The sequence below is a fragment of the Cynocephalus volans genome, chromosome 15 (assembly GCF_027409185.1).
Source record: "Cynocephalus volans isolate mCynVol1 chromosome 15, mCynVol1.pri, whole genome shotgun sequence".
NCBI lineage: Eukaryota > Metazoa > Chordata > Mammalia > Dermoptera > Cynocephalidae > Cynocephalus > Cynocephalus volans.
This window is the reverse complement of record NC_084474.1, coordinates 48,282,206-48,858,921: the sequence shown is the minus strand read 5'-3', so window position 1 is coordinate 48,858,921 and position 576,716 is coordinate 48,282,206. Positions and strand designations below refer to the sequence as shown.

Sequence of the window (576,716 nt, the reverse complement as noted above, 5' to 3'; positions counted from 1 at the left end):
ATTAGATTGTGATGACTGCCCTTGTGAATGGATTGATTTATTCATGGAGTAATGGGCATAGTTCTGATGGCTTTATAAGGAGAGTAAGAAGGTTAGCTCTCTCTTTCTCAGCCCATTTCTCTTGCCACGTGATACCCTGCGTTGTTGGGGAGAGTCATTACCTAGAAGAAGGCCCTCACCAGATGTGTTCTCTTGACTTTGGACTTCTCAGCCTCTAACACTATAAGCAATACATTTCATTCCTTTATAAATTACCCAGTTTCTGGTATTACGTTATAAGTGACAGAAAACAGACTAATGTAGGGGCAAAGGAGGGTGTCACAGGTGGAGGTTGGTAGCAGGAGGGAAGACAGAGAGTTAATGGAGAGGCCACCTGGCCATAACTCCATTGGGAGCAGGGCAGAGATTCCAAGTAGGACAATCAGACAAAGCCAGGGAGCTGTCTTCTCTCCTGAGTTCCCAGATTCCATCAAAGCTCCTGGGACACTTTATTGCACTTTTGTGTTACTACTGTTACCTCTAGCAACAGCAATGGCAGCAGCCCCAACCCTCTTTTACTGAGAGTTTCTTCTCTGTGCATTGCCCACACTTGCTCACATCTGTCGCCTGCCTTTCTAGTGCCAGAATCATATCCACTCCTTTCTGTATCCTGTGATTAGTGAAATGCCTGGCACACAGTAGGCATGACCATAAATGTTTGTTGAATAATAGTAAGAAAAATAATGAGATAATATTTACGGGGCTCTTACTGGGTGCCAGACTATGTGCTAGGCAATTTAAACAGTTATCTTATCTAGTCCTAATAGCAAATCTGAGATCATTATCCTCATTTTATAGAAGTGAGAGCTGAGGCAGATTTGGGACTTGCCCAAAGTCATGCAGATTGCAAATGGGGGTTCTTGCATGCTGACCTAGGCAGTCAGACTCTAGAACTTGACTCTGAATGAATTAACAAATCTGTAAAAGAAAATGAACAATATGTCACTCCTGACCCCTCCATCCACTGCCTCTGCTTGGGACACCCTCTCACCCTTCCTTGCCTAGCTAATAACTATTCATCTCACACTGCTCTTTCTTCATGGGGGCCTATGCATGGCAGGGCCCAAGCTGTACTCTCCCCTAGCCCTCTCTTTGTGCCTCCTCTTTTATTATTCACATTACTGGTTTAATATCTGTCCTCTCTAGACTGTAAGCCTCACAAAGGAAGGGCTCATGTCTGTCTTATTCCCTCTCCATGATGTCCCCAGCACCTACCACAGTGGCAGCACATGGTAGGCACCCAGTGCCTTGTTACTGACTGAAATCCTTTATGTGCTCAAGTGCATACTACGTTACCAGCAGTGTGGAATGTTTCATGTCCTAGTGCACAAAGTGTTAGCTGCTGGGGATACTGAAAAGAAGAAGCCAAACTCCCTATTTTCAGAGGGCTCAAAGTTTAGCTGGGAGACTGATAAGAAAACAAGCAGGTGTAAAGTCTCTGCATGGGGGCTGAGATGTGGATATTGTCAAGAAATTCAGGCAAGATGAAGAGATCCTCACCTTGCTGGATGAATACGAGCCACTCAGGCAAATATGGGAAGCAGGGATTGGAAGGGTATTTCAGGCAGAGGGACTTTTGATGGATATGGAGGAACCAGTAACCCTTATTGCCTTGCTCTGGTATTTGTCAAAACCTTCCAAGTGTGAAGAATATCTAAAGAAAAGAAAAATTTGTGGATGCACCTTAAGGGTAGAAACAAGACAAGTGACAGTCTACAAACACAGCCCTGAATGAAGGTGCAGGTGTGTGAAAGAACAAGGCACATTGGGCAGTGGCACGTGTTGGTGGTGCTGGAAGCAAGGCATGCGGGGCCATCACAGGGAATGAAGCTGCCAGTGCTAATGGAGACAAGTCATGAAGGATTTGATCAGGCATGATTAGATTTGAACTCCATCCCTCAGAAAATGGGGGAACCATTGGACTTATTCAATCAACATTTAGAATAGATTCTTAAGAAGAGTCTTGAATAATATGCGTGGGTGTTTTGGGAGGTCTCTATGACCAGGCAGCACCTCTGACATTTGGAGGAAGACAGGAATTATGCTAAGTGTGCTGTGATGCATGGAACAAGCCCACACAAAACACCATGAGAAACTCAGTTGAGAAACTGTATGAAATCGCTAGCTAAAGGCTTGAAAGAAAGTCCCCCAAATATTTACAGGGTTCAGGTAGTGAATAATTACTCAATTTTCTTGGTAAGAGAAGGAAATATTTTCTCTTGACCCTCTTTAAGTGTCAGGCTTACAGGAAACATTTTATTTAAGGGCTGATTCCACAGAAACTTAAAACAACAGTATTTTCACTTTGGGATCTAAATTAAGGAAATTTAATCTTTTAGCTCTTCATAAAGCTTATTCATTTATTCACATGGTCATTCATTTAGTCAACCAATATTTAATGAACACTTTTTATGGGGAAAGCACTGCTCTAGGCTTAGGAGACAGAGCATGAACATGACAAGCCGAGTCCCTGCCCTCATGCAAGAGGGAGTTCACAACCCCAGGATTCCCAAGGGGGATAAGGCACGAGAAAGATGACTCAGTTGCTTCTTTTGGAGGCAAGGATTGTTTATGTGAGATCTCTGAAAATATAACGAGGGCCACATTTCTTCATAACTAGACAAGCTTGTATCCCCAAGGGTGTATGCACTGTCTGTACTTTGCAAGAGAGGTGGATATAGACCATGTCATTAAAGCCAATAGCTAACATATAGCAGGGCTGTTTGGGGATTAAGAGAATTGAGGATTTATTTAAAACTGGGAGAACAGAAGAATTGGCACCTACGGGAAATCTTGTAAGTACAGTTATAATAACTGTCATAGATAGTTCAGTGAAATCAATGATTAAAAAGAAATTAGTATTATATATCTACACAATGGAATACTACTCAGCTATAAAAACGAATGAAATACTGCCATTTGCAACAACATGGATGGACCTTGAGAGAATTATATTAAGTGAAACAAGTCAGGCACAGAAAGAGAAATACCACATGTTCTCACTTATTGGTGGGAGCTAAAAATAAATAAATAAAATCACACAAACACACACACACAAAAACCGGGGGGGGGGGGGGGGATGAAGATATAACAACTACAATTCCTTGAAGTTGATACGACAAGCAAACAGAAAGGATATTGTTGGGTGGGAGGGAGGGGAGGGAAGTGGGAGGGAGGTTTCGGGGATGGGCCACAATAATCAACCACATTGTATATCAACAAAATAAAAAAAAAAAAAAAGAAATTAGTATTGACCTAATTGTTTGCAAATAAGGCAAAACCCAAAGACTGCCAAGAATCCTTCTAAAGCAGAATTGGTTTCACTTTTCAGCTCATTTTTCTACACCTCCTTGTTGGGGGCAGCCAGGCAGGAAGAAGAAATATATGTAAGGATAGAAAGAAGGTGTTAATTGTTATTATATCATCACCACTATTATTTAATGTATTTTTTTTTGTGTGTGTGGTACTGAAGATAATGTTCTTCTCAATCTGGTAGACTGGAAGAAAGAGAGCTAAGACAGTTTCCTTCCCACTAGCTCAATGTAATTGAGGGAGAAACCAAGAGAAATATTTCCTACTTATACTTAAAGCCAAAAATACAAAAATGGGGTAAAGAGATGCCACTGACAGAAAAAGTTAACAGAACCACAATTAATCACACTCAGTGCTTACCGCTGTGGCAGGATAATTTATTGAGATATACACTGTGTTTTGCCTTTCCTGTGCATAAAGAGAAGGTGGTCACTTCTTGGGTCCGCTTGCCTCAGGGAAAGTTTGGACCAGAAGGGAACTTCTCTTCTTGTCTTTGGTGAAAGCCTAAACTTGTCGAAGTGATTATACTAAAGTGCCCTGGATGTCAGCAGAAAGAGGTAAAAAGACAGGTAAAAGAAGGAAGAATGGGAGAGAGAAGAGATCCTTCAGGACTGGCAAGATGTTAGAGTAGTGGATACTTGTGCTCTGTTTTCTCACAGTGGACCCAGGGTGGCAGGACTTCAGAAGGGAATGAAATATGGAAGGCTGGCTCCTAAGCACAGGGTTTGCCTTCAAGGCAAGGATTCTGCTGTCTATTTTGACACAGGATCATTGGGGTCATCATTGCTCTATGGAGAAAGTGGGCTTGGGCCATAGAGAACCAGCTGTGATCATACCGATGGGAGACTGGAGGTACATCTCTGTTTTCTGGGTACCATGAGAGCCTCCCAGGTTTCTGTGAGATTCTAGAAAGAGGAAGGTGTCAAGAACTGTGAAGGGTCTGAGTGCTTACCCTACCTGCATGCTGATAAGTTGACTCATTACTGTTTCATGGATCTGGCAGATATGAGACTTCTGCGTCAGACATGAAGGGTTTATTTACTCACAGCAATACTAGCAGCCAGAGTATCATCATTTTTGCATTGAGTTCCTGAGCCCCAGTGCCCCTAGGGTGATGTGAAGAGGGCCAGATGACACCTGCACATGCAGTGGGTTGCATTACAGGGGAGAAACCCTGAGTTTAGGGAATCTCAATCTTACATAATGGACAGTAAGCATGCTTGCCCTTTGCTCTGCAGGAAGACACTATCAAGAAAATTTCCAAGGCTGTTTGCTAAAGAATTATCTTTGTAAAGATGGTCTGAAACAAAGGGCAGTGTACTAGTCCATTTTGTGATGCTATGACAGAAATACCTGAGACTGAGTAATTTATAAAGAACAGAGGTTTATTTGGCTTATAATTCTGGGACAGCTGCCTCTGGCATGGGCCTCAGGCTGCTTCTTCTCATGGTAGAAATGGCAGGCAGCCAGTGGGTATGAGCAGATCGCATGGCAAGAGGAAGCAAGAAAGAGAGAGAGGAGGTGCCAGGGTCTTTTTAAACAACCAGCTCTTGCGGGAACCAATAGAGCGAGAACTCACTCATTAATCCCCCCTCCGCCAGGGAGAGCATTAATCCATTCATGTGGATTCTGCCCCCATGACTCAATTAGTTTCCAACACTGCCACATTGGGGATCAAATTTCCACATGAGTTTTGGAGCAGACAGGACATCCAAACTCCATCAGGCAGTCAGCACTTCTGCTCACAAGTTGTGTGGAAACATGAAAGACCAATGGAGAATTGTCTCCCAACAGAGGGGACATTCAGTACTGATTGGGATTGAAATTCTACTATGAAATAGAGACTTGAAGTCAGATTTAATTTGGTTTATAGAAAATAAACCCATATGACATTTCTGAAAAACAGAGTCTGTGGAATAAGTTTTGTACTTAATACATGCTTCATGTGATTTAACTTACTCCAGAGCATGGATTTTGAAGTCAGCCAGGTCTGAGTTCAAGTCTTCATCACCACTCCCTGGGCAAGTCATTTAACCCTTCAGCATCAGTTTGCTCACCTGTGAAATGGGAGTGATAATTTCTACCTCAAAGATGACATGAGGAATCGACAAAGCAATGCCTAGAAAGAGATTAGCACATTTCCTGGCATAGAGTGGGTGCCAAATATTTGGGAGCTATCAATATTATTTAAAGGCACACAATGTAATGACAATAAATATATGTAGGAAATAGGGCAATTAAAGGCAGCAAAAGAGAAAAGGCTTATTTTTCAAGTCTTCTGCTTTATTTCTGAGGTTCTCGTTCTTTTGAGTTGAAAAACTTTTTGACTGGCCAATTTAGGTTAGGAAAAATTCACATTTTCCACACCCCCATACCTCATGTCTTTTTTTAAGTTGATATAGAAACATTACTACTTTATAGGGAAAATCAGGGCTAATGGACAAGAAGCCCTGAAAATCCAGATTGACTCAAAGGCAAACTACTAGAACAATCGATCCAGACCCGCTAGCCCTCTAAAGCAGGGCTGTTCAGAGACTAGGCATGCAGGCATGCTATGAAGGGTTTACTACTGTGCCAAAATAGTGGCACCCTCAGCCTAGGGGTAGCTGAAGAATGGCTGGAGGCAGCCGGAGGCCCCTCCCTGGGCCAGTCACCTGTGATTGGGAGTTGTACCATCAAGGACAAATATTATTTACCATGTGTGTCATGATGTGAAAAAGGTTGGAAAGCACTGATTTAAGGGTTGAGCACTTCAGGTCTCCAATGGGCAGGGTTGTCTATGGAGGTAGGGAGTGATGGGATAAAGCATCATTAAAAAGGTCAAACTGAATTCACGATTTAGCATGCCCAAGCAGGGACAGGACAGGTGAATTCCAGGATGCCACAGAGCTGCTTGGTTAGAGCACACTGAGAATGGTGTCCCTGGAGGTGTGCAATGCAGGAGCTCTTGTGTGGGGATCTAGCTGTCAGGTCATAAGAATCCTGGAGTTTGGAGGTAGAAATTCTACTCCAGCCAGTGGGATTGGGGGCTGGGACTCATCTTTTGGGCACATACTGCCACTAGGTGACAAAGCAGAAAACTATTTATCTGGGAAATAGGGTGCCAGTGCCAAAGTGAACCTGGAAACCAGAATAAAGTCCTGCCGAATGCCCAGGCTCAAGGCTCCTTGTGCTTCCCCAACTTAGGGCAAGAGGGAAAGCTTAGTGCCAGAGTCTGGAGCAGGGCCAGATTTAAAAGTCTTAACTAGGCTTAGGGTTGAATGTTAAGAAGGAAGCCAGGCAGGGAGCCAAGCAGACCACAAAGTCATCCTTTCTTTAGGGCTCTTGTGGCTGTGCTTGTTGAGTCTAGAACCTACCAGCTGACCATGCTCTACCCCCATATCAGTGGGTATCTTTGTTCCTTGCTGAAGTTCAGAAACATTTAGGGTCTGTTCTACCACATCAGATCACAGGATTTTTTAAAAATTGAGTGGGTTTAGTAATAAGCTCAGATAATCATGCTCAGCCCTTATAGCAGCATTTGAGTCATTGATTAATGCAGAGACATTACTCTGCTCTATTATAAATATAGGATAATTACCCAGATGATGTGTGAAGTTCTTTGTAACTTTCTTTTCTTTTTTTAGTTCAACATAAGAACTAACATATGGTGCTTTTCCACGGGTACATGTGGACAAGGTCAGCTATGAAGAAAGCAAAAACTGATTGATAACCGGGTGTGGTTCTGAGACTCAGTCAGTTGGTAGGTACATTAAGGTCCTTCTGCGACTGAGACTAGGTATTGGGGGCACAGGGACAAATGAAGTAAACATTGTGGCACCAGCCTCAAAGGGTTTTTAGTCTACCAGGGGAAGGAGGGCTCAGCTATTATGGTAGGTTGATTAGGTGATTAGGGTCGGTGAGAACTTGGGAGCCCATAGAGATGAGACCCTCAAATGTGAAGGTGCTTGGCACTGTCACCTGCAAGCAAAGGGAAGGTGGGTACCTGCAAGGACAACAGTTCCCACCTCTGATTTGCATCTTCAGCTCGAGGAGAGGAAACCTCCTTTAAAACAATAAAGAGTTTAATCCAATGTAAGGGAGGTGATTGTGGAAAGAGGCAATTTTGAGCCTCATTCTTTATAGAAATAACAATAATAGCAGCAACAGAAAGAAGACAAACCTTTGGTGCACTGAGCTTTGAGGCCATTCGAGAAGGAAAGTCAGGATGATTGACCTAAGGTCCATGCGAAGAATTTGCAACATTTCTTATCCTTTAAACCTCCTGTGTTTTTTTTTTTTTTTTTTTAAAGCTGTTTTCTCCACAGTGATTATCCACATGCTTTGGGGAGGGAAACAAATTTCAGGAGATTGAGGGCTGGTTGTTCCTAACAGGAATTCCAGTAATAAAGACATTTCAGCTTTTGGCTGCGCTGAACTTCCCAAAGTTCTGCCTCACGCTTTTGCACACTGATGATAGTTTGTGGGAGAGTGAAATGGAAAAGAGAGCCACATCTCACACTGGTGTGAATACAGGCTGGACAGAAGGAACGAAGGAGGAAAGAAGCGGGATAGGGATCGAGAGACCTTACGGGAAGCAGGAAATGAAAGCAAGAGGGCACTAGGGAAATAGGATTCTTTTGAGATATCAGCGTGATGCTAATTCATGCTTGAGCATTTTTAAAATTGATCCTGAGACTCTTCCACCACCCTTGTCCCCACAGTGTCAGGAAACTTTATGGTGCTGACCTTTGGGTTATAAAGGCCCCTGTGTTTTTCTTTGGGGCACACAAAAGGGGTGGAGGGTACTGCAGAGACTGTATCCAACTCTGCAACCAGCCTTGAATGGGGAAATACCTCAAGGGGTTGAGGAGGCAGCACAGAAGAGTGGGAAGGCAAGCTGTGGGGAAGAAAAGGAAGCCTGCCCATGTGGCTTCAGAAGTTGCCCTGGGTACCCCTGTAGGTTCCACAGACAGTGACAGCCATCAAGTGCCATCTGCCCCCACAGAAGGCATCAGTTGGCAGTGCATGAATTCAAAATTCAAAGAGGGGAGTGAGAGGAGCCACCAAAGCTTCTTGGAAGAGATATGGCTTCAGTCTGATTTTAAAGAGTGAGAGGGATTTTGCTAGGCAAAGAGGAGAAATAATTTAATGATTACTCTTATTCTAAGTATTTCCTATGACCAAACCTGTGCTGTTTTACATGCATTATTTAATTTAATTCTTGAAAGGCTTATTTAACAAATGAGCAAAATGAGGTTTAGAGAGATGAAGACCATTTTCTGATGAGTAGTGGAGCTGCGTTTCATATCTAAGGACCTCTGATGCCCACAAGTGTTTTTAGTTACTACACCCTGTGGCCTCCATAGGCCAGACTGTGAGGTTTTAAGCTGGGGGCGATACTGCCTTCCTGGGGGATATGTTGAAAAATGGTGATGGGGGGTGGGGGAGTTTGGGGTTGTCACATGGACTGTGGGTTCTCTCAGCATTTAGTAGAAGGGACTTAGGGTGCAAAGCATTCTGCAGTATGAGGGCAGGTCTGTGCTGTGAAGAATTGCCCCAGATACTGATAATTGAGGAGCACTGGAGGGGAACAGTGTAAGCACGGTAGGGGAGGTGATGGGAAATGGGAATTGCCCACAGCAGGGACATGTGAGGAGCAGAAAGGAGACTTGGTGGGTCAGCACACAGACTCAGACTGGGGAGGAAAGCTTGTTTGCTTCTCACATGTTCCAAGTCCTTTCCCACTCCTGCCTGTTGCTCCCTTAACCTGGCTTTTCTTTGCATAGCTCATTCCTGTCCTTTAGCTCTTAGATCAATATAATCTCCTCAAGTAGGTCTTTTCAAACCACTGCCTAGTTTATTTTATCATCATTGTATTAGTTATCTACTGCTGTGTAACAAATTGTCCAAACTTAGCATCTTAAAACATTTATTGTCTCACGTTTTCTGTGTGACAGGCATCTGAGAGCTAGTGGTTCTGGCTCAGGATCTCTCCTGACGTTGCAGTCAAGCTGTCAGCTGGGGCTGCAGTCACCCGAAGGGCAGAGGATCCACCTCTAAGGCTGTTCACATGGTTCTTGGCAGGCTTCAGTTCCTCGCAGGCTATTGGCCATGTGGGTGTCTGAGTGTCCACAGGACATGACAGTTGGCTTCTTCCCCAGACTGAGACAGAGCATGAGAGAGTGACCAAAACGGAAGCCACAGTACCTTCTATAACTGAATTCTGAGAATGACATACCATCACTCTGTCATATTCTATTGGTCAGTCAGACCAATTCTGTACAATGTGGGTGGAGATTTACAAGGGCATGCATATCAGGAGGTGGGATCATTGGGGCCATCTTAGAGACTGGGGACCACAGTCCTGTTTATTTTCTTAATAGCACCTATCTTAATGTTGGGGTCTCTTGTTTATTTGTTTACTTGTTGATTATTGATCTCCACCCCACTAGAATGAAAGCTATATTACGGCAGAGAACTTATCTCACTCACTCCTGAATCTCTAGCTCCTAGAAGAGTGTCTGACACAATAAATATTGTTGAAATGATGAATATGTGAGTGAACCAAATGGTAAAGTATAGGAAGTCACTTCTGTCTAAATTTATTTTTATCACATTAGTTTGTGATGATTTTAAGAGCTGACATAAAATCACTCACTGGACAAAGAAACAGGAGAATGAAATAAATGTCTAGCTTAATATTTTTTTATTTGATAAATGACTTAAAAAGATTTACCTATATTCTTAATCTTTCTTTGACATGCTGCCAAATACAGGCTCTAATAATCAAAATAGGCTGGTATAGTACATCATAGTTTCAAAATTGCTTTCACATTCTACCCTTCATTTGGTCTTAATAATGCTGTGTTTAAGTTGATAGAACTTATATTAATAGATGAGGTACTGGAGGTTTGGAGAGGTCAGTGACTTGCCAAAGGGATGCACTTACTGGGTAACATGGGAACCTAAACAGAGCCTTTGACACCAAATCAAGGACACTGTCCCTGAGTCGAGGCTGCCTTTGCTCAGTGCTTTACATAATACTTGTCTCATAATAATTTTTTTTTTTGTCGTTTTTTCGTGACTGGCACTCAGCCAGTGAGTGCACCGGTCATTCGGCGGGAGCGTCTCCGCGCTCCCAGCGCAGCACTCTACTGAGTGCGCCACGGGCTCGGCCCGTCTCATAATAATTTTTAATAATCTTATATAAAATGCTAGTCTCACACTAACTTATTTTCTTTCACATGAGCATGGTATGCTTCTTGCATATCAGAGAAATCGTATTAACTTACCCTTATGGCATGGGCTTTAAATTGTTTATTTAATTTAATTTAGTAATTATTTTTTGGCTGCCTGCTGTGTACCAGCACAGTGCCAGGTGCTACATATAAAAAAGGTAAAATGATATGTGTCCTGATTTTAAAGAATGACATTACTTGTATTTTCTTTTCCTAATTCTAGAAAGAACTTAGGTGCTTTTTGGAATTTTTGAAAAATATAGAAATATATAAAGAAGAAAACCAAATCACTTATAAAGCAATCTCCAAATTGTTAACTATTATTAACATTTTGGAGTATTTCTTCTCAGGGTTTCATGTATATATATATATATATATATACTGCCCTATATTACTGTCCACATTCGATTAAATCTGACTTAGCCCCTAATCTACTTGGTTTTGGTTGGCTAACTGCTGCCTTGAGGTTGTAAAAGACCTCAAGAACTTGCACAGTCAGGGAAAATTGGGAAGGCTTCTGATTTTCAGCCCATTGTGGTCTCAGTCATCATGGGCCATTCAATGATGAGGCTCCCAGGTGTCACAGCCCATCCGGGACTGCTGTTCAGGCCCCAGATCTCCACGAGCCACACCTGCCTGTGGGGCACATCACAGAGAGCCAGGGAACAGCTCCTCATCACTGGATTCCTCCATCTTGTCAGTCTTCAGGAATCTAACACTCTTCCTGGTCTGGGCCATGGTCCTCTACTACCCCTGAATCACCCCATCCCATAAAGGTCTGGTTTGCTCACTTTTGCTGTGACTGAAACACTGAAGACGATAATGCCTTTTTGAAGCAATAGTCTCCAACCTCCAAGCCTTGCTGTTTTTCAGTGAGAGGGAAAATTACATTTCCATCTTCTTGGTAATGATTACTCAGCAGAAATGAAGACAAGATACTAATTCATTCATTAATTACACAGCCTACTTTCTATATTCCTCTTTACTTATATGTAAATTTAAATGACACGAAACTTAGTTTTGTATCCTGCTTTTTAACCCAATGTCATATCACGAAAATATTCCCCATTATTAAATATTTTATAAGAAACATGGTTTTCCTATTTTGATGTTACAAAGAGTTCTAAAATCAACATCTTGGAACATACATCTTTGTTCAAACCTTATGATCAATGTTTAGAATAAATGATGGTTCTGCTCTTGAAGAGTTCACATCTGGTTTGGGAGTCAGAGTGGGGCAGGGAGACAATGAGAAATAACTTTCACATAGGTGGTGGATTGGACAATGGAGATATGAGTGGGGTACCAGGTACAGAAGGGACACACCTGGGGGAGGTCAGCAGTGGTGATTGATTAGCCGAGATGTACTCAGACACACTCCCGTAAGGCCTCTGACAGTTAATGGCACATAGTTTAGACTCGTGGTGAAAGTCTTATTACTCCAAGTGTGGCTGAGATCAGCAGCATCAGCAACCTGGGAGTTGTTGCCAATGGAGAATCTCAGACCCCACTCCAGAGGTTGACAAATGGTGGATGGCATCGCTATTATTCCACTCTAAGTCGTGTTTGTGTTCTAACCAGCTGATAGACCTGCATTTTAAGCTTACAGCCTAGTTTCCCTTTCCATCAACACACAGCCCATGTTTGAAAATGCATGAGCAGTTATTGCTATTGTGATAATGACTATTATTACTATTACCTTGATTTTATAGTGTATATTTTCTTTTAAGACTTGGGAAGGCTTAAGAAACATTATGTATCACTAATCCTCTTAATATTACTATCAAACAGGTAGGTGGCATATATAAACAAGTATCAATATTATGCTAAATCATACTTAAGTATATGATGTAAAATCATGAGTGATCTAATAAAAGCAATGTCTTATTGCTCCTGGTGGAGTATTTTATATTTATATCTCTTAAATCTCTGAGGGATAGGGCTTGGTGACCTATCGTGTTTTTCTCTATCTTTCGCACCTGTTTAGATTATATTCCTTTTTCATTTATATGATATTAATTCAGGTATAGTTTTCAAAAGTTCTAGGCCTGAAAGATATTTTACAAACATGACCTCAGCAATGCCTCTTCAGCACCTCACATATAATGAAAATGGAGATACTTAGAATTACCAAATTGAATTGAAATCAAAGGCTCGAACTTAATCCAGTCAGCTTCTACAGTTAGGTGTTTCTGGACTGAGACAAACTCATCTTCCCAATTACTGTGTCATGTTGGATCCGAACTTTAAGTCCTTTGTTCATCACATTCATCAGTTCTATTTTCTATTTTTTTAAACAACTAATTTTTAAAATTTCAAAGAAATGTTTCTTAAGAAGAAATCTTATATTAGCACCAATAAGTACTGGCAGATCAGTAACTATTACTTGGTATAAAATAAAACAATACTGAAAATAAACACCATGAAACCAAACAATATTACTAAATTTTGTTCTGTAGACGTTGAGCCTTGAGGCTGGCTCTCTCTTTGTTAAAGGAAGGGATCTGTCAAGTACTGCAGTGGTGCTAAAGACATGTTGGCAGCAAACTGAGGCTGTCTTCTTGAGGCAGTTAAGAGAATTAACAGAATTACTAAGGCATTATTTTTCTGACTTTGTAATTCAATGTTATTTAATGCCTATATGTATACTACCTAAAATCATTTTCGTTAACTCCCACAGTTTAGGACATTAATTCTCAACTGTAATCAGAGTGGTCTACCCAAAATTTCCCCCATTAGTCCTATTTCCTCCCACTAAAATACATCCTGCTCTGAGCATTTGTAAAACCTCTCCCATCTGATAATGACTTCTCTTCTCTGGCCATCTGAACCTTTTCAGCCTTCAAAAATGATACTAAATTCCTCTTGGAGAGGTTCCTTGATTACCTGGGACTGCAGGAATCTCACTGTCTTTCAAATTACTTTTATAGTTCTCAGTTCCTATTTATCATACATCAACTTAATGGTTGAGAATCTTCTTGTGGGAGAACCCATTTTCATTACTAGCCAGGAGGGAAGCTTTCTGAGGGCCACAAGGCATCCCAATCTCCTTCTCAGCATGGTGCCTTGCAAGTAGCAGGTGTTTAATAAGTAACTGTTCTTATTTGAGACAAAATTTCTCTGACCTTCCTACATTTATGATTTTAATCCATTTGCTAACTGGAGCTGTTTCAGTAGATTGATAGCTCTGAGAGTTTCCGTTTGACCTTGTCACTTGGTTCAGTGCCATTATAGCCAAAGCAGAAACTTTCAGTGGCCTGTAAGTGAGAACAATACATTCCAATTTATTTCTGCTGTGACCTGGAAGTTACAGTTTGCACTAGTTGTAACTGTAACTCAGAGAAGGTAAATTAAATCAAATTGAAACTTTGGGTTTGGATTCAGTCTAGTAGCCCAATCATCTAGAATTCATAGAAAGCATCCCTGGAAGAGGCAAGAAAACCATCTCAGACCATCTGACATTGTTTTCATTACTCAAGCCATCAGCTCATACTTCTTTCTTCAGCATGCAATATTTTTCAGGCTCTTCTTATCATGATACGATCACTTTCAATTTAATCCTTCCTTTTGGGCTCTATTTACTGGGTTACTTAATGGCATTTGTCTCATATCCTGAAAGGTAATTGTCTCTAAGATTTGGATGCAATATTTTCCAACAGATCTTCAAATTTACAAACAAGTTGTTACCTCTGAAATCTTGATATTTCACCTGGGTAAAATGGAAAGTACCAATATCATTATTTAACTACTGATAGACGTTTTTTGTTTGAAATCTTCTTTACTGTTTGGTAACACTTCATATGACTTTTAAGATACTTGATGGCTGTAAGGAGCTTCTTCAGGAATATATTCTTTTTGCAGAGGCCTTGTTTTTTATCTGTGGAGCTTTTCAAAAACAGCTAAAGTACATTCAAAAACACAGAAAATTATTGCAAACTCACATAGGAATCAGGGATGTCAAATCTAAGCAAGAAATCCATAGTTCCTTTTCCTTATTTTTGGTTATAGTTGTCAAGTTTGCATTTTCATGGCCTTTATGAAATTGACAGTACTTGTAGGAATGTTAAAGGGTTAATCTGTTTCATTTACTTAAATATTACAAACTGAGATGAAAACATTTTTGCACCTAAGAGGAAAGATTGTGGGTGAAAAACTGAAGATACATGATTTATCACTCCCCTCACAAATAAAATTTATTCATTGCATCCACCAGCCATCACACAGATGGTCAGAAAATTGGCTTTGTGTAGGGATGTGGATTCAGGCATGAATATTAATATGAGACAGATGTAAACGCATATTAATATGCATTTGCTTTGCATGGACTGACATTACAATATTTTCATTAAAGAAACTGCATTTGAAAAGAAAGTATAGGTCACCTTTTACAAAGAATAAAATTGTATGGTGGAATGTATTTGTCGTCTGTGGAAAACTGCTGTTGATAAGAAATGGAAATATTAATGTTGAATCTGTGGTTGGATGTGTACAACGTGGCAACAGAGGCATCAGGCTGAATTTGCTCCTCTGGATTACAATTAAACTATATTTTTGAACTTTATCCATACTGGGTATAGGCTGCCATTCGGGCAATCTAGAAAGCAGAGCCCTGTTTGGATATGATACATGGACAAGTACAAATTATCAGACTGAAACTAAACTACCCAGAAAGATCCATTCACATCTAAGACGCAATTTTTCAGTATGAGGTTGCTGTAATGGCAGTGATTCATAAAAATATAAGATTTATGCAGGCATGGTACTTAGGGATTTTTTTTTTTTTTTTTTTGGTGTGGGACAGCATTTATGCTGACTTTAGCGCCAGCATCTGTGCTCTGTTAGTATCTGCTTATGGTAGCATTGTGCTTCCTTCCCAAGTGGAAGGAGAGAACGTGACATTGTAAAAAGCTATTCACATGCTTGTTGCTTTGTACTCACAAACCATTCACAGGGTGCTTTGCCACTAAAATATTGCTTACTGGAGAAAACAGCAGCTTTCTTCTGTTTGTGAATCCCTTTAAAACTGCTGTGTTGGCTCTTCAGACAAACATGATTACATCCCAGCATATGAACATGCAAGTTAATAATTATAAATGATCTGATATTGATAATTCTCTTCAGTGACTTTACTAACCCTTACAAAACCTCCATGAAGCTGAAATCCATTCTCCAACCCTGATTTTCCTCTCAGACTTCATCACGCTTTTCCAACTGCCCCTTCAACAATTTCATCTGGAGGTCCAGCGATGTGCCTAAAAACAGAGTTGGCATCCCCCTGCCCCCTGGCACAGTCTAGTGCAGTGAGCAGGAACTCTGGAGTCAGGAAGCTTTGGGTTCAAATCCTGGCTCTGCTTAAAACTGGCCACATGACCTAAACAAATAATTTCACTCTTCTGAGCCTCAGTTTCTTAGTGGGTAAACAAAGGGATAGTTTTACCAGTTTCCACAGTTATTTCATAGGATCGTTTGGTGTATCAAATGTGAAAACTTATGGGAAAATGCTCAGTATGTTTGGCATGTACTAATTTCTCAGACTTCTTTCTGTAGTTTTCTGTTTCTTTTACTGGCCCTACCATTTCTCCAATCTTTGTCTTTACTCAGTGATTGTTCATTTCTGTCTTTATTCATTTTCACTGTCATCACTCTGTTTTGGCCTTTGCTACAACTCTCCTGGTCTTTTATTATACAAAGTTTTCAGAACTGGCTTCCCCATCTCCTCATCTAAACCATGGGACAGATTGACTTTCCCCAAGTATAGCACAGGTCAGGGTTCTCCTTTGTTCAAAATCCTTCAGGGGTGTAGCACTACTCATTCAATGATATCCCAACCCTTGGCTGGTAGGCGGGGTCTTATCTGCTGAAACTTCAGGCCACTGTCTGTCTCCTTGAGGCATGAGTATAGGGCTATACCCAAGTGGGCTTGTCCACTTTTCCACAAAATTGCTCTCACTTTCCTGCCTTGGCCATTGCCTGGATTCCATCTGGGAGAGCCCCCCTGCACATCACCACCTGGTAGATTCCTACCCATTCAAATAACTTCTTTTCCAGGAATTTGCTTTCTCTGAACACCCGTAGCATTTGCTTTCAATCCAACAAATGTTTGGTAGTTAATTTTATGTGTCCAATTGACTGGGCCACAGGATGCCCAGATATGTGGTTAAACATTATTTCTGGATGTGTCTGTGAGGGTGTTTCTGGAAGAGATTTACATTTGAATTGGTGGACTGAGTAAAGCAGATGGCCCTCCCCAATGTGGGTGGGCATTATCCAATCCATTGAGGGCCCGAATACAACAAAAAGGCATAGGTAGGTTGAATTCTCTCTTTCTGCCTGACTGTTTGAGCTAGGACATTAGCCTTCTACTTCCCTTGGACTAGGACTTACAATGTTGGCTACCCTAGTTCTCAAGACTTCATACTTGTACTGAATTACACCATGGGGTTTCCTGGGTCTCCAGCTTACAGACGGCAGTACATGGGACTTTTCAAGTCTCCATAATCATGTAAGCCAATTCCTCATAATAAAATGCTTTTTCTTTCTATATCTTATTGGTTCTGTTTCTCTGGAGCCTGACTAATAAAAAATGTTTGCTAAACAGTTTGACAAGCACTTTTATAGCTCTCTAATCCATTCAACCCTCATTACAACTCTATTATACATCTATTCTACGGATGAGGAAACTGAGCCATGCAGAGTTAGGTAACTCCCTTGGTCACAGCTGTTATGCAGCAGATTCAAAAATTCCAGTCCAGGTGGTCTAGCTGCAGAATTGGTGTTATTACTGGCTCTGCCACTTCTCCAGTCTCCCTCTTTACTCAGTTATTTTACGCAAACCACAGGTGTTCTATACTGTGATGCTCCCCAGCTTCAACATTTTTAATATTTTATGTGTCTTCCCACCAGTCTTTGTTCCTATGAATGAACTATTACAGTTCTCTACCAATCTATCTATTAAAAACAAAACAAAAAACAAAAAACTTAAGCAACAAGATATCTTTAGGCTGGATTTTTGAATCTATCTCTGCCATGTTTGGGTAAGAAGATTAAAGCCAATGTTTGTCTGAAAATGGTTTTCGATGAGCTATTTGATAGCTGAATATATCTATATACATACACAATAAAATTTATATAATATATAATATAAAATAAAATGTATATATCAGATATTTCTTCATGTATATGCTTATTATGTTAACTTTAAAGACTAACAAGGTAAAATATTTCGACTCTGGTTTCATAATTCTTATATATCCTTATCCATGTAGTTTATGTACTGAAGATTTGTGACAAGATGGGACATCTTGCATTAAGCAGGCCAAGAACATCCCCATGCCTCTAGGCACCAAATAGTTTCTAGGTGGAAAACAACCCTATTTTTCTGACTGCCTTATTCCAGTGTCTAGCATATTGCCTGGAATACGGCTAGTAAACAAATGCTCAAAGAGCCATTCTATTTCCTCATGTTGTTCTAAGTACTCTTAGTAATAAGTTATTTATATGTTAATGTATTCCTTCATGTTTGTTATGATCACCCTTGGTGTGGTTCCTAAAGTTGCAATAGAGTGTTCCCCGTCTAGTTGCTTCCGAAGGAACAAAGGAATGAATCTTTATTTCCCACCTGAGGATGGCTGAGCATCATAGCAAATGGAGCTCAGGGTGATTACAGAATATATTTAATAGGTCCCCTGACCCTACTTCTCTCTACTCATGCAGACATCCATTTATGCAAAGCAGGGGCTCCTAGTCAGGGGACACATACCCTTCAGGAGATCCATGGATAGGCTTGGGGGCCCATGAGATTGCTAAAATTGTGTACAGAATTGTATATGATTTTTTGGGGGGGAGAGGGTTCCACATATATTTTTTAAAAATAATTTACCTTGTTATTTTATCCTCACCTTCCTTTATAAATGATAAATAGTTCATACTGTAAAAAAATCCAAACTGTACAGAAGAATATTAAGTAAAAAAATACGAAGTAAAAAGTTACAGCTCTTTTTTTCTTTGTGTTTCACTCTTTATGTACTCAATCCCGCTCCTCATAAGAAGACCATACCATCATTCTATGTGGCAGTTGACTTTAATAATGTAAGCATATATTTTTATATCAGTGCATATGCACTGACTTACCTTTTTTCTAAACTTTATTTTGAAATAATTATAGATTCACTGGAAATTGCAAAAAAAAAAAAAAAGTACAGGGGGGTCCTGTGTTTCCTCCAATCGTAACATCCTGCATAACTATAGTATAATATCAAACCCAGGAAACCAACTTGGTGTAATCCAAAAAGCTTAGTGAGATTTCACCAGTTTTTCATGTACCCATTTGTTTGTATGTGTGTGTGTGTAGTTTTATACAATTGTATCATGTGCAGATTTGTGTAACTGCCACTATAATCAAGGTACAGAGCTATTTCATATCCCCAAGAATCCTTCCTGTTGTCCCTTTTGTAACCACATCTACCTCCCTCCCTGCTATCCCTAATCACTAACAGTTATTTGCAAATATAAACACAAAAGATTTCAGAGATAATGAAGTGGATAGTTTGGGTCTAAAAGGGTAGCCAGTATTTGATGCTGCAGTCAGTCTTTTCCTGATTATCAGCCTGTTTGATCCAACATTTTTCCAGCTTGTAAGACTACATTGTCCCATCCGATTCTGGGATCCAGTGTTCAACAATAACTTGTTATCAGAGTCAGACAACTTGTGTTCTGTGTAGTACTTTCAGTTTGTTGCATATGATTTTGCCAGATCCTTATCTTCACAGATCTGATTCCAGCCTGACAGCAAGTCCTGAACTTCTAAGCTTCCTTTGCTTGGTCTTTGTCTTGGCTGAATTTTGAATAGATTTCAATGATTGTGAGGAAGTAGCAGAAAGGACACTTCTTATTTTCTTTTTTTCTTCTTCTTTTTTTGTTTAGCTAATGTTTGTCAAGAGCTAATTAAGGCACAAGAACTATGCTGAGCATTTTGCATGCATTGCCTTATTAATATCAACCTCATGCACTTAGCCCATGGTTATCTTATCTGAAATTTCTCATTTCTCTAAAACATGTAGACTGGTGTTCATAGCACCCTGGACGCTCAAGGCCAGTGGGTTATTCTCCGGTGTGCTCTGCTCTTCAGCTTCCCTCAGCTGAGGGTTATGCCCAAAAGGGTCAGTTGAATTTGTTCCCAAACCTGTTTTTCAGATGCATTTGTTGTGGAAATTATATAAATTCATTAGATATTGTGTAAAATGATGATATATGGATAGTGAAGAAAATTAAGTTGAATGTTTGGCAAGTCTTAATCAGGAAAGTCATTAAATAAGTTGCTCTTAAATTTAGGGTGGGAAAATTTTTTAAAAAATCTAGAAGGATTTTGCACTTAGGCTGTTTTATAAGTGGCTGTTTGTCCTTGTTCCTCTTTTAAAAAAGTAAAACTGAAAATTGTAGATATATTTTATGGGTGTAATTTATGCAAGAAAGATGACTCTGTAGCTATAATAAGAGATTCCTTCTTAAAAAAAAAAAAGTCTTGGCACTATTTCAAAAGCTTGGTGAATGTTCGTTTACATATTTTAAGCTATTGTAAAATTTTGAAGTGCGTTTGTAACATTTTGGGACTCCACTTTTAACCGATATTTTTGTTTATATAACTAATTCCAGGATTGAACTATGCAGGTTAAGGAGCCTGCAACACAACCTCTCATTTGACTGGTGAGGAAGTGGAAGCTTAAAAGAGGTTATGTAACTCATCTTCTATCAGACAATTCCATGATATTCCACGGCATATTGCAAAACTAAGGTGTTCCTTAAATGTCAGGAAATTGCTGGATCAAGTTATTTTTAACCTTTTTAAAATTTTAACTTATAGTATGCATCTTGGTTCTTAAAAACTGTTTTTGACGGTGATGATGAATCTAAAACATTGTAACACTAATTAAAATATACAGAAATATTCAGTGAAAAAAAACAGGTTATAAGCAGTACATATAATATAAATCCAATTTTGGGGGAACTTGATATATATCTATCTTATTTTGGGGAGAATTATATATGTATGTGTATGTGTATATGTATATATGTTTTAGATTTATTGTCACCATCAAATACATATATCTCCATGTAAAATAGACCAAAAGGATGTATAACAATTGTTAATGATTTTTTAAAATTTCCAAGTTGTGAGAGGAGAGATTATTTCTTTCTTTTGCTTTTCTATATTTTTCAAAAGTTTCTCCATGCACACATAATATTTTGATAATCATTCAAATGTTCTAAAAAGCCAATCGTGGGCTGGATTTTTTTCCTTTTCCCTCCACCTTAAAAATATGCTCTTTAGCCTGTTATTATGGTCATCTTAATAATGGTGACATGAAGTCAGAAGAAGAGAAAGAATCTTCTGCAATATTTTCCCTTTGTCTGGCATTCTGGACAAATTGCTTTAAAAAACAGGCTTCCATTCTGACCTGCTTTTCTGTGATACCTGACGATTCATCTCAGATGTTTCTCTCCTGGGTCTACCAATGCCTTATCAGCACCGCATTCTGAAGAACTGAATGCAGTATGAGTTGATTTAACAGAGCTCTGTCATCCCAGATCTCTATTATGTGTAAGATTATAGGAAGTCTCCTGTCTTGTGACCTGAAATGGCCTAGCTAGAATGAATAATTCACCATATTGTCTTCTCCAGTCACCTATTTATCCCTTACCTTTTTTAAATTGAAGTTTTCTAACAAAAAATAATGAGTAAACAAGTTTTCAGATTTTTTTCTTATTCACCTATCGTATATTCCTGAGCTATGTAAATGTGCAAATGAAAGCTATCTCTCCCTATCCACTTAGTTTTCTCTGTGCAATTCATTTAGTTAGGTACCTGTCTTTTCTTTTTGATGTAACAATTGCTGACGTGAGGATGAATTGTAATATTACTTGTCTGGAATCAAACTGAATGAGGCATGCCTGAAGAATGCAGTGATTAGGTATGTGGATGTGGGGCAGGAATGTTTTTATGTGAAAAAAAAAATCATTCTTTTAAAAATCAGCATTAGTGGAGTAATTGCCAGCCAGTACATGGAGTTTTTAGTTAAAAACAAACAAAAAATTCCTCAGTTATAGTTTCCCCCAGGAACATGATAATAATTCATTAAACTTTAACAATTTAATCAAGGAGTCATGATGGTGGGGTGCCTCTGTGTGAAGCAGAGAAAAAAATCTCTCTGAGGTTTTGTGCAATTTTCTTGCTTTTAATCTGGAGCTCACAGTGTTTCCAATCATCCTTGCTTCACAGTTGGGAGTTTTTCCTTGGTGTTCTCAAAGATTGTAGAAGGAATGATAAAACAACTGTTATCAGGCTTTGTGAGAATCTGTCTCTTACCTCTACCACAATAGGAGAGTGAGGTACAGATGTTGTTTAAGAGAGAACTTAGGGCAATAGGTCAGCCTGCCCAGCTTGGATGAACAAGGGCTGTAATTGCTCAAGTGAGGGACACATGTTGTACCCCAAAGAGGACTCTTTATGACATCTTTGCATTTTCTGCCTGAGACCTCAGAGAGGCAAGAAAAATCATGTCTGTGGATAGATATTGATGTGTGTATGGTAAACAGCGAGGGTGGCAGGTGGCAGATTTGAGGGTCACAAAACGTCTTTTTTATTAACTTTTCCTTTGTCTCCTAATGTTAAGACATTTACAGCATAAAAACAGTCCTAAGAGTTGTCTTTGACTTTTCTTGAACAACTCAATACTCACTGTGAATTCACCTGCCAATCAACAACTCAGAAACAAATGGAAAATATGTGAGGATGGACCAAACACCTTGTTTACAATAGAGATTTCATGGGAAGAGAACAGGAGAGTTTACTCAGATGATCTCTCGGGACAGCATCTAAGAACTTCTGCTCACAATAATCTGATCCACAGAAGGTTAATTCTACTCTTGGTCTAACAGGTGAAAAGACTTCCCAGCCACCCAAGTGCAAGGCTTGATACCTTGCAATGAATGAATACTTATTTCACTTTGGTGGACAAACAAATCACATATTATTGTAATAAGAGCTCTAAAGAAAAGAATCTCAGGAGATGAGAAAGTTGCATATTTGTAAAGTACTGTCACTTTTGTCTATCTTTGTAATGGTAAACATGCTCATTACAAAAAATAAAAATAAACAGCTGAAAAAATAAAAGAGAGATAAAGTATCTCTGAATTGTAATCCCATTATCCAATGGTAATTCTTAACATTTTGGCATATTTTTTTCCATACCATTTCTTATGCATGTGTAAACCACCCCCTACTCATACACTTATTTTTTAAATAATAATGGAATCATCACACTCATATTGTTTAATAATATGCTACCTTCACTTGACAATACACCATGGTCATTATTTCACGTCAATACATTAAGCATTTGTAGTCATTTTTAATAGCCACATAGTACTCAATTGTATGGATTTATTATTATTTAGCTGTTTCATCGCAGATGGAAATTTAGTTTGTTTCTTCTATTTTGCTATTATAACAAATTCTATAATGAATACCTTTGCAATACTTTTTTCCACATTTGACAAATTATGTTAGGAAATAGAATTTCTAACTTAATACTTAATACTTAATAGAAAAAACCTTAATACTATAGCCAAACTGTCATCTAAAAATGTTAACCAATTTATGTTCCTGCCAATAGTGTATGAGCATACCTATATTCCCTGGAACCCTTGCCAACATTAGATTTTGTGTTTTTAAAAAACATCCATATTAATCTGCTAGATTAAAAATATTATCAGTTTGTTGTCCTGATTTGCATTATCGTATTACTAATATGATTAAGCAACTTTTATATGCATGTATGCCGTTTGTATTCTTTGTCTATAATCTGTCTCTTCATAACTTTTGTTCATTTTTTTCTCTTGGAGTGTTTGTATTTTCCTTAGTAATTTTAAAGTTCCTTATGTATTCAGCTTATTAATTATTTTGTCATGAATTCTCCCTCACAACCCCCTATTTGGCAACTGTCTTTCTAAAACTTTTTAAATGATGCATCAAAATGTAAACTTTAAAGATAATATGTAATCAAATTTATCCATCTCTTTTCTTCGTCAGATCTACCTTTGGTGTAATTCCCAGTACAAGATTACATCAATTTCACATATTTTCTTCTAATACTTTTATTACTTATTTCTTCCTATTTGAATCTTTAAGTGGAATGTTTCATTGTGCATAGCGTGGGTTAGGAACTTAACTTTTTCTCCTTAAATAGCTAGCCAGCCTCTCCAGTATCATTTACTGAATTTTCCATCATTTCATTATTTTTTTGAGATGCTTTATTTATCAGATTATAAATTGTGATATATACTTGGTCTATTTCTAAATTTGCTGCTGTATTAACCCATCTACTCTAGTACCAGTACCATACCCTCTCAAAAAATGTAACAGAATAATTGAGTGACTCAGGGGCATATCCTTCTATTTATTTAGCCATTACATTACATCACATTTCCATGGCAGTTATGTAGATGAGTTTAAGGGTTAGGATTGTGTGGACTTGAATCCAACTCTGTCACTTACTAAATATGTTATCACAGGCAAATTATCTAACTCTTTCTTAAGTAACTCATGCGTTAACTTCTTCCTGCATGAAGGAAGAAAATAATACTTAGCTCACAGAGTTGTTGTGACAAGTGAAATAATCAAGGTAAAGCTGTTAGTTCAGGGCCTAGAATGTAGTATGTTCCGCAGTAACTATTAGTTACAATAGAAAGGCATTTAGGACATGGTCCCTCTGAGGATTTTGCTTGTGACTTCATAGGAGAGATTAAATATAGACATGGGAAGGGAGATGACTTGATAGCATACCATCAGGCAAATATTCACATTCCAGCTCTCACCTCTAGGAGGAGGCCGACTCAGGGCCTCTGTGGCAGGTGCAGAGGTGTGAGTAGGGCACGTGTCTGTACAAGCCAGACATTTCAGGGTGCCAGTGCTCTTTTGTTTGATTATCCTTGTCCAGGAATTGATTCTCAGCTTTGTGGTGAAGTTGATCTGGAGTCAGTTCAGATCTGGAGTGTCAACTCACATCCACCAAATATATGTTTTGAGTGTTATCTGATCTGAGAAGATGCACAACCCTAATTAAACAGGACTCAATGTCAGATCATATGCCCTTTCTAGAAAGACTGAAGACCTGTTTTCTGCTGGCCATTTTAATAAGCATAGCACAATCTTTTTCTCCCCATTTTTTACATCTACAATTGCTATGATGTCCAGATTTCCCAAGTCAGATAGGTGGTGCACACTGGAGGTGGCCAGATGCAATTTTAACATACCTGGTGCTCTCTACCTGACAGAATCTGAGTCACCTAAATGGTTTATGACTATAGATTTCTCCCAATTGTAAGACCTGCCTTTAATATCCTTTATGTCTCTGAAGCAGTTTGGTATGACTTAGCTTCTTAGACTCCTTTTCTGTCCATCCACCCAGCTGTTTCCTATGTCAGTCTCTCATAGCTGGATTAATTATGCCTGCACCCCAAAATGGAGTAATTCTTTCAGTAACAAGAATTTTTTTTTAATACAGTGTCTATCCTTTGTTTACTGTTGCATAAACATTGAGAAATTTACATTCTTTGACCTTCCTTTTCCTTTACTACATATATAATTTTTTTTAAATTGGGAAAATGAAAAAAGGGCTGGAATGTTGGAATGTGAATGTTTTATTTTATTTTTGTTGAAACATAATTGATTGTACATATCTGTGGGGTACAGCATTGAACACACTTCTCTTCTGTTGATACATCTGTTCTGTATACTTGTTCTCAAATATGGTTGATTAGATTATGACTTTCATTCCTTATGTGTTGGGCTTGGTGGATTTCTAAGTCTATGCAGCAACACATTTATACACCAAGACCACCGAATATGCTAACCTCTTGTATGCTGACTTTAACTTCCTGCAGTTTCAGTGGATGGTTGTTTTCTGACATCATCTCCAAATTCAGAGGATATGGATGCTTGAGAACAGCCCCGCAATGAGCAGTGACTTCTTTTATGCCATTAAGAGGAATCTCATGCTCTCATCCTGGTTTCATTTTCCTGTGGTGACACAAGACAAGGGATTTACAACTTTTGCATCTAATTTTGTCTTATACCATAATAGCAGGCTGTACTGTTCTAAACTGCTATAGAAAGATACAACTACTACAGCCATTACCTATATATGTTTTTATCACCCACTATTAATTATAATGCTTTTATGTTCTGTCAGTGTTATCAGAGATGACCAGTCTTTTTTAGGCACCCACTGGATATGTGACATTGGGATAGGTGCTGCAAAAGCACTTATTTAGAATGAAGCACTGTGATGGACGAAGGGGACCATTTTTCTCTACCATCCAGTACTCTACCTTTCACTGTGGTTTAGGCCACCAGGTTGGTCAAATTACTTATTTTGTCCCATGGACTCTGTTAGGATTTCCTAGAAACGTGAATAAATTTGTCACGTGTGTTAGGTGGCCTCAGTGCAATATGGCTTCTGGATGAATTTGTAAATGTAATAAGAGACTATAGTGTCTTGCATTATATTTAAGCTTTAACACACAGTAAAAAGCAAGAAATACTATTACCTTGCACAAGCGATTTGGTAAGTAGCAAAGACTTCTGAGATAGGAGAAAGAAATTATGTGTGTGTGTGTATGTGTGTGTGTTTCAGGTGGCATAAAAACTCCTACTTTCATTTCAATATGTATGCTGTGGAACCTAATATGAGGCTTATAAACATTTCCAGACTCATTTGCTGAAATAAACTTAGATTATCTTATTACATGTGATGGCCTAGAATTTCTGGTTGGGCCTTAATGTTCTCTTCTGAAAGTAGTTTCTGATTTCCTGGCTTCTGATCAGTATAGACTCTACATTCCCAATTTTCTTAGTGTTTTGATTCATCAATTGTCTTAGTCTCACAGTGTAGGTGTAGCTGTAATACATAATTACCCCATTGGTCTGTTGAGTCTGAGATGTCTGTCCATGTGAGCACACACAATATGTCTTTTGGTCCTACTCTTTCTTGGTTTCTGGGGTGTCTGCTATTATAGCATGGAGTCCTACTAGATACTCACAAGTGAAAAAACTACCACGATCTCTTTGAAGTTTCAGATACTTCTTTTATTATGAGAACAATGACAGCTTGAGTGACAAGTCATTTCTTACTCTCTGCTCAGAGTTTCTTAGCAGAGTTTGAACCTACCCAGGTAGATGGTTGCCATGACATATTCTTGAACATTGAGAGGAATTCACATTGTGTTAAACACAGAAGGAGGCTAAGCATGGATCAAGGCATTTCAGTGCAAAGGACCCACTATATATACATGACAGTTATTATCACTAATAAGCATACTGAAGAAATGTTAGTGCATGCAATCCCACCATTTTATATAGTATCCAGATATTTGTTAGGTTCTCATTTGCATGATGTTGTATGTTTTCCATGTGTGCCCTTTTATTCAATACAGGCAAAGTAGATACCTTTGCCTTGCTTGGGAAGTCGTCATGGGGTATAAGAGCATGTGATTAAGAACCAGACAGATCTGGAGTTCAATTCCACATCAACCCCTCTACCTGACTCAGTAGTGAAGTGAGCAACTTCCCCTCATCACTGAGTTGGGGGTTGTATCACTTGGGTTCCAGCCAAGAAAGAGAGACCATCCCAATTATATTAACAAAGATAATTTAATATGAAGAATTGTTACCAGGTATTGGAGAAATGAAAAGATAAAAAGCAAACACTTAGATATCGTGGAGATGATAATGCAGGAAGCAGCCACCACCCCTCAGCTGGAGAAACAAAAGAAAGAACTTGGAATTATTAAAACTGAGAAGATTGGAGGAGCGGCCCTGCAAAGCTGGGACCCAGCCCTCTGAGGAGGGTGTGCCATCTGGCTGGGTCAGTGTCTCTGAGGGGCAGCACAATGAGGCTGGTTCTGTGAGTGTTAGAAGAACTGCACACTTGAGTCACTGCTGCTACTGGAATGAATACTGCTACTGCAATGAGCTGCTGCTGCCAGGGCTAGGACGTGTTTTGGAGATGATGCTGACAAGAACAGGAAGTAAAACAAGAAGGGTCAAATCCTGCTTCCTCCTCCAGCCTGTGGTCTCTCTCTGGCATCGTCTATTGGCAGAGCCCATAAAGGAGCAGCTAGTAAAGCAGAAATGTGGTCTGCAGGGTCTCAGCCCCAGCATTACTTGAGCAGACAAAGAAGGGTGGTTTGAAACTGAGGAACAATTGCTTAATAACCAGCATGGTATGATATTTCTTACTCCATCGATTGTCTATCATTTCAGTCATTATTATTGTTAAAATTTATGTAAAGAATTTAGTATGGTGACTGGCTCACAGTCAGGGCTAAAACTCACCAGTTCTTTTCAGTTTTTGTTGGTTTACAAAATCTACCAGCCAGTTGTGATTATTGATGATGGCCAATTCCACTTTATATTCTAATTCCTCCATTTTGACCCCAGCCCCAGCCAAGTAACATTCATATATAGGGGTTAGTAGTGTTGGCTCTGGAATCTGTTGATTTGTTAGCTATGAACTTTGGAAAACTTAATTAAACTCTCTAAACCTCATTTTATATTGCATGAGATAAAATATGTCCAGTCCTTAACTCAAAGCTTGGAAAAATAAATGTTTAAAAATGTTAGCTGCCATTATTGTTGTCATCATCATCATCACCACCATCATCACTACCACTATCATTATTTAATGAGTATGGAGAATTAGCAGCAAAATAGTCTCAACTTAAAACACAACATTTGAGAAGCCAGCTTTCTCCAAAATCACAAATAGTTACCTTGGTTCTCTGAAACTCAATTTTCATAATGACTCCCATTTTTTAAATCTTTTAACTGATAATCTGAAAAAAGCCAATGTACCAATTCTGTTTTGCATCAGGGGATATTGAGGTCTGACTTCTCTTTGAGACTTTCCCTGAGTCATGCATGTGTTTGTAAAAAGGCCTGGAAGGAATTCAAGAATCCATCATGCTGCTATCAGGGACTCTTGATTTCTGAAGCATTCCTGGCTCCTACTTGCTCAGGGAGATGGAGACTGTCACTAGAAATTCAGAATGAGTGTTCTGCATGGTAATGCAGTACATCACTGCTGGGTCCCTGAGGCAAGCTGAGGACATCCTGGATTTTATGCATTATGCATGGGAGGGTGTAAGAAATAAAGGATCAATCATCTTCTCCCTCAGATAACATTGATCATTTGCTACACGTTATTTGGCTGGGCTCTGTGCAGATTTATTTTCTCCAATGAGAACGAGAAGCAGATTGCCTGTTTTCTTAATGAGCAATGACATCGATCTAGCCAAATCCATCTAATGCACTGGATGGTCCCCCCACCCCACCCCACTCCCCTCTGTCATAGTTAGAAGAAACACGAGCAGCTTCTGAAAAGTGTGCCAGCTCCTGTGAGGTGGTGACACAGTGGGAAAATTGGGTCTAATTCAAGGTGATGAAAAGTATCTTTCTCTTTCTTTACTTTTTTTCTTTTTAATTTAAGGCAGCGTTTCACTCTCCACTTTTCCAGATGGCATATTCTGAGGGGCTGATCTACTGAAAAGGCCAAGTGAAAAGTCACCCAACGACAAGAAAGGAATAAGATGACATGTAGAATGCATGAATAGGTAATGATGCTGGGGCTCAGCAGACTGAAATGGCACAAGCAATCACAGGGAAAAATAGCAAATGCCAATCAGAGAATGTTATTGCAAGCACTCCTTAGTGAACACAAATGACTTTTAATAACAATGAGATCAACATGTGGCATCTAATGAGAAATTGGAGTTGAAGCTTGTCTTCTGTTGACACAGTGTTCTTCTCATTGTGGTAGACAATAAGCAGTAAAAGGATGGTGAAGTAGAGGTATGATCCAGACCTTAAGAGGAGAGTGAGCTGTCTGCTGGGGCACACTCCTTCCCTCAATCAGACAAGTGTCTGCTGAGGGAGGCAGGGGCTTTGGGGCATTGACTAGCCAAGGTTGATGATTTGGGAATTGGTGGAGCAGACTACCTATAGCAGGTCAGGGCTGGCACGGAGCCCTGGCAGAATCAACCCCACTGCAGGTGCAGTTTGCCAGGAAGCACCATGCCTAAGGGAGAGTGGAGATTGCAGGCTCCAGTACAGGCAGACAGTAGACCAAGGGGGATCTCAACTGTGATGGTTAATTTTATATGTTAACTTGTCTGAGTTAAGGAATACACCATCTGCTAGAAAATAAACATTATTTATGGGTGTGTCTGTGAGGATGTTTCTGGAAGAGATTAGCATATGAATCAGCAGACTGAGTAAAGAAGATCTCCCCCACCAATGGGGGTGAAATCATCTAATCCATTGAGGGCCCAATTACAACAAAAGTGCAGAGGAAGGTCAAATTTGCTCTCTACTTGTGCTGGGATATCTATCTTCTCTTGCACTTGGGTATCAGAGCCCCTGGTTCTCAGGCCTTTGCAGATAGCAGATTGTGGGACTTCTCAGCCTCCATTATTGCGTGAGCCAATTCCTATAATAAATCTCTCTCTCATTTTCTCTCTTGGATTTGTTGTGTTTCTCAGGAGAACCCTGGCTAACACACCGGTAGAGGAGGGGACTGTGCCAACAGGTGGATGGAACACAGAGGCAGGGCAACATCCAGGAGGTCCTGTCAACAAGTGGCCATGACTTGGCCCTAGAAAGCAGGGTTCTGAGAGCAAGGCAGAGCACCCATCCTAGGCAAAGGCCAGAGAGATGGGACACAAGTTCTCCCACATCATAAACTTCCCATTTACACTGCAGCATACCCACTCCTATGTCTTAAAATTTCAGAGAAAGAAACGTTTTTGAAACTGTTAGAAGCTAATTAATTATAAACCACAATAGCACAGGGAATCAATGATGTAAACTGTGAACCATAAGTCTTCGTTTTGTCTATTCTGCAAAAATGCAAATATGACAGGATTTTCAACCAGCTAAAAACTAAGAATGAAGAAGATCCGGGGAGGGACATGTCATGAAGTGCTGTGCCACTACTATATCAAGCTTGTCCCCAACCTGAAGGCAACTGAGGCAGGTGATAAGAATGGAAGCTCAGAAAAGGGCTGTGGGAGACCCAGTCACAAGAACAAGGTTTCCGTGGAGGAGGGGAAGGAGAGGCTGGCAGGGTTTAGAGGCTCTAATAATAGCCCACTGTATGCCAGACACTGTGCTAAGACTATGAGCATTTTCCTATAAATTAGGTGTCATTCTTAACATCATTTTTTTCTTTGTTTTCTTTCCTCTTTCTTCCTTCCTTTCAAATGAGGAAACTGTAACACACAGAAGTAACTGCCAGGTAGAGAGCTGCACTATAAGCTGTTAATTTTCTGGAGCCTGGTCTCATAGCCACCGTGCCACATGGCATCTCGGTGATCTGATCTGGGATGTCACATCTGAGTCAGAGACTGCTCAGAGGCTACCCAGAGCCCAGTCATCACCTTTATCATTCTAGACACTCTCCTTTTATTGCTTCTCCCTGAGATCAACTAACTGTTTGGGGAGTTCAACCACTACACAGTGGTGATGATATTAACTTGTAATCAGCTCCTAAACTGTCTTTTTATTTTGTACCCCAATGTAGATCTTTACATTGTAGATCTTATTTAAAGTCATCTTGCTATTTTTAGCCTATTGCTTTAGCCTGTCAAGATCTCTTTAAATCCTTATTAACAGAAGATTTTTCTTTTTTAAATCCAGTACAACATGAAACAAAACCCACAGCTCTTCTAAAGGCCCTCTTGTTCCCGAAAGCTCTGACACATTCAGCAAAGATCTATTCCTCGGTGTCTGTCTGTGCTATGTTTATTTTCTGCTTTGCCGATTCATGGAGTATAACTGTACCCAAATGTACCTTTAGATGGTGAACTCTTTGGGGCAAGGGCTCTGCTCTTTGTTTTGGCAGATGCTACCTATTACAGAGCTCAGTGTACACCTGGGGCTCTAGATAAATAATAACAATCCAGGCGTATTTCTCACTTGGAGAGCTGCACAGGCTCTTTCAGGCAGCATGTTAGTTTTCTCTAAAGAACATTCAAGTGACCGATTTCACCTTGATATTGAAGGTGCCCATCTCTCTGCACCTGTTCCACCTGCTGCCTGGCTGGTATCTGCCTCTATATTGTTGCTGTTTCTGCACTGCCCTTAGGAACCATTCCTGGGAAAGAGCTCTTTGGCTTGCAGATGATTCTTCTCTTTATGACTGTTTTGATTCTGACTTCAGCCAGGAGGCATCCTCTCTCTCTTCCCTCCCCACCCTATTCGTGCTGAAGTATGAGTCCCAGATGACTTCCAGTGGACAGAGCCAGAGCAAGAGGAGCCAAAGGAGGTGGGAAGGGACAGTTTTTTTGGCGGTAAAAACAACTAACCAAAGCCTGACTTTCATATACTTTAGTAAAAGGAACTTTGATTTTGGTTTCTTTCTCTATCACGTGAGGAGGTGGAGTGTGTGCACGTGGGAGATTTCATCTTTCTTTTGTGAGCTTTGAAAAGAATAGTCTAAATATAGTTAATGCACATATTATCATCTTTAAAATATAGAAAGGAAAATTCTGGTTGGCTCCAATGGATTTGAAAGTGAAGTTGCCTGCTTTTGTTGCAGCCAGATTAGATTACTGTAATTCTCCAAGTGGCACTTTCGCCAGCAATTAAAGTGGTTTTAATGGAGGGGTCAGGACTCAGTTGAGAGGAAAATGTCTTATACCCATAAATCAACTATGTTTTCTCTCAGATTTATAATAAAAGACTTAATTCACCTCTTTGGGTTGCTGTCACCTAAGGAGGTTTGCTTTTTAACAGGTGATGCTTCAGACTCTACCTGGCTCTATCTCATGCCTTTTGGTTCTTCTTGGCAAGCCAAACCCCGTCATCAGATAGTGCTTATATTCTCTACCCAATGGTCCTTTTAAACATTCCTTTTTATCATGCTCACATATCACTCACTCACTTCCAAAGTAGTTAGGTCAAAAATTGTGTGCTAGGAAATGCCTATATTATTCTGTAGTATGTGATAAATACATGTAATTGTCATGAGCTGTATGGTCAAACATTTTTATTCCAAAAAAGTAACTTTATTTCTATTTTTTAAAAAAATTATTGAAACATAATTAATTATACATATTTGAGGGATACAGAGTTAAGTATCAATACCTGTGTATGATGTGCAATGATCAAGTCTGGATAATTAGCATATTCATCATTACAGAGTGTAATCATTTCTTTGTGTTGAGGACATTTGATATCCTCCCTTCTAGTCATTTGATAATATGCAGTAAATTATTTTTAATTATAGGTGCCCAGCTAGACTGTACATCAATAGAGCTTATTTTTCTTAACTAGCTGTTTTGAGTCCATTAACTAATTTCTTGGTGTCCCCCTACCTTCTCCTCCTTTTCTGGCTCTAGAAATCACAGTTTTGTTCTTTCCTTCTGAAAGTTTGATGTATTTTTATGATTTCCTTCCTTCCTTCCTTCCTTCCTTCCTTCCTTCCTTCCTTCCTTCCTTCCTTCCTTCCTTCCTTCCTTCCTTCCTTCCTTCCTTCCTTCCTTCCCTCCCCCCCTCCCTCCCTCCCTCCCTCCCTCCCTCCCTCCTCCCTCCCTCCTTCCTCTCACTTATGAGTGATGACATGTGGTATTTCTCCCTCTATGCCTGGCTTATTTCACAACATAATTTTGTGCAAGCTCATCCACGTTGCTCTGAAAAATAATTTCATTATATTTTGTGGCTGAGTAGTATTCCATTGAGTATATATACCACATTTTCTTTATCTACTTATCTGTTGATGGACATTAAGGTTAGTTCCATATCTTGGCTATAGTGAATAGAGTTGTGATAACCATGGGAGTGCAGGTATCCCTTCAACATGATGATTTCCATTCCTTTGGGTATATACACAGTAGTGGGATTATTGGATCACATGGTAGTTCTATCTGTAGTTGTTTGAAGAAACTCCATACTGTTTTCCATAATGGCTGTGCTAGTTTATAGTCCACCAACAGTGTATAAGGGATCCCCTCCCTCCATATCCTCACCAGCATTTGTTATTCTCTGTATTTTTTTGTTTTTGTTTTTGATAATAGTCAGTTTAACTGAGGTGAGGTGATATCTCAATGTAGTTTTGATTTGCATTTCCCTATGATTAGTGATGTTGAACATTTTTTATGTACTTGTTGGCCATTTGTATGTTTCTTTTGAGAAATGTCTATTCAGCTCCTTTGCCCATTTTAAAATCAGATTATTTGTTTTTTTCACTATTAAGTTGTTTGAGTTCCTTGTATATTCTGGATATTAATACCTTGTCAGAAGCACAGTTCGCAATTTTCTCCCATTCAGTAGATTGTCTTTTCACTCTGTTGACTGTTTCCTTTTTCCAAGTTCTTATTCATAAAGTCTTTGTACAGTTCTACATCCTGAAGTGTTTCCCCTGTGTTTTTTTCTAGGAGGTTGATAGTTTCAGGTCCTATATTTAATACATCTGGAGTTGATTTTGGTATATGGCAAGATGTATGGATCTAGTTTCATTCTTCTACACATGGATATCCAGTTTTCCCAGCACCATTTACTGAAGAGGCTGTCCTTTCCCCAGTACATGTTCTCAGTGCCTTTGTTAAAAATAAGTTGGATGTAAATAGGTGGATTGATTTCTGGGTTCTCTATTCTGTTCCATTGGTCCATGTGTCTATTTTTATGCCAGTATCATGCTGTTTTGTTTACTATAGCTTTGTAGTATAATTTGAAGTCAGGTAGTGTTATGCCTCTGGCTTTATTTTGTTTTTGCTCAGGATTGCTTTGGTTATTTGGGGTCTTTTGCTGTTCCATATGAATGTTAGGATTGTTTTTTCTATTTCTGTGAAGAATGTCATTGGTATTTTTATGGGGATTCCATTGAATCTGTAGATCACTTTTATGTAGTATATATCTTTTCACAGTATTAATTCTTCCAATCCATGAATATTGAATGTCTTTCTATCTTCTGGTGTCCTCTTTAAATATTTCTTTCAGGTTGGCTTGTTAGCACCGTTTGTTAGATTGCAGTGTTACAACACCAAGTTCAAGGGTTTGGATCCCTATACATGCCAGCCACCAAAACACAAACAAACAAACAAACAACAACAACAAAAAACCAACCAAACAGAAAACTCCTTTCATCAGTGTTTCGTAGCTCTCATTGTAGAGGTCTTTCACTTCCTTGGTTAAATTAATTCATAGGTATTTTGTTTTTTTGGTAGCTTTTGTAAATGGGTTTGCTTTCTTGATTTCTTTCTCTGCTAGATCATTGTTGTTGTATAAGAATGCTATTGATTTTTGTGTATTGATTTTGCATCCTGCAACTTTACTGAAATCAATTATCAGCTCCAGGAGTTTTTTTGGTGGAGTCTTTAGGTTTTTGTATATATGGAATCATATGATCAGCAAGCAGGGACAAATTGACTTCGTCTTTTCTGATTTGGATGCTCTTTACTTCTTTCTCTTGCCCAATCACTCTGGCTAGTGCTTCCGATACTATGTTAAATAGGAATGGTGAGAATGGGCATCCTTGTCATGTTCTTGTTCTTAAAAGAAAAGCTTTCAGCTTTTCCCCATTCAGGATGATATTGGTGGTGGCTTAGGTGTATACAGCTTTTATTGTATTGAGATACTTTCATTCTATACCTAATTTGTTGAGAATCTTTATCACAAATAGATGTGGAAATTTTTTATTTTATTTATCAATATACAATGTAGTAGATTTTTGTGTCCTTTTATCAATTCCTCTTACACACTTCCCTTTCCCCTCTTCCCCCCATCAACATCATATCTATTTATTTGTCTTAATAAGTTCAAGGAATTGTTGTCATCATTGTGTCTTCTTCCCCCACCACCATTTATTTGTTTGTATGTTTATTTATTTATGTATTTTTTAGCTCTCACAAATAAGTGAGAACATGTGGTATTTCTCTTTCTGTGCCTGGCTTTTTTCACTTAATATAATTTTCTTTAAGTCCATCCATGTTGCCATGAATGGTAGTATTCATTTTTTTTTATAGCAAAGTAGTATTCCATTGTGTAGATATACCACAGTTTCCTTATCCACTCATCTGATGATGGACATTTGGGCTGGTTCCAACTCTTGGCTATTGTAAATAGTACTTCAATAAACATGGGAGTACAGGTCTCCCTTTGACATGCTGATTTCTATTCCTCTGGGTATATTCCCAGCAGTGGAATAGCTGGGTTGTATGATAGATCTATCTGTAATTGTTTGAGGAATGTTCATGCCATTTTCCATAAAGGCAACACCATTTTGCAGTACCACCAACAGTGTATGAGGGTTCCTCTTTCTTCACAACCTTGCCAGCATTTATCATTCTCAGTCTTCTGGATATTAGCCATCCTAACTGGAATGAGATGGTATCTCAAAGTGATTTTGATTTGTATTTACAGATGTTGGATTTTGTCAAATGCTTTTTCTGTAGCTATTGAGATGATCATATGGTTTTCATCCTTGATTTTGTTGATATGGTGAATCACATTTATTGATTTGCATATGTTAAACTATCCTTACATCTTGGGGATGAATCCCACTTGATCATGGTGTATAATCTTTTTGATGTACTGTTGAATCATTTGCTAATATTTTGTTGAGAATTTTTGCATCTATGTTCATCAAGGATATTGGCCTGTAGCCTTCTTTTTCTGTTTGTACCTTTGTCTGATTTTGGTATCAAAACAATGCTGGTCTCATAGACTTTGGGAGAATGGACTTCTGTGTGGGGAGACAGGCAGTAGAGCTGCAGTGCTCTGGGGCTGGGAGGCAGCATTTCTTAAAAAATTACAGATGATGATGATGATGATGATGATGATGATTTGGTGGTTTGCAGTATAGGGATCTGAACCATTGACTTTGGTGTTATAACACCATACTCTAAAAGTAACTTTATTTCTAAATTGATTTTAATTTCTGCCACTGAGTCTTTAATTTATTTTCAAATAAATCAGTCTAATGCACTAATTTCTTTGTCATTACTCTATTCATGAGGGATCTACCCCCATGACCCAAACCAATCCCACTAGACCCCACCTCCCAACATTGCCACATTGGAGATCAAATTTCAAAATGCATTTTGGTAGGGACAAACATTCAAACTATAGTGGGAGGGAAAGTTATTCTCATGATGTGAAGAGCAGAGAGAAGTCACATCCATTTTCTATTCTGCTGATGTTCCAGTACTCTGTTATCCTGCCCTGCCTGACACCTGCAGGAATCTTACAAAGAAGCAACCATCCCTCTTCTCATGCTACAGGTGGCTACAGTGTCCTCCTCCTCCCTTTGGAGGTTCCTCTTCAGGTGGGCTCTCAGGATTTCTCAATGTTTTGTCCTTGTTTTGGGCCTATGAGTACTTGCAGATCTCCATGCCCAGCTTGTGGCTGATAATGGTGGTCAGGGGCACCTCTCATGTGTATGTGCACATGCCACCCATGCCCTCACTCTTGTTTCCTTCTGATTTCATGGGGCTGAATATGTTTGCAAAGACTGCCACTCTTCGAGTGTATCTAGAAAATATATTTGCAGCCTTTTCCCACCCCCTCCCCCACATTCCCAAACATCATAGGTGAATGCTCTAGTACCTCTTGAGTCCCTAGTTTGGCCAGAAGTGGAAAATATTAGAAAAAATCTCCACTGCTGTATTATTCCATTTCTATTGCTTATAACAGAAATACCTAAAATTGGGTAATTTGTAAAGAAATAGAATTTATTGCTTACAGTTTCAGAGGCTGGGAAGTCCAAGGTCCAGGGAACCTATCTTGGTGGTGGTGACTCTATAACAACACAGGAGGTCACATGGTAAAGGGCTTGGCAAGAGAGAGAGCTGATGTCCTCACTTGCTCTCCTTTTAAAGCCATCAGAACTACACCTGTTACCACCCATCAAACCATCAACAAATTGATTGATTTATTAAACCATCAATTTTTCAACTTCATGAATAGATCAATCCATTCACTAGAGTATAGTCCTCACAAGCTAACCACTTCTTTAAGGCCCCACCTTTCAATTGCCATAATAGGATTTCTTATCCTCTTAACACTGTCACAGTGGGGATTAAATTGCAACATGAGCTTTGGGGGGACAAACATACCCAAAGTATATTAACTGCTCATTCTTTTCATCTTTTAATCTTAGTTGGATTTCTCTGTCTCTCCTCTTCTCACAACACTTTTGGAATGTCAGCAGGAGCCGGGGGTGGTGTAGGGGTGAGAGGTAGGGTGGAGACCAGCTCCCCTGCTTTTATCATATGAACCAGTCTCTTCTTTCTCACATCTCAGGTCTTTTACCTCAAAGTCAAGACTTCGGCATTTCTTCTTAATGCTCCCTGGCAACTCTTTCCTCATGGCAAATGGTAACTCAAGGTCTTATGGTCTCAATTGGGATATTGCAGGAGACTGGAATACTATACGCAGCTTGAAGTCTTGCATTATTAGTCAGCCACAAACACTTTATATTTCTGCCTGCTATATATGAGTGTGAGTGTGTATGGCAACTAATGTAACTGAAGTATTCATACAAAGAACGAAATTCTCAAGTAAAAAAAAAGTTTGTAAAATAAATGACGTCAAACATACAGATATTTAGGCATATTAAGTATGAGGTCATCTCAAGAACCATAAATAAGAAAGAATCAACATTACATTTTGTCCCCAGAAGGAAATATTTATGTTTATATCAGAACAGAAATATAATGATTAAGTGCATATAAATATTTGATTTTTTTTGTTGTTGTTCTAGAGAATCGGGAAGCAAGGTGACAGTCTTTCTCTGATTCTAGGCCAAACAATGCTGGAGTAAGGGTAATGCTGGGATGGAGGTCTGTTGAGCAGGACCAGATGACAAATGGCGAGAACTTTGTCCTTCCTGTACATGGTTTGCCTAACTGATGGACCACCTGTGGCAAGTATAGAATTCCAAGATGTTTTTCTGTATCACGCAGAATAGGTTGGGCTTCTTTTCCATAGTGTCAGTTTGTACATGGTAAAGAAACTAAATTTAATTCCCTCTTTAGTGATTGTTCACCCAGCCCCCTTCACATCCATTCTCTAGGTGGCAGCCAAAGGGATCTTTTCAGAAGGTAAATCTGACCCAGTCACCCTTCCACCTCCATTGTTTTGAAAATAAATAAAAATTCCTTGCACGAATATCAGGGCCTCCTGTGGGCTGGTCTCTACCAGCTTTGCTCACACCCACTCACGGCAGCTCTGTCTTCTCCCCACCCTGGATTTTCCTTGCTCTCTCCTACTTGCTGGGCCTTTGCAAGTGGTGTTTCTTCTGCTGGAAGCACTTTTCTTTTTCAGGATTGTTGCAGTTTCGGTCTTGCACTTGCTTGTGTGACTGTTGTTCGATGTCTGTGTCTCTCACTGGATTGTGAGCTCTTCATGCTGGTCCTGCTGTACCATCAGGGCTGAGGGCAGTGCCTGGCATGTCGTGGGGCTCAGTGCATGGAGGCAGGAGAAAGAGAATGAATTCAGGAAAAGGTGCCATTTAACCTGGAACTTGATTAATGAGCAGGAGTTCATCATGGGATTGGGGAGAAGGGCATTCCAGAAGGAAAGCAACAGAATGAACAACCTGGGTAAAGGGCCAGGACATCACTGGGTACAGCACTGAGGCTCAGGTGAGGGGTGTTGGGGAGAGGGAGTGGCTACAGATGAGCTGGACATGCCATCTGGGGCAGACTGTGAAAGGCTTTGTGTGGCTTATTGGAGAACTGGGACTTTATCCCAAGCAATGGAACCACTGAAGATTTTGAAGAAAGAAACTGATGTAATGAGATACTAACTCAACTCATGTGACAATGTTGGAAAGGAAAGGGTCTCTGGGAGCCCAGTGACGAAGCTGTTGCCTGAGTCCAGGGAAGAGGTGATGGAGCTCGGCCTGAGGAGGTGGCTGTGGGAATACAGAGGAGGGAATCAGGGACTGCTCTGGGCTTAGCAATGATGTGGACCCTGAGGTGAGGGAACAGAGGGAACTGCAGTCAAGCAACATATAGACTGGGATGGCAACGGCACACTGAGGGCAGCTTGTAAAGAGACTTTGATGATCTACAATGTCCCTTCTCATACTTAGCATCAGAATGCGGAAAAAAAAGTTAACACTGTGAGAGAGAGGATGGGGGAGAGAAAGGGAGGGAGGGGGACTGAGAATGGGCACATTGGAGAATGGTTTGTGGAAAAGGAAAGACGTGAATCTGAATGTACAGCTCAACATGGAGGTGGGCTACGTAGCTTCATTTGCCTCTGAGGTCCAGAGGAAACTCATGTGTCAGCCTGCAGCGTCCCAGCAGAGGTCTCTGGCTCCAGCGCCCACCTGCCTTTGTCTCCTTTAGTGTCTGGCTCTCCCTTTGGCTGGTGGTGAGGAGTGCTGTGACTCTGCTGGAGGCAGGAAGACACCGTTTGGCATCCTCCGTGATGCACCTGAGTGTTCTATTTAGTGTGATGATGTGAAATGGAGTTGTATTATTCTCGTGCTTTCTTTGGAAAGCACATTAGGTGATTTAGTTGTTTACTGGATGTCTAAGTTATTGTTAAAATCTGGAGGGGAGAAAGCAGAAGGAGAAATATATGGGAGCACAGTATGGACCCAACAGTAGTCAAATCCAGAGTGTTTAAACCAGGGAGAGGCTCTGGCAGCCAGGACTGGAACTAGCACGAAGGGAGTGCAGGCACGAATCATACCCAAAGAGACAGATCTTAGACTCTAACTGCACGAGGACAATGTCTCTTAAACTCACAAAATTCAGAGCTATGATACCACCTTATTCATTTCTTATGTCTCAACCGAGTTAGTTTGGACTCTCTAAGTTGTATTGTTACGGCAAACTGGAAAGTATTAAAGTTTGCTCTATGAATATGATATAAAACTCCAATCAGTGGGCCCATACTAAGAAAAAATAAAGAAATTTAAAAAATTTAGAAAGTTTTGTCTCCACGGCAAAACATAAGATAATAAATTTATATTTATATGTTTTAAATTAAAAGAAATGATTAAAGCATATATATGTTTCTTGTTTTATAATTCCTTGCTTTAATGGCATTTTGGTCAACCAATCAATGACTGGTCTCGGTTGTAACGGATCTCATTTAGGACCATATCCTATGAAAAAAAAGGACATTTTTAACCTTTGAAATCAAACTTAGTGTAGGAGAGACAAGGAGTAAATGAACAGACTGTGGTAACGGCAGGTTCTTCTCTTCCTTACCATGTTCATTTTAGAGCTATGCTCATTGAGTGGAGTGGTTTAAATTATGATTACATGATTTAAATAATTTTTTCTCTTGTCCTCATGCACACTCTTATTCGCTCTTTTTTGCTGAGATCATAGAGTTAAATTGCATTAATTAAGAACACATTTCCAATTTATTGTTATCACCTTCTCACAGATGAAAAAATCGAAGCTTAGCGCAGTTGAGAAACTCGTCAGCTTCTTCAAGCTTTAACAAGGGAGCATTTTGCAAGGAAGCCCTGGGGAGTGTTCAGGCTTGTGTCCGAGGCTAGGATAGGGGTCTCCCTCCTCTGTGTTTCTTGTCCATTACCACCCAACTATTCCCTCAAACTCAAAACATAGCTGTTATTTTTGATTCCCCCTTTCTCACCCTCTACTCAATAAGTATTTTAAATCTATCCGTTTCCTTAGTTTAGGCCACCATCATCTCACACCATCATCTGATACATTAATAAAAATAAGAATATGTAACAGCAAATGTGTATGCACATGTGCATGCACATGTGTGTGTAAGCATTTACTATGTGTCTACCACTGTGCTTAGCATCTTACTTATATTAACCTACCTATATTTCTCAATTACTTCCTAAGCTCAGTGATGGAGTTTGGATGTGTTGTCCCCTCCAAAACTCATGTGGAATTTTTTTTTTTTTTGTGATCGGTAAGGGGATCGTAACCTTTGGCTTGGTGTCACCCACACTGCACTCAGCCAGTGAGCGCACTGGCCATCCCTATACAGGATCCGAACCCGCGGCCTCGGCGGTCGCTGCACTCCCAGCGCCGCACTCTCCCGAGTGAGCCATGGGGTCGGCCCCAAATTTGATCCCCAACGTGGCAGTGTTGGAAACTGATTGAGTCATGGGGGCGGATCCCTCATGCTCTCCCTGGGGGAGGAGGGATTAATGAGTGAGTTCTCGCCCTGCTAGTTCCTGGGAGAGCTGGTGGTTTATAGGACTCTGGCACCTCTCTCTCTGTCTCTCTTGCTTCCTCTCCCATGTGATCTGCTTGTACCTGCTGGCTGACTGCCTGCTGCTTTCCGCCATGAGTAGAAGCAGCCTGAGGCCTGTGCCAGATGCAGCTGTCCCAGAATTGTAAGCCAAATAAGCCTCTGTTTTTTATAATTTACCCAGTCTCAGGTAATTCTATTATAGCAACACGAAATGGACTAATACAGTCAGTGCTATTATTTTTCTCATTTTAAAAACAAGCAAACTGAGGCACACTTAAATTAGAGGCAAAAGATGGCAAATTACATCCTATTTGATTTTCCTGCTTTAGTTTTGTCTTCTCCAATTCACTTTCTACCACATAGCTTGATAGTTCATAAAAAAAAATCTTGCCATGTTGCTCAAGGAGTTAATATCGTTTCCTCTCTTCTTGGCATTTTGCTGCCAAGTTGGAACCATATTTGTACCTGTTTTCCATGGGGTCTTACCTTACTATGTATGAATAGTAACTGATGGAAAATTAATGGTGGATGGTGGACACCATGGCTGGATTGGGGGACAGTTGTCTTCTGAGCAGCAGCTTCATGGTACCTTTGGCAGCCTGTATGTTCCAGGGTTGGCTGCTGTATCTCCTTCCCCAGATTCTCTTCTTGCAGTGTGGCCCTGAGAAGTGGGGGTCTCTGTTCCCTTCTCTTGAATCTGGATGGACACATGACTGTGGCCACTATGACATTATGTGACTTCCAAGGCTAGATCATAAAAAGTGATGTGGCTTCTGTATAGATCGCTAGAATAATTGCTCTGGATCCCTAAGCTGCCATGTAAGCAATCAGAATGCCCCGAGGCCACCATGTGATGAGGGAGCCCAGACTAGCCCAGGTGGAGAGACCTCATAGAGAAGCCCTGAAACTGTGTGAGGACAGAGACGTGTGGCCAGCCCCAGCAGCTCCAGCTCCAGCCATTGCCTGCTGCGAGGCCTTCCCAAATGATGATCCAGAGAAATCATGAGAGATAATAAAATGATTGTTATGTTTTAAGCCACTAAGATTTCGGGGTATTTGTTACACAGCAATACATAACTGGAACTGTGTCTGACAATTTAGACCACTTGAACGTACAGCCGCAAGCATTAGGAAGACACCTTCAGTATTTTCATCCCTTGTTTGTTTTGGGAAAGGGGGTTCCCCACCTCCTCAGACTTCCACATTTATGGGCTTGAGTTGCCCAGTGCTGAACTACAACCTTGACCCTGCCACTCCAAAAGGGCAATGGCAGAGACAGTTTTGCATACTTGAATTGTGCTTCTTATTGAACTTTCAGCATCTTGGAGTGTCATAGTGATGGAACACACATTTTGTGAGTTGATGACCCTGGTGGCTGTCTCCTGCCTTCATTAGGCAGGTTGGCAGGGAGCTAGCTCATCAGAAGGAGTCAAGGTCACGAGATATACCAGCCTTCCCCAGATTAGAAGCTCCCTTGCTTGTCAGGTGGTCTACAGGTGCTCTCTCCTCCCCTCCCCCTGTTTCTTGGTGAATATTTCCATCAGTGTGGGGTACACTTTCCTCTTCGGGAGCACTTTCCATGCTGCATCCACTGTCCTGGCCGACCACACTGTGAGAGCTTGAGGAATTATGGGCACTCCATTGCTGCTCTGCTTGTGTGCTTTTCTCAATAAACCTAACTTTAGGCTCACACTGTGTGTCACCAGTGCTGTCTTACACTGTGTGTCTGTGCCCCTTACCACAGCAAGGTAGGGTCCAGCTGCCAGTGTATTCTACAAATTTAGTCAGCCCAAGCTGGATTAGTAGTGACAGAACAGGGATTCCCTTCGACTTGATGATTTCCATTCCTCTGAGTATATTCTCAGCAGTGGGATAGCCAGGTCATATGGTAGATCTATCTGCAATTGTGTGAGGAACCTCCATACCATTTTCCATAGAGGCCGCACCATTTTGCAGTCCCACCAACAATGTATGAGGGTTCCTTTTTCTCTGCAACCTCGCCAGCATTTATCATTCACAGTCTTTTGGATATTAGCCATCCTCACTGGGGTGAGATGTTATCTCAGTGTGGTTTTGATTTGCATTTCCTGTATGTTGAGTGATGTTGAGCATTTTTTCATGTGTCTGTTGGCCATTCGTATATCTTCCTTTGAGAAATGCCTATTTAGTTACTTTGCCCATTTTTTAATTGGGTTACTTGTTTTTTGTAGTAAAGTTAATCAACCACATTGTATATTGATAAAATAAAAAAAAATAAATAAAATAAAATTTTTAAAAATTAAAAAAAAAAAAAAAAAAGAACAGGGATTCCCCTTCATTATTAGCTTTGAGAATACGTCAGCATAAACATCTCCCTGGATGCCTGTCGCTGTGCTTGATATTTTTCTCTTAGAGATTTATGCAGTCGAGATTTTTTGAGTGCCCACTCTATTCCAGACTTTGTGCTAGGCACTGGGGATATTAAGTTGAATAAAGATAGTCTCTGTTTTCAAGGATCCGAGTGTAGAGGGGGAGACATTCAAGGAGGCTGGTGCTGCAATTCAGGGTGATAAGTGCTGGAATAGGACTATGTGCAAAACATCATGGGAAGGAAATAGATCTGGAGTGAGGCCAGGGAAGCCAGGAATGTGAGCAAAGGGAAGAATGTCGTGGCTGAGATAGATGGGAAGATTAAGATGGAATTGGCCAGGTGAAAGGAAGCAAAACTGAGAGAAACGCTGTCCACTTCAGGAATTGCAGAACCACTCTCTGCTGCTGGAGACTGGGGGATGGGTGTCCCGGAAGCATGGGAAGAGAAGCTGCACGAAGGGGCTGGAGAGGCCGGAGTGTGTGTGTGTGTGTGTGTGGGGGGGGGGGGGGGGGGGGCTAAAACCACGCAGGGGACTGGTACTCTGCTTTTTTTGGTATGCAAAAGACCAAAAAACAAAAACAAAAACAAAAAAACCCTGTGGTTTCATTCTGCTTAAGGGGAGAGGCAGTTAAAGAAATTCTTTCTTTACGTACTTATGAAAGGATTCTTTTCCATATAAAAACTGACATTCTTTTGCTCTGACATTGCAACTTCAAAAATTCTTAAAATTTTTTTTTTAAATTGAGACATATTTTTTTGGTGTGTGTTTATTTATTTATTTATTTTAGATAATTTATTATACGTACATGTGGGATGCAACATTGATTTTCAATAACTGTGTGGAATGTGTGGTGGTTAGATCAGTGTAGTTAGCTTATTCATCATTGCAATATGCAGTTATTCTTTGTGTCCATTGACCAATTCCTCATTAGCCCCCCTCCCTCTCTCCTCTCCCCTTTTCTGCCTCTAGTTTTCTAAAAATTCAATGTATTGCTGTGACTGTTGTTTCTTCCTTCCTTCCTTCCTTCCTTCCTTCCTTCCTTCCTTCCTTCCTTCCTTCCTTCCTTCCTTCCTTCCTTCCTTCCTTCCTTCCTTCCTTCCTTTCATCTCTCTTTATTGTTCATTTGTTTATTTATTTATTCAGTTCCCAGTTATGAGTGAGAACATGTCGTATTTCTCTTTCTGCACCTGAGCTGTTTCACTCAGGATAATTTTCTCCAGGCTCATCCACATTGCTGCAAATGGTAGAATTTCATTCTTTTTTATGGCTGAGTAGTATTCCATTGTGTTTACATACCACAATTTCCTTATCCAGTCATCCATTGATAGACATTTATGTTGGTTCCATTGCCTAGCTATTGTAAACAGAGCTGCAATAAACACGGGAGTGCAGGTATCCCTTTGACCTGATGTTTTCCAATCCTCTGGATATATCCCCAGTAGTGGGATTGCTAGATCATACGGAAGTTCTATCTGTAGTTCTTTAAGGAAACTTCATAGTGTTCTCCATAATGGCTGTACTAATTTACAGTCCCACCAGTAGTGCAGGAGGGTTCCTCTTTCTCCACATCCTCACCAGCATTTGTTATTCTCTGTCTTTTTTATAATAGCCAATCTTATTGGGGTGAGGTGGTATCTCAGAGTGGTTTTGATTTGCATTTCCCGGATGATTAGTGATGCTGAGCATTTTTTCATATACCTTTTGGGCATTTGTATATCTTCCTTTGAGAAATGTCTGTTCAGCTCCTTTGCCCATTTTTTAATTGGATTATTTGGTTTCTTGCTGTAAAGTTGTCTGAGCTCTTTGTATATTCTGGATATTAATCTTTTGTCAGGCGTGTAGTATGCAAATATTTTCTCCCATTCTGTAGGATGTCGTTTTATGTTGTTGATTGTTTCCTTTGCTGTGCGGAAGCTTTTTAGTTTGGAAGAATCAATGTAGTAAAAATGTCCGTACTACCCAAAGCCATCTACAGATTTAATGTAATTCCCATCAAAATACCAATGATATTCTTCACAGAAATAGAAAAAGCAATCCTAACATTCATATGGAATAACAAAAGACCCTGAATAGCCAAAGCAATACTGAGCAAAAAAAGTAAAGCCAAAGGCATAACAGTACTTGACTTCAAACTATACTACAAATCTGTAGTAACAAAAACAGCATGGTACTGGCAAGAAAACAGACACATGGACCAATAGAGCAGAACAGAGAACCCAGAAATCAACCCATGTATTTACAGCTAACTGATCTTTGACAAGGGCACTGAGAACATACATTGGGGAAAAGACTGCCTCTTCAATAAATGGTGCTGGTAAAACTGGATATCCATTTGTAAATGAATGAAACTTGACCTGTACCTCTCACCATATACTAAAATCAACTCAAAATGGATTAGAAACTTAAATATAAGGCCTGAAACTTTAAAATTCCTAGAAGAAAACATAGAGAAAATGCTTCAGGATTTAGGACTGGGCAATGACTTTATGAATAATGCCCCAAAAGCAACAATAACAACAAAAGCATCAAATGAAAAAATAAACAAATGGGATTATATCAAATTGAAATGTATTGATTGTACATGTTTATGGGGTACAGAGTTATGTGTCAGCACATGTATACAATGTGTGATGATCAAACCAGGGTAATTAGCATATTAATCATTACAAAACTTAATCATCTCTTTGTGATGAGAACATTTGATCTCCTCTCTTCTAGCCATTTGATAACATACAATAAATTATTGTTAATTATAGGCGCCCAGCACTACTGTATACCACTAGAAATTATTTTTCTTGTCTAGCTGTAATTTTGTATTCATTAACCAACATCTTACTATCACCTCTTTCCCTCTCCTTCCCAGCTACTAGTAGCCACAATTCTACTGTCTACTTCTAAAAGTTCAACTTATTATTTATTTATTTTTAGCTTTTACAGGTGAGTGAGAACGTGTGGTATTTATCTTTCTGTGCCTGACTTATTTCATTTAACAGGATGTCTTCCAGGCTCATCCATGCTGCCCCAAATGTCAAGATTCCATTCTTTTTTTTTATGGCTGAATAGTATTCCATTGTGTCTGTATACCACATTTTCTTTATCCATTCATCTGTCAATGGACACCTAAGTTGATTTCATATCTTGGCTATTGTGAATTGGACTCTGTTCTGAGGGCAGGATGGAGCTGCTCATTGTTTTTAGGCAGAGAAGGGACAAGATGAAAGTTACCTTTTAGGCATATCACACTAGAATTTGTGTGATATTAGAAGACTGGAAGGGGCTATCGTGGTGATTCAGGTGAGAGATGCTGGTGACCTTAATGAGGGTATCAGCACTGGTGATGGGAAAATGTTAACACATTGTAACATGCTTTTCAGCATGAGCTCAGAATATTTTTTCCACCTTCATCCATAATTCTCAGTCTGCCCAGTTGAAACACTATGCTCCATCCTGCTGGTCTTTAGATATATCTAATCTTCAGAAGCATTGGGCATCTCAGCTTTCTTTTTCCACCTCAGTTTTCCCTGTCTGTAATATCTTTTCTCCTCCTCTGTTGTCTTCTATCTTTGGCAACCTCATAGCCATCTTTTAAGACCAATTTCCTCTATATCTTCCCCGACTTTCCCAGAGAATATTATATTCCTTCCTTAATTCTTTGGTAGACCTTCATCCTCTCTCCCACTGTTGTCCATGCCCGAGTGCTTCTTGTAAGGCTGGTCGTGTGGTAGTGACCTCCCGCAGTTTTTGTTTGTTTGGGAAATATATTATTTGACGTTCATTTCAGAAGGATAGGCTTGCTGGGTAAAGTACTCTTGGCTGGCAATTTTTGTCTTTTAGTATTTTGAATATATCATCCCATTCTCTTGTGGCTTTTAGGATTTCTGGTGAAAAGTCTGATGTTAGTCTGATAGGGACTCCCTTGACACTTCTCTCTTGCAGCTTTTAAGATTCTCTCTTTGTCTTTGAGTTTTGCCAGTTCGACTATAACATATCTTGGAGAGGATCTTTTTGGGTTGAATGTGTTTGGGGTTCTTTAAGCCTCCCAAATCTGAAGATCTATATCTCTGTACCTCTCCCTATACCTGGGAAATTTCATGCTATTATTTCATTTAATATGTTTTCAATGCCATTTCCTTTTTCCTCCCCTTCTGGGATACCCATGATTTGGATATTTGAGCACTTAAGGTTGTCTGTTGTCTCTCTTAGATTTTATTCAATTTTTAAAATTCTTTTTTCTTTTTTTTTTTGTCCACCTGTGTTATTTCCAACAGGCCATCTTCAAGGTCAGAAATTTTCTCTTCTCTTCTGCTTGCTCTAGCCTGCTGGTTAAGCTCTCTGTTGTGTTCTGCATTTGGTTGAATGAATCCTTTAGCTCCACAAGGTCTGCTACATTCTTTTTCAGGGCATTGATTTCTTTGTACATTTCCTCTTTCAGGTCCTGTATTCTTTTTCTCATTTGGTTGTGTTGTCTGAGTCTTCTCATATCTCATTTAGTTTCCTTAGAGTTGTTGCTTGAAATTCCTTGTCAGTCACTTCAAGGACTTCATGTTCTATAGGATCTAGAACTTGAGAGTTACTATATTCCTTTGGTGGTGTTGTGCTTTCTTGGTTTTTCATTTTTATAGTATGTCTTGTTGGTGTTTAGTCATTGTGGCAGAGGCTTTCACAGTCTACTTGTCACACCCTGGTGTCTGTAGCAGTGGCAGGGAGTTTTACTGATGCTCAGCTGCCTGTTGCTGCCTTGGGGCTTGGTGGTCAGCAGTTCGGGCCTCTTGGGGTCAGGGACTCGCCTGGCCTGGATCCTGAGGGATGCTTGAGTGCTTCTGTTTGCACCTCCACATCTATTCTCTCATTCCTCCTGCTCTGCCATTTGCCTGGATGGATCATGGTAGCCTGTAGGGATATCAATGGACTCCATTGACCTCCAGTTTCTGATTGGGTTTGGTCTTTGTAAAGACAGCAGGAATAAGAAGAATAAATTTGGGGCATTTATTCCTTTAATTTCCTTTCTGTGAGGTTGCTTTAGGCTGGTTGCTTCCCACAACAAAGGATATATCTAGTGATGTGCTTGTAAATGGTTAACAGACAGCTTGGGGTTAGGGAAGCCGTGATTTGTAGTGTTTGCCAGTTTCTGTGGTTTAAACACTCTTACCTTGGCCAATTTTAAGCTACCAATGTGATGTCACTCAAGGTGGAGTTGGGAAGAGATGTACACTGTCTGTTCTCTCAGGCTGGCATAAGCCAGCTCCAGCACATCACAGTTCCTTTCCTTCTAGGTAATTATGCCAGGTAATTCCTTCCAGGTAATTATTCCTGCTCTTCCACTACCCCTTTAGGCCAGTCTGTGCCACACACTTTTAAGCCCTGAGACTCTGCACTATCTCCTGTAGTTTCTCCTCACCACACTCATAACTTTGTATATAGCTCCTTTGTTAGAACCTCCTCAAATTATCCAATTTGAGGTACCCTCTGTTTCTTGATGACATCCTAATTGATTCACCATGTTATACTAAGTGGAAGTTAGTCATTTAGAAATCTTTTCTCTCAGTGTATTGTAAATATCTAGAGTGCAGGGATTATGATTTATTAACATATGTATCTCCAACACTTAGCCAATGGAGGGGGTGAAAAAGGAAGGAAGCAGGGACTAATTTTCATTGAATATCTGCTATGCACCAGATATTGTATTAGATACTTTAGAAATGTTCTCTCTTTAATTCTAACAAATCAAATTAATTCTAGGTACTATCATTCCCATTTTACAGAGAAGGAAATTGAGGCTCAGAATGGTTAAGTAACTTTTCCAAGGTTACAAAGTTAGGAAGTGGCTGAATTAGATTTTGAACCCATGTATCTGGCTCTAAAACCTATTCTTTTTTTTGCACTGTTGCCTCAATTTATTTTTAGTGAATAAATGGATGTTTTAGTCAACAGGGAAGACAGAGAGTCATCAGAGATGCCTGATAAGGGAAATCTTCAAGTGGGAGAGAGAGGGAAGTTAGCTTCTTCTATTCCTGGAAGTGAAGTTTCTAGTAATCTAGCAGTTGATGAAATGTAAACTGTCCATGTGAAAGTGTTCCTATTGAATAGGGTGTTTTAAATAACATTTGGCAATTCATACATTAGTCATAAGTCTGGCAGGTCATTTATTAGTATCTTTACAAATTCATATCTTCTGTGGTTTGAATGTGTTCCCCCAAAATTATGTGTTGGGAACTTGATCCCCAATGTAGAGATGTTGGGAGGTGGGACTTTTCAGAGATGTTTAGGTCATGAGGACACTGACTTCATGAATGGATTAATGCCATTATGGCAGGTGTGGGTGTATTATTGTGGGAGTAGGCTCCTTATGAAAGGACCAGTTTGGCCCTCTCTTGCTCTCTCTCTTACCATGTCATGCCATCTGTCATGTTATGATGCAGCAAGAAGGCCCTCCCCAGATGCCAGACACTCTATCTTGGACTTCCCAGCCTCCACAACCATAAGCCGATAAATTTCCGTTCATCATATATTACCCAGTCTGTGGTATTCTGTTGTAGAAACACAAAACAGACTAAAACAATATCTTACACTAGTACTTAGGCAGCATCTACTCTTTTTAAGGATTACAATAGCTTAATGCTCCAAGATGAGGAAAACCATCCCTATATGGTTGCATTATATAATGGGAAAAACTTCAAACATGATTAAGTACAAGAGAACTTTTGTAAGAGAAAACACTTTGACCATTTAAAATTTTGTGCTCTACTCTCTCCATCTAGAAGATACTGGTGACCCTGATCAAGACTTGGAAAGACCTGTGGAAAGTACCTTAAAGAAATGTCTGTAATGTATTTCTGCTCTCTTAAAAGGCCCTAAAGAAACTGGCATTTTGTTATAATAATGAAAAACATTTACTGAAAAAACTGATGCTTGCTTTGGCAATTTCTGTCTGTTAAGATGCCACAAAAGGGGACACAACAGGTCTAAGAGACCTGTTAGAAACCTGAGTTAGAATACTTCAGTCTAGTTCTGGCTTTTAAACTTGCCTAGTTTTACAATTGTACTTAAGCCTCTAAAGTTTCTCTGCCTCTGTCTCCTTATAGTTGAAATGGGCAGTTGGATTAGATTAAGGGTGGTTGAATTATCTTCCTAGGTCTAACAAGGTTTTGAAATGCTAAGGAATTTTTCTTTTTAGTAAAGTCCTTATAATTTTTATATACTTATTAGTCTTTCAATTCCAATTTTATTTATTTATTTTCCTTTATAGTAATGATATTATTATTTAGTTGTTCATTATATCTCTTTTTCATTATTTATCATCTACTTATTATCTATACATTTATAACTACTAAAGAGAAAAGCTGCCCAATGTCCAATACAAGAGTACAAAAATAAAACAATCTCTACATTATACTTCTGTTTAGTTTTCTATTGCTTAATATGTGTTTTATGTATATGCATGTATGAATATAATACATATACATATATGTACACTATATATATATGTGAGCATTTATATACACATATAGATATAAATATATATATGCAGTAGTATTCTGGTAAATATTTACCAGTCAGTTCTCTTAGGGAAAAAAAGCTCTGATTTATAGCATTTGCCAATTTCTGTGGTGTAACTCCTCTTACCATGGCCAATTTCAAGCTACTCATGTGAAGTCATTGAACATGGAGCTGAGAAAAGATGCACAAAATTAGCTCTTGCAAGTCAGAACAAGCTGGTTCCAGCACACCACTGAATATATGCAGCCTGCTGGGTGCTAACTTCTCTCTTTTATGTTAAAATACCTATTTAAGTATATATTTTGAGAACTGAATATTAAACATAAAACTAAGAACACAAAACATGTGTTTTTTATTTAATTTCTGTTCATTATGGTCTTTATCTTGAATTATGTTTTAAAAATCTCTCTTATCCTCATACCAAATACACACATACACAAGCATGTGTGTGCACATACACTTACCTAAATTCTGTTAAATTTTTTTATGATGTTTATGCATTATGTAATCATGTATAAGTAGACAATATTAGAATGTGGTGCAAATTTGTTTTTTCATAAGTCATCTATCCTTTCAAATGTAAAGCTAAGAGAGTTTCCTCAAGTATCTGTATTTCTTAAGGGCTCTAAACTTTTAAGCCCTTCCTCATGAGTACATCTGTATTTGTGCCCAATTCTTTCATTGACTAGTTGTTTATCAAAGGAGTTAGGGCTGGGAAAAGTCCCCAAACTATTAGATCATTGGTTTGGAAATGATATCAATTTGATAAATTCAGAAATCCAAAAATTCTCACACAGCAATTTGGTATTTAATCAATCACAGAAAGGCCAAAATGCAGTAATTGTTGACTGAATGATGAGCATCAAACATAGAATGCAATTAAAACAGACAAGCTTACTGCCAACAACAGTTTGAAACAATTTTAATCCTGTTTCCTGCCAACTTAGATGTATAAAGAACCCTTCATGAGAGGCCCAAGATCCACGGAGACCATGCGCCCTGCAGTGCCAGCGTGTGACCCAGAAGGTAGGCCTCGCTGCTGCCGCACAACTCCATCCCCAGCCCTACCAAGTGCACACTGATCAGAGAGGCACCCAGCTGGCGATGCCCAAGATCAATGGCGACCATGTGCCCTGTGGTTCCAGCGTGTGACCCAGCAGGTAGGCCTTGCTGCCGCCACCCAACTCCATCCCCAGCCCAGCTGAGTGCATGCTGACCAGAGAGGCGCCTCCCCAGAGAGGCTGAAGACCTGAGGTGACCATGCACCTGAGGCACCAGTGGGCAACCGAGCAGACACTGAGGCAGCTGTGCCAAATTGCTGGCCCCAGCAGCATCCTAGCCAGACAATAGTGTCGAACCAGTGGACCATGAAATCCCCTGACACAATGATTAAACATCAAAGGAAAGATACCAGAAATACAAAAATCAAGAAAGTACACCACCAAAGGGTAATAATTCTCAAGCTCTAGATCCTATAGAACAAGAAGCCCTTGAAATGTCTGACAAGGAATTTTTTTTTTTAATTCTAAGGACACTAAATGAGATACAAGAAAACTCAGCTAGACAACACAATGAAACTAGGAAAAGTATACAGGACCTGAAAGAAGAAATGTATAAGGAAATCAATGCCTAGAAAGAGAATGTAGCAGAGCTTGCCAAGCTGAAGAATTCATTCAACGAAATAAAAAAAACACAACAGAGAGTTTAACCAGCAGGCTTGCAGAAGCAGAAGAGAGAACTTCTGACCTTGAAGATGGGCTGTTTGAAATAACACAGGCAGACAAAAAAAAAAAAAAAAAAAAAAAAAGAGAGAAAAAAAATTAAAAACATTGAAGAAAATCTAAGAGAGATATCAGACAACCTTAAGAGCTCAAATATCCAAGTCATGGGTATTCCAGAAGGGGAGGAAAAAGGAGATTGTATTGAAAACACATTCAACAAAATAGTGGCAGAAAACTTCCAAGGTATAGGAAAAGACACAGATCTTCAGATTCAGGAAGCTCAAAGATCCCCAATTGTATTCAACCCATAAAGGTCTTCTCAAGACATGTTATAGTCAAATTGGCAAAACTCAAAGACAAAGAGAGAACCATTTTTTTTTGTCTTTATTTGTTTTTGTGACCGGTAAGGGGATTGCAATGCTTGGCTTGGCGTTGCCTGCACCGCGCTCAGCCAGTGAGCGCACCGGCCATCCCTATATAGGATCCAAACCCGCGGCTGGAGCACTGCTGCGCTCCCAGCGCCGCACTCTCCCGAGTGAGCCATGGGGTCGGCCCCAAAGAGAGAATCTTAAAAGCTGCAAGAGAGAAGCTTTTAAACCCATAATGGAGCCCTAATCAGACTAACATCAGACTTTTCATCACAAACCCTAAAAGCCAGAAAGGAATGGAATGATATATTCAAAATACTAAAAGACAGAGATTGCCAGCCAAGAATACTCTACCACACAAGGCTATCCTTCCAAAATGAAGGGCAAATAGTATATTTCTCAGAAAAACAAAAAGTGCAGGAGTTCACTACCACATGACCACCCTCACAAGAAATTCTCAAGGAAGTACTGGGTTTGGTACCTGAAAAATAACTACCACTGCCATAAAAACTCAAGAAAAATCAAAACCCACCAGTAAAATAAAAATGTCAACACTGAAGAGAAAAAAAAAGTTTATCTACAACCCAAGGAACCAACAAATACAGAAGACAAACAGCAAATCAGAAAGAAAGGAACAAAAGACACTTAAGACATCCAAACAAAAATCAATAAAATGCTAGGAGTAAATCAACACTTTTCAATAACAACTCTTAATGTAAAAGGATTAAATTCCCCAATCAAAAGACACAGACTGGCTGACTGAATTAAAAAGGAGGACCCAACTATATGCTGCCTTCAAGAGACCCACCTCACCTATAAAGACTCACATAGACTAAAAGTGAAAGGATGGAAAAAGATTTAATATGCAAACAGAAATGAAAAATGAGCTGGAGTAGCTATTCTTATATCTGATAAAATAGACTTTAAACTAAAAACCATAAAAAGAGATAATGAGGGCCACTACATAATGATAAAAGGATTGATCCATCAAGAAGAAATAACAATCATAAATATATACGCATGCAATGTCAGAGCAGCCAGATTTATAAAACAAACTCTATTAGACCTAAAGAAGGAAAAAGACACTAATACCATAATAGCAGGGGACCTGACCACCCCACTGTCAATATTGGACAGATCATCTAGGCAAAGAATCAGAAGAGAAACACAAGATCTAAACAATACTCTAGACCAATTGGACTTGGAAGATATCTACAGAACATTCCATCCAACAACCTCAGAATATTCATTCTTCTCATCAGCGCATTGATCATTCTCCAGGATAGATTACATATTAGGTCACAAATCAAGTCTCAACAAATTCAAAAAAATTGGAACTATCCCATGTATTTTTTCAGACTACCATGGATTAAAATTAGAAATCAATAACAAACAAAATTCTGGAAACTATACAAACACATGGAAATTAAACAGCATTCTACTTAATGACATATGGGTTCAAGAAGAAATCAGACAGGAAATCAAAAAATTTCTTGAAACTAATGAAAACCATGATACATCATACCAAAACCTGTGGGATACTGCAAAAGCAGTACTAAGGGGGAAGTTTATCGCCTTAAATGCTTACTTCAAGAAGAATGGAAAGATGGCAAGTGAACAACCTAATACTTCACCTTAAAGAACTAGAAAAACAAGAACAACCCAAACCCAAAGTTAGTAGATGGAAAGAAATCATTAAGATCAGAGCAGAACTTAATGAAATTGAAACCCATAAAACGCTACAAAAGATCAAAGAGATCGTTTTTTGAAAAAATAAATAAAACTGACAAACCATTAGCATGGCTAACTAAAAACAGAAGTGAGAAGACCAAATAAAAATTAGAAATGAAAAAGATGATATTACAACTGATACCTCTGAAATACAAGGAATCATTTGAGATTACTATAAGAAACTATATGCCAACAAATTTGAAAATCTGGAGGAAGTGGATAAATTTCTGGACACACACAAACTACCAAAACTGAGCCAAGAAGATATAGAAAATCTGAACAGACCAATAACAATAAGAGGGATTGAAGCTGTTATCAGAAGGCTCCCAACAAAGAAAAGCCCAGGACCGGATGGATTCACAGCAGAATTCTACCAAACATTCAAGGAGGAATTGACACCAATTCTCTGCAAACTATTCCTAAAGTTTGAAACAGAGGCGATTCTCCCAAACTCATTCTATAAAGCAAACATCACCCTACTACCAAAACCAGATAAAGATACAACTAAAAAAGAAAACTACAGGCCACTATCCTTCATGAACATAGATGTAAAAATCCTCAATAAAACACTAGCTAACAGAATACAGCAATACATACTCAAAATTATCCACCACGATCAAGTGGGATTCATCCCAGGGATGCAAGGTTGGTTCAACATACACAAGTCAATAAATGTGATACACCATATCAATAAAATCAAACATAAGAACCATATGATCATCTCTACAGATGCTTAAAAGCATTTGATAAAATTCAACACTTGTTCATGTTAAAGACTGTCTATAAGTTAGGTATAGATGGAAAGTATCTCAACATAATTAAAGCCATATGTGATAAACCCACTGCCAATATCATCTTGAATGGGGAAAAGCTGAAAGCTTTTCCTTTAAGAACAGGAACTAGACAAAGATGCCCACTCTCACCATTCCTGTTCAACATAGTGTTGGAAGTACTAGCCAGAGCAATCAGAGAAGAGAAGGAAATAAAGGGCATCCAGATTGGAAAAGATGAAGTCAAACTGTCCCTGTTTGCAGATGACATGATCCTATATATCGAACAGGCTAAAGTGTCTACAAAAAAACTCTTGGAGTTAATAAATGATTTTAGCAAAGTAGCAGGATGCAAAATCAACACACAAAAATCAGTAGCATTTCTATTCTCCAATAGTGAACATGAAGAAAGAGAAATCAAGAAAGCTTGCCCTTTTACATTAGCCACCAAAAAAATAAGTTAACCAAGGATGTGAAAAATCTCTACATTGAGAACTACAAACCACTGCTGAGAGAAATTAAAGAGGACACAAGAAGATGGAAAGATATCCCATGCTCTTGGATTGGAAGAATCAACATTGTGAAAATGTCCATACTACCCAAAGTGATATACAAATTCAATGCAATCCCCATCAAAATTCCAAAGACATTTTTCTCAGAAATGGAAAGAATTATCCAGACATTTATATGGAATAACAAAAGACCAGGCATAGCCAAAGCAATTCTGAGAAAAAAAATAAAGCTGTAGGCATAATACTACCTGACTTTAAACTGTACTACAAAGCTGTAATAACCCAAACAGCATGGTACTGCCATAAAAACAGGCATACTGATCATTGGAATAGAATAGAGAACCCAGAAATCAACCCACACACCTACAGCCATCTGATCTTTGACAAAGGCACTAAGCCTATACACCGGGGAAGAGACTGCCTCTTCAGCAAATGGTGCTGGGATAACTGGATATCAATATGCAGGAGAATGAAACTAGATCCATACCTCTCACCATATACTAAAATCAAGTCTAAATTGATTAAAGAATTAAATATACACCCTGAAACAATAAAACTTCTTAAAGAAAACATAGGAGAAACACTTCAGGAAGTAGGACTGGGCACAGACTTCATGAATATGACCCCAAAAGCATGGACAACCAAAGGAAAAATAAACAAATGGATTATATCAAACTAAAAAGCTTCTGCACAGCAAAAGAAACAATTAAGAGTTAAAAGACAACCAACAGAGTGGGAGAAAATGTTTGCAAAGTATACATCTGACAAAGGATTAATATCCAGTATATATAAGGAACTCAAACAACTTTACAAGGAAAAAACAAGTAACTCAATTTAAAAATGGGAAAAAGAGATAAATAAGCATTTCTCAAAGGAAGATATACAAATGGCTAACAGACACATGAAAAAATGCTCGACATCACTCAGCATTTGGGAAATGCAAATCAAAACCACACTGAGATACCATCTCACCCCAGTTAGGATGGCTAGTATCCAAAAGACTGTGAATGATAAATGCTGGTGAGGTTGCAGAGAAAAAGGAACTCTCATATTCTCATTGTTGGTGGGACTGCAAAATGGTGCAGCCTTTATGGAAAATGGTATGGAGGTTCCTCCAACAATTGCAGATAGATCTACCATACGACCCAGCTATCCCACTGCTGGGAATATACCCAGAGGAATAGAAATCATCAAGTCGAAGTTATACCTGTTTTCCAATGTTCATTGCAGTTCTCTTTACAATAGCTAAGAGTTGGAACCAGCCCAAATGTCCATCATCAGATGAGTGGATATGGAAAATGTGGTATATCTACACAATGGAATACTACTCTGCTATAAAAAAGAACGAAATACTGCCATTTGCAACAACATGGATGGACCTAGAGAGAATTATATTAAGTGAAACAAGTCAGGCACAGAAAGCGAAATATCACATGTTCTCACTTATTTGTGGGAGCTAAAAATAAAGAAATAAATACACAAACAACCTGGGCGGGGGCGGAGGAGGAAGAAGCCACAGCAATTACAATTCCTTGAAGTTGATACGACAAAACAGAAAGGATATTGTTGGGAGGGAGGGGAGAGAGGGAGGAGGGAGGGGTGTTTCGGTAATGGGCCACAATTATCAACCACGTTGTATATTGACAAAATAAAATAAAATTAAAACAAAAAGAACCCTTTATAACATGATTGAGAAAACTTGTTTTTGCATGGGGAACTCAGCTTGTACCCCCAGAGCCTTCAGAACAGTGGCTCTCACAGGGTAGAAACTTAATGGGTATTTGTTAGATTGAACCAGATCTACATTTTAAAAATTGGTCCTCAGATACCACAATTCTTGTTAGTAAATTCTCACTGAATTTCATGAATTGGTGGTAATACATTCTCTGTACCCTTATGAAGTAAGTCAGCCTTTGCTAGGCTAGTGAGCATTTTCTAAGAAAGAAAAGACAGTGATGAATACCTATCTCATTCAATCAAAGGAAAACATTTACAAAAATTGTTACTGGGAATATGAAGTGTGTGCTGACCCAAGAATTAATTTGTGATGATCAAATATACAAGAAAGAATATCAGCTCTAAATTATCCATTAACAGTTTATCTGCTACAACTGGAACCCGGCCTACCTTTGATACCTCTCCAAGTCCTGGGCAATCAGCTTGAATTTTGAGCTGATGGCTAGTTGGGACTGGACTTGGAAAAGAATATGTGGCCAAGTAAGCTGCAGGGAGGTGTGTGTGTGTGTGTGTGTGTGTGTGTGTGTGTGTGTGTGTGTGTGTGTGTGTGTGTGTGTGTGTGTGTGTGTGTGTGTGTGTGTGTGCGTGCACGTGGGTATCTGTGTGTGTGAATGTCAAACACTAAACAATGGGTATCATTTATCTGCACTGATAGAGATAATAGTCCAAGCCTGACTGTCATCTGTAGCCCTTGATTGTCCTTAGTCTACAATTCAAAGTCACGAGCTGCCCCTGTGCATCTCTCTGGCTCACTGCTTGCCACCTCCTTCCTTCTTGCCATGGGTCAGTCATGCTCAATTACTTGTACTTTCTCAAGTCAACCAGGCTTCTTCACACCTGTGAGTTGCACGGGCTGCTCCTACTGCTTGATATCAGCCTCTTCCCAGCCTGGCATTCTCCTCTGACCCCTGACTCAGCTTGGTTTACTACTTTAACTCATTTTTTAACCCAGCTCAAATGTCTCTTTCTCGGCATGTCATGCTAGTCTGCACCGCGTGTCCATCTTGTGAGGTCTGTTGCATCCAGTAACACATTTATCAGTGTCTTTATCACATTGTATTGTAGTTTGTGCTTACCTGTTTGTCTGTCTCTTCTGCAGACTACAAGTTCCTTGAGGGAGAGATTGCTTTTTATATCATTGTATTTCCAGGATCTAGCACAGTACGTGGCAAAGAATAGGTCATCTATAAATGTTCAGTATTTCAATATACAAATTACTAAAATTAATGAACAAATAATTTATCAGTTGAGTATTCATATATTCAATCTTGACCTGTTTTTATTAATCAAGATTTTTTTGTTGTAACAGAAATACAATTCAAATTCACTTTAGGAAAAAACTGGGAGTCTAAGGAAGGTGCAAATTATGGACATATTGGATCCTGGTCTCTGATGATGACATCAGAAATTTCTTTCTCTCCATGTCTATTTCTTTTATCTTCTGGGGTGTTTTCATCCAGCAAGCACTCTCCATGTAACTGGAAAAGAATGGTCCTGGTAGCTCTAGGCATATCTAGTCCAGCACAGCTCACAATTTCAGAAGGATACTAGAATCTACACTAATCCACCCAAAATGACTATGCTTGGCTCTACTTTGGTTCCCCACTCGCACTTGTACCAATAACTGTGTCCAGTGTGATGGGGCATTTTGACTGGTCAGTTTAGGTTACATGCAAGTACTTTTGGAAAGTAGGGCTCCTTAATTAAAAACTTCCTGGGGAGTATTTTCTGGGAGTAGTTTGCAAAAGGAATTGATATAGGAAATTGGAAATATTAAAGGTATCTACATGAGGTTGTTGAATTTGCAATATGATCAACCAATGTGTATTTTTAAAAGACTGCCATGTGTCCAGGCCAGTTTAACTCCTCCTGCAACTTTTCTACACCCACTGACATGCACCAAGACTGAAATAATAGAAATATCTGGAGGATGCTCAATTTCAGGAGCTTAGATGCTGAGCTTAGGTGTATAATTCTATGCCTGTACCTTGCTCCTTACTATTTCCTTTTATTTATTGCTTTTGAAAAAATACCCTTTCAATTTTTTAGAGTAGTTTTAAACTTACAGACAAGTTGCACAGATAGTATACCCCATTTCCCAGTGTTCCTTATTTTAACATCTTATGTTACTGTGGTGCTTTTGTCACAGCTAAGGAACCAACATTGGTACAATACTAATAAACTAATCTTCACAGTTTTTTTCAGATTTTACTAATTTTTCCCTAATGTCCTTTTCCTGTTCTAGGATCCCATTCAAGGTACTACAGCGTATTTAGTTGTCATGTCTTCTTTGCCTCTTCCTGCCTGATACTTTCTTAGGCTTTCCTTATTTTTGGTGACCTTGACAGTTTTTAGGAGCGCTGGCCAAGTATTTCGTAAAATGTCCCTGGAACTGGGTTTGTCCAATGTTTTTCTCATGGTGAGACTGGCGCTATTAGTGTTTGGAATGAAGACCACTGAGGTAAAGTGCCCTCTCATCACATCACAGCAAGGTTACAGACTATTGACATGACTTATCACTGTTGGTGTTGACCTTGATCACCTGGATAAAGTAGCGTTTGCCAGGTTTCTCCCCTGTCAAGTCACTTTTTCTTCCTTTTCCCATACTCTGCTCTTTGGATGAAAGTCACTAAGCATAGTTCACACAAGAGCCGAGAGCTCAGCTTCACCTCCCTGAGGGAAGAAGTATCCACCTGAATTAGGTGGAATTCTCCTGTATGGGAGATTTGTCTCCGCCCCACTTATTTACTTATTCAATTATATGTTTATGTCAGTATGGAGCCATGGGTATTTATTTTACACATTGGGTTATGATCCAGTACTATATTATTAATCTGTTGCTCACACTGTCCCAGCTCTTGCAATTGTGAGTTCTTTCAGTTGGCTCCTCTGTCCCTTTGCCATGCTCCCATCCTTTCATTTTGTTTTTTGAGCACCTCTTTACCTTCTGGCTCTACAAGAGGCTCCATTCTTGTCTTGTATATTCTCTGCCCCAGTCCTAGAATCAGCTATTCTCCAAGGAATCCTGGTTCCTTTTACTGGAGAATGGTATTAGAATCCAAGATCCAGGTGCTGGCTGTGCTCACCGATGCTGGGGTATTGTGACTTCTAGTCCCTCTCAGCAGACGGAGCTCATTTCACTACTTCCTGTATCACTTAATCATGTCTTCACCTTGTTCTCCAGTTTGATGCATGATTTGTTTTGTCCTGACTTCCACATGTGGCTCTATTTCTTGGTCATGTTTTTTATTGCATTTTCTCTTTCATGCAGTGATTATGATGAAAGAACTAATGTGTTCAGCTTGGCCCAGTCTTGGAAGGTCCACTTCTGCACTCTGTCCTTGCAGACTACATATTCTGTCCAGCATTTATAGGTGATGCACAGATGCTATAGGATATAGAGACAAGGTTTTCTTTCTGGACCCTGTTTTGAGAAGCTTATAATCTAATTATATAACTTTATTTGAAAGCAAATTCTGTCTGGATACCAATTTTTTAACTGTGCAATGAAATGATAAAGTGAATATTTTGTTCCAGAGAGCTGGGTCATATTGTAAAAATTTCTAGAATTCTGTTTCTGCAAAGATAGAACATTCTTCAGAAATTATGCTGTTATTGGGAAACAGGATGAGTTATTCGAAGGGACATATGAAGAAGATCACCTCGGAGTCAGAAGTAAATCTAAGAAATGTTCTGATAGATGTTTTCTTTCCTTCCTTTCTTGTTTCTTCCCTTCCTTCCTTTCTTCCTTTTTTTGTTTTTGTTGTTTGCAATTAGTAATGAAAAGACTTGAGAGGAATTTAAAACACCAAATTTAAAAAAATGTGTGCAAAGAAAGAGAAGTTTGCTCTTGGGGAAACTGGATGGATGGTAGTAGACCTGTGAAGAATGAAGGAGGGAAATAAATGCCCACACTCTTGTAGGATGCAAGCAGGTAGTTCAAGACTGGATACAGCCTCAGGTGCCCTCCCTGGGGGTAGGCATCAGCAGAGCATGTGCCACAAAGGGGCTCTGGCTTAAAGGAGATTCAGGCTATATTTGCATAGGTCTGGAAGACAAAACCAGAATTAGGTCAAGTGGTTTCTGAGTAAAGTGAGGTTTAGTGAGAAAATTATTTTCTTAGATGTAACCATATTTTATTTGGTGTATTCTTTCTTAAAATAAGTGCAAAATTAGTAAACAGTGTCTATTTATACTTATATTGTTACATTGCCTCATACATATTTTCTAGAAAAAATATGACTAAAGCATAGTCTATATTCTCATTTTTGCTTCTTGGTGAAGGGCTGGTTTATTTCAGTCATTCATGAACTCAGTCATGAATCTTTTATTGAGCACTAGTGAGGCAGACATCATGCAAGGCCTTTAGGATACAGCTTAGCGTCAGCTAGAGTCCTTACCACTACCTGTAGCCTCCAGGTTTTTGAAATCTAGGAATAAAGTGTTACAACAGAGGGGCTATGACAGAGGTAAGCCCGAGGTGCAGCAGGGAAACGAGGTAAGATCAATCAGTTTTATCTTGGCAGCTTCCCCGATTGCAGGCAGAGGGCTTGAGAAGGAAACCAAAAGCTACTGCAGCAAATCCTTTAACCCAAACCCATAAAAAAACAAGAGGGAGAGGATGTTGGAGTGCTCCCTGCCCTTCAAATTTCATCTCTCATCTTCCCTTCCCACTGGCAGAGCAAAGGTCAGAGGCTTCAAGTTTTGAAATATTACTACAATCGAGTATTTAAATTCTCTTCAAGGGAGCATCTTCAGATACCATGATCAGGGAATGAAAACTGATTGGGAATCTAGGATTTAAGATGAGCTGGGTGTGGGAGATGCTGATGGGGTGAAGTTTGCAGAGAAGGGATCAGTCAAAAATGATCCAAGTTACCCGGCCTGGTGAGTGGAAATGGATGATGCTAGGCTGAACATACTAAAATGGACAGATACGAGAGTCTAGCAATCATACAACACAGCTGGCACAGCCGGATGGCACACATTCAGATCCGCGCACAAGTTACTTAACCCCTCTGTACCTCTGTTTCCTTATTTGTAAGGTGAGTAGGGTAATTGTTGTACCTACCTTACGTGAGGAGATTATATGTGTTGATATATATAAGATCCTTAGAATAGTGCTAGGTACACAGTCAGTGTTACATAATTAAGTGTTGGCAATGATAGTTTTTATATACTCAACACCTTCAACGTGGAAGATGCTTTACTAAATACTAGGAACTACGAAAGATGTTCCAGGGATGGTTCTTATGGTCTTTATCAACAAGTACTGCTAACCCCTCTCCACCCAACACTTTTTAATAATCCAAGTTTTTGCTATCCGTTTAGGAAAATAATGTATCCTTTTTCCGTATACCTCTTCCTATAGACAAGCATTTTCTATTAGGTGCCACATCTGGCAGTTCATTAAACTAGGAAGTGTATGGAACTCTGTGACAACGTGATCTAAGAGTGGAAACATGATCTAAGGCAATGGTACTTAAACAATGAAGAACCTGGTAAGTAAGTGCCCAGAACTAAGTGAGGTATTTACATGCCATTTTCCAATAGCAATATCTTCAGATGCTCTGAGGGTCTTCAGTTATGATTGCCAATTGTTAAACAAAACTAACAAAAGCATGCTGCACACATAAAAATAGCCATTTAGACTATAATATGAACAGATCAGCCACAATGTAGCATTAAAAAAATAAGCTATTTTAATTAAACATACCATTAGAAAATAATGAAAAAATGCTGACAATTTAATTCACAAAGAGTGGTCACCCATTTCTTGGCTGAATTTACAAGCTGGTGTTGAAAGTCCAGGACTGTTGCCAATCTTGAAGTTCTAGTGTGGGCCTGTGGGCTCGTGAGTTAACTTCTCTTTCTTCAGTGGTAAAGAAGTAAAAAGGTAAAATTGTCATGTTTCTACTTTTCAAGAATATTATGAAGTTAAATAAGAGAATCTTCTGGAAATTCTAAGGTGCCAATAGGTTTCAAAATAAAACTTTCATATCTGAGCTAGTAAACTAAAAGGGTATGCATCCCACATTAAAAAGTATATACTTATAACCTATATCTGCTAAGTAAAGTATCTAGAAAATAGCTTTTAGCTTATGTAAAAATTGGTATCTTTTAATAGTTCAAAAATGTAAATTTTTGGTTGGTCATAATTCTAAATTAGTAGACAAAAAGATGTTCAACCAAGGAATGGTTGAACCTTAAAAGATTTTCATGCTATCAAGACACTTTGAAAATAGAAATACCAACACAAAGTCTTCTCATGGTTCTCTTGATCTTACAAAAAGAAATCCAAAATATTTTCTTTCATCAGGTTTAGTTTTGGGGTACAATCTTTAGGAAATCTGAGATTGCACTAGGAAATTTCACTGATTCCTCCTATCCCTGAACTCTCCTTGCTTCTTACAAAGACTTTCAAGGGGGTTAGTTTCAAAATTAATCCAGGCATTTCAGGGCAGTTGGGACCTTTGTGCTTGAATAATTAAGGCTACACATTAGTAACTTGGAGGAACCAGAGTGAATGAACCACTTTTTAGAACCTGCATGACAATTTTGAAAATTAAACCCCGTTAATAGAAAAAAATGCTAAATCAATGGCCATAAAATTTAATGGGTTTATAGCAGCCTTAACACAGTAGGACTGAATTATCATGTTAATTTAATTTCCATTTCTAAATGAACCAGAAGGCACAATAAAGGTCAATTAACCAGCTACCTTCCCTGTCTTCCTTTTCTTTTACTGCCAGTTTTAAATCACATTCAGCCCCAGAGCACTCAGTGCTTCTGGAAACTCATTAGTTTTTCTTGAAATTAAAACAAAAAAGACAAAAAGAAGAAACAAAGACTAACAACTAACCACGTGCTGGGTGAGAACAACCACTGAGTATGTTCCACAATTATGGGGATATATGTATTCAATGAAAAATATTTACCCTTGTCACATTGAGGCTGCAAACTCAGTCACACCAAGCCTAGGGAAACACTCAAGCTAAAGGTCTCAATTAGAGTGCGCACCAAGTGTTCATCTACAGTGAAAAAGCTGTGTGTGCTGCTCTTAACATTTATGAGGCGAGTAAGGCAGAGAACTCCATCTGTGTAATGTAGGTCCATTGTTCGTACGGTGAGCACCTCAACTCTGCATAGTCTGCATGTGTAGCATTGAAATGCGTCACTTTATATTATAGATTCCTTATTACTTTTCAAAATTACTCAGTAGAGGAGAAAAAGAAGTTGGTTTCCTCACCCGCATCAGCAAAAAAAATTCAGTTATTGTTTTGGGTGTAATTATTTTATTGTTGCAACAGATTGCCTGTAATTTGATCCAATGTGGACTCAAACTTTTCAAATCTTCTCGTGTTTTCTAGTAATGCAAACAACATCAGGGGACTAAGTCAATAAACAAAATATAATTTTATTTTATAAAATCTTCAGTCACTAAAGTTGGTTTCTAATTCCAACGTTTGCCATAATTTGAACAATGATTTAGAGATATTGTAAAAAGATCAGAATTTTGATTTTAATTGCTTAGGAACTTCTCTAAAACCAAATAAATAATGTAGGTAAAGTATCTAGCATCAGGTACTTTTGATAAATGCTAATATTCTTTCTCTTTCTCCTCTTCTGTGTAAAGTAGAAAAATGACATTCATTGTTTATAGTTTGCTTTGGAATTGTCTTATAGACTTATAGAACTTTAAGAGAACTATGACTTCAATATCTTTCTTAGTTCTTATAACAAAGGTATCGAATTTAAGTGTAATTTAGAGTCAGAAGTATAAGGATTTTACTATATGGCTAAAATCTATCTTTTTCAAATAAAAAATGTAGTTCACCTTTTCTTTTAAAAACTAAAATCTGTCCTTTTGCCTTCCTTTCACACCTAACATTCTATCATCTATCAAAAATGTAAGTAGAATTTAATAATCTTATATCTGCACTAAAGTGAAAAAAGTATTGCATGGAGAAATATAGAAATAGGAGCACACATTCACAACATACAGATTTGGCAAATAAATATATATTTACTGGGGTGGGTAGATGGGGAAAGGGGAGATGTTGGTCAAAGGGTACAAAGCTTCAGTTAGACAGAAGGTAAGTTCTGGTGATCTATTGCATAGCATGGTGACTACAATTAATAATAACATATGTTTCAAAATAGCTAAAAGAGAGGATTTTAAGTGTTCTCAACACAAAGAAATGATAAACATTAGAGGTGAGGGATATGTTAATTAGCCTGATTTGATCATTCCACAATGTGTATATGCAACAAAACATCACATTGTACCCTGTAAACATATACAATTATTATTTGTTAATTAAAAATAAAATGAACTTAAAACCCTTAAAAAATTGAAAATAGTAAAAAGAAATTATACTCACAGATATGATTGGCTTTGAGAGGCATCTTTTTTTTTCTTCTGAAAACTTTTTTAGGTTAGTGATGTCATCGACTTTTCTATAAATAGGATTTTCAATCTACTTTTAAAGGTCCCGTAACAGAATAGAAAAATTGAAATTTTGTGACTAAAATTCTTAAAACACCAAAAATATCTACATTGTTTTGTTAATGGCATGTGTGTAGTGAGCAGTGCTGTTCTGAGATGGAAGGGATTTGCTGTGCTCTTTGGCCCTGGCCTCTCCTCAGACTGACACTCGGGCTGCATGTGGGAGGTGTCCAGTCAGTGGCCTGTGTCCAGGAGCTCTTCAAGGAATACTGAGCTCGTCCCTGCCCTGTGTCCCTCCACCCCCTGCTCTCCTACATCGGGGCTGTCTGTGAGCTCCGCAGAGGGATTCTAGGAGCAAGTATGAGCCAAGTGACTGCTGTGGCCTCTTGCCACTTGCTAATGGTCTTCTACAATTGACGAGGGCACCCTGTTACAAAGAATCCCCCCAAATTATTGCTGATTAACAGAATGATACGATATGATATCATATTATATGTTGTAATGATCCTGCCTCCTTTCCCCCTGCTTTTGCAACTGAAGAGGTTGTTTTTGAACATTAGGCCATTATGTCATGAGCCATTGGACTGCTGATATGATTTAGCTGTTAGAATCACTGAAGTTCCAGGACTGGGACTGATCATGTGCAGACAGGGCTGTAAAGGAGTAGTTTGGGTACATGGTAGGACAAGTAAGGAGAAGATAGAAGAAAGATGGTAGCAAAAGGAAGAACGAAAGGAGAAGAGAGAGAAACAGGAGAAAGCTGTGGTAATGCACACCCTTCAGGACTGCATTCCCGAGGCAGGGTTACCCGTTCCCATGCTTGCAAAGCTTTGCCTGCAAACACACACACACACACACACACACACACACACACGCCCTGCTAAGTGACTCCCACTGGCATCACTGCTGGTATTACTTGCTATATCATGGTCAGGTCCAAAGTTTGGGACTTTCTGTCTTGAGAATTTTGAGGAACTTTCTTTCAGGTGAGAGGCTGACTGTGTCTCACCCTAACATTATCTGGTATCTTACAAGCCCATGTCTCCCAGGAGTTGTCTTAGAATATACGAATTCATTTTACAGCTCTTTTGCCATCTAGCTGTGTGGCTTTGTGAAGTCACTTCGCTTTTCTGGGCTCTGGTTTCTGCAGTGGTGAAAGGAGGAGCTCCACCTTGATCCTGAAGGGACTTCTAGCTCCAGCCTTCAGGTTTTCTGAAGCCCCATTTCAAGCATGGGGTAAGATTGCAGGCAGAATTAAAATGCTCCAGCATTCCCTTTTTCCTGCAATTCCTCCTTCTTGTTCTAAGTTAATTCGTGTAATAAGCTGATTTTTTTCTAGGAAATTCTGTGTGTATTTACATATACATACATAGGCATGTACATATACATCCATGTTTGTGTCTGTATGTGTATATATATATATATAATATATTATATATTTTACACTAGTTAAAAATTTTTGTAAGGGTATTTAGTGCTTTAGAGGAAGAATTTGAATGCTGTCCAAATAAAAAGACAATAAAAAGAAGAAAAAATTGTATTTCATGACCTTCTCTAAAATGTTTGGGCTGTCAGTTACAGTCTTTTATTGAGGTGGGTCTAGCATATGTGTGTTTGTTTTTAGTCTCAGCCTGTCAAGAAAACTGGAGAAAAATGATACTCATTACCCACTAGGAAACATCTGTCCATTTTTGTAGCATAGTACATATATATTTTTAGTGTCAATATTTTATATTACTCTTAGACCTCCCCATTAGAATGCAGGACATCACACTGGGGGAGGGAGTCTGATGCCTTATGTAAAATGAGCCAAGCCGTGGACTGGTAAAGGAAGACATAAATTTGGTACATAGTGGGATTTATTTTATCTTATTAAAGATGTGTTTGCTAAGAAGGTAGATTGGTAGGAAAATGTTTGGGATTGTTTATTTTTTACCTTTGGAATGAATGCATAAATACATGAAGCTAATACAGCTTGCGTGGGTGTACATATCACAGAGCCGCTGTCGGGAAAGAGATGGGGCCAGGCCAGCAGCAGAAGGGTCCTTCTGCGCAGGGTCAGAGCCATTCGACTCCCTCTGGGCTCTCTCTCGTCTGTGTCCACAGCAGCTGGAGAGGGACACAGGTGACAACGCTGAGCCTAATGGCCTACTCTCTATTTTTATTTCTCAGTTGGGGGTTGAATATTCTCATTTCATAGTCACTTGTCCTTTTCAACTCTGACAAGAGAGATGGCTTTTCCCTCCCCCAACTCTATTATCTATATTTCTTGTTCTTTGTTCCAGAAAGAAAAGACAAACAAAACCCTAAGATTATTTCTCTGAGAAGTTTCTTAATTCAGAAAACTGCAAGTCAATGCAGCTGAACACTGTGTGGAATGGTGCAGTCTACCCCCGCCCTGCCCAGCATTTAGAGAGGCTGCCAGGGAGGCCTGCAGCCTGGGCATCAGGCGGGCGTGCAGGTGGCTCAAGTAGGTACGGAAGGATGAGTGTGATGTGCCCAAGGAACAAGTAAATACTCCTTAACCCTCTAGGCACTGCTCCAGGCTCTGCATTGTTATTCGTGAACGCCTGGCTGGTCTGTCGACCATCCATCCTCTCATTCATTAGTTCATGTGTCCGCTGGACCAGTATGCCTTAGATGAGCTTCTTTTCTGTGTCAGGCACAGATGCCTTGTATGTACACTGGAATAAGTCTACCAAGAGAAGACACTCACAATAATAAGAGCTATGATTTATTAAGGCTTACAATTTGCCATGCACTGTGCTAAGCACTTTATATGCATCATTATGTTTAACGATTTTTTATAACCCTATTTTTTGGATTAGGAAAGTGAGGCTCTGAAACTCTAAGGGGCTTGCTCAAGAACACATAGCTAGTGAGTGATGGAGTCAATTTGAACGTGGACTCTCTTACTATGGAACTTCCTATGAAAAAGTCATAGCACCAAACAATGATAAATGCGGTGATGGAGGCACGCTAGAGACAGAAGAGTCAGAGAGGAGAGATTCCGTCCCCCTCTGAGGTTCAGACATTTTGGAGACAGCGGTTCTTGAGTTTAATGTTAAACTATGAGCCTGAAATAGCAGATTGAGGTACAACTGGAGATTCTAGGCAGAAAGGATAACTTACAAAAACAAGTATGTGTGAGGAATTGCGAGCACGTTGGTACTTCTGAAACATCACATGCAAGGCAAGGAGTGGAGGGAGATGAGCCTGGGGAGGTGGGGTGGAGCCAGAGCCTTTTAGAATCTAAAATGACAAATGATGAGCTTGAAGTCTGTGCAGTTGTCCAGGAGAAATGTGATTGGGGCTGGACGTGGCAGGGTGGAAGGAGGGAAGACTTGATGAGAGATGGGGAGGAGGTCCAGGGGGCCTCCCAGACCTCTGGTGTGGTGCTTGGATGGAAGGGAATGCCAGAGGACCCAGGAGGAGCATCCAGAGGACCCAGGAGGAGAGCAGGACTTAGATGAAGGGTGCTGAGCAGTTTTATTCTTCACCAGTCCGTACTTATAACCACATATTATCAAATTTTTCTATAACAGGTCAAAATAGTAATGCATAGATTTCATACTTACTATGATTTATAGTTAATTATTAACTTATAATTTCATAAATATAAACATCTTTCTTGCCCAGGGGAAATGAAACTCGTCTGCTATAATATCAAAAATAAAAGTTAAGTAAGCCATAATTTTATGAATACTAATCATAATAACAATCACTTACTGAGCACACACATGGTTCAGGTATTGTTCTGAATGCTTTACCTACATTAATTCCATTCCCTTTGCCTCTAGGATTTTGGTTTACAAACATAAGTGGCAGCCAGCCTGAGTCCACTCTGGTCCTGTGTGGATGGGTGCCCAGTGGTGTGGGTCTGCCAGGGGTGAGTTTGAGCATGGCATAGCCCCCATGGCCTGGTGACTGACACCAGCAGGACACCTTTGTGAAAATAACTTAGAGAAGTCTGCTTTATTGCAAGCTGCACAAGGATAGAACTTGTATTTTTTTCAGACTGTCTAGGTCTGTATTCTAGCAACACCAATTAGAAGCTTTGTGATTTGTGGATGTTCATAGCAGCATTATTCATAATAGTCAAAAACTGGAAACAATCGAAATGTCCATAAATTAGCGAACCAGATAGACAAAATTGATAGATGTTCAATTGAATATTATTTAGCATTAAAAAAGGAAGAAACTATTGACACATGCTACTTCCTGGATGAACCTTGAAAACATGCTGAGTGAAAGCCAAACAAAAGAGAGACCATATATTGTATGATTACATTTATATGAAATGTCCAGAAAAGGGAAAGTTTATAGAAAAAGAAAGTAGATTAGTGGTTGCCTGAGTCTGGGGATGGGAATAGGGATTCATTGCAAGTGGCATGAAGGATCTTATTAGAGTAAAAATATTCTTAAACTGATTTATGGTGATGGTGCAACATTTGGTAAAATTACTAAAAAGCCACTTAGTTGTGCACATGAAATGAATGAATTTTATGATATGTCAGATATACCTCAATAGAGCTATTAAAAAAAAGAAAAAGCTGCATGACCTTGGCCAAGTTATCAAGTCCCTTTCTGTTTCACTTTTCCTATCTGTAAAATGGAGTGGCCATTTTTTAGTCTTATTTAATCTCCAGCAGCATTTGCCTCAGTTTATCATTCATTTTTCCTTTCCACTCTGACGTTCCGATTTACTTTTCTGGAAGTACCTTCATTACTTGATTTCTCTGACACCACACTCCTCTGATTTTCTTCACAACAAAGGCTGGAGCTGGGTTCTCTCCAAGAGCTGGGCCTGGCTCACTCTGCAGTGAATTTTCCATCTCAAAGCCTGTGGCATTCACCCTCATTCAACCTCTGCTGCTTCTGATGCTGGGATTATTTGAGATTCTGGGATATTTTGGGACTTGTTTGGGATATTTCTCTGACACCTGAATATCACTTCAGATTCCTTATCTCTATTGGGATTGTTACCAATCCTTTCCCATCAATTTATTCCAGAAAGTCTTCCTTGCTCAGTTTTGCTAGAGGCACCTCTCCTGATATTCCAGTGCAGCTACAAATTTCTTTTTATTTTGATATTTTGCCTGTTATTTCAATAGGATTTTGTGAGGGAGGATGTAGTGGATTCTGTGATGTGTTGTTGAGATTTCATTCAGGACTGAAGGGCTTATTCCTCCAGCTGACAAAGGTCAGCCCCCTTCCTGGGAGAGCCTTCATCCAATGACTCATTGACACAAAGCTCAACCTTCTCACCCCGCTTGGTCCAGCTCTGAAGGACCACCCCTCCTCAGAGCTTCCTGTGGGTTTGGCAGGGGCCTTCGTTGAGAAGCCATTCAGCCTACCTTCTCCCTCTGTCCATTTTTACTTTCTTCTCTTCCCTTCCACAGGTGTTGAACCCAAGAGTACTCCTTAGTGAACTGCTGACCTAAAAAGAAGCTTAGACCAAATACTTATAGCAATGATTTATTGAGCCAATATGATGATTACAACCTGGGAGACAGACACATAGATCAAGGCACCCTGAAAATGTGTTCCAAAGAGGACAAGCAGAGCTTAACATTTTATAATCACAAGAAAGGGGAAGGGCCAAAGGAGAGAAAGACAGCTCCTCCTCTCCCCCATTACTTCACCAGGCTTTCTATTGGTAATACATGACATAGATTTGGGATTCTTACTAGGTTACACCGTACATGCAGGGATCTAGCGTAAAGGTAATAAATAGTATTTCTTGTTATTTTATGGCTTTCTGGCACCATTATGGCTGCTTCTAAGTAAAATTGTCTTATGATAACTTTTTTCTGGATAGGTGGATGTGATTACTGACTTATTCCAGATCCCCCAAGGCACTATAATTTAGACGACCTGGTCAGAGCAGATTTTTCTGATTATTAGAAGCTTCTCCATGTTAACTTCCATCTCAGAGTCTGCTTCTGACAGAGGAGATGTGAGAACATGTGTTCTTACCTAGACATCTTGAAAGCTTTTTGCATGCTTTTTCCACTGCTTGTTTTGAGACTATGGACGCTTTTTATAAGACAGTGAAATAGAATTAATTTCTCTCTCTGATACCAATTCACTCTTGGCTTTCAATCAGAGACATCAGGCTCAGCCTGGTTCCCAACTCTCTCTCCCCACCTCTCTCTACAGCTGGTGCTATGTGGCCCTTACTTCTGAGCTCAGCCTCCCACTTCCCTGATTATAAGTGGAAAACTCTGCAATTTGTGTTAAGTCAGATTCTCCTGAAGCAGACCCCCCAAAAAAGGTTTGCGTGTAAATGCATTATTAAGGAAGTATCCCCAGAGGAAAGATAGAGAGAGAAGCAGGACAGGGAAGGAAAGGAAGCCAAACAAGGGTAAGATCTCAGGCAGAGTCCCTTGGAGGATAGCTTTGCCTGATCTGCACAAGAACTCTGGGGTGTAATGCATACCTCATAATTTTCCTACCTGAGGCAGGGCAATTGAGCTTCCACTCTCCGGCACTCAACAGTCACATTGATTGACAATGATTCCCTGTGGTGGGAGCTGGCATGAAAACTCCCAGGCATTTCTGGCTCTCTGCCCATGCAGGGCAAAGCCACTCCATTACCATGAGCGTTGTCCACCAAAGAACACACACATGTGCTGGATATTGGCAGCTAAAGCACAGAGAAGTTAGTGAAGGGGCAGTCAGAAACACTAGGAAGTGCTGAGGGGATCTGGGTGGAGCAATGACACTGTCTGCTCCATAATTCCATCGCCACCGTCCAGGTCAGCTAGTCTTGGTGCCTAATTTTGACAGTGGTTTCTGACAGGAGGCTTTTAAGAACTAGTCTTATAAGTAGTCTGTCTCTACCACAGCAGAACTTGTAGACTATTTAATTTTGGGTTGGACTGCATTCCAATGAGCCTGTTTGAATGAATTAATTGCAAAAGCCCCACTAAAAAGTGAAATGAGTTAATCTTTTCATAGAGTTGCTCTGTTTTTGCTATCTAAATGCTGAAGAGTGTTTGCCAAAAGCAGCAATCCTGGTATTGGTCTAATTGATATTGAGCTGTTCCTCATGGTGATAATTGCCCAACAAGCTTACTTGCTCCTTGAGGCCATTTTCAGAATGATAATAGGAGTATGACATCAGCATAAAGGAGAATGCTATGACAGAAGGCTGTGAATCCAGGCTATCAAAAGATGTATCAAATGGTCTAGGTAGAAATTAAAGAGTAGGTGGGCTAAGACATTTGTACCATTTGGGACTGTAACCTGTTCCATCAAGAGCCTATTTCCCATCCATTTTGATTCCTTTTTGGTATTACAGTAAAGGTTCTGAAGGACCATTAAAAGCCAAGGATCAATACTGAAATTCTGCAACTTGGCCCATAAATGGTTTCTGTCTATAAAATCAAAGGCTGAAAATACAGTAATAAATGCTGCAAGTCTCAAATTATTTTTAAGCATTTTCTCTAATAGAAGAAATAGAGTGTACAGTAGTCCACAATATAAAAGCTATTCTAAAGCTTTTGTTGTCTTCCTCTAGGATATAATATTGAGCGATCCAGGCATGCAGCTGCGGAAGACCAAGCTGGTCTTGATATTTGACTGGGTGTCCTGAAGATTACCAGTTGGTAAGACATGATAGGAGAAGCCTGCCTTTTGAAAAAATTATTAACAGTAGACTATTAGTCTATTTTGCAGAGATTATATTGTAGGTGATGAAGTCAATAATTTTACGGAGATCGGCACCTATAATTTAGAATAGGATTTGTGGTGGGAAAATTCTCACTACTGTATAGTTCAACGTAGAGTCATTATTTGAATGAAGCCTAATGAGGAGAAACACTGGATTTGGGCTAGAGAAAATTCTAGGGTGCTTATAGCACGGTATCAGTATAACAGAGTTTTAAAAATAAGAAAAAGCGCCAATTACTGAATTCCTTTAATGACAGGAGCATGGCCAGGCAGGCAGGTACTGAGTTCAGGCTCCAGAGAGGTAACCTGATGAGGCAAAGGAGGTTCTTAGATGTATCAATGGTCTGGGTGGAAATTATGCTCAGGGTGAAATCAGGGAAACTAAGTTCAGTCATCAAGTCTAAGGCAAGGAGAAAAAGTGCAAGACTAAACAGAGTAGAAAGAAAGGCAAGAACCAAGAGCCAGTCAGCTAACTCTAGTATTATTACATCAATAGGTAAAAAACAAACACACACAAAAAGCAACAAATTGATACGTTCTGTCTGTTCATTTGTATTCCTTCCTAATAATTACTCTTACTTAAACTATAAATAGGCCACACTTCTTTAACATGAAAAAGAATGTCTGAAACCAGTAGCCGACCTTATGTTTAAAAGAAAACACTTGAGGTATTTCCATCAAATCAAAAGAGTCGTAAAAAGATAACTCTATTAATTAGCATTTGTCTGAAAGTTTCAGTCAACAAAGTAAGTCAAGAAAAAGAAAGGACGTATAAATGTCGGGACTTGGACGGAGCAGCCACCATGGAGATGTGCCGCTGGGATTGCCCTTTAGAGAACTTGCTGATAACCTGCAGGCAGGGCAGTTAGCTAACACTCTCCAGTTCTAGCAGCTTCAGACTTACCTCAGCTTTGCAGGAAGCCCCAGCCAATGACTGACCATTTCTGACCAGTGGGAGCCCCCCACCCCCCACTCCTGGAGCTCCTAAATTGTGTTGGCTGAGACTTTGTTAGGCCTACGTCATAGATCCTCCATGTCCAGTTTTCCTTCCTTCCCTTTTTGCTTTTCATAGATATTACCCTCATAACACTTCTTGCATCTTAACTCCATCTCAGTGTCTGCTTCCCAGAACACCCAACTGACATTTCTAGTAACAGAAGTGGCCCAATAAATCTAGAGGTAAGGTGAGGTTTGGGGACTGGATCATTCACTGCCTACCTGGCAGTGAGATGTGGGGCACAGATCCTGTGGCACAGAGTGGAATTGCCTTGTTGTTACTAAGTTGCATGGATGTCTGAAAGAGGGCTAATGAAAAGTTGAGGGCAGTTAACAAACAATTGAATATTGTCAGAGAGGCTCCTTGTGGTTTTCAGAGTGTCTTGCTTCCTGCAGTGTGCAAGCAGAACAAGCTGAAGACCAAGCTCAGGATTTAATAGAGTTGCCAAGCTCCTAAAATGATTGAATGGTCAGTGAAAGGCCTGTTATACCAAGACTGGGGTCCTGGCTGGGAAAACCTGGGACCCTGACACATGAGATGGGGCCATCTGGATTGAAACCCATAAAGATTTTGGCTCCACAGACTCTATAGAACCCTCAGAGTTGCAGAGGTCACCCACACATTCCTATCAAGACTGAGCACTCTCCCCAGATGGGAGCACACTGTGGAGACATCTTTCTTCCAAGGCAGTAAGTCTTCCCCTTAGGATCTGCCCCCACCTCTTCTTCTGACAACCACGTTAATAACTAGGGTTAAGTTGTAGCAAAACCCAGCTAGGGACATGCTAGATTTGAAAAGGCAGGAAAGGGAGCTACAAGAACTAACCAGCATTAACTGGTAGGAACTGGGGGAGACTCCAGCGGACTGGATTGAGGTTGCTTGATTAAGAAGGCTGGAACATGAGACTGAGTAAGAGTGGACTTATTAACTTGGGGACATTTTCTCAAGATACAGGACTTAATACCCTGGCAAAGACAATGAAAGCCTGTGGAAAACAATAGCCAACAGTTGAAATGCATAAGTTACTGTGGCAGATGATGGAGGAAGGGATCAAAAGGCTCACAGAAGAGGGCATTCTGGAGTAGACAAGTTATGCAAGGCTAGAAAGCCCATCTGAGGAGTATGTTCCATAGGAAAGTCCAGGGAACACACCACTCCCAGATGAGAGAGACGATAACAGTTCACTGGTGGCCGAGAGACTGAATATGTAAGTGGACAATGACCACAATCTCTGCTGCAAATAGCGTGGAAAGCCAAACCACAACCTTTGCAGCAGTTGGTCCAGAATGGTCAGGACATAGCCAATAATGGCCATCTTCCTATTTTTGCCTCTGATTCCAACTCAAGACCAATCACAAAAAGCCAAATATGCTCTTCAAGCAAATCTCAGGAGATGCTCCACTTTTAGTTAGCCCACCTCCAGATTGGGGATGCCCACAGCCAATCAGAACATACGTGAAGCCTTCCCTTACTTTTCCACTGTAAAGCTTTTCACTCCCCTGACTGCCTTTGAGTCTATGCCAAACACAAGTGATGGTGACTAACTGTCCTGTTGTAGCAGGCTCTGAATAAACAGCCTCTGTTTATCATCATTTGGGTGGTCCTCATCTATTTTCACATGGCTGTCCTCTGCAGGCTAAAGCTGATGGCTAAGAGGCTGTCACAATCCTCATTGATACTAATGAGGATTATGGAACACCAAAGTTATAGAGGCCAGGTGGTGGCACTTGACTGCCAGAAGCCAGGAGGTTGCAATGTTTGGAAAGACTGCTAGGATTGACTGGCAGCCAACAAGGCTAAACCTACAGAGAGTTGTGGAGAGATCGTTGATAGAATATGGATAGCATTTCTAGGAGTAAAATAGAGCAGGAGTCAAAGAAGATATTGCTCACTGCATACATTTAATCAAAGAAAAAAAATCATGGAAGAGTAGGAAATTGAGGGTGGCCATCCCAATGAATAGTCGCCATCCCTGTTTTAGTTCTTTGATCTGAGCCAGTTTTCAGACTCAGGGCTCAGAGCCTGAAGGCATGTCTGGGTTCCAGTGGGAAAGATTCTGCTGGAACTCCTCCAGTCCTTCCACAACAGGACCTACAGCTATTTACTTGTGTGATCATACAATGGACTCACTGAACTCACTGGATAGCACTGTGGCCATACTTGGTGGTCTTTTTCCCAGTTCCTAAATGTATAACTGGAATTGACACACTTGGAAATTGAGTCTTCAACCTATGGGGTAAGAGCTATGATAATGGAGAGGCCAAGAGTAATTGTATAAATTGCCTGCCCAAATCCCCAGCCAAGATGGTAAATAAAAACCAATATCACATTATGGAGGGATGGTAAAGATTTGTGCCCCTATCATATCTTCATTTAATTAACCAGTCTGGTCCCTGCAGAAACCGGATGGATCCTCAAGAATGACTGTAGACTATCACAAGCTCAGTCAAGTAGTAGCCTTATGGTAGAATGGATCTAGTTTGCTAGAGCAGATTAATACAACTTTGTTACATGCTATCTAGCCATTGATTTGGTGATGGGACTCTTTTCTTTCCCTATCAGGGAAGAGATTAGAAACAGTTTGCATTCACAAACAAGGACAGAAAACTATATATTTGTAGTTTTTCCCCAATACTATTTTGTCTCCTTCCCTGTGCCATAATATACTTGAAAAGATCTAGACTATTGGGACATCCTGAAGAATATCAATTGATTCATTACACCGATGACATCATACTGATCAGGCACTGTGTGCAAGAGAGTTAGCATGTTGGAGGCATTGGTGCTCAGTCTGGACAGTGGTAGATAAATTCTACAAAGACTTAAGGACTTGCAACTTTGGTAAGACTCTCAAGGGTCCAGTCTTATCAGGGACAGCGTGGGACATCTCCTCCAAAGTATAAGACACCTTGCTCCATTTTTCATTCACTGTCACGGAGAAGGAAGCACGTGCCTGCTAGATCTTTTCAGGTACTAGAAGAACACATTCCACACTTAGGAATACTGCTCCAGCCCATATATCATGTGAACCTAAAGGCTGCCAGTTTTGAGAGAGGCCTGGAACAGGAAAGAGCTCTGCCACAGGCTCGAGCTATGATATAAGCATTTCTGTCACATGGGTATATAATCTGCAGATCTAAGTGACCATGCATCTGGAACTGCCTATTGAGTTGGGCCCATTATATTATACAACTGGGCCCAGCAGCAATGCATAAGATGGAAACGGTATGTCCAAGATCAAGGACCAGAGGGCATGAGTAGCCCAGATCCACCTGTCACCTGCTATGATTGCACCAGCACCTATCCCTCAGCTCAAGCCTATGGCCATATGGTAAGAGGATGAGGCGGAGAAGGTGTGCCTACAAACAGGGAAGGAACAGCCCTGAGGTTGGTTTATGGATAGATGGGCTTGTTACACGGTGCAAGCTGAAAATGGGTGGCAGCAGCAATACAGCCACATGCAGGCAAGGCCTTGAAAGGTAATGCTGAGAAATCTTTCCACAGTAGAGCTTTGAACAGTGCACCTGGTTATCCACTTTGTGAGGAAGAAGAAATGGCACGAGGAGAGAATATATCCAAACTTCTGGGCAATGATGAATGGCCTGGACAGTTGGACAAGGGCCCAGAAGGAAAAAGATTAGAAGATCAGAGATAAGGTCTGTGGCAGAAGTATGTGGATGGACACTTAGAAGTTGGCATGAAGAGTGATTTTTATATCTTGTGTTAATTAATGTTTATTAGAAAGCATAGACCATTAAAATGGCACTAAACAGTCAAGAAGACAAAATGACTCAGTTGACATTAGCCAGTCTTTGTCACTGGCCACTTCAGAATTGCACACCATGCACATGAATGAAAAGGCCGCAGAGGCAGAGATGAAGGCTACACGTGGGCCTAATAGCATGGATTCTTGCTTATAAAGGCAAATGTTGCTTTTGTCAACTCCAAGTGTCCAACCTGCCAGCCACAGATAACAGGCTGAGCCTCTGATATGATGCTATTCCTCATAAGTATGTGAGACCAACCAGCTACCAGGTGGCAAGTTGACTATATTGGGACATTTTTGGTCCTGGAAGTACCAAGTGGTTTGCTCTCACAGGAATAAATATTTATTCCAGATGCATGTTTGCCTGTCAAGCCCACAGAGCCTCAGCCAGCGCCAATATCTGGAAGCTTCCCGATCCACAGCATTTGTACAATGAAGGAAAGGGGAGAGTGGGACCGTTATTATGGGATACACTGGTTTTGTTGCATGCTGCACCATGCAGAAGCTGACACCGTAACAGAGCACTGGAATGGCCTGTGGAAGGTGAAGGTAAGTGCCAGCTTGGGAGTGACACTGCAAGGATGGGGTCCCTTGATTAGAATGTTAGAGAAGATTTGTATATTGCTATTTAACTGTAGACGAGACTGTTGACATTCTCAGTGGACATAATTTCATGACCAGTCCTCTGGAATATGGTTTTCATTATAAAATGTAATAAAGTATACCTCAAAATTAAATGATCTCTTCACATTCAATGATAAGAGAACAACAAAGCCAGCCCGAGGCTCCAGGGCTCAGGGCCCTCGTGCTCCATCAGGGGGCTCCTTCCTGCCCCTGATTCCACCAACCTCCCCTCCCGTTATTGATCTAGGAAAGACCATGTTACAACCCACACAGTTCAAATGAACATATGAACAACATTGCAAATGATGACATGTTTTGGAATGTTAGAGTCACTCAGAAGTGCTCAAAACCATAAACATTATATGGCCAAAGTTCAGGTTCTACTGAATTCAGTTGTGTTTGCAAGTTTTGATTAGATACTGGCCTTTTCAATCACATGGCTTACCCTAGAGTCATAGCAATCTTCCAGCCTGGGTCTTCTGTGCATTCCATTTGGAAGAATCATTTCCCATCCTTACATTCAGGTCTTTTCTAATATTACATCTTTTAGAGGATAAAATAAATACATGTGATGCAAATAATAGCAAGTCGGGACAATGTATTTCATTCATATAAATGTAATTTGAAGGTGAAACATTTGTATCTATGGCATGCTTGGTCTGTCTTATTAGGGAGCAGAACCATTTATTGTGGGATAAGAAGTCCTATCTCCAGTATTCATTTGGATCCTAAAATTATTAGAAATACATTTTTACTTCCAAAATGATTGCCTTGTTTTGAACCCAGCTGTGCGTGAGTTATTATTAATCCCAAGCCCAGAAGGAAACACTTATCTTTACATATGTGGCTATTTGGTTGGAAATAGATAGAAATCAATATCAGATGGTTTTAAAAGAGAATGTTTATATTCTTAAAGAAATCTGGAAGATTGTGATACTGCAAAGAGATATAAAGACTGCAGAAGGAAAATGATGCATTAACTACCTAAATTACTATTAAAAAAATATAAAGAGGCATACCTTAACTCTACCTTTTTAAAAAGTGTGTTTATTCTATAGGTTCTAAACAACCATGGTATATTTTATTTGTTATTATTAAATGCTAAGTATTTTCATATCAGTTGTTTAAAAAGCATAAAAATTTCCAATTGTGCTATTACTTTGCAAAAGGGAACAGTCTGTGAAACAAATGATTCCATAAATATATTTCCACTCATGCATAAGAAGAGTCAGAACTTGTCTTGGCAGAATCCACTAGTGGGGTGGGATGGGATCCTTGTTCATCCAAAACTGTTTCAGAGCCACCTATGGAAAACAGAAATGATTTACTTAAGATTTAATGTCAAATGCCAACAAGAAACCACAGACCCTAGCTTAAAGAAAAGTCACAAAGCTTCATATTCTGAGGAGGGAAAAAGGAAGAGGGAGATCATCTCAGGCAATACTGGTGGTGGCAGAGGAGATAAGGCACTTTCCAAGATGACTGAGGAATCAACTGCTGTCTGTCTCAAGATAGGGGAGATAAATTCTCTATCCTCAACCTTTGCTTTTAAAGGGGCCTTTCTTGACAGAGAGGACCAGGTAGTCTGAAGGAGATATAGTTGGCTCTGGAGAGTAGAACCCATCTTCTACAAGCTGATGAGCTGAGCACCTACTATGTGCTAGGTACCATGCTAGCTGCTATGGGGCTTGCAAAGGTAAATAAAGAGCAAACTAACTTTTTTTTTTTTTTTTTTGAACTATTTCTTTGTGCCAAGCACTTGACAGGGATTCTGTGTAATGAGTATTACAGTTACTAGCATTTTTACACTTCGGAAAATGGGGGTTTGGAGAGAATAAGTAAAATGCTCTAAGTCACATGGCTAGCAGACGATGTCAATAAAATCCATTTCGTAGGGATGTTTTTAAGTTCCTGGTGCAAAGTAGAAGCTCAAAAAAGTTTGCTTCCAGGTGGATTGTCAGTATATATTTGGGAGTTATTTTATCTTAATGCTGTTTTCAAGTTGTGTCATTCAATTACCACCTGAGTGTAAAATGTTCAATTTAGTGATGTTCTAGAATTTTAAAAAAATTATGCATTAGTTTATGCTACTATGACAATCTGAAAGCTTCTTTTACATCTGAGACCATGAGTTATACCATCAAGGCAGACTTTTGTTGCTCCACATTTGCTTCCTATTCATTGGACACTGCTTAATAAAGATCTAACTTTCACTCTTTAGCTGAAATGCTCATCACTAATGCATCCATCAGTGGGAACCACTGATTCCAGGAAGGATGAAGGTAAAACACCTGTGGTGAGTGATGAAAGACATACAAAATCAGAATTTCACTTTAGATAAGTATGCTTTAAAACTGTGGCTTTCAAATTTCTGTCTTAAATCTACAGATATATTTTTCGCTGGACACAGCATATATGTGTGTTTACTTACACTACAATCAAAAGTTTCATGAAGCAATAATTACCTTATTGTGGATGATGTTCTGATACATTTCTGTTCTATTCTATTTTCTCATTTCATTCCACCCTACCCCCTTTAAAAATGCTTATTGCAAACCACTAAATTGATGTCATGATTGTTCATGGGTCATAGCCCACATTTTGAAAAAAACATTTCTCCAAGACATTTAAAATGCAGGGCACTGTATGAATTTTGGATCTCCTGTAGTACTTAGCATGGTGCTACGGTAAAATTTGAGTAATCTGACTGCAAAAATTGCCTCAATTATTTACCCCCTTCTCATATCCACATTCTTTACTGTGTAACTTTTTAGTGTATACCTATAGTGTGTACCTCTTTTGATGCTGGCCAGGATCACGTGACTTGCTTTGGCTGATGGAAGGTTAATAAACATGATGAAGTTAGTAGCTTGTAAAGAGCACATATGCTTGGGCATGTTTCCTCTTGCCTCTCTGTCTTGGTTATGAGAATAAGCCTGAGTAGTTGCTAGAGACACAGGGATCAGAGCTGAATCACTCTGGGTGTCCCAGCTGAGGCTGTCCTAGGTTAGCCCACAGCCAGCCAACCCTTACATATGAGTGAGCCCAGCCAAGATAAACAGAGGCACCAAGCCATCTAGACAACCACCCCAGACATGTGAGAAGTAAACATTTGTTGTTAAATGCCACTAAGGATTTTTGGTTTGTTGCACATTATTACTGTGGCAATAAACAGCACACACCTGGCAGCACTTAGTCCTATACTGGTCATGTGTGAGTACATGATGTATATCTATTGTAACTTGAAGTCTAGCAGGATTAATTAAGGACTCCCCAATCCTGCCTCTTAGTGTACTTTTTTTTTTTTTTTAACTCTTTTTGAACATGGAAGCAAAATGATTAATTGATAAAGACCAGTGGGTAAAAATATAAGTAGTTTGCTTATGCAATTTATTTAGGTATATTAATGACAACATATATAACACACATCCTTCTTTGCTTAATTCTTTAGTCTTTATATATTAGGTGATAAAATTAAAAATCTCAGTTCTGATCCTGATATTTTACTGTATTGTCTCTACAAAGGTTCTACTTGTTCTGGGTGACAGAACACCTTTGAATGGTTGTCATATCCTCAAAACTGTGTTGGAAACAAAGGCTCTTAAGACTCCTTTTTCAAAAGGAGAGAACATATTGGCTTCTAGATATAGGACCATTGGTATTATTAACATTTACGAAGATTATGGAGGCTTAACATTAAAATAGAATGGAATACACTATGTAGGTGTATATAAATACTTTAGTATGCTGGTGTTTCGAATTTCATGATTATTTTAAGGCAAAATAGCATGACTGCCTACCCTTCCTTCTTTTTTCTTTTTTTGTTCCTTTCTATCTTTCCAGCTTTTTGTTATAGGACTTCTCTGCTAATTACCCTTGTCTGTATCACCTTTAACCTTTTATAACCCCCAACCCCCCCCACCACTGTCAAGTATGTACTCATCATATTCCCTATCCTTCCATGTAAAAGCTAGACAGCTTGGATCTTTGGAAGAAAGATTGCTCACTACTCTGGAACAGATGAAAACATCTAGATGTATTGTTATTGACATTATCAAGAAAGCATGGCTGCCAAAAAGATGGTTATTAAAAAACACATCAACCACCACGTCTTCCTCTGGTATCGGAGAGACCGCTAAGCCCGAGCCAGAGCACAGTCTTTTACAACAGCTAGAGAGATCTCATTGTCTTCCACCACAGAAGCTTTGGCATAGTTGCTTTATTTACTACCATCTAACTTTGGTTTTGTATTTCCCAAGTTGTCCTGGACCCCAAAGATGCTAGGCCTCCTAGAAGGAGTGGTCCCAGCCCCCTTACAGATGTTCTTGGTCACACCATCTTTCAGGTGCACCAAGCATAGCCATCTTTACCAGTCAGATCCCAACGACAGAACCAGGCTTATTTTGATCTTCACATCTTTCTTATTCTGTCTGCCTCAGGTATTAATGAGTCCTGTGGCTTGTGAACTATTGGATCTCAATAATTCTTTTAGTTCATTGTTTTTCAGTCTTAGTTGCACATTGGAATCACTTGGGGATCTTTGAAAAATCCAAATGCTCAGGCCACATCCAGATTAATTATATTAGAATCTCTGGGGGTGGGTCTCAGGTATTTATGCTTTTTTCAAGCTCTTGGAGTTGTTTCAGTGTGTAGAAAAGCTGAGGGCCATTACTCTAGTTAATTTCTCATATCACATTCCTCATATCACTTGGAAGTTCTCTACTTTCAGTAAGTTGGGATGTACTAAACTTTTATGCTTCTATGATTTGGAGGTAGAGAAAAATAGATTATACACATTGTGCCAATGAGAAACTGTCCTCTCAATATTCTCTTTCTCTTCCCTACTTTTCCTGCTTGTGGAGAGAGCTCATTTCCCCCTGCCCTCCCGCACCCATGGCTGTTAGTCAAAGAATAAAGTAGTTATGCTTAAAATGCAAAGCATAGGGCTCATACTCAAACCACCATTATCCCAGCAGAAAGTCTTGAAACCCTTATGAAACCCGTAAGTCTTTAAAACCAGCATATGGTATGAGGTAAGCACATAATTGTTCAAGTAAATTGAAACATGAATTTTTCTCCTTCTCTCATAGCAAGCACATTATCCTGCTATGCATCTACATTTCTGAAACTCTCAGGCAAGTTTGCAACTTGCTTGGACTAAACAGGATGATTCCATTTTTCCACTCTGGCTAGCACCAAGTGTTCAATGTCATGATGTTTAATCTTCTATGGATTCTTAAGCTCTAAAGGTATTTTCAAGATAAACACAAATTATTTTGGCAGGGGGTTATGGGTATGTATGTGGGTAGGGGGTAATATTTGCTCCTATATATCTCTTTAACATGAAAGGAACTTGGTTTATTTTGCTCCTATTTTATTCTCTTAGGATCCAAGAAATATACTCAAGAGGAAAAAGAATATTATTTCACTCTGAGAGTTAACAGTGATGGAAACTTGGAAATGAAAGCAAGTGTGCATAGGTACATAGGTCATGAAATTTAAAAGTCTGAAGTACCTCTGGTTTATTCATCTTAAATAAAAATATTCTTCTACCATCAAAATCATGTTTATGGCTTATTTGGGAAAATTTATCTTAAAACCAGATACAGATTTTGGAAAGAAACCAGGATCCTGGACAGTTAAGTTCACTTGGGGGTTGTATTAGCCTGTTTCTGTGGCTTATAACAGAATATCTGAGACTGGATAACTTATAAAGAAATAAAATTTATTTCTAACAGTTTTAGGGGCCAAGAAGTCCATGGTCCAGGGGCCACATGTGGTGAGGGCCTTCTTCTGGATAAAAACTATAAAGGTTTCTGTGGCAATGCAGGGTGTCCCATGGTGAAGATGGCAAGGGCTCTCTCATGTGCTCCTTATAAAGCCACCAGTCTGTACCCACTATAGCTCATTACTCCATGAATGGATTAACCCATTCACGAGAACGTAGTTCTCATCATCCAATCACTCCTCAAAGGCCCCACCTTTCAAATATCATAAGTGGATTTGCCATTCTCTTAACACTGTTACACTGGGAATCAAGTTTCCAATACATGAACTTTTGGAGGACACACTTGACTCACAGCAGGTGTCAAAGACAAAATTTCTGGGAGATCACAATTTTTCTTATTAAGACTGCAATATTCAGATTTGGGAAAATAGAAGAAATAACTTAAAGTGTCACCTTAGAGGTAACTGTACAAGTATATTATGAGCTTTAGATGAAAAAGCAGGGAACTAACTTCATTGAAGGAATAATTACTGAGCTCTGTAGAGTTTGCCTAAATGAATTCAAGGACCAAATGTACAGTTTATATCAGATGCTGTTAAAATTTTTTTTTGCAGAATCTGTCCAAGCTGGAATACTTATTTGATTTCTCTTTGTTTATTCATTTAGCATGTGCTTATTGAGTGCCTACTATAAGCCAGCTCTGTTAGGTCCTAGGAATACAGTGAAGGATAAGCTGGTCCCTGTCTTCATGGAACTTACAGTTTAGCAAGGAAGATGGTCATTGAACAAATGAGTGACCTGTATAGTGATTTAATTCCAGTTGTGGTAAGTGCAGCAAGAGGAAAATTACAGTGTGGAATGGAACTCGTTAATATGGGAAGTGCTTTGTCTGCGGGTTTAAGATGGTTTTCCTGAAGAAATGATATTTTAGTTGGCATTAATGGGATTAGTAGATGTTAGCTCATGTTATTTTGCAAAGGTACATTTAAATCAAATCACTGAAAGCTGATATTTGCAGAGGAACCAATTCTGTGTGACCAAATGCCTAGGAGGCTTATGTAAAATTTAATTTAGGAAATCACTAACTCTGTATATTCATAGTAACCAAAGGTTAACGGCCAAAGTGACAGGAATAACTCAAAAGATCATAATTATTCACTCAACCAATATTTGCACCAGGGATACAGCAGAAAACAAAGCTCACAGAAACCCCTGCCCTCAGGGAGCTTGCACTAGCGGAGCAGATAGTCATGAAGAAGATAAATAGCATGTTAGTTATGATAACTGCTCTGGAGGACAAATACAGCAGATAGGGAGGTAGGTAGTGTTGCTGGGTGCAAACTTGCTTGAAAGAAAATGTACTCTTTTTCTACTCACAGATCAGCTACTTGGATTGCAGCTGGCTGGGGTTGGTACATATTTGAATGCTCACTGGAATTCTTTAGAGCTGTCATCCCTAAATTCTTGTGAAGAGGCACTAATGTTATTTTTCTCATGACATGTGATTTGCAGACATCAGAGAAGAGAAAGTGCTGGCAAAGAACTCCTTACTGCAGCAGAGTAAGAGCTTCTTAGATTGGCGGCGGGTCTCCGTGTGCCTGCAGAGGCAAGGGAGTATGGTATTATGTGGTAGAGAGAGCTGGGCCTTGCCTGACCAATCTCCAGTCGAACCCTTGCTCTGATTCCAAAGCTGTGTAATCCCTGGAAGATGACTACCCCTCTCTGATTTTTAGTTTGCTCATTTGTAAAATGAATGGCTGGGACCAGATCTCTAAAACTCTTTCAAATCTGAAGACTTCCTAAGCTGCAAGGCTCGGGGATGCCTATTGGGGCCTTTGTAAGAAACCTGTATATAATACTTTGCCTGAATTTGTTAGTGGACTTTCTGCCAGACAGGTAAAAAATATATAATGCACTTGCATTAATATCATTTTAATAAAAAGAACAAACATTTATGTGTTACTGGCTATGTGCCAGGTGTATTTCTTAGCTTCTTACCTACCATTCTCACAACAATCTTACAAGGTGAATATTATAAATATCATTCCCATTTTATAAATGAGAGATTCAGAGAGATTAAGTAACTTGCCCAAGGTCACACAGGTAGTAAGAGACAGAATTAGGAATAAAATCCAGGCAGTCCATATCATGGACTCTAAATATCTTTGAACACACACCTCATTAATTAAATAATTTTGAGAACTCATCCCAATAAATGTTACTTTATTGATTTAAAATTATATGTATATATTAATGTAATAACGACGTATGGATTATAAAACATACATAAATAGAAAACAAAATAATAAAATGATGAAATATTTAAAAAATACATTTTACAGTTTTATTAACAGTACAAAAATTTTTTGCTTTTATAAGTGGGATTGAATATGCTTTGTTATTTTTCATTTTGAATTATGGTTTACACTATGTGATACAGTTATTCAAAGATCTGTTTCTAAGTTCTTAGCTGAAAAAGATACCTCACAAAGATACTTGGATCTTTATGAGAGAAATACATCATTAACTGCCCTTAATTATGATATGTGTTTGCCAATCATCTACACTTTATACAAAGGTGTTTTATATTGTTATTGTTTAAAATTCCCATTATTCCTAATTTGATCAGTTACCCCTGCAAACTCCTTGGAAGGGGGTGCATTTTTACATTTTTACAGATGTGACTAAAATCAACTAATATATTATTTTGAAGATGTTGAAACTGGTTCTGTTTCTACTGGTTCTGTACTACTTATTAGCGTAGTAATGTTCTGTCACTACTTTTTCTTTTTTTTGGTACAAATAAGAGAGATTTTAGATGGGACATGCCTCCTTAGTCTGGTTTCCCCAAAAGGCAGACTCTGAGATTTATTTAGAGGCATATAAGCCCTGAGGGGCCGGCCTGTGGCTCACTCGGGAGAGTGTGGTGCTGATAACACCAAGGCCACGGGTTTGGATCCTATATAGGGATGGCCAGTTTGCTCACTGGCTGAGCGCGGTGCAGATGACACCAAGCCAAAGGCTGAGATCCCCTTACCGGTCATCTTTAAAAAAAGAAAAAAGAAGTATATAAGCCCCGGAGGCAGGAGGGAGGGAGAAGGGGAGCCAGAGCCTGTTGAAGACATATTTTGGAGCTATCTGGCCACTGTCTCATGTAGAGCGTGATTGGTTGTTCCATATTGAGAGAGGTCTTCGTATGGCCATAGATGACCACTTCCCAGGACAGTCTCTATGGGGAGAGGAATGTTCTCTAGCTTCCATCCTCCATTGTTCCACACATCTCTCCACTTTTGGGTTGCATGTGTGGGGATACTCAGGAGGGCCCTGTAGCCCTTTACCCCTCCTAGTCAACAGGAAAGACCCTGGGTGGGAAGCATAAAGAGATATCATATGTAGGTATGAGTCAGGGAGCTGTCTGCTTGAAGAACATCAGAGCCCATGCACCATGCAGGGGCTGCATAGGAGCCAGGTAGGGCAGAGAAAGTTGAAGTGACACCAGAAATGTGGGCGACAGACACACTTAAGTTATGTCTTTGGCAACAGAAATCACATAACCATGAAAATATTTTCAAATAACAATTTTCAAAATGCTCTGCTAAGCACCTTTTTTTAATAATAAAAAAGCATTTACTTTTTATTCATTGTTAAAACATCACCTATACCCGTCTAGCTACAGGAAATTGCAGCATGTTACAATATATCCAAGTTAAAAAACAAGGGGGGTAGGGCTCCACTGCGAGCTGTTCAAGTGGGTGAACCCCTTTCTTCCTCTAGGATGCTCACATGCTGTATTCCAGTGCCCGACAGAAACATAGACTCATGTGCGGGCTCTGTATGTTAAATATTGGCATAACAATTTCTTATTTTTGGTTGAAAATAAATATAAAAAGATTTTCTAAAGAAGTTCTACTATTTTATTTCCTCCAGACAGTGGATTGTCTTGCCCTGTGTTTTGGAGATCAGTGGTCTGGGTCTTCTAAGACCTGAGGAAATTAAGGCAGCTACATTAATGGGTATGTCTGTAGTACAGAGTTTGAGAACACAGGCTCTGTGGTCGGTAGGGATGGGTCCCAATGTTGCTCCTGCTGCCTATGGTTTTGTGTGTCCTTGGTAGAGCCACTTAATCTCACTTCCTCATCAGAAAATGAAAATGATAAAACCTATCTGCTGTCCGACATAGTAAATTCTCAGTAAAAGAAACCTGCCGTTATAGTAGGAGCAGTTGATATAACAAGGGTTAGGGAGAACTGGTTACGTTGCAGACCGCTACCATTGCTCCCAGCCGAGCCCAAGGCTTGCAAAGTCCCAGGAAATGACTTTTTGCTGCTTTCCACTCTTCCAAAGACTCCATCCTAGCAGCAATACTGGTGGGTAGGACAGTAGGCAAGAATTCATGCACATGAAATTACGTAATTTATTATCTACACTGACTTAGCTCAGAAGCTCTAGAATACAGAACTCAAACTTTTTTCCTTATTGATATCATCCTCTGTGTATCACAAAATTCCTTCTAAAGTTCCCCCTCAGACCTTCTCTCAAAAGTGGAGAAAACCGGAACCCATGTTGCTCTGGCTATAATTACTATTCATTTCAGGCGTTTATAAGTTTTTCATTATAATGATGTCCCCTGCATGGGGGAAGGATCTTGCTTTCTGAAGCAACCTTTCGTGGGGCAGGGGTTATTTGGACCTAATTGGAGCTTCTCCTGTACTTGATCAAACTTGAACACTGATATTTACTTACCTTTATTTTGTGGTCACAAGTATGAAACATTTTTCACATTTCTGTTTATAGCTTCTCCTTAGTTTATATCTCTTTGAAAAAGTCTCACTGACCTGTGTACTTTCAAATTTAAGTCACTTTATATCTATTGATCTGATAACTTTACCCTTCTCCTATTCAGTGAATTTTCTCCCTTACCTTTCTCTCTGACTGGTAGGGCCCATGCAACAACAGTAATTTCCAGAAGGAAAATTTCCAAATAATAGATAACTTCTCTATTCTATTATAACCTTATCTGATACAGTACAAGTGAATATTTTGCTTCTCTTAATATGGAAAAAATGATATTGCAATATTTATGAGAATTTAGTCTTCAAGTTTCATATGCACTCATCTAATCTGGCCTGAAATTCCAGTCCTCTGTGCAGATGAGCAAAGCCAGTGCTATAGAGTGGGGTTTGCATGAAAATGTGATTAAAAAAGGCCACAATTGAATGTCCTCTGCTTTAGGGTTGGGACTAATGCTTTCTATAGTGCAAGCTCACTTCTGGCAATAGTAGCTCTCAAAGAAATGCTGGCACCCCCACCTTTCTGTCTATTTGTACTTATCAGGCCCTGATCTTTATCTCAGGCAGGAAGACAGAGAGATGGCAGTTGGAGTAGCCCAGCGTCTCTGAAGAATTGGGAAGGGTAGCTCGTCTAGGAGTATGCTTATGACCAGTGTCCCCAGTCATTTTATGTCAGTGACTAGTTGTATGTGTGTGTAAGTGAGAGAGAGACAGTGATCTTCCTGGAGAATGGGAGAGGCTGCTGCGTAGTTGGGGGGCTGCTGAGTGGGCACGGGGAGAAAGGTTGCTGCTGCAGTTTTGACATTGTGTGGAGACTGACCTTTTCTCCTTGGGAATTGTGTGGATCTGCTTGAATTCCTTTTTTATTTTTTTGTCTCTGAAAACTGTTAAAAGATTTTTCCTGTTGAAGACATAAATCTGTCCATCCCTCCACCCATCCGTACCAAAACTTCAAAGAACAGCTCTTACAGGAAGCTTTTTAAAATTCTTTGAATTTCATCAGTTTTTCAGAAAGATATTTTATACTCAGTGTAAGTGCCCTGATGCCACAGAACGTTGTATTTTTTACTTTTGTCACTCTTTACTCTCTGTGCTTGCTTTATTATTTGTCTTTGCTACCGGCCTGTAAGCTGCTCAGTCACTTGTATGTCGCTGAGGGGCCAGACTGTGCTTGACGTTTGGTCTGGATGCAGCAGTCTGGCTGAATAAAAAAGTACTTTACGTATGTTTGTTGACTGTTGAGAAAGTGCTTTAGCTTTATTCCTCAAAAAATGCCTTCAGGCATATTGCTTTTATGTAATGACTTTGTCTTTAATATCATGCATCTGTGAGAATGTGCCAAGATCCGAAGCCCACCTCGATCCATACTGAATATTCTTTACTTCCTGGACTGCTGTTCTAAGAAACGTAACAAGAAAGTATACTGATTTTTTATTTCTTCTGGACTTCAGCCACACACATTTCCACATAGTTTCAGACATTAACAACTGAGGCAGGCACTGGCATTATAGTTTTGGGGGGTTTGATGACAGCTTTGGTCTATGTAGCTCATTCATCTTAGGGCACATATCTCCATCTGCCAAGCTAAGATGCTTTTTCCAAGAAGCATTCAAATACTCTGAGCATGTGTTTGGGTTTGTGGAGTTTGTGTGTCAGAATACTACTCCACGCTGATGCCTCGGCAACAAAGAGGGCTGAGCGGAGCCCCAAGGCAGATGTGCAGAAGCAGTACCCTCTTAGGAGAAGAGCAGTGACACTTTTGATGAAGGAAAACAAACCTCACTCACATCCAGCAGGTTCTCCCATGAGACATCCATATCTTAGCAAGAGGCACAGAAAGAGTTGAAGATGGAGAGTCATGCTCGCCTGCATCTGTGGGGATGGAGCCAGTTGTTTGGCTCTATATGAAAGTCATTGAGAGCATTTCTTGAAGAGTCTACATTTCGCTGGAGGACTGAGAGCGTAATTGCTTTCTGTTTTCTTCATTTTCCATTTTAACTACTTACAGTTAGCCCTCTGTATCTGCTGGTTTTGCATCTGCAGATTCAACTAACTGCAGATAGAAAAAAATTGGAAAAAACAAAAAACCGACAAAAATGATAAAAAATAACAATACAACAATAAAAAAATACAAATACAAAACAATAGAGTATAACAACTATTTACATAGCATTTACATTGTATATATTACACAAAGTAATACAGAGATGATTTAAAGTACCTGGGAGATGTGTGTAGCTTATATACACATACTATGCCATTTTATGTAAAGGATTTGAGTGTCTGTAGATTTTGGTATCAGAGGGGGTCCTGGAACTAATCCTCCCAAATTACCAAGCGATGACTGTATTTCCCTTTTTCTCCATCTGATAAAGAGAAACAATAGGAAACAGAACTACCCTTTCCCCTTCGGTCTTTTTGTGTTTTGTTCTGTTTTTTTTTTTTTTTCTTGCTGGCTGGCCAGCATGGGGATCTGAACCCTTGACCTTGGTGTTATCAGCACCACCCTCTAACCAAGTGAGCTAAGTGGGCCAGCCTAGGCCCCTTTTGGTCTTAATTTGTGTTTAAGAGAAGAACAATCCAACAAATATAAACAATAATGCATTAATAAACCACTTGTTTAGTGGTTGGAGTTACAGTTGATGCTGTCTAGAGATTAGAGCTAGAGAGCCTACCCAGCTTTTAATATGGCACAATTTTAAACTTAAAGGGAAAACATCTTTAATAAAGTCCCTGTAGCAGATAGGCAAATGAATGATTTACTTTAGGCCTTGCTTAAACATTCACCGTCCTGGGTGACTGCAGTGTTGGTTGGAGGCCCACCTTAGACTATTTGCATGCCAATATTTTAAGAGGATCTGAACAGGGAGGTGAGCCTTGGAAACTCATTTTACCACATGACAGTCACAGAGCACACACATCCTGCTCAGACTGCTGTGTTGAGTCTCTGATTTGTTTGCATAAATTCTCTAAACTCAGTCCCCAAGCAGGACATCAAAGTATCTGGGAAAATGATTTATATTTTTCAGCTTGAAACTGGACTACAATCTGATTTAAAATAGTTTTAAAATAGTGTCATGATGTTTACCTCACTGGTTTTTAAAAATATCAGAAGCTACAGCTTCTTTGTGACTGAGGAAGGATTTATAACATGAAGAACATGGCTGAGTTTGTTTCTCAGTACTCAACCCATGTTCATGGTTTTTACCATGGCAGCATCAATGTAGACCTTGTTTTGTAAAAGTAATTTTGACAGGCAAAGCTTTAATGTTTGTATACCATGAACACCTCCCCTCATGGGTCGGGACCCGATGACACAGGAGTAGAAGTTTCACTGCTTGCTGGAAGTCATGTTTCAAGGCCATGGGTCAGGGACGGACAGTGGAGACCAAGTTGTAATGGTTGTATTAGGCTCCCTGTTAGAACCTTCTTATAATTTGGTGAGAAGAACAATGAAATGGTTGGTCAAAAAAAACTTTTATAGATTATCTGTGGATTTGGCTTCAATGTGGCAATTGTAAGGAAGGAGACAAGTTAGAGGACATTAAAGAGACCAGACAAATGATGAAGGTCACCATGGTAGAGATGAGGGAGGGTAGACTGCATTGGCATTAACTCAAATATGCCTCTTTCACTCTTCTTTCATTCTATTTCTCTCTACTACTCTCCCTTCTCCAAATGGGAAGAACAATCCAGCAAATATAATCAAAACGCATTAATGAACTACTTGTTTAGTTGTTGGAGTTATAGCTGAGGCTGTCTAGAGAGTAGAGCTAGAGAGTCTACCATGGCCCTTTCTTTGGACCGTTTTCTCTGCCCACTGTTCAGTCTCCTACATACCTTGGAGGCATAAATTGCCTCTAGTAATACCAAAGTGGACAAAACAACATGAAGTGGAATTTTGATTTGAAACATATATGGAGAAATTTAAAGACTTCAGGGCTCTGTATAGGCTGTGTGTATTGTTCCACAACAATCATTATAGATGTTCCTCAACTTGTGATGGAGTTACATTCCGATAAACCCACAGTAAGTAGAATATTCCATGAGTCAAAAATGCATTTAATACCCCAACAAACCCATTGTAAAGTCAAACAATCATAAGTTCAAATGCTCCTCACTTTATCGTAGGGTTAAGTCTTAAAAAACCCATCGTAAACTTGAAAAATTGTTAAGTTGGAACTTCATAACTCTGGGATTATCTGTTTTTTTTACTAAATGCTTTCTACATGTCAGGAGCTTTGTTAAGCCCTGAGAATACACAGTAGAAAAGACTCACTCTCTGCCCTCCTTGAGTACTTCATTGTCCAGCAGAAGGGAAGATATACACGTGGGAATTTCAATGTCACAATTGTCATAATGGAAATACGTATAAGGCACAACTGAGTCTGTCAAAAAGGAGCTTCGAAGTTTGCTTAGGGAATCAAGAGATAACTTTTAGTTGAAAACTTCATTGAATGTTTATCCGAAGCTGAAACAAAGGCATTATGGGCAAAGGGAGCCCCACATACAAAGGGAAATGGGAGAAGTTTGGTGTGGGTCACGAGGCTGGAAAAGAACAAGAGACAATGGAGCAGGCTCAGGAGCAAGAGCACAGCAGCAGGTGTTGTCTCATCCTTCCTCCCCCAGGCAATGGGCACCACAGAAGGGTTCTAAGCAATGAAGGAGAACTTGGGTTGGGTTTTAGAACATTCTACATGTGAGATTGCATGGGAGAGGGCTATACTGGAAGCAGGGAGAACATTTAGAGTATATGTCAATAGCCCCAGTAAAAAATAACTAGCTCTAAACCAGGGCAGTATTTTGATATTGTGGAAGGTCTATTTTAAGAGAGATTTAAGAGAATAAAATGTTATAGGACTTACTAGGTAAATGGATATAGAACGTGCCTTCTAGGACAACTCAGTATTTTGGTTTGGGTGACACATAGACAATGGTTTTATTTATTCATTAGATAAACATTTATTATATACCCACTAAATCCCAAGAAAACTGGTGAATGCTGAGGATCCCTAGATGAGAAGACAAAGGACCTGCCTCCAAGGAGTTTACACTGTAGTAGGAGAGACAGACACCTCGACGGACAAATTAAGTAGGGAACTTGCAACATGGCGTTATGACTATTACTTTCAATAAGGACCCCATTAAGGGGTTGTAAATGTTGTCTTCATTTAAGGATATGCTGAAGAACCTGTGAGATGTCCAAGCGAGATGCAGTTGACGTTCAATGATGGAGAACCAGGACTCGGGAGACACACACTTCTGAATAAGTGGGGTCGTTCACAGCTGGGATCTTGTGAGTGATGAGATCATAAGGCACACTGGCTGGTGTCATAAGAGAAAACAGGCAAAAAGAGAAGCATTTTTAGGGGCAACTGAGGAAGAAATGCCAGGGAATAAGACTGGGAAGAAACTGTCGGAGGCAGTTTATAAAATAGGGGAGTATTTACATTTTATCCCCCATCACTCTCGAAAGTCCTGCTGTGATGGTACGTAGGGGAGAAGCAGCTCTGTTATTTTCAATATGTATTTTAGTGCCTAGCAGAGAGAAGGTACTAAAAAATGTTGATTTAATAAAATGTAATATAGATATTAGAACATTACTTCTATCCTAATAGTGTGATGAGAGAAATAGAGAAATGAATTATTTGAAATTTGAAAAGAACTGAACTCGGTATTTACTGAATTGTGATCAAGGAATTTTTAGTTCTAGAGTTTACCACCAACTGCTGAGCAAGTTACTTGAACGTTAGTATTGTACTTGTACTACAGTGTCCTCTTGGCAAAATCAGGGGATTGGGCTAAGAGACAAAGTCCTTTTTGGTTCTAAAAGTCTGAATTTGGAGACAAGATTAGAGGGTCAAGCTGAAGAGATGATATATCATTGAATGGAGGTGTCCTGTCAGCTTTCACTGATAAATTACCTTATAAAACATGGGGACATTAAATATTTGATAGTGGAACTCTGGATATTGATTTTCCTCCCAGTCGTAAATGGCCTTTGCCTCTGAAGAATGGTAGGCATTGCAGAGTTGTTTATACCAGTAGATTGCATCCCTGCAAGACGAATGTCAAACAGTGCATCTGGGTATTGTCTTGATAAATTACATGACTCAGTGATCACTGACCCACATTTTGTAATATGATTTTATAAAACCCAAGTGACAATGCTAATGGAGATAGATGTACTGTAGTCCTTATACAGTAGAAGCCATCAGTGTTCCTGGAAAAAATGAAAATAGGAAATGTAATTACAGATTTGCTATTGTAAGATTTTATATAAAGAAAAATGTTAGGTGGGTGGATATTCTATACAGGGAAGTTGTTAGACTTTCAGGCAAATTTACTGAATGCCAACCAATAATATTGCTTTGTCAAAATAACTGTTTATTTCTGTGCTTCTAGACTCTCCATTGGCCCAGCACCAGGTGTGAAATAATAGGTTTGTACTCTGTACATATGCTGGGGTGCATGATACTTTGGCTTATGCATTCTTGGCTTGGGATTTCATCTTTATGACTTCATTTTAGTGGTGGCAGCTTGCATCTGAGGATTCACAGCAGAGAAAAGACTCTGACCTTATCAGTGAAGACTTTAGCCTCACTCATGAAAGGAATAGTACCCCACACAACAAATTCACCTGGGTTTACAGAAAAAGCAAGAGGACAATTTTAAAGTTTTTTTTTTCTTGAAGCATAGCAGCTTACATTGTTTCATCATGTAACATGCCAAGATAGAAGGAGGAATTTAGTAAGCTTCATTGTGTGAGACTTGTTCACAAAATCCCTTTTAAACAGAACATCTGAATTCCCAGAATTTGGGTGTCTGTTTCAATCTAGAGTCTGAGTTTTTACTTATTGAAAAAATATAAGGATGTTAATTGCATATAGTTATAGCCACCGTTCTAATTTCATTTTTTAAATGGTAGAAATTTCATTTTAATAATGGTAGAAATACAAAGAAACACTAACCTGATTTTTATCACTTTTTGAGAACAGACTTTCTAGTTTCTTGTTGCCATGTGTGTACTTACTATTCTATTATTTTGCTTCTTAGTTATCCATTGTCAGAATCGAAGTGTGAGTAGAAAGGTGAAGCCAAATAAGCTAACAAGATAATTTAGGTTCATAAAAGGGCTTTTTCCCTCTCCACTTTTTTGAGGGGTTGAGGACAAGAAAAATAATGAGGTTGGTTTCGATCACTGTGAAGTCCTAAGCCTCTAGCATATGCAAGCAGAGATGTGAGCCAAGAGGACATCTGTACGTGTTCGCTGAAGTTTGTGTGTGGATGAGATTACTCTGGGAGAGCTTGAGGCATGAGATAAGTAAACCTCTGAGAGTAAAATCTTGGTAAAGATCAATTTTTAAGTGGTTGGTGGAGAGAGACAAGGGAAATAAAAGAAAAATATTTAGTCACTCATGAGGAAAATCTAAAGCTTAAGGCAGAAGAGAATTTCAAAAAGAAGGGAACAGTCAACACTGACAAATGCTGCAGGGAGATAAAGTAGTAACTGGACTGGAACATGTCCATTGTATTTGGCGACCAGTCGGATGTTCCTGACCACTGTGGAAGCCAGTTTAGTGGAATAGTTGTGGCAGAAGCCCACATTGCAACAGATTGACAAGTGAATAGAGAAAGTGCAAACAGAAAGAGCACACACAATTTTCTTTTCAAAGAAACTAATTTTTCTTCAAGAAGTTGCAGTATTATGCAGGAGAATGAAACTAGATCCATACCTCTCACCGTATACTAAAATCAACTCAAAATGGATTAAGGATTTAAATATACACCCTGAGACAATAAAACTTCTTAAAGAAAACATAGGGGAAACACTTCAGGAAATAGGACTGGGCACAGACTTCATGAATATGACCCCAAAAGCACGGGCAACCAAAGGAAAAATAAACAAATGGGATTATATCAAACTAAAAAGCTTCTGCACAGCAAAAGAAACAATTAAAAGAGTTAAAAGACAACCAACAGAGTGGGAGAAAATATTTGCAAAATATACATCTGACAAAGGATTAATATCCAGAATATATAAGGAACTCAAACAACTTTACAAGAAGAAAACAAGCAACCCAATTAAAAAATGGGCAAAAGAGCTAAGTAGGCATTTCTCTAAGGAAGATATCCAAATGGCCAACAGACATATGAAAAAATGCTCAACATCACTCAGCATCCGGGAAATGCAAATCAAAACCACATTGAGATACCATCTAACCCCAGTTAGGATGGCTAAAATCCAAAAGACTCTGAACGATAAATGCTGGCGAGGCTGCGGAGAAAAAGGAACTCTCATACATTGTTGGTGGGACTGCAAAATGGTGCAGCCTCTATGGAAAATGGTATGGAGGTTCCTTAAACAATTGCAAATAGATCTACCATACGACCCAGCCATCCCACTGTTGGGAATATACCCAGAGGAATGGAAATCATCAAGTCGAAGGTATACCTGTTCCCCAATGTTCATCACAGCACTCTTTACAATAGCCAAGAGTTGGAACCAGCCCAAATGCCCATCATCAGATGAGTGGATACGGAAAATGTGGTACATCTACACAATGGAATACTACTCAGCTATAAAAACGAATGAAATACTGCCATTTGCAACAACATGGATGGACCTCGAGAGAATTATATTAAGTGAAACAAGTCAGGCACAGAAAGAGACATACCACATGTTCTCACTTATTGGTGGGAGCTAAAAAATTAATATATAAATTCACACACACACATACACACATACACACACAAACCGGGGGGGGGGGAAGAAGATATAACAACCACAATTATTTGAAGTTGATACAACAAGCAAACAGAAAGGACATTGTTGGGGGGGAGGGGGGGAGGGAGAAGGGAGGGAGGTTTTGGTGATGGGGAGCATTAATCAGCTACAATGTATATCGACAAAATAAAATTTAAAAAAATAAAAATAAAAAAAATAAAAAAGATGAAAGTAAAAAAAAAAAAAAAAAAAAGAAGTTGCAGTATTACATGGGTGGGAGAGTGGGGGGAGTTGTAAATGCAGATTTCTTATTTATTTATTTATTTATTATGAATATTCATGAGATACAAAGCTGATTGTCCCCCCTCCTGCCCATGATATCAGGGCAGATTCATACTGGGGGCATACCCATTACCAGAAATTACTTCTGTACCCTTTGTCCCCTCCGGATTACCCCCCAACCTCACTCCCCCTCTCCCCTCCACTCCAGTTTGTGGCCCTAGGAACGTTCCCTCCCTCTGTTGGATCACGGCACTGCTGTGGTCTTTCTCTCCTGCCTTCCTTTCTCTTTTAGCTCCCACATATGAGCGAGCACGTGTGGTATTTATCCCTCTGTGCTTTGTTTATTTCACTCAACATAAGTTTCTCCAGGTTCATCCACGTTGTTGCAAATGGGAGTATTTCATTCTTTTTTATGGCAGAGTAGTATTCCATAGCATATATATGCCACAGTTTCCTTATCCAATCATCTATTGATGGACATTTAGGTTGGTTCCATATCTTGGCTATTGTAAACAGAGCTGCAGTAATATGGGAGTGCGGGTATCTCTTCGACATGATGATTTCCATTCCTCTGGATATATACCCAGAAGAGGGATTGCTGGATCATATGGAAGATCTATCTGTAGTTGTTTGAGAAACCTCTAAATTGTTTTCCAAAGTGGTTGTACTAATTTAGAGTCTCACCAACAGTTCAGTAGTGTTCCCTTCTATCCAAACCCTCGCCAGCATTTGTTATTCACCATTTTTTTGATTGTAGCCAGTCTAACTGGAGTGAGGTGGTATCTCAATGTGGTTCTAGTTTGCATTTCCCTGATAACTAGTGATGTTGAGCATTTTTTCATGTATCTGTTGGCCATTTGTATGTCTTCCTTTGAAAAATGTCTGTTCAGCTCCTTTGCCCATTTTTAGTTGTGTCACTTATTTTTTTACTGTATAATTGCTTGAGGTCTATGTATATTCTGGATATTAGTCCCTTGTCAGATGCATGGTTAGCAAAACTTTTCTCCCACTCTGTAGGCTGTCTTTTCATTCTGTTGATTGTTTCTTTTGCTGTGCAGAAACTTTTTAGTTTGATATAGTCCCATTTGTTTATTTTTTCTTTTGCTGCTTGTGCTTTCGGGCTCATGTTCATAGAGCCTGTACCCTGGCCTAACTGCTGAAGTGTTTCACCTATATTTTCCCTTAGTAATTTTACAGTTTTGGGTCTTATACCTAGCTCTTAAATCCATTTTGAGTTGATTTTAGTGTATGGTGAGAGAGGCATATCTAGTTTTGTTCTTCTGCATATGGACATCCAGTTTTCACAGCACCACTTGTTGAAGATGCAATCTTTTCCCCAATGTAGATTTTTGCTGCCTTTGTCTAATATCAGATGGCTATAAGCCTGAGGAGTGATTTCTGGGTTCTCTATTCTACTCCACTGGTCTGAATGTCTATTTTTGTACCAGTATCATGCTGTTTTGGTTACAATAGCTTTGTAGTATAATTTGAAGTCAGGCAGCTTTTTTTTTTTTTTTTCTTTGCTCAGGATTGCTTTGGCTATTCGGGATCTTTTGTTTTTCCATATGAAAGGTAAGATTGTTTTTTTTCCATTTCTGTGAAGAATGTTATTGGTATTTTGATGGGGATTACATTCAATCTGTAGATCGCTTTGGGTAGTATAGACATTTTTACAATGTTAATTCTTCCAATCCAAGAGCATGGAATATCTTTCCAAGTTTTTGTGTCTTCTTTAATTTCTTTCAGAAGTGGTTTGTAATTCTCATTGTAGAGGTCCTTCACCTCCTTGTTTAAACTGATCCCTAGGTATCATATTTATTCGGTGACAATTGTAAATGGGCTTACTTTCTTTATTTCTCTTTCCATTAATTAATTATTTGAGTATATAAATGCTACTGATTTGGGGGTATTTATTTTGTATCCTGCAATGTTACTGAAGTTATTAACCAGCTCTAAGAGTTTTTTGATAGGGTCTTTAGGTTTTTCTATATATAGTATCATCTCATCTGCAAATATGGAAAGTTTGACTTCATCTTTTCCAATCTGGATTCCCTTTATTTTTTTTCTCTTGCCTGATTGCTCTAGCTACTACCTCCAGTACTATGCCGAATAGAAGTGGTGAGAGTAGACATCTTTGTCTTGTTCCTGTCCTTAAGGGGAAGGCCTTCAATTTTTCCCCACTCAGAATAATACTGGTGGTAGGCTTGTCATAAATGGTTTTTATTGTGTTAAGATATTTTCCTTCTGTACCTAACTTGTTGAGAGTCTTTATCACGAAGGAATGTTGAATTTTGTCAAATGCTTTTTCAGCATCTATTGAGATAATCATATGGTCTTTGTCCTTGAGCTTGTTGATGTGATGTATCACATTTATTAACTTTCATATGTTGAACCATCTTTCCATCCCTGGGATGAATCTACTTGATCATAGTGTATAATTTTTAAAATATGTTGCTGTATTCTAATTGATAATATTTTGTTGAGGATCTTAGCATCTAGGTTCATCAAGGGTATTGGCCTATAATTTTCTTTTTTTGTTGTGTCTTTATCTGGTTTTGGTATCAGAGTTATGTTGGCCTCATAGAATGAGTTTGGGAGAGTAGCATCTGTTTCAATTGTTTGGAATAGTTTCATGAGAATTGGTATTAACTCCTCTTTAAAAGCTTGATAGAATTCAGCTGTAAAGCCATCCAGACCTGGACTTTTTTTTGTTGGAAGATTGCTAATTATCACTTCAATCTCCTAGCTTGTTATTATTTTGATTTCCTGTTTAGTTTCTTCTTGGAGCCATAGGTCATTCAGGAGCCTTTTATTTATTTTCCATGTATTTGTATAGCTTTCAGCATTCTGCTTATTGCTTATTTCCAGTTATAGTCCATTGTGGTCTGAAAAGATTGTTGGAATGATTTCAATTTTTAAAAACTGGTCAGACTAGATTTGTGACCTAATATGTGGTCTATCCTGGACAATGTACCATGAGCTGATGAGAAGAAAGTGTATTCTTTAGCTGTTGGGTGAAATGTTCTTTATATGTCTGCCAAGTCCAGTTGGTCTAGGGTGTAGATTAAATCCTGTCTCTCTTTGTTGACTTGTTGCCAGGAAGTCCTGTCCCATAATGAGAGAGGGGTACTCAGATCACCCACTATTAATGTATTAGGTCCTATCTCCTTCTTTATGTCTAAGAGTGTTTGCTTGATATATCTGGGTGCTCCGGTATTGGGTGCATACATGTTTTTGATTGTTATGTCTTCTAGCTGGATAGTTCCTTTTAACAATTTATAATGACCTTCTTTATCTTTTAAAATGTTTTTTGGCTTAATGTCTCTTTTGTCTGATATGAGAATAGCTATTCCTGCCCATTTTTGGTTTCCATTTGCATGGTATATATTTTTCCATCCCTTCACTTTTAGTCTATGAGTGTCTTTACAGGTGAGGTGGGTCTCTTGAAGACAGCATATACTTGGGTCTAGCTTTTTAATCCAGTCAGTTAGTCTGTGTCTTTTGAATGGGGAGTTTAGTGCATTTACATTTAGAGTAGTTATGAGAAGTGTTGTTTAATTCCTGTCATTTAATTGCTACTTGTTTGGGTGGTTTATATATCTTTTGATCATTATTTCCCCTTTTATTTCTCTTCTTCAATGTGAGTTGGGAATTTAAGGCAGAATGATTTAGCTTCTTTCTCTTTCTTGCTGGCATTTTTGTTTTAATTGTGGGGTTTGCTCTTTCTTGTGTATTCATGATGGTGGTCATCATTATTCAGATTTCAGATGAATGACTCCCTTCAGAATTTCTTGCAGGGCTGGTTGTGTGTTGGTGAACTCCCACAACTTTTGTTTATCTGGGAAATACACTATTTCTCCCTCATTTCTGAAGGAGAGCTTTGCTGAGTAAAGAATTCTTGGCTGGCAGTTTTTTACTTTTAGTATTTTGAATATATCGTTCCACTTTCTTCTGGCCTATAGGGTTTCGGTTGAGAAGTCTGATGTTAGTTTGATGGCAGTTTCTCTATAAGTGACCTGACGCTTTTCTCTTGTTGCTTGTAGGATTCTTTGTCTTTGAGCTTTGTGAATTAAACTATAATATCTCTTGGAAAGATCTTTTTGGGTTGAATCTGTTTGGGGATCTTTGAGGTTCCTGGATCTGAAGGTCTGTATCCTGCTCTACACCTGATAAGTTTTCTGTTACTATTTTCTTGAGTAGGTTTTTGATACCTTTTCCTTTCTCCTGCCCTTGAGGAATACCCACAATTCAGATGTTAGAGTGCTTGAGGTTGTCTGCTGTCTCTCTTAGGTTTTCCTCATATTTTTAATTCTTTTTTCCTTTTTTTTTTGTTTGCCTGAGTTGTTTCAAAAAGACCATCTTCAAGCTCTAAAATTCTATCTTCTGCTTTCTCTACCCTGCTGCTCAAGCTCTCAGTTGTGTTTTTTATTTAATTGAGTGAGTCTTTCATTTCTAGAAGTTCTGCTACACTCTTTTTTATGGTATTAATCTCTATGTATATTTTCTCCTTCATATTCTGGATGTTTTTTCTTGTTTCATTGTGCTCTCTAATTGAGTCTTCCATTATTTCTTCAGGTTTTCTTAAGATTATTGCTTGAAATTCTTTTTCAGACATTTCAAGGATTCCCCGTTCCATGGAACTTTGGGACATTACCGTATCCTTTAAGTGGTGTAATTTCTTCTTGATTGTTTGTGCTTCTAGTGTTTTTTCAATGATGCTTGGTCATTTGGTAGAGGGTTTGCTTCTTCTATTACACTGAGGTTGGCTGTGGAGTGGCCCTGGTTGCTACTGTGGGGGGTGAATTGTCTTTGCTTGACAGTAGGTGTGGTGGTGGTTATGTTAAACCACCTTGGTTCCCATTTGAGACTCTGTGGTCATAGAATGAGCCCCTAGTGCCATGGAGTTCTGCTGACCCAAACTTGGTGGGTTGGATCCATAGGCTGGTGCTCCCCACTGGGTCTAAGGCAGGGTGAGGGGCTGCGTCCAGCTGCACAGTTCCACTAGCTGGTGTTGCTGCCGGCCACCGCTGGCGGGCTCACCTATGTGGTGCCAGTTCAGGGCATGGGGGCGGGACCTGGAGCTCCACCCCTGCCTGGGTCTGAGGTGGCGGGGTGAGGGTGCTGCCTGGAGTCACACGGTTCGGCTGGCTGGTGCTGCTGCTGGCTGCTTCTGGTGAGCTCACCTGTGCAATGCTGGTTCAGGGCATGGGGGCAGGGTCTGGAGCTCCCCCCCTGCCTGGGTCCAAGGTGGCGGGTGGGGGGCTGCGTGAAGATGCATGGTTCTGCTGACTGGTTCTGCTCTGTAAATGCAGATTTCAAGGGGAAAGAAGGATTTAAGAGTGTTGTAATGATGGAAAAAAAGTCTGTTATGATCTGAGTAGGGGCCAATTTGGGGAATTTATCAAGATAATACAATTTGACAGAACATGGTGGTGGGTAGAGTAGATGCAGATTATTCAGTTAGCTATCTTGGAAAAACATGGAATGCAAGTGAAGAAACATAAGGGAGAAGGCAGGGGACAGGGGATGGAATGAGGTTATGTAGTGAAGCCCTTTAAAAATAGTGGTTAAAGATTATAGTCCATAGCACAATGGACTCCTCAGGTACTATGTATGGGAAGGTCATCTTCAGAGTCAAAAGTAAAATTTGTTAACAGCTTTGAGCACTGACAATTTTATAAACAAAGAGGACTTGGGAGGTATGCTGTAGAGGTGGCATAGGTACGTTTTGAGTAGTGGGGGTGGGGCTGTAGAAAGGGGTGGCCCTGACAAATGTATGGATACCATACATTCAATGTGCTTGAACTTGCCCTCCATGTGAGAGGTTGGAGGTGAGTGGAGAGCCATTGTTAGACTTGTTTCTTGGAAAGTGTATGATACAGTGGCTTTGTCATGTAAGAGGGGACTAGTCATGGTTCATGACCAACAAGATGTGCAAAATGGTACTACTGGGCTCATGTCAGAATTCCTTAGGAGAAACTCATTCCAAAAGTTTGATATCTTTGGTTATTTATGCCACAACATCTGCCATAATGAAGGTGTCAGAAGTTTAAAAAAACCATAAAACATGAAAAAGAGATGTTTAGAATCCTTTAAAAGAATGTCCAATAAAATGAGAAATCCATTCCTGAAACTGTAGGATAAACACTGGAAGAAAGAAGGCAAGGATGAATCTAAAGTGGCAAAATTGGTGTGGGGTAGAGTCACTTTCCTCTAGCCCTTCAGTGACATAGTGATAGGCATGGTTATGATGAATTCTTCAATAGAATCTCAAAGTGGAAGAAGCCCAATCTCTCTTCCAATGTAAAAATTCTTTCAAATATTCCCAACAAATTGGATAAACATCACCAGTATCTTGGATTCATTCCTAGACATGTTCATCTTTGGTGAACATCTCTAAGAGATGGTGCAAAGATCTCCAGTGGTAGAAAGATCACAAGCCACAAGGCTACCTATTCTGTTTACAGATTCTAAATTCACTGTCATCCAGAGCCCTTTAGTCAATTACCTCATCCCCCAAACTTATTTTTCCTAAAAATTTCTTCCTTATTGTAGTGGATTGAATGTCCCCGCAAACTCACTGAAGCTTGAATTGTGTCCCCCAAGTTTTCTTTAATGAATGAATGAATGAATGAATTATTGGTTATAAATATTCATGGGGTAAAAAGCTGATTGTCACCACTTGTGCCCAAGATGTGATGGCCAGATCCATACTGGCAGCATGCCCATTACCACACATTGTGATTATATCCCATGTCCCCCACCCAATTATCCCCAATCTCTCTCTCCATTCCCTTTTCCCCACTCCACTTTGTGTGCTCTCTCCCTCTGCAAGTCCAATACATCACTGTGGTCTTTCTTTCCTTCCTTCTCTCTCTCTTACCTCCCACTTATGAGTGAAGGCATGTGGCATTTATTCCTCCGTGTTTTGCTTATTTCACTCAACATAAGTTTTCTGAGCTTATCCATGTTGTTGCAAATGGTAGAATTTCATTCTTTTTTATGGAAGAGTAGTATTCCATGGTGTGTGTGTGTGTGTGTGTGTGTGTATACATATACCATATTTTCCTTATCCAATCGTCCATCGATGGACATTTAGGTTGGCTCCATATCTTGGCAATTGTGAACAGAGCTGCAATGAACATGGGAGTCCGGGTATCCCTCTGGCATGATGATTTCTATTCCTTTGGGTATATACCCAGAAGTGGAATTGCTGGATCGTATGGAAGATCAATCTGTAGTTGTTTGAGGAATCTCTGTACTGTTTTCCATAATGTCTGCACTAATTTACAGTCCCACCAACAATGTAGGAACATTCCCTTCTCTTCACATCCTCGTCAGCATTTGTTATTCTCCGTCTTTTAGATTATAGCCAGTCTGACTGGGGTAAGATGATATCTCAGTGTTGTTTTAATGTACATTTCCCTGATGACTAGATATGTTGAGCATTTTTTCATGTACTATTGGCCATTTGTATGTCTTCCTTTGAAAAGTGTCTATTCAGCTCCTTTTCCCATTTTTTAATTGGGTTATTTGATTTTTTACTATGTAATTGCTTGAGTTCCTTGTATATTATGGATATTAATCCCTTGTTGGTTGCATAGTTAACAAAAATTTCCCCCCACTAGTAGGTTGTTATTTTACTCTGTTGATTGTTTCCCCAAAGTTTTATGTATTAGAAACTTGGCCCCCGCTGTGACTGTTGAGGGTGGGAAATCCTATTATGGTCATTGAAAGGTGGGGCCTTAGGGGGGTGATTAGATTGTAGGACCATGACATAGTGAATGAATTAATAATGGTGGTCAAGGGTGTGGTTCTGGGGGCTTTAAAAAGAGAGTGTGTGAGGAGTTAGTCTCTTACTCTGCTTCCACCATCTTGCAATGTGAGACCCCTTGGTCACTGTCACTACCATCAGATGTGTTCTTTGGACTGTGGACTTCCCAGCCTCAGAATCTGTAGGCAATAAATTTCATTTTCTTCATAAATTACCCAGTTCCAGGTATTCTGTTATAAGCAACAGAAATAGACTAATACACTTACATGGAGCTTTCACTTACTGGTCCTATTTCAATCCTCTGGAGTTACTCATTTAAAAATTAAAGGAAGTGTAATGCCTCTAGCTTTACTTTTTTTTGCTCAGGATTTCTTTGGCTATTTGGGGTCTTTTGTTTTTCCATATGAATGTTAGGATTGCTTTTTCTATTTCTGTGAAGAATGTCATTGGTATTTTGATGGGAATCGCATTGCATCTGTAGATGGCTTTGGGTAGTATGGACATTTTTACTACGTTGATTCTTCCAATCCATGAACAAGGAATGTCTTTCTATCTCTTAGTGTCTTCTTTAATTTCTTTCAAGAGTGATTTGTAGTTCTCATTGTCGAGATATTTCACTGCTTTGGTTAGATTTATTCCTAGGTATTTTATTTTTTTGGAGGCTATTGTAAATGAGCTTGCTTTCTTGATCTCTTTTTCTTCTAGTTTGTTGTTGGAGTATAAAAATGCTACTGCTTTTTGTATGTTGATTTTGTATACTGTAACCTTACTGAATTCATCTATGAGCTCTAAGAGTTTTTTGGGTTTTCTATATATAGAATCATGTCATCTGGGAACAAGGGCAATTTGATTTCCTCTTTACCTATTTGGATGCCCTTTATTTCTTTCTTTTGTCTAATTGCTTTGGCAAGTACTTCCAATACTATGTTAAAAAGGAGTGGAGAGAGTGGGCATCCTTGTCTTCTTCCTGATCTTAAGGGGAAAGCTTCCAGTTTTTCCCCATTAGTGATGATATTGGCAGTGGGTTTATCATATATGGCTTTTATTATGTTGAGATACTTTCCCTCTATACCTAATTTGTTGAGAGTCTTTATCATGAAGCACTGTTGAATTTTGTCAAATGCTTTTTCTGCATCTGTTGAGATGATCATATGGTTTTTGTTCTTCACCTTGTTAATGTGGTGTCTCACATTTATTGACTTGCATATGTTGAATGATCCTTGCATTCCTGGGATGAATCCCACTTGATCATGATGTACAATCTTTTTGATATGTTGCTGTATTCTGTTTGCTAGTGTTTTGTTGAAGATTTTAGCACCTAAATTCATCAAGGATATCGGCCTGTAGTTTTCTTTTTTTTGTTGTATCTTTGTCTGGTTTAGGTATCGGGGTGATGCTGGCTTCATAGAATGAGACCAATGGAACAGAATAGAGAACTAAGAAATCAACTCACATATTTACAGCAAACTGATCTTTGATGAAGGAACCAAGAACATACTTTGGGGAAAAGACCACCTCTTCAATAAGTGGTGGTGGTAAAACTGGATATCTATTTGCAGAAGAATGAAACTTGATCAGTACCTTTCACCATATACCAAAATCAACTCAAAATGAATTAGAGACCTAAATATAAGGCCTGAAACTTTAAAAGTCCTAGAAGAAAATGTAGGAGAAACACTCCAGGATTTAGGATTGGGCAATGACTTTATGAATAACACCCCAAAGCACAGGCAACAAAAGAAAAAGTAAACAAGTGGGATTATATCAAATTAAAAAGCTTCTGCATATCAAAAGAAACAATCAATAGAGTGAAAAGACATCCTACAGAATGGGAGAAAATATTTGCAAAAAATGCATCTGACAAGGGATTAATATCCAGAATATACAAAGAGCTCAGACAACTTTATAGCAAAAAACCAAAAAATTCAATTAAAAAATGGGCAAAGGAGCCGAATGGACATTTCTCAAAGGAAGACGTATAAATGGCCAACAGGTATATGGAAAAATGCTCAACATCACTAATCATCAGGGAAATGCAAATCAAAACCACTCTGAGATAACACCTCACCCCAATAAGACTGACTATCATAAAAAAGACAGAGAATAGCAAATGATGGCAAGGATGTGGAGAGAGAGAAATCCTCTTGCACTGTTAGTGGGACTGTAAATTGGTACAGCCGTTATGGAGAACAGTACGGAGGTTCCTTAAACAACTACAGATAGAACTTCCATATGATCCAGCAATCCCACTCCTGGGGATATATCCAGAGGATTGGGAAACATCAGGTCGAAGGCATACCTGCATGCCCATGTTTACTGCAGCTCTATTTGCAATAGGTAGGCAATGAAACCAACCTAAATGTCCATCAGTGGATGACTGGATAAGGAATTGTGGTATATAAACACAATGGAATACTACTCAGCCATAAAAAAGAATGACATTCTACCATTTGCAACAACATGGATGAACCTGGACAAAATTATGCTAAGTGAAACAATCCAGGTATAGAAAGAGAAATACCACCTGTTCTCACTCATAACTGGGAGCTGAATCTGTAAATAAACAAATGAACAATAGAGAGAGAGAGAGAGAGAAAGAAAGAAACAACAGTCATAGTAATACATTAAACTTTTAGAAAACTAGAGGTGGAAAAGGGGAGGGGAGGGGAAGAGGGAGGGAGGCTAATGAGGAATTGGTCAACGGACACAAAGAATGATTGTATATTGTAATGATGAATAAACCTACTATACTGACCTAACCACCACACATTCTACACAATTATTGAAAAATCAACATTGTACCCCACATGTATGTATAATAAAAAAATAGTTTAAACAAACAAACAAACAAAAAATTAAAGGTCTCTATCCTTTTCCAGTTATATCTTTTTTACCATTTTTTATTTCATGTAGCTTCTAGGTCTTCAAATACAGTTCTGCAAATGTGAGCCAGTGGTATTTAGTAGACCCATTCCTACCTTGAACCAAACACAGTGATATCACCAACAGAGCCTGTTTTTTTTACTCCGAGCAAAGAGGTCACATGGCTTTCTTTTTTTTTCTTTTTTTTAAAAAAATTTTATTATGTCGATATACATTGTAGCTGATTATTGCTCCCCATCACCAAAACCTCCCTCCCTTCTCCCTCCCCCCTCCCCCCCAACAATGTCCTTTCTGTTTGCTTGTTGTATCAACTTCAAATAATTGTGGTTGTTATATCTTCTTCCCTCCCCCCCCCCCGGTTTGTGTGTGTGTGTGTGTATGTGTGTGTGTGAATTTATATATTAATTTTTAGCTCCCTCCAATAAGTGAGAACATGTGGTATTTCTCTTTCTGTGCCTGACTTGTTTCACTTAATATAATTCTCTCAAGGTCCATCCATGTTGTTGCAAATGGCAGTATTTCATTCGTTTTTATAGCTGAGTAGTATTCCATTGTGTAGATGTACCACATTTTCCGTATCCACTCATCTGATGATGGGCATTTGGGCTGGTTCCAACTCTTGGCTATTGTAAAGAGTGCTGCGATGAACATTGGGGAACAGGTATAACTTCGACTTGATGATTTCCATTCCTCTGGGTATATTCCCAACAGTGGGATGGCTGGGTCGTATGGTAGATCTATTTGCAATTGTTTAAGGAACCTCCATACCATTATCCATAGAGGCTGCACCATTTTGCAGTCCCACCAACAATGTATGAGAGTTCCTTTTTCTCCGCAGCCTCGCCAGCATTTATCGTTCAGAGTCTTTTGGATTTTAGCCATCCTAACTGGGGTTAGATGGTATCTCAATGTGGTTTTGATTTGCATTTCCCGGATGCTGAGTGATGTTGAGCATTTTTTCATATGTCTGTTGGCCATTTGGATATCTTCCTTAGAGAAATGCCTACGTAGCTCTTTTGCCCATTTTTTAATTGGGTTGCTTGTTTTCTTCTTGTAAAGTTGTTTGAGTTCCTTATATATTCTGGATATTAATCCTTTGTCAGATGTATATTTTGCAAATATTTTCTCCCACTCTGTTGGTTGTCTTTTAACTCTTTTAATTGTTTCTTTTGCTGTGCAGAAGCTTTTTAGTTTGATATAATCCCATTTGTTTATTTTTCCTTTGGTTGCCCGTGCTTTTGGGGTCGTATTCATGAAGTCTGTGCCCAGTCCTATTTCCTGAAGTGTTTCCCCTATGTTTTCTTTAAGAAGTTTTATTGTCTCAGGGTGTATATTTAAATCCTTAATCCATTTTGAGTTGATTTTAGTATACGGTGAGAGGTATGGATCTAATTTCATTCTCCTGCATATCGATATCCAGTTATCCCAGCACCACTTGCTGAAGAGGCAGTCCCTTCCCCAGTGAATAGGCTTGGTGCCTTTGTCAAAGATCAGATGGCAGTAAGTGTGTGGGTTGATTTCTGGATTCTCTATTCTATTCCATTGGTCAGTGTGTCTGTTTTTATGCCAGTACCATACTGTTTTGGTTATTATAGCTTTGTAGTATAGCTTAAAGTCAGGTAGTGTTATGCCTCCAGCTTTATTTTTTTTTGCTCAGCATTGCTTTGGCTATTCGTGGTCTTTTATTGTTCCATATAAATGTCTGAATAGTTTTTTCCATTTCTGAGAAAAATGTCTTTGGAATTTTGATGGGGATTGCATTGAATTTGTATGTCACTTTGGGTAGTATGGACATTTTCACTATGTTGATTCTTCCAATCCAAGAGCATGGAATATCTTTCCATCGTCTTGTATCCTCTCTAATTTCTCTCAGCAGTGGTTTGTAGTTCTCATTATAGAGATTTTTCACCTCCTTGGTTAACTCTATTCCTAAGTATTTTATTTTTTTGGTGGCTATTGTAAATGGGCAGGCTTTCTTGATTTCTCCTTCTGCATGTTCACTATTGGAGAAAAGAAATGCTACTGATTTTTGTGTGTTGATTTTGTATCATGCTACTGTGCTGAAATCATTTATCAGTTCCAAGAGTTTTTTTGTAGAGGTTTTAGGCTGTTCGATATATAGGATCATGTCATCTGCAAACAGGGACAGTTTGACTTCATCTTTTCCAATCTGGATGCCCTTTATTTCCTTCTCTTCTCTGATTGCTCTGGCTAGTACTTCCAACACTATGTTGAATAGGAGTGGTGAGAGTGGGCATCCTTGTCTAGTGCCTGTTCTTAAAGGAAAAGCTTTCAGCTTTTCCCCATTCAGGATGATATTGGCAGTGGGTTTGGCATATATGGCTTTAATTATGTTGAGATACTTTCCCTCTATACCTAACTTATAGAGGGTCTTTGTCATGAATGAGTGCTGAACTTTATCAAATGCTTTTTCAGCATCTATAGAGATGATCATATGGTCCTTGTGTTTGAGTTTATTAATATGGTGTATCACATTTATTGATTTGCGTATGTTGAACCAACCTTGCATCCCTGGGATGAATCCCACTTGATCGTGATGAATAATTTTTCATATGTGTTGCTGTATTCTGTTTGCTAGTATTTTAGTGAGGATTTTTGCATCTATATTCATCAAGGATATCGGCCTGTAGTTTTCTTTTTTGGTTATATCTTTACCTGGTTTTGGTATCAGGATGATGTTTGCTTCATAGAATGAGTTTGGGAGATTTGCGTCCGTTTCAATCTTTTGGAATAGTTTGTAAAGAATCGGTGTCAATTCCTGTTTGAATGTTTGGTAAAATTCTGCTGTGAATCCATCTGGTCCTGGGCTTTTCTTTGTTGGGAGCCTTCTGATAACAGCTTCAATCTCCTTTATTGTTATTGGTCTGTTCAAATTTTCTACGTCTTCACGGTTCAGTTTTGGGAGCTTGTGTGTGTCCAGAAATTTATCCATTTCGTCCAGATTTTCAAATTTGTTGGCGTATAGTTGTTTATAGTAGTCTCGAATGATTCCTTGTATTTCAGATGAATCAGTTGTAATGTCGCCTTTTTCATTTCTAATTTTGGTTATTTGAGTCTTCTCTCTTCTTTTTTTTGTTAGCCATGCTAATGGTTTGTCAATTTTATTTATCTTTTCAAAAAACCAACTTTTTGATTCGTTGATCTTTTGAATTGTTTTTTGGTTTTCAATTTCATTCAGTTCTGCTCTGATCTTAATGATTTCTTTCCGTCTGCTAACTTTACGATTGGATTGTTCTTGTTTTTCTAGTTCTTTAAGGTGAAGTGTTAGGTTGTTCACTTGCCATCTTTCCATTCTTCTGAAGTGAGCATTTAATGCAATAAATTTTCCCCTCAATACTGCTTTTGCAGTATCCCACAGGTTTTGGTATGATGTATCATTGTTTTCATTAGTTTCAATAAACTTTTTGATTTCCTGCTTGATTTCTTCTTGGACCCATATGTCATTAAGTAGAATGCTGTTTAATTTCCATGTGTTTGTATAGTTTCCAGAGTTTTGTTTGTTATTAATTTCTAGTTTTAATCCATTGTGGTCTGAGAAGATACATGGGATAATTCCAATTTTTTTGAATTTATTGAGACTTGATTTGTGACCTAATATGTGATCTATCCTGGAGAATGATCCATGTGCTGATGAGAAGAATGAATATTCTGAGGTTGTTGGGTGGAATGTTCTGTAGATATGTGCCAATTCCAATTGGTCTAGAGTCTTGTTTAGATCTTGTGTTTCTCTACTGATTCTTTGCCTAGATGATCTGTCTAATATTGACAGTGGAGTGTTCAGGTCCCCTGCTATTATGGTATTAGTGTCTATTTCCTTCTTTAGGTCTAATAGAGTTTGTTTTATAAATCTGGCTGCTCCAACATTGGGTGCGTACATATTTATGATTGTTATGTCTTCTTGATGGATCAGTCCTTTTATCATTAAGTAGTGTCCCTCATTGTCTCTTTTTATGGTTTTTAGTTTAAAGTCTATTTTGTCAGATATAAGAATAGCTACTCCAGCTCGTTTTTCTTTTCTGTTTGCATGGTAAATCTTTTTCCATCCTTTCACTCTTAGTCTGTGTGAATCTTTATGGGTGAGGTGGGTCTCTTGTAGGCAGCATAAAGTTGGGTCCTGCTTTTTGATCCAGTCAGCCAGTCTGTGTCTTTTAATTGGGGAATTTAAGCCTTTTACATTAAGAGTTGTTATTGAAAGGTGTTGATTTATTCCTAGCATTTTATTGGTTGTTTGGTTGTCTTAGGTGTCTTTTGTTCCTTGCTTTCTGATTTACTGTTTGGTTTCTTTGTTTGTTGGTTCCTTAGGTTGTAGATAGTGTTTTTGTTAGCTTGTTTTCTCTTCATGAATGCCATTTTTATTGTACTAGCGGGTTTAGATTTTTCTTGGGTTTTTATGGCAGTGGTAGTTATTTTTCAGGAACCAAACCCAGTACTCCCTTGAGGATTTCTTGTAAGGGTGGTCTTGTGGTAGTGAACTCCCGCAGTTTTTGTTTGTCTGAGAAATATACTATTTGCCCCTCATTTCGGAAGGATAGCCTTGCAGGGTAGAGTATTCTTGGCTGGCAATCTTTGTCTTTTAGTATTTTGAAAATATCATCCCATTCCTTTCTAGCTTTTAGGGTTTGTGATGAAAAGTCTGATGTTAACCTGATTGGGGCTCCCTTATAGGTGATTTGACGCTTCTCTCTTGCAGCTTTTAAGATTCTCTCTTTGTCTCTGAGTTTTGCCAATTTGACTATGACATGTCTTGGAGAAGGCCTTTTTGGGTTGAATACGTTTGGAGATCGTTGAGCTTCCTGGATCTGAAGATCTGTGATTTTTCCTATACCTGGGAAGTTTTCTGCCACTATTTTGTTGAATATGTTTTCAATGGAATCTCCATTTTCCTCCCCTTCTGGAATACCCATGACTCGGATATTTGAACGCTTGAGGTTGTCTGATATCTCTCTCAGATTTTCTTCCATGTCCTTGATTCTTTTTTCTTTCTTTTTGTCTGCTTGTGTTATTTCAAACAGCCCATCTTCAAGTTCAGAGGTTCTCTCTTCAACTTCGACAAGCCTGCTGGTTAAACTCTCCGTTGTGTTTTTTATTTCGCTGAATAACTTCTTCAGTTCAGCAAGTTCTGCTACATTTTTTTTCAGGACATTGATTTCCTTGTATATTTCCTCTTTCAGATCCTGTATACTTTTCCTCATTTCATCATGATGTCTAGCTGAGTTTTCTTGTATCTCATTCAGTTTCCTTAGAATTATCACTCGAAATTCCTTGTCAGTTATTTCAAGGGCTTCTTGTTCTATAGGATCTAGAGTATGAGATTTATTAACTTTTGGTGGTGTACTTTCTTGATTTTTTGTATTTCTGGTGTCTTTTTTTTGGTGTTTATTCATTGTGGCAGGGGGTTTCACAGTCCACCGGTTTGAGACTAATGACTAACTAGGATGTTGCTGTGGTTGCCAATTTGGTATGGCTTCCGCCGTGACTGCTCAGTTGGCCTCTAGTGTCTTATGTGTGTGGTTGCCTCGGGTCTTGGGCTTCTCCGGGGATCCACCTTTCTGGTCAGCTTATACTCTGCTGGGCTGGTGGATCACGTACCACAGGGTGTGTGATCTCTGTTGAGCTTTCACTTTCTGTACAGGACTTCTCCCCGTTCCGTGTGCTCTGGCCCAGGCTGTTAGATCGTGCAGTGGCGACCCCACCGGGTGTGTGGTTTCTGTCGAGTCTCCGCCTCCCTGGCCGCACGTCTCCCCCCTCTGTGCACACTGTGCTGGGTTGGGGCGTGTCTTCTGCACCCCTCGTCTATCAGCTGGGCCTTCAAGACCCTGCTCAGCACCGCCTCGCCCAGGAAGTCTACCAGGTTTCTGCTAGGCACAGACGACCGGTCTCTCTGGGTGCCTTTGTAGCACTGTGTAGATCTTTCTCGGGTCTTGTTCACCTTTGTATCCCCCCGGTATAAACCGAGTCTAGTGCCCGCCTGCAGCCTGCTCTCCGGCAGGTTCAAGCGGACCTGGGAACTCTCCTGGCACACTATTCCCAACCAGAAATTCGTTAGGCTTTTTTCCAAACTGGTGGTCGCAGAGATGGTATCTGCCTCCCAGTAACAGGAAGTTTACCGGGGCCGGAGTCCAGGGTGTGGTGGAGTGACAGTCGGCCCGCCCGTACTTCCTAGCCCTCCCAACACTGGTCGGGACGCCCCACACCCCCAGCCCCGCCAGAGAACCGCGGAGGGAGTGGGAGAGGAGGCCAGCCCGCAGGGTCCGGAAAGCCCCGCGCCAGGCCAAGCACATGGGCTCAGTGATGGCCGAGCAGGGCGGAGCTGCCCGCACCTGGGAAAATGGAGGCAGCACCGGGGCAGTGAGTGGCCTAGTGGTGCAGGCGGGAGCCGCGTGGGCATCCACCCCCCGAACAGAGCTGTGCCAGGGATCACTCACAGTGCTGTGCCAGGTCGGGCGCTCGCTCTGACTCTGGTTTGTTGCCTTCCGTGTTCTCGGCGCTGCCGCCTCGGGCTGTTCAGTCGCGGCGCTGCTCGGGTGCTCCCAGGAATCTTCTTTAATGCCGGCCTGAAACCTCGAATCCTGAATAGGGCAGCTGGCCGCCTTCAGTGCGGCCCCAGCCTCCGGGATCCTGGCTGCATCCACAGCAGCCCTGGCGCCGTGTTCCCTGTTTCAAGACTCGCTTTTGCAGCTAAGAATCAGTTCTTTTCCTGCTCCACACTTCAAAGCTGTTGCCTGTAAATGAGGCAGCCTCTCCTGCCGGGGGCAAAGTGGCGTTGAGCCCCCACGACCGGCCAGCAGCAGCAGTCTTCCCTTAAGAGATGGCCAGAGGAAGGTCCGCAAGTTTCCCGACTGCCTGAGGCCCAGTGGCCACCTTTTCCACCTCAGCTACTCCGCGCCAGCCGCCGCAGCCGCCGCCATCTTGAAAACCCCCACTTGGCTTTCTAATATAGGTTTTTGACCTTTGTATTTATATTTTTACATGAATTGATATAAAGTGGGGATTGCCCATTTTATCCTTCTACAATAGAATATTTTTAAAATATAAATGCAGGTTTAAATTTTATCTTGCTGGCTTGGGCCCTTCACCCCAGCAGCCCATTGAGAGTTTTCTGAATCTTGATAATGCCAAATAATGCATTTGCCTTCTTCCCAGCTTTGTGCCATCTGTAAAAGACCTTGTCCCAGTTCTTGATAGCTACCTCAAATAAAATAGAATCAAGGAAAGGGCCTAGAAAAATGCCAACAGAGCTCTTTCTACTTGCTAACAATTTTATGGACTGACATTTTATGGGACAATTTTCCGAATAGTTACAAATCCACCTACTTCATTCCTACTCACTCTATAATTTTCTATTGTACTTACAATAACATTAGGAGAGACTGTCAAGTGATGTGGTAAATTCAGTGTGCATTTTTTGGATCAAAATCCTCCAAAGTTCTCCATTACTCTCAGAATAAAGTCTAAACTTCGTAATGTGGCTTTCAGATCTGATTCTTGTCTGTTTCCCCTACTTTCTCTCCTCATCCCTCACCTCCCACTTTAATTCTCTGCTCTAGTTTTCCCGAACTATTTGCAGCTCCCTAAGCCACCTCGCTGTCTGTCAACCTGACCCCTTTCACCTCCTGTTTTCTCTGTCTGGCATGTTCCCCACCCCTGGCCCCCAGCTCTTTTGGCCTGGCTTGTTTCTATTTGTCCTTCAGATGCCAGTTTCCCAGAATACTTTCCCTCATCTAAAAGCATGCTTTTCTCTTTCCCCTCTACACCCGTATTTTGTCCTGTGTTCTTTTCTATCTCTTCCACTAGACTTAAATGCCCTTGAAGGCAATGACTGTATCTTGTTAGGCATTTTATCCCCAAGGCCTATATGGTACACAGCACACAGCAGGGACTTAATACATTTTTTGGGGAATCAATCCTGACTGATATTTGAATGAAATTTTGATAATATTCTTTCCATCTTCCTTTTTAATATAATAACTGTATGAAAATAGTTGTTCATGAATTATTTTTGGCGACCTCGTGTGGCCTCTGGTGATTGCCTCTTTCCCTACTATTCGCACACAAATAATTGAGTTAAGAATACATTTTAGAATGTTTCTGGATATGAAAGTCAAACTCATCTGGCTTTAGAATATGAAATCCCCCTTTTTGAAATCTGAGGCATTTGTTCAGCTCTGATCTTCTGGCAATTTTCCCATTCCCTCTGATTTTTTTTTCCCAGGACAGGAGCAGCTGCAATAACAGCTGCAAATTGTTTTAATTGTCTTAGATGTAATGCATCTGGACTCGAACACATTTGAAAGCTGCTAGACACTCTCTTACTATCTCCCCTACTAAGATTTGTGTTCCATCCTTTGCAGCCTGAATACCATTCTCCTTCATGGAGGAGAAATGGAAGCAAACAAGAAAGAAAATTATTCTGCTTGCTCGCTTTCTTCCATCATCTTCATCATGCAGTTAACTCATCCATTCCTTTGTCTTATTAAAAATACAGCTTTAAAACAACAGAAGAACATATGTATTATGGTCTCATCTAAACTGAGGTCTGGAAGGCTTTACCAGCAAGTTTGTTGGGGCAGAAGGAATAAAAATGAATAGACTTGAAACAGGGATCATTATAGGTATCCAAGACCCGCTTGGTTCCAGATGTTGCAATACATGGTTATGTTGCTACAAATATGATTTATTCCCTGTCCTTAAGGAGCTCATGGTCAAATAAACAGTATTAAAGAACATAGTGGTATATTTCAGTTAGATGTAAAATCTACTGTGGTAAAGAAAAAAGAAAGAGGTGCTGATAAAACAATTGTCTATTTTGTATGATTTAGTTTTATTTCCTTCCAACCATCCATCCATATACAAAGGTACTTCAAGAAATTCATGAAAAGATTCATGTTATCTTCTAATTCTATTCTTCCACTAACTTTTTGAAGTACCCTCATATCTTTTAAGTCATGGTTCTCAACCATAGTTGTATGTCAGAATTACCCAGGGATTCTGAACGGGGTAGCAATGAAGTAGGTAGATTTATAACTATTTGGCAACTGTTATGATACAACACTGTATAATCAGAGTTAGAATCTCCGAGGGTTGAGGCATAGGCGGCAGTATCTGCTAAAAGCTGCTGCAGACATTCTACTTCCAGAGAGTTGAGAACCACTGTCTTAAGCACTTGCTGTGTGTGTTAGTATTGCCATGTCAGGGGCTGGTAGATATATGTTATCTTCTGTAATATAAAGTCCGTGCTCACCTAGAGGTTAGGTTTATTTGAATAGTAAGGCATGCACATGGGAAAGAGCACAGTAAAAGCACAGGGTAGTATATTGTACGGTTAAGAGCCAAAGTGAGAGGTAGGAGCAAAAAATGCTGCAGAAGTTATAGGAGAAAGGAAATAAACTGTGGACTAGAGATGTGGAAGAACAGTTGGACTTGGAAGAATACATAGTCTAGGTAGATAGTACGACAGGGACCTGCTTTTCTGACAGGGAGCACATAAACAAGCAAAGACTTGATGTCAGGAATGAGTATTGAATATTTTGGGCATTTTATTGAAACAGATCAGCCAAGATTGAATAGACATTTTATTCTGGGGAGCAGTCAGATTAAGGTTATGAAAGTAAGGCCCAAATATGGAGACTTTTGTATGTTATTTTGAGGTATTTTTACTTTAAATATAGGCAATGCTTTGTTTTTTTCTTCCTTTCTTTTTTTTCTGAAGAATATAACCATAATCCTTAATCATTCTCAAGCCTTTTTCAAGTGAACAAATATTTTATGTCATTCTTCAACCTCAGCTTTGTCATGAAGTGTAGAATCTGCTATGTACATTTGGAAAAGGAGAGAGTCAGCTGGATCTCATGGCCAATGGAAATACTCTGTAACGCTCAGATTCACTTGTATCAGTGCTGTGCTGGAAAATGTGTAACAACCAGCTCTACAGAGGAAAAAAGCCCTGTTTTATAGTGTTTGCCGGTTTCCACGGTGTAAGTACTACCACTATAATCAATTTCAAAGCTGCTATCAGTTTAAAAATCACTTTGCAAAATCCCTGAAAAATTGACATTGAGTCTGGCAAACTGGCACGAGCCGGCTCCAGCACACCACTCTTGGTACTTACGGTACCTCTCTCGTAGTAATGGTTTTATCTGGGAAGACTGGCTTTAAGGCATGGAAGATTTGCCTTTGACGGTTAACCTTCAGTTTACTCTAAATGTATATAACTCATTAAAAAATGGATGTAAAAAGAGAAAAGCCTAACACTGTCCGTGTAGGAGAAGTGAAAGAAAATTGGACATCATGTCTCAGAAAATGCCATTCCGGAAGCGTCTTCCCCAGAGGGAGGGACCCTGGAGTGCTCCGTGGCTGGACCGAGCTCTTCTCACCTTAGTTTGACGGTGTTTCCAGAGGAGCAGTTAAGGATTTTTAAAAGCCTGGCCAAGCCCCCCATCCCCCCACCCCCGCCCCAAGTCCCAAGAATACGCCGAATAAATCTGATTTCCGTTCCAGGGTGCTTTGCACGCCCCGGAGAAGCCAGGCGCAGCCGCGGTCCCCGGCTCCGCTCCCGGCCCTGGGTCCCTTCAGCCCGGGCCTCTGCACCTCCTTATCCGCTGGTGGAAGCAGCGCGGCCGCCCTGCCTCGCCCGTGCCAACTCTGCAGGACTCGGAACCTCATCCGCCCTGGTCGGACGGCACTTGCCTCTCCCCAGCCGCGCGATCGCTCACAGTGCCCCTTAGCCCGGCCTTCGGTCCTCCCCGGCTGGTGACAGGAGGGCGCCACCTGCGTCCCGCGCCCCGCTCCTGCGGGCTTCCGAGGGCAGCGCCACCAAGTCCCGCTGGTCAACGCTCCTCTCCCCTTTCTTCCTCCCTCCACGAACAACTGACGTGTGGGGAGGAAAGCCATTTAGTCCAAAAATAAAGACTAAAATGTTTTTTCCTTCTCGTCGTGTTCCCGCTTCCGTCCCTCGGTATTATGCTCCATCATGTGCCGCGTGCAGCCATTTTGTCATCGCTTTGGGTCATCCTTGCTCACAATTGGTTATTTACTCAGGGGCTTTTGAAATTATTGAGTTGACACATCTGTCAGACGGCAAAAGCAGAAACGCTAAAAGGTCACTTGGAGAGAAACCAGCTGCTCCAGACAAACCTTTCTGCCTCCACGCAGCACCATCATTACAGCCTGACAGATGGGGCCCGCGCTGTCATTTCAGGCCTCCCCGGGCCTCAGGTATTTCGCTGCACCCCCTCATTGCCAGGTCAGCCAGGCCTGCTCGTCATTACCCACGCGATGGGCACCTCTCTGCTTAAGAGTAACAGCTCCATTTTCTCTAAACAGCAAACCAGTTTCTTCACAGATGGGAGCTACCCAATGCAAGCCTCAAACTTTCCTATTAACAGACTAGTATTGACAGTGGTAAGTGTGTTTCTGTTACTTGGGCAGCCTTCTTACAAGCTGAAACTTGAGGCTGGGTCTGATTTATGGTTTGGAGAGCTTCTGAGGGTCCCTGAGCAGGTGGCCTCTAGGGAGTAGGACCCAGCTTCCCTTTCCTTCCACCTGACTCTTCCTCCGCCTCACCTGGGCTCACCTCTGTGTGCCCTGGGGATGTGCTGGGAGCAACGGGGCCAGGGGTGATGCCTGTTTGTGCTGCTTCCGTGGGAAGGTTTAATTTAGAAGACTTTTCAGTTAGCCTGGAGTGTGTGTGCACACACACACGTGTGTTTATGGCCGTGGGAGATAAAGTCAAATAAAAATTAAAACAGAAATAAGCTGATGTTGAACCTCAACCAGATAGGCAGTAAAGGGAAATTCCTCTGTAGTCGGATTCTCACAAACTCTGTTTTGGGGAATAATGAATATGTCAGCAGCTCTAATAACGGCACCGTTATCTTTCAGAGCACTGTATTAACAAGTAAACTGATCAACATAAGGCTGTGTCTCTCACACTTGAGTGGTGGTGTGGGTGATGTTTAGAAACCCAAGCTTCAACACGGCTCTCTTCCGGAAGCAGTAATATTGCTAAAGTTGGCTCACTGTCATTGAGGTTGCTTCAGTGGATAAGTATAGAAAACACTGGGCCGAGGTGCATGCGTTCTGAGAGTGGAAGGCGCTGTGGGACTCCTAATCGTCATTAGGATTAGAGTTCTAAAATCCTCACACCCTGAGGAGGTGAGAAGTTCTCATTGTCCCCTTTGGGCCTGCTGGGGCTTTACGAATAAATGAATGGGAGCCTTAAGACTTCTATCAAAGAGGTTCAAACGGAAAGACAACAACAACAAAAGCATCAATAACCCAAAACCACAGCGTCTCGGGACTGATGCCCTAAAATTGATGCTCTCCCTTTAGTTTTCCCCTGATCTGCTATCTTGCCCATTAGCTTTTAATTGCCACCGTTGCATTCTGTTCATTCTATCCTTTATTCTGAGGGTTGAACAGGGACTTGCAGTTGGCTTTACGGTTTATGAGCTCCAAGAGTGAATCATTAGCAGAAAAAAGTGGGGAGAGGGGCACCTCTCTTCATTGTATCTCCATCATCCCACAATAATTCAATGAAGTCTTGTTTTACATGGTAGTCTGAGCTTGGCTGTGAATCAGGAAGTGGTGAGAAATGGAGAACTGTGACAACCTGTGTCAACATGACCTAATTGCTATTTTTAGAAAGTTCTTTCTCAACAAGATGAAACTCTAAACCAGTAAATAACTCCACTGTTTGTTTCAGGAAATTCTTGCAGATTCATTTATCTGGGCAGAGCTTGGTCATCTGGGCAAACTGTTCTAAATAGATGATGTATTCCTCATCTAGGCAACAGTTCAGTTATCAGACAGTAGTTTATTTATACAACTTGCTTCAAGAGTGTTGCTATATTCACCAATCCTAAGCTATTATAAACTTTGTCCAATCTCAATTTGTTCTCCACCTTGCATGATTCCCCCTTAAACCAGATCCCAGAATCCTATAAATGTCTTCTGATCTGCCTCCTCTAAGAAATTATTAAGCCTTTGTCATGGTGGTGTTCTTTATGGCAGTAAGTCTAATAAATTTAGCCTTGGTCAATCAACATGTTTTTCTGGTGGTCTTTTTGGGGAAGTTGAAAGACCAGTGTCCAGTCTTGAAACAAAGCAGTACAGGAATAGAGCACACCCCAGGGGCACTCCAGGTAAGTTCTCATATAGCAGTGTTTCAGAACTTGGGAGATGGGGGGAGGTCCCAAGAGAGATTTTGGAGCATGTGAGTATTCCACAGGGGTTCCTAGAAATTATATATGGAGAAAAACTGGTAGAGAAATAGACTTCCCGTGAATCATGGTATTGGAGTGAGCAGGACTGAAGCCATGTAGGGGCCTAAAACTGCATAAGTTCTAAAAGATTTTAAAAGGACAGTTTTTTCCTTGGCATGCATTTCTCTGAGTTCCCTCTTTTCCCTTGATTATTTGATATTTTGAACTTTGTTTATGGTGCAAGATGACATTACTTACCTGAATGTAAAGTTGTTTTCCAGCCAGCTGGAAGCTGTGGACTTGCCAGGAGGCATGTGCTATCCAGACCCTGAGATAACAGCAAGGATGGGAACAGAAATGAGATGGAGTCTTGGTGAGACCTTGCACCTGGCTCCTTGCACAGAGTGCCTGCAGCTCACGTCCCCCTCCCTCCTGCTTTTCATTCCCACATTCTATTCCCTCAACCCCCTCAGTAAAAACCCCTCAGTAAATGTGAGTCTTTGAAATGGCTTTAGTCTGGCTGTTCTCCTTCAGGTTTAATGGAAAGATGGGTGAGCCTAACATCTCTCCTCAGGTCATTGGTATTCCTGAATAAAAGCTGACTTCCATTTCCACCAACATTTGACTTCTGAGTGGTTTGCTTTTTGAAGGGAGCAGGCAGCGGACCTGTGCCCAGTATGAATGGTACAAGATTCAGAATCATTATATATATATATATATATATATATATATATATATAATTTAAATACATATATATATATATTTCAGCTGGTCTGTATAGGGGTTGAACCCTGGACCTTGGTGTTGACACCATGTTCTAACCAACTGAGCTAACCAGCCAACCCCTCATTATAATTTTAATATTAAAAAGTAGACAGTCTTACTTTAAGATTATCTGCTGTTGAAATCTGGGGACATATGAATCCTTAGGCAGAAAAAACATATTCTGGAGCTTAGGAGGAGGGGGAGAACCTATGGACAAAGGGGATGGAATCAGGAAAGATTTTATGTAGGAGGGAGGTAGCACTTGGGGTGGGCCTTGAAGAATGAAGAGAGTTTCTGTGTGTACGTGTGTGTGTGTGTGTGTGTCTGTGTGTTTGTGTGTGTGTGTCTGTGTGTGTCTGTGTGTCTCTGTGTGTGTGTCTGTGTCTGTATGTCTGTGTGTGTGTGTCTGTGTGTTTGTGTGTGTGTGTCTGTGTGTGTGTGTCTGTGTGTATCTGTGTGTGTGTGTGTGTCTGTGTCTCTGTGTGTGTGTGTCTGTGTCTCTGTGTGTGTGCCTGTGTCTCTGTGTGTGTGTGTGTGTCTGTGTCTCTGTGTGTGTGTGTCTGTGTCTCTGTGTGTGTGTGTGGGTGGGTGTGTCTGTGTGTCTGTGTGTGTGATTATGTGGGAAGCCGGTGGTGAGGACATTTGGAACAGAGTAAGGTAAGGGAAGAAGTGGTTAAGGGAATGGGTATGTGATTCAAAGGCCTGGATTTGAAGCCTAATTCCACCATTTAATATTGTATAGGTAATCACTGACAAGTTGCTTAACTTCTCTACCTTTCGTCTATAAAATAGGGACAGGATACTACTTTATTAAGGCTGGTATAAAGATAAAATGAGATAATTTATATAAAGTGACTAGAAAATTTTGCAGATGTAGTGAAGGCTCAATAGATAGTGGCTATTATTATCATTTATTTATTATTATTATAGGCTAACAAATAACAGAGGACAGAATGGAAAGAAAGCTCAGGACATATCCTGGGAATTATTGAAGCTTGAACTATGCATAAAAGTACAGTAGAAAACAATCCTGGAAAAGTTGGGGCCAATTGTAAAGAGCCTTGAACTTATTTTAAAAGTTATTCAGTAGGCAATAGGGAGCCTCTGAAGGTTTTTGAGCAGGGGAATGACAAGATTACAGCTGGGCTGATTATACATAGGATGGATGAGATTGGAGAAAAAACTGAAGTTAGAGAGACCAATGAGCTGGTAGGCTATAGAAAAAACAATAGGGAGTAAACCAGGGTGGTGTTTCTAATGTTAGAAAGAAAGAATGCAAGGGAGAGAGGTGAGGGTTTTTTGGTTAAAATTTCTTTTGTCCATTCAAGTCAAATCTGAAACACATCAAATGAAGTTTAGTCAAGACTCTAAAACTAGTTTAACATGCTTATGTTGCAGGTGATGCTCTGACCCTTCCTGCTATCTGACACCTGATTCCAAGAACACTGTGAGATGAATGCATAGAAAAAGCAAGGAGCTAATACATCTGAACTCTGCCTAGTTTATACTATATTTACATCAAGTGTAAATATTTATATTTACCCTTGCTAAGAAATGACCATGGGATTAGGGCCCTTTAAGTAGTAGAATGTATTGTTTGCCTTTACTACAATTATGCAAATTCTTTTTTTTTTTTTTTTTTTTTTTTTTTTTTTTTACATATAAGAAACACTCAATGAATGTTTATTATCATTATCTGACTGGGAAACCATAAGGTGGGAGATAGGTGGGCTGAGGTTTTATATGAAGGGTCCTGAGGAGCTTTCATTCCCATTAGAATGAAAATTCCTGGAGAGTAGGGACCATTATCTACCTGTCAACTGGGAACATCCCAGAGTGCCTGGCACATAATGAGCATCAAAAAATACTGAGTGAATGCTAAGAAAATTGGATTTTTTTCTACGCAAAATTGCAGACCCACCATCAGAGGGCATTAAGAGAAATGACTTCATATGTAGCTAGTTTAATTGAGATATATATGCTGAAGTTTAAAAGATTTAACACCAAGAAAGAAAATCTTGTTAACAATCTCATATTGACTACATGTTGAAATGATATTTTTGATATAGTGGGTTAAATAAACATTATTAAAATTAATTTCACCTATTTTGACTTTTTTTTTTTTTTTTTTTTGTTAATGTAATATTTATTTATTTATTTATTTTATTTTATTTTTTTTTTAAATTTTATTTTGTCGATATACATTGTAGCTGATTAATGCTCCCCATCACCAAAACCTCAATTATGCAAATTCTAACCTAGTCTAGCTTTTTATCATACACGGAGCTAAATTTGATGCCCTCCCCAGCCTTTTGAGTTCATATCAATTCGGGAAGGAAGCATTAACAAATCTACCAAAGATAGCATTTTTTAAAAATCAATTCTTGCCACGCTTTATCTATTGGCATTCAAATTTATTTAATTAGTAGGCTTTAATTTGCACTAAACAGAAAAGCTAGGATTCAGAGCAAGCATAAGGTGACACTAATGTTAGCCTAATTGGTCAGATCTGTGTTAATTATCAGGTAACTTGGCTAAATAATAAAGCCATTCACAGACAAGGACAAAGTAATTTTAAAAGTCTCTTTTAACAAGGCCTGACTTCTCTAGAAGAGTCTAGCAGCCTTTACAGCCACAACATGTTATTTACAGTGGCTCTTGTTAGAGATTCTATTTTTAGATGGAGGGTGAGAATTAAGGATCAGAATTTAAGGTCAGGAGATACAAATCAGAGTAAGTGGAAGAGGCACCAGGGAGTGAGATTGGCCATAACGGTTTGGATGATATTTAGAAAGGAAATGAAGAACATAATGTGTTTTATTCTTCAACAAGCCTTTGAAAAGACTGAGAACAATCTAGATAAAAATTCAAATCACTTTCAAGGATTAATCAGCAGAAGATAACGCCTCCCTTCCCATGATTGGGATGATATGGAACATGGTGTAGTTTTCTATACTTTAACATACTATGAGTGGTTTTTCCATGGTATTAATTAAACCTCAAAACCACTTGTCTAACTTTACAATTAAATTAGATAAATCATCTGTCCCCCTCCCTCCTACTTTTCATTTGCCACATTGCATTCACTCAACTCACTCTTTAAAAATCTCTCAGTAAATCTGAGTCTTTGAGATGGGTTACTCTACCATCTTCTTTAGGTTACGGATCCTGAATAAAGCTGGCTTCCCTTATCACCAATAAATAAATAAATAAATTTGGACATTTTTAGGCAAGGCATGTACTCTCAGGTTTGCCATAGTCTTCACTACTCCCTATTGTTTAATGTTTTACCTGCATGGGGATCTGAACTTTTGACTGCAGTGTTATAAGCACTATGCTCTAATCAACTTAGCTAACCAGTCAGCCATGAGGCATTTAAATTTGGAACTCTTGATTAGAAACACTGTTGAGAAATCTATTAGAACGGTGATTTAAGGAGCTTGGAGTTGTGTGTGTGTGTGTGTGTGTGTATCCATATATATGTAAATAATTAGTTTCCTAGGTTCCAGGTTTCAAAGTAATATAGTTAAGTAAGCATCTCAACTAAAAAGAACTTAAGGCATTTTTAAATCAGGCTACAAAATGGGCAAAGGAACTGAATTGGCATTTCTCAAAGACAGATATACAAATAGCCAACAGATACATGAAAAAATGCTCAACATCACTCAACATCAGGGAAATGCCAATCAAAACCACATTGAGATATCTCACTCCAATTAGAATGTCTTTTTTCAAAAAAACAGAGAATAACAAATGCTCATGAGGATGTGGTGAAAGGGGAATCCCCCTACACTGTTGGTGGGACTGTAAATTGGTGTAGCAATTATGGAAAATGGTATGGAGTTTCCCCAAACAACTACAGATAGAACTGCCGTATGATCCAGCGATCACACTGCTGGGTATATGCCCAAAGGAATGGAAATCATCATGTCAAAGGGACACCTGCACTCCCATGTTTATCACAGCTCTATTTACAATAGCCAAAATATAGAATCAACCTAAATGTCCATTATCAGATGACTAAGGAAAATGTGGTATGTTTATGCAATAGAATATTACTCTGTCATAAAAAAGAATGAAATACTGCCATTTGCAGCTACATGGGTGAACTTAGAGAAAATTATGTTAAGTGAATAAGCCAAGCATAGAAAGAGAAATACCACGTGTCCTTACTTATAAGTGGGAGCTAAAAAAATATAAACAAATAAATAAAAAAAGAGAGAAAGGTATAACAATCAAAATAATACTTTGAACTTTCAGAAGGAGAGAACAGAACTGGGGTTACCAGAGGTGGAGGGTGGGGAGGGCAGGGGAAATGGAGGAATTGGTAAAGGGCCACAAAAATTGATTACATTATGTAATGAAGAATGTACTAATTATCCTGATTTGAACATCACATACTGTACACGGATATAAATATTCAGTGCCACAGATAAGTACAATCAACTAAGTTCCAATAAAAAAATAATTAAAAAAAGAACTTAATGAAAATTCTTTTGTACATTTCTCTGTGCCTGATAGTAAACAAAACCCTCCCCATCATGCCCCCTTTTTATAATATAGTCTTCTTACCATCTTCTATGCTCAAGAGTAAAAGTCCGAGGGCATCAGCTAACAGAAGGCTGGTGCTCCTCTGAAAATGTGTGCATCCTTGGTGTGTTAGTCTGTTTGGGCTTCTGTAACAAAATTCAGATGCTCCTTGACTTACAATAGGGTTACATCTCGGTGAACCCATTGTAAGTCAAAAATGCAGCCCAGAGAGTCTTTGGTCAAAGAATCACCAGTGCTTAAAGTCTGAAACCTTGTGGTTGTGTATCGTTTTTGCACCATCTTAAAGTGGAAAAATCATTAAGTTGAATCATTGTAAGTTGGAGACTGTCTGTACCATACACTGGGTAGCTTATAAATAACAGAAACTTATTTCTCACAGTCCTGGAGGCTGGGAATTCCAAGATCAAGGTACTGGCAGATTCAGTGTCTGGTGCGGGTCCATTTACTAGTGCATAGATGGAATCTTCTCACTGCATCTTTATGTGGTGGAAGGGGTGAGAGATCTCTCTTGGGCCTCTTTTATAAGGGCACTCATCCCACTTGTGAGAACTCCACTCTCATGACCTAATCACCTCCCAACCTCTCCGCATCCCAATACCATCACCTCGGGGGTCAGGATTTCAACATCTACGTTTGGAGGGACATAAGCATTCAGACCATAGCACTTGGGTTACATAAATTTGCTCTTCTGGTCTGAGGGTACTGTAATGCTCCTTAGGGGAAGAACAGAAAATTTTCCTGTCCAGAGAATTTTGAACACTGGCCAGAGTAAGTGAATTTCCTCTGGGTAAATGATGAGATTTAGACTTTTTATGTAGATGCCTGTTCATTAAATACTTGTTAGATGCAGTCATTTTGCTCCACGGAGGCCATGGATAAGTCTGATTTCTTTTCCGATCACCCATTGTGGGATATTCTGAGAAAGTAACTTGGTTATCTTTGGGTTCCTAATGGTAAAGGAAGAAAATGTTAGACAGAGAAGGACACAGTAATAAGGTTGGAAAGAGAATTTTTAAGAGTTTGCATAAAGGTTTCTGTAGCCAGAGACCATAGGAAGAAATAATACTCAAGAGGGGAAGGAAGCTGCAAAATGAAATTTGGACCATGACCATGCTAGGGCAACTCAGAAACCCATCTGCTCTTTGTGGGGGTGTGGCCCCTTTAAAACAGGAAAGTTCCTGACCAGAAAGTCAGATCCAATAGTGACAAAGCTATCCCTTAAACTAAAGTTAATTAGTGCCACTTGCCTCTGTGTGGGGGACTTGAACTTTTGCTTCTCACCTTGGTTCAGCACCTGCCGCCCGTTCTCCAATGTTAGTCAGGGCTTGTTGGGTGCTCGTCTGCCTGCTCTTAGGGCCGCCTGCCATGCAGTCTGGTCTTCTCCTTCACTCCAGCCTGTATTACAGAGAACCAACTTTGAATCACACACTGGGCAAAGATTTGAGATAGATAAAAAGATAGAAATACTTTTTTGAAGTTTAGAGTGAAAGAGAGAGAACCACGTGTAGGTACTAAAATAGAGATAAATGCGAAGAGCTATGGGAAAATGAAGGAGGACTCTGTCCTTGATATTTGCACAGCAAAATATATTCACAAACATGATCTTCCTTAATCTTCCCGCTTTCCTATGAAGCAGGTGGTATTAGCTCTCATTGAAAGGTGAGGATATGGGGACTTAGAGGTAAGAGAAGAAGCAATGTGTGGAAGATTAAAAAACCGTAAGTGTGCTAAGATTGGAAAAAAGTGCTAAAGAAAGAAAACAAAAAAGTTTTTTTTTCTATGTTTGGAACAAAAGAGAACAAATAGGCCCATTATTAGAGGATTTAATGTTAAAATTAGAGAGGGAAATAGAAATTATTATAGCCCTATTTGGCTTCTATATTCTCTAAGAAGGAATAAAAGTCTATCAAGTGTTGATTTCCTGAAAAGATGCCAAAAGATACCATTTATAAAACAAAGTAGTAAGGGAGACAACCATTTCCAAAAAGTGAGGGCAAAAGTAGAATACTTATTAAGTTTTAGGGGTCTGATTTAAGGCAGGTCTTTCAATATAGGGGACTGACTGGGACTAGGCAAAGTTCATGACATAATTGTCTAGGATTGATGGCAAAGTGGGCTTTGAAGGGTAAACAATTGTGTGAGGAGTCTAGTGGGAGATCTGTTGTTGGAAGAAGAGGCTATGAACTCTGATGAGGATAGGAGAGTTTTTCGTTGTTTGGAGAAATGGATTTTCAGAAAGTTTGTGAGGCAAAAAACAATGCAACTTGACTTCTTTGGAAAATTTCTTGGCAAAATTTCATGGAATATTAAGGTCATATTAATGCAGACAGGTGAATAGGAAAGCCATGTTAATATAGAAAGTGTTGCAAATGGTTTTCATTCTGAATTAAAGCAGGAAAAGTAAATAATTTCATTAAGAGTAAACGTAAGTTCAAGATACATAAGGAAAATAAAATGAAATTCCTTACATTTAAAAGTAATTCAACTCTTCACAACCCAAATGAATTACAGCTATAAATGTTTTTTTGTAGACATGTAAACTTGTAGATGGTTAGATGGTTTTTCAAATTTGCTACAACCAGTGCAAGAGAAATTAAAAAAAATATGAAGGAGACGTCAGAATGACAGAATACTGGAGATGAAAGAAAGTTGCCTGGATTTTCAGAAAGAAAACATGGACTGGTAATTGATCCTATACAAAATTCTAGACTGCACAGGGAGGTGCCTGATTTGACTGATTACTTACATATGCTAGGCACTGGAAATAACGTGGTAAGCAAGGTAGACATGACTTCCCACAAATCTGGCTGGCTCCTTCTTCAAAATAAATTCAGAATCTGAACAATATTTTTTTAAACCCATGTCCGTTGAGCTCAAGTAAGTATCTCTTGTCTGGATCACAGCACCAGTCTCCTAGCTAGTCTCACTCTGTTCACCCTTGTCCTCCATGGTCCATTCTTAACACAGCACTCAGAGTGATTTGTTTAAATCCCAGATCAAATCATGTCACCCACCTTTCAAAACCTTCCCAAGGTGCCATCAGAGCAAAGGTCAAAGTTCTTACATTGACCTACAATGTTCTGCAATAGAGTTTGCATGATCTAGTTCCCTAGTACCCCACTGACTTTATTTCCTGATACTTTCTATCCTGTTCATTCTCTCCAGCCACACTGGTGTCCTTATGCTTCTATAAGGACCTTTGCACGTGATGTCCCTGTGCCTGGAGCACTTTTCCCTCACTTCCTTTGGGTCTCCGTTCAAATATCACTTCATTAGTGAGCCCTTTTCTAATAACCCAGTATTAAAAGTGTATTTCCTACCCTGCTTGTCCTTGAGGTCATATCATAATGGTCCTTGTTAATATTTTACTTTGACTTTTACTCTGAATAAAATGAGAAGTCATTGAAGGATTTTGAGCAAGAAGAGTGACATAATTAACATAACTTTAACAAGATTCCTCTATCTGCTGTGCTAAATATAAAATTTAAGGGGGAAAGTAAATAAAGGTAACAATAAGTCCACTGCAGAGACTGCTGTAGTAATCCGGTGACAGGTGAATGTGCCTCAGGTCAGGATGGTAGTAGTGGGAAGTGGTTGGGGTTTGAACATATTTTAAGGCAAAGCCAACATATTTTTTGATGAATTTGATAGAGGCTATGAGAGAAAGGAGGAGTTAAAGATAATTTCAAGGATTTTGGTCTTAGCAACTCTAGGAAGATGCTATGCACTGCGATGAGGAAGATCAGGAGTTCAGATTTGGACATATTGACTTGGAGATGTCTATTAGACATCCAAATGGGAATGTTGAGTATCAGCTGGATGTATAAATCTGAAGTTCTGAAGAGGGGTCTGTATATTAGACATAAATTTGAGTGTCATTGGCATACAGATGGTATCTTCACCCGAGTTTCCCAGAGAGCAGAACTTAATGATAGTTGAAGGAGCAATCACAGGGAGTAAAAAACAGAGAGCCAAAACCAAGTGTGTTATCAGTCTGGCTGCTGCTACATGAGACTGACTGATCTCACGAGGCTGTCATACAAGAAATCACATAAAGTGTATTTTAGGACAATTTGCTTATGGCTGTATTAGTCAGCGCAAACTGCCATTACAAAATACCATAGATTGGGGGACTTAAACAACAGAAATTTATTTTCTCAGAGTTCTGGAGCCTGGAAGTCCAAGCTCAGGGTGCCAGCAGGAATGGGTTCTGCTGAGGCTCTTTTCCTGGCTTGTAGATGGCGGCCTCCTCACTGTGCGCTCACATGGCAAGGAGAGCTCTGGTGTCTCTCTCTTTTTATGAGGGCACAAGCCCCTCAGATTAGGGTCTCACCCTTACGACTTGTTTTAAACTTTATCATCTCCTCACAGGTCCTATCTCCAAGTACAGTCACATTGGGGGATAAGGCTCCAACATGTGAATTTTGAGGGTGCATAATTCAGTATATAACATTCTTCCATGGATTTCCCAATTTGTCTTTTTCACATACAAAATGCATTCATTCCATCCCAACAGCCCCCAAAGTCTTAACTCATCCTAGCATCAACTCTAAAGTCTAAAGTCCAAAGTCTTACCTAAATATCATCTAAATCAAATGTGTGTAAGACTCAAGGTACAATTCATGCCAAGGCAAAATTTCATAACAGAGGTTGAAGGATTTATCCACAGTCTCCAATCTCCTTTTGTTCAAAAGTTATCCCTGGTATAAATTCCCTGAACTTCCAGGTTGTGCATTCTTGGATGCCCAGTGGAGATTGCCAGCATGGAGAAGGAAGCCTGGATGTGAGGTGAGAAGCCCACAGAGGCATAAGGCAAGGTTCTGTCCCGTTGGGCCTGCATGAATTTGTCTGGAGCCCTTGTGGAGCTGATTGCTGCAGTGGTGGCTGGAACGAAGAACTGTAAGGCCCAAGAGATCTGAAATGGTGCGTAACAGGGCAAGATTAACTAGGAGACAAACTATCCCAGTTGGCTTCCCATTCCTTAGTCAACCTAAAATGCCTCTGGTATTAGCTTATGATGGTGGAATTTATTTTAATGTGGAATAAAACCTTTTATTCCACAATAAGGAATAGAAGTTTGAGTCGTAAATTGACATTTAAGGAAATACATTTACCATAATTCACCACAATAAAGAGAACTTGAGCAATTATGGTGCAATGATATAATAGCAGATCCTTTCCTGATCTGATGGAAAGCAGGAAAATTTAAAAGGCATTATTTTGGGGCCGAGCCCGTGGCGCACTCGGGAGAGTGCGGCGCTGGGAGCGCAGCGATGCTCCCGCCGCGGGTTCGGATCCTATATAGGAATGGCCGGTGCACTCACTGGCTGAGTGCCGGTCACGAAAAAGACAAAAAAAAAAAAAAAAAAAAAGGCATTATGTTGGAAAGGGAGTGGACCTTTACTAAAGATGATACAGGAAAGAAAAAAGAGATGGAATTCAATCAGCAAATATTGAGCAGTTCTGCACTCTGTGCTTTCCGAGAACTCTCCTAGGCACTGGAATACAGCAGGCCACAAACAGACTAAATCCCTATGTGCTAGGGTTGGTGTTGGAGGAGGGAATAGACATTAAGCAAACAAATCAAATGAAAAATATGTCACGGGGGATCAGTCTTACAAAGAAATATTAAACATGATGGGGTAAAGAGAGTTATAAAAGGGTGTTACTTAAAGTAATTAAACAGGGTATCTTCTAGAATAAGATGTGGTTTTGGTAGAGACATAAAGCATTGAGGGAGGATGGCATGCCAATAGATGTACAAAGAGGATTCTGCACAAAGGAATAGCTTTTGCAAAGGCCCTGAGTCAGGATCATGCTTATCATGTTTCGGGAACAATAGGAAGGCCAATGTGTTTGGAATGGAGTGAGGTAGGAAGAAAACGGACGAGATTAATCAGAAATGGCCTTGTGAAGGAGGAAAAAAGGACAGATTATTTTTTTTTTGGTAGGCTGATCAATTTTCTGGAAGTAAGTCTTGTTTATTTCATTTAGGCATAAATACATAGAAGGTACAAGGAAAGAGTCCATTTTAAAAGGTTTTGTACACTCCAGTTTAATGGAGCATTGCTCTAAAGCACTATGTGCACATTTGCTTGTAATATTGCCTGAAGCCCCGGCCCTGTCTCTGCCTTTACTCTGTAGATGAAGCACCTTTGGCTTCAGAAAGAAAAGAGGCTGTCATACCTAACTCTCACCTGCCGCCCATGACTTCACTGCATTTGTTCTAACGAATCCTCTTTTATTTATACCTCAATGTTTGTCCTTCCTCCTGCCAGTTCAGGCTCTGGTTCCCATCGTCTGTGTGTCCTTGTTCATGAATTACCCCTCCCCACCTTTTTATTGTAAACTTCTCTTCAATTGTTTTTTCTTCAGCTTTTAGAAATGTTCAAGTCTTACACGTCTTAAAACAACTGCTCCTAAAGCTGACGATAGCTGTGGCTACTACCAATGCCTTTGTTTTCCTTCACGGCTGAAACCTAGAGTTGTACAGGCTCATGCTCTGTACTTTTCATATTGCTTTTATTCCTCATCCCCCTGAAATCTTGCTCCCATACTACCTCTCCATAAAACTCTTTTCTCAGTTCATTGGTGACTTGCTGTTCGCCAAAACTGTCTCATACCTTTCAGCTTTCATTTCATGCAAACTGTCTCAAGTTCTTTTTAACAAGTCTTTCTTTTTGTAGCCTCCATGATGGCGTTTTCCCAGATTTCCTTCCTTGTGAATACTCCTCAGCTTCCTTTGTTATTTCCCAGCTGCCTAGCTGTAGGTAGTGTATAGGACTACACTTCTGAACAACCAGCATGAAAGGGTGATCCCCTTTGTTCTTGCAGTGGCCAGGGCTGCTGGCTGGTTGCTTGCAGACTTGAGCTGCCTTGTCTGTTTATCCCAGTGAGATGCATAAATACTATCAATGTCTATGTGTCCTGACATGAAAAAGGCTGGAAAGCATTGCCCTGGATTTCATTCTCGGCCTTCCTCATTTTATATTCCAGATACTCTGTAGTGAGATCATCCACTCAGCTACTCTCCATAGGGACATGAATTCTAAATCTCTGTCTCCAGCTATCATTTCTCTAGTGAGCTGTGGATCAATACACCCTAACCAAACATTTCTTCTTAGATGACTGTCAAACTTAACATATCCAATGGTAAACCTTTTATCTCTAATCCTGCTTCTCTAAGTGAATGATATCACCAAGCTCCTACAAATGTGGAAGCGATTTTACTTATTGAAACTCTGTTACTCTCACATATAATCAACTCCCAGTCTTTTTGATTTTGGTTTAATTCCATCATAACTAGTCTTTCCTTGTCGTCATGTAATACCACATTGGTTTAAGTCATTAAATTATTTTCCTGAACTAGTGTGGTAGATCTTACTAATGTTCAGAACATTTGCAGTTCTTCCTGCAGTTTGCTTCCCTGTGATGACTCTCCTAATAGGAGGATTATACACATCCATGTATCAATGAATTCAGAGAGGTTGGTCTAGGATTTTCTTTGGCTGAGGAAATGCAAATGGAAGCTACCCAGAACCACCCAGACTGCAAAGTTTGAGGGAACAGTCCTCCAGACTGCCAATTCTCCCAAGACTTCTGACACCAACCGCAAGTTCATGGTTTTCCCAAACCATTCTCATTTTGGAGGATTTGTTAGAAAAACTCACAGAACTCACCAAAAGCTATTACACTCATGGTTATGGTTGATTACAAAAAAAAATATATAGATGAAAAATCAGTCAAAGGAGGTGATGCATAGGGTAGAGTCCAGGAGGGTTCCAAATGTGAAGCTTCCATTGTCCTCAGGATGTGTTACCCTACCAGCATCAATGTGTACCAATGTGCACAGAGTATTGCCAGCCAGGGAAGTTTGCCTGAGCTTTGATATTCAGAGTTTTTATTGGGGCTCCATTATGTAGGCATGATTGATTGAGCTCCTGTGTTGACCCAAGTCACCTATCCTAAGTTACATGTTTGGTCTTTCTGGTGTGGCCATCCCCCACTCTAAGACTATCAGGTGTGATTGGCCCCACCATGGGGTTCATGTGACTATCCTTTGCCCTAAACAAAGACATTCCTATGAAGTAGGACATAAATTACCTCCCAGAAGCTGAGGGCAAAGGCCAGACCTCAACTGGGCAAAGCCAAATTCTTTACTTCATAGAGGCGAAGTGGATCACTTCTGAGTAGAAGCTTTAAGTAACAGGGTGATATGTGGGATATCTCTTTCCCCTCTGCCGCCTGGCTGGCAATGTTCCAGGTAAATCAGCCTGGTCTTGGAGTGAAGACGGCATGGGAATGGGTTATAGTTGACCCATCTGTCAACTACAAGAAATAAATGTGTTTGTCAGCCCCCAAGATTTTGAGATTATTTGTTACCATGGCATAACTTGCAGGATGGGATCAGCTAATGGATGAAGACTTTGGCACCTGCCTCTCACTTTTTTGTGCTTTGATCTGCAGGACCTGCTTAAGCCTGGGCATCATGGAAGCCTGTGTTCCCCATCTCCAGTGGTGAACAGACCAAGCAGTACTCATTTCTCTCAGTCCTACCAGATCTCTGCTCTCATGGTTCCAGCTTCTCCACTGGCTGCAGGCTGCTTATGTCAGGGGCAGTTAGCTCTCAATTTTCAGGAAAGGAGGACAGAAGCCTTGCCACATTCTCCAATCCAGCTTTTAAAATAATACTTCTAATTAGATATTCAGATTCCCCTTTCCCCTATCTGCCGGCATCTGCTTTCAAATGGTTAAGAACCTGGAAAGGGAAGATGACTGCTTAACAACCCCAAACCCCAACACTGGGGACCAGGGTACTGCTGACTTTAGTGTTTGCTGGTGGGCAGGACAGGGGCAAGTAGGACTTGATAGTTTAAATAGATTTTATTGTTAATCCATTTTTAATAAGAATACTATTCCAAGAACAGTAAATGGACCACAGTGTCCTTGCTATTAAGACAGACAGGATGAAACTAATAGGATATTAGGGGAAAGAATAAACATTTTGGTTTAGTCAGTTTTGGTCGTTTTCCAGGATGTGATCAGTTAATGGATGAGTCAGTTGGCATTTTCAGTGAGGCTGAGGCTGTCACGTGCACAGGCAGGAAAGCCAGAAAGTGGCTGATGGGCTGGCCGTGGTGCAGGCTGTCAAGAGGGCAAGAGAGGCTCTGGGAGAGAAGATGGAGTGGTGGGTGGCTTTGAAGAGGAGGCCAAGAGTCTATATTTGATCTAGGAGGTAAAAGGACAAAGTGGTTGAAGCAGTTCACATAAGAATTAATTTCCAGGGAAACAGGATACTTAGCAAATTGTCTCTTTCGCTGAATTGATGGGTATGATAGGAACTATAGTAATACATCTCAAAGGATGAGCAGTTTATTCCCAAAGGTACTTTATTTACTGAAAAGTAAATCTCACTGAGAACCTGGCTGGAAATATCTTTTCATTTACTATGCTCTCTGCCTGCCTTGCCTTTAATAGAAAACAAGCCAGAAATGTTCTCAAATAAAACTAAAGACCATTCAGCCACTACTGAGTTCTAGAGGAACATTTATAACAATAATTGCAAACAGAAGATCATTCTTGCAGGGATTGTAGTTCCCAGGCCTCCTTATTGAAGTGGAACAGAACAACACTGTGCAAAACTGGGCCCGATGCTTCCTGTAAAGTTCAGATAGTCGAATGGTACTCAAGGGGAAAGGAAATGTGGACAGAAAGAAAATATACAAGAGGATATTTTAAGGATAAGATGACCTTACAGGAAGTATGTCTAGCAATTCATTAAGTCCTGAATAGCTATAATTTACTTCTTTACTTTTTCTCCTTCTACAGCACCAAACCCTCTCCTGCTCTGTCTCCACAACCCCAGCAATCTCAGTAACTACCCCTGGGCAGGCACCAAAACCAGAACTGCCTTTAGGAGCATGTAATACTGTTTCTTAAAGGTAACAGAGGAATGACAATGACAAAAGCAGGACAGCCATAATGAAATAAGCACATAAAATGCGTGTTTTCTCTTCACAGGATAATCCTCATTGACATGTGCAAAGCTTGGCACAGAACATGGACCTTTCTTCCTTTTCTTTACTAAAGGGCAGAGTGGGCAGCTCCCGAAGTAGTTGCTGTGGGTTTGAAAGTACCAAATGGCTTCCATGTTTCAAAATATTCCTTCTCCAGGTTTGTTCTTGGGATCTGAAAGACATTTTTCTTGCCGTTAAAATTATTTCTTGGATTCCTCCTGGAGACACACATCTTTGACTAAGCTAAGGCAAGAAGTTAGTTATGTGGGAGTCAATGCTTGTGTTAAGTCCAGTGTGGCCACAATACTTCATTTTCCTTTTTAGCATCATCCCCATGAGGAGAGAAACCCTGGGGAAGTGGAGCCGAGGACGGGTAGATTTTGATGGGCAGGCCGAGGTCTAGAACATGAATGGCCTCCTGTCTGGGCCCAGTGAGGATAATGGAATCCTCCTTGGAAGAGGAAGCACCTCGTGATGCAATGGAAGGCAGCGGGCAGCGGGCAGTGGGCCAACACAGTCCTGCCTGAGGACACTGTGGGTGCACACGTGTGTGGAGAGTGTGCAGAAGGGATGGGGGTGACAACTGTGAGACTTGAAGACAGATGCTTTCTTCTTCACAATTTTTAAATTTCTCATCTGGCAGTATCACTTATTTCCTGACCATACTACCTTAATTCATGAGCTTTATTTCTAGTGTTTCCTCTGGGATTTATATATTATCATATAATTAATTATATAACATTAATTATAAATATATATATATATATATATATATATAACTTTAACTGGTAACTTTTTTTTAGGACAGTTTTAGATTTATTAAAAAATTGAGCAGATAGAAGAGATCCTCATTATCAACCCCCCACCCCCTTGATTTCTCCTAATATTCACATCTTGTATTAATGTAGACATTTGTTACAATTAGTGAAGAAATGTTCATACATTATAATTATCAACTAAAGTCCATAGTTTACATTACGTTTCCTGTTTGTGTTGTATGAGTTTTGGCAAACGCACGATGTCATCTGTCCCTTATTACAGTATCATACAGAATAGTTTCACTGCCTTTACAATCTCTGTGCCTAATCTATTCATCCCTCCTTCAGGATTCATGTTTTAATGAAATTTAATAGCTAATGGGAGAGTCAATTAAATGTGCATATGTACATGTGATATGTGAATATGTATGTGTATGTGTGTGTATGTGTATCTGTCTATACATCTGTATATCTATATGTATACATGCACATACGCTCTTGTATTTAAGTGACATCAGTTCCTTCTGTCTGCTTTTAAGCTATCTACAATAAAATAAGAGAACCTTTATGCCTCTACCTTGTGTCTGAGATGTTTTCTTTGACAAGACAATGACACAGTATTATCATCTATCATTCAACTCATACAGTGTCAGACTTATCACCTCGACACTTTCATGATCCTTAAGATGTCCTTGTAAAGACTTGATGTCATGGCAACCAGTGTTATATATCAGGATCTAGCACTGCTGAATTTCTCTTAATAAATCAGGCATAATTGGCATATATGCATTATAATGAATTAAAAGTTACTCAACTGGAATGATTTTATATCATGCAACATTAAGTCATTAAATTTGCTTGTCCCGGTCTTCCTTTGGTGTCAGTATTCTTGTTTAGCTTTAAAAAAACCCTTACATTTTAGTACCTTGCTTTAAAATGTAGATATTTATGTATAATGTATTGTAAAATAGCTGAATGCACTATTTATTTATTTGCATTTGACAGTTAAATTTACTTATTTATTTTTTATAAGAAAGTGAAATTTATTGCTTATAGTTTCCAAAGTCCAGGGAACACATCTGGTGAGGGTCATGGTGGTGATGAAAGTGACAGCAAAGTATCACATTGCAAAAATGGTGGAGCAGAGAGAGAGAGACTGGCCTCCTCATTCATTCCCTCTTTAAAGCTCTCAGAACCATGCCCTTGACCACCATTATTAATCCACTCACTACTGATGGTCCTGCAATCTAATCACCTCCTCAAGGTCCCACCTTCCAATTACCATAATAGGATTTCCCACCGTCAGTTGTTACAGTGGGGATTAAACTTCAATGGGTTGGGGGGGCATTCAGTCTACAGCATGTATAAAATGCAGTGTATTAGACACACTGTGCCGCATCTTGTTATTCATTTTTTCCACTTAAGAATATTTATTTACTTATTTATTATTGGTTATGAATATTCATGAGATACAAAGCTGATCGTCACCTCTCATACCCACAATGTGAGGGCCAGATTCATACCGGCAGCATACCTTTTACCACAAATTGCATTTGTACCCCGTGTCCCCACCCAATTATCCTCAACCTCCCTCTCCCTCCTCTTCCCCTGCACACTCCACTTTGTAGCCCAAAGAATGTTCTTTCCCTCTGCAAGTACAATGCACTACTGTGGTCTTTCTTTCCTTATGTAAAATAAAGGTTGGCCTAAAGATTTCTTCCCACTTAGTAAACTGTAACCTAACCTGATTGACAGTTAAATTTAAGTTCTGGTGAGTTTAGGTCAGAGGGGAAATGAGTTACAAGACTTGCTTTCCATCCTTTGGTGGACTGAGGGTGCTTGCATAGTACATCAGTGTACCTGGCTGCTGTGTGGTCAGTCATGGTGCTAGTTAGCTGTGTGGGTAGGTAACTGCATGCACTAGAGTACATGTGCTAGATATGGTTAACCCACCCACCACGCTCTCATATTATCTTCTTGATTGTCTCCAAATCTGGGCTGGAGCAAAGATGATCTAATTATGCAAAGCCTGAAGGTAAAGAAGAATTTAGGAAGGGTGGATGGCATAGTGCTGTGCTACTCAGAATGATCAGAGGACTAGCAGATATCTTCTGGGAGCTTGTTCGAAACACAGAATCTCAGGACCTTTCTAGGTCCATTGAATCAGAATCTGCTTTTAATCATGATCCCAGATGATTTTTGTATACAGAAAAGTTTGAGAAGCATAGGCTTAGTGGTTAAGCACATGCACCTCGGAGTAGGAAGGATGTAGGTTTGAACTGTGGCTCCATTACTTTCTTTCTTTTTAAATTATGGTAAAATATACATAGCTACATTTGTCACTTTAGCCATTTTTAAACATACAATTCTGCAGAATTAGTTACATTCACAATGCTGTGTGACCATCACCTCTCTCTATTTCCAGAACTTTTTCATTATCCTAAACATAAACTCTGGACCCATTAAGCAATAACGTTCCATTCTTCTTTACCCCCAGTTACTGGTAATCTCTAATCTATTTCTGTCTCTAAATTTTTTTCCTGTTAATTAATTTTTTCTTAATTGACCCATGAAAATTGTATATATTTATGGAGTACTATGTGATATTTAGTTACATTTATACAGCGTACAGGCCACGACTTTGCAATGGTAGGAACTGGGCAAGTCCTTCAGTTTCAGTTTCTCTGTGCTTTAATGTGGGAATCACAATGTGCTTACCTCTTAGGAGCATAATGACACAATGGACGTGAAGTGTCCCGCACAGAGCCTCAGACACAGTAGTGCTGCATCATCTGCAACTAGAACTGGAGGACAGTCAGTGTGCAAAGGAGTGCCAATGTAAATGAGAGGTCATAGCCCCAGCTGGAAAGTGTGAAAGTGCTTCTGAGTCAAAGTCAGTAAAAATGGTGAACAACCTTAGCATTTAGGAGGTTCCCAGAGAGTGCAGACAGTCTGCCAAACTCCCTGGGTGATGTATAGGGCCAGGATCCACCTCATTAATAAACAAAGAAAGGTTTGTATTTGCAAGACATGTCAGGTATTCAGGAATTCTGTATTATTGCTTCAGCAGGTTCTCACAAAGTAGGAAAGAAATAAGGAGGTAAGAAAGGAACCACCCCACCTTGGAATCACAGGAGGTCATGTTTGGAAGGAACTTAAAGGTTGTCTAGTCCAATATCCATTTGATGTTTCAATTCCCACCGAGTTGCAGCCCATCCTGTGACTGAGAACTCACCACTTCTACTGGATTAACTGGGAGGAGGCTGCTGTACATGGGCTGAGAAGTGTTTTAGAGGTGATCTGACTTAGAAATTTAGTGTCCAACACATAGACAAAATAATCAGAGAATTTCACACAAATTCTTCATGTTTGCAACAATATTTATTGAAGTATCTACTATGTTCCAGGTATCAAGTTAGGTGCTGGGGATAAAAATATGAATAAAACAGAGACCATGCTTTTGCTGAGTTTGTGGTCTAGATAAGGAACAGACATATAAACAATAATTATAATGTAATAAAGGCAATAATAGAAGAACAAACAAGTAGGCAGGGAATCAGAGAAATGGGCCATGCATTCTGTTAGAGCAAGTTGGGTGTTTGTTAAGAAGATGGTTTCTGATCTTGGTCTTGATCGTAGATGTTAGTGTTTGCGGAATGAATGCATGGGCATATAAATTGTGTTGTGTATGTGTGTGCTTGAAAGTGTGCTTGTGTTCCTGAAGGGAACATAGCAGATGTCTGGTATCTTGCACTCCTGGGATTGGCTCCTACTCCATCCCTCCTTTGCTAAGTGATGTTCAAAATATTATTTCTCCTCTATGAACCTCATGTCTTAGTAAGGACAGTTCTTAGTGTTTTCTAAAAATTAATACTGCTTTATAAATTCTGCTGTAACAAATTTGATGTGTGATAATAGAGATTTATAAAGCATAAATAGGGTTGTTATTATCCACATAAAAATCATTCTTCACTTCATAGGAGAATTTATTTCCAGAATGTTTATAATTTCTCCTTAGTGCACTTCAAATGTGATTTTACTTAAATTTGTTTCTATCTTGCTTTTAAGGTAATGTGTATCTCCATTTAAATGGTATGGATCATAAAACAAACATTTGAAGCAGTAGAGAAAAATAATTTGTGTTAGGAATATATGGATCATAGAGGCAATGGAGAAAATACATTGAATTTAAAAAATTTTAAGGGTATTCCTTCTGTTGAATCATTACCCATCCATCCACACACTAATGCATATATCTATTCTAAGACAAGAGTTTTTCTTTTTTCCTAAAGTTGTAATGATATTGAACACAAGCAACTTAAAAATTAATCTTGAGGACTGAAAAATCAGAAAAAAATCTAGTTGTTTCTAGATTTTTCTAAAAAATAAAATATAAATCACCTATATATGTATACCATTGGTGAATTATCAGGTAACACAACTGTTTATGTCTTTTCAACTAATTTTTAGGCAGAAATTTGAATTTCACTATTTGCCTGAAATAAATGTTAGTCTCCAATATTTTAAATGTCTAAGTTATCATTTCATATGCTAGCTACATGATCTTAAATACTTTGTAATTCATTTGATACATTTCACCATGTTTACTGAAGAAAGATCTCTAAACATCTGAACACTTACAAGGATATCTTTGGCTTTTTGGACATCAACTTGATACAAAACAGCAGTTTGTTACAGAAGGTGTAAGTGAATTAGGAACAGATACATTTATTCTATGAATAAATACAATTAATGGTTTAAAATCTTGGGGAAAATGTGCACTAAAACCAAACGGCTGAACAGATAGTCTGGGAGGTGTGACTAATATCAAATAGGTTAGGGTTCCCTTCCAAGTCCACCCCATGTGTGTTTTGTTTTTGTTTTTCCTTTTTGCATTATTCATATCTGTGTGTCTACATGTTTGGTTGGTGTTTACGGCTACTTGTAACCGTAGGTCAGAGTTACGTTGCTGGGCACACATGGTAGGAACTGTACTTTAAGCCACTTCAGCATAGCTTAGACCTACCAGGTATGGCAGTTAGTAATCACTTTATCATTTCCAGCTCCTGGTTCTGTTATAAATGTCCACTTGTTGCATCCAGTAATTTCTCCCATTGCATCTCTGGAGGAGGCATTATTAAATCACATCCGGGGTTTGCTCAGTTAGATAAGACCGATAAGCTGAATTCACAAGCGGATCTGATATTTGATATTTTATCCCAGAAGAGGGCAGTAGGACATAGAGATTAAACTCACTCAACAGACAAAGATTGCCAACAACACTACTTGGTGTTAGACCAAACCCTTATCTTTGATTTGGCATACCATGGGCAGCATGGTGTAGCTAAGAAAAGAAACTAATACTGACTAGCCCCTACTATATGTCAAGCACTAACCAGTTTTTCACATCTAAGTCATGAGTCTTGAGGTGTAGGTATTATATTATCCCATTTGTATTAGTGAGAAAATCACTGTGCAGAGAGCTTAAGCAACTTGCCTGAGATCACACAGCAAGTAGTAGAACCAAAATTAAAATCCATATTTGACCCCAGAGGCTTTGCTCAACTCTATCAGGATGTGATTACTAATGTTGCCATTCATAAACTTATTGACCTTGGGGGAAGTGATTTAACCATCCAGTACTTTGGTTTCTTCATCTGTAAAGTGAGACTGACAATACCTTCTTATTCTTCAAGAGTTAGTCTCTATCTAGATCAATTTCTTAATGATCAGCTCTGTCCAAGTGGATAGATTGTGTTCTTGGATAATGATTTAAGTTAGAATAAAAAATTATAGAAAATTAAATCTAGAAGAGACACAAGAAATCTTGTTAACTCTTTCATCTTAGAAATGAGGCAATCAACGCCTGGAGTGTTCGAATGACTTTAAACTTGATAGTGACAGACACTAGAACTCATGATTGGTGACTTTTACCCAGCTTTCTTTCCTTACCTCTCTTCATCATTTGCTGGGGATACAGACACGTAAATGTTGATGATGATAATGCTGTTCATGAAGGTGAGGATAATAGTAAATGTACCCGAGGAAAGCATAGAAGAGATACTTCATTTTAGAAGGAATTCATTCTATTAGAAAGTCCTGGTTCCCTTGCTCTGTTCAAGAGAGAGACCAATACATGAGATGTGGCTAAGACTGCTGGTTGACAGGAGAGTGGGAAATAGTATGCACATTTAAGATACTCTTCAAATGAGAAATGCTAAAATGCAGACTCCAATCAATGCTAATCTTAGATTTATATGATTCTCTCTTTATAAGCCAATCTAACTGGCTTTCCCAAGGATCTGTGATGGAGAGGCTGGCTACTTGGAAGCAATGTGGGAGGTTTATTTAATGTAGCAGTGCCTTCCTCGAGAGATCTTTAGGTAACCGTATTTTACTACATTTCTTCTAACTCCTTTCTTTTATTAATTTTGTATAATATTTATAGTCCTCAAAGTCTTGCACTTATGAAGAATTGGTTGAGAGGAAGAGAAAACAGAAAAAGGCAGGAGGAAAAAGAGTGAGGGAGAAATGCAGTCTTCACCATCAAGAGGGGTGAGATGCCAAAGCATCTTGTTTACATGTTTGAAGAATTCCCCGGGTTCCAATGGCCTGTGGATTTATGGATTGTAGCTAGAAAAACAGATAATTAATTAAATGGGTGCAAAAAACTCTCTACTTTTTAAATGGCAATACTTTTAAAATTATTTGCAATCAGAATGACTGAACTCCTTAATTCATCCAAAGGTGGTGTGTGTGTGTGTGTGTGTGTGTGTGTGTGTGTGTGTGTGTTTTAGAAACTGTTTGAAAATAGAGATTTCTAATAGTTTCAGTGATCTATCTCTTTGCTCACCCTGGGGATAGTTTCCCAGATCTCATACCTTCCTCTTAATCATTAAATCCTTCTGCTCTCCCTTTCCCTTGCAGTGCTGGGAACAGAGCTTCTCGGGGGTCCTGAGAAAGGCAGCTTACGTGGTGAACTATGAACACATGTCCTAAGTGCTCTGGTGAGGCTGTCCTGGAGGCAGAGGGAAAGGACAGATAGAGACCAATGATGTCCCTGCTTCTGAGCTCAGCATTTGGACATCTTCAGAACTCACTGATGATTCGTCATGGTCAAAGCCTGCTCCAGTCTTCTGTTATCAGTGGCTATGTTTTATATTTTATTTGTGTTTTATGGTTCAATATCTTAGCTCCATTCCAGGTATGCCCAACACAAACTTATGCCTGGTGCCTAGAATAGTGCCCTGAACACAGATTTATGATAATGCTTATTAATCATCTTGAATGGCCCTCTGAACAGGACAAAATTTCTGACTTCTGTCTAATCTATACGGACTGATTGGAAAAATAAATTTTGGTATGTGAATATAAAGAAATAGAAAACAGTGTCTTGGCAGTGGAACCTGGTCTCCTTAAATGCAGAGTCGAGCATATTAACAAATCTGACAATATTGCCTGTGAAGTGCTGAAATAATTGCTGATAAGTTGCCTGTTGGGTGGCAGCGAGTTGTGGTACAGCATTGCTAATGGTATGGGGTGTGAGATATGATGGGTTCTGCAGGCGGAGCCTGCCCAGTCTACATTGCATAGGGGGATAGAGGGCCTCTTGTGTTGAAACATTGCTATTTCAGCATGATAGATGTTTGATGAAAGTTGTAATCATTTTATCTCTCACAACATAACTGGAAGGAAGTTGATAAAATACCCTCCTCAGACATGTGTGCATAATTTTTTACCAAAAAGCTTTTAGTTATCCACAGAGATGTTATAATTTTAGATATTAGAATGACCAGAGACAATGACAGATAATAAAATTTGAGAGTGAAATAATCACAATAAGTATTAGATGCTTGTATTATCTATGACAACAAGTGAGGGCTGTTGCTCTTAAAACATGGTCAGTCACATAAAAGGTTAACATGGTCAGTAGTGTTTCATATATATATTAGTGGTGTGTTGAGTTATGAGAAGAACAAAGGTCTGACTTTGCCATTTGTACAATAGGTCCAATGATGGATATTCAGAATATCTTGTATCTCATCACCCTGTAATACCACTATCATTTTTATCATAAAAGAATTATGTTACTCCATAGATGAAAAATGCATTCTTGAACCACTGTGAATTAGTTTTTAATGTACTGTGACCTTGGATTGCCCTGGGATATTAATGCTAAATGATTACTTCTGAATGCTTTTTGAATAGCTGCATAGTGCAATTAAATGTGCAATACATCACGGGTGACATAGCTAAACGCCTCTTCTGGCCAAGGAACCCAAAGAGGTCTTGGGAATGATGGTAATTCTGCATTCCTGAGGATGGGAGAGAAAAGAAGCTTTTTTTTTTTTTTTTTTGTTGGCTGGCCATTATGAGGAGAAGCTCTTGTTAGTAGTGAAATAAGTAAAACAGACTGAAGTAGATGATAACCTTCTCCTGGGGTTAGTCAATGGGAAATACATTTTTGATTAATAGTCATAAAGTAAGATAATTTTTGATCGCTGCCAAAGTAGCATTACATTGTATCTGCCAAACACCCAAAGTGAATAATTGTCATCAGTCTTTCTGAGTGACAAGTTGCCAATCAGTATCTGTGTGTGTGTGTGTTTGTGTGTGTGTGTGTGTGTGTGTGTAGAGGGGTAGAAAACGGAATAAAGAATTTGGTTCATATTCTAGCCCCTTTTTGGAAATGGGCTTATACTGAATTGCAATTTGTCTTAGTGTGGAACCTTGTGAATCTTGCACTTAATCAAACTTCTTTTTATCAAATTATTGGGCCTTGGGGAATCATGACAGATGAGTGGATGGTGTGGAAGAGCCATGATGAAGAAGAAGTAGATGACCTTTAACCTATTGGCCAATGGTTTAAATCCAGCCTCTTTGGCTAGTCGCTGAATGTGATTACTGTCCTGCTGGTTGTGAATAGGTGGCCAGACCCTAGTTGGCAGCTGACTCCACAGTCTGCAGAAAAGCCCTGCATCCAATGGGCTCCAGTGAGACTGGGCCTAGCTGTCCTGCAGAGACTCCTTCTCTTGGGGACAGGAGCTACTCTGTGAAAAGGCTGCTTCAAAATGGCCCAACACTAGCTCTCCTGAGTGAGTGGTGTGGGGATTTCAATCTTTGAGCTCTTGACTTCAGGAAATTTTAACTAATGCAGAACCCACTTGGTTTTTCTTTAACTGGTGACATTTTAGAAAGAAAGCATTAGTAAGGATTTTGGTTCAGTGTCATGAAAATGAGCTGTGACTGTGCAAGTCAATACAACTTCGGAACTCAGCCTTACACATCAACCCAGCCAGGTCCCACCTAGTTGTCGCCTCAATAAAACCTGCTTGAGGCGCCGAATCAATACTGAAGTGCTTCAGTGAGACTTTTCCAGAGATCCCATGGAGTGTTTATGGCCTTATTAAGCCCAGAGATGGAAAACAAATTCCTCTGTAGGCTAGATTCCCAATTCCCAGCCTCCCACTCCTCTTCCCTGTAATTGTAGGCCTTGCTTGCTGTTTGAAGAATATGACCTCATATTTTAAGTGCTATGTTTTTGGGTAATAGCACTGGCCTAGATGTACCAATACATCTCTAGAATGATACTGGTATAAATTAAATGTAATTAGATTCATATTCCCATTTCAACTGACTGACTTCTCCTGGGTGAGCCTTCCAGGACATTTCTATGTGTATACATGGAAGTTGCTACTCTAGAGTTCAGCATTCTGCTGCTGTTTATTTATAGAGATTTGCATTTTGTAATTATTTATTTGTTTATGTTTATTTGTCATGTCTCTTTCCATTAGACTGCTGGTACCATGTGGCAAGGACATTGTTTTGTTCATTCCATGCACCTGGCACCTGGCATAATACCTGCCATGCAATGGGTGCTCAATAAATATTTGTGAAATGAATGAACAAACTTGTTAAGAACACATTTACAAGCTTCTGTGAGTGGAGAAAGAGGCCTAGGAAGAGGAAAAGGGTAGGAGACTGATTTTTTAATCAAGTTATGAGTTTGGAACTCAAAAGATACCATGAATCCAAAAAATTCATAACTCTTCAATGAGGCAAGCAGAACCAGAAAAGCTTCCGGTGCAGCCTTGTTGGTGTTGCAGCTCACTAGCTATGCACTAATTCCCTTCTTAAATGTCTTTGAGAAGCTCTATTTTCCCTTGCTACAGAGCAGGAAATGGACCCTATCTCAGTTCAGAATTATGGCAAGAGCTTTCTACCTAACTTCCCTGACCCAAGAGTAGCCAGCCTCCTCTCTGATCTCTCCTTTCTGGAGGTGCCAGAGAAATTTTTCCAAAATGCCACTGAAAAAATCTGATCATGCCACTCCCCAGCTGAAAACCTTCCAGTGGCCTCCAATTGCCTTTAGAATAGAATCCAAACTTCTTAGTGTCGTTTTCAAGGCCTTTCTCAACCTTGCCCTTCCCTGTTACTGCACCTCATGCCTCACTCCCTCTGTCCGAACACCTGCAGTTCCCCAGGAAGCCAAGCTGCCCCACTGCTGTGTGCTTTTGCACGTGACAGTCCCTCCCTTCCCTTTGCCTGGTTGACTCCTTTTTTCCCTCAACATCAAGTTCAGGTTTTACCTCATCCTGATACCCCCTCTCCACTTTCCACAGCCAGGCTCCAGTAGATTTCTGTCCTTCATGCTCCATGTAATCTGTGGTAGCCACTCTAACTCTGTGATTGTGTGGCTTTGGCCTCTGCTTTCACCAGATACTGACCGTGAGGGCAGGACTCTTTTTTTCCTCTCTGACTCTCTGGTGCACATGGTAGATACTCAGTGAGTGTGTGTTGAGTGAGGAAGTGACTTACTCACTGGCATTTACTCACCTGGCAGTGCTTCTGCTGGTCCTTGACAACAGACGTTTCGAGTGTGTGGGGACGGAGGATCAAGTGCAAGGGAGAGAATGAGGTTGGCTGATTAGTAAGTCTTTGTTACTCAGCACTAAATCTAAAGCAAAATGAAATAAAAAGCCACTGGAAAGAAAGGAGAGCATTTTTTGGCTGGGCTGAAGTTATGATCTAGGCATGAATGATCTCCTCTTCCTTTGAAGTCTCATATTTCTCTCTGGATCTGACCTTATATTGTGGTGTGTCTGCTCTCATCTTAAGTTTGCTGTATCAGTCAGCTCAGGTTAAGTTATGCTGTAGTAACAACCACCTCAAAACCTTAGTGGCTTACAACAGCAAAGGCTTATGACTTGCTCAGTTTACATTTCCATCAAGAGTTGGCCATGGCTCTGCTCCTTGTCAGGATCCAGGCTGATGGAAAGCAGTTCCCATGTCTTGCTGGGATATTGCTGGGCTCATGACAGAGGAAAAAGAGAAATCACGGCAAAGCACACATCTGGCTTTAATGCTTCTGCCTAGAAACATTGCTTCTTCCTAGTATTTCATTAGCCGAAACAAGTCAAAAGTGGAGATGTGTTATACTCCCATCGGAGGAAGAGGAAGCAAATATTGTGAACAACCCTGTAGTCTATCACACTCCCCTACTGGATTGTAAACTCCTGAAGAGGAGGAGATTTATGTCCTCTGACTCAAAAGCCTGGAACTTTGCCAATGCCATTGGTTTTTGAAACAAGGAGCGGAGGTGATACACTTCAGAAATAACAAAGACTTATCTGGAATAGTACTCTGTTTGGCCATCTCCTAGGTTTTAGTTCCTGTGAAACTAATCATTTCAAAATCTATATTTTTTTCTAATGAAATATTTAATGATTGATATTAATTTGGATATAGTAATTGGTTACTTGCAAGAATCCTACTTTATCAATATGTGTATGTCCTCTTTCCCCAATTAGTCTACAATCATGATGAGTTTCTTTTGTTTATTTTACTATTCCAGGAAAAAATGAAGCTCAGGAAGTGCTGTTGGCTAAGTTGTTTGGCAAATTGCTTGACAATAGTTCTGCATTACTTTCTTTATAGCAAATCCCATAGCTTGTACTAAAGGCCCTATATGATTTGGCACCAAATGACATTGCTACCATTACTTGTCACTACTTGTGCTGATCCCTATATCCAGCCATGCTGAGCCATTCCCTTTGTCTACAAGTGTTCCATGTTCTCCCACTTGTTTTGGTCTGTCTGAGCTGCTGTAACGAAAGTGTGGTAGACTGAGTATCTTAAGCAACAAACATTTGTTTCTTACAGTTCTGCAGGCTGGGAACTTCAGGATCAAGGTGCTGGCAGATTTGGTGTCTGGTGAAAGTCTACTTTCTGGTTCACAGACAGCTGTCTTCTCCTTGTGTCCTCAAAGGTAGAAAGGGCATGGCAGCTCTCTACGGTCTCTTTTAGAAGGATACTAATTCCATTCATGAGGGCTATATCTACATGACCTAATCACCACCCAAAGGTCCTGCCTACTAATACCATTACATTGGGGTTAGGATTCCAACACATGAATTTTGGGGGGACATAAACCTTCAGTACGTAGCACTACCTTAGTGTCTTTGCTCTGGTAGTTCCCTTTGCCTGGAATGATCTACTGTCCTATCTGCATGTGTTCAATTCCCTCCCAGTCATCACAACCTCTTTCACAGAGTCTTCCCCTATTATCTAGGGGGTGTAATCAACATCTTATAGAAGTTAACTTGTTTCATCTTGTTGAGCAGGTTAAGACTCAGGTTCTGTATAATTAGAACTAAATTTGATCCAAGGGTCTGCCACTGAACTACTTTTCAAAGTAATTATCTGCTAAGTCTCAAAGGCCTCATCTGTAAGTAGGTGGGTAATAATAACAACTGACTCATAGGATACGTTTGATAAGTTATGGAAAGTGATTTTTCATCTTAGTAGTCATTAACTGATATAGTTATGTACTTACTGGGCAGGATTTCTGTGCTTCACCTTTCTATTCTCCTCAGTAACATTGCACAGAGTAGGTACCGCATAGATATTTTTTGAGTGAATGAATGAATGGAATGATGCTGGAAAGAAGACCATGAGGCTTCTTTTGAAGTGAAATTAATGGTGCTAAACTGAGTCTTGCTTCTTGTCCCTGAGACTGATTGCCAAGATTTTTAACTCAGGTCTAGTGGTGGCTGTCCCAAATCCAGTAGTAGGGTGGAGAGAGAAATGGAAACAGTTACAAAAACACTTGGAAGATGTTCCCTAATGGAGAGAGTAAAGAAAGTGGAATGAAATATTCTTCTGATATATTTGCAATAGGAATTTACTGTCCAGTGACCCCAGATAAAACCATTGTACATATCATTCCATGAGTTTATTAAAAGTGTCTCATTTTTTCTTCCTTAGATTGTGGCAGACCAAATAAATAATTATTTCAAAAACTGGGTCTAAAATTTACATGATAAATCCTTGACTTACTGAAACATTTATCGAATGCTAAGTGGCAACTCCAGAGCAATCATTTACCAGGACAAGAGGACGCTGTTTGGAAAAATCATAAGTAATATATTCCAGAAATCTTGTAATATATTAATATTTTTAAATAAATACAATTTCTCTTTTAGAAGCAATAAATAAAATTACAGCTCATTTTAAAGCAGTATGTTCATTTAACAATCCAAAAAGTGACTCTTAAATCAACTCAGTGTTACTCCTTCTTAAATTGGCAATGCTGTCAAATTCTTGAAATACTGTCCCCCAGGAAGGAAAACATGGGAACTGCCTGAGCACTGAGTACTAGCAAAGAAGAGGCTCAGGTCTGTTAAGGCTGGAAGCCTCATCCCAAAGCTGGAGTGGGACTTGGCCCCTTGGTCGGTTTTCAATATGGAGATAACTTGATCATATGACAAACATTTTAGTGAGTCAGGTTCTTTCCCTATAACTCTGTGTATTAGTTTCCTATTGACACTGTAGCAAATTATCACAAATTTATGGCTTAAAATAACACAACTGTATTCTCTTACAGGAGTCAGAAGTCTGAAATGAGTCTTATGGGGTTAAAATCATGATGTCAGGAAGGCTGCGTTCTTTCTGGAAGCCCCAAGGGAGAATATTCCTCGCCACTTCCACTTTTAGAGGCTGCTGGCATTCCTTGGCTCCTGGCTGCATCAGTCCAGTCTATGCTTCTGTGGTCACACGGACACCTCCCCTACTGTAGTCAAATCTCTTTCTACCTCCATCTTAAAAGAATATTTGTGATTAAATTTGGGCCCACCTGGATGTTCCAGAATAATCTCCTAATGTCAAAACTCTGAAATTTAATCACATCTGAAAAGTTCCTTTGCCATATAACGTAACATTCATAGTTTCTGGGGATTAGGATGTAGACATCTTGGGGTGCCATTATTCAGCCTACCAAACCTTGTCTTTCAAAAGCTTTTCAGACAATCGTATTGACTTTTTAAAAACAAATAATAAATTACTGACTTACCCAGAAGGAAAAATAAGACATTTCAAAACAGTATACGTTGGAGGTAGGGAGGGGGACAGGAAGGTTTTGATTTTGCTTCTAAATAGTGGCTTGTGGTTTGGTGCCACCAATACAGATTGTCCCTGTCATTGTGTGAACTTGTGTTTGCTTCTATATCAAAATCCAAGTGGCATACATTCACTGATATGATTTTGAGGTGTGATAACCATCATGGACTCACTTCATCTTGCCCTTAAAGGTCTAATCAATATTTATGCTGTCCCTCCACCATACTCCCTGTCACCACTATGCAATCTTAGACGACTAGAATCACATTTTACACCTAGTGAATTACTGTTCAAATGGAATTGATTCTCAGTCTGCTTGAAATTAGAAATGGGACAATTCATCCTCACCTTCTCCAATTATCTTTCCTTGTAACTTGGAGTATAGTTGAAACCCTAATTCTGATGGTCCTTAATTTTATGAGTTACACTAAAGTCCCTGAGCGTCATCTAATTTTATGGAGTTCAATGCTAATACCCAAATGCATTCCCTCTGAAATATATTTTTACTTTCTATTACAGACATTGAGCTTCCGTTTTTAACACATATGTTCTTAGCGCTTGTGCTAATTTCACTGCTTATTTTTTAAATTGGCATATCATTGTTGTTGTTGTTGTTATTATTGTTATTATTATTATTGTGTATTGACCAAGTTGAATGCCTCATTCTCAAGGGATTGCTGTCAGAGTTATATAATACAAGAACAGGGGGTGAATGTTGTTCATTTAAAATGTGAAATTATAAATCAATTACAGTGGTGGCTAAAACCCCTTCATGACATGCCACAATTTACTTCCAATGACATTTAAACCTATCTCACATGCTGAACAATCTGTAATAAATTATGATTTTTTTTTTTTTTTGCCTCTGAAGCTATAATTATGACAGTTGAATTCCTGTTCTGGGAAATAAGGTGGCATTTAATTCCTTGAGAACAAATGACACTCACAAAAGAACAGTTAATTATTCTCAGCTGCAAAGGAAGGGAGGAGGGGAGGGAAAATTTATGAAAAAGAACATGGTAGCACTTTATGTGAAGTATGTTTTAACTAATTCTTAACTAAGGCTGAACTACAATTGAACTTCTGGGGCTGTCCTGAGCCCAGGTAACACCTTGTATGATTTCCATTCTCAACAAAAACCGAACAGGAGGAACTGGCAACCTGCAACTTTCTATATTCCTTGCATATGATAATACGCATGTTCTCATAATCAGCCTTTGGTTCCAAGAATGCAGACGGACACTCTAACCCAGTTAAATCATACCCAGGGGGGTAGCATGGGATTAGTTTTCAGTTACAGCTGTCCTAATTCAGGTCTTAAACTGCTGTAGTCATTCAATCCATATTGCAAATAAAGGAAAACACTGCCCCCAGAATTTTTTTTGTTGTTTGTTTCTAGTTTAAACAGCAACTAAGCTTCTATTGGCTTTTCTTTGATAGCCCTTTCCTGTTCATTCTGGCAAGAAGCCCTGATGCAATTGAATATGCCAGTGAACAGGAGGCCTCTTCTCGTAGCTAGTCCTGACACCATCAGCTGCAGTGTTAGCAGCCTGCTATTAGAGACGCCTCTTTCTTTGACTTCCTTTTCTTCCTTAGGAGGAATAGATACTCTAGAGAACGGCCCTGCTGAGTGGAATTCCCCATTTTGACTGCAATTAGGGATTGTGACTTGATTGATTTGGGGGCTCTCTGAAATGTAGCAGGATCAACACAGTTGCACACAAAACAAGGCATAATCCACTGGGTTAAATTAATGTTAAATCAGAGATGATTGGATTAATTGCTATTACATTTTATCTACTGTGCACATGTGCTGTTGGCAGGCTTTCAGAGCCTTTTTAAAATTAGCTTAGAACTGGATGGAAGTGGTACAGGTGCAAATGATTTGTGCACTGGGTCTTTCAAGTACACAGTGGGCTCATAAGAAGGTGAATTTTTTTCCAAATCATATTTTGGATGTGATTTACAAAAAAACTGCATTGAGAATAAACTTGGCATCACTCTACAGAAGCTGTAGATGTGTTAAATGGCAAAAGAACTCTGTTGACTAGATGATAATTTGGAAAATGGATCTTCTTCTAATTGGTGGCCTTGGCACTGTCCCCCTTTTCAGTTTGCTTCCCTGACATGATTTTCTACCCCTGTGGGAATCTTTAGGGTTCTGGAGACCCACGCAGCAGAGCATCTAATGTCCTGGAATCTATCCTTCCAAAGCCGCATCCAACAAATTTTAAAGGTAAAATGTTGACATGATGGTTATTAACAGGATGAATCTGTTTAAAAGAAATAGTGTGAATGACGTGATTGAAACCTTAGTGGATTGACCAGATCAGAGATGCAAAGCAAAGATAATCAGAGATTGGTACTTTTCCATGTACTCATTTCCTCTTCAGCCAGTGGCTCAGGCCCACCGCAGGCTCTCCATGTAAAAACCTGTTAAGCCATTAGAGAGGCTATGTTTTTATGTTTTATGGGTGCATCAAACAGCTCCTTTTTAAGACAATTGTGTGCACGCACTATAAACAGGTATTGTGGAGGAGACAAAGACTCCATTCTGGGGCTTATGATATTTTGGATCAAGACAAATAAACTGGTAAGAGCATGGTATCTTCTTGTCCTTGGCCCTTTAAACTCTGCCAGCAATGTCAGGCTCATGACAGTGAACATCATCAGCATTTTTTCCTCCTGGACAGTCTCCCTGCTGCAGGTCCTTTGCATCTTAGGCATTTACTTTTGTCTGGTTTCCCTGACCTGTGCTCCTTGGCTTCTTATCTGGTGTCACCATCCCCGCTGCTGGCCCTGTTCACACTGGCAGCCTTCTGTACTCTGGCCCTCATTTCTTGACCCTGTCTCTGCCTGCCTTTTGGCTTTCAACTACCCTTGATAACTACCCTTCAGGGGCACTTGTTTCCCAGCCTCCAACCCAGGTCATGTTGGTTCCCCAAAGAAAGGGATTTTGATACATACAGATGTCCAAATGCAAGTAACAATTGTGAACTGGGATCACAAAATCATTTCAACTTATTAAAAAAATATGTGAGGATACTTCAACAAGTTCATGGAAAGATTCTTATTATCTCTCAATTCTATTTTTCTGTGAATTCGTTGAAGTACCTCGATACATCACCTTTTCATTTATTCATTTGAAAAGGTGACATATACATGATGCCAACAAATACAGTAAAGGAAAGCTCCCTCCCCATCCGTGACCTCTAGTGGTACAGATTCCCACTTCAGAAACAATCACTGTTACTGGGTGTTATTTTTTACCAGTCCTTCCAGAAACATTACAGGCATATACAAAACACATATACACATATCCCCCACCCCACTTTTAAACACAAATAAAATGATAACATACTCCACACACTGTTCTACAGCTCCCGCTGATGGTTTGCTCAGGTTTATGCTGCAGATTGTCCCACATTGGTACACACGGAGATGCCTCCTTCTTCTCAAAGTGTCCGCAGTATTCCCAGATGTGCCATAATGTATTAAATCTTTCATGCACTGATGGGCATTCAGGTTGCTTGCACAAATATGCTTGAATCTAATTTTTAATACACTTATGTATTATATATATAAAAAAGTTCCTAGAAATAAAATTTCTGGTTTAAGGATATTATTACAAAATTTTAACTTCTTTTTATGTGAAATAAACACACTTAAGAAAGGGGCATAAACATAGACCTGCAGCTCAGTGAATCATCTTGAGTGGAACCCCTGTGTGGCCAGTGCTTGGGACAAGAGGCTGTCACCCACACTCTGGGGGGCCCCTTCCCATGCCCTTCTGATTTTCACCTGTTTCTCTCCTCCACTTCCTTAACTTTAATACTACAGTGTAGATTTTCTTGGCTTTGAACTTTATATAATTCATTTTCACAGTGTGTAATTTTTGTGCTTGGTTTCTTTTGCTCTCCATTTGTGAGGGTTGTTCATGTTGTTTTATGTAACTGTCGATAGGCCATTTTTATTGGTGTGTATTATTCTACTGAACGAATATGCCACAACTCATTTATCCAGTCTTCTGTTGGTGGACATTTGGGTTGTTCTAAATTTAGCTGTTCTGAATAACACTGCTATGAACTATTATTGGGTACATATCCTAGGAGTGGGTTGTTGGATCTTAGGTACTATGTATGCCCAACTTTAGTATGTAATGCCAAGCTGTTTTCCAAATTTATGTTTATACCAGTATGTATAAGAGTTTCCTTTGCTTCACATTCTTACAAATAGTTGGTAATGTTACTCTTTTAAAAAAAATTTAAATTTTAGACATTATGGTAATAGCATAGTGGCATATCATTGGGGTTTTAATTCATATCTTCCTGATTACCAAACAAGTGGAATATGTTTCCTTATTTAGATGGCCGCTTTGTGAAGTGCCTGGTGAAGTCTTTTGCCCATTTCTCTATTGGGTTGCAATACTGTAAGAGTGTTCATGAGGAAAGTGGAGTTAGTTTAGTCAGACCCTCTCGCCTCATATCTGGCTGGATATGATTTAGCATGTCCGTTGTAAACAAGTTACGTAAGAGTAGTGTTAGTGTGAATGTGCACCCATGTACCCCTTGGCTTGTGGCTGCTATTGTGTACTTTGGTACATAAGACAACGGCTTTGAACTGCTGGCCAGTGGAGCTCACGTCTGAAATAAAGCATGTCCACTTTGCTGGCAGCTACTCGGTTTTCTTTCAACTACCTGGCTCAGGATCTGCACAGGATGCAGCAGAGGGGTCTGTGATCCAGCTTGACAATTGGTGTAGTTCTCATCAGGATTCCAAGCAGGCAAGGGAGCCACTAGCCCCTCAGGAGGGGGAGAAAATGTGGCTACCATCAAGTATGTGGTAGCCGGTGGCTGCTTTCCTATTGACCGGGGTCTGGCTATTGTTCATTGTACTACAAGTCAACATGGGCCAGTCACTCCATGAAGCAGTGTGGCTTCGAGATTTGCAGCAGGAAGCAGACTTGTTGGAAACACAGGTACTTGTTCTGGAGGCTGAAGTACAGCAACAGGTCACTCCTGCTTCCAACACTGGGGGCAACTATGAACCCAATGGTGAGTTGGGGGGGGACTGTGCATCTCTTGGCACAACCTCTTGTGCATCAGAAACTGAAGCATGAAGCCCACAGGACAAGGTGGGCAACCATTGGCAATCCACAAGTGACCCAATTCACTACTTATGTCCCCTACACTCAAGCTGAGTTGGGGGACCTGGGGAAACAGTTTTGCCAGAAACAGGGTGAATCTCTAGCTGCTTGGCTTTTGCAGCGGTAGGACCTAGGGGTGGATGGTGTGATGTATTCTGGTGAGGTGATGGAAAAATTGGCTTCCATCACCACGCAGCCATCCATGCGGCAACAGTTATAGAACAGCCTCAGATACACACTGGGATAGGATAACCACACCTTGATGGAATGGTTGAATGCGGCCATTGGGACCTTGTGGATGAACACCAGAGAACTGCCTGAAACTATGAGTAGGCAGCAAATGTATGCTGAGCTGGTTCAAATAATTTGGAGCAGGGGATGTGACAGTCCATGATTAATGTGAACACCCATGGCCCAGATGATGAATGCTTTACAGGCAGCATGAGGAACATAGTGCTGCAAAATACTCTGTTGACATCCTTTGGGTCACTGATGGCCATACTGGCCCCATATGCTGGTCATCCTATACATGAAGTGACAACCATGATGGCCAGTCTGGTTGAGGCAGAGGGGAGGAGACAGACAAAAGAGGGTCTGAAAAGTGGCTAAGACTAAACCCCCAAGAAATGTTTGGGATTTTACCCTGAAGGGACCGAGCAAGACTAGCTATATACAGATGCGGTTTGATTTGTTTATGGCAGGAGATGATAGGGAAAAAATCGACTGACAACAAATGCAGTCTTGTTTACCTTGTAGCAACAATTGTGCCCCGAACAGCGTAATACCAAACTTCCCTAAGAAGTGCATAACAAGGTATGCCTAGTGTTTTGAAGATTTTATGGTTTCTTCCGTGGAGGCAGATGGACTGTTTGTTCTCTTTTGGCTAGGGACTAGGCCAAGGTGCTCATCTTTGTGGGGCAGTTGAGGACTGAAGGCCTCATGTTGAACTGGCAATACATTGGTCAGGGATAGATGTGCAGCATGTATTGGTGTTGGTGGACACTGGCACAGAATGTAGCCTGATATGTCGCAAACCAGATAAGTTTCCAGGGCCACAATGAATATTGATGGTTATGGAGGACAGACTATTACAGTCAAAGCCATGTCTTTGCCACTGAGCATGGGACGATTGCTCCCTCATGTGTGTACTGTGTATGTATCCCCTGTGGCTGAATACATTTTGGGCATAGATGTTCTTTATGGCCTATACCTGCAAATGACAGTTGGAGAATTCCAGCTGCAGATATGGACAGTAAAGCCTGTGCTGTGGGGACATGTTAAACATGACCCACATGTATTACCCAAGCCAAGGCATGTGGTCAATGTGAAACAGTGTCACTTGCCAGGAGGACGTGTGGAGATAGATGCCACTATATTGGAGTTAGAAAAGGTCAGCATTATTCATCCCACACACAGTCCCTTTAACACCCCAAATGGCCAGTGAAAAAACCTGATGGCACCTGGAGGATGACTGTGGACTATTGAGAATTGAACAAAGTAGTGCCTCCTTTGCATGCAACTGTGCCTTTGGTTCACAATTTAATGGGTCAGCTGATGACTCAGCTAGGAACTTATCATTATGTACTGGACCTTGCAAATGCATTTTTCTCTGTCCTGATCTTGACTGTTAGCCAAGATCTATTTTCCTTCACCTGGGAGGGAAGGCAATGGACTTTTCAAGTCTTGCTCTGTAGAGCTAGGGCTAGGTTTCACAGACCCCTCGAGCCCATTGTCCAGACTGGGTCACAAACCCTTCACATGCAGGTCTATGAGCTAGGTAATAGGAAAATGTCCTTGGAGCCGTGGGTGAAGAAATCATAGGCTTTAGTCAGAGCTAGGAGCAGTCAACCTAATATGGCTTTCTGGAGAGTCCTCTAGAAGCTTCGTGCATCTGTGCTGTTAGTCCTTTTTACTCAAGTCCATGATCCAAAAAAAAAAAAAAAAATCCTGGACGCACATGCACAATCACGCCTCAGATGCTCAGCAAGACTCCAAACATCCGAGGGGCCCTGACTGTTTTTTTCCTATATTTTCCCCACATGCTCTAAGGTTATCTGCATAGCCCAACTATCTGTTATGGTTTGGTGGCTGGGGACCTAGCCACGTGGACTAAGCCCAGCATGGCTACAGTGATTCATTATACTGACGATGTGTTACTAACCTCTGATTCTCTTGCAGATTTAACCATGGTGGCTCCAATGCTGCTAAGTTATACAGAACAATGTGAGTGGGTCATATATAAGGGTCTTACCCCTTGGATATCTACTTGGAAATATCAACAGTGGATGGTAGGCCACCAACCCTTGTGGGGATAAGCCATGTGGCAAGACTTATGGGAATTGGGACATAAGAAGGAAATAACTCCTTTCCATGTCACAGGACACTTCCCCATAGCCAGTCGAGGCAATGATGAAGCTGATGCACTGGCTAAGGTGAGATGGCTGGAGAAAGCTCCAGCAGCTGATGTAGCCCAGGGGTTACACTAAAGAATGCAGCATGCTGGCTGCAAGATGGTGTGGTCAATGGCCTGCCAGGTGCCACATACACCCAAGGATGCACTATGCTGGCTGCGAGATCATGTGTTCGATGCCTTGTTGAGTGCCACATGAACCCAAGAAAGAATGCCCCTGATGGGCAGATGTACCTTTGATGGCTCACTGGGTGCTGCATGCAGATAGGCAGAAAACCCTAGAGGAGGATGCTCCTAACATGGTGGCAGGTGGATCTTGTGGGATTACTGTCAAAGTCAGAGAACTACAGGTATATCTTCACAGACGTTAATATGGCTACAGGTCTTCTGTTTGTATGGCCATGTAAGGCCCCAGAGCAGGTAAGCACTATTAAGGTGTTGCATAGCCTTACGGTCATAGAGAATGATAATGGAACCCACTTTACTGGGCATGAAGTACAGAAGTGGGCTTCTCAGTTTTCCATTCAGTGGAAGTTACATCTGCCATATCATGCCCAGGCAGTGGGAATGATTGAATGGTACAATAGTCTTCTGAAAAAGGGACTAAGGCTATCCACCCAACTCCCATCCCTGAAGGGGTGGACATGGCAGTTGTGGCCGACAGTCAGGACCTTAGATGAGAGACCCTGCAAAGGCGAGCCCTCTCCAGTGGAGGCTCTGTTGCATAGAGCCGCAGCACCTGTTCCTGTAACCGTCCTTTCCAGGATGGTAAACTGGCATATATTCTGCCAGAAGGACGAGAACTCCCTCTATTGGTGCCAATAACCTTTTTGTCTTTTCACCCATAGTACTGGGGCCGCAGGCACCAGAGTCGCCTGGACACGTACATACATTTGTGTGGCCAATGTGTCAGCTTGCTGAATATGCACTGAATTTCCTACCAGTGTGGCTGCAGGATTCCTGTGGAAAATCACCCCAATGATGACTAGTAAATGGACATGTGTATGGGTGGGGGTTTTGTGGCTAATAGTTGAAAGGATAGAGCTACGGGGACAAGCCTCAAGGTATATTGGATGCACAATAAGTACGGAGGTTATATGGATGCAAGGGTCAGCCATCCTCACTAAGGGAACACTGCAGAAGATCTCAGATGCGTAGATTGTACTGCGAGAGACCACGAAGGGATGGAGTGTGAGGAAAATGGAGTTAGTTTAGTCAGGCCCTCTCGCCTCATATCCAGCCAGTTATGATTCAGCACATCCTTTGTAAACAAGTTATATAAGGGTGATGTAACTGTGCATGTGTGCCCATGTACCCCTTGGCTCATTGCCACTATTGTGTACTTTGGTATAAAAGGCAGCAACTCTGAACCACTGGCTGGTGGAGCTCATGTCTGAAACAAAGCATGTACACTTTGCCAAAAGCTACTCGGTTTTCTTTCAACTACCTGGCTCAGGACCTGCACAGGATGGGGCAGAGGGGTCCGTGATCTAGCCCCACAGTGATTTATATTATATTCCAGATACAAGTTCTTTGTTGGTTTTGTAGATATAACAAATATTTTCTCCAAATCTATCCCTTGCCCTTTCATTTTCTAATATTGCTTTTTGATGAAAAAAGTTTCTAGTTTTAATGTCTAATTTGCAAAATTTCCCTTAACGGTGATTTTTTTTTCTAGCGAGATGTGTGTTGCTTAAGAAATATTTATTACCTCAACCTAATGAGGATACTCTCCTATATCATATTCTAAAGTGTCATTGTTTGTCTCTATTTACTTGAAATTTATTTTTATGCATGTGTGAGATAGGAGTTGTTTTTTTCCATTAGGATATCCAACTGATACTACACCATTTATTGAAAAGACTATGCTTTTCCCTCTGAATTACATTATTATGTTGTTATAAATCAAGTGTCCATACATATGTGCTTCTCCTTCTGGACATTCTATTTTATTCCATTAGTCTATGCTGTGGATTGATTGAATTTCTGTCCGTCAAAGTTCCTATATTTGAATCTTAATTCCCACCATAACTATTGAGGGAGGGGAATCCTATTATGGTGAGGCACTCAAACTTACCTGGCTGTGTCCCACCTGGCTGTGGTTGTTAGGCACTCATGTTTGCCTGGCTGTGCTCTGCTATGCTGTAACCAAGACCCTCACCCAGATGTCATACAGACCCAGCTGCAGCTGCAACCCTGCCTTGTTTCACACTGTGGTTACCACAGAGTGCTGTAACAGAACATTCTGCTTCTCTTTTGTGATTTTCCACCCTGAGACAGAGTCATAACCACATAAGATCATAAGATCACGCTGCCCGGTTACAGAAACCTGGAAATGCTATAATATAAAAATAACAGTCCCACTGTGTTTGGGGCTCAGCCTTTGGACAGGAGTCTGCTGAGCTAATGCCGTCATATCAATAAACTCTGTTTCCTTTTTTAAGTCTTGGTGTTTCCTGCCTCTCCCTGCAAGTTCACAGTAACTCACTGCACCAATGGTAATTGAAAGGCAAGGCTTTGAAGAGGTGATTAGATTGGAGGATCATGCAGTAGTGAATGGATTAGTAATGGTGGTCAGGGGTGTAGTTTTGATGGCTTTAAGAGGAGAGTGCATGAGGAACTCTCTCTCTGCTCTGCCATGTGAGACCCCTAGGTCACTGTCACCAGTGCCATGGCCTTCACCAAATGTGTTCCTGGACTTTAGGCCTCCCAGCTTCCAAAGCTGTAAGCACTAAATTTTGTTTTCTTACAAATTACCAAGTTCCATGTATTTTTTTATAAGCAACAGAAACAGACTAATATAGTCTATTTGTCAAACTTGCAACAATATCACATTTTTAAAATTACAGTAGCTTTATAGTAAATCTTGCTATCTAGCACAGCAAATTCTCACACCTTATTCTTCAAGACAGCTTGCATATTCTTAACCACTTACATTTCCATGCAATTTTAGAATGAGCTTGTAAATTTCATCAGAAATAAATGTTGGGTTTTAAAATATGGTTTATTTGAATTTATAGAAAATCTGAGGAAGAACTGATATCTTTGTAATGCTGTAAGTATATTACTGGAATCCTATCTTTATTAGTGAGAGAGGCCCATAATTCTCCTTTCTTGTAATAGTTATGTCAGGTTTTGGTATCAAGATTTTGCTAGTCTCATAAAAATGAACTATTTTTATATTCTCTGGAGAGTTCGTGTAGAATTGTACCTATTTCTTCACCAGTAAAATCTGGGTCTGGAGTTTTCTTGGCAGAAAGGTTTTTATTTATTTATTTGATTTTTCTATTTCTTAGACTTTTTTTTTTTAGAATTTGTACATTTCATTACATCCTCAACAATATTTTCTTCTTAAGATTTTTTTTAACTTTATCTTCTTATGATCTTTTTAATGTCTTATGATGTTCCCTATATCATACCTAATATTGGTTATTTGTGCCTTTTCTCCTTTTTTCTTGATCCATCTCATGGTGGGGGGGGTATCAAATTTATTGATTTTTATAATGAAACAACTTTTGGACTTGTCAATTCTCTCCATTGTATATTTGTTTTCTATTTTATTAGTTTCTATTCCCACCTTCTTAGTTCCTTCCTTTTACTTTATTTAGGTTTATTTCCAACTTTATGAGATGGGTGCTTAGTTTATTGATTTTTAGATTTTCTTTTGTAATGGACACTGTACATTTCCTCTGAGAATGGGCCTAGCGGCACCCTATGGTATTTTGACTATTGTCAGTTAATCAAAATAAAAAGTGTATTTATTAATTCATACACATATGGAGACTTTCTAGTTATCTTTTTTGTTAGTGATTTTAAGCTTTATAGAACTGTGGTCAGAGAACATATTTTGATGATTTAAATCTTTTGAAATTTGTTGAGCTTTCCTTGATGGCTCAGCATATGGTTAATTTTTGCCAATGTTCAAGTGTATGCTTGAAAAAAATATTTATTCTGTAGTTGTTGGGTAATGTTTTCTACAAGTCAATTAGTTTAAGTCTGTTAATAATGTTGTTCCAATCTTCCAAATATTTACTTACCTTTTCTCTACTTCTATCATTTACTGAGAGAATTGTGTTTATGTCTCCCATTATGATTATTGGCTTTTCTATTTCTCTTTGTAGTTCTGTCAATATTTGCTGTCTATATTTTGAGTCTATGATATTATGTGAGTACAAATTAAGAATGGATTAAAATGGACCCATTCATATTAAGTTTCTACTCTCTAGTTATGTTTTTTTGTCTCTAGTTATCTAGTTATACTCTTTGTCTCTAGTTATGCTTTTTGTCTACTTTACCTGATATTACTATAGTCTAGCCAGCATCTTTTTGGTTAGTGTTTGCATGTTGGATCCTTTTCCATCCTTTCATTTTCAACTTTTTGTTTCCTTATTTTGAGATGTTATTTATACCCAGCATTTAGTATGTTTTAAAAGTTTAATCAGACCATCTTTGTCTTTTAATAGAAGCATCTAATTATTGATATATTTGGGTTTAAATCTCCATTTTGTATTTGTTTTTAGTTTACCTAACCTGCTTTATGCTACTATTTTTTTTCTTTCTTGCCTTTTTTTTTTTGATAGATTATTTCTTAATATCCTATCCACATCCTCCTACCCCCTATGCACGTTAACATAAGCTGGGTGGCTATACGATTACTGACATGTTCCAAGTTCAGCCAGGAGGCCTGAGTGGCTGGAGTTAAGTGAGTGTGGGAGAGTAGCAGTGGATGATATCAGAAGGGTAACAAGGTGGGAGTATAGTAATGTCATCAGGGCCTTGTAGAAGGATTTTGCCTTATCATTATAACATAAAATTCAATTTAAGAGAAGTTGTTGTAGTAGAATATAAAATACAACTTTTTTTTCTTTTAGCTTACATTTTTAGAGTTTAATATAGCCCAAACACTGTATAAAGCACTTTACATGCAAGATTTTATCTAAAAGTCAATACTTAAGAAGGATGTAGGTTTCACACATGTTAATTAACTTAACCAGGCTCATAGGTTGTATGCAGCAAAGCTAGAAGTCAAGTCCATGTGGTCTCAACTATAATTCTGTATTTCTCTGATTCCCCTTGTCATCTAATGATAGAAAATTCACCTGGGGAGATCTAGCTCTAAACTCTGCAGATAGGCTTTTCTATTTCTTCAGTATACACAGCACCAGCAAATGGTCCCAAGACACTCACTTGGTTTGCCATGTGGATCATTTATGTGTTCTGTCTTTCGCTTGACACATGCTATGTACATAATTCATGGCCCTTGTTTCATAAATGCCTATAGCTGGTCCACAAGGATGGAGAAAGACACTATGGATGGAAAAATAAAACAAAACAAAAAGATCATGCCTTATAGAGGACATTGGTATGTGAGTTATTTTAATCTACTATAAAATCTTTAGTCTACATCTGAGTGACAAGTTATGCTCCTTTTTTACTTTATATAATATAAAGTAAAAAATTAAATAGGCAGACCATGCAAGAAGAATTTGTACTTAAAATCATCCAATGTTGTCTTTATAATGTCACAAATGAGTAGCATATGCCTTCTTTAGTTTATCACTTTTATATTCATGTCTGATAAACCATCCTCATGGAGGGATGTTGGTTAACCTAACCCCTGTGGAACAATCAGGAGGTTGGGCAATTCATTTTATTTTGTACACAGTTTGGCTAGAAAGCTGAAGATTTATTGATGCAATGTAAAATATTAGCTGGCAGGTAAAAATAAGCCTGTTAATGAATGTGATTAGAACAGCAGCTGGAATGAACTGCAGTGTTTGCAACATCAGTGGAATTAATAGACCTTAAAATATTCAGGGAATCAATTAAAAGTCTTCTTTGGGATTCAAAAAGTGTGTGTTCATGTGCTTAACTTTAAAATGAGCACCAGGAGAAGAAATGGCCAAATCTTCTGTTGGAAAAGTGATTAAAGATTCCAAGGGTGTTTGACTGTTTCTGGGCCCAGCCAGCTCTTGGAGGAAACCCTGGTGGGTTGAATGGCAGGCATCGTGGAACACAGGCTCCAGACTGTGCTTCTAAGAGCTGAACAAGAGTAGCATGTGAGAGCAATTGAAATGGGAGTCCTGGCCCCACTCCCTGAAGGTTCTGCAACCTCGTTAACCTTTGAGAAGAGCACAGCTTCCCATGGATGAGAGTATAAAAGAAGGTGATAGTTTCTTAAGCGTATTCTTCTCTAATGGTCACCCCAAAGACCTTGAAAAGTTTCAAGCCTGAAGTTTTGAGCTGAGCAGTCTGGTATAAAAGTCCTTGGGAGGAATTAATTGGACAGAATAATGTACAAGCAACTGAACATAGATATTATCTAGCATTCCCAAAACTAGATTAATTAACCTCCATTCCCCCCTCTAACAAACAAATTAAATAGGCTTTTTAAAGCTAGGCCTTTATGCTTTTACCTCCAGGGAAGATCCAAGAGAAGTGTCTATTGTCCTCATAATTGTTCTACAATGTAACTTGAAGATTTCTTTTCAAATTAATATAAAATAGAAGCATAAGATAATAAAGCTGGAGAGATTATTTAGTTCAGGCTATAATTCTCTAAAAGATTTATTTTAATTTTGGGGATAGATTCATTCCCTGTTCCATATCTAAGTCCAAAAGATGTGTACTTGTTCCCAGGTTAAATATATCCTATACAATAATTTCAATGTTGCTTTTTTCTCATCATACCAGTAAGAAGCTGGGCAGGGTCAGAAATCCTGCAGACAGAACTACTAGTTTTGTGAAGATTATTTTAGGATTTCTGAACCTGTAAAACATCTTACTGGTTTCTTATTACCCATATAGCTCCAAGCTTCAATGTCACCCCTAGACCCAAGTAGCCAGGGTCCTGCCTTGGTCCCTCACCACTGATAGACATCTTCTGGCTACTCTTCTTGGGAATGGAGCCAGTGGAGTTGGCCAAGGGGATATGCCCACCCAGAGCCTGGAATCCTCTTCTAGATGAATGCCCTGGGGATCTGGGCATCAATCCTGCAAGCTGGCTTTCAACACTATGGTTTGTGCTTACCAGAGTCAGCCATGGCTATGTGTGCCCAGATGGGGTGGCTGTTTATGAGGAGTAAGCACCGGGGGTGAACAGAGCTTAGGCACGTGGGATGGGTTTCCACGCAGGCCTCTCGGGGGAAAATGAGGGGGGTGGGATGTGGAGAGGGAAATCTGGGGCTGGCTGCACACTTAGGGGACCTCTGTTTGTACTCTTGTCCCAGGTTGTACTGGTCCTGCCAAGCTGCTGCAGCTATCCCCTGCCATGGCCACACCAGGATATGTGCTGTCTGAGTCTTGTGTTCCTAACAAGGCACCAAAGACACAATTTGCCTTCTCATCAATTTTCTCCAGCTGTTTTCTTCAGGAACTGAAGTATGCACTTGACATTTCATTGGCGAGACTATCAGAAGCAACAAGGAGTAATCCCATCGTTATCCAGCATTAGTTCTAGTCTCAGCAATGTGCTTCCTGTTTTAGCAGTGTTTCCTCCCATGGCTCCTCCTCTTTAGACATTCTTTTTCTGGAAGTGTCCTCCCACCAGGATCCAACCGTCGCCCACAAGTGGCTTTTATCATCTTTGCCTTGGTGTAATCCATTAGTGCTTTCAATCACGAAAATTTCAGGTGGAAGGAGAGCGTAGTGCCATCATACTACATACTTGTGGGTTTCCTGGTGGCAGAGGAAGGGAGAGGAGGGGAAGCACAGCGCATGTTCTGCAATGGACACTATGAAACCACGGAATCTTGAGGCTGAGTATTCTTCTGGGGTTTATGATGTTGACAATCAAGCATTTGAAGACCCATAAAAAGAAGAATGCATTCCCTGTGAAGCACATGAAGGAGAGCAAATTATATTTTTCAGACAAAAGCTGAAGAGTTAACATGTAAACATCCTAATGAATAGCCCAGATCCTTATCTGGGAATAGGAGGGATAGACAGATAGAAAAGTAGATTTTAAATCCCACTAATTCAGAAAAATATACCAATCTGAGACCAAGAAAGTATATGCATCTGAATAGTGAAAACAATACATTGAACTGTCACGGGTAGGAGGACTTAATTCTGTCTCTCATCACCAGCCACCTGTATGACCTTGAGCAGTTTACCTAACTACTTTCACCTTCAGGTTCCTCATTGGTAAAATTGGCATAATATCTTCCCTGATACCTTCCAGAATAGTTGTGAAGATGAAGTGAAACAGTGAATGTAAAAACACTTTGTTTACTGGAACATGCTATGTATACAGGTTTGCATTTGTGTTTAGGTTCAAGTTCAGTTTGTGTCTAAGATCCAGACCGGATCAAGGCCAATAACATGGTGCTGCTTGTGCTCTTTGTTGTGATTTTCTCACAAGCTGCTGCCCCTAAGACATGAAAGTTTGTTGTCTAAATTAAAACAATGTAGGATAATATTCTTCTACTTCTGTCATGCAGTCCTTTATCTTATTTTTTGTTTTATTTTGTTGATAGAGATCTACATATATTCTGGTGAGGCAACAAGATTACTTCTAGAGCTCCTTATATGTGAAGGCTAAGTTCTGTGTCCCACAGGGAGCACTTATTCAAGGTATAAGGGTCAGGTTGGCAGCTTGACCATTGCCCAGCTGTGCTGGGTCTTAGGCATCCTATTACTTAGCTTATTGGAAGCCTAGTTCCCTCAGTTATAAAATCAATATTTTGAATAATATAATTTCTAGGATCCCTTCCAGTTCTAATTTCTAGGATTCTAAATCTACCATACAGACATGCTCAGCTTTTCTTGTCTTTTTAAAATGATGAATAAGCAAAGGCAAAACCAATCAGAGCCTAAATAACCAAATTAATTAATTAATTAATTAAATATTTTATTCACTCGACTCTTGAAGATCAACTTTATGCCAGTTCTAGGTACTAGAAACACTGGAGAAAACAAGATAGACAAGGTCCCTGGAGCTCAGTGCTTAGTAGGAAAGATAGACAATAAATAAGCAAATAAGTGAATCAGATATGGTAAATAGAGACATGTGCTATAAAATGGGAAATTTTAGGTTCATAAAATTAGCTATATTTTTTTCTCTACCCCCTCCAAATCCCAAGATTTCTGATTAAGTATCATCTTTGAAGTAGATTTAGAGCATTTGGTTTGCTTGCACAAAATGAGGAAGAGAAAATAAATTGAAAGATGTTTAGGGAACTCTGAGTCTTTGTTTGACATCATTAACTCTTTCAATACCTCGGGCAGAAAAACTAGACACAAAAGTTAACAACTCTGGAGAGGAGGTGGGGCACGACAGTGAACTAGAGGTGCCTGGAGTGCATCTCTCTGACAGCAAAGGACCAGAACAATTAACTGTCAGATAAATATTGACAGGAGCATCGGTCGGAGAGTGTGGGAGTGCAACAGGAGACTGGTGAGATCCCTGTGGACCACAAAAGCCCAGGATGGCAGCACATAGAGGAGAGAGAGGCACACTGCCTCAGCTACCACATCTCTGCCACTGGGATGATTGGTGCAGAAAAGACATTCCCTTGTGGGGAAAAGGTAGGAAGAGGACCCACACCAACCCAGATCCTCACCACAGGCCTGCAGTTCCTACTGCAGGAGGCTTGTACAGCCCTTGCAAGCCTGGAGCACAGTGTAGGGAGCTGCCTAGAACACACACACTGCATCACTCCAGAATAAGAGCACATACTGGGAACTCCCCAACCTCCACCCTTGTGACCCAAGCTGATGCAGCACAAAGCCATCTTGAAACCAGAGCTACTGCAGGAGCACACCTGCCCTGAGGCCAGGAGCCACTGCACTCCCTCACAGGAGATGTTACAAGGCCCTGATCCTAGTGGCTTGAAGCCTAGCCCCGGTAGTGGCTGTGACCACAGTCCTGCATGTCTGGGAAGCCATCCCCAGGCCTGCTGAACTGATGTACCCCCACATCCTCAACCAATGATCAGACAGGCAGATCCTTTCCCACTGTCATGCCAGTGGGTTGAGTTCTGTGCACTCAGGCTCTAAACACAGGAACACAGCTCATGGGTTCCTATCCTAATAAACACACTCCCAGGCCAGCAGAACTAAAGTTCATCCATGCCCTCCCAGAGAAGTGGCCAGGTGGCCTTACTCTCAATAGTCCCACCTAGCAGCCTTGCCCACCACTCTAGAAGCAGCTGGCACAGCCCTCTTTCTGCAGTTCCATCTAACAGCCTCACCCACTGCCTGAGAAGCAATTGGCAGGGCTCTCTCTCTGCAGCCCTATCTAATGGCCTCACCCACTGCCCAAGAAGTGGCTGGTGGGGTCCCCTGTTTGTAGCTCCATCTACGAGCTTCACCCACTGCCCAGGAAGCAGCAGGCTGGGGCCCCTCTCTGCAGCCCTGTCTAGAGGCCTTACCCATTGTCTGAGAAGTGGCTCAGCAGCCCTGCCCTTGGCAGACCTACTCCTGAACTGCTGAGGGAAGTACAACTTCACATGTAGTCTTGAGAAGTGGTGCAGTAGATCAGCTCCTGACAAACCTGCACTCAGCTAGCTAAGCGAAAGTGTGCCTATGCCCATGACTTAGAACAACAGCCTAGCTCTCATGCCCTTGGTGGACCCACCCCTGAGTCTTTGAGCCATCACATGCACATGTATCCAAGTGAGAAACAGCATGGCTGATGTGCCCCTGACAGGCCTGCACCTGGTGAGAGAATCAGCATGGTGACCCTGCCAACAGCAAACCAGCCCCAGGATCCCTGACATACCAAGCACCCACATCCCCAGCCTGAAAATTAATCCAGCACCCCCATCTTCAGTGAGCCAGCCCTGGAGATGACTGACCCCCAGTGAGTATGTGCACATATCCAAACTGAGAACCAACATGGCGAGCCCATCCTGGCAAAGTTGTGCCACCACTGCCACAAACCTCCCAAGCATAGGTCACTCACAGACATAGTGAAAGTGGATTACAGCTGAAGAAACTAGAGAGTCTACATTACTGCACCCATCCAGAACAATGCCATTGTACTCTTCCCAGCTGACATCCAAAGACACATTTGCAGGTGAAAATCCTTTCCCACGCAAGACACTCTACAAAATTCAAAGAGGTGACTATTCCACCAGAAGCACAGCTATCGATGCAAAAACAGAAACATGAAAAAACAAGGAAACATGATGCTATCAAAGAAACACAATAATGGTCCAATAACTGATCCCAAAGAATTGTAAATTGCCAACTTGCTGGAAAAGGAATCCAACTTAAAAATCTTAAGGAAAATAACTGAGATATGAGCGAATACAGACAAATAATTTAACAAAGTCAGAGAAACAATTCATGATCTGAATGAGAAACTTAACAAAGAAATAGATACCATAAAAACAACGAAATGGAAATCCTGGAATTAAAGAATTTATTGAATAAAATAAAAACTACATCCAAGAGTCTCAACAATGGGCTAGATCATGCAGAAGAATAATTTCTTTTTTTTTTTTTTTTTTTTTTTTTAAATTTTATTTTGTCGATATACATTGTAGCTGATTATTGCTTCCCATCACCAAAACCTCCCTCCCTTCTCCCTCCCCCCCTCCCCCCCGACAATGTCCTTTCTGTTTGCTTGTTGTATCAACTTCAAATAATTGTGGTTGTTATATCTTCTTCCCCCCCCCGGTTTGTGTGTGTGTGTGTATGTGTGTGTGTGAATTTATATATTAATTTTTAGCTCCCTCCAATAAGTGAGAACATGTGGTATTTCTCTTTCTGTGCCTGACTTGTTTCACTTAATATAATTCTCTCAAGGTCCATCCATGTTGTTGCAAATGGCAGTATTTCATTCGTTTTTATAGCTGAGTAGTATTCCATTGTGTAGATGTACCACATTTTCCGTATCCACTCATCTGATGATGGGCATTTGGGCTGGTTCCAACTCTTGGCTATTGTAAAGAGTGCTGCGATGAACATTGGGGAACAGGTATACCTTCGACTTGATGATTTCCATTCCTCTGGGTATATTCCCAACAGTGGGATGGCTGGGTCGTATGGTAGATCTATTTGCAATTGTTTAAGGAACCTCCATACCATTTTCCATAGAGGCTGCACCATTTTGCAGTCCCACCAACAATGTATGAGAGTTCCTTTTTCTCCGCAGCCTCGCCAGCATTTATCGTTCACAGTCTTTTGGATTTTAGCCATCCTAACTGGGGTTAGATGGTATCTCAATGTGGTTTTGATTTGCATTTCCCGGATGCTGAGTGATGTTGAGCATTTTTTCATATGTCTGTTGGCCATTTGGATATCTTCCTTAGAGAAATGCCTACTTAGCTCTTTTGCCCATTTTTTAATTGGGTTGCTTGTTTTCTTCTTGTAAAGTTGTTTGAGTTCCTTATATATTCTGGATATTAATCCTTTGTCAGATGTATATTTTGCAAATATTTTCTCCCACTCTGTTGGTTGTCTTTTAACTCTTTTAATTGTTTCTTTTGCTGTGCAGAAGCTTTTTAGTTTGATATAATCCCATTTGTTTATTTTTCCTTTGGTTGCCCGTGCTTTTGGGGTCGTATTCATGAAGTCTGTGCCCAGTCCTATTTCCTGAAGTGTTTCTCCTATGTTTTCTTTAAGAAGTTTTATTGTCTCAGGGTGTATATTTAAATCCTTAATCCATTTTGAGTTGATTTTAGTATACGGTGAGAGGTATGGATCTAGTTTCATTCTCCTGCATATCGATATCCAGTTATCCCAGCACCACTTGCTGAAGAGGCAGTCCCTTCGCCACTGAATAGGCTTGGTGCCTTTGTCAAAGATCAGATGGCAGTAAGTGTGTGGGTTGATTTCTGGATTCTCTATTCTATTCCATTGGTCAGTGTGTCTGTTTTTATGCCAGTACCATACTGTTTTGGTTATTATAGCTTTGTAGTATAGCTTAAAGTCAGGTAGTGTTATGCCTCCAGCTTTATTTTTTTTGCTGAGCATTGCTTTGGCTATTCGTGGTCTTTTATTGTTCCATATAAATGTCTGAATAGTTTTTTCCATTTCTGAGAAAAATGTCTTTGGAATTTTGATGGGGATTGCATTGAATTTGTATATCACTTTGGGTAGTATGGACATTTTCACTATGTTGATTCTTCCAATCCAAGAGCATGGAATATCTTTCCATCTTCTTGTATCCTCTCTAATTTCTCTCAGCAGTGGTTTGTAGTTCTCATTATAGAGATTTTTCACATCCTTGGTTAACTCAATTCCTAAGTATTTTATTTTTTTGGTGGCTATTGTAAATGGGCAGGCTTTCTTGATTTCTCCTTCTGCATGTTCACTATTGAAGAAAAGAAATGCTACTGATTTTTGTGTGTTGATTTTGTATCCTGCTACTGTGCTGAAATCATTTATCAATTCCAACAGTTTTTTTGTAGAGGTTTTAGGCTGTCCGATATATAGGATCATGTCATCTGCAAACAGGGACAGTTTGACTTCATCTTTTCCAATCTGGATGCCCTTTATTTCCTTCTCTTCTCTGATTGCTCTGGCTAGTACTTCCAACACTATGTTGAATAGAAGTGGTGAGAGTGGGCATCCTTGTCTAGTGCCTGTTCTTAAAGGAAAAGCTTTCAGCTTTTCCCCATTCAGGATGATATTGGCAGTGGGTTTGGCATATATGGCTTTAATTATGTTGAGATACTTTCCCTCTATACCTAACTTATAGAGGGTCTTTGTCATGAATGAGTGCTGAACTTTATCAAATGCTTTTTCAGCATCTATAGAGATGATCATATGGTCCTTGTGTTTGAGTTTATTAATATGGTGTATCACATTTATTGATTTGCGTATGTTGAACCAACCTTGCATCCCTGGGATGAATCCCACTTGATCGTGATGAATAATTTTTCGTATGTGTTGCTGTATTCTGTTTGCTAGTATTTTAGTGAGGATTTTTGCATCTATATTCATCAAGGATATCGGCCTGTAGTTTTCTTTTTTGGTTATATCTTTACCTGGTTTTGGTATCAGGATGATGTTTGCTTCATAGAATGAGTTTGGGAGATTTGCGTCCGTTTCAATCTTTTGGAATAGTTTGTAAAGAATCGGTGTCAATTCCTCTTTGAATGTTTGGTAAAATTCTGCTGTGAATCCATCTGGTCCTGGGCTTTTCTTTGTTGGGAGCCTTCTGATAACAGCTTCAATCTCCTTTATTGTTATTGGTCTGTTCAAATTTTCTACGTCTTCACGGTTCAGTTTTGGGAGCTTGTGTGTGTCCAGAAATTTATCCATTTCCTCCAGATTTTCAAATTTGTTGGCGTATAGTTGTTTATAGTAGTCTCGAATGATTCCTTGTATTTCAGATGAATCAGTTGTAATATCGCCTTTTTCATTTCTAATTTTTGTTATTTGAGTCTTCTCTCTTCTTTTTTTTGTTAGCCATGCTAATGGTTTGTCAATTTTATTTATCTTTTCAAAAAACCAACTTTTTGATTCGTTGATCTTTTGAATTGTTTTTTGGTTTTCAATTTCATTCAGTTCTGCTCTGATCTTAATGATTTCTTTCCGTCTGCTAACTTTAGGATTGGATTGTTCTTGTTTTTCTAGTTCTTTAAGGTGAAGTGTTAGGTTGTTCACTTGCCATCTTTCCATTCTTCTGAAGTGAGCATTTAATGCAATAAATTTTCCCCTCAATACTGCTTTTGCAGTATCCCACAGGTTTTGGTATGATGTATCATTGTTTTCATTAGTTTCAATAAACTTTTTGATTTCCTGCTTGATTTCTTCTTGGACCCATATGTCATTAAGTAGAATGCTGTTTAATTTCCATGTGTTTGTATAATTTCCAGAGGTTCGTTTGTTATTAATTTCTAGTTTTAATCCATTGTGGTCTGAGAAGATACATGGGATAATTCCAATTTTTTTGAATTTATTGAGACTTGATTTGTGACCTAATATGTGATCTATCCTGGAGAATGATCCATGTGCTGATGAGAAGAATGAATATTCTGAGGTTGTTGGGTGGAATGTTCTGTAGATATCTGCCAATTCCAATTGGTCTAGAGTCTTGTTTAGATCTTGTGTTTCTCTACTGATTCTTTGCCTAGATGATCTGTCTAATATTGACAGTGGAGTGTTCAGGTCCCCTGCTATTATGGTATTAGTGTCTATTTCCTTCTTTAGGTCTAATAGAGTTTGTTTTATAAATCTGGCTGCTCCAACATTGGGTGCGTACATATTTATGATTGTTATGTCTTCTTGATGGATCAGTCCTTTTATCATTAAGTAGTGTCCCTCATTGTCTCTTTTTATGGTTTTTAGTTTAAAGTCTATTTTGTCAGATATAAGAATAGCCACTCCAGCTCGTTTTTCTTTTCTGTTTGCATGGTAAATCTTTTTCCATCCTTTCACTCTTAGTCTGTGTGAATCTTTATGGGTGAGGTGGGTCTCTTGTAGGCAGCATATAGTTGGGTCCTGCTTTTTGATCCAGTCAGCCAGTCTGTGTCTTTTAATTGGGGAATTTAAGCCTTTAACATTAAGAGTTGTTATTGAAAGGTGTTGATTTATTCCTAGCATTTTATTGGTTGTTTGGTTGTCTTAGGTGTCTTTTGTTCCTTGCTTTCTGATTTACTGTTTGGTTTCTTTGTTTGTTGGTTCCTTAGGTTGTAGATAGTGTTTTTGTTAGCTTGTTTTCTCTTCATGAATGCCATTTTTATTGTACTAGCGGGTTTAGATTTTTCTTAGGTTTTTATGGCAGTGGTAGTTATTTTTCAGGAACCAAACCCAGTACTCCCTTGAGGATTTCTTGTAAGGGTGGTCTTGTGGTAGTGAACTCCCGCAGTTTTTGTTTGTCTGAGAAATATACTATTTGCCCCTCATTTCGGAAGGATAGCCTTGCAGGGTAGAGTATTCTTGGCTGGCAATCTTTGTCTTTTAGTATTTTGAAAATATCATCCCATTCCTTTCTAGCTTTTAGGGTTTGTGATGAAAAGTCTGATGTTAACCTGATTGGGGCTCCCTTATAGGTGATTTGACGCTTCTCTCTTGCAGCTTTTAAGATTCTCTCTTTGTCTCTGAGTTTTGCCAATTTGACTATGACATGTCTTGGAGAAGGCCTTTTTGGGTTGAATACATTTGGAGATCGTTGAGCTTCCTGGATCTGAAGATCTGTGATTTTTCCTATACCTGGGAAGTTTTCTGCCACTATTTTGTTGAATATGTTTTCAATGGAATCTCCATTTTCCTCCCCTTCTGGAATACCCATGACTCGGATATTTGAGCGCTTGAGGTTGTCTGATATCTCTCTCAGATTTTCTTCCATGTCCTTGATTCTTTTTTCTTTCTTTTTGTCTGCTTGTGTTATTTCAAACAGCCCATCTTCAAGTTCAGAGGTTCTCTCTTCAACTTCGACAAGCCTGCTGGTTAAACTCTCCGTTGTGTTTTTTATTTCGCTGAATAACTTCTTCAGTTCAGCAAGTTCTGCTACATTTTTTTTCACGACATTGATTTCCTTGTATATTTCCTCTTTCAGATCCTGTATACTTTTCCTCATTTCATCATGATGTCTAGCTGAGTTTTCTTGTATCTCATTCAGTTTCCTTAGAATTATCACTCGAAATTCCTTGTCAGTTATTTCAAGGGCTTCTTGTTCTATAGGATCTAGAGTATGAGATTTACTAACTTTTGGTGGTGTACTTTCTTGATTTTTTGTATTTCTGGTGTCTTTTTTTTGGTGTTTATTCATTGTGGCAGGGGGTTTCACAGTCCACCGGTTTGAGACTAATGACTAACTAGGATGTTGCTGTGGTTGCCAATTTGGTATGGCTCCCGCCGTGACTGCTCAGTTGGCCTCTAGTGTCTTGTGTGTGTGGTTGCCTCGGGTCTTGGGCTTCTCCGGGGATCCACCTTTCTGGTCAGCTTGTACTCTGCTGGGCTGGTGGATCACGCACCACAGGGTGTGTGATCTCTGTTGAGCTTTCACTTTCTGTACAGGACTTCTCCCCGTTCCGTGTGCTCTGGCCCAGGCTGTTAGATCGTGCAGTGGCGACCCCACCGGGTGTGTGGTTTCTGTCGAGTCTCCGCCTCCCTGGCCGCACGTCTCCCCCCTCTGTGCACACTGTGCTGGGCTGGGGCGTGTCTTCTGCACCCCTCGTCTATCAGCTGGGCCTTCAAGACCCTGCTCAGCACCGCCTCGCCCAGGAAGTCTACCAGGTTTCTGCTAGGCACAGACGACCGGTCTCTCTGGGTGCCTTTGTAGCACTGTGTAGATCTTTCTCGGGTCTTGTTCACCTTTGTATCCCCCCAGTATAAACCGAGTCTAGTGCCCGCCTGCAGCCTGCTCTCCGGCAGGTTCTAGCGGACCTGGGAACTCTCCTACCACACTATTCCCAACCAGAAATTCGTTAGGCTTTTTTCCAAACTGGTGGTCGCAGAGATGGTATCTGCCTCCCAGTAACAGGAAGTTTACCGGGGCCGGAGTCCAGGGTGTGGTGGAGTGACAGTCGGCCCGCCCGTACTTCCTAGCCCTCCCAAAACTGGTCGGGACGCCCCACACCCCCAGCCCTGCCAGAGAACCGCGGAGGGAGTGGGAGAGGAGGTCGGCCCGCAGGATCCAGAAAGCCCCGCGCCAGGCCAAGCAAATGGGCTCAGTGATGGCCGATCAGGGCGGAGCTGCCCGCACCTGGGAAAATGGAGGCAGCACTGGGGCAGTGAGTGGCCTGGTGGTGCAGGCGGGAGCCGGGTGGGCAGGGATCACTCACAGAGCTGTGCCAGGGATCACTCACAGTGCTGTGCCAGGTCGGGCGCTCGCTCTGTCTCTGGTTTGTTGCCTTCCGTGTTCTCGGCGCTGCCGCCTCGGGCTGTTCAGTCGCGGCGCCGCTCGGGCGCTCCCAGGAATCTTCTTTAATGCCGGCCTGAAACCTCGAATCCTGAATAGGGCAGCTGGCCGCCTTCAGTGCGGCCCCAGCCTCCGGGATCCTGGCTGCATCCACAGCAGCCCTGGCGCCGTGTTCCCTGTTTCAAGACTCGCTTTTGCAGCTAAGAATCAGTTCTTTTCCTGCTCCACACTTCAAAGCTGTTGCCGGTAAATGAGGCAGCCTCTCCTGCCGGGGGCAAAGTGGCGTTGAGCCCCCACGACCGGCCAGCAGCAGCAGTCCTCGCTTAAGAGATGGCCAGAGGAAGGTCCACAAGTTTCCCGGCTGCCTGAGGCCCAGTGGCCACCTTTTCCACCTCAGCTACTCCGCGCCAGCCGCCGCAGCCACCGCCATCTTGAAAACCTTCTTCGAAGAATAATTTCTGATCTTAAAGACAGCAGTTTTGAAGTAACCCAGGAAGTTAAAAAGAGGCTATAAGATTTATGGGATACTATTAAATGAACAAATATTCAAATTATAGGCATTCCAGAAGGAGAAGAAAACCAAAAAGGTATTAAAAACATATTTAATGAAATATAGTTGAAAACTACCCTAATCTTGGAAAAGATACAAACATCCAAATGCAAAAAACTCCAAGTTCTCTAAATAGATTCAACCCAAAAAGGTCCTTTCCAAGATAAATTGTAGTCAAACCATCAAGTTAGAAACAAAGAGAGAATTCTAAAAACAGCAAGAGGAAAGCATCAAGTCACTGATAAGAGAATCCCCATTATACTAACCTCAGACTTCTCAGCAGAAACCCTACAGGACAGGAGAGACTGGAATGATATATTCAAAATACTGAAAGAAGAAAAATGCCATCCAAGAATATTACACCTAGCAAAGCTATCCTTCAAAAATGAAGGAGAAATAAAGTCTTTCTCAGACAAGCAAAAAATTTAAAAAATTCACCACCACCAGTTCAGCTTTATAAGAAGTGCTTAGGGAAGTCCTACATCTAGAAGAGAAAGAATGATAACAACCTCATGAAAACACCTGAAATTATAAAACTTACTGATAGAATAGATAAACAAATAGAAAAAGAAAGGGACCAATCTTTATCAATACAGAAAACCACCAAACTGAAAGCAAGGAAGAAAGGAAAAAAGAATACACAAAATAATCAGAAAACAACCAACAAAATGACAGGAGTAAGACTTTGCATATCAGTAATAACCTTGAATGTAAATGAACTAAGTACCCCAATTAAAAGACATAGACTGGCTGAATGGATAAAAAAATATGACCCATTCTTATGCTGCCTATAAGAAACTCACTTTACCTTCAAAGACACACATAGATTGAAAGTGAAGGGATAGAAAAAGATATTCCACACAAATGAAAAACAAAAGCAAGCAGGAGAAGCTATACTTACATCAGATAAAGCAGACCTGAAATCAAAATCTGTACTAAAAGATGAGAAAGGGCATTATATAATGATAAAGGGGTCAATACGGGAAGAGGATATAACAATTATAAATATATATGTGCCCAACACAGGAGCACCCAGATATATAAAGCAAATATCAGATCTAAATGGAGAGATAGATGCCAACACAACAGTAGCTGGGGACTTTTTAACATTTCTTTCTCAGCATTAGACAGATCCTCAAGACAGAAAATCAACAAAGAAATATCAGACTTAAATGGTTTCATTGACCAGATGGATCTAACAGACATTTACAGATCATTTCATCCAACAGCTTTGGAATACACATTCTCTTCATAAGAACATGGAACATTCTCCAGGATTGAATATATGCTGGGCCACAAAACTAGTCTCAACAAGTTAAAAAAATTAAAATCATATCAAATATTTTTTTCTAACCATAATGGAATAAAACTAGAAATCAATAACAAGAGGAGCTTTAGAAACTACCTGAGTGCATGGACATTAAACAATATGGTCCTGAATGACCAATGGGTCAAAGAAGAGATTAAGAAGGAAATACAAAAATTTCTTGAAACAAATGAACACAGAAACACAACAAACCAAAACATATGGGATACAGCCAAAGCAGTATTAAGAGGAAAGTTTATAGAAAAAGGCATAGACTGGCTGAATGGATAAAAAAAATGACGCATTCTTATGCTGCCTACAAGAAACTCACTTATAGCAATAAATACCTACATCAAAAAAAATAGAAAGATTACAAGTAAACAACCTAATAATATACTTTAAGGAACAAACCAAACCTAAAATAAGTAGAAGAAAATAAATAATAAAAATCAGTGAAGAATGAAATTGAGACTAAAAATACAATACCAAAGAATGATCAAAAGAAAAGTTGGTTTTTTGAAAAGATAAAAAAAATTGACGGGCCGACCTGGTGGCTCACTCGGGAGAGTGTGGCGCTGGGAACGCAGCAGCGCTGGGAGCGCCAAGGCCGCGGGTTCAGATCCTATATAGGGATGGCCGGTGCGCTCACTGGCTGAGTGCTGTGCGGACGACACCAAGCCAAGGGTTACGATCCCCTTACTGGTCACACACACACAAAAATTGACAAAAATATTAGCCACGCTAACCGAGAAAAAAACAAAAAAAAAGACCCGAATAAAATCAGAAATGCAAAAGTAGACGTTACAACCGATACCTCCAAAATACAAAGGATCATTAGAGAGTATTATAAACAATTATATGCCAATAAATTTGAAAACCTAGAGGAAATGGGTAAATTCCTGGACACATGTGACCTACCAAGACTGAACAAAGAAGAAATAGAAAACCTGAATAGACAAATTACAAGTAATGAGATTGAATCGGTAACAAAAAGTCCCCCAACAAAAAGCCCAAGGCCAGATGGATTTACTGCTGAGTTCCATCAAATATTTAAAGAACTAATACCAATATTTCTTAAACTATTTCAAAAAAACTGAAGTGGATGGAATGCTTCCAAATTCATACTATAAGGCCAGCATTTCCCTGATATTAAAACTAGGCAAAGACACAACAGTAAAAGAAAACTACTAGGCCAATATTCCTGATGGACACAGATACAGAAATCCCCAATGAAATGCTAGAAAAGCAAATCCGAGAGCACCTCAAAAAGATTATACACACCATGATCAAGTAGGACTTATCCCAGGGATGTAAGAATGGTTCAACATATGCAAATCAATAAATGTGATACATGATATCAATAGAATGAAAGGAAAAAAACCATATGATCATCTTGATAGATGCAGAAAAAGCATTTGATAAAATTCTTCATGATAAAAACTGTCAACAAATTATGTCTAGAAAGAAAGTATCTTAATATAATAAAGGCTATATATGACAAACTCATAGCTAACATCACACTGAACATACTTTTACCTTTTCCCCTAAGAACTGCAACAAGAAAAGGAGGCCCACTTTCACCATTTTTATTTAGCAGAGTACTGGAAGTCCTAGACAGAGCAATCAGTCAAGAGAAACAAATAAAGGACATCCAAACTGGAAAGGCTGAAGTCAAATTGTCCCTGTTTGCAGATAACTTGATTTGTATATAGAGAAACCTAAAGACTGTACCAAGAAACTTCTAGACCTGACAAACAAATTCAGTAAAGTTGCAGGATACAAAATCAACATACAAAAATCATTAGCATTTCTATACAGCAACAACGAATAAGCAGAAAAAGAAATCAAGAGAGTAATCCTATTTACAATAACAGCAATAACAAAATACCTAGGAATAAATTTAACTGAGGAGGTAAAAGATATCTACAATGAAAACTATAAAACACTGATTAAAGAAATTAAAGAAGACAGAAAAAAATAGAGATATCCCATGCTCATGGATTAGAAGAATCAATGTCAAAATGACCACACTACCCAAAGCATTAAACGGATTCAATGCAATCTCCATCAAACTACCAATAACATACTTTACAGAAATAGAAAAAACAATTTAAAAAATTATTTGGAAACAACAAAAGACCCTGAATAGTCAAAGCAATCCTGAGTGAAAAGAACAAAGTGGGAGGGTATCACACTCCCCGGCTTCAAAATATACTACAAAGCTATAGTAATCAAAACAAACACACAGTCCAGTGAAACAGAATAGAAAATTTAGAAATAAATCCACGTACCTACAGCCAACTGATTTTTGACAAAGGAGCCAAGGACATACACTGGGGAAATGACCATCTGGGAAGATTAGAGATCTATATGCAGAAGAATGAAACTAGACCCCTATCTCTCACCACATACCAAAATCAACTCAAAATCGATTAAAGATTTAAATGTAAGACGCCAAACTTCAAAAGTTCTAGAAGAAAACATAGGGGAAACACTTCAGGACATAGGACTAAGGAAAGACTTTATGAATAACACTTCTAAAGCACAGGCAACAAAAGAAAAATAAACAAATGGGATTATATCAAACTAAAAAGTTTCTACACAGCAAAGGAAACAATCAACAGAGTAAAGAGACAACCTGCAGAATGGGAGAAAATATTTGCAAACTCTGCATTGGACAAGGGGTCCAGAATCTGCAAAGAACTCAAACAACTCAACCGTAAGAAAACAAATTATCCTACTAAAAAATGGGGAAATGACCTGAATAGACATTTCTCAAAAGAAGACAGACAAATGGCCAACAGGCACATTAAAAAATACTCAACATTACTAATCATCAGAGAAATGCAGATCAAAACCATGATGAGATATCATCGCACCCCAGTTAGAATGGTTATTATCAAAAAGACAGAGAATAACAAATGCTAGTGAGGATGTGGAGAAAAAGGTACTCTCCTACATTATTGGGCATGTAAATTGGTACAGCCATTGTGGAAAACAATATGGAGGTTTCTCAGAGAATTGAAAATAGATCTACCTTTTGACCCAGCTATCCCTCTATTGGGTATATACCCAAAGGAAGTGGAATCAATATATCGAAAAGACACCTGCACTCCCACGTTCATCACAACGCTGTTCACAATAGCCAAGAGATGGAATCAACCTAAATGACCATCAGTGGGTGAGTGGATAAGAGAACTCTGGTCTATGTACACACTGAAATACTATTCGGCCATAAAAAGAATGAAATTTTGCCATTTGCACAACATCGATGAACATATTACATATGTTTAAGTGAAATATAAAGCACAGAAAGAGAAATATCACATGTTCTCACTCATATGCAGAAGCTAAAAGAGTTGGTATAGAAGTAGGGATTGGTTACTAGAAACTGGAAAGTCAGGGGAGGGAGTTAGGGAGAGGCTGGTCAATGGATACAAAATTTTAGAGAGATAGGAAAAAGAATATCTAGTGTTCTATAGCAATATAGAGAGACTGTAACAACAACAAATTACTATATAACTTCAAGTAGCTAGTTGAGAGGATACTGAATGTCCCCAACACAAAGAGGTGACAAATGTTTGAAGTGATGAATATGCTAAATACCCTAATATGGGCGTATGAAATGTGCCCAAACATCATATTGTACTCCATGAATATATCCAATTATCATGGGTCAATTAAGGAAAAATAAATTAAAAAGAAAAACTTTTCAGAGACCGAAGTAGATTAGAGGTTACCAGAAAAGAGGAGGAAGGAATAATGAGAAGTTATTGCTTGATGGGTACAGAGTCTATGTTTAGGGTGATGAGAAAGTTTGGAAACAGAGGCAGTCGTCACAAAGCATCGTGCATGTAACTAATTCCACACAATTGTACGTTGAAAAATGCTTAAAACGTCGATCCATATGTTACATATGTTTTCCACAATTAAAAAAAATGAAGAAAAAAACCCCAAACAACTCTTAGTCTTACATATAGCATTGAATGTATGAGGTTTCCACATGGGGAAAACCTCAGTAATAGAGTCGTCAGCTTACGGTGGGTCACAATTAAGGCATTCCTTTGCATCTTGATTGAGTATATTGACAGGAAAAAGATTCCAAATGAGATGTAACTAATTTGAAAGATCACAAAGCCTTATTAGCTCGGTGAAGCTAGTCCCTATCTCTTTACATTTTTTTAAAAGGGAGAACAAACAATACTTGCACAGTATTAGTAAATAAACAAAACAGAAAACTTAAAAATGAGTAAGACGTAGTTTTGAATTTTATAGTGAATGCCAGAGCTTGCAGCAAATCGGTCAAACCAGAGCAACAGATGGTGCTAAGTTTGAGGAGAAAGAAGACTTTGCACATTTTGAAGAGCTGTGGAGGTCAAGGCTCTTTATTAAGGCGTATTTCACGTCTAAATAGATGGCTTTCCTTTCCTTGGATTTAGCGGTGTCATGAATGCTATGCTTATGCTTCTCAGTCATGATTATACTCATTTTATTTGACTCATAAATGGGACAACATAAAGAGGAGAAAAAAGGGCTCGAACATTTTCTGCTGCAAGGCAGAAAGAGTTGCAGGACAGTTGGAAAGAAGGAGGGGAGGGAAGGAGACAAGAGCGTGTGGATGCTGAAGAAAGATCTGTCTAAAATTCGACAAGTCGTGAAGGTGGAAAGGCAAGAGGGGGAAGAAAAGGCGGGGGAAATGAGGGTATTTATCTTGCGGGCAGGAAGCAAAAACTGGAAGACGCGGCTAGATGGGGGAAAACAATGTCGAGGAGCTTCACGGTTCTTGGTGCTGCTGACAGATTGCAACCTATGATTTATATTTAGGATCTTTGTAAATCAGATATCGTATGTTAAAGTGTGCCTATTTTTTGAACATTTGCCTTGGATCTACCAATGTTTTTAGTTACACTGCATTCCTTTAAGACAAGCTTAATGCTATTCTTTGTCATTCAGCAAATCTACTGTCAGATGTGGATGATTTGTTGACATTTTAGCACCAACTACAATCTACTTTCCTCGCTAAATGCTGAATTAGAGACTTTATGCACATAGTATGGATTTAAGAAATTTTCCTGCAGAGGTTATTAATGTGCTTAAAGTTTAATGGAGTGGGGGATGTTTTGGAAGAATATAATATAAAGCATATAAAAAATATAGATTTGTCAGGCCATTTGCAAACTTTATTGTCTAAAATATAGTGCTTAATTTTTGTGAGATTACTATACCCACAAAAGAAATCATTACTGGTACTTGATGGACTGAATTGTTTGTGAAGCTCCTGTAACACCAAGTCCATACCATGTACAGTGTCACAGGGCCGCAGTGAAGATATAACTCAGCCTGGTGTGATTACGATGTTTAAGTAGAAAGCAAGATTCAGGGAAAGTGTTTTGCAACAATGTCCGTTCCAAATAACAGAGTATTTACTGATTCACCAAGAAAATGCCAGTGTTCAAAAGGACTGTGGGTGTCACAAGCAATTAGTGTGTCTAAGAAGGATCCTCTGCAATTCTCAGAGAAGACAGGAAAATGTTACATAGAATGTGAGATGTAGGGGTCATTTCAAAAGTAATGGATAGCGACACAGAGCTACAAACAATTTTAAGGTTTACACATCACTCAAAGAAATTGGATTAGAGCCAGAGAAAAAGATGCCTTATAGTTAAAAAAAAAAAAATCTTAAGGGCATTTGGTATAAGACAGCATAATATCTACCTTCCTTTGAAATGTAATGTACATGAAGGCAAAGGGTTCTATGTCATTTCTGAGATAAAATGTAACCATTCTGAGCATATTTTGTTCCACAAGATTTCACACCAACAATAGCTTGGACATATTAAAATAATTTACAAGTGGTATGTAAATAAAGCAGCTCGAGTCTAGTGTTCAAAATTGCTTTTTCCCCTGTTGAATGAATTTTTTTATCAGATGTTTCATAGCCTTTTGTCTAAACTCTCAAATAGGAGCAGACCGCCATTTGATTTTCTTGGAAACACATTTAATCAGTTTAGTGTTTTGACTCAGACTTGGGCCAATATTTTTGGGCGTTGGTTGACTTGGGAGAGTGATCAGCTCTCTTAGCTTATACTCTGGTAGCCATCATGAAATTTATCTGTATATGGGCATTGTTGTGCTCTGAATGGTGGCTCCCCAAAAGATATATTCATATCCTGGAACCTGTGGATATTTATTTAGAAAAAGGCTCTTTACAGCTGTAAGTTAGTTAAGGTTCTTAAGATGAAGAGATCCTCTTAGATTAACTAGGTGGGCCCTATGACCAATGACCAATGTCCTATAAGAGAAAAGCAGAGGAGGATTTGAGACAGACAGAAGAAAAGACACAGAAGAGACTGGAATAATGCAGCCACAAGCCCAGGAAGCCAAGAAATGCTGACAGCCACCAGAAGCTGGAAGAGGCAAGAAAGGATTCCCCCATATGGTTTTCCAATGAAGAGGCGAGCTGCTTGACACCTTGATTTTGGATTCTAACCTTCAGAACAGAGAGGGGATACATTTTATTGTTTTAAGCAACCCAGTTTGTGGTAATTTGTTACAGAAGCTACAGGAAACAAATACAGGCGGCTTTAGCTCCTATGGTTCCTACAAGCAAAGAGCAAATCTAAGTGCCATGGAGAACATGGTTTGAGTCCTGGTCACCTCCCACGTCTCCATCTTCACTCACCTGAGGTGATAACACTCTTGGAGGTGACAACAAAGATGGAGAGAGTCATTCTAAATTCCAAACACCAAATTGTTACGGTAGCTCTAGTTTTGACTGAGAAAAGATAGAAGGTCAATATTGGAAGCAAATCGGTCAAACTGTTTCTGTACACATGTTTAGCACAATATCTCTACTTGCCTTCTGTCTGCCGTTTTTGCCCTGGGAAGAGGAGAGCATGTGAGACATAGGAAGGGGAAGGGATTGAAAGAAAGCAAGGAATAAGGTGGAGGTAGTAACAGCTGTGGGAAACAGTGTAAAGAGGTCGAGTTAAATGAACATTGAAAGACACTCATTGGATTTGATGCTTAGGAGCTCACTGGTGGTCTCTGTAGTAGATCACAGGTCATTTTCAAGGATTTGGTATCCACACAAATATTCTCCCCCCACAGATTATATATGTATATGTACATATGTATAAAATGTAATTTTGACTTAGACTTCAAGCTTAAGTAAGCTGACAAGTCTACTATACTTTTGTAGTTAGGGACACAGTCCAGATTCTCAGCCCAAAGAGATATTTGGCAAAGGTTGGAGAAGGAGGATATACTCCTATTCTGTGGATATGATTTTAATCCCAACTCCTGCTGCATGCTATAATCTTCTACACTTCATCAGAGTTTCACCTGCTTCCCAGGCCCTCGGCTGCCACTGAGGCTGACTGGTCCTCTGTGGGCCCACCAAGGCTGGCCAGCAGCACTCCTGGGGTCTCTGGCTCCTTCAGCCACTCCTAGGCTTGGATGCAACAGGACACTGCAGCACTGGGACGGGACTCCTTGGCAGCTATGGAGGGAGCCGGGTGACAGGACTTGGAGTACAGGGGGAAGCAACTCCATGGATAAATCCCTCTCCTTTCTCCTCAGAGAGACTGCTTGGAGCCATTTCTCTGGACAGCCTGTCTGAGGCATCCCAGGTGGCTGAATGGCTGAACTGGCTGAGTGACCAGCTGTGCGTCTTGGCGGCCTGTGGTAATTTAGTGGCTGATGCGATGACGCACTGTTGCTTTCACCCTTCCCTGTTGCTCTTCTCTTTTCACTCACTCTCACTGCCTTGGGAATCCACCTTGCAGATAAAGCACCCTGGTGAGGCTCTGGACAGGCTCTGTTTTCAATGGTCCCCACGCTGAGACATTTCTTTATCTTCCTTGTCCACTCAGGATGCTGGCTATTGTGGCAATACCAAGAGCAAAGCCGGGCTTTTCTAGCCAATAGCTGATCTGTCCTCTCCTTCCCAACTTCATGAGCAAGGATGTGATATGATTTGAAGGACATGGGCCATTGGCCAGGATTCATTTTGACTGACATCCTGCCTAATATGCAAAAGTTAGAAAACTGACTTGAATAAAAATGTTGTTGTTTTAATCACAATAATACGTTGAGCTTTAGAAGAAGAGAACAGAACTGTGGTTACTAGAGATGAGAAAGAGGGAAGAGGAGGGGGGTTAGGGAGAAACTGGTTAATGGACCCAAGGAATGATTATGTTTTGCAATGATGAATGCACTAATTATCCTGATTTGATCATCACATATCGTACACAAATACCGGTAGTCAACTCTACTCCACAGATATGTATAATCAATTATGTTTCAATTAAAAAATAAAATAAAATAAAATCATAAAAAAGGACATTGTTGTGTATTTTGGGAACAAGAACCCAAGATCCACATACCACCTCATCAGTAGGGCACCAGGCTTTGACTTACTTTCCTTGGCCACATGTGGCTTGAGAATGAGGCTGTTCAAACACCAGGAAGAAGAAGGTGATTTTGTCAAGGCTCCACCAAAATTCTGGTCCCATCAGCAAAAATAAAAAAACGTATTCCTATTCAAATGTCCTAATGTTAAGAGTAATCAATATCATCTTACTTAATTGAGAGGTTGTTGGGCTTGTTATTCAGACTTTTGGCAAATTTGCAAGAGGAATAGTGAATCGACATATTCTGGAGAGAATGAGTTCAATGCTGGGATCTGGAGCAAATCTTTTAGCAGTTGAACAAGAGTTGAAAGAGGAGGGGGATATTTTGACTAGGCATTCCTTTACAGGCCCCAAAATTGAGGAAAAAATAAAATCAGCAAGTGCCACCTTCTATTTCTAGAAGTTTGGTCACGAAAGGAAGGGTAGATAGGACGGTAGATAGAGGCAGAAGCTAGGTCAAGGTTTTCATCTTTTGTACTTACTTTTTCAATATTAGGTAGACTTTTGCTTATTTATATGGGGAAGGAGCAATCTGTTGAGTTAGAGTGTAGCCACAGAGAGAGAGTTTCCCTTGCTACCCAGATGACTTGTGATCTCATGTAGGTTCTAAAATTTTATGGTCATTTTGTCCCTATAGACTTTGGTTTGTCCTATTTATAAAATAAAGACAATGCTCTAGGTGGTCTTCAGTGTGGTTGTGATAAACAGAATCTCATGCCCATTCATTTTACTGTGTAAGGCCAAGTTATAGGACTTGTATTCATTTGTTGTCCGGTCTCCTATCATTTCCTCCATCCCTGACTCCCAGAGCAGAAGTGTGTATACCACGGACCTCTCTTATTCTGACGTAAAGGTATAATTCTGAACATTTGACATGATGAAAACATTAGGGTAGGATAGTAACAAAAAATAAGATCAGCTTTGGAGCCTCCAGTCAATTTGAGCCTGACATTTTCTGTACACATCCTAGTTCATCCTCTATTCATATGAAATGTATATGTGTGTGTGTGTGTGTGTGTGTGTGTGTGTGTGTGTGTGTGTGTGTGTGTGTGTGTGTGTGTGTGTGTACATACATATATTGTGCTTGGCAGAATAGCACATAATAAAGGCTTAATATATGGTTAAATAAAAAAAAATCACAGCCTATTTTCTGCTGTTAGATCTCAGCTAATGGATTTGCTGTATGATTTGGAATGGTGTGGCAAAAGCGTAGTTCAGCATTTAAAACACAGCTCTATTTACAATAGCCAAGATATGGAACCAACTTAAATGTCCATCAACAGATGACTAGATAAGGAAAATGCGGCATGTATACACAATGGAATACTACTCACCATAAAAAAGAACAAAATTCTGCGATTTGCAGCAATGTCAATAAGCTTGGAGAAAATCATGTTAAGCAAATAAACCAGGTACAGAAAGAGAAATATTGCATATCCTCGCTCATAAGTGGGAGCTAGAAATAAAAAAAGGAAAGAAAGAAAGAAACAACAATCACAATAATACATTAAACTTTCAGAAGGAGAGAACAGAACTGAGGTTACTAGAGGTGGGATAGGGAGGGGGAGGGAGGTTATTGAGAAACTGGTTAATGGACACAAAGAATGATTACATCTCCTCATGGTGAATATGCTAATTATTCTGATTTGATCATCACATATTGTATACAAGTATTGATAATCAACTCTGTACCCCACAAATATGTATAATCAATTATGTTTCAATAAAAAATAAATTAAAAAAAAGAGAGGAGGGTAGGCATCACCGAGAGTGGGGCATCCTGGCCTCTTGATAAAATACTTTTGCTTCTTAACACCTCATTTTTAGGAGTTACCTGCTGATGTCTTTAGGTGTAAAGTGTCATGATATCTATACCTAATTTTTAAATGGTTTCCCCAAATAATACATACACACATATATAATGAAAGCAAATGTGTCAAAATTTCAACAATTAGTAAATGTAGGTGAACGGCATACTGTACCATTCTTTCAATTTTTCTATACATTTGAAGATTTTCAGTTGGGCAAAAATTAAACAGGAGATTTTTACAAAATCAAAGATATGTGGGGAAAGTGGGTACAAAGTAGGCACTATTAGTATACACATAAATTATATGTGGCAATGGTGGTACAGACAGATTAGGCACTTGTTTCAAGGTTATCTGATTAGTCAGTAATGGACTTGTTAACAACTAATAAGAAACACAGGTTTTTCTGACTCTTTTTTTTTTTTTTTTTTAATTTTATTATGTCGATATACATTGTAGCTGATTATTGCTCCCCATCACCAAAACCTCCCTCCCTTCTCCCTCCCCCCCTCCCCCCCAACAATGTCCTTTCTGTTTGCTTGTTGTATCAACTTCAAATAATTGTGGTTGTTATATCTTCTTCCCCCACCCCCCGGTTTGTGTGTGTGTGTGTGTGTATGTGTGTGTGTGAATTTATATATTAATTTTTAGCTCCCTCCAATAAGTGAGAACATGTGGTATTTCTCTTTCTGTGCCTGACTTGTTTCACTTAATATAATTCTCTCAAGGTCCATCCATGTTGTTGCAAATGGCAGTATTTCATTCGTTTTTATAGCTGAGTAGTATTCCATTGTGTAGATGTACCACATTTTCCATATCCACTCATCTGATGATGGGCATTTGGGCTGGTTCCAACTCTTGGCTATTGTAAAGAGTGCTGCGATGAACATTGGGGAACAGGTATACCTTCGACTTGATGATTTCCATTCCTCTGGGTATATTCCCAACAGTGGGATGGCTGGGTCGTATGGTAGATCTATTTGCAATTGTTTGAGGAACCTCCATACCATTTTCCATAGAGGCTGCACCATTTTGCAGTCCCACCAACAATGTATGAGAGTTCCTTTTTCTCCGCAGCCTCGCCAGCATTTATCGTTCATAGTCTTTTGGATTTTAGCCATCCTAACTGGGGTTAGATGGTATCTCAATGTGGTTTTGATTTGCATTTCCCGGATGCTGAGTGATGTTGAGCATTTTTTCATATGTCTGTTGGCCATTTTGATATCTTCCTTAGAGAAATGCCTACTTAGCTCTTTTGCCCATTTTTTAATTGGGTTGCTTGTTTTCTTCTTGTAAAGTTGTTTGAGTTCCTTATATATTCTGGATATTAATCCTTTGTCAGATGTATATTTTGCAAATATTTTCTCCCACTCTGTTGGTTGTCTTTTAACTCTTTTAATTGTTTCTTTTGCTGTGCAGAAGCTTTTTAGTTTGATATAATCCCATTTGTTTATTTTTCCTTTGGTTGCCCGTGCTTTTGGGGTCGTATTCATGAAGTCTGTGCCCAGTCCTATTTCCTGAAGTGTTTCTCCTATGTTTTCTTTAAGAAGTTTTATTGTTTCAGGGTGTAAATTTAAATCCTTAATCCATTTTGAGTTGATTTTAGTATACGGTGAGAGGTATGGATCTAGTTTCATTCTCCTGCATATCGATATCCAGTTATCCCAGCACCACTTGCTGAAGAGGCAGTCCCTTCCCCAGTGAATAGGCTTGGTGCCTTTGTCAAAGATCAGATGGCAGTAAGTGTGTGGGTTGATTTCTGGATTCTCTATTCTATTCCATTGGTCAGTGTGTCTGTTTTTATGCCAGTACCATACTGTTTTGGTTATTATAGCTTTGTAGTATAGCTTAAAGTCAGGTAGTGTTATGCCTCCAGCTTTATTTTTTTGCTGAGCATTGCTTTGGCTATTCGTGGTCTTTTATTGTTCCATATAAGTGTCTGAATAGTTTTTTCCATTTCTGAGAAAAATGTCTTTGGAATTTTGATGGGGATTGCATTGAATTTGTATATCACTTTGGGTAGTATGGACATTTTCACTATGTTGATTCTTCCAATCCAAGAGCATGGAATATCTTTCCATCTTCTTGTATCCTCTCTAATTTCTCTCAGCAGTGGTTTGTAGTTCTCATTATAGAGATTTTTCACCTCCTTGGTTAACTCTATTCCTAAGTATTTTATTTTTTTGGTGGCTATTGTAAATGGGCAGGCTTTCTTGATTTCTCCTTCTGCATGTTCACTATTGGAGAAAAGAAATGCTACTGATTTTTGTGTGTTGATTTTGTATCCTACTACTGTGCTGAAATCATTTATCAATTCCAACAGTTTTTTTGTAGAGGTTTTAGGCTGTTCGATATATAGGATCATGTCATCTGCAAACAGGGACAGTTTGACTTCATCTTTTCCAATCTGGATGCCCTTTATTTCCTTCTCTTCTCTGATTGCTCTGGCTAGTACTTCCAACACTATGTTGAATAGGAGTGGTGAGAGTGGGCATCCTTGTCTAGTGCCTGTTCTTAAGGGAAAAGCTTTCAGCTTTTCCCCATTCAGGATGATATTGGCAGTGGGTTTGGCATATATGGCTTTAATTATGTTGAGATATTTTCCCTCTATACCTAACTTATAGAGGGTCTTTGTCATGAATGAGTGCTGAACTTTATCAAATGCTTTTTCAGCATCTATAGAGATGATCATATGGTCCTTGTGTTTGAGTTTATTAATATGGTGTATCACATTTATTGATTTGCGTATGTTGAACCAACCTTGCATCCCTGGGATGAATCCCACTTGATCGTGATGAATAATTTTTCGTATGTGTTGCTGTATTCTGTTTGCTAGTATTTTAGTGAGGATTTTTGCATCTATATTCATCAAGGATATCGGCCTGTAGTTTTCTTTTTTGGTTATATCTTTACCTGGTTTTGGTATCAGGATGATGTTTGCTTCATAGAATGAGTTTGGGAGATTTGCGTCCGTTTCAATCTTTTGGAATAGTTTGTAAAGAATTGGTGTCAATTCCTCTTTGAATGTTTGGTAAAATTCTGCTGTGAATCCATCTGGTCCTAGGCTTTTCTTTGTTGGGAGCCTTCTGATAACAGCTTCAATCTCCTTTATTGTTATTGGTCTGTTCAAATTTTCTACGTCTTCACGGTACAGTTTTGGGAGCTTGTGTGTGTCCAGAAATTTATCCATTTCCTCCAGATTTTCAAATTTGTTGGCGTATAGTTGTTTATAGTAGTCTCGAATGATTCCTTGTATTTCAGATGAATCAGTTGTAATATCGCCTTTTTCATTTCTTATTTTTGTTATTTGAGTCTTCTCTCTTCTTTTTTTAGTTAGCCATGCTAATGGTTTGTCAATTTTATTTATCTTTTCAAAAAACCAACTTTTTGATTCGTTGATCTTTTGAATTGTTTTTTGGTTTTCAATTTCATTCAGTTCTGCTCTGATCTTAATGATTTCTTTCCGTCTGCTAACTTTAGGATTGGATTGTTCTTGTTTTTCTAGTTCTTTAAGGTGAAGTGTTAGGTTGTTCACTTGCCATGTTTCCATTCTTCTGAAGTGAGCATTTAATGCAATAAATTTTCCCCTCAATACTGCTTTTGCAGTATCCCACAGGTTTTGGTATGATGTATCATTGTTTTCATTAGTTTCAATAAACTTTTTGATTTCCTGCTTGATTTCTTCTTGGACCCATATGTCATTAAGTAGAATGCTGTTTAATTTCCATGCGTTTGTATAGTTTCCAGAGGTTCGTTTGTTATTAATTTCTAGTTTTAATCCATTGTGGTCTGAGAAGATACATGGGATAATTCCAATTTTTTTGAATTTATTGAGACTTGATTTGTGACCTAATATGTGATCTATCCTGGAGAATGATCCATGTGCTGATGAGAAGAATGAATATTCTGAGGTTGTTGGGTGGAATGTTCTGTAGATATCTGCCAATTCCAATTGGTCTAGAGTCTTGTTTAGATCTTGTGTTTCTCTACTGATTCTTTGCCTAGATGATCTGTCTAATATTGACAGTGGAGTGTTCAGGTCCCCTGCTATTATGGTATTAGTGTCTATTTCCTTCTTTAGGTCTAATAGAGTTTGTTTTATAAATCTGGCTGCTCCAACATTGGGTGCGTACATATTTATGATTGTTATGTCTTCTTGATGGATCAGTCCTTTTATCATTAAGTAGTGTCCCTCATGGTCTCTTTTTATGGTTTTTAGTTTAAAGTCTATTTTGTCAGATATAGGAATAGCCACTCCAGCTCGTTTTTCTTTTCTGTTTGCATGGTAAATCTTTTTCCATCCTTTCACTCTTAGTCTGTGTGAATCTTTATGGGTGAGGTGGGTCTCTTGTAGGCAGCATATAGTTGGGTCCTGCTTTTTGATCCAGTCAGCCAGTCTGTGTCTTTTAATTGGGGAATTTAAGCCTTTTACATTAAGAGTTGTTATTGAAAGGTGTTGATTTATTCCTAGCATTTTATTGGTTGTTTGGTTGTCTTAGGTGTCTTTTGTTCCTTGCTTTCTGATTTACTGTTTGGTTTCTTTGTTTGTTGGTTCCTTAGGTTGTAGATAGTGTTTTTGTTAGCTTGTTTTCTCTTCATGAATGCCATTTTTCTTGTACTAGCGGGTTTAGATTTTTCTTAGGTTTTTATGGCAGTGGTAGTTATTTTTCAGGAACCAAACCCAGTACTCCCTTGAGGATTTCTTGTAAGGGTGGTCGTGTGGTAGTGAACTGCCGCAGTTTTTGTTTGTCTGAGAAATATACTATTTGCCCCTCATTTCGGAAGGATAGCCTTGCAGGGTAGAGTATTCTTGGCTGGCAATCTTTGTCTTTTAGTATTTTGAAAATATCATCCCATTCCTTTCTAGCTTTTAGGGTTTGTGATGAAAAGTCTGATGTTAACCTGATTGGGGCTCCCTTATAGGTGATTCGACGCTTCTCTCTTGCAGCTTTTAAGATTCTCTCTTTGTCTCTTGAGTTTTGCCAATTTGACTATGACATGTCTTGGAGAAGGCCTTTTTGGGTTGAATACGTTTGGAGATCGTTGAGCTTCCTGGATCTGAAGATCTGTGATTTTTCTTATACCTGGGAAGTTTTCTGCCACTATTTTGTTGAATATGTTTTCAATGGAATCTCCATTTTCCTCCCCTTCTGGAATACCCATGACTCGGATATTTGGACGCTTGAGGTTGTCTGATATCTCTCTCAGATTTTCTTCCATGTCCTTGATTCTTTTTTCTTTCTTTTTGTCTGCTTGTGTTATTTCAAACAGCCCATCTTCAAGTTCAGAGGTTCTCTCTTCAACTTCGACAAGCCTGCTGGTTAAACTCTCCGTTGTGTTTTTTATTTCGCTGAATAACTTCTTCAGTTCAGCAAGTTCTGCTACATTTTTTTTCAGGACATTGATTTCCTTGTATATTTCCTCTTTCAGATCCTGTATACTTTTCCTCATTTCATCATGATGTCTAGCTGAGTTTTCTTGTATCTCATTCAGTTTCCTTAGAAGTATCACTCGAAATTCCTTGTCAGTTATTTCAAGGGCTTCTTGTTCTATAGGATCTAGAGTATGGGATTTATTAACTTTTGGTGGTGTACTTTCTTGATTTTTTGTATTTCTGGTGTCTTTTTTTTGGTGTTTATTCATTGTGGCAGGGGGTTTCACAGTCCACCGGTTTGAGACTAATGACTAACTAGGATGTTGCTGTGGTTGCCAATTTGGTATGGCTCCCGCCGTGACTGCTCAGTTGGCCTCTAGTGTCTTGTGTGTGTGGTTGCCTCGGGTCTTGGGCTTCTCCGGGGATCCACCTTTCTGGTCAGCTTGTATTCTGCTGGGCTGGTGGATCACGTACCACAGGGTGTGTGATCTCTGTTGAGCTTTCACTTTCTGTACAGGACTTCTCCCTGTTCCGTGTGCTCTGGCCCAGGCTGTTAGATCGTGCAGTGGCGACCCCACCGGGTGTGTGGTTTCTGTCGAGTCTCCGCCTCCCTGGCCGCACGTCTCCCCCCTCTGTGCACACTGTGCTGGGCTGGGGTGTGTCTTCTGCACCCCTCGTCTATCAGCTGGGCCTTCAAGACCCTGCTCAGCACCGCCTCGCCCAGGAAGTCTACCAGGTTTCTGCTAGGCACAGACGACCGGTCTCTCTGGGTGCCTTTGTAGCACTGTGTAGATCTTTCTCGGGTCTTGTTCACCTTTGTATCCCCCCGGTATAAACCGAGTCTAGTGCCCGCCTGCAGCCTGCTCTCCGGCAGGTTCAAGCGGACCTGGGAACTCTCCTGCCACACTATTCCCAACCAGAAATTCGTTAGGCTTTTTTCCAAACTGGTGGTCGCAGAGATGGTATCTGCCTCCCAGTAACAGGAAGTTTACCGGGGCCGGAGTCCAGGGTGTGGTGGAGTGACAGTCGGCCTGCCCGTACTTCCTAGCCCTCCCAACACTGGTCGGGACGCCCCACACCCCCAGCCCCGCCAGAGAACCGCGGAGGGAGTGGGAGAGGAGGCCGGCCCGCAGGGTCCGGAAAGCCCCGCGCCAGGCCAAGCAAATGGGCTCAGTGATGGCCGAGCAGGGCGGAGCTGCCCGCACCTGGGAAAATGGAGGCAGCACCGGGGCAGTGAGTGGCCTGGTGGTGCAGGCGGGAGCCGCGTGGGCATCCACCCCCCGAACAGAGCTGTGCCAGGGATCACTCACAGTGCTGTGCCAAGTCGGGCGCTCGCTCTGTCTCTGGTTTGTTGCCTTCCGTGTTCTCGGCGCTGCCGCCTCGGGCTGTTCAGTCGCGGCGCCGCTCGGGCGCTCCCAGGAATCTTCTTTAATGCCGGCCCGAAACCTCGAATCCTGAATAGGGCAGCTGGCCGCCTTCAGTGCGGCCCCAGCCTCCGGGATCCTGGCTGCATCCACAGCAGCCCTGGTGCCGTGTTCCCTGTTTCAAGACTCGCTTTTGCAGCTAAGAATCAGTTCTTTTCCTGCTCCACACTTCAAAGCTGTTGCCTGTAAATGAGGCAGCCTCTCCTGCCGGGGGCAAAGTGGCGTTGAGCCCCCACGACCGGCCAGCAGCAGCAGCAGTCCTCCCTTAAGAGATGGCCAGAGGAAGGTCCACAAGTTTCCCAACTGCCTGAGGCCCAGTGGCCACCTTTTCCACCTCAGCTACTCCGCGCCAGCCGCCGCAGCCGCCGCCATCTTGAAACCCCCCAGGTTTTTCTGACTCTTAATAGCTACAGTTACCATGTTCATAGTCAGGCCATGAAACCTCCTATAGCATTAAGGCAAGGTGAATGCTACAGTTGTCCTGCCCACAACCTCTCTCAGTCCCCACTCTTGTTCTCTGGGGCTCCTGCAGCATCTTTTGAAGAGAGCGAGAAATGTTTATTTTAACCTGATTTCATCTAAATGAAAATGTACTCAGATTGTGGACTATCTTCCTTGTTTTATCCCAGACCCATCAAAAGGGGTTTGCCCAGTGGTAAAGGATCAGGTCCTGCTACCTCCCTTCCCAGTGGGTGGGGAGGCACTGGCAACAGATATAACACAGTGAAGGACTCAGCCCCAGCCTACGCTCTGCCTGCTTGATGGAGCTGAGCAAGCACAGGGAGTGTAGACTATGTCACTTTTAGCATTTCTAGATGAATAGGGAAGGAAGCATAGTGAGTAGGAGGGCTGTAGGCTTTGGAGACAATGGAAACTATGTCCAAACCTACCTTGTTCATTTACCAGCTGTGGAACCTTTGCGAGTCATTCATTGTTTCTGTGGTTAGTTTTTGAACTGGAAAAATGAGAATAATAACCACTTTGTGCCATATTGGATAATCAGTGATAATGTTTATAAGGTGCCCAGCACCTAATGGGCACTCAATGAATGGTAGCTATTAAGATTATTTTGAAAACACCCCTAAGTCTCTTAGTACAGACATTTATAATCAGAGCACATCCTCATCCTTTCTCAGTCTATATCAAATATTCAATGTGAACTTCAACACATTTACTGCTTTGAGAATAAAAATAATATTCAAGCTGAGGTTATTTTTCTCTCCCACATGTGGTTTCTCATAACTCTTCATGTGTGGTTTGGCTTTTGGATTCCACCCAGTCATTACACAACATCCTGATGTTCCAAAGATGCTGTGTTGGAGAGAGAGGTCCACTTAAGACAGACACAAGTAACACAGAGTCAGACCCATGGTGGTGGCAGGAGATGAACTTGACCAGATGTTCCTTAGCCTCCCACAGGCTGTGACTCACAGGTGGCCCCTGGTGCCGTGTGCAGCGGCTCAAGGGATAACCTGTTTTTCCAACTGAGTTCTCCATCGTGGTTAGGTCAGAGCCCTGGCGCAGCCCCAGGTTTACAAACTCCTGGCAAGGGTGAGTGCAGATGGAGAAAATTTCAACTTTAGCATTTGTGAGAGGATCAGGAATTACCTTTAGGAATTGTCACTGTCATGACTTATTAAAGAGTTCTGTACTTCTGAACTCTCTCTTCCATGAATCTCCCCTTGGCTGCTGACTTCTTCTCTTTCCTCCTCCCCTTGTTCCTCCCCACAATCTCTGACTATGCCTACAGACTGAACACTTATCCTTGACATCCTTCACTCTCGATATTTGTTAGAAGTTTCTTCTTTTGTCTACCATTCCAGATGGATCTGAAATTTCACATGGTTGCAAATATACCCTATTGATGGCAGAACTCAGAATGTGGGATTGTGTAACTCAGAGAACTCGCAAATTGAAGATGTCTTAGTTTTTTCTCCCTCAGTGGTCTTGACCGTGGTCTTGTACAAAATGAATTGCATTTCTTGGGTGTGCCGTTTCATGCTGATGAGTCTTGCCATGCATTTCTTTACTCTTAGTCAGAAAAAAAAAAAAAAGGGAAAAAAGAAAAGAAAAGGAAAATGTTTAATGTGAGTTGATTGTCTTTATATAAAATGTAAATATTCAAAATAGTCTATAAAATGAAAAAAGGCTCAGACTGAGTGGAAGTAGGACTCATATTTCACAAAATTCTCTAGAAATTTTGGTTGTCCTGTTCCACCACTAGCCTTTTTGGTGTAGGTCTCCCGAGTCTCTGTTCTAGCCAACAGCTGCTGGCAATGTAGCAATGAATCTCCCCTTTAATTAATCAATTGGAGTCTACATGGAGGAGATCTGTATTTACTGTGTCAAAATTTTGACAAAAACATGCATGCAAGGGAATCAGGCATGCACAGAAAATCCAATTTCTTTTTGATGGCATTCAAATAGTAATCTGAAAGTTGCCTGTAAGAAACATGCAACTGCTTTTGCATAGACAATGTATGTATCATTTTTTTAAAAGGGAGTATGCTATGGTTACTAGAATAAACATAGCAGAACTATAAGACCAAAACCAGAATAATATGTTTAGGGAAGAAAAACAAAGTTCATAAATCCAAGAATTGGAGTAACAGAGTTTTTAGAGAATGAACATCACAGAGGAGAGGGAGGTCTCCCATTCTACCCCAATATAAGCAAAGACATAGGCAGAAACTGCCTTGCTCTTGAAGTGCCACTAACAAGGAGTGGTTTTGCTGACAGAGGGTGAAGGACAGCTGGGGAACAGGGAGGACATGAGGCCCACTTCCTGACCTGCTGTAAGGCATGTGGAATGTGGGACAGTGTACACATTCATCCAAAAAGGCAGCAAGGGATGGAGGTCCTTACATAAGAGCCAGATTTCAATGAAGATGGCCAGCGAAAGGGGTGTCCAGTGAGGAAGTTCTGGATGTAAGGGTTTTTGTTAACACAGAAAGGCCTTTCCAGAGGCAAACTCTACACCATAGAAAGCATTTTATTTGCTACATGTGCTACTTGTGTATATATGTATAGATATGTATATACATATACACAAGCACCATATTTTTACTCCTTTATCAACTTTGTTTTTTTTAAAAAATAAAATTTACATAATTTCCAAAGATTTGCAAAGCCTAGAAAATTCCTTTTACCAAGATGATTTTTTTTTGACTGTAAAATAGCTGAATTAAGACAAACAAACTGAAAAAAATAGTGACTGAATATGGCATGAGACACTCTGGATAAATTACACACATATATATGTAGAGAGAGAAAGAGAGAGCACCATGCTCTAATAACACTAAGGTCAAGGGTACACATACGCATGCATATGTAATGTATCTCATATATAAATTATATAAGGATATATAAACTATACATAAATATATAAAAATTATATATGAGAAAGTTCTGGACAAAGTCAAAGGTGGCAGTCAGGAAGTAGATGGAGTTGTGTAGCATGCGTCTAGATTGCCAGGGTTTGACAGTTCCATGGTTTCTACTTTTTCTGATCTCTGGTCCTATCAGGTCCACTCTGGCACGTCTCCTTTTCCCAGAGAGTCAGGAGCAGAGAAAAGGCCCAGACTCCTCCCGGGATGCTTAGGGTCCCGCCCCGGTTGGGTGGGTTTTTGTCTGCCTTCTGCTTCGTACATTGTCTCTCTTCGTTAGGAATGCTACTGTTGACAGTGTCCTTTCGCGGAAGTTCACATGCCACAGAAGGTGCTGGAGCCTCTGGCTCTCACCAGGAGGGTGTTCGGCTTGGAGATACCAGCCGTCTTGCAGGTGCGCTGACTCGGCGCAGCGCGGGGGTGGAGGGGAAGCCGGGGCACCCTGGGCTCGCTCCCCCTGCGGGAGGGTGCATGAGGGACCTGGGCAGAAGGGGCGAGAGGCAGAGTCCTTGCGTACCGCGGTGATGTGCCTCCTAATGCACTGAACTCGGACTGCATGAAGGCTTCCTACATGAAGAGTAATGGGGTTATCCTTCACAGCAAGATGAGAAAACACAGACCACTTGCTCTCTAGCTAGGACCAGAAATTGAGTTCAAACTACGTGCTAAGAACAATTTTGTGTACTGGACTAGCATCTATTTCTTGTGTAATGTTCTCAGAAGCATAGCATCACCAAACATTTATTCCAAACAGGGAGCTAGGTTGTTGCTTGAAACAGAGGCAGTTCTTTAAATGCAACAAGTAGTGATTGAGTGTAGACAAGGGCTTGCTCCGAGAAGCTCTCCGTGGAAAATGTCTAAGATACAAACATTTACAGAAAATGCATGCTACCGAGAGTTAGGAGCAAGGTTTGTTAGCTGAGGTCTGGGACTTCGGAAATGTTCCCCATACAGCATGGATTGGATGCCAGATCTGGAAGGAAAGGCAGGATTTACACAAGTGGAAAAAGAAAAGATTGTGGGAGAATGTACAGATTTTAATTCTTCCAGCCCATGTTAGATTTTCTTACAATTAGGCACCAGTGTTAAGTTCTGTCACAGGGAGTCTTTCACCAAAATACAGTGGAAGTGTTGAAAAGTAGGAACTACTTGGGGAGTGTTGCTAGAGAATACATTTTCATACATGTAAAGGCAACTCAGAGGGTAAGAATAGATAGGAAAGGGAGAGAGAGGGAGGGAGAGAGAGAGAAAGGGAGAGGACATAAGAGTAGGAGAGGGGGAAGATGCAGAAGAAGAAAAAGGGGAAGGGGAGGAGGAGGGAGGGGAGGAGAGAAAGAGACAGAGACACCGAGGTAGAGAGTAAAATAGTGGTTACTAGAGGCTGGGAAGTATAGGTGGGAGGGGGAGTAGGGAGAAGTTGGTAAAAAGAGACAAAATTACAGCTAGATAGGAGGAATAAGTTCCAGTGTTCCACAGCACTGGGAGGTAACTATCATAAACAAGAATTTGTTGTATTTTTGCAAATAGCTAGAAGAAAGGATTTTGAGTTTTACCAACACAAGGATATGATAAAGATTTGAGGTGCTGGATATGCTAAGTGCCCTGATTTGATCATTACATATTGTATGCATGTATCAAAATATTACAATATACCTTATAAATATGTACAACTATGTGTCAATTAAAAATTAATTAGAAAAGAGACAGAGAGGGAGAGAGAGAGAGTAGGGGGTGAAGGAGTGAGAGAGAAGCCTAATTACTCTCAAAGGAAACAATTAAATCTTGAGATTTTAAGAGATGAGACACTTTTTCTTAGAAGGCTTAGGAATATGTCACACCAGTGTTTGACCTGTGTAATTCTGACGTCAGAGGAAGGGTCTGTGGGGCTCAATAGCCAGCCTCAACTCACCCCATCCTCTTATCAGGTTCTTGACTCAACCACAGGAGCGAACTCAAGAGCAGAGTCACAGTAGAAAGTGAGAATGGGTTTAATGTGACAGATAAGAAATACAGGTTCCACAGAGAGTGCAGCCTAGCTCCAGAGACTGAGCAGGGTCCACCCCAAGCTTAATACAAAAGTAAGCAATACATACTTACAGTTCAGTACAAAGTGCAAGCTGGCTCAAGAGGAAGAGCAGCTGCTTGCTGAAAGTAAGTTTGATACAAAGTCAAGTATACATACCCCAGCCAGCTAAGAGCAGGTTGACCCCAGGAAAGGGGCAACAACCCTGCCTTCTGCCAGGATTTGGCTTTCATAGTTTCACCACCTACTGCATATTCAATTAAGGGGGTGGTTCCCAGTTATGTAACATAGTCTTGCACATGCTCAGTTGGTCTCCTCTTGGAGCATGTTCATTGGTCAAATCCTATCACATGTGCCAGGCATATTCAGGAAGAAAATAGGTCTAACTATCAACAGTAACTTTCTTCTAGGACGGGGCCTGCAGGAGGGCCTGAGACCTGGGGGAGTGGCTTGAAACCCAGAGGTGAGTTCCCAAAACCCGAACCCAGGGGACCTGAGCACCTCCTATCTCAATTCCACTTGGTCAACAGCTGGAAGGAAGCCTGGAGAAGGGGCACCTGTGCTGGCTGTAGCTAGGAGAAAGGTAAAGGAAAGAGAATGAAGGCATTTGCCTTAGCATGAGTGGCATCATGTGTCCTCCTTCCTTGGTTCTAGGACTTTCTTTTTTTGAGCCATCTGTACATTGCTTTGTATTATTTAGAATTTTAAACAGTTAATTTAGCTATTTTTATTGTGTTGTTCCAGTAAATAATATTCTTCCTTATTAAAAACGCTATAGGGTATAGAGCTCCTTTTGTTCTGTTAAGAAAACTTAAATTTCCAGGCCTGTGTTAAAGTAATGAGCACCTGTAGTCATTTGTGGCAGATGGGAAGATATCCTCACAGCACCCTAGCTGCCATGTTTTACTTTTCCTCTCCCATTGCCTTGCATTTAATGAGCTGCCCCATGGGTTAGATTTTTTTTCTCTGTCATGTCTTACACCTTTTACTCTTCTCCATGGCTATGGCAACAATCCATACTGGAAACTCCTTGCCTTTCACCTGGACACCAGCATATCCTCATTTATTGCAAACACCACCATTTGAGCATTAAGGTAGGTGTTGGGATCGCAACTGTGCATGAGAAACAGTCCCTGCTTTTCAGTTGCTTGCATTCTAGTTTAGGAGGAGGACAAGCAAGTTGACAATACAGGTATTATTATTATCTTTCATTTATTTTTTAGTTGAAACATAACTGATTATACACATTTATGGAGTATGGAGTTGACTATCAGTATTTGTGTACAGTATGTGATGATTAAATCAATATTATTAGCAGGTTCATTATTACGAATCATAATTATTCTTTGTGTTCCTTACCCAGTTACTCCCTAACCCTCTCCTCCCCCTTTCCCACTTCCAGCAACTATAGGTCTATTCTCTCCTTCTGGAAGTTCAACGTTTTATTGTGGTCTTTCTTTCTCTCTTTCCTTCTCTTAGCTCCTTCTTGTGAGTGAAGACATGGTATTTTTCTTTCTGTGCCTGGCTCATTTCATTTAATGTAATTTTCATCAAGCTCATCCATATTGCCATGAATGGCAGAATTTCATTCTTTTTTATGGCTGAGTAGTATTCCATTGTGTATATGTACCATATTTTCCTTATCCAGTCGTCCATAGATGGACATTAGGTTGGTTCCATATCTTGGCTATTGTAAATAGAGCTGCAATAAACATGGGAGTGTATCTCTTTGACATGATGATTTCCATTCCTTTGGGTATATATCCAGTAGTGGGATTGCTGCTATTATTTTAGGGCAAAAAAGCCAGGACGTTTTCAGCACATAGAGGGCCATCCAGCGCAGGCAGAAGGGAAGGGGTGATTTTCTGGAGAAGGAAGGGGTGCCAAGCTGTTCAGTTAGAGAAAGCAGAGTGAGAAGGGAGTGACCATGTCACAGTTGGAGGTGTGAGCAAGCATGACACAGTTGGGGAACTGCAAGGTATTCAGAATAATGGTTAGACAGGAGCTAACTGAGTGAACAGGATCAGGCTGTCATGGGTCTGTGTTTCTTCCATTTGTCATTTAGTCTTTCATCCGATGATGGTTTTGAGTTTTTACCATGCACAAAGCAAGAGACCAAGCACCATGTATTTAAGAAAAGTGAGAACAATTTCAAAAATTTGTTAATGAAAGGGATCACAGGTGAAGTGTAGTAAGCAGCTGTATACAGAGAGAAGAAAGGGGTTGATACCTGACTAATGTCCTGACCAGTGTTGTCCTCAAGCCCATGCTGTCTCCAGACACTGCTGTAGAGCACTGCTGCAGGGACACTGGGCAACTAAATATCAAGTTAACTTGGCTCTTCCCTTGAACATAGGAAGGATGATGGGGTATTCAGCAGTGAGGAAATGAGTCAGGGACTAAGAAGAAGCAAGCTGGATGGTTGAGCAATTTTCTTAAATGATATATGAAAGGAGAATCTTAAAAAGGAATGGGTTTTGACTTGACTTTATATTCAGAACTTATAAAAATGCCAGGCAATGTGCACTCAGCAGAGCATTAGTGCATTAGGAGCCATAATCTAGTTGAGTTTCTACAGAGCAACTCCAACCAAGAAATGAAAAATGAGGGTGTTCGATTTCTGCGGAATCAATTTTTGAAAAAAAATGTAGTGAATAATGGGTCCAATAGAATGGAATAACTGAATAATACAACAGGAAGGAATTAGGAGCAAAACAGGGAAAAGTAAATGCTCACAGATAATCTGATTCAAGACAAAGGGTTATAAACTGCTATTTAGCAATAAAGGTATTTTTGGCCAGGGAAAAGAATAAGAAAAATAAAAAAGTAATTTAAGATGAAAAAAAGAAAGAGAAATGTGAAATATTAAACACTTGGGCCATGCAATATTGAAAAGACAGAGCAAAATTAAAATAATATATAAACTTCGACAGTTACCACTTTCTAAAAAAAAAACATGTTTCTTCAGCCTAACTCCCAACTACTGCCACTTCCTGGTGGCCCTTGCTCAAAGCCCTGTGGGAGACACAGAGAACCACTAGTCTCTTGGGTACCACTTTCTTCAGGCAGCTCGGTTACCCTTTCTCTCTGCATCCACCACCCCAGCCACTCAGTTGGATGAGTTTCTGTTAAATTTCAGGCACTGCACCAGGTTCTTGGCATTCTGAGATAAGAGTGCCTGCTCTCAAGACACGATGGCTACGGTCTTGACAAAACAATAAAGTGCATGAATGCAAAATAAACTTTAAAAAGAGACGTGATCACCTTCTTCTGGAACTTGTGTTCTAGGGCCAGCAACATCTCTTACCCCTTGACCTCTTCCTCTGATGATTTCTCTACCTCAGGGGTCCTCCAGGAGTTGTTCCTGGACCAGGAGCATCAGTGTCACCTGGGAACTGATTAGAAATACCGATTTTCAAGCCCCCTCCCAGACCTACTGAATCAGAAACTGATTCTGGGCGAGGCCTAGAAATGTGTTTGGACAAGCCCTCCAGCTGATTCTCTTGCATATTCCAGTTTGAAAATCACTGCTCTGACCTTTGATGTGGCTTATCCTCAGGATTTAGTCCTCCCTGAAGCCCAGGTAGGAACTTCATGCAACTTCTCTTTCTTAATCCTGGAAACAACCTTCTGAAACTGTCCTTTGTTACATGCTATTTCCACAGAAGACAAAACTGCAGCTAAATTAGATAAAAATACTTACGCAGGTCACAGTGCTGTAAGTGTGAAAGCTAGGATTTGAATCCAGATTTGGTCTGATTCCCATGCCTGGCTCTTTTCTCTACACATTGTCATTTTCTCTGAACATCACAACCTTTTCTAATCCAAATTTTCATACTTCCAACCACAGTTCCTCCGTCTTTAAAGTCTACTGTATCTTATCTCAAAATACTTGTCTTCTCTTCACTGCCTCCTACTGAGAGAGAGAGAGAGAGAGAGAGAGAGAGAGAGAGAGAGAGAGAGACTCTTCTGTCAAGGCTAACCCTTCCAATCTGTGCTCTTGATCATGACTCTGGGACTTTGCTCTCTACCTCTCCTATCTGTCTCTCATTTTCTACCTATTCCTCTCGTTTATTTATTTTTTTTTGTTAGTCTTTCTGGCCCTGTTTACTTCTTCCAGAAATTGCTTAGTCTTCTCTTTCCTTCTTTCATGTTTAATCACTGAAAGAAAGTGAGCTGAAACACTGGGTACTGATCAAGCTTTATTAAAGGAAAAGAATCTGCCAGGCTGCCTGCAAAGTGGAGAGCAGCACCAGGTGTCGGGGTGGGAGGGCTTATATGGGCTGCAGGGATGGCTGATGCAATCAGGGAGGGGTTTTGTGCTCATGCGGAAGCTATGCAACCAGGGTGGAGAATTGCATCCTTGTGGAAGCAAAAGGGTTTCTGTTTCTCAGAAATCATGAGGTTTCTTACAAAGGGAGGGACTGGTGACCATTTCGTGCTTGGCTTTTCCTAAAATGGTGCCAGTTATGTTCAGAACCTATCAATCACCAGCTTCCCTCTCTTTTGTTCTTGTTTTATGTTCTTTCACTGAGCATTTCACCCATTCCCAGGATTTCTCTTTGGATGAATTCCACATCTGTGTCTCTAGTCCTGACCTCTTCCCAAGTTTCTTGCTGGGTATCTTTTTCAACCTCAGCTAAACATGCCTAAATGGAGCTGACTGTGTCTTCCCTAAACCTGCTCCTATCTGGCTAATACTGTCATTCTCTATGTAGTCTGCCCAAAGAAGAAATCTGGCCCCTTCCACACCTTCCCCTCTCTTTCACTATCTGTATCCAAACAGCCTTTGTCTTGATAGTTCTTCCTGAAAATATTTGTCATACCTGGTCCTTAGTTATCTTTTCCAACTAGATTTCAAGCTCCTTGAGGGATGGGCAGTATCTTATTTCCCTTATACCTTTACGCCTAGATCATTACCTTGCATGTTATATGAGCTCAAAAAATATTAAGTGAATATATAGAGAAATTATGGGGAATAAAAAAGAGTAACAATCATTATTCTCATAGGAAGAGGAGAGAAATAGCAGACACTGTAAAGGTAAGCTAAAATAATTTATTGACAGTCAAGGTGATTGTTAAAATGCTGGCTGAATTATTAGCCCCAGAGGAGCCTGGGGATAGGGATCTGAAAGTCTTACCAAATAATGAATCAAAGGATGGTTCCTGTAGCCTCCTGTTAAGAGGCAGAGATATTTCAACATCTTAAGAATCAAGTACTACAATCTTTTATGAGACTAGAAAATCATTGTAGGTCTCATAAATTTCCCTCTTCTCATTGTTCCAAAGGCTTAATTTAGGATGAGTCACTCCATAAATCTAGGCAAAGATGACTAATGATTATAATAACAATATCATAAATTATCTAGTGCTTTTCTTCCAAAGGAAAACTGTATCTAATTTATTCTCATAATATTTCTCATTGGTTGCCAGGGCTAGGGATCATTATTTCTATTTTTCACGTATCTGGGCAAGGAAATATACCTACCCATTTATCCTCATCGCCGTACCATACCCTACGGCTACATCCTTGTGTCTAGTGAAGTCACATCTATCTGAGTGGATCCTACTCCCTGCTCACTTTATTTAGTCTCTAGGCCTTGGCTTAGTTTTCTTTCCTTCCATTTGTTATACCACATTCCTAACCTTATGTGAGAAACTTTTGTAATTAGTCATTGTCTAACTCATTGCTCTAGAAATTCAGAGAACTTAACTGATGGAAGAATAAAAAAAGGCAAAAAAAAAAAAAACCCATGAAAAATTAATTCTAGGTCTATTTCCTGACTGTAATTATAATACTAGTTAACCTCTCTCCTTTAGCATATATTAAAAGGTTCTATAACGATGGGTATTCTTTTTGGTATATTCATTTCAGATAGGCTCATTCATTCATTTCTATTGAATGTTAACTGCAATAAAACAGGAAATATACACGTTTGATATGGCCTTGATCACTGTTTATCAGATTACACAAGATGGATATTAAGCGCACAGTTATTTATTAAATGGCTTGGTTAAAGTCACAGGGTCCATAATACTATGATCATTGTATTTGAGTCATGGTACATAAATTTATATCTTTCAATACTAAGTTTATTATTTGGTTCATCAACCCATCATTGTGTAAATATTTAAGCAGAATTTCAGAATATTTTCCCTAGTACAACATTACTGGTGAGTTAATCTACGAATAATTATTTTAAGAATATAATGGCAGCAATAATGCCTTGGATGTAAAAAATTACTTCCTTATGAATTCAACTTGCACTGTGTATTTTATTTAAAATGAATTCATAGGATGGTAATGAAAAGAGCACTAATATTCTTGCCTTTTTCTTCATAGATGGAGTTGCCAATACTCTTCATTCATTCGTTCATTTATTCTACAAATATTTGTTTGCCAACTGAATTCCAGGAACTCTGCTGGATGCTGAGTACAATGAAAAAATCAAACACAGTCTTTGTCCTTGAAGGGTTTAGAGCATAAAAAGAGATAAGGACATGAAGCAAAGAGACACAAAGGGATGCATACCTGCATATTATGATAACTGTTATAACGTGAAAGGATGGAGAGGGACACAATTTACAATGAGGAATCCAAGAAGGTTTCTTTGAAAAAGAGACATCTGTTGTGAGATTGAAGGGTAAAAGTTAGGATAAGTGGCATGCAGGTGAATCAACACGTGTGAATGACCAGAACACAGCTGACAACCCAGAGCGTGTGGCCTGATGGTAGGCGGAGGAGAGAGCTTATAAAATGAGGTGGGGAAAGGAGGCAGGGAGGGCTCTTGTCACATGGTGCATCATCTTACTGTCCATATTAAGAAGTTGAGATTTTTTTTGAATGCGATGGGAAACTATCAGAAGGTTTTAAGCAGGAGAATAAATAGAATCAAATTTTTGTGATAAAAGAAGCACTCTGGTTACTCTGTGGGAGAGAAGGTTGGAAAGATATTAGGGTGAAGGAATTAGGAAGCTCTTGAGCTAGTCCAGATGAGTAAACATCAAGATGGTCACTGTAGAGGTGGGCAGATTTAAAATATATTTTAGAGTCAGGTCACTAGAACTTAGTGATGGTTGGATGGAGCCAGGATAGGGGATGTGGAAGAATGAGATGGTCTAGGTAATTGAGTCTCTTACTGTTAGAGCCAGAAGGACTCTTAGACACTATCCAATCCATCTCTCCCATTTTGGAGAAAATGGAACTTAGTTTCACAGATGTAAGGAGATTTCTTCACACAAATAATGACGGTTGATCAAGCCAAAAGGTTGAGCCAGTGGAATTAAATTCAGTACACTTATATTAGTTCTCAGCTCTAAGAAAAATATTCCGAATAACTATTATCAGAAACTTGCCGTTTATTTAATAAACATTTGCAATGTGTGTGAGCACGCAGGAAAAGTTTCCAGTTCCTTTTTCGGTGGGTGTAAGTGTCTCATCAGTTGGGAGAGCATCTCCTCGTCTGATTGGTTTCACTGTCTAATGATACTGTAAAATGATTCCTGGAGGTTCAGCCTACGTTTTCACTTGTCCAAGGTCAGACATTATATTTTATTTGGAATTATAACAAAAACCAGTATTTCCTGAACTGTCTCTTTAAACAAAGACACGGAGTTTTATTCTTTAATGAAGGATGTACATGCATGCTGATTTTTATTTTTTGCTTTTTACTGATGCAAAAATAACTGGCTACTAAGAAATGACTCACAGTCCTTAGTCCTGTTTTGGTCAATGTGGCATGTTCCTTAAAAGTTTATTTGTTAAAATAAATTATAATTTTTCCTCATTCTCTGGGGATGAGGGTTATATTCAATGATAATAATAATTATGTTTTAATAATAACAGCTAATACATACAGAGCCATTTCCTCTATGCCAGGCAGTGTACCAGAACTGTAAATGTGTACTGTATGCCTGGAGTTGATGGCTCCTGATGACAGACCTGAAATTCAAGATCAAGTCTATCTGATTACACAGGTCATGTTCAGAGTCTTTCTCCTGTATGTTCATTCATCCATTCAATAAATGTCAAACAGTTGGGTGCCAGGACTGTTCCAGGAGCTGTGTATATAGCAGTGAACAAAATGGACAAAAATCCCTGCCTTTGTGAGCTTATATTCTATTTTGGGGTAGAAAAGAGTGAGATGATAAAGCATAATAAATAAGTATATAGTGTGCTAGAAAGTGCTAAGTGCTCTGACAAAAAATCCGAGTAAAAGGGGGTGTTGCAATTTTAAGTAGAGGTGTTGGGGAGAGTGTCATTGAGAAGGTAACACTGGAGCAAAGATTTTAAGGAGGTGAGAAACAGGTCTGTGGCTATTGAGCGGAAGAGCATCTTAGGCAGAGGGAACAGCAATGTAGAGCCTTGTTGTAGGCGAGTAATGGAGGGCCAGGTCATCCTGCAGAGTCTTTCAAGCCAGGGTAAAGTAATTTTTGTTTGTTTGTTTTTAAAAATGTATATGATGTACAGCTGTAAATCTTGTATAAAAATGCTATTTTTCACACTGTCATGAGATAAGCCTTATTCGCATTGTGCTGGGTGTCTCAGAGAATTGATAAATGACAGTGCTGCTGCTCGCTGAGAATGTCTGACCCCCAGAGGAAGCAGTGCTGGTGCAGGAGATCAGTTGTGTGGCTGACATTTTGGTAACCCAGAGTGGTTTAGGTTTTAGTCACCTTTGCAACTGGTCCCTAAATCCATTTTCATAGTGCTTTAGAGCAGTGTTTCTCAAACTTGAAAGTGCGTAATAACTACCTTGAGGATCGCGTCAAAACTGCATTTCTAATAGGCTCCCAGGTGAAATCAGTGCTGCTGGCTTTAGAATTGGTGGGAGACTTTCCCATACGTCATCTCATTTTAATTTGGATCTTCATCAAAACCCTGAGTTAATTGGTTCAGAGATTACCATCTTCATTTACAAATGAAGAAATCAAAGCTCAGAGGGGTGAGATGACCTGGCAGAGGTCATATGGCCAAATGACAGAGCTGTGACTTGAATTTAGTTCCTTGGCTTCCAGACAACAGCTGCCTGGATGGCTTTTAAGCTCTAACACATAAAAGCGCATTCTAATTAATGTTTTTGGCTGGTCCATGTGTGCGTACACACACACACATGCGCGTGCACACACACACACACACACAAGGCTGCAGTGCAGAGAGGAGCAGGGGGATGATAAAGCCCCCCCTAAAGCTGCAGCTGCCCAGAGGCCCTCCTTGGCAGTGGTCTCTGGAAATGATCCAATTGTCACAGCATGCCCTGGAAATGTGCCTATCTGCTGCACAATGCTGGCCCCCACCTTGGATGTGAACGTTTTCTTCACATTTACTTGGCACATGAGCTAAACTGCATTTCAACTTCCTCTGAAGTAATCTGGTCCCATGTTCTTGCCCAAGTCAGAAACTTATGTACTGCAAGCTGGAATGTAGATTTTCTCACCCAAAGAGAGCACTGCTTTCAAAGATGAGGCACATTGCTTCAACTGAGCTCCAGCTTTCCGGGAAAAGCAGAAATCTTTGAAACATTTCCAACCAAATCCTTGGAGAGGTAAACATATTTTTCAGCCGCAGGATTCCAGGTTAAAGAAGTGTGTCCCCCACTTGTTTACAAAGCAGCACAGCAGCTGTTCGGAGGCCTCCACCCCCACTGGACAGACAGAGGCATTTGGAAGATGCACGGAGCCCTACCGTGCAGGCTGCTCAGCGTGCCCCTCTGGGAAGCTCTCATCACCGTCAGCCACCGGCAGCACGGAGAGCTCAGGGGTACAGGAATGGCAGATGAGATATGCCTGGCTTCTCTGATTCAGTTTTGCTGTGCTCTTTTTATTAATGTTAAAAAGAAAAATCATGCTGCCTCTCATCTTTTTCTGCAAATGGTGGGTAAAGACAAGCTCTTACGTGCACTCTCTCCTGCTTCCTGCACCCTACTGAGAAACAGGAATTCAGAGACAAAGGCATTAGTTTCTTGGGTGCTGTAGTGAGACGTGCTCGACTCCCTTCCTGTGTGCCCGTGCTTCACACCTGCTTCACGTCCTGTGTTCTCCGAGGTCCTCCTTGGACACGCCAGGTCACAGCAATGGCTCACTTTCCTAATTCCAAGCACACAAAGTGTTCCCACTACTCACTGGACGTTTATCCTGCACTGCTTTGTATGCATAAGAAGAACCATATTGACAACAATAGCTAGTGTTCATAGTGGGATTGCTGTTTGTTTCATACTCTGTAAGCACTTATATGAGTTATCTTATTTATCCTCAAAACTGACCTTGTAAATTTGTATTATCCCCATTTTAAGATGAGAAAACTGAGGCATAGAGAAATTAGGATTAGTTTACTGAAGGTCATACAGTTTATAAGAGAGTCCAAATTGGAACAGGTGTGTTTGAGACCTTCTTATCCTTTAAATATGTAATGATAATGCCTCTTCTATTGTGCTGAGACTGTAGTCAGGAAACAGTCAGTGATGAATACCAGTAACTTAATAATCTCAGGATGGATAAGGGTCAAGCCAATCAGAGACATATAGGAAAGGTCAAATTTGAGATTGTATTAAGAAGCATGTGAGCCCAGGTCTCCCTGGAGCCATCTTTGCCCCGTATGAATAAAGCCGGCCTAAGAAGATAGCCGAAGAGAAGAGAAGAGAGAGTAGAAGATAAATAGAGCTGAGAGATAGAGAGATAGAGAGACAGAGCTTAGGAGAGAGTGGAGCTGAGAGATGGAGAGACAGCGTGTCATTAATCCATTTGAACCCATAGATCCAGCTGGGTTTTGTTCCTAGATTGTTCAGTTACAAGAACAAATTCTCTAGTCTTGCTTAAACTGTTTTTGATTTAGATTATTCCCTTGTAGTCAAATGAGTCCTGACTAATATAGCCCATTGGAAGGCCCCAAATTGAAACTAACACTAACATTGAGGCATATGACCCCTCCTCCTTTAATTAACAGAATTGTTTAACCAGCAAGGTTTGTGTGCGCTCTCTCTCTCTCTGTCTCTCTCTTTTCCATCTAGACCAGTGCTGTAGTACTTTAAGTGAGAATAAGAATGCTCTAGAAATGGTCTAGATAAGCACTGTCCAACACAGTGGCTATTAGCCATGTGCACTAGTGAGAAATTGAAATTTGGCTAGTATGACTGAGGAACTAACTTTTTAATTTGATTTATGTTTAATTAATTTATATAGCCAAATGTGCCTACTAATGATTGTATTGGGCAGCACAGATCTAGACCATCTCTCTACTTCATGAATGAATTTAGAATCACCTGATGACTCCACTGCAGTAGGTGGAATGAATTATAGCTCACTGACTGTTTCTGGTGGGTTCCCAGGAGTCCTTCCAATCCATCTGTGATTCCAAAGCCCATACTGCTTCCATGTATGAGACTCAGAGAGATGAATAACTTGCCTAGATCTTCTACTGGCAAATGCTGTATCAGCTCTGTTAGTGTAATGGCAGTTGAAGGAAAACTTTCTTTTTTTATAAACATGGCTGCCCCACTCTGGTCTGTCTATCTGGTGTGAGACTTCATGTGAGACAGGCCCCGGGACATAATTATGGCTGAATTCCTCACAGTCTAGATCATGTTAACACTTGTGGTAGAAATGAATAAAGAAAAACAGACACAGCAATATCCAGATTGCTCTTACTTGTCTTGTAAATCTTCATTTAAGTTTGCAGAAAGAAGGTAAAGACAAATCATAAGATATTAATTCACTAGAAATTCGCCCAGTTATCAAGAGTCTTTAAAATAAGGCAGACTAGACTTAAATCCTGACTTCACTTAGCAGGTGTTACACCTCCCATCGAACCATTTATGATCTCTAAATGATGAGTTCTTGCAACTGAAAAATGGGGATAGTAGTATCTATGGCTTGGTGTATTAAGTAAGACCATATATGTTAAGGACTTAGCAGAGTGCCCAGAATGGGGTACGTGCTCTATAAATGTCCACTGTAATTATTCATACTACTATTGATATCCATGGGGTTATGTTGTAAGCAATAAAGGACACAAGTCGTGTTGATGATTCTCTTACAACACTCCACACTGGGGATCCTCACCAGGCTATAACATCCATTCAGTACAAAATTTGGCTGAAAGTTTAAATGAAGTTTTCTCCACAAATTACTCAGTCTCAACTGAGTTAAATGAAAATCCCTGGTAAGAAAGATGAGTGTCTGCCTGGCACTATGACTACTTTCACTGTTTGGTAACTTCCTTTTCAACTTTCAGATATGTCAGGGGTTCTTGTCAGTGGGGTCTGAAAATAGTTCTTACCCTTCCTTTCCCAAAGGCTTAAGTGCTAAATGCCTCAACAGTGACATTAGACTGCAGCTCCCCTAAAGTCTGGTGAGGTGACCATGTCCCCATCCAGGCTGCCTGCCTAGGCGCTGTGCAATAGTTAGATTGAAGTTCAGGAAGTATTTCTTCTAGAAATAGTTATTGAGCATCTCTTACTTTCCAGACATTGAGCTGGCCCCTGAGGATACAGCAATGAACAAAATAGAGATGGTCTAAAGCTACCTTCATGGGATTTACATCTAAAGATGTTGCTTGATGACTAGGCAGGGGTCATGTTTTGGTGCCTTGTTTACAGGATATTGGTCATCTCCAAAAAAAATCACCTTCTCATTAAAACAGCACCACTGGTGAAGCCTGTAGGTACGTATGCACAGTCTGAGAGAACATTATTTGATTAGATACTGAAACACATCTTCAGTTTTGTATTCTTTTCATTCAAATGGAACATTTCCATGTTCAAGTAAAATAATGTCTGGATTCAGGTGTAATGGCATAATTCTATCCATTAGAGGAAGAAGGAGCCTTGTCAGGTTATATTATCCAGATTTGAATCCCACACATTGTCAGCTTGTTTTATCCAGACTTGTCTATAACACTTACTGAAAGCATTTCAGCACAGAAACTTCAGGAAGCAGGTTCATCAGCATCAAGAATCTCATGAGCTAGAGCAGCCATTTATTGTATTCATTACACAAACATTAATGTGGTACTCATATTACTCCAGACACTGGATTTTGGAAGCACCAAGGCTGCTCCATTCTCACGGAGGAAGATTTTAGCTTAAGAGCAGTAGAGTTTGTGATTTACATGATCACAAAAAAATTTTTAATGGGATCCTGCTCCTCATTTCCAAAAAATGCTGTGTTGGAATTGCAGTAAAAAAATCAAGGCTTTCGTGTCTCATGATCTATTCACACTTAACTCCCTTGTAGGTGGCTGCAGTGTGGACCTGCAATAACTCAAAAGGGACAAAAACATGGAAGTTTCCATTCATTTTAGTTCCTTTTACTTTAGTAGACATTTATTGAGTGACATGCCCCAGTAGGTACCATTAATAATGGTGCACATTTACATGAATTATCTTATGTTCTCTTCACCACATTCCTCTGAAGGAGGTAATATTTTTGTTGCCATTTTACAGTTGAGGATATTGGGAGTCAAGAGTTGTGTTGACATGCCTGAGATCAGGCCATCAGGAAACGCACACCTGGATTCCATTCTTTCAACCAGTGTACCTGAAGGCATGATTGCGCTGTCAGCTTCTTTAAAGTCCCTGCGACTATGCGACTATGGCAAGCTCTTGGTGAATACTGGTCAATTATAAGTTTGAGGATCTGTTGCAGGGTGTGGTGGGGGTAGCTTTAATTCAAATGAAAAAAGACATTTTTCAGTACCTACGGTCCCAGCTGTCACCTGCTGTTTTTCTATACCTTTGAAATTCTGTTAAAGCGGGTTGGAGTCACTAGCTTTTACATACCAATTATTATAATTTCTGAGCCCAAGCTTTCTTTTCCTGCCTCCACTCAAGTTTGGTTTCTGAGCTGACTTGGAGCAATGTTTACTCTCTGCAACTTTCCACAAGATCTAACCTCACAATATTGTGTTTTTCTAGTATTTTCCCTGAAGGTTTGGGGTTCACAATGCTCAGTTAACAATATTTTGCTAATATCCTGCTGGCAGTTGGCCCTCAAACTCATTCTTGCCTTTGTCTGCTTTCTATCCCCAGATACCCCAAATTGCACACACGCTTTGTGTCTTCTAAAAGCTTGAGCTTGAGCCCTCACCAGGATACCCACTTCTTGCAGCTTCCCTGTGAAGTGTCACACATTCTCCTTCTTTAATTTCCCCCCTTTGGAAATCTGGTGAATAAAATCCTCTACATTTTTACACTAGTAGGTGCTTACCAATTTTACATACATTCTCATGTAATTCTTGTAACTGCTTTATGAATTAGATGTTTGTGTCCTTATTCTACTATCAAAAAAAAAAAAGACAGAGCACATGTGACTTGTCCAAGTGCAGTTGTCACTGGGGGAGCTGTGTTGGGAAACTTAGCCCTCTCGGGGCTCTGATATCTTTCCCACTCTCTTCTGCTTCCTAGCCTGACCGAGGCATGCAGCAGAGAGGAAGGAAGGGGATTCTTCCTTAGCTGGCCAGCACTGGTAGTTTCTCAGTGGAGTGCTATTGACATTTTGGATGGGATGATTTGCTACAAGGAATTATCTTGGGCATTGTGGGGTGTCTGGAATCTGGCTTCTCTCCACTAAATGCTGGTAGTGTCCTCTACTCATTGAGGCAACGAGTGGGATGTCCCCTGCATGTCTGAAGGCCACCTTCTGGGGAGGGGTGGTATATCCCCTGTGGAGAAGATTAGATCATCCCCTAACATCAGTGGACTGATGAATCCTCATTTCCATAGTAGGGTCCTCCTTTCCACCCTCATTGATTATCTGGAAGGTGGTAATAAATATAGCAACCCCTATTAATGTTAAAATGGCAAATAGGAAACAAAATGGTCAGGGAAGAAGAGAATGACAGCAGGAAAATCTCAACCCTCCTGTCCCCGCATTTAACACATGGGTCCTGTGGAAGGCCCGGGTTACAAGGTCATTCTCACCCATGGAACTGGGCAGTGGGTAGAACCCAAGAGAGCAGGGAAAACAAGGCCAGAAAATGGCGCTTTGGGAAGCAGCAGGAAGGGAAGAACCAGCATCTCGTGGTGGGGAGATCACTGGGCAAGGCAAGGGAAAGTCTGTAGAGAGTCTTCGCTTGGTTGCAAGTAACGTATAATCTTGAGCAGGACCCTCCTGACATGCTGGAAGAGAGACTTGGATCAGGGATGGCAAAAAGGCCTCTTGGCCCTTTTTCTCAGTTCAGGGATCTTGGGGGATCAGGAATGCTGGCTATTTTGTTTACTGATATTTCTTAATACTTTGGTTGTTGTGTGCAGTTTAGCCTGCTAATGATTTCCATATTTCTCAGCTGCTTCAGCCTGAATTATATTTATCCCTCAGGAGAAAAAAAATTCAGAGCCCATGATTTGATTCTGTTCAGAAACCGTTACCCTCGGGCCCAGGCTCAGGGCCTGTGCTGTCCTATTTATTCCTGCTGGCAAGTCTCAAGCTCTGGGTTAGGGAGGTACACGATCTGAAGTGCTGGTAGAGTCAGATGTGCTCAGTGGAAACAGTCTGGCTGACTCACAACACATTCCCAGCCCTCCTGGCGGTCCTCCAGAAATCACGTCTGGTAGGATTTCTGCAACAGATCTGATAGTTGCTGACTTGGAGAACTTGTTAGCTGCTTGTGAATTCACGGTGATGCTCCTAAATCCAGACACAAATTCTCATTGACAGTAAGAGATGAGAAATTTACAGAAAATGTATTGAGAGCTTATTCAGGAAGAGTGTGTGTGTGTGTGTGTGTGTGTGTGTGTGTGTGTGAGAGAGAGAGAGAGAGAGAGCAAGAGAGAGAGAGAGCAAGAGCGAGAGAGAGAGAGAGAGAGAGAGAGGAAGAGGAAGAAGGAGAGAGTGAGAGGGGGAGAGAAAGAGAGAGAGATTATATGTGTGATATGAAAATAACTTACATTGGTAGAGACTGGATAACCTTTAAATAGAATATTTTATAATGATGGCTACATTGGAAAAGAAGTTGGACAGGAATGATGATCTTTAATGGTTTTCCTAACACAGAACATAACTTCATAAGACATTCTACCAAAACACAGCACACTCTACCAAAAGGCTAGGAAGACAGAAGACAGAGGGGAGTTGATAAAATTTACCAGAATTTATAGATGGGTTTAATTGATTCTGTGCTGTAGAACTCAGGTAAACTTTTTTGGTAGATAATCAGATTATTTTCTAAGGATTGTTTTCCTTTTTGAAGCATAAATGATTTTTTGTGTTTTTCATTTATTCAATGCATATTTCACAGAGCCTTACTGTATCCCAGATACCGTGCACACACTGCCTTCATCTGTATGAGTCTGTACATGAGTGCATGGTGCAGAGGTAATTTTGGAGTTAGGAGATAGATGGGAACTAATTGTTTTAATATATTTTACAGATTGGCTGATTGTTTGCTAAATGACAATTCCAAAGGAATGGAGAAAAAATAATATTAATACCTAATAATTGATTTGTGGGACCTGGTGAAAAATGAGCTCTTGCTTAAAACTTAGCAAGAATTTTTAAGACAACAGCATCAGAGCATTAAAATAAGTATGGGGTCCTGTGTGGCTGCTCAGGTCACGTACTTAGAAAGCACCCCTGGTCGTGGTACATAGTTCTCTGAGCCTCAGTTATATCCTTAAACTGGGAATAATGCCTTCTACCTTGTTCAGTGATTATAAAGAAAACTCGAGATGATGTTGTGTGGTAGTGTTTATTAAGCTTATTAATATGTTTACCAAGTCTGTCAAGCCCATATTAGGTGCTAAACAAATAACAATATTAAAATGTGGTAATAGTAAGTTGAGTTAACAGCATACATGAGAACTGATTTTAAAGACTTATGTTGAGAGTTTTTTTTGGTGGGGGGAACCATTGTGCTAAGTGATTTTAATTTTGCACTTGATTTTTCTTTTCAAATTAATAGGTCTCTATTAATTTCCTGTTCAAATAAATAAGAGCTTGGTTGTAGGACACGTGTGTGCCATGAATCAGTCTCTGAGTAGAAAATACATGAAATTTAGAGAAATGCTTGACACATGCCTAGTCACTCACCTTATAATATTTGCAATCATAAAAATGTCGACTTTGATACTTTCAAACTTGAGTAGAATATCTTTTTCCCAGAGTACCATAGACAAGAAAGTTTCTAGGTTCTTGAATTTAGATGCTTTAGTTACCTGACTTATTGAAAAGAATGTTTTATACCAAAGGCAGAAATTGTATATTTCTCTTTACTATTTAACAGCTGAAATGATTTCAGCTCAAATCTCATCTTCAAATCCCCAAAATACCTTTGAGAAGAAGCAGCAATGAAGACTTTGACGTCATAAAGGACATTTTAAAATGTTATGAGTTAATAAAAACAAGACCATTCATTTTCTGAAAAAAGTTTCTTTGATGTATTCATCAAAGTTTCTTACCTGGAAAACAGAGTTGTTTAAAGGTGAAGTTTCTCTGTTATATCTTCATTTTCCTAGTGAGTTATCAGACAATGTTTCAGACAAAATAACTGAAAATCTAACATTTTATTCAAATTTAGTTAATAGGGATGGAAGAGAATAAACCCTATGAGGCGATTGTATTTTTTTCCCCTTTCATTGCAAAGTTGATTCTCTCTCTCTCTTTCTCAATTTAGTGTTTCTAAATTATCACCAGAGTAAAGTATCACGTGTTTCTATGGCAGTATCTCTGCTAATTCATAATGGTCAAAATTTGGTCAAGAATTCACGTATCAGTCTCCTGCCCTCTGCCCATGAGGGCCCGGAGGATGAACACATCCATGAAGTTAATCCTGAGGATTGTGAAGGAACTTCCTTGCCAGTTCACAGAGGATCAGATGCTACTAGTAAATGCCTAACCTCCAAGAGCCACTAACCTTGGCAGGCTCATCTTGGGTCAGCTTAACCTTGGTCCTCATCTGAGTAGATGAGGACTTGCTGTGCCCCGTGTAGGGTCAAGTCCTGTATAACCTGCAGTGTATCCTTTGCGTGGCTGACTAGAGATCTGAGCTGGGACAGACCAAAGGGCATGAAAATGCTCTGATCTTCATGGAAAAGTTCCCTGTGTTTTTCTGTGTGACTTCAGAGCCTAGCTCCAGGGTGTCTGCAGATGCTGTCTGGGACCCCAAAATCTGTCTTCCTGGCCGGTGCTCCCTTATTCTTTTGCCCACTTCCCCTTGTGCTCTGCCAATGGTGTGTGCCCTCTCATGCCTGGCCTTGCTTGTGCCATGATAGTGGTGGATGCTGTACCCCCACCTGCACACATAGCTGGCAGTGTTTGCCTCATGCCGGATCCTACTGACTTGGCCTTCCTCTGCTGCAGTACTACCTGGCCATTTCCCCTCTGGCTTGAGGAATTTTCATTCCTACACACTCTTGGCCCAGTGGATTCTTCCAGGAGCCTGTTGTGGGTTGGATTGTGTTCTTCTCGTAGTTCTTATGTATAACTTCTAATTTCTGGTGCCCTAGAATGTGGCCTTTTTGGAGATAGGGTCTTTGTAGAGATAATCAAGTTAGGACGAGGTCTTTAGGGTGGGCCCCAATCCAATATGACTTCTGTTTTTATAAAAAGGGGAAATTTGGACACAGAGACAGGCATGCAATGAGAACACCATGTGAACATGAAGACTGCCATCTACAACCAAGGAGAAAGGTTGGTGACAGATTCTTCCCTCACATCTCTCAGAAGGAACTAATCCTACCGACACCTTAATTTTAGACTTCTAGCCTCCAGAACTGTGAGACAATAAAGTTCTGTTTCTTAAGCCACCCCGTTTGAGGAATTTTGTTATAGCTCCCTGAGCAAACTATATAGGTTCCCTTCCCATAAAGCTCTCAATTCCTTTTCTTGGCTCTTCTATGGCGTTCAAAGGCTCAAAGCCCATGCGGTGACAACCACTCTTTCTACACGTGAGAGTGTGTTGCCACGAGCAATGGAAAGGTTTACTTGCATGTCCACAGAACACAGCTTTGTGAAATGTGTTTGGCCTGTGCCTTGCAGGTCTCTCTATTATCTTGGAACCCACGTTTCCGAAGGGGGGTCCTGGACTGATGATGTTCACATCTCTAGCTGTGACCAACTTGGTCTTTCCTCTGAGCACAATGTGTTCAGTCAGTCTCTTCAGGGCATCTTTCCCTCCCTTCGCTGGCTTCCTCCTAACTGGAGCAAGTGAAAGTCAGCCAGCCCTCAAATCCCTCCAGCGAGCACAGTTGCCAGTGTCTGGCTCTGCCACTTCATCAGAGAGGGTGACAGTGGGCCAGTCATGCCATCAGGGCCACAAATCAAGTGGATCCGATTCCTTGCAGTCATAGACAATATTGTTTCCTTTGCCCTCCCTTTGAGCAAGTGGTCAGAGCCATAATTACTCCTGATGGCAGGTGGCAGGTCTACATCACATCTTGACATGAGCTTTTAGCTATTTTTTTTTATAGCTGCCAGTGTGCTCAGTCAAATACCTGTCTGTCATCACAATCAGACAGGTCTTAATGTCTTTGCATTACAGAGGAGGACCTCGGCTCTCTTCCAGCCCATTTATTATGGTCCCAGTGTAGCATTTTATCACACATTCCTTACGCATAGCCTCCTCTCCACCACCACGGAAATCTTCCAAGTTGGCAGCTTTAGTGTCTACTGCCATTAATCTTCACTAGGCTGGGATCATGGGGCAAAGGATGATTTATTGCAATTACCTGTTATAGTGCAGAGCTCAGGTGAGCTGGGCACAGATGCATTTACTGGGCTCCCTTCCATTCTCCCACAGCTGAGGAGTAAAATGTGTCTGCTTTGTTTCTAGGTATATCGTTTTTATTTAGCCCATCACATGTTAGTTAATTAACAGGGAACTAGAGAAATAGATTTAGGTAGTATTAGGGTTGTGTATAGACATGGCAAAGGCTGGCTGTTTAAAGACAGAACTGACACTGACATTTGACAGTCCAGTTAATTTCTTTGTTGTTTCTGCATTTTAGGAAACATCAAAAGGAAATTCAAAATTGCACTTACCTGACACTTTCTGCACCATCTGTTCCAGGTGATTAAAACCAATCTGCATATAGTGTTGTGTTTCATTTCCAATTTTGCACTCCCTGGGATGGCAGGGGGCAGTGCACGAAGTGGGGATAATGTGTGCTTGGGTTCTGCTAGTGAGGGAGAGAGAAGGGGTAGTCGTGGGGGGAATACAAGGGAAGAAAGCTCCACAGTAAGCTCTTTGCAGCAGAAATAAATGTGTTCCTAAAAGTGGCCCATATTTTCCCGGTGCGAGCTCTGATGGCAGCTTCTTGTCTCCTCCAGGTTAAAAAGCCTCAATATTCCCATACCCCTGTCCTGGTGGAAAAGTGACAATTTCCAGGAGAGATTAATGGAAATAACAAGCTTTTTGCTGTTGTATCCAGGATCTGATTCATTTTCACATTTGATATAATCTGTGGAAGATATTATTTGGTGTCCTTATTATGAACAATAAATTATTTGTTTCCTACTGGATGAGTGTGGGGAGGGGGGTTAGACTAAATGCTCCTTAAAAGATCCTTTCTAAGTTCTTATGATTCAAACACAAAGCAAGTCTGGGTTTGTGATGTCCTGCTATGGTTTGAATGTTTGTCTCCTCCAAAAGTCATGTTGAAATTTAATTGCCATTGTAACAGTATTAAGAGGTGGGGTCTTTGAGGGGTGATTTTGCCATGAGGGCTCTGCCATCATAAAAGAGTGAGTTTGGGTCCCTCTTGCCCTCTCTCTGCCCTTCCACCTTCTGCCATGAGATGATGCAGCAAGAAGATTCCCACAAGATGCCAGCACCTTGATCTTGGACTTCGCAGCCTCCAGAACTGTGAGCCAATAGATTTCCATCCATTAAAATTACCCAGTCTATGGCATTCTGTTATAGCAGCACAGGTCGACTAAGACACCTCCTAAGAAGACAGTAGAGTTAGGGAGAGAATGGCCTGCCATTATTACCAGATGAGGTGGATATAACTTTGGCTTTTATCCCCATCTCTGCCCACTTTGTCTTGATCCCCTACAACTTTGCCACAAGTCTCTGCACGGGACTGCTGGGAATGGGAACATTGCTATTCTGCACAGCCTCTGCCCCCATGCACCTTCCTCTCAGCACTGATGGAGATCCACTTCCCTTGCATCCTGCAGCCAATATGGGCTGTCTGGGACATCAAAGAGCCATTGATGAGGCTGCAAGAAGCCTGCCGTTTTCGAGCAAGAACTGGATTTAGCAGACATTCCATTCTGCTGGGTTTTTACTGGTTCTGCTTTCCTGTGTCAGTGTCCAAACTTAAAGCTTTATGCAAACACTTTTCTTTCACATGTTCTTGGGACATGGTCGTGGAGGAGAGCAAATTTTCTTAGAAATTAGTTACTAATTTCCATTTTAAGGAAAAGACAATTGAAACATGGAGAAGTTTCCATCTTAACCATGGGAAGTGGAGGCTTAGCAAAGTTACGTGATTAGCCTAAGACTGCATAGCTAAGAAGTAGGAAGGTCTGTGCTTGACTTTCAACAATCAATAAATTTTGATGTTGATAGATGGGTTAGACTGCTTCTAAAATGGTTCCTAGTAGTTGCCACCTTCTGGTATTTATTCCTTTATGTAATCTCTTTGTGTATGGGCTGGACCTAGAGGATGTCCATTCTAAGATCAGATTATAAAAGACTGTGACATCTCTCACCCAATTGCCCCCTTGCTCTGCTGGAGCCAGCTGCCATGCTGTGAGCTGCACCATGGGAAGGCCACTATGGGCAAGAAACTGACTGTGATCTCTGGTCTCTGGCCAATAGCTAGGGAGAAGCTGAGTCCCTCTGAGCAAAGGCCTGTGAGAAACTGAATCCTGCCAACATGAGCTTGGAAACAGATCTGTCCCTTTTCAAGCCTTGAGAGGACTACAGCTGCAGCTGGCTTCTTAACTGCAGCTTTGTGAGAGCCCCTGAACCAGAGCATCTAGCTAAGCCATGCCCAGATTTCTGACCCACAGAAACTGCATGATAATGTTTTGTTTTGTGACATTATATTTTGGGGCATTTTGTTATGCAGCCATAGATAACTAAGAAAATAAACATGAAACATAGGGATCTTTCTACAATTCTGTTCGCTATAGAGAAGACTTTGGGGAAAGGTTCATTTGTCTTTGAATCCCATGAGGAATTCTAAATGAGATCAATAAAAAAGTAATAACAAAAATATCTAAAAATCTGGATGGCATAGACACCAACCAATCAAAGTATCAGTCATCTCCCCACACAGGGTGCTGGAGGGCCAGATTCTAGCCCTTTAGTTGCTGAATTATGGAGGCCTCCAAGTGGTTCTGGGAGACAGGGTGGGGAACACGCAGGCACTGTGAGGCTCAGGGAAGAGGTTAACGATCAACTTGTATGAGCATGTCTGTATTTTAACAATAAGCATGACTGTAGTGCCTCCCTCCTGGATATCAGGACTGGGCCAGTCCAGAGGAGCTCATTTCAGGCAGTGTCATCTGAATTGGAAGGCACAGACCTTGGGAGCTGGGGGTGGGGAGGTGGGAATCCCTTTTTGCTCTTGCTTTTCCCTCTGACTTACTGAAGAGACAGTTTTGGGCTCCAAGGCTCCAAAAGGCCACGACAAGCTGCCTTTTCCTTTTTCTTACCAGTAAGTAGTGTATTACAAGCCCAAAGGTTTTGGAGAACATACCCTCCCATATAGCTGGAAGCCCAGGTTTGCTCTGACATCGTGCCTTCAGTTTTCATGCATTAGTGAGTGTAATTCTACAGTGTGCAGGAGCCTGGGCAAAGGCAGGTCTTTTTAACATTCAGCTGCATACTTGAACTGGGGAAATCACAGCTGCTCCTTGCTTTTGATAGTACCAGGGAAATTGGTAAATAAATAAATAAGTAGGGCCCGGGGTTCATTTACCCCAATGTGTGCAAGTAAACCACATCAGGCACATCAAAGGAAAATAAAAGCATAATTTAGTAATAACATGGTCTTCTGCAGCCTCCTGCTTAACTCAAGTGTTAAGTTAAAAGAGGTAAATCAGGGGTTTTGAAACACTATTTTATACTTAGTTTTCTTTTCTTTTCTTTTCCTTTTTTTTTTAAAGGATCTGGGATCACTTCCTGTGTTAGCAGGATCTGGCATAGTTTTCCTTTCTGTGAAAGGGGAAACTTTTAAAAATAATAGTTTACAATTATTCCTTATTTCTCCTTCAGCTAGGGAGTTTCCCTGCAAGTACGAAGTATGCCATGTTTAAAGTGTTTGCAAGTATTTGAGAGACTTATAACATCCTCTTGTCAGGGGCTGGTTTTCAGTTTGGGTGTGGTGGAAACATTGCAGAGCCCATGCTCTGACTGAGGAAATTAATTTGCAAAGAAAAAAGATACCAGGACACCTTCCAGATTGTCTGTCTATTCCCAGGGTCATCCAGCCCTTCGGCCATCTAATGTTGGAGGACAGACCATGCTGAGACGGTGGTGGGAGTGCCCGTGGTCAGCCCTCATCTCTTGCACAATCAGCCTCTGTGCACTGTGCTCCCCCCACAGTGGACTGCTTGCTGTTCTCCAGCTTCTCAGCCTCACTGCAGAATTCCCCACCCTGGCAAGCCTTCATCAAACTCCAGCTCCACCCCTATGCGTCTGCCCCATTTTGCCCTGATTTCTCACCATGCACCCTCCCTCTGGTGATGAGTCTTTTCATTTCCAGCTTCATGTGTGGTTCAATATTTAAAACTGCTCCTTCTGTACCCAACCCCAACTAAAATGATGTCTTTCTGTCCATTGTGTCTTTCATTGAATGCACCTGCCATGGGAAGACACACAGGCTCTGCCTGGGTTCAAATATTGGCCTTCCTACCTATTAGCTGTGTAGTCTCAGGCAAATCATTTAAATTTGCAAAGACTTTTCTTGCTATTGTTAAAATGGAAATTTCTCCAAGCCTCAACTGTCTTTTCCTTAAAATGAGAACCAGTGACCCCTAACCCGTAGGGTGTTGTGAGAATTAAATGATTTACACATGTAAAATGTGTCACTTGCTGATTGGCCACGTAGGAAGCCTTCGATAATTAAAACATACGTATGTGACTTAATACTACATTATTACTACTGATATTTTTTGAATATTAGATTATTTTATTCTCTTTACCTCTTTACTAGGAAAGTACCATTATTATCCCCCTCGCACAACTTATCCAAGAAGTATAACTTGCCCAAGTTCATACATCTATTGGGAGAAGTCTGAATCTGGGCCTGAATCCAGAACCTGCCTCCAGGTTCTCTTAAAATGATGCATGATTTACTCACTCTCCTTCTTTCATTCTTCATTCTGGGCAAGAGTGGATGACGTGTTTGTGTTTCAAATGGTTTACCCATACAAAGGGATAAATAGAGAGTGGAGAAGTCAACACAGGTGTTATTAGGTAGATCTACTGTTGATAGCAGCTGTCCCAGATGTCAACAAAATAGGCTTTTAAATAGAGTGGATGCTGGTAGTAAGCTTGAAAGCAAGCTGTGCCTTGGAGAATCAAGAATCACGTTCATGGAAGAAGTGATAGCATAATTAATTCAACATATGGATAAATAATAATTTACATCCAGATTTAGGATCTATTTGATACCCACATTAGTTCGTGTGGAGATTTTTTGGGGAGGGGGCACAGCTAGCCGGAATGGTGAGCTGAACCCTTGACCTTGGTGTTACAAGGCTGTGCTCTAACCGACTGAGATAACAAGGCAGCCCCCTCACGTGAAGAATTTTAACACTTCAACCTACTGGAGGAACCATACCATGAAGATTGCATCTATAGGGGCTGGAATTCTCCCTCTCCTCCTCCTATTTTCTTCTTCCCACTTTCATGCCAGAGATGATGCTACACTTTCATCTTAAGGAGGCTCTCTGTGAGTTTTATGTCTTCCACCTACCTTCTTGGTAATTTCAAGAAAATAAAAAAATCCAGTGTATTTTTTCTTAGATGTATCTAAAGTGATTGCTCAAGGAGTATGAACATCCTTGGCTTGTTGTAATGTGCAGTGTAGACAACTGAGCATCGGAGATTCCTTTGGACAAGCTACTCTTGACCTTAGCTTTGTCATAGAAAAAATGAGAAACTTCCAAATCCAAAATAGTTTCCTTTCTAGATTGTGCTGGGCTGCAGAAGAAATGTGTAAACCAACAAAGAATGGAGAAATAATAAGAGTAAAGAGACCTAGTCTTGCTGAACAAAGAGGTCAACATTCAGTGTTAATTAAAAGTTGCTGCCAGATAAGAAGTTGCTTGGGTCATGTGTAGGACTTGGAAACCAGAAGCATATACACATGACTCGTTTTGTGTCATAGTGCTGGTTAAGTTTGTTAGAAACTTAACCACCATTGTCCTGTGTTGTGCTGTAAATGTGGAAGGCCTCATACACTGTGTTCCAGATTAAGAACCAATGTATCATTGTGAGAATGAAAATGATCTTAGGGGTTGAGTGGATCTGGATTTGAATTCTAGCTTTGACTTTTAATAGCTGTGTGACTTTGGGCTTGTTAATGAACCTCTCTGAATGTCAGTCTCACCATTTATCAATGAAGACTAACAAGTACCTACTCTGTAATATTATTTTGATAATAATTAAATAAGATGATTTTAAAAAATTACTTAGTATAATATCTAGATACATACTAAATACTGTATTGGTGGTAATTTTATTTTAAATATGATTAGGAGCAGATTAAAAAAATTGCGCATTTCTTTTAGCTGTCACTGTCACAGGCTCTGTTAATCCACACCTCTTTGATTTCAAGTCATCTTTGATAGTAACATTGTCAAATAATTAACGTATATAGAGAAAAAGAAACACTAACGCATTGACTTGTAATGCACATCTTGATTTCAGATGAAAAACTATAAAAATAATTATATCTTGGAATCATGGAAATGTGGTTTATCAAGTCTGAGATGTACATTTGATTTATTATTCTTCCAGATATTGTATCCAAAGAAATGAGCCTACCTGAAGACATTGTCCTTACTGTTTCTCTCACAAAGTCTTCGAAGTTGCTCTGTCCATTCTAATTCGCACACTGTGAGGTTGCAGAAAGAACATGAGCTCTGTCTGTTTGTGGACACTGGGCAAGTTACTTTCTCTCATTGAGCCTCAACTTCTCACCCATAAAATGAGATATTTCCCATCTCATAGGGTTGTTGTGAGACTTAAATGAGACAACATAGACCCGTCATCTGACCTTATGCCTTACACAGAAAAGAAGCTTGAGATATTCTCGTCTGCTTCTTCCTGCTTTCACACAACAGACTGTGTGCTACTTGAATCAGAGTAAATGACTTGTACATGAAGGAAATGGCATAGGATGACACAGAACATTTCTGAATTAAAAAAAAATTAGACCACTGAGAATTCTCAGCCTGTGTATTTAGCCAGCACTCATTGTGTAATGAGTGTCAATGTGACAAGCTGGCTGCAAAGCCCTCAAATTAATTATGCTACCCGATGGGAGGTAGCCTAGAGAATATGTTTCTGGAAGGGCCTACTTGGGGTTAGCAGAAGAGGAGCTCCTCTGATGAACCAATGATTGTAAGGAGGCTCTGAGAGGCCAAAGCAAGCTTGAGAAATGGCACTCCTGCTCTTCCCAGAGTCAGACTTTTGATTCATTTGTTCAACTATTTTTTAAAGTACCTCTGCTTGGGTCTGAATCCGTACCCCACCCCTCCCCAAACTGATATGTTGAAACTTAATTGTCAATGTGATAGGATTAAGAGGTAGGGCATTTAGGACATGATTAAGTCATGAGCTTGGCTCTCTTATAATGCAATTAGTGCCCTTACAAAAGAGGATCCAGGGAGCCGTTCCCTCTTAGGCCATGTGAGGGTGCAGCAAGAAGGTGCCATCTTTGAATCAGAGAGCAAGCCCTCACCAGACACGAAATCTGCTAGCACCTTGATCTTGGACTTCCCAGCCTCCAGAATTGTAAGCAATACATTTCTATTGTTTATAAATTACTCAGTCTAAGATATTTATAGTAGCTTGAATGGATTAAGGCAATCTCCTTTGTGCCGGCTGGGTATACACTGGTGGATAAGAGAGATATGTGGCTCTTGTCCTCTGGGGCTTGAAGTCTAAAAGGGCAGACAGACATTAAAAAAAATTGGCATAGAATTATAACTTGAGATAAGCATCAGGAAGGAAAAGAGCAGGACATGGGGAATAATAAGAGAACATGGGATGATCAAGGCTGAGGAAATAGCGTATGCAAAGTCTCTGAGGTGAGAAGGAGCTCGGCATGCTTTAGGGCCTGGAGAAAGGCCACTATGTAGGAAGACAGTATTTGAAGAGAGTTTTGCTTGCTTTTCATTGAGGGATCAGTTGTCCTAGAAGTTTTTTTAATATAGGTACCGAATGAAAAGAGGTCTATGGGAAAAATAAGTTTGAGAAATCTTGAGGGGTAGGTGATAACCAATGTTAAATTACTTTATCTCAGGACTTCCTGGAGCCTTTCATAAGCTTGGAATTTCTCAAATATTGTAATGAATGTTTATATTTCTGTTAGGATAAATATCAAGAAAAAGGAAAAGTTTAAAAAAGGATATATATAATTTCTTTAAAATAAAATTTTTAGAAAAGATCTAACTTATAACACATGCACAAGTCAAGATTAGTAGCATGGGACAATTAGGAGTCTGAAGCAAATTGTATGCCACAATATAAGGAGTTAATAGAGTGGAATTCGAGCCATGACTGTAAAGGCAATAGTATTTATCTAAGTTTTGAATTAATTCCTTTGAGAAATAAACTACATAAGCTGTGATCAGCAAGATACATCCCAGTGAGTGTGTGAATGCAAAGAGGCCTCTCATGTAACTGGGATCACCAATGTATTTGTGAGAATGCGTAGTTTGGGGGAACAATGACCTCTGTGAAAATAGGATGAGCTGGACAGTAAGGGAGATGGGATTATTAAGAGAGAGGGTGGGGTTGAACCTAGCCATATGGTCAGTGCCACAGCAGGCAAGCCTGTCAGGGACAGGCACTCTGGGAATGCAGTGAAAGGGAATTGTCCTGAAAGAACCACATGCATTCCGCCACAAGGAAATGAAGACAAAGGGCTGTGGGCAAGACTCTGCTCAGTGACTGACACTTGTGCTGATCGGAGCCAACACTGGATGTTGAATCATGTCTACACGAAGTTGATTAGGATGGATGGGAGCCTTTTAAAGCCCTAAAAACATTCAATCCAGGGCAAACCATACTCATCCAAAGTGCCATATACAAGATTGGCTTCTGTTTTGTCATGTATGTCACTAAATTTGCTCAACGGATTAGAGACATACACATAGATTTTCCAAGGAAGTCCCTCTCTAACTGATTCCCATCCCAAGTGTCTCTCTACAGCTACCATTTAACTATTAAAAATATGTTGGTTACATTAAAATTTCGAGCTTTCTGGATTATATGGAAAACAAGGATAACTTTAGAGATGTTCCTTTGCCTTTGCAGACTCTGCACCTTGTTGTTATGAATACATTAGAATTTACTACAATATTGGTGGAAAGATGTTTGCCATCAGCTTCCTATCCCATCAGCAGAGCATGAACATTGGGTTGTTACAAGAGACTTGCTAGTTGGTCATCCCTCAATTCTCTATCATGCTGTTTGCATGCAACTCTGATGGAAATACAACCAGGAATGTGGAAAACTACAAATGGCATACGCATACTGAGTTTTCCAAACTAACCCACTTTCTTGGAGTAGTAGATGCATGTTGATTATAATGCTATCCATCCTGACTTCTAACAGAAAAAGCAAGGAAAATATTCTAGCTCATTCAGGCTTTGCTTTGCTGCTATCCCACTCCCCACCCACTGTGCTAGACATGGTCTTTTCATGACAAGTCACCAACCCCCAAGATGCTCAAGCTAACCTAATGGGCCTAGTGTCGTTAGTGAATGAATCTCTCTTACTCATGCACACTCACATAATCGCAGACATACATTATAATCTTTGAATTTTCTGCTGGAAGGATTACTTGAAATTTTTACACAAAAGAATACTTATCACAGTTATGTCTATATTATAATGTATACAATTGACCTTAATGTCATGTAAAAATGCATGTCCCTAGGAAAACTCTTGTTTTAAAATCTAACACCAAAATTGATATTATGAAACAAGGTATTTTATGACATAATAATGGATTAATTTTCTCATAAAGTTCTATAAACAGTTGCTAAAATTAAATCGTCCTTTCACTAGTTACAGTGGTTTAAAATATCATGACTAAATACATTTGTTATATTAGAATATGGAATGTCTGGTGTAATTTCCTAGAGACTTGAGCTATTTTCTTTCATATACTGATAGCAATAAAAAAACACATTTAAAATAAAGTCTACCTCTTCTCCTTGTACTTAGAGTTTTAACATATGTTGTCTTTAGGTGGTGGAGCATCTAGTATATTCCAGTTTTCTATTGTGAATGTCTCAGATGTCTCTTTAGAAGGGGACTCAGGGAAGGGACTAGTTTGGTAGGAGGTAAAGTACTCAAAATGGCCTTGGATGATGCTGTATACTCTCTGGTTTTAGGATATTATTTTGGAAAATAAATCATGCTCCTGTTCTCTATTACTAGTCTGGTGTTTGGCTTGGATGACAGAACTCTCTTGGATGGTGAAAACGTGTCTACTGACTCTTATTAGATTTTTCTTCTCATAAAAAAGTTGTCTCTCATACTTTCGTGTTTATAAAGTCCTGGATCTTTGTTTCTTTGGCCTTAGCAGGTTTTACCAGATTTACTTAACATTGATGCTACTATTCGATTCCATATCTGTGTCTGCATAAAAATACTAAAAATTTGGCAGCATAAAGCAGGTTCAGGCATGTATATCACTTAATCAGTACATAGCCACACATGAAAGTCTGGGATTCCCATTTGGGTCTATACAATTTTCTCACTCAAAGAAAAAAAAATGTATTCTGAGATTGGGACCTGATTTGTGTATCACTGAAGCCAGTAATTTGTCTATGATAGACTACAATTATATAACTGATAAACTTTTGAGAGTACGCTCCAAAAATTTGTAGAAAAGCACATCTTCCTTCTATGTTACTGAAACTTACCTTTTTTTGTATTGCATTTCTAATGTAGACATCTAAAATTATTGGTCTTGAGTGCCACATTGAGCATAATTTTTTCCTGGCTATTGCATGTGGCTCTGTGGAAGTGCCTGCTAGGAACAATAATAATTGCTAATTAAGACTGAGGATTGCCATTTATTCTTCATTCCCAGCCTGAAACCTAGAAGTTTACTGCTGTTTTTCTTTAGTCCTTGGTGGTGTGAGGAGTTCCCAAAGGCATTCAAAACTTGGTCTCTGATGGGGAATTTACAGTAAAGTTGGGAGGCAGGACTCTTATTAAACAGCAAAGGTATCATCATTGTTATGTATTGCCAACACATATAATGTAGTAATCTTAGTCCTCAAAGTGCAAAACGTGGACCAGAAGCATCAGCATCACCTGGGAGTTTGGTAGAAATGCCATCTGCGTTTTCAGAAGATCTGCATGTTAAAGTTTAAGAAACGCTTTGATAAACAATGAGTGCCAGGGAAATGTAGTTCTGGGTAAGGTATTTTTTGAACGCCTAGGCTTAATGGGGCTCTGTGACCAACCCTGGCCAATGAATGAGTTGTGAGCAGAGATGATATCTGTCATTTCTGGATCAAGCTTTTAATTGCCGGCGACACTCTCCAGAGTGCTCTCTTCTCTCTGCCAAGCGTTCCACATGATGGTTGCTCTGTTAGCCAGGCTTCTTGGCGCTTATGGACAAATGTCACGCAGGTTCACTGCCTTTTCTGTGTATGACTAGGTGAGTTAGAAAGGTTACTAGATCTGGCATGCATAAACAAATATAAATGCCTCCCTGGGGTTGGGAGAGACAATTCACTACTCCACTGAGTGTTTTTGCTGCTAGCGCCAATGCAGGGCTCCTGCTATGCAAGCACACATCCAGCTGGTTGGAACACTAAAAATTTAGAAAGAATTCTTTATTACCAGTGTGGACTGAGTTGGTTACTTCTTTCAGTTGCTCCTATTCTAGTTTTTAATGATTATTATTGGTTGTTTCATGTCAACTTAATTGATTGTGGGTTGTTTAACCATAGAATGTGTAGGATGCATATTTATTTCAAAAGTATTTTTGTCCTATAGTTTTCTCATAACTTGACCTTAAAGCATAATGGTGTTATAGTTCAAATGTAAATCATCTGTATATTTTTCTGAAAGAAAATATAACATATACATACTCCATCCAAAATTTTCTTGCACTTAGCACTTCATTGGTAATTTGCTCCCTATAAATTTGTGCTACTTAAAACACTTAAAATATAAATTAAATAATTATAACATAATGATATGACCAGGCTATTTTTTAATTTATAAGGCATATAAAATACATTAAATCTTATTTAATGCTCACCACATTTCTGAAAGAGATATTCCCTTTTCATAGAAATGTTTACAGAGAAAGAGATAGGATGAAAATTTTATGTGTAAGATCATATTTTTCTCCATGGAATAAACAATGAACAATTAAATTATGTGTTTAGCAATAAGTTTAATGTGGCTTTTAAATCTGATTCTTTGTAATTATTTTTTATTATGAAGTCCTGGACAGTGAGAAGGGTTGGGGATATGAGTCCCAGGATCTTTGGTCTCGAGACAGGGGCTGGAATAAGAGGACTTCACTGACAGAAGTCCTCTTTAGTGGCCTGGTGAAGGTCTCAGTGTTTGGCCTAATCTTGTTCAAAACATCATCAGGATTTTTTTAAAATTTATTTTTCAAATTAATTTACTTTTTAAAAATTGAAGCATGATTGATTGTACATATTTTAGGGGTACAACCATCATCAGGCTTTAAGGAAGTGAAGGGATGCAAAAAGACAAGGATTAGATTTTTCCTATGTGGTCCAGAGAAATGTTGCAAACTCAAGTTACACCCACAGGCAGGAGGCAGGTAGTAAATGATTGGAGAGTGGAACGGGAGACAGTAGAGAGTTCTGGGCATTGTGGAGAGCATAGGACCCACTTAAAAGCATTAAAAAATAAACAAACAAATGACCGAAAACAGCAAAACAGGCCTGCAGGATAAATTCCGTGCATGAACCTTTAATTGGTACTCTTTGTTCTAGAGGACAGACACAGGGCTGTGAGAGGAACAGAACATTCTAGAGAAAAGGACTTTAGTTCAAACTTAAGATTCACTTTCTAATAACTGATCCTGCATCAGTTGGAAAAGGGCTGCATGTAATCTTGCTGGAGATAGATGCTAAGATTTACTTATCATTAATCCTTAGATTATAGAGAATTTACATTTTTTTCCCTCAAAGAATAAGTAATTGCTATATTAACAGGTTTTTTCTCAATAATTTCTGTTGCTCCTGCACCTCCCACCTTTGAGCCAGTTTAGCCTGCAGAGTTTGACACTTCTAGGTGAGGCAAATAATTTAGGGACGACAATTGTTGGAGTGGGTTTTTTTTCTCCCTCTAACATTGATCTCTCCTGGATTATTAGCAGTGATTCTGCAATTCCATAAGCAAGTTATTAGGGGTGAAATATATCTGGGATTGAAGACTTTAAGACAGCTATAGATTCTCTTAGTCTTTAGTTGCCACGATACTTTTTGCAGTTTGGAGATTATATTTTTCTTGGTGAGAAAAGAAAAGAGGAAAATTGGAAGTAATTCTGCTATTTTTCTGTCATGGTCTCAACATTATATCACCTGCTCCAAGCAATGGATTGGAGCAATCTATTCCTTTACATTTCTTGCTCCTACCAAAATGTAACAACATTTTTGTTGTCCCTGACAGGTTCTCCAAGCTTCAGCTTGTTCTAGACTTAGCCAAACAGACACTAATTCTTCTGGTTTGTGCCTTTCCTTCCTATTTGTTGACTGACACATTTTGATCAAGATCTTTCAGAATCCTACTTTATCAGAGAGATTCCTTTATAGACATATATTCTTCTTTAACTGCCTTCCTTCTTTTCTTTCCTCCTTTGACCATATTTAACCTGATTGTGAGAAATTCGTTTGGTTATAGCTTCCCAACCATAGAGTCTGTTACCAGAATTTTGGTAATTCCTCGGTCATTTTCACGGACGCAGTAGAGAATTACAGACCAGCTAAACGAAAACAAAGCTATGGCAAGTTTATTGAAGTGTGTCCCAAGGGTGGAACAGGTCAAGTCAAGGGAGACAATGGCCCCGAGTAATTTTAGGGTTGAAGACTATGTTTGATTAGATTTTGGGTGGTCCTGGGGTGTGCCATTGTGACAGGCATCTCTACGTCACTTGGTTGGCACTTGCGGGTTCAGTAACTGTTTCCCTTCTGCACCTGTTCTTACCCATGATGCATGCAGAAAAACCCACGGGTGGCAAAAGAGCAATGCTAGTTTTATTATAATGAGATTATAATGAGGCAAAGGTCAGCACAAGGGCAGACTGCTGCAGGCTGCACAGGCGCTGCAAACCGAATTAATCTGGCTTGGCTGTAGTTCCTTGTTGTCAGGATATGTTGGTTTTAAGTTTAGCCGCAAAAGAGAAGGGTTGGAAGGTTCCGGGGTGGTCCTTGGGTGTAGTTAGGATGTCTGCAGAGCCAGCGCCCAAGTCCTCTGTTGCTCATGTCTGACTTCCTGCCTAAGGAGTCTAATGTCTGTGGTAACAAGCCCACCATTCCCTACCTAAAATTAAGGATGCATTTACCAGTATGACTTTAGTTCTTTTCATTGCAATTCAAATTTACTGTTGATAGAACTACTTTCTTTCAATGTTATTGACACTTCCATATTATCTACAAGTTTTCCAGAAGGAAGTTCATGCTCAGTGGGAGGCAGTATGGGATGTTGGAAATAGCACAGCTCTGGAGAGATGTGTGTCCTTGAGCAAGATGGTGAAACTGTCTAAGCCTCAGTGATGTTTCTCATCTGTAAAACGCAGACAATATCCACCTGTGGGGTTAGTGTGGCAATTAACATAAGAAATGCTTTTAGCAGAGTACTCATTATGATATAGGAGTTCTGTAAATGGTAGCCAGTTTTAAGACATAACACTTTTCAGCAGAGTGAGTTAAGAGTTTACCAGATGCTTCACTTTTAGTAAAAGGAGAAGCAGCTTCCACCCTCTGGGATGAAGAGGATGGTGGGGATGGTGACTTTAGCCGCTGTGTACTGGAACAATCACTGTAGTAGTTTCTGCTTCTTATAACAGAACAACTGAAACTGGGGACTGTATAAAGAAATGTGATTTATTGCTTACCATTCATAGGCTGGGAAGTCCACAGCCCAGGGAGTGCATCTGGGGAGGCCTTGGTGGAGGTGACTCTATTCAGAGACGCAGGGTGTTACATGGCAAGAATGGCTGAGCAAGACAGACTAACCTCCATACTTGCTCCCTTAGAAAGCCTTCAGAACCGTGCCTATTGCTCCGTGAATGGATCAATCCATTCAGGAGGATACATCCTCACAATCTAATCGCCTCTGCAAGGCCCCACCTTTCAAATGCCATAATAGGATTTCCTGCCCTCTTAATACTGTCACGGTGAAGATTAAGTTTCTAATACATGAATCTTCAGGGTGAATCTTCACTCACTATGTGCCACTGTTTACCCCTGCTAAGGGTTGAATGTTTGTCCTCTCCAAAGCTAATGTTGGAAATTAATCCTCAACACGGAATTTGAAAGGTGGAACCTGTAAGAGGTGATAGGCTCGTGAGGACTATGCTCTGATGAATGGATTGATCCATTCATGTATTGAGTTAATGGTTTAATGGGTTATCAGGGAGTAGACAGGGGCTTTATAAGGAAAGGAAAAAAGCATGTGAAAACACGCTGTTGCTTAACCCTCGCCGTGTGATACCTGCATCACCACGAGACTCTGTGGAAAGTCTCCACCATGCAGGCCCTCCCCAGATGTGTTCTTTGACCTTGGAATTTCCAGCTTCCAAAACTATAACAAATAAATTTTATTTTTGTGTAAATTACCCAGTTTCAGGTATTCTGTAATAAGCACCAGAAAACTGACTAATACGACCCCTAATAGTAGCCCTGTAACACAAGTGACTATTATTCCCATTTTAAAGTTGGGGAAACTGAGATTTCAGGAAAGAGTTGAGTAACACGCTTAAACTGGCAGAGCCCACATCCAACCAATATGTTCACAACGTCAAAGTTTGTGCTCTGGGTGTTTGATGACTGCACCACTCACTGATGGCAGGTTGGCTGTGGCCTTTGGCAAGTCTATCCACTCAGTCCACCTCTCAATGACACTCTTGCACACCTTCCACTGTTAGCCCAACCCAGTTTTCTCCATGGTGTCTTCACTCTAAGATCTTTGTATATGCACACAGGGCAAAGAGGCAAAGACGCTTCTGAAGTCTCAAAATGTGACATTTCCCTATGATTTTGTTTTCTCCAATGTGGTTACTATTCTGCGATGTCAAACTCTCTGTTCCCACTTTGCACTTGTTTCAATGGCATCTCAGTTCAATTCCATGAGTTTCTAGTCCTTTCAGTGATTAACATAGTTTTGTCTTAGTAATTAAGATTCAGTCATGCTGATTTCTAAGCTTCAGTCTTTGATGTGATTCAAAGCTCTCTTCTCTCAGGGCAGAGAAGAGTTCCCAGCATGGGTCTAAAGCAGAGTGGGGCGTGGGGTGGGGGGCTGTCTTTCCTCTTCCTCTCCTTCCCTCTCCTCTGCACTTAGGCCTTTGGGGATGGGACAGGATGCAAGAAGAGGATATCAGCCTGTTATTTGTCCATTTGCACTCAGTTTACTTTCCCTACAGCACAGTGGATAGTAATTGTGATGCTTAATTTCATGTGTCAATTTGGCTAGACTACAGTGACCAGTTGTTCAATCAAACATTAGTCTAGATGTCACTGTAAAGGTATTTTAAAGAGGTAATTAACATTACACTTGACTTTAAGTAAAACAGATTACCTTCCATGACATGGGTGGCCTCATTCAATCAGTTGAAAGCCTTTAGAGCAAAGACTAAAGTTTCCTGAAGAAGGAATTCTGCATCCAGACTGCATCATGGAAATTCTGCCTGAATTTCAAGGCTTCAGGCTCAGGACTGCAATGTCAGCTCTTACTAGATCTCCAGCCTGCTGGATTGTCCTGCACATTTAGTACGTGCTGGTCCCCTCAATTTCATGAGCCAGTTCTTTAAAATCTCTGTCTATGTCTCTCTCTCTCTCTCCCTTCCCCTTCTCTCTCTCTCTAAAAACAGAACTTCAAAAAGTTCATGGAAAAATAGTATTAAAAGATAATACGAATCCTTTTATGAATTTTTGAAGTATCCTCATATATCTTATTGGTTCTGTTTCTCTGGAGAATCCGGCTAATACAGTAATGATCCCTCAGATGGGACATATATACTCAGGGGAGGTGCAAGATGCTCCACTGGGATGCTGCAAGAAAATATTAGAACTTCTACCTATAGGGTTTTTGCTAATCCAAAGATATAAAAAAATTCTGCTTCACTAATGTTTACTATGCAGACCGACACTGGCACCTTCCCAGGATCTGTATGTGAGATAGTCACGGTTCAAGCATAGGGCTGAGGATGCATGGGCCAGGTGGAAGCTCCACGAAGCACAGGATTTGCTAGTGGTGCTCGCCCACTCTCACTGGCCTTTAGTGTACGCAGACAAGTTGCAATTTACCTATGGAGGGCTAAATGTGTTTATGGATAATATTATCTAATTTTAGATAAACCAATCCTGATATAATGGAGAAGTGGTTTCAGATGATCTTCGCAAAGAATCCATGGGCTGAAGTGCATGCTAATAAGGCGATCACAAATGAAGAAAGGAAATGGCACAGCAAATAGTTTTGTATGCCCCCAGTAGAAGTGCTTCTTCACTTCTACGTCAATGTAAAGACTAAAAATCTGAGATGCTGCAATCAGATATGACAAAAAGTCAGCTGAAAAGTTTTTATAATTATCAAGACTACTGGAAGGATGGATTTATATTCATACTTTAGCTTAAGTTGGCTTTATTATGTAGTCCCTTTCTATGCATTCTAAGATATATAGTAGTTGAAACACAAGTATCTCCTGACCCATTTCTCTTGCTGTTACCTTTATTCCCTGATATTATATAAATAGATGGAGAGAGAAAGGATTCCAAAATGATTTCAACATTTTATAATCCTGGGTGAATGGATGAGTTATGATGTGGAAAGTTGAGAACTAAATTGTGGATGATGTTGCTTTTTGGATAAGGTAAATCTAAGGTCAGAAGACATCTAAGAAAAAACTGAATATTATACACATACATATGATAGTACATATACATATGTACTAAAAAAGACTTCATTTTGAAGAACTTGAAACAATGGATTTGTAAAGTCAAGTCTCTATAAATGGAAGTGTATTGCCACAGTATGCTGAAGCAATGCACTATATTTTAAAAAAAATACAGATATTAACAGTTGAGTGCATTTATAAATAACATACATTGTAAGGAGAAAATGTTGGTTCCAAAGTGGTGGTGCTTAAAAAAGTTTAACACCATGCTGTTGTAATTATACTTTTTGCAAATAAAACATAGCATTTTTTTCAAATGTTGTTTGTTGCTTGTTTATAAATTTCACTAATCTGATTTTTTTCAGAACTCTTGCTCCCTAGAGCTACTTGGATGAGGGCAACTACAAAATGTTAATGCCATTGTCAGCTCAGCATGGAGAGAAACCAGAGGACTCAGGAGAACTACCATGTCTAAGCTAAGTTGGACGCACTGCATGAGCCTGCAAAATCTGAGCACAATCTAAGGCAACACCTTGAGGATGAGAGCAAGTCCTTTTTCCTTTGGCCTATCCATGCTCCTCTCCTCTGTCCTGCCAAGACTCCTCACCCTGCAACACATACATCTACTGACTGCTGCAACACTGTACCACAAGCAATTGGAAATGAGTCAAGCTCCTTTTGCTGCATCTACTGCAAGAATGAAGACCATTGTCAGCAATCAGACTGTTGACATTTCAGAAAATGTCAGCATCACTTTGAAGGGACACATAATTACAGTGAAGGGCCCCAGAGGAACCCTGCAGAGGGACTTCAATCATATCAATGTAGAGGTCAGTCTTCTTGGAAAGAAAAAGAGGCTCCGGGTTGATAAATGGTGGGGAAATAGAAAGGAACTGCCTACTGTTCGCACTACCTGTGGTCAGGTACAGAACATGATCAAGGGTGTTACGCTAGGCTTCCCTTACGAGATGAGGTCTCTGTGTGCTCACTTCCTCATCAACGTCGCTATCCAGGAGAATGGATTTCTTATTGAAAGCCAAAGTTTCCTGGGTGAGAAATACATTCGCAGGGTTCAAATGAGGCCAGGTGATGTTTGTTAACTATCTCAAGCCGGGAAAGATGAGTTAATCCTTGAAGGAAACAGCATTGAACTTGTTTCAAATTCAGCTGCTTTGATCCAGTAAACCACAACAGTTAAAAACAAGGATATCAGAAAATTTTTGGATGGTATCTATGTCTCTGAAAAAGGAACAGATCAACAGGCTGGCGAATAAGATCTAAGAGTTGTCCAGCTACAGAGACAAGCTTCAGGATGATTCGTAAGACATGCTTATAAATTTTAATGATGGAGTAAAAGACCTCTATTAAAAGAGAGAGAGAGAGAGAGAAAGAGAGAGAGAGAATGAGTCAAGTTTATCTGAGCTGAGGACTTTTGGCCCTAGGAGAGTTAACTAGTCTGAGTTCATCTTACTCATTTAGCTTAGTCAAAATTCCCCAAATATCATGTAGGAGCAATGAGAATACAGTGTCCTATAGAACCTATGTGTACACCCTGAAAGCACGGATTGTGCAGACCTAGTTCTTTAAAAGAAAAAAAAAAAAGGAAAGAAAACGTCCCAAATCACACAGTAGTACGAGGCAAAATATCTGATTACAGAGTCTAAAACTGCTTTGTGTATGTAATTTTTGAAGAGAAAAAAATTACAAGCCAGCAGCAATGAAGTGCTTAGTGCAAGATTTCAGTTTTCAACCTTGCAGCTATTACATTTCAATCTGAGCAGCAGGAAGATTCTGCTGATCCTAAGCTAACGAATGTCAAGAAGGAAATGGCTTTCTTTCTTCTTTTAGCAGGTGGTTATTGTTTTAAAAATGAAGAGCCTTAAACTTGGCTGGAATCCAAGGCATGTCACATAATCCTGATCTAGAGATATGCAGTGAGAATCCCCAGCCCCCAAATATTTGATTAGAGCATATGTAAATTGTCCTGTGTTCTTGGCATGGGCTGAATCAGAAATGACAATGTAGATTATAATGTTCTCACACAATCAAAGATTATTATTACTATTTTTTTCCCCAGAGGAAGTAAAACTTGTTTAGTCAGGAGATCTGATGCTTCTGATATGGCAGATAATTTCTGTTCTTATTCAATAAGGAAATAAACAATGAATGAAACACTTCATGACATTCTGTAAATATAACTTAGATTTCCTAAAAAGTTAATAACATAACTAACACTGAAATATGTAGTCACTCAAGAAACCGTAAGCCATTTTCTTTATTGACCCCAATTTCTAAGGGGTCAATATAATATAATAACTGACCCTAAGCCCCAAATCAGAAAATCAGATTTCAGAGCCTCAAATATGTATTAAACCCATTTAGAAATGGTGTACTAGCTAAAATATGAAAGAGATACATTTTCTTGCTGTAGAATTAGTTGACAAGGAATTTAAACATTTTATCTTCCATGTGTCTGCAACAGCATCTGGAGAAATAAAAATCACAGTAATCATAAATGCCTAAGTTCAAGGCTTTGCAGAAAACAGCTCCACCCTCTTTCTGATGTCCTTGGTTTGGTCCCACGGATCTGGCTGCACAGAGTGAGTGTCTTAACACCATTCCAAATATGGTTAAAATAATGGTAGGTAAGACTTATCATTGTGATAAAGACACATGGGAGACACACATTAAACAAAAAGGACTTTTCTGTGCTTTAACACAATGGAAAAATGGAATTATATATGTTTGCTATAACTTGCCATCTACAAAGAATTATTGTATATCTGGAGAGCAAGTCCTAGGGGTGTGGGCATCTCATATATATCTCATACCTGACTCATATAACAACCAGAAACATGTTTATATCCCAAAATTGTCAGTTTAAAAAAATGTAGGTGAAAGCTTTTCTATTTAGCTTCAAAAATAGTTAAATTATGGAATTAAAAAAAAAAAAAGAGTGAAGAGGGGGAAGGGATCGAAACCCTTGTCTGTGCAGACAAGAACCAGTCTTGCCTGGAGAGAGAAATGAATGCACTGCCTCAGAACAGACAATAGAAAACTAATGAGGTAAAAAGTCTGGCATGATTGTGATCTGATTTTCACAGATTAAACTAATGTCAATGAGGAGAAAAGAAGAGTGAATGAGCCTAAATGGCTTTGAAACACCTGCAAATAATTGTGTTTCCAGAGATAGATTGTTTGCGCATTGTTTTATGTAGCATTTTACAATAGAAGGAATGGACCGAGGATTTGGAGAGAGGTGGGATTCTTTTCTTTCACCTCCTCCCTGCTCCAAATATATCTCCCCGACCAGCCCCTATCTCAGTGGATGTCCCAGGAAGGAGCTGCCCACTGATCCCTCTGCCTGTCTTAAATTTCCACAATTCTGTTGATAAGAAAATAAAATGACTGAAGCTGGAAGCTGCACCCCAATCTTTAGAAAGAAAGATTTTTTAGTAATAGCATTTTACAGCACCTTATCTGTCCAATATAGGGGTTACAATTCTTGGCAGAATTCTAGGCGCTATTTTTGATTCATTCGTTTTATTTCCTCTTCTTTGGGCCCTTGATCAGATATTTCTGGGCACATATTTTACTCAGAATTCAAGTGAGGTCCTCTTGCAACCAATTGAAATTTTTGACTGACAGCCCCATGTGAAGAGAAATTTTCCCATTCCTATGAATAACACCTATAAGAAATGTTATAAACAATTCTCTAAGGGCTAGATTAGGGTGTGGAAGAGGTAAAATCTATACGACTATGCTTAAGACTTGAAATCTTTTGCTTCCATTTTGGAGACAATGAAAAAGAAATGGTTATCATTGTAAGACTATTACACTTTTTGTACTCTCTGGAAATTAATCACCGATGTGGTAGATATGTACTGAAAACTTTATTTCAAAGTTTAACCATATTCAATTAAGTTTCTGATTAGTTTAATATGACTTCATCTTACCAGAGAACAGTTTGAATTACCATGAAAATGCAATTTTATTTTAAAGGAAGACTCTCAAGCCAAGCAGAGTAAGAAATTCATGTTGACTTTTCTACGATCTTCCTTTCTTTTTTAAATGTCAGGTTTATGGAGCTGTAATTTTCATACAGTAAAATTCTTCCTTTTAGTGTGAGCTCTGACAAACGCATGCAGTTATGTAACCACCACCACAATCAAGATGTAGCATAGTTTCTGCACCTGCAAATATTTCTTCATGCCCCTTTGCATTCAGTCTTCCCCCTCCTAACCCCAACCCCTGGCAACTACTGATTTGTTTCCTGTTCTATAGTTCTACAGTATTGCCTTTCCCAATATGTCATGTAAATAGTATCATACAGTATGTAGCCTTTGGGGTCTGGCTTTTTTCATTTAGTGTAATGTATTTGAGATTCATCTATGTTGTTGTGTGTATCAGTAGTTTATTTCTTTTTATTGCTGAATAGTATTCCATATGGTCCCACTTTTTAGGAAGAAATGCATGTGCTAGCTGGTTCTTCCAGCTTGGTTATACCAGATTCAAGGGCAGACAGAGCCTCTATCTGGTGGCATTTGGGACCCTCTCTGCAAATTCTCCTATGAAAACACTGGATAACACCTTTTAGCCTAGGAGAACCCCACCCCCCAAATTTTATATACATATATATACCATTTAGGGAGCAATTCTGATGAGAGAAGAGCTGGAACTGAGGTAAATACTAAACTAAAGTTCTAATGATACAAGGATACATTTAAAAAAATTTCTGCAAATAAACCACTCAACATTTATTGTTTTCCTGAAAAAAAAAAAAAAAAGAAAGAACCATTTGTAGGGTTGGAGAAGGTCTTGAAAGATGATTAAACAGCTTATCAACTGATTATTACTTTTCAAAATAGTAGTGCATGTATTTATCTAGCACTTTCTACTATTGAAAACAGTTACCACACGTGCTATCTCATTTAATTCTCAAAGCAATCCCATGAGGTCAGCAGGGCAGGTGTCATTACCCATAATTTACAGATGAGAAAACTGAATGTCCGAGGACACAGTGGCTTGCTTCGATCAAGCAGTTGGCAATCGTCAGTGCAGACTCAAAAGCTCAAGACTCCTGACCCCAATCTAGTGGAACTGACAGGACTAAATTCTGATTAATAAATTTAAACAGCAGTAAATATTGTTAGAGATTAGTACTTAGGCTAAATTCTAATACTAAATTAGAATTTAGTATTTAGCTAAATTTGTACAAAACTTTAGCCATGTGTTTCTTGTTAATACATAAAAAATGAAATTTTTAAAAGAATACAATCTCACCGTGTTATTAGGTTAAGCACTTCTAAAACAAACAAGCAAACGAATTGTAAATTAGACCATTTGGAATTTGTGCAATTTAAATGGTTGAGTTATTTTATGTTAGGGAAGTGACTGCACAGTATTCATTAGCTAATTTTCATGATGTTTTGTTTTTTTTTAAAAAAAACACATTGGGCCAAATTACACTTTCAGAGATGCCCACAGAATTTTAATTAACATAATAGGTCTAAATTCAGTTCTTTATGTAGTGACTTCCTTTCAAATAGGTGTTGAACATTATAATTTCCCCTTTTGTAAGGAAAGAAAATCAGTCTTTGCAGGCCAAATTATATATCCACAGTCCGACAATGAATTGAGGAAGAGTTCATCACAGGTATGGGGTTTATGAAAGTGAAGTTCTTGCCCTAATAGTTTGGCCAATGGTGGAAAAACTGGTGACATCCACATTTGTCCCATTGAATGTCTTAGTTATGCTATCTTCCCTAGCCTCCCACCTGTTCTTTTTTGCTTTGCGGAGGTAAAAAAAAATCATAGAAAGGACAAAGATCTAAGTATATTAAATTTGTAAAATACCTTCTAGAAAATTTCATAAAAATTTAAAGAATCAACAAAATTTTATTGTTTATAAGGCAGCATGTCCCAACAAAGCTTTGCAAAGACTTCAACATTAATTGTCACCATCTTCCTGGGAGGTAAGTAGTGGTATTTATAAGCCAATGGGTTTATTTAAATTTAGTTTTTACATGCATATGATTTTTACTCAAAGGAGCCTGGTGATAAAAGCAACACTACATAAAAAATAGCCTATTCTGTGTCACTTTGATGTCTGCCAGTTTGAAGGATTGAGCATAAAGAGATGGCATCTCACAAACTGCGTTCCAGGGTTAGAAATTCCAAGGGAAATAGAGTTACCTTTAGCATCTTAGAGCTATTGTCACTTGTCTTGTGGATCTAGAGTTTAAGAAAAAATATATTAACAGGAGCTAGGGAGCACTCAGTGCTTAACATGAGCAGCTGTTAATTATAAAATGACAGTATTTTACTAAAAATGTTGATATGGCTCTCAAAGAATTTTTAGGAAGACATTAAATCCCTTTTATCTCTGCATCTGATTTTTACATTTGCTACCTTCTTTCCCCTAAAGAATGCCTATTCTCCCTTCAGAGCTCTATCAAAGCTCATAAAACCAATAAAATATGTTTTTTGGAGGAAGCCAAAATGTATTTGAAGGAATTAGGGTTGATTTGGGAGATGCAATGCTAGTGTTATAGCAGATTAGTTCTGTTAAATATGAGTAGGATGAGTGTTTTGTATATTGTTCTGCAATAAAATATATGGTCATATGTATGCATGTACACGAATGTGGTATATTACATAGAAAGCTGCTTGCACTATCAGTGGGTGTTTAGTCACAGTGATACTGAAACAAAAATTAAATATTGGCCAAGGATGAAAGGTTTTTCTGTAGAAGCTGTAGACACCAGTACAATGTAAGATATATTTCTTGTATTCAAGCCTGTCTTTTGTTTTGCTTACACAACAAAGTTATCATGCTAATTACATAGTAATATGCTGCCCCTGAGGACTTCCTACATTGATAGCATCTACTTGAGGATGCAGATTTGGAGCCAATATGTGATTATTAGTATTTCAAACTGGTATGATCAGAATGACAGTTTCTCCTTCTAAGGGAGTCCTCTCCAGCTCTTTACTGCTGGGCTTGGGGTTTAACAATCAATAGTAGAAAAAATTCAGGAGAATTAGGGGATTTTTGCACATTGTTTTAAAAGAATGTGGGGTGGACAGTATTTTTGACTAACGAGCTAAGTCTAAGAGTGTGTGCTTGTGCATGTGTGTGTGTACGCAGGAGCTCACACTAGTATGTGTGCAGCCTCACTAGGGGGAGCTCTTGGCTGGCTGTTCAACAGCTTGACCATTGTCTGTAGGAGACAATTTTTCTTTGTTTGAAAATTTACAAATCATCAATGAAAATGCCACAGATATAGCAGAAGTTTGGGGGCTAAGTCACTGGTTCCCAGTTCTGCCTTCAGGTGGGGTGGGAGTTGGTGATGTGTTTTCCCCTTGGTCCCTTTGCCCAGCAATTGTTTCCCCATGTCCCCATCGTTTAACAGATTTCAGAGCTACTGTAAGTATTTCTTTTCACCCAGAGACGGGGCTTCTCTGAAGCTGTTCCTTCTGAAACACTCTCCACTGCGGCTGGGTGGAAACAATGAAAAAGTACACATTTTCAAAAGCCCAGAACTCTGATCAGTGAATTAAATGATGATAGAAACATGATTGCCATAAATGACATTGCCATGCAGGTTGAAAAACTGGGAACTTGGTGATTACAAATGCACCTGATTAAAAGAGTTATTAGGAGGAAAGTGATCAGTTGAAGAGACAAAAAATTATTTGAAAATCATTATAATGTAATCACTTTTAGATGGAAAAGAGATTATGCCAGCCTTAAGGGAGCAGTGACACTGACTTGGACAATTTTAGATATTATTGTCCTTATTCTTCAAATGTTCTCCTAGCTCTCACACTAGTGTGTGTGTGTGTGTGTGTGTGTGTGTGTGTGTGTGTGTGTGTGTGTGTGTCTTTTTAAATTGGAGGGAAAAAAAATAAAGTGCTTCTTTCCCTACCATGTTTCTTTCCTTTTTTCTCCACTCTAATGACATTTGGCAGGCTCGGCTGTGTAATGCTTGACTGGTTTTATTGTTGTCTGTTCCCAGTGGGGAATAGTTGACACTGCTCTCTGTTTTCAATTGATATCCATTTTCAACAATATTGCTTTCTATTAGATTCCTGCACAGTTTGTGCCAAGCAAACTGAATATTTACTGGGCTGACCTCAAAGCCTTCAAATCAACAAACACTAGAATAAGCAAAATATATATTTTTAAGATCAAATGTTTTCAAATGCTCTTCGTAAAATTATTATTTTTTAATATACTGCGAACTGAAGATTAAAGGATATTATATTGCCATTTCTGTCAGTCCATTTTTATTTATTTATTTTTCACACATTAAATAACGGAATTAAACATTGAAAGAATGGTTGCATGCACTACCTAGGCAAGGTTATAAGCAATTCAAAACTTCCGTATTTAGCAATCTCTCCTTCTAAACAATCAGACATTGTTTTGCTCATTATTTTTTAATGTAGACGTAGTTAATAATGTCATATTGAGTAGAGTAACTGAGTCTCACAAACCAGAAGACCAATAACCATTGCAATGTTTCCCCAGTGTCAGGGCCTCTGTCTTAGAATTGAGGATAGAAGATTGAATTTAACCATAAAGAAAGACAAATGGCCAGTGAATTACATAAATTTTTCTAATATTGTTTCTTCCATTTACTAAGCAAAGTTTTCAGAATCTTAATTATATGCCCTACCTACATCACAGCATATCAGGTTTCAGCTGGCATATAGGAAATAAAGATGTTTTATTTTTGGAGACAATTAAGAAAAGGATTTTAAAAAAGAACTGGTTTTATGACGGGCATCTCATGAACTATTGCAATATAGCCAAATATGTTTAGTTATTTTTAAAAAGGATTGTCATTCTTTTACACTAAAGTTGAAACAAACCATAACAGATAGAATGTGTCTGCATAAAATTTATCGGTCAGGTTGGGCTAACTATTGCTAATTCCAGTAAAGAAGCTTGCACAGTGAAGTGGGAGTTGACTTATATAAAGGGCAGTATTAAGAAATGTTATGGCCAAAACATACATTTTCCAATGATATTAAGACCACCAAACTCAAAATATTACAGAAGATAAAATCATTTTATGAGACTCTAATGAGTTGCAGGGAAAGGCTAGTGAGCCAAGCTTTATTTAAAAAGGTTTCTCCTTTCCTTCCTCTCTTTGTTCCTTCCTTTCTTCCATAAGCATTTATTGAGTATCTAGATCAGTAGCCTCATTTCTTTCAAGGCAGAGACTAATTTCTCTATTATCATTTCTTGGGTCCATAGTACCTGCCAGGTACTTGGTGCAAAGCACTCTCCATACAGATCACCTACCCCTTGCAACAACCCCATGCTCTGACTCTTTATTTTACTACCTCTCAAAGTATCTGTGTATTGCAATTGAAACACACCAGAGTCTTTTATGCTCATCTGCCGTTTGAGGCATTAGACTTAGAAAATGTGGTCAAGTGGAGATTGGACAGGCCTGGCAAGCCATGGCCTGGGTCTGATATGCCAGTGGTTCTGGGAAAATCCCTTACTCAGCTTCACTTTTCACCATCTGTGTCTCAGTTTTCCTATTTGTAGGCATAATTAAAACTGCCCACTGGGCCTTTCACAGGCATGTTGGGGAGATTAGCAAGAGACTGCAAACTTCCCTTAGCTCTTTGACAGAGAGGTGCTACAAGAAATCCAAGGCAGGAGCCTTGCACGCGAGGTACTGGATACATATACATTTAAACCTCCCTTTTTCTAAATTAAGTATGGCATTCTTTGGCTTGGACATAGAGTACAATTAATCCATAGGGTCTCAATTAAAAACACAATTTTCAAGAATTACAGGGATGCCAGGAAGCTCATGGCCAGTATGGGAATAGCATAATAGAATAATGTGGTGCAGGTGTTCTGGATGGGCGTTCAACAAACTCTGGTTCCAATGCAGCACTGAGTGTCACTAAATAGCTGTGTCAACCCTGGCATGCGACTTTCCCTCCTTTCCCTTTGTCACTTGCAAAACTAATTCATTTTCTGACTGCCTTGCAGGATAGTAAAGGGAATAAAACTAAGGAATGTGAGAAAGTATTTAGAATGATATTAAACATTATTTGTATGTAATATGTGCTATTGGTGACTTTTGAAAATGGGATGAGATAGTCCCAAACTTTCCTCTTTGGCAAATAGCAGTTGCATTAAAAACAAAACAAAACAAACAAAAAAAACACATCACAGGTTATTTACAGAGGAAAGAACCCCACTCTCCCTGTTGTTCCTTATGTGATGTTTTCGTCATTAAATGTTGATTGTCTTCCTGGTCGGGAATCATTGGGGCAGCTGTAAGACAGCTATGTCTCTCACTTCTTTGTCCTGAAAAGTACCCTCAGATGAAAGATGTGTTTTGCTCTTACGGAAAACGTGAATGATGTGATCTGAGAGTGTTTTCTCTTAGGAACCTTGCCTAGGAGTCTGCAGATAAAATATACTGTGGGCCAGCTGCATGGACGATTTTCTCAGTGGCTCTCATGCCATCTCAACAGTCTCACATCTGTGACCATGTTTTCCAAGTGGTATCAGAACTCAAGTATTCCTTACTTGGTTCTTCTCTTTTCCAAATGTGAATAGTTGTTTATCAAAGCAGTGAGCATACAAATAATGAAAAAGAGAAGATAAATTCCATTGAGATCTGTTACTTTGGTGGATATAATTTAAATTGGATTATTAAAATGAAAGTTCTAGTTTCTCTCTGTGCATTGACCGCCACTCTTGGAAAGCAAAATTGAAGCCAGGTTACCATGGAGGGTTGATGGCCCAGGGTAGGTGGGGTCATCTTGGTGAGGAATACTGCAGGTGTGTGGGTGTAAGTTACTGCAAGGATGTAAGGACAAAGGAAAGGTATTAGGCAAAGGAAATAACGAGTGGAAGAAATCACAGTGTTCCCTTAATTCCAGCTAGGTAAAATTCAGGTTAAAATAAGTCCCTCTATCTGAAAATGAGAGAAAAGACAAAAGGTTTGTTAAAAAGACAGAGTAAGATGAGTGGGGGAGAGAGGAACAATTATAACCCACTTCTCCTCCCTTCCTTCTCACACGCCAGGAGCCTCTGTTATTCCAGTTTGCTAAAGTGTAGGAATTGATCTGAGGCATGGAGGCTTATTTCCATGGCATGCCTTGGTGGGGTTTAGAGTCCCCAGATCTCCCTGGAAAGGACTCAGGGTCTGGGAAGCATTCCCAGCTGGAGTATGCTGGGATGTGACCAGGAGCTCTGCAGCTCAGAGAGACAGAGAGGAGGATAGAGGTAGTGAAAGGTGAAGGCAGTGGGTGTGGAGATGGCATCTGGGGGCTCAGGACAGAGATGTAAACTGTGACGGTGGCAGGGGCACAGCAGAAGTCAGGGGGCTGAGGAAAGTGGCACAGGAGGAAGGCGTGGGAAGCGGCCTGCGGTAGTCGCTCGGTTGCCTTGCAGACTGAGGCGAGTGACTTCTCTGTCAGAAGTTCAGGGACTTCATCTCTAAAAGGGGAGTTAAGAAAAAAAGACTGACCCTCAGGGAAGTTGGAAGTGACCATGGGATAGGAAACGTAAAGGCGTTTTGTTCAAATCCTTCAATAATGTGCAAACATGAAGCCCTCGCAGGACTGAGTGTGAAGTTGGCATGAATACAGGAGCAGGAAGGGAGGCCTGACCGGGTTTTGGGTTTGCAGTCCTGGCACCCTGCTCGGTCCTTGGTCATCAGGATCTGCAGTGGGTGTCTGGCTGCTGGTCATGCCAGCTGGCCCCGCCTCAAGCCCCCCGTGAGTGAGTAGAGAGGGGCTGTGGGAGAGCAGGACTCACGCAGAGAAGTGCTGAGATAGAGCTTCTGAGACCTGACCTCGTCACCTCAGCCCCAAAATGGCAACCAGCAGAGCACACCACCCAGGAAGTGACCTGAGCAGAAAGAGGCAGACTTTAAAATGTCTTCACAAATGAGGGGAATCTCAACCCAGAGGCAGATTCTGTAAAGGTAGTGTCTGCGGTTGGCTGGGTCTCACAAAATGAAGAAAATCAAACCAGAGACCTGTTTGTATAGCTGAGGCATGATTGTATTTTTAGTTTTTGTAACTAAATAAATCCATCAGTTGACAAAGAGAAGAGTGTAGTGGATTAGACAGAGAAGGTATGATTGAAGACGTGAAAGGCAGGGTCAACCCGAGACACATTGATCACAGTCTCATTAGCCTGGAACAGAAACAAAAATGAATTTGAAATGTGGGGATGAGGAGGGGAGGATAGAAAGGGGACCAAAGGGAAATAGTACGTTTTCCAACAGTGTGATTCATAACACACAGATGAACTCAGACACCGAGATACAGCTTATCGGTTAAACTCCTGACAGATCCGAGCCAGGGTGAAATGTTTCTATCATCCCATCTCTTTCTCTCTTGCTGTCTTTTTTTAGTAAAGCACCTGGAAATAATTTTTATAGCATAGAAAAGGGGTTTTGCTCCTGAGAAGTATTTTTAATTTTATAAGACTGAAAAATATATTCCAATAAAATCAAATAAAGAGTGCTAGGAGAGAGACCAACAAGAGCCTGGGCCTATTAGTACTATTGACAGGTCATTTCTATGATTTAGATAGTAAGAAACATATATTAACAATAAAAGAGATCTATAAAACAGCTGATTGCGTATTTCATTAAATTGGAAATGAAGCTGATCATAAAATTTTATATTAGAAGGAAGTAAAATAATTGGAGCAAAATTAAAGTAACCATTATTGAAAACTTAAGTTTAATCTTCAAGGCCCTTCATCAGCTGCCCTGCTATCCTGTGCCTACTATCCCATCCTCATTACATTTCATTTGCTTGAAAAAGTTACGTTCCTCAGACTGATCTTCCTCTTCCTGCCTAGAGCATCCTTTCTCTGCTCGTGCTGTCTCCTTTGCCTGCCTTCTCATGTCTCTTTTATTCTATTCCTGTTACATCCTTCCAGAACTGGCAGAAAGCTTTCTTAGGCAGTTCTCCATGAGTAACCTTTTCTGGGATTCAAGGGAGCCCCATGATGAGTTCCTCACCTGAGTTCTGAACCAGATGAGAAATGCACAGAAATAGGACAGATGAAGGCCCAAATGTGGTCTTCTGATAAACCCGATATTGGAGACCGTGGCAAGTGAACCTTATAATCCTGAATTGGAGAGATATAGCCCCCCATCTCAGGCAGAGCTGGCCCATGGCAGCGATCTGCCACTGTCAACGTGGAGCAGAACCTGTGCTGCCGGTGGGCAGGCTCACTCCCAAGAGCAGGAGGGAGAACAGAGCTGTGCAGGCAAACTTCCTCATCCCAGACTCATCAACTGGGAGGGAGGCTGGGAGTGGAGAGAGGCCAGGAGGGTCTCACTAGTGGAGCACCCCCAACATAGAAAGAGAAGTACTATTTCTCCAATAGCAACACTATTTTAAAAAATTTCTTCACTGTCTTGTTCTGCAATGTCATATTTTTACACACTTTGATCCAGTTGTGGTTCACTGTGAATATCGGATAAGGGATTTATTGCAGATATTAGACCTTACCCAACTGTGGGATGTGAAGTCTCAGAGGAGGAGCTGAGGATGGAAGAAGAATCACTACCTGTCCATCCTGAGCACTGGGATGGGTGGGCAATCTGAGAAGGAAATCTGAGAAGCCAAGACATCGAGCTGCCAAAGTGGGACCCTGAAGGGGGCACGCATGGGGAGGTCTCTGAGTATCTGCTGGTTCTTGCCAAGTACCTGGTGGAGGACCTGGGGCTGCTGTGGTCAGTGGTGCCAACAGTTAAGGAGAAGAACTGAACTTGAGGTGGAGGAGAGTGAGGACAAGCTGAGAACCCTTCTGGCACCTCTGATCAGTCTGTCACTTCATCTAACTGTGAAGAACGTTGGGAGTAATGCAAGCTGCTTCTCTCCCATCTCTTCCTTGGCTTACTCTAGCCTGAGATCATACAAGGGAGGGGGTTCCAGGAAAAGTGGTTCTTAGCTTAAACAGGTTGATGATGGAACAATCCAGCACAGGCAACACCTTGCTAATCTGGCATCCATACGCACTTCTTTTAACCATGTTTAATTTCAAAATAAAGAGAGAAAAGTTGCTTCTCCTCAACATGGTACAATCAAAGACATTTTAACCCATTCTCCAAAAAAGGACTCAAGAAGTCTCTACTGTCAATTTACTCATTGAGGGAAGTTCATTTCCCTTCTAGCTCAATCAAATTCACCCTTTGATATCTTATAACTTAAACATATGTGATGTTAACCGCTATGAACACATCTAACATTTGGTAGTAGGAGAATCAGAGAAGGGAAAAGTGAAAAAAATGTTCACATGAAAGTAAAGAAGTACTGGAAAGTACTGTAGTTCTCTTTAGTGCAACTGGCCACATGGTTGTAGTTGGTATTTATAACTTCCTTCTTCCAATAACCATTCCATATCCCCTTTGCCCAAGCAAGCACTTCAACTTATCATGGTTCCTTGCCTGGTGGTGGGAAGGGGACCTAAACCTTCACTCCTGAAGGATCTGTGCTGTTAGTAGTCTCATCTGTACTGGGTTATAGTAGTTTTCTATTTACTTTTATCACAGAGCATGGTAATATTTAAAGACCTCTACTCCTATTGTGTAGTAGTGTGGTATAATAAGACAAATATTTGGTGTTTATCTCCAGTTTATGGCATATGGCTCCTAAAACTCTTAGGATTTCCTGAGTGATAAAGGTTATAGGCATATTTTTTGTTCTAATGAGGTGACTCTTGACGGGCCCCTCTATAGCTTCATGATGGAGGCTGGTTGCCAGACTAACTGATCATGTGTCTACAAGGTTGGAACTTTCAGCCCTACTTACCAATGAGATAAGAGGTGCTCAGTTTCCCTGCATTTGGGTTTCAGGAAACACCTCTGGGTTTCAAGTCACTCCCGAAGGTCTCAGGCCCCTACTCCAGACCCTTCCCTAGAGGAGAGTTACTATTGCTCATTGGACCTATTTTTAGCACCAACATGGGGAAATTGAGACCTCAGGGAGCAGACTTATGCAAATCCAGTGGCTGGGCATGCTCAGTAGAAAGGAGTTATATACCCTAGTATCCGAGCATGCGCAGTAAAGTGGAATTTATCCTTTGAATGACCTTCCAGTAGAGGTACTAAAGAGGACAGAAAATTCTTCAATACATCTGGTACATGTGATAGGATCTGACCAGTGAACAAGCTCTAAAAGAGACCAACTGAGCATGTGCAAGACTAGGTTACATAACTGGGAACCACCCATTTGTTGAATATTCATTAGATGGCATGAATATGTAGTAGGTAGCGAAACTATAAAAGTGGAATCAGGGTAGGAGGTGGGGTTGTTGCTTACTCTCCTAGGGCCAACCCGCACTTCTACAGCTGAAGTGTGTATATGATTTCTTTTTGTTTCAAACTTACTTTCATCAAGCAGCTGCTCACTCTCCTGAGCCAGACGGCAGTCTGTCCTAAACACTAAGTGTGTATTTTTACTTTTGTATTAAACTTGGTGTGGGCCCTGCTCAGTCTCTGGAGCTAGGCCACACTTTCTCTGTGAAGTCTGTGTATCTTATTCGTAATGTTAAACCTCTTCTTACTTTCTACTGTGACTCTGCTGTTGAATTCTTTTCTGTGGTGGAGCCAAGAATCTGGTAAGAGGAAGGAGTGGGTTGAGGCTGGCCAGCAGGCCTCCTCAGACCCTCTCCTCTGGTAGCACCAACTTCCAGGGAGGGCAGTGGGGGCTAGAGATTGAGACTGTCATTGGCCAATGATCTAATCATTTGGCCTACATAATGAAATCTCCATAAAAAACCCCAAATGACAGGGTTCCGGGAGCTTCTGTGTTGGTGAACACATCTATGTCATAGAAGGGTGGTGCACCCCAACTCCACAGGACAGTGATTCCCGCATGTGGGATGCCTTCAGCCCTTGCCCTATGTGCTTCTTCTTCTGGCAGCTCATATGTATCCTTTATAATAATCTGTAAGTATAACATTTTCCTGAGTGCTGTAAATTGTCCTAACAAATTATTAAATCTGAGGAGGAGGATTATGGAAACTTTGACTTTGAAACTAAGTGGGACAGAAGTGTGGGTAACCTGGGGACTTGATATTTATGACTGGAGTCTGAAATGAAGGCAGTCTTGTGGGATTGCAGAGTCCCTTTAACCTGGGGAGTTTGACCGTTAACTCTGGGTAGTTAATAACAGAATTGAGAATTGAACTGAATTTTAGAGCACCCAGTTGGTGGCAGGATTTGTTGGTGGGAGAAAAAAAACTCTTAAGTGGCAAATCAATTCCCCTTGATAAAACCAATCACCTCAACTGTTACAGTAATTCTCTTCTTTGACTACTGGTTTACTGGCATGAAGTGTCCAGGTGACCCTCTCAGTTTCCAGTTTAATGCAACCATATATATATTGTGTGTGTGTGTATGTGTGTGTGTGTGTGTGCCCCTGGAAGTGTTCCTCCTTAGCTGCAAAACTCCTAAACCAGCAGAGCCCAAAGTTGTGAGGACAGGAAGTGAAAATTTCACTTGTAGACAATTAGGGATAATATGAGAGGAACTACCCCAGTTCCACCCCTTGCTTCTCAGGCTTGAGTCTTTTCTATGGGAGAAATGATAGAATATACTAGTCATTAATTTGGAACATTTACAGCATCCTGGAGTGTATCACACCAGCCCTGCAAAGTGTTGGCACCCAGCTGGCACCATAACTGAGTCTTCAAAAGCCTTTTCATCATTTTATCAAGCCAGCTGTTTCAGGCAGATGAGGACCACGGTAGGTCCAGTAAATTCCATGAGCATAAGCTCATGACCCACTTTATTTGCTGCAAAATGAGTTCCTTGTTCGAGAGTAATACTGTGTAGAGCCATATGATAGTGAATAAGGCATTTCATAATTCCATGATGGTGGTTTTGGCATTAGTATTATGAGAAAGGAAGGCAAATTCATATTCAGAGGAAGAGTCTATTTCAATAAGAACAAAGTGCTGCCTTTCCATTACATGGAAGTGGTCCAGTGTAATCAACCTGCCAGTAGATGGTTAGCGGGTTCCCCAGGAAATGGTGCCATATCGGGGCTCAGTGTTGGTTTCCGCTGTAGATGGGTTGTATGTTCAGCAATGACTGTAACCAGATCAGACAAATTGGCATATGGTTGGGCCCAACACAAATTATTGACCCACAAAACTATAAGCAAATAAATGTTTAAGCCACTAATTTTGGATGTAGTTTGTTGGGCAGCAGAAACTAACTAAAACAGAAATTGGTATTTTGAAGTAGGGTGCTGCCATGCAAAAACCTGCAACATGTGGCACTGACTTTGGATCAAAACAACTGGAAAACTATAGCATGTGGGAACTTAGAAGAGAGAGAATATACCTAATAAATGTGTGAATCCTCTGAAGGAAATTTCCAGGCAGAATTTTGATAATATATGGAAAGAAATAAACTAAAGAAAGAACTATTCCATTTGCAAGCAGAAAGTGCAGGAAATATAGAGGGCTCAGAACTTCATAGATCAGAAAATAAAATTGTTTTTCATTCTCAGTATCTCCAGTTTGTAAAAGATCCCTGTAAAATTTAAGAGGATAATGTTAAGGCCCTTGTGAAGATCTCAGAAAGATTTATGGTGGTTCCTAGTAGATTCTCTCAATGGGACAAAATAACTTCTAAAGATATTAAGGGATTGACTCACGGCATTCTGATATACTGCAGAAAGAAGAAAGGAGAATGCATTAAAAAGAATTGTGTGTGTGTGTCCTTTATTTATTAAAATGAACTGCTGCCTGATACATAGAAAACCCAAAGAGTTTTGAAAGGGGTTGTATAAGCTTGCAATAAAGGAGACCAAGGCAATCAAAAGTAAAAGGATAACTCTGAGCCTTCAAATTTCTTTGGGTAGGAAGCAGGATAAGAAAAGCTATTGATTTATGAATGAGGGCTATTTCTTATGATAATATGCACATGACTGGATTCCTAAATTGTTATGGACCAATGATTCCTATGTGCATCCTTCTTATTTCTCCTTTTTTTTAAGGAACGGAAGTGTCCATTATGAGTATCTTGTTGCTGACTCACCATTGTAAGTTGTCTCTGGGGCACAGAAGATAAACTTGTTTGTTTAGTTCACAAATTTCTGGGTTAAGAGGAGCCACATGCAAGGAGCTTACCTGAGGAATCTCATCCACATCTGGACTAGAATGCATTTCTTGAGATACTGGACTCTAAGTTTGATGACATAATTGAATATGACTTTTGGGCAGTCTTGGAAGGGGGTGAATTCATCTGATATGTGGGAGAAATAGAAATAATGATGGTCAGTGGGTAACTGTGGTAGATTAAATACGGTCACGTATTCTTTGCAGCTTGTCCCGTAAAGAGATGAAATTGGTTTGGTTTCTCCACCTCCTGAATTGTAGCTGACTCATGACTTGATTTGACCAACAGAATGTGGCAAAACAGATGATATGCAAGCTGTGAACCTAAGTCACCACAGGTTTGCAGCCTCTAGGCTTGCTCTTTTGGAACTTGTCCACTCTGAGAGCAAGTCTGCCTTCTTTTTCAGGTGGAGAGGAAGATTCAGCAACCCCAGACTTGCCAACTATCCTAGCTATGGCCCCAGACATAGGAGTGAGTTTGGCAGACTATATAGGGCAGAGATAAAATGTCTCAGCTGAGCCCAACCCAAATTATCAACCCATAGAATCGTGAGCAAATAAGTGATTATTTTAAACCATGAAGTTTTGGGGGTGGTTTGTTACCTAGCAAAATCCAGTTGAAACACCACATTTGCCTACTTTTTATCAATGTCTTCTATCTTTCTACTGAGATCATAAAAACCTGGAGGACAGTTACTGTATTTTCCAACTTCTGTGATGTCTGTAATACTTAGCACAGGGCTGGGTACAGAGTGGCGCTTTATGACTGCTTTTCATGTGCCTGAAGCTCCTATTCCTCTGTTTCAAAATACAGAGCTTAAAAGGTAAAAGAATATCAGAAGAAAAAGTGTAGGTTAGCTTAGGTATATCATAAGGTCTTGTTCACTCCAACCCCATTTTTTTTTTAACAAGAAAAGAAGTTTGGTCTTCAACAACTGGTCTTCAACCACTGGTCTTCAGGATCAGAGAGAACCAGATTGTTTCATTTATTTCTCTGTCAGACTCTCAATCAACAGTAAAGATGTGTGCATTACTTAAAGGAGTAAAAATTAAAAAAATAAATAAGGAAAAAACCAAACGTTTTTGGAAGAGGGGAGTCTTTGGAAGGGCTCCAACTCGGAACCATTCAGCCAGTGCCCACATCCATCACTGTGCCTAATAACCAAAAAACCAAAATAACCAGATGAGTTAGAAGCAGGCCACTGAGAGTCACACCAATCACTTGAATCATCTTGCTTCCTTCCCAATCTGATTCTGCTCTGCTCCTATTTCCTCCTGGATCCTGACCTCTGCCTTTATTTCCTATTTGCAAGCTACTCCTTCTCTTTGAATTTAGCATTGCTATTAAGTTTTCCCAGCTTAGATCATTAGTAATTTGCATAGATGTTGACTTAGACCCACCCTTTGGATCTTTCACTCCATGTTGTCTTAGAAAGGATATCCTGACCTATTTCAGCCCCTACAGACTGACTACATATCCTGGTTTTCCCCCAGTGAAGAGGAGTTCAGCCCACCAATAGTTTTCACAAGCAAAATGATGGGGCAGTGGTGATATTGTTAAAGGAATGAGATAGAACAGGGAGAAGGGAGGCACGCCCTGATCACATCTGTGGGTGCTGACAAGGCACCACCTTATTTACTAAGAGACCCAGTGAAATCCCCTCATGGCAAAGTTTTTGACACTGGAATGGTATGTAACCAAAAGAGGACTCAGCCTTTTCAATCAACTTTCTAACTCTCCTTCCCAAAGGCTGTTTGAGATTTGAAGGAAGAGGTGCCCCTCCACATCTGTCTGGTTATTCTGCAAAGGGATCCTAAGAGATGCTGTAAGAATGAGCTGATGGGTGGGTGAGGACCTCACAGGGGTTGATTCCATTTATTTCCTGTGCTGTTGGGCCTTGGGCGTAGTTGGTTCAAGTCAAAGCTTGCTAACCAGATAAAGAGAAAGAGGTAAAATATTCTGCTAAATTGTAAAAAATAGGAATGTTATGATTTCCTCATGAAATTGTTATATGGCATATACAATGCATTTTCTCTTGCCAAAGTTTAGAGAGGTGGTTCTCAGGCCATGTACATGTTACAGCAGCAGGTGTCTGCAGGGCTCTGTGAGGAGCTCCTGCCTCTACTCCCACCAGACAGCTCTTCTTCAATTTGCTTTAAATGTGGGTGATGCATAAAAGGAGGCTGTCAAAAGATTCTGCTGGCCTAGAGAATTCAGTGTAAGGCTTTAGATAGAAGTTCACATCCTCTTCAATTTTCAAGCCTAGTACAAGAGCTCATAATAAGCACTTGCTCAGTAAATGTTTGTTGACCAACTACTTGAATGTTTCCTCACTCTAATGGCAATAGAGTTACTTTAAAGGCCATGCTATGACATTTAATTTTGCAATAAAGTTGGAATGTGACTTGTTCTCTTTATGTTTATTTAAAGAGGCACAGAAGAATCTCTAAAGTGATAGTAAAAATGTGGTTGGGCAAAGTTAACAAATGACAGCATTGCCTTTCTACATATGAGACCTCATTAATACTTCAACACTCATCAAAAGAGAGAAGGGTGTGTGTCTCGCCTATTCCCTTGTCTCCCATTATGTTTGTGCTTGATTACTGCAGGTGTGCAAAAGCCTTTTCCTTGTGAAGCCACATGCCTCTGCGTAGAAACTTGGGGTCTGGGAGTTCATTTATCAAATGCATGCCAGCTCCTGCAAACTCTCTGAGAAAATTGTAGAACACCTGCATACTAATGGCTTTTATCATTGGAATTATTTTATTGCACAATGAAAAACCTACAATCGTATCATAGAAACATGCTACATGACTCCAAATACAGAAACTGGCTGTGAACTTGACTGCTGACACTTTATTTCTTGTAATTAAACTTTTACTTTTATTTCACCTATTTTATCTCATAAACAGGGAAAGAAAATAAAACATATGGAGGGAACTGCAGGATGTTATGGTTTATTCCATGTTTTGGTATTTTTAGCTGTTCCCAATGAAGCTACAGGTCTGAAGTTTGCACCTGAAGTGTACTAAAAAATAGATTTATTAGTTAAGAAATGCTAAAGAGCTGGCTATATATTCGGGTTGGAATCTTCTTTATTTCCTTGTTCTGCAGAAAGCAATGGCCCACAATTGCATGCATTTTCTTTCCTCTTTGAAACTACTTCTGCTCCAAAGACCATGAACCTGAACGGAAGAAACAACTCATTCCTGCTGGTGGGAGATAATTCCATCTCCAGGATGTCTTAATCGTGGGTCTCCCTTAATTGACTTCTAACTGTGCTGAACTGTGGCTGCTAGGAGTTGCAATGTAGATCACAATTTATAAGGCACTGGAATCGTTTCTCGTCTTCAAATTAGTCCTGAGCTATACTCGAGAAAGAAGGAAAAAAAAAAAAAAAGGCTTTATCCTCCTGGCTGTCTTGCCACCTCAAGTGAGACTTTCTTAACATCTCAGAATAGATGGTTGCCTGTTCAAAATTTAGTTAGGGACAGAAAGGAAAAAGCATTAGGGCTGCCAATACCTTGTCAATTTTGTCTTAATAAAGTTGCCTCACATGGCCTATCTTGTTCTGGGGAATTGAACTCCTAATGCTTGTAGGCTTTCATGAAGAGGTGGTAATTACTTTGAAAACTTGTTTTGTGGGAAATCCAAGATAGAACAAGGATCTCTGCTTTTTCTTTCTCCATGGATGTCTATAGATATGGATACTATTTATTAATTAAGATGTATTCTAATTTTAAGCAGCAGGGGAAAAAATGAAAGAAAGTTACTTCTTCTATGGCCTTATCTAGCTATTTAACATTTATTTCTATCTATCCTCCCTGATTTCTTTCTTTCTATCTTGTGAACCCAACTTAGAAGGTCATGGTATACACACATAGTCACACCAGTGCGTACTGGCACTCTATTATACCGTGGGGGTAAGTGAGATGTGGTTAGAATCCTCAAACAATTCATAGTCCAGAGAAGAGACAGACACATAAATGATGATGATGATGCGATTTAGGAGGATCTATGTGAAGAGTGTTTATGGGAGCATAGAGGAGGGACACTTGTCACAGGCTGGGGGAGCAAAGGGTGGCTCTCTGGAAAAGGTAGCAACTGAACCAGCTCTTTAAGAATGAGTCAGAATCGGCCAGGAAAAAAACTGCAAAGAGCAGATTCCTAGGCAGAGGAAATAGATGAGAAACACATGGGGATGTGACATGTGTAGATCGTGCAGGAATCACATGCAGTTCTATGTCACAGAAATGCAGGGGGAGGGGCCTAGGGCATGGAGGAATATCAGTTTAGAGGGGATAGGCAGTGGCCACTTATGAATGGCCTTATGTGCTATGCCAGTGAGCTTGGACTTCATCAAGCAGGGGATGGGGAGGCCCTTAAGCAGGAAATAGAACTACTATTATTATAGTCAGATTTGTGCTTTCTATGTGTCATTCAGGCAGCTGAGGGCAGGGTGAATTTGAGCAGAAGAAGACTAAGGCTGGAGGTCATACTGACAGCTGGTATAGTTGTGCAGGACAAAGCTCTGAACTAGTGAAGCGAGAGGAAGACGGAGAGGGGTTGGCATTAAGAAATAGCAAATAGGTGAAATTCGCAGAACTTCGACTGATGAAATGTGTAGAAGGTGACTTAGAGTCTCATTAAGCCTATGGAATTTCCATAGAAGGCACGCTGGCTTTGAAGAGACAGGGTCTTCCATTTAAGACCCGAAGATCCTCGATTGTGCAAGTTAGATCAAATGCCTGTAACTGGGTGGTAAGGCTGGTAGGGCGGGCATTAGTGAACCAGGGGTTACAGGTGGGCATTCAGGTATGAAATCAATTCTTATAAGCATTCCATGAGGTCTGGCTCTTCTCATTTTCAGGACCCTTAGGACATCTGTGGGATAACTACTACAGAGAACTGAAGATGAATGGGACTGGGAAAGTTGGGGCCAGTCTTTAGCTGTGAAGGCTAGAATTTCCATTTGTAAGTGCTTTCCTATGCAGATCCGTGTCTTCTGTCATGGGAATGCTATTTGGCTCCAGGAATGATTCCTCCAAGTTTGCAGGAGCAAGCCAGCATCCTGAGCTCTGTACACGAGGTCCTTTGGTGCTTGGCTCCCATCTTCTTCATTCTTGTCTCCTAACATTCAGAGGTATTTTGAGTAAAATACCTTTCTGAACTTCTGTGTCACCAGCTGTAAAGCTGGTTAATATTACAAACCTCCAGGGTTGTTGTACAATTCAGTACAGAACAGGAGCTGATGTGAGTGTGAGTGTACCTGGCACCAGGGTCAGCTTCAAGGCTGCATGACCATGCAGTTGTATAGGGTCCCACCCTTGGTTAAAGGCTCTGCTGTCATCATCTTGAAATTGGTTATAATTAGTGAATAAGGAGCCTCACATTTTCATTTTGCTCTGGGTTCCTTAAGTTAAATAGTTGGTTCTGCCTGACACATAGTAGGCACATAACAGTGCTCTCAAGAGAGCCCTAAATTGTAAATCTGATATAAGAAGGGAAGCTGAGGAGCCACTTCTAATGAGTGATGGGCTTTGGTGATGTCTCCATTTTGCTTTTCTACAGAAGGCGAGCTTTGGCTCTTTCTTCTCTTCCCATACCTGCTTCCTGTGGAGTACATAGATTTTCAATTCTGCCATCTATGTTCTCTCATTTATTTAAAAATTCCATACTGAGATTATTCTTTTATCTTAACTATGATTTTTATCCCCCCACCTGCCCCCTCTCTCTACTGAAATAAACACATTGGCCACCAGCTGTACATAAAATCAAAACACACATTCCTTTTTGATTTCACCAAGTTTTGAGCAGTGGTTTTTTTTGCAGTGTTAAAATATTTTCAAAAATGTAATTTTTTTTTTTAAAGAAAACTAAGTCACTGAGATTGCTTGATTTGGGCTCCTACTGTGTAACTTTAACATTTTAATACCTTTGTTGGCCATAAATTGAGTATGAGTTTTGCTCTGATGAAAATTACTTGTGCCAGAAAGCTACACTAGGTTGAAACATTCTGCCATGTTAATCTCTATGGATTAGAGCATATTGAAGCACAACCATGGGAAATAGAACGTTCTTGCAAAGCACTGAGCCAGTGAATGAGGACATTTGATGCTGAGAGACTGTGAGCATTCACCAAGGGCCTTCCCCCACTAACATGAAGCTGGTCTGGGCAGACCCATCCTTTGATTGGTGGTGGAAATACCAGGGTTTATTTTCCCATCAATCTTCTTTTGCTTTTTTATCCCTCCAAGTTACAATTTGTAAGATATCAAACTTATAAAATAACAAAATATGTGGTTAAATCCATACGTGGATAAAACTAAGTCAACTTTTTGTACAGATTCTGGTTCCTTTAAAACTTTCTGTCTAAATGACTTTAAAATGGTAAGGTGTTAGGCATTTTAAATGGGGAAAGATTAAAGGTGTTATTTCTAAATCATAGTTCAGAAATATTTACTGTACATCTCACCAAATGCTCTGAGATGGAAAATTGAATGAAAAGAAAAATGGGAAGACAAAACAAATTGGAATCATGCCTGGCTTGTTTACTTTAGGAAATCTCTTAACACTCATTTTAATCAATTGAAAAGGGATGGTTCATCAGATCGTAGAATTTTAGAGCCAAAAGGAGCCTCAGAGATGATCTCATATGACTCTCTCATTTTACGGATGAGGAAACTGGGATCCGGTGAGGGGAAAGGCCTTCCTAGTGCCTTAAAGTTAATTAGCAGCTGGGCAGAAAACCCAGGCCTCCAAATGTCCCAACTGGATGACTGCCTCATTTTCATATGCATTTAAAGACACTGTATATTTCCAAATAAAAAAGGCTCACAAAAGTAGCTTGATGAGCATAGGAAGAATATATTTTTTAACCAAATGAGAGCTTTCAAGTATGTTTTGGAATATTGCTTGTACTGGATACTAAGCTATTTTGCACATAGTAGACACTGAATAAATATTTGTCAATTAATACATCTACTCAGAAAAGTTAATGTATACATGCGTGTGTGTGTATATATATATATATATATGTATATATATATAAAGTCTAACATCACAGAAGGAAAAAATGCTTATGTCTAATATCAAAGAAAATAAGTTCCCAAAGAAAGCAAAATCCCAAAGGCAATTTCAGGTGTCATTTACAAAAATAAATAGAAACTTAGTGGTGGGGTATTTGCAGACCTTTCCTAGGTTGCATATCCATAGGGTGGACCATATAATTTATTGTCCAAACTGGAACATTTTTGAGAGTGAAAGCAAGCATTATAAATATTTTTGTAAAAGCAGCAAGTATAAATTGGGACTTTCCGGGGTAACTGGGACATATGGATTGCCCTACACATGATCAAATAAAAAATTTGCATTCATCGAGTATCTACTATGTGCTAGGCAAGGCCATAGGGACTTCCATACTTTAGTGTCTCCTTTATGGCTGGGTAAAGTCTTTAATGACATTTTATTATAAGAGTTTAAATATTACACTAAAAGGCAAGGATGTGGGATCTCGTAATTTTCGTTTCCTACAATGAAAGGTCCAGAAATCTTAACTGTTTCCCTATGTAGAAAGAAATGAAGGCTTTCTGTGTGTCTCTCCTGCTCTGCTCATACACTGTCCCACTGTAATTTCTTACACAAGTTCCTCTTTCTAAACCTCTATGAGTGGCAAAATTCAAGAAGGATTATTCAGTATTGAATATTGCTCTGAAAACAGCTTCCTGGTGAGGATAGTTTCTTTGTCCTGACGAGAGGTTGCTGCTGAATTTGCTTTTCTCACTTTGAGTTGGTTTTATAATGGGGCTGTTGAAAGCAATGAGCAGTTTAGAAAAATACCCTTGGTGCTGTGAAATAGGGACCATTTCCAAAGTTTGTTCAAAATCTGATTACATTAGCAATTTCTCAAATCCATTGTATTAGCTTTGTGATTTGCTTCCATGACCCATGGAAATCTATTGTCTCAGCCAGTGACTTTTTTTTTTAAAGTAAGAGAAAAAGACCTGTCTCTGAAAAATACAAATGGAGAAGAACTTAGAAATGATAGATTTGTAGACTGGCTGAAAGATAAGCTCCAAAGCTACCCAATTTGCTTGTCTTTGTTTACCATGCCTCTGTAAGGAGCAAGGACGTACACCCCATGCCTCAACAGCTCTTTTGGGTTTTAGAGCTTTAAGTACCACTCACAGGCTGTGCTCTGAGAAGTTCTTTATTTCTACAGAAATCTAGACATTTGAAAATAGCTAATATGCTTATTGAATCTAGAACATGTGCCAGACTTTAATACACAATGTTTTACTTATGTTTTCTCACTTCATCTCCACAACAATTCTATGAAAATGTAAAACATTATTCATCCCAGTTTGCAGGCGAGGAAGCTGAGGCTCAGAAAAGTGGGCTCACCAGGAACTGGCAGAGCTGTGGTTTGTAGGCAGTTTTGTCTGGCTTTAAAGCTGTACACCTGACACTTAACTAACCACTCTAATAGACTATCTTTAAAGAATCTCTTAGATTTATCTCAATTTTAAAAGAATTTTTTCCATGGAAAGCCAATCATCCAATTATCAGAAGTAGAACATGGCATGCTACTGTGGGTTGAATGGTGTCCCCTCGAAAACATGTATTGAAATCCTTACCCCCAATACTTCCCGATGTGACTTTATTTGAAAACAGGGTTTTTACAGGGGTTATTACATTAAAATTAGGTCGTTAATCTAGTATTACTGGTATCCTTATAAAAAGGGGAAATTTGGACACAGAGAAATGACAATGTGATGAAGCGCAGGAAGCAGATGGTCATCTACCAGCCAAGGCTACCAGAAGCTAGGAGAGAGGCCTGGGACAAACAGATCCTTCTCCAGAACCTTCAGAGGGTGCACAGTCCTGCTGACATCCTGATTTCAGACTTCTGGCCTCTAGAATGATGAGAAAATAAATTTTTGTTGTTCTAAACCACCCACTTTGTGGTACTTTGTTATGGCAGCCCTAGCAAACTAGTATACATGCTCTCCCACATTTCGTGGGTGTGGACTTGCTCCTGGTGACTATATCTTCTACTTCCTCCCATGACCGTGGCTGGTGCAAGGAGCAGGGTGGAGACCAGGTTCAGGCTGGAAGTGCCCGAGATGGAGCATCAGCCAGTTGTACCATGTTTAAGCTTCAGGACAGAGCAGCTGTTGCAGCTCGTCTGGACAGTGGAGGGAGGCAGGGAAGGCGGCCTGTGTGGTGGCTCTGATCTTCATTCTCAGACACAGGCAGCAGTGGTTCAGATTCCTCCTTCTTCTCCTACCTCTAGTGGCTTCCGATACTCCAGTGACATTAACTGATGGGAGAGTCATCTGTCACAGCTGTTGAATAATGCACATGCTGATGATTTCTTAATAATGTAAAAGCCCTTATGATGGGGTGAGGAGAAGGAAGGAAAACGTGTCCCACCTCCTGAAAAGGGAGAACAAAGCCTTCATTCAAATCATTCACAGGATGAACCCTAGACCTGCCAGGTGGGACTTGATCGTTGACTTCTGGGGGAAGTAACTTGGTTTTATCAAATTTACCACTACCTCTAAGCACAACCAGAAAAACAACACTGCTGTTAGCTAGAAATAATAAAATGCTCAATAAACCCTAAATTATGAAGGCCCAGCCAGGAAACTTTCCAACACATGTTTCCAGCACACCTGGCATGTATTTTCATAGTAAAGTATAAAATCTGCCTTTTAAATAGCATAGAATTGGTGGCATAGAGCACTTATACTCTTTAAGCTATAAGCCAGAGTTTGCAGAGTTTTTAAAACCTTTATAAACCTTTGTTATAACATAAAAGTTTAGAATAAAAAGAGTTGTTGATAAGCTGTAGAGGTCAAAACAGCTTCTGTTTCTTGTCTGAAGAAGACAGAGCTGGAGGGTAGCTGAGCATCGTTGTTAAGATGTTGCTTTGGCCCCTGGAGAGAAAGCCTGCAAAGATCATTTCAGTTAGAAAAATTCCATCTTCTCTTTGATTTCTACTTTGGAGTTGAGGACTAACTTCTAAGAAGAAAACTTGTAAATAAGGTGTGAGACTAATGGTGACCCATGTGAGGTCAGCATTTTATCCCCCAACAGGGCTGGGCCAGAAGGGTGGGACCCTGGGGCCTCTGCTCTCTCAGAGACAGTGGGGGGCGTTTCCTGATTCTGGGACCTTCCACATTCATGGTAAGCCACTTGCATTCCATCCTCTGCCACTCTCCTCAGGGCCAGCTCCAGTTCCTTCACAGCATCCTCTGTCTAATATCACTGACCTTGGCAGCAAGCCGGGCACCTGCTGCTGCCCCAAATTCTTCTCTTTTCTCTCTGGAGTCCTGGTGGTGCTTCTCCAATGGTGATATCAATTTTCCTGAAATCCTCTGTTGCAGGTTAAGTCCTGGGAAATGGAATGTGAGATGGAGATTGGGAGGTGCTCTCAGGGAGCACTGCAGGAATTAAGGAGACAGGATGAGGCAGAAAAGGACTCAGCTGGCCCTATGTGGAATGCTTCAGATTGTCCTGATTGGAGGCAAGGGGCCGGGTCTTTGTGACCTGACATCAAGCCACCAGAGGTGGAGCTCCCCTGGGGAGGATTATGATCTTGGGTAAGGCAGCTCCCTTGGCTGAGGGCAGTTCTCTCCTGGGGAGAGGCTCAGCTGGGAGCCCTTTGCTGCCAACATGTCCTGCAGTGGGGAGAATGAACGTTGGATCTTACATGGGCGGATCTGGGTGAGCCCCACTGAGCTGACTATACACCTTCATTGTAGAAGTCACATTTGAGGACAAGACCTTGTAGAGAAATGAAGGCTGCAAGTAAAGTTAAGAGAAATATCATATCTAATTTTTTACATATACTGAAATGTAGCAATGAAACACACATTAAGTATCAATGCTATTTTACATACTGTAAGTCAGTAATAATTGTAGTCATGCATTGCTTATCTACAGGGAAATCGTCATTAAGCGATTTCGTCATTGTGCAAACATCATCTCATGCTTACACAAACCTAGATGGTACAGCCTTCTATGCACCTAGGCCATAGGGTATAGCCTGTGGCTGCTATGTGAGTCGTGTTGTGCTACGACGTTGTGATGGCTACAAGGTCACTAGGAATTGGAATTTTTCAGTTCCATTATAATCCTATGGGACCACCATTTCATCCATTGTGGACTGAAATGTCTTTACGTGGTGTATGATTGTAATGCTCTACAATTCATTTACTTATTATTTACCTCTTTCAGGATCTCCCTTCCCCTAAGTTTTAATAAGATATACTGTTTTTCTTTGTTCCAAATAATATAGTAATAACTGACATTAATTGAACACACTCTATATTCCATATATTTATTATTTTATTCAATCTTTCTAAGACCCTGGGAAAAAGATACCATTACCCCCATTTTATGGATGAGGAAAGCAAGGTTTCAATATAACAAATGACTTGTCCAATTGACACAAAAATGGCAGAAATGGGGTCTGAACCCAGTTGATCCTGGAAAATCTACTCTTACAACTCCATCATGTTGCATTTTATCCTAATGAACATTTTATTTTCCTTTTTGGTTCTCTTTCTAAACATCCCATGCCTCTCTGATTTCTGTTTCCACATTATGGAAATTCATTCCTGAAATATGGACTGTAGTCCTAGAAATAAAGACATGGAAGAGAGGCTGGGAACCTGTACTTCACCTCCTTGAATAGCCAGGTGGGTGGTTCCCAGGAAGCCTTCCACATTCCACCCACGTGCCCCTGACGGTGTCCCACCTGACCATCTTCCATCCACTGATGCAGGAACAGTCTCCTAGGCTTTTCCTCAGTCCCACGAATCCCTCAAGACTCCACTGTAACAACCTCAATCCATACTCCACCATTCTCTTCGCCTCTCAAGCCCCAGTTCTTTTCTTGTAATTATTAATAGAAATCATGACTGGTACCTACAAATGCAGATCTAAAATTCTCATGACAATAGAAAGGGAATATATATATATATATATATTCCCACATCAGAGAATTTCAAGAATAGGGAAGAGTGATTTAGAAGAGACTACAATGTGTGTGTACATATATATGTATATACACACACACACACACATGCATATATATGTGTGTATATGTGTGTGTATATATAGTGACTCAAAGTGCCATCTTATTGTGTTCTTATTCTAGAATGTCTTGTAAGACCTGATTTAGTCAAGACTAAACATTCCTGGAGTTTGATACTTCAGGTAAAGAAAAATTCACTACTTATTTCGGAAATTTCAAATTTAAATACAGCCAACTCTCTCTTTCTCTCTCCATGTATGAGTATATGCACAAACATATATAAAATGTATATCTATATAATATTGTATACTCATATATCTATTATATATCTGTCTCTATAAATCTGTATCTATATAATTTATAAAATTAAAATTATAAGAAAAGGAATCTTATCTAGCTGGCTCTGTCCCAACTTAAAATGTAACATGTAAGCTTTAGAGAAAAAGTCAGGAGGAAGTGCTTAGTTGAGGCCTTTTTCATACTAGAATGGTGAAATTACAGTCTCATTTTTTGAAATAAAAAAAGAATAGATTTTCATGTGTCTGAAATAATTTAATATAACCTACCTGGAGGCAGAGGAGAATGACACAAATGCTTTTTCCAGTCATTTCTAGCTCTATAATTACATTTTCAGAGGGAGAGAATAAAGATTCCTGCTGTTCCACACATTATTGTACATTTGAAGAGGATTCAAAGTTTAATATTTGTCATTCAGCTGCGTTTCTAATTTTATGTCTAATCAGCCAAGAAACATTCTCAATTTGCTAAATTCCCACATGTATTTCAATTCGACAAACATTTACTACCTCCTTTCTAGGTGCTAGGGACTGCAGAAGGAAGCTGACGAGGAGGCCACAGGCCTGTCTCTGCGATGCTGGGAATCCGGTGAGGAAGGAAGACACGTCCAGAGCCAGACAGAATGAGTTGCTAAGCCGGCGGTGCCAATGTCGTTTAGTGAAACACAGAGATAGGCTCATCAGATTTTGTGGGAGGCTGGGAGGGGAATCAGGGAAAGCTTCACAAGGAGCTGATGTTGTAATTGGGTCAAGGACGAGCAGAATCTTCTCAGGGCACAGAAAGAAAAAAAGGAAAGCAGGCCCTTTGAGCCACCTCTCCCCTGGCCTGTTGTAGTTTAGCGATATCCGTGTGTCTACTCTGGGGAATCTGAGGGGGTCAGCGTGAAAGGTCTGAAGCTCTGCCAGGATTCTTCATTCCAGGGCTGCCCATTGTTGCTCCACCTGCAGTTCAGATTGGGATCGCATTTTTTAAAATAGCTGAATAGTATTGCACTGCGTATTTATAGCATAGGTTTTTTTTTTTTTTTTTTTTTTTAAATTCATTCATCCATTGATGGGCATTTAGGTTGATTTCTTCTCTTGGCTATTGTGAATTGTGTTACAATGAACATGGGAGTGCAGATGTCTCTGCAATACATTGATTTATTTCATTTGGGTATATATCCAGTAGTGGGATGTCTGGGTCACAGGGTAGATCAATTTTTAGTTCTCTAGGGACCAATTTACATTCCCACCAACAAAGTAGAAGAGTTTCCTTTTCTCTGCATCCTCGCCAGCATTTGTTATTTTCTGTCTTTTTGACAAGAGCCGTTCTAACTGGAGTAAGGTGATATGTCATTGTGATTTTCACACTTCAGATAAGGAGGCATCAGGCAACTCTGCACTCCCAACCAACCCACGTGTTTGTGTGTGAGGGCTTTACTGCATGTCACCACCCCATCACAATCACAATGCTACCTCCTGGGAACCCCAACATATTCCTTATGAGAAAGTCTCTTTCTCCCAAGGCTTCCCTGTCCTCCAAATCTCTAAAAATAATAGCACTGTTTCTTTCAAAGCTGCTATTCCCATAGAGATGAATCTTTCCTCCCAGATTTGTATTATTTCGCAGGATATTGTTAAAAATAACTTTTTGTAAATAACAAACAATAAAGCCCAGGCATATTTAGTTTTTCCTTTCATGAGTTTGACTTTCATGGGTATTATATAGCAGCAAAGGTAAATGCTTTTGTGGGGTTTGTTGCAAACAGTCACACGACCGCAACCCTATGCTCATGGCCAGCATGAGTCTCCAAGAGAAGGAGGTGAACTTGGACTTCAGTACAGTTCACTTTCTTTTGGCTTCGTAGCCATCTCCTCCTAGAGCTCAGACCACCACTCTTGGCTGCGCCTAGTTGTCAGCTAATCCCTCCAAACCATGACTCGTCATCCTGAAGATGTTGCCTACTCCACAGAGACACAATCCAATGGTGGAATCTCAGACACCGTAGCTGGCCTAAGTAGAAGCGTTATAGTGAAGGACCTGCTGCTGGCCACACACCAAAGAGGGCAAAGGGCAACTGGGAATGCTGTGAAAGAAGCCTTCACTGAACTTGTATAAAGGCGGTGGACCTGCCTCTTCTGCCCACACAAGTCCTTAACAAAAGTGTTCGGATTTCCTAACTTTTAAGTACTAGTGGCTGGTGGCTTCTTTGACCCTGTGAATTAAACCTGTCTCCCACCTTTCTTGGGTCTTCAGATATAGAGGCAGCCCAGACACCACTTCTTATTCACAGATGAAACAGGGGCTCAGCAGCTCTGAACTCCCCCACTTCTCCCTCTGCTTCTCCTCTACAGAACCTCTATCTCTGCACCCACCTGAGCCCTTCTCCTGCTCCTCTGCCTCCTCAAACCTAAAGCAAGCCCCTTTCCCTGTGTTCTGGACTCCACTCCCTTTCCTTGCCTCAGGAATCTTGTTCTATTGGTTTCTCTCTCTCCCTTTTTCCTGTATCTTCCAACTATTGTTCTCTGTTGCCCGTGTGGTTCCTTCCATGATGTGAACATGTGCAAATCTTTCTCACCTGAACTCCTCTTTAGAATTAAAAAGGGATACTGCTTTATCTCTTTTTACTGTCTCCCTCTTTCTCTATTTCATTGCAAGTTGGCATTCTTCCTCTCCAATTTGGTATAACATTCCTTTCTAATGTCACCAATAATCCTCTAATGGTCAACTACAGAGGACACTTCTCGGTCGACTTACTCGATTTCCCTGCAACATTTAACACTGCTAATCTCTCCATCTCCCTTAAACTTTCTTTCATCATTTGTGCTGGGTGAGATTTCAGAAGGTTCTAACTCTTTAAGCTCCTTATGCCTTTCTTTGGTCTTCTTTCATGTGTCTCTTTCTCCATAACTTTCTTAAATAATGATATTTATTTAAATATTGATATCACAAATCTCTCATCAGCCTATTTTCCTGGGCTGTCTTTTATACTCCAGCAGCTTAAAATCCACCTTTCTGCTGTTGACTTTGAGCCCATATCTGCCACCTAGACTTCTCTCCTATGCTCCAGATACATACGTTCAAGTGTCTCATGGGCATCTGTACCAGGCCAGTCCAGACATCTCAAACTTACTCCATCCTAAAGTATGTCTTCCCCCTTGAACTCCTTTCAGCTTACTCTCTCTCCCTCGTATTCCCTAAGAGGTGTCTGGTTCCACTGTGCACCCCTAGTCCTCCTGGGTTTATCCCCCTCTTTCATCCCACACAGCAACTGAATGTCAAACTCACGACTTGCACCAGCACAAGACCTCTCTTGGTCATGCCTTCTTCTGTTTCCTTACCACTACTTCTTTCATTCAGACACACATTATTCCTTATATGGACTATTTTTTCTGCTTCCTGTTTTTAGTCACGCTCCTCACCATCCATATGCCACAAGCACCATCTATCCAGCACAAATATGATTATGTCAGAGTTCTTCAAGGTCCTTCATTGCTTAGAGCAGGGAGAACTATGGCCCATGGGCCAAGTCTGGCCCACCATCCAGTTTTATAAAAAAGTTTTATTAGAATACAGCTACTCTCATTCTTGGACAGTTTGTTTATGGCTACTTTCATGCTATGGCAGAGTTGAGTAGCTGTGAAAGAGATTATAGGGCTTGTAAAACCTAAACAATTTACTATCTGCCTCTTTACAGAAAAAGTTTGTTGGCCTCTGGCTTAGAGTATTAACCAGATCTTCTTAGCATGGCCCAAAAGGTCCTCTAACATATGTTTTCTGTCTGCCTGTTCAGATTGAAGTTCTTTAACTCCCTCTTTAATAGAAAGCAATATTAGACCTTTATTTTTATTTTTTCACATGAGGCTGTGTAACATGGTAGATACAAGTAGGATGTACAGCCAGGATACCTGGGTTGACTTCTGGCTCTGTTATTAATTAGCTGTGTGATCCTGGACAAGTTGCTTAGCCTTTTTGTGGTTTAGTTTCCCCATATGTAGAACATAACACATCAGTATTCCATTTTGGGGCAGCTGTGGCTGGCAGAGAAGTGCTCGGTGAGGTTTTAGAAGGTTCTAATTCAAACTTTTCCTAGTTCAGACAACTTTGGAAACATATTTATTGCCTCAGAGTCTCATTTTATTTGTCTATAATATAGAGCTCATAAAATTGTCGTTTGGGTGATAGTTCATGGTGGTAGGTATACCAAAGTGTATTTTTGTGAGCAATGTTTAACATATTAAAATTTTCTCACTGGAATAAACCAACTGTTTTTTAATCTCAGCAGACTAATCTGATATTTGGTAGAAACAAAAATTCACATGCCAATGCAAATAGCAACAAGATTAGAAAAGAAAAATAGAGGTATTTGCAAGAAACTTTAAAATTTGTTAAAAAAGAGAAAGGATACCTCTTTAAAAAATAATTATCCCAAATATATGTATATAAATGCTATATAAACTGAGAAGGACTAAACATATGTAAGGTGTTATGTACAGAATTTTAGTGCTCACGCTTATCTGGCTCTCCTCATTTAAGTTCATGGGAGAGGATTTTTGCCCTTTTGCAGTCAGGGGTCATGTGACTCATTTGGCCAAGGAGCTGTGTCATTCATGACTTCCTGGGTGAAGCACTGAATTACTGATGGGCAACTAGCACTTCCTCTCCTGCTGCGTAGAAAAGGTGGCCGTACTCCAGAGGGCACATCCATGTGGCAGTGGTGCCCCTGTTGGTCTGGATTATTGAATCACTCTAGGGAGGCAAATTGCCTCAGAGTGTTGCCACACTCGCAATGGAATTTGTGACTGTGAGAAAGAAACTTTGTTGGATTAAATCACAGAGATTCGTGGTTTCTTTAGCATTGAGAATAACCCAGTCCACCTTGGATTATTATTTTCTGAGATAACAGTGCCTTTCCTCCTCTCGTTTTCTTTAAACAGTATTGAAGGGATGTACCTGGATGAATAGAGACGGCTTCCCCATACCGGCCTCGCAGGGAGCAGTGCGGGGAGCTGGCCTGTCGTTCTGTGCTGATGAGGAAGGGGTGCCCCTTTGTGTTCCACTCCTGCTTGTTTTCCCTCTTTTAATTAGCAGTTTTTGTTATTGTACTTGTGAGGCGAAGCTTTAGGAGCAAAGGCCACGGCTTTAATGATAAATGCCTCCTCAAACATTTCCCACCTAAAAATAAAATAACATAAAACCTCACAAATGAATGTGGTAGCCAGCTGCAAATGTCAATTCTGCCATTGTATGGATTTAAAATCAAATGTAAACAATATTTGCGAAAACATTGACCTTAATCGAGTCTTTTTTTCACACTGGTAATTAGTTCTCCAGCAGCAGGCTGGGCTGAAAGCTGGGTCAGCGCCCCTCTCCCCTAGGAAGCCGAGAAAATTCTCATTGTGGCCAGACCACAGGCAGGGCCCCTGGGGATGCTGTCTGCTGTGGCCACCACTTTGCCCACTTCTGGTAAAGGGCAGGTTTCTTGGCAAGTGCTCCCCTACCTTGACGCGCTGGGAGTGGGAGAGACCCTCTCTTCAGTGTGGGTGTAATTAGAGTGGAGAGTCTGGAGGGTTGATGGAGTTATGAAAAGAATAGCAGAAATCGGACAGTGGACTTAACCCATGTTGGGAATATTAGAACTGAAAAAACATTTAAAAATTTTTTAAAAAGCTTAATGGCCACATTGTTATATACCATTTTTCATATTCTCGGTCACAGTGCTGACTATGAAGTCAAATTACCCAAGGGTTTTTAATTTTGATTTTCATTCTGCCGCTTCTTTAATAATCAGAATTTTCGATAATACATTTTCTTATTCATGAAGCAATGGGTACCTTACTAGATGGATGTCTTTGAAAATTTGAGACTGAATTTCTCAAATTTCTCAAATTCCTGGTCTGAATTTCCCATGATGAGCACTGTCGCTTTAGACCTGAGAAATAGATGTCAAATTGTGTGTAAAAAGCAGAGACCAGTTAATAAATGGGAACTTGAAGCTCTCTGAACTCTCTGAAGCTATTACTCAGAACTTTTTACAAATTCTGACCTGTTCTCATGAACGTCCATGCCAATTTAGCTTTATTTGAGAGCCTTTGGTCAGGAAAATATTCTGAGACCATCAAGATTATCTTCTTTGTTTCTAACTCAAAGAACTAAAAGAAAATAAGACTCAACTTAATGAGGTGGAAAAATCATTTAAAAATCAGATAAATACCAAAGACTTCAGTATTAACAATTTATTATTATAGTACTCACTAACCTTAGGCAGGCTGGATAGAAATGTACTCTAAAGTGCTAAGCAGAAAGAATTTAATGATTTCAGTTTAATTCCCTGTTGCATTGAAGTCCATTCTGGAAAGAAAAAAAATAAAAACCATCAATGTACATTACACTAAAGGTCTGAGTTTCAAAAAAAACTCTAATCTTTAGCTGGAAAAACAAAGTCTCTGAAAATGTGTCCTGAGTCTATTGAAACTTCATCATGATTGAACAAGGCTTATGTTATCAATAGCCAGTTCCTCTGTTATGATAGTAAATTAAAATACCATTCTTTGCCTTAACAAGAAAAATGAATAAGAAGAATAAGAAATTTAAATGACTTTGCTGAATCAATTCTTTGGCTTGCTTTTTCCTAACTTCTTTCTTTGCTGGGGCCTTAAATCTGATCTTCTTCAGACGGGCAAGACAGAGAAGAAAAGGGCTCTCACCTGTCTGCGGCCTTTTTCTCTCTTCTAATCCTTCTGGTCTCTGCTCATCATTTTTTTCAGGTCATTACATCCCTTCTGGATTAATTTCTTTCATATCCCATTGGCTGGGCTGCCAAAACTCATTTCTTCATTACTGTACTTTGCTTAAGGGTGGCAGTTGCTGAAATGCTCTGCCACATCCCCTTTGATCTGCCTGGGATTTTATTTTTTTACAACATCTATTTCTTTTTTTCTTCTTTGTTTATCCCAGTGGCAGAAAAAGGAAATTAATTATTTCTATGAAGCCAGCACCTCTCTTTGTGTCAAAGCACTGGCAAACAGAACACGTTTACCTTAAAAAAGTGCATTTCTCTGTAAGTTGTGATTTGGGCTTCCATAAATTGGACGTTGGATTCACCGAGAGCAGGATCTCTGCAGATTCTTTCAGAAGAGCCAGGCTAACAGTGACAAGCATCTGCAGGCCTAAGTCCAGCTCCTAAATAAGCCTCCTTGTCCCTAGCCCTGTATGCCTCCAAATTCATCCCAGAATAATCTTTCTGAAACACAAAGGAGATCATGTCACTTCTTGGTCACAAATATTTCATGAGCTCTCGGCTGCCTTCAGAAGAAACCCAAACTCTTTAAAATAGCATAAAGTAGACTTTGTTTTTTCCTTCTTACTTCTTCTCTTCCCATTCTCCCTCGATCAGTACCCTACATTTTTTTTCATTTTGTTTATTTTTTATTATTTTAATTTATCAATATGCTATAAAAAATGAAATACTACCATTCGTAGCAACATAGATGGACTTAGAGAAAATTATATTAAGTGAAGTAAGCCAGGCACAGAAAGAGAAATACCACATGCTCTCACTTATTGCGGTAGCTAATACAAATAAATAAATAAATATACAAACAAAAAGACTGGGGAGGGGGAGAAGACGCAACAATCACAACAATTCCTTGAACTTCTTAAGACAAGTGAACAAATATGATGTTGATGACAGCGAAAGGAGGGAGAGGGAAAGAGGGAAAGGAGGAATTGGTAAAGGGAGACGAAAATCAAGTATCCTACATTTTAGTCTTTCTAAAATATAAGGGATTCTTAGGCTGGGAACATCCTCTTCCATCTCCAGCTTTTGAACCTGCTATTCTTTCTTGGGGAATGCGCTTCTCTCCATTGTCTACTGCCAAACTCTTTACAGTTTTCATGACTCAGCCCAGGGTCAACCACTCTCCGTAACTTCTTTTATTTGTGGAATACCCACAACTTCGCTGTATCCACACCCCTTTTATACAACGCCAGTGTTGTACTCATTACATTTGATGTCATTGTCCACTTGCCTGGATCATCCACTAGGTTTTGAGCTACTTAAGGGCAAAATCTCTGTCTTGTTCATCTCTGGAATCTCCATGCCCTATTACATAGAGCCTCGTGTATTACAGTGACTCAAAAATATTGTGCTCGGATAAATGAATGATTACGAATCATTTTAGTTTTATTTTTCTTTTTGGTAGGCAAACAAATGCAAGTACTTAATAGTTATTACTGCTGTTATTCTAATTAATTAAAACTCATGCTTTGAATAATATGAATTGATTGTGCATGCAGTTTGAATTTTTTAGGAATTTGTGACTTCCTTTTTATAATTTTATAGAGCTTCTCATCTTTTTTTTTTCCCTTGAGAAGCCACATTTCTGTTTTCTAGAGAGTAAATTGGATTGGGATTCTGTTCACTTTAGGAATGTCCCTTTTCCTCCTGAGTCCTAAGGAAAAATTGCATTCATGGTGTGAATTTATCAAGGTAGTGTTGGATTAAAAATTGGGATCATACTATACATATATAATTGTTTTCCTACATTTCTCTGTATGTTATTATGTTGTTTTATTGGGAGCATTGTACCATGTCGTTAAACATTCTTGGTAAATATAATCGTTGACTACATAATACATCATTGTGTGGTCATACCCCTGCTTCATTTCTTCAGTCATCACTTATTGAAGTTAAGTACTTTTTCATTAAGGTTGAGTATATATGTATTCTTTATATATCCATATGCTTGTACTCTGTCATGATATAAATTGTATTTCTTATTATGGATCAGGGTCAAAAAAGTTTGAATACCACTGACTTGTTTATAGGGTAGTTCTGAAATTACCTAGTCCTCTGTAATATTTCCCTCCCAGTGGCAAATCAAGTTGAGATGAACCTCAAAGAAGGCAACTTTGAAAAGTTTAGCAAGTCTAAGGCATATGTGTAGAAGTTAGGATAGTCCTACCACAGGATAATGTTAGATAAACGTATAATGTACTTGATTTCTTTGTGTGGCTTTTGGAAACTGTACATATTTTTGAACTCACTGTCCTGACATGTATTAGGCCTCCTGACTTGTTCTACCTGGCCCCTACAGCAGATTGGGGATTCCTTAAATGAGGGGCCCAAGGCAATGGACTCAGTTTGACATGATTAAGTGTTGTTTCTATCTCTGGCCAGCCAGCCTGGACCCTCTGCTGTCATTTCTACTGTGTTATATCTATCATCAAGAATGATCCATGTCTCAGAAGTGAGCAGCTTCATTGAGGTCCCTGCTTTTAAAAAATTTCATCCTATCTTCCTGCACAGCAATATGATTATTGATACAGAAGATGGGTATCTTCAGAACTCTCGAATCTTATTTTCCTACAATAACATCTAGCACATCCCCTGACACATGGCTTAGTTACTCCTCTCGGGTAAGTTTTCCACAATTCATCTTTGTGATTCCCCATTTCTAATGTTAGTAATTTACAGTAATGAGCAATGAGCTGACACCCAGGCTGGGTGAGACAGAGGCAACTTTCAATCTACAGCAAGTGGCAAAGAGTACTTGAGGGATACATTCTCTGCATTCTGAAAGCATCTTAATGATCTTAAGTGGTTTGGATGATTAGAGGAAGTTCAAAGGCATTGAATCAATTGTACATCATTAAAAAATATAATACATAAGACTTGGGATCTGAGGAACGGTATCTGTTTTCCTGTTTCATAGCCCAAGAGTGGCAAAGCGGTGGCAGGGTGGAAGAATGGTGAAGGGATGCTTTTGTTTCATTATGTATTAGTGGCTGGGTTCCACATGTGCCTGGGGAAGGATGAGTGAGTGCAGGCTTGTTTGAGAATCATGCGACGTCCAATCTATTGTTTTTTCAAATGTCATGCATTTAGCAAAGCACAAAGCATCATTAGCTGAACACTATTTCTTATTTAATTTTTGAATTGATATGTATATATGTATGTGTGTGTGTGTGTGTGTGTGTACACTTGAGTGGGCCCTTTAATATGGCTTCATTATTGAATGGAGTAGTGTTGGGAATCTCCTGCCGGCTATTTTTAGATCTGTGTTTGCGTTTTTCTCTAGTACCCACAGAAGGCATCTGAGTACCTGTGTAGTAGTAGAAATATGGTGTTGACTTCAGACAATACTGGCTTTGAATCCTGGCCTTGCCCCTGACTGGTTGAGTGGCCCCGGGCAAGTCACTACACCCCTTTAAGACTTACTTTCTTCACCTGTGAAAGAACACAACACAAGTACTGTTCCTGGCTGTGTGCTTGCCAGAATTAAAGGTCTAGTACATGCAAAATGCCTAACACAGGGCCTGTTGGGGCAGAGACTCAGGGGACAGTAGCAGCCGGCTCAGACATCTGCCCAGACCACTCCTCAGCTGAGACGAGTGCGGAAGGTGCTCTGCGTCCTCTTCCCTGGGCACCTCGCCTTGTTTTCTAGTCCAAGACTATTGCAGCTGTGCCCTTTAGATGTCAGATAGACCTACAGCAAGTTCAAAGTCAACTGTGCCCCATGGATGGTCATACAGCAGAGGTGTCTTCTCGGAAGCTCCTAATCAGCACTACTTTCTGCCTCTGCTTTCTCAGCCTTGCCGTGGCTTCCTCACTGTGCCTCATGCTCCCACCTGTTGGCAGTGGTCTTGCCTTTCCTGTGCTGCAGGATGAGGTCACCCAAGAGGGCACTGAGTCCTTTGTGTGAAACACATTCCCCTCTCTCTCGTTACACTGCTTCAGTGCCCACAGGTATTATAGGGACAGGGAAAGTATGGAAGCTGGAAGTGACCGTGTCCATCTAGCTGACAGACTGGAGGAGGACTGAATGCAGCCGCAGACACTGGTGGAAGCTACTGTTGCCTACAGTGCATCAGCCTCGGCATCACAAATCGGTCTTGTTTCCCTTGTCCAAGAGACCAGAACTAGGGGAGAGGTCATGATATGACATGATATGATATGATATAACATGATATGAGTGGATCCTCATCATTCACAGAGTCTGTATTTGTGAATTCGCTTGCTCACTAGAATTTATTTGTAACTCTAAAATCAATACTCCTTGTGCTTTTGTAATCATTCACAGACATGTGCAGAGTGTGAAAAATTCAAGTCCCCTGTGTAGAAGTTCTAAGCTCAGGTTAAACAAGGTGTTCCTGTGTTCTTGTTTTCTCTCATACAGAAGTGACCAGGGGTTGGAGACAGTAGGGGGCAGGGGAGTGTAGTGCATAAGCTCTGGCTCTGGGGCCAGTCGGATGGGGTCTGAATCCCACTCTGGCACCAGTTAATGGGGCAACTTCGGGCAAGTCATTTAACATTTCTGAGCCTTGTTTTCTCTTTTATAAAATAAAGAAAATATAATCTATCAATCTGAATTGTTTTTAGGGTTTAAGGTATATTATGATATATTTATATATATATGTATAAATATATAAATATTATTGTGCATACATATGTATTCACACACACATATAAACACTCATGGTTAGGAACAATGGCTCAGTATTTGCTAACTCAGTGTTCTAGTGTTTGCAGGGACTTTACAGAACACCACAAATAATGAGAATTGTTTTGTGTGTGTGTGTGTGTGTGCGTGTGTGTATCTCCTAGTGGAAGAGTAGGCAGGGAATAATAACTAGATCTTGGCTTCAGTTTCATTTCTATCAATAGGGTTCATTGATGTGTGAACTGAGAAAAGTTATTTTACCTCTGTGCCCCATAGTTTCCTAATATGTAAAGTTGAGGTCAAGGTGTCTGCCTTCCCCACAACAGAGGTTGTTGTGAGGATCAAATGAGTTTAACAGACATGAACTTTTAAAGTACTCTAATAACAAAGGCATGGTTATTACCTGGTTCATGTCCAGTCAGCAGGACCAATCAGGAGGCTGAAATGGTCATTCTATGGAGGCTTCAGTCTACAGTAGACCGATTAAATCTAGTGTTCATTCATTCAATGATTTATTTATTCAATCTTTCAACAAACTTGAATTGAAAACTGGTTGTGCTCAGCTCTATGTAAGATGCCTGGGATACAAGTGAACAAGCAAGCCCCACTTCTCAAGGATCTTTACTGGGGAAGGAGACAAGCATGCTATCTGGATTCTAAGACAGGGTACCCCAGTCTTCCATTCTTCCACCAGACCCAAATTCCTCACATGACCCTGGGTCTTCACCTCACTCTGGGGACTCTCCTGTATACTTGTCAGCTGTGAATTTGCAAACACTTGTCCATGTGTGTAAATGGGTATGAGTGTAACCAGAGATGATAGAAATGCGGATGCAACATACCCTGGCACTTTCACTATGTGCAATCTCCTCTGTGTTCTTCCCTCATTCATACTCATTCACTAAGTTTTGTGGAATGTTGTGGTCCTTTCTCTAGGATCTTAGTCATATTCCCTCATGCCAAGAGCTACCAGTATTTGGAATCACTCATGTCTAGACAATGATTCCTGAGAGTTAAATGCATCAGCTGAATGAATAGGGGAACTTTAGATGTGCTCTGTGTGAAGCATGTTGGGCTCTTTTTGTGTCCAAAGCCCAGCAGCTCCAGCATAAATAAACCCACTAACATTATTCACTCGTGTCATTATTTATCTAGAACTTTGATTCTCTGATCTCACGTGGAAGCATTTCTTAAACATATGTATATGAGCCAAAAAAATATTGTTTTAAGGAGTTATAATATTGCAACTACTTTTTCAAACTGTCTCGATGGTGTATGTAAAATAGGGAGAAAGACTGCAGACTTCCTTGGAAATTTGTTTTCCGTGAGGTTTGAGCAGTCCTAGAATCAGTCTTAAAAGATCTACAAGAAAACTTAGCAATCATATGGGCCAAATCCTTCTCTCCATAGATAAAGTCTAGAGTGATGAAATGGATTCCTAATTTATAGATTGTTTGTATGAAAATATAATGCAATTTGGCTAAAATACAATATACTTCAGATCTCTTCTCCCTATCTTCTTTCTCTTTGATTTCTCCCTTGTCCATTTGAGGTTATCTTTTCATTCATTCACTCTTTCATGCATTTGTTTATTACTCAGAGTGAATTGGAAAACTATGTGCAAGGTACTGTCATAACTAAAATTGCTTTCCTGGAACACGTCCAATTTGGATAAATGAAGTAGATATCCTGATGTGTAGTATTTTCTGGTAGTTTTCAGTATTATATGTTGTGCTAAATTCTAGTAAACTCTTTCATACTTATCAAATATCTTTCTCCTTGTCTATAAAACGAAAAAAAATCTTAGCTAAAGTAGCACTGGGTTTTCTGTTCTAATATCTGTTACAAGGAAGTTTAAGGTGCTGTCCCTGGCTTCTGGCAGGATAGTGAGAAGGTTAAGAGCATAAACTCTTATGCCAGACTGCCTGAGACCAAACTCTGGCTTTGCCACTTTCTATCTATATAACTTTAGGCAAGTCACTTAACTCCTCCACGCCTCAATTTTATTATCTATGAAATGGGAACAATGGTATCTACTTCATAAGGCTCTTCTTGGTGTTAAATAAAAGTCCTGTAAAGCATGTAGTATAGAACCTGTACCACATTAAGTATTTGATAGATGTCAGTTCTTATTGTTGGCCTTGTATAATGGAAGCAATTTCTTTGATTCCTAGATTGATTTGTTAGCATGTTGGATATTGTCTGCCAGAAATTTTATATCTCCACCAATACACTTGTTTGGATAATAGAGAGCCCATGAGTTAATTATTCCTCAAACCCTAAATGTCGGGCTGGGGCAGTAGAATTGATGGGCTCTACCTCCCACTAGTGAGAGCTGGAAGGTTTATCTTTTGTAGCTGTATCTCTAGAATCAGGTGTACTAGGATACTGAAACTAGGAGTAGTGAAATGAAAACAAATAATAAATTTGTGGCAATTTCACTCATATTCTTGTATAAAGGAATGTATTGGTGGTTTTTGCAAACTTAGCCTTGTATCAGAATTACCTGGAAATTTTTAATAATATAGATTTCTGAGCTCCAATTAGGACCTAACAAATTAGAATTTCCTGAAATTTCTATTCAAAAGATGTTTATCTACAGTAATTTGTATGCAGCTAGCCTGACACCAGCATTTGAATATTGGTGTACACTGTAGTTGGTGGTTGATGTCTAAATGCCATTATTTGGTAGACACTCTGGGCCAGGTAGAAGAGAGAATTTCCTCCTTAATTTGGTCTTTGTTGGAGGCATCGTAAGGCCCATGTGTCCTCACCTTTGGATTGGTGGCATCAGGGGGCTGAGAGGAAAGAGGTAAACTGAGGGGTTATTGTTATTTGTGTGGTGATCCTTTGTTTTCTGTGAATCTCTTGGAACTTTACCTTAAAGCTTAAAAGAGGTCTCGTCTCTTATCCTTTAACAACAGTTCCTAGTTTTAAATGTAAAATTCCAGCAAATGTTTAGCTCATGGTTATAACACTTGGTTTGACAAAAACCACTGGGTAGCTGAAGAACAGAAACAAAATTTTAAAACACCAAAACAAATCACCATTGTCTCAAGAAAACAGTTTGCTTGAATGTTTTAGAAACTAAATTTTGTAACTGAGAATGTAGCCCTTTTGCTTTGACTACTAGAAAGCTCAGGGCCAAGTTTATAGCTCACTTTTCACAAATACAGCATAGGATGCTCTAGCAGGCATTTTCTGTATTTGCCTTACTTTTGAGCTCTATGCCATTTCTCTACCCTTATTTACTCTTTGACATGATTTCTTCAGTTAGCTGTTTTGTATCCTAATCTACCACATATAATACAAAGTGTATAAAATCATTTCTGGAACAAGTTGGGTTTTGAACGTATCAAAAAATACATGCTAGGCAATCGGCACAAAAGAGTATTTCTGCCCTAAAGAGTTCATAATTTAGAGCCAGAGGGTCACAGAAATACATATGACAAATTGCAACACTGTTTTGTAAGTGCTATCAAGGTGGCGTGGACACAGTGCTTGGGGGCCACAGTTGAGGAAGCAGCTCCGATGTGTCTGTTGCACTTCTGCTGTGCCTGTTACGAGCCAGCTATTCTTATGGGTCCTGAAGACATACACTCCCTTAGTCCAAAGGAGCTCAAGTCCATGGGGAAGATAAATATGTAAGCAAATAACTGTGCTGTAATGTGATTCCTTCTAAAACTGAGTTTATATAAAATGCTGTGAAAACACAGAAGAGTGGCAATTAATTATATCTGGGAAAGGAAGTCTCAAGGAGAGAGGGTTACGGAGAGGTGATGACATTTCAGCTTGATCTTGTGCATAGCAAATGACTTCCTATAAAGTCTTTTCCACCTGTTTTGAATTAACTAAAATAATTAGATCTTAGAATTTATAAAGGTCATCTCTACTAGCATTGAAAAAGTGGGTCATTCTTGTAAAATAACCATTTAAAATGCATCAAGCTGGTTTTGAATGGCTACTAAAATGAATTAATGCCAGAGTTTATAAGAGAGAAAGTTTTGAAACTAAGATGAGGACAAAATTTATCAGGTATTTGACAGAAAATAGTGCTAACATATATACACATGTATAGTTAATCATATATATAATTCATATAATATAAAATAATAATTATAGCTTCCTACTATATGACATTGCCCCTTAGTTGGTGCTCAACTGATTTAGGCCTAACTATGGGGAAAAAACAATGACCGACTAGTGAGATAAACAGAAACTTCACCAACACTCTGTGGCAGAGACAATGTGATATATTCTCCAGACCTGCTTCATTTTCCTTCTGGGTTTACTGCTAAAGTCTATTTCCCATTACCCCTGCTGATATCTGCCACTTCCAGAGCTGGCCTACAAAAAATTTCCTATGCTTGATCTTTTATTTACTTCCCATTCCACGAGGACTCAGAGGTCACATGTTGAAGGCAATATTGTCCAAAGATGGAAGAAGATTGAGTCCCTGGTGCACACTTAATGGAGAACTCCCTAGGAACATCTGCACTGGATTTTGCATGAGTGAGGCATCATCTTATGCAAAGCAATTGAAATTTGGGGTTGCTTGTTAGAGCAGTTTTTCTACTCTAGTACACACTCCTTGAGATAATGTAAACCTTCTGCTGTTATAGTCACCTCCTTTAGCTCCCCTTCATTCATCTGCATAATCATATAACACACAGTGGATAATTCAATAAATGTTCACAGAATCCATAAATTAAGATATTCTCTTTAGACATTGAGCAAGGTTGGTATTGCAACTTGAGTCTATCGCGTATGCCTAAAATAGGTCATGAAAATAAGCAGCGGATCATTCAGTTCCCAGAGGAGCCACATTACATTGGCCGTGATGCATTCATTTACGTAACACAGGAATGGAACACCTCAGGGTGTGGTCCCTGGGCCAGACCCAGGACATTCACATGTAACACAAGTGAGCATGCTCTGCTGTCATGGGGTGAACATGTTTGGCAGAGGCCTCCCAGAATGTAAGGAATGAATCAGGTCACTTGGCCTTAGCCCTCTGAGACCTGGATTTGTCTGGAAGATCAATAGGGTTTTTTAATAGCTGTTTCCATTAGTGAGTTATGAAATTATTTCTATGACATTCTAATGGACCTGAACAATTTATTAAATCAAGATATTTTATAAGCACCCCTTGCATATCAACCAGGCACTGTTCCAGTGGTTGGGACTAACACAGCAAACAGGACAGATTTGGACCCTGCCGTCAAGAATCTCATGATCTAGTAGAGGAAACAGACATTCAAAATACAGTCATGAGTGTCACCATGGAGGCAGGCCAGGGTTTGTTGTGCTTATTTGCAGCATCTTCTCCTCTTTCTGGACAAAAATATATTTCTATACTTCTGCTGTTTAAAGCTAAAGCAACACTGAAATGAATTTCTCTGTGTGAGAGGTCCATTCAATTGTTAAGTTCCCTAAATTTGCTTCATTTCCTTCATCATAATGGGTGTGGTGTGAGTTGGAAGTTGGGAGTAAAGTTTGGGAGTAGAGGGCATATTTATGTCTTAAACATGCTGGTTTATTTTAAGGAGCTGATGAGACCATGTATATGCATTAATCTGTGAAGAGGAACCATGTATCTCTATGTAGGCAGCCACATGTAGGAGAATTTCCATTTCTTATCCCTATCACTAGGTTGCTTGGTGGCTAAGGCCTTATTAATTCCTTAGTTAATTCCTTAATAAGGTGTCAAAAGTAGTGAATTATTGAATCTACAAAGATTGAGCTTGGTTTTCTTGCATTCAAATTCCCATGCCTCCAATACATCATTTATATTGCTGTAAGATTAGTTTCCTTAAGCTCAATTCATTCTACTCATTTACCCTGTTGAAAACACCTTCAGAGGCTCCCATTGCTTACTAAATTATAGCCAACTCCATAACAGCATTTCCATGCCCTCCCCGTCTGTCCCCACATAGATTTCTGGTCCCACCAATAGCACCCCCACCAGCCACACATCAGTCTTGAATGCTCTCTCAGCCCCACAGAGCCCTCAATACCTTTCCTTATTCTCACTTCTTCACACTATCCAGAGGCTGTCTGACAGCTCCTCACCCAGTGTGCTTCCTGAATACCAAGCTGTCCTGCAGAAATGTCCCATTGTCCAGGATTGGAGCTGAAGGGTAGTATAGCTGAACTCAGCACTGTGGACTGGTCACTAGTGGGCATTGCTGCAGTGGTGCTGCCAGAGGGCATCTGTATTAGATGGTCAGGGGGACCTACTCAACCCCACCTGTTGGACATCTCCCTAGAGCTGTGGGTCCCTGACCCACTCCTCACAGTCAGTATCTCCTGGTCTGTCTTCTTTAGAAGAATGGGTGTGGGGGGATGGAGACTGGGCTCAGAATGCCTAAGGAGTCAGGATCTGGAAGTCTAGCCTCTTCCTTATGGCTGCTGTCTGTCATCTGACTCCACATCATCTGGATACTTATGAAATGCAGAATTCCAGGCCCACAGCAGGCGAAATAAGCAGAATTTCCAACAATGGCATTAGAGGTCAGACATTTGCACTTTAAGCAATTATTCTTTGTAGGTGATTCAAATCTGAGAACCACTGCTCCACAGCTGGGCAGACAATTTGTGAGAAAATCCTGGTATCAGTCTGTTACTGCCACCATGAGAGTAAGGGTTAATGAGCTTTCAGTTCTCTGTCTAGTTCATGTTAACGTTTGGCTTCCCTAATGCCATGTGCTCAGTGGGAGAGTGGAGTCCAAGGAGTGTTGGAGTGAGGGCAAGTCAAGAAGTACCTCCTGTGGATGTGGTCCTTGCCAATCCCAAGGAAGGGAATAAAATATGATTGGGGTGGGGGGCAATTACACTGAGATGCTTAATACCCATTCACTGTTACCTGAGCATTAGGTACAGGGTAGGAAAACCTAGAATTTCCACAGTTCCCAATGCCTCCCACGTCTTGTCCTCCACTCCTGTCCCTGTCCTGTTCCTAAAAACTTTTATCTTCATCTCTAAATCATAGTGACATTGCAGTAATCAGTGTGAAGCTATCAGAAGAATATTAAGGAATGTCCAATTATATTTATTTATTGTCATTTTCTAAGTTGTTTTTGTGTGTGTTTTATAATGTATATGACATACAGTGAAATACTTATGTTTGTAATTAATAATACTTATATTCAGGATGAACGCTCACTTTTCTTGAACTGATTGTGTAGACCTTCAACAAACTTTACTACCAACTGTCTTGACCATGCAGCAACCTGATTCTCTAAGCTTTAGGCAATGACTGGCTCCTTGTTCCTGATAACTAAGGCCTGGGAATTCTATGGTTTGGCTTCTCCCAGGGCTTTAATAAATTTCCTTTTGATGCTTGTCCAATGCAACCAGCATTGCTATTTAACATTTAAAATTTCTCATTTCAGTATGTGACCTTGTAGGGTGTTGTTTTGAGGTAACCAAATCTTGATCTCAATCTAGTGACCTTAACCCTTGCATGTTTCTCCAACAAGGTCATGGCCAATTAAACACTTTGGTTATTCATATACTGCACCAGAAAATTAAAGCCATTTCTCAATTAAAATTTTATTCTCTTCCACCTATGGCCTAATTCAAATTATTTGGTATGACCTTATGAAATTGAGACGCAAAATGTTTATATTCTTAGCTTCTTGAACCTCCATCAATTAAATATATCAGAATATCCAGTAAGCATTAAGTAGCAAAAACCTGTATATACATATAAAGTGCAGTACGTATACATACATCCCAGAGCCATACAATTTCTTTTCAACTTGGATTCTTTTGGGTCCAAGGATTTTTTTTTTTTTATAATAGATCTAAATTTATGCCAGTTGGCTACTATTTCCAGGAAAGCCTTGTCACCAACATAAATCATCTCATTTCAGCAGCTACAGTAAATAATTGGGCCCCTGAGACATTGTTTTCCATCTTCTCTGCAGAGAGTGCCCTACAACCTCTGGGTTCTCCCCTGGGTGTGTGGGGTGACGGTGCCATTGCCTCTGGCCTTTTTATTTATTATTTATTTCATTTATTTCAGGACTTAGAACAAATTGGAACTGGCAAAAAATGGAGAGAGAGGCTGTGGAATGATAATATCCAAGGTTCCCATGATTCACCAGAAACTGTGGGGAGAGCAGGAAAGGAAAAGAGAAGAAGAGAAAAAACAAAATGAAATATTTCAAATCAGGACAGTTTTTTATAAAAATACTTGTAGCTTAGTGGATTTTCAGGTCTCAATAACAAAAGGCTGTTTTAATAAAGTTTTTTGCTTTGTTTTTTTTTTGTAAGTCAAAACACAGCCTCAGTTGCTACGGGTCGGGGAGGGCTGGGTCTGGGCCAGGAGCTCCATCAGGAGCTGACGCAGACTTGCAGCCCTGCCTTCCTGGGGCAAAGCTGCCCCTCTCCACCTCAGTTTTTCCTGGTAGTCAACACCCATGGATTGATTCTTTTTTCTAGTCCCTAGAGTGTAAAAGGGTCAGCTCACTACTAGGTTATAGTAAGGCTTTCTCCTCAGTTTCTGGTTGATGAAATACCTTCCAGTTTTTGTACAAAGTTTAATTTGCTGCAACAGAGCTTGGTTACCATTCACTAGCTTTTATCATACAACTTTCATCTTGGACCAATTCTTCTAAAAACAGGGAACTTTTAGATGATGTGATTCCAACTGGTATCAAGGAAGGCATTTTACTCAAAGGCAGTCTAAAATATGTAAATTTGTAAAATATGTAAATATGTAAATCTACTGGCTAGCCCAGTAGCCAACATAGAGTCAGTGCTTAATAAACAGTCTGTCCTGTCTTTTGTATATAGATATAGATAAAATAAACATGTAAACACACACATGTGTATATTTTGTCTTTCAGAATTTTAGAGTTTGAGTAGAGTCCAGTGTAACCTTGGGCACAGTAACAGATAGGATGATGAAACTGAAGTCTAGAAAGGTGGCAAAACTTGGAAAATCACCCAGCTAGGATTCAAACCCAGACCTGTCTAGCTCCAGTCACTCTGTTTCTAACCACCATGTCAGACTGCCTCTTAGGTTCCACTTAAACTCATGCCATGCATTTGAAAGTATTAGTTACATTTATTGCTGTGTAACAAATCATCCCCAAGCTTTGTGACTTAAAAGAACAATAACGACTTATTTTCTTGCTCAGATTCGGTGGGTTAGGAGTTCACAATCATCTTCATTAGGCAGTTCTGACTCAGAGTCTTTCACAAAACTGCAGTCAGATGTTGGCCGAGGCTGCAGTCATCTGAAGGCTGGGCTGGTGCTGGAAGATGCATCCCCAAGGTGGCTCACTCATGTGGCTGGCACACTGGTGTCAGCTCCTGGCTGGGGGATTCTGCTGCTCTCCTTAGGGGTCTCTCCAAAGGATTGCTGAGTGTCCTTATAGCACAGTGGCTGGCTTCCCACTTAATGAGTGATATAAAAGATCAAGTCTGAAACAGCAGTGCCTTCTATGAATTAGCCTGAGATGTAACATACCATCACTTCCACTGCATTCTATTGGTACACAGCCAACTCTGAATCAATGTGTGAAGGACTACACCCGGGTGTGAATAGCAGGAGGCGGGGATCATGGAGGACCGTCTTGCAGGCTGGCTACTAACACAAAACACTGCTCGTTCTCTTTCTTCATAACTATCTTTTCAGTTCTGACGCTAGTCTACCACTCTTAGTCTATATTGACCCATCATGGACACTCAATGAACATCAGCCTAGATATTGAACTCAGTAAACATTTGATTCAAGAAAATGAAGAAATCCTTCCAGTTTTTTGAGCCATTGCTTAGAGGAATTACATAACTTGGGCCTTCGCCAATGACTCACTTTTTTCATCTGCTTTTCCTTTTCAGAAACTATTGGTCCACCTTCCCCACAAGCCTATAATCTGGTGATTGTGCAGAGAACCTCACAGCTGAGGCTGCTTTATCTGAATCTGCTCAGATAACGTAAGAACAGGTTTGGCAGATTGGTGCTTCTCAATGGATCGGTCTTTTCCCTGATGACCTGCATGGCCGGACTTCTATAGTAGAATCTAGTTCTGGAGACAGACATGAAACAGATCTGTTAGATACTCCATTTCAGACGCAACCATAAGACAATTCTGTAATGCATAAAGAGCTGTGAACATCCCTATGCGTTAATAATGCTGGTTGGTGGATACATAGAAATACAGAATATTGAAAAATGTTGTATTTATTTGGGAAGAACACCATTTTATTTTGTTACCTCTAATTTACTAATATTCTTCATCCTATCTATCTCTTCATCCAATATGTTGCTTAACAAAGATAAGCCACTAAAGCACTTGTTAAGACAGGAATGGTGCTTTCCAGAAATGACGCCTGGTGTGATTTTTTTTTTTTTAAATGCAATGCACTTCCAGTCCCTGCGTCTTTCTTGTTCCAAGGATGTCATTATCAATACTAACATAAATTTTTCATTGCTCGAGCTATTACAATATACAGGGAATAGATTTTTCAATTTTTCAAGTTCCACTGAATATATTAGCAAAATATCTGTCTGTCAGCAGGCATGTGGTGACACCAGTAGCATCTCTGATTCTGATTGTTGGAAATCTTTCTACTTTTTCAGATCTCCAGTGGAGAAAAAGCCAAGGATTTATTTGCAAACTCATCTCCCCCACTCTTCCTTCTGATCACTTTCTCTTACATCTCCTATTTTCTTGTCTGAATCTTTAGAATGATAAGTACTAAAAGCAGTTTAAGAGATAGAATATATATACATATATTTCATTGATAAAATTATGAGCTTTTAAAAATCATGCTTTAATACATTTTATTTGATTATTTATTTTTCATACCCCTCTAAATTAGGGCAGAGAATTTATTGAGGAGGTTCTTGAGGCATGCGGAATTTTACCACACTTTAGGGGCAGACCCCGAGAGGAGGCATATTCCAAAACCCAGTTAAGTGATGGTTCTGGACACATACAATCACCTACAGCAGCTTCAACTCTCAACTCTTCTGTAGCCTTGATGAACCTCTAGAAAACATTTTAGACTTCACTGTGGAGCAACCTGCAAGAACACCCTTGGAGAGGGGCATGTTGAGAGGGACAGATTAGAATACAGCAAGCATTCTTCATTGAAAAGGTAAACTCTCTCAGGCCAAGTGACAATATGATAAAATTGTAGAATGGTATATTTGGGAGGTAGCATCGGGATGTGATTTTCAATTTCTTTTCATTTAGAATGGAGAAAAAGAGGACAAGTGCATGGCCTGATGTGACATAGTATAAAGACGGTGGGTGGGCCTCCAATCAGTATCTTCTAACTTTCAGTCAGGAACTTTTCCCAGGATGTTGAATTATCTCAGAAAAAAAAAAAGAAGATGAAATTAATCAGAGAATTTTTTCTTTAAATTTAAATTATTCAAGGGTAGAGACCAAAGAATAGATTTTTTGTTTGTTTGAAGTATCTGGTTTGAGTCACTAACTGCATAGATCAAGTTCAACGTATGATCCTTTATTACTCCATATTGTTTATATCTATCCATTTAGCTGCAGTAACGTCCATGGCACTTCATTATTACATCATCATGCAGACAACATTACCAATGGACCCAAGGTCATGAACATCTGTATTGGTTCCCTATTGCTGCTGTTAACAATTTGCCACAAATTTAGTGGTCTAAAACAATTCAACACAAATTTATTATCTTAAAGTTCTGGTGGTCAGAAGTCTGAGAATAGGTCTTACATGGCTAAAAGCAAGATGTCAGCAGGGCTGTGTTCCTTCTGGAGACTCTAGGGAAGAATCTACTCTCTGCCTTTTCCATTTTCTAGAGATGTCCCACATTTCTTGGCTCCTGGTCCCCTTCTGTCAATGGCATCATTCTGACCTCTGTTTCTGTCATCACATCTCCTTCTCTGATTCTGGTATTTCTGCCTGTCTCTTATGAGGACCCTTGTAGTGACATTGGTCTTCCCTTGATAATCCTCTTGAGGATAATCTACCCTCAAGAGCCATAGCCTAATCATACCTGCAAAGTCCATTTGGCCATGTAAGGTTAAAAAAAAAAAAAACACCTCACAGGTTCTGGAGATTAGGGAGATTAGACTGTGGACATCATGGGGGTTGGGGGCATTATTGTGTCTATAACATCTACATTTAATATTCAGTTAAAAAACTATTGATAGTAAGAACCCTGCAAAGAGTCTGAAGACTTCGGTTTGAGTTTGAATTAGAACATTCCAGCTGAGTAACGTCGGGCAGTTACTTAACCTCGCTGAACCTTAATTTCTTCACCTGCAAACCGGAGTGGACAGAAATAAGAGCCAAGATGTATTGTGCACTTAGTATATTCACAGTTCTTTAAAAAATATTGCATTCTTTTTCATTATTTTTCCATTACTACTCATATTATAACAAAGGGAATGTAAGCCAGCTGAAACTGACCCATTTTATTCCTTCTCCTAATTCATTTTCTCTGTAAATAAATTCCGATAAAAGCAAAGAGAACAGGACTAAGCAGGAGATGCCAAGTGAATCCATGTCTTCACTGACTCTGTGGACTCCTCCTTTGGCCTGGGTGCCAGAGCTTATTTCCAAGATGTTGGTAGAGATGAGAACAGCTTACTCTCTATTATGACCTTCTTTTCTGGAAATAAGTGTTTGAGGCAATTAAATAATCTGGTAAATTGAGATAATCAAATCATCCATTTGAAGTTCACCTACTTTCAAACAATTAGAGTACAAAAACATATTAAAATGATATAATTATATTTAATCTTCCTTTGATAACACTTTTGAAGACACTTCAGAACTGTGATGTTTCTGAGGATTCTCACCCCTGGGTCTATTATCATGGCCCTGATAAAGTGCAGGAATCCTGGCTTAATAGACATTCTTTGTTGGTAGAATGCCAGATAATCGTTTCTCGCTGGAAGTTGTCATGGCTTGAAATTTGAATTTGTTGATTAATTGTGTAAATCTGAAATAATGTAGTGTGGGTTTTAAAATAGTCTCCTTTTAATTTCATCATTAATGTGAGACAATAAAAAGGATTAGATCCTAAGTGGAAAATGCCTAACTCCAAAATGCTTCTCTAACCAAATCAAACAATACAGAAAGAAGAGAGAAGTGAGGGGTTGTTTTTATCATTCATACAGATGTTGGACACTGTCAGAATATGACTTGTTAGCAAGTATGATGCCAGATAGATATTAAAAGACTGATTTGTTTTTACAGACATGCACAAAAATATATTTGTGTTTTTTTTTGTTATTGTGGTTGTTGTTTTATGATTGCTTTGTATTGAACAAGATTCTAACCTCAATTGACGCTTCATAATTTGTGTGATCCTAGATCTCTAATCCCTTCTATATATTCAGGGCAAGAATACAACTAACAAAAAAATACGGCATGAATCATTACGATAAAGTGTATCCTTTAGTAAATTTACAGATTTCACCATCTGGTCACTGAATTGCTGGGTTAAGGACTAAAGGTACTGACAGCTTGGAGCTCAGCTTTCAAAGTTGGAACCAACAGTGTATTTTATGTGTTGACTGAAATAATGCAGTGAAATTCTTTTCTCTCTTAACAAGCTTCCTTCAGTCACGAAATTTCCTTGGCTATGCTGCAACCCCAACGTGAAAAAGGAGAACATGTTCAGATATTGAAAAACCGTGGGCCATTACCTACTTTATCACTCATATCAAAGACACTGAGAAGATAGCACGTGTACAGTTGATGGATTATTCTCATCATGAAAGTCTGATGACCCCACTTGGGTTTTCAAACAAGGCATTTAATAACCACTGCCTTGTTAAAAGGTGGAAAATGATCTGGCTGGTGGCCTGATAGGACGAGGTTTTATTGATTTCACTGAGGCCCTTGACTTGGGAGACCACAGGCTTCTTAAGGGCAAGCTTGAAAGGAAGCATTAAGATGGATGAGTCATTACCTGCGTGATGGACGTCATTCCGTGAACATCAGGAGTGGGTAGCTTCTCCTTTGGGTATCAATTGTGGGGCAGGGAGAGAACATAGGTGAAGTCTTGTTTCCACTACTTTTAGCCCTTTTGCATATTTATGAGTCAGCTTTGCTCTGTTGGAGGATGGGTGTAGATAGCTAAAAAAAACAAAACAAAAAAAACCCTTTGGCTTTTTAAATTTTTTTTTTCATTTAAATGTTCGTTTACAAGGAGGAATAGACAGGTTGTGGGTGCTAGGACAGCAAAATGATATATCAAATGTTACTGGGGGGGGGGGGAAGAAAAACTTTATAAATGGCCCTTAGCTTGTGTGGTTCTTAGTCTACCTGGGAGTGAAGGTCTCTGAAGCCTGGGGCTCCCAAAGGGGCCAGGCTGAGCTTGAGGCAACCTCAGAAGAGACCACTGATGGCAGACTGGGGAGGCAGGTACTGAATGGAAATCAGCGCTAAGGAGATTTGGAGGCTTCCTAGGGTGCTGGAGAACGGAGGTGACAAAGCAGTGCTCTCAGTGGTAGGACAGGCATGAGGGACTGTACTGAGTCGAGCTCTGGTGAGCAGTAGTCTGTGGATTGGCAGATGGCCACCTGAGAGGTTGTAGAGTGGGGTGCTCAGGCCCGTCTCCTGTAGCCCTTGCCTTCTTTGAATTGATGACATGAGCTATGACTTAACAAGGCTACCTTGAGGGTGGTGAGGGAGTGGAGGAATTTGTGTTTACTGGAAACCACTGGGCTATTGAACCTGGGTGATGCCTAAAATTCCTTTAATGCCGTAACACTGAACTGAGCAATCCTTCTGATGTAGACAAAAGAATAACTTTTATCTAATCTGTCAGATATAGTGGAAAACATGTGAGTTTTGGAGTCAGACAGATGGCATCACCTGGTTTCCAGTTCCGGCTCTATGCTCTATCTGTGAGACCTTGGGTAAGTTTCTTAATTTCTCTAAGCTCACGTTTCTCTCACGTATCTATCATTCATTTATCAAACACCTACTGAGCAAATTCTAGGTACTAAGTGCTAGAGTCACTACGCTATGTAACAGAGACCAATGATGATTTAAACATGATTATTATTTTCAAAGAGATTCTGGTGTAATAGGGACAAATAAGTAAGTAAATAAATTCAGTATTATTATAGGTGCTGTAATGTACTGGAGAGGAAATACAGTGGACAGAGTGAAGGCCTAAAAAAAAGGAACTGATTGAATTTTCTGAACATTGAATGTGTAACTGAGTCCTGGAAGATGACCAGGAGGGAATGTGGGTGTAGAGGTGATCAGGGGTCAAGTCATGGGGGGCTGGAGCTGTCAAGGTGCTGAGAGGATATTCCTTGCTGGGGGTGTCTTTCACTGTGTGGGAGAAAAGGGGGTCTGTGTATTATAAGTCTGGGGAGGCTGGAGATATAATTCACCCTATGTGAAAGATTATATGAATTTGTTGCAGAGGTTCTTTCTAAGGTCCCAAATTCTAGTGGGAAGAAAAAAATATGATTTTATCTTTGACATCTTGATCTGTTTTATTGATCTGTAAGTTTTTGACTTTTTGAGGGGATCACAGATCAATACTGTCCTGGAGTGTTCAAATTATGTACTGGGTCTCCATGCTCTGTAATAGAGATCAAGGATGATTTAAAGGTGATTATTATTTTCAAAGAGATTCTAGTTTAATAGGTACAGTCAAATATGTAATTGAATTAATACAATGTTATTATAGGAGGAATTACCTGGCTGTTAGGTAGCACATCCTCCAAAGTGACAAATGAGAGACTCTCTTCTGCAGTTATTTATGTTACAGGGGACACTCAGTCTCCAAACTATTCTAACGGACATAAAGTTTTTTCTCTACATGCAGTTATGATTTTGCTGGCTTTCATTCTGAGAATTAAAGGACAAGGTTTTTGTGTATCATATAGCTGGAAAAGTCAGTGACCAAGGAGCTCAATGTGATATGTTAATTCTTTGCAACATGTCATACGGGTCTAACATATCTACACTAGATGAAAGCATCATTATAGCATGTGTGAGCCTTAGAAGAGGAGAGGAAATTCCTTGTTTTATTTCCTAATTGGAAATAAAATATTTTAAAGGTCAGACCCAAGAGTGAAATCATGGAAGTGAGATGCTAAAAATACATATTAATTCTCTCATTAAATGAACTAACAATTTTTGTATAAAGGAAAAAGCACTTGGGAGATTAGTCTGTTACAACAGGTATATTGTAATTATATTCCAGAGATATATAGCATATTAGAGGAATATATAAGAGATTATATTTCTATGTTAAAAAGTACTCAATGACTAGAATACATTTTTCATTATATGGATTTTTATACACTTGTACAAATTGTTTTTTTCCCAGGGAAAAATTAATATATAAGGCATTTCACTTTGTCATAAGTGATCTATAGTGAAGTATTGCTATAAATAATGAGTATGTGTGAAGGTATTTGAACTGTTTTCTCTCCTTCTCTCTTGTAAATGTTATAAACTATTACTCTATCACAAGGTAACCTATCTTGAAATAGTAAACTGCCAGAAATTTCTTGATATCACACAGAAAAGAAGAGAAATATCAAAGACCAATTTAATATGTTTTCTTGTTTTCATTATTTTCTATATTTTAAGGCCATTTCTTTCCTTGACTTAGACCTTTGATTCCACCCTATCCATTGGCTCTTTCCTAGTTGTTCATGTTTGTGGTGATAGAGTTGGTTGGAAGCCCTACTCATATGGCTGTGATTTAGCCCAGGAAAATAATTCTCTATAATGGATTATTTCATGTTTTGCTGTATGGAAATAGTGCATACTGTTGAAAGGCAGATCCTATATTACAAATGTGTTATGAGTACTAGTACATTTGGGAAAACATCTGTTTAACGAAGATGTTTGGGGGCACAATTTTTATGAACGATATTTAAATTCGAGCACATGCAAAATTTTTATGAATAAAGTTATCTCTCTCTCTATATATATATTTTAAAACATATCCATAAAATGTTGAGGTTTGTTGGGTGATGAATACAGTGTTCCCTGAGATGGGTGAGGGATTGCAGATAATATAAGGCTCTATGAGAGGCCTGCAGACTGCAGGAGGAGGACTGAGCTCAAATCCTAGTTCTAGCATCTGTGTGAAACATGTCATGTTACTTAACCTCTTTTGCCCTTCATACTTCAGCAGTAAAATGGGGTTATTAATATTCAATCAAAGGATATTAATAAAGGTTTTTACCCACTGCCAGTCATATTGTCAGTTGCAACAAATGCTGGTTATTATTATTAGAGTAGCTTTGAAGTAATCTTATGTCTCACGTGGTAGTCAACTGCCTAGATTACCTGCAAATGACTTGGTTTCTTTTCAGGATGACCTTAACTTGAGGATCTCTACGAGTCTTGTTTTCACATCAGCTGCTTAGATTGGCTATGGTGACTCACCTAGCAGCTCAGCTGGGTGATTTTCAATATGGTGAGTTGACCTGAGCTATATCACATTGACCTCTAATATCTCAAACATCAATGGTTAAGAAGTACCAGACCAAAAAGAAAAAAAAAAAAAAAAAGAAAGAAAATTTATATATAAATTTAAGTATAAAACTCCCAAATATCATTACATGATATTAAGATAATAACTTCTATTTTTTCATGATATGTGCTTATTGCAGAAAATTTAGAAGATACCACTACCAAAAGAGAAAAAATGTAATTATAATATAACATCATTATTACAATCTAATATTCTATTATTATAAATGATACTGTGGTAAGCATTCTCATAGTCATTAAATATCTATAAGCAGGCATTATATTTCCTGAGCATAAAATTCTGGAGGTGGAATTTGTAGATCAAATGCCATGAGAACAGACATCGTTGGCTGTCAGTATCCTTTTGCTTCTTGCCCTTTCCTCACAAGTGTCTCAGTTCTCTTTAGTTTTCCACTTCTCATCCATGCAGCCAAGTGTCTTGGCAGACAACCTAACTCCGGGAGGGGCTTTGTGTGGTTGATTATATTTCTTTTATCAATGATTGAATCAGGACTGGCCTGGGAACCCTGAGAAGGCAAGAAAAGTTTTCTGGGAGCTTCTGATGAAGTTATTCATCATTCTTTGAAGAACATTCAGAAGTGACTTTTCTCTTTTGCTCTGTTGTGTGTGGAGGTGAGACCTCAGAAAGCCCAGAAGTCCTCATTCTTTGTCGACAGCAAGCCCAAACATGGAGAAGACAGTGACAGAGAATGCAGATGCAGCCACTGGGCTAAGCCAAGACAGCAACTGCTCAACCTTTCCACATGTGGTTAGGTGAGCCAATACGTTTCCTCATTTAAAAAAAAAATATAATTTATTTTTATAGCAGTTTTAAGTTTACAGAGAAACTGATGAGAACGTAGACAGAGGCCCCATACCCTTATATCCCCAACCCCTCCACACAGGGTTTCCCCTATTATTAGCATCTTACATTAGTGTGGTACATTTGTTACAATTATGAACCAACACGATAAGTTGTTATTAACTTGATTTTACATTAGTGCTACTTCTTTGTGTTGTACAGTTCTGTGGTTTTGCCAAATGCATAATGTCATGTGTTCACCATTACAGTGTCATGCAGAATAGTTTCACTGCTCTAAAATCCTCTGCACTCCACCTATTCATCCCTTCTCCTCCCCCCCACCCCATCCCCTGAAACTCTGGCAACCATTGATCTTGTTGGCTTTTTTTCCATTACCTCAAACATTTATCATTTCTTTGTGTTGGGAACATCCAAAATCCTTTCTTCTAGCTAACTGAAAGTATACAATAAATTGTTAATTATAGTCACCCTACATATCCTCATTTCTAAAGCAGTTTGATTGGGGTTTTCAGTTACTTATAGCCCAAAGCACACCAACTGATATGGTAATCAGAATTCTAGGCTTTCAGTGCTTTAAATTCCGATTTTAAGGATTTTAAAATCAGAAAGTACCATCCAGAAAATTCATACTAATTCATTCTCCTACAAGCAAGTGATGCAGTTTCTTGAAAAATATGCTAAAATTTATTTTGGGCTGTGTGAAAATAAGCTTATCATCAAAGTATATGGCAATCTAGGGTTCTTTTATGTTACTGCTCTGGGAGATGTAAACCGCACTGTTTTTTTCTCCATTGTTTTTCCCTGCTCTTCTCCCACCTGCCTTTATTTACAAGGCTTGGTCTGAAAGGACATGAACCAATTACCAAGGGTTCTGTGTTCAAATTCCCCCATCTGCCATTCATTCTGTCTGTTATAAATTCATTAACTCTCTCTGTGACCCACTTTCTTCACTTGCCGGCTCTAACTTCTAGTGTACTTGTGTGGACAAAATGAAGCAATAGATTTAAAAGAAAACTCTTTGGAAAAATATACAAGCACCATTAACTTATTTTTCATCTGTAGCTCATGTTTCCACACTTCTGTTTTCTGTTTCTCCATCTTTGCTTTAAGCTGCTCTTTGAAAACTCCAGGTTCAGATCTCTAAATTCCTCCCCAGGAATTCTAAGACATTGGGGGTGGTGGATGTCTCTACTGCTTACCATGGAGCATCTACCATTGTCTTCCTCTTCTGCTTTGACTCATTGTAGCTGTGTCATCCATCACTTCTGATACCCAGGCCACAGTTATGCCAGGGACACTCACCAGAGCACTACTGTTGTGCTATCCTTACAAAAGCCACCAGTACCCAAGGACTGATGTGATGATACTCTTCCATGAAAGATAATGATGTCTGATTTTGAGCATGCACCATTTGCCAGCAGTTCCAATAACACCAGCACCAATAATCCTGCTGAGCCTTCTCATGTATTGTTTTTGCTCTAAAAATTCTTTCTGTCCCATCTTCCCCAAATCCACCTGGTTCTAGCTAATGCTTGCTCTTCCTTAAAAGCTCAACTTAAAATGCCTCTTCTTCTGGACTGTTCTCTGCCTCAGTTTTCTTGGCTTCCTGTCTGGGTCCTGGGGAAAAAAATCTGCAATGAAACAGAGTAGAATTAATAAGTAAGTAGCAAGTAAATAAATAAATAAATAAGTGTAGTGTTCACACATTTGACAAGTATTTATTAAGTGCTCACAATTAACGGGGCTCTCAAGTCCAGGTTGGATATTTTTCTTATGAACATTTCTGGCACAGTTAGATTATCTTTTCATAGCATGTGTCTTGCAGCGGTGTATTTCCCTATTTGTTCACATGCACTGGACTGTGAGCTCCATGAAGGACGTGTCACTGTCATTCTTGCTTACCCTTGTAAGTTCCCAGCACCTGAACTCCAGGCTCATGTATCTTCATGAGATGATTAATAAATTTCTCAAAAATTACATGTCCAAAATTGATCTCCTGGTATTCCTCCTCTAAAGCGTCTCCTCTTACAGATTACTCCTATCAGAAAATGGCCATCTCTTCTTACCAGTTTCTCAGGTCAACACAGGGGCAACTTGGACTTCTGTTTTTCATTCACGTTCCACAACACCAGCAAATCTTGTCAGTTTTATCTTCTGTATCCCTCTGTCCCCACTTTGTTCAACAGGTCCAAGACTAGGGTGAGGCAAGAGGTCACGAAGATTTCATTCTCAGAGTCATGCAGGTGAAGAGCCTGCTGACACTACATTGACCAACCCTGACACTGAGAGCCTCCTTAAACTAAACTTGTGCCCTAGGTACCTCTCTTACTTAAACCTAGTCCCTGCCTGCTGTCTGAGCTACTGTAATTTCATATCTGTATAAGCAGGAACCTCTTAATAAGCCTCTCTGCTTTTCTTCTAGTCCTCCTGTGGTTATTTCTAGCACAACTGCAAAATGATCCTATTAAACCATAAATGAGATCATATCAATCCTGTTCTCAAATACTCCAATGATTTCCCATCAAGTAAGAGTAGATGTGATCACATTGGCCTACTGGGTGCTGATTGGCCTGCCCTTACCTTTTCACTCTGACCTCATCTTCTAGTACATTCCACATACTTACCCTACTATTCCTTGAACATGCCAGACATGATACTGACCCAGGGCCTTGGCACTTCCTGTTTCTTCTGCCTGGAAAGCTCTTCCCTCAGATATCCCTCATCTCCCCCAGTGTTTTACTCAAGTGTCACTTTCTCAGAGAGACCTGCTGTGGGTAACCTATATACAATGTCAACACACCCCCTTAGTCTTACATTCTCTTCCCTGATTTTTTTCCTTTAGCACTTATCACCATATACATATATATGTATACATTTTTTTTATATACTGTATTACTCCACTTATATGAAATGTCTAGAATAGGCACATCCATAAAGACAGCAGATAGATTAGTGGGTGCCCAGGGTGGGATAGATGGGTTTGGGGGGAAATGGGAAGTGACTGCTAACAAGTAAGTTGCAGATATCCTTACACTTCACTTTACCCCTGAATATTTCAGCATGCATCCCCTAGAATAAGAACATTCTCTTATAAAATTACTGTATATATATTTTTTGAAGACCCCTCGAATATACAATATATATTTTTCTTATATATGAGGGTACTTCGAAAAGTTCATGGAAAAATAGAATTAAAAGATAATAACTATCTTATATATATATAATACTATCTTTTATATAGTGCAAATCTTTCCATGAACTATTTGAAGTGCTCTCATGTATTCTGTCCCCACCACTCCCCACTTCCACCAGATCATAAACTCCAGTGGGCAAGAATTTCTGTGTCCTTCGCTGATGTTACTTACACTTGTATTCTCTGTGCCAGGAACTCAATAAACACTTGCTGAATGATTGAACACTGCATATGTGGATGGGTGGATGCATTTATCTACCTACTTATTCATTAATTTTACTCTGTTTTTTTTTTTTTTTTTTGCACATTCCTTTTCTTGGAACCTAGACAGCAGGCCAAGAAGGCTGAGGCAATCTTACTGCATTCAGAATTGCCACCCATCTATTTCCAGTTCCTAATGTCATTCAAACAAGCTCTTGATTCCATAACCCTCTCCCCACAATTCCCCAGACATTTCTGGGAGCACACAAATTCTGGGACACACAGACCCCTAGTGTGTTAAAATTAATAAAAATGAGTGAACTCTTATGTATAACAGGGTAAAACTTCTTTTGGAACAAGATTTGGAAATAAGATAGCAATTAATTCTAACATTCTCATTAAACTTGTTAAAAAGGGAAAAGAAAAAAAAAACAAACACGTATCTGGATATATGCATGAAAGGAAAAAAAAACCCATCTTTTTTTCCCCAAATGTTAAAATTTCCTTTTATGATGAAAAATCACTAGATTTTTTATTCTATTAAAGAAAAAAAAAAACATATGCAGGAGTAAAAAATCTAATATACTCTGTATGTTAAAATTTATAATATTTTTTTAAGGGCTTGAACCGTAGACTTTTTGATGGGTATGGGCAGGTTGTGTCTTTCAAACAGAATTAGTTTTCAAAATTCCTGTGATGTTAGTGAAAATTGCTCACTACTTTACTCTTCAAATGGCATCCTTGGCTCTTGAGAAGGATTTTTGAAAGCCTTTATTTGATTCCTGACAGCTGTGCATTCTTCTAGGCTGCCAGATGAGACTCTATCTTGTCTAAATGTAAATACCTGGTTACTAGACTCTCTGTCATGGAGGGCAGTTTATTCTTTTTGTAGGAAGCCTTGATTTTCAAAGAAGAAGAGACTAAGGGCCTTCATTAGCAAGCAGGCTTCAAACTGTTTCCAGAGCCTTTGTTTACTTCTATAGAGCAGACTTTGTTTTCGTGTCCAATAAGTTTTAGAGGCAGTAAAATCGGTCCGGTAAATGGGTTACTGAGGAGAGTGGCGAGCCCACTCTGGTGTTGCAAAGTACAGAGGTGTCCCACGCTTATAGACACCAAGGGGTCATTTGGGGACTATTCAAGCTTCCCCTTTGCCCTAGGCAATTAGGATAACAGAGTGCTCATTTCAGCAAGTGGGGAGGGTCAGGGTGAGAAAGAGGAGCAGTTTTGGCTTAGTCTTGTATGATCTTAGCAGCTCGAATGAGGGAAACTTAGAAATGCCTCTAATAAAATACACATCACATACATGCTCATAAGGCTATTAAATGCTTGTGGGTTTTTCTAGGGGGTATGCGAAATTGACAGTTTATGCTGTCATTTCTGCAGCACTTCTAGTGAAATATCTAGGTGTTTTTCCTAATATCTCCACTGCAACTTCCAAATCATAGTCTTCTTGTGTTAGCTGAAAGCATTAAAACCAGAAATTACCATAATAGTGCTATTTACCCCTCATTTATAGAGCTACCAGTGTTATTTTTCCACTGACTTTACAGAATGCATTTCAAACAGCAGTATTTCTGGTCTGGTTGGTGAAACTCAATTGCACTTAAAAAACACAATTGGGCATTGTATCAGAAGACTAAACCAGCAGGCTTGTCGTTTCACAAAAGGGACTTACAGAGGTTGTGGTCCCTGTAATCGGAGAGTATTTTGTTTGGTGTTTGAGGCTGTGGACGAGTGCCTTATGTTGCAGGTAATCATCTCCATGTGCTTATGTCACGGGACCAGTGTTTGAACGAAGATTGCACATTTCAACAGCACTACAAACTAGATGTAAAAAATTCTATTTCACTTTACATAAAAACAGACCCCAAAGTGGAGGGTGGGTGGGATATAATCCCTGAAAGAGTTTCTTAGCCTGAACCAAAAGACTGAAAGAAGAAAGTGGGTTGTGTGTGTGTGTGTGTGTGTGTGTGTGTGTGTGTGTGTGTGTGAGAAAACCCTGAGGTTGTTAGAGCAGTTTTACTTCATTGATGTTTTTATTCTCAACACTGCACTTGGAGACTCTCTGAACTTACAAGCAGCCTTGATTATGGTGTTTGTGACACTGCCACAGGGTCTTTGCATTATTTATCCCAGTCTGCTTTACTCATCCAGCTTTCTGGGAATATTTTCAGATGGAATCACTAATTAGCACATATGTGGAATCTTCTCAAAGCAGTTGGGACCCTCCTCATTACTTTTTAATTTTTTTTTCTATTTGCCGAATGCATGTCAAAGATAAAATTTTAAATGATGGGTTGGGAGACTTTTCAGACTGAAATACACACATTTCAGGGGAAAATAATTAATTAAGAAAGGGACTTTTTATATGGTCAGAAAGAAAGCTGTTTAAATGCGAACTAATGGAGAATAGAGTTGGTTTGGCCCATGCAGTGTTCTATGGAGTATTTTATTAAGTAACCTCCAGTATATTTTTCTAAAATTGCCTCAGAAATATTTTAACAATCCTGTAACCTGTGTCTTTATTCATCAGGGCACATCCCAAAGTAGACCCTACTGCAGCTTGCTTCTACTACTTTCCTACTTTGTTTTGAATTTGCTTCCTACTTTCTGCTTTGAATTCTATACGTTTTGGGCACCATATTTTCCCTATTAGATCATAGTTCACATATCTAAGAACTAGTCTTTTTTTTTTCAGTTTAAAACACTAAGAATAATGTGAAAACAATGTCTCTATATCTTTGTATCTCCTTTCCTAGGTTTTTCCTTATCATTTTGTGTCAAAATAAAATTATTTTCCATGTCATATAGCAAATACATGGCATGAAATGAGAATTGGTAGGCAATAGTATTTTTAAGATGACAGTAAATCTGGGTTCATCCAGAACAGAAAATACTTTTACTGGGGTGGGGAAACCTCCATAGAAACATTTAAAAATACTTGTATATTGTCAAAATAAAACAGGTATCTTGACCAAAGAATACAGATGTTGCAAAACTATGTTGAAATAGGCACAGGTCTACCAAAGATATATTTTGTAAGCAGAGCAATGGAATGTGTGTGTGTGTGTGTGTGTGTGTGTGTGTGTGTGTGTGTGTGTATCATTGGATTGTTGTCTCTAAGGGATTTGCTACACAGTTTATGTATTACAGTTGCATTTACTTTCTGGAGAACTCAGTTTAAATATGCGAGGAAAACTATATATATGTGTGGAAACTATCAGGGTATTCTCTGCAGAAGTCCAAAAACAAATAAGGTCTTTTAGATGGTGGAGTTTAACTTAGGGTATAAAATGTGCAGTCATTGGTCCAAGTGCCCAAGTTACAACTGTCATCTAGAAGATTTAATAAATAATATTGATTAAAGAAGTTTTTTTAACCTACTCTCAAGAGTTTCTTTTCACATTGTATTTCCAGCATCCTAAGATCTAGTGTTTAAATCTTGGTCTAGACTGGGGACTTAAGATTTGCTTATCCACCATAGTTTTAAAGCAGTGCCTATATATCTAGGATAGGCACGACATTTGGACTCATTTTATATGCCAATTTCAATCCTTTGAGAGTGGCTGCCTGCAGACTCAGTGGGAAAGTGTGTTGGGATTAGGAGACGTATCTGCTATTGTTATAGTAAGGAGTTTGATGGCAGAAACAATGTACATGTCAGGCATTTTCCGTCTCTCATCTGAAAATTTGCAATTGTGAGAGCTTGCTATTTTAACAGCTGAGTTACAGGTAAAAATGCCATATACATTTTACTCCAAGTTTAAGCCAGTTCAAGTCACTCTAAATCTGTGCTGTCCAATATGGTAGCCATCAGTTACCTGTGGGTACTGAGCACTTGAAATGCACAGCTAGTTCAAATTGACATGTGCTGCAACTGTAAAAATACATACTGGATTTTGAAGATTTATTATGAAAAATCTTGTTAATATTTTTTATATTGTTACATGTTGAAATGGTAATGTTTTGGATATATTGTGTTAAATATAGTACATCATTAAAATTAATTTCACCTATTTCTTTTTACTTTTTTTTCCAATGTGGCTACCAGAAAGCTTAGAATTAAGAAGCAACTCTCATTTCTACTCACATTATATTTCTATTGGATAGTGCTGCTCTAAATTAACATGTCTCCTCTTCTTTCATTAGTTCTAATGTTTCAATATTTTAAAGACAGTTTGTCGTTTCTTTTCTACAAATCTGTAGAAAGAAATTCTTAATTTTTGTCAAATTATTTAACGAGTTTTCCTTTTATGCTGCTTTATACCTTTGGACCTTCACTCTCCTTTGTTGTTCTGATTGGAATGCCACCACACCTTTGCCCAGCCACTTAGTGACAGGCCGCTCACTTATTTTTTAATACTTGCCTTAAGTATCTCTGCGGTGTAAGGCCTCAAATAAAGGCCCAACGTTATGTGCTATGCTGACATCTGGTGAGATGTCAGACAGCCTAACTCCAAGACCGCTTCCCACTCTGCCCCTGTGGATAAGGTTCTCTAGCCAAACAACCCTCAAAGAGAGGGTTATCAAGGAGACCAAGTGCAATTCCTGAGGAGTGGGTTTAGTTCTCTGCCAGCCCCAGCATTATTCAAACAAGCCAGTCACATCCTCCGATGGGAACCAGGGGTCACCTTGCGCTCTTGGTACTACAAAACCTCTCTCAGTACCTTATGGTTCACTGTGTTCCACAGGCCAAGCCTCATGTGACTCCAACACTGCTTTCAGTCTCACTGTCCAGTGCCAGGTGCTGTGTGTTCAGCTATCCTCGTAACCTCGGGGCAGAGTCTCCCTCACCAACAGAGTGACAATTAAAATAGTTTCTTTTCTCATAAGCCATTCCTCATCCTTCCTCTTCCAAGGTAGAAATTGACCACCCCATCTTTTGTGACACTCACTGTACACTGTATATCCTTCTGTCTTAGTAACCAGACCACTCGACCAGGAATTTGCTCATGCATCTGTGCCTTTTTATTAGAAACTGAAAGCTGCTTGAAGGCAGCTACAATTTCTCATGTGTTTTCATATTTCTGGTTCTGAAAAAAGTGCCTGCCACATAGTAGGTACGCAGTAAATGTTTCATGAATGAATGAATTTGAAAACCAGGGCTCTCCCTTGGCAAGCTTTTAGTCCAAAACAGTCTCCTTCACTGACGTTTGTGGCCTCTGCCCCTGAGGACCTTCAGGGTTTTGAAGACAGAATTCACAGTTTATATTTTTCTGCTTCAGTTTGTATCTCAGTCTGCAGACTGTCTTCTATTTAGAATTAAATTAACTTAAAAAGAGAGTGCAAGTACCTTGTTTGAAAATCTGTACCATTTGTCTGGCAATTTAATTTTCAGCCCAGATAGGATTTGGCCTCCCTCGTGGATGATGTCTGCTTTTCCTTTTTTTTTTTTTTTTTTTGACCAGTAAGGGTATCGTAACCCTTGGATCGGTGTTGTCTGCACCACACTCAGGCCATCCCTATGTAGGATCTGAACCTGTGGCCTCGGTGCTACCAGTGCCACACTCTCCCAAGTGAGCCATGGGGCCGGCCCTCTGCTTTTCATTTGCTGGGTGTTGTCCACAAGGTCCCAGGATGTTGCAGAAGGCTGGCAGAAGAATAACAGCAGACCTTGGAAGGCCCAGCCCCATGCATATTTGATAATTTCAGAGTCACAGGACTTGCCTCTCAGCCTGCTGCAGTTGCTCCACTTCAAGAAGGAAGGAAGGCATGCTTTCTGTTCTGCAAAGTGTCTTGCATTATTTTTTAAACATTTTGCCTTTGATACATGCCCAATCTCCACACATTTTTCCCCCTTAATTTTTAAACCCACGTACACTTCAAGGGAAATTGAATCCATATGTTTCTGATTCATTTACACACAACTCATCAAAATGTTGTTTTAAAAGAGCTAAACTCAAATCTCATGGGTGCTGAGTGGGTTTCAGACTTGGCTGAAGGCTCTAGCTTCCCTAATCTGGCTGGATATGGGCAAACCAGCTGCAGTGAAACAGGAAGCCTCACACCTCTCAGAATTTGAACTGAATAGCACCTTTCTTTGAGGTTCAGATAGGACTAGTGACTTCCTACCTTGCAGTCAGCCTTCATTTACACAGTTGCCGTGGCCTGTGCTTGTTTAAGCCCAGACTGTGAGGAGAAACCCAATAGGAAAAGGAGCTCTTTACATTGTTCTAGCCAAATTGCAATGATCAGAAATCTTCTAGGGAGGCTATTTGTGAATATTATTTTGCCTGATCATGGACTCATAAAATAAGGGAGCTGGCAGTGACCTTGCAAAATTATAATCCTACCTTCAAACACTCCTTCAGAAAACTCCTAAGCAAGCATAAAGCTATCCTGATTACTACCACAAGTAATGTTATATAGCAAAGGCAAGTTCTTATTTCCTTTTAGGTAATTCTGACCAAAGCTCAATAACTCTCAATGTCAGTAACTTGGCCAAATTTAGATACATATACCAGGTTTGTATTCTCACCCAGAACTAAATTTTTGAGGTTCCACTAGTTTTGAGATAATGAACTGTGAAATTGGCCCATTGTGCCATTTAGTTTCCAATAATCGTTGAAAAGAAAGCAGAGAGACTGGCTGGGCAACCGGCAGTGAGAGGTTTAGTCTGGGGTTAAGAGCTGCTTCCTTTTGCCTGAGTTGATCAGGTAGCTTGGTTGCAGTGGTTGAAAGAGCTGTCAGCCTCTGGACTTCTCTACCATGAAAATTTCTAAGGCAGTCATAGCATAAGAAAACAGCGTTTTGGGTTTCATTCTTCCCTTGCTAATACGGAAAATAGGAATACCAGATGTTTCATGTACCATTGAAAGTTTAGCTAAGTGGCTGAGGTGCACAAAGGTGAACAGGAATTAGTAAACCTCCAAGACGGCTCAGGACTCTAAGAGCAATGCATGTGCTAATTGGCAGGGAGGCCCTCAAATGCAGCAATCATTGGCTGACACCCTGAAGAATGGGTGAAATTTCCAATTGGTTTTTGATTAATGCCAATTGATGTAACTGCCCTGAAATGGTGGGGTCTCATTAGTATCAAGAAGTTCTGTTAGTTGGCACCAAAATGGCATCAGGCATTCAGCTAAATTCCTGCTTTCTCTGGGGCAACCAGCCCAGCACAGTTTGCCTGGGGGCTCTTGACTCTACAGTCTCTTCCAACATTAAACAAGAGAATCCTGGGCACCCTGGTGGGTTCTCAAACCCTGACAGATGTTTCATTACAAAAACACATAGACCCAACATCCCTTAAAAACCTTAAATGTATTATGTTCACTCTCTCTCTTCAAACTTTCTCCACATTGTTTATTTACTCATTTTATTAAAATCCATGTTAAGTACTCTGCTGAGCCTGGCTCTAAAATAATATGATACAAATATGTTTTGGGTTTTTAAAATTTGTTTGTTATTTGTTTTTATTTTTCTCTAATTTATTCAAGGTTAGAACTATTTTGGAATACTCCTTGAGGTGAGACTTTCGTGGCATCATGTTACTATCTGAATTTATTATGATGGTAGCTTAAAATGAAAGTGGGACATATCACAAGGGCACACTTTGTATAGGCTCTAGAAGGCAACTTTTAAAACCAGCCGTATCATGGGCTGGCAGGTTAGCTCAGTTGGCTGGAGCTCAAGGTCAAGTATTTGTATCTCCATACTGGCTAGCCACCAAAATAAATAAATAAATAAAAAAAATAAAAAACAAATAAAAGGAGAAGTTGTAAGGAATTAGCTGAGTGCTCATAACGATTAGTAATAAAATCAGCTAAATCACTCAGCAACAGTATTAGAAATGATCACATTAATTTCTGAGTTTTCAGAGTCTGTATGAGGTCAATTATTTTCACAAGCTTCTACTGTAATCAAGATACAGTTAGGCATAGGGTTTGTGTCATAGCCTCTCTTTTGAAGAGTACTAATAATACAATTATCAGCAGCTACCACCTGTGGTGCCTGACTTGTGTCCAGCCCTATGATCAGCACATTATTTACATTATCTTATTAAATTGAGACAACCAAGTGAGGTGGACATTATCACATCTATTACACAGATGAGAACACTGAGGCTTATGGGACATGGGTCATTTATCCAAGACAACAGAGCTAGTAAATGGAAGATTCAGATCCAAGCTTATCTGACTCCAAAGCCTGATGGGAAATTAAAAATGAAATAAAATGAAATAAAATAAAATTAAAATAGCCTCAAAAATATTAAGCAGTGCTGAGAGTTCTAATTACTACACTTCAAGTATCTTAAAATATTTCATAAGAAAAAAGGACTTTTGCAAAGTTAAGTATTCTGCTTTTTAGGTGGACACCGCAAGGTGAATAACCAGGATGTAGCTGAGAAACCACCTCCCCTATGACGCCTCCTTTGTGATCTCCAGGCGCGGTGTCCCCTCTCTCCTCTACAGAGTATCCTTGTCCTTCTTTCCACAATAGCCTTTATGTGCAGGATTTTTGCTTCTGGGTTTTTCTTCCCTGCCAGATTGTATTGTCCGCAGGGAAGGGACTGTGTCCTATGGCATTGTCATGTCTGGTACAGTGCTTGGCAGGGAATGGATGCCATTCAGTGGGTGTATGGCAAATGGGGGTGTTGAAGAAGCCGATCGTCAGTCACTGAAGGAAAGAACAGGAGAACGCCTAGAGACTTTTGATGGTAAATGAGTAGGACTTGAGAGCTGATTAGACTGAGGACTTCATGAGATGGGGAGCCAGTGGAGGACACTTTAAAGTAGTTTGACATAATCATGTTTCCATTTTGAAGAGTCACTTCATAAGTAATACAGAGGGAGGGCTAGGAAAGGGAGGAAGGTAGCAAAGTAGAATGTATCCACAATATCTAGTTCACAAATCTGGTTCTGATGGCCATAATGCAGGTTCCTGTAAATTCAACCTGCCGATGACAGCAGGAGCCCTGTGAAGACATGATTTTCTCCTAATCAGGATGTGCAGACTGGACCTCACAAGGCAACCAAGACACATTGAGGTTGGAGGACATGCAAAGCCTTGTTCCAGGGACACACCACTGCCACAGCACAAGCCCCCCACACAGTGACTCCTCTCTAATCCCTGACCCAGGGGACATTGCCATGGGCATGAGTGCCCCGCAAGTAGGTGTCCACCCTCCAGGCTCACACTCCTTAGTAAGTACCACTCTCACTGTCAGCGGCCCAAGGTCCCAGTGCAGCTTCTCTTACCCCCCCAGGAGAAATTCGGAGGATACCTGGTAAGACTTTTAGGCTTTCTTCTGTGGGGTTTTTAAAGACTTACTTTTTATAAAGGCTGAAGCGCATAGTATTTAGGGTACTGGTGCTGGAGACAGGCTTTCTGAGTGTGTACTTTGGCTTCTGTCCTGAGTGGCCGAAGGGCATTGGGCAAGTTACTGAAGGGGTCAGCCTTTCATGTCTCATCTATAAAACTGCTTCGCAGAGTTGTTTTGAACATTAAATGAATAAACATGTGTAAAGTCCCTAGAAGAGTGTTAGGCACATAGTAATAGCTCAGTAAATGATACTTTATTGTGTTTTCATCATTTGGGAGCTCCTCCTTTTATGGAGGAAGGAAAAATGTAAATGATTCTGACTCACATTGCTGAATGACCCCTTCTACAAAGATTTCATGACCCTGGCTTGGTTAGGGATGGGATGAGCTATGAAGTAAGCCATAGAATTTGGGATACTTTCCAGCACCCTACCTAGAGGGACAGATTCAAGATATCTTCCATAAGCATTGCTCTGTGAGGGCCTCAGAAAGCTGAGAGGATAAAGTAGATTTTTTTCACAGATGCCACTCGCCTATGAGTACTGATGGGCATGCTGTCGGAAGCAAAGCTGAGGACAGAGCCACACATAGTGAGATGTTTGCTGAAATTTTTGCCACTGCCAAAGTAGGGCAGATAGAGGTGCTGGAGCAACCCAGACCCAGTCTCTCTCCCACTTACAGAACAAGGGCACCTCTGCCCTATCAACCACTGCTTCCCGGCATCCTAGCACATTAGGGCAGGGAGTTTGTGATTCACTTTTTAAAAAAATCAGGATAAAATACACATAACAAAAAGCTTACCATTTCAGCCTTTTCAACGTGTACAATTCAGTGCTTTTGCCTACATTCACAATGTTGTATAACCATCACCACTATCCGGTTCCAGAAGTCTTCTCTGTCACACTAAAAGGAAACCCCATATCCGTTAAGCAATCATGCTGCTCCCCATTTCCCACTTCCCCCAGCCCCTGGCAACCACAAATCTTTCTGTCTCTATGGATTTGCCTAATCTGAATATTTCATTCAAATGGAATCAGTCATACAATATATGGCTTTTTGTGTCTGTCATCTTTCCCATAGCATAGTATTTTCAAAGTTCATCCAAATTGTGGCATGCACCAGTGCTCCTTTCCTTTTCATTTTGAATTATTACATGGTATAGATGGACCACATTTTGCTTATCTATTTATTGTAGTTGGGTTTGTGGGAAATTGGCCAACCTTCCTCCTTAGACAAAATTGGCCCACGGTTGCCATGTGGGCTAGTGTTGTCAGAATTTCCAATTTTTCAAGTCACCAGAAATCCATACATTATGAGATATTTCCTAGTTTTTAAGTGCTGTCCATGATTTTAAATTTTTAAGAAAAAATATAACATGTGCCGTTTTATGTGTGCCAAAGGAAAAATGTCTTTAGGCAAGATCTGGCTCTTGGGCTGCCAGTTCTAGTCTATCTTCTATACAGACATCCTCTCTTGGTGATATATCCAGTGCCCTTTGTCTTCATTTTATTATCAAACAGAATTTTCCCAGCATCTTCATATGTGGACAGTCCAATACATTGCCTTGTAATATTATAAAGTAAGTATGAGTTTTGTAGAGAAAGTTCTAGCTAACCTTTGGGCTATGTGGGCTGTTAAGAAAATTATCAATGCTTATTAGGAACTTATTTATTTAGAGAAAAGAGATCAAAACCTTGCTATGCCATGCTTTGTTAAAAATGGATGCTGTTGTCTGGTCCCAGCACAGTGTTTTGGTACAATCCAGTTGACACCCGTCTACTTTCAGAACACAGTACATGACATAGGCGGACAAGCAAACATAATTAAACACTGGCCCAGATAGAGTTTTCCTTAATTAGTTGTGAGTTTCTATAATGGAAATACCTGGAGATTTATCTGACTTCAAAGCCCCATTAAAGCTGTGCTGCTTTTGTTGCTTTGAAAATTTGGGAGTTTAGGACTCCTCGCCTCATGCTTTTTAATGATGATAATTATATGATATGCTTAAAAGTGCTTTTGATCTTGGCCTCTCAAAGCACTGAAGTGAGGCATCAATTCCCTCAGTCCCACTTGGAGGCAGGCCTTCCTTGTTTACAGGCAATGTGTGATGACACGTATGTCACAGCCATCGCTGCTTCAGAAAGAATCTGCCAACAGCGTAAGTGAAAATGCACAGTTCCACGTGTGTACTCTCCAGCCTTAATATTAATTTGTGGAAATAACTGTAACACCTCAAACTTGTATGGTGTTTTATGTAGCTCTTTATCTCACTTAAACAATAAAAAGAAATTCATATAGGAACCATATAACACAGGAGACCCACTTCACCTATAAAATGGATAATGGAATATTTCCTTCTTTCTTTTCCATTTTCCTTTTCTAACAGTTTCTCAGAAGGCAGTTCGCCAACCAGGTGACAGGTTAGTGAGGTAAATCTTATCTCAGGTGATATGGGTTGAGTGTTTGTCCCCGCCAAGGCTAATGTGAAAGCTTGATTCCCAATGCGGTAGTATTGAAAGGTGCAGCTTTCAAGTGGTGATTGAGTCAGAAGGACTATGCTCACATGAATGGGTTAATCCATTCATGGAGTAATGGGTTATCATGGGTGTGGACTGGTGGCGTTCTAAGGAGAGCATATGAAAACACTCTGGCCATTCTCGCTATGTGAAACCCTGCATTGCTGCAGGACTCTATATGGAGTCCCCACCAAGAAAAAGACCCTCACTAAAAGCTCTCCCTGGACTTTGGATTTCCCAGTCTCCAAAACTGTGAAAAATAAATTTTATTTTTTAATAAATTGCCCAGTTTTAGGTATTCTGTTATAAGCAACAGAAAACAGACTAATATGCTTGGGCTACAAAGAATAATTTCCTTCCTTTCTTGCAGTTCCCATCCTTGTTAATGAAACAATTCATAGAGTATGCTAAATTTCTTTATGCATCTGTAACTGATTTTGTTGACTTTGTACTTTGCTAGAATGTTAGCCTGTATGGTTTCTTCATCTGTGGGGCATGCTGCAAATAGAAATTAACACCTATTTTGGAAAAATGAATTAAAATTTATGCAATTAAAGCTTGGTTCTGATGCAGGCCTTTCCAAGGAAATTAACTCTCTTATGAGAAGATTGAAGTTAAGTGAGATTCTCTTCCAACTGCTGATTCAATGTATACATCTTTACCTAAAATGATTCAATAAATAGATTTGAACAGATGGCCCACTGGTCTAATTTGGGGAATGGGTTCTCAAGACCTATGCAGAAGAGAACTTGATATATTGGCATTAAGAATAAAACACAAAGAGCACACTTGTATTCTCACAAGCATACCTTAGAGTGTCATGCCGTCCTCCTAGTTCTATCTCTGAAGCAAAGAGGATCAGGGATACAAGTGTTATAAACACATGGAACTATGAAATTCTAGCCCATTTGGAGAGAAGATTGATGTCAGCAAAGCATACTCATTTTGCAAACCCAGATCTATAGAGAAGCTACAGAATCAATCAAAGAAATTTAATACCAAATTAAGAAAGCAGAGCAAAACAAAGACAGATTTTATTTAAAAATTGCTAAAGTTAGACTAAGAGTAACAAGGTAATTGTTGTAATTACTCTGCCATGAATGTACATCGAAAATTACATTTTTTAAAAAAATCTCAAAGACTCTGATGAGCTATGTTTCTGTGTGGTGAAAGGGTTTATAAAGTTAAGAAAAGGAAACAATAGCCAATACTTACTGTATTCCTTTACTGTGTGCCAGAATTGTCCTAAGCTCGTTAGCACATCAGCCCTACAATGTAGGTTTGTTTCTTTAGTTCAGAGATACAAAAACTGAGCTTCAGAAAGGGTAACTAACCTGCTAGAGGACAATGTTAATAAAAGAACCAGGATTATTACTCAGAGCTGTCTAAAGCCAAAGCTTACATTCTTATCTAGCAGATTATTCCGCTTGGAGGATGCAATTTTAGCTGGAAGACAGGGGACCTGGAACCAATAATGTTAGCACAAGAAAAATCCATCTCATCATATCATCTATTGTTTCTTCTGTGGAAAGGTAAAGAGAGAGAGAGAGAGAGAGAGAGAGAGAGAGAGAGAGAGAGAGAGAGAGAGAGAGAGAGAGAGAGAGAGAGAGAGAGAGAAACTATAGAGAAACTATAGAGAAACTATATTATTATATTTTGTAAGGTTGGCACAACTTTATAGACCAGCCTAACGTTTTAAAGGTGTCATAGCAGGTGTTAAATGAATACTCAAAACATAGCCAATTATCAAACATTAGACAGAATAGCATAGGCACTTTTTTGATTTTTGGTCATTCTGGTTTTTAAAAAAGCAAATCCCTGCATTGGCAAATATTATTCAAAATTTGGAAACAATGCAAATGAAAGTCCTTGCAATGCTATACTGGACCATTGGTGGACAGGCCCTTCTAAGGATCAAATATTTATTTTACTTTCTATTTATTTCTGGCTAAGACTCAAGACTCTGTGAAGACACGTTCATTAACTTGGAGATTCTCATCCAGGAGAGATGCAATGATTCTGTCCACAGAGAAGATAACCCTAAAGGTTACAATTTTACTGCCCCAAAGGACATTGACCAGGTTTGTCTTTAACCTTTCCCAAGTGACCAGAAAAATTTCCCAAATTCACCTTTGAATTGGCTTTCCCTCTTTGCTGGTTTCCTCATTAATGAGTTAAATGAATTTTGGACATCTGCTAACTTTTTATTTGTATAAGAGCTATGTTTTTAACTTTTGGGGAAATTAGAATTTGACATCTGAGAAGGCTGGGTAGGTGAAATGGATAAATCTGAGCTAAGATGTTAAAGACAGATCCAATAGAGAAGGCTCCAGATGAATAAAAAGTAGAAGACTGGCTATATTAAAAACCCCTTAAATGTGTCTAGCTTGGACCCCTGTACTAAGTTAATTTCCATCTGTTTGGGCAGGACTTAGCCTCTTTGCTGAAGAAAGCTGGCAGAAGCCAATATATCCACTGCATCCCAGCTGAAGAAGAGGCAGACTTGATTTCTATTTTTTTCCTAGGCAACCTGTAGGACAGGTTACCCTAACACCATTTCTTACCCTCTAAGACTCAGTACATGAGAATGCATTGATATGATGCCTGTATTCCCACGGAGAAGGATAAGACGCTCTTTTGTTTCGGGAAGTCAGAGGTCAAATTATTCCAGCAGTTACATGAACTGCTCTAAGTGTTATCTAGAGAAATGTTTCTCAAGTGTGACATGTATCCTACTGGAGAGCGGTGATGGCCCTCCTAATGGAACACGGACTTATCCAAAATGGAAGGCATTTTTTGACTGTGAATGAACACAATCCTTTTTGGCCTTTCTTTTTTTTATATGGCCTAGACTATTTGATAGCAACCTACCGTGTTTCAATACTAAAAACAAAATTAGACTTACCAGAGTTTACTGAGCACTCAAAAGTTTATTACCTATTGCCTATGTTTGGCAATATGTAAGCTCTATGAGAGGAGGGACTTTGTTTTGTCCACTGCACCTGGAACGATGCTTGACGCAGGTAGTAGGCATTTAATTAATACTTGAGTATGTTCTGAAATATTTGAATAAATGAAGGTGCCTCTTTCACATGGGCATTGACATCACATTAGATTTCCATCAATTTTCAGGAAGGATACATTGTTATTAGTACATTAACAGTTTGTTGTGATTTTTCAATGGCTGCTAATCTTGTTTTAGAATTGTGAATTACTGTTAGTTTAGCTATGTCATTGCTAATTTTAGCACGATGTGGGCTGTTTGGCGAACCCTACAACATGTCGCTCCACACATTTGCATCACATTATTTTGGTCTATAATTTTGATTATAACTAGATTTTAAGGCACACCTACAGTGAGGTCAAGGATGAATTATCTACATATATCTAGAGATAAAGCAGACACATACATGCATCCTCTGTCAAATCTTGCTGCCTTCACTAGTTACGTGTTGTCTGTATACATTTTCTCTAAAATAACTTAAAATGGACTATCAAAGTAAATGTAAGGAAAGTACTAGATTATTTTTAACTTTGTAAGTCATCATTTTATAATATAAAACTGTGGGTAAGTTTCAATTAACTTCTTAATTTTATTCATCACCTTTTCTTAATTGTTGGGTTCCTTATGAGGAATAGGTAGAAGGAGAGGGTATGAGTCTTTGGCCTACCTAAAAGGACCATGATTTCTTCTGCTCCACGTAAGCTGTGTTCACAAAAGACTGAGAATCACTCTCTCAGAGCCTAATGCTTATTATATATTTAAACCCTGGCCAAAAGCACTATTTAAAAAGGCACCAAGGAGCCTAAGGTCTTCAGAGAATACATCCATGTTCATTTTCCTTCTGTCTAATTTGATCCTTCTTTGTCTTAGTTTCCTGAGGCTGTAACAAATCATCACAAACCAGGTGGCTTAAAATATCTGAAATTTATTCTTTTACAATTCTGGAGGCTAGAAGTTTGCCATCAGTCTGTTGGCAGGATTGGTTCCTCCTGCAGGCTCTGAGGAAGAGTCTGTTGCATTCCTTTCTCCTGGCTTCTGTTGGCTACTGGCAGTCCTTGGCTTTCCATGGCTTGCAGATCCATTACTACAGTCCCTCCCCCATCTTCACATATTCTCCTTCCCTGTATGTCTGTGTCTGCATCTAAATTTCTCTCTTCTCGTAAGAATACCACTCATTGGATTAGGGCTCACCCGAATCCAGTACAACCTCATTTTACCTTTATTACATCTGCAAAGACCCCATTTCCAAATAAGGTCACATGCACAGGTACTGAGGAATAAAGTTTGAACGTATCTTTTGGGGGGACACAATTCAACCTACAACATCCTTATTTATTGATTTTTTTCCCTGTGGCGTTAAACCTCTTGGCCATGTGGCTTGTATTCTTATTTTAACAAATATCAGAGAATCAGAATAATTAAGATGTACATAATCAAGACCACATTATTTATTATAATGGAATGATATTAGAAATTAGAAACAAGAAATAAAGATAGAGCCAAAAGAATGCCAAAGCCACTTTTAAATAATGCATAGATTAAAGATGAAATAATAGTGTAAATCTAAAAAGTATTTAGAAGAAAGATAATAAAATTATCAAATATCAAGACTTGTGGGTCGAAGTTAAATTAGTGGTTGAGAGCTATTTATAGTTTTAAATGTCAACATAAGAACAGCAGAAAAATTGAAAATTGCAAGCTGAGTTTTCAAGTCAAGAAATTGGAAGAAGGACATTGTAGTCACTCCAAAGAAAATAGAAAGAAGGAAATATAAATCAGCATAAGTTAAAGAAATAATTTTTTTTAATAGCAATAGAAAAGATTGACAAAAGCAAAAAGCTGATATCTTTGAAAAGACTAATAAGAGTAAGAAACTTCTGGCAAATCCAATCAAGGAAAAAAGCAAGAAAGAAAACAGTAATATTAGAAATTAAAAGAAGAACATAGCAATAGAATAGAGATGAAAAACACAAAAGAATCCTATTCATGATTTATGCCAATAAATTTTAAATCAATTAAATGATTTTATTTAAAAAAAATCAATTGTCAAAATAGGCCCAAGGAGTATTGGAAAATCTGCATATACTAAGGAGTATCTATCAGTAATCAAAAACCTACCATGAAAAATACCACAGGCAAATGGTTTTACACATGAGTTTCCTTTGAAGGAATAAATAACCAGTATCTTATACTAATTGTTTCTATAAAAAGAAAAGCTGGAAAGTCTTTTTGTGATGTTTATTTAATAAATTCAGACAATACACATAAGAAAAAGTATAAACTAATTCCATCTGTAATGATGAAGATAACAGCTGACATCTAAATTGAGCATTTACTGTTATGATATAAACATTTTACATGTTTTATTTCTTTAATACTAACAACTACCTTATGAAATGGGTATATTCTTGAGTCTAATTCCCAGCTGTGGAAACTGAGGCATAAATTAACTAAGTAATTTGTCTAAGATAATAGCAAATAAATAAGTGTCAGAACTTGGACTTAATGTAAAATCATAATGTAAGTAAATGAAATCCAGTTATGTTTGTGTATGTATATATATATAATCTATAACATTAACTGACTGAAGAAGGAAAAAGAACTATATTCATATCAAAAAGAAAACTTGATTGCTTGTCATCACTATAGGTCAACATTATACTACAAGTTCTATCCAACATAATAAAATAAGGAAAAGTAATAAAACATACATGAACTAAAATGTAATAAATAAGATAATTGTTATTTACACGTGATATGATTGTTTACACAGGAAAACTAGGAGGATCTACAAATTATTAGAACTAAAAGAATTCAGCAATGATGCCAGATACATAAGCCACATAAAATGTAACTTTCATACATAAGCCATATAAAAATTATTTGTGTTCCTATAACCAGGAGTAGTAGATTAGAAAATGAAATTTTTAAAAAGAAAAACATAGCTATTAAAAATCATGATTGCAAAGGATATTTAATGGCATGGGGAAATGGAAAAATAATCATGAGGTAATGTTATGTGAAAAAACAAGCAAAACAAAATTATATTTATATCTGTATCATTATTTTGTTTAAAATACATATAAAGCCCTATTTTCCATGGGTTCAGGTTGTGATTTTCTGGTGAATGTATATAATGTCCAATAAAATGTCAAATGAGTCATGGGAATTTGAGTGATGTTTTTACTTCACAATTTCCTGCATTTTCAAGTGTTTATACTAAGCTATATTTTGAAAATCAGTAAAAATCTTATGAGAAGTTTTTAACTAGATGTGCTGAGTAGAACCTAAAAAAAAGTCTTGGACAAATGCTTTTGGTGAACATGACAAAGTTTCTAATAAAGGAATAAGAATGTTTAACAGAGATGTTAGTTCAGGAAGTGGGAAATTTAACCCCAATATGGCCTTATAAAGGCTACAATTCCAATACCAAGTCAAAGCAATGGATTTGGGGAAAGAAGGAGAGCAAGTGGTAGTCACATTCTTTGAAACAGTTCATTTCCAATGTCAGCTAAATGATTCCCTGCACTGGCCAAAGACCAAAAAGGAAAAAACAGTGAATGTAATAATCAAGTCAATTGATAATTCTGTTTTTAGTCATGATTTAAATTAAATATAGGATAAGGGGAAATGCCAAATCTACATGGAAATTCCCTGCTATCAAGCAAGGCTACAAGTCTTCTAAAGGTGATTTGATTCTCCAGTGAGTACCTTGTTCCCAAAATGAATTTACAGAAAACTATTTTTAGATATTAAATGAAACATAATGTTATAGGAACTCCAACCCAGTATTTTGTTATGGATAGTTCACATTTGGTCCTCTTGCATTGCAGGGGTCAGCCTGCAGGGCGGGTGGCAAGGAGGAGATTTATGGCATTCTTTGTTTAATATGTGCAGGGTTGGGATGGTGGTTGTCTTCTTAGGCTGCAGAATGTGGTAGTTAAGAGGATGGGTCTTGGCATCAGACCAACATGGTTCAAATCTTAGGTCTGTCACTTTTCAGCTATGTGACTCTGGACAAGTCACTCAAGGTTTCTGAGCCTCAGTCACCATCCCTGTAAAATGGCAATAATGGTAATAACTATGTGTCGGGAAAATAGAATAGCTTGGTCAGGGCCTTCACCTCAGGTCCAGTTGGGTGTGGTTCACCATCCTTAGTAAGCAAATTGTGTGTGTGTGTGTGTGTGTGTGTGAGGATGCAGACATTAGAGCCGTAGCCCAACATTTGGTGTCATCTGCGACAGGATTCTGAGCAGGTATAGGAGCCAACAGTCCTTGGAAGAAGGAGGAAATGTGGCTACTTTTGAATATGTTCTGCCCTATGGCCACTTTCCTGTTGACCAGGATCTGGCTGCTGCACACTGTACTACAAGGCAGCACAGACCAGGTACTACAATGCAAAACCCCTTGGGAGGGGGAGGAAATGTGGCTGTCCTTGAGCATGTGGTGCCTGGTGGCCACTTCTCTGCTGACTGGAGGCTAGCTGCTGCTCACTACACTGCAAACTAATTGAGATTTGCAGCAGAAAGCAGAGCTGTTGGAAGCTCGGATAAATGTCCTGGAGGATGCCGTGCAGCGACTGGCCACTCCTGCCTCTCACACCAGGGAAGACGACCAACCCAGTGGTGAGTTGGGGAAAACCGTGCATCTCCAGGCACGACCTGTTGTGCATGAGAAATAGAGACAGTAAAGCAGCAGAAACAGGGAGAGCCCCTGGTGGCTGTAACTATGAGACCTAGGGGTGGATGGTGAAATGTGCTCTAGAGACATATGTTGCATTTGTCTGAAGGCAAATGGCTTGAAGGGTGCCACGTAAACCCAATGGCCAGCTGGGTGCCATAAAACCCGAGAAGAGAGTGCCGCATGCAGATGGGCAGATGACCCAAGGATGGGTGTCCCTGCAGAATTTCAAGTATGTTTTCACCTGGTGAAAAGGTGGAAAAGTTAGTCTCTATTACTACATGCCTGTCTCTGAGGCAGCGGCTGCAGAAAGAGCCGTAGATGTGCACAGGGACAGGGCAGCCACTCCTTGATGGACTGGGCAAATGCAGCTGTTTGAACTGTGTGGGCAAATGCTGCAAAGAACTGCCTGAGACTGAGTGAGTAGCTGCTGTAAGCAGAGCTGATTGAAGTAATTCAAAAGCCAGAATGTAAAGGGAAGCAGAGCGTAAAGATTTGGAAACTTTGCAGCCTGGCCATGCTGTAGAGAAGCAGAGAGCAGGAGAAAAATATAAGGGTGAAGCAGATAAACTGTTTGCTAAAGACATTGTCTTGGCAATGAGGCAGCCAGATGCTAAGATCCAGCACAATGGTAAAAAGAAAAAATGCCCCCAAAGCATTTGAGAAGTCTGGATGGGTGCCCCACCTATCACAGGCCCTGAGGGCATTTGAGAAGTTTGGGAGAGCACCCCTTCCATTCTAGGAGGACTGAGTTGTCCTGGAGGGCAGACCCGAGGTGTCATTCCCCTCGGCAAACTGCTCCCTGCTTCCCAGACACTCTGGCTGGAGCAATCCTACCTCAGCACCCCTGAAGAAAAAAAGCTGAAAACCTTGGTGGCATTCACGTTGTGTTAAGTTTGCAGGCCAGCAGTATGTGACAGCAGTGGAGGCGTGGCAGCATCCACCTAGAATTCAGAAGATGTATGGAAAAGCCGGGGGACTTAGGTGAAAACCTGTTGCAGGGGTGGAGCTGCTGCAGAGGTCATCTACGGAGCAATGTGGAGAAAAGTGGGGTCGGAGCCCCCACAGAGAACCCCCACTAAGGAAATGTCTAGTGGAGCCAGGATGGTGGGACTGCTGCCAGGAGCCCAGAACCATGGGGCTGCTGGCAGTGTGCAGCGCCAGCTTGGAAAAGCTGCAGGCACCAGGCAGCTCAGTGGTTTGCACCTGGTAGAGCTATAGGAGCGAGGTTGCCCAATGCTTTAGGTGCTCCAGCGTGCTTAACGTTTGCTCTGTTTGGGTTTTGGATTTGTCTGGGGAATGTTTTTCCTTTCTATTCCTCCTTTCTGGATTGGGAATGTATTCCCAATGTCTGTCCCACTGTATCTTGGAAGTAGATGAACTTGTTTTTGACTCTTTACAGGTTCAAGGCTGGAAGGACTTTTGCTTTCAGTCTCAGAGGAGACTTTGGACTTTGGACTTTTGAGTTGGTGCTGCAATGAGTTAAATACTGTTGGGAGTAGGATGGAATATGTAATATGTAAGTGTAAGGGTAATTTTTCCTCGCTAAGGGAACGTGGAGGAAGATTCTGAATGCATAGATTATAAGGCGAGGGACCCTGAAGGGGTGGATTGTTGGGAAAAGAGAGAGAGAGAGAGGGGTTTTAGTGAAGCAGGTGGGCGTGCGCTGGCCTCAGGCATCCGCGCCGCACAGCCATGCTTTCTAAGCTTTCCAGCCTATGGCTCCAGGGATCTTTTGGCTGGTTACCTAGCTCATAGACCTGTGTGAAGGGGTCTGGTGACCCAGCCTGGCATGTGAAGGGTTTGTGACCCAGTCTGTGAATGGGCTTGAGGGGTCTGGGAGCTCCAGACCCAGCCCTAGTGCAGCAATTGGCTCAGTTGGCAGGGTTACCAGCAGGTAAAAGAGCCTGACAACTAGCATGGTTGCCTAGCTTTACAATTGGTATCATGAATAGGATTAAGAGAGCTAGACAACTGGCGCTGTGAGCAGGATTCTAGCCACCGCGGACCTCCACACTATGTCACAGAATTGTTGTGAACATTTAACTAGATGACAAACATAAACAGCTTAGTGTGACCTGGAGCTTAGACAATATAACACAAGCTAAATACAAATGGCTAAACTTTGTGAGACATTCAAGTATCCTAGATATGCCACTTTATAAAGAAGGTCTACTAGCTTTCCACATACTCCAGTCTTCAGCAAATTCCTTTCTCTGAATCACATATTGCAATAGCAATTATAAATCAAGCCTGTACTTCCCAATTCTTGAATAAAATGAGAAAATCCTGCAGGCTTTATGAACTATATATTCTTGCTAATTCAGGTTATATATATTCAGTCTAACTCAGGTTAGAGGGTGGTTCAGATAGCACTCAGGAACAGGAAAGTTCGGAGGGTGAGTGCAAGGCAACTATTGAGGAGGCTCAAAACCAGGCAAACTGACCCAACTCAGCTTGAGTATGTCACGAGAAAAGTGAAAGGGCTGGGACCCGAGAGTAGGGAAAAATTAGGGAGCAAAGCAGTGATGAGAGCAAAGCTAGAGGTTCTAAATCCCATTGAGGACCCATGGCTGGCTGGTCTGCTGGCTGATTGATTGAATGATGGATTGTTGGCCCCAATTTTAGAGTGAGTCTGACTCTTTTGAAAGCTCAGGATAGGCTGGTTAATGTGTTTTCTAATAGCTGTCAACTATGAAGTTGTTTTTGAAAGAAAAAGAAAATCAAGTTAATAGCTTTCATAATAATTGAGAAACCATTAAAAAGTTCTTTATAATTTGCCTATGTGCTGCTAGGGCCCACATAATTACAGATAAAAAATGGTTAAAAGGTGAAATTTTGAGCCACTGGTCTCTAAAGAAGAGAAGAGAAATCAGTGGAATTATGCAGGAACCATTCATAGAGTTCTACCTTTTTCATCTCAGACTAATCTAGGAGTTGCTTTTTCTCCCTGACAAATAGCACTGGCATTGTACGCCCATCCCCTTCAATGGTTGAGAAAGACACCTTTTGATTCTGAAAACCCAGAGCACCAACAAAGGAGAAGAGGAAGGGGAATCCATTCCTAGGATATTATTAAATATTTATCTGCTGGCATTTTTGGAATGGGTTAGAAGAAATATAGTTAATTTTAGCTTATATAGAAACCAGGAATTTTATGTGTCTTAGTGATAAAGGTCTTTATAAAAGACTAAACTTATCAGCACAGGCCCAAATTACATAGAAATGGTATAAAACATAAAATATAATCAGGACCTAAAAGACTAAGGAAGAAAAGTTAGATTAAGCAGTGGCAACAATTTCGTGCCATTCACAAATAAGAATATTGAGTGAAAGCCAAGGCCTGTCTTGTTTACCACCCCCCAGCCTACCAACCTGCATCTGTATTCATATCAAAACACTGTGATTGAACTATCCTTGCACCTTCCTAAGACCAGTGTATCCTGTTTCCTCTCACCTTCTCAGGGACTTTGCTGCCCTGGTGCCTCACCTGAGTCTCTTCTGTTTGTTCTTCTTTTCCTCAAAGTCTGAAATGATGCGGGAATCACTTCCATAAACAAACAAACAACACACACAAAAACAACACCACACTTGAGTCCATATTCACCTTATGTTCATGCCCCATGTTTTGCTCCCCTCTGTAGCAGACACCTAAAGAATTGTCTGCACTCTGAGTCTTCCCTTCCCCACTCTCCTGTCTTTAACTTAGTCCGATTGGGCTTTATTCCCATGTCTGTACTTCACTTCTGACTCTCATCTTATCAAATCCAGCCTTTAGTTTTCTGCCGGCTGTTGTTTGGCCACTCACGAGCTCACTGCTGACTTCAAACCGACTGTGCTTTCTTTTTGGAAGCATATTCTTCTCTTGATTCCTGAGACATCACAGTCTTGTGTTTCTTCCTGCTCCTCCTGTGCACTACGTGGTGGACTTCTCCAGGGCCTAATTCACACGTCCTATTCACTTCTCTATCTACATTCTCTCTGTAGGGAATGTAGTCCACTGAGTCCTGTGGTTTAAACATCACACAACCCTAAGGAATCCCAAATTTATGCCTCCATCCTGACCTTTCCTCAGGTCAGCAGACTCATATAGCCAATTGCCTACTCGATATCTTTAATGTCTCATAAGGATCTCAAACTACACACTTCGATAATGGAGGTCTTGATGCCCAAATCTTGATTCTCCCCTAATTTTTAAAATCTGAATTAGAAGTCCCATCATTAAACAATTAGCTCAGGCCAAAAATCTAGGAATCCTTGTTTTCTCTCTCTCTGTCTCTTTTAATCCTCCAAATCCATTCTAGCAGCAAGTGGATTGCTTTTGGTTCCACCTTAAAAATATATTTAGAAAAATACATTCTTACAACCTCTACTGCCATCCTGGTCCAAGTCACCAACATCACCTGGTCCACTCTAATATCCTCCTGCCTCGTTGTCCCTGCTTCCTTTCTTGCTCACACAAGTCTCTTTTACACACAGCAGTGAGTCTTTTAAAACGCAAGTGGTTAATGGACACAAAGAATGATTCTATTTTATAATGATGAATATACCAATTATCCTGATTTGAGCATCACATATTGCACACAGGTATTGATATTCAACTCCGTACCCCACAAATATGTATAATCAATTTTGTTTCAATAAAAATTTCCAGGTCAGATCATATCACTCTCCTGCTCAAAACTCACTACTACTTCTCATTTCACCTCAAATAAAATTCTAAATCCTTACTGTGACATACAAAATTCTATTTGAATTCATTTCTGCCTGTTTTCTGCTGTCGTTTCCTACAGCTTTCCCCAATGCTTATTGCGTATCCGTAGTTAGCTTCTTGTTGCTGTAACATACCACACTTGTTTTGCCTCTGAGACATTTGTACCTGCTGTTCCCTCTTCATGCAGGACACTCATCCCAGGTCTTTGCATCAATTTCACCTCAGAAAGGACTTTCCAGTTACAAAATAGTCCTACTTAGTAGCTCCATTACCAAAACCAGAAACACAAACACAAGGCAGCACCCCCTCTCCCATCATTGTCTGTCTCTCTCTTTACCAATTCCTCCCTTACCCCCACCCTGTCCTCCTTTCCCACTTCTGGTAACCTCAGTTCTGTTTTCTCTTTTGAAAGTTCAATGCATTATTGTGATAGTTGTATATTTCTTTCCTTCTTTCTTTTTTTTTTAGTTCCCACTTGTGGGTGAGGACATGCAGTATTTCTCTTTCTGTGCCTGGCTTATTTCACTTAACATGATTTCCTCTGAGTTCATCCATGTTGCTGTGAATGGCAGTATTTCAGTCATTTTTATGACAGAATAGTATTCTATTGGGTATATATACCACATTTTCCTTATCCAATCATCTGACAATGAACATTTAGGTTGGTCCCAACTCTTGGCTGTTGTAAATATAGAGGTGCGATAAACATGGGGGTGCAGGTATCCCTTTGACATGCTTTGGATAGTATGGACATCTTCACAATGTTAATTCTTCCAATCCAAGAGCATGGAATGTCTTTCCATCTTTTCATATCCTCTTTAATTTCTTTCAACAGTGATTTGTAGTTCTCATTGTAGAGATCTTTCACCTCCTTGGTTAAATTTATTCCTGAGTACTTTGGTTTTTTGGTGACTATTATAAATGGGCTAGTTTTCTTGATTTCTTTTCCTGCTAGTTCATTGTTGGAGTATAAAAACACTATTGGTTTTTGCATGTTGATTCTGTATCCTGCAACTTTACTGAAATCATTTGTCAACTCTAAGAGGTTTTTTTTTTAAAGAGTCTTTAGGCTTTTCTGTATATAGGATCATGCCATCTGCAAACAGGCACAATTTGACTTTGCCTTTTCCAATCTGGATGCCCTTTATGTCTTTCTCTTGCCTGATTGCTCTGGCTGGTACTTCCGGCACTATGTTAAATAGGAGTGGTGAGAGTGGGCACCCTTGTCCTGTTCCTGTTCTTAAGGGAAAAGCCTTCAGCTTTTCCTCACTCAGGATGATATTGGTGGCCTGCACTTGCTCATCTCCTTCCCTGTACTCTGCTCGTGACCCCCCTTATGTCAATGCAGTCGAGTAGTTGGCAGTCCACCTGCACAGTGGCAGTGGCTGCTGCTGTGGTATCGGGCTACCCTTGTGGTAGTTGTGGCTGTAGCAATGGCTTTGGTGGGCTGCCCACATGGCATGGTGGCTCTAGTGGCGACAGGTTGCTCACACAATGGTAGTGGTTGCCTGGCAGTGCCTGTGGTGGTGGCAACTGCAGCAGTGGCCGTTGCAGTGGCCAATGCAGCTAGTGTTCACAGCGGCAGCAGGGTTACCACGTGGGGACAGCAGTGCTGGCAGCCACACTGCCTTCCTCACGTCTGCAGTATCCTTGGTGGCAGTGGGGTTACCTCTCTGTGGCGGCGGTGGCAGTGATGGTTTCAGCTGCCTCTCTTGCATCTGCAGTGTCCTTGGTGGAAGCAGGGTTATCTTGTGGTGGCAGCAGCCTTGGCAGTGGTTGCAGCCACCTCCTCGCATCCACTGTGTCCTGGGCTGCAACAATGGGCCACCTGCAGGACTGTTTCTCTGCGGGGAGCTGCTCTGTGATGGGCCATGGTTCTGTGACTGGACAATGGCTCTGGCGACTGTGGCGGTGGTGGCAGTGGCGGTGGGCGCATTTCGATCTTCTTCTATGGGAGGAATGCGCCCTGGGCACCTGTAGTCTGCCATCTTCCTGGAAGTCTCTCCTCGCCTCATTCTCTATGTTTACTTTGCTCTATGGAACGTATCACTAGCTGAATTTTTATTATTTACTCTTTTACTTGTCTGTTTTTCCCACTAGAATCTAAGCTCCATGAGAAGTGGCACTAATAACTCTTGACACATGTAAGCAAAAAGAGTGCATATTCATGCATAGACATCTGCCTTTCTCTTTTGTAGAGGAGAAACCCTTTTGTGATGTTTAGTGGGAATCTCTGCCCACCCCATGAAAAACTAGGTTAACATTACACAGAATGAAAGACCATATTGTTTTCCCTTTTCATTTTCACTGCTTGCATTAAAGCTAACAGGTAGATGGCCAACAGATGACCAACTTCCAATGCAGAAGAAAAAAGCAGTGGCTCTTTTACAAGGCATCGGCCAAGTGAAACTGTCTTTTCCTGTTCAGTAGCATTTGCATCACCATTCCCTCCTTCCTTGTGTCTTGCTGTCCCCTACTCCACGGCAGTTCATTTAGAAGTTGTAAGCCCACAGACACCGGGCAGGTGGCAATGGCTGACGAACAGCAGGTGCATCGCTCCAGGGCACCCTGTAATTTAATGTACCAGTAAAATGTGTCTGCTGATTTATGGATTGATGGATCACAGGGACCGCCTGGGTGTACATTGAAAAGGTAGCGTCGGAATCTACAAGGAAGACTGTGTGAAGTGCAAACCAATATGCATTTATTAAAGAAACTGGAAGTCTCAGTGTTTCTTTCCACTCAAAACCAAAACAAAAGCAAACTCAAAGGTTTTAGTAACCAAAGATATGTGCAGATGGATAAGATCTCAGGTATCTTCTCATCTAAATCCCTGTATGTGTATAGAAGAGTCTAAGGTAGAGAAGTTAGGAAATTTGTCCGCAGTCACAAAAGCAACCCAAAATGCCCCCCTACATGTTAGATTCTGTACCAATACCTAGACACCATGGTGCCCATCTAATGGTTGGCTTCCACCAGAATACTTTCCCATTGGAATTACACGTCCCTGGACTATTATTTCCTGCTCCACCCCCAACCACTCCCCGTATTTATTTCCTGTTAACTGTAGCAAATTACTTTGACTTTAGATTCTTTTTCACAGGCTTTAATGTAGACATCACCTTTTTCGTGAGATTTGTAACCAAAATCCTTAGCATGGTGATCTGGTGTGGTGTTTGCTTCACACTAATAAGCAAAAATAACTGTACTGAATTAATCATTATAAATTATGCCAAACCATCCCTCTATTTTCATGTAACTGGCTAAGAGGCTGTATAACTTGATAGCTGGAGCACAGACCCTGCAGTCACATCTCAGGACCCTGTCCATGTTTCTGTCATCAACACTTACTTACTAGCTTTGTGATCACAGGAAAGAGACTTAGTCTACATCTCAGTTTTCTTACTTATAAGGAAACTTTACTTTCCTGTAAAGTTATAAGGTGGGGATAATATCGGTTAGCTCAGTTGATTAGAGCATGGTGCTGATAACACCAATGTCTGGGGTTCAATCCCTGTACTGGCCAGCCACCAAAAAAATGAAATAAAAAATAAAATAAAATAAAATAGGAATAACTATAGTACTTACCACATGGAATTCACAAGGATTAATTGAATTAATAAATATAACACATGTAGGACAATGCCTGGGACATAGTAAGTGCCACATGCTTATCACCAAAAAAGGAAAATCTCTAGTGATCAAGTACTTTCCAAGGAGTCTTCATCCCACTACACATAAGCATTTACTTAAGTGTTTTCAACAAGGAATGTAGCACATGTTATTTAGATTGACTTTTCCAGATATAGCTAAGCAGTACACATTATAACTACTGAAATTTCCACAAGTTTGTAGCAAAGGAATTCAGTTATAAAATGACCCTCTTTTGTAGCTCCATTGAAAAACCAGAAGCACAAACCTAAAGCAAAAGCAGAAATTGAGGCAATGTATTCATTATTCCGATATCTTTGGAAATATTTTTGAGCAACTTGGAAATGGAATCCTGTTTAATATTTTGTCAACAATTTGTAAAGCAGTAATAATGAATGCTTGCCAAATCATCACACCATTTGTTTTAGCAAAGGAATAATTTAACATTTGACAAAAGTTGTGTCTGTGTTTAAATTTTCCCCAAGTAAGAGTTCAGTAAAATAATAAATGTGGACTTTATTTACAAAATTCCTTTGTTCCAAAGTTTAGTTTATGAAAACAAGTTGTAAGGAAGCCCCATTTTATAGAGAGAGCAAAAGAGTCACAGAAGGTTCAGAGACATGTGTAAATTCTTATCGCTTGTAAAAGAATCAGGACTGGAAGTCAGTAAGCCAAGTCCATTTCTAAAGTATAATAAACAGATAAAAACATGGACTCTGAAACCAGAATTTCTAACTTCAAATCCTTGCCACGCAACGTTAGGCAAGTTAACCTCTCTGTGCTTCAATTTCCTTTCCTATAAAGTGAAGATAATAATAGTACCTATATCTAATGTTATGAGAATTAAATGAAGTAATACATGTAAAGCACTTAGAATAATACTTGGCACAAAGTGAACATTCCATAAATCTTAGCTTTCAGTAATTTATGAATTTATAAGCCAGAAATTTATTTTTCAAAGGAATTAGGATGGGAAACCACAGAACAAAGGAGGAGGAGAAGGAAAAAAAGGAACAGAAAAAAGGAAGGAAGGAAGGAAAGAAGGAACGGAGGGAAGCCCAATATATGGTAGGGTGTCATAAGTGATTGGGTTCCCCAGTAGCCGATCCTGAGAAGGAACCCTGTGCAAGTGACTTATTAAGACTTTGCTCCCAGGAGACAAGGGGAAGGAAGAGGTTGAAGCAGGACCAGGAAAGGTAGGAAGATAAGCAAGCGCATGAAATCAGGCAGAGCCCCAGCCTTGGCCTGATCCTGCAGGGGAGCTCTGGAGTATAAATTACACTTCAGAGTTTGTCCCAGCTCAGACAAGAGCTTTCATACTCCTTTACCTCTCAGTCATTGGCTGACATGCCCTGGCAGACATGTAACTTCCAGGTTTTTAGAGCCCTCGGTGCAAACCAGCAAAACTTTCAAGTAGCCCAACGACAATTCTCCAAAGTCTCCAGAGTCATAGGTGGGATCGTTAGAAGGAAATACTCAAAGAAAAAGCCCAGAAATGTTTAAAAGTCTCCAAGGAACCTGTGTGGAACCCCATAGGGTCTGCTATGCAGAATTTGCCCCTGAGTTCGCCCCAATCATTCCTCCAACAGAAAGCTGGTGATGGGCTTGTAGCCTGAGTGCTAGTGAAGCTCAAGTGCAGAGAGGGAAGGCCTTGCTTTCTAGGAGTGCCGACACTTAAAGTCAAGCAATTCTATAGATTGCACAAATAGTCACTGGAGTGATTCAGAACAATAAGAAACTTTCAGAAGAAAGCAAAGCAATACATTGTTCAATTTTCAATTAGAAATTTTAGTTGATTCCATTCTTCCATTTTTTTTTAATGAGCTCAGTGAGGGAGTGATGTTAATTTTGTCTTGTGTATAACATGTATAACATTTCACTAGACGATCTGAGTCACACTCCTCACACTCTACATAGTAACAGAACTCATTCAGATTGCATGTTTTGGTATTTAGGAAGTGGCATCTATATTTATATATTACTATGTATATATAAATACATATGTGTATAGATATAAATATACGTGCATCTACATACTTTTCATTTGCATATGTATACACAGATATATGGAGAGATTATAACAGGCCAGGGTGCAATTCAAGATATGCTTTTTGGATTCAGTTTCTGGTTACCAAGCTGCTTATCAGATTACAGATGCATAGCGCTCTGCACTGTAACATTCCTTACCTAACCTAGACAGTCACTAGGCAAATCTGAGCAGCAATTAGTCTTTTCCTTTATGTCTGAGAGCTTCTGGCAAACTCTAAAATGTCAAGTCATAAAATAGCAAAGAAAATCTAGTTTCAGCTTAAACTATTTGCCATTACCATTAAGAATAGATTAAGTTTAACTCGGAAATCAGGTGAAGACATTTACGTAATGGTTTTATCATCAGGAAATAAATACATTATGAGCTGTCAAGAAAACAGTTATAAACACAATATCATAGTGGAGGCAGAAGACCACGGTTGGAATCTCATCTCTGACACCTATTACAGTGACTTGATACAGGTTGATTTTTTTTGAGCCTCATGTGTAAAGGGATGATAGCAATCAACACCTTTTAGGGTAGTTATTAGAATTAGATGAGATGATATATGAGAAAGCACCTTTTGAAATGTTAAGTGCTACATGGTTGTAAAGTTTTCGGATTGTAGTAGCCATAGCCATAATCAAGGTCAAAGTGATAATGGAAATGGAAGACATCTAGCTCCCGATAGGAACCTATACTCTTCAGGTGGCAGCTCTGATTTTGGTAGATGTATTTGTTCTCAAGAGCGACAGCACTGCATATCTATAAAATTCACCACAAAAAGAAATATCTTAAAAACTTGTGTTATTTGTAGCATGTTTTTGCAATTTTATGCCTTGTTATTTCCAAAGTACTGTAAAATTTATCTTGGTAATGAAAGTACCTACATTCATTTTTTTCTGAACCAGGAAAACACATTCTCGAGAAGTTGTAATTCCACTACATCTTTAACTAATTTATCTTGATGTATGTAAATACTCTTTTTACTTGCCAGGTCTGGCCCAGACAGCAGGGAATTTTGGTGATATTTTCCTGATATTTTGGTGCAACGGGTGTTTGAATAATTGACTTAATTGCACACGTTCCAATCAATAAAGATGTGAAACCTCTCAGTGCTTTTCTAAATGTCTGTGAAACTCATCACCCACAGCCAGTTTTGCCCTGCTGATTTGCTCAGCCTGAATCCAGTGTGGTGCAGTCTGATGCTTAGTATTTGTGTACACTTGGGCAGCCTCTCCAGGCATCAGCTTCCTCATCTATGTCATGAGACAATAATATGCATCTCACAGGGTTAGATTCTATAAGCCAAAGCATTGTCATGGTCCTTGGCACACAGTAGGCATTTAATATTTCTACTCTTTCTTCTTCTCCTCCTCCTCTTCCTCTCTAGCAACTGTAGCTCCTCATCCTTTATTGCTCATTTACTTTAAACCTGATGTTTAAATCTGTTATATTCTAAGATTGGAAATACTCTAGGATACCGTAGCTATAGCCTAGCTGTTATCTAGCCTAAGGGTCAAGGAGAACCTGCACTTATTCTTAGAAAAAAAGCAACAATGAATGTTGTCCTCGAAAGTTGAGAACCCTCCTTGACAGGCTAGTTCAAGTGAGGTGGCAATGAGCACTTCTCTCTGCATGCTCAGCGTCCTTGAGAAGGGTGACGATGTCAGTAACAAGTTACAGAAAAACTGCTTGACAACACTAGGGATGATCCCATCCATTGATCTCATGTCAGCTGTCACTGGTCATTGGTGGTCAGGTTTAACCCTGAAGCATATTCCAATCAGGTGAAAACAAGAGAAGGCGTTGAGATCAGTAAATGAAGATACTTATAAAGGGTGAAGGAGACAGATTAAGAAGACTGTTCTCTGCTTCCTAAAATGTCAGTCAAGAAGAAATTCTTTGGGCTGTGGATGGGATGCCCTTTCAAAGAGCTTTATTATGGTTCCGACAACTAGTTCCTGGTTTCTCAGAACAAGGAAGAGAATGTATTATTATAGTGTTAATAATTAGCCCTTAAAGAAAAAGAAAATATGGCTCTCGATGATGTGGATAAGCAAATTACTTTTGACTCACCACTTTTCTAATCTCAAAAGATGTGACCCATTTTATTTGTCTTATACATGTTTGTCTGTTTCTTGCAGATCCTCATATCCTTTTACCATCCCATGAAAAAGTTCAAAGATAAAGCATCTGCCTGGTGCATATTCTCATGTGTAAAACTAAAAGTTCATGAGCTTTGGAATCAGAGAATCTTGGGTTTGAATTCTGCCTTGATCAGATCCTGTGTGACCTTTTAATTTAAAGCCAATTAACCCCTTTGATTTTCAGTTTATCATTTGCAAAATAGGGATTATATTAAGTGCAATGAAGAGTTGTGTGGGTTAAATGAAATCATTCACATCAAAGTGCTTAATATAGTACCAAGCAACTCAAGTGAGGGGCACAATAAATGCTAACAATCTTCTCTTATTCCACTAATACAGCTTTATAGAAAATTCTCACAGAAGTAGAATAAAGCAAGGCAGGAAGCATATTGATTTCACTTAAGAGTGAGTTATAAGGAAAATGATCAAACATCTTTCTGGCTTTGGATTCTCCTTGTGCTCTTCCAGACCAAAGTGAAAACACATTTGCAATTTTATTTCAGTGGCAACAGGATGTCCTCCCCAACTCTTCATCACTGGGGAATTTCTGAAATTCTTTTGGAGAATAGGAAACTCGGTAAATAGTAAACAAGTGAGTGTAAAAAATATAATTGCAATAAAATAAAATCATTGCATAATTTTCAGCATATTCATGACACTCAATGATCTCACAAAATATGAGAGAAGCAATAATATTAAAATATGAGAGGCCAAATAAAAAAAATTAATTTGTATGAGTAACTTCTGCTAAAGTTACACCGGTGGTTTGAAGAAAGGAATAGTCCTTTCTTACTGGATGAAATAAAAGATTGCATTAACAAGGTGACTCTTGAATTGAGTTTTAAAAGGTAAGATGTTTCTAAGTGGACATCCTGGAAGAGAGAGCATGATGAACAAGAAATGAATTGGAGAGTATAGTAATATTCAGCACAAGCAGTTCAGATTTGCAGGACAAAGTTTGATTACGGGGTGTAAGGAGAAATGAGACTTGGGAGGTGGGCTGGGCCTTATGGGGAAACACAATCCCATCTGCAGTTTGAAAAGATGGCCTTGGGAAAAACATGGAGAAGAGTTTGGGGGAATAGCAGGGCTAGAGACCATTACAATGGTGCAGGTAACAGATGATGGGACACAGTTCTGTAGCTATAACCAAGAATCAAAGAGAAAGGTATGGATCTGAGATAATAAGGAATTAGGGAATATAGTATCCTGTGTAAAGAAGAGTCAAACACAGCTGTGGCTTTGGTAAATGGATACATAACAGTGACCAAAGCATGGTTCACAGCAGGAGGAGCTTGGGCAGTGTATAGGGAGAGATGGCTTCAGGAAGTTGTGCATCCAGTGCCCATATCCAGGAGGACATATTGGGTATATTTATATGGATCTTAGGAGACAGGCCTGATCTGCAGAAATCATTTGTGTAACTTCAGTATCAGATAATACTTGAAATTCTGGGAGTAGATATAAGGTTTAACATATACAAACCATTGGGAAAGGTAATTTGTCACTTAAGTTCACAGTGAGAGACTTGCTTCCGCATTAGTTTTGACAGACAAAAAAGGCAGAGGAGAGAGCAAAGAGGCACTGGACAGCTGAGGTGCAAGAGGGACAGGACAGAGAAGGAAGGGCATGCTGAAGAAAGACTCCACGCCCTCATCACAGCCCACTGAAGAGGCTTTCCATGTGATTGTGGCCCTGGTTTTCTGCCTTAGTTTCCTTAAGTCTCTGGTCTCCTGATCAATACTATATTTCATAGAACAGTAAAATATAATATGAAAGGGACTTTTGAGGTCACTTAGTCTGCTTGGTCAATTTAAGTTTTTTCAACAGCATTTCTGGAAAATGACTATGCAGCTTACCTTATGAGCTTCCATAATTATATTCTCCCTTCTGTTGATCTATAATCTACATCTCATTCCAAAGTGGGTTCAAACACCTGGATTTTAGAAGAGAAAGAAACCTTAAAGATGATGTGCACCTATGAGTTTCCGTCTTTTTACTACCAAGTATGTCTTCCTTTCCCTTCTCAGCCCACTTTTCCTCCCAAACATGCTTTTCTTGAGTCAGATTCTCTAGTTCAGTTGGTAATACCAGCCATTCATTAATCAAATCAGAAATCTGGCAGGTTTCTTCAAGTCCTTTTGTTTAATTTTCATATCCAACCAGTTTATGGACAGAACTCTGGAAAATAGGAACACAAATCTGGAAAATAACATTTTAGGGGTTAAAGGATTAAGAGGAACCCATAAAGAAGAGTGAGAAAGAATATTTGGAGAGGAATTAAACCCAGGAAGAGCAGTGCCATAGAAGGCAAAGTTGGAGAGAGCAGTCAGGAATGTGAAGTGGTGCAGAGAATTCAGTTTTGTCAAGAGCTATGTAGTGTCCATTCGATTTTGCATTCTGGAAGTTCATGGGTGACCATTTCTGGAATAGCTGCTGTGGAGAAATTCAATCAGAAGTTTGTCCCCAGGAACTAAAGAGGGAGTGGGGTGTGAGGAAGTAGAGATAGAAAAGTATTTACTCTTCCCACTAAAAGCTTGGCTGAAAAGTCAAGGGATCGTGTGTGGGACTATCAAGGGAATCATACATACATACACATATACATATAATTAAATTACATACGCATAAATTAAACACTTTTTTAAAAATTGGAGGAACTCATGCCCCTTTATAGGCTGAAGGGAATGGGCAATATATAAGCAACTCTTAAGAAATAGCAAGTATTTGGGGATGATTACTAAAGTAAATGGAATGAGATGAGACTGAGAACATAGGTACAAGAGTTGACAGGAGTTGCTGAGAGTCTGGAGGGAGGAAAGGAAAGATATGTAGGGATACAAGATTATTTGAACTCAGAAAGAAAAAATATATTATTTAAACAGTTGCTTTAAATGCTTATTAATTCTAGAAAAGTCTCATCATTCATATTAGAAAAATTGAATCTTCTAAAGAAAATTCCTTCATGGTTGGGATATAAAAACTGGAGGCCGAGTATAGCATGACCTGGGGGATTCTCAAATTTTGTGATCCCAGAACCCTTTTATACTCTTAAAAAATATTGAGGACTCTGAAGAGTTTTTGTTTATGTAGGTGATAACTGTAAGTATTTACCATATCAGAAATTAAAATAGAAATTCAAAAAATATATTTTAAATTTATTTAAAAATAAAAATAATAAGTCAGTCAAATGCTCACAATGTTACCAAGACCCCAAAGGTCTGCTTGTTCACTGCTCAACAGCCAATAATCAAGAGACAACAGTTGGTGTAAGGAAAGGTAGACTTTAATCAGGAAGCCAGCAGCCGAGGGAAATGGTGGACTTATGTCTCAAAGACCATCTCTGACTCTCCCAGGGTTTTATAGGGGTCAGTGGTGGAAAGCTGATTTATGATGACCAGGTATGGACATGCAGACATGCTTGAGTGTTTCCAATAATCATCAAGGAACTTCCCTGCTAGGAGTTATCCAGGGTCATACTTCATTCTCCTTGGGTTCAGTTTCTGTTATTCTCAAATAAGATCATGTTAGTAAGCTAGTAAGAATGGTCCATCTGGGTTAATAATTTTTTTCTAATTGTTTGTGTACAATGTGAGAGCACGAGTCATTGTGTTCTGGCAATTAGCAGCGGCTGTGTGGTTTGTGTTACAGGAGAGAACAAGTTTTTTAAATTCAAAGGTTTAGCAAAATGGAGTCACTTCTGTTCAGGCTGTTACAATAAAATTAGATCTTTCATGAAAATATATTTTCAAAAACAAAAAAAAATTAGTGAGAAGATGCTACTGTTTTATAAGTTTGAAAATCTCAAGTCTTTCTTAATAGAAGATGCTGGATTCCCATGTCTACTGCACTCAGTCTGTAGCAATATCCCATGTCATGCAGTCTCCAGAAAACTCACTAAATGCTAGTCAGAAATGACAGTGGAAAAGGTGAATAATTTCTTCTTAATTATTTTACAAAAGTAGTTTTTCCCTTAACAAACTGCTTAAAAAGGACCCTACAGGGGTCGCCAAATCACACTGTGAGTATGGTCTGGCCAAGATGGAGTGGAATTGCTCTGCATAATAAAGGAGACATTTGCAGTTTCTGGGAGGGGCATTCCTGGAGAGAAGGGAGGAGAATTAGAAAAATTTATCAAAGAGAGTCAGGTTATGAGGGGTTATTATTGAGGAGAAAGGCCTGAAAAAATGGCAACAAGCTTGGTCTTTATGGAGCTAATGGCCAATATGAAATTCCAGATCATGAGGAATGGCCACCAATGGATTTTAGGATAGTGACACCTAAAACTAAATTTTAAGAATGGCCCTTATTGTTCTGTGTTCTAAATCTACTTAGTAACCCAAACCATGAGTATGTGTTTGTTACATAGCAAAAAAGAATAATGGCTTCAAGAGGGAGAATAATGTTTTTGCCATAGAAAGAAAGTTTCAGTGTATGCAGTTTCAAGACACACATAAGCCGTTTCACACCTTGGTAAAACACACTGGTGTTCACCACAAACTTATAATTAGGGTTCAAATGTTTTTTCTTTACGTGTTAAACAAAGGTGTTACTTAGGTAGTGAACATAGGGGTGTGAGGTAATCAGAAGTAGGACGCTGGATAGTTGAATCAGGTCAGGCTGGATTGTCTAAGCCTTCTGGGTACACCAAGTAAGGTCTCCTGGACGTGAGAGGGATGGGGGATTAGGAAAGGAGGTAAGGAGAGTAACAAATATTTTTTAATCGTTGCTGAATCAGTGTGCTTCAGAGAGACTGAACAGAGAAAGAGAGAAAGAGAGAGAGAGACAGAGACAGAGAGATTGATTTTAAGGAATTGCCTCAAGTCACTGTGGGGACTGGTAAGTCTGAGATCTGTAGGGGAGGCCAACAGGCTGCAGACCCAGGAAGAGGTGACACTGCAGACTTAACTCAGAAGGCAGTCTGGAGGCAGAACTCTTCCTGCCTTGGGGGACCTCAGTCTTTTTTCTCTTAAGGTTTACAACTTATTGGATGAGGCCCACCCAAATTATGGAGAGTAATCTGCTTTACTCAAAGTCCACTGATTTAAATATTAATCACATCTAAAAAATACCTTCATTGTGACATTTGGATTGATGTTTTACCAAACAACCGAGTACCATAGCCTAGCCAATCTGACACGTAAAATTAACCATCATAAGGAGTATTGATCGACAGGGTGGACTAAAGACCAAGGACAAATAAAGGAATCCCAGATGAGGCAGGAGACCTCTACCTCATTTTATCACTATTCCCCATGGATCCTGGGATTTTCTCAAGTGTTGTTTAGTAGTATGGATACAGGAGTAGAGGTGATAGACTATGGGAATGTCCCAGCAACAGATTAGGACCTGACAGTATAAGGAGTGTGAGGAAGATGAGTAAATGTTGATAGGATATTTATGTACTCACCATACCTCTCAAGGTTGGTCAGGAAAGGTTTAATGCCAAAATCTCCTCGGGAGGCTTCTGGGATCTTGAATGGCAAATGGATGGCAGGACAATCAGATGCCTCCATCAGGCAGGGTCTGAGGGAAACAGCGTGATGGTTTTGGTAAAGGCCAAGATGGGACAGAAGTATCTTCTGATGAGCTGAGGATGTAAACAGGCATTTGAGAAGGTGCAATTAAAATTTGTCAGAGCAGTGGTATTTTTAGAATTTATATACAGGAGAAGTTTACGAGGAGAAAATTGGTTGGAAGTGAGGTTTTTGGAGACCTATCTTGAAGCTGTGTTTGCAGAACAAGAACCTTGCTTACTTAGACTGCTGGATGCTGAAATCTCTGTAATCCATCCCATGGCTTCTCCACTCCTTTGGATGTGGGTGGAAGGAAAGCCAGAAGAATTTGGGATGACAGAATGGCAGGCCCATGGGACTACTATTTTAGCTAGTGGTGGTAAGAGATCTGTTGAAATAAGCTGGTATTGAGGTTCAAAGAGGTTTTTGATGATAGCGTTCAAATAGAATCAGAGCAGATGAGCTCGTGTTGTAAAAGGGGCACTGTGATGGTCATGTTGAGGCACAGTCAAGTTTAAGGTTGGCACATCAAGGACCTGGATGCCTGATTCATCCTTACTTATGTTCCAAAACTCAGTTCAAAAGTCCCCTTCTATAACATTATTTTCCTGATCCTCCATCTCATATAGAAATTATAGTTTCCTCCTTTACCCTGAACATGTTTTTATCACAGCTGTTACACCCCTTTTTGGTTTATATGTCTACTTCCTATAGTTGACTCTAGGCTTCTTGAAAGCAAAGGCATTATTTTATATGATGGTTTGCCTGTAGTGCTGAATAGCATAAAAGTTATCACACAATAAGTGGCAAAGCTGAATAAAACTCAGTAATTCATTCAATAAAAATTTATTGAGCACCTACTATGTGCTAGAAAGATGCTAACTTGGAAAATACTGATATAATCATGGCAAAAATTGGCTTTTGCACTGGTGGTGCTTACTAACTAGGAAGATTCTTAATTTCTTGATCTCAGTCAAGTTCAGTATGAGCTAAGGAGAAGCATGAAGACCTTGATACAGTGTCAGTGACAACACCATGCAGAGTTCAGACTTTATTTCTGTCACCTTAGGATGCTGTGGGCAGGAGACTTTCTGATTTCACAGTTCAATTAGTCTCTTTCAAGCAACATTATTTATTTCCTCACCCCTCAACCTCGCATTGTGTATCTGCCTCTGCCCTGATACGCCCCAGCAACAACATGACACTGAGCACATGGCTCCTTTTCAATCAGAGCAAGGCTAACTGTGAGGACAGCAGGTGTCACTGGATTGGAATTGCAGCTTCGGAACTAGAGGGAGCTCTCTGGGGAACAGAATAGACACAGATTGTATGTATTAGCCTACATGATTCTAGGTAAATTGGCAAAACAGGAAGAAACTATCAGCACTCAAGATGAGTATGTGAGAACGTGGTGCATGTTGGACAATTCAATAAATAAACCAAGGTATTTAAACAGCACCCCTCAGGAAGTTCATTTGGTGAAAGAAAATGAGTCTCCAGTCTCATGAGAACAGAAACAGCAATTACCAGCATTACTTCATTGATGCTTCTTTTCTCTCTGTTCTTTTTTCCTAACCCCATTTGAAGGTCTTTTCTAATTCTCCTTCATTTTCACAGGCAGAAATACTTTTACATTTTCCAAACTTATCAGTCTACCAGTATCAGCCCGGGCTGGCCCGTTACCATCACTGGCCAAGAAGGGACACATGGTCCAAAGCAAGTAGCTCCTTCCCAGTCCCTTCAGGAAGCAGTTCATTCCACGAGACTCTTAAGGGATAATCTTTACACTCCTTTCTGTTCACCCTTCATCACGATTCTATTGTCAGCCATGTGAGTTCAGCTGTTAACTGCTCACTTAAAAAAAATGATCTTTCCTCCCCATCCTCATTTTCCCCAGTAACAGCCTGACAAACAAATAGCACCTGCCATTCCTCTCAGAGAAAAACATGAGAAAACAGAAAACTAAAGGCACAAAGCATGAGAATCCCACTAATGCCTGATGACTGATCTTGTTAGTACGCACAGTGCGTCCTCATATTTTTCCAGAATCTTAGATCTCTCTACTGAAAACCACAAACACACACACACAAAAGCATTTTGGAGCAGGCTGCATATGCCCCTCCACCCTCTGCCTGGAGCTTGATTGTCAGTCTCATACACAAACCCAGACAATGCTCTCAATAGGCGTCTTTTGGGGAGACAATTACAGAAAGCATGATAACGGGATTTGTCACCCTGATGTGGCTGCTGTTTCAGCAAGCGTTTCAGCAATGAAAGAAAGTTTTACTAATTGTAGATGTGAATGAATTTCAGCTGTCTCTTAAAAAAATTCTTTTGGAAGAAAGCCAATTAAGATCATCTGTCTAATGCATCTATTCACCCCCACTGCAACAATATGTCAGTTATAATAGATGTCTAATAAACTCAGACTTCTCAGGACAGTGTGCTGAGCATGCTGAAATGGAGAGATCAGAGCCTCTACCTGCAAAATGTTTGGAGGTGACTGGTGAAAGCTTCTCTCTGTGAAATTTTATTTTTAGTGCATAGGGCAGTGGGGCTGGGGGTATCTACAACACAGCTATAAACCCAGATGGAGTGAGATTCAAAATAATGATCTATAGTATTCAGAGCAAGTCTCTTTCCTACTGGCCACCTGGTACACTAATTGTCATCTTTCCAGGGAACTGTGAAAGCTAATTGTCAAAATCTGTGGCTGGGCTACTAAATGCCTGCTACCTTACTTCTGGAGGGGAAGCGTTCACGTTAAGGGGAATGCACATGTGCCTCCAGGAACTGGAGCATAGGCAATCATGCTGGCAAACCCTCCTTCGAGAAGAAATCTTCATGCTTCTTGAGGGATCAAGTTATTGAGATGTTGTGTCCTAGAAAGAGACCGCCTGAAGTCAGCAGAACTCGCTAAGTTAAGATGCAGTGTGACTAATATGTAGCACATCAATTACTTTTCCAAAGGTGGATATGCGCAGTGGCTCCCAAATCATGCACATACCTTGGAGGTGACAGTCTCCCTTCTCCCCACTGCCTACTGAAAAAATTAATTGTACAGAAAATCCTGGGGTGATTAAAAAGGAAGGACACTTCTTTCCGTTAGTTTAACATTCATACCTACCATCCTAGTTCCATGAGCTACCGGCTTTTTCTCAATTCCAGATCAATCCAGTATGTGACCATTTATTCTTTCATAGGTCACATCCATCTGCCTTTTACACACTCTGAAGGGGATTGTTGTGCAACTGTAGTTTCTGTACGTAAATCCGCTTCCCCCATAAACATGTCTCTCACTTTCTCAGCTATCTGTATAGGCTCCTCAACTAGCTGACATTGCTTGCTGAAGACCAGTTGAGCATTCTGGCCTATCCTTTAGAACCATGGTCAAGGGTACAATCTGCACTGCAATATACAAACTAGCACCGAGACTAAACCACCTTTGCTGATGTCCCCAGTCCTGCCGTTCTGCTCACATTAGCATCACTATTGCCTTCGCCATCCTCAACATTGCCTCCATTGCCACCACCACCACCACCACAGTGTTTTCTATCACCATGGACCCTGTTAACACTTCTGCTACTGTCTGCAGTACCATTACTGCCATCTTCATTACCATGGTCACCAGAACCACCAATAGCAGTGTGGTAAGCTGCATAGTGGCCCCCAAAGATTTCCAGGTCCTGATCCCTGGGACCTATGAACGTTACTATAAAAGGCCAAAGGTACCTTGAAGATGTGATTAAACTAAGGATCTTGAGATGGAGAGATTATCTTGGATTATCAAGGGGTCCCAATATAATCACAAGAATCCTTTTAAAAAGGAGCCAAAGTAAGATTTGACTATGGAAGATGAAAAGATAATGTGATGATGTGAGCAGAGATTGTAGTGATGTGGTCACAAACCAAGGAATGCCTGCAGCCTTACAACCTGGAAGACACAAAGAACCAGTTCTCCCTTGGAAGCTCCAGAAAGAACCAGCCCTTCCAACACTTTGGCTTTAGCTCTGTACAGCTCATTTTGGACTTCTGATCCCCAGAGCTGTAAGACAATTAATTGATGTTGTTTTAAGCTACTAAATTTGTGTTAATTTGTTACAGTGGCAATAGGAAACTGCTGCAGTCAGTAATATTACCTTTGTTGATGTTACAATGATCTGTTCTCTTTTCCTTTTCTGCCTTCTGGAGCTAAGTAGACAATTCAAACAAAGCTCCAAAGAGCACATGCAGGGATCCTTGCAGCTGTCCCCGGTCTCATTCTATCAGAAGGAAAAACAGGACTAAACAGTACATTTCCCAAAATGTACATTTTCTTACCTCACTTGCCCAGTCCTCAAACAGGAAGAAAATTATCTTAATTTCCCCAATTGCCCTTGACCTAATGGTTCCAGCCACCCATGATACATGTGAACGATTTTGAGAATATTCTCTTGTGTCTGGGTTACAGGTACAAAAATTACAATATGTAAACATGGCTTTCTCAGTCTGTTTTTCTTGAAAAGAAACTTATTGGGGAAATTATCTGATGCTTCATACTTTCACACAGAAAAAGAAAGCAGCTAGAGTAGGAGGAACATTATTAATTTTGTTTATTACCATGGGCAGGATTTACTAAATGTCTGTTTGCAAATGGCTAGATCTTGGGCAGAGTGGCCTTGCTTTCTTGGAGTGACAATGAGCCTAAATAATTTAAATTAGGTGACTACATTAATTGAATTTACCACATAATTAGCTCACAATTTTCACTTCATTTTGCCATGCAAATCTGTTCTAAAAAGTAAAACTCATTCTAACTTATCTGTTCTATAAATACTTCAAATCCAAACATAGTCAACCAGTTTACATATTTAAGTAAAAAATATATCTCTTTTGAATTATGTTTTTGAAGATTGAATATAGCATTAATATAACTAATTTATTTTTTCTTCATAAAAGTGATATGATTACGTTATGAACAATTTGGAAAATTGAGAAAAATATCTAATCTTATCACTTGGACAAAACCATTTGCAGCAATTGGCTATTTTCTCATTCATTTTTTCCTATGCCTATAATGTCATATAATTAAAATTAGAGTGTAGGTAGTGTCTAACATACATTAAACAAAACATTAAAAATGTTTGTATTATTTTAAATTAAAATTATGGATAGTCATTATAGATTATAAAATATTTACCTAATACATTAAACAAAAATATCAAAATTCATAATACTTAAGTGTTATGAAATGTTTTTGTAGATAGTGTTCTGAAAAGCAATCTTAGATACTTGAAGGTACACTGAACATGACTTATTTTTCTCTTCCTATTTGCTACAATATGTATATTTATTACCTTTAAGACATGTATAAATATCATCATTGATTAGGTGTAACAGAGTCTTGTCTGGGTGAACTGGAGCCCTTAGACTGTTAGTAAATATAATAATCTGTCAATAGAGGTCATATTCAGTACACATCAATGAAATCTGAGAAAGGTGGTGCTTAAAGCTAATCCTATGAATATCTCCAAAAGTTCTTACATGGGATTTAAAGTACATTCTGCTAAACCATACTATAAACTAAACCTAAACTCTGTAAAGTGTTTTGACACTTTGTACATTGTACTGAATTAAGAATGTTAAGGATTAAAAACATTCATGTGTGTGTAAGTGAATGCTTCCTCCTTTCCTCTAAGATAACTCAGTAAATGTAAATGATTAAAATTATTTCCACTTCTGTTCTTGCTTATATTGCTTTAAAATATCTTGAGTAGCAAGCAGATATAGAATTCACTATATAAGTTTTTTTCCTTATGTTTCAGTTTCTTCATCAATAAAATGGAAACATTTACTTACTACTTATTTAAAAATTGTGTTAGAAAAGAATTATCTGTAAAGCATTGGAATTATACAATTTCCTTAAACAAATGCAACCAAATTCAAATTTCTACAAATAGAAATAAAAAATACATAATCGAAATGAAAGATACAATAGAATATCATCAAATACTCATCTGTGCAGCATCTTTAAAGCAGGGTAGACAAGAATGAAAGGAACACAGAGTTTAGAACTCACTAACTTGGGTTTATTTGGGTTTAAATTTTGCCTCTGCTCTTATCTGGTGGTTATTTTGGGCAAGTCATTTAAGCACTTTGAGCTTGATTTTCATCATCTGATGAAAATAACATCATCATTAATAGGATCAAATGTGGAATCTTTGCAATAGACACTGCTCTAGAGTTGTACTGCCCAATATGGCAGTCACTAACCACATGTGACTATGTAAATTTAAATGTTATTTACTTAAAATTACAAACAATTAAAAATTCATTTTTTCCATTATACTAGCCACATTCCAAGGGTTCACAATGGGGCCAGTGGCTACCATATTGGACTGTGAAGATACAGAAAACGTTTCCAACATCACAGAGAATTCTATTGGACAACACTGCTAACAGCATAACTATTGTGTGGGGAAAAAAATTTGTGTGAAATATTTTGGAAAGACTGCATTAAACAAAGTGAAGCATATTTCTCTACCTCAGCACCTCTTGCAACCTTGATATGTGAAATGTGGACATCCAAAAGAGCGAAATTTTGACAGACTATTTGTTGTGCATAAAAATGCTACCCCAACATTTTTCTTGCAAACACTACCTAAATTTTGTTATTATTTGGAATTATATTTTTTTCTCCATTTTCCAAATTGTGATGTGAATATATTTTATACATAAGAAAAAAAATGGTTTATTGGGAAAAGACATTTTGATCTCAGGGAAGGTAGGTGCAGTTCCTCAGCTAAGAGTGTACGTGCGACCCAGTTCTAAAACGCTGAGAGAAATGCAGTAAATTTCTGGAAGAATTTAATTACTGTTGGAAGAGATAGACAGATGAGGAGAACCTATGGCACCTTCTCGTTTCCTTTTTTTCTGGCTTAAAGATGGTGTGTGAGGATGTAATACTTCGAACTGTGGCATTCCTGTTGCAACCATTGAAGAAAAATAAGAAAATTACAAAAGAGCCCTGATTTTGTTGTGTTTCTGAATTCTGGAGCCATCTACTTCCAATCTTCTCATTAGGTGAGTGTTAAATAACTTAATATGTGTAGAGCACTTAGAATACATCCTGACCTATAGGACAGCACATGAAAATGTTTGTTTTATTATTTATGGCACTCTTAGTCAAGTATTCTATTGTCTAAAGTCAAAAGTGTTTTTACATATGGTGAATTCTGCTTTACTGCCATAGGAGTTTGTATGTTAAAGTACCGGTCAGTGATGTAATTCTGAATGCCTTCAAATAAAATCTGAATATGTTTTCAAGAAAAGTTTTTCATGTTTTCAAACTTATTTGACTAAAGAGTACTTTAAAGAATATTTTTTGTGGGTCTAGAACTCTCAGGAACATACATCGGAAGACATCCTTGTAAGGAATATCTCTCCCATGAATACAGTTCTAGTAGAATGTCTCTTGGATTTTTAATACTCAAACTGTAGAATATGTATGAGAATACTTCAAAAAGTTCAGGGAAAAATAGAATTAAAAGGTAACCCAAATCTTTCTGAACTTTTTGAAGACTCCTCACACACACACACACACACACACACACACACACACACACACACACACACACACACACACACACACACGTATTTATATATACACACACATACAAACATACATACAAGCTTACTTCAAAAAGTTTATGGAAAGATGATTTTTTAAAAAATCTATTTTTCCATGAACTTTCTGAAGTACTTTCATATATACATAAATTGTTAAGATAACATTTTTCAGCTGACGTTATGAATAAAGCTGATATAAACATGCACATAAAGTCAATTTCTGGACATATGTTTTCATTTTTCTTTGGTAAATACCTAGGAGTAGAATTGCTGGGTCCCAGGGTAAATATACTGCTAACTTTAAAAAGAAATTGTCAAACTATTTTCCAAAGTAGTTGTACAATTTCAAGCCCCCATCAGCAAGGTGGGGGAATTATTCCACATCCTTGCAAGCACTTGGCATTCTGAGTCTTTTTACTTTTAACTGTTATGATGAGTAAATAGCAGTATGGTATATCACTGTGGCTTTAACTGATTTCCCTGATGACTGATTGTATTGAAAATTCAATTCCATTTTTCATATGCTTATTGGCCGTATACATTCATTTGTGAAGTCCCTGTTTGAATATTTTGCCCTTTAAAAAAAAAAAGTTGAGTGTCTTTTGGTTGAGTTATAGGAGTTCTTTACTTTTTCTGATATTCTTTTGGCAGACATGTGTTGGAAATATTTTCTCCCAGATTATGACTTTTCTTAATGGTGGCTTCAAAGAACAAAGTTTTTTAGTTTTAATGAAGTTCAAATTACCATTTTTAAAATTTTATAGTTAGTGCTTTTTGGGCCTCATGTAAGAAATCTTTGCTCAGACCAAGATTTCCTTCTTTTTTTTTTTTTTAGATTTTGCATAAATGTCTATGATCCATTTCAAGTCAATTTTGCATGTGGTGTAATTTAAGGGACAAGATTCTTTTAGAGAGATAGAAAGGTAGATAGCTATCCAGCACCATTTATTAAAAAGGATATTTTTCTCATTGAACTATGGTGGCTCCTTTGTTGAAAATCTGTTCTAGATTCTCTGATGTGTTCCATTGTTCTATAGGTCTAGACTGTTGCTAAAACCATCTTGTCTTAATTACTATAGTTTATATTAAATATTGGCATGAGGTAGTCTAACTCCTCCAACTTTATCTTTTTCAAAATTATTTCAGCTATTCTAGGTACTTTGCATGTAATTTTTTTACTTATTCATTTATTTATTTTATTTGCTTATTTACTGGCAGCTAGCCAATACAGGGATCGAACCCTGGACCTTGTTGTTATCGGCATCATGCTGTAATCAATCCATGTGAATTTTAGAATCATATTGTCAAGTTTCTACAGAAAAGTCAGCTGGGATTTCAAATGGAAATGAATTGATCTACAAATTAGTTTGGGAAGAATAGATTTCTACGTAATATCGAGTCTTCCAGTTCATTAAGATGTTCTTTCTTTCTGTTTATTTAGGTCTTTTAAAAATTTCATTTAGCTGAGTTTTGTATTTTTTAGTATTTTGGTTTTGCACATATTTAAATTTAGGTTTAGGTATTTTATACTTTTAGATGCTATTGAACGTAGCTATTGTTTTAAAATTTTATTTTCCAATTGCTTATTGCTAATCTATAGAAATATGAGTATAGTTGATTCTTGTATATTGACCGGCATCTTGTGACTGTTAAATTCACTTATTAGTTCTTTAGTTTTTTTTCCCCTTCTTTTTTGTAACTTACCTACCATTTTTTTAAAACACTGTCTTTTGAAGAACAGAATTTTTAATTTGGATGAAGTCCAAATCAGTTTTTTACTTCATAGTTTGAACTATCTGTGTCCTATTTAAGAAATCATTGCCTAAGCAAAGATAAGATCTTGATTTGGGGGGGAACTTGAATAGTTTTAACTCTTACATTTAAGTCTGTGATTCACTTTGAATAAATTGTTCTGTATGGTGTAAAGTGAAGATTAAAATTCATTTTTCTTGTATACAGCTGTTATTATTACAGCACCATTTGCTGAAAATATTATCCTTTCCTCATTAAATTGTCCTGATATCTTTGTCAAAAATCAAATGGCCATGCATGTGTGGGCCTATTTACTGATTCCTTACTGTGATCCATTTATTTCTATTTCTGTCTTTACTCCAGAATTACACTGTCATAATTTTTAGAGCTTAAAAACATATCCTAAAATTCAAGAGTGTATATTCTCCAACATTGTTCTGCTTTTTCAATGTGTTTTGGCCATTTTAGGTTCCTGTATAGAAGATATAGAATAATCTTATCAAGTTCTACAAATAAACCTACCAGGATTTTGATTTGTATAGCATTGAATTTAGAGTAATGTAGGGAGAATGAAATTTTAACAATTTTGAGTTTTCCAATCCAGAAACATCGTATATTTTTCCATTTGTTTAAGACATCTTTAATATTGTTCAGTTTTCAGAGTTAAAAGCTCATACTTTTAATATTGAAAATGCTGACTTGCTTCCAAATCTTTTGTCAAATTTATCCCTGAGTAATTCGTATATTTGATGCTGTTGAAATAGTATTTTATTTTCAATTACATTTTTTACTGCTCATTGATAGTGTATAGAAATATTATTGAATGCCCTGAGTGTTTTTCCACTGCGATTGGCCAGAACTTGAACATCTCCCATTCTTATGTGAGCTCTGGGAATGATTCATCCTACAACTTCCTGGTAGTTGCTATTTCCCCAGGAGTTGTTCATTGCCTGACCTCTTGGAATCTCATCCTATGTGCAGAATGATATCCAGCCGAAGATTCAAAGGGAGAGATCCTTATGGAGATTTCCAAAACTCTTTCTTCGTGAAGTTTCCTCCCCGTCGCTTCTCTGTCCCACAAAGTTTAGCTAATCTAGCCTTCCCACAATCAGATCTCTGCTCAGTGAGATGTCTGTCTTGAGTTCGGGCTCCTCCTTTCTGCCCTGTGGTTCAGAACGTGCCTCCAGCCAGAGAGACTGTGGTCACTGTAGTTTCATCTCATTTGGTTCCTTTCAGTCAGGGATAACAATGCTGTGTTGACTATCTATTATGTAATGTCCAAAACTGTCATTTCGTATATTTTATCCAGTTTTCCCATGTTCATGATGAGAAAAGTGGTTTGCTATTAGCTAGAAGCAGAGTCACTTACGGACTTTTGAAATGTGCACCACGTTAACCAAGGGGTTGTGTATCGTGTTTCCCAAGTTGTGCTAAAAAAGGCTGTGTTATTGCTTATAAAGAAACTTTTTACTAGCAACTACATTTACTTGATGATGTAGTGATGCTTTCAGCACATTGTATTCTAACATGATAGTTTTTATTTCTTCATTAAGTGTTTTACTATTTTTCAGTGAACACAGAAAACTGGTTTAGGGGGTTGAGACAAAATGAAAGGCATTATAACTTTTCTCGTGTAAAATGATGGGAAATAGGCTTCTGTTTAGCAAAATCATGGATAAGGTCTGAATATCAGAAATTTCTGAGTTACTAACAACTGGGAGATGCCTTTATGTGTATAAGTCATCAACCATTCTTGCACATGCCTAATCTACCTTTTTCACAACTATACCTTGAAGACCTAGAACAGTTCCTGGTACATACTGGGGAACCATGAAATATTTGCTGATTAAATAAATAAGCATTTGAGATAGAATATTTTATGATTATGATAACAATTATTATTATCTCTTTGGATGTTAGTTACTATTTTAATAATATAAATCACATCGAACTAGTCTATGTGCTAGGCTGTATTAACTTAAGCAAGGCATGCTCCTTCTCCGTGAGATAGTAGGAATTGGGAAAGAATAATATACAGTCAAATAGCACATTTAGTAGGATTTAATAACATACCAGTCAGGTTAGATGGAGCTATTGGTTTTATTATTTAATTAAATATTTTGGAATATATTTAAAACTGACTACAGTCAGTTCTGTCAATGTTTAAATTCTCAAAGCATGTGCTAAATTAATGCCAATTTGGAGATAAGGACTCATTCTCTCAGACCTTATGAATTATTGGCCCTGTCTGACCCCTAACATTTATATGGCTGGGAGTAAGAATACAAATGGAGGCCCACTTATCATATGTTTAAATGTAAGTTATAAATCAGCTACTAACACATTCAACAACATATATCCTATCCTGCTACCTTGATAAGTATATTTTCATGATTACCAGAAAACCAGGTTTTAATTTAGAATTCCTGGACTCCTCAGGGTTCATACCTAAAGGAAGTGGATTTCCCTCAAGTTCCTCATGTTCTCCTTCTATAGTGTCCCCTCCCCCGCCCCCCACCTTTTTTCTACCCTTGGTTCTAGCAGGTCCTCTATGGGACTCTGTATGAGAATCTTTGCATACACATTTGTAAACACCTTTCTTTCATGTCCAAGCTCTGTCCACACCCTTTGCAAACAGCCCGTCCCTTGGTCATCCCTCAGGCTTAGGGGCATTCACATCAGTGGTGAATTCAGACTTGAGAAGAACTGGCCCAAGGACAAGGTCCACCCAGGCCATGGAAGAGGCTCCTCAGACACTTGGGTGGGTAATTTCTTGTCTTGAGTACTGGGGTATAATCTGGCAGGGGTGGGAATATGGCTTCTGTATAGACAGCTCCCTTTGGTCCAGTAATCTCTGCTTCCTTAGAGAGGAGTGTGGCTCTGGAAGGCCAGAGCAGGCTCGCTGAAGTCCCAGGCCCAGAGCAGGGTTCCTCCTGGCCTGGTCTAATACATTAGGTCTTAAGCACATGGGAGAATGTAAGAGTTTAAAAGTGAAGCTATTTACATAGTGAATTTCAATGGCAGGCACTTACAGACATTTGACTAATATCCACATTTCCTTCTTTCTTACAAATAGCACTCTGATATGGTTTAGGACAACAATGGTCTTAGCTTGAAAAGTATATGTTCAAGACATTTTTGCATTTATGGGTGGCCATCCAATATGGTTCTGTCCAATAAAATATAAGCAAAATTTTGCTGGAGATTTCTGTGAAAGCTTTGTTCTCTTGATATAATTTCTACTCTTTTCTTCCTGGTGCTTCCTTCTTCTTCTTGTTTGGGACATATACAAAGGTATTTCAAAGAGTTCGTGAAAAAATAAAATTGAAAGATAATATGAACCTTTCCATGAAATTTTTGAGGTGCCCTTGGATGTGATCTTGGAGGTGGAATGGCATCTTTGTAACCGAAATTATAGGTGAACTAAAAAATGGAAGTTGCATGATGAAAGGGACAGCAGAGACATAAAAGAATGCTGGAATATTGATGATATTAAAGAATTGCATCATCAGCCTTTGAATAAATACTCCATTATAGCCATGTCTAATAAGTGCATTCAAAATCAACTCCTAATAAAGTGCAGCCAACTGATTTATATAATCTCTGTTCTTCGACAAACATGTGTGTTTACAAGGCCTGCTAGCTTATACCAATCACAGAGGATAATGATCAAACTTATGAATTACATTTATGAATTACCTTTGTGTCTGACCACCAGACTTTAAGCTCCTTGAATTTAGGGGCTGAATTTTATTCATCCTTTTGCCCAATGCTTCTCACATAATCTGAAACATAATCACATTAATAACAGACAGATAGAGGTGTGTTAAAAGTTCGGATGAAAAAATATTAACCTCTACATACAGAGCTCTTTCCATTGTGCCATAGATAGTTTAAAATCAAGATAGATAGTAAAGCAACAACATCTTGAATGAAAATGTAAACAGAAGGATACTTTATAATTTCTGAATTGTTCTTCTATATTATTTTTCCAATATTCTTTTTCAAGAAAAGCAAAAACCAAAAAATGAAATACTAAGATCTATTCTGAGATGTTTAAATTGTACTAATAAAAAGGCAATGGATGGATATTTTTTCTTTCTTGGTGATTCACTAACAATCTGAAAAGAAATTAAGTTAAATTCACAAGCAGTTAAATTCACTTATTCTCAGAAATGGAAAAACATTTTTATTTATGATTTTGTTAAATATCTTAGACATCATCTTTTTTAGGATAACAGAGGTACTCAATATTTAAAACTACAAGTCATATGTATTTGCATAGAATGAATGTCCTGCATATGATTTTCTGTAGAAAAAATATATAAGACTTTAGTAAAAGATCAGCATATATAATGGCAGACTTTGGAATCAGATATATGGGAGTTTTACCCAGAAATATGACTTTTTTCCACATAGTTCATTAAGTGCCTTTTATCTTTTTTAGAAGAGAAAGGTACTATCTATTCTCTCTGATCTTTTGTTAGTTTTATTACATGCACATATGCAGAAAATAAAAACAGAGTCTATAAGACATATCCATATTTTCACTTGAACGTTCTTCTATGTCTACTCTGAGATCCAAATCATTTTTTGAACAAATAAACAAGATCATTTTTTTTCCTAGTATAGAATGTGTTAGGTATTAGATTAGCAAAGAAAGTAGGTTAGAAGCTGGGCAGACTTAACATTTAGATTTTCATAAACAAAGACACCTGAATATGAAATCATCAGTTTGTTGCGGATAGAAATATTTTCTTTTATTATCTTATTTTTTTCCTGGATGGAACACAGTTGTTTCATCAAATTCTATTTCCTTTCAAAATGTGCCCTGTGAACACATGCCATAAATTCCAACATATTCAGCCTTGCACAATCAAGATGATATCAACCTGTCATGGTGTTCTGTTTCTATTGACATCCATAAGTTTCTTGTTCCTCTTGTGCTTTGAAATAAAAGGTATAAGAAATGGTGTCGAATATCACTTATTACTTACTTCCTCAGAGGATTTGAACAGAAACTATTATCTCCTTCAAATCTTTTGTGCTTTCTTCACTGAAAATTTTCAGGGAGACCTGAACTGGTGTATTTACTGTTGACCTCAGAGCTACAGTAGCACAATTGCTGTTCTGGAAAAATATAAAAATAAAAGAGCTGAAAAGGACACACATTCAGAGTTACAAAGAGGAAAAAAAAAAGCCTATGCTGTGTTTCGATTGACAGGAACTCAACATATTGCATCGTCTGAGGCACAACTGTTTTTTAAAAAAACATTGAATAAATGATACAATTGTCATACTTACGTCACTATAACCCACAGGCATGACATAAGAACATGTGCAAAGAAGAAAAGTTAGAATAAGAGTAAGCCACTTACCTATAGGCCAAAATATATAATCAATAATAAATTGTATTAAAACTGAAAATGTGTTAAATCTTATGATAAACATTATCAATCTTCATACTTAAGCTTATATTAGTGAGCTGAGGCATTTATTTTCATCATCCTAAATTAGAAAAGAGAAAACTTAGTTCTGTTTCCTCCTGTTAGGATGGATTGTTCATTTGTTCATTTATTCATTCAGTAAGTATTTTTGTCAGTGATTCTATATGAGGTAATTCCTACAAATAAATACAAAACCCTGACATGTGAGATAATGCAGGCAGTGGGGTCTCAAAGCAGAGTTATCAGTTCTCTCCAGGGAAGTAAGGCTGACTCTTGAACTGAGTCCATGGCTGGGATGTTTCAGAGTTGAAGCTGAGGGACGTCTGATCAGAGCAGAAGCAGCGAAGATCTGAGATGCGAAAACAGGAGAAGAAACGGAGTCAATAATTGATCTGATGTTAGGGGCAAGGGACAGGGAAGCTTCTGGAATGAGCAACTTGGTGAACAGTGTTGCTATTTACTGCTAGGGACTTGTCTGAGACAGTAGATGATGAGTTAACCTTGAGCTTTGTTGACTTCTAATTGCCTGGGACACTTATTGTTGGATAAGCAACAATATGGATCAGCAAGTCTGGGGCTCATGAGAGAAGATGGTTCTGGAGCTAGAAATCTTTAGTGTGTACATGATCTCTGCAGCCTTGGGAGTGGATGGGCCCCTTTAGGGAGAGCACGTCGATAGAGAAGGCATGAAGACCAGGATGGTCAATGGCTTCATTTGACTAGAGCATTGGACAGGCAAAGGAGAACAGAATATAGGGCCAGGATGAAGAATTGGGTTTTGTTTCCTAGGTTCTGAGAATAATTGGAAGTTCTTATGGTGCAGCAATTTGATGAAAACTTGGTTTTGGAGAATTAATCTGGAGTGAAAATAGGCTAAAGTCAAATGACCCAATTTGAAAGCAACTGTTGGTGAAAGGTACTGAAGATCTGGGTGGATATGATCCAAATCTTAAGGTTCTGGAAAGGGTGTGGGGGGTGAGGGAAAATCTTGAGGTAGACTCTCCAGGACCAGGCAACTGATAGGATATGGAAGAAAAGTCAAATGACTGGGAAGACATTACACAACAATGATAAAAGAGAATACCGAGTTTGAAAAGAAGGCTGTAGGAGGGATGTTGTCTAAGCTTTCATTTTTCAACAGGATGTATTTGAGGGGAGAGGAGACACCCCACAGGCTCAGGCTCAGAAACTTAACCACAGCTGTGACCGGAGCCCTGGAGAGCTGCCAAGGATAGACATGAGGAATTGGGAGTTATCTGAAGACAGCCAATAGCTGACTTTGTGAGAACGTTTCCTGTTGGAGAAATACCTATGGAATGATAGAAGATGTTTATAAAAGAGACTCTCAGGAGAAGTGAAATGCTTTGTGCTTCAACTACCATTGGTGACCCCTGGTCTATACATGAAGTACCAGGAGCACAAATGACTTTTTTGGACTGTAGATAGCAATGTTAAACTGTGCACCAATCCTGAAGTTTGTATTATTTCCTTTGCCCATAATTTAAAAATAGTTATTTAAATAATCATTTTCATTAGTTTTTGTTTGTTTTTTAAAAAATATAATGTTTTAACTCAGGTTTGGCATTTCAAAAAATTTCTTGATGATACTGTAGCTGAGGACAGAATCATCCAAAGAGCTGGGCCAGCCTCCCAAACAAGCCAGGGAAAGGCTCCCAGTTTCCTACTATCACTTCGGTAATGCACACACAATACCTAATGTATTATTAACTATTCAAAATGTACTCTGATTCCTGCTGTTTCCATAGAACAAGTACGGCAGCCTGTGTTGTTTTGCAAAACAACTTTCAAAACTGGCTCCCAGTTTTGCCTTACCTGCTGACATTTAAAAATAACTGAGTTGTTTACTCTGTTTTTATTTCTTGGAGCAAATAGAAGTAAAGATGATACTGTTAGCATTTGGGTCCTGGAGCCACAGTTGGAGATACTATTTTTTCCCTTTCCCTGTATTTTTTTTTAATGAAAGATTGTTATTTTTGTTGATTGGCCAATTAGAGAAGCAGATAGCTGTTACCCACATCTAAGACTTGATTCTATTATAAAAACCTCAGAGGCTAATGCTGCTTCAGTCTTGCCCTAAAGAGACATAAAAGGATACACTTGCAGTTAAGTCTCCCGACAGATGAAGGAGCATAAACCATTGATCACAATGCGAAATGCTGAAAACTGAAAAGGAATCCAATTTATTTTAAATAAAACTACTCTGTTCTCCGGTGACAGATTCCAGAGTCAGACAACAGAAAGGAACTGACAGCAGATGTTTTAGAGCCACGACACAGAGAGACTGAGTAATAGTATAGAAAAGAAATTGCTTTGAACTTCACCCCTGCTTTAAATACTTCAAATCAATAGGGTCACAGAGCTCTTTAATAGAGTGATGAGGTCTTGCCCTAGCAGATCTGCACAGTGACAAGTTGATATGCATCCTAGCAGCAGGGTCATAAAAATGGCAGGCTTCTCCCTGAAAGGGTGCTTTGTGTGAGTGGGGTCCATTTGGAGTGACTCCCCTCTATGGCCACTTTCGAGAGCCAGGCCCTAATAGTCTCCATCTAAATGGGACTGACCTCATGAATTACCTCAGGAAACTTAATCTATAAACCGGCTTCTTCTTATGCAGACTGATGAATTCTTGTTTATTCCTAAATGGCTGTCACAAGATCTATTCATCAAACTCTTTAAGGGGGAAAGGAGGCTTACAGAAGCCAGCCTCGAGTGCAGCACCATTAAATAATCATTAGGTTTCATGGCTGGTCCTGCGACCCACTCCAAATCCACAAAGCAGGCTTCTTTTTCATTTTTTATACTATTCATCAGAACTGCATTTAGATGAGTTTCTGACCTGATAAATAAAAAAAGAGTGCTTTTTGTCACTATCAGTTTCATGGCTGTGTTCTTTCTCTTTTGAGAGTTTTTTTTTTTTTAACAAAAGTAAAAGAAAATAAAGGCAGATGGCCAACTCTTTTCAATATCCGTTTGCTTTATTTGAGCAGTTTAATGTAGTGAAACAGAGTGAAATGTTGCTACTTGCTAAATGGTAAACAACACCATTACCCAGAAGTCTGCTGTAGATTGGTACAAAACAGGGTGCTGGTGATTAATTAAACTGTTGTTGTAATTGTAATGCATGATACATAATAGATAGTGTGCCGTGTATTTTAAAAGCAGCAAATTAGCAAATAATAACTTTCCTACATAGCACATCTCCTTTGCTTGCCGCTAATGCATAAATAATCAAAAATAAAAGGCTATTATGCAACTACCTAATAAAAACGAATGTTTCTGATGTTCACCAGTCTGTAAACATGTGCTAGTCAAGCTACACATCATGGCTGCTGTGGGTCAGACGCCCCTGGAGGCAACAGGAAGAATTTTCTCCCCAGTGGACTTCACAATGTCTTCTGAATTATAATATTCTCAATAACGGTAACAGTCATACATGCAGTGATCTTATATACATACATTGAATATGTTTTTCATGGGATACTGGCCTAGGTTATAGAAATGACTGCACAAATACTTTTTATAGAGAAAATAAAATATAATAATGAGGCACAATTTTATACCAAATTCATGTTTTGTTTACTTTTCACCATGACAACTTTTCAAAAAATGGGAATGTCAAGGTGATCAATTCTCTTCCCCCATTTCTTTCTACCTGGAGCTCTCTAGCTTTTGATAGGCAAAGAAATAGACCTAAGAGAAAGTAATTTAGGCTAACCAGTACATACTGGGCCTCACTTAGGATGACTGAGATAAAAATGAAAAGACAGAAAAAGAGGGCTCATGTGATTTCTATGGACACGAGAAACATCCAGCACAATGTCCATCCATATGAAAGTTCCAGACAAGGCAAATCTATAGAAACTTAAAGTCGATTAGTGCTTGCCCAAGACTGGAAGTGGGAATAGGGATTGACTGCAAATGGGCAAGTGGACTTTCATGAAGGTGATGGAAATGTTCTAAAATTGAATTGTGGCAATGGTCACAATTGAGTGGCAATTAATGGCACAACTGAGTTGTGCAGTTAAAATGGGGAATTTTATGGTATGTAAATTATACCATGATAAAGCTGTTAAAGACAAAAATCCAAAAATCCATTGGATTCTTTTACTTAGCACAGTGTTTTTGATGTTTGCCCATGTTGCAGTCTGTATCAGAATTTCATATCTTTATACTGCCGAATAGTATCCCATTACATAGATAAACCACATTTTGTTTATTCACCAATTGTGAACATTTGTATTGTTTCCACTTTTTGTCTATTACGAATAAAGCTGCTCTGATCATTCAACGTGCATATCTTTATGTAGACATATGTTTTCATTATTCTTGGGTAGATTCCTAAGAATAAGATGGTTGGGTCATAGGGTAAATTTATTCAACCTGAGATTTTAAAATTATCTCTCTCCAGTCCAAATTTTTGTTATGGAATTTTAATTAAACCGTTTGGAAAATGATATTGAATTCCAGGACTGAAGAACTGTTTAGTCATTTGTACCCTGATGGGACTGGGAAATACCAGGCCTGCCTGCGTGTCTACCATGTCCACCCACGTGATCACAGCCACAGTCCCAAAGGAACTCCCAACAGAGGGAGCCCCCAGGTTGTCCTGATGGCTTCCCACAGATTCCCAAAGGGAAGAGGCAACTGGAAGCAACCAACTCAGTCTTGGTTAGTATTGCTGTTTGGGTGATTTGGATTAGCAGACTTGCATGAGACAAATGATATTTTGGCACACAGTAGTAAACACGCAGACCAGAGGCAGTACCCCAATGCTCAGAAATGCGGGAGGAGTAGAAACTGTTAAGTCTCTATTCCTTTGACCCAGTGCTATTCGACAAGAAGAGGGCAAGTGAACTGCAATAACACTTTGCCAACACAGAAGCTCCCTTTATGTGAAGCTGTTTGAATGGGCTTTCCCTATCAAGTTGCAGTAAACATATTCCTAGGAGGTAAGAAGGTCTGAGTCTCCATGTTTCCCCCCTCACTCTACCATTTATTCCTGGTGCTAAAGAAGGCCTCTACCGGTACCAGTAGCTTGGGATTATTTTAGGACACATGGTCACCTCAGTGCTTTCTAATGCCAGTCTTTGGCTTGGAGTGGTGATAAACTACACTCCATCCTACCTATACTCCCTATAAATAAACACACGACGATTGCTCTAAGCATAGTAAAACTCTGATAAATGCTGTAAAGCAAAATGTAGTTGATTGCTGCCTGGCATATAAGTAATGCATTTCAACACTCACTGTCCTCCTTCAATAGTCCAGGTAGCATTTAGTCAATAAGGACTCAGGATGTGTGTGTGTTCGCATGCGTGTACACACGCATTCTATCCTTCTTTTCTTTGCTAGACAGGAGATTCTGTTCTCTGCTCCACAGGGGGATGCAGTAGACCTCAAGAAATTAGTCAAGTGAAACAAAGACATCTTGGGAGGTGAAAGCAGTGTAAACCCTGCAGAGTGAGCTTCCCAAACGTCTGTGGGATTCAGTTGTTTCACGCAGCATAGACACTTCCTGGTGGGAAGTGAGAACATTATGTACAAATAACCTTGTTTGCACAGGGTATGTGCTGTGCACAGGTTCTATCTGCCTGTATTTGTTTCTTCTGTGACAGCATAACTTTTTAAATAGCAAGAGGACAAGGTGATGCTTATACTTACGTAAGATTGCCCGTGATGGGGAGGTGAAATGTGGATCAGAGAGTCCTATGGGCACACATGCACATAAAATAGTATGATTGAGCAATGAGCAGGAGTATCTCAGTCACCCTAGTGATGCCAGAGTTGCAGCAGATTCCTTATAGGTGTCTTCCTTTTGTAGCCTCAGCAACGTAGCCAAGGACTGGGATGTACTTGGGGTGAAAGTTGTGCCAAAAAGTTTAATTTTATTTATTCTGGTTGCCAAGATCTGAGATACACTACTGTAAGGGAAAGGAGACTTATTTTAAGGATAAGTGTAACTAGAATTGGAAGTGAAGGACCATCTTGAGCCCAGGAAACTCTAAGGGCCTGTTTTTGTGACCAGAGTAGTACCTGGGTCTCATGGTATAGGGATCATCAGTCTTTCTGCATGCGCTGCTCATTCTCCACCCATGGCTGACTGGTCAGTTTCTCCATCTCTTGCAGGACTGAATAGGAGAGAGTTCATCCTACTGTCCTCTTGAAAACCATCACCCATCTGGGGTAGAGTGCTTTGCCCCAGGTCATCTTGTAGATTACTTGCCAAACTCCGACTGATTTTTGAGCTGTTACTTATCCCTGTATATTCATTGGACACTTCTGCACAAAGGCAGGGCAAGCACTACTTCTTCAGTTTGGAAACAGAAGGGGAAGTTGAACAGGATGGGAGGTGGATTAATCAGCTCAGTGCAGAAATCACACAAAATGGGGGCGGTTCATGTTCTTGCATCAAACAAGTAAACAAATAAAAAAACAAGTCAGGCTCATATACAGGAAAGGATGACAATTTAAATTTGTGGCAACTGTTTAAAAACTAATTCAATAAATGTTAACTGAGTTCTTGTGCAAAACATTGTGTAGGTCCTGACTACTAAGAATATAATAGATGATCATGAGTTGAATACCTAGTAGTATAAAGAAATTTTTTGCTCATCTGCAAATGAAGAGCCTGAGGGTCAGAGAAATTGAGACTCTCCCAAAGCCAGACAGCTGCAAGCAAGAGTCAAGACTTGAACCCATGTTTCTATGGCTCCGAAGTTCATGCTTTCTACCAGAGTGCCTTCCAAAGATGGTATGGTTGGTCTTCTCCATCTAGGAGCTTAAATATGATTAGAAAAATAAAAGGAAACATTCAGAAAAGAAGATATCTTTCCTGAGAATGTGTATGTCAGAGAGATTTTCTATATGTGAATCAGTACAGCATAAAGATACTATTCACTTTATAAGCACATGAAACCTAAATCTTCAGTATAGAATGCAGACGTCACTTATTTACTATTTGCTGCATGTTGTCTATGAATTTGCTTTTTTTGTACAGCTGTGGATAAATTAGGGCCTCTGACAAATGTTATTAAACTTGGTTCTATCTAATCTGCAATGCTTCCTGGACTCTGCAAAGCTCTGAAGACTTTCTATCACATGCATGTTTTGCTTAACAGCCACTTCGTTTAACAGTGGCTGCCAACGGTTTTTTCATTATCTGAATAAGAGCACAATTGTAATGCTGCTCCTTATTAACTTAGCTAATGAGATAATTTCTAAATGTGAAAATATTTCAAAACCCACACTAAACTTACATGACTTTTTAGTTATTTTTCTCTTTTTAATTTCAAAAATAAAAGCTGTTTTTCTTAAGTAGATAAGTAGGACTTGACTTTTTTTTTTTTTTTGAGATAGTTCAAAGAACTTGTGCTTAGATTTAAAGTAACTTGTAACAAAACTCTTAATATTAAAAAAAATTGTAAAACAAAACAACCCTATGCACCGTTGATATGAACCCTCAACAGTGTGAACAGCCATTTCTATGTCCCCAGATGAACCTCACAAAGCGAGTGACAACAGCACCTCGGACTCCCACCGTTTCCAGGGGCTGCTCCTCTTAGTCTTGTTCTGTTTGAGCGTCCTCTGTTGACAGTGTTGTGAAGACCTGGACTTCTTCTTTACCAAGTAAATAACTCACTATAGAGTTAGAGCGATTCTTTGCATCTCACTGATCAACTTTGGGACTATCCTCTGCCATAGGGGATATGGGGTGTGATTAACTTGCCTTTTTTTTTCCTCCTGTGCTGAGGAAGGTGTCTCTCTCCCAGAACCTTCTACCTGAAACAGTGGTAATTTGTTTTATAACATTTTATTGAATTGAAATTAATGGTTCTTCAATTTATTTTTAAGAATTGTTTAACATGTGATATTACAAAACTGTAAAAACTATTTTATCCGAATTTTTTGGTCTTCTAAACTCTGAAAAATAGAATAAAAGTCAAAATGAGCATGGAATGAAAATAGCCTACTTTTTTTGGAAACCCCATTTTCCTCATACCTATTAACTGATGATAATTTCCTATTTTCACGGACTTGTTAATGTAACATCTCTATCCCTAATCATTGTCTTAAATAGAAATTCTATTTAAATTGTATCCCTTTTGACCAGTGAAGAATTTTATAAGCAGTTCTATCTGGCTTTTACTGAACATTATTAATGAATATCTTTATTTTGATTGCATTTATTAGGTATTATTAGAAACTACCTCCTCATGAAACATCTCTAAATTCACATTTAAAATTTATTTACATAAATATGAAAATCACAATGTACATTAGTTCAGTGCTTTATGGTTTATAAAGCTATTTGAAGTACAGTATGTTATCTGACCCTCAAACCAATTATTTGAAAGAGGTGGGATGAGAGTTTTCTGAGTTTAAATCCATTAGAGAGTAAGTGTTGAAGCTGAAATGAAAACTCAGGTCTCCATTCTCAGAGTTTAAGATTTTTCTTTTCTAAGAGTCCATATTATTGAAAAATAGCATCTCAAAGGCAGGGAATATCTTAACAGTTGCCAGTTCAGTCTTAGCCAAGAACCCACTGTGTAGAGGAAGTTACATATACTAGACAGTCTGAGGAGTTACCAAGGGAACAATAGCTTATGTCCTCGTTACATGTGTGCAGGCTCATCGTTTCTGGTCAAAGTTGTAATTCCAGCATGATTTCCCCTGGATGCCCTAGCTCATCTCTTTGCTCCCAGATGCTTAGTGTTCAAACATCAAATAATAAGAATAAGCCAAATATAGTTAGGAAAAGATATTTGCTGTGAAAAAAATGTATACACCTTGTGCCACAGAGGTCCTTGCCCAGAGGTTTGGCTTGTATTGACAGGATTGATCATACTTTTATTGGCTTCTGCTCCTCTAAAAAGCCTATAAAATATATCTCAGGGGACATCCGTTTTCCCCACTCACAATAATTCAGGTGTAAGTTAATAAAGACTTTTCCATGAGGAATATGGCTAGGAAGATTACCGCCATAGCATTTTGCACTCCTTCCACGATGAGGTCTTTTTTGGTCTGGGGGACATCAGGTTGAGACTGAACAGATGGACCCTAGCAGAGACACTCTCATCTCCGAGAAACCCAACCCAACAATTTAGTTCTCTGTAAATGTTGGATTAGAAGTAGGTTAATCACATGGAAGTAAAATATGAATGTCCACTTAATGAATTAGAGATTCACAAACAACAACAACTCATTACAGTGTGGCAGGGTAATGCTTAGAAGTATTAACTAAAGTATATTTTTAGTGCTCACCCTGGCCCCTTGGCTTTTGAGCTTCAGAATCTTAGGAAGAATCTGTGTACTTAAACATAATTTGGGCAAATATATGATGTGAAAAATCAAGACTTACTGTGCACTCTTCTATCCCAGCCTCCAAGGCTTGAAATAAATGATACTAAATTGCCTGAGGAGAACATAAAGTGAAACAAAAAGCGAGTGGATAATGTGGATCTCTGAGAAAGAAGGTCTCTCACCCTAGTTCCTCCACTTCCTGAAAACAGCTTTTTAAGGAGATTAAATATGACAGCTGTGAGAGGGAAGATTTAGGGGAAAGTAAACTAAAACTTATTTTTATAAAGCATAGCAACCCTTGGGAAGCTTACAATCTAATATGAAAAAAGATATATAGTGACTTATACCACAAAAATAAACAACTGTTCATTGAAAATAGTCCTGGAATTGGTTGAACTGACTAGCTGGACCAACACTTGGTAGAATAGATTAGGATAAAGGGTGTAACATTTAAAAAGGATGATGTCTTTTATTGTATTAATCTGGATATGATTCCCTTTTACTTCCTGGGCCAATGATTAATTATGCTACCACAGACTAGCTGCTAGACATTAGTTGTTTTCCATATATTCTTCAACCCTAAACTAACCAAAAAGTAAGAAAATTTTGTCAGTTGGATTTTTGGGGTTCAAGCAGCAATAAGCAAAATTTAGCTAACTGAAAAAGAATAGGCAACTTATTACAAGATTGTGGGAAAGTTTCAGCATCAAGCAGAGGGTGAAAACCAGGCAGGAAAAGGCAGGAGCCAGGCCACTTCAAAGGAGCTTAGGAGCATCACTACATGACTTACACGACAGTCTTCTCCAGGCACCATTGCAAGACTGAGTCACATGCAAACATATTCACTCTCTGTCATTCAGCTCATGATTTCTATCTCAGGGAGAGAAGTTGGGTTACATGCATGGCAGTTGGATGTGGGAAGGACATGGTTCCTTGACTGACAGTACCACCAAACTGTATTTAATGGTACAGAGAGAATGTCCCCAAAAGAAAACCAGGGATCTAGTTCCCAAAGAAGGAGGAATTGGAGTTACAGAGCTAACCAAATAACACATGTTCCCTGCAAATTGTATGGCATTTTGACATTTGTGAGTAAACAGCAGAGGTACCTCTGATAACTATGCAATAGTTCCTTATGTTTCTTTGTGTTTTCTAGTTTGCAGTTTCCATTTGCACGAAGGATGTCAGAATTGCTCTCAAGTGCCAGTTGCCTTTTAGAAGAAGGAACAACTTAACAGATCCTGAGATGCTAAGACTGGGTCTGAGCCAGAGATACTAAGTGCTGAACATTAACATTTGGCAAGTGACCATAAGGTCTCCTATATGCAGTCATATAACTCTTCTTAAAAGAGAGTGTCCTTCCCAATCAACTTGAAAAACAATCCCAACACCCCCATAATTTAATGTGCTTTTGTATGTATCCTGTCCTAATAGCACGTTCTTCTGTTGTAAGGGAAACTGCTACTTCTTCACTGAAATCATCACTAGGAATCTAAATATTTGGAACCTGTCAATCCTCACAATTCACAATTACGTTAACCTTATGTTTAAAGTAAATAATACATCTTGCATATTAAACTAAGTGATCACTTGCATTCATGATGAAAGAATGAAAGATGGGCATTTTTTTTTTTTATTATAGTCTAAAACTTCTAGTCTGCAATAATGACATGGTGACTTAAGGAATGCTTAGCATTCTAGTCAACTTTCTGCACCAGTTTCCTGGATCTTTCAGTTGGGCTAAAGACCTATCAAGTGCTTTCTATATAAGTGCATTAATCACTAGTTTATTATATAACTTATTAGAAATCAATTATTATAGGACATTCAAAGTCACTTAGGGACCCATTCATTAAAAAAATCAATTACACAGTTAGATTGTATAATGTACCAATTAGTCTAAATGATTTTAGGCTTTTGGAAACTATTTGTAACTTACAAAATATATCTCACTAAGTTAATTGAAATGATATGTAAATAATTTAGCAACTTGTATTTTTATTCACATAACTTCTTGCAATAGCACTAGATATAAATATTGGATATGTGGGTATGGAGAATGCTACAACTCATCACTTGCTATTCATCTCATTGCCAAGAGTACTTGGGAGTAGGTGATAGAAATAGCACCTGCTATGAGCTCTAGTTCCTTCATCTAATCTCATCTGGAGGCATCAAACCAAAGCAATCGATTTTATCCCAGCTAGAACATAGACAAAACACACAAATACCTACAGACACACACTCCGAGGCACAAATAACATACACAAACTCACAGATACAAAGAGTATGAAAGAGCTCATCACATAAGGCAAAAGGAGCCAACTCCCAATTACCCGTGAGTACGGGCAGGTTCAACACAGACTATGAAACAGTTTTCTATTTCAGTTTTATCTTTGTATTCATTTCACCATTGTATTCTCCATTGCACCTAGCATTGCTTATTCATAGTAGTTGCTCAGTTACATTTTTAAAAAATAAAAATATCAATGAAAAATTCCACACAGCTCTGTAATATCATTTTACAGTAATTTCTACTGAACCTAATTATTTGCTTTCTAAAAGAAACACAGAAGTAGTAACTATTTTAATCAGTTTTGGCACATTTCCTCATCCTTTCTAGTGGAAATGTTAATGAGAAATGTATAACCTCAAAGCAGGTGCTGCAGAAAAGCAACAGTCCGAAATCATCCACAAGCTGAATAATCAGATGCTGGACTCTGGAGAATAAGTCCTCTCCCGACTTAATATCCAAGAGTCCTGTAATGTCCCACACTTATTTTTTCCTCTCTAAAGGGAATGTAGAGTGAAATATAAGCTACAGTCAACTTGTAGGAGAAAATAATATGGATTTATTCAGTGTGTGATAGAAAACACATGTATGTTGAAGATAAATTTCATGCTCAGAATGCATGACATTCCTGATATTGTTTAGATATTCCTGTGAAATCCCTGGAATCTTGAATATTTTAACCACTTTAGAGCAGAAGCTACTGTCAGACACATGGGCCTTGGCACTAATTACTTTACCTCTTTGATATCTTTTTAAATTTTCAATGTTGCAAAAAGAACTACAGGGAAACATTTAAATGCCAACATTGTTGGCAAACAGAAAATTGAAATACCAATAAAGTAATTCCTGCACACTACTTGTAAAAACTTGGATTGTTTCAAAATATATCATTTTGTCAACCTTAGAACCCAGATAGCACTAAACTTTCATTTTGAAACAGTAAAATTGTATGAGGACAAAACAAATCTTAGGAGCAAATGTTTTATTCACATACATACATTTTTCGAATCATTGTTATTTATCACAAGCAATTGCAAAAACTATTCTGATATGAAATCAACATTGTTTTCCTACTTAGGATGTTAATTTTCAGAGTTTCAAGCTTTTTTTTTTTTTTTTTTTTTTTTTTTGGCCAATTTTATAAGACCAGTTGTTTCTTACTTCTTTCTTCTAAAATAAATAACCAAATAGGAATGAAAATGGATTTCACATCTCCTGGTGATACCACAGATGTGGTAGAGCCATCCAATCCCAAAGAGATTTGGGTCATGTCTTAGGGTGTTCCTTCTAGAAACTGGTTTTTATCAGACAAGAATCACTTTATTTTCAATGGGATTAGCTGAGAGGGATAAGAGATAAAGAAGTTCAGAGGACTGATGTGATGATTAGAAAAATAACCCATCATGAGCAATACAACAATAAAAAAATACAAATAAAACAATACAGTATAACTACTATTTATATAGCATTACATTATATTAGGTATTATAGGCAATCTAGAGATGATTTAAACTATAAAGGTGGATGCGAGTAGGTTATGTACAAATACCATGCCATTTTATGTCAAGGACTTGTACATCTGTGGATTTTGGTATCTACTGGGGTCCTGGAAACACAAATACTGAGGGATGATTGCATCTGATCCCTTGTCCCTCTTAAATCTTTCTGTGATATGAACATTTGCTCTAGAATCTCTCTCCCTTTCTGAGAGGAATTTGTCACTATAACTCCAGAGTGTCCCTGTGCAAATACATTGAATGTTGAGAGTGAAGGAGGGCTGTGGGGAAGACTAGGACATGAGGGGCAAGAAGAGGGAAGAAAGGAAAGTGAGTCCAAGTTCTCCACCTGTAGGAACCGCAGCCCCTGAAAAGGAGCTGCTTATCTAACTCCATTTGTGAGAAGTGTTAGAGCTCCCCAAATCCTGCCAGGGTGCCCGGGTGCCAGCATGCTGACTTCAATCAGCTGGGAGTGGGTTAGGGACTAACACTTGGTTCCTAAGTTTCATGTCTAGCACAAATCTGGTCAGCTGGAACATCAGAAATATGATTATATGTGTAATTCAGGGATGGGCACAGTTTTGATTGAACTATGAATGTGCAGACAAATCTTCCCATTACTGACAACAGCCATTCCAAGAGGCAGGAAAGTTGGTTTGGTTGCTTCCAGAATTATTTTTCAGCTCATAATCCTGCAGTTTTTTGCAGAAGCCTAGACAGATGAGAATATTGAGGGAGGATAAAGAGAATAATTCTTGGGATTTTGAATGAATACAAGAAACTAGAACCCAGTTTCTTGTGATTGCCTTGCAGAATCCATGAAGTTAAGAAAATTAATTCTTGCATGTAGAAGGGGTTCAAATCATTGTTTTCTAAGTTCTTGTGTGTGTGTGTGTGTGTGTGTGTGTGTGTGAGAGAGAGAGAGAGAGAGAGAGAGAGAGAGAGAGAGAGAGAGAGAGAGAGAAATATACAAAAAAATTGAGCATTTCTTGTGAAATCGTTTTCTGCGTTTTGAGTGAATATGATTCAGACTTAAAACTAAACCTCTAACTCTTTTAAGTTGATCAAGTTTGTTTTAAGCAACAGTCCTGATTTTCAAAAGAGTGACAGAAATGTTCCTTTCCCTTCCTCCATTCTTGGCTTATGGTTCAGATCTGTACTTCCTCAGCACATCAAAAGACGAGGGAATGTGCTCTGGCCATAGAGTTGCCAGATTTAGCAAATAAAAATACAGGATACCCATTTAAATTTGACGTTAACATTTAAAAATGAATACTTTTTTATACATGAGTATATCTCATGCAATATTTGGAACATACTTGTACTAAATAAAAATTTGTTGTTTATCTGAAATTTAAATTTAATTGGGTGTCTATTTTATCTGGCAGCACTATCTAGCCTTTGCCTGTCCTCTGTTTTTGCAAGTGGCTTATTTGACAGACAGTGTTTTTTTGTGCTATTTATCTATCTTCTGGTCAGAGATCTAGTGACCTAGTGCTTTTCAGACACCCATGCTCATCAGAGCCACCATGACCTCAGATTTCTTCCAGACATAAACCATTTTGCTTCTGGTGACAAATTATAAAAGCCAGGAAAATTGAAGATTCCAGTGGCAGACATAACACAACTTGTTGCACTGAATATCTTGATAAATTCCTCATTGTTTAGAATTTTAGATGTCAGTGAAAGAAAAAGAAATGAGATAGTGTGTACAAATCTTACTTGCCAAAATTTGGTTACTGACGTCTGAAACCACTGGATTTGAATCCCAACTCTGCACCTACAAGCTGTGTGAGCAGAAGCAAGTCATTGAACTTCTCTGAACCTCAGCATTCTCATTTTTAAATTGGAGTAATGACAAGTAATAATAATAGCTACCCCAGGAGGAGGATTGAATGAAATGAGATGCATAAAGTACCTAGCACAGTCATAGTGACAGCCATTTCCATTACTTCTTTTACCGTTGCTACCTCTACAAATATTACTACCACTAACAATATGTGCAAGCTATTGTGGCAGACAACATAAAGTAATCATTAAAGAGCTCACAGGCTGTTTTGGAAATAGACCAACTCCTAAAGAAATAAAGAACAATACAAACCAGTAGGTCCTAAGTGCCAAATGAGGGTCACAGATGGATAAACTATAGGAGCTCAGAAGAGGAAGGGACATTGGCCATATCCCTGGAAGCATATGAGGATAGAATGGTTTATGTCCTACCATTTCCCCCTGAGAACTTTGCTCCTAATAGACATCTCCAAATGCAGATAACTGATTACTTCTTATAGCTCTTACCAGCTGCCTCTATTTCCTCCAATATTACCTGCAATGCCTTCGGTCTCCTCACTAACAAAAAGACGTGTTTTCTCGAGAATTATCAATAACTTTCTCCAGGTTAAATTTGAGAGCTGTTATTTCTTTCTGTATCTTTCCAAAAAGTTTTATGACCCTCTGTTAATGATGCATTTGTTTCTTTTTTAGTATACTACATGTATTTAGCTGCTTGACTTTTCTTCTTTCTACCCTTTGCTTATGGATGTCAGTGCTGAGCCTTCTTTTTTTGCTCCTTTTTACATTCACTTTTTAATTTAGCTCAATTTGTGCAAATGGTTCCTGTTGCTTACTTTATATGAATATTTTGTCCCCTCTAAAACAACCCCTTCTCATAAATCACTAAAACACTTCTGTCTCTATTGTCTATGCTCATTGTAACTATGCAGTATTGAAAGAGGAATATCCTTTTATTGTGGCACATTTATGAGAATATCAGCAAGACTGTAGTCATATACCAACAATGAATTCATAAAATTAGAGTCAATATAAAATTAGCAATGCACCAAACAAGAGTAAGGATGACAGTTGTCCACTCAACTAAATTAATATTTTGAACTTAATTAAATTATTTGGCAAGTTTCCTTGGCTGACCCACATGGTAATTGGTATACACATACATACATGCACACATTTGCAAAATACATATCCAACAAAGGACTAAGTCTGGAATATATAAAAAGCTCTTAGAATTCCACAGTAAGCCAACAAAAAAATCCAATAAGAAAAATGGACAAAAAATATGAAGAAATGAGCAAAAGACATGAAGACATTTTTTTTTGAAGAGGGTATACAAATGGCAAATAACACATGCAAATGTGTTAAACATCATTAGCCATTAGAGAAATGCAAATAAAAATCACAATAAAATCTCACTACACATCTAAGAATGGCTAAAATAAAACCATAGTGACAAAGCCAAATGCTGGTGAAAATGGAGAAACAGGATCATTCATACACGGCTGGTGGAAATGTAAAATAGTATAACCACTCTGGAAAATAGTTTGGCAGTTTCTTAAAAATGTCAACATGCAACTACCATATGACCCAACAACTGGCCTCCTGGACATTTATCCAAGTAATGAAAACTACATTCACACAAAAATCTGTGCCTGAATGCTTTATTGCAGCTTTATTTGTAAAAGCCCCAAACTGAAAGCTACTCAGGTGACCTTCAGTGAGTGAAGGGGTAAACACACCATGGCACATCTGCACTGTGGAATGCTACTCAGCAATAAAAAGGAACGAACTGTTGATACATACAGAACCTGTATGAATCTCCAGACAATTCTGTGGAGTGAAAAAATAAAATCTCAAAAGGTTATATATCAAATGATTCTACTTATACAACATTCTTAAAATTGTAGAAATAAAGAACAGATTAGTGAGATTAGTGTGGCCTAGGGCTAAGAAGGTGGTGTGGGAGGGAAGCAGGTGACTGACTATAAAAGGACAACCTGTGGGATCCTTGTGATGATAGAAATGTTCTGTGTCTTGACTCTATCAATGTTAATATCCTGGTTGTGATACTGTAACTGTATATTTATAACCGTATGACCAACTCAACCAGGTCTATTGTTTAACCATAGCTTAAGCTTTCTTGCAGATGGAGCAGAGTCAAAATTTGCAAGTCATGCAGCCTGGGCATGCTGATAGAAAAAGCCTTGCTCTCCAAACAACACCATAGCCCAACACCCCTTTCGCATGGAACCAAGGAGGCCAGGACATGACAGTGTTGCAGTGAGTTACTGTGAACTCACAGGGAGAGGCAGGAAACACTGAGGCTTAAAAAGGGAAAACAAATTTTATTGATATGCTGGCATTGTCTCCGTGGACTCAAGTCACAAAGGCTGAGCCCCAAACACAGTGGGGCTGTTATTTTTATATCATAGCATTTCCGGGTTTTTGTAACAGGGCAAGAAAAGTGATCTTATGATCTTATGTGGTTATGACTCTGTCTCAGGGTGGAAAAATACAGCAAAGAAAAAGCAGTAGCAGTGTGGTAAAATTCTGTTACAACAGTGTGTGTTAACCACTGCGTAAAACAAGGCCCGGCTGCAGCTGCAGCTGGGTCTGTATGACATCTGGGTGAGGGTCTTGGTTATAGCATAGTGGGGCACAGCCAGGCAAACATGAGTGCCTAACAGCCATAGCCGGGCAAGACACAGCCAGGTAAGTACGAGTGCCTCAACAGGGATCTAAAACGTTGGAGTCCTTTCAGGAGCAAGGGGTCTGTTGTCTAGGGAATTCTGGTGCTGAAACCCATCACATAAATGACCAAACTTAAACCCATCCAATCAAAACCTGCCCTGCCAGCATTTTCATATACCAATCTGTCTCCCTAACTGGTAAAAGTTTGACCTAACCTTGGAATTGTGAAGACAGATTTGAGCTTGACTCTTTTCTCCTTGCTGGTTGGCCACGCAATAAAGCTCTTCTCACAAAAGCTAGTGTCGCAGAGTTTGGCTTCCTGTCTGCGATGGGCATTGAGCTCATTGCTTGGTAACAATACTATAGTTTTGCAAGATATAACCAATGGGGGAAACTGGGTAAAGGCAGAGGTGGGGAGATTTCTCCATATTATTTCTTACAACTGCATGTGAAACTGTAACTATCTCAAAATGAAAAAGTTTAATTAAAAGAAACTTTAAAACATATTGCATTGAAATATTATTTCTTTTAGCTACTGAGACTTTGGTATCCCATGAAATTTTATACCTGAGGTGAGTGCCTTTCTGTCTCGCCTTGATCCCCATCCTGGAAATCAGAATAAATGCAGGAGAAATCAGAATGAATAAGGGTCAAAAGGAATTGTCATAAGTTCCTAAGGAATACTCTGCAGGCTTACTGTAATAGAAGTGATAGAATGCTCTATGTATTTGGGTAAATAAGAAAGAGATAGTGGAGAAGGCTGGAAACCGTAAAAAGTTCAGGAAAAGTTTAAGAGACGAAGAGCTTGGGAACAGACTCCTCCTCGCAGCACTTGCAGGGAAGCACAAGGAGAAAAGATATTATGCAAATATAGATATTTAGAGGAATAAAACAAAGCAAGGTTTTTGTTGTTGTGGCTCCCCTTCCATCACTCCCTCCCCCCTGCTGTGTGTCTTGCCAAGAGGAATCTTAGAATGCTAATGTCTCGGTATTTGACACAGCGAGTGATAATTGCACAGTGGCCGATTGATTTCTGACTCACCCCTTTGCAGATCAGCCCTGCAACTTTGCATTCATTCCAAGCCTCAAGGAGTTGAGCACAGCAACAGCAGGGCCTACCTTCACCCATCAGATAATAAAGCTTAGTCATGCAGCTTAAAATAAAATAAGCAAGAAACAGATGGCAAAAGGACAGAATGTAGTGTATTTAATCTGTCCATGTTTGCAGGGAAGCAATTGACTTCTTAGCTCCAGAAAACAGAGCAAGACAAACAATAAAGCTTCTCCTTCCTGGACACATATGACACTATTTATGTAGGTGATCCGGAGTTTGGGGTAATTTGATCCTCATCTTCCTGAATTCTCTTTCTTGGAACCAGGAAACTGAGCTGGCCAGCTTCTCTTCGTAGACAATCAACCAAGGGAGGAGGTTAGCAGTGGCCTGCTTAGTAAACAACTCAGAACAAAACGATCATGTCCAAATGGAACCAATATTGGACAACATGAACCTCCCAAGACCTGGAGTAGTCATCTATAATAAAATGGGCAAGTATTAAATAGTTCTGTGTAAACTGTCAGGCAGCCACCACTATGAAAACACCACGTGGTGGGTAGTGTCATGGAGATTTTATTCCAATTTGGCTTGTTTAGAATCTCTACAATGCTGGAGAAAGACTACAGAAAAAACAACTTTGCCTGCTTTTAGAGGACACTCTGACACCAAAATCTGAAAGCCTGGCTTGAGCCCTTTGCCTGAAATTTATTCTTATTCCAGTTCAGATGGTGCCTGAGTATATTTTAATGATGTGTCAATTAAGGCCCATTGCTGACGGCTGGAGTGGAAGAGTACACTAGAAATCTATGTGTGAGAATGAGGCAGGGGTTACAGAATGAGAAGCCTTGAAAATGAGGTTCAGACTATTTTTTCCATTATATTTAATCACGTTATGGGGAAAATGATCATAAAATTTGCATGTGTTGAAAAGAACATATTCAAATAGAAGGAACTTGGGGCTGATCGAGAAGAGAGCTGGCAGTAGGTCTCACTCCCGCCCCATCATTCTGCATCCTTGGGGAGTGTGACTTCCAAAGAGGGGAAAATGCTAGTGAGCTACCAACAAGTGAAAGCCATTCATTCCCTTCCTTCTTGGAGTTTCTATCTGACAGAAGGGGCAGGAAGCACACATCCCACCACTTTCCTTTCTCATGCTTTCGTCGTCTTCTCTCTCATTTGTCTGTCCACTTGGCCTGCTGGGTTTTAGCACTAGGATTAACACTGAGCAAGATAGCCACGGTTGCTGCTGTCATAAAATTTACTGTCAAATAGGGGAGCAGACATGAATCAAAATGCCTTAAAAACAAGGATACTCCCTGCATTCCGTGATTTCTCAATGATCATGGAGTGCATTTAAGTGGTTTCATCAGAAAATAAGTGATCTCAGGAATTCACTGAACTCATCCAGTATGGTGGCTCCTCAAGTAGATGTCCTTTACAAAAACACAGATGTCAGGCCTGTAATTTTGGTTATTTCTTGAGAACCAAGTATGAGACTTCTTAAAATGGGGTTGTTGTAAACTATAGTTATGTAATGGGCAATAAAAAATGAAGTGCCCCTGTTGTCACAAAATTAGAGATTGAAACCTGTCACTGACTATGCTTCTAACCATGTGGACAGAGAAAGTAGACAGTCAGAAGGACACGGCAGTGAAGATGGTGACCAGCTGTCTCAGTTTGCCGGCAGGGAGGGGTTTCCTGGACTTTTAGTGCTAAAACCAGAACTGTCCCAGGCAAGCTGGGGCAAGCTGGACACCTTACCAGGAATTCCTGGACCCAGCTTCCTCCCTGTGCTTGATGCTGTGAGAAATTCCTCTTTTTGCTTATGCATGTCTGATTTGGGTTCTGTCACTTACTTGCAAATCAGGGTCTTAACTAACAAATAGTTAAGTAGTATATTTCACTTTATAGAGAATATTTGAGACTCACAACAACTTGTTGAGACAAAGTATGAGGGTATTTCGAAAAGTTTGTGGAAATATAGAATTGAAAGGTAATATAAACCTTTCTATGAACTTTTTGAAGTACCCTCATAGATGACATCCCCATTTTAGAGAGGAGAAAATGGGCTTGGAATCCCAGGAATATCTGCCGGCTCATAAGGCTAACAGGTCAGGTAGCAAAGCTGGGCCCTCGGTCTCCTATCATAGGAGCTTTTACTTTTAGGAAGTAAAAGTGGCCTCTCAGTGGGCAGGGGTCTTAGCATCTTGCCAAAATGGATTCTGCACTGCATGGGTGATCCATCAGTGACAATCTGCACTTTTAAAGGACTCACACCTACACCTCTACTTCTCTAAAGTCAGCAAGCTGTCCGGGGGCATAACAGGCACACACCTCCTGTACCTTACATTGTTTCAAACTCTGCATTGCTGCCTTTTCCTATCCATGGGCTTCATTGCAGCTTCACTGCATGACAAAGTGAGAAAGTAACGGTAACCAGAACTCAGAGATACCTCCTTTTGGGGATTTACGAACATCTAATTCAACCCTCAATGCAGTTGTGTAATATAGGTTTTCTTCTTTCTACATATAAAGAATTTGAAACTCAGAGTTTGTTAAGTGGTTTGTCCAAGGTCATGCAGCTATTATGCAGTGGAATCGACATTCAAGCCCAGAGCTTCTGACTCCAAAGCCCATTTTATTCCCATATAGAACGCAAACTTCTAGGTATGTAGACCCCACCGTTTTGGAAATAGCATTTGTTTCATGGGGAGAACAAAGGAGTGCCCGTGCAGACTCTCAAGACAGAAATCCCAGTGAGGTCGGGTGACTCTGGATGCCACCTCTCTGGGCTGTCTTATGTAGCAGAGTTCTAGATCTGCTAGGACAGGAGGGTCCCCAAGATACATGCCAGTTTCTACCCACAATTCATTTATGCTCATTCTGGAATTTTCCCCTACTTGTATTTGGAAGGCCTTCAGAATGAGTGTTCCTCAAAAGGAAATAAAACATATCAAAAAGAATTTCAAAGGAGAAAGAGACATAATCTTTTGTTTAATGTCTATTATTTTATTTCATAATAGGTGTTCATTATAAAATTATAATTACTGAAAGTAACAGACTTTCAAAAGCATTGAAAATAGAGATGAATAAAAAGATTGTAAAAAGTCATTCCAAATACACCTCCCCAAAGTCACTCCTGTAAAGATTTTATTATTTATTCTTCCAGGTTAAATACACACACGCGCGCGCACACACACACACATATGCACACACACACAATTTTTACTGAAAATAAAATCATTTAAAAAAGGTTTTGTACCCAGTTTACTTTTCTCTTAATAAATTGTGAATATCTGTATATGTCAACGAACAATTATATTTTGTAAAAGCATAGAGAATTAATCTCTACCCAAGTAGATACCAGTAGTTATGTTTTTTATCTGTTGTTTCCTCTCTTCCATCCCCCATCACCAAAATTCAGGCCCATCCATGAGTAATGCAGTGTCTGATGAGCTGAAGTATTTAGTAAGCTAATGTTCACTGTCCACAGCAGGAGGCCTGCACAGCTTGGCTTGATGAGAAATGAACTGCCTGAAGCGATCTTTTAATGGCAACTAATTTCCCATATTTGATTCTCAGCTTAGCCAACTAATATCTAGTTCAAGCGTGACAAGGCATTCAGAGTTCCTTTTGAAAGTTCTCTGTCTGAGAAGCCAGACATGTTTAGGGCCATCGTGACCTTCTAAGATCTTGTCCTGGCTACTCCAGACCAAACTTTGATCAGCCAGGGTCAGTGATCTCATAAGAAAAAGTTTACAGATTGATGTCTTCATATTGAGCTCTTTATCTTTTTAATTCTAACTATTTTCAGATAAGTTAGTGATAAAAATTACTGGGCAGCGAAGTTTGTCACCTAAGACTTCAGAGAAGCTATACATCTGACCATTAACAACATTTTCATTCTCTTTCTGCTTCCCCCAAATGGTTTTATACCAATTGGTCTTTTTCATTCTTAATGCATTAAAGATATCTAATATGTATTAAGCTCCTCTATCCTTGCCTTAAACAAATCCTATTACTCTGTGATTCTATCCCATTACACAGTCATTACTGAACAGAGCTCAACTTAATTGGATATGATCATGTCCTGGTATGCAAAATTACCCAGGAAAGTCAGTATTTTTAGTTGTCACCAATAGCCGTATTTGTGGCTAAATTTTGCATTTTTTTTTTTTTTTTTACTAAATCTACAGATGGGTTCTTTAATATTTTTTTTAAAAAATGGTTCTAGAATTTCTAACTTTTTAAAACTACAGTACGACCAGATTCAGGGGAGAATGTATTCAGGGTTCATTTGATTACAAGTTTTACAGGCAGGTAGGCACAGTGTACCTTAATGAACACTAGTGCCCTAGTCTTATATGTATGTGCATGTGTGTGTGTGTGTGTGCATGCACGCACACACGCACACACACACACACACAAATGCTGAAGCTTTTTGTATCATCAGAAAAAAATGCCACCTCCTACTCCCCACCTCCCACCTCCATTTCACAACCCTGGTTTCTGGAAGCCAGAATACTGAATATTTTTATTTTGGATTAAATTGCCATTTTTCATTTCTGAGACAACCTCACCACTTTATTTACACTTCAGTAAGATTGGCAATCTCAAGCAGTACTATAAATCTTTTGAAAAAGCCCAGCTTGACATAGGTAGCATTGCAAGCCTCAAAGAAGGAAAAAAGTCAGCAGGCTGTCTGGGGGCATAACAGGTCTTCAGTCCTCACCCTAAACTGACTAAAGCATGAACGTGCTTCTGTCTATGAGATAATGTCAAGCTGTTCATTTCAGGGGACTAACCTTTGCACAAAACTGGACTCAACTGGTTCATTCCAGCTCTTTAGGAAGAAGTGTTTGCCTTAGAAAAAGGTCACTCTGGATACTCCTTTGTCTCAATATTCTCTTAAATTGCCCAAGAAGCAGTTTACTTAGTTTCAGACTGACTGATATGGATTCATCAACAGAGTAGTTGTCTAGCATGGAAACTTTTGCTCTTCTATGAAACCTAAGAAATTCCATCATTTTTCTTGAATATCCTTACCTTACTGTGATGCAAAATCACATCACACAGTGGTAATGGTGGTAGGCTCTGGATCCAACTGGCCTGGTTTTGAATCTCAGCTCTGCCCCATATTCTTGCTATGACCTTTAACAAGTTAGGTGGCCTTTCAAAGTCTCGGATCTTCAATCAGTAAAATGAGAAAAATGATAACTATCATCTCATAAGGCTGTCATGAGGAATAAATTACTTAAAGCATGAGCTAAGTTCTTAGATCATTGCTTGAGACATAACACATTATTACTAACACTTGTAATTTCTATATTATTATTACTATTATTATTTTATCTATGCTTTCAAAGCCTATTCAAGTTAGGCATGATTTTTAGAATATAGGTTTTTAAATACTGGGTTAGGTCACAAGCTCTCTGATTCATTAACATTCCATCTTAATTAGATGACAATCTCATACTTAATGTCCATCAAGAATTGCATGCAGGCATTAAAGACCTTAGAAAAGCTCTGCTTTTCTGTTTCTTTGTCTGTTTGCTTTGGTTTGGCTTGGTTTTAGGTTGGATTCTAATAAGAGTAAGTTATTCCAGTCTTAAGTCCTTGTGGGTTTTTTTAGCTTATTGATTATGACAAGGAATAAGTAAACTGCCAAAGATTGCTGTGGAAAGGGTTGATTGGAATTAAATATTTTTAAAGGGTAGGAGTAAACAGTGGGGCAGTAGAAGACATTCATAGTGTGTAGTGTTGAATTGTTACTTGATAAACTGTCTTGTTTCTTCCTTGCCACCCTGTCCAATATGGTAGCCATTAGCCTCATGTGGCTCTTTAAATTTAATTAATTTAAATTAATAAAAAGTTCAGTTCCTGAGTTCCTACTAGCTACACTTCAAGTGTTCCATAGCTACATGTGGCTAGTGGCTACCATATTGGACAGTGCAGATTATGGGACATTTCCATCACTTGGAAAACTCTACTAGACAACTTGACTTTCCAGGGTACAGGGAGAAAATGGCCAGCTTCCAGGTGAGTTGAGGTTATGCACAGATCTTTTCCACTGTCCTATAGTATTCACACTACATAGGCTACATTGCCCTGAAAATGTGCTCACTTTTCAAATTTAGAGCACTAACCCAGTTCTGACTCAACTCTTGGACCCTGATCTAGCCTGAAGGAGCTTTGTTAGGTCTAGGGAATGTCAGAGAAACTGGCTTCAAGCCTAACTGTCAAGGATGACTTCAATCACCTGAAGGGTCACCTGTCACCTGGTGGTGAAAGAGGTGGGGCCTGGGTTGTCAGCCTCACCAAGTGGATGAAGGGACAAGATGTTAAACAGACCAACACTAACAGATGTCCCCTAGGGTTCACCTTGACTTGGCATAGGCATCAATATGACTGACTTAATATTAGCACTTCTAACATAAGATGTGATGAGTAATAACCAGATTCAGTTTCCACATGAACAAAATTATTATTTCCATTTTGAAGAATGTGATTTAGTGTTTTTAAATGGCTAGCCTAAGTTTGGGTATCCGGGATTAGCATAGTAGCTACATGGGATTTTAATCCAGATTTTTTGATTATAAATTCTGGGCTTCCTTCCATAAACGTGGATATATTGTAGCTTTAATAATAAATATAAAATAACAATTATCTTTTCCAGTGTGTTCAGAGAGTTTATTTTCCTCTTGGGCTGATGACATATATCTTTTATTACCATGAGCATCCCATTTAACATGGACTCACGATTCTAATAAGAATATTACAAATATATTATGACTGTGATTCCTTTATTTTTCAAACTAGGGTACCATTGATGCAAAGCATGAAGTGCATTTGCCCTATTATCTCTCAAAAGCTCACCTGGCATATGCCAATCAGGTAATTGCTTGTGCAAATGGATCATTAGGTGTACAATTACCTCATTTGAAACACAAATTCAGGGCTGAGTGGAAGCAGTCCTTGCATGTGCAATTTTGTGAGTGTACTAATCACTACACCCAATATGGAAAAATTAGCCCTAAATTCTTTTCCCACCTATGGCTTTCTGTTTCCTTTGCTGATGGTATCCATTAAAATCAAACAAACATGATGTGTTTTCTGGACATAAACCATTAGTCACTTTCCGGCATTGCTACTTGAGTAAACATGTACATAAAACCAAGTTGTGTATGCAAACTTCATCTCATTCAATCCAGGCAGGGAAGTTCTGCCTTTACCCCAGGCTTCCTCTGACATTCTATTTCATAACTGTTTGCATGGAAATGATAAAGGCTTTATTTTATTTTTTTTCTTTCCAAATACGTTTGGCAAAATCTTCCAAGCTGTCTCCTTTATGGCAGAATATTGTCCCTGGCCCATTTATATGCTAATTGCTGAAGTGTTACCTTTTACTGACAAGTATTTACATGTTAATTAACTTTGGGAGGAGGGTTAGAAATACTAGTTTGCCCTGTTTAAAGTGATAAAGGGGATGCTCTTTCCTTTCAAGAAGAGAACAAAGACCGTATCATAAAAGGAAATTATTTAATTACCTCCTCCTAAGAATTAGAAATATGTTTCCCAACCTTTCTCTCTGTAGAGGAATTCTCCAGATTGTGACCTGAGGCACAAAGGAGCAGGGAGTGAACACTCTTCCTTTTAATCTGAGTTCCAGGTGAACACATCTGGTGCAAGGAATCTAGGTCAGGGATAGTAAAGAAAAAAAAAAAAAAGGGGAAAGGGAAAGGAAAGGAAAGCAAGCTTGGAAATAATATATTTTTAACTGAAAATACCTGAGAATAAACTGATTCCACAAAAACCTACAGGAGTGAATTAGAAATATTCTCTTGACCTCTTATTCTATTATTGTAGTCCTCCCATATCCATAGTCTCATTTTCTGTGGTTTCAGTTACCTATGGTCAACCACAGTTTGAAAATATTAAGTGGAAAATTCTAGAAATAAACTATTCATAAGTTTGTGATTGCAGTGCATTCTGAGTAGTGCGTTGAAACCTTGCTTCATCACACTTCATCCTCCCAGGAGTGTGAATCATGCCTTTGTCCAGCACATCCATGTTTTCTATGTTCCCCGCCCATTAGTCACTTAGTAGCCATCTCAGTTATTAGATCAACTGTCCCAGTATTGAAGAGCTTATGTTCAAGTCACCCTTATTATACTTCATAATGGCCCCAAAGCACAAAAGTAGTGATGCTGGCAATTCAGATATGCCAAAGAGAAGATATGAAGGGTTTCCTTTAAGTGAAAGGTGAAAGTTCTCAACTTAATAAGGAAAGAAAAGAATGTGTGCTGAGGTTGCTGAGATCTACAGTAAGAATGAATCTTTTATCTGTGAAATTGGGAAGTAGGAAAAAGAAATTCATGCCTTGTATACCTAGGGTTTGGTACTATCTGTGATTTCAGGCATCCACTGAATGTCTTGAATTCATCCCCTACAGACAAGGAGAGACTATTGTAGCCTGTTGTGTGTCCTTGCAATCACTGAGAGGGAGGGGGTAGAAGAGCTGTGATAGTAAGATAATGTGATGAAAATACTGAAGGCCAGATAGGAGAAATGATTAAAGTAGGAGTCAATAATGTTACAAAAACAAAAATAAAGAGTACAGATGATCCTTAACTAACAATATTTCAACTTTTAAATGGTGCAAAAGCAATACACTTTCAGTAGATATTGCACTTCAAGTACCCATGCAATCATTCTGCTTTTCAGTACAATATTCAATAAATTACATGAAATATTCAATATTTTATTATAAAATAGGTTTTGTGTTATATGACTTTGCCCAACTGCAAGCTAATAAAGTGTTCTGAGCATGTTTAAATAAGCCAGGCTCAGCTATGATGCTCTGTAGGTTAGGTGTATTAAATGTATATTCAATTTAGGACATTTTCAACTTAAGATGGGCTTATTGGGACATAACCCCATTACAAGTCGAGGAGTATCTGTACTTTAAATCTAATAAGCAAAAGAAATCTTTACCATAAAGTGCAGCCCATTGAATGGGAGGGAGCAAGAAGCAGAAAGACACGAGAAAATTTATCCTTCTCACCGTTGGGGGAGTAGACCATTGAGTAATGGTTGGTGCTTATTCCCTATAACTCTTGTAAACTCATAAACTCATACATGTTCATGTTCATATGAATGATATTCGTAGAATTTTTTTTGAAATGTTCAGTTTTAGGTGAATACCAGCGAGTACCCATGGTTTTCTGTCTTTGTCATCTTCTGAATGCTTGCCCCAAATCCATTGGGGCAACAAATCCTGGGGTTTTTATCTGCTTCCTGTCTTTTAAATACTTCTAGCCCCTGTACACCACTTCTGCTTTTTATACCACCATTACTTACCCCCTTAATATCATTAAAAACCTCCTAACTCGTCTCACCAGTTCAATCTCCAATTCATCTCCCACACTTCAGCCAGAGTGATTCACTGCAACTTTACTTTATTGATTTATCCATTCAGCAAATATTTACTGGGAATTTTCCCTGTTGAAGGCTCAGTGCTAAGTGTGTAAGTTTTACATGAGTGCATACTCTAGGAAATTTGAATGAATCTGATGCACAAGTTACATACCTCTTTACATGCTAGTTGGTTTACTTTTATAAAATATAATAAAGTTTAAGAAAACTATGTTGTCAGCTGTGAACTTCAGATTTGAGGCATTTTACGTGTCTAGTTCAATAGAGAAGATAGAAATGTTTGTGTTTTTCTGTAAATGTAAGCATGCAAAGTTTATATCTTTTTTCTGTAATAACCCAGAACTGCCCTAGTAGTAGAGGTATCTTTAGTGAAGCTGTCACTTAGAAGAAATGGAAAAACAGAATGTTACATACCATCTTCTCCAACTTTCTTTTTCAAAAGAGACGTGGTGAGTGGTATAAAAATGGTGAGGTCAGTGTGGGGAGGGAGCTGGGAAATTGTGTATATTAATGTACAAAGGAAAGGAAAAAGAAAAAGGCAAAAGATAAGTTCAAGAAGTTGTGTGTGTGTGTGGGGGGGGGGAGTGGATAATGAGAGGAGACTCAAGGAAGACCAAATAGAGAAAGAAAACTCAAAAAAATTCTGATTTCAAAATAGAAAAGTGGTCCCTGATAGAGAATGTCAAGAAATACAGAGTAAATGTTTTGTATTTAATATGTTTAAAATTAAACTCTGGTAATAGACTTCACTTTCTAACTGAAGATGGATATGTCCCCTTTGGTAGACTGTTTGTAATAAGGAAACACGGTATGCTAATAAGGTTTTATTAATAAATCTAAGCATTGTAGGACATCTCAAACTTCTGATCAATGGAAGAGAATTAATATCAGTATTTTGTAGAAAAGAAGTAATTTCCTGATTGTGTTCCACTCAGAACAGCATTATTGCCCTGTTGCTTTTTTTCTTCTTTCACATTTTGTTTGGTCTTGAGCCAAAAGAAGAAATAGAGTCTGAGTGCCTGAACCTGGAAAGATAAATAGGGCCTTTCCTCCAACCGACTGGCTGTAAGCAGGCAATGAGAGCTCTTTCTCTAGGAAGTAGCAATCTGTAAGAGAAGAAAAGACCAAGTGTTTTTTGTTTTTCTGTTTTTGTTTTTATGCCAGTGCAGTTCAAGCTCTAGCAGTATTTATGCCTCGAAAGGGCTCTTGTCTAGACTCAGAGACATCCAGGGTGAGATGACATAACCATCCTGCCCAAGCCTGCTGGAAAGCCACAGACAAGTAGAAGTTAAACAGCAATTGGGTATAGCTGAAGTTTAGTGAGAACAGTACATTGCAAAAAAATGGTTTTTTTCAACAAATACTTGATAAAGTATTACGTATTAATAACATGTGCCAGAGTATGTTCTAGGTGATGGGAATATATCAATGAACCAAAGTACTTGTCCTTATGGAAATTGCAGTTTGGTGAAACTACACCTATTTGTTTCTTAAAAAAAAAAATCTTACTACATTAATGTATGTTTTCAAATAGAAATTTTTACTAGTTATGTTGAATTATGATCATTAATTCTAGTTTTAAGGGAAAAATGTAAGTGATTGGAAGAGCAGACAGTACTATTTTTCCCTTTATAAAGTGTAGAAAAGCTGTCTGGACCTGAAAGTCCTAATTAACCCCCACCTCTTGCTCATGGTTTTGTTGGAAGTATGTTCTAATTGCAGACAAAATATCAAGGAAAGAATTCATTTATATTCTGCCTAGAATCTCAAATCTAAGAGATGAGAGTACACATCACAAGGACAGACTCTTTCGGAATGTTTCATATTTAAAAAAGGAAAAGGTTTCTATAATTCCTGATATTTTGTTAAATTTCTCTCATGATACACACACACAGAAACAGCACATTGGAATCTTCTCACTTACTGTTCATTTTTACTTGAAAAATTAAATATAAACAGGAGGAAATTGTTAACTTTTTTTGAGACTTCAGAGGTTTTTGTATTAAAAAAAGGGAGAAAACAGTTTGTTCTATGTCCAGTCAATAGCTATGGTAATTATTTACTCTGATGAAGATATGAAATTAATCAACAATTGTCCTAATTTTCAGTAAACATTACTATTTTAAAGTCTCTATTGCTCAAGTGTTCTATTGTTTAAAAATTTATCTTCCTTCCCTTTTGAATACTAGAGTTAATGACTGAAATGTTCATGTCAGTATTTTCCCCTTTTATGTAGCCCTCTCAAACCCCACAGTTCACAGCCACTTGAAACACACACAATTATAAAAGATGAGAGACCAATTATTTTCTTCTCTCCACCCCCATATCCTCCCAGGTGCCTGGCTACTTCAAGAGTGCAAGCTAATCACAGGGAAGATTCGTTCTCAGTTCAGCTGCCTCATTTGATAAACTCGAGACTGAGACCAACAAAAGTGGGCTGTCTAATGAAACTAATTTTCCTTTTTCCTCATTAATTTATACAGGATCGAGACTGTAGAAGGATGAAAAAATAATGTGAAGAATGATGATTAAAAAATCATTTTCTCTGATCATTTGTGTTTTTTTCTTTTTTTACTTAGCTACTTGCTCATTTATTCTTCTTTCTCATTCTCTGCTACTTCTTTTCCCTTGATTTTCCCATTTAGGAAGGGGGAATCAGCAAATCCACGGTCTGGGTGTTGAGATCGTTTGATAGGCTTCCAATCTTTCAGCTCTGTTGTGGATCCAGAAATCCAGGAGAGCCTTTGCATAAGGAAAAACAGAGGGGGGAGCAAAGTCACGGGAAAGTGTGTGTGTGTGTGTTTGTATAAAATTGTGTAATTGTTTATTTTTGCACACAAAATAATTATACATTTCTGCTAACTTTTCCTCTCAAAACCTGCTATAACGTTATTTAAAATCCATTGCCTAATGAAGGTTCAATTCACCTTTGTAATTCACTGTTTCGTTCTCTGTATCACAAAGGACCAGAAATTGAGCCACCCTTCCACTCTCCTTTAGTATGCGGGTCAAAATAAAGTGATAAACAAGAGCTGTGTTAAAAATCTTTTAAGGGCAAGCAAATAAAAAGCTGAGTCTAACTGACGTTTAAAAGAAAGGCAGGGAGGGATGTCTTATGTAACTAAAAAGTCCTGAAAGTAGCCAGGTAAAGATTATCCCACGGATCAACAATGCCACTCAAATAACTCATTTCTTTTCTTATCTCCACTGTCTTTATCCAGGTCAAACGATGGCTGCCCACAGCTAGTAGGAACTATTTACTCCTCATTGATGTCTAGCAGGAAGGGACAGTATGTTTTGTAGCAGTTCTCCTGGGGGATCAAGTAATCTCCCTCCCCCCATTACCCCCTAGCAAATGTATCTGAGTTTCTGATTGGCTCAGTTGGTCATTTTCTCTGAACCAATCACCATGGTCAGGAGGATGAGACCTGAGTGTTGATTGGCTGAGCCAATAAGACCCACATGCGGAGGTAGTGGTGTAGTCAGTGCATAGGCCATATGGATGAGAAACTGATGCCTGAGTTATAAAGAACCTGAGGAAAAGGGTGAATGAATGCTGGGAGGTTCAAAAGAGTACATATTCACCTGCAGGCTGGAAATCAGAAGGGTTGATTAGTTCTCAAAATTCCATTCTCAGTCCTTGAGTGACATTTAGAACCTTAGCCTCTGGATCAACATTTTTCACTCACAAAATGATTAATAGCGATACAGTAAGCATTAATTAAATAACATTTTAAAATTCCAGTAAAATGAATTTTACATGTGTAAAGTGAATTTTTACACAAGGTGAGTTTTACATATGCGTGGTGAATTAGTAGACTGGTTTTTCTATCTCAGAATGGTCATTCAGGCACAAGGATTGTATGGGAGTTACATTTTACTGAGTTATACACAAGTTATGTAATAATGACTAGTCATGACACATGCCCTGTAATGACACCAGTCTTTGGGTGAGAATTGCCCAAGAAGAACTGAGGATTAACAGGCCGGGCAGGGCCCATTGCCCTAGAGAAGGTACAGTACTGAGTACCGAGTGAGGTTCACACCAATCCACTGTGTCAGCACTGCTACAGCAGAGCTTGCAAAATTCTCTCTAATTTAAGTCTACTTCAACCTTTCAGCCAAACAACAGGATCACTTTAGTGGGTGCCCTTGTCAGCTGTTTCTCAGAGAACAGGGCCTTTGATAAAACCCAGGAAAAAAGTAATAGTGCCACTGCCCCTGCCTCATTTACATAACTGAGATTGATGAGTTGGGAAAGAAAGTGTTTACAGTGCAGGAAGATAGGAATTTGGGGATTATGTAGGAAGCAAATCAAAATGAGCTGTCTGGGGTAATTATGAAACACATGCTTCATGTGTTTTCATTAGATATTGCTATTATACTACACAAGGCAAAGGAATTTGGTTAAACTACAGTTCAGTATATAAATGTATGCATAAATTACTGGGAAAGTAGTTATTTCATTACATTTCAAGAACTCTTTCGGGACAATAAATAAGTAGAAATTTAGTCATTGTGTGTACTGCCTAAGAATAAAAGCATGGTTATGTGAGTGGTGTGGAGACACAAAACAGATAACAAGTGTGCCCACAAAATGGTCATTGCAACTTAATGATCATGGATTGAAAACTAAAAGCCAAGGTGGCAAAATTTTGCATGGTGTAAGAAACTGTAACAACTTTGTAATTATTAGACTTCATTGAAAGATAATACCCTTAAAATAATTTTTCCATAAATTACATGAAGCATCTATCAATTCTGAGGAAGAAGTCATCAAGATGGCAGGATAGACAATTCTCCAACATCACTCTTCCCCACAACCAATCAGTTTACAACTATTAAAAAGGAAAGATTGCCAATGTGGAACTGCTGGAGGTTGGGAGGAGAGACGTGTGGAGTCTGTGAAGGCAAGAGAAACTGCAGAGAAGGGATCACTCTGATCCTTTTGAGCCTTGCCACTGGTGAGAGGCAGGAAGAAGCCACAGCACACAGAATAGGAGCCAGCAAAAGTTGCAGCTGAATTCTTTGGGTGAAGTCACCTGGAGTGTGCAGGGGAGAAGAGGGCCTTGGAGTGTACCAGCCCCCAGGCCACTGAGAACACTGCAAGTGTTCCGATGGACCCGCATTGGAGCAAGGGGCCACAACCGACTAGAGAAAGAAGCCAGCCAGAGGCTGGCGAGTCATCACAAGGAACCCATACATAGCATGACCCACAGGAAGCATTTGGAGTGCTGCAGGGAGGCTGGTCTTATTGGGGTGCAATGTGGGAAGCCGATCTGCCTTTCTATCAGCACAGGTCCACTCAGCAGAGACTGATCAGGGTAATAGAATTGTAGGGGTTGCTTTTTCTGGAAAGACTTAGTTCCAGGCTGGAATATCCACACAGCTCAGGTGTATCTGACCTCACAAGACCTGGAAATGATTAAAATGCGAACAATTAAAATCTGATCTTCACAAAAAGTCTTTCCCAGAGAATAAGCAGCAAAGCAGCAATTTAGCTAAACCACAGAGCTCAAGTGCTCATCCCCACAGGAGTTTCCCTTAATTTTGGAATTAACCAAGGGACAACAAATTAATTCCAGTGCAGAGTTTAAGTGCTGATGGTAGCTAATAATCCAACACAGAACTGAAAAAAAATAAATCACAGACCAGAGACAAAATTCTGATATTAACCAGTAAAGGTCTAACACCACAGAAGAGCACCTATAACACTTAGAAGAGGTAGCAGTCTCCTGAAATGCCCAGGCATCAACATAAAGACACAAAGATCAAGAACAAAAAGAGAAATACGACACTACCAAAGGAAACAAAGCAAAACTAGTGGACCCAGAGGAACAGCAGGTCTATGAAATGTCTGACAGAGAATTCAGATTAACTCTCAAGAATATTCAGGGAATCACAAGAAAATACAGATAGAAAATTAAATGATATCTGTGAAATAATGCAGGAGCAGAATGAGAAGCTTGACAAAGGAAGAGAATCCATTAAAAAAATTCTAAAAATAAAGAACATGTTATTTGAACAGAAAAACTCAATAGAAAGCTCCAACAGCAGATAATCAAATAGAGGAGAGAGTCAATGAGCTTGAAGATGCAACATATCAAATAATCCAATCAGAGAAGCAAAAAGAAAAAAGTATAAGAAAAAATAGGACAAAAATACAACAAATATGGCACTCCCTCAAGTGAAATAACCTTCACCTAATTGGCTACCCAAAGGAGAGTAAAAAGAAAGAGACATAGAAAGCATATTCAGGGAAATAATGGCTGAAAATTTCCCAAGTATGGAGACAAATGACAGCATCCAGTTAAGGAAGTTCAGAGGTCACCAATCAAATTCAATACAAGGAGGAACACCCCAAGGCACATCATAATTAAATTATTTAAACCCAAAGACAATGAAAGCATACTGAAAGCAGCAAAAGGAAAGAAAACATAACACTCAACAGAGCCTCAATACATCTCTCAACGGATTTCTCAGTAGAAACCCTACAGACCAGAAGAGAATGAAGGAAAAAGACTGTCAGTCAAGACTTCTTTATCCAGCAAAACTAACATTCAAATATGAAAGAGGAATAAAGATTTTTCTGGACAAATAAAAGCTAAGGGAATTCATCAACATTAGACCTGCCTTACAGGAAGTGCTAAAGGGGGTTCTTCAGTCTGAAAGATGATGATGATGCTGAGGAGCAGAAAGAAAACAGTTGAAGATACATAAGTCATTAGTGAGGTAAATTCACAGACAACCTCAGAATACTCCAATGTCATAAGGGTGGTGAATAAACCACTTACATCTTAGTATGAAGACTAAAGGACAAGCCTAGCAAGACAACATATACAACAACCATATAACAGAAAGGCAGTATGAAGAGATGTTACTTGAAAGAACAAAATGCCAAAAAGTGAGGGATAATGATGCAAAAGCATAGAGTTGGTTTTGCTTTTTTCTTTTATCTTAGACACCAAAATTAAGTTGTTATTAATCTAAAATAATCTGTTATGACTATAACATGCTCTTAATAAGCCTTATGGTAGCCATAACAGAAAAACTTATGAGATGTACTTAAAATAAATAGCAGGAAATCAAAGTACACTGGTAGAGAAAACCACTCAATCACAAATGAAGACAGTAAGATTGGAAAAATGAAAAAAAAAGAAAGGTCAATAAAACAACCAGAAAAGAAAAAAGTAATAAAATGGCAGCAACAAGTCCATATATATCAATAATAACTGTAAATATAAATGGATTAACTGCTCAAATTAAAAGGAGCAGAGTAGCTCAATAGATTATAAGAACCAACAATATTCTGATTATAAGAAGCTTACTTCACCTGTAAATAGACACACACTGACTGAAAGTGAAGGAATGAAAAAAAAAATATTTCATGCAAGTGGAAACCAAAAAAATAGCAGGAGAAGCTATACTTAGATAAAGTAGACTTCAAGCCAAGGGAAGTAAAAAAAAGATAAGGAAAGTCATTATATATTGATAAAGGAATCAATTCAACAAGAGGATATAACAATTATAAATATATACCCACCCCACTCTGGAGCACCTACTTATATAAAGCAATTTATATTAGATCTGACAGGAGAAATGGCCTCCAACACAACAATAGTTGGGGACTTTAACATCCCACTTTCAGTAAAGGACTGATCATCGAGACAAAATTAACCAGGAAACATCAGAATTAATCTTTAGTCTGATTGTACCTAATGAACATATATAGAACATTTCATCTAACAGTTGTAGAATATACATTCTTTTCAGCAGCATATGAAACATTCTCTAGAATAGATCATATGTTAGGTCACAAGAGAAGTCTCAACAAATTTTTAAAAATTGAAATCTTACCAACTGCACTGTCTGACCACAATGGAATAAAACTAGAAATCAACAGCAAAAGGAACATTAGGAATCACACAAATACATGGACATTAAACAACATGCTCCTAAACAATGAATGGGTCAGAGAAGTAACCAAAAAGGAAATTAGAAAATTCCTGTAGACAAATTAATATAAAACCACAACATACCAGAACCTATACAGCAAAAGCAGTTTGAAGAGGGAATTTTATAGCAATAAATGCCTATATCAAAAAAGAAGAAAGACTTCAAATAAACAAACTAACATTACACCTCACGGAACTAGAACAACAAGAACAAACTGCCCCCAAATAACAAAGAGAAATAACAAAGACCAGTGCAGAAATAAGTGAATTAGAGATTTAAAAACAATACAAAAGATCAATGAAACAAAAAGTTGGCTTTTTGTAAAGATAAACAAAATAGAAAAACCTTTAGCTAGACTCAGTAAGAAAGAAAAGAGAGAAGACTCAAATAAAATCAGAAATAAAAAAGGAGACATTATAACTGATACCACAGAAATACAAAGTATTATAACAGACTACTACAAACAACTATATGCAAACAAACTGGAAAACCTAGAAGAAATAGTTAAATTCCTGGACTCATACAACTTACCAAAGTTGAATCATGTAGAACTAGAAAACCTAAACAGACTAATAACAAATAATGAGATTGAGGCAGTAATAAAAAGTCTCCCAACAAAGAAAACTTCAGAAGCACATGGCTTTACTGCCAAATTCTACCTATACCAGTTCTTCTCAAACTCTTCCAAAAAATTGAAGAGAAGAGAATATTTCCAAACTCATTCTATGAGGCCAACATGAACCTCATACCAAAACTGGAAAAAAATACAACAAAAAAAAGAAAACTGCAGATCAATATCCCTAACGTACACAGATATGAAGATCCTCAACAAAATACTAGCAAACAGAATCCAACAACACGCTAAAAATATCATTCACCATGATCAAGTGGAATTCATTTCAGGATTGCAAAGATGGTTCAACATATGCAGACCAATAAATGAGATACATCACATCAACAGAATGAAAGAAAAAACTGATCATTTTAATAGATGCAGAGAAAGCATTTGATAAAACCCAACACCACTTTATGACAAAAACACTCAGCAAGTTAGGTGTAGAAGGGATGTACCTCAACACAATGAAAACCATATATGACAAACCCAGCTAATAGAATGGACAAAAATTGGAGGATTTTCCTCTAAGATCTCTAAGATCTGGAACCAAACAAGGATGCCCACTTTTCCCATGTTTTTTTTATTGCAGGATACAAAATCAACACACAAAAACCAATAGCCATTCTATACACCAATAATGAAATAGCTGAAGTAGAAATCAAGAAAGTAATCCCATTCACAATAGCCACAAAAAAAGAAAAAAAAAGAAAGAAAAGAAAGAAAGAAATATCTAGGAGTAAATTTAACCAAGGAAGAAAAGACTTTTATAATCAAAACTATAAAAAATTGGTGAAAAAAATTGAAGAGGACACAAATAAATGGAAAGATATCCCATGTTCACAAATCAGGAGAATTAACATCATCAAAATGTCCATATTATCCAAAGCTATCTACACATTCAATGTAATATCTATCAAAATAAAAATGAATTTCTTCCCAGAAATATTTTTAAAATCTTAAAATTTGTTTGTAAACACAAAGATCCTATATAGTTAAAGCAATCTTGAACACAAAGAACAAAATTGGAGGCATTACACCTCCTGACCTCAAAATATACTATAAAGCTAAAGTAACCAAAATAGCATGGTTCTGGCATAAAAACAGAGAAGTAGACCAATGGAACAGAATAGAGAGCCCAGAAATAAACCCATACACTTACATTCAACCAATTTTCCACAAAGGTGCCAAGAATATACAGTGGGGAAAGGACAGCCTCTTCAATAAATGGTGCTGGGAAAATTGTTTATCCACATGCAGAAAATTGAAACTAGACCCCTATCTCTCACCATTCACAAAAATCAACTCAAAATGGACTAAAGACCTAAATTTAAGACCTGATACTATGAAACTACGAGAAGAAAACACAGGTAAAGCGTTACATGAAATGGGAGTGAGCAGTACTTTTTTGAGCAAACTACAAAGGCACAGGCAACTAAAGCAAAAATACACAAATAGGACTATATTAAACTAAAAAGCTTCTGCATAGCAAGGAACTCTATTGACAAAATGAAGAGACAACTTACAGAATGGGAGAAAGTGTTTGCAAACTATATGTCAGATAAGAGGCTAATATACAGAATATGTAAGAATCTCAACAGCAAAAAACCAAATAATTAAAAAATAGGCAAAGGACCTCAAAAGACATTTCTGAAAAGAGGACATACAAACAGCCAACAGGCACATGAAGAAATGCTCAAAATCACTAATCATCAGAGAAATGCAAATTAAAACCATACAGAGATATCATCTCACTCCATTAGAACGGCTATTACTGACATGACGGAAAATAACAATACTAATGAAGATGTAGAGAAAAGTGAACTCTCCTACATTGCTGGTGGAAATGTAAATTGGTACAGCCATTGTGGAAAACAGTATGGAGATTCCTCAGAGAACTAAAAATAGTTCTACCTTATGATGCAGCTCTTTCATTACTGTGTATATACCCAAAGGAAATGAAATCAATATATCAAAAAGACACTTTCACTTCCATGTTCATTGCAAAACTGTTCACAATAGCCAAGAGATGGAATCAACCTAAATGCCCATCAATGGATGAATGGATTAAAAAACAACTGTGGTATATATACAAATGGAATATGATTAAACTATAAAAAGAAATGATATCCTATCATTTGCAGCAACATGGATAGAACTGGAAACCATCTTGTTAAGTGAAGTAAGTCAGGCATAGAAAGACAAATACCACATGATCTCAGTCATATGTGCAATCATAAAAAAAGAAAAAGTAATTCTCATAGAAGTAAAGGGTAGAACAATGGTTACCAGAGGCCAGGAGTGGAAGGGATTGGGGGAAGGCAAAGTGGTGGACTAACAGGTACAAAATTATGCTATCCACCCTAAGTGAAGCATATGCAGTATGCATATATTGAAACAACATACTGTACCCCACAAATATGTGCAAGCAAATGTTAAAATAAAGCATAAAAACAGTATCTATCAATTGCCATGAATTATGTGTATGATTCTTACTTAAGTGCTCAAGACAAAAGGAATGCTTCCTCATTATCTCAGAACATATTTGAGAAAGTCTCAGTAAGTTACTGTTAGTCCTTAAGTAGCCAACAGTGATATTAATAGTTTCACCTCCCCTGGTCAGTCCTTTGTCCATGAACTACCCACATGTTTGGTCCTCTGGAGAGTCAGCTCAAGTCTTGTCTCAGAATAGAGTTGATGGAGAAATGGGTTTCCTCTAGCCCTAGCCATAAGCATCCCCTCTCCTCCTCAAGTGCTTACTACTAAATATTTTCCTTAGCCACTGTTATCAAACACAAATGATTTATTATTTTCACTCAACAAATATTCCTTCCACAAATGTTGGAGTGCCTAGTAAATGAAAGACACAGTATTATTTTCCTAGGGCTGCTCTAACAAGTTAACCACAAACTTGATGGCTGAAAACAAAGAAAATTGTTATTTTACAATTCTGGGGAATGGAAGACCAAAATCAAGGTGTTGGCAGGTTGGTTACTTCTGGAGGTTCTGAACAGAAACTGCCTCATGCTTCTCCCCTAGCTTCTGGTGGTTGCTGTCAATCCCTGATATTCCCTGGCTTGTAGACCCATCATTCCAATCTCTTCCTCCATCTTTATGATGTTTTCTATGTCCTTGTGTCTTCTTTTTTATGTCTTTTGAGGACACTCTCATTGGATTTAGGGCCTGCCCTAATATAATAGGATCTAATCTTGAGCCTTATGTCAATTATATCTGCAAAGACCCTTATTCCGAATTAGGCCACATTGTGCGGTTCCAGGTGGACATTAATTTTTGGGAAATACTATTAAACCCATTGTACGGATTAAATTGGATTTCACTTGAGAAATTATCAAGGCTTTAGAGATTACAAATTTGGGGGTTTCTTGATGTCCCACGGATGTTTAACATGTTAACTATCACGTGAGATAGTTTAGATTGAAGCTCAAAACCAGAGGTTTGGCCAAAACCTCTCATTTGGTAGAATGATTCAGAGCCGGGACTTCAAACTGGGTATAAGAGAATTCTAGGTCTTGAAAGGGCCATCAAAGAATAGGGGTAGGAGGGGCAGGTGCATCTAGGTAAATGATATTTCAACTAGAGTGGCTGGGCTTTTTCCTGTTTTGAATGTTTTGGTCCTGTGTAAAAATTTATTTGTAAAAGAGAGTTTACTTCAGAATTGAAAACTAATGGCCAAGATCTCCTCTTGCCCTAAACACATATTTTTTTAAAGTATGTTTTCAAGTAGGATAACACTTTACAGGTTTTAACATTTGGCCTGAAATTAACACCCTCACCACCTCTGAAGGATCTGAGGAAATGGCTCACAGGGCTGATGGGTTTCAAGAGGAGAGGAGAGGTGACTGTAATGGCAGGTGTAGAGACATCAAGGTGCTGCTTGAAAGGGTGACCTCTTTTCATCCCTGTTTTGAAACCAGAAGCTTCGTGTAGGACTGTTGTTAAGGGTCATCAACATATTCTGAGACCAGAGCAAGGCATCTTATAGATTCTTCTCCGGCTAATGCTTAAGGAGTCGATGTTCCCAGCTTAGAGTCATGCTCATTTGATGCCAGTGTATCGGCAATTGACTAGTAAACACGAATAGTATTTAGACAGGTTGTGAAGAGTAGACTCAGGCTGAGGTATCATGGTGATTATTCAGGGAGTTGGGAAAGCTTCTTTAACTCAGATTTGGGCTGCTAAGCTCTTCAGCAACCCTAAAGCAGTGAGACTGTTAAAGTTATAGAGGCTTTTTGGACTCTCACATCTGTTTATGAATAACCCCAAACCCTAAGCTAAGCAAATCTATTTAACTCAATGTAATTATAAATATGAGCTTTTATTATTCAAATGACTTCTTCATATGCCGGGAAAACCACCTTGCAAAGCTTATTAAGAACCACAGAACAGAAATCTTTGTTCTCAGGAATGACAGATGTCTTAAAGCAAAACAGAGCAAAATAATAATAAAACCCCCAACCTCCCCCAAATGGCAGCTTTTAATACTGGAGGAAGAATAGGTGTTTGACTTCCAAACCAGTGAGACATTTGGAAGGGGAAAAAAATGGCTGTTTGGACACTTGCTGCTTCATTTTTATTAACAGGCTTCTACTTCAGTCCATTTGGGACACTCATAATGAAGAATTTCTGATGAGATCATGTGGAGTCAACTCTGACAGCCCTTCCTCTTCTCTCTCCCCTTCCCCCACCCCACCATTACCATCAAATAAAGAGTATTTCTAAATTCTACGTTCTCTGATATTACTTTCATCTTAAGGGCATTCTTAGTAATGCTGGATTCTCATTCTGTAGTTTCTAATTAATTTTGTTGCCTTGATTTAAATTTGTCTCTTTGGAGATGGGACTGGAAAATGAGATTAATGGGCACATCTCTGTCAAATCAATGACAGAGTGTCTGTTCAGAATCAATTTAGCCATGAGCACTGGTACCTTGGTTAGGGGGCTATGTGCCAGGGTGATAATATAGAGATGAGGGCTTGGTTCCAAAGGCGGGGTGGTGGGGTCTTGTATTCTCTCCAAGGGGTAATTCAGTCAAGTTGTGAAAGGCACAGGCTCTGGGTATCATTCATTTCCATCACTAGCTGGTGACTGAAGGCAAGGTCCTAGACTATCAGTTGTGAAAATTACATGGGTCAGCATGTGTGAAGCATTTGGACCTGTACCTGGCACTTTGTAAATGTCAGCTATTAAACAAGTCGGACAAGGGCTCTGTCCTCATCTCCTTCACGATCAATCAACCAATTGGCTAATTTTATATCCTGGTATAAAATAAATAGGAAACAGGAAAGGGACAGTGGCCCAGTTGTAGAAAAGAGCTTGGTGTGAGGGGGTTAGAAAGGAAACAGTGTATCTGCAGGTAGCAGGAAGGGAGAAAGGTGGGAGATTAAGTGAGGGAGGCAGGCAGGGGCCAGATCATGAGGGGCCTTATGCGCTCTGGTAAGGAAATTGGATTTATTCAAATGTACTGAGAATCCATGGAAGTGACACAATCACACAATCTGATTTACGCTTTAGAAATATCCTTTATTTGTGTGTGAGCTATGAGTTGTAGGGAGGTAGAAGCAGAATCAGGAAGACCAGTTAAGAGTTTGGTATCGTAGAAAGGGTACATACAGGGTTTAGAATTGGAAAAACTGTGCTTGATAGCGATGTGGGTTTTGGTAAGCTTTCTGAGCCTTGTTTTGCTCATTCAGAAACATGGAAGAGAATATCCCCTGCAGGGTTTTTAAGAAGATGAAATGAGATAACGTATATGGAAATGTCTGATGAATTATAAGGTTAAACAAATGCCAGTTCTTAGCATTACTATTACTACTGCCTAAATCCATTTTCAACATGTGGCTCTCCCACCATCTGCATCAGAATCACCTGAAGCACAAGCACAGAGATTTTAGTTCAGACTCCAAATTTCCTCTGACTTTTTCTAGTCCCCAATACCACTTCTAATGAGGAATCTCAGTCTAGTGATGCAGAGTGTGTCAGAGGGGGCAGGGCCACCTGTTTTGAACTCTGGCTCTGCCTCCTTAACTTTCTTTATTTCTCTGTGCCCAGTAGCCTCATTTGTGAAGTTGAGCTTTCGGAAGAGAGCAGAACTGAGACTACTAGAGGTGGGAAACGGGACGGGGGCGGGAGGGTTAGCGAGAAACTGGTAAAAGACCACAAAAAATGATTACATTGTAAATGGTTGAATATACTAATTATCCTGATTTGAACATCACATATGTGCACAGGAATGGATATTCAATGCTATACCCCACAGATATGTACAATCAATTATTTTTCAATAAACAAAAAAATAGGAATGGTAATTAGAACACCCCTTTTATAAGGTTTTTGAAAAGGCTAATGAATTGGTACGTATAAAAGGCTTAGAATAGATATGGGCTCATGGTGAGCACAAAGTGAATGTTAACCATTGTTACCACCAGGAAGAGCCTGACTGGGCACAGATGTTAGTGTTGGACACAACCATTCCAGGCATGTAAAGACACAGTTCTTGCTTGTGAGGTGCTCAGTCTTGTGGAGGTGAAAGACATATAAACATTGCCATACATTGCAACACAACAATTGGCACAATGAACATTAAAAGAAAAAGCGTTGGCCAATTAGCTCAGTCGGTTAGAACACAGCCTATAACACCAAGATCATGGGTTTGGATCCCAACACCAGCCAGCAACCCCCACGAAAAAAGAACTGTACATAATAGAAAATTAACACTGGTGACTTTTGGTTTAAAGTTATATTCCATGACAATCTCTTTTTATTCATGCCTACTTCAATATTCTTCTGTCTTTAGGCTTGTTAAATCTGGCTAACTTGCCTGGTAGTTAAAATAGTATTTAAATATTTGGTTCTGAGAAATGAGCCTTGGAGAAAAAGAAGAATTGCTTTAGTCTTTTTATTTTTCTCATACAGTTCCTCTTAGTTTGTGTTCCAGTAAACATTCATATTTATAGCTGACTGAATAAGCTTGCTTCAACTTTAAAGAATTCAGTGCAGTTTAGCTTTAACTATGAAAACATTAGCAAAGCTGAAAGTACGAGTAGTAAGCAGAGTATAAACTGGAGTCTTGGAGAAAGGATCTTTAAGAGTTTTTGCTTTGGATGTGGACTTTTCAATTTGGTGTTGATTTTTTAATTTGGGGTGGAATATTTAACATACTCCATGAATAATTTATTAAGTTCCCATTGTGGTAGAAGACACGTTCTTGCCCTGGAAATCCTTGCATGGTTTTGAGGAGTCATGGTATACACAAAAATGGGATATGGGATCGGTGGGTATGGTGAGGCAAGGACTGTATGTGCTGGGCCTCTGGATAATGAAAAAGTCAGGAGATGCCTCAGCAGGGACATGGCTTTTGATCTGGGCCTAGGAAGAAGTTTAAGAAAAATATATAAAATATTTTGATAAAGAGATATTTTAGTACTTGGTAAGTATAGTGGATCTAATCAAAAATAAATGTTACTTTTCTTGATAAGACCCAACATATAGTGGGAGAATATTTCTGAAGTTTTAAGTCATTTCTACATTTTTGCAACTCATTCCTTTATCCCTGACAAATCACTTCATACACTTCAACTTTTCAGTTTTGTAGAACAGTACACATTGATGTCACGAGTTTGGGCTCCAGCACCGTATTGCTGAAGGTTTTAAATATGGCTGTGCTGTGTCTATACCACCTAGGGCAAGTTAAACAAACCTCTCTAACCCTCAGTTTTCCGATTTTCAAAATGAGAATAATAATAGCATTTATCTCATGGGCTTCTTAAAAATAAAAGTTAAATGAGATTAATGCATATAAAGAATTTAGCACTCAATACATAATGGTTATTTTAAAGTCTTAATATTTTTAATAGTGAAATTCTTGAGATATACTTATCTTCAATAAACAACTATAATATCATGCAATCCCTATGGCCCAAACTTTTTCCTTATAAATAAACTAAGTCCTTGATATAATTTAAACCTGGTACTTTTTTGTAGAACACAGTGGAAATTGAGGAAAAAGCTTCTCTCCAATTGTCACATACTGTGATTTCCAAGGATTCAGCATTTCAGTTCCTTAGCACACACATACGATTTTTACTGATGAATATATTGATGGCATATTTAGACATAGGATCGGGTAGAAGTTGTGGTCAGATCAATCCAAATTGCTTTTGTATTTAAATGCTCTACTTAAGAGAAGGAATAGATGATGACTACATTTTTGTTAAATAAAATCAAGGTAAAAGTGAGTTTCAGGGAAGTTAATGCCTTCCCAGATTTACACACTGAATAGTCAGCCAAAGCAGGAATATGAAGATGAAGGTTTCCCATCCCATAGCAGCATGTTTTCTTTCCAAATGTGGTCCATGGCTAAGTCATATCTACCTCCTCACTACTAATTAAATTCTTGCAGTCTGCTTTCCATCCAAATCAGCTACGGAAGACTCTTGGAGGTCACCAGTGCCCTTTCAATAGCCAAATACTCTTTGACCTCATAGACCATTTGGCATAGTTATCCATTTACCCCCTGAAATGCTCTCTAATATAAGCTTCCTGGACAAGGCACAATTGGCCTATGATCTTTCTCCTAACGATTAGCTACTGACATACAGTCTTCATTTTTTTGCCATTTCTGCATTCTGCCTGTACTATGACTTAATCCATGATTTTCTTTACACACTGACTTTTTAAAAACTGAATTAGATCTATTTAATACTTAGGAAAAAAAACTTAATGGCAATACTATAGGAGAAAAACCAGTATCAATCACCATAGACAGAAGATGACTATGAAGATTAATAGAATTCGAACAAAACAAATTCTTGATTTCTAGCCAGACACTGTTTTCTGCTGAAAACTTTGAACCTGCAGTCCTTACTCCTTTTGTTACAGACAGAGGTTAATAAGTTTTAAAAAGGTGTTTTAACTTTTGGTGCCAGACTGAAACTTTCTTCTTAATGAGATCCCAAGGATGGGAGTAGTGTTTTCTCCATAAGATTCAATGTTATACAAAATCAAATCTGTGTATCCTTTAAAATAATATTTTTAGCCACTAGTCATCCTGGCCTCACACTAAAAAAAAACAACCATACAGAACGAAACCTAAATTCCTCAGCCTGGCATTGAAGGCCCCAAAGTATATCTCTATTTTTTTCCCTAGCATTGTTATTTTCCCTCTACATATGCCCTATCTTGCAGTGAAACTGAACTGCTCCCCTTTCTAAACACATATGGAACTTTCTTTACCTTGCTCACATTTTTTCCCTACCTAGAATGTCACCTCAAATGCTTCATTCTCTACCTGTCCTCAAATGCTACTTGAAGCCTTTCTTGATTTCCTAACTGAAAGCAATTGCATTATTTTTTTTAAGTTACAAGATCTGAGGCTTCCCTTGGGCTACCTCATTATTGAACTCATCACCCAATACTGTAATTATCTATATTTCTCTTTGGTAGGAGAGGCTGTGTTCTCTGAGGGCTTACTTATTCTTACGTATCTCCAGCAGCTAGCAGATCAACCAGCACAAAGTAGACACTTGGAAAATATCTATAGACTTGCATAGATTTGACAGTATTAAAGTTAGTTTGGGTTGGGTGACCTTGGCTTGTAGTATTTAGCTGTGTGCAGTATGATAGAAAGGAAACTTATCTGGGAATCAGGACACCTGAATTTTCACTATGCTAAATTGAGTGTCTCTGGACAATCATTTAATTTTTCTGACCCTTTATGATGGTACCAAATCTGTCCCTGATCATGCATAGGGGGAGAAGTTTAGGCACTGGGTACTTAAAGGGGCTAGAGGGAGGTAGGGGGACTTGATGGAGTTACAAAGGCAAGCCCTGCCCTAGCATGGCCATTGGTTGTTATATTTCCTGTGTTTTCAAGCTCTTCATCGTGATTAGTTCCTTTATAAGAATGAGGGTACTACACTCTCTCCTGTAAGAGACAAAACACTTGTGCTCTGCATTCAAACTAGTTTCAGTTCTCATCTTTGAACTTTCTGTTCCTCATCTATAACAGGGAGATAATAATGGTATCTACCTCCTAGTAATGTAATGATTCAATGAGATAATGTTTGAAAGACTTAATCATTTTTGAGTACATAGCAAGTGCTCAATAAAATAGTTTACTATTTTTGCATATTAAACTGCATCTGAAAAACACACTGAAGAATTCAGATCAATCATAAGACATATAACTCTAACATTACATACATTTTTATAATAAGTGAAATTAAATTTGGTTAGTAAAATTTGCATTTGTCCCTGTTTATATTAGTCTCTGCCTTCCCCTCTCTGCATGTACTAAACTCAATTTCTTTTCATGGCTTCTGATAGCAGTGAATGAATGATCCCCAAGCACTTCTCACCTGCAACCAAAACATTGCTTTTCTTCATAGATGACCAAGGAAACAAAGCCATAAAGAAAGGGAGGTGGGGGGGAGGAATGGGCAGGTGGGAGGATGGGAGGACAGGCTTGACTCTCTCTGGATCTTAGGCACCTTGCTCTGACATGGTTATTTTACTTTCTGGATAATTTAAATCTCACCCAAAACTATATTTGTGCTTCTCAGCTGAGCAAACACTATTTAAGATGGTTTTGACCAGTTAGCCTCACCTACTTGTTGATAGAATAAAAAGACATAGACTCCTTATTGTCTTTATTTGAATTAGCTGTCATTTTTACCCCTTACTTTTTGCTTTTGTCTTTGGTATCTTTTATCTTTCTATTCTTCCTCCACCCCGTTCTGCACTTTGTCAACAACTGTTTGGATTTATTATCAGTTCCTTGGCTGTATGTCTGATGATCTTTAGTTCATGGTCTGTGCTGCAACTTGATTCATGAGTCTTCTTTCTTTATCCCCTCTGATTTCATTCCATGATATCTCTGCTTCCACGTGCTATTGCTCCAGTATCTCTTGTCTCATTTACTCCAATGGCTTCAATAAAATGTATGGCTACTTCTTCTCTCATTCCCTCTAGTCACTTTCAAGCAGTCACTATGCATAAATATTTGGCCTCCATTGATTTTCACGTGCACACCACAGTTTAGTAAAGACTGTGATGTCAAATATCCTTGACAGCTTTGTCATTCCTCTTTTTCCCTTGTCATGCTTCTTTGCTCCTGCATAGAATTTCTTTAGAAATTTCCCTGGAATTAATTTCTCAGATGTGCCTCTGTTTATTTTTTCTCCCTTAGGCTGTAGGCTTTCTGTTTCACTGCTTAATACTTTTTCTTCTCCCCCTGCTTATGCTAACTGTTGCTTCTCTCATTTTCTTTCCTCTTTCACTCACCAGTGAACACAATTCTGATTCTTCATAAAATCTTCTGATTCAAGGAAGCAGATTAAATAGCGGAAAAGGAGATTTTCAATTGCAGCTACTCCAAAATTTTTGCTACATTGTGGTAGGATTGAAACGAAAGAAGAAATCTTATTAAGTAATATTTGAAGGATATTATCAGCATGGTAAGTTACCTACGCAGGCTAGAAGAAAGCAATTTTTTTTTTTATATGCAGAACTCTGGCCACAAGATTATTAAGAAATAAAAGTGAATGCCTGGATCTCTGAATTTGGGAAGGTAATGTGGGAAAGAGCTATGCTACTCAAGATAGGATCCATGGGGCCAGCAGCACGGACATCGGACATCAGCTAGTTGCTTCTTAGAAATGCAGAATCTTTTGTCTTAACTCAGACCCACAACAATCGGAATCTGCATTTTTAACAGATGAATGCACATTAAAATTTGAAAGAACTGGTATTAGAGAAAAGCATCCTTAAAATTCAGATCAGGCTCAGCTATTGCACTTTCTAGACAGACATTGAGTAAGTTACTTAACCTCTTTGAATTTCTGTTTACTCACCCGTGAAATATGAATAGTAATACCTAAACTTTAAAGTTGTTGTAGGGAATAAAATAAAATATGTACAACTCTGTGGCAGTCAATAAATAGTAACAATTATACTTGTGGCTTTCTTAAAGGAAAAGGACAGGGAGGAGATTTTAGTTTCTCTAACTACATTTTAAGTTTGGAGTCATTAAAAGGAGACAATCCCTGGTTCCAAAAACATTCCCATTTTTCTCCCTGTCATCTGAAACCAAAAACCTGTATTTCTCAAATCATATACATATGTGTATGTGTGTGTGAATTGTTATATAAATATAAAAGCCAAATTATTTTGCAAAATATCAAGGTGTTAATACATAGGCAAATGATTAAAAGTGTGTATACAAATCAAAAATATGGATTAAACGTGAACTCTTTAATAACATTGTAGGAACTTCTCTTTAGTAAAAAGAATAATAACTGGACTTGCTTTTGAGTCTCGTTTTTCTTACTAGTAAAGTAACCTTGAGCAAATCACAGAATCTTTCTGGGCCTCAATTTTCTCATCAGTAAAATGTGGGAAATAATATTTAACTCATAGGGTTGCTTTGAGAATGGAGTGGAATAAAAATAATGTGATTATTTTTGTATTTGTCCTCTCATCCATCCAACCATTCATTCAACAAACATTTATTAACTGCCTGTTATATTCTGGGCACTGGGAAAGGTATTAGATATTTAAACATGAACAAGACATAGTCTTCTATCCAGGAGCTCACCCTCTCTAGAAGAATATGTTGTAAAACCAGCTACCAATAATTATTTAACATATCATGAATGCCAGGCACCATATTAAACACATTATGTTTTTTACTTGTGTCTCAGGAAAACTGCATCTTAGAGAGACTATGTCACTTACCCAGGGGCATTCTGCTAGGAAGCGGCAGCCCAGCCATAAAATACAATAAACCCTACTAGCATAGTTAGAGAGCTAGTGGTATGCAAAAGTTAGCTCTTATGATCAAGGCAGAAGGGCAGAACCCAGAAGTAGATGGCTTTATTGAAGACTACCCGGCCCCTGGGGTTCCTTGTCTTGTATCTTTTCCTAAGAAATGAATTCCTTTCCCTTTACGCTGTTTCTCTCGTACAGATGCCTCCCAGCTGGAGCTGGGACTGAGAAGTCACCTGCAGAATGTTGGGACTCGCTCTTCTTCCTTTCCTGTAAGAAAAAAAAAATCTTCTGGGCTTAAATTTTATGTGCCTTTTAACTCTCCAGCAGCCATTTGGTCTCTGCTGTTTCTGTTTTGTGGATGAATTTATTTTATATGTTATTTTCCCCTTAAATTCTAAGGACATGTATCTCCATGAAAAGAACAAAGGAAGAAAAACAACTTGTAAATTATCACAAGAAAAACCCCTGCTAAAAGCAATAAGTTTGCTGACAGATGGCAGAATCAGTTGAAAAGTGAGTACCATATTTACTAAGTCTAACCCATTTAGAAAGCCAGGAAAGTGTTATCTAATTCTATCCCCTGTGTATGTGTGTGTTTTGGAATAAACAGATGCCTAATGAGGAATGTGTCTAGTGTAGTTTTAGAGGAACCTGGATAAACTCAGGTTCTGATTCAGGGTTTGATTTTGACAAATAGTGTGCAAAGTTGAATCTATTGTAAATAGATTTGTCAGAGCAAAAACAGCATTAAAATGCTGTCAAAGCAACAACATTATTTTTTAAAAACAGCACACCCCAGATTACTATACACATAAATTTGCTTTTTAAAATTCCTCTATTATTTATACAATTTCATAACAGGTACAAAATACTAAAAGTTCATCATTGGGAAACCTGGATGTGTGTCTGGCTTGGATATTGTCAAGATTTTTATAAAATAATTTGGAAATAGTTCATCAAGACATACATTCGTTTATATTGTGTAGGACATGGCTGAGACACAACCTTCCTTTCTTCTGGTCTTCTTTCCCCCAGAGCCTCAGTTTTCTAGAAGAAACAATATTAACCCTACTACTGCTTTATTTTGAATTTTAAGTCTGTGTATTCAGATGAAGATGTATCATGATCCTGTCTCAGCAACAAAGAATAAATAAAGTCTGGGACACTGTATACATAAAAGGAACTTAGAATAGACTCAACTTCTAAGTAAGCACATGTGCCATGGTTTCTAGGAAGTGGACTTATTGGTTATTATTTAATTCCTTTCTGAGTTTCCTCAAGTCAAACATCAAGATCAGCAATTTGTACAGGGTCAGCGTGGGCATAGTTATTCCTTGCATCTGGAGGAAAAAGCCAAGGAATTTATTTTTTGCTCTTTCCTTCTTTTTTTTTCTTTCATTCTTTATTTCTTATTTCTTTTTTAATAAAAAGTATGGACACATCATTAATTAATCAGTTAATCAATATCACACAAAGTAATCATCAAAACAAGGAGAATTGCTAGAGATAAAGACAAACATATTATTATGATAAAAGAATTAATCCACTAAGAGTGCATCATAGCCCTAAATGTATATGCTTCTAATAACAAAACTTCAAAGTACATAAAGCAAAAATGCCAGAAATAAAAAAACAAATAGAAAAAGTATGCAATCATAATTGAAGATTTTAACATTCCTCCCCAGTAACTGATAGAATAAGTAGATAATAAAGCAGAAAGGATATGACACGATCAACTATCAATTGGATCTAGTTGACATTTATTGAACCCTACACCAAACAGCTACAGACTGTATACTCTTTTCAGATGCATATGGAACGTGTGGTATCTCACTGGGTTTTAATTTCCATTTTTGTAACTAATGAGCATAAACACACTTTCATATGTTTAGTGGCTCTTTGGCTATTGGTACAGATGCTATTGGTGTCCTGTCCAGATCTCCTTAACCAGAACAATGCTACTATACTTCAGCTGCTGATAATAGCTTACACTTACCTCTTCTTAGAGGATTGCCATTGGTTGATGGGAGCCACCTAATACTATAGAAGCCACCTTGCTTAGAACACCCAGAAGATGTGCCACTTCACCAGAGAAAGCCCATAGACACTGACAGATTGATACAGGGTACATCAGGCCAGCTGCTTTGTGTCTGAGCAGGACAAGCTCCGGGGTACAATTTATGCTCCAGAGCTCCTTATAGGATAAGGCTGAGGCTGGACTTAAAAAAGAAAAAAAGAAAAGAAATAAAAAAAATCAAAGTGCTTGGTTATTCCTCTTTCCCATGCCTGCCAGGGATGGGAGCCATGTGTGGAGGAGGACGCTAAAGCAGGGGGAGTTGCCTGTTCTTCCATTTTAGCTCAGCCAAGAGAAGGAGTGAAACAGGCTTGAGACTTCTACTCACTTTAGTCCTTGTTTCTTTAAGGTATAAATTGCTTAGAGTGATGGGAGAGAAACAGTTGGCTGTTTTTTTATCAAGACAATGATGCATTGCATTGAGTGATCAGAAAAGTGTGGATTTCCTTGATTTGGAGTTCTAAAACCTTTTAAAATCCTTTGGAAGTGGGTTGTGTTACTTTCCTAAAGTAGGCACAGATAATCCTGTAAAGCCAATTAGTAACACACATTTTCCAGGTGGTAGCCAACACTTTCCCCCTTCCTTCTAATATGCAGAATCTTCTAGTTTGTGTAAAGCTCCCAGAGAAAATTCTTGACTTTCTTCTCAGTAGGTTCAACCAAGATTCAAGTACACAGCTTCCTCCTTTTTACTTCCAGTTACTTGCTGAGCTGTTCTCTGTTGCTTGGCAAGCTACTTAACCTTTCTGAACCTGAATTTGGAAAACTCCAAAATACCTGACACATTTCTCCCATGGCGCCAATGGAATTAGCAAATGATTCAGCAAATGTGTTTTATGATTCCTGGAAAAGTAAGCTCATAATTTTTTTTATAAGCACTGGGCAATGTAAAATGTCTTATCAAGCACTTTGCCCGTCTGTCCTAATGTACTATTTCAAATAAATACTCCACTTTTTCTTTGTTATTTATGTGCTTTTTTTTATTTATGCCTTCCTTTTTTCTAGATAGCTAACATATATAGCCTGCTTATAATGAAGCCAAGTCTGAGAAAGCTGAGTCTTAAAAAATGGGCATATCATACTGTACTGGTTAGTTTTTTCTATTTTTTATTTTTCTGACTGAGAAACAAAAATATATATGATTTTTAAAAACTTCAAATATGCACATGTAGGAATTAGATCAGAGGCCAGATAGTAAATATTTTCAGCTTTGTAGGACACATGGTCTATGTCACTGCTATTCAAATCTGGCTTCGTAGCATGAAAGCAACCATAGACACAATGTGTAAATGAATAAATGTGGCTGTATTCTAATAAAACTTGACTTAGTGTAGAAGAATTCCATATTCCCCTTATCCCATACACACACACACACACACACACACACATCCTTTGTTTATCTGTGGTTTGGTGCATACGTTTTAGGAGTTTTTTACTTTTCCTGTATTAGTTAATGTAGCAGACTAATCTCATGGAGAATTTAGCTCTATATAATATTCAGCTGTAGGATAATAACAAAAATATGAGACGTAGTTTCTTCCATCTGGCTGCTCTGTCCAACATTGCCACCATCTCCAAAACAACTAAATCTTCCTATTTTTTCATTTTCAAATTTTTAAATTTTATCTATAGTTGTTTTTATCTTACTTTTACCTTTCATTTAAATTTTGTTTTCTCAAACTTCTTATTTTCAAAAATTTCAAACCTACAGAGAAGTACAGTGAATACCCATATAACATTCACCAGAATTTACCAAATTTTAACATATTGCCACATTTACTTTATCTCTTTCTCATATATTTACTTTGCTGAAATATTTGAAAGTAAGTTGTAAACATTCAGACATTATGACACTTGACTCCTTTATACTTCAACATGTATCTCCTTAGAGCAAGGATATTCTCTTACATAAATACAAAATCATAGTCATACTCTCAAATTAACAGTGATAGAGTACTATTCTCTAGTATACAGTTGTCTCCAAATGTCTTTCAGCTAACCCTCATCTGTCTCCCCAACTCCACCTGAATTAGAATCCAATTAAGGATCACACTTGGCATTTATTTGCCATGTATCTTTAGCCCTTTTGTGTTTGAGTTAAAAGACGATTTTCTAATTTTTTCATTTTTTCCACATTTATTAGTTGTCATTTTTATTTAAATAAAACCTTTACCTTCTGTCTTCTCCCTTCTTGTGGAATATTATTATGGTCTCATGGATTCTTTTCTTTTATTCAATATGTTATAATCTACTATGTTGCTATTCTTCATAATACTCAAATTGTAAGCAGCTTGGCTCATGGGAGCCATCGAGCTGACTTCTGTGTCTTCCTGTCTCCGTCACTGTTTGAACACTTCAGTGCAGGGTTTTCCAGGCTTACTTTGTATTTTTCCTGACTACACTTGGAATCAACCATCTCTCCAAGGAGGCCTGTTTTCTTGTAGATAGTGGTAATATTTAGAAAACCAGATCTTGGCTTTAGGTGTGCTCATTCCTACTGGGATATCATTGCTTCTAGGTTCCTTCAATTAAATTAGTTCAGATACATATCTTTAAAAACATCATGAGTTCATGTGGGTCCCTCCAATTTAGATTTATCACCAGAGTGCTTCATCTTCTTCCTATTCCATATTTATATCTCTTTTCTCCCATGAGAACCCTGATTCTCAAATATATCATTCTATTTTTTCATGTATTCTATTGTACATAAAAAAAATTTAGATTAGTACTCTAGTAGTATTACCTGCAGAAAACTCACTATGTAGAGTTTATATATTTCTTTTCAGTTCTTTATTTTTTATACTATATTTCACCAAGGGTGTGGAATAAAGGTGATGTGTTTGCAAACAACCTAATTTAATTATTTTTTTTTCCTGTGTGGTTATGCTACAAATTTGATTAAAAATTAGATTTATTTGTTTCTGTTTGTATTCAATTTTATGGTTAGATTTTTACATCCTTTCTGATTTATTTTTTTAATTTAACATATTTTTATGATTCAAATGTTGAAACTATTTTTAAAAATATGAGAGACATCTCATTCTTATACCACATTTTTAACTGCACTTATAAGTAGTAATTATCATCGTTGCATAGTTTAAACTGCTTAGTTTTAGGGGTTTGGTTTTTTTTTTTTTTTTTGGTAAAATTAGCAGCATCTACTAAATCATTATATATTTATTCCTATTTTATCATCTTTCTATGTATATTCCTGTGCATCTTACTTTCTTTACCTAATAGTATGTCCTTGAGATTATTTCTTATCGCTTCATGGAGATCAACTAATCCTTTTGCATGGCTATATTATTCCATTGAGTGGATTTTTCATAGTTTATTTAATCAGTCTTTTATGTTGCATTTAGGCTATTTACAATATTTTTCTATTAAGATATTTCTGAAATAAATAATTGTTTTTGTGTCTATATGTGCCTTGCTTTGTATTTAAGGTGGGATATTCTTATCTTAAAGACCTAGATTTCATTGTCTCCTAGGAGCCGGGGGGAAGGAATGGATCAGTGTAATTGAATAAGAAGTGAGTGGCAGACCCCTGAAAAGAGGGGTTGGATTCCATAAAACTGAGGAAGGGAAAAGGTACTAGATTCAGTAGTTGGTAGAGTCCTGTGCACAGTGCCACACAGTGACATGAGAAATGGCAGAAGTCATAGGAGAGACTCATGGATGGAATGGAAAGGAATTATAAGGGTCCAGATTGTGGGAGCCTAACAAATTTCCTGGGGGCTAAATGGACTTGGAAGGAGTGGATCTATGAACAACAAAGCCACTCAAAAAAAAAGAAAGAAACCCTATAAAAACAAAGTCACTAACTCTCCAAAATACCACCTAGGCTTAGGCAAGATTCATCTCATTAGTGGTCATGATAGAAGCAGGAACAGAGTTTGCTTCCAACGTTTAAAAGAACTCTTCTGTAACCTTAGGAAAGAAGAGAAAAACTCAAAATATTACCAAATTGAACTTTCTACCAGCCAGAAGAGACAGAAAAATAAAGATATAGGATATTTCTTTGCCCCACTGTTGTGAAATAAATTCATTTCTGTTCCTGAAATGATTTATTATATATATTTGTGTGTTTACTGAAATGGTGTGGTAGTCTACATACTTACTGAATGGTAAAACATTTTCTTCTATTGACTCATTTTTCTCACTTAACAAAATATATGGGACATCTTGCATTTTTTCAACACCTGCATAGTTTTTTGCTATATGGATATATGCTGTTTTGTTCTTGATAAGGTGCTGTTGGGATAACTAAGTACTAAGATATCTAGAGGTATTACATGGACTTTTTAGAAGCAGAGTTTGCAGCTGATTATGCTGCTCTAAGAAAGTTTGCATTCATGTTTTTCATAAGGAAAATAGTTGCGTAGTGTTCTTTGTATGTTTTCAACATTGACAGATGGTAAGTGAAAAGTCTGGGAGGAGAAGTGACCCAACTTGTTTCTGCAGTGTTAGAAAAGGTATCAAAGGAAGAGGCAGACATTCCCAGTGCCAAAGATTTTTTCTTTCTCACTTATCTCATTCAAACTGGTCACAAATTGCTTTATTGCATTCTACAGTATCACTTTATAATCAGGTAATTCCTTTTTACTTTATACTGGAGAAGTGTCTTGGCCTATGATAAAGCAATTTCCTCAGTTCAGCTGAGGTTGAGAGTAATCGGTAAAAAAAATTGTTTTAAAATCTGTCACGTTAAAAAAAACCAATATATGAAAAACAGAATATATCAACTTACTATTCAATATGAAAAAGCAAAAAGAAACTTTCTAATGAGCATTACCCTGCAGGCAACAGAAAACACACCAGCAAGAAGTCAGGGAAATCTCTTATGTGATTTCCCCCCGCACCAAATGTATATAAGAATTGTAATGCTTTTGCACAATGACAAACTTGGGTTGTTAGTTGATAAAACAACAATGTTGAGAACATTCTGTATTGCCACTGGGATTATTTTGTATGTTTTTCCTTCTTGTTTAGCATATTTGTAGAACCAGTTAACCTAATAGCCTTGAAGATAAAAACTCTAAGACTCCCAATTTGCAGGTATTCTTGAAAAATAAAGAGGTTTTCTAAAGCATAGAAAAATGGCTTATATCTAATGAGGTGAGGGATGATGGAGAAATACGAATGATAAATAGTCTATATACTATTTTATATTTTTATTTGCGTTTTCAAATATCTCACATATCAAAAAGAAAAGGTAAAAAGGGACAATAGCAATGATTGAAAAGTGCCATGTAATAGAACAAGTTCAAAAATTAAAGTCAGATAATTTGAACTTTGGTTCTAATTTTGTCACTAATTAATTATGTGACTGCAAGCAAGTCATTTTCAGCATCGTTGTGTGACAAAAGATGTGTGTGGGGGGGGAGTGGGAGTTGGACTAGATGATTGTCAAAGTCCCAGAGATCACTGTGCTTCACCTAGGAAGAACCTTTGCCTAAAAGTAACGTGTGTTTATATTAATGTAATGTGATTTAGCACTTCAAAATTTCTCGAGGATTACAAAGTTTTTTTTTTTTAATTGATAGCACATTGTGGTAGATAGAAAGTATTTATTTCCATGGTATAGTTGACAAAACCAGTAATATTTATATACTTTAATTTTTTTCTCGAAGAACAGTATGTTACAACATATAACTAAATCCAGAATCTCTGAATATTGAATCATCTCATTCACAAATACTTATTTCTTGCATATTAGAAAGGGACTAACATGTATTGACTATTTACCATGCTAGGAAGTTTGAAAGAAATGTCTCTGAAAACAGAAATGTCTGAATTTTAATTCTGACTCTGCCATTTCTTAGCTGTGACCTTGGACAACATATATGACCCTTAGGTGGCAGAATGAAGTTTACAGGGAAAGCTTCAACTCTTTGAAGGTGAAACTTATCTACTTAAACACTTTTTGGTGATTCCATATCTGGTGCAAGTGTGATATAAAATATTGTTTATAAATCTGTATTATCATGAATATTTTTAAACAGAAAGTTATTTATACTAATTAGAATATATATTAAGCTTACTTTTATAAATTATCTAGGTTGATGACAGAAAAGGTCATTAGTTAATACGTTCAGCATATATTGTTGACTAAGACGGTGCCTAAAAGGAGAAAATATCTGAAATACTATATCAGAACAAACTCTCAAGGTAGAGCACTGGGTAAGGGCCATGGAGACCCTGCAGAGAGATGACAGACTAACAGGCTGTTCAGCCCGGATTCCTCTGATAGAAGAGTCCAGGATCATATTACTTATACACTCATTTTAGCGAATAGAAACCTTGAGCAGCCACCTAAAAAGACAATAGCTTCGATCTCTGCTCGTAGGTAGCTGCTCAGATTGTTTGACTGAATGTATAATCTATGAAGGGTCTTTATCCTTTAAGCCAGAAGTCAAAAGAAAAAGCCAGGTGCCTTCTTCCTTCATTTCTCTATTTCTCTTCTTGTTTTCTCTGGATAAATAAAGATGTTGCAAAAAATAATCTTTTAAAACTAAATCTGTGATTTTGTTTTTAGTTTCTAGATAGTCTTGAGGTAAAAGAAAATAATTTTTAAGCTGGATATTGAAAATTCAAACCCAATAAACTATTAATGCTTATATTCAAATATAAAATGGGAATAAAAGTAGAACTTCGTTGTACTCTACATATATTATAATTAATAAATAAGTAAGTAAATAAATAAATAAAGTAAAACAAAATAAAAGTAGAACTTCTTGTATGGGGCTATTGAGCGAATTAAGTAAAGTAATATAAGAGCAACTGAGAAATAACTTTGCAACCAGTCTCTACTTTATCATACATTCAAAAGGAAAATAAATGAGTCCACAAAAAATATCTGAAAAATTATGAATGTATTGTCTGAAATCTCTTGGGAGCACTAGGGAGGAGGTTAGGCAGTGCACCACATAGAAAAATAAATTGTCTTTTCTGATCCTTTTTCCCTAAGTCAAACCTCACAGAGCAGCTGCCCCAATATTTCCTAATTCTCTTACACACGCTTCGTAACACTTCCCTTTCCTTACTTTATATTGGTCCTTCTCTCCTCCTCTATGCACTTACTCTGGCCCACTCCTTGCTCCATAAAACTATCTGGTCTGGGTTGCTTCCAGTTCAATTCCAGTTGAATACTTTTTTTCCCTAGAGATTTTCTCCAGTCCCATGGCTTTATGTAACAGCTATATGCTAATGCCCATCAAATTTCCATATTCAGTAAGTGTCTACAGAGTCTGATAACCAGTACAGACCCTGTATCCACCTACCAACTTAGAGGTTGTCTCCAATTAACATGCCCAAGACAAGAACCCTTGATTCCTGTCATCCCAAATGTTTTCCTCTCCCATTCTGCCCTATATCAGAAAATGTCACCATCATCCACCCACTTTCTTAAAGGGAAAGTTGATTTATCCTTTCTCTTAATCCTTAAACTGAGTCCATTGGCAAAGGCTTTTATTTTTAATTCAAAACATGTCACTCCATCCATCCACTTCCATTGTCCTAGGTACAGACATAAATAATCACTACTCAAATGGTCTCCAGTAACAAACCACAAACTGGACTCATGATTAATGATATTCAGCAGGGGACATTTTAAACAGAAACCTAAGCTGGAGAGCCTTCGTTGTTGTTGCTCTTATTGCTGTTGTTGTTGTAATTTCTACCATGAAGTTCCTGTGCCTGAATCTCTCCAATGGGTTCCATTATATTTGGAGCAAACCTCAAATTCTTACAATACCTGGCTCCTGCTTCCTACCCCTCCAACCTCATTTCTCACTACATCTCAGACATCTCAGCTTTCCTCTTTGTCTTATGTTTCAAGCAGGACTTTGTATTTGCTCCTCCTCAGACCAGTTATTCTTCCCAGTTCCAAATGACTGTGTTCTTTTTTCATTCAGGCATCAGCTCAACTATCACCTCCAATAAAAGACCTTCCCTTACCCCATTATCTGATGAGCCTCCCCTCCAATCACCCTGTTTTATTTTTTTAGTGTCAGTTATAACTTTAAGTAATAATTTTGTTTATTTGTGTATACACTTGTTCATTTTCTGTCTTCTGTGTCTCTGGCATATGTTTTATTTGAGGATAAATACCATGAAGACAGGAACCATATTTTTTATGCCTACAAATATAATTACACAGCTTAGAACACTGCATGGCACAATAGATACTCAAGAATTAATAGTTGAATGACCAACTGAGTGGGTGAATGAACTTTAATTTCTTTTTATCACTGTCACATTGTTCTTCCAGTGAACTCTTGTGCCCACATAAGGACACTCAGGCTTTCTTCTAGAAAACCTTTCTTTCCTATATCTTGCTAGGTTGAGAGAGATGATTTAGATGCCCTTAGGTATAGTGTTGCATCTCTTACCTGCATTGTGTTTATCAAAGTTTCTTCTATTGTATTTTGAAATGAAGGAATTAGAAAATGTTCTTGGAGCAAATCCAGCAGTTTCAGATTTAATTTCACCTGCATACACCATGATCTATGTCTCTGGTGAAAAAGGGAGGTGGATATCCACTGAGTTCACTCCCTTATGTGTACACCTCTTGCCACAAGTGAAATAGTCCCACAGGCATCACCAACCCCCTGCATCTGTTAGCACATGGCATAATCCATCCTGAGGTCTGTTAAGGCACCAAGAGAAATGCCAAGACTTGCACAGAAATTCCATTTGGGACCAAATCTGGCACACAGAAAAAGACATCACAATCTAGTCTAACTATGTCTTGAATTGTTCTTTAGGGCTCCCCTGAGGAGTCCCCAACTTTGTTAGATGGTGATAATTCTTGCATTAATTCTAGCTCCCCCAGCCTTCCTTGGCACCTCTGATTTAGATCTTCTTCTCTGGTCTTGATCTCTAAGGACATCCATATTGTTCCCTTTCTCTTTGCTTTCTTAAACTAGGTTCAGTAATCACGTGTATTTCAATGGCCTCTTAGGTTCGACATGAAACCTAAGTCTGTTCAGCAGCACCTTGCTGTATGTACATTTTTCATAACCTTACTTGAGGAGTTTCGGATTCTTTAAGCTGTGCTCTGGTATACTTTTCCAGAAGGTTGATTGACAAAGTCACTTCAGTCTAAATACACATGTAAAACACTGTCTCCTTAGCAGGAATGTACTGTTATGAGCTCCACATGTGAATCCTAGAAACTCCCCACAATACGATAAACTGTTCTAGAGCTGCCAGACAATCCAAGCTGGGAACAGATCCTTTGTGGCCTTGAGCCCTGGAATAATTGTCATGATGGAACATGGAGACTCCCATCTCACCTCTATCAATTCCAGCTGCCGATGTCTATAGCCCCACCAGAATTTCTGTTTTGTAATCTAACTACAATCCTGAGTCCTCTTCTCCTGTCCAGTTTCTCTAGTTTTCATTAGCAAACAGTCCCTATATGCTCCAAAGCCTGACTGATTGCTTGTCCGGGCTGAGGCACACATGACTGAATTGGTACCTCTGATAATAATTACACCCATTGCCTCGAATTCTTTCATTCTATCTCCTGTAGTATTACCTGTAGTATTGTCCATATCACTGCTTCCTTTGCTTGACTCCTGCATCAGCCTCTTAACTGGTCTCCCTGAACCTGTCATTGCCCCCATCAACCTTTTGTACACCTTATAGCCTAGATGGTCTTTTCAGATGTAAAGTGTGATCATGTCACTTCTTGCTTAAACATTTTAAAGATTTCTCACTGTTGTCAGGGTAAAGACCACAATCTTCAATACGGCCTTAATGTAGAGTGATTATGCAATTTCCTCAGCAAGGTGAAGACATTTGAGAGTGGAAGGGACAGCAAGCATAGACTGAGGCTGTCTATGACACACTGGGGCAAATGTCTTCCTACCCCAAGCCTCTGTATTGCTTGTCTTGCCTCTCTTTCTAGCCTCTTGTCTCACTCTACTTGCTCTTGCTTTCTACCCCAAGCCACACTAGCCTGCTCGCAAATTCTCAAACATACTCTGCCGTTTTAGCTACAGGAGCACTTTTCCCTCTGTCTGGATGGTTCTTGCATCCACCCCAGCCCCACCCTTCTCTTTGCATAGTCAATTATTATTATTATTATTATTTTTTGTTGCTGGCGTCTCAGTCTTTAATCACTGTAGGGCCTCACACACATGCTCATGCTCAGGCTTCAGCTCCTGTTGAAAGCTGCAGTGTCCACATTCCTTATGTGCTCCTCACACTTGGTGATCTCCTCTTCCAGCAAGTCAGTCCCCACCTTGTTGCTCTCCATCACACGCTGGATCTGCAGCTTTCCAATGCCACAGACCAAGGGCACCAGCTTGGAGCCCCCCCCCCAGACTAGCTCATCCAGCAGGAGGGAGTGCATGCTGGCCTCCAGCTGGGCCATATCCATCTCATCACCCCAAGGTTTGATGTCTGGGAGGATGGAGGACTTGGCCACCAGTGCAGCATTCTTGGCCTTCTCTCCATACTGATGCAGCCTCTCCTCCAGCAGCCAGGTGGCCTCCTTGTCCTCCTCCTCATCGTTCTGCCAAACAGGTCGATGTCATTGTTGTTGTCATCCTCTGCTGGTGTGGCCGCCTTTTTGGTCAGAAGCTCCACTTGGGGCATGGAGACACGTGCTGGGTCTGCAGTGGGTGGGTGAGCTCTTCTCCAGCAGGTTCAGCCAGGCCTCCAGCTTGCAGATGGCCCACTGCAGATCCTTGCACCACGCCTGCAGGTTCTAGTTCTCCACTTCCAGGTTGGCAATTTGGACAAGCTCTCCATGGTCTGCATGGCGACCTCTGGAGGCCCTCTGGAGGCCCTGAGGCCTGAGCTTCCAGCCAGGGATTTCGGGATGTTCTCTCTGGCTCTCTCAATGTCACGGCAGATCACGCTGGCATCATTCTCCGGGTGGGAGGAGCCAGCCACAGGCCCGTCCGTCTGCTCGTGGAATTTCCTTTCTTCATCGTCATTGAAATTGTTGAACCAGGTCTTCTCATGTGTTAGGAAATTTGTAGCCATTTTCCTGGCTCCTCGGGGACCTAGGAGGAGGGAGAGTGGCAAGAGACAGCTGAGGAAAGGGCCAATTATTTTTCTTAAGGCAAATCATACTCTAATAGTATGAGTATTTCCTCAGCAAACTTCCCCCTTTCTGCCTGATTTACCCAGTTCTCCCATTCTGCACTTACTGCACCTGCTGCCTCACTGACAATGTACTTACACTCTTCTAAAGTTTACATTTATTGATGTGATTTTTTTTATCATGTCTGTCTTTCCCCACTAGAATGGAAACAACAGAAAGCATCGCACTATTTTATCCCTTCACCTAGAAAGTGATGGACACATTGTAATTCCTGCTAAATCAACAGCTGTTGTGTAAATTAATAAACAGTACTGCCCTCACCCTTGCAGAGCTTATATAGGAGGTCTAAGACAGTGCACGTTGATAAGGATAATCGCATATTTGTGTGATATTTTTTAGAGCTTGTTTTGTTTTCTCTTTTTAAAAATGTCTAAATCAAGATATGTTAAATATTAACCTACATATCTTATATAGCCTTTTAAATTTCTCCTTCTTTTAGGAAAAACGGAGGAAAGTGAATATTTTGCTCTGCATGAGATGAGGTGACCAGCGTGGGAATTAAAACTCATGGTTCAATGACTGTATTCCACATTCATGAAATGAATAGTCCATAGCACATCCAATATTTTAATTTCAGACACATTCACAATCAATACTGATCATCACAGACTAGTCAATTGTTCAGTGATCCGTCTCGATCATCGTGACAGCTGAGATGCACTGATTGGGTATGTCCTACACAGGCACTGAGAAAAGCATTTTTCAGGGAAGCAAGACCAAGCTTAGGCCAATTTGTGAAATAACTGTCAATTGTCATGAGTCCTTGGATGGTCTTGTACTCTCAGAGGATTCTTCCAATTAAAGTGCCAAGTTCTCTAGATGCTCCCCTATCCCTAGCAAAATCTAGTTTCAGAAAATTATCAGTTATATATGTTGCAAGAAGAATTCTAACTTTTGTTATAGTAACTTCAGAATTTTAAGCATCACCTCTTAATATGCTAAAGGAATAGGAGATTTGGCATGGGACTTATGGGCCATCCTAAGCACCTCCAAAAAAAAAAAAAAACCTATTTAGGGCTATAATAAAGAATTAGTCTTACTCTCCGGGAAAGGATACTCTGCATTAGAAATTTCACACTCGTGTTTAGAATGCTGTTTGCATTCCTTCTCAAGATTTCAAGAATCTCTTCCTTAAACAATCACAACAATTCCTTGAACTTTTTAAGACAAGTGAACAGATATGATGTGGAGGGGGAGGGATATGAAGGAGGGGGGAAGAGAAACAGGTAAAGGGTTATGAAAATCAAGTACAATGTATATTAAGAAGTTAAAATAAAATTTTAAAAACAGGTTTCTTTTCTGTGTGAAGAATGGATACATCTAACATGAAATTTAGTATCCAATAGACAACCAATGTTGTTTTCAGTGTAAAATTAAAAAAAAATAAAATTTCAAGAAAATTTTCAATTGACACAGAATCTGCTTTTAATAAGTTAGTGATTATAATCTGTAATTTATCCTTCCTTAGAATTGGGTTATACCCAAACAACATGGAGGCATCCTTGGTATAGACCACTTCATGTGAGAAAGAGAGAAAGAGAGAAGAGTCCAGATAAATTTTCTATCACCCTTCCCTTTCACTTTATAGCACATGCACGTACACACACACACACACACACACACACACACACACACACACACACACACACACACACACACACACACTCACTCACACAGAGGCAGGCATGCACACTGCTTCCTGCATCAATGCCCAGTCATCAGCTCATAATTCAGAGAAGATAATAAGCTAGGTAAGGTTGATAGAAAAGAAATCGTGGAGATTCTATCACACTTTGTCATAGCAAATAGAAGCTGTCAAAATCCAAAAAAAGAAAATTTTGTTGAGAAAATGTAATTTGTGTTTTCTAGACTTTTAAGACACCTTACCTATACACAGAAAGTCCATTACTTTTAAAGTTGTTATGTTTATCTCATGTTAAGCATGAGAAAGAGCATAATAAAGGGCCTGAAAACCCTGAAAAATTATGATATTGGTAATGAAAAAATAAAAGATAAAAGGAGCATAATATGCTTTAGCCTATGAAAATACAATGGGAGTTCAAAGATCAAATGATAGGACAACTGAGTGAGATGAGGAGATTGAAAAGGCATTTCAGCCTTGCTTTACGGTTCACTTTAGATTCATTTTGTGTGTGTCAAACTCATGTAAAATTATTTTTAATGATTTTTAATTTTAAAGTAGCAAATATCATTTCATCTTCAAACTTCTCATGATTCTCTCATTATACATGATCATTCTATATTAACAGCCATTATTTTGGGGTGGTGATATTTTGTGTAAATCTACAGATTTTAGTTAACAATTTGTGGTTCTTATTATTGTTTAAGGTATAAACAATAAACATGCATGTTTTTAAAGTACAATAAAGTTATCTAAAAACATAAAAATACCTCAGTAGTGTATGAGTTGGTATGTTTTCATTTCTAGGATTTTGGAGTAACTCTATGTCTTCATTTTCTTTACATAAGTAAAGTAATAGTCATGAATAAAGAAGTCTGTTGAAATTCTTCCTGTCAGTGATTAGGTTAACAATTGGAAATTTTCACATTCATACTGTTTCTCCTATTTACAGAGTTCATTCACTCAGAATTCTTACTTCTGTCTCTTTTCTGTTGCTCTACGGGCACAAAACCATTTTCTTTAGTGCTAAAGTAGAAAAAGTGTATACAATTCATATATGCAGTTTAAAGACAAATAACACTAACACCCAGGTGCCCATCAGCTATCTCATGAAACAGAATGTACTCAAGGATTTTGAAGTCCCACCCCCACATTTTTTTTCTGCCTTCCTTACCTCATTATTTATTCTTTGCATTTTCTCTCCACCACAGAAATATATTTGCTTCACTTTACGGAATTTTCATGTATGTACGTAGGTATTTTGTATTCAAAACAAAATACTATTTAATTTGACCAATATTTGAGTTTTATATAAATTAAATCATTATATATGCACAGTAATTCTTCTGTTATGCTGTGCTTTAAGATACATTCATTCATTTTATGCATTTATTTATAGTTCATACTTTTCACCCCTGTATACTATACTATTGTAAAAATATTTCAAATTTATTTATATATTATAAATGAACAGCTGAGCTGGTTCCCAACTTCTATAAATGACCGAAAAATGCTCTCATAAACATTCTTAAACATCTCTCAAAGTGCATTTGCATGAGTTTCTCTAGAAGTTAATTCTATCTGAGTGAAATTGCTGGGCTTTAAGGGATGTGAATAATAATAATTACTGAATAATCTCAAATGCTCTAATGTGGTTTTTATTAGTACGTACTTCCTCCAGCTATGTTTCACACATAACATCGATCTGCGTGGTTGGTAACAAGCAGTACTGCCTGTTTCTTAATCCTGCTGGTCTGATTTGTGGGAAAGAAATTGCATTGTAGTTACAACTTGCATCTCATGATACCCAATAAGGTAAGAATCTTTTAAAATATAAACAGATCCTTTATTTCTGTTGTCTTACAAAATGCCTTTTCATAATTTTTATTTGTTTTTGAGGGGAGATTGTCTTTTTAAAAAGTTATTATTGAGGGGCTTTTCAAGATGGCGGCGGCTGCGGCGGCTGGCGCGGAGTAGCTGAGGTGGAAAAGGTGGCCACTGGGCCTCAGGCAGCCGGAAAACTTGTGGTCCTTCCTCTCGCCATCTCTTAAAGGAGGACTGCTGCTGCTGACCGGTCGTGGGGGGTGACCGCCACTTTGCCCCCGGCAGGAGAGGCTGCCTCATTTACAGACAACAGCTTTAAAGTGTGGAGCAGGAAAAGAACTGTTTCTTAGCTGCAAAAGTGAGTCTCGAAACAGGGAACACGGCGCCAGGGCTGCTGTGGATGCAGCCAGGATCCCGGAGGCCGGGGCCGCGCTGAAAGTGGCCAGCTGCCCTATTCAGGATTCGGGGTTTCAGGCCGGCATTAAAGAAGATTCCTGGGAGCGCCCGAGCCGCGCCGCGACTGAACAGCCCGAGGCGGCAGCGGCCGAGAACTGGGAAAGGCGGCAAACCAGAGACAGAGAGCGAGCACCCGACCTGGCACAGCACTGTGAGTGATCCCTGGCACAGCACTGTGAGTGATCCCTGGCACAGCTCTGTTCGGGGGGTGGATGCCCACGCGGCTCCCGCCTGCACCACCAGCCCACTCACCGCCGGTGCTGCCTCCATTTTCCCAGGTGCGGGCAGCTCCGCCCTGCTCGGCCATCACTGAGCCCTCCCACTTGCTGGCCTGGCGCCAGGCTTTCCGGAGCCTGCGGACCGGCCTTGGCTCCCACTCCCTCCGCGGTTCTCTGGCGGGGCTGGTGGCGGAGGGCGTCCCAGGCCAGTATCGGGAGGGCAAGGAAGTACGGGCGGGCCGACTGTCACTCCACCACACCCTGGACTCCGGCCCCAGGTAAACTCCCTGTTACTGGGAGGCAGATACCATCTGTGCGGCCACCAGTTTGGAAAAAAGCCTAACGAATTTCTGGTTGGGAATAGTGTGGTAGGAGAGTTTCCAGGTCCGCTTGAACCTGCCGGAGACCAGGCTGCAGGTGGGCGCTAGACTCGGTTTATACTGGGGGGATACAAAGGTGAACAAGACCCAAGAAAGATCTACATAGTGCTACAAAGGCACCCAGAGAGACCGGTCGTCTGTGCCCAGCAGAAACCTGGTAGACTTCCTGTGCGAGGCGGTGCCAAGCAGGGTCTTGAAGGCCCAGCTGTTAGACGAGGGGTGCAGAAGACACGCCCCAGCCCAGCACAGGGCGCACAGAGTGGGGAGACGTGCGGCCAGGGAGGCGGAGACTCGACAAAAACCACACACCCGGTGGGGTCGCCACTGCACGATCTAACAGCCTGGGCCAGAGCACACGGAACAGGGAGAAGTCCTGCACAGGAAGTGAAAGCTCAACAGAGATCACACACCCTGTGGTACGTGACCCACCAGCCCAGCAGAGTCCAAGCTGACCAGAAAGGTGGCTCCCCGGAGAAGCCCAAGACCACACACACAAGGCACTAGAGGCCAACTGAGCAGTCACGGAGGGAGCCATACGAAATTGGCAACCACAGCAACATCCTAGTTAGTCATTAGTCTCAAACCGGTGGACTGTGAAACCCCCGGCCACAATGAATAAACACCAAAAAAAAGATACCAGAAATACAAAAAATCAAGAAAGTACACCACCAAAAGTTAATAAATCTCAAACTCTAGATCCTATAGAACAAGAAGCCCTTGAAATGACTGACAAGGAATTTCGAGTGATAATTCTAAAGAAACTGAATGAGATACAAGAAAACTCAGCTAGACATCATGATGAAATGAGGAAAAGTATACAGGATCTGAAAGAGGAAATGTACAAGGAAATCAATGTCCTGAAAAAAAATGTAGCAGAACTTGCTGAACTGAAGAAGTTATTCAACGAAATAAAAAACACAACGGAGAGTTTAACCAGCAGGCTTGTCGAAGTTGAAGAGAGAACCTCTGAACTTGAAGATGGGCTGTTTGAAATAACACAAGCAGACAAAAAGAAAGAAAAAAGAATCAAGGACATTGAAGAAAATCTGAGAGAGATATCAGACAACCATAAGCGATCAAATATCCGAGTCATGGGTATTCCAGAAGGGGAGGAAAATGGAGATTCCATTGAAAACATATTCAACAAAATAGTGGCAGAAAACTTCCCAGGTATAAAAAAAATCACAGATCTTCAGATCCAGGAAGCTCAACGATCACCAAACGTATTCAACCCAAAAAGGCCTTCTCCAAGACATGTCATAGTCAAATTGGCAAAACTCAGAGACAAAGAGAGAATCATAAAAGCTGCAAGAGAGAAGCGTCAAATCACCTATAAGGGAGCCCCAATTAGGTTAACATCAGACTTTTCATCACAAACCCTAAAAGCTAGAAAGGAATGGGATGATATTTTCAAAATACTAAAAGACAAAGATTGCCAGCCAAGAATACTCTACCCTGCAAGGCTATCCTTCCGAAATGAGGGGCAAATAGTATATTTCTCAGACAAACAAAAACTGCGGGAGTTCACTACCACACAACCACCCTTACAAGAAATCCTCAAGGGAGTACTGGGTTTGGTTCCTGAAAAATAACTACCACTGCCATAAAAACCCAAGAAAAATCTAAACCCACTAGTATAATAAAAATGGCATTCATGAAGAGAAAACAAGCTAACAAAAACATTATCTACAACCTAAGGAACCAACAAACACAGAAAACAAACAGTAAATCAGAAAGCAAGGAACAAAAGACACTTAAGACAACCAAACAACCAATAAAATGCTAGGAACAAATCAACACCTTTCAATAACAACTCTTAATGTAAAAGGCTTAAATTCCCCAATTAAAAGACACAGACTGGCTGACTGGATCAAAAAGCAGGACCCAACTATATGCTGTCTACAAGAGACCCACCTCACCCATAAAGATTCACACAGACTAAGAGTGAAAGGATGGAAAAAGATTTACCATGCAAACAGAAAAGAAAAACGAGCTGGAGTAGCTATTCTTATATCTGACAAAATAGACTTTAAACTAAAAACCATAAAAAGAGACAATGAGGGACACTACTTAATGATAAAAGGACTGATCCATCAAGAAGACATAACAATCATAAATATGTATGCACCCAATGTTGGAGCAGCCAGATTTATAAAACAAACTCTATTAGACCTAAAGAAGGAAATAGACACTAATACCATAATAGCAGGGGACCTGAACACCCCACTGTCAATATTAGACAGATCATCTAGGCAAAGAATCAGTAGAGAAACACAAGATCTAAACAAGACTCTAGACCAATTGGAATTGGCAGATATCTACAGAACATTCCACCCAACAACCTCAGAATATTCATTCTTCTCATCAGCACATGGATCATTCTCCAGGATAGATCACATATTAGGTCACAAATCAAGTCTCAATAAATTCAAAAAAATTGGAATTATCCCATGTATCTTCTCAGACCACAATGGATTAAAACTAGAAATTAATAACAAACGAACCTCTGGAAACTATACAAACACATGGAAATTAAACAGCATTCTACTTAATGACATATGGGTCCAAGAAGAAATCAAGCAGGAAATCAAAAAATTTATTGAAACTAATGAAAACAATGATACATCATACCAAAACCTGTGGGATACTGCAAAAGCAGTATTGAGGGGAAAATTTATTGCATTAAACGCTCACTTCAGAAGAATAGAAAGATGGCAAGTGAACAACCTAACACTTCACCTTAAAGAACTAGAAAAACAAGAACAATCCAAACCTAAAGTTAGCAGACGGAAAGAAATCATTAAGATCAGAGCAGAACTGAATGAAATTGAAAACCAAAAAACAATTCAAAAGATCAACGAATCAAAAAGTTGGTTTTTTGAAAAGATAAATAAAATTGACAAACCATTAGCATGGCTAACAAAAAAAAGAAGAGAGAAGACTCAAATAACAAAACTTAGAAATGAAAAAGGCCATATTACAACTGATTCATCTGAAATACAAGGAATCATTCAAGACTACTATAAACAACTATACGCCAACAAATTTGAAAATCTGGAGGAAATGGATAAATTTCTGGACACACACAAGCTCCCAAAACTGAACCGTGAAGACGTAGAAAATTTGAACAGACCAATAACAATAAAGGAGATTGAAGCTGTTATCAGAAGGCTCCCAACAAAGAAAAGCCCAGGACCAGATGGATTCACAGCAGAATTTTACCAAACATTCAAACAGGAATTGACACCGATTCTTTACAAACTATTCCAAAAGATTGAAACGGACGCAAATCTCCCAAACTCATTCTATGAAGCAAACATCATCCTGATACCAAAACCAGGTAAAGATATAACCAAAAAAGAAAACTACAGGCCAATATCCCTGATGAATATAGATGCAAAAATCCTCACTAAATTACTAGCAAACAGAATACAGCAACACATACGAAAAATTATTCATCACGATCAAGTGGGATTCATCCCAGGGATGCAAGGTTGGTTCAACATACGCAAATCAATAAATGTGATACACCATATTAATAAACTCAAACACAAGGACCATATGATCATCTCTATAGATGCTGAAAAAGCATTTGATAAAGTTCAGCACTCATTCATGACAAAGACCCTCTATAAGTTAGGTATAGAGGGAAAGTATCTCAACATAATTAAAGCCATATATGCCAAACCCACAGCCAATATCATCCTGAATGGGGAAAAGCTGAAAGCTTTTCCTTTAAGAACAGGAACTAGACAAGGATGCCCACTCTCACCACTCCTATTCAACATAGTGTTGGAAGTACTAGCCAGAGCAATCAGAGAAGAGAAGGAAATAAAGGGCATCCAGATTGGAAAAGATGAAGTCAAACTGTCCCTGTTTGCAGATGACATGATCCTATATATCGAACAGCCTAAAACCTCTACAAAAAAACTGCTAGAATTGATAAATGATTTCAGCACAGTAGCAGGATACAAAATCAACACACAAAAATCAGTAGCATTTCTTTTCTCCAATAGTGAACATGCAGAAAGAGAAATCAAGAAAGCCTGCCCATTTACAATAGCCACCAAAAAAATAAAATACTTAGGAATTGAGTTAACCAAGGAGGTGAAAAATCTCTATAATGAGAACTACAAAACACTGCTGAGAGAAATTAGAGAGGATACAAGAAGATGGAAAGATATCCCATGCTCTTGGATTGGAAGAATCAACATAGTGAAAATGTCCATACTACCCAAAGTGATATACAAATTCAATTTAATCCCCATCAAAATTCCAAAGACATTTTTCTCAGAAATGGAAAAAACTATCCAGACATTTATATGGAACAATAAAAGACCACGCGTAGCCAAAGCAATGCTGAGCAAAAAAAATAAAGCTGGAGGCATAACACTACCTGACTTTAAGCTATACTACAAAGCTATAATAACCAAAACAGTATGGTACTGGCATAAAAACAGACACACTGACCAATGGAATAGAATAGAGAATCCAGAAATCAACCCACACACTTACTGTCAGCTGATCTTTGACAAAGGCATCAAGCCTATTCAGTGGCGAAGGGACTGCCTCTTCAGCAAATGGTGCTGGGACAACTGGATATCCATATGCAGGAGAATGAAACTTGATCCATACCTCTCGCCGTATACTAAAATCAACTCAAAATGGATTAAGGATTTAAATATACACCCTGAAACAATAAAACTTCTTAAAGAAAACATAGGAGAAACACTTCAGGAAATAGGACTGGGCACAGACTTCATGAATACGACCCCAAAAGCACGGGCAACCAAAGGAAAAATAAACAAATGGGATTATATCAAACTAAAAAGCTTCTGCACAGCAAAAGAAACAATTAAAAGAGTTAAAAGACAACCAACAGAGTGGGAGAAAATATTTGCAAAATATACATCTGACCAAGGATTAATATCCAGAATATATAAGGAACTCAAACAACTGTACAAGAAGAAAACAAGCAACCCAATTAAAAAATGGGCAAAAGAGCTAAGTAGGCATTTCTCTAAGGAAGATATACAAATGGCCAACAGACATATGAAAAAATGCTCAACATCACTCAGCATCCGGGAAATGCAAATCAAAACCACATTGAGATACCATCTAACCCCAGTTAGGATGGCTAAAATCCAAAAGACTATGAACGATAAATGCTGGCGAGGCTGCGGAGAAAAAGGAACTCTCATACATTGTTGGTGGGACTGCAAAATGGTGCAGCCTCTATGGAAAATGGTATGGAGGTTCCTCAAACAATTGCAGATAGATCTACCATACGACCCAGCTATCCCACTGTTGGGAATATACCCAGAAGAATGGAAATCATCAAGTCGAAGGTATACCTGTTCCCCAATGTTCATCGCAGCACTCTTTACAATAGCCAAGAGTTGGAACCAGCCCAAATGCCCATCATCGGATGAGTGGATACGGAAAATGTGGTACATCTACACAATGGAATACTACTCAGCTATAAAAACGAATGAAATACTGCCATTTGCAACAACATGGATGGACCTTGAGAGAATTATATTAAGTGAAACAAGTCAGGCACAGAAAGAGAAATACCACATGTTCTCACTTATTGGTGGGAGCTAAAAATTAATATATAAATTCACACACACACACACACAGACACACACAGACACACACACACACACACACACACAAACCGGGGGGGGGGGGAAGAAGATATAACAACCACAATTATTTGAAGTTGATATGACAAGCAAACAGAAAGGACATTGTTGGGGGGGAGGGGGGGAGGGAGAAGGGAGGGAGGTTTTGGTGATGGGGAGCATTAATCAGCCACAATGTATATCGACAAAATAAAATTAAAAAAAAAAAAAAAAAAAAGAAAGAAAAAAAAAAATAAAATAAAAAGTTATTATTGATTCAGCATAATTATTTGTATTGTGAAGTTACTAATCCTTTACAGGTTAAACTCATCAGAAATGTCTACTGTTCATTTGTGGCATATTCTTTCATTCTTTTTATGGTTAGCAAAAGTTACTTTTTAAGTCAAAATTTTTGATATGGGAATCCGAACCTGTGACCTTGGTTTTATAAAGCTGTGCTCTAACCAGCTGAGCTAACTGGCTAGCCCTTGATATTTTCTTTTCTAATTTGCAATTAACTGCTCCCCACACTTGTCTCTATTTTTTTCTAAAATATTTCTATTCTTAATACACTTTATGTTGATGTTTGGTTATGGTATTAGTTACAAATTTAATTTTATATATTTTTATCACTTTTATGATCAATTCCTTTCTTCATTGATTTGTTCTTCAAGCTCAATAATTAAGATTTTTGTGTTTAAGTAGGCCTATTCTGAGCTCACTATTTCGCTTAGTTTATTTATCAGTCTGAATAAACACCACTCTATCTTTACAATGTCTTTATATAAAGTCTTGACAACTAATAGGATAGGTTCCTTCTCTGACTGTTCTTCAGGAGTGACTGTCCATTCCTGTGTTTTTTATTTTCATTACAAATTTTAGAGTTTTTTAAAGAAGTTTTACCCAAAACTTTTAAGGGTTTTATTACAATAGATTTAACTCTATATAGCAAATTTAAACCTTCTATCCATTAGTATTATATTTCTCTTGATTTTTTCAATCTTTTCAAATGTCTTATAATATAATATAATTTTTATAATTTTCTCTATAAAGGTCTTTTACATTAACTGGCCAACACTATTTTTAGACATATATCTGACTATAATATATAAATTTTATATGCAAAATTTATTTCCTTTTTCTAGCTGAGAAGTTAATTTTTTATACTAGTTCTTCAGTGACTAAAAGTACATATTTTACTATGAATATATTTAAATTAACATGAATTTGTTATCCTCTTTCCAAACAATGTAATGATTTTATAATTCTTTAATTTCGAGCATTCATTTCAACTTTATATACAATAGTTGTCTGGTTTTTGTTATATCTCATTTTTCTTAATTCCATTTATTAGACATTGCTATAAATGTGGCATGCAGTGTTTTTTACATGTATTCAAATATTTACATACACCTTTGCTCCCCATACGTTTTTTGCATCTCGTATTTTATGTTTGAGATAAATTCTCTCCATCCGAAATACATTATATAAAATTTCCTATAGTGAGAGTCTGTTAGTGGTAAACTCTGTTGTTTTTTAGAAAATATTTTTACTTAACCTAGTTCTAAAAGATTTTCTCAGTTCATTGAAAATATTATCCCACTGTTCTGGCTTCTATTATTGTTGTCAGAATGTCATCTGTCAGTCTAATTACCATTCTTTGTAGACACATTATTTTTTCCCTCTGGCTGTTTTTAAGATATTGACATTGTGTATTAGTCTGTATTTGTGTTGCTTATAACAGAATAACTGAAACTGGGTAATTTATAAAGAAAAGAGGTTTATTTGGCTCATGATTCTGGGACAGCTGCATCTGGTGCAGGCCTCAGGCTGCTTCTACTTATGGTAGAAAATGGCAGGCTGACCTGCAGGTACGAGCAGATCATATGGTGAGAGGAAGCAAGAGACGGGGGGGGGGGGGGGGGGAGTGCCAGGGTCTTTTAAACAACCAGCTCTCATGGGAACTAATAGAGTAAGAACTCACTCACTATCCACCCCCCAGGGACAGCATTAATCCATTCATGAGGAATCTGCCCCCATAACCCAAACAGTTCCCAACACTGCCACACTGGGAATCAGATTTCCACATGGGCTTTGGGGGGACAATAACATCCAGATTCTATCACATCGTCTTTGCTTTTTTTCAGTATCACTACAATAGGTCTAGATCTTGATTGCTTTATTTATCCTGTCAAAATTTGTTGAGCTTCCTGAATCCAAGAATTGTTCCCTCTCAGCAGTTCATAGAAATTCTTATCTTGAATATTTTCTTTTCCCAATTTTTATTATCTTCTGGAACATCAACTAGGTATGTGAAAGCTTCTCCTTTTATCCTTTATATTTTCAATCTCTATTTAGTATTTTCCATCCCTTTGTCTTGCTATGTTATAATCTATGTAACTGATTATAACTGTATTACAATGTGTGTAATTGGTTTACAGATTATCTCTTCAGCTCTGTCCAGTGTTCTTTTCAAACTATTCATTGGTTTAAATTTCTACTTTTGTATGTTTAATTTATATAATTTTATTTGTATCTTTTTTCAAATCTGTGTTTTTTTTCTTCTTCTTTAAATTATGACTGTTCTGTGCTCCTATTTGTGATGTCTCTTTTTTATTTTTAAATGGTAGTCATAGGAAAGAGTAGCTGTCTGCAGACTATTGCTTAAGTGACTATTTCCTTGACTACTTTTATTATTATTATTGACTATGAGTTCATGTTCCTTAGAATTTATCTCTGGAAATACTTTGATTCTGGATTGGAGTCATGTTCACCTATGGAAGACTACATGGATATTGTGAATTTAGATCATAAGGATACATGAAAACCAACTTGTGTTTACAAATTCTCAGGGATTATATTTTTTCCATCATCCAGTGCCAAAGTCCAGTTAGGCAAGATTTCTGCTGTTCCTCCTGTGCAATTAACTTATTTTTCATTCATCTTCCTACCAAGAGTGTAATCATTTAGGATTTTTGCTTTGTTTCCTATCAAACTGGCCAGTTTGGATTTCTAACCTCTAATATTTCTTTTAGTCTGTACCAAACATTGTAAAGAACCCAAATATTCATTAACAACAGTGTATTGGGCAAATCAATGATGGCATATTTATGCAATGGATCCAATAAACTATTGCTATTGCTATAGCATGTTATTCATGCTTTCAAACCAAATGTTAAAAAAATGTTAAATAAAAGAAGATAGACACAAAATATTTGTACTATATGGTTCCATTGATATGAAGTTCTAACATGGACAAAACTAATCTATGGTTTTACAAGTTGGATTAGTTAGTGGTCACATCTTAGGGGAATTAGTGACGAGATAATAGGGACTACTGGGGGCTGGTAATACTTTATTTCTTGGTTCCACAGGTATTACACAGGTGTAGTTAACGGGTATATTCAGTTTGTGGAAATTCATTGGACTAAACACCTATGATTTGCTTGCTTTTCTGTATTATGCAACACTTCAATAAAAAGTTTGCTAAAAAATTTTTGCTCCAAAGCCATTTATTGTATATCCCATTCTTTTTCCACTAATATGTATTTCCAATGAGAGAAGGAGAGAGAGAGAGAGAGTCAAGCAATATGGCTGCAGATAACAACTGAGGGACTAGTGGCCTGGATGGCCACCCTCATGCATGAAGCAGGCTCATCCTGATATTGACTTCTGACTCCATACCATGCCAGCAGCATTAGGAGCACAGGCTCGTATTTGCTCTTTCCATGAAGTAATTGTATGTTCTCTTTGTCTCTGCTTCCTAACAGATGGTGATTAAGTGTGCAAGCACTGGTGTCAGACATCCTGGGTTTAAATCCAGACTTTGCCACTTACTAGCTAGTTTGGACTGGATACTAACCTTCTTTAAAAACCTCAGCTTTCTCATTGGTAATTTGGGGATAATAACAGTACATAAATGAAGGGATTATTGTGAAGATTTAATTAGATAAAGCACTTAGCTCTATGTGGGCATAGTAAGCTCTGATAAACATTAGATATTATTACTATTATTATTAACCTTTCACTTCCCTTGATTTTTTTCTTACATTCTCTTTCTCTTTAGTTTATTTAGACTAGGGCATCATCTATTTAGATTCTTGTCTATCCACTTTCCTTATTCTCACCCTCTTTCCTGCCATGCTACAGACCAAAGTAGATGGTGGCAGAATGCCCAGATACTTTCATGATCTCCAAGAGTGCTCTCAAAAGCTATCTTGCAAATTGAAGAGAGGCAACAGCTTGATCCAAAATGAGAGAGAAAAGCTTGTGTTCTCACATATTAGAGCTAAAGCTTTAAAACTTCTACAGTACCTAGCACAATATTCTGTATTTAGATCTGGTGTTAAATAAAACGTTTTTGACAAGGATGGTGAAAAAAGTCTATTCAATTCATGTACGCAGCTAGCATACAATGTAGTTACAAAATAACCTCCCACAGGTACCTGCAAAGGTGGTTCTGCGCAATTAGCAATAGTGGTGAGTGTTACTTCTCACCTGTGCTATTTAATCTTTAGTCTTTAATTTGTGTACTTCCTTTAGTTGTGAATTCGTGACTAAATAAAAAGAACTTTTTGGGGGTGGAAATACTAGTATAAAAATTGTTTCACAGTATAATCTGTTATTGAGTTATTTATTTAGAATCTCACCTATTAATGGGTATGCTAACATGTTATGGAGTCATTATAAATACTAAAAGAACAAATGTACGTAAAGTTCCTGGAGCAAAGTAGGTGCTCAAAAAATTGTGGATTCTTCTCAGGTCAGATTAGAGTGTTGACCTAGAGGTATGAACTGAGAATGGAAAGGAAGGAACACTCTGAACCTACTTCTTCACTCCTCAGAATATTCTGTCTCCTATCTCTTTCAGAGGTGGAGAATGGCTTCAAACTGGAGGTGGAAAAGAACCTGATGTGGTTTTATGCCAGGCCGTGGCCTGTATATATCCTACTTTACTCAAGATACCATTTCCAAGTCACATACTTGATAATTACTGCTATGTTAGTGACACTTCTGTAAGTGGATTACAGATTGTTGCTGTGGTGTGTACAAAGCTTATTGGATAAATGTCTTTGGGAAAGGGAAAGGCATTAGTCTCTTAGTGATCAATAAGATAATAAATTGTGTTTTGTTTCTTTACCTGGATTTAATGTTTACCTTCAGAATAAATATTCGCTTGCTCATTGCTTCTCTGGTTTTTAGGACTTGCAGTGTTTTGAAACACATGCAGGCTCTCTTGCCACAGTCAGCAAATCTCCAGCTTCTCCGCTGGACATAGTAGAGTGAATGTAAAATTAAAGCAACCAGAGGCCAGGGCAGATGATTTAGGGGCACACATGGAGCAGAACTTTGACAGTACTCATCAAGCAGCACAGGAACCCCAAATAAAACCAGACCTCTTATATTTTAAGAATTCCCTCGCACCCCTCAAAAGCACGCCCACACTTTCCCTTCAAGATGCTAAGGTACTCTATGACATGCTTTTGGAGGAATTGCCTTTTTATTGCATTGTTAATAATTTATGAAATGGCAAGTTTATGACTACCTAGTACTTAAGAGCAAATACAGATGGTGTTTTAAATGAATAGCAGCTTAACTATTTTCTATTTCATTCAAGTCTCTCCAACTCATATGTGATCAGAACTTAAGATTCTGCAAAAGCCAGAGTGGAAATGTCTCTCATTAGCAAGGATATTAAAGAAAGGGAGGAGACTTCTGTTGTTTCTTTTCCTTTTTGCCTTCTTTTGCCAGTTGCTCCTATTGAGGCAAACAGCTTTCTCACATCCTGAAAGATAATGATTTAGTTTTAAAGAACAGAAATAGAGAGAATGTAAAAAAAAAAAAGTCTTCATAGGTTCTCTTAATTTTTCACCTTACTGACCCATTCTGGAAGAAAAATGTTTTATATATATATATATATATATATATGCTTGTCCCACTTTGGTATGGGTAACTAGCAGAAATAGGAGTTGATCACATTTGCCTCTTTTCCTTCTACTACATAAATTTTGTCCAGTATTGGTTGAATATGCAGGTAATCATCAACAGATTCTTTGTAGTCAATGTTATAATTAAAGACATCCAAGTGTAACCAGTAGTCCATCCAGACAAACACACATCATGGTGGCATAGAATATATTTAATAAATGTTTATGCTGTTTCTACTACGTACCAGGGACTCTACTAGCGTCTTAAATCAGAATGTGGCTATTGAGAAGAACAATTTCAAACCAGGAAGGAAGCCAATTTGCAGAATGAGTTTAATTTTCCTCATTAATGCTATAAAGAGTATGTCTTTTTTAGTAACCTCCCATACTAGTGGGTGTGTTGATGCACGAAAGTAGATAAAATGTTTGTGGCTTGGACTTGGTTGCATTCATGTGTCTTGTTATTCCTACATAAATGTGCCAGCCTGGCTTTTGTTAATTGCTATTTAGAGTGATGGTGATTAAAGTAAATAAAAGCTTACAAATAGGAATGCTTTAAAATAATGGTGTAATCATTACTAATTCATTTTATATTTATTGTGGTATTAATTCTAATGAATCTTCTTGATATTAATGTGGGTGTTATAAGTACTCAGATTGAATTTTTCACTCTGAGTCAGTATTAATTAAATGAATGGTTACTATTACCTGTGTAATGGGCCTAGAAGGGATATTATTTTGGTGTTTATAAAAATCAATAGTAATGCTTTGATAGTAAAAGCTTGTTTTTATTCTTTCATGTTGATTATCAGTGCTGCCTAATTAATGTGTAATTATTGTACAATAATATAATTCCATAGATTCCAAGCTCATGACCTGTAAGATGTTCCTGTAAAATCTTCCTTACCTACCAAAGAAAAAGGAAATCCGATTAAAGTCGTCCTGAGCTGGAATAAACTTTTTGTTTTTCTTATTCTTTGAAATTGATAACCCATTTATGGTTTATATCAAATGATCTCAGTTAATCAGATTATTAGAACAATTAACATAATTTTCTGATAGTAAATTAAATGAGGTGATATAAGGGCTTGAAAACTATTAATATTTTCTTATACTCTGAACTGGTAGAATATTTTATGGTATTCAAAGACCTCTCATAACCATTTTCCTACTCTAGTTATTATTATCATTGGCATCATTTTTAATAAGAAGCAATGTATTTAGTTGATTGTAGTGAAGGGCTCAGTTAAAAAAATAATTTAGAAATCTTGTTTCTGAAATTGGATCCTACCTCTGCCGCTTACTAACCACATGATTTTAGGCCATGCTAGGGCTAAGTGTTATCATTTATGAAAGAGGAGTAACAAATGCACCTGCCTCCTAGATTTATGAAGCATCTCAGTCTGTAATTGGCAAGTCCTAAGCTCCCCAACTGTGTTAACTACTACAATTATTGTAGACACGTTGGGGATGAAGGAAGCTGGAACAGGCTATGGACCTATATAGAGTTAAAGAAGAGGCATTTAAGTAACTTTGTTGTTGGTAACAGGGAAGGGACATGATGAAAGAAATGCAGAAGGGAGCAAATTACCAGTAACGAAGAAAGTGATGAAGCTGGTTGTAGGTGCAGGATGGCAGACCCTGGCATTTTCATAGGACTCCACTTGGACTGAGAACAGCAGAGAAGGAAGCACAGCTTTGAACTGATTGTAGGTTTCAGAATCAAGCCTCAAACACTAAGAAAACTGACAAAGTCTAGACATTCTGAGGAGTTTGAGCCAAACTTTCCAGTGTATGCCACACTGGAAATTTACTGCTAAAGTGGGACTGGCTTTTATCACATTTTATACATTTGAATTAACTGACAATTTGATTTAGTTCATGAGTTAATATGAAATACTAGAAACAAAAATTAATAATTCTTTTCATGGTACCTCTTAAGTTGTGTTTTGAATTAAATAAGATTAAGATAGTGGTCAAAATGTAAAGATGTAATTATAATGACTTATTTGAAATCAAAAATTATAATATATTTGTCTTATATTCATTTGGACTATATATATACCAAAAGAAGTATTATTGTAAGATACTGGAGACTAGTTCTTACTTAATGTGAAATGCCACATAAGGTTTTAAACATAGAAACTAATATATATATATATATATATATATAACTAAAAAAGCAAAAAAACAGATTTTGATAATTAGTAGCACAAAAAATGCATTTAATCTCATTTAGTTGTAATATAATTGCCTTTTCATTAAAACATGAATTAAAAATTTACCATATTTGAAAAATTAACCGTAATGCATCAAGTATTGTTAAATCACAATACATGTGTTAAATAATCTATGAATTTATGTTCCAAACAGCTTCAATGCATAGTGACTAACAGTGCTATTTAAATCATGGTGTATATTGAAATAACTCAAAATCTAAGCAAAACAAATCATAAGTAAAGTGGGAAATTTCAAGTGGAGAGAAAATTGGTAAAAATACAGATTAGGCCAGCATTAGCCACAACACAGTGCTTAATCAGTGATTGGGAAGGTTGAACACTCCCAAAGTCTGCCAAAATCTAGCATCTATTTTTAAAATGCTGGTATAAGATGCACATGATATTTTGCTGAGGTCTGATGGGAAAATGAAGGTTCCAATCTGTCTCTCTCTCTCCTTCCCTCCTGCCTACCCTACCTTCTCCTTGACCTTGGAGAAAAAAATCCAAGGACTTTTGTCATTTGGTTCGCTCTCTCTCGCTCTCTCTCTCTCACATGCACACACACACACACACACACACAGAAACACACACACTTCTAATGTAGTTGTTGAGTTTTTTTGTTTTGTTCTATTTTGTTAGCAAATATAAGATTTGAAACTCACTTGATATTTAAAATAAAAATGAGAACCAGATGCTTATTCATAAAGCCAGTATTTTAAACACAGATAAATTATATGTAATGGTCTCTTCATTAGAGTGGTGGTGAAGGGTAAATGGTGGAAGAATAAAACAGAGGAAAAAAGTACAAAAGAGAAGCATAGAAATATGGGCAATACATTGAGGGAGAAAGTAAGTGTGAGAAATGACACACAATCAAAGGGAAGGAAGGAGAAGAGTGAGATGTGCAGAGAAAGAGTGGTCTGATAAATGATATGGAGGGTTACTGAGGCGAATTTCCAGAGTGGGCTTCAGGAATTAAAAACCTGTTTCAGAATTTTGTAACAAATATTGGATGTGTAATCTAATCTGTATAGCTTTTTCAATTATTCTTCATCATCATGGCCTACTGTTTAGAATAGCGCAAGAGACTATTCCTAGGATTGCAAATAACAAAAGACTGTTATACTCATTTTATGGATGGAAAAAAATTGGACATGGTAAAGTTTTTTGACGGGCACAAGTCCCAGCAGTGTTTAAGTACATTTTAGGTATAGAAAATATTTGCACCTTATAAAATTACATTCCCATGGCAAAGGAAAAAGAAAAAAGAAAAAGAAAAAAGCCAAAACAGTACCTCTCTTCAATTATTAAAAACAATTATTAAAAACAATTATTAAAAACAATGGTGGTGGCATCTTTATATATCTTCCAGGTAAGACTAAGATGCTGGAATAATTCTGGTGTCACTCTACATCCTGAAGTGTTAAAAACATCTCTTACACTGTCATGAAACCAATACTACAATTTTCTTTTGATCCTATCAACTCTCTTTTGAAGCCAAACATGGCAAAGAGAGAGTCTAATGTCCATGTAATCAAAATAGTTATGGCTACTTAAAAATAATTCCTTCCCAGGGATATCTGAGTCAGTAATTACCTGCATTAGGTTTTGGATCAGATATTTGCCTCTTGGATAGAATGGGTGTTTGATATTTTAGAAGCAGGATATTGCTATTGAGAAACAAAATGTGGTCTGATGGGGTCACACAGGAGAACATCCAGTGGCTCTATAGGAACGTCCCTGAGCAGTGCTGCTCACTCTTAGCAGTAGTGACCACGGGGCCTCGTGACGTTCTTTTTGTTCTACCCACCTATTTCAGGGTTGAATGATAGTCAATACTAAAACTACAAATAAATAAATAAATTTAAAACATTTCAAAGCCTGGGTATTTTTGCAGGGTTCTAGATCACTGTGAGTTTCTAAATTAAACCTATCATAATAATACTTTAAACCATGTTTGCTCTTGGTTTCCTTAGTTCTGGTTTTTTTCCTAACACTTGTAGTTAAATTTTCCACTGAAATTTTCAGATACACAAACCACCCACCTTTCATTCTTGCTGTCTATTTACTATGTTATTTAGGAAAAATTAATGATGTACTCTGAGCTTTTAATTTTTTTTCCTCTATAAAATAGGTGTAATGATATTCCCCTAAATTTTTTTTGGTGACTATCAAATGAGTAATTATATATATTCTTTTGGCCAGTGCCTGCCACACAGTAAGGTATTCATACTCAGTAAGTGTTAGTGTACCTCCTTAGTTTGTATTACAAATGTACTTTTATGATGCATTATAAACAAAAAAGAGACAGCAGGCTATCACTGTTTTTTTCCACCTCAGAGAATGAAAAGAGCACAGGTTCCTCTGCTGAGCAGGTGCAATGGGCATTTACAAGGTGATCAGATTGTACAGAGAGATTGACACTTTGTAAGGGGCTTCCACTTTGCTCCTCATGCAGATCTGATGTTTGGATCTAAGGTCTCCAGCCCCCTTCACCGTTACTTTTTACCCTGAGTCCTCCCTCTTGCTGCCAAATGGCACCATCTTCTATTCTACAAAGCACACGGTGGACATTGGATCTTTGATGCCATCTCTTAAGCAGTTACTTGGACTTAAAAATGCCACCCCATCTACCTTCTGATGAGTCCTGTGTGTTTTAAATGTATCAGCTTGGCTGGAAAGCCTTCAGGAGGAATTGGTCATTTCTGTGACCCACAGAAATTTTTATAGAGTCTGTTTTTTATTGTTTGCAGAATAACTTGACATGTAACATATTTTGTTTTGTAAATTATTTTTCTCTCTTTTCACCAAATAATCAGCACACTGGAGACAGCAAAGTTATACACAATGCAAGTCAAATAATTGATCCATAGACTGAATTCACTGGTCATTGTTTTACAAATTCTTCTAAGTGTAGAATAATGGAGATACAGAATTTTAGGGTGAGGAAGGAACCAAAAGCCTTGATCTACCCTAACTGTTGATCCAATGATTAACTCCTCCTCTACCCAACCCATGCTGAGTGGTAGTCCTGCCAGCACTGTGCCTGTCAAGATGCAAGCATCACTTCAATGACACCCACGTCCAACTGGTCACCAAGAGTTGGCTAATTCTCTACTATATCTTGTGCAACTATCAGAGATAAAATAGAACCAGACTATTATGTTCAGTGCCTGAAAAAAGCTTCTCATAGCTCTCAATTTAAAAAATTCATAATGGCACAAAAATGATGAAACTTTGTAACACTAGAAAGTGAAGCTCATAGTCAGCAATTTATTGTCGTCTGGGAGGAATTTTCTTTAGTTACAGAATTAATTAGTTTCTCTTTCATTTTTTAAAAATCTGTTTGAGCTGATTTGCTGAATATAATCAGTGTCCCATGGACTTTTTACTCCCTGACTAAGAACCATGTAGCAGAACAGGTACCATGAAAGGAAGGGCTTCCCCTCACTGCCTTGGAGACAAAGGGTCAGAAAAATTACAAAATACTGTACTTACTCCAAGGTGTTCAGAGATGGCCAGATTTGGTACTTCTTATTCAACTATTCAAAGACCACATCTCTCAATAGGCACTAATACACTTAAGGGCTGCATGCAGAGAGAGAGACAGAATTAGAAAAATAAAGACCGGACACTGTTGTTTGCTCTTCTATATGAAGTGTACTTTCCTGTAAACATTATAAGCTATTGTTTTGCCTGTTCAGAATCCATTTCTCTTTTCAGTCATAATTTCTCTGCTTTCTCTAGAAGAGTTCTCTCTTCTTCTCAATCACTCCTTGCTCCAGGTGAGGGCACAGGGCCCAGACCTGGTCACTCAGGGCATTCCATGCCTCCGATCTCAGCAATTCACTTTTACCCATCTGGGTAAAAGGACTTATTTCTGGGACTTATGTTGAAACCATTGGGGATGAGAAGCCTTCTCCTTATTAAGGTAGCAAACCTTGTAGGAAGTGAGCCTGTAGCTGCTTTCAGCCTTTCTGAGAATTCTGAAGCTTCTTTTAGAGAATTAAGCCAACACAGAGGATAACAGAGTCAGAAGCAAAGAGACAAATTACCTGGATCCAGCCATGCCTGAAGCCTGACCTCTCTTGGACTTCTTAATTCCTTGAATCAATCCATGCCCTTTTATTTAAGTCTGTTTGTTAGAAACCCACTGGCAAACACATCATCTTTCCCATGTCAGCTCAAGCATCGCTTCCTCAGTGAAGCCTTCTCTGATATGACCACAGCCATAACCACCTTCTTTCTCCTTCCTTCTCCCGGCTGGGTCAGGTTCTTTTGTTCCATGCCGCCATGAAATGGCATTCATTCCTTTTATCCTGCTGTGGGATTTTACATTTATGTATGTGATTATTGGGTAATATTTCTCTTTCATCTAATAATAACAACAATAATGATGATGGTAATATTAATACCTAACCATGGGTCAGGTATTGCTCTGTTTGTATTGAACATAGACTCTTCTCACATCTGAAAACTGAAGAGCAGGGGTGGAGATGTTCCTACCTCAGACCAACAGATAAATGCCAGCAGACAGTGGAAATTGAATTGGGGGATGGGAAAAATCAATCATCAATTCATGTACAACATGAAATCTGAGAATGGGACTGGGAATCTACCAGCACTGAAGTAGGCATTAGGAGCAGGGGCAAAGACAAATAGGGGATCTATGTGGATTCATATATGTAGATTCATCCTAAATCAAAGAAGAGTTAACGAGAAACACAAATCAATAACAAGGGGCCTTTGAGGAAAAAAGTCCTTGGCTTAAGAAAAGTGGAGTATTGTATCAAAGTCTCACAGGGAATTACATCATTATAAGTGGTTTATTACGGGAAATTAAAAAATAGACTTTTTGTTTTTAGCAAGTCAGAAAAATTTGTGGTTTGCATAGAAAAATAACAACAACAACAAAATCACAGGAGGAGATCAGAATAAGGCTGTAAAAGTTAGGCTGACATACAGAATTTTAAAAAAAAGATGTTTGAAAAACCAAAAGAACTTAAAACTTATGGAAACAAAAAAGGAAAATCACAGAATTAAAGTCTACACTGGAAACACAAGGAACAGAAGTGCTTTAGAAAACAGGCTTAGTAACAAGCACAACCAACTTGGAAACCTCTTCCAGGGTGATGCTAAGGAGCAGGCACTCCTGGTTTGCTGATTGGCTCCATGCACAATCCCTTTCCCAGGCACCTACCAGGTGTGGGTGGCACGTGACCAGTGCTGGCCAGTGAGGTACAGAGGTAGTTTCTGGGCTACCTCTCTGCCAAATTAAAAGGCAGAACCTCACTGGAAAAAAGCCTGCTTCACTTCTTTGCTTTCCCCACCTGGTATCCTGTCTGGAATGCAGCTATGATACATGTAGTGACAGCAACTATCTTAAAACTAAGCCAACATACAAAGGCTGGCAGGGCACAGAGATAGAACGAGCCTAATACACCGATGTTATTTTATAGCCATTGCACTAGTCATGGACTGCCAATCTCTGGACTCCTTGTTATGTGAAACAAATAACCCTATTTGTTTATCCACTCTTTGTGAGTTTACATCCAATTTTTAAAAAACCTTAGTAATTGTGAAAATTTCTGTTCCAAATGCAGTTTCTAGAACAGAGTACCTACTTACCCTTACAGTGGTCGGTATAAATTTGCCACTTTTGTTGTCTTTCCTCTATCTAGGGAGAGTGCCTTGAGGGGGGTTTATCTTTCTCGGGGTTTACATCCCTGGGGCTGCTGTAATGCCCTCCTGGCTAGCATTGGCTCACCATCATGACTCCCAGTATGGCAGGCATCAAAATACCAGCTTTTTCTTTGAGCTCAGATGTGGGTTCCTTGGGGGGCATCCACAATGTGTTGCTCGTTTTCTGTATTCTGATGCTTTGACATCTGAGGCCCTGCTGACCCTGGAAGGGCTTCCCCTGGCTTGCCAGTTCCTTGAGCTAATAAATAACTCACCCTGCCCAGGAGCATGCCTTTTAAATGCAATCTAAGCAATCCAAAGCCCACACTTCCACCACCTCCTTTATGGGGTTCTCACACTCCAGGCCACTATCTATCTGCCCTAATCACACCAGGGCCAGTTACCAGACAACTAGGGACAGTCCCTGCACTCTAGAGCGTTCTGATATTATTTAAACTAGCTAATCCTAAACCTGCTTATCCCGCCTCTCCCACTCCTTCCCACAGAAACCACAGCAAAGGCTCTTGTTTGAGTTTCTCCCTGGCTCCCTCTGCCTCCCTCCAGACCAACCTGCTGCTCCTGTGTCCCCTGTGCAGTGGCTGTGCTTCCTGTTTCTGGGGATCTCGGAGTCTAATAAGCTTTTGTTTTCATAAGGGCAATTTCTGTGTCTTTGTGTATGTTTAAAATAAATTCCGGGTACCCATAAAACACACAGGAATCTCCTCACCACATTATTTCCTGATGTGGGTGACGTACTCTCTGACCTTTGGAATCCCAATTTCTCAACCTCTTACGATTGGGATCTGCTAACCCCTACTGGCCTCCCTTTTGTGCAGGGTCCAATCACAAGGGCCCGGGCCAGTGTGGCAGGCACAGTCCATCAAGCCAGCTGGCACAAGTGCAGGCTTTTCCCAGTTGCAGCCCTTGCTTTCATGGGTACCTTCAGCTGATTTTAGGCCTTTTGAACTCACAGGTGGAAAACAAGCACCAGTCTCTACACGTTGGGCTACATATTGCTCACAATACCTATTTCCTGGCTCATGGCAGCACCTACAGGGCCCAGCCAGGCAAGGGGTTTCCTGTCTGCCCTCATGCAGATCATCTCAGTCTCAAGGCAGTTCTCTTAACTCTTTCTAGGTTGGCTAGGATTAAGGGGAAATGCGACAGCTGTTAGGTCTGTAATGCTCAAAAGCCATGACTCTTTTCACTCTCCCTTTAATGGAGGTGGGTGATGGGGATGATGGGCACTGATCATTTAATAGGAGTTCTGTAAATTTTTAGTAAACCCAGCATGGGGCTGCTTAGTACTTCTATTTAGAATGTGGAAGTAATTTTGCCTAATTACTTCTGCTTTGGGGGCCTAAGGTAAAATTTCAACACATCAAGAAAAATCTCACTGTGCATCCTGCACGCCACCACTGGAAGAAGAATCACCATTGCAGAGTAATTTAATATGGTGAGCCTCTGAGCTATTGAATCTTAAGCAAGTGTGTAGTTTTTGCTTTCATCAGTTCCCCAGCACCAGTGAAATATTGAGGGACTTTTTGCTTAAAGGTTCCAGGGCATTTTTTTCTAAAGTGGGCAAATACAACAATACCAAATAATTTACTTCTCTACAATCACATTAAAATTCACAACACAATTCTTTAATTACCATTTCAATCTAATTCTCTGAGAAGTTTGTCCTAATTGCATTGTTGATATGCATGGATGCAAATGAGATGTTGGTTGTTTCCCTTGTAGCAAATGACTATTTCTAATAAGTACCAATCTATTCTCTTGTTAGAAAGGCTGGTTCCACTGAACTACTGCAAGTTGCCTCTATCACAGATGATACTAGCTAAACCCAGAAACCAAAGAGCACATCACTCCCCCCCCCCAATTTCCCTCATACATACACCCACATGTAGCAAAGAAATGTCCACAAAGAAGGCAGTGAGAAGCAAAAAATTCCCTGTAGACACAGGCAGGATGGAAGTGCGAATTGGACATTTGTGGAGCGGCACTCACCAGAAGGTATGTGAAACAAACAACCCCCAGCTGCTATGCTTTGCTTTTGTAAAAAGATCTTAAGATTGTTTCACAAACACAGGTGTGAGAAGGAAGAAAAAGAACGAGGGGGAGGGGAAGGGGGGTAGGGATGATATATGGAAAACTGGCAACCATAAATAGCATGATTACTCTTTTAGGGATGGAGATTAGATGCCTTGACACCATGTGGGCACCTGCCTCACTCTCTTTGCTATTCCCATCTGATTCCTGACGGGCGTACTGCAGCTTGGATAGGTATAGGTGTGTGTTGGGGCCAGGGCCAAGGGTTTCTCAAGGGGAAGGTCTGAAGACGTATTAACACGCAGTTTTTTGGTGGGGACGAGGAATCAGCTAAATGGAAAATTTATAATTTGTAAAATTTCCTCTGCTTAAAGTCACATTTATATACCTGTAGGAAATAAGAATAAATACTTCTCTTTAAATAAATGAATTTATATATATGTACACATATGAACACATTTATTTATTTTTTAGTTTATTTCACTTGTCATATTTTGTCCCTTTGCAAAATGCCTTTGTTGTGGAACAGTTGCTAGTCACAAAACTTGTAAAACTTCTATTTATCCAATCATTATGTGGATCTGGAATTTAATTTGCAGGTGGGATAATGTAAATAGCCTAAATGAAATTTTGTTTTGTAGATCAGAGATCAGATCTGGATTCAAGAGATTAAAATGATCAGATTCTTCTCTAACTTCTGCCTGAGGGAGCTTTAAATGGTAACATTTACACTTCTGATTCTTTATACTTTAGTGAATTATTTCTTTAGTGAAATGGACATTTTGAGGATTGATCCAATTGTTTTCATTGAAACCTCCTGGAGCATTTGAGTTTATGGAAACAAAATCCTTTGTTTTAACAATTAGGGAAGAAGAAAGTAACTCTGTAGCTAAACGAATCAACTTGATAAATTTTGGAATAATTCAAATTCTCTCTATATGCTTTAAAAATTAAGTTTGTAAAATGGCATATCGTCAGCACGGTATTGGTATTTGTTTATACTGAAGAGGGTCTTCAATACCTCAGATGGTAGAGTTTCAAAAGGACAAAGAAATTGGCTTCTGTAGCCTGCTCTTGGCAGATACTTGAATTTTTGCATTTTAGTCTGCTGACCACCTATTTCCTTTTCTGTGATAGCATTCCAGTTTTCCATTACAGAAGCATCCTCTTTAGGATTGCCAGATAATAATACACAAGACTCCTAGTTAAATCTGAATTTCAGGGAAACAATGAATAATATATTAATGTAAATATAACCCAAATATTGCAGAGGACATACTTACATTAACACATTATTTATTATTAATTGTTTATCTGAATTCAAATTTAACTGGGCAACTTGTATTTCTATTTGCTGAATCTGGCAACTGTGACCCGGTCCTACTCTCAGTGTACGTGGTGAATGTGTGGTTGACCCCACCATTTGGCTTCAGAGCAAGCATGCAACCCAGTTCTGCCCAATCAGATTAAAAATTTCCCACAGCCTACCATTTTTCTCAAAATAAAATCCCGAACCCATCAATTTAACTTTTTATGTTTTCCTTAATATGGTCTTCAACTTCAAGTCATATTTATCCACTCCTCCTGAACAGGACAAATCCTCTGTCCCACAGGCCTCTGTCTCCTTAGCCCAGCAGCCTGCCTTGCTCAACTTCTTTTTGGCCTTAGCTTTATATTTACCCTCATCCAGCCTTCTGCCCTCAGACGGGCTTCTTCTCTCCTGTGTGTTTTTCTAAATCCTGTCTGTCCTCTCTGCTGCACAAATCTATCACAGAGTGCTTTACCTTTTCTTTTTCTCTCTTTTCTTTTTTTCTTTTTTATTATACATACATGTGGGGTACAATGTTGATTTTCAATAACTGCAGAGAATGTATGGTGGTTAGATCAGTATAGTTAGCTTATTCATCATTACAATATGAAATCACTTTTTGATTTACCTATTCTTGCTTTCCAAAGCACTCAATGTCTATGTCATTCATTCAATCACTAGTTGTCTTACACTGCTCGGTGATTGCCTAATGCCATGTACCATATCTCCCTAGTCATAGTCAAGGTCTGCAATGGCAGGCATTGTGTCGAACATAAGGCAGATATGAAAAGATAAAGTCTGAGGATGGCTGACTCCTGATTCCAGGAATGGAGTACTTGGTAATTCAAACCAGTTTCTCCAGTAAGGATTACTTGAAAACCTAGACAAAATATTTTTTAAATTTGGCTTAATTGCTGGACTAATATTTAAGCAAAAATAGATAATCTGAAACTCAGAAGTTAAAGTAAAACACTGAGAATTAGAAACTATAAGGTGGCACCGCACCTCGGCCAGAGGTGGCTGCAGCAGCTGCTGCCCTCGTCCCCTCTGCAGTCTCTCGGTCCCTCCTGTGATTACCACTCCAGCTGCTGGGAACGGGCTTGAAAGAGCAGGAGGCGAGAAACTCCCACCGACCCACAGAGGAGAGGCTGCCTCGTTTACAGGCAACAGCTTTGAAGTGTGGAGCAGGAAAAGAACTGTTTCTTAGCCGCAGTGGCCAGCTGCCCTATTCAGAATTCGAGGTTTCAGGCTGGCATAAAAGAAGATTCCTGGGAGCGCCCGAGCCGCGCCGCAAGACCGAGTAAGCAGCCCAAGGTGGCGGCGGCGGCCGAGGACAGGGACGGCGACAACACAGAGGCAGAGAGGGAGCTGCACAGCCCGGCCCAGCCCCGTGAGTGACCCCCAGCCCAGCCCTGCTCGGGGGGGGGGGCGGACGCCCGCCTGGCTTCCGCCTGCCCCACCGGGCCACTCACCGGCCCTGGGGCTGCCTCCATTTTCTCGGGTGATGGTGGCTCCAGCCCGGCTCGGCCAGGCCTGTCCTCCTCACCTGGCTCAGCTCCTCACTGAGCCTTCCCACTTGCTTGCCACAGCGCGGGGCTTCCTGGGGCCTGTGGGCTGGCCGCCCCTCCCACTCCCTCCGTGGTTCTCTGGCAGGGCTGGTGGCGTGGGGTGTCCCCGGCCAGTGTTGGGAGGGCAAGGAAGTACAGGCAGGGCTGACTGTCACTCCACCTCACCCTGGGCTCCGGCCCCCAGTAAACTTCCTGTTACTGGGAGGCAGATACCATCTCTGTGGCCACCAGATCGGAGAAATGCCTAACCGATTTCTGGTTAGGAATAGTGTGGTTGGAGCGTTCTCAAGTTCACTTGAACCTGCCAGAGAGCTGATAGCGGGTGGGCACCAGAGTCGGTCCACGCCGGGGGGATTCAAAGGTGAACCGTGTGCTGTGGGCTCCTCCCCCGAAGAGCTCATGCTATGGTGTGGGAGATAAGACAAGTACACAAATAACCGCGATACCAGGAGGAAGGTGATAAGTCCCGAGAAAGATCTACACAGTGCTACAAAGGCACCCAGAGCAACTGGTCGTCTGCACCTAGCAGAAACCTGGTAGACTTCCTGGGCGAGGCGGTGCCGAGCAGGGTCTTGAAGGCCCAGCTGATAGATGAGGGCTGCAGAAGACATGACCCAGCCCAGCCTAGTGCGCTCAGAGTGGGGAGACATCCGGCTAGGGAGGTGGAGACTCGGCAGAAAACACACACCCTGTGGTGCCACCACTGCGAGATCCAGCAGCCCAGCCTAGTGCACACAGAGTGGGGAGACGTCCCGCAAGGGAGGCAGAGACTTGGCAGAAAACACACACCCTGTGGAGCCACCATTGCATGATCCAGCAGCCCAGGCCAGAGCGCATGGAACAGGGAGAAGTTCTGCACGGGAAGAGGAAGCTCAGCAGAGACCACACACCCTGCGGTACCGCCCCATGATCCAGCAGCCCAGTAGAGTCCAAGCAGAACAGAGAGGTGGCTCCCCAGAGAGGCCCAAGACCAGAGGCAACCACACACACAAGGGACTACAGGCCAACTGAGCAGTCACGGAGGTAGCCATACCAATTGGCAACCACAGCAGCATCTAAGTTAGTGAAGAGTCTCAAACCAGTGGACTGTGAAACCCCCAGCCACAATGAATAAACATCAAAAAAAAGATACCAGAAATACAAAAAATCAAGAAAGTACACCACCAAAAGTTAATAAACCTCATAAACTAGATCCTATAGAACAAGAAGCCCTTGAAATGACTGACAAGGAATTTCGAGTGATAATTCTAAGGAAACTGAATGAGATATAAGAAAACTCAGCTAGACATCATGATGAGACGAGGAAAAGTATAAAGGACGTGAAAGATGAAATGTACAAGGAAATCAATGTCCTGGAAAAAAAAGTAGCAGAACTTGCCGAACTGAAGAAGTTATTCAGCGAAATAAAAAACACAACAGAGAGTTTAACCAGCAGGCTTGTCGAAGTTGAAGAGAGAACCTCTGAACTTGAAGATGGGCTGTTTGAAATAATACAAGCAGACAAAAAGAAAGAAAAAATAATCAAAGACATTGAAGAAGATCTGAGAGAGATATCAGACAACCTAAAGCACTCAAATATCCGACTCATGTGTATTCCAAAAGGGGAAGAAAATGGAGATTACACTGAAAACATATTCAACAAATTAGTGGCAGAAAACTTCCCAGGTATAGGAAAAATCACAGATCTTCAGATCCAGGAAGCTCAATGATCTCCAAATGTATTCAACCCAAAAAGGCCTTCTCCAAGACATGTCATAGTCAAATTGGCAAAACTCAGAGACAAAGAGAGAATCTTAAAAGCTGCAAGAGAGAAGCGTCAAATCACCTATAAGGGAGCCCCAATCAGGTTAACATCAGACTTTTCATCACAAACCCTAAAAGCTAGAAAGGAATGGGATGATATTTTCAAAATACTAAAAGACAAAGATTGCCAGCCAAGAATACTCTACCCTGCAAGGCTATCCTTCCGAAATGAGGGGCAAATAGTATATTTCTCAGACAAACAAAAACTGCGGGAGTTCACTACCACACGACCACCCTTACAAGAAATCCTCAAGGGAGTACTGGGTTTGGTTCCTGAAAAATAACTACCACTGCCATAAAAACCCAAGAAAAATCAAAACCCGCTAGTACAATAAAAATGGCATTCATGAAGAGAAAACAAGCTAACAAAAACACTATCTACAACCTAAGGAACCACCAAACAAAGAAACCAAACAGTAAATCAGAAAGCAAGGAACAAAAGACACCTAAGACAACCAAACAACCAATAAAATGCTAGGAATAAATCAACACCTTTCAATAACAACTCTTAATGTAAAAAGCTTAAATTCCCCAATTAAAAGGCACAGACTGGCTGACTGGATCAAAAAGCAGGACCCAACTATATGCTGCCTACAAGAGACCCACCTCACCCATAAAGATTCACACAGACTAAGAGTGAAAGGATGGAAAAAGATTTACCATGCAAACAAAAAAGAAAAACGAGCTGGAGTAGCTATTCTTATATCTGACAAAACAGACTTTAAACTAAAAACCATAAAAAGAGACAATGAGGGACACTACTTAATGATAAAAGGACTGATCCATCAAGAAGACATAACAATCATAAATATGTACGCACCCAATGTTGGAGCAGCCAGAGTTATAAAACGAACTCTATTAGACCTAAAGAAGGAAATAGACACTAATACCATAATAGCAGGGGACCTGAACACCCCACTGTCCATATTAGACAGATCATCTTGGCAAAGAATCAGTAGAGAAACACAAGATCTAAACAATACTCTAGACCAATTGGACTTGGCAGATATCTACAGAACATTTCATCCAACCACCTCAGAATATTCATTCTTCTCATCACCACATGGATCATTCTCCAGGATAGATCACATATTAGGTCACAAATCAAGTCTCAATAAATTCAAAAAAATTGGAATTATCCCATGTATTTTCTCAGACCAGAATGGATTAAAACTAGAAATTAATAACAAACGAAACTCTGGAAACTATACAAACACATGGAAATTAAACAGCATTCTCCTTAATGACATATGGGTCCAAGAAGAAATCAAGCAGGAAATCAAAACATTTATTGAAACTAATGAAAATAATGATACATCATACCAAAACCTGTGGGACACTGCAAAAGCAGTATTAAGGGGGAAATTTATTGCATTAAATGCTCACCTCAGAAGAATGGAAAGATGGCAAGTGAACAACCTAACACTTCACCTTAAAGAACTAGAAAAACAAGAACAATCCAAACCTAAAGTTAGCAGACGGAAAGAAATCATTAAGATCAGAGCAGAACTGAATGAAATTCAAAACCAAAAAACAAGTCAAAAGATCAACGAATCAAAAAGTTGGCTTTTTGAAAAGATAAATAAAATTGACAAACCATTAGCATGGCTAACAAAAAAAAGAAGAGAGAAAATTCAAATAACAAAAATTAGAAATGAAAAAGGCGATATTACAACTGATTCATCTGAAATACAGGAATCACTCGAGACTACTATAAACAACTATACGCCAACAAATTTGAAAATCTGGAGGAAATGGATAAATTTCTGGACACACACAAGCTCCCAAAACTGAACCATGAAGACGTAGATAATTTGAACAGACCAATAACAATAAAGGAGATTGAAGCTGTTATCAGAAGGCTCCCAACAAAAAAAAGCCCAGGACCAGATGGATTCACAGCAGAATTTTACCAAACATTCAAAGAGGAATTGACACCGATTCTTTACAAACTATTCCAAAAGATTGAAATGGATGCAAATCTCCCAAACTCATTCTATGAAGCAAACATCATCCTGATACCAAAACCAGGTAAAGATATAACCAAAAAAGAAAACTACAGGCCGATATCCTTGATGAATATAGATGCAAAAATCCTCACTAAAATTCTAGCAAACAGAATACAGCAACACATACGTAAAATATTCACCACGATCAAGTGGACTTCATCTCAGGGATGCAAGGTTGGTTCAACATACGCAAATCAATAAATGTGATACACCATATTAATAAAGTCAAACACAAGGACCATATGATCATCTCTATAGATGCTGAAAAAGCATTTGATAAAGTTCAGCACTCATTCTTGACAAAGACCCTCTATAAGTTAGGTATAGAGGGAAAGTATCTCAACATAATTAAAGCCACATATGACAAACCCACTGCCAATATCACCCTGAATGGGGAAAAGCTGAAAGCTTTTCCTTTAAGAACAGGAACTAGACAAGGATGCCCACTCGCACCACTCCTATTCAACATAGTGTTGGAAGTACTAGCCAGAGCAATCAGAGTAGAGAAGGAAATAAAGGGCATCCAGATTGGAAAAGATGAAGTCAAACTGTCCCAGTTTGCAGATGACATGATCCTATATATCGAACAGCCTAAAACCTCTACACAAAAAAACTCTTGGAATTGATAAATGATTTCAGCACAGTAGCAGGATACAAAATCAACACACAAAAATCAGTAGCATTTCTTTTCTCCAATAGTGAACATGCAGAATGAGAAATCAAGAAAGCCTGCCCATTTACAATAGCCACTAAAAAATAAAATACTTAGGAATTGAGTTAACCAAGGATGTGAAAAATCTCTATAATGACATTTTTTTTTTATAGCCAAAGCAATGCTGAGCAAAAAAAAAATAAAGCTGGAGGCTTAACACTACCTGAGTTTAAGCTATACTACAAAGCTATAATAACTAAAACAGTATGGTACTGGCATAAAAACAGACACACTGACCAATGGAATAGAATAGAGAATCCAGGAATCAACCCACACACTTACTGCCATCTGATATTTGACAAAGGCACAAAGCCTATTCACTGGGGAAGGTACTGCCTCTTCAGCAAATGGCACTGGGGTAACTGGATATCCATATGCAGGAGAATGAAACTAGACCCATACCTCTCACCATATACTAAAATCAACTCAAAATGGATTAAGGATTTAAACATACACCCTGAAACAATAAAACTTCTTAAAGAAAACATAGGAGAAACACTTCAGGAAATAGGACTGGACACAGACTTCATGAATACGCCCCCAAAAGCACGGGCAACCAAAGGAAAAATAAACAAATGGGATTTTATCAAACTAAAAAGCTTCTGCACAGCAAAAGAAACAATTAACAGAGTTAAAAGACAACCAACAGAGTGGGAGAAAATATTTGCAAAATATACATCTGACACAGGATTAATATCCAGAATATGCGAGGAACTCAAACAACTTTACAAGAAAAAAACAAGCAACCCAATTAAAAAATGGGCAAAAGAGCTAAGTAGGCATTTCTCTAAGGAAGATATACAAATGGCCAACAGACATATGAAAAAATGCTCAACATCACTCAGCATCCGGGAAATGCAAATCAAAACCACACTGAGATACCATCTCACCCTAGTTAGGATGGCTAAAATCCAAAAGACTCTGAACGATAAATGCTGGCGTGGTTGCGGAGAAAAAGGAACTCTCATACATTGTTGGTGGGACTCCAAAATGGTGCAGCGTCTATGGAAAATGGTATGGAGGTTCCTCAAACAATTGCAGATAGATCTACCATATGACCCAGCTATCCCACTGCTGGGAATATACCCAGAGGAATGGAAATCATCAAGTCGAAGGTATACCTGTTCCCCAATGTTCATTGCAGCACTCTTTACAATAGCCATAGTTGGCACCAGCCCAAATGTCCATCATCGGATAAGTGGATACGGAAAATGTGGTACATCTACACAATGGAATACTACTCAGCTATAAAAACGAATGAAATACTGCCATTTGCAACAACATGGATGGACCTTGAGAGTATTATATTAAGTGAAACGAGTCAGGCACAGAAAGAGAAATACCACATACTCTCACTTATTGGTGGGAGCTAAAAATTAATATATAAATTCACACACACACACACAAAAAGAAAACCGGGGTGGGGGGGAAGAAGATATAACAACCACAATTACTTGAAGTTGATATGACAAGCAAACAGAAAGGACATTGTTGTGGGGCAGGGAGGGGAGGGAGGAGGGAGGGAGGTTTTGGTGATGGCGAGTAATAATCAGCCACAATGTATATCGACAAAATAAAATTAAAAAAATAAAAGAAGTGAAGCAAAAAACTCAAAAAATAATTAAATAAATAAATAAAAAATAAATAAATTTAAATTTAATAAAATACAAAAAAAAAAGAAACTATAATAAAAGGCTATAAATGTTTTGAAAAAAAAACCAAGGAAGAGTTTTATAAAATTAAAAATTATGTAAATTAAGAATTCAATGGATGGATTTAACAACATATTTGATTCCAGAGAAGAGAGAATTAGTGAACTGCCAGATAAATCAGAAGAAAAATTCGAGACTGAAACGTGGAGTAACAAAAAAGGTGGAAATTAGAGAAGAGAGGGTATGAGACATAGAAGGTATAGAAAGAAAGTCTAACATGAGTAACCAGAGTCAAAAAAGAAATAGGAAGAGAAAATAGAGCAAATAAAATATTTGAAGAAATAATGACTAAAGCATTTTCAAAACTAATGTCAAGCCTGATTCAAAAATAATTAAAATCTTTATTATTCACAGATCACATGATTGTGTACGTGGAAGAAAGCAAACAGTATTTACAGATTAAATATTAGAATTAATGAGTTCTGTGGGAGGGGGAAAGAGGAATTGTTAAAGGGATAGGAAAATTAACAGCACTGTATATTGATACATTAAAATAAAAAAAAAAGAATTAATGAGTTCAGCAAGGTTACTGGATCTGTAGTCAACAAACAAAAGTCAATTGTTCTACACACCAGCAACGGACATTTGGAAAAATAAAATTTTTAATTTTTTTGATGCTTTACATTACCATAAAGTTATCAAACTCCTAGAGTAAAAAAAGAACAAAGCCTTTAAAAATGCATAAGACCCAAATGTAGAAAAGTAGCAAAAATTTTCAAGTAAAATTAAGGAATACCTACATAAAAGGAGGGAAATACCATGTTTATGGATTAGAAGGCTCATTATAGAGATATAAATTCTTCTCAAACTGATCTATAGATCTATAGATGAGAAGGAAAAAATTCAAAGTAATTCTGAACAAAATCTCATTAAGTTTCTGTGTATGCACATGTGTTTGCGTGTGTAAAAATTGAGGAACTAGTTTTTTGCATATGAATATGCTGAGGGTCAAGAATAGGTAAAACAATATCGAAAAAGAACATTTAGAAGGTCCCCACAATTAGATACCAAGAATTGTTATACGGCTACAATAATTAAAACAGTAAGGTATTGGTACAAAAAGAAATAAATAAACCAAAGGATCATAGCATAGAATCCAGAAATATATCTACATATATGTAGACACTAAACTTTTTGTAAAAGAAGGACTGCAGAGTCTTATATATATATATCCTGAGATATATATATATATATATGTATCCCATATCTCATATGATAGACAACAAAACAAAAACCTAAATAGATTTTAGATATAAATGTGAAAGACTAAACAATAAAGCTTCAAGAAGATAATTTAGAAAAATTTCTCGATTCCCTCAGGACAGAGAAGTATTTCTTAAATAGTACCTAAAATACATTTAACATAAAGAAAAAGATTAATGAAACTAAGAATTTCTGATTATCACCATAGGAAAAAAAGGAATAATGGAATAAAATATTTGTAGCACATAACCAAAAAAGAGTTGGTGACCAGAATACTTTTTTAAAAAAACTCCTTATTATTCACTGAATGTTTGTTTCCCCCCCACATTCATGTGTTGAAGTCCTAACTCCCAGTGTGATGGTATTTGGGGGTGGGGCTTTGAGAGGTAATCAGGTTTAGACGAGATCACGAGGGTAGGGCCTCCATGATGGAATTAGTGTCATTATACAAAGAGGAGGAGAGACCAGAGGCACTGTCTCTGTCTCTCTGTCTCCGTCTTTCTCTTTCTCTGCCATGTGGGAAAGAGAGCTGTCACTGGATCAGCCGGCATCTTGATCTAGTAAAGATAAACAAATAGCAAAGGGGCAAGCAGCTGGTACAGGCACTTCAGAAAAGAATCTATACAAATGGTTTGGCATTTTCTACTAAAGTTCAAGAGGTGCACTTAACAATCCAGTGTTCTACTTGTAGGTATGCATTCAATAGAAATGTGTGTACAGGTGCACCATGAGACATATGCAAGTATGTCCATAGCAGCATTATTAGCTTTTATTATTAGTCTAAAAACCATGAACAACCCAAATATCCAACAGTAACAGAATGGATACATAAATTGTGGTATATTCATATACTACATATGCCAACATACCACCACATAGTACACAGCAAGGAAAATGTACAAAGTTCACCTATACCTGAACTATGGATAAAGCAACGTCAGAATCCAACTATATATGTGTGTGTGCACACATATACACACACACAGAGGCATATGTGTTTATACATATATATGTGTATATAAGTATATATGTGTGATATATATATACACATATATAGTGATTCTATTTATATAAAGTACAAACACACTCCTAGTCTTTAGGGATGAAGGCTTAGGTGGTAAAACTGTCAAATAAAGGAGGTGTTAAGATACATAGAAAGATAGTAGTTACCTTTTGGGGGAACGAGGGGATAATGATTGAGAGGTGACAACTAAGGGACCTCTGGGGCTCTGGTAATGTGACGTTTCTTGACCTGAGTGATGGTTATGACGGTATGCTTCTTAAAGCCTAATTTAAAAATATTTAAAAAGAAGGAAGAGAAAGAGGAGGAGGAAGAGAATTTTTGTCAATGCTCTCAATATTTTTATGGAAAAGTGGGTTTTCAGAGGCCTTTAACCTTCCATTTCTGTTGACCTACCTCTCATGTTCCCAGGTCTTGACATAGCCTCCTTTCCCCCAACCGCCATCCCAACAACTTGCCACTTAGACGTCTTTCCTACAAAGCTTGACATAGCTGGTAGCCACTTTCTCTTGCAGCAATCTCTTCTTTGGAGACTATCATAGCTCTTATTTACAGTTTTTCTGCTTCTTTGCTATTATCTTCTGTTTCGTGACTTCAAACTTCAAATGTTCAGTCTTTACTGGTTAAGATTGCATTCACAATTACTCTTGTTAAGCCTATTTTGTTTAAATTCCTATCCAGCTAACCATAGTGCTTCTTAGCTCTTTATTCATGAGTATCTAAAGTCAATATCTGTATGCCTAACCAAATCTTGGTTTAGATGACTGTGTTTCTTGAGTCTCTAGCTCCTGTGCTTTTTACTCCTACACTACATTCCTCAAGGAACTCTTTCCTTCTGGTGTCAGCTGTCACAACCATACAAAAGGTTTATAAATCTTTCCAAGCCCCCTCTGATCTAAACTCAAGACATATATCTCCAAATGTCTATAGGATGTTTCCTCACTTATATATCTCCATTAACCTAAACACAACAACCTAAATGGAACTCCTATGAAACTGGTGCATCTACGGTCACATTCAGGAAAGAAAAAATAATTTTGACATCCAAAAGGATTTTAAAAGTAATTTAAATAGCACAGTCACTACAAAAAAGAACAAAGGAGAGCTTCCTTAATAACAAACAGCAAAAATTCTTTTACAATTCCCTTCATCAGTCTAACTCCCAAATCTTTTGAAATCATATCATGGTGGTTAACCATCTCTTTCTTTCTCTCTCTCTCTCTCTCTCTCTCAAAACTCCTTCAAACTCTCCCTCAACACAGCATCTTCTATATCAGTTGTCTTATTCCCACTGACATCCCCCTCCCCCCACCATCTCACAGTCTTACCTATAAATAATTCTCTGTCCTTTCCAGTATGGATCCATCTGATCAAGCTTCTGCATTCTCTCTGTCATGAATTACCCCAATTATACACAAAAAAGCCTCAAAAATTAATCTAGCAAAGATCGAGTTCTTAGAGCTTAAGATAATGTGAAAAATCACATATTAATATTATTTTTCCTAACATATCACAATATTCCAAACTAAATAAGGCTTCCTTATTTCCTTCCTTAAATGACATCAAGGCATTGGTTTCCTTGGTGATTGCTGTGACATAATCTTCAGGTTTTAAGTGGCTCCTTAAGACTACATGCATGAACTTAGGAGTGATTTTGAAGAAAAAGGGCCATTATGAGTTGTACTGATGCTGATTTAAAAAAAATAGAAAATATTATTATAATGAGAAAGAGTATTCTAAATAACAAGTCTTAAAGAAAAATATTTTCATCATTATAGTCAGACCAGGGCAAGAACAACTACAATGCTTCTTACCCTTTCATTCTCAAATATCTAATGGCAATGTCTATATACCTAATCAAGTCTTGGTTTAGATTGTGTTTCTTGAGGCTCTAGCTCCTGAGCTTTTCACTCCTATGCTATATTCCTAAAAGAGCTCTTGCCTTCCCCTGGTGTCAGCTGCCACACCATACAAAATGTATATAAATCTCTGAAACATTCTCTGATCTAAACTCAGGTCATGTATCTCTAAATGCTCCCTTGAATTCAAATTATTCAATAAATTACTGAAATATGTACCATGCATCTAATATTTTGCAAAGACAATCTTTTGAATTGGCAGTAAAGGAAGACTCAGCAGAGACTTTTGAAGAAAGTGGGCTTTCAAATGGTCCTTGGAAAATGGGCACTATTTTAACAGGTCGAGTGGAAGATTCTGGGAGGTCACAGAAAGCTGCAAGAGTGACATGAACATATGCCCAGGAGCAGGATATGCACCTTGGACACAGTGAATGTCGAGTTTGCTGCCGGCTTGAGCACATGACAGGGAGGATGGTGTCTGGCACACATTTAGTCATCAGGATGCATTTAAAAGAATTCATGGGGATAATGTCAAATATGGATGGGCCAGTTGGCTGTTCTGCGAAGTCTGACCATTTTTGGTAAGCTATAGATAATAAATATTTCTCTGAAGAACATGTTTTCATTTTATATGCTACTAATTTTTTATAAATGAAAAAATTTGAAGGGTAGTGGGATATAGTAAGGACAGGAGCTCTTATTTCCATTAACTTATGTTTTCAGCTTCTTTTTAGACAAAATACCAATCACATTAAAACAATTTTCACATGCAAAAGAATTATTGAGGGAAAATGCCTATTTATCATTTCCATGAAAACTATAAATGAATTAGCTGAAAAATGCGAACACTATAATTACTGCTCTTAGTTAACACTAATTCACTATGACTCCTTTATTTGCTCACCTTTATGTTCCTTTCTCCCTATTCATTCACAAGTCCTAAACATTTTCTCTAAAATATCTTTTGTAGAATTTCTTTTATGAACATGGCCGCAAAAGGTAGCATATCTTCCTAGAAATAATGCAGAAAAAATAACTGGAATTTTTTTTTTTTTTCTGAAAAGGAACCCATTTCAATGAATCAGGAAGCAGATCTAACCCTCAGAGACCAATATGCATATAAGAACTGACAAAGCAGCCAGGATGGAGAAAAATCCATGTGGGCCTGGGCAGCAGTGAAACGAAGACACATGGACAGTGGAGAACAGGTCAGTGCATCAGATGTCAGAACACATCTTTATAAACAAACTCTCAGAGCATGAGGGCCCTGGCCACCCCAAAATGAAGAAATAATTTTTAATTGCCAGAATGAGTACAGAACTAGGGTGAACAAGACTGCCCCTTTCACCCACAGATACTTTATTTCTAGCTTTGTTCCAAAGCTCTGGCTCATTTCCATCTTTTTGTCTCTCTGAATTGTAACTATTTTTTCAAAATTTCTTCTTACCCTATCTCCTCCAGGAAGACTTACCTGAATTCTTTGCTCAAGTGTTCTCCCTACGGCATTTAATAATATATTAGTTACATGTTTGTAAGTGTCATCTGCCCTAAAATGTAAGTTTCTAGAGAAAAAGTACATTCCGTCTGTGTTGCCTATGCTCCTTGGTCAGATGTTAAATATCTATATGGTGGGAGATCAAGAAAGACCTAATAGATTGACTTTAATGTATTTACAAACTTTGTATTACACATGAAATTTACATGTAATGCAAATTAGTAAAATGTATTTTACTAATTTCTGTATCAAACCAAACCAGGTATCTTCCTAATTGACACTTTATGAGGTCTTATCCATCTCTGGATTAGTAACTATCAAGTACTGCTCCAAAGAATTGTTGTCTAGTTAATTACCAAACACCACCTCACTGTAGAAGCAAAACAATCTTCCACACCGTTACAATTGTTGGCAATGAGTGCTTATTAGAAAAAAAGATCCAAGTATTTTAACAGATTAATGTGTATGTTTCCAATATCTGCTACTGTTGCATACTCTGACTTGAAGATGATTGTGCAGGAGGTTTATTAGGAGTGCTTTTGGGACCCATTAACATTCTTGAAAGGATGAGGACAGAAGCAGGATTGGCAGAAGGAGAAGTAGGGCCCATAGAGAGTTTCCATACTGGGATGGCTCTTCAGAGGAGTCCCCAGTTGAGGACGGGGCCAGATTTGATACCCTGCAGGGATCTATCAGTTGGATGTGAGCTATCTCCTCATGTGCCCTTACAGGAGGCAATTTTCTTTAATGGAGGCAGCACTCCTAGCAACTGGAGGGAATAATCCTTTATTCTTTAAGGGAAATGAGTGGTCCATCACGCCATCTATTACAGTTACCATTTATCTTGTTATTGTTACTTGTCACTTACTGGCTCATGAGGATTTCTCTTCTTTCCAGTTATACTACTTTGTAGGTTGAGACCATGTCTTATATATCTTTGTCTCCCTAAAACCAAGTGCAATGCCTTACTCATTATAGGTATTTAATAACTGTTTGTACCTGATAATTATATATTCAAAGCAAGATTTAGCTGAAATCCTGATATTCTTTAAAAGCCATTTTATTTGACCTTAAAATTAATACAGGTTTTTAAATTAGTTATCTGACAAGACTTCATTCAGAGAAGTGTTTGGGTCTGAATTAGATAGAAAGAGGAAGGATGGTGTAGTTGTGGAGCATGCCCAACGGGAAGTGCCCAGTGCGTATTCACTGCTAGGCTATTAAAGGAAATGCTGGCAGCTGCTAGGTTTCAAAGCTGTAGGAACTTTAGGAGGGTCCTGACCACAGCTGTGTGATCGCTCACAGAAAAGCTGTTTTATGAGTGGCCCTTTCAGATTCCATGAGTCTCAGATCAAATGCTTCTAAGCAATACCAAGGAAGGTCAAATCTACAAGCCACCCAGTTTATTACATTAACTGATACATTTCTCATTCACTTGGGCCCATGGTTTATTCATTCAATATAATAATGTAACATTTGTAATTGCAGGTTTTGGTGAATAGAAGTCCCAGTAAAATTAGCAGAAGGAAAAAGATCTATATTTAATCTCTTGTGAGTGTTTAACTGCAAGGTTAAGGAGATGGCATAGTATGGGCTTGGGAGTCACAAAGATCTAGATTAGACAGGGCTACAGAGGTTATCATTTAATTGCAATGCCACATTCCTGTCTGAACTGCTTCTATTCCCCAGCTCCTGCCTCTTGATTTATCTGGTACCTGTTCTGGTTTGATTCATTTTGGCTTCTGGCTCTGGTGTTTGCTCTGAACAACCTGATGGGCTTCTCAGATTCTAGAATTTTGATCCACTTCAAAGTAGTGTCTGTTCTGGATATAAACTCATCTTTCCATATTCAAACCTAAAAGGAGAATAGTTATGAAATAGGACTGTGGAAGCTCTGAAGAACTCAGCCTTCTTCACTTGGCTTTATGCGATATATTGGCCATAACTCCATGTACCATATTGTACGGTATGTTTTGGTTTAGGTCAAACAACCCCTTTTCTAAAAAAAACCATAAATGCATACCATACGTACTTTAAATTACACAAGCAGTTTTCTTAGACCAAAATCTTAAAGGGGGGGGGTCTCTGACTATAAATTATTTATTTAATTTCATTTTAAGAGAGAAAGAAAAGATCCCAGTTCAGTTAAACTTAGGGTAATGTAAAATGTAGAGGGATGAAATTGTATAATCTACTTCTGATATAAATGCAGGAAGGCATCACAAAAAAACTTGAACTATATTCTGCCTCTGATTTGAGAATAAAGAACATCTAAAATTTCATAGTGAGATACCCACCATCCTAAGTATTCTGAGAGTGGACCAAGACCATCCATCAGTTTTTTTAACTGGAGTAGGACTGTGCCCTGGCAGGCATACCTGGCACCAAGAGCATAAAGTAACCAAGATAGTGGGGGATATTGGTGCCTGGGCTCAGCGAGGGATGCTGCGATAGCTATGCTAATTGTCTGGTTAGGGCTATTGTCAGAATCCTGCCGACGTAGCCAACTATATTGTCAGGTTAAGGCTATTCATAACTATAAGCCAAAACATTTCATTATTTTAGTTATACTAAGTTTCCATTTGTATTGTCTGGGTTAGAGCCCAGACCCTTCAAACCCATTGTACAGATTGGGTCACCAGACACCTCACATGCTAGGCTAGGTCACCAGACCCCTCAAATGCAGGTCCACGCTAGGTAATTGGGAAAGATCCCAGGAGCCATTGGCAGATGACATGAGCTCAGTCCTCAGCAGCAGCAGCAGCAGCAGCAACAGCAGCAGTACTGGTGGCCTCCTGGAGGGTCCTGGGGACCCTGGCAGCAACAGCTTGCAACAACAGCCTTCAGCAGCAGTCGCAGCCTCTCCATGGCCCCCTAGGGGCATCCTGGGGGGTTATCGGGTGCCCTGGATCAGAGCCACTTGTCCTTTATACTTAAGTCCATAACTCAGGACACCTGGGTGCCCACGCACATCTACATCAGAAAATAGCCAAGAAACACCTGGGTGCACGTGCATATTTACATCCAATGCTTGACAAGATTCTGAACATCTGAGGGACCCTGACCATTTTCCTATATTTTCCCTACAGTTCTGTATTCCCAGAAGGATGCTGGGTCATTTAAGTGCTTGGGAAAGAAACCCCTTCTCACCCCTCTCCACACTCATCACACTGATTTTAGAACATCTCAGAAACCCCCCTTGTCAGCACCTCTGGAAGCAACAAACCTCGAGGATGAATTCTTCACCTATTTAATTTGGGTAAATGGAGGCAATGCACCTACTTAATTGTGAGTGACAGAAAAAACCCAATGCTCTTTTCTGCTGCCCTCTTGGGTTCTATACCCTCAGGCTTTCCAAAATGCTTCATCACCCTTCCTAACAATGGGGCATCGACTACACTTGGCTGCATTCATCACTAACTGTAATGTGTGAAACAGATCTTTTAGTTTCATTACCTTTTACTTTTAAAAATAAGAATGGGATTTACATATGATAGATAGAAAATCCACATAGCAACGGGAGCGTAGAAAAACAAGCAGGTGTTAATAAATTTCCAAGAAACATTAATCTGTTTCTGCAAATACATCCTGCTGTTCATTTAAATGGAATGATACTCTATAAATTTACCACTTTAGTCACTCTCTGAACTATCAAAATGTAATATATAACACCTTCAATGATCAAAGTCAAAGTAAGTTTGAGAAATCCAATTTGTTTTTTTCACCATTTAAGCTCTTTACTTAACTTTTCCATTCCAACTCTCATTTTAATCAAGCTTCAATTTTATTTACTCACATTTCATGTTGTAACGCAATTATAGGTATACTTCAAAAGTTGTCATGAAATGTTGCAATTGCCAAAAATAAAATTCCATTCTAGATCAAATATATATAAATGAGAAAAAAATGTTTTCTGTCACACTTGAAGGTTTAAAATAGCTTACGATTGTACTATTTGTTTAAAATAGCTTATTATTATACTATTCAAAACTGGTTACCATTGATGGAACCAGAAGTAACCTTGGAAGAACTGGGAATAGAATTGTATCTTTGTTGGAAAAAAACAGAAAGGAGCAATGGATTTGTGGGGCATAAGTAGGCTCCCCTGGTCATCACTAACACATGGCCAATAGATAAATCCTAAGGTTGATAATAAAAAACTATAGATGGAATCCATCATTTAAAGGGATTGGCAGAAACACCAAAGAAACTAAAACCAAAAAATATTATATGTGATTGCCTTGGGGCCATGGATGAGAGGATGGGTCTGGATGAGGAGGCGTGGTAGCGGTAGGGGAACTCAGCTTTTCATCCTGAGTCCTTCTGCTATGTGTGATCTTTTGCTGTTTGTTCATATTGCTCTAATAAAGTAACCGAACAAACAAGAACAGAACAATAAAATAATCCATTTCTTTGAAGTACTCAATGTCCACTTGATTAAAATCATTATAAATTTATTATTTTAATAAACAGATATAAATTGGGATTTTTATAGTCTTTATTATCATCCATGGTCTATGCCACCTGAATACAGTCCTTTAAATGTTATTTCTGTTCTTAAAGAAGCCCTTATAGCCTCAATTAGCACGCAGGTGGACCCATTTAAACAGAAATGTGATAAGTCGAATGTGATTTTACCAGAAGAGATTTTCTGAAATAAGACCCGGACCACCAAGACAAAACTGATTAGAGCTGTGGGAACTCAGAATCTCTATTCCCGGTCACACTACACTGGCCATGGGGTGCCCTCTCCCTTTCTTCTCTCACTCTTACAGATCTTGCCTCCTGTTAACACTGACTTCTGCCCCTTTCCTTGCTCGGGAGAGCACACCTGTTTAGAGCACACTCTTCAGTAGTTTAAAGTTAAGGAACATATTTTTTTCTTCCCTAAGGAGTTTATAGTTCATGACTTAAGCTTAAATTTTATTTTGCCTTCTAAGTTTAAGTGATAGCTTAAAGTTTAAGGTGTAAGATTTACATTTAGGTTCATAGAAAGTAAAATAAGGGCCTAAAAGTCAGGCATGGGTCCTGTGGCAGGTCAGTACAAAGTGAGTTCAAATGTGATTTGGAATCTGGGTGTGTGTGTGTGTATGTGTGCTGCAGGGGTGTGTCTTTGGGGAAGAATTGGGACTTCAGCTGAACTGTAAAGTATGAGTAGAATTTAGATAAATTCAAAGGAAAAAAATGGATCTGGAAGGAGTAACAAATGTTCTTAAATTATTTAGGTGACAAGATATAATAAACCTTTTAGTTATTTATTTGCTAAGTCGTTTATTCATTCCCTCAAACAACATTCTGGGTGCTGGTGTATCCAGGCACTGTGCTAAATTCTGGAGAGCAAACATGGGTGGGAAATGGTTCCTGAACTTGGAGCTCTCGTGGTCTAAGTGGTTAGGTAAGCGTGGATACCAGTCGCTGCAATACAGTGGAATACATTCTGTAATGCAATGCACATGGGAAGCAGTGGGGGGCAGTGACGATGAGGTGGACAGAGAAGGTTGGGTCAAACTCCATAGAAGTGGTGGCATTGGACGTGGATCTCTGATAGTTGCCTGGGAATATCACAGGTGGAGAAGGAAAGCAGAGCATCCCAGGCAACAGGAGGACAGCATGTGCAGACACATGGAGAACAGAAAGGCCTCTGGTCAGAGGACAGTGGGTGGTTCCGCATAGCTGGAGTACAGGGTGGGCGACTGAGCAGCTCAAGAGCAGGAGGGACACTGTGGGATGAGACTGAGAAGGGCCTTGTGTGCCACAATAAGCAACTAGGGCCTTATTTTTTACCCAGTGGAAACCACTAAAGGCACTCAAGTAGAGAAACAATGTCATCAGACTTAGGGTTTAGTAATATCTAAATTTATTTTTCATCTTCCCCTCTTGTATGGCTCTTTCCTTCCAATGTATAGATTTCTTCCATCTTAAAAATTGGAAAGAAACCAAAAGAAAGAAAATTCCACCCTCCCTCCACCATACCTCTGTGTCTCTCCTCTCCCTCAGAGTCCCCTCTGCACACGCGAATGGCATCTTCATTTCCCAATCCTCATGCCACTGCAGTTCCAGTTTTCGAGCCCATTTAGCCCCTTAACGTTCCCGACCACCGATGGCCTCCTGACCACCAAATGGAGTCTCACCTTATGTGGCTCCTCAGAGGCTTTGGGCTATGAGACCACTCCCTTCTTGGAACTTTCCAGCATCTGCAAAATGCCGGAAAGATCTGGTTTCCTTCAAGATCTCCAACCAGGCCTCCCAAGTCTATTATGCTGCCAGCCCTTTCCTCACCCCAGTGTGAGTGTTCCTGTGGTTTCTGTTCTCTCTTCTTCCTCACACCTATTGAGGAATTCCCTACTCTCCTGTGGCTTGTTTATCTTACAGGCTGAATTCTTATGGGTTGGATTGTGCACCCCCCCCCCCCCGAAAAAATTCATACGTTGAAGTCCTAACCTCAAGTACCTCAGAATGTGACCATATTTGGAGAGGAGGTCTTTATAGAGGTAATTAAATTAAAATGAGCTCATTATGATGGACTGTGATTCAATATGCCTACTGTCCTAAGAAGAGGAAATTTAGACACGGACATGAACGCAGAGAAAAGGCAATATCTACAAGCCAACGAGAGAGCTGTGGAACAGATTATTTTCTCATGGCACTCAGAAAAAACCCTGCCAAACCCTTGATCTTATACTTCTAGCCTCCAGAACTAGAAGACAGATAAATTTCTTTTGTTTAAGTCACCCAGTCTGTGATATTTTGTTGCCACAGCCCTAGCAAACTATTATATTCACCAAACCTATACTAATGGCTGACAAATCTGTAGCTGTTTCCTGAGCCACAGATACACATGTTCAACTGCCGACTACACATCTTTACCTGGATATTCTACAGACACATTCTTAACATTATTATAGTTTCTCCCAAATGTGCTCCTCTTCAAGTTCTTGTTCAACCCTCTAACTAGTTATCCTAAGCCAGAAATTGTAGTCAGTGCAGACCTCTCCCCTTTTCTTTATTCATGTTCCTCCAATCCAATTAGGCCTGAAGTCCCATCATTTCTTCCTGTCATATATTTCCCCAATTTTATTTTCCCTGCCACCTCTATTTTAGGCCAGGTTATATTGTCTCTTGACTGCTTTTGCAGTAGATTTCCAAGTGGCTTCCCAACTGCCATTGTGCCCTGTTAAATCCAGTCAGAATAATCCCTACAAAGTGAAAATACAATCATGTTATTCTACTGCTTAGAAGATACCAATGGTTCCCCTTTGCCTGTGGGATAAAGTCCAAACCTGTTCACGTGTACATCCGGCCCTGCATGATCTGGCCATGCTCTACACTTCCGTCTCTAATCATTCCTTCCCTGGACAGGTGCCCCAGAGACATTTTAGAGATCCATGCATTTATTCTGCTGGCTCTTAGATTGGGAATTGTGTGTGTGAAACGTCATGTGTATTTTGATTTGTAGTTAAGAGATTCCTTTAGAAGTGGAGTCTATAGTCCAAAATTAACTAGTCTGAGGAATTCCAAGACATCTGAAAATTTCTTTAAAAATGTTGTGGTTATATTGGCTTTTGTGACAAGGTTTATGAGCCCAGGTGATCATGGCCCTGAGGTGGTAGCAAGCTGTGGTAAAATAAATTCACACATTCCTGTAGGGCCAACTGTGGGGTTAGGTCAAGTAAAAGATAGATTTTTTTTTTTTTTTTTAAATAGGAATTCTTATTTCTCATGAAGGCATTTCAAACAATCCCTTCTGTTATCTTGGGGGAAGATTTAGGCCTTTCTCAGTTTTGGTGGGCCTAATCAGTGTTTTAAATGTCTTCACTATCCTGTCTGTGTACCCAGAACCTACCAACAGAGAAGCTTAGACAGAATTACTTTTCCAGCCGGTTGTAACTATTAAGTGCCTCTATACCATTAACTCCACTTTGGTGCGAAGACCAATAGTAAATTAATGGGCAAGTGACTGGTTTCATACGGGGGCAGATATACCAAAAGGGCCAAAGTGTGGTTCATGACATTCTTTGAAAGTGCCAGATTATGAACATCTGTTCGCAGAAGCTGCAATCTTCATTTCCAACCTGAAGAACCAATTTCCTGGCATGTGACCGAAAACATTGTAGTTGAGAAGGCTAAGACATGAACCACCTGGTGTGCGCTGCTTGCTATTTTTCTTCCCAGACATGCCTATTTGGTATCACATCTTCTGTGAATTGTCCGTCCTGGCCATAGTAGGTCATATCTATTTTTTCCATCATCTGAATTACTTACTTTTGGAAATAAAATTCAAGAATTGCCAGGTGTGATTAAAGGGTGCTGGGTTGATAACTTGTTTCTATAGTATGCAATGAAAGCACTGATCCCAAAGACTGGTCTCTCAGTTCAGTCTGAGAAGTTGCCCAACACAACTCTTCATGTCTGTTTGTCTCAGACTGGATCATTCAAGTCCTCCTGAAATAAATGCCAGAGTATTATTTTTGTCCAAGGTCTTATATGAGGAGGAAGGAATTTATAGATTCGTAACATATTTCACTGTGGCATGATGGTTGAATACTGTGGAAGGCCAGTGATTTCTTATTTTGAATCAACAAATGTATCCTGCAGTGCCTGAAAAAATTTCAAATTCACCGAAAAGTAGACCTTGTCTGAAAGAACTACTCAACTTTTTACTGGTTTTATGTGGCTAGCTATGAGTAGGGCTGCCACTTACAAACTGTGTGAGTGCAGCAGACACCATGTGCATGGTGCCCCTTGGAGTTGTCCATTAAACGGCCTGCAATGCTACATGTAGTACTCTTATAAACTTTATTTAGCTCTCATCTGTGAACTTCCAAATCCTTTGGGCCTTTATAAAGGTCATTAGCATAAAATAGAAAAACCCAGGAATTTTCATCACACTGCTTAATATGCTTATAGGGGGTAGAATTACATTCTCCCTAATAGTCTTTCCATCCAGAAGAAACTCTTTGTCTCCTATAAAGAGAACAGAAAGAAATGGTGTTTACAGTGGCAGAAATGCTAAGTCTGCTTAAAGGGTGCTGGGAATAAACTGAAATTAGGGGCATGCTAAATTAGAAGTGAGACTACAAATGCAGGTAAAAAGCTGAAGTGAGAGGTTATCAGGCAGCCCCAAGTGAGGACCAGTTACAAGGGATAATAATTAAGTAGTGAAGGTTTAACCAAGAAGTAGCAAAAGCTGTTATCCCAGACAGCTATCAGAAAGCAGGTAGAAGATGAAGTTTCAGAACAGTGTAACCTCTGATAAGTCAAAAAGTCACTCAGGTAAGTCATTTCTTAGGTATCTTTTTATTGTGTTTATATTTCAAAAGCCTTTTCAGGTATCTGACATCCCCAGTTCCTTTCTTACCGGGTTTGAATATGCTGCTTGATTCATTGTCCACAAAACTGTCCACTCTTCGCTTTGTGTGTGAGGACTTGACCCAAGGGCATCTGTGCATTCCTGTCCCCAGGCATTGTTATTTTCATGACTCTATTTGCAAATGGAGCTATTGTTCACATGGGACAGAGAGAGTGGCAATCTTGGGATGTTCAAAAGTCTCAGAGGCTCCTAATCCAGTTCTAATGCTTCGTGTTTGATGCAGTTTCCAGGGAGAGCTGTGACACAAGGGCATTTGTCTGCCTCATGACAGCATGAGGTTTTAATGTGTTTTCTGCATCCACAGAAAGAGCCTCCTATGGAGATGGTGAAAGGAGTTATGGCGAAATCAATATCTTCATTTCACTGGGGCACTGACAATTTGTAGCAATGATACGAAGGATCACTGCACAGGGAGAGCTTGTTGGACAGAATCTAATGTACAGTACATACACTTTTGAAATTCAACACAGAGACTTGCTTTAAGAGAAAAAAAAAGTGGGTGTGCTACACAGAACCATAGTCTTTCTAGAAACATGTAGATGCCTGTTCTAACACCAACGGCATGATTTTGGAGCAATGAGGGGTATTATAACTGTTTCTGGGAAGAAAGATGAACTCCATAAAGCATATAAAGGAGTCAATGGAAAATATTCTGCCCATATGTTGAGATACCCAAAGCAAAACTATGATGCCTGGTAGGCTAATAAAGGCACAGACCAACCTAGAAAACCATTCAGTAAAATGCCAAAGATCAAGGATAAAGCCATTCAGCCTTGTCAGTGAGATTGGTTGAGGAAAGTGAGGCCACCTGCAGGGGTATTATGGGATGGGGGATGAGTTGGAGTACTAACTAGACTAGACTCTTCATTCCTTTCTCTACCACAGATGATAGATTTGAGGTTAATACAGTACTACTTGAAAATGAAATTTAATAGCCAACATTTATTTATTTATTTTTTTCTGGGTTCTATTGCTCACCTTACCCTGATTTCTGTGATATTCCAGTGTTCTATGTAGACTGCTGTAATTAGCAGTGATACCTAAGAATATATCACTAATATCTACTTGATATATTCCAAGTAAATAGATAAGAAAGAGAGATGCACATTTTTAAAGATGATTATTCATTGTTTTGTATTTTCATAGCTTCCACAAGGTTTAAATATATACCTGGCAAAGCTTCTTTGTCTTACATGAGTATATAATCTTTTTACCCATAGGAATTATTTACCTTATTCTGTACACTCATATGAAGTGGGAATGGTTGATTTTTCAATACTTTCTGTGAATTTTGTTGTTTCTTCTCTTTTTCTTCTGACAATCAATGTCAAAGAGTAAAAAGTAAAAAATCCTTAGATTTGGGTGCTTTGAAGATCCTTTTTTCCTGAGTTATGAAAAAAGAAATCTTTTCACTGTGTCTCTCTGTTATGGTGGCTATTTCTAAAGTAGGGTAGAGACAGGATGCATACGAGATGCAGATATTCAAGAAAATACCGTCTGTTGCAAAATTTTCCAAACTTGTGTTCTGTGGAAAACTAGTCTCAAAAGAGTTCCATCATCAAATAAGTTTGGGAGATGCTGCATCTTATCTCCGTTCTTGAAGATTTACAACACACATAAGAATATTTAAAGCTTTGGTAAATTCTGCAGAAAAGAAACTGGTTTAACAAAGCCCAGCATTTCTTAAGCTTACATGACAACGAAACTTGTGTTTAAAAATTCATGAAATACCCATTAACATCCTGCTTAATTATAGCTAAATTAGAGTCTTATATCCTTTGCAAAATTATCTCTTGCCCATGGGCAGGATATCCTGTACACAGACTCTTGAACTTTAACACATATGGGCATTTCTGTGTAATACCCTTGGCAAACTAGGGCTGAAGCCACAGTATGAATCTTTCTATCCCTCACCTGCTTTAATGGCTTCATCCATTTTCATTATCTTCTCCATTATATCATAAAATCGCTGTGAAAAATAACCAGCTAACTGGTCATTTGGCTTGTCAAGTTAAGTGCTATATGAATGTAATAATAATAGCAGTCATTAATTGAGCACCCAGTGTGTGTCAGGCAATGAAGCACCAAGTCAGACAAACTTTCCCTGTCCCACCAGCAGAGGAAGCATTGCCATCTTCACTTAAGCCAGGAGAAAACAGTCTTGGAGAGGTTGTACATCTTACCCAAATTCTCTGTCTGCTGCAGGGTAAAAGCGGCATTGCATAATGATCGGTCTTTTGTCTCTCAAGTCCCTACACTTTTCACTTTATCATGCTGTCTCTCTAAATAACGTGAATTCAGCTAGTCCCAGCAAGATAATAAAATATGAAGTGATAAGAATAATGATGCCAATAATGGTAATTAATAACAATCAGAATAGTGTTAAAACTCTACATGTTGTCATTGTTTAAAATTTACGGTGGTGCAAAGTTTTAACAGTATAGAGCCCACTCTCTTTTCTCCTCTCCCACATCAAATTAATCACTAACTCTGGCTGATTTTTTTTTTTTTTTTTAGTATCTCTGCAATCCATCTACTGTCACTAACTGTTACTTAAGTCACCATCTTATCTGCTTTGGATTTTTATTGTAACCAATGCCCAACTGGTTCAATGCCCAACTGGTGCCTTTCTTCAGTGCATCTTATGCACTGCAACCACAATGATCTTTCTAAAATGCAGGTTAAAACTTCTAAGACTTCCTATTGACAACTGGTTAAAGATTGAACTTATAGGCTTCTAGGATCCCTCATCTTCTGACCCCTGTTACCTTTCCAGCTTCAAACTCCATACTCTCTTACCTCATTCCAGGTCTTGTCAATATCAAACTACCAATTTCATTGATTCTAAGGTGCATTTTTATTTCATTTTGTATCTTTACACTTCTGAAATTAAGATGTGTTTTACAATCATTGCTTCATCATATTTAAGTGGCAGCATTTTTTTGTATCTTGGTGGTATATAAAATGCGGGGCCATCCTATAACTGATAACTTCATAGACCCAGTGAGGTGCTGTATTTGAGTTTCCCTAATGCACCACACATTCTTATTTGAAGGGGTATTTCTCTGCTCTTCCTTCTGCCGGGGGGTGCTCTACCTACTGCTTCCAGTCTCAACTTTTCCTATGGAAGCCTTCTCAGATTCTCCAACCCTGACTTAAGGATGCCAGTTTTTGCCTTCACAGCTTACTTTATCACATTTGTGGGTGATGGTTTTAAAGGATGCCCATAATTCTTTGATATTCCTCCCTTCCCTAATGTGAAGCCTAATTTCTCTCCCTTGAGTGTGGACTCTATTTAGTGACACTTTTCTAAAGAATAGAATATGATAGAAGTATCTGTGTGTCATTTCTAAGATTAGGCCATTACTGAACCAGCCACACACACAAAAAATAAGATTAGGTCATAAAAAGACATCATGCTTTACTCCTTGCTCTTTCTTGGATTGCTCCCTCTGAGGAAGCTTGCTGCCATGTCATGAAGAAACTCAAGTACTTTATGGAGAGTTCCCACAAAATGGAACTGAGGCCTCCAGACAAGAGCAGTGTGAGGGGTGCTATCTTGGAAGCAGATTCTTAAGCTCTAGTCAAGCTTTCAGATAACTATAGTCCTGGCCAACATCTTCCTCAAAATCTTATGAGAGACCTGAACCAGAACCACCTGGCTAAACTACTACCAGTTTCCTGACCCACAAAAATTGTGAGATGATAAATGTTTGTTTGGAAGTTTGGGATAATTGGTAATATAGCAATAGATAACCAATGTAACACTGAATCAACTTTGTTTCTTTTCTTGCCTCTACTTCCTTTTTGACTGAAGGCTTCTGGAGGACAGATCCTGCACTCTGCTTCTGTTGCCTCTTCAGTGCTTAACATAGCATTTGGCATGTGTTGCAGATTCAAACTATTGTTTTGAAGTAATGTGTACATGAAGAAGAATCTTGTCTCATCCAGTACTTTAATTTAGGCAGCAAACCCTTCGCCTTCTTAGCAAGCAGGTATTTGTAAGACTTGATATATATGGAAATTTATTTTTTTACTTATTTATGGTGCAAGGAAGGAATAGATTTTTTTGTGATGCTAGTACTTTATTTTTCCTACAGTAGTTAGAATAATCACTTAAAGCTATTATGCTATTTGCTCAAAAACCTTCCTTAGTTTTCCATGGCACTTAGAATAAAATTTGACTTTCTTCTTATAGACTACAAAATTCTCCATGACCCAGCTCCTGTCCACCTCTCTGACCATATCTCTTACCATTCTCCAGAGGCTCTAGTCTTCTCATTCCTCAAAGACATCAAGATATTCCTCTTCAAAGCCTTTATACTCAGTTTTCACTTTGCCTAAAGTTTTTTTTCTTTTTTTGACTCTCTTTCTTTTCAAGGGTGTTCTGTTTTATACAAATCAGATTCATAGATTATGCCAATTCTTCAAGAGGCCCACCTAAACTTGCTCTTCACTTCGCTAGTTACTAACTGCCCCAATACCTGATGTATTTTCTCCCTCTCTGTCAGAAATGATTCTCTTTATTTGTTGATTTGTTTGTTTTTCTTCCCCCTCCCTTACCTAGAAGTGAGCCCAATGAAAGGAGAGACTTTCACTCGCCAGTTGACCACTGTGTCCCCCAACACTCAGCACACCTGCTTACATACAATAAACACTAAATAGATGTTATGAATGAATAGATGGAAGTATGGATGGATGGATGGATGGATGGATGGATGAAAAGTAGTGCATGGGAGAGACAGAGAAGTGCCAGAGATCCAAGATCATGTCCGCTGCCTACGTGTCCCCTTTGACTTTACTGGAGCTGATATAAAGAGAAAGGCCAGAATTAGAAGAAGCAACAATGAGGGTCCTTAGGCCTCTTTGAAGGCAGTAGAAATTGATGGGGGAAGCAACAGCAGGAAAAGTTGAATAAAGCAGACACTTCATGGTATGTTTGGTTGGCAAACTGCTTGTGAATACATGTGGCACAATCATGTGAGGATCCTAGATATATTTGGTAAGGGTGTGGGGAGTGGAACCTTTTCAGGGAAGCGCATGGGGGTCCTGTTTCAGGAAAAAAATCAAGAACAGAAACATGTCTTCAAGTTTTATCCATAGCCTGACAGATTCAGAAACTACTGTTTCTATAGAATAGTAAGTGTGCTGAGTTTGGAAACAGAAGATCTGAATTTTAGTTGTAGCTCTTTGACATTCTAGCTGGTGACCTGGGAAAATTTACATAGTCTTTGCAACTTCTATTTCTTCATCTGAAGTATAGGAATAATGATATCTACCAAAGAGTGTTTTGACAATCAAATGACAAAATTTGAAAGTACATATGACAATATTTTTGTAAAATATAAAGTTCTGTATATTATTAGTTGTCATTGTCACATTGGGGATGGTCTGCCTAGCTTATAATGACACATTTCAATCTTTAAATGTTTCTCTTATTTACATACCTGGAAATCTCAGGAGTCATGTTTGTTCTTCTGGATCCCTCCCCCTTGGCCAAAGTTTATCGGACTAGGAGTGGACATCTGAGCTTGACCAATCTGATTCTTCTTCTAGGGATTTTAGAGTTGGGACCAAAAGACTCTAGTTTAGTCTAAGTTGATCCTTTGAATGACAAAGGCCTATACCCAGAAGTTATGGGGTGCCATTGGAAATCCATATGTTACTGTAAAGCAAAGAAAGATAGGCAACAAAGAGAAAATGATAGAGCAGATTTGCAGAGAGAAGCTGCCTGGATTCAGGGCGGATTTTCAGTCCCTGGGTCCAGTGTCATTGGACATCCCCGTGCCTGAATTATAAATGTCCCTTTTTTGTGTTAAAGTTATTGCCTATACTCTTGCAATGAAAGGATCCTAATACATTATTATTTTAGATGCACACACTCAAATATGGAAATGGCTTGATCTATTACTGAATGATAGTGCTGGTAAAAAAAAAAAAAAAGGTTGTGTTGCAACCTTGAACACACAGAGCTCATTTCTTACACATTTAGTGTGTCTGCTTTGTCGAGTTGTGGAGATTACCATTTGTATGGTGCTTTAAAGTTTGTCAAAAGAGACATTATGTGAAGTAAGGTGATAACTGTAATACCACCAATAATAGCAATTATAGTACTTAATAAAAATCAGAAAGGTTTTGGGCCAAGCCCGTGGCGCACTCGGTAGAGTGCTGCGCTGGGAGCACGGCAACGCTCCCGCCGCGGGTTCGGATCCTATATAGGAATGACTGGTGCACTCACTGGCTGAGTGCCGGTCACGAAAAAAAAAAAAAAAATCAGAAAGGTTTAAAAACTCCACACATGTCTGGTGTGAAATATTCAGCAGTGAATTATTATAATATGGGCCGTCATGGCCAACTTGCTTGTCTGTAACTTGCTTGGCTGTTAGTCATTTGATCTAGACAGTACTTTCATATGATATTATCAGGAGCCATTGTTCTTCTGTCTGCACTCCTCCTTACCTTTCTTATTTAAATGAATTCCATCTGTTTGGAAAGAATTTGCCTTTCAGAAGTTTACAGTATTCACATTATTAATTAAACAACAACAACAAAAAACCTTGCAGTAAAAAAATAATAATAATGTTCACACCCATTATTTTGTCCAGTCATCTTCTGGAATGCTTGTAAATGCCCATACTGATCTTTGGCTACTATGAAAAGCTTCAAGCAGGTTGTTGCTTAAATATTTCAAAAATCTTCATGTTAATGAATTTCTAGGAACATGTTATCAATGCTGTATATAATTTCCATCTTGCTCCTCATAATCCTACTGCACAGTTAATGCCCAAGAATTGAAGCTTGATCTTTTGGAATGCCTATTGTTTTAGTGACAATAACTGAAAACCAACAATATTTTGAAAACCAGCATACACATTAAAACTTCAAATATGGACACATTGGCAGGCACACATTCTGACAATGGGAAAGGGTACATGGAATCAAGTCTGCATTGAAGGATCTGAGACCTATGCTGACAGCATGTATGTAAGATTGATCTTTATGACTTTCAGGGTGAATGCATATGTATATTATGTGTATTTGAATGCACTCATTGTTTTAGTCTGTTCATGCTACTGTAACAAAATACCTTAGAATAGGTGATTTATAAGCAACATAAATTTATTTCTCACAGTTCTGGAGGCTGGGAAGTCCAAGATCAAGGTGCTGGTAGATTGATACCGTGTCTGGTGAGAGCTCGCTCTTTGTTTTATAAACTATGCCTTCTTGCTGCATACTCATATGGTGGAAAGACAAAAGGGACGAACAAGCTCCTCAGGCCTCTTTTACAAGGACACTAATACAATTCATGAGGGCTCCACTCTCATGACCTAGTCACCTAGTCACCTCCCAAAGGCCCTATCTCTTAACACCACTGCACTGGGGGTTAAATTTCCACATATGCATTTTGAGGGGACACAAACATTCAAAGCATAGCACAGACCTTTTATAAGTGCCCTGCATAGTGTACAATTCAGTTGTTCCCAAATTACTTTTCAATTTTACTTCCCATTACCCTTAAGAGCCTATTTTTATTAAGACCTTCTTTGATCAAAAATGTTGGCACACCTGAGTAGACCGGGCCTAGATCACTGATGCCTAAATTGAGAAATCAAGTATATATTACAACCTCACTAATGTGTAGGGATATAGTATAAGTCAATAAAAATATGAATAACAAAATTTAATATAATAAATAATGGTATATTATTAAGTGAGAAATCTTTTGGGGTTTGCTTGAATGGATTATAAATTTAACTGTTCAGCTATATTTAATGCCATATATGAATATGCTAAGATACTTCAAATCTTTCTCTCTGAAAGTAGATGTTTCTACAGAAACGGTTATACTTATTTTTAAAATGATACCTTTAGTTATATGGTGCAAAGGCAAGTAGCTCAGTCCAGGTCAAAGAAAATAATCACAAAAAATCTGTAGTTTGATGTTTCCCATAATACCCTGAGCCTGTTGCTATCATTTTACGAAACATCTTATTTTTCAGTATCTGTATTCTTTTTTCCCAGTAGACTAAAAACTATTGAGGTTAGGAATGTGTCTTACTCTTTTGATCACCTGTGCCTCACATGTAATATCTGCAACAGTAATCATTTGTTGAAAAAATGAATGAGTGAGTGAATGAATGAATAAATGAATCAGTATATTTGGCTTTCACTGATAATTTTCATGGATATCCTCTGTAAGGTAAAGAATTACTATTACACACTGTGGGGCTCAGAGGGTTAATATTCTGCCAGATAATGAAGCCAAGTCATGAATCATCTGAAATTACTTTCAGCATAGATTGTTTAGTATTTTTCCCCAAACAAGTGGTTTCCATCAATGCATGTTTATTGGTTTCTATTTATTGGAAAATTCAAAGGCTAGCTCCATGAAGAATGCTAGAGAAATTTCATCAGAAACCAAAAAGTAAGAGAAATTCTGGAAGTTGAAGCGAGACCTCATGGCCATTTGTGCTTTTGGAATTTCTACTCCAAAGAGCACTTACAACTTTCTCAAGTCAAGGTTTCTGGTAAGGTGAATGACAGCAGCATTTTGTTGGGCAACAACATTGCAAAGGATTGTTCTTAGTGAACCTGCACAAGAGACACAAGAAGCCCTGTGGTGCCTCTCTTTATTGTTCAAGGGATTGGGGATTACTGTGGAATTTACAAACTTTGTTTTCAGCAGTTGTTGTTTTGCAAGGATGGGCTCAATTTTCCCCTGAGAACACCTACATTTATTAATATCTTTAAGAGTAACTATTAGTGGTTTCCTACAATGACTACACAACCACTTTTTCCAAGCACTCTCTCTTACTCTCTCTCTCTCTTTTTTTTTGGAGGGGTGGGTACTCTAAATATCTGGAATTAGAAAACATTGGTTCAACGGGAAGGAACCAACAGTTTGTTTAATCCCCGCACACCTGTATCCACCACTAGTTGTGTCCACACAGTGCTAATTTTCAATCATATTTGGTGACTGTGTCTGCATCAGCACAAGCAGAGATCAGCTGAAGCAAGGGACTGATCCCAGGGGTGGCCCTGTCTATGTGCTGAACCTGCTCACGGCAGTCTCCCTTTCCATATGCTGCACGCATTTGCTCATGGGCCTGAAAACATCCAGATGATTGCATTGCTGCCAATCTCTCTTCCTATAACTAAGAGATAGAGGTTCCAGAGCTTCACCTTGAAGTTTCAGATTTTCATTTGGCACTTGGAAGAGGTGATCTGTGTGTTCAGAGTCAAGCTGGCTTCTCCAGGCCATTTTATGTGTTCACAAAAACAGCCTCTGAGTTTCAGCTTTTATCTCTCCACAAGATGATCCAGGTGTCTTTATTGTAGGTTCCTAGGGGATTTTGCCTTTGTAGCTCTCTGAGAACACTTATCTTCTAGCAGTGAATAAGATAGCAGATCTCCTCAATTCCTCTTTGCCCTTCTAAGGCAGCTAATGAGATCAGAACTGCTCTGTGTTTTTATCTTCTCTTCTAATGTATCATCGGAGATAAGATATCGGGGTTTCCCCAAAAGTAAACCAAAAGGAAACACAAAGAAACACTGAAGGATGAGAAGGCAACTTGGGACAGGATACTGTGTGCCTGTAGCTTACCTGTTAATGAATCTGAGCCACCAATTTGGTCATAAGTCATGAACAAGAGCAGGAAGCAAATAAACTGTAGTCACTTTGAATTAGCTCACTCAACAGGCCAGGAGCAAGTTAATTCTTAAGCATTTAATTCTTTCAATTGGCACTCACAAGGGGAGAGAGAGAAACAAATGATGTAGTCTTTGTAAGGTTATTAACCTGACTCAAGCTCATAAGAGTAAATTAAATGTTTCAGTCTCCCCTCAATTCTTCAGTATTGTGGAGATATACATTTTCAAATGGAAGTTTAGAGTCCTACTCTATGGCTAGTCTCAGGTCTACCACTGCTTACTTGGACAATTAAACTTTCTGATCCTTGGTGCTCTTATCTGTAAAATGGGGATAATACGAATGGCAATCTTTATAAGGGTTAAGAGCAATAATACATTTAAAGCACTTACTAACTACTGATTGATACTAGCTATCATCATTATTTCTGCATATTCATACTTGAAACACCAAAAGATAGGAGCTTTGGAAAATTTTCCTGATTTTTTGCAGAGCCTGGTCTTCAGTCAGAGATGGGAGCTTTTTCACGCTAGAACACAGCAATACATTTTCATGGGTTAACATTAGCATTGAACTATATGGCATGTATTTTCTTTATTACATTAAAATTGGATATTTGTTACAATTTAGCAATTTTTTTCTCCCTTTCTTTTTCATAATTGATACTGGTATTTTACCCTCTTGGTAAAAAATAAATAAAAAATTTAAAAAATAGAAAAGTGTTGGTCCTCGCATTTCTGCACTTTGCTAATTCCTCTGAGAGCTGTGCCTCTGATTTCCCTTCTGCAAAGTGCCATCTGTGTGCAGGGGAGCTCTTGCGGCTCCTTCTGTGTTTCACTCTGACTCCTTATTATTGCAACCAGGATGGCCTTTTTTTCCCCCTCTCTCTCTTAATAAGGAACAGAAAAAACATGACTGGGATCACTTTGAAACTGGCATTTCTTCTGAATACAGGTCTAACTAGATTTGTATTTTTATGCTGTGGGTAGAAATGCCAAATAAGAAGAAACAGATGAAGACAGATGAAAGGCTGAGATAGAAGGAGGAGGTCACTTATTCGGATTTCCTTAGGTGGGACATTTGTTGTGGAAATGGCAATCGGCTCTTTTAAAAAATACACTGGAGTTCAGTACCATTAACAATAGATAAGGAAAGGAGGCAAGTGGCTGCATGGCGTTAATCTCACCCCTCACAAATAATGGCACCAGTGACATTTGACCATGTGACAGATGAGTGAGCGGAGAGCCCTGGGACTGTGATAGTGACAGTTTTCTTTTTCTACCCTTGTAAATTATTCAGCATTGGCACAGCACTGGGAAAACACAAACCTGAGAAAGGGTAAGAGAGAAAAGGAATTCTATTGCAAATGAGAATGGCTGCTGACAAGTCCATTAAAAAACAACCACCCAACATTCAAGCTGCATCTGCTGCCTTCAAAATGTCCTTCAGAGGTTCGGTTCACTAACCTCTTTTAGTCCTGTAAGAAGGTGGCAGAGAAGAGAGGAGAGCCTCTGTTAAAAGCATCCCACATTGGTCTCTCTTTCTGAGTGTGTCTGTGTCATTATCAAAGATCGAATGGTACTTCTCTTAAGACCACGTGAGTTATTAAAGCCCAATGTCCCAGCCATGCATTTCCATCCCAGTAATTACATTCTGCTGACTTGAATGCTCCCTGTTGTTTTTGGTTAGATGTGATTGCCTTCCATCCCTTTCCCTGTACTGTGTTAAAGCTGCTAACCCAGCAGAGGTTGTTTTTCTGAATGTGATTATAAAATTTCACACAGACAAGTTATAAAAATGCCATGGCACACTTTTTAAAAATTAGAAATATTGTAATTTTCTGATGAGCTTTATTATTTATCTTTCCTCTGATTGGAAGGGAGACAGGGCAGTCTTCCCATCTAAATACCCCCAGACGAAATGGGAACCCAGAGAGATCTCTTGAAATGAGTCTGTGAAGAAAGATTCTGATGGCTGAGCTGGACCAGTTGCACTGCCCCAACCTTCTCTCCCGCTAACATCTGCAGTGCAGCTGGAAGCCTGAAAAACTGATGCTTTTGCATTGATTGTCCAGCAAGGGGGGCTAGAAACTACAATTCCATTTCTGTTGGAGGTTATTCCCCTCTGGTATATCCTGCTAGCGAAATATCATTGGTAACATCTTGTATTTCAATAATAGATTTTATGTGACATTTTCAAAATATTTTACATTAATGTGTGAAGCTTCCCTTGGTAAGGTATAATAAATGAGCACTTCATCTCCATTTTCTGGAAGGGTAAAACGATACAACAGCAGGCTCAGTGAGGAATAAATCTGCTGCCGTGTCATGTTTGGCCCCCAGATGTTCTTTTCTCAGTCCCCTCCTCCCCACCTCTCTAACATTTCTTGTCCACAGTTTTTCTCTCTATAACAATGGTATGATTTTCAAAGCATGTCCTTTATCAGTCCTTTTCTGCCAGAAAATAACACTAGACGGTAGAAGGAACATCATAGAAGGTTGCATGGTTTCATTTATGCAGTTGTAGTGATTAGATGTAGCATTTCCACCCTTCCTGAGTGGCCCACAAATTATTTTAGGCTACTGTAGCTTTTCGGAGTCCCACAGCAGCCAAACATCACTCATCTGCTGTAGCATAGGTCCAAAATGTCAATCTTCTGAGGTTTTAATATTTTGAGTTTTATTTTGTAATACCTGCCTCCTATTTCCTACCCACTCACCCACAGGCCTTTACACACCCCAACTTTGCCCCTCAACAGACTAAAGAGCTTCCAGTTAGATGTAATTAAAAATGTTATTGTTAGGGCCGAGCCCATGGCGCACTCGGGAGAGTGTGGCACTGGGAACACGGCGATGCTCCCACCGCGGGTTCGGATCCTATATAGGAATGGCCGGTGCACTCACTGGCTGAGTGCCGGTCACGAAAAAAGACATAAAAAAAAAATGTTATTGTTATTACTATCATTTTTAATGCTGGAACAGGTTAAGCAGGAAAATGTAAAATTCCTTCTCTGATAAAATAGGCCTACCCAAAGGCAGGCTACTGGACCAAATGACCAGGATATAGAGACAATATACGCTATCACCTTAATCTAAATGTCTGTGACCAAGATTTGGATCCTTTAAAGGAGGCATTTTCTCTTGGTTTATGTAGGAAAATGTCTCTGCACAAATACTACTTCCAAAAGAGCTGATCCTATGGTATCTATCTTCTAGCTCTGATGCCTCAGTCAAAAATTAAATCCTCAAAATGGTAACAAATGGCTAATTGCATTTTTTTTCCTGAAAATTGTAAGACATAGCAGCTCTCACAGAATAGGATTTAAATTGGGTGCATTTTTATAAGAGGTCTGTCTGGTCTTTAGTTTTTGGTGGGTATAGAGAAGAACATGAAAGGGCAATTGCTGAGTGGGGGAAGCCAGCCTGGTCTTTCCTCATCCCGAACAGCCCTCATCACACTCCTGCTATCTAGGTAGGATGGGGAGGACACGGGCTGCTCCAGTGTTTGACAGGAAAGAAGCATACACAGGTCTACCTAATGCCCTCACACGATGGAAAGTACCTTTTACAATCCCTCTGTTGGCAAGGATAAAGAAAGGCCCATTCTATCTTCTTTCTTTTGCAGCCCACAATTCCTCAGTTCTCACCAGTGTGGAGTAAAATTAGAGCTGCTCTCACAGTGATAAATACCTGCCATTATGGGCCTTGAGCCTCTGATTCTCCCCAAATGATGCCTAGGCTTCCCTCTGCAAATAGGTTTCCTCAAGTGCCTTCTGGAGTGCCTCACTGAGAAGAATATACTCTCAGCAGGTCCTTCACATCTGCCTAGACACGTCAGACAACTGTCGGTCAATTCAACTGTTCAACGAATAGTTGAACTGAGTACTTACTTGGTGTCAGAAACTGTGTTAAATTTGGGAAATCGTGTAGTGATTATGACATGGGGTTAATCTGGATCTCTTGTTAAACTCTGGAAACTTCTTTACTTTGGTGATGCCTACAGTTTAAGAAAATAGGAAATCTTATCTTCATTTATTGACATACAAATACCAGGCTATGATGGTAGGGGGTAGCTCATGCCTAAGTAGATAAAAATAATTAGGCCACAATGCCAGGTTTTCTATTGCCTGCCTATTCTTACATTTGCCAATTCTGCCAAACTGTTGTAGATGAGATGACACATTAGTTTCACTGAGTGCAAAATGGTACTTTTATTTTTCCAATCAAAAGTGAGAAAAGGAAAGTGTTTCAGAGAATAACAACTGTATAACTTCTTTATAAAGAAAAGAAGATGTGATCTTCTCACTCAAATGGTCACATCATGACTCTTCCCTTTAACGTTATAAATTGGTGAACTGCTTTTGAATTTTCATTGCCTGTTGCTGAACAAATTGAATTTTTAAAAAAAATTTCCAATTCTGCAAACATAATTGACTATTTCCTAAGTCAAATGACAACCCCCTTTAGTGAGTGTCATACCTGGTGCTATTGAGAGCCCTCACCTCCATTCCTCCCCCAATGACTATGCAAATCACCAAGGGACCTGGTTGCTGGGGAGAGTGGTACAGGTAACTTATTACCGAAAATATTCCTCCAACTAACTTAAGAAAAGTACTTTCCCCTGACTTATAAATGGGGAAGAGAACAGTTTCATAGGCATACAGATCTAAAGTGCACTTTATTTCTTATCTTAGATTATATCTGTGTGGGGGGAAAACAGTTTTTCAAGTGACCCATGGCAATAGAACTTAAAGAGAAATATAGACTCGAGGCCTTGTCAAGCTTCAGAAACAAACCGCAGGAAGAGCTCAGTACTTGATCTTCTTAAGCAGGTTTGAGTTTGCTATCAGCTTCATATTTTCATATGGTTGGAGAATTGGGATACTGTTCCTGGGCTGAATGGGTGGTGTCTCATCAGAGGTTGTGTCTGAAGGATAACAGTTAAAATGGCAGTGGAAATTGTGGTTCTGCTCCCTTCACGTTGTGTGGGGCAGAGGCTGTTTGATAGAAATGAAGAAATTGTGTGTGTGTGTGTGTGTGTGTGTGTGTGTGTGTGTGTGTGTGTGTGTGTGTGTGTGTGACTGAGAGAGAGAGAGAGAGAGAGAATGAGAGGGAGAGAGCCTGTTTCTAAAAGTCTATTATGAATTTTGGAATATTGAATATTCATAGTTTCTCTTTTTATGCATTTTGCCTAATTACAGGAATACCTCATATATTTTTCTGCTTTTTGGAAATAAACACAGAAAACTCTCTTTGGCATATATCTAATCAAAGTTCTTAGAGTTGACATTTGTGGGGTTTTCTTACCCAGCTAGCTAGTGTTTCCCCTTCTTTCTTTTGAAAATGGTAACCTGATTTTCTTCTGGGAGACCACCTCACTTGCGTTGTTCATTCTGTGTGGCTTTGGGTGATATTGAGACCATGTCTGTTTCCATACTGGACCTGTGACCAGTTAATGTACCCAATTAACATATCCAATTATCCAGTCCCCTGGCAAAATGATTGGTTCAGCCTTGGAAATGTGACACAATTTAGTCCAATAAGAAAAAGGGTTGGCACTTTTGTTCAAACTATTTCTGGGCATATATGAGGGGCATATATCTCTTTGTCACTGGAGTTGGCACTGGGAGGGCATAAGGCAGGAGCTGTTGGTGCCTCAAGTGGGTTAGGGAGTGTATTAGTCTGTTTCTGTTACCTATAACAGAATACTTGAAACTGGGTAATTTATAAAGAAAATGGAATTTATTGCTTACACTTTCTGAAGGTGGGAAGTCCAAAGTCCATCTTGTTGTGGTGACAGTGACCGAGGGGTCTCACGTTGCAATATGGTGGAAGCAGAGAGAGCAGAGAAAAAGACAGACTCTCCTCTTCTTTTAAAGCCCTTAGAGCCACACCCCTGACCACCAATTTTAATGTATTCACTATTGCACGGTTCTATAATCCAATCACCTCTTCAAGGCTCCACCTTTCAATTGCCATAATAGGACTTCCCACCCTCTTGGAAATATGTACCGTATGTTTGTCCCACCATTGTATCCTGGAAGTGGATAACTTGTAATGATTTCACAGATGGGACTTTGAACTTTGGATTTTGAATTGAAATAAAATTTTTGGGATGGAATGAATATATTTGCATGTGAAAAAAGATGAGTTTTGGGGGGCCAGGGGCAGAATGTAGTGAATTGAATTATGTTCCCCCCAAACTCATTGGAGCTTGAATTGTGTTCCCCAAGTTTTATGTATTAGAAACTTAGCTCCCACTGTGACTGTTAAGAAGGTGGGAAATCCTATTATGGTAATTGAAAGGTGGAGCCTTGAAGAGGTGATTGGATTGTAGGACCGTGCAATAGTGAATGGATTAAAAATGCTGGCCAGAGTTGTGGTTCTGAGGGCTTTAAAAGAAGAGGAGAATCTGTTTCACTCTCCTTCTGCTCTCTCTGCTTCCACCATCTTGCAAAGTGAGACACCTGGGTCTCTATCACCACGAAAAGATGGACTTTGGACTTCCCAGCCTCAGAAAGTGTATGCAATAAATTTCATTTTCTTTATAAACCATCCAATTTCAAGTATTTTGTTATAGGCAACAGAAATAAACTAATACAGGGAACTTGCCTGAGAATAGAGCTGACACAAGAATCTAGGGCATGGAGATTCTGAGCCCTGGTGACATTGTTTCAGTTCCCTTATCCCAACCATGACTGAACTTTGCCACTTCTGTTCTTTTTAGTTATATTTGCTAATAAACTGTTTTGTCAATGTTAGTTGAGTTTTCAGATACCTAAAGACCACTGACTATTTCAGGTCTATTTTCTTCACTGAGGGTACGGTGAGAGTCTCTTCTCACAGCCATTGTGCTGGGCTTGGAATGACTAATTCAATCCCATCAAAGCCATAGATAACAGGGTGGAAATGCAAGTCATAGGCTAGCCACAATCAGGGTGGGTGACCTCAGGGACTAATGCTCCAGACAGTCTGCTAGAGTAAGACTAAGCAGAGAATCTGTTTTCCTTTGTGTATTGAGAAGCCAGAGCCATTCCTTATCCTACTTCCACTTCCCATAAATAGTGTGTCTGGAATAATGGACAGAGGATGGTAAAAAGCAGAAGACAGAGGCCTGTTTTCCCCATTGTACCATAAAAGCTCCTTCAGGAAAAGTGCTCTATCTAGTTTACTATTGTATCCCTAGAAACTAGACTAGTACCTGGCATAGGACAGGTATTCAATAAATGTTGGCTGGCTGAATAAGTAGAGAATGCTTAAAATAGTGCTGCTCATAGACATACATTACTCCTTTTTTTTTTTTTCTCTGTCATCTGGACAGAGCCTTATTCCCATTAGAGTTGCCCCAGCACCTGTGTGGCATTTGTGAACTATGCTCATCAGTCACAATCACAACCACAAGCAAGTTTAAGGGAGCCAGAATAGCAAGAATTCAGCAAAGTCCAGAATCCAGAGAAATGAACTTCCTGGGTTGCTGTTGATCTTGGCGTCACAGTCTCTTACTGTCTCAAACGCTGAAATAATGAGCAAATATCAGAGGAATGGCCTGAAGCTAAAGGATGTTTAACTCTCTGTTCTCTATCTGGCAATGTGGGTCTAAAGATTTCCTTCTTTTAGGATCTTGGCATATTCTCAGATATGGTGCTTGTTCCAAATTTAGCCAGCTGCAGGCCACAGGGACTTAGCATAAGGGAGAAAAGATGAGGATTGCTTATGTTTCGTGGAGAAGAGAAGCTCAGGCTTCTGCAAGAGGGATTACAGTGCAGGCACAAGAAGTGTGAGATGAAGTGCAGAAAGGCTGTAGCTGGGATTCAGCTTCCAGCTGGAGCTGCGGCTGGCTCTTCAGTGATCAAGCTTTCATGGCAGATCATCCATTAACTTTGTCAAACCAATCATGATGCTCCCTGGGTTATCTGCACTGATAGTGGGGCAGAACTAATTAGGCAAACACAATCTTCAGGCTTCCCAAAGACCACAGACCCTGTAGGGCCTATTAGCTCCTTCTTATTCCAGCAACTTCCTCCAGTTTGGATGATTATGTTTAAATAAAGGAGAACAGAGATCAGGACACGTGCAGCTGAGGGTTGTGCCAGGGCTGGGACTGGGCCCAGAACTGCTGGGGCTGGGCCCAGGTGTTCCCCAAGAAGCCTTTCTTGCTGGGAGGTCAGACAGAATGAGAAACCAGCTTGAGTTGCTCAGGAAGACATGCTGAGTCTTTTTGTGATTGGAGGTCAAGTTAAATGAAAGCAACGTCTTCCTCCTCTGTTCTCTTTCCTCCTCCTGTGTCCTAGCTAGAGTCTAACTATGGGAAATTTCAGATTATTAGCAACAACCTAAACAAATCATGGCATCCCTCCAAATCATGTTGAAACCCTAGAGATTCTTCAAAATGTGCATCTTCTCCCAGGACTCAAGTAGTTCCTAGGGCTTTAGAAAAAAGAACATTAACAGAGCAGCCCTGTTCTACCTAACTTGTAAAAACTCTCCTTGAAAACCAGGGCAGTCATGGAAGTTTTGCTGAGAACACCTTATCTAGAAAGCAGATGATGAAATGGACTATTTGAGATGTTGCAGTGGCTGCATTGGCTCTGCTGACAGGCTCCAAACCAAACATCCAAACATGAAATGTGCACAGTAGAGGCAGGCAGGGGTCAGAATCACCAGCTCTTGGCAACTCAGTTTTCCACCATGCTGCTTGCCATGGGATTTAAGACCCTCACTAAAAAAAAAAAAAAAAAAAAAAAAGCCTGGCATTTAAAATCCAGACAGAATGTAAAAATTAGAGGGAGAAAGTGGTAATACTTTCTGCTTAAGAATGGTTCTAGAAAATTCCAAAGCCATGACTGAAATATTTTGGATATACTATTTTCCTCACATAAGCAAATAAAAACTAATTGTGAAGTTAAGAGGGTAAGAGCCAACTGACTTTGAACCATATTATTCAAACCACCTGGATTCTCCACAGAAATTCTGCAATGAACTATTGTTTCAGTTGCCACCGTGAAACATGGCATTCTCTGGCTTCTGTGAGTCTTCTTTTTTAACGTTTTTCTCTGAATTTCCCTTCCAGCCCACTGGGTTTTAGTCCTCAGACTCTGTTCTTTTCTTATTAGACCCTTTGCCTGGTGACCACATGCACATTTAACTATTTATACTTTTGGCAGCTAGCTTTATTTCTGGCTCTGATCTCATTTTCAAATGATTACCTTTTATTTCTCCAATTGCCTGACAAACGTTTGTATTTAAATATTCACTATTATCTTAATCTCAACATATCTAAGATCAATTTGTTATTCCCCTTTCCCAGTCTTGGCTTTTTCTCTGATTTCTGTGAATGATTTCATAATATTCCCAGGTACCCAGTCTCAAAACAAACAAAGAAAAACTTTGACTTAATTCTCTTTATCTCCTATTGTCAGTCATTTTTTTCTATCAGTTCTTCTTTGTATCTTTTCTTTCTTCTATGTCTTTTTCCCATTCGACTGCCACCCCATAATTCATCTGACAATTGAGTTATTAAGTTGAACCACATGAAATTGCCATTTTTTTGTTTCCAACATGGCCAAATAGCAGCATTTTCAAAAGGTTTATTCTAATACAGTAGCTGCTCAGATCTGTCTTTCTGGATTTATGGGAAATTAATGAAGTTCACATTCTGAAAAGTTCAAACTTGTCTTAACTCTCAACATTTGAAGTATTTTCTGGTGTTCCAGAGTACACAGAAAGATCTTGGCTTTCCGGTTTGTACCTGTAGAGTTAATTCAGGCATTCCTATGGCCATATGTCTTACCACCCCTTCCCAACCGTCCCACTACCAGATTTGGGGCAGGAAGCCCTGGGAATATATTTCCATGACCCCATTTCAAATCCTCTTTGGAAATAGCAATGGAATAAATTTTTAATCAGTCAACCAGGGCTCTAATGCCTGTACTTCATTTACTTGTTTCTGCCAAAAAGAAAAGATCTTGCAGAGAGGGCACATGACTCTGCTTTGCCCTCTGCTCTGACATAGTCAGTGGGCCTTCAGGGCACATGTGAGGCCCATCTGTTCAATCAGGCTTTTAACTGATTGACATGGGAGAATCATCCAGGTGAGGGGGTCTCTTAGACTATTATCTTCTTCTCTTTGTATATGCAGCCAGAAACTTCTGGTGCTGCAGCCATCTCCAAGTGACCTAAATGAATGAATGCATAAACAATGCTCTCTGTAGCAACTGCATCTGTTCCAAAAACTTCCTCCTCAAATCCTTTGTGGAACAAATCAGCATATAAATATACACATAAATAATAAACTTAAAATATTCCAAATGGTAGCTTTAAACATTTTTTCATTGCTTTCAAAGCAAAACTTTTTATATTAAAAGCAAGCATTTCTATTCTCATTCCATTTGAAAAGATGAGCAGGAAGTATTTTTCAGAAAAGATTAGTGTGTTTTTGTCTAAATATTTTTAAGTTTTTATTACTCAAACATATACCACAGTAGAGAGACTAGTATAATGAACCCCCCATATCCATCATTCAGCCTTTACAGTTATCAACTCTTTGCCAATCAAGTTTCCTCTACCCTCCCACCCCCGTTTCTCTTGGAATATTTTCAAATGCATTAGTCCATTTAACCTGCAAATATTTCAGCATGCATATCTAACTGATAAAGGTGTTTAAACCATATAATCATGCTGCCATTTTCATACCTAAAAGTTTAATAGCAATTATTCATTTCATTTAAATGTCCAGTCTGCATTCAAATTTCTCTGATTATCTCAAGTTTCCTTGTACTGCAATAGTTATGTCTCTAAGGCCCTTTTATTTGTTACTGGTGCCTCTCCTGCTCTTTTTTCCCATGACATCAAGTCATCCTCTGTACAGAAGCATTTCCCACTCTCTGAATTTGACTCGTGACTTCGTATGGTGGTACTTGATTTATCACTCCATCTCCCATATCTTCTGTAAACAGGTAGTTAGATCTAGAGACCGGTTTAAGATTCAGGTTCTATGTTTTATGCAAGAATATTTAGTAGGTGATACTGTACATTTCCTATTTCCTCATATCAGGAGGCATATAATATCTCACTGTCCTACTTCATGCTGCTGAGATTAATCAGAGGAAGTGTCAAGACCTCTGTTTCTCATACTTGCAAAGAAAGCCTGAAGTGTGGTCCATACCTACCCATTCAATAGATATTTCTAGAAAACAAACTTCACAGGTCTCTGCTGAGTGGTTGAGAACAATTGAGAAGTATAAGAAGACTAACATTGGGCATTTGCCTTTAAGAGACATATCTCTATGAGAGAGGTAGAGAGACAAGAGACTAGCTTGAGACATGAACAAGTAGCAACATAAGCTTTAGAAAACAGTACAAATAAGGTTCAACGATGATTAATAGCCAGAAGACTTTTACAGATGCTACTTGGTGTCAGAATACAAAAATGAGAGACAGGAATGTGGTCAGACAGTTTTCTCTGAGGAAGTGGGCTCTGAGCTAGATTTGAAGGATTAGCAGGATTTACCAGGCAGAGAAGGAAAGAGATTTGGGCACATAAAATGACCTAGCAAAAAACCAGTGGGAGGGAAGCACACAAGAGGTTCTGGGCACAGTACCTTATAATAGAGTTTGTTCCACTAACAGCACTTCCTCATTAACTCTGTACCTGCATAAGTACCTGTGTAAAAAGGGACTCAGCAGGTATCCATAATGACTGTAGCTGTCTGAATCAAGTGCACTTTGTGTCAGGGTCAGGTGCTTTGGAGGATGAGCTGAGAGGTGAGTGAGTTAGGGCAGTGGTTTTCAAACTTAGTAGCTTGTTAAAAGTGAAGATTTTTAGCCTGACACCCAGAAATTCTGGGGTCTGGGGTGGGGCCCAGTAATATGCACTTTTCATAAGCGTGCTAAAAGGGTCTGATTCAGGTAGCCCAAAAACTACCTCTTGGGAAACACTGTCTAGGGGAATGTATGAGGTAATAGCAGTCTGATTCAGGATATCAAGGGATTTTCTGAGCCTGCTTCAGTAATGATGATGATATTGAGCATTTATATTCCAGCAGTCATGCTCAGTTTTTCACATGCTTTTTTCACCCTGAATTTCCACAATACCACCCAAAGAGGTAGGCACTAATTTTATCCCCATCTTGGAAAGGAGGAAACTCAGGCTTAGAGGAGTTAAGATCACATAGCAAGAGGGGAAACAAAAATTTAAATCTAGGTGTATTTGACTCCAGAAAGCAGGCTCTTAATTATAATTCTAGTTTAACCTTGAAACATACACTCTCTTTTGCAAATAGTAACAACATTTCTCCTTTCCAATAGTCAGATATATTCTATGCTACCATTTTAAAGGGATGTGCCAACTCTCCAGCTGACACAAGTCTTGTTGTCACCTCTGGCAAAAGGTCGTGTTTCAGTTTACTTCATTGTACATTAAAAAAATAAGACTGTATTGTACGACAGAAATGTTAATTCTTAAGTGAAAGGTGTAAAATGGAACAAAGCCTGAGGCTGCTGTCTGCACAGGTAAAGTTCTCTTCCTCAGCTGCACCAGTTCTTGTTCATTCCCTAGTAGATGTGAACATCTATTCTCCGCTCTCCTTGCAACAGGAGAAATGCCATGATTTCTGTGGGGCTCAGTCAATCGCCCCAGAGTGTTTCCAAAGATTAAACTAGCTTTTCTCGCACATGGCTTTAGTTAAAGAGATGGAGCTAGGGTTGAAAACTCTATTCCAGGAAATTAAATACGATTTTATATTTTCATGGTGTCTGTAAAATACTTTATGGCATCCTAATGTTTGAATGTATATATGCATTCATATTTTGTAGGTTCCTTTGAAATTTATAATATACTTTTGTTGGATGGATGCTACAAAGGGAAGGGGCAGTTCTGCACCTTCGCAAACATCTCAGTTACAAATAAGTGTTTAATTAAAGTTTGATGTGATGTCAAAATGTGGAGGTGCAGTGGAGGGTTGGGTGAGTCATGAAAACTTCGGCCCATAATTGTACTTGCTCTGAAGGTATTTTTTGGGGGAGGGAAATAGCTGTATAAACTTGCTGAGTTGCTTGGCTTGAAGGAAATGCTATCAGATTTACTTAAAGCAGGTCGTTCATTCATATATTAATTATTTAATCTTTGTATCTAGTGAGATGAATAGGAGTTTCAGAGCAGTCAATAATTTCACAAGATAGGTTGGACTTGCTCTATATAAAATAGGAAGATGCCATGAAACGCCTGCTTCTGGCATCCCCATGCAGAGACATACACTGTAACTACAAAACAGCATGTTCTGAGTCTGTGTTTTCTCTGGATAGTAGTAGCAGGAACACAGTGTTCATTTAAATTAAACCAGTTCCTTGGATAATAACAAAGTAATTAAAGAAACCACCAAGGAAAAAGAGCCAATTTATTTGAATCCTGTTCATAAAAACTACATCAAGAGCCTGAAGGTACAAAATAATGTGGATAAGATGGCAGATTGATGATTTTTTAAAATTCTGTGTGGGATGCAGCTTGATATTAATTCAAATGAGTATCCCTCATCTGAAAATAATACAAGATGCAAAATTTTTTATCCTTCTTAAGAGAAATTAAATTCTATTAAAATACCAAGATAAGATATTGCCACATGGCTCAAAGTCCACTTGACCTCTAGTAATACCTTAAGATCAGAACATTATGATTTATTCATATTTTCAACATTCCCATTGGAATAGAGGGGCCTTTGTCTTTAATGCTTTCAAGAGTTTTAAATTCATACTGATTTATCCTGCGTGATATTATCTGAATCACAGAGAGATATTTTCAGGCATCAACAAGTTTCCTATTTTTGTCAGTAACAAAAATCTAAATGGAGTTAAAAATGTATATCATGTTTTCATATTACCATTAAATGTTGAAAGTTATTGTAAAGGGAAAATCACATCAGTAAAATACCTCTCACCTTTATAGTCTGTCAATGCAGCAGTGAGAAATTAAATCACAGTCTCCAGACAAAATTTACAACTGCCTCTTGTGCATTTTAGCAAAATGACTGCTTCTTTTTGAAAAGGAGTATTCTCTGCCACATTCTGCTTCTCTCCCTGAAACAAGGGCCCCTTGGATTGCAAAGATGTCAATGAAGGAAGTGAAGAAAATCAGGCACATGAGAGGATCTGTCCAATCAACGATGGCAATCTTGTCTTTGAATAAAAACTTAAGAAAAATGCCAATTAAGAACTTAGAATGAACTAACTTCAGAAAAGGAAAAAGATTTTACATATCTAACTTGCCCATTAACAAAATGAAAATCAAAGAACTTAAAACTTTATTCCATACATATAAAGTAATAAAAATATACTTCAGCTCGTTGTCACAGCCAGTTAAACAGGAAGAGAGATGCAGACAGAAAGTTATACATGGAAATGAAGAAAAAGAGAGAAAAGGGGAGTGGATAAGGAAAGTAGAACTTAAGAAGAAAGATAATGGGATCAAAAGTGGGAGAAAAAAATTCAGGAGGAAGCAGAATTGTATCAAGAGGCAGGAAGGCTTTATTACCCTTCCCTTGCTCTCTGCAGTCTCAGCTCTTGAATCTTGATTGATCCCCTTTGAGACATCGAACTCTTCATCCACAGAGTCTCTCCTGCCCACTGGTTCACCCAACCCTTAACCTGAAGCAGCTTCACAGGAGTGATTCCTTCTAGCAAGTGTGGAAACGAGGAAGACTTCTCAGAGATTGGACGTAAGATCTTTGTCTTTCCTATGGATGTTTTTCTTTTCCAGTTGGTCACATGGGTTGTTTTTGTTGACCTCAAAATCAGGGATAGTTAATAGACATTTACTTTTAGAAAATTTGCTTAAAGTTGGCTTAAAATTCGGCTAAGAGCAAGATCTAGTATGGTTGCCTACTTATTCTCTAATACTTTTTAGGATTTTAGGGTTTACATGTCGGGGATATTTTATCTAAAATTATTGTATTAGAGTTCTCTGTTAATTTTCTGTAACTGTTCTAGAGTTGTAAGTGTTTGTAAGAAAGAGCTTATATTTTAGACAGCTATTTAGTCATTTCTGGTTCAGAATCCTGGAGCTATTTTGTTTTTGTGAATCCTGGGACACTGTCTATATCTAGCATGGATTATAATTTTTTCTAGTTTATTTGTTATTCTTTCAAAAACAAATTGAACAGTCTGCTATACTCTAGAAGATTCCGATGAAGCAACATTAAGCCTTGCAGACACGCTAACATTCTCTTGTTAGTAAGAAAGAAAATTGCAGAAGTAGGTTTGCCAAACTTCAGAATGTTGGATGAGAGAGTCATAGATCTATATTTTCAAGACTAGTAGGAAGAAATCCTGGAGCCTTCAAAAGAGGTCCCTGAGCAATGAAATCCCATTCTGATTCCCCTAACCTATTGTTTTCTAAATGATATGTTCTGAGATTTGTGTCTGTGAAATAATTTTGTTCGTATTAACTTTTGCTTGAGTAGTTAGGCATCCAGGCCTCTACTCAGCCTGAATTAAGACTTTACTAAGTCATTCTTAGTGTGACAGCTTATAGCAAACATTTTGTAGTATGTGGACAAGATAGAACCCTGATTCAGCCCCTTATTTTTTCTGCATGTGGAAGTGGGTTGTGAATGTACCATCTCTGGCATAGTGATTAAGGACAGGAGTGATTGTCAGCAGTGGGAAAGTTTCAGAGAAACAACTGTGACAAGAAAGGGGGAGCCCTAAAAAGAGCAAGCAATCCATATGCCATGAAATTAAGTTGTGATTGATTGACTACACCTGATAGAGAATGTTAGCACAATGGGTCATATGTCATATATTAAGGTTAAGAGTGTAATTTCTAGAACCAGATATCCACCTCTGATACCTATAGCAGTGTGAACCTGGGCAAGTCATTTAACCTCACTATACCTCAGTTTCTTCATCTGTAAAATGGGTATGATATTTAGAGTCAAATGGTATAATGCCAATAAATGGCTTTTTATGTACCATAGAATAAGCACTACAAATATTGCTTTCTCCCCCTATTCTCTAATTCTTGTTGTATTTAACTGGCCTGACCAGAGGATGGGTGATGGCCAATTGAATTATTCCTGTGATGGACATCTTAGACTGTTACATGTGAATCATAAAAGTTTTCTATTTCTGCTGTAACATATTGTCACAAACTTCATGGGCTAAAACAATACACATATATTATCATATAGTTCTGGAAGTTAGAAGTCTGAAATGGGTCTCACTGAGCTAACATTTAAGTGTCAGCAAGGCTGTATTCCTTCTGGAAGCTCTATGGGAGAGTCAGTTTCTTTGCCTGTTCCATTTTCTAAAGGCTGCCTGAATTCCATGGTTCATGGCCCCTTCCTCTGTCTTTGAAGCCAGCAGTGTAGCATCCTCAAATTTTCTCTGACTCTTGCTCTCCTGCCTCCCTATTTCATTTATAAGGATGCCTGTGATTAATTGGGTGCACCAAGATAATCTAGGATAGCCTCCTCATCTCAAAATCCTTAAATTAATCATATTTTCAAAGTCCCTATTACCACATAAGGTAACACATTCGTAGCTTTCAGGGATTAGAACATGAACATCTTTGGGGATTATTATTCTGGCTACCAAATATATTGGAAAGTTTCTGGGAGAATGGTCATAATACTAAAAAATAATAACTGTTACAACTGTTACATCTATAGGATGGAGAATGAAGAATTAGGCATAATAGCACACATTTGAATTTGTGTTATTTGAATATTTATTATGTGCATGCATTATATTCATTCATTCATTCACTCATGCATTCAACGAACAAACATTTGCCTTGCAATTTGACCTCTTTAATTGACCAAAACAGCTTTCTTCTCAGGTATACTGCAGAATCTGTAAAGAAAACAATCAGCATCAGATTATTATGACTCAAAAATTTAGTTCCTTTTTAAAATACTTCAAGGTCTTAGGTATAGTGCTCATGTTATGCATCTCTGTTGCTAGTAAATGAAGTTGAGCTAAGTAAATTTGAGCCTCTGTTTTAAAAAAAAATATCATTTTCTTGAGATGTGAAAGTAGAAGAAATTTAATATTTGTTTAATAAGTGAGAAGGTCTTCACTTTGGTGTTTCCAAATCAGGCAAGTATTATCACCTTAGGAAGAGAACAGCAGACTTAACTTGCATACTTGGATTTGAACATGTAGAGTGGGAATTAGGGTGGAATTAGTGTGGCTTGGAGAATGAGGGTGGGAAACCAGCTATCACTACATGAACATCAGGAGGCCCTTACTGTAGGTTGGGTGTGGTTTGTACCATGTTGGTTTTACTTTAAGTGCCAGCTGACAGTTTCATTTTAAAGAAAAGCAGCGTTTCCTTCTACCATGCTGCCACCTCAGGTTGCATGGTGCTTTAACAATTCAGATGCTCTGCAATATAATTTCAATATCTGAATTAATTTGAATACGAAGGACAGTTAAATATGAATTGTTCCCAGATTATTCCAAAAGGCAGGAACTTATTATTGCCAGCCCACATGTCTCTAGCTGCTGAATGACACCGTGCATCACATTTCATGGAAATAAAAGGAGAGCTTTTGTTGTAAATTCATTCATACACTCTTGGGAAATTAGGACACACAACAGATGTAAATCAGCCTTTAATCCAAGTCCCAGTGTGGACGGTGCAGGAGAGAGAGGTAGCAGGACTCATGGGAAAAAGTGAACTGTAACAGTGCAAAAGAATAGAAGAGAATGTCCTGTTTTTCAGTCAGGTTGGACCATTTGTATGCATTCTCGGACATACTTCATCTCTATGTTGTTGAACACTCTCCACCTTTCTCACTCACTGGAGTTACAGTAGAAGGTAACCCTAGTTAGAGAAATCCCCAGCAGGACCTTCCTGGCTTAAAACAGTAGGACTTCTTCTCACAGAGGGGACCTGTTTCTGAACTGTTCTTCTGGGAGTCTTTGCCTACTAGGCACAGGATTCCTGCAGGGCAAGACACTTGGCAGGTTGTAAAAGAATTATTAGTCGACTCCCTTAAAAGTCTGAGTATTGCACATCCAAAGCTACACAATGCCCACCAGACAAAGTACCTTTAGGGCCTGGGTCTTGAAGTTAGCATCCTTTCCTGAGCACCTTGGGAAGCCTCTGTCCCTCTCTCAAGCAGCCTCTGCACAAGCTTGTTTCTGCATGAGCATCTCATGGGCCAGGTAAGGTGGAGATAGTGATGCTTTACTGCTTCTTTTCAGCTGCTTGAGAGATAGTGAGTCTCCAGTGCACTGCCTACAGATTTCCAATGCTATTCTATTAGCCTAATCACAGTATAATTCTACTTGGATGCTAAATTAGAAGCAGAATCATATTTTACTTTTAGCTTCTAATTGGCAACAGTCACATGCTTTTATTAAACTATTCCAATCAAGTCTTCCCAGCATCATACATTCTGCTTATCACTGGGCCCACCTGCAGCCAGCTCTCTTCCTGGCCTCTTATCAGCAAAGCCAATTACTTTCTCATGTGCTGGCTTTGTGGTTTTGCTTATAGACTCCACCACACCTCCACAACTAAGCCCACAGGGTATTAGGTAAATTCTATTCCTGATCCCCTCTCTCCTTCCCCCCTCCCACCCTACCTAAGCTACCACCTTGAGGTGGTACATGAGTTCTGGTCTGTTATCCTTTCTACAAAAGAAGTGTTTATAGCATTACTTTTATTTAAACATTTTCTTGCTTTTCTGGGCCCATTTATTGTTTTCCCTCTTCTTCCTTCATTACTGCTGCTTTTTACTTTTTTCCTTTCTCTTTAGTCAAATTTCCAAAGCCTTTTAAAACTCTTAATTAAGAATAGTCTTTTAAAAATGCATTTGTTTCCTACAAGCTCCTGTTCCAAATCAATCCACCTTTTTATTAATTGTTGTGAGTTTCTTGGGAGGTAGTATTAACTAATGAGAAAAAGCAAGCACTTTGGCATAAAGGAGAGTTCGGTCCATCATTGGCGAGGTGGGTGAACCTAGAGCTCTAGTTAGCCTGCCTTTGTCTTAGTTTCTTCATCTCTCAAATGAGACCATTGTGCCTACTTGTGAACGTATGAAGATGGCCTGAGCTATGAGGTGGAAGCGCTGAGACCTGTGGACATTCGCTGTGTGAGCTTCCTTCCTCTTTGAGGGTTAGCAAGTATCTTTTAAAGCAATCAAGTAGGCATTGGACTAAGAAACTTTAGAGCAATGCAAAGATGAATAAAATGATGTGTGACTCAGAGAAGTTTGTAACCTAGTGAATAAGACCAGAAGAAACAAAGTCAAAACCAGATTAAGAGAAAACAGAATTCTACAAAACAGGCAATTAATTGACTTAAACCTCAAATACATTGTAACAGAAAAGAATATTGCTTTCCAGTAACAAAGTTGTACTACTAATTATTTGCCCCTATTTCTCCTTTCCTCTACCTGGGAGGTACCCCTTAAGAAACCATACGGTTAAGCAATAATATCAACAGTAATATAATTAATATCAGCAAAGCACTCTGAGGCAATAAAGTGGCACAGGAAATCAAAATGGTATCTATGTAATATTCATATTAAATTTAATAACTATTTAAATATTTATAAATTATCTGGCATTTTATATTTGCAAAATGCTTTACAATCACTTTTTATTAATTATTAGATACCACTTATCCCTTGGCAGTCAAGTTTCCAGATGCAGCAGTACTGTTTTTTTTTTTAATTAGTCTTACAGAAACATTTAGCTTTATCAAGCATTTTTCTAAGTTCTTATATTAAAATATTGGGCCACATGGAAAAATAAAGAAATCACACCAATGATGGACATCATTGTTTCAGCCTCTAATCAATTACCAGTATTTTATAGTTCAGAAAAGTGAAATGATTCATCCAAGGTTACAGAGCTAGTCCTTTTAATGGCTGGGTGTATAGAAGTCCTGGATTAGCCTAATCACTGGGGTTTCGTTCCTGAACATAAGGCAGTCAGAAAATTGTGGCTGTGTTAACTAGATTAGTTAGAACTATAATTTGGTGACCATATCTAAGCATACTTGAATTTTTCTCCATGTCTGTATCTGTAGATTAGATTAGTGCCTGGAACTGCTGAAGTCCAGGTTCAGCTAGAGCCATGAATGTTTTCAAACTAAGTGTATTTCCCAAAATAGGTCATGATGACCTGGAGGCAGACACATTCATGACTTTCCCTCTAATTGCCCGTGTTTTCAAATGCCTTTTTCCTGCTATGTTAGAATATGTCACATGATGCAAGTCTGTTTCATGTTCATTACCCTGTGCTAGACTCTGAAGTCACCAAAAAAAAAAAAAAAAAAAGAGAGAGAGCTATGTCTTACTACACTTTATTTCCCTTCCACTTGGATGGTGCCTGGCATATACAGGGCACTCAGATACATTTTCACCCCTCCATTGATAGATGGCAAGTTCCAGTAGGCAGGGATCTCGTTTGACTCAACTTTGCCCTTAGAGTAATGCCTAGTACAGTGCCTCATCTGTAGTGAGGGTTCAATGGATACTTTGTGAATAAAAAGAAACATATGCAGACATTTATTAATTTGTCATGATACATGTATCAGCTTTATAATATCTGATATAAACCAAGAAAACAATGAATAATAATGGCAATAATAGTAATAATAGTAATCTTTCTGCCACACAGAGGTCAAGCTGGAAGCCACCAAAAGTGGTTTGCAACTTGCCTTTTGCATGTCTGAATGTGGCACAATTTTTTTTTCAATACATATGTTTTATTGTGGTAAAATACACATAACGTAAAATTGATCAATTTAACCATTTTAAAGTGTACAATTCACTGCATTAAGTACATTTACAATGTTGTGCAACTATCACCATTATCTGTTTCTAGAATAGCACAATGTTTTTGTGGTTTAAAACACAACTGTTTTATTACATTAGAGCGGGGGGATCAAGTGTACCAGAAATATAATTTGGACTCTCAAAAATATATAGGAACTAATCAAGTCACAAAACTTCTCACTAAATTTTAGTAAACTCCTTTTATTTTATCCTCAAATTAAATTGTAGCCTAAGGAGACATCTTGGCAAGAGAACAGTATAGGAGAAATAATACTGGTGAAGACACAATCCTGTTAGGATTCTGGTCACCTATTCCATCTGCTTGAATCTCAGGACCTGGAATACAGCTGTTAATCGGAATCTAACTGGCCCACTTGCCTTCACCATGAGTATCTAAAGCCGTCTCTAACTACAGACTTTATACAGGTGGCAAAAAGGACTGTGGCTTCCCATCGCCCACACTAAATAAGAACCATATGCAATTTAGTAAACATTTAACTTCAGCATAATTATACACGGTAAATGCAAAAAATACAGAGTGACTCTGGAATTAACTGCTGCACTTCACCATTAGGAATAGGTGGAAATTTTGCCTAAGTGTGCCCAAGGGAACTACCTGAACACCATAATTATCTGTGTCCCATACCAGCTGATGAAAGATTGGTAATTTTCATAGGTTTTTAACCTTAAACTAAGAACAGCCAATATTTGCTCAAAGATCAGGTACCAATGGAAAGATATGAATGGAAATTGTCTCCATTAACTCTATTTCAATGCACTCTCAAAAACCTAGTTCTGGTCCCTTTTTGAATGGCAAAGTAGCTCTGTCTCTGTATTTCTTTAATTTTCTCCTGAATGCTAATGCAGCAATGGGAATAAGCTCTGAACTGTAAGAAAGTCTTTTAGATTGAGTCTAATATTAAAAACTGCAACAGCAATCCTCCTCCACTGTTGCAGTGAGTGGAAGTTACAATACTTTCTGTGAAGCAATATTAAACTCTTCACAGCAGCTGTTTAGGGCTTTACAGTTTAATAGTTTCATTGCCACTTTTGTTCAGGCTAGTAGTTCTAAAATTTCAGCTTGCATTAGAATCACCCAGAAACTTGCTAAAATGCAGATTCCTAGGCGTTATCCCCAGAACTTTTGCTTTAGTAAGTCTGAGGCAGAACCTCAGGGTCTGTGTGTTCCTAGGTCCTCAAGATAATTCTAATGCAGGAGGTCTAAGGACCACACGTTGAGAAGGAACATATTTAATTTGTTGCAAACAGTGCCAGAACTTTCAATGCTATATCAACTCAACCATAGGTAACAGAGCTACATGAAAGCTAAACTGAGAATGTTTATTCCTAGCATCTTAGAACTTTTCCATATTCATAGATTAGGTTAGATAAATTTTCTCCTATGAAATGAAGATATAACACCCATGTCATAGGTTCTTATAAGGACACAATTGGATAATTCAAGCAAAGGGATTGGCAAGTGCCTATCATTCTATAAGCACTCAATAAATAGTTTTAAAATGTTTTCATTAAACTATCTTATCATTGTCATCATTAACAGCAATAGCATATCACCAAAATGCTTTTAGGAAACTGATTATCTTTACCCAGACTTTCCATTCCCTTTACCCTCTTGGGATGTTAAGGTCACCTGAGTTCAAATTAAAGGTCATTAACCCTGGCACTCACCTAATACATACATACATTTATGAAAATTACTCAAGGCTTCTGATTTCTCATGTCTAAGATGATGAGTAAATGTGACTTAATACTTTAAGAAGGATGAATTAAGAAGTGTAATTTTAGTCATAGGAGAGCATCAAGGGTTCCCTGAGATGGTTGGGGTTGGCTTCCTGGGGCAGAGAAAATTTGCTTAGATATTATTGAATCAACAAGCCCTAAAGTCTTGTTCTAGTCTTGCCTTTTAATTTTTATTATTTTATTCAGTTACTGGTAACTTCTTATAATTGTTGTTATAGTGTAACAGAGTGCAATGGCGGATGTTAACTTTTCTTCATTGTGACCACTCTTCCTCTGGGGCTGGCTTTGGAAACCGTGTTGACTACTTGATATCCTTCTCTGCAGAGGCTGCTCAGATAAGAGTGCTCAGAAAGTAGTCACTGTATAGAGACAAAAAAGAAGCTGATGGAGAGTAACCACTTCTATTTATAGAGTTTGCAGCTTTCTAAGTGTTATCACATATATTAATCATTTATGAAGGGAACTGAAATTTAAATGTGAAGATGCCTTGATTTCCCCCTTGCTGCCGTAACATGGTCATGAATAGAGAGACCACAGATTTCCAAAAGTGGACTGTGAAAAAGTAAATTCATTTGGACCTAAATTTTGAACCTTAGCTGACCTTACAATAACCCAAAGTAACTCCTTCCTTCTCACGTGGAAAAAAGTACAAAACACAAGTGTATAGCTCTAAGACTTATATTAATGCAAACACCCAGTAGCTATAATCCAGTAAAAGATATAGAACATTCCAGCACCCCAGACTCCTCTCCCACACACATGAGGTGGCTCTTTCCAGTTGACATGCATTTCCCCTTTGCCACAGCTAACTGCAATCTTGCATTTCATGGTCACCATTTTTTGCTTGTCTTTATGGTTTTAACATGTAAGCAGACATCCTTTATTTTTTTTTAATTTAATTTAATTTTGTCAATATACAATGTGGTTGATTATTGTGGCCCATTACCGATACCTCCCTCCCACCTCCCTCATCCCCCTCCCTCCAACAGCCTCATATCTGTTCGCTTGTCGTCTCAACTTCAAGGAATTGTAATTGTTGTGTCTTCTCCCCCCCCCCAGTTTATTTGTGTATTTATTTATTTATTTTTAGCTCCCACAAATAAGTGAGAACATGTGATATTTCTCTTTCTGTGCCTGACTTGTTTCACTTAATATAATTCTCTCTAGGTCCATCCATGTTGTTGCAAATGGCAGTATTTCATTCTTTTTTATAGCAGAGTAGTATTCCATTGTGTAGATATACCACATTTTCAGTATCCACTCATCTGATGGTGGACATTTGGGCTGGCTCCAACTCTTAGCTATTGTAAATAGTGCTACAATGAACACTGGAGAACAGGTATCCTTTTGACTTGATGATTTCCATTCCTCTGGGTATATTCCCAAAGTGGAATAGCTGGGTCATATGGTAGATAGCAGACATCCTTTAAAAAGAAAAGGTTAGTTGTCATGACTTTTGAATTTTGCGTGAATGGGATCAGAAATATGTACTATCTCGTGTATGGCTTTTTCACTCAATGTTAAGTTTTTGAGATATATCCATATTGTTTTATGAAACTGCAGTTGAGTAGTTTTTATTGCTTTATAGTGTTTCATTATTTGAATATACCGCAATTTTTTTTATCAATTCTACTCTTGATAGGCAGTTCCTTTCTGTACTTTTTTAGATGTTTATTTGCTGTTTGGATATCCTCTTTTTTAAAGTACCTGTACTAAAATTGAAAGGAAAAACAAAAACAAAAACCCCCTCTATTTACCCACACACTATGCCATTAAGTTACCTGTGGTACCTTACTCCAGTGGTTGGTTACCCTTCCTATAATCCAGTCCCACGCTCAGTTGTAGTTAGTTCCAATTATCTAATATATCACTTAAAAAAATTCCTAGCAACTAATTAATGTGTTAGAAAAAAACCTATACTCTTAAAATGCTCAGGGAAAAAAAAAAGTTTCATGACCAATATCCTTGAGACACATCACATAAGTATTCACTATTCGTGTCTTGGATATTCACAGTAAGCATTTATAATAATAAAAGCTCTGAAGAGAGATTGAGCAAAGGAACCTATTCAACATTATTTAATCCAGCTTTTTTGAAATATGTTTGAATTCAGGACATCTAATACCATCTTGTGGAACTAACGTTCTGTGGAGAACATTTTGGAAAAACCTGGTTTAGAAGAGTCCCCTCTTGTTGGATTTTAACATCATAGGTCAGTGAATGGAGAATCATGATAAAAAAGCTTCAAAGAGGATATAATTATCTCAGAAATAAATTTACAAAGGACTGTAAATGGAAAAATGGTTCATTTAGATTGGTTTTCTGTAGTTTCTTTAAATATTTGAGTGATTAAAAAACTTTTAACTAATACTAGAGAATTTGATATGTAAATGATTATAAAGGTCAGATTCAAACATCAGAAAGCAGACAAGTGCAATTATATTTCCAAAATTTATTAATGGCTCAATTAGTTCATAGATCAGATAATTAGATGTTGTTCATTAACACTGACTCGTGTGTGTATGTGTATGTATGTGTGTGTGCCTATGTGTGTGTAAAAAAAATCACAGCTTTTTAATGTTTAAAGGCAGAGACTTAGAATGAGGTAGAGTTGAGTGTACTTTTTGTTTTAACATTTTTTTTTGGTGGATTTTTCAGTTTGGGAATGTACAGTAATTTGGCTTTTCCAAATTTTTCACTTGTAAATAACAACATTTCTTAAAGTGTAAAAATTAACACTAAACTTAAAATCTTCAGCTTCTCCTTTACTCTTAAGGAAAAAAATTGATGAAAATTAACTGCTTAGAAATACCATTATTACAGAAAATTGTTAATAAAATGAAAGCAGAGTTTTTCTTCATAATCACTAATTTTCTCTTATTATGGAAAATTTGACACTATCAACAAAATAGATTATATATTACTGTTAGATTTTTTTTGTTGCTATTTTGATATAACAAAATAAATGGGGTCACTAGATCTGCCATCACTTCGTAGCTACTATGTCCCTATAAATACTATGTACTGATAATGCATCTGTGCAAATTGCACACATCAGTTGGCTTCTGATATAGAAAACATTACAGTGAACCTATGAGAAATCCTCTTTGGCTAAGTGTGTGGTTGGAGATCACATTCACTTATCTCTTTTAGCATCAAGGCTCTTGGCTTTCTCTGCCCGTCACTTGGGCAATGGTTAGTTACTGTCAGAACGTAGCTATAATTGGGAAAGACACTTGTTAAACACAGAAGTTTGGGGGAGGTGAGAATTCATATCCAGCTTAGTGAGTCTGGGAAGTTTTCCAATCCTCCAATGCTGTACTAAAGCAAATTGAATTTTATTACTTAGGTGACATCCAACCATATTTAAACATGGAGGCTCATTGAGAACATCCTTCTTAAGACACTCATTGCATTAAAGTTTCTTTTATTCTCCAAGCTGGTCTTAAAGTTTGCATTCATTTTGAAATTATTTCATTTAAGTTTCTTACATTTTCCCTGAAAATTATAAAAAAATAATAGCAAGCTCATATTATTATTAAGATAAAAAACTTTTATGATATAAATATTCTACAACCATCTGGAAAAATAGGTTCAAAATTAGAAAGTGTAACTAAACTGAATGTTGTTAATGATGTTAGTTACTAAAATTGATGAGCCTGTGCTCTCAGATTCAAAAACCTAATGTTTTTCCTGCTAAAATGGAGGATATTTTGAACTTTTGAGGCTACGATTTATGATTAAAAATTAGTCACAAACTCTCTGATATCATCAGTACACTTCAATCCACTATCAGACTTTATGCAGAATGGCTTTATAGAGGCATTTTTGTAGCTATCTAGAAAATTAAATTGAGGGGTCTTTTACTTTATTTATAAAGGCTACTTATTTTCCAGGTAAAATCTTCATCAAAAATTATCTTATATTAAATTATTATTTTTTAAAACATACTTTGCATTGGAACTTGCTGCAATTTGGGGGGTGTGAATTATATGTGCTCCTCCTCCTTCAAATGATATAACTCTTCTCTTTTTTTTTGTACTAAATGTTTATATGATTATTTCCTGTCATATCTCAGATAATTAATTGGGATTTTATTCTGACATCTTTACCAGAAGACCTTATTTTTCCTATACATTTTGGTATTTTTCTCTTCCTCTTTTCACTTTCTTGTAATTTTGTAGCCTTTTGCCTAAATATCCCAGCCTCAACTTCTCCATGTTCTATTGTCCTTACACAATTAATTTTAACTTGTCTTGAACTCATTACACTCTCTAATATCCTTCCTACCTATTTGCTCTGTCATTTAGATCCATTTGTCAAAATGTGCTTATTGAATATTGGCAATAAATTTCACAGAGTTTAGATAATTCCTGATAAAACCTTGCTTAGTGAAATAAGAAAAATACAGACTGAATAACTAAAGAGCATCAATTAATCAAGCACTAAACTATGGTGATTCTCCACTATATGCAATCTCAGGGTGTGTTGTGCTCAAAGCCCTTTTCTAGCAAAGTTGCTCAAAAGTTTCATCTTGTTTGTGTTGTTGAAATCTCCTGAATATGTTTTCAGCTTCTAATATTTTTCTGTCTTATTTCTTCCTATGCCAACAGAGAGAGGGGATAGAGATAGTTATAGAGCTAGAGATAGATGAGAGAGAGAGAAGGATTAATTTGTACTGTCTAAAATATTTTGTACAAGTTCATCTTTTGATATTTAAGATACTTGCCAATGTGGTTTTGATCTGCCTTTTCAGATTTTTCTTATATTGCAGTCTTTCATATATCATACAGACAACCTAAAGTGAGTTATTTTTTTGCAGTACATGATTTGGACTTTTATGGCCCATGCAGGTTGCTAAGGCTGTTTCCTCTAGTTCCATGTCCTTCTCTACCATCTCTGCTTGTCACAATCATCTAAAATTTGTACCATACATTTCATGGTCCAATATGTTTCATCATTTTTTTATAATGAAAAATGCTCTATCTAATTTCTTAACCTTAACATGTTGCAAAATGTTTAGGCAACTGTTACATTTGGTTCTGCATCATAGTTACTGGCAGGGGGTTGGGGAACTGATTATATTTAGACATTCGGATAAGAGACAGGGTGATGTAATTACATAACCTCTGGGTAAGATGGAAGTCAAGAGCTAGGAATAGCACAGCTGCCTTTTATGACTAGAAAAATGGTAAGGAGTGATGTGAATTTTACTCCAGACTAAGGGGATAGTTGGATGGGTAGACATGAGTTCAGAATATGTGGAATGCTTGGATGAAATTCAGGCAATGATTGGTACTAGTTTTTCTTAATGAAAGTGAAGTAGGACAGATAGCCTACAACACTGAGGGATTTAATTCTAAGACAACCCTCAAAAAGCTAATTATCATCAGAAAAGAGCCAGGACACAACTCCTGCCCCGAAAGGGGATAGAAGAGTCAGGCAAAATATTTGCGTGAAATCAAAGAACAATCCATATTTTTTCTATATTTGGGAAAGAGAGACATCAGAGAAAGAGGGCAAGTGAGCTTTGATCAATGTGAGTGCTCAGGGTAGTCTCTGGTGTGGACCTGGCTCTGATTCTTAGCAAAAACCTAGCAGTGTTGACAGAGCTCAGATTTGAGAAGCTAACTCACACTGCACCAGAACAAAGGTGCAAGGGGAGGGTGGAATTAGGTCTAAAGCATAATGTGCTCACTGCCTCTGTCAGGATTAACTGGAGACCCAGAAGAACCCAAACCCACTGATATTGATGCTAGAGGTATCTGAACTGAGGACCCTGTAGCAGACACCTAGGCTGTAAGAATTTCTAAGTGGCAGATTATATGGGGATAGGGCTGTGATGCTGAACTCTTATTTATTTGTGTTTTGAACCTGTGGAGAGTAGGCACTTGCCTCATTAACATGTCTGCTGCTTGAGGCACTTAAAACAAGACCTTGCTTGTTTTAAAAGTTCTAAAAAATATTAGGATTAAGTATGGTACAGGGTATTTTGGCAGAACATCTTTGTAGTACAGTGGAGCTCAACATCTGTGTCCTGTGCCTGTGTTTTCTCATCTGCAAAATGTGGAAAATAACACTTTTTTATTGTTAGATCATTGTGAGGATTGGATAAATTAACCTATGTAACAAAATAAAAAAAACCTCTAGTGATTAACAAGCACTTCATATAAGCTAGAAATTGTTTTGTTTTTATTATTAATGTCATCATCACCCTCCTTTTTATTTCCATTCATATACTTTTAAAAGTTAGTGCAATTACAGTATGGGTGATATATCTCTTATTTTATTTTCTATTCCACAGATTGAGAATAAAATTTCTATTCAGTCATTCAACCAAAATTGTGTATGGATATCTCCTTGAGCTGCTTGTGTTAGGCAAACTGTAATAGATTGTAAATTATTTCAACTGTTTGTGCTTCTTTTTAGTAGACATTCATATATAGTGTTAAAACATGGCATCAACATTGAATGTGAATTTTTTTTTGATTAAAGAAAAAAGTATAACATTTAAAGGTCGTATTGTTTATATCCTTAATAAATACAGTAAAACAAAATGCCAATCTGAATATATCATGAAGAACTAAGTTTGCTAGTCTGTCATTCTTAGAATTTAGTTTAAAAGAAAACATTGGCATTTTTCTTGGATGCTACATTTTATAAGATTACAAATACTGACTGCGCAACAAGTAAATTTAGTATGGAAGACATGTTAGAGATCATAGCATCTTTCTATCTTCCTTTTGCCTAGAATGTGTATCTGATGCCTAGAGCTAAATCAGCCATGCCAGATCAAAAGGTGGACCTCAGATTGTGAGGCACATACTAAGATGATGGAAAAGAAAATCAGAAAGTAGCTTGGGCCTCTGACGACTTTGTGAATCTGATATATCAGCTGTGGACTGCCTCCTTCTGGCTCCTAATACAACTCCCAACAGGAAAAGAAAGTGAAGGGTTCAATTAAGTTCAGTCGTACTAAAAAAATGCTCATTAATAAAAAGAAACTGCTGGGGAGGGGATGAAGCAAGATAGCTGACTAGAATACTCTACTGCTTGTCTCTCCCACAAAGAGACAAAACAATGACTACACAAGTACACTTGGACAAAAATAACTAAGGAGAGCTCTGGAGCGTATCAAAGGAGTAACAGAAACTCAGGATGGCCACATAGAGCATGGAAGGTAAGAAAATATCCAGCCTCCACCAACCCCTCCCCCAGCCAGGAGCAGCAGGACCAGGAGGAATTTCTGCCTACAGGGAAAATGTAAGCAAGAGCTGTACCACAGTCATCTGCAATCTAAGCTACAAGGAAGCTATGCAGCCCTTGTAGGTAATGAGTCCAGTGTGGGGAGCTGCTGGAAGACCACATGACTGCATTAATCCAGAGAAAGAATTCATGGTGAGCTCCCCCACCCCCTGGGTTCTGGGCTGCCCCAGCAATCATTATTTTGGGATCAGGGCCAACACCTGAGTGCCTTTTGCACTGGGACTCAAAGCCCAAGAATCTTCACAGCCCTCAGCCCTCTTTATCCCACCACATCTGAGGCCCAAGCACACATGGTGTACTGCACCCTGGAACAGTCTGTCCAGTGCAGTGTGAAGGGGCAATCTCAGTACAGAGGTAGTCAGTGTGTGCACTTTCTGGAGCCAGAGAGCTGACTGATTGGGACCTACTGCCACTGCTGGTGGCCCTGTTCTTTTCAGTGAAACACCCTCTCACAGGGGCACTGAGTCCCACTGTGGCTCTAGCAAACCCTCCCAGACCCATGCACTCCAGTTGGGAAACTGTGAAGTTCCTGCCTGCCTCTCTCAGGGGCACAGAGTCCCATCTGCAGCTCCAGTGAGCCCATGCATGGCTGCCTGTTCCAACTTGGGAGATGCATTTTTCTTGGGAGTGCAGGATCTTGCCCTAAACTGCAATGAGCTCACTTAGAGTGGCCCACTCCAACAGTGGTGATGCAGAGCAACCCAGTGTCTCTCTTGAGGGTATAGCGCTCTGCCCATGATCCCAGTGACCTCACCCAGAGTGGTCCACTTCAATAGTGAAGCTATAGATGCCCCAGCATCTCTCTTGGAAGCAGAGACACCCACCCATGACTAGAGCTTTCTTGCCCAGAGTGGCCAACCTCAGCTGAGAAGCTTCAGAGTGCCCAACTCCTCCTTTAAGGAGTACAGACACAACCTGAAGTCCCAGTGACCCCACTCTGAGTTGCCATCTTCAGCTGAGAAGCAGCTGAGCAACTCATTGTCTCCCTCAAAGTCCAAAGTCCTAATCTCAACCCCAGCAATCCCACCCAGGGGTCACCTATTTAAGTGGAGGAGTTTCAGAACATCCCAGTGCTTCCAGCAGGGACACAGGATCCTAACCAGTGCACCAGTGAGCCCACCCAGAGTTGCCCAATCCAGCTAAGGAGTCTCAGAGCACCCCAACACTTCTCCCAAGAGCTCAAGACCTCATCTACAAACCCAGCCCAGTGTCACTCACTTCAGCAAGAAGCTACCAAGTTCCCCAGCACCTAGCCCATGGTGGCACTCACAGGCAACTCTGACCTTCAATGCAGTCAAGGAAATCACACAGAGACTGCACTATTGCATTCACTTGGAGCCAAAACGAAAATGCCCTAACAGACTGACACTATAGAACATGTCTACAGGAAAGGGTCTCTCTCTTCAAAAGCTACTCCAGAGTACTAGAAGAAGCAATTCTACCAGATGCCCAGACATCAATGTAAGGATAAAAGAAATATGAAAAGACAGAGAAACATGACACCCCCAAAGGAATGTAATAACTCTCCAGTACCAGACCCCAAAGAAAAGAAAACATACGGAATGCCTGAAAAGGAATTCCAAATAATAATCTTAAGGAAACTCAATGAGATTCAAAAAAATACTCAGGCAACACAACAAAATAAGTAAAACAATTAAGGATCTGAAGGAGAAATTCAACAAAGAATTAGATATCATAAAAAAGAACTAAGCACAAATCTTGGAACTGAAGATTTCATTCAATAATAATAATAATAATAATAATAATAATAGTAATAGTAATAATAATAATAATAATAATAATGAAATACAACTGAGGGCTTAAGCAGCAGGCTACATCAATCAGAAGAAAGAATTTATGAACTTGAAGGCAGACTTTTTGAAATAACCCAGTAAAACAAAACAAAAAAAAAAAAAGAATTTTTTAAAATGAGGAAAACCTGTGAGATCTATGAGACAACTTTAAGTGTACAAACACCCCAATTATGGGTGTTCCTGAAGGGGAAGAGAAGAAAAAAATACATTGAAAATGCAGTTAACAATACGATAGTTTTAAACTTCCCAAATATTGGGAGAGATATAGATTTCCAGAAATAAGAGGCTCAAAGACTCAACGACTCCCAAACAGATTTAATGCAAAAAGATCCTCTCCAAGACACACTGTAGTCAAATTGTCAAAAGTCAAAGACAAAGAATTCTAAAAACAGCAAGAGAAAAGCATTACCTATAATGGAAATCCCCATCAGAGCAACATTAGTTTTCTCAGCAGAAACCTTATAGGCGAGGGGAGAGTGTAATGATATATTCAAAGTGCTGAACGAAAAAAATTGCCAGATGAGAATACTATGTCCAGTAAAACTATCCTTCAGAAATGAAGAATAGTGTCTTTCCCTGAAAAACAAAAACTGCAGGAATTCACCACGGTGAGACCAAACCTAGAAGAAATTCTTAGAGGAGTCCCACAACTGAAAGCAATAGAATGATAACTTCTATCATGGTAACATGTGAAAGAATAAAAGTTACTAGTAAAGCATATATGCAAGAGAAATACAGAAAGAAAATATATCTATGATTAAAAAACACCACTTAAAAGAAAAGGCAAACAATAGAAGGGAAAGAAGGAACAAAAGGTGTGTGTGTGTATATATATGTATATATATATATTTTATAAGTTATAAAATATTGGGAGTAAGGCAATACCTTTTAATAACAACTTTGAATGTCAGTGGATTAAACTCTCCATTTTAAAGATACAGACTGTCGGAATGGATTAAAAAACTAAATCCAACTATATGCTGTGTATAAGAAATTCACTTTGCCTGTAAAAACCCACAGAGACTAATAGTTAAGGGATAGAAAAAGATATTTCATGAAAATGGAAACCAAAAATGATCTGGAGTAGCTATACTTATGTCAGATAAAAAAGACTTTAAACCAAAGACTTTAAAAAGAGACAAAGAAGGACATTATGTAATAATATAGGGATCAAATTAGCAAGAGGATATCATCGTAAGTATATATATACCCCCAACATTGGAGCACCCAGATACATAAAGCAAATATCATTGAATCTAAAAGGAGAAATAGACCTCAAACACTAGTGCCAGCACCTTTCTCTTTTTTAGGGAACCCTGACACACTCCTCTGTCTCCATCCTGGGCCCCATCCCCACCGGAATGACCACTCCGTGTTCTTGAAGACAGAGCGGGTGCTGTCTGCTCTGTGCATTGCACTTTCTGGCACACCCCATGAATATCTGGTGAATGAGGAACAGAGGGAGGCATCCTCTCACTCAGCCATCCCAGGACTCAGAAAACCTCAAACTTCAGCTCACACACTAACTTGCTGCCCAAATCTCTGTATCAAAATGTGGATCTCCTCTTCCCACTGACACTGATCTCTTGAGCCCTGACCACTCACTGAGTCCCCTAGCACCAGCTGAGCATCCAGTTCCAGCCATATTTATGAGCAGGATGGTCTCCATACCTCCTGTTCTGGGTGTCAGGATAGGGTCTGGGGTTGTGAGCGGGGCTAGGCCCCATCTTCAGCTCTTCTTGACTTCTTTTCTCCTGCAGGAAAGCCCCCAGCCCTGTAGCAGTAATCACAAGATGTGCAGGAGCCAGATTTCTGCCAGCCCCTCCCCATCCACAGGCCCCCACACTCCACACACAGTTCAGTGGAGACAGGAGCCCCTCCATCTGCACCCAAACCCCACTTACTATTTCAGATGGTCCTGGGGTCCATTGTCCTTGTTAGAACCAGGGAAGATGTATTTGTATGTAGAGGAGGGCAGAAGGATGTCACATCTGTTGTACTGTGGGCACTACCAGCTTCTCATGTCTACTCTGGATGTCTGACTTCCCCACTAAAATGAAAGCCCAGGAGGGCAGGCAATATAGTCTGCTCTGTTTATAGGCAGTGCTTAGAACAGTGCCTGCACATGGTGTAGCTCCATACGTATTTGTTGAAGGAATGAACCCCAATCAACTCCTTCCAAGATATGTAGGTGGGCCTGGGGTCCTTCTGCCAGCCCCCAGGGCTCCCTGCCCTGAATACACCCAGAATCCTGTAGATAGAATCTCAAGTTTCCTTTAAAAGTATGAAAACAGCTAAATCCAAGTTCACAAGGTCAGTGAGTGTGTGACAAAGACTTCCTCAAGGGGAGGAAAATCATGACCGAGGACAACTGCAGCTCCTCCAGCAGATCTTTCCATAAGGCCAGGCACAGGATATGCTCTTCCCTTGGAGGATCCCACTGGTGCTTGTTCCTGCTACCACCTCACTGATCAGAGGAGCAAACTGGGGCTCAGAGAGGTGTGGTGACATTCCCAAGACTCACACATGGGAGGTGGCTGAGTCATACTACATGGTGGAGGGGCAGAATACTCACCTCTGGAACAGCAGGTCCAGCACCTGTTGGATAGTGGTGAAGGATCAGTAGGTGAACAGGACATAGGAGTGACATAGGTGAACAGGACATATGGACATAGGAGTGGTCACGACCCAAGAAGGTGTGCAACAGGTGTTCCACTAGCATATGCACTGTGTCTGCCTGGATGGTCCACACTATGTGAATCTCATCCGGGTTCAGGGAAGACTCATTTTCACTCTAGGGTGGGACAGAGGAGAGACATACAGTCAGTGGCACCACCGTGAACCACCAGGAGGGGCAGGACCTGGAGCTCATATCAAACTGTAAGGCTGAGAAGCTGCTGTTCAGAGGGAGGACATGAGTGCTCCCAAGAGAAATATTGTTCTTTATGTGAAAATTAGAATTTGGAAGGGATAAAATTTAGCAGGAAATAAGTTAAAATATTGGTACTTCAGGTCAGTTTGTTATCTGAGAAATAATAGTACCTCTCTGTGTTAAGGGGATTATCTACTGAGTCCTGATCAACATCTGTGAGAACACAGAGGCTTATCCTGCCTTGGGAGGGGTCAGTATATTAGGGCACATAGGACATTCACTTCAGACTGGTGAAATTACCACAGAAAGGAAAGACAACAAGGTTGCAGAGCACTGAGGAGGTGATAGGTGTTGTAACCAGCCTCCCTTCTGGAATGTTGTGCAGCCCGGTGAGGCTCCAGTTCCAGAGTTGGAGAGCCATGGGATGTGTTCCATGAGACAGCAAATTGCAGAGAAAAGGACAGAACAGCATGAGCCCCCTGTTCTTTCTGGGTAAAAACAGCCCTATTCATAATAACCATGTGTAGGACTTGCAGAAGTTGTGATAGGACAGTCAGATCAGCTGCTACATGGACACCTGGGGCAAGAGTTAAAGAAAACAAGGTAAAATTGCAAAATGCAAAAATAATTTGGACCTAAGCTGAAGTGAAATAGTATCAGATTCTGTTTTCTGACATTCATACAAATATGCAAACGATGACTTTGCACCTGGTCAAGTCAGGGGCTGGGAAGTGAGGGTGGGGTTGAAAAAGGAAGTGGGGCCCAGATTCCTTTGGGAGCAGAAGTCTGGGTCCCTTAAGCTGCAAAGCCCTGGGAGCAAGGGGGTGAGTGTAGCCTATGGGCCCCAAGGCCCTCTCTGGCCTTTCTTGGGCCCTGGAATGGAGTCTCTCTGTGCCCTCCCTCACCCCGGCAAGCACTGGCTCTTGCTGGTAGCACGAGGCCCCTCCTTTGTGTGAATAGCAATGCAGTACAGGGCCCTGTTGATTAGCTCCTGGACAATCTCCTGTGTAGAGCTCTGTATGAAGAGTGTCCACAGCCAGCAGGAAACATCAGAGCCCAGCCTGGCCATTGTTCAAGCTGCTTCTGCCCCACATGACCTTCTGTTCCCCAAACCACACACGTCTGGTATCATAGACTTCCCCCCAGGGAGGACATGAGATGACAGTCTGTGGTTTCAGAATTAACATCCAGGATGGAGAGACCTACCCCAGCAGTACCTTGTTCACCCTCCAGCCATGACCTGAGATGAGAACATGACAGGACCACCAGGTTTACAACCACCCACCCTTTGCTCCTGTCCAGGGCGGGTCCTGTCTTCATGTCCCCGATGTCCCACACATTCAGGAGGAGGGTGTATGTGTGGCTGCCTGGGGAGGCTCACTGTGCCACGCTGGCTACCTTTAGGGACCTCCTGGCAAATGGCCAGGGGCATCAAAGGTGAGGGCTGAACTAATGTGTGACACATTAGAAAAGCCTCTCACTCAGGGCTTCCTGAGGCTACAGCCCTGGGAAGTCAGGATACAACAAGAGAACATCTTGCTCTCAAGCATTTCTGGTTAAGCAAGCTGGGGAAGGGGCTGTCTGTAGAATGTGGATGCCTGGTTACTGGGTTCCGAGTTCTCTTGGGGTCTATGGCCAGGAAATGAGATCACTTCCTGGTATCCCCCTTCCTGAGCCCTCCTTCTGAGTAGAAGACTGCAAATGTCCTTCTGGGCATTTGCTCATCCTCCCACCCCATGACCTCTCTGTTGTACACACTTACAATAGCACTGTCTAACTATAGCCCCTGTAGAAGTCCTGGGTGCAGCCAGGACCACAGCTTTGAGGAGGCACATCTAGGTTCCCCCAAATCTCCTTTTTCTTTACCACTTCTATGACCCTGCACAAGCCGCTGTGTCTCTCAGAACCTCCCCAGAGCCCCCTCCTACACAGTGGGTATCATTCTAGCATCAACTTCCTAGGGATGTCATTAGGCATGTGTGAGATAACACTATAGAACCTACGGGCTGGTGTCACATGGAGCTAATGAACAAACCTGGGGATGAAATCCATGAAGGTATGCAATGTAACATGGAATACAGCTAAAAACAGGCCTGGGGTCCTGCCATGAAATTTTGTTAATGTCACTTTCCCTCTTGGCCTCATTTCCATGTCTGCACCTTTACAGGGCTAAAATGTCATGAATTCAGATATTGTTTTCCTCCATAAAACTTCACAATAGCCTCATGTTTGTTTAAATTCAGACTCAAGTGCCACATCTAGGCCTATGTAGTGGGGGCCTTCTAGATGTCTATAAGTGACCCCCAGTACCTGGTACACACATTCTTGTGTCATCCCCTGCCCTGGAGTATGGACTGCACCAAGTGACTCACTTCTAACCAATAGAATACCAAAAGTGATAAGATGTCACTTTCAAGACTTCCTTGTAAAATAACTGTGACAAAGGTCCTGTGTGCTCTATCCCTTGCTCTCTCTATTCTCTCTCATTTCCTCTCTTAGATCCCTTGCTCAAGGCAAGCACCTGTTGTGTTATGTGCTACCCTATGCAAAGGCTCATGTGGCTTAGGACCTACAGAAGGCTATAAACAGAGGGAACTCAGGCCCTCAGTCTAAACAAAATCTTACCAATAACCATGGAAGTGAGCCTCAGGTGAGACCACAGCCCCTTCATTGTGATACACATCATGGTAGAAGCTCCTAGCTGCTTCCTGCTGGATTCCTGATCCATAGACACAGTGAGATAATAAATGTTTGTTGCCGTTAGCAACTAAGTTTGGGATAATGTTTTCACACAGCAATAGATCACCAACACCATATTCCAGGTCCCAGAATCTGCCCTTGGTTTTCTCTGTTTTTCTTTTCCTGTCCTCTCAAAAGCTCTCTCCAGCCACATTGGCCACCTTTTGAACCTCCTCTCTGACTAAACTCACTTCTGCATTAAAATCTCTGCACAGTGACACCTTCCCTGGCACACTGTTTCCAGACTTGTGCACTGATGGTTACCACTTCTCATTCTGTTCCTAGCACAAATGTCATCTCAGGGAGACCTTTCAGATCCCCCATGTGCTGATCCCAGCCCTGCCTCGCAGCATCATGCTTCTTTGATATAGCAATTGGTCTGTTTTTCTGTTCATGTTTATTTTTGTGGTTTTTCCCTCTAGACTGTGAACTCCTAGAGGGCAAAAACCTGTCTCTCTTTTTCATTGAAGCCCCCAGGCCTAACTCAGCCTCTGGAGCTAGGAAAGTGCTCAGAGCATATTTATTGGATGGTTAAATGAGAAGATGTCAGAGCCCTTCATCCCAAGTTCCTTCCACTGACTAGCTTGCGTTTGATACACCATTTTCTTTACACCAGAAATGCATAGCTGTGATGTAGACCAGTTGGTCTTAATACTTTCCTAGCCTACAGCCTGCTGGTCCCATGAGATATTAACCATCTCTATTTTCTACCCTCAGGAATCCAGAGCCTGACTCAGGTGCCCAATAAATGCTCCCTGAAATACTGCACTTGAGAAGAGTTTATGATTTTATTACCTGATACTCTGCCTACACAGGTCATCACTCTGCATTATGCCATGACCTCAGTATTCCTCACCTGACTGTCAGCAACCCAGGAGCAGAGTCTACATCTTGGTTCTGCCCATATCCCAGGCCCCTAGCCCACAGCCTGACAAAGAATAGGTGATAAGTACTGATGAATGAATGATCTTGGCATATGTAGTCTGGTAAGATAAATACTACTGTATTTAAAATTGGGACTCCCCTAAGACAGCCCAGATAGGCAGTCACCATGAACATGCTGCTTCATAACCTGCCAGGCACTTTAATTCTGATTGTCTTCCCACAGCCTCTCCCAGTCAGTGGTCTCATGACATCTTAGCTAGAGGATGATTACAAATTCCTGACAAATTAATAGAAAACCGTGGTTTATTTGTCTTGCGTGGTGGAACAAGGTAATATGATGACAAAAAATATAATCTACAAAATTCTGGTACAAAGAATTAATCTTAACAATGTGACCATTTACATACTTTTCTTTCATGTTTAGGACTATCATTTAAAAATATAGAATTTCAGGTAAAGCTTACTCTGCATTTTTAGGAATAGCTCAAAGGAGAATGTTCTGTTATTCATTTGATTGCTTTTAAAAAAGCTTTTTAAGAAAAGTCCAAGACCAGATGGCTTAATGTTGAATTGTACCAAACATTTAAAGAAGAGACAATATCAATACTTCTTAAACTATTTCAAAAAATTGAAGAGGACAGATTCTTCCAAATTCATTCAATGAGGCCAGCATTACCCTGATACCAAAAACAGACAAGGACATGATAAAAAAGAAAAATACTGGCTAAAACACCTGACAATCATAGATGCAAAAATCCTCAGTAAAATACTAGCAAAATGAATTCAACAGTACATCAAAAAGATTATACACCATGATCAGGTGGGATTTATCCCAGGGATGTAATAATGGTTCAGCTAACACAAATCCATAAATGCGATACACCACAGCCACTGAATGAAGGGCAAAAATTATATGATCCTTTCAACAGATGCAGAAAAAACATTTGATAAAATTTGACATCACTTCATGATAAAAACTCTCAACAAAATAGGTATAGAAGGAGAATATCTCAACACAGTAAAGTCCATATATGAAAAACCCACAGCTAACGTCATCCCAAATGGGGAAAATTCGAAAGCTTTTCCTCTTAGAACAGGAACATGACAGGGCAGCTCTAAGATGCTGAAGTGCTTACAGCTTCTTTGGAAGTGCTGTGGCCTACGTGTAATAAAGCATCTCATTGTTTCTCCAACCTGATAACTTACTACTATCCTTTGCGGCTCTGATTTATTATGTATTTCCATTAACTTCTTGATATGGATCCTTGATGTTAAATGTCAGGTATGAACATTGCAATGAAAACAGTATTACAAAGAGTCAGTGCTGATCTGTGAGGGAAAGATGGAGAAGTGAATAGGAGGGGTAGTACCAGCCTCAGTGTGACAAGTAACTGATTAAGCCATTCACTGCCAAGTATTTTTGATTCCGTGATAGTCAGTAAAATTAATTTGTAATGGCTTCTATTTTCTTCTTTTTACCAGTTAATGTTTCTGGGTTTTTTTTTTTTTACTGTAGTTCAGCTACCACTGACAACAGTTATGCTCCTATTGGGCATGTGACTCTCAAGTGCAATAAGGTAAAACTGGGAAGAGAATTCAGAGATCTTCATTGTCCAAAAAATACCTTCCTCATTTGTCATTGTCATTGTTGGTTGTGGTAGGATGAATAATGGCCCCCAAAGATATCCAGCCTCTAATCCCCCAAACCTGTGAATGTTACTTTAGATGGCATATTGCAGATGGGATTAAGTTAAGGACCTTTAGGACATTATTCAGCATTATATGGTGGACCCTAAATGTAACCAATCACACGTGTCTTGGTAAGAGGGAGGCAACGGGAGATCTGACACAGCAGAAGGCAATGTGACCATGCTAAAGCAAGATACTGTACTGCTGGCTTTGAAGATGGGAAGCCAAGGAATGTAAGCAATGCAGCTCTAGAAGGTGGAAAAGACAAAGAAATGGATTCTTCCCTAGAGCTTCTGGAGGGAGTGCAGCCCTATCAATACCTTGATTGTGGCCCAGTAAAACTTATTTCAGACTTCTGATGTCAACCACTGTAAGAGAATAAAAGTGTGCTGTTTTAAGCCACTAAGTTTGTGATCATTTGTTTTGGCACCCACAGGAAACTAATATACCAGTCAAGAATTTATTAAATAGCAACTTGGCTCAAAAACTATTTTCAGCATTATAGGAGAATAGGAAGAAACACAAAACAAGGACTTTGCTCTTAAGGACTGCCTTTATAGACTAACTGAAAAGACAAAACTGGCAAAAAGAATATTACTGTTTCAAGTTGGAATGTACTACCAACCATGTCATAAAGTCAAAAAAAAAAAAAGGAGTGCTACCATAGCTAGACTTCAGAGTGTGCTTCAGGGTGAAAACGGGCTGGTTCTCACAGGTGGAGGCAAAGTACAGAGGTGGCGTGTGTGGAGGACGGTGGACATGCTGGTCTGACTGTGGTGGATGTGCAGGAGAAGTGCCAAATGAGACTGATTAAGGAAAATGATACCACACGTGAGAACCTCAGAAGTCAAGCAATGGATGTGGCACTTGCTATAGTGGGTAAAACAGTAACTTATCGTAGGTTCCTCCTAAATTGGAGTAATTGAGTGTCAGCTCTTCCAGCGTTGCTTTCGCTGGGGATGCAGGTTTGAGGTGCATGGTAGGTTACTTCTAAGAAAGATCCCAACAATCCTGCTTCCTGGTATTCACCCCCTTGTACACCCCCTTGTATTCTAATCCTCTTGTGTGCACTGGACATAGTGACTTGCTTCTAACAAACAGAATGTGGCAAAAGTGATAGGATGTCACTTTTGAAAATAAGTTATAAAAAACTGACTTGTGTCTTGCTTGTGCACTCTCCGTTTCTTCTCTCTCTCTCTCCCTCTCGCTCTCTTTCTCTGATGAAGCCAGCTGTCATGTTGGGAGCTGCCCTATGAAATGCTTATGTAGCAAGGTAAATCAACAGTCAGCACTAAACTGAGGCCTTCAATCCAACAGATGGCAAGGAGATGAATTCTGCCAACAGCCACATGAGTGAGCTTGGAAATGGATCGTCTCCCAGTCAAGACTTGAAATGACTGTCCCCTGGCCGACACCTGGATTGCACTCTTGTGAGCAATCCTGAGCCAGAGGCACCTAGCTAAATGGAGCCCTGATTCATGACTCCCAGACATTGTGAAAATATAGCTGTTTATTGTTTTAGGCCATTCAGTTTTGGAAGTAATTTGTTACACAGTGAGATATAACTAATACAGGATAAATCACTGTTTTTAAGGGGTACTACTATCTGGTCTCTCTCCGTTGTGCCAACAAAGACTCACATCCCTTATACATGGAATAGCCAATGTCTCCACAAAGAAAATCACTGTAATTTGGATGACAAAGAATGGGACGTGCAGGGGAGGCAGAAGCAGAGTATAGAACAGAACGTGAGGATGACGCAAGCATCTTCCTTTTCAGGGAAGGCAGTTCCACAGTGGAATAGCTCTAATTATCCACTCTGCCTTCCTCTCTTATAGCTATTTGAATATATACAATAAATTATTGTTAATTATAGTCACCCGACAGTGTTATAGAACACTAAAACTTTTTTTTTTTTATTAACTGTAACTTTGTACTTGTTGACCAACCTCTCCCTATCCCCTCTTCCCCCTACCCTTTTCTGCTTCTGGTAACCACAATCATACTCTCTACTTCTATGAGCTCAATTTTTTAGCTCCCACGTATGAGTGAGGACATGTGGTAATAAGTGTTGCTGTCCATAATACAGTAACCAACGATAATACCCCAAACCCTGGGTATAGTCATAATAAAGTTTTTAAAAATTTTACAATATTCACAGATGCACAATGTACTTGTTATGTATATTAAGAAGTCTAAAGTTATGGTAAAAGCAGAATGTAGACAAAAATGAAAAATATTAGACGATTTGGAGGACTGATAAAGTATGAAGTCTAAACTCATTTCTGCAGAAGTAAATTGACTTAGGAAACTGACTTCCTAAATGTCAGAGTAATCAAGGCCTATAGGGATTTCATTCATCAAGAAAGGATCAATTGATTTGATGACAAATACAGGATATTATGTGCCAAGAAGTGACATCATGGTTTTTTGTTAGGTTGTTTATTTTTTCCCCTTTGGTTTTTAAAGTCAATTTACTTCTGCAGAAAATGTTCCTTTACAGCAAATAAATTCAAATCTTGAATTAGTGAATTAGTTTTATGTTTGTAAAATATTATTTAAAATAAAAAACTCAGTGTACAGAGATCTAAGCACATGGCTTAACAACTACAGTGTTTTCTCTAGTGGTATTAGAGCTACTCATCCATTCTGAGCAATAAAGAATGCTCCATAACTCAGCCCCACAATCACGTTTGTAAAGTGATACACATTTTCAGATGGTTTAAAAATGACTGTTTTTAGAACATTATTTTTGAAGCCAAACTAAAATTTAAAGTCTTTATATTAATGGCCTATATCTGAGACCTTTTAGAGTGACAGCTTTCCTTATCTCACAGGCTCTGGTTGAAGGATGGAGTATATTATTTATTACGGAGAATTCAATGGAACTTCTGTCTACTGTCTTTCTCTCTCTTTTCCTCTTTCCCTCCATCTTTCTTTCCTTCCATCCTCCTTCCCTCCCTATATCTCTCCCTTCCTTCTTTCCTTTCTTCCTTTTCTTCTTTCTTTCTTAAATAAAGCTGCTCTCCCTACACTGAGTAAATGAAAAACCATACACTCCCTATATTAAGAGCCAAAGTTACAAATTTTGATGTAACATGATTATTGCCGTTTTCTCAGACATTCAGAGCCATCTTTACAATAAAACCACATATATTAATAAGTAACAAATGTAGTTTAATCCACTGCCCTATTTAATTGCAAAAATTAGACCTTTCTTTTCATATTCTGAAGATCTCAGAGAATGAATACAGTTTACAGTCCACTGCTTGTTACTTTTGCTTTGCTTTGCTTCCTTGGGCTGCTTCTGGGATTTCCTTGAAAAGCTGCTGCCACCATCACAAAGGCCTCAGAGAAGGTGCCAGAGCAGGTAGCCCTCCCCTCCCCATCCCATCCCATCTTCTAATTCTCCATAAGAAAACATTTTATTTTTAAATAGTTCTAGATTTTTGGAAGAGTTGCAAGGATATTACAGGGAGTTCCTCTATATCTTCTCCCAGCTTCTAATTTAGTATCTTATATAACCATAAGAAAATGCCATAATTTTGAAACAAAAAAGTTGCCTGGATTTTATATAAATATTTTTATATATTAATTAAACAAGTAGTTATTAATCACCACTACTCTAGGCACAGGGGACACAGTGAGAGACAAGACAGAGTTCCCGCTACATGGACTTTCCCTTCTCTCATCTCCCTATTGCAATAGTCTCCAATTGCTGTGCTCGTTGAGTCATTTTATGACAGCTAATCTTCCTAAAAGTATCATCCTTCTTTGACTTTTACTAACACTATTGCTACAAGTCGTGCATGCTGTTTTGCAATGCGTGCCTTATTTCCACAATTTCTGTTTTTCATGTCATCTCGCTTTTACTTGAGTGATTGAAATACATTGTCAGTCTAGACTGTAGACAGTTTATCATGACATTTATCACCTAATTCGTATGACAACATTGTTCATCCACTTCTCCCAAAGCAAAATTTATCTTGAGTGATATAGCTCAGACAGATTTCTATAATCAAATTCAGAAATTTGTGTGTTGTAAACATATACCTTTTTTAAATTAAATACTTGTGCTTTTCTGATATTACATATCAACAGCTACTGGAGCCCATTCTATAAATTACCTCTTCCAACATTTTTTTTTAGGTTTAAAATACCTATGGCTATAGATAAATTCTTTGGACAACTTTATTTATGACAGTATTAAAATGGGAAGTGATGAGAAAAAATTCCTTTCTGTTTCTCAGGACACATATGTAGTTAAATGAAATTCAAAAATGAAGATTTCGGGCCTGCCCCATGGTGCACTCGGGAGGGTGCGACACTGGGAGCACAGCGGTGCGACACTGGGAGCACAGCGGTGCGACACTGGGAGCACAGCGGCGCTCCCGCCGCAGGTTCGGATCCTATATAGGGATGGCTGGTGAGCTCACTGGCTGAGCGCGGTGCAGGCGACACCAAGCCAAGGGTTGCAATCCCCTTACCAGTCACACACACACAAAAAAAGACAAAAAACCCCCCAAAACAAACAAACAAAAAAACCCAAAAATGAAGATTTCACATTTCTGAAGCAGATAATAATTTGTAACCTCCAACCTCAAGAATCACATGATTTATTTTTATTAGCATAAGACTTGACTAAAAGAATGTGTTAATTTAGTGCATATAAGATACACTCAAGTTAATCTTTTGGTAATATAGATCTCATCTTATTTAGGGCCTGTGGTACTTTTTAAAATTATACTAATATTTTTTTCAGATGTTTATATATTTTTTTGGCTTGCCATTTAAAAATTTTCTTTAATTATATATATGTACATTATATATATATATATATATATATATATATATATATGTATAGCCATCTCATTGATTTATTTTATAAACCATGAGTCATAACTATGAACATGATTTCTTTGAACAATTTCTGCTAAGAAGTAAAATCAGATATAAACAGAAACCATCTCAAATATTTCCATTAAATTAGCCCAACAACAGAGAGAACTAGTACCACAGTAATGGTTGCAGAAGGTAGAGTTGGTCTAAGTTGGTAACTCTACCTTGGGTTAGAAATTATATTATCATTGTTGTCACAGATGAGGAGACATCCTTCCAACCCAAGGAAGTCACAGTAGCCTTGGCAGAGGACTCCCTTCTCTTTTAACAATTTCCTGAATGCAATCCCTGAAGTCTTGTCTAAATTTCTTGCTATCTGAAGGATGATTGCCATCTTTTAATCAGCATTCTCCCCCTCTGTGCTTCAAAGTACTAAAGAGAAATTCAAGTAAGGAAGAGTGTATGCACATGAAAAATACTAGGGTACTTCAAAAAGTTCATGGAAGGATTCATGTTATCTTTTAATTCCATTTTTCCACAAACTTTTTGACATATTCTCATAAGGCAGAAGAAAGTGTTCAGGTTTCACATGAGATCAGAAAACAAATGTTCGAAGACATGAAAATAGAATCATGGCATGCAGCCATGATGATATTACATATGGCCCGTTATGGGAGGTGTCTTGTGCTCTTTGGTCAAACACATGCATTCAGTTCTTTCTTACAAACTTTCAAGATGACAACACTATGTTAGAAAATTGGGTAGGGCAAAGACTTGGCTCATCAGATCATAATCTTAAATCTCTGTGATGACATTTCCAGTATCTGTGATTCTCTGAAAGCATAATTTATTTGTGAAAATACTCAATAAACTTGCTAGTAGAGATTCAAATTTCCTATGTTACTGAAGTTGTTTTCTTGGTCTATTAAAACCATTTTATTCTTTCCACAGCCATTTCTTCATGAGAAAATCTTTATTTTAATATATGTCCTATTGCACTGGGGCTTAGCAAGTTGTAAATTGTTTTGGTGGCACTAGACTTAATCTATAGACCTGCAGAACATTTTTAACAGTAGTGCACTTGGTTTGGAGGAAAGGTGTGTTTTCTCTTCTCCACTGAAGCAATAGAGAGAAATTTAGCGTCCTTTTATGCACTATATAAAAGTGTGTGGGTGTGGAGGTGAAGAGTGTTGTGTGTGTGTGGGGGGGAGGGTGGGTGTGAAAGAGAGATATTTTCTTAAGCATAATAAGCAATGAATTCCAAACTCAATATAGATTACTGAAATTTATGTCTTTAAAATTTATCAGAAAAAAATGAATATAACCATGACTTTTTAATATTAATATAGCATTGTTTGAAACCTCTACTGTTTGTTTGTCCTTTTTTGAATGTAAGTTTATTAAACTTATGAATATCTCAAAAAGGAATATTAGTTTAAAAATCCATTCAATGAAGTGACATGTAAATTATCAGGGAAATCTCACTGTCAATAAGAGAGTTAAAATCAGAATCTGGTTCCCAAACCAGCAGAGAGGAGACTGACCTCATAGCCTTTCACTACCAAGAACCACCCAAACTAGCACACCTGGACCACACAGCCCTTCCCTTTGCTCTGATTTGCTCAGGGTCCCACACATTTAAATAGCTTGAACCTTGGAATTGATTTTAACCTGAAAATTTCACAAATATGTGATTGTATTGCAATTTCTCTATTTTTAAAAAACTATTTATAATGAGTGAAATAGGGCATTAATTAAAAAGAGAGAAAGAGAGAAAATGAAAACGCTTAATTCCACAGACCAAAACAGCAGGAAATGTGTAGACTGAAACTTAAAGACTAAAGAAAGAAAAGATGTAAGAGTCAAGCAGTGTTCCCAGCTGGCTGGAACACTTCCCTGTGGTGCAAGCATGTTTGAACCAACAATTATTCAGAAAAAATGGGAATTATTAACAGGAAGAAATCAACCCTCTTAGGTCTTCCAGGATGGACATAATAATAAAAAATAATTACCAGCTCTGTAAAACATCTTTCATCCATGGATCTCATGGTATTTATCTGCTATTACTTAATTAAAATTTATACTACTTCAATATTTGAGAGAGAGAATTATTATATTTTATAGATGGAAAAATTGCTTTTCAGGAAGACTGAGCATCTTGACCACACTCAAGTTATGGTTAAAAATTGAAACACATACCACGGCCTTCTTTCTATTTCTAAATAAGGCTCACCCAACTAAGATATTAAAATATAAGATGAAATAAGCAATTTTTCACCTGAAATGACACAAAATCACCAGTGTTGGATTTGGTGAAGGGATTATTCCTCCGCCTTTACTAAATTGACTGAATATGTTTAGATACCAGGGATATTTGCCGTTTGTGCTCAGTCCTTTTGAAAGCTAGCAAATATCAGAAAACCTTTCACATTTCCGGGTTTGCTGATTAAATACCCAGTTTTTTGCTGTATCATGATCATTTTACAACTTACTCCTTACGTGCTCTGAGCCACCGTTGTTTTCTAATGAAGGTGCTAATAGGAAAAAAAATGCCTCCAAACAGAGGGATGCAGTTGGGTTGAAGGAAAAGAACATTCCAAAAAAAGAAAATCAGCCTTGGAAACATAGTTTGTATTTGCTGTAATTACTAGAAATTAACATCATTCTATTTAATATGAAAAAATGTATTTAGTGCATGCTTAGAAAAGTCAGTTGTATTATTAATATGTAACTATCCCATATAATTTTCTTCTACAGAAAGGTAGACTGGAATTTTAGTAATAACAATCATGGTAACATCATCAACAGCAACAACAGTGAAAACATTAGTAAATATAGGTCAAATTTATAGTGTTTACTTTGTGTGCCAAGCTCTGTGCTCAGTACATTAGTGTTCTCATCTCATCTTCTAATAGGTAAGTTGCTTTTGTTTAAATGCCAACTCTACCTCTTCCTAGCTGTCCTACCTGGAATGAGGTACTTAAACTGCAGATGCCTCAGGTTCCTCATCCACAATATCAGGGTGATGAAAAGGTTATTGTGGAGATTCAATGATTAATACACAGGATGTCCTTAGACAAGTGTCTGATATGTGGTGGACTGGGTGCTCAGTACACGTGACCTCTGATATGAATGAGGGTACTGGGTTTCAGGGACATTAAGTCACTTGCCCATGGCCATCTGTGTAGTAAAGGGGAGAGATGGGATTTAAAACTACTCCCTTCCAACTCCAAATTCTGGGCTATTAGATCCTATTCTTTTGATACCACATTTAATTCTAATTGTTGTTAGCCCCCTATAAGTTTTGAGTTTCTGAAGAACAAGGAATGTAACTTATGTACCTTTATGTCCCCAGGCCTCAGCACAGTGTTCAGCTACTATGTTGTACTGTTTAATAGGATTTAAAGTAAAAAGGAGGGCATGTTTGCTGTTTTATTGAGAAAGGACATACTAGTCGCCAAAAGAGCATAGATTGTATTTCACGGCTATTCATACCATTTTCTGTTTCTCTGTCTATCTAGGGTATGGTTATTTACCTGGTGACTACTATATCAAATTCAAGTATGGAGCCAGGAAGAGTTCATTCACCTCGATGCCATTAGTTGTGCACAATCTATTCCAATTCAGTGCAGGAAACGTCACACTGATAACTGTTAACTAATTCTTCCACACACAGAACCTCAATGCTATTTTCATATGATACTGAAATCTTTATCTTTTGCATGGATTATTTGAAAATAATATTGTGCTATTAATTCTTGATAGCAATATCAAAATCTTTCTTTTTTCATCTATAAAGTCTTTTAGTACTGTCCAAAGAAAATGAAGGAGGTAGAAGTTCATGAGAATACTGAAACATCTATTATTCTGATTCCATTTGGAGAGAGATGCGAAGAAATCAAGGTTTTATACTCTACCAGACAAGACTGCATATAAATCGTCCTGGAGAGAGGAGTGTACAATAGTGTACAATTGATTATTGGAAAAATTTCTATGAACTCCCTCCGATATCCTTCAACTCCAACTTTTGGAAAGTTATTGTTTAGGTCTAATCTATAATTTCCATTTTCCTGTTCTATGGAAGGCATGGAATGTTGCCTGAACTCTCTTTTGGATTTGAATATCCATTAAAAATAGATTATTAACCACAATCCATGCATCCAGTCTGGGTACATCCCATAACATATTTTGTTTTGAAATAGTTATTTTTAAATGACATGTCTCCTTTTTTTTTTTTTTTTTTTTTTTTTTTTTGAGAGTTCAGAAAGAATCTAGCGAAAATAGCCAGTGGTAGAAACAAAACAGTGGTAGAAAAATTGAAAAGGTAGAAAACATAACGGGCAATGAAAATTAAGTGATCAATATGTGTTTTTTCTTCTGAGGGTGATAATGGTTTTTTTAGTAAAATTCAAATGAACACATTGTTGTTAATGCAGAAAAATGTCCAGGAGGAAAAAACGGAAGTGACTGCATTCCCTAGAGACAGAAATAATGATGCAAGTGAATTGCTGCCAAAATGTGTGGTAATTATTGACCTGAAATCACTTCTCTGAGTTATGTGAGTTGAAATGACATTGTCATTTTGTTATTGCTAGAAATAAAGATTTTGTGACATTTTCCAATCATAATGCTCATTTTAAATGACTATTTAAAAACCATTTTCTAACATATATGCATTTATTTTTAGCATGCTTTTTTGGCCTGATGTGGAAACAGGTGACACCAGGTAGTGTTCACAACATTTCCCCCTTTTCTTTATTATTATTATTTTTTGGCCTTGTTTTTGTCTACAAATCATAGAGTTGGACTAGATTACCTCTTTTGTCCTCTCCAAAAATATTATAATATAGACAGAGAGTAATTCAAACATACTTAACATTTTCCAACAAGACGAAACAAAACTCTTTTCTTTTGCTTCCAGATTGTCAATGTCACTGTGTTAAGCCACATCACCACAGATGAATGATTTCTCATTCCTTGAATGTGTCCTCTACTTTACTTCTAACCTTCTTTCCTTAGGCTGTGCTCTCAACCTTAAAAGAGCTTTTTTCTATGCTACTATGGAATTCATATTTGTTATTAAAGATGTGGGTCAAATGTGCTCTCTTTTAAGCTCTAACATCTGAATTTTTTCCATTTAACAGACCACGAATGACCCATCTTAAAATGATTTTTGAGGTGTGCATGGAGAACTCTCCAGCTATCCTGGGATCCCTAGCAAAAATCCAGAGGGCTTTAGGACCTAGAGACTCAAACCAGACAGGAAGTCAACATACAAGAAAGCTCTTCAAAACCATACTAAAGGAAAATCAGATGATCTAAGTTTCCAACAATTGATTTTTTTGGCATTGTAGTAGTCACAGAAGAAGTCTACAGTCATGTAAAATTATCCACACTCAGAGTCTGCAGACAGGAAGTCAACATACAAGAAAGCTCTTCAAAACCATACTAAAGGAAAATCAGATGATCTGAGTTTCCAACAATTAATTTTTTTGGCATTGTAGTAGTCACAGAAGAAGTCTACAGTCATGTAAAATTATCCACACTCAGGGTCTGCATGCTTCAGGTGGTCCTTTTATATACTTGATTCCCTTTTACAATGAATGATGCCATTTTTGAGTAATTCAGCCTTCTCACCTTTGCTGGCACTCACTCCTGCTCTGGCCACAGACAGTTTTATACAGAAGTCTTCCTCATTATAGCAAGCATCATTTACGGGAAAAGTAGATTGCCATGGGAATTTGGAAGCATATCTGTATTGAAGAGTCTCTGTTGAACTTGTCATTGGGTAAAAAAGGGTCTGCAAAAAGGAAATACAGTCTTGAAAAGGATAATTAATCCATTGCTATGACTATTGTCTTAACTTCATGAAAGTATGCAAAAGTTAGTAGATAGCTGCATGGAGCCATGTAGGGGGCAGGGAACAGTGTTAGCTTGTTTCTCCTTATTTTTGCTTCTGAAATCATGAATCTCACTAACCTTAGCCCATGCAAACATCTGAGAGTCTGAAATGTGTGAGGTGCCCTTTTGCTGTAGATATATACGTCCATGTCCTATGTCTCCTACTTAATTCTATGCTTCGAGGCAAGGGTCACTGTGTTCCCTATGCTGTCTTGCATATGGAGGGATCTAACTAAATACTTCTGAAATAAACAGATATTAGGGCCTTTTTCCTGTCAAATATTAGAAGTTAAGTACAAGGTGCTCAAATAACTCTTCCTACTGTTTGTTTTTACAATTAAATTATTTCTAATAATTTCTGTATCTATTACTACATAGTTATTAAAGTTCTGTGGGGTTGGTACACAACCTTGGCTACACATGGGAATTACATGGAGAGTTTAAAAACTATTAATGCTGGGGTCCCAGCCCCAGAGATTCTGATTTAGTTGATCCGGAGTTCAGCCTGAGCATTAGGTGGTTGTTTTTTTAATCTTCTCAGGTAACTAATGTTCGGTCAAGGTTGAGAACCTATATAGAAGAGCAACAATGGCAAACAGTTCCAGGGTAAATGAACAACAAAATCCAATACTACAAACTATAAATGGGCAAAAATCTGTGGAGAACACAAAGATAAGTAACAACTGAAGACACTTATAATATGGGACATATATTGGTATTATCACTATCATCATCATTAGAAAGAATCTATAAACATCTACTTTCACTTTATTTGCTCTTGAGTTAAGGAGATAACAAAGACTTGATCATTTTGCATCTTCCAGTGACTATTTTAAGTCATTGCTTATTGTCTAACATACAGTAAAACGTACAAAGTTTCTTCAAAGAAATGGAGGTGGGAAAGACAAAGTATTCACTGAATCTCCCACCAATAAATTTATGTAAAAAGAGTCAGACAGCCACCTCTCAGACCTGAAATGTCAAGCTTGTAAAAATAGTATTCTTGGGAGTTATATTTGATCATTTGTTAAATATGGGGATATAAAATGTAGAAATCCATGTGTAATGCTTCAAATCCCTAATCTGGTTTAAAAGGTCAGTTGAAGCCTAAAAGGACTTGACATTTTACCTTTAAAAGTCTGACTTTTGGACTTAAGACTTAACAACGTTTCAGCCTGAATGACCTGAAGGATAAATACAAAGCTGGTTTCAATTGAACTATTTAGAAAGCAGGGGATCTTCTAATTTGTAAGATAGCATTCAGAGAGCTTTTTCCATTAAGAACTCAATCGACTGAAAAATGATTTCCTTGGGTATTCCACAATCTTTCAATGCTTGTGTAAATTTTACGCAGGAGGTGGGCGGTGTGTGAGGCTCAAGATATAAAACACCGCGGTACAAAAAAAAAGAAAACCATCTTATGAGCCTCAGAAAACTGGTGATCGCCTGTATGCAATGCACATTGCCTCTGTTTACCAGTTTCTTCCTCAGGTAAAACAAAATTCACATACCAGATATTCATTATGGTTTCATTTCTTGAAGCAAGTTCAATGGCTTTTTCAAATGATCATTATCATCAATTAATATTTATTGAGCACCCACTGGGTACATATCATTGAAAGGCTGGTAGGCTATTATAAAACAAATGTCTTACTGCAAATTATACTTTATGTAGTTTTATTGTATTTTCATAGGACCAAGTGACTGTCTCTCCCTTTTGTGAGGTTTGTGCTAAAATATTACTTGTGAAAGCAACCATTTCATTAGAATTGAAATTCTGTGGGGCTGGCCAGTTAGCTCGGTTGCTTACAGAGCAGTCTTATAACACCAAAGTCATGGGTCCAGATCCCCTTACTGTTCAACCACTGAAACTGTATAGAGACAGTTTTATGTATTGCTTGTTTTTTTTTTTTTTTTTTTTTTTTTTGTGTGTGTGTGTGTATGTGTGTGTGCGTGTATAAAACATAAAACTTAGGTCATGATTTATTGGGGCAATGTTTTGTTACATCATTTAAAAATGAACTATATTTGTTACCTTATTGATAAGCTCAGCAGGTATTCTTTTAACAAATGAAAATGTAAAGAGAATAAACCAAATATGATGAGGAAATACCTCATATGTTCAGAATACTGCCTTTTATAACATAAAAATGAAGTTCCTCTGAGGGGTTGGAATTTTTCTCTTATTTACAAAGGCAACTTTAAATAGAAACTTCCATACTGGTATTTCCAAGGTTTATCCAAGTACAGACCAACCTACTGGCATATTTCTTTCTTACACAAAGTTGTTACTAGGCTGGATTCCAAAAATGAAGAAACATCCTTTCTTCTTACTTAGCACTAAGTCCACGTTAGAAGGAGAGTCTGGGGTGGTCAGGATCCTAGGAAGCTTGCTCAATTCTCAAATAAAATGATAGAATTTTCATATTTTTGTGAGTACCATTTTTAGTTACTCATGTAATGACTATTTATAGAAAATATGCTATATACAAGTCCCCATGATGGTCTCTGTGGAATACAAAGATAATCAAACACCTGTCCTGCATTTAATATGGTTTCCTAAATTACCATGTTCTATAATTTACAAATTATTTTTGTATTTTTAAAAATCTATTAATCTGGCAGTTCTTTATATAAAAAAATACTTGTGGACATCTATAATCTTTCAAGTGTGGAAACTGCTTACTCTTAATGTGTAGAAAAGATAAATTACAGAGGCTTGAGCTGGCCAATGTGAAGCTGCCCTAAACTTCATGTTTAAATGTTCCACTCTCAGCTGTGTGATACAATAGGGGTAAGAGTGAAATGAAGAGTATTGTGCTTTCTCTAGCCTCCAAAGAGAAAACCATGAGTTTGCATTGTCCTTTCCAAGATCTCACTCAATGGAAATTGAGCTAGGTGTCTAAGAGCGAAGGAAATACACAGGCTGGTGTCTTTAATGGAAAACATCATTCTTCCAACTCTTCAGTGTAATTCAGTAACATGCATAAAAAAAAGATTAAAATTCAGCTGCTGGAATGGCAAGAAGAGTAACCGATGTATAGCGGTGCTGCATTCTTATCTCATTCAGGACCTTGAAGATGTGTGTCAGAGTGCTAAAGGAAAGCACTAGTTGATAAATAAACCCCTAGAAAAGGGACCAGACTATTGCACATCAAATTCTATTTTTAAAAATAATTATGTCAGAATCAGCCAGTTGGTATAACAGAAATAAAGTCATTTAATAGAATATTATTGCAGGATCAATGTCTCTCACTTTGAAAAAATAACCATTTCTCCTTCGCTTCAACACTAATTTTTGATAAAGGCTTCAGCTTCACCTCAGTATTAATTTCTCAGCCAGGTACTATTATGCTGTGACAGCCTTCTATTCCATTGTCATTGTGTCAGGTTATTGAAAAGGATAATAGGTAGATATATTTGCCTTTAGAATGTTAGGAAATAAATGGCATTTCTATTCCTTATTTCTCTACAGTACTTCTTAATTTTAGTGAATGGTTCTAGTGATAATTACTAGATTTTTACATTGGTAGAAAACTGGAGCATATGTTAATAGTAAAATTTTGTTTATGAAGTTTTTTCTACAAATGTAGAAATTTAGTAATCATTATTGTTATTGTATTTATTAAAATCTAAAAACAGCACATTATCCCTTTGAATAATCTCATCCATTACCTCCTAATGAAGTAATATAAAGAAATGTTAGGAGCTTATCTTACAATCATACAGCAAGCAGTCCATTTTTGTTATCTGTGGTCTATAGCTTTCATATAATAAAGTTCTCCTGTTTTGTTTCTAACAGTTTCAACCAAAAGCAGTATCAAGACAGTATAAAACAACCCTCAAGTTACTATTTAGTGTATATCTGGAAGTTGTTAAAATTAAGTAAACTAAATAATTGGGAAATGTGTTTTGATCCACAATAGTTTTTGGGGTAATTTTCTATTATATAGTTGAGAAAAATGAGCAAGAATAACATGGAGATCTGCTGTCAAAATCTATCTAACTTTTGAAACAATTTAAAGCAACAAAGAATAAATTTTCATATTCATTATATTTGCAAAAAATTTTGAAGTCTGACAACAATAAATAATGACGAAGACGTGGGGAAATAGACATATATATCACTATCTGGAATTTAAATTTGGGACACATTTTGGAGAGTAGTCTAGCAATGCATAATATAGTTAAAGATATGCATACTATTGAATACCCTGTAGAGGTTAAAATAAATTAGCTATATTTACACATTTCAACATTAATAAGTTTTAAAACAGCACATAAAAGTTGAGGAAGGATAACAATAGAATACGACTTAGTTAATTTTTTTAAAGCATGCAAAATAGTAGTATATATTATTTGTAGATGCATATTTTTTCAAATATCCTGGAATGATGCATACCTGGAATGATTCATCTTAATTTCAGAAAAATGATTAGTTCTCAAAAGGAAAATGATAGTGTGGTCGGTGAGGATAAAGAAATTTCAACATCATTTTAATGTTTATTTCCTTAAAGGAAAAAAGCTCTCCAGAAAATCAGACAAAATATTAACATTTGTAATTCTCTGTAGTAAGACCACAGATGTTTGTTAAATTACTGCCTGCTTTTCTTTTTGTTTGGAGTACTTTTATAATGAAAAGTACCTTAGTGAAATGTACAAGTTGCACCCTTTTCTATACACCCACCACAACTGCATTTTCTGGGTTGATGTATTTGCATTTGTCATCTTTCATTAAACAAACATTCATTGAACAACTGCACTTCTCCAAGCACAGGGCTACATTCTAGATATTTGAAGTCAATAAGATGCCCTCAGTGTTGTACAGTCTAGTTAATTAATTACATAAAAACAATTTACCGTTCTTTAGTATTCTTCTTATGAAGAATACAGTAATAGTACTTCCTATACAGTAATAGTTTCACTTGATTAGGAAAAAAAATCATTTACTGAAAATACCTTCCTTACCTTTGTATTTAATTAGAGCTTACTAATGGGTAGAAGTTACACTAACAGAAAGTTAGGCTCCTTTTTGTCTATATGATGCGTTTCGAACATTGCATCCTCAGATCCCTGAATCAGTGGTTCCTAGGCTGCTGGGGTCCATACGTCAGAGAAATCATCAAAGAATGTGGACTGTTTAGAATAGGTGGTTAATATATTTTGCTCTAATAATATCGTCACCTACTAACACTGTAATTTCATAGAAGAAATGGTATTTTAATATAAAAAGTATAGAAACATGATTCTTTAAACTAAATGAACTTAGCTTTTTGATAAATTTACTACATCATCTTTATATTTTACATTTTGCTGTGGGTCAGTAAAAATTTTATCATGAGCCAGTCTTTGAAAACGGCTACCCTAAATGATTCCCATGCTCCTGAACTTGTGTAACCATACCTAATCTATGAAATATTGGTAAATAGTTATGTTTCCAAAAAAGTCTCTAGCTGGTTTGAGAGACATCTTCTAATTACTGAAAAATTGCTGTAATGCTTGTTTATCAGTGAAGGAAGATGAATTTAAGGTGAGCAGTTATTTCGAAAGAATATATGCATCACTCAAAAATTAACATTGATGCTGATAACAACACTTTGAATTTGTACAAGGCTTTCATTGTTTCTAGAACACCAATACATTTTCTCTAACACACAGGGCTGACGATAAAGCCAAAGATGAAAAGAGAAGAACAAGTGGAATCCTCTGAAGTCTTGGGTTTCAATGTGTCCTATTGTCTACACTGAGCTGTATTCAGAGTCCAAGAACCAGAGGAAACTCCCAGAAAAAATTATTCCAACCTTTATTTACATCTGCTTAAAATTATTATATATAAAACATTTCAAAATTATAGCACCATTTCTCAAAGCTGCCTTTCTTTCTTCTCTAATTCTCCTACAACTCCTAGTTGCTCCTTAGCTTCCACGTGTGAGCCTCTTGCCAATTTCTCTCCCACACCTCGCAGTAGTACTCTCTCTCCCTACTCTAGCTCTTTCGTATGCAGGCTGTCTTTGCCTCCCGAGTTCTTTAAAATTTCCTCCCTGCTTTCCAATATCCAGGTCCTTCTCACTAGAGGAAAGTTTGGACTACATCTGGCAATCTAGATCTTCACCCTTTTTCTCTTTCCTCACTATTTTTGTATCTCTCTCTCCCTGTTCTTATGATTCAGCATCACAAAATGCCTGAGAATCAGGCCAGCAAATCTCAAACTCTTCTTAGTAGCAGAAGACAAAATTTTCAGTAACTGAGATTGGGAGAGGGGTATTGGGGAAGGTTGACAGCATGTTAGTAAAGATGAGAGCAGTAAAACAAAGCAAAACGAACAAGTCATTGGTATTTTAAGGTCCATGGTTATAAATGGGGAACATCAGCTTGCCCCATAAGGAAGGTGATTCCGCTGCACCTGGATGGATGCTCCTCTGACACATGCATGCATGAACGCAGTCTGAGCCATGACCCAGTAGGTGTACTTGTTTCCAACATAAAGATTTGCCCCTTTGTGTTTAAAGGACAGACTCCTTCTACCCCTCCCTCTACCCCCCACAACCAATTAAATCAAACCTTCAGTTTGGAAAATCATAGTGGTCTCTTTGGCGTGTTCCTGTTTACTTCCCATTCTATAGGAAATGAAAACACCCATAAAAAGCTATAGGATATGAATAATTAATACTCAGAGTATCAATGCAGTAGACTCTTATTTATTCTCAAGTTTATTGGGGCCATACCTCATTTAAAAATCTGATAGAAATCTGTGGAATTTTAGGGTCATAACAGACCAAAGATACTGGACAGAGATTAGTTTCAGTTTTGTTTATTTCCCAGACTGCCAGTGCCTCCTGGTCTTCTTGGTGCCTCATACACAGATGAGGAAGTGGGGCTGGGTGATTTCTGAGGTCCCTTCCAATATCAGTGTTCAATGACTAGGAGTTTAACAGTTTTTATTCTCCAAAATTATTAACCACAAAAATGCAGATAAACAGATATAGCTCTAAAGCTAGTCATAATCCTAAATGCAAATGATGCAAACATTGTTAAAAGCAGAAAAGAAAAGCATTCCAAAAATCTTCATCCAAAAAAGTGACAGAATTATAACTCATAAGTTTGGTTTTGGCCAACTGTCTTTGTAAAGGGTCCTTCACTAGAGCAGGCACCCAAGTATCGCATTCTCAGTTTCTTCTTGATGTGGTAGGTTGAGATGCTGTAAGGCGCTTCTTCAATATGCATTGCATTTTAAAGCACTTACTCTCAAGAACTTTTTGAAGTTTGGCTGGCACTACTTTACTCATTGACTCATGTTTAGATTACAGTAACAAATGATCAAGCTGAAACTCATTCTGAAACAAAATTCCTTTCCCCCCACAATATAGTACATAAACCGAGCTGCAGCCTTTGCATTTTTCACCATCTGGCCCACAGTGTGAGATGATATTAGTAGCATGTCAGGGAATTTTTTCCCCTCTCTCCTTTCAAAAAAAAAAAAAAAAAAGAGGAAAAGAAAAAAAAAATAATCCTAATCTATAGTATGAAGAGTATTAAATGAAACATCTGTCTCGCTGAATGAGTAGATGAACTTTGCAGTCTGCAAGCTGCTGGCGTTTGTCAAGTACATGTTTACATTGCTGACTGCTGTAAATTTTCAAGATGGTGACATGAAATTGGCTTACTAAAATATCTTATTCAAATCTCTTAAAACACATGTTTCATTTTATTTTTTTGTCATTTTTTTCTCCTTTAATGTCCTTATTCTTGACGAGAGGAATTGCCAATTGAGATAGGGAGAGGTTGCTGAGATTCTAGTCAAGCTGAAGCCACTGAGTAGTTAAAGAAAAATTACCTAATAAAATCTGCCGAGAGTTAGTATGAACTTCTTGTTAAGGGAGAACTGTAATCCTAACAAGTAAAAAAGTCATAGAATTTATGCAAATTCCATGAAAGAAAGAGACAAGATGATGCTTCAAATGTTTTAAAGAAAAGTTACTTTTAAAATAATAATATCTGCTTGATGGCTGATTGTAAACTTTACTAAATTCAGTCCTACCCAGTGAATAAAGATCAATGGGAGAATGTTTCTCAAAATTTTCCTAAAATATAATTACTTTGGACAAAATACCACATAGCCCAATTAGGGATTTGAGTCTCATTGAAGAGAGGTTTTAGTCTCTTTCCAGTTTCTTTATTTCTGTAGTGTAAACACCCCATATTCTCTATCAATTCTAATGTCAACAAACATAACAAAAACAAAGATTTTTTTTTTTTACTTGTGCAATATTCAGATCCAGAAATGTCTAACCAGTTTTCCCTGCAGAGTGGCTGCTAAACTTACATTAATCTTGGGGGAAAAAAGATACTGTGTTACATTGTAAGGTTTAGAGAATAAATTAAAAGCAAAATTTTAATACCATAAATAGATATTTATGCACACTAATTCTACTCTTCACTCTTAAATGTAGAGAAGGCTAAATTACCAATTACTTTCCAGAGAAATATAGTTCTCTGAATAAGACTGTTTTTATTGCATGTACATTCTCCAGGGTCATCAGCTGCCGTATTATTTCTGCAATGTGTTCTGGACAAGGAAGGGTGGGTCTAATTTCTACTGAATTAACTTCCTTTCTTCCTTCCTTCCTTCCCAAAACACAATACCAGTCTTATACAGGTAAGTCTTAGAGATGATAAGATGATAAGTAAACAAGCAAATATAATGTAGAACAATACGGTCTGCAATGGGGGTCATTACAAAGGATTGTGGGAGGCCACAGAAAGGAATGTAATTTAGATTTGGAGATCAGAGAAGTCCTCTAGGAATAAGCAACACCTGAGCAAGGACACAAGATACAAATGAGTTAGCCAGTCAAAGGGGTAGAGTAGAGAAGTTTCCATGCAAAGGTGTAATTCAAAGAAACATAGTCAAGAAAGAGCATGAATCACTGAGAGACTGGCAAACAGGTCAGTGCAATTGTAGTACATGGTTAAATGAAGTAAGAGCAAGGGATAAGCTTAGAGAGCTACTGGGGTTTGAATGAAAGACCAGACAAGTCATGCCATCCAGAGTTTGGGTTTTTTCCTGAAGTCAATTGAAAGCCATTGAGAAATTTAAATCTGGGGAATGATGTAATTAGATATTCAATTTTAAAAACTCACTTGGTGACTCTTCCCTTGGGAGAATCATTTAGAAAATAAGTAGCAAGACCTAGAAGTGGTGAGAACATCTAGGATGCTATCACAGTAATTCAGATGTGAAGGGATGTGGCCACAAAGTTGGAATTGGTATGCCTGCAGGAAGAGGGGGCAGATTTGAGCCATCTGAAGGAGTCTGCATTTATAGGAATGTTTAAATTTGTACATGAGGAAGAGAGAGGAAACAAAGATTCTGAGTCACCTTTGTCCTGTCACTTCTCCAACCTCATTGCTATTTACTTCCTCCTTGAGTACTGAATGACTTCTTGAAGCTGCTGAGAGCCACATCAGAAGCAGGATTTAAAACTAGATTGCACTGCAACAAAAACCAAGACTGTGCCAAACTCAGACCCGAAGGCCTAATAATGTAACCCCTACACAGACCACCAACCCCTACATATTCTATGTATTCTAAACACATTGCACTTGCCCTTTAGGGCCGGCTCAGATGCCACACCAGATTCTGCCATTCAGAGCTGAGCACACTGTCAACCTCATATCTAATAAATTTTGGCATGCATTTTGATTATTTATTTACATTTAATTTGGCATCACAATATGTCTATTTCCCACAAGGTTGAGAGCCCAAGAACCGAGATTCTATTTTTATATCTCCTACCCTCAAGCAAGCTCCTAGCAGAGTGAGTTGCACATAATAGATGCTCAGTATATGTTTACTGAATTGAATTTTTCATGTTCCTTCAGACCACATGTTTCCACAGCTGCTTTCAGAAGCAGCTTGCTCTTTTTTTTCCCATCCACGAGGCTAAAAAGCAGAGAACTAAAATTCAGAACTGTGATAGATGTGATGTTGCTTAAGACAATAGCAAGAACAGGGTAAATTGTAAATAAAGTAAGGGATTTCATCCATTCACTTAGATTGAATTCCTTATATTCTTGAAATGTGATGCTAGTAGTAAACATGACCCTCAGTGAAGCAACGAAAGAAATAGGGAATGCAAATTATTTGCCACTGATAAAAATTGATATTTATATTCAGTATATCTACATCTTTTCCTTTCAGGAGTCGGGTTTGGTATTTATGTTTCTTCTGTTCCAAGAAGCTGCTATTTAAAATAATGGCTCAGTCTCTTCATATGTGTATAAATGCATCAAAATACTATATTTCCTATATAGGAGATCAAAGAGCAGCAGAAAAATCAAGCAGAATGTTTCTTCTTTAAGTTAACCTTTTGCCAGGTGTAATAAAAATGCATGTGTTTCTTCACTTAATGAGTAACTTGAAGCAGACCTCCACCTCTACTTCAGCCAGAGCATTTAGCTTTTATCTTATGCTTTTATTCCTTTGAAAAAAGAATTCAGGGACTAAACAAAACCCAGACCTAAACTGAAACTGACCCTCTCGTTTATTGGTGAGAGTACTGACATCATCTAGAAAGGGTAACAGCTAAGCATTACATTAAGAGTCTGTAGTGGAAAAATCTGAAATCAAATCTCAGCACTATTGTTACCAGATGTCTTAGTCTGTTTCGTCCACTATAATAAGATAGCATAAACCATGTGGTTTATATACAACAAACATTTATTTTTTATATGTCTAGAGTCTGGGAAAGTCAAGATCAAGTCACTGGCAGATTCAGTGTCTGGCGAGGGTTCACTTTCTGACTCATGAGATGGCACCTTCTTGCTGTGTCCTCACTTGAAAGGGGCAAGGACACTCTATGGAGCCTCTTCTATAAGGGCACTAATCATCTTCATGAAGCCTCTACTCTCAAGACATAATCACCTCCTCAAGGCCCCACCTGCTAAGCTCATTGCATTGGTGATTAGGTTTCAACATATGCATTTTCAGGAAACACACATATTCAGACCGTAGCACCAGACAAATGACCCTGAGAAAGTTACTTAACTTCTTGGATTTTCAGATTCCTTATCTGTACAATGGATTTCTGAAAGAATTAGATGAAGAAATATAAGTAAAACCTTCACCAGTGACTGGCATATGGTAAATGATCAACAAATATAGATATTGGTAGTAGTGGTAGTAACAGCAGCAGAACTTCATCTAGAACCTATATCTTTTTATCTGCACTCAGTGTTGTTTTTCCTATGTGCCTCAACAAACAAAGTTTGTTCTATCCAAAGAACAGATATTGAGAGTTCCAGTCAACATGGCGGAATAGATGGTTCTCAGCATTACTCTCTCCCCAAAATCAACCATTTACAACTATAAAAAAGCAACGGCAGATAAGCTGGGGCCACTGGAGCTCAGGAGAAGAGGAGGAGAGACCTATGGAGTTCATGAAGGTGGAAGAAGCCATGATGAGAGAAAGAAAAATCTGCTCTGAGTGTTTCAGGCTGCAGCCACTTTAAGGCTGGAGCTGCCGAGCTCATGGAGCAGGAGATGGCAGAAGCTGAAGCTGTGCCCTTCAGATGGAGTTGCTTGGAAGGGGCAGGAGAGAAGAGGGCCTTGGTGGCCCCCAGGACAGCAAGACCACTAGTAAGTTTCCTGTGGACCCATGCAGGAGCAAGGAGACAGAACAACTGAAAAAAAGGAGCCATTCAGAGGCCGGTGAGTCAGTGCAGTGCCTGTCCCATGGGAAGTGTTTGGAGCACGGGCAGTGGGGGAGATGGGCCCACTGGGAGAACACTGGGGCACAGCAAGGACAGCTGATCCATTCCCCAATCAGCACAGGACCACTCAGAAGAGATGGTCAGTAATGCAGAATTGCATGGGGTGCAGTTTGATGAAAAAATTCAGGCCCAGATCAGAGTTTCTACACAACCCAGATCCACCTGGTCTCTGGAGAGCTTGAAGTACCTATAAGGTCAACAATTAAACCCTGAGCTGCACAAAAGGCCTTCCCTAGGGAAACAGTAGCAAAGCACCAATTCAGCTCAACCACACAGCTTGAGTACTGGTTCCCACAGGAAGTTCCCCGGTTTTAGAAGTAAGCAAAGGACAAAAAATTAGTTCCAGCTTAGGCACACCACTGGTGCCTTGGGGCCTGCCTGGGAACTAGAGGCTTGGAGCCAGGGACCTGACCCCACTCCCACATCCAAGCACACTGCGCCAGTGCCTCTGGCCCACCTGGGGACCTGAGGTATGGAGCCAGGGACCAGATACACCCCACAACCAGGCACATTGCCGGCACCAAGGAGGATACTAAAAACATCACCTGCATGTGGGTGGCCCAACACAGCCACCACAATAACTATAGATGCCACAAAACCGGCTAGCTGCCACAACCACCACGCAGATGGTCCACTAACCACTGGAGTGCATTGACACAAGGAGAGTCACCAGCAGAGATAAAGAAAAGAAGAGGATGTCTCTCTCCACAAATCCCATTTCAGAGTGACAGAAGAAGCATCTGCTCTATGATCATATTGGGGGACCTGATCACACCTCTCAGCATTGGACACATCATCTAGGCAACAAATCAATAGAGTAATCATTATTTCAGAAGGAGAGAAGAAATCTAGGGTAATTAGAGGGGGGAGAGGGAGATATTGGACAAGGGACATAAAGAATAGGTATGATTTGTAACAATATATGTGCTAGTAATATTGATTCGAGCAACATATCTCAATGTTGAACCCCCAAAATATGTATATTCAATTTTGATTCAAAAATAACAGAAAAATAGGTAAGGCCTTCTGCATTATGGCCTATCTAAGGAAAAAATAAAGTGAAGAGGTTTATTTCAGAGTAAGTGAGGCTTTTAATTCTCTTCTCAGGATACACATGTACTTTAAAAATAATGAAAGAAAGGGCCTTGGCAGTGGGAATATAAAATATATACTTATTCTAAGGAACAAACATCTTCAAGTAACATGCAGAGACTTGGTGGCAGATATAAATACATTACTCAGAAAACCTAGTAGATCATACCACAGAGTAAAACAATGTTAGTTTGTTTATTAACAAGAGTTTATATTTTGGCCTCCAGGAAAATAATTTTTACAGCATTATATAAAAGAAAACTTTTAAAAAATTATTAAGAAACCATAGAGGGCTTTTATTTGTCTTTAAGTCACTTTTTAAGTAATTCCATACAATTAGTTCATCACCATGCATTCTTCCCATAGGATTACGACTTTACTTAACATTTGGTAAAAATAAATGATTCCTGCGAGAGTTTTGATGTGGGAAGAGTAATTTTGAAAGGTTTAGAAATCCAAAGTTTATTCTTGATTCTCTTCTGGATTGTATGACTTATGTTTGTTGTACAAGAGGGGCCTAATATTACAAAAGCGAATTCACTTTTTCATATAGGCAGAGTCCTTTAGGAATTTGATTAAGAAATATTCATTTTACCTCATCTTTTCAAAGCTTAGTGATGTTTTATACAGCGTATTTTAAAAACAGAGAAACTACCTGGATACTTTGAAATATTTGTAATTTCTCATTCTCCCAAGGAGGGGGAAAAAAAAAAAAACCCACACAAATTTATTTATGTATTTACATACAGTTAGAAATAAAATTGGTATAATTAAGTTTTAATAATATAATTAGGTTTTAATTGGTATAATTACATTATTTTTATGCAAAGTTTGAAATTTATTTTATGAAGCATCAAAAGTATTTTTGAGGGTTGTTTTGAAAGATGCTAATGGGAGTAACACTTGGCATATAAAATATATTACTCAGTAGAAATTTAAGGTGAAAAATAAAGATGAATGGTTGTCATTTTTTCCACAAGATCATTTGCTTCTTGATATTCTTTTGTCTGTACTATGAACGGCTGAAGTTGCCAAGTAAAAGTATGGCCTGTCTCAATATGAACTTTGAGTACAAATGTGCCTGAAGGGTCCTCATTTCCTGATGTGGTCACTTCATTTATAAAATGGGATTATAATCAATTCTGATGATTTGATCATACTAATGAAAAATTGCTTTCAAAAGCATGGCCAAAATCAACTGTGATAAAAACATACATAATTAAATCTTAGTTTTAGTGGGAAATTTTACTTATTTGTGGAATCTGAAGAAGTTAAACTCATAGAAGCAGAGAATAAAATAGTGCTCACCAGGGGTTGAGTTGGGGGTAGAGGAAATGGAAAGATGCTGATGAAAGGGCACAAACTTTCAGCTATAAGATTTTTTATAATATTTTTTTGTAAGATTTTATAAGCTTTTTGAGACTTAATCTACAGCCTGGTGACTATAGTTCATAATAAAGTATTGTATTCTTGAAATTTGCTAAGAGAGAAGATCTTAAGTATTTTCAAAATGGTAACTATGTGATGTGATGGATATGTTAATTAACTTGATTGTGGTAATCATTTCACAATCTATACATATATCAAAACATCATTTTGTGTATCTTAAATATATGCCATTTTTGTTTGTCTATTATGCCTCAGTAAAACTGAAAAAAATAAATAAATAAAAAGGAAGAAAAAACCCCACGTACATTCATACAAAGCCTAGCATGTGACTGAGCACTGTTCCAGTCATTGGGGATTCAGCAGTTTACAAACTAGACAAAGACTATCTTCAGTATCAAACATTCTAATAGCAATAAGAGAAAATGAATAATGTAGTAAATAGTAGCCAGTGATAAGCACTCCAAGGAAAAATAAATGAGGCAAAGTGATACAGGAGTGGCAAACTTCATTTCATAAAACCAAAATTAATCCCAGATGAAACAGACAATTAAATTTTACAAATAACAAACTGTGAAAGAAAATATATAAAATGCAGGCGAATATCCTTTTGATGTCTGGATGTGTCATGTCTTTACAAGTATAAAACCAAATAAAAAACCCACAAATGAAAAGATCAACACATTGGACTATATAAACATTACAACTTCTTTCCACTAAACAAATTAATAAAACTAAAATGCATATGAAAAAATGGGAAATATCTGCCACCATTATGAACATATAGAGTTCATATTAAAATATAACGAACACACATATTATTGAGAAAAACCTTTAGTATAACATATAAATAACTACTAAACTAACTGTATGACAAAAACTGCCTAGTAATCAAAATATAAAAATTAACTTCTTACAGAGAATAAAAAAATGAAGAGTATAAACTACTGGCAAGGTTGCAATGAGATGGGCAGTTTTACACAAGATAAAAGTGTGAGTCAGTGCTTATGTCTAAAAAAAAAGGCAGTTTTTGTTAAGAACCCCAAACAACCTCATTCTTTTTAGCCTAGCAAGGCTATTTAAGTAATACTGCTGATGTTAAAAAATCACCAAGAAAATATCGGGAGAATGCACACCAAAATTTCGGAATATTCTTTGCTGGATTATAGGATTCTTGAGCATTTAACTATCTTCTTTATACTTAATTTTTAAAAATATTCTACAAAGAGCATTTTATTATCAGGAAGGACAATAAAAAATAAGAAGGAAAAGGAAATAAAGAAGTAAAAGGAAGAACAAAAGAATGTTAGGAGGATTTTCTCAACTGGTCTTTGCTTAAATATTGAAATTTCATCCATTTCCTCCACAGAGATAAGCTTATGGGGAAAATGATAAAATTTCTAAGAAAAGGTAAGACCTAATCAAGAAATCACACTTTAAAAAGTAATTAACAGTACAAAGATCATAGCACATCCCCTTGAACTAATTTTGTGGACTACTCCCGACAGTGTGATTACACATCACAGAAGAGCCATTCTGAAGAACGGGGAATGAAGGAAATCTCTGTAGATTTTACCTCTGTGTTTCTCACTTTTTAAATTTGAAGGTCTCCGGAAAAATATTCGAGCAGCTTCTCTTGCATTTAGGTTCTAGAGAACTAGAAGAATTAGTTGTTAGTGTGTGTGTTGTTAATCGTGATAACGATCTACTATTTTTATTTTTTTTAAATCCTACCTCAATTTCCATATTAGCCTCGGGACACAGCTAGTACGTCTTGGATACTTTGTCGGGTCACTGAGTCGTCTGGATTTCCTGAGACACTTCATTTGAACAGGTGAGCTCTAAGTGCACAGCTCTTTGAATTTGTTCTCCCCAGGATTAAGGTGTGGCACAAAATGAAGAATTTTCTTCTTATTCATTTGTTCTCCTTCACCACACTGAAGAGAATTTTGTTTTGTTTTTATTTAGGATTAGCTAGGAGTGCTCTGATAATCCTACACAGAAATACTCTGAATGTGCCCAACAATAAACATAACTTTGAACTAAAGTATTGATTTGGTTCGTGTAGAGCTTATGCTACAATGCAAAAATGAATAAATACAAGTTTGACCTAATGTACTGTCAAAACCCCCCCCCCAAAACAAACAAACAAACAAAAAAAACAGAGCTGGACAGTAGTTAAAGTGGTAAAACAAATTTTGTTCAGGACTATTGCAATAGGGTGAAAGAAACCCTAGCAAATTAACAGGTTCAACTCCAATGTTTTATTGTTTGTTTAATAGCACAAGAATATGTATCACTAGTTGTCTCATGTGTCTGAGATTTTTAAGGCTCTCCCTGTGGTACCTGCACTACATGGGGTCCTCAGTTGTAGAAGCCATTCCATTACTATATGGCCTCTGGTTGGAATTCTCAGAGAAGGCAAAGGATACTGATTGGGATGCTACTTATTCAGAAATTCTTCCCATACCTAGTTGAATTACTGAGATTATTCTTATGATTGCCTTTTATTAGGGAAAATTTAGATTTCAAATTCTGGATCTCTTTCAAGTTTTTCAGCGAAAATTAGTGATAAAAGAAGAATATGCTGATCTACCACGAACAAACTTTTTAAACTAAGGACTTTGGGTCAAACTTTCCTTTCATTCCTGCTACTCCATCCCCCACTATGCCTTCTTTAGATCATTCACATTTCTGATTCAATTTTTCTAATTTTCACATGATTCACACCAGTAACTTCTAACCTTCTTCTGAAGCATATTTGTTCTTCAAGGGCAAGAGTTTTTGTCTGTTTTGTTTACTCCTGGAACAGTGAATGCCCGAATCATTGTAAGAGCTATTGAATAAATGGATAAAATTTAAAATAAAAAATACTGGAATGGAAGATAAATGAACTCTTTTCTCCACATTATCTCTAAAGAATTTCTGACTTAGGTATAGGATAAAGTGTACAATGTAGAAATTCTGTTGATTTTTGTTACAAAAATCAATGAAAAGTAATATACCTAAGTATAATTTTATAAATAAATGTGACTTTTCAAATACAACATTCTTAATTGATTCTTAATAATAAAATAATTTTAAAAATATATATTTTACAACTAGGTATTTTGGAAAATAATCTATATAATGGGACTAAAATTAGAATAGAATACTAAAGTGTTAAGGAAAAATGTTTAATTTCATGAATCCCTCTGCCAGCCATTATTCCCATCAAATTACTAAAGTTAGATAAAGCCCCTGATAGTTGCTACCCTGCAAACTTAATGCTTCTCCAGCAGCTTGCACACATAATATTAGGTGGTAAATATTTCACTAAGGGCATAGTTTTCTTAGCAGGCTCCAACCAAGCGGCTCCTGCTTTAATAGTTTATCTAAAAGACACATTACCAGAAACCTCTTCCTTGTACAGGAATTTTTCTGTATTGTTTACATAGGTATCACAGAGCGATGTGCTTGATACAAGTTGTTTCAGTTGGAAAGAGCTCTGCCAAAGAAAACAGACAGGCAGCTGTTTGCATAGTGCATAAGATTTTTTTGTTAAATATGGCTGCACCTGTGTAAACACAAACTTTATTTCCAAGAAGTACCCCTGCAGCTGCAAAGACCTTCAGACATAGCCAGAGCAATTATTTTTATTATACCATGGAATATATGTAATAGGTTTTGGTCAGTTGTCAGTCTAAAAATCGTACAAGAAGTTTCATTTATTTTAATATAGACTTTTTATTGTATTCTTTCCAAAACCTTCACATGAGGTTGACTTTATTTCCTGTTTATGCTTCATGTTAACTTAATTACAAAAGTTGAAATTAGTCAGGGAATAAAGCTCTAATCTTGAAAATCACCTGAGAAAGAGCAGTTTTCTTTATTGATTCATTCATTCACTTGTACATTCTTTTATTTCCCCCAAAGTATAGTCAATAAACAATAATATTATACATGACTTGTTGATGAACATCTTATCATTATTTCAAAAAATCTTGACTTTCATTGCTGGAAGTAATCCTAATTATATGACAGAATTATAACTATGAGATGGCCCAACAGAAGGGAGGGCATTTCCTTTCTCCACAGCACTGCTGAAGGACTCTCCAGAATTTCCTTAAACTTCATTTATATGCAGTGATTTGTGCATCAGTATTAAATTATATTAAAATATTAGCAAGTAACACTAATTTCAAGTTTACCGTATTTACTTATTTAAATAAGCTAAAGTACCATGTACTTAATGTGTAAGTAATTTCATCCTTCATACACTTTTTTCGGCTTTATTAAGGTAAAATTGACTAATAAAAATTAAATATATTAAAGGTATACAATATTTTGATATATGTATATTTTTAAGTGATTACCACAATCAAGCTAACTAACATATCCCTCACATCCCACAGTTGCCATTATTTTGTGTGTGTGTGTGTGTAATGAGAACACTTTAGATCTACTCTCCTAGCATATTTCAAGTATATAATACATTATTATTAACTATAGTCACCATTAGAGCCCCAGAAATTATGCATCCTGCATAACTGAAACTTTGTACCCTTTGGTTAACATCTCCCATTTGCACTAACTCCCAGGCCCTGGCAACTCTCTCCATTTGGTTCTACTCTCTCCATTTGCGAGTTTGACTTTTTTAGATTCCACATAAAAGTGCCTTTGTGTGTCAGGCTTATTTCACTTAGCACAGTGTCCTCCAGGCCCATCCATGTTGTTGCAAATGTCAGGATTTCCTTCTCTGTTAAGGAGGAATTTTCCTCATCCATTCATCTGTTAGATGCCTAGATTGTCTCAATATCTTGGTTATTGCGAAGAACACTGCAATGAATGTGGTAGTGCTGATATCTCTTTGACATGCTGATTTCATTTCCTTCGGATATGTACTCAGAAGAAGTGGGATTGCTGGGTCATATGGTAATTCTATTTTAATTTTTTGAGGAACCATCATATTTCCATAGTGGCTGCAACAATCTATATTCCCACCAACAGTGTACAAGGGTTCCTTTATCTCTACATTCTCAGCAACACTTGTTATCATTTTTGATAATAATCATTCTGACATGTGTGAGGTGATAACTTGTTGTGGTTGGTTTGCTTTTCTCTGAAAATTAGTGATGTTGAGCACCTTTTCATACAACTCTTGGCCATTTTATGTCATCTTTAGAGAAATGTCTATTCAGGCCTTTGCCCATTTTTTAATCAGGTTATTCTTTTTTTGATGTTAAGTTCCTTTTATATTTTGGATATTAGCTTTTTAGTATATAACATGGTTTGTGAATATTTTCTCCCATTTTGTGTTTGTCTCTTCACTCTGTTGATTGTTTCCTTTTCTGTGCAGAAGTTTTTTTTTAGTTTGATATAGTCCCACTTGTTTATTTTTGCTTTAGTTGCTTGTACTGTTGGGATCATATCCAAAGTATCATTGTCCATATGCATGTTAAGAAGCTTTTTCCCTATGTTTTCTTCTAGTATCTTTATAGTTTCAGATCTTACATTTCAGTTTTTAATCAATTTGAATTGATTTTTGCATATGGTATGAGTTAAGGGCTCAATTTCATTCTCTATATGTGGATACCCAGTTTACTGAACACTATTTTTTTCCCATTGTTTGTTATTGGCACTCTTGTCAAATTTCAGTTGACCATAAAAGTATGGATTTATTTTGAGCCTGTCTATTCTGTTTCATTGGTTTATTTGTCCTATTTTATACTAGTGCTATACTGTTTTGATACTGTAGTATTGTAATATTTTTTGAAATCAGGAAGCGTGATGCTTCCAGCTTTGTCCTTCTTGCTTAAGCTTGCTTTAATTATTCAGAGTCATTTGTGGTTTCATATAAATTTTAGAATATTTTTTTCTATGTCTGTAAAAATGCCATCAGGATTTTGATATGGATTTTATTGAACCTTTCGATAGCTTTGGGTAGTACAGACATTTTTAACAATATTAATTCTTCTAATTTGTGAACATGAGACATCTTTCCATTTATTTATGTCAAATTTATGTTAAATATCAGTGGTATTATTCACATTTACTTTTGCTTCATCCTTAAAAAATTATTTTAATTTATGTATTGTACTGGTCATAGTGTACTAGTTTAGAAGTTCATGTGTGCTAATTGATAAATGTACATATATTGTGAATGTGTGCCAGCACTTACCTTCAATGGTGTATACCATAAAAAATATTTGAGTAACACTGATTGTTTTTCACATGTTTTTCTTAAATCATCTGCTCCATGTTTTCTTGGAATCTTCATACAAACTTCAGTTTTATTCTTCCCACAAACTTGAAACCTTTGAATAATGAAACAAACATTCTAAACACCTAACACTTTTAATTGTATTTTACTCAATCCTTTAAAACACTTTGATGCATTATTTATGTTCAAAATAGGTGATACATATTTAGCACTAAAGAAATGATCAGAGGCCTGGCCGGTTAGCTCAGCTGGTTAGAGAGCAGCCTTGTAACACCAAGGACAAGGGTTTGGATCCTTGTACAAGCCAGCACTCTCCACCACCCCCCCCCCAAAAAAAGAAAAAAAAAGAAAGTTCAGAAATTCCCAAATTATTATAAGTGGTCACTACCTTTTTGTCAGTGCGTCATCATTGTTAGTTTACTGGTGTGGTTTTTGTGTATCCTCCAAAGACTACCCATCCTTTGGCTCTAGAAATTACATAGAAATTGTTCACCATTACTCCCCACCTGGAACATAAATATCTAATTACATGCCTAGTAGTATATTTTCTTAGAGCCGATAATCTTTGTACTGTGGGCAACAAATGCTCTGAAATCTGTGCATGGGGGATAAAAATCTCCAATATTTTTGGAAGTACGCATGTGGTTTTTGCTAAACATACCTATAATATTAAAGTGTTCATAATAACCTAGTACTGATTTATTACGAATAAAATGGTAGAGTGAAATGCAACCTCAAAGATGATCTGATTCCAACTCCTGGCTTTAACAGTGGAGAAAATGTTCTTCAGAAGATTAAGGAACTTATTAAAGATTACATAGATACTTAGTAACAAGGCTAGAACTTGAACCCAACCCCTCAATTCCTAATAGAGCTCACTTCCACTAAACCAGGACTGGAATCCAGAGCATTTTGAGGATAGTGTTTGAGTATTACTTGAATAATATACTTCATTCTTAGTTTATTGATTTATTCTCTAAATTGCTCAGCTACGTGATTTTTATCTTTCTTACATTGTTAAAGGTTAGAAGGCATCTGCTTATCTTTATAACATGAACACGTAAAGATCATAATCAAATTAGACCTCATAATATTTTGAAGGGATGAATGAGACACATAATCATGAAATTTTTCCATTCTAAAATAGACCTAAAATATTTGGTATATTTTTGCTGTGAGTACTTGAGGAAGTAAGGGAATTGGATAAAATTTGAGAATGCAGATGTCTTCAACATCACTATCATTAGTTTCTACAGCCTCGCGTAAGCCTGGAAGAAGAGAACACTGGAGTAGGACAGAAATGTGCCTGTTCTTCCCTTCCAAGGGTGTTTACAAACATCCTCAGCCCTGAGAGAAGGATGTGGATGGTTATTTATTAAGTATCACGTCTCCTACAATAGGCATTTTGCAATACCAAGCTCTATAATATTATTGAGTACTAATAATGTTCTCATTGCTTGTGGAATAAAATTGCTTTTAATGTGTTATCAGTCCTTTTTTAAAAAAATAAATAAATTTACTGGAAATCCAACCTACAGTAGATGCAGTTTCATTTCTTTTTTTTTTTTAATACAATGGTATGTCCCTAAGCTCACATTTCAGAAGTTTTAAATGAGTCTTTGTGTCTGATTTTTATTGCACTGAGAACGTTACAGCGATTTTGGTTTCAATATATAAACTGGAGTCTGTTTTATGCATAAAATCAGGTAGCTAAATCTCCAAATACATTGCCCACCCATGCAGGATAATTAATTTTTTATTGAACAAAGCCCTGAAATATAATGCATTAGTTGATTATGTGTAACCAAATGATGTTAGATGTCCAAGGGCAATTATGATAAAATATTAAAGCAATTTTATATCAAGAAAAAGATAAAAATATGCAGCCACATACTTTTGATTCAGTTACTTTCAAATTTTTGCACATTAAAAATGTATATAAGAGCTGCCAACTGAATTGCTTCAAATACGATGTTACTTTATTTTTGAGACACTCCAAGTTTGCTGAAGTGCATTTGAGACACCAGGAGTCACAAAAAGTTGCTACCATTAAGCCTCCTCTAAGTCATGGGAAGCTCTGATCTTTTCTTTAATAATAAATTTAGAATCCTTATTAGAAAAATGTGCCATAATATAGCATTCAGAGATAAACTACATTGCAGTAGTCTCTTGAAAAAAAATAGAAATAAGTTGCTTAATAAAGTCTAAATCATTCCTTAGGTTAGCTAATAGAAGCACCCGTGGTTATAAAATTAATCAGTCCCTGCTATTACAGCAAATTGGTGAAGATTGTATTGACACATCTTCATCTACATGTCTCATCAGAGGTGTCCGTGCCATTTAGCTACAAAACCCTGGAGGCTTCCTCTGCACAGAATCTTATAACACTTCAATTAAGGGACACCAAGCTGCCAACCAGACAGTGGCGCATTTATTTCTTGATGACTCCTTAAGTTGTGCCACAGGCCTATCATTAAGAGAATATTTTTCACAGCAGGTTGCAAAGATCCTTATGCCATTAAAAGGAATTGAAAAAGCATCAATTTGTTGTTTCCACCTAACACAGATATTTTTCATTGCTGGAACAGCCATTAAAAACAATCTGTTTTATTGCATTCTGAAAAGATCACATGAAGTACACATAATGATTTATTTTAAGGATGACATTAGGATTAAAACCACTGTGAAAATGTAGTATTTGAAATAAATATTTAGGAAAACAAAGTCTCAAATATGCTTTTCTTTTACACCAAATTATTAGTAGACATTTATTGATACCTTGAATCAGAGTGTGAAAATGCTCTGAAAGAATTCTTTTAGGAGAAGATTAAGAGCTTCTCTGAAGAGGCATATCTCAGAAGAATGGCATGCCTTTAAATTTTAGGTGAAAATTCTTCGAAAATTACTAAACCAGAACAGAATGCTTTAAAAACATAATAGATCAAATGCTTCTTTGGGGCAAGTTGTGTGGGGATTTTTGAGGTAGGGGGAGTTTAATGCTATTGGTACACTGTAGAGTACTGACTTAAAATACTATTTTTCGGTCACCAGAGTGAAGGAAAACACCCAGTTCTGGTTATATACTTATATTAAATCAGCTGCTGACTCTAGGTGCCTGCCTGACATTGCAGTAGACATAGTGATTTTTTTAAAAACTTGTTTCCTTAGTATCAGAGTTGGCTATTTGGTAGTCTGTACCAACAACTTAAAACAAGGGAAATTTACTGCTTAGAAAACTTTAGTGTTTTTCATAAGTTGTTTTTGACAAAATCTTCAAATAAAAAATAATTCATACACTCTAGTAATGGTTATACAGTGTTTTGAGTTCATCTTCTAAAGAAAAACAACAATAACAAAAACAGTCACATAAAGGAGGACTTCATTTTTTCTGCTTGAAAATGTTGATAACACTCTGGTAGTACCAAATTTGGGGTGCCCCATTTTAAAACTGGTCTCATTGAAAACTACCATAACCTCAACATGATAAAAAGGGAAGGGTGTATAATAAGGCTTGTAGTGGACTCTGTTGTAGTTAGTTGTGGACTTCCCCTTCAGGACTCAGACATGCACTCCTGCTGATGTCAGGAGTGTTCACTGCTAACAGGACTCAGCTGAGTACCTTTCTAGGGATTGTCCAGGAGATAGCCTCTATGACTAATGTCACTCCTCCTGCTTAGAGACTATTCACATCCAATGATGGGTCTATGGTGGGAGAGAGAACATAGGCCCTGTCCCCTTGCTGCAGGGCAGGACAACTCTGAAAGTCTGTTTCAGCTCTAGAGCTCCTCCTGTGAAGTTGGTTGAGGCCTTTACTGTGAGTGCATCACAGTTCAAATCTTCTCTCTGCCCAACTTGACTTCCTTTACTGCACTGACCACAAGGATACACCCCAATAAACTCCCTACATGCAAATGTCCATCTCAAATCTGGTCCCAAACAATCAACCTAAGATAATTGTGCCACCAGCTTAAGGTACAGGATTTGATTAGGTAGGCTGAATAGATCATGCATATAGGAGCAAAAAATAGAGAATTAAGGAAGCATGGGGGCACCTATTTAAAAACAGACAACCCTAGATACATTTGAAATGCCTGAGACATTCAAAGTTCATTCCTGCTAGAATATATGTCATGAATTTTCTCTCTTCTCCATCCTCACTGACACCACTTTCACAATCTTTCCCTGAATGTTTCACTATTTCTCACATATATCATGTCTTTCTGTAATTCAATGTGTGCTTTTGAACCTGTTGATCCTTCGTGACCTTTCTCCACCCTCTTATCTTGTTGATAAATTTCTGATCCTTCAAAAGTCTCCTAAAATACCATCTTCATTATCTGTTCAATTGTTCCTGATGCCCCATCAAAAGAGCAGCTCCATATTTTATTTTATAATTTTATTTGTGTATTCTTATCTCACAAAGTTTATGTCATGATTTATCATTTTTACATTTCTCTTGGGATTTTTACATATCCCCACTAAGCAGTGAATTTCTCAAAGGTAAGGACATGTCACTTAATTTGTATTAATTCTCATTAATTCATTTATTTCTGTATTTAACATGGACACAGTTCTTAATTTTGATTCCCCCCAAAGCAGAGCCTAACACAAGAACTGAGGTGCAGGTAGTTTATTTGAAAAGTGAATTTGAGAAGCAAGAGTGAGTGAGAGGGAGACAAGGAAAGAGTGACATGCAACAATGGACTGATCAGTTATCGAGAGGGCCACCACTGAGGATGGTGGGTCAGAACCTTTGGGAATTTTATAGAGCCAGTGCACTGTAACAGGGAATTATCGAACTAAAGATCTGGGATTATTAGTCATGAGAAAGCAGTGCTGGATCTAATCAGGCACTCTGATTTAAAGTGGAAAGTGTAACTAAAGACATTTTTTGTGCAACTAAATATATACTGAAGCTTATATTCATGATATAAATTTATTCCCTACAAAGGAATTTTCCTTGGTTATACCCTGTTTTTCTTTGTTGCCTTATTTATCTCTTCTATGAATAATGGAACATGTGTTAACTTGGCAATTTAAACTCTCCAAGCCTCAATTTTCTCATGGGTGATGAGGGGATAAGAATTTATTTTATAAAATCATTTTCCATCTATCCATTAGTTCATTTAACAAACAATTATCTTTTGAACACCTCCTATGTGCCATTCACCACTGTACTAAGGGCTATGAATATAATGGAGAATGAAAAATAAATAAGCAATGAAAAACAAACCAAAGATGATTCAAGCTAACAGAAATTAATTACCAGTCCTTGATATAATGAATCTGGTGAAAGAGAAATACTGAAGGTGAGATACTAGACAAATAGTTATACAAATATATATATAAATATAAATACATATATACAAATAATATATATAAATACATATATTTATATGCTGATCATTAAGTCAAGATCTGAAAAATAACATGGAGTTGGCCAGGTGAGGAGTGAGAGTGCCAGAGAGGTACTATGCATGAAGGCTATGAGGAGGTGGGGGGAGCATGGTATATTCTAGAGACAGTGAAAGAGGGGAGAGAGTCAGTGCAAAGTAAGGCTGGAGAGGAAAACAGACACAAGAACACATTGGAACCTGTAGGCCTGTAGTCAGCATGGGTGGGAAGCACTGCGAAGCCTTTAAAAAAATTTTAAACTGAAGAGGTATGCGATATGACGTACTTCTGAAAGTTTGCCTTTACTATTATGTATGCACTGAATAAGTGCTGGAATGCAGGACCATCATTCTGTTGAAAGATACCAATGTCATAAATCAACGCGTGTGCTGGGCTTATTTATTATCTACGTAGAGTTAATAGAATTTGATTACATTCCCCTTGTTTATCATCTCTCCTTTACTTTCTTCTTTGTGTTCTTTGACTAGTTGTTACCTCTGCCTTCCCTCTACCTCTTAAGAAAACTTCATCAAGAGAACGAAATTATGTTATTCATAACCAATGGCCCATTACACACACATCCTCTGTCATGCTTCTGGGTGATTTGTATTGTTGAGAAAGGCAAATGGAGATACCAAGCCATTCTGCTCAGGATTTATAGGGAAAAGGGAAAGAATCATGGTCTTCATGGTGTTGTTAGAGGTGAAGGAGCAGAGGTTAGGAATCATTTAGCAGACAAAATTATGTGTAAAGAGAGGTCACGGTGTTGGGTAAACGAGGAGAGTTGAATTAGAGATGGGAGTGACAATGATTTATGAGAGAGATTTCTGAAAATCAGAGTAGCAGGCTAGGAACGGAACACTTAGTTCTAAGGAAGCATAACAATGCTTTCATGATGGAAAAAGGAAAATATGAAGAAATATAGGTAACAATTATAATGGTAATATCGGTATATTAAAGTGGAATATCTACATACATGTACATATAATATGAATTTCAATACTTATAAATAATTATAATGACAACAAATTAGAAATATTTTGAGAGCTCTCAAACAAAAATAGATAATAATGAATTTATTTTTGGAGAGAAATAGCCCAGAGTCGCAGGTATTCCTTGACACAACTTATATAAGAATTGCCATCTTGGTTCTTCAAGGAAAAATCAATGAACATTTTTACCTTTTGATGTTGAATCTGAGTTTATTAATAATATTGATATCACTTTATATTTGTATTTTGTTTCTTTCAACTATTGAAGTACATTAAGTTGCACATATGTAAAGTATATATTTTGATGATTTTGACATATGTTTACTAGTGAACTCATCACCACAATCAAGGTAACATGTGATTCTATCACCCCCAAAGTTTAACTTGTGCCCCCTTTATAATCCTTTCTTCCTTCCACTCTCATCCCCGGCAAGCACTGATATGCCTTCTGTCTCTATATTAGCTTACATTTCCTAGAATTTTATGCAAATGGAATCAGGCAGTAAATTTCTGGCTTCTACTCAGCAGAATTATCTTGAGATTCATCATGTTATTGCATGTATCACTAGTTATTTTCATTTTATTGGTGAGTAGCAGTACATTGTATAAATATACCACAAGTTGTTCATTAATTTACCTATTAGTAGACACTTGAGTTGTTTCCATGTCTTATCTATTACCAACAAAGCTTCTATGAACATTGGTGTACAAGTCTTACTAAGAGTATATGCTTTTATTTCTCTTGGGTAAATATTTAGAAATGGAATGGCCAGGTAATATGGTAGGTGTATATTTAACTTTAAATAAACTTCCAAAGTGTTTCCCAAAGAGATTGCACAATTTTACATTCCCACTAGGAGTTTTACATAAAAATTCTGTGGGCTGGCCTTGTCTACATAAGCGTAACAACAACACACCTGTAAGCTAAGTATTATTTTCCCTATTATATAGAAGGAAACCAACGTTCACGGGTGTCAAGGAAACTACTTGTTGTGGTCACAGAGTAAGTAAACAGAAGAGCTGGAATTCAAACCTGGGTCTCACAGTGCCAGAATGCCAGGAAAAAATTTTCAGAATGTCTAGGAAAAGTTTTTATAGATGGAAAACTAATTCTTGCTTTTAATAAATGTGATTCTCATCCACGCGGTTACTAGGTCCTGTTTGACATGGATAAATGGATAGAATGGGAAATTATTTTACTCCAAGTGATGGCTCATTAGTCATACAAGGTCGAAGTATAGCTTTAGATGGTTGACTGGATTCAAACTTGTGACCTGTCATCAGTTGGAGAAGATATGTGTGAGTATAAGACCTTCCAATAAACCAAGATATACAAGTGTAAGAACCTTCAATAAACCAACAATGTTCTTAATTTAAGAGAGCAGCTTCAATTCAGATGAAGTGCTACTTAAATCAGCAACCATGGCCATGCTTTCATTGGCTTAATGGCTTTTTCTTTTTATTGTTGATTTTGTTTCAAGAAACAGATAAAGACGCAAGGACTGGAAAAGAAAAAAAAAAAAAACAAGTAAGAAACGCAAAACCAATTGGGGGCAGGAGGAAAAAGAGGATAAAGCACCTGGAGGTTATTAATGGATGGAAGTGCTTTCTCTTTGTTTTCATTTTTAATAAGACAAACACATTACGTAAAATTTAAAATGTGAGAACTGTACATAGATGTATGAAAAGCAGCCTACAAGAGGCTTTTGTGGTTTTTGATGCTGCCGTTGGCACTGTTTCTTCTAACTGCTGACTGGCACTTTGGTTTCTATAATGGTTACTCCCGATGCAAGCCTCTATGGTAACCTAAGATTGAGAAGAGACAGTGATGAAGTAAGTGCTTCTGCCTTGGGAACATATATTTTAGTACTGAAATTAAAACAAACAGAAGACTCTAAACCCTTTTCTCTTTAGAGAAGAATCAGGTGTAAGGGTGGACTGTATGTACAAGTAGTTAGTGTCTAATAGTCCAAAAAGTCAGCACCAGAATCACTGTCTCTCGAGGTCTTTCATTCCTCTCCATTTCTACTGCCATCAATTGCAATAGCCTCCTAATTAGATTTCGGAAATAAATATAGAACACAGAGTTAAATTTGATTTTTAGATGAAGAAAATAAAATTTTTGTAGTATAAGAATATACCATGCAATATTTGAGAGTTATTGACTTATACGAAAAACTCATTCATTGTTTATCTGAAAGTCAAATTTAATTGCATGTCCTGTGTTTTTGTCTGGCAACTCTACTGCTAACAGATTTCCCTTCCTCTCTCACTGTGACTTCCCTGCTTGCAGTGTTAGCAAAATGAAATATTAAAATTTACTGAAGAAGTGGAACACCTAAATTTGACAGGAGCCACTGAAGATGAAAACACTTCCATGCATTCTTTCAAATGTTCATAAACAGCCAATTACAGTGTCATCTATTCCTATACACATAGCATCAATAGAGTGATAATTGAAATAAATGCTGAAAAGCAATTCTGTAAAATTCAATACTCTCATTCTTGATAAATATACAAATAAAAGGACAACAGGACAACAGTCAACATAATAAAAAATCTAATAGTTAGTAACTAATACTCTTGGCCTCTATTTGTCAACTGTAATAATTATCTTACTTAATCCTCACAATGATAAAACAAAAAACCTATGAGGCAGGAATAATTATTATTATTCTTTCCATTCTGTTCTACAGGAAAGGAAATTGAAGAATAGAGAAGTCAAACCATTTGCCCAAAAGCACATAGCTAGTAATGCATGGAGCCAGGCTGTTAAACATCAGAGCCCATGCTCTACATCACTATGCTATACTGTCATTCTCCATAGCAACTGTAATAAATACACATCACTTAAGAATCATGCAAATAAAATATATGTAGGACTTCTACTATTGAAAAGAGTTGAATGGCTAGATATATATTTCATGGTTTTGAATGAAAGACTTAATGTTAATAGCTTCTCAATTCTTTTCAAATTAATATACAGCTAGAATGAATTTTCAATCCTCCAATCATATTTCTAAGGAAGTTGGAAAAATTATTCTCAAGTTAATTTGAAAGGATGCATTAGAAAAATAGATAAAAATATTTGAGTAAGGAAAATAAGTAGAGGGAGGTTTGCTCTACACAACGGATAGGATAGGAAGAGTAAATATTATAAAGATACCAATTTTTCCCAAATTAATCTTTAAATTCAATACAATTTCAATAAAATCCGACAGGTTTTGTGCATGTATGTAACTTTTTAAGTCTATTCTAAAAGTTATATGACTGAGATTAGTTGATGCAATTTTTTTTCATTTCATTCAATAATATTTTGTATGTCTAAAAGGTAAAGGCTCATTTGTTTTTTTAAACATAACTAACCGCCATTCCATCATCATACCTAAATACCTTAATATTGTCACATACCCACTTGGTGTTCAAATTTACTATTGTTTCATGAATGTAATAATTATTTTATAGTTTTAGGATTTAAATAAGGCCCAAACATAACCAATAGAAAAAAGAAATAGACAAAGGATGTGAATATGCAACTCACGGAAGAGGAAACCCAAATTATGACTAAACCTATGGAAAAAAATTTCATTATCAAGGAAAATATGAAATTAATTCATAATGTTTTTTTTTTAAATTTAGTATTCTATCTATCTATCTCATCAAATTACTTAAGATTCAAAAAGAAGAATTTCATTAAGATGGGCATACCCATGAATGGTTGCTGGGATCAGAGAGGTAGCACTATTCTGAATTTGATTGACTGCTTTTCCACCTGCTGTTAGAATCATGGCATGTACTTTTGGGGTACATTGGAGATGAGAACAGATCTAGAGGACGACTGATTTCTGGTTCTCCTTGTCCTTTTGAGCAATGCATATAGTTAACCACATCTCCCTTAACTTCTGTTGTAAATATAAACCTCTTCCTCCAAGTTTTGAGGATCTTGAAGATAAAAAAGAGGAGGAAAGCAGTATTAAAGACCCAAGGGAGATTGACATGTACCCAGCCAAGTTAATGTCTAATTATTTAAGGAAAAAAAATTCAATTTGCGTATTACCCAGGACTCTTGTTTCCCATTTTTCTTCCGATGCTCAATTACTGTCCATTCCAATTCAATGCTTATTGAAGTCCCATCAGAAGTGATATAATTCAGGTTTGTCAAAAAATATTGCTCATTAAAACTGATGTAAAGATGAGCTATCCTGTGCATGATGCTACAATGAACTTTCTAAAATGCAAATCTGATTACTACACTACCATATGCACTCTGTATTTCAAACTTAATGTTACTTGCTCTTCTGAAAACGGGAGATGGTTTTGTAATTGACATATTTTGTTCCTGCTACTTTATTTATTCTATAAATATCTGTTGCCAGGCACTGTTATAGGCACTGTGGTTTTAGCTATGAATGAATAATAAACTTCTTATTTTCATGGAGCTTATATTAAAGTGGGAGAAAGTAGACAATAACATGAAAAAGTAAGTAATATGACATGTCCTGAGAGGAATTTTCTAAAAATGATGTGGGAATAGAGTAATGGAGAAGTGCTATTTTAGGTAGATAAGTAAAAAAGGGAAAAAAAGTCTTTTGAATAAAAAGAAATATGAGCAAGGACTTGAGGGAAATAAGGAAGCAAGCCATGAAGTTATCAAAAGCTGAATGCTCTGTATTTGTCATCAATGTAATCAAAATAGAAGGTTAGTGTTATTATGTCAGTTTAAAGCTTAAAAATATGGGGGGCAAGATGACAGCATCTAAAAAAAATAAGATGTCTTAAATATTCACACTCTGCCAAAGAATATTTTTTTCTGAAGTAAAAAAAAAAAAAAGATACAGCCTTTTGAAATTCTGTACAGATTCTTCTGCTAGCTGAATTACCAATTCTGTAAGCCTTGAACCACAGAAATATTTAACTTTTGAGATTCAATACAGATATATTTTATTCTTATTCTTATAAAAATTTTTCTATAGAGAAATTGACTTACGGTATAAGTGATTCACCCATTTTTACCTAAAACATTTCTCTGTATTCTCTGTGAGGGTGGAAGTTGGGTCCTGCTTTTGTACCATATTTTCTTGCTATTCCTTTCTCAAGTCAAGGCACTAAAATCTAGAATGAGATTACCAAGAAGCACCTGGACACTCTAGAAAAACTCTTTAAGGAGGTGGAGTAAGTGTATCTGAACTTTCCTGCGAGCATTTATAACATAAATTCTAATTTATATTAGAATTTTCCAGTTGGCCCTACCAGCCTTGCCAATAACCCCACTTTCTCAGGGGCTCATCACAGGCCGATCTAGGCCACAAGTGTAACCATCACTCCAAGCACTGGCAGCTGTCCCTGTGCCCCCTACACAGACACCTAAACACATAGTTAACTCTTAAACCACTTTTGCTGAGTTTTTAAAATATACTGATATATGAACACCAACAATACTCATCCCATCAGGTCTTTCCTGGTGGGACATGTGGGTAAATGAAACAGAAAGAATATCAAAATAATCGTTTCTGGTACTATGAAAAATATCATTAAAGACAAGTTATAGAAGAAATTTTTAAAGATATACTGATCACAAATTAAACATGTGAAATAGCCATGGAGAACTGGGGAAATAAAATGGAAGGGTGGCCATGTGGAGATCCATTCATTTTTTATTCATTCATTCATTATTCATTAAATAAGCATTTCTTGAACATTTCCTGTACACCTAACATTATGACAGGATCTAGGATTAAACAGCTGATTCAATATGTCTTTGAGGAACTAGTAGGTCACATAAACACTTACAAAAATTATTACAGTATGCTTTGGTGAGTGATCTGCTAAAGGTTTATGCAGTAAACTTAGGAACATGGGAAGAGAAGCCCAAAACCCCCTCTGAACTGGGGAAGAGAAAGGATCAAGAAAAGTATCTGGGAAACATTTTTTTTCCTTTGAATTTGAATAATAATTCTACTAAGTTAAGGCTTCAAAGCCCAGAATATTTCCTCTCCATAAACACTACATAGATTAATAATTTCCCATTATTCACACATGCTCATATGCCTTTCCTTTAACTATGTCATTGGTTATATCAAAATAATTGGAGTCACCACCTTTTCAGACCATTCCCAGAAATGCTCACCCCCTCCTCCCCTCTTTTGGCCAGTGTTTTTTCCAGGAATAAATGATGACATGTCCTCAACTACTTAACTACGAAACTGTTTGGTCATTCCTGGAAATACTAAATTCAGGGACTGACATGATCAGAAGCCTGACCAGGCAAAGATTTCACTTGTTCTGCTTGGAGCCCCAAAATTATCTTTCAAAGCAGAGGCATTAGTCTCTGGAGGGAACTTCACCAGACTTCCATGGTGAAGAACTATTTCAACTAGTTTATGTGGTACAGTTGATTTCTGCAGTGATTTCCTTCTAAAGAGTACATGAGCCTCAATAAATGTTCATTCACGCTGAACTTTCAATAATTGACTCATAAGGAACTTTAATGTAATTTGTTTTTACATAATGCAAGCTCATAAAATGCATCATTTTTCTTACCCAATTCTTAGCTGGAGGATTTATCATTAACAGTTTTATTCAAGGCCAGACCCTTTAAAAAAAATCTGAACAGTTTTTTCCCCTCATTCTAGCAAAATCCTTCCATTACAGAACTGAAGTGCTTCAAACACCCTAGTAATGGTACAGTAAATTACATTTTCTCATTTGGAACATTGTAATAGATTTCTCTACAGAGTGATTTATCATGCAACAATTAGGAACCCAAGGGAATTAGATGACCATTTTAAATTTTATCAGCTTGTTTCAATAAACTGTTAATGTGACCCTAATGTTTGGGAAGCACTTTAATATAATCAGATTTTGGTTGTTCAATCTACTGACATTAATGGCTACCTCATTAATCATAGCATTCTTGCTGAGACCTTGGAGACTGAGCTAAGTTCAGTGGACCAATTCTTACAATAATAAAAACAGGCAATTTTCGACAGGGAAATATTCTCACTTTAACTACAAAATGTGTTTTGTTATTTCTTAGGAATTGACATGGGTAACTGGAAACTCTAAAAGCTTACAAAATAACAATTAAAAACCCTTTAGGCTTAATTCCCAAATTGGTCAATTAAATCAAGACCTCCTATAATCATTACCTGTAATGATTTTCTATTATTTAAAAGTATAGAGCTATACAGTAAGACCTAAAACAGGCCAGACGATGAATACATAATAAATGTCTGTCTCCCAAGCCTGGGTAGCATCTGATGGTTTGCACAAATCCTGCAGAGCTGAAACATGCCTTCCACTTTTAAAACCCTGTAGTTAATTCCTCAGTGGTCTTTCAGGAGGGATATGGAAAAAAGGTACTACAGGGTGATTTATAAGATTTCAGGAAATTGTGTGTAAATGTAGAGGTTGATTTTAGCACTTCTGATTTTTTTTTTTTTTTTTTTTTTTGTTGATAACAGACACTTTCCCAGTCTCTTAAATGTCTATAGAACTAAAAGAAACAAGATTTTTCTTTTTAAATCACAATATCACTATAGTTTCCTCCTTGGAATACTGCTATAAAATGCCTTGTATTATATGTTATGACTGGAAAAAAAGGACATAGTACCATCTGTTTCTACAGTCATGGTTTTGTTTTATTAATTTTTCTTGTTAAACTTAATAGAATATGATCCTATTGGAAACAGAGTTTATAAAGCTAACAGTTAGCTGGAAACAGAAAAATCATATGTTTTCTTTAAGCTAAAATGTTCAGTGCTTTAAAAAATTTTCATCTTTGGTTTCAAGGAAATATCATCATTAAGTGTGTGGTTTGTATTCTGGGTTTTACATTATCCTCAAAGATTAAATTATAGAAAAGGCAGCCTTAAAACATCAAATATAAAATTTCATAAAAATGCAACAAAACACATCTTCCCAAAGCAGAAAATTTTTTGAAAACATAACATGACTGAATTCCCAGACACAATGTTTTTAGTTCTCAAATTTTTATTTTCTTAAAATACATTATTTTGAATATTCTAGGGTAGAGATGTTTAAGAGGAGTATGCATGCTCTGAAAATGTTCTAGCACAATACGCCTTCTCAAGGTGACTGTGAATCCCATTGCACAGAATGGTGCCAGTTCATCGATTCTTTCACCAAATATTTGTTGAGCACATTCTATTTTATAGGTGCTGCGTATCCTAGGCTTTGGATTCTGAAAATAACTTGCTGAGTTAAGTACATATCGTTTAAGTAATAATAGCGTGTGGATTGGAAAGAAGTGATGTCTGTTTTGCCTGGCATTCAGTAGACACTTCCTTCATTACTTCATGATTGTTAAAGGGATAAATGTATCCAGAGAAGAACAAATTTTACAAATGGTAAAAATATAGCCAGAAGTCCTTCAGTTAAAGACTCCGTGTTTCAGGACAGATTATTTGTAGTGAGAGATTTTTATGTGAAAGCAAAGGTAAAAGTGAACTGTTTTTCAGACTGATTAAAAAGCATAGGTGGATCTATTGTCTGCCAGGTTAGAATTTTTGACAGTTCTTCAAAATCAAAGAGTTTCTCTATTTGGAAAATGTGGAGACCATGGAAACACACTACTTAGGACCCCCTGTAGTTGACTGACAAACCCAGCTGGTCACAACCAGTGCTTACCCAGGGCCATACTTCTCCCAGGCTGCTCCCAGTTGGGGTACTGTGCATGTGTTAACAGGACACAGGACTCCTCTGAAAGGCAGTTTTGGCTTGGAGACTCTATCGCCTGGCCAAAACTTTCTTAGGACTGTGGTGCAGTCTGAGACTCTTTCCACCTAAGCCTACTTCCTTCTTCCTCTCCTTTCAGAGTAGTCAGATTTGAACTGTGGTCGGAGGCTCCTGCTCCTTCTTCCTCCCCTTTATCCTTCACAAGGGTTTCCCTCAGTAAATCTCTTGAACATCAAATACTGCCTTGGCCTCTACTTCTCAGAGGATGCAAACACAGAAAATTTGTTTGGTAATCTTTGCAAGTTCTTTTAACATACGAGGGCACGTCAAAAAATTGGGAAAAAATAGAATTAAAAGATTATGCAAATCTTTCCATGAACTTTTTGAAGGCCCCTGTGTATGGTATGTAAATGGGATCTTATTTTGTTTGAAAGAACACTGCCTGTTATTAGGCTACAATCATAATTGTTGCTTTCTCTACAGACATGTGGAATAAAATCTCTACCACATCTACTTTTTATTCCATTTTTATTAGTGTGAGACATTTTCTCACTAGAAGCAATTTGTTATTGTTATGGACCAACACTGACAGCTATTAGGCAAAAGAGAAATAGCATTTTATATTACATCACAGGCTTTGACTGTATTGCTTGGTTTCAAGTTATGAATGAGTGATATGCACAGATGACATGCTGAAAACCATGTATGCTTGCCCAGTTGATCGTCTTAGATTATGTCATCTTGAAGAATACCATAAATAGGTGAAAGTTTATTGCCACCTAACCCTACCTTATATTCCATATTCTGTTAATGCTTTATTAAATATAATTTACTGGGCAACACTTTTATGATTATTCCTCCAGTTTATTTAGTCCAGTGATTTTCAAACCCTTTTTTTACTTTAAGTATGAATTAATAAGCAAACAAAAGTGCTAGTATTTAAGGTCCCAGAGATTCAACCACTCAACCTCAGTTCCCCCAGGGACTCCTAGAATTCTACTTTAAAGTTTGAAAACGACCATTTAGATTATTGCAATCTTTTGGATTACAAACTAAATTTATATCCCACATGCTGTAGGAAGGTATTTACGGACCTTGTTCCATATGGTGTCTTTTTTCAGCTGTGACAGAACTTTCCATGAATGACAGTAGAAATTACATATCTGAAGCGGGTGAAAAATCAGTCTTAGCTGGCACCTAAATTTTTCTTGGGAGACAATTGTCTTTGTTTAGGAAAATACTTTGATAACTTTTTTAAAGAGTGGCATCTGAGACCCTCAAGTCATGGGCTTTGGAGACAAATTTAAAGGTGATAACTAATCTGCTCTGCAAAAGAAATGTGTAGCAAACAGAGGATTGGAAAAGAATGAAGGAGAAGGATTGGGGGAAAAAAGGGGCAGGCAAGAGTCAGGCAGACAGGGAGGGACATAAGCCTTAGTTATATTTGTAAAAGCCAATATGTGTAACATGCTTCATTATAATTTCAATTATATATTATAATTATATGTGGCTCTCACTTTATGGGACATCAGCTATGTGCTACAGATGTTTTATCCAATTTATTTATAATCCACGTAACAATCCCACAATGTATGATATATTTCTGCCTTACTGATAAGGAAAACTAAGACCAGGATTCTCCATTTATATGTTAATTTCCTGAGGCACATATTTATTGACATCTTACTAACTGACACACACCATGTTAGATGCTGAGAATATTGTACTGTAGAGAACAAAGGAGGTAAAATTCCCGGCCTCAAGGAGTTTACATTTATCTGCTTTATGGTGTTGGTGAAAGATTCAATTTGAAGCATATATATATATATATATATATATATATATATATATATATATATATATATATATATGCTTCAAAAATATATATATATATTTTTTAAAGAAAATACATTCTAATAAGTCAAACTCTTTCAACAAGGACAGTCTTTATGAAGTTAGAAATCTTGGCTTTTCTACTTCTTCATAGCTTATAATAGACCTGAGGTGGGTGGATAACCTACTAGAACTGCACACCTTACCATGTGGCATTGATTACTTCAGGCACCTTTCATAGCTACTCACAGGACTTGGAACAGTGCTTTGAATTTAAAATTTCTTCTTCCGTGCTTGATGTGCCTAATTATGTCAGCACCAGCTGGAAGGAGATATTGACAAGACAGTACAACACGGCTATGTTCCCTACATAATTCAAATTCAGTGGCAGGCTTCCACCTCCATCTCCCCCTTCCACCTCCACCAGCATGAAATGGAGCATGTCTAGTGCTCCATATTAAATGCACAAAAGGAGAGGGCACACAAAGCCAGGTTTTGCTATGCTTTCAATCCTCAGTATCAAAGGTCTCTAATATCAAAATTATCATCAATAATTAAATTACTTAATAGCCACAGGAAGTGTGCACCGTGTTAGGTTTCAAAGGATGTTTTAATGTCTTATTAATTTTTATTTCTGATGACAAATTTTGATCACTTTCTTCCCCTTCCTGGGGTAAAGTAGTGAAATATCCCATCTGTTTTCATCATTGTTGGAACATGATGGCCTTATAAGTCTAACAGTGACTTAATAAGTATATGTTCAATAGAAGATTCTGTTGCTTCCTTAAGTATATAAGTAAATGTATCATTTACAGTCCTTTAAAACATGGTTGCATATGCTTTGTTTATTTTTTACTTGTATAATTAAAAAATATTTATCGAAAGCCTACTATGTTCCTGATGTTGGGGATATGAGACATAGGAGACACAGTTCTACTCTAAAATTTACAAACTAGTGAGGAACACTGACAGGCAGGCAAATAAGATAATTGAATAGGTGGAGGGAGATTCACAGAATGCTATGTGAGTACTTGGGAGGACAACCTGGGATTTTGTTTTTCTATTTAAAATTTGTTATTTAAAAATAAAATATCTACATACACTCCATATAGCACAACAAAACCACCAGCTATTCAAATAGAATAATATCCAGAGAATAAATTAAATGAGCAAAAACTCCAACTGTAACCGCCTAATATAATTTATAATATATATATATACACATATATATACACACACAATATATATATATAAATACCCAAGAAGACTATTCATTTTTCCTATCTGTAAGTTAGTGCACAATGCTATTTTTAGAACTATATCCTTAAACTTCTGTGATATAAACAATGTAAAAAGAATACTATTTTATAATAAAGCTATGATAGTATGACTATACGAAATTGGAATAAAATGACTCATGGGTTGTACCCATACAAAGCCTTATAATGTACTGTTTATGGAAATATACTCAGAGGTCCCCCCATACATGTTGCATGGAAAGTAAGCATAAAAATATCTTGCTATAAAATGTAAAAAAATGTCCAGTATTAAAATACTTAGATGTATTTTTTATTACTGCACATAGTTACACTAATAAACTGCATTAATGTGATACATATTTTAAGTCCAAAAGTTAACCAATTTTTGTGTTATTTTTGTTATTATAATAGGTTCTTTTGTTTGCAAGGAATAGAGATTCATTCAGGTCACCATATGCAGGCAATCCTGTAAAAATAAGGAAAACAAGAATCTCAGCCAATTTTTAAGGAAAGATGGGGAAAAAACTGGTCTAAGCAAGAATAGGAACCACTAAACAGCCAGGTCTTGTGGTGAGTGGAATGTAGCCTTTGAAAGTCAGTGTGACCATCATGTTACCTCATTGCTTCCACAGCTGCCCATACCCCGTCCCTTCCAGTTAGCATCTGATTTCCACCTGTTTGGGCTGCCTCTGGTATGTTTTCACTGCAGCCTCCACCTCCACCGAGCTCCCTCTCTACATGTTCCCAATCAATTCCATCCAGGAAGAAGATATAATTAGTTCAAATGTCAGTGTCAGTGGGAGGTAAGACTCTCACGTAATGCCATCTCAGAAGCCTCTGGCTACTATGGAGTTAGTTGCCCACCCAATTAAATTGCCATGGCCAAGATGGCAGGGTTAGGAGGTAGGGAACATGACTACCTATGACAAAGCTGCTGCCTGGGGTCCTCTCCATAGGACGTTTATTAAATTACTAATATTTACTTCAACACCTACTTCCAGTGTGTGACATGGCTCCTTTGTCATATGCTGACATGAACACTTTATGCAATAAAATGTGGATTATTCTCAAAAGGCTTCAATTTTTCTCAGGGAACACGAAATGGTATGTATACAAAATTGAACCAGAGCAAGTACATTATCCTTTGTACCCCCTTCCACAATTTTTTTTAAATAGTAGTCAATATCTGGCATTATGTAAAGTGGATGAAATAAAAACAGGACTTAGGCTCTAGGGATTACCAGGTGAAGCTTTTTCAATACAGAATAAAACAATTAATTGCTTCACTGAATTAACTGAAAGAGGCAGCCAAGAACCATGCTCTCAAATCGATTTGTTAGTTAGTCAATGTTTTAATTGTTACCAATGTGTTTTGGTGTTACATACCTATAACTTAGATTGGACATGCTATAAATATGCAAAGACATATAAATTAGTATTAATAATTTAATATTTCAATAACCCATTTACTAACATTTTTTGGCTGTTTACCATGTGTTACATACTCTAATAAGTCATTTTGATACATTAACTTATTTGATGTCCCAGCCCAATGAGTTAGTGACTATTAAATTAGCCCAATTTTCAGATGAGGAAACTGAGTCATAGAAATATTAAATTATTTGCACAAGGTCAACTCACAGCTGGAGAGGATGGGGCCAGGATTTTGTCACAGGCACTCTGAGTCCAGATCCTATTCCCTTCATCACTGTGCCACACTAACTCCTAGAGAGCAATGTTTAAAGGAATAGTTCATCCTGACTTTGGAGGAAAAATTTTTTCTCTGTGTGATCCTGCTGAGAAAATAAATTTTTCTCTCAAACTTTTACATATCTAGATGACCAAAAGTTCAGGAAGAAGAAAAGAAGGTAATAAAAAGCAGGAAACACTTAAGAAGTTGATCCTGAAGACAGACTTTTTAGGAAGATTAGGTTAGTCTACCAATATTATGGTTCTTCCTAGGTCCCATATTCTAGACACATGTATACACATTACACCATCTGGAGTACTTCTCCTACTTGGAAGAAGTTACTCCTTTAGCAGTAATTTTTGTTACTGCCCAAGGGTCCACTAACTTTGTTTCCAAAACATCATCTTTTATAAATTTTAATGCCTTTGTCCTACCTGGTACTATGGAATTCTGTGTTTTCTAGCTTGCTTAAGGGAAGCTGACTCTGGCTAACCTCACGTTAGGTCCATTTTGAGGTGTAGGGATTGGAAAGAGCAGGAGTGAGCAAAGCTGTGCATATACGTGTGTGTGTGTGTGTGTATGTGTTTGTGTGTTGGGATTCTGAAAACTGGCTATTTATTTAAATACAATGCCAGTAAGGCTTGATTCAAGCAATCTTAAGATTACTTAGAAGTTTTAATTGCCAAGGTCAAACATTTTATGCAACTCATTTCATTATAAAATCTTGCATTCCTTGTGTTTTGGGTAAAAGAACTCTCTTTAATGGCCAGATGATTTCCCCTGCCACTGCTGAAATATTGGCTAATGGAAGAGAGACTGCAGCAAAACTAAATAACCGACAAAGAGGACTCTGGGTGCTTTGACAGTATTTTTGTCCCTATCTGAAACCAGAGGCTCTCAGTGGCAACATCTTTCCTTCACGCATGGTTTCCATGACAAGAGATTTTCCATAAGCACACACCAAGAAACAGAACTGGAAGGGTGAAAAAATAGCACCATAGTTGGTGCCAAATCTTTTCGTCATCAAATTTCTTTTACTTCTCATTCCTGTCCCAAATGATCTTCAACCCAGGAAATGAACCTCAGGCTCATAAGTTCAGCAGTGGTGTGGCTTCAGTAAATAGACAACTGTGTCTGTTTTCAATATAAAGAACCTATTTTGCTGCACTTCTAAATCATGTCCCTCAACCGAGACTGGATCACAGCAGAGGTAATAGTTTGATCATCAGTCGCTGTATACTTTGCTTGTTTGTTTATTCGTTACTTAGTACTGAAGTGAGTGAAGGAGAGTGTCATTTACCAGGACTTGTCAAACACCAGGGAATCTTATTTTCTTCCAGTCTTCCCAGAGCAATAGTTTCCTGATGCTGGCATATATTCTTCTGGTGCATGTTTGTATTTTTTTCAACATTTGTGTTTAACTATTAAAACAATAGCATTATTTTATGTATTTTTCAACCTTCCATAAAGTTTTCACATGATATATATTATTCTGTAGCCTGTTTTTTTCCCACTGAATTTTAAGTTATTAAATTCTATCCATACAAATCTGTGTATAGCTAGTTTATATCTGTTGTGTAATATTACATCATATGAATATAACATAAATTTTTTTATCCATTCCCTCTATGATGAGACTCCCTTTGCCAGCCTTAAGTGTTTGTTCTAGCTGTACTGCATCTCCTGATATGCTGTGTGCCCGGCTCTGGGCCTTTGCACTTGCTGCTGTTTCTGCTAGGAGTACCTCTCTCCACTTTCCTCATCCTTCATTCCTATTCCCATCTCCAAAACCCAGTGTCTAGCTGACTCCAGTATTTAGGACTCAGCTCATAAATTTATTTTCCATAAAGTCTCCCTCCATGCTCATAATGCCTTGCCTTTCCCAGATTGTTATAAGAATCCACATTTCAAAAACAAAGTAAGCCAGGCACGAGGGAAAAAATACCACATGTCCTCATTCATAAGTGGGAACTAAGAGGGAAAAAGGAATGAAAGAAAGACCATAGCGGTGTGATGGACTTGCAGAGGGAGAGACCAGACCTCAGGTTGCTTTGAGGTAGTGGGCACATCTTGGGCACAGGTGCTGACGGTCAGCTCTGTGCCCCATGGATATGTAAATCAATATAAAAAAAAAAAACCCAGGAATTTGAAAGTGTTTTGTAAACTCGACTGAGTTCTATACAAAAGTGAAATATTTGTGAGGTACACTGTAAATTCTTTGCATTAGAGCTCAGAAAAATTAAAATTAAAAGTGAACTTTGCTTAGCAGATTAGAAAACTAGTTGATAATGAAGCCAAAATGTGGAAATACCTCATATTTCCTTTTCTATACATTGCTCTGAATAATTTCTGATTAAAATTTTAAAAATGTCCACTGATTTAAAAACTTGGTGATATCAGTGCCAGAGGATGCATAAAAAAATCAGGAAATTTGTCTTTTTTGAATTAGCAAGTGGGAAACATTTTTTTTTTAAATCAGGGCATTGCTTTGCAAAATGTACTTTGTTCATTTATGGTGATGACTGTACTCTAGTTTAAATTATTTATGATGAGACTTTATACTATATTTTATAGTCTGAGTAATATGAATCCTTACTGAAGCTCTTTGCTAGTAAATCTTTGTTGAGAAGCATTCAAGATCATCAGTTTTCAGTGAGGATTTCCAGAAGTAGTAGAAGAATTAGTACATTTTTAGTGTACATTTTACACATTAAGTTCAGTTCTGAGGAATATAAATCTCTATGCTTAGCCCAGAATAGTTTTGTTTTGTTTTGTTTTATTATTTTTTATTTTGGAAAAAGATGTTTTTGTTTCTGATGCACAAGGTATTTTGTGGGTAACACTCATTAGTGTTAATGGGAGTAAGATGCAAAAATCTCTCCTGCTTTGTGAAAAGTACAGGCCCCATAATGTTTCCAGGAGGAATACTCTGAAACCTTCATAAAACATTTATATAACTTGGATAGAAAAAAAATGGAAAAGAAAAACCTCCTTTAATAAAACATTTGTCTCTATTATACTATGCTGCTTTAGAATTTTATTTATTCAAGAATCATATGCAATAAATTTGCATTACATGTACATTTTGCACAGAATGAGAGCATGTCAATACCCTCATGTTATGAAGAAAGATAGCCTCCTGCACAGCAAAAATAAGGATTTGGGTAGAAACCTGCCTATTTCACCTCTATACTGGGTTTATGTGTATGACATTCTTAGTTTGGATTCAAGCTATCACCTTAAATTAATATAATAAAGAAGCAGAAAAAGTTTATGCTTATTTAACTTTCTGAGAAGAAGTTAGTAAAACTATAAAACCAAAAATTTATTTATTTATTTATTTATTTATTTATTTTTATTATTTTTTTTTAAATTTTATTTTGTCGATATACATTGTAGCTGATTAATGCTCCCCATCACCAAAACCTCCCTCCCTTCTCCCTCCCCCCCTCCCCCCCAACCATGTCCTTTCTGTTTGTTTGTTGTATCAACTTCAAATAATTGTGGTTGTTATATCTTCTCCCCCCCCACCCGGTTTGTGTGTGTATGTGTGTATGTGTGTGTGTGAATTTATATATTAATTTTTTTTTTTTTTTTTTAAAACCAAAAATTTATAACGGATAAAAATAGTCAATTCTTGAGAATAAATGAAACATACTTGTAGAATAACCACACACTAAATGTTCTTTATAATATTATCTTGCTTTGATTATATGTTAAATCCCCCAATTTAGCTGGAATTTTAGAAGGATGCTAGACTTTTATAAAAGAATTTAAAAATAATATAAATTATGTTTTGAAAAGTCTCTAGGTAAAAAATAATTTAAAAAATCACAAAAGGAAAAACTGTCTTTATATATTACTCTATATACATATATATGCATAATTTCATATATTTAACAAAATATCAATTTTGTGGTCAACTATTTTAAAAAGATTGCTGCTATTTTGATAATTTTCAAAAGGTAGAACAGTATACAGTTAACGTTTTTATATCTTGAGTAAAATATTTCACTCTTCTTGAGGAAATGTTAAAATGTTGAACATCTATGTACTCCACAAGTAAATAACACATTATATGGCCACATTATGACCAGATTATATCTATTAGTTACTGCTGTGCACCATGTAAATCTCTAGATTCCCCTGGGAAATTAGAAAATCATTTCAGACTTCAATAACTAACAATCAGTTATTGCTCTGGGCAATAATAAAGCTAAATGCAATTACCTAAAGTGAAGTTAGCAGTGTAACAAATGAAATACAGATTTTTTTTCCCCCTCAGTTAAAATAAATGTAGCATCTCCTCATCCCACATTACTGTTTATTACAATAGGGTCTTCCAAACAGTATATTGTGGGAAAAGTCTATCTGAGATTTGAAATATATGTGATTAAAAGTTATGAAGTTACTTCTTATGATAGATATCACTTACTTGGTTGTTGCTCAAAGAACAACAAAAACAGCAACAACAAACAAACAGATAAAAAAACCCCAAACTGATAAGACCCACAAAACTGCAAAACACACAACATTTATTTTATTTCAAAGATTTACTAGACAAGTTTGTATCTTCAAAAACACTGAACTTCCCAATGAAGATGTTAAAACTGTTTTCCTTTCCTTTGTTCACATAGCAAAATGACCAGAATGAAAAAAATGATAAAATTATCTTCAGAGTTAGCAATAATGGGCTTACATACATATCATTACTCTACATTGTTAAAGTGTCTATTGAAATGAATATTAAAGGGAAAGAAGTGGTTCACAATAATGGCTAATTTACAAATTTTACTCTTAGAATTTCTTTTTTCTGTAACATTATTTATTTATCCAAAATTGATTTCTAATTCATTATTTGCATATATTTCCTATTTGTCACAACACAATGCAATTATACTGAAACAGATTTCCCAGTAGAAAGTTAATCCTGCTGTTTCACATTTTGTTTAACCATTTTTTATGTATAATTGTAGTCTGTGTTTTGGCATAGACCACTCCTGAAACAGTAGATTTTCTGGCAATTTGGCTGTTAGCATACATTTGCTGGTGAATATAGCCTTTCATTAGCTCTGTATTCAAATAGCACTGCCAAAGTATTTTTCATGTTCTTTACTCATTTCTGTTTATAATAAATCCTTGGAAGCTTGAAGCTGACATCTGTTTTCTGAAGTAATCCTTTCTCTTTCCTCTATGGGCACATACTGACATTATTGTAGGGCTGTTTATTAGAGTTGGGCTGATAGCAATTATTATTATTTAAGAGAAAAAGATTGTTTTGTGGGAAAAAGCACATAGAAAAACTGCATGAATAATGTTACCAAAGGATATGTAAAAATTGGCACCTAGAAACATTGACAGCGTCTGCTTAACCGCATATTTATATTCTGTAGTTTTATTATATGTTGAGTAATTTGGGGGATGCTTCTATTTCATAGACCACACTATTTGAAAATAAAATTCATGTGCCAGAGTAAAATCATTATTGAATTTGCTTGTCTAAAAACCCTATTTTAATTCCTTTATCTCATTCAAGTTGACTCCCTCCCTTATTGTTTCCTTAGCAATTATTGACCCCACACTGTGTTCCAGGCTCTGTAGCTGACATAAGCCATACAAAGGTCAATAAGACATGTTGACTAACCACAAGAAGCTCACCATCTAATGAGGAAGAGAGACATATAAATGGACAATGACAATTATTTTTTAAATTGGATGAGAGTCAAGTCAAATTGTCAAAGTGTTACTCAATAAAGCCTTACTGAACAAGCTTATTTGCTCTTTAATTAGGAATTTTCTGAAGATGGAATATTAAGGAGACCATGCATTGCCTTTCTAACCATCAACGAGTGATCAAAAGTTCTCCTAATGTTAAAGTCTTAAAATCTGCTCTTAGCATACCTCAGGCAATTCTGAAAAGACTTAGCAAAGCTGGTTTGGTTGATTACTCTTGTGTAAGATGTCACTTTTGTCAGACAGTTCATACACACATGAAGCCCCATGACACCAGTGGTTTTCAAATTTAGTGTGCATCAGAATCACCTAGAGTGCTTGTGAAAACAGTGACTGGTGAGCTCCAACCCCCATTGTTTCTGATTCAATAGGTCTAGGGTAAGGTATGAAAATTTGCACTTATGACAAGTTCTCCAGTGATGCTGATGCTGCTGGTCCCAGTGCTACACTTTGAGAACCACTGCATTATACTATTTAGGAATATTTTCTATACTTTGATTGACAGGGTTTAGTAAAGAAACAAATGTAGTGACAAAATGCTTTTGGAGTTCAAGATTTAAGTAGTTGCATCACCTTGTTAGAACATGGTGAATTATTGCTGCTTTACTGTCTCTTTTGCTATTGATGTTCAATTTTTGGCAAGATTTGAAATATATAGAAATTTTGGTTTGAAATTAAATAATAAAAAAAATTAAAGATTGGGAAAAAAATTCAACAGTTTTGCTAGTTCAGTTTTCCTTAATCGTTTCTGAGAGTGATCAAATGGGGCACCAGATATTCACAACCATAACAAAGAGTTTGCTCTCCTGAAACTGCTGTGTCCAGCTGCAACTGCAACTGCTGCTTCTCCCTCCAGTTACACATTCTTGAGACTCTGGTACATAGACAGAATCTTGGACCCTTTATGTTTTGCCTGATTGTCAACAAAGTTATTTCCTATAGGTTTGGCTGGACTTAGGATGTTTTCTAGCACAAAGAAAAGACAGGATGGTAATTATTTTTATTGAAAAAAGAAAAGTTGAAAAGCCTCTGCCCTTTCAACAA

General features: G+C 38.8%; 2 pseudogenes; one reads left to right on the top strand and one right to left on the bottom strand.

Moving 5' to 3' along the window:
- The first annotated feature begins 241,465 nt into the window (after positions 1-241,465).
- Positions 241,466-242,041, top strand: LOC134364181 (large ribosomal subunit protein uL6-like; annotated as a pseudogene).
- A 176,333-nt stretch (positions 242,042-418,374) lies between these two features.
- Positions 418,375-419,210, bottom strand: LOC134363677 (elongation factor 1-delta-like; annotated as a pseudogene).
- Between the last annotated feature and the right edge of the window lie 157,506 nt (positions 419,211-576,716).